Raw genomic sequence first — 507084 nt, forward strand, 5'->3', positions numbered from 1 at the left:
ATCTATTTCTCTGCAAAATTGCTCATATGGAGTATACTCCATAGATTCATTATCCTTATAACACACACACCTACCCTCATTTTTCTTTTCCCAATGCTTATGGCACACCAAACAGACTCAACACTGCATTGTTCACCAACATCAATTGGATGCACTTCCTTAGATTATTGGATGCACTTCCTTAGATCAGCACAGTGAAGGATCTCCTCCTTCCCTGTGCTGCCTAGCCTTTCGTACACATTGTTTTCTCCAAATTCCATTAATTCTGCACTGCTTATACCTGTGCGACAGCATGTCTCTGATATTCCAACACTATTTTCCTTTGTTATCTTGAGTAGCAATTCAAGCTGATCAAATTTATTAACTATACTCCTAGCATTGCTGTACATGCAAGTATACACGCACCTGTTCCTACTCTTAGTCACCCTAACACAGCCCATAGATTTACTTGTTCCACTATGACTACCAGCAGTCCTGGAAATCTCCATTACCTTGCTTTTCAGGCTGCTGCTCATTCTAATAGAAGCAGTGCAAAATATCCTTTTGTGTCTGCCTGCAGATACTTTTGACCTATTAGTCTGTATCCGTCAAAGCAAGCAGTTTTCCAATCCACCTAACATTGCCTCGATAGTATCAGCAAATATTATTACACCCTTACTATTTAAGTGTACCCCATCCCTGTAGAAGCATTCTCTCCTGTCAACAAGCACACATCAAGCTGAAAAAAATTTTATCCCTTGAGCCTTGCACGATTTCTCCCATCCTGAATTGATCGACAAGGCTGGCATCATGTACTTCCTCATATCGTGTCTGGGCAGAATTGCAGACACTTTCACATTCAACCTTAACTGGTGACTTTTTTTCAACATCGATCTGTACTTCTTGAGTAAATCTGCAGATCTCTTACTCTTAATGCCATTAGTTCCTATGTATATAACAATATCACCTTTTGTGCCCTATAAAGATGATATCTGCTCAAGAAAGTCATCAACCTTTGCCACTGGCAGACATACTCTTTTTCTGTTCTAACTATCAAAACTGGATGAAGAGCCTCATATTGTTGACGCCAAATCCATACATAACCATCCACGGCGTGGAGCAAACAACGTGAGTCAACCGACCATCACACCTTCTTCCAGTCTTCTAAAGTCCAACTTGCATACTCTTTCCACTAAGCGAATCTTTTGCGTAGATAAACCTTGGTTGGGAAAGGTCGCCAGATGGGTAATCTGCTGGTATGTATGGCTCATATCTGCAAGAGTGCACCGCAGGTCATGCTACATAATGTTCCGTTTGACCTACGTTGTATTGGGTTGTCTACTCTTCGACAGTGCTACTACAGTGGCGTAGTTACCATTTAGGCAAGGCAATTGCCTCCGTTCCCGGGCCCTTTAGGGGGCCCAGCGTCTTTGGCTGACTGTCTCCTGTTTTTGAAATTTTCAATAAAGGGGCCTGAACATGTTCTTTGCCTCCGGTTTCTAAAAAGGTTAGCTACGCTAGTGGTGCTGAGCCTGTTCGCCTGTAATTGTCGTCAGTCCCGGCGCTCACCTCAACCCCAACCTTTTGCTGATTTTTGCATTTTTGACGTCAGTTCGTTTTGTTTTACCATTTTAACCCAGTCCCCCTTACACTTTAACAACGGCAGCTCTCGAAGATCCCTCCAGTTCAGCCGTTTGAAAAATCGATGCAACAACTCGTCGAACTCCCACCATCTGCCCTATAACAGAGTCCGATAAATCTTTCCGTTTAGCATCACGTTGAGAATTTTACTACTACTGAAATACTGACACCTTATCTATGGTACGTAGGTCGAATAACTGCGCACTCACTTGAGGTATGAAAGTGCGCAGTTAGTGCGTAGGTCGACTAACTGCGCACTCACGTACCTCATGTGGTCAATGGGTCTCATTCAGTTTTCATAGGAGTGGACATAATTCAGTGATCACTCAATTTAACATTGGATATCATATCATATATTAAAATTCAGGAAACCTTTTGATACGGTTGGCAAGAGTGAGGGGCGGAGACCTAGTGTCTCTGCTCCCCACTTACTAAGTTGCCAGTTAGAAAGAAGAAAGAAGTCCTATAAACAAGAAGACATGAAGTGGCTAATGGGGGGGGGGACTCCAGGCTCTGTTCAGGCAACCCAAACAAACACAAACCTAAACATCAGTTCTGATCAGGTACACCCTTCCATGGCAATCATCTTCCCCTCTGTCGGTGCCGACTTTCAGCAGAATAATGCGCCATGCCCCACTGCCTGGATTGTTCGAGACTGGTTCGCGGAACATGAGGAAGACCTTCAAATTCCGCAGACATCAATCCCATAGAGAATTTGTGCTTATATTGGAACAGCAACTCCAGTCTGCGCAGGTAGCACTTCACCGGCCCTCCAACACCGGGCAGAAAAAGGCCCGAGTTCGAATCCAGGACGCGAGGAACTTTAATGGACTTTTTTTCACTCCGTGGCTGAGTTAGTCGCTCTTCGACGTAGATAGCAAGGTTTTTCCCTCTGAAACTGGAATTTGTCTGTTTCCCAATAAACAGACAAATCGGACATAGAACATAAGCCATTAACAGACATAAGACACAGCACGACAGATGAATTTAATTATTCGGATGCCTTAAATATAATAGTTTTTTTTGTTTTTTTTTTTGGAACAGTAACTCCGATCTGCGGCTCTCAACCACGGGCCTTACAGGAGTTAAAGGATCTGCTGGTTACGTTTTGGTACCAGATACCACAACACACATTTAGAAATATTGTAGCGTCCATTCCTCGCCGGGTACGAGCTGCTTTGACTGCACGTGGAGGACAAATATCATGTTAGGTATGTGGTCTTAATGTTTTGGCTCATCGCTATATAAAAAGTGGGGGAGAAAAAAACTACATCACTTTAAAAAAGGTAAAATTTGTAGTGAAACGTATAAGAATTTGTACGGTAATTTTTGTGGCAAAGCAAAGGTCTTAAGTCACATAATGCTTCTATTGCATCAGACAGTAATTGCAAGATATGGCATCAGAGACTAATTGCAAGATATTAACGTGTAGATTTATTGATTTGATTGTTTCTACATCGGCATGTTCGGAAGCAACTAGTTGGAGTAATACTCTTGACCTGATTATCAGTACTGAGTCTTTATGCATTAAGAATCTGCAGATAAAGGATATAGAAAATTCAAAGATATTCCATCAGCCGTTTCTATAAATACCTTGTTAGAAGGATAAACACGTTCATTACTATCCTATTTTCCGGAAGTGTAAACATAGCTCCATATATTCAGGGGACATGAAGAAAAAGAGTGTAACTGTTGCTCTGTCCCAAGAACGGCTTTCTACGCATGCTATTGCTGATAAAAATAACGTGTCACCTGTCAACAGTGTCCGAATTGTTGACTTTAAAGCGTGAAACCGGGTGATGTAAGAGAAGACCTGGATCAGGCCATTTTTGCAAGAATATTTGCTGATGCTATCGAGTCAGAGTTAGGTGGGTCGGAAAACTGCTAGTTTGGAGGGGGGAAACACGAACTAATAGATTAACAGTATGAGGTGGCAGTGGTGAAAGTGATTCTTGCACTGCTTCTATTGAAATGCAATTGAGCAGAAGCCAGCAAACCAAGGCAAAGAATTTTCCAGTACTGCAACGAATCAGAGTGGAACAAGTAAATACATGGGTTGTGTTAGGGTAATTAAGAGTAGAAACAGGTGCATGTATATATGCACGTAGACCAATGCTAGAAGTATAGTCAATAAATTTGATGAGCTTGAAGACATCGAAGAGATACAAAAAGACATTTGATGGGCTAAAAGACATCGAAGACAGACATTTTTGGATATGAGAGACATGGTGTCACAGAGACATAAGCAGTGCAGAATTGAAATTTAGTGAGTACAATGTGTAAAGAAAGGATAGACAGGACAGGAAGGGAGGAGGCGTTAGGCTGATAGTTAAGAAACATAAAATCTAACAAGATATTGATGAAGGTATATCAGGCTTAGCGTCGAAGTTTGCAGATGATACAAAGATTGGCAGGGTTGTTAATGACAGTAATGGCAGTGTGCTACTGCAACAGGATCTAGATAATTTGGGCAGATGGGCTAAGAAGTGGCAACTGAAGTTTAACCTTGACAAATGCAAAGTACTGCATATGGGTAGAAGTAACCCCAGAGAAACGTACCAACTGTGTGGTACTACACTTAAGGTGGTAGAAAATGAAAAAGACCTGGGAGTAATTGTGCAGGCAGATATGAAGTTTTCTGAGCAATACAGACAGGCTGACAGAGCAGGTCATGGGGATTTGTCAATGATATATAGGAATTTTGCTAGCAGGGAAAAGGAGGTGATTATCCCTCTGTATAAGACAATGGTCAGGCCACACCTTGAGTACTGTGTACAGGTCTGGAGGCCTCATTTTAGGAAGGATGTAGATTTACTTGAGCGTGTACAGAAAAGGGCAACAAGATTGGTGAGGGGAATGAAGGGATCCTCTTATCAAGAGGGGCTTAAGTTCTGCAAATTGCACTGGCTGGAGACTAGGCACCTGCTCGGTGATCTGATTGAGGTGTATAAGGCCTTGAATGGGTTCAGCACGCTGAATTCTGATGGGATCCTTCCACTTGTTCAGATTACGAACCTAAGGGGGCATAAATTCAAATTAAGAAAGGACAGATGTAGAATAGATGTGCGGAAATTTGCCTTTAGCCAGCGGGTGGTTAATTGCTGGAACAAACTTCCATCTGTCGTTGTGGAAGTTGATAGGTTGAATAAATTTAAGGAGGAACTGGACAGGCATTTGGAGGGAAAGGTATGATTTTTTTTTTTTTTTTTTTTTTTTGTGGCTAATGCTGCATAAGCTCATTCATTTGCTTTCTTGCATCACATGCCACTACTACTACTACTACTAAGGAAGTGCACACAATTTATGTTGGTGCAAAATGCAATATTGAGTCTGTTTGTTTTGAAATAAGCACTGGGAGAGTAGGTGTTTGTTATAGGGTTAAGGAATCGTTTCAGTATAATGAACAATTGCGCAGAGAAATAGAATGGGCCAGTTAATCAGAGGTGTGCAGATTTTAATTTCCCAGAGATTGAATAGATTTGTGGGTTTGTCACTCAGACAACTAGCAAAGCTTTTCGGGATTTATTGATTTGATTGTTTTCTACGTCGGCATATTCGGAGGCAACTAGTTAATACTCTTGACCTGATTATCAGTACGATGTCTTCATGGATTAAGAATCTGCTGATAAAGGAACCACTAGGTGGCAGTGATCACAGTGTGCTGAAGTGGCATTTACTCAAAGGGAGGTAACTACTATCAAGTGTAAAGGGAAGGGTTTTTGCTTTCGTAAAGGCGACTATGGTGGCCTGATACATTAGCATCAGCATTAGCATCAGTAGAGGCATTTGATGCAAGAAAGCAAGCTTATCCAGCATCAGCCAAAAAAAAAAAAAAAAATAAATAAATCAATAATAAATAAATAAAAATAACCACTTCCACTTCACCCCTCTGTTCGTTCAAAATACCTGTCCAGCTGAGCCTTAAACTTATTTAGGCTATCAACTTCCACGACAAGGGATGGAAGTCTATTCCACCAACCAACCACCCGCTGGCTAAAGGCAAATTTCCTCACGTCTATCCTACATCTGTCTTTTCTCAATTTGAATTTATGCCCTCTCAGGTGATTATTCTAAGCAAGAGGAAGAATCCCATCAGCATTGAGCATGCACAAACCATTCAAGGCTTTATACACCTCTATCAGATCACCTCGCTGGTGCCTAGTCTCCAGACACTGTAATTTGCAAAACTTAAGCCTTTCTTCGTAAGAGCACCCCTTTGTTCCATTCACTAATCTTGTTTCCCTTCTCTGTACTCGTTCCAGCATCTCTATATCTTTCTTGAAATGAGGCCTCCAGACCTCTATACAGTACTCTAGGTGTGGTCTCACCATTGCCTTATACAAGGGAATAATCACCTCCTTATCCCTGCTACAAAAATTCCTATATATCATTGACAATACACCATGAGCTACTTTTGCAGCCCGTCTGCACTGCTCAGAAAACTTCATATTTGCCTGCACAACCACCCCCAGGTCCCTTTCATTCTCCACCACTGTCAGTGTAGTACCAGAGAGTTGATACGTTGCTCTGGGGTTGCTGTTTCCCATATGTAGTACTTTACATTTGTCAATGTTAAACTCCATTTCCCACCTCTCAGCCCATCTGCTCAACCTTTCCAGATCCTGTTTCAGTAGCATGGTGTCAGTAGTGTCCTTGACAACCCTGCCAACCTTCGTATCGTCTGCAAACTTGGACATTAAGCTTGATATACCATCATCAATATCATTTATAAAAACAGAAAACAACAATGGACCCAATACTGAACCCTGAGAGACTCCACTAATAACAGAAGTCCACGATGAGCAGTGTCCATTGATTACTACTCTCTGTCTTCTCCCCTTCAACCACCCCTTTAACCATAGCAGCAATTTGTCTCCAATGCCAAACTGCTCCAATTTGTGCAGCAGTCTTCCATGTGCAACAGTATCAAAAGCCTTTCTAAGATCCAAGTATATAATATCAAAGTTATTCCCTGCATCCAGTTCTTTTGTGACTGCATCATAGAATCCAATGAAATTGGTCAGGCAAGACGTTCCCTTAACAAAACCATGCTGTGTCTGAGCTATGACTGAAGTCTTGTCTAGATGATCAGGCAGTGCTTCTTTAACCAGTGCCTCCATTAATTTTCCAGGAACATAAGTTAAACTAACAGGTCCACCTTATTTGTGTCGCCCTTTGATCCTCCTTTGTGAATTGGGGTCACATTAGCACATATCCAGTCCATGGGTACTTCCCTTGAGTCCAAGGAAGCTCTCATAATTATGGCTAAGGGTTTGCTTACTTCCTTTGTTGCCTCCTTCAATATAACTGGATAGATCCCATCCACCCCAGGTGCCTTTCTTGTATTTATCTTCAACAATTTCTCCTGCACTTTACTCTGAGTTAATCCAAGATTCTCTAGCTTACTGCCAGAGTTGAATACACCTCTGTCATTCCCCTCGCTGAATAACTCCTCATGTGTGAATGTCGATGCAAAATATTCATTCAGTTTGTTAGCTACCTGAGCATGATCATCAACAGTTGACCTATCATTGGTCCAACAGAGTTTACATAAGTAAAGAACTCTTTGTTGTTTTTGTTTGCTTCCGTTGCCAATGATTTCTCGTAATCTGCCTTCGCCTGCCTAACCTCCTTTGTAACTTGGTTACAGATCAACTTGTATCTATCATAGGCTTCTGTGTCACGTGTTAATTTGTATATATCCCATGCATTTTTCTTCTCTGCCATATGTCTCATTAGTTCATTTGACATCCACTTAGCCTAAACATTGAACAATATTTCTTAGTTGGTATGTAAAGCGTAGTAGCTTCAAAGATAAGTTAGCATTAGCATTAGTAGAGGCATTTGATGCAAGAAAGCAAGATTATGCAGCATCAGCCAAAAAAAAAAAAAAAAAAAAAAACCACTTCCACTTCACCCCTCTGTTCGTTCAAAATACCTGTCCAGCTGTGCCTTGAACTTATTTAGGCTATCAACCTCACCACAAGGGATGGAAGTCTGTTCCACCAACCAACCACCCGCTGGCTAAAGGCAAATTTCCGCACGTCTATCCTACATCTGTCTTTCCTCAATTTGAAGTTCTTTGAATATAAGTTCTTTGAATGCTTCCCATTTTGAATTTGCTGTTGGTAATATCATCAATTGGTCCTACCGTATAGAATTTAAATACTGTCTCAGTCAATCGTAGTAGCCTTTACGAAAGCAATAACCCTTCCCCTTTACCCCTAATGGTAGTTACCTCTTTGAGTAAATCCCACCTTAGCACACTGTCATCACTGCCACCTAGTGGTTCATTTATCTGCAGATTCTTAATGCATGAAGAATCTACACGGTGCGACAACTGACGATGTTATGAACAGGTAATTCAAAATGGAAAGCATTCAAAAATAAATTTTGGAAGCTACTAGGTTTTACATACCAACTAAGAAATATTGTTCAAGGTTTAGGCCTAAATTGATGTCAGATGAACTAATGAGACATGTGGCAGAGAAGAAAAATGCATGAGATGCATATAAATTAACAGGTAGTAGTAGTAGTGGCATGTGTTGCAAGAAAGCAAATGTATGACCTTATGCAGCATGAGCCAAAAAAAAAAAAAAAAAAAAATTACACCATTCCTCCAAATGCCTGTCCGGTTCCTCCTTAAATTTATTCAACCTATCAACTTCCACAAGGACAGATGGAAGTTTGTTCCAGCAATTAACCACCCGCCGGCTAAAGGCAAATTTCCGCACATCTAATCTACATCTGTGTTTTCTTAAAATTTGAATTTATGCCCCCTTAGGTTCGTAATCTGAACAAGTGGAAGGATCCGATCAGAATTCAGCGTGCTGAACCCTTTCAATGCCTTATACACCTGAATCAGATCACCGCGCAGGTACCTAGTCTCCAGCCACTGCAATTTTCAGAACTTAAGACTCTCTTGATAAGAGGATCTCTTCATTCCCCTCACCAATCTTGCCCTTCTCTGTACACGCTCAAGTAAATCAACATCCTTCCTAAAATGAGGCCTCCAGACCTGTACGCAGTACTCAAGGCGTGGCCTGACCATTGCCTTATACAGAGGGATAATCACCTCCTTTTCCCTGCTAGCAAAATTCCTATATATCATTGACAAAACCCCATGACCTGCCCTGTCAGCCTGTCTGCATTGCTCAGGAAACTTCATATCTGCCTGCACAATTACTCACAGGTATTTTTCATTTTCTACCAACTTAAGTGTAGTACCACACAGTTGGTACGTTTCTCTGGGGTTACTTCTAGCCATATGCAGTGCTTTGCATTTGTCAAGTTTAAACTTCAGTTGCCACTTCTTAGCCCATCTGCCCAAATTATCTAGAACCTGTTGCAGTAGCACACTGCCATTACTGTCATTAACAACCCTGCCAAACTTTGTATCATCTGCAAACTTCGACACTAGGCCTGATATAAGTTCATCAATATCATTGATAAATATACAAAACAACAGTGGACCCAACACCGAACTCTGTGGGACTCCACTAATAACAGTAGTCCAAGAAGAGCAGCACCCACTGATTACCACCCTCTGTCTTCTCCCACTCAACCATCCTTTTTTCCATTGTAGCAACTTACCCTTAATACCATTCTTCTCCAATTTGTACAATAGTCTTCCATGCGCAACAATGTCAAAAGCTTTCCTAAAATCCAAATATATGATATCAAAATTATTTTTTGCATCAAGGTCCTTTGTAACCACATCAAAATATCCTCTCAAATTTGTCAGACAAGACTTTCCCTTAACAAACCCATGCTGTGTCTGAATTATTGCTGCAGTCTTGCCTAGATGATCCTGCAATGCATCTTTAACCAGCGACTCCATTATTTTATCCGGAACAGAAGTTAAACTAACTGGTCTGTAATTACTCGTGTCACACTTTGTGAATTGGGGATACATTTGCACATCTCCAGTCCGTGGGAACCTCCCCTGAGTTCAAGGATGCTCTCATAATTATGGCTAAAGGTTTGCTTAGTTGCTTTGCCGCCTCCTTTAATATAACTGGATAGATCCCATCCGCCCCAGGTGCTTTTCTTACGTTTAACTTCAACAGTTTCTCTTCCACTTTGCTCTCAGTTATTACAAAATAATAAAGTATCCTGCTACAATTTGATAACCTTTTGCCATTTTCAAACCTTAATAATTCCTCACGTGTGAATGTAGATGCAAAATACTCATTCAGTTTGTTTGCTATCTGAGCAGGATCATCAACAGTCGAACCATCGATGTCAAGGGGACCAATCAGATTCAACCCCTTCCTTTTAGAGTTTATATAAGTAAAGGAATCCTTGCTGTTTTTCTTAGCATCTTTTAGCATTAGCATTAGCATTAGCATTAGTAGAGGCATTTGATGCAAGAAAGCAAGCTTATGCAGCATCAGCCAAAAAAAAAAAAAAAAAAAGTAACATAAATAAATAAAAATAACCACTTCCACTTCACCCCTCTGTTCGTTCGAAATACCTGTCCAGCTGAGCCTTAAACTTATTTAGGCTATCAACTTCCACTACAAGGGATGGAAGTCTGTTCCACCCACCAACCACCCGCTGGCTAAAGGCAAATTTCCGCACATCTATCCTACATCTGTCTTTCCTCAATTTGAATTTATGCCCTCTCAGGTGATTTTTCTGAGCTAGAGGAAGAATCCCATCAGCATTGAGCATGCTCAAACCATTCAAGGCTTTGTACACCTCTATCAGATCACCCCGCTGGTGCCTAGTTTCCAGACACTGTAATTTGCAAAACTTAAGCCTTTCTTCGTAAGAGAACCCCTTTGTCCCATTCACCAATCTAGTTGCCCTTCTCTGTACTCGTTCCAGCAGCTCTACATCCTTCCTGAAATGAGGCCTCCAGGCCTGTATACAGTACTCTAGGTGTGGCCTGACCATTGCCTTATACAAGGGAATAATCACCTCCTTATCCCTGCTAGAAAAATTCCTATATATCATTGACAATACACCATGAGCTACTCTTGCAGCTCGTCTGCACTGCTCAGAGAACTTCATATCTGCCTGCACCACCACCCCCAGGTCCCTTTCATTCTCTACCACTGTCAGTGTAGTACCACAGAGTTGATACGTTGCTCTGGGGTTGCTGTTTCCCATATGTAGTACTTTACATTTGTCAATGTTAAACTTCATTTGCCACCTCGAAGCCCATCTGCTCAACCTTTCCAAATCCTGTTGCAGCAGCATAGTGTCAGTAGTGTCCTTGACAACCCTGCCAACCTTCGTATCGTCTGCAAACTTGGACATTAAGCCTGATATACCATCATCAATATCATTTATAAATACAGAAAACAATAAAGGCCCCAATACTGAACCCTGAGGGACTCCACTAATAACATTAGTCCACGATGAGCAGTGTCCATTGATTACCACTCTCTGTCTTCTCCCCCTCAACCACCCCTTTATCCATAGCAGCAACTTGCCTCCAATGCCACACTGCTCCAATTTGTGCAGCAGTCTTCCATGTGCAACAGTATCAAAAGCCTTTCTAAGATCCAAGTATATAATATCAAAGTTATTCCCTGCATCCAGTTCTTTTGTGACTGCATCATAGTATCCAATCAAATTGGTCAGGCAAGACTTCCCCTTAACAAAACCATGCTGTGTCCTAGCTATAACTGAAGTCTTGTCTAGATGATCCTGCAGTGCTTCTTTCACCAGTGCCTCCATTAATTTTCCGGGAACAGAAGTTAAACTCACAGGTCTATAATTACTTGTGTCAGCCTTTGATCCCCCTTTTGAATTGGGGTCACATTTGCACATCTCCAGTCAATGGGTACCTCCCCTGAGTCCAAGGAAGCTCTCATGGTGTATTCAACTCTAGCTTACTGCTAGAGTTGAATACACCTCTGGCATTCCCCTCGCTGAATAACTCCTCATGTGTGAATGTCGATGCAAAATATTCATTTAGTTTGTTAGCTACCCGAGCAGGGTCATCAACAGTTGACCCATCGATCTCAAGTGGACCAATCTGATTCATCCCCTTCCTTCTAGAGTTTACATAAGTAAAGAACTCTTTGCTGTTTTTCTTCGCATCCCTTGCCAAGGATCTCTCGTAATCTGCCTTCGCCTGCCTAACCTCCTTTGTAACTTGGTTACAGATCAACTTGTATCTATCATAGGCATCCGTGTCACGTGTTAATTTGTATGTCAAGGATTTCTCGTAATCTGCCAAGGATGCCAAGTATGCCAAGGATTTCTCGTAATCTGCCTTCGCCTGCCTAACCTCCTTTGTAACTTGGTTACAGATCAACTTGTAGCTATCATGTCCTAGTTTTGCCCTCTTTTTAAAAATGGGAATGTCCTAGTGTCTAGCAATATTAGCATTAGCATTAGCATTAGCATTAGTAGAGGCATATGATGCAAGAAAGCAAGCTTATTCAGCATCAGCCAAAAAAAAAAAAAAAAAACCCTCTCCCATTTCATCCCTCCGTTCGTTCGAAATACCTGTCCAGTTGAGCTTTAAATTTGTTTAGGCTATCAACTTCAACAACAAGTGATGGAAGTCGGTTCCACCAACCAACCACCCGCTGGCCAAAGGCAAATTTCCGCACATCTATCCGACATCCGTCCTTCCTCAATTTGAATTTATGCCCTCTGAGGTGATTATTCTGAGAAAGATGAAGAATCCCATTGGCATTGAGCATGCTCAAACCATTCAAAGCCTTATACACCTCTATCAGATCACCTCGCCGGTGCCTAGTCTCCAGACTCTGTAATTTGCAAAACTTAAGCCTTTTTGGGTGAGGTCGAGGGTTTCCTGTGCGGACGTGCCTTTCTGCCGCTCTTGGAATACAGAAGTTTTTTCTGATTTATTTTCTGCTTTATTAGTTTAAATTGACATATTAACTTATTTCTAGAGTAGCTTTATATTCCTATTTACGGTACTTAAAGTTAAAATAACTTAGATAGAGATTTTGTAGGTATTACTTAGTATCGGAAAGGGTATCAAATCCACGTGTTTACCGTTCATAAACGGCCGCCATTGCTACGTGAAAATTAATCAGTAAAATCTATTAATCTTGTCGAACTTCATTGGCAATTAAATTGTAATTTTAACTATACATATAACCACTTAGGTTACGGAACATAAATAATTAGTAAAAATAAATAATTAATACATAACTTGATACAGAAGTTATATAAGAAGTTATATATATACGGGACTTGATACTGCCAAGGGGGATGTCTTTGTGTGGCGCGATGCAAGGAGTGTAACGATATCAGGCAACAACTCGGCGTTCTTTTGGGCCTATATGAGAGCTTGAAGGACAGGGTGGATGCCCTCGAAGAAACTAAATTGAGGGGCCCATCAAGCTCTCAGCTGCCCACATCAACGCCAGAGCTTGCACTTGGGCATCGCGTGACACAGAGACAACCCCCAAGGCAGAATGCGCTGATCCCGAAGGAACTAGTAGTTGTTGGTGACTCTATTGTCAGGGAAACGGGGAACATGCTTTGTAAAAAAGATAGGTGGAACAGGACCAGGGTATGTCTGCCAGGGGCAAAGGTTGATGACGTTGTAGAGCGAATATCATCTTTTAAGGGCACAAAAGGTGATATAGTTGTACACGTTGGCACTAATAATATTAAGAGTAGGAGACCGGCAGAATTACTTAACAAGTACAGGTCACTGTTGAACAAAAGCCGAGAATTAGGGTTGAATTTGAAAGTGTCTGCAATTCTGCCCAGACACGATAGGAGGGAGTATATGATGAGAGCCTTGTCGATCAATTCGGCCCTGGAAAGATTGTGCAAGGCTCAAGGGGTAGAATTTTTTTCAGCCTGGACTGTACTTGTTAACAGGAGAGATTGCTTCTACAGGGATGGGATACACTTAAATAGAAAGGGTGCAAGAATATTTGCTGATGCTATCGAGGCAGTGTTAGGTGGGTCGGAAAACTGCTAGCTTGGGGGGAGACAAAGACCAATAGATTGACAGTAGCCACTGGCAGAGGTGAAAGAGATTCTTGCACTGCTTCTATTAGAATGAGCAGAAGCCTGAAAAACAAGATGCATGGTATTTCAGAGACTGCTGGGAGCCATTGTGGTACAAGTAAACACATGGGTTGTGTTAGGGTAGCTAAGAATAGAAACAGGTGCAGGTATACTTGCGTGTACACCAATGCTAGGAGTTTAGTAAATAAATTTGATGAATTTGAGGTATTGCTCAAAACATCGAAGGCAGATATTGTTGGGATATCAGAGACGTGGTGTCACACAGATATAAGGGATGCGGAACTGCAATTTGGGGAGTACAACGTCTACAGAAAGGATAGACAGGATAGGAAGGTGGGAGGTGTTATGCTATTAGTTAAGAAACACATAAAAACCAAGGAAGTGAAGCCAGTCGACATCGCTGGACAGTGCAGTGTGGAGTCAGTTTGGTGTGACATAAGCATTGGGAGATCAAAATTGAGAGTAGGAGTGTGCTATAGGCCTAATGACTCTGATGAGTATAATAAGGAACTGTACAGGGAAATAGAGTGGGCCAGTAAATCAGAGTGTCTTATAATGGGAGATTTTAATTTCCCAGATATTGACTGGAATTTGGGGGCTGGATACTCACACACTAGCAGGGCTTTTGTGGATTTATTGGATGATTGTTTTCTACATCAGCATGTTCGGGAGGCAACTAGAGGGAGTAATACTCTTGATTTGATTATCAGCAGTGATTCTTCATGCATTAAGAATCTGCAGATAAACGAACCACTAGGTGGCAGTGATCACAGTGTGCTGAAGTGGGATTTACTCAAAGAGGTAACTACCATTAGGGGTAAAGGGAAGGGTTATTGCTTCCGTAAAGGCGACTACGATGGACTGAGACAGTATTTAAATTCTATACAGTGGGACCAACTGATGATGTTACCAACAGCAAATTCAAAATGGGAAGCATTCAAAGAACTTATCTTGGAAGCTACTAGGCTTTACATACCAACTAAGAAATATTGTTCAAGGTTTAGGCCAAAATGGATGTCAGATGAACTAATGAGGCATATGGCAGAGAAGAAAAATGCATGGGATACTGTAACGCCGCCTTTTCTCTCCGTTATAGCGCGGGCATGCTACTGTAACTTTCACCAATATCCATACAACCTTCAAGCATGCTCAACACTAAAATGAATGTCCAGAGAGTCGGGTTTTAATGTGCTCGTCTACCAGTTTGTATTAGGACATAAACCTCACGTGTTCTTCAATCTTATTCGTGGAATAAAATTGGCAACATCGGAGGGCGCTGTGTTCTCCACCCCGATTCTCTATTGACTTAATAGAGCCTCGAGAGTGGCCGCAAATAAAGGTTCTTTCTTAACTTGGATTCCGTGGTCCATGTGTAACCAGAGAATGTCATGAGGCAAAATTAGCAAACAAACATGGTTTATTAAACAACAACATTACATAACAACATTACATATAAACATACAATAAACATAATATAACCGTATCTAGTATCCAGATAATTGTTAAGTTAGTTTAAGGGATATTTGGTTGGTACATTAAATCTGTGTATCTTCATGTAGTTAGGCAAACAACGATTCCTTTCCTTTAGATGATGACATAGATATTCTCCTACCTTAGTGTTAAATGAGTAGCAAAGGTAATTAATAGAACACAATATGGTATCATTGGATAATATTACTTTACTGTTACAATCACATCAAACACATCTTGAAGCTTACTTCAATGAGAAGAAAGGTGGGTATAATATGACATACTATCATATACAATTCTATTGATTAAAATGGGGTGAACTTACCGCAAAGTTCCGAGCCACGTCGGAGCGAGGACTTCACTACCTCCGGCATCATCTTATCTCGCTTCTACTCGGGGTAATACCGCTCTCTGCCTCTTTTCTCCTTACTGCTCTCGAATCAACTCGACTGCGACCACTGGACCACGGCAACTGGACAACTTTCTGCTCAACGAACTGGACCACTCCCTCGACGACGACTCGACCTCTCCTTTGTTCTCAATCTCTATATATAAGTTTGTCCCCTTTCTGCCGTCCCCTCTGAGATGCAGGTGTTCATCTGGACGGTCAGGCAAAAAGGGTTTTTGCTTGACACTTTTAGGACCTGGCTCACCCAGGGACGATATTTATTAAGGGGCTTGCATATTCGTGCAGGGCTGCTTTGGAGAAATTTATGTGACATTCACCTCTCCCTTTTTTAGCCTCCCCACTACCAAACATTCCGCTGATACATGATTCAGTCGGCCTCAGTAGTATGACTCTTACAGGGGCGACTTTTCTCACTTCAGAGTGTCATATCTCACATCCTCTCTTTTGAAAACATGCGTCAGCCCACTGCCTGGGGGAAGATGACCACTCTCCACTAGCTGGCGGCACATGACGGGGGCGATACTGTTTCACTTGCGCGGCGTCACCTGCACACCACAGGGGGCAGCGACGCAGCCTTCTCCGTTGGGGAGGGAGGAAGCTTTTACTTCTACAGGCCGTGGCAGAGAATTAGCGTTATGAAGATTACTTATTAAGATAAGCCCAAGAGGTAAAATAAAGCTATTTTACAATACTTACAAATTAACACATGACACAGAAGCCTATGATAGATACAAGTTGATATGCAACCAAGTTACAAAGGAGGTTAGGCAGGCAAAGGCAGATTACGAGAAATCCTTGGCAAGGGATGCAAAGAAAAACAGCAAAGAGTTCTTTACTTATGTAAACTCTAGAAGGAAAGGGATGAATCAGATTGGTCCACTTGATATTGATGGGTCAAGTGTTGATGATCCTGCTCAGGTGGCTAACAAACTAAATGAATATTTTGCATCGACATTCACACATGAGGAGTTATTCAGCGAGGGGAATGCCAGAGGTGTATTCAACTCTAGCAGTAAGTTACAGAATCTTGAAATAACTGGGAGTAAAGTGGAGGAGAAACTGTTGAAGATAAACACAAGAAAGGCACCCGGGGTGGATGGGATCTATCCAGTTATATTAAAGGAGGCAGCAAAGGAAGTAAGCAAACCCTTAGCCATAATTATGAGAGCTTCCTTGGACTCAGGGGAGGTACCCATAGACTGGAAATGTGCAAATGTGACCCCAATTCACAAAGGAGGATCAAAGGCTGACACAAGTAATTATAGACCTGTGAGCTTGACTTCTGTTCCAGGAAAATTAATGGAGGCACTGGTTAAAGACGCACTGCAGGATCATTTAGACAAGACTTCAGTTATAGCTCAGACACAGCATGGTTTTGTTAAGGGGAAGTCTTGCCTGACCAACTTGATTGGATACTATGATGCAGTCACAAAAGAACTGGATGCAGGGAATAACTTTGATATTATATACTTGGATCTTAGAAAGGCTTTTGATACTGTTGCACATGGAAGACTGCTACACAAATTGGAGCAGTGTGACATTGGAGGCAAATTGCTGCTATGGATAAAGGGGTGGTTGAGGGGGAGAAGACAGAGAGTGGTAATCAATGGACACTGCTCATCGTGGACTGATGTTATTAGTGGAGTCCCTCAGGGCTCAGTGTTGGGTCCATTATTGTTTTCTGTATTTATAAATGATATTGATGATGGTATATCGGGATTAATGTCCAAGTTTGCAGACGATACAAAGGTTGGCAGGGTTGTCAAGGACACTACTGACACTATGCTTCTGCAACAGGATCTGGAAAGGTTGAGCAGATGGGCTGAGAGGTGGCAAATGAAGTTTAACATTGACAAATGTAAAGTACTACACATGGGAAACAGCAACCCCAGAGCAACGTATCAACTCTATGGTACAACACTGACAGTGGTAGAGAATGAAAGGGACTTGGGGGTGGTTGTGCAGGCAGATATGAAGTTCCCTGAGCAGTGCAGACGGGCTGCAAGAGTAGCTCATGGAGTATTGTCAATGATATACAGGAATTTTTCCAGCAGGGATAAGGAGGTGATTATTCCATTGTATAAGGCGATGGTCAGGCCACACTTAGAGTACTGTATACAGGTCTGGAGGCCTCATTTCAAGAAGGATGTAGAGCTGCTGGAACGAGTACAGAGAAGGGCAACAAGATTAGTGAATGGAACAAAGGGGTGCTCTTACGAAGAAAGGCTTAAGTTTTGCAAATTACAGTGTCTGGAGACTAGGCACCAGCGAGGTGATCTGATAGAGGTGTATAAAGCCTTGAATGGTTTAAGCATGCTCAATGCTGATGGGATTCTTCCTCTAGCTCAGAATAATCACCTGAGAGGGCATAAATTCAAATTGAGGAAAGACAGATGTAGGATAGACGTGCGGAAATTTGCCTTTAGCCAGCGAGTGGTTGGTTGGTGGAACAGACTTCCATCCCTTGTGGTGGAGGTTGATAGCCTAAATAAGTTTAAGGCTCAGCTGGACAGGTATTTTGAACGAACAGAGGGGTGAAGTGGAAGTGTTTTTTTTTTTTTTTTTTTTTTGGCTGATGCTGCATAAGCTTGCTCTCTTGCATCAAATGCCTCTACTAATGCTAATGCTAATGCTAATGCTAATAAAGGGATTTCGTAGATAACACTCGTTACTGAAGCGCGATACAGCATATCCGGAATTCGATAGCACTAGCTTTGTATAGTATAGTGCATAATATAATATTGTCAATTAATCAGTACATCTATTAATCTTGTTAAACTTCATTGTCAATTAAATTGTACTTTTAACTATATATATATAACGACTTAGAGTACAAACGTAGCAAATAATTAATACATACTTGATACGGAAGTTATATAAAGGGAACTCGTAGATAACACTCGATACCGAAAAATAAATATAGCGTTATAACTGTGTTAAGATACAAGTTTAAGATTTTAATTTTGTTCTGAAATTGTAATTTTATTGACATTTAAATCGAAATCATGACTCTGACCAGAGCAGCAAAGCAAAAGGCTCAAGCTAATGGGAGTGCTGTGACTCAGGGGAGAACTGAGGGGGGCGGTTGCCCCCTGAATCACGGCCTTTTAAGATGCACTGTTTGCTTGATGTTTGCGCAGCAATCGGGTACGGGACATGATACTGCCATGGGGGATGTCTTTGTGTGTGCACGATGCAAGGAGTGCAAGGAAATTAGGCGACAACTCGGCGTTGTTATGGGCCTATATGAGACCTTGAAGGACAGGGTGGATGCCCTCGAAGGAAATAAATTGAGGGGCCCATCAAGCTCTCAGCTGCCCACATCAACACCAGAGCTTGGACTTGGTCATCTTGCAACACAGAGGCAGCCCCCAAGGCAGAATGCGCTGGTCCAACAGAAACTAGTAGTTGTTGGTGACTCAATTGTCAGGGAAACGGGGAACATGCTTTGTAAAAAGGATAGGTGGAACAGGACCAGGGTATGTCTGCCAGGGGCAAAGGTTGATGACGTTGTAGAGCAGATATCATCTTTTAAGGGCACAAAAGGTGATATAGTTGTACACGTTGGCACTAATGATATTAAGAGTAGGAGACCAGCGGAATTACTTAACAAGTACAGGTCACTGTTGAAAAAAAGCCGTGAAGTAGGGGTGAATTTGAAAGTGTCTGCAATTCTGCCCAGACACGATAGGAGGGAGTATATGATGAGAGCCTTGTCGATCAATTCGGCCCTGGAAAGATTCTGCAAGGCTGAAGGGGTAGAATTTTTTTCAGCCTGGACTGTACTTGTTAACAGGAGAGATTGCTTCTACAGGGATGGGATACACTTAAATAGAAAGGGTGCAAGAATATTTGCTGATGCTATCGAGGGAGTGGTAGGTGGGTCGGAAAACTGCTAGCTTGGGGGGAGACAAAGACTAATGGATTAACAGTAGCCACGGGCAGAGGTGAAAGAGATTCTTGCACTGCTTCTATTGGAATGAGCAGAAGCCTGAAAAACAAGATGCAGGATATTTCAGAGACTGCTGGAAGTCATTGCAGTACAAGTAAACACATGGGTTGTGTTATAGTAGCTAAGAATAGAAACAGGTGCATGTATACTTGCGTGTACACTAATGCTAGGAGTTTAGAAATAAATTTGATGAATTTGAGGTATTACTCAAAACATCAAAGGCAGATATTGTTGGGATATCAGAGACGTGGTGTCACACAGATATAAGGAATGCAGAACTGGAATTTGGGGAGTACAACGTCTACAGAAAGGATAGACAGGATAGGAAGGGAGGAGGGGTTATGCTATTAGTTAAAAAACACATAAAATCCAAGGAAGTGAAGCCAGTTGACATCGCTGGATAGTCCAGTGTTGAGTCAGTTTGGTGTGACATAAGCATAGGTAAATCAAAATTGAGAGTAGGAGTGTGCTATAGGCCTAATGACTCTGATGAGTATAATAAGATACTGTACAGGGAAATAGAATGGGCCAGTAAATCAGAGAGTCTTATAATGGGGGATTTTAATTTCCCAGATATTGACTGGAATTTGTGGGTTGGTCACTCACACACTAGCAAGGCTTTTGTGGATTTATTGGATGATTGTTTTCTACACCAGCACGTTCGGGAGGCAACTAGAGGGAGTAATACTCTTGATCTGATTATCAGTAGTGATTCTTCATGCATTAGGAATCTGCAGATAAATGAACCACTGGGTGGCAGTGATCACAGTGTGCTGAAGTGGGATTTACTCAAGGAGGTAACTACCATCAGAGGTAAAGGGAAGGGTTTTTGCTTTTGTAAAGGCGACTATGCTGGTCTGAGACAGTATTTAAATTCTATACAGTGGGACCAACTGATGGTGTTACCAACAGCAAATTCAAAATGGGAAGCATTCAAGGAACTAATCTTGGAAGCTACCAGGCTTTACATACCAACCAAGAAATATTGTTCAAGGTTCAGGCCTAAATGGTTGTCAGATGAACTAATGCGACATATTGCAGAGAAGAAACATGCATGGGATACATACAAATTAATGGGTGACGTGGAAGCCTATGATAGATATAAGTTGGTCTGTAACCAAGTCACAAAGGAGATTAGGCAGGCAAAGGCAGATTATTAGAAATCCTTGGCAAAGGATGCAAAGAAAAACAGAAAAGAGTTCTTTACCTATTTAAACTCAAGAAGGAAAGGGATGAATCAGATTGAGCCACTGGATGTTGATGGTTCAACAGTTGAGGATCTAGCTCAGGTGGCTAACAATCTAAACGAGTATTTTGCATCTACATTCACACGTGAGGAGTTATTCAGGAAGGGGAATGTCGTAGGTGAAGTAAACATTGGCAGTGAGCTAGATGATTTTCTAATAACTGAGAGGAAAGTGGAGGAAAAATTGTTGAGGATAAACATAAAAAAGGCAACTGGGGTGGATGGGATCTATCCAGTTATATTAAAGGAGGCAGCAAAGGAAGTAAGCAAACCCCTAGCCATAATTATGAGAGCTTCTTTGGACTCAGGGGAGGTACCCATGGACTGGAGATGTGCAAATGTAACCCCAATTCACAAAGGAGAATCAAAGGCTGACACAAGTAATTATAGACCTGTTAGTTTAACTTCGGTTCCAGGAAAATTAATGGAGGCACTGGTTAAAGAAGCACTGCAGGATCATCTGGACTAGAATTCAGTTATAGCTCAGACACAGCATGGGTTTGTTAAGGGCAGGTGTTGTCTGACCAATTTGATTGGATACTATGATGTAGTCACAAAAGAACTGGATGCAGGGAATAACTTTGATATTATATATTTGGATCTTAGAAAGGCTTTTGATACTGTTGCGCATGGAAGACTACTGCACAAATTGGAGAAGTGTGGCATTAGAGGCAAATTGCTGCTATGGATAAAGGGATGGTTGAGTGGCAGAAGACAGAGAGTGGTAATCAATGGACACTGCTCAACGTGGACTAATGTTATTAGTGGAGTTCCTCAGGGTTCAGTGTTGGGTCCATTGTTGTTTTCTGTATTTATAAATGATATTGATGATGGTGTATCAGGCTTAATGTCCAAGTTTGCAGACGATACAAAGGTTGGCAGGGTTGTTAAGGACACTACTGATACTATGCTGCTGCAACAGGATCTGGAAAGGTTGAGCAGATGGGCTGAGAGGTGGCAAATGAAGTTTAACATTGACAAATGTAAAGTACTACATATGGGAAACAGTAACCCCAGATCAACGTATCAACTCTGTGGTACTACGCTGACAGTGGTAGAGAATGAAAAGGACCTGGGGGTAATTGTGCAGGCAGATATGAAGTTCTCTGAGCAGTGCAGACGAGCTGCAAGAGTAGCTCATGGTGTCTTGTCAATGATATACAGGAATTTTTCTAGCAGGGACAGGGATTTGATTATTCCCTTGTATAAGGCATTGGTCAGGCCACACCTTGAGTACTGTATACAGGTCTGGAGGCCTCATTTCAAGAAGGATGTAGAGCTGCTGGAACGAGTACAGAGAAGGGCAACAAGATTAGTGAATGGAACAAAGGGTTGCTCTTACAAAGAAAGGCTTAAGTTTTGGAAATTACAGAGCCTGGAGACTAGGCATCGCCGAGGTGATCTGATAGAGGTGTACAAGGCTTTGAATGGCTTGAGCATGCTCAATGCCGATGGGATTCTTCCTCTTGCTCAGAATAATCACCTGAGAGGGCATAAATTCAAATTGAGGAAGGACGGATGTCGGACAGATGTGCGGAAATTCGCCTTTAGCCAGCGGGCAGTTGGTTTGTGGAATAGACTTCCATCGCTTGTCGTTGAAGTTGATAGCCTAAACAAATTTAAGGCTCAGCTGGACAGGTATTTCGAACGAATTGAGGGGTGAAATGGGAGTAGTGGTTTTTTTTTTTTTTTTGGCTGATGCTGAATAAGCTTGCTTTCTTGCATCATATGCCTCTACTAATGCTAATGCTAATGCTAATGCTTTCTTCGTAAGAGCAACCCTTTGTTCCATTTACTAATCTTGGTGCCCTTCTCTGTACCCGTTCCAGCAGCTCTACATCCTTCTTGAAATGAGGCCTCCAGACCTGTATACCGTACTCAAGATGTGGCCTAACCATTGCCTTATACAAGGGAATAATCACCTCCTTATCCCTGCTAGAAAAATTCCTGTATATCATTGACAAGACACCATGAGCTACTCTTGCAGCTCGTCTGCACTGCTCAGAGAACTTCATATCTGCCTGCACAATTACCCCCAGGTCCTTTTCATTCTCCACCACTGTCAGTGTAGTACCGCAGAGTTGATACATTGCTCTGGGGTTACTGTTACCCATATGTAGTACTTTACATTTGTCAATGTTAAACTTCATTTGCCACCTCTCAGCCCATCTGTTCAACCTTTCCAGATCCTGTTGTAGCAGCATAGCGTCAGTAGTGTCCTGAACGACCCTGCCAACCTTTGTATCATCTGCAAACTTAGACATTAAACTTGATATCCCATCATCAATATCATTCATAAACACCGAAAACAACAATGGACCCAACAGTGAACCTTGAGGAACTCCACTAATAACATTAGTCCACGTTGAGCAGTGTCCATTGATTACCACTCTCTGTCTTCTGCCACTCAACCATCCCCTTATCCATAGCAGCAATTTGCCTCCAATGCCACACTGCTCCAATTTGTGCAGCAGTCTACCATGTGCAACAGTATCAAAAGCCTTTCTAAGATCCAAATATATAATATCAAAGTTATTCCCTGCATCCAGTTATATTATATAATATTCTATACTAATTTTATGCTATCTCGTTCGGGATATAACGTTGCATTGTATAACAATGGCGGCAAGTTCCGAACGGTAAATCTACTGGACACATAAGTATTAGTTAACTTCCAAATCTGGATGTCTCAATTAATAATTGAGACGTGACTAATGATCGTGACTTGGTCTATAAGCTACTTATAGAAAATAATTTAATATAACAATTGGTCAATAAAGCTACTAAATATGGCTAAAAAACTTTCGTTCATCGAAGCTTCAACTTGTAACAACCCACAATGCAGCGCAACATACATTATTTGCAAAATTCCTAAGTGTTGCAGTTTTTTTGTCCGCTACTCTAAGTATAATTAAAAAAAGATTCTATATATGATTTCTAGGTAAAGCAGTACAAATGTTCAATGCTGATGGGATACTGTCTCTTGCCCAGAATAATCACCTGAGAGGGCATAAATTCAAATTGAGGAAAGACAGATGTAGGATAGAGGTGCGGAAATTTGCCTTTAGCCAGCGGGTAGTTGATTGGTGGAACAGACTTCCATCCCTTGTTGTGGAAGTTGATAGCCTAAATAAATTTAAGGCTCAGCTGGAGAGGTATTTCCAACGAACGGAGTGGTGAAGTGTAAGGTTTTTTTTTTTTTTTTTTTTGACTGATTCTGCATAAGCTTGCTCTCTTGCATCATCATATGCCTCTACTAATGCTAATGCAAATCAGCATCTAACACTTTGTCACCTTTAAACTATGCAGTTACCTGGAATGCTCTGTGGGGTTTGTCAAAATATAAAGTGCTATCTTGTTAGATGTCTTCATTTAGGTGGCACCTATGTTCTCTCTGAATGTGTGTTGCTGGATGACACAAGGTAAATGGTTGAGTAAGTGTTGTGTGCTGTGTAATTGTTAGTATGATTGCAGAATTTATACACGATATTGAAGAAGCAAAATGACGCTTAATATTCAAGTTTGTAGTTGGTAGAAATGTTGGTAGAGTGGTTAGTAAGAATAATGCTTGTATGCTATTGCAAAACTGTATATAGAAAAGTCAGGCAAATGAATGTAGAAAAGTTAGGTAAAAGGATTGAGAAATTGAAATTTCCTATTGATAAATGAATGAAAGTACAGTACTGTATTTGGGTATCAACGTACAGGGGGGGGGGGTTGTTTATAGAACTCCCTCCTCTGTTCTTTTTCTTTAATATCAAATTTTTGGTTAAGGGTGCATATGTCCCCTCTGCCCAACCCTGCTTACGCCCCTGTGTATCAGTAACCTAAAATTCAATTACCAACTGCGTGTGGCATCAACTGGTATTACACTCAGGTTATGTGAATAAGGAAAAGACTGGTAATTATGCAGTCAGATATGAAGTTCTGTGAGCAATGCAGATGGGCTGCTAGGCGGGCTTACGGGGTTTTGTCAATGATATACAGGAAATTTGCTAGCAGAAATAAGGATGTTATTACCCTATTGTATAAGGCAATGGTCAGAACACATCTTGAGTACTGCATGCAGGTCTGGAAGTCAGATTTTAGGAAGGATGTAGAGCTGCTGGATAGAGTGCAGAGAACGGCAAAGAGATTGGTCTGCAGTACAAATGGTGCATCTTACTAAGAAAGACGTCACTTTTGCATATTGGAGAGTGTGGAGACTATGCATCTGCGAAGTTATCTGATTGAAATGTTTAATGCGTTGAATGGATTGTGTAAACTTCCTCTTTCTGAAAGAACACACACACACACACACACACACACACACACACACACACACACACACACACACACACACACACACACACACACACACACACACACACACACACACACACGGGGCACCAATTCAAACTGAGGAAGGTTGTTTGCTTAATAGATGACCCGGGTGATTGATTGCTGGCAGAAACTTCTATCTATTGTCGCGAAATTCGGTCAGTTAAATAAATTCAAGGAAGAACTTGACAGACTATTGTAATGAATGAATAAATGAAATGGGAAGTGGCACTTTATTTTTGGTTGATGCTCTGTGTTCTTTCTTTCTTGTATCATTTTTCTCTGCTAATGCTACTACTTGTTCCTTTCACGGAATAGCCACCATGTTAACAAGAGAGATTGTTTCTACAGGGATGGGATACACTTAAATAGAAAGGGTGCAAGAATATTTGCTGATGCTATCGAGGCAGTGTTAGGTAGGTCGGAAAACTGCTAGCTTGGGGGGATACAAAGACGAATAGATTAACAGTAGCCACTGGTAGAGGTGAAAGAGATTCTTGCACTGCTTCTATTGGAATGAGCAGAAGCCTGAATAACAAGATGCAGGATATTTCAGAGACTGCTGGAAGTCATTGCGGTACAAGTAAACACATGGGTTGTGTTAGGGTAGCTAAGAATAGAAATAGGTGCATGTATACTTGCGTGTACACCAATGCTAGGAGTTTAGTAAATAAATTTGATGAATTTGAGGTATTGCTCAAAACATCAAAGGCAGATATTGTTGGGATATCAGAGACTTGGTGTAACACAGATATAAGGAATGCAGAACTGGAATTTGGGGAGTACAACGTCTACAGAAAGGATAGACTGGATAGGAAGGGAGGAGGGGTTATGCTATTACTTAAGAAATACATAAAAATTACTTAAGAATTACTTAAGAAATACATAAAATCCAAGGAAGTGAAGCCAGTGGACATCGCTGGACAGTGCAGTGTCGAGTTAGTTTGGTGTGGCATAAGCATTGGGAGATCAAAATTGAGAGTAGGAGTGTGCTATAGGCCTAATGACTCTGATGAGTATAATAAGAAATTGTACAGGGAAATAGAGTGGGCCAGTAAATCAGAAAGTGTTATAATGAAGGATTTTAATTTCCCAGATATTGACTGGAATTTGGGGGCTGGTCACTCACACACTAGCAAGGCTTTTGTGGATTTTTTGGATGATTGTTTTCTACATCAGCATGCTCGGGAGGCAACTAGAGGGAGTAATACTTTTGATTTGATTATCCGTAGTGATTCTTGATGCATTAAGAATCTGCAGGTAAATGAACCACTAGGTGGCAGTGATCACAGTGTGCTGAAGAGGTAACTACCTCTTTTACTCAAAGAGGTAACTACCTTTAGGGGTAAAGGGAAGGGTTATTGCTTTCGTAAAGGCGACTACGATGGACTGAGACAGTATTTAAATTCTATACAGTGGGACCAACTGATGATGTTACCAACAGCAAATTCAAAATGGGAAGCATTCAAAGAACTTATCTTGGAAGATACTAGGCTTTACATACCAACTAAGAAATATTGTTCAAGGTTTAGGCCTAAGTGGATGTCAGATGAATTAATGAGACATATGGCAGAGAAGAAAAATGCATGGGTTACATACAAATTAACACGTGACACAGAAGCCTATGATAGATACAAGTTGATCTGTAACCAGGTTACAAAGGAGGTTAGGCAGGCGAAGGCAGATTACGAGAAATCTTTGGCAAGGGATGCAAAGAAAAACAGCAAACAGTTCTTTACTTATGTAAACTCTAGAAGGAAGGGATGAATCAGATTGGTCCACTTGATATCGATGGGTCAACTGTTGATGATCCTGCTCAGGTAGCTAACAAACTAAATGAATATTTTGCATCGACATTCACACATGAGGAGTTATTCAGCGAGGGGAAAGCCAGAGGTGTATTCAACTCTAGCAGTAAGCTAGAGAATCTTGTAATAACTGAGAGTAAAGTGGAGGAGAATTTGTTGAAGATAAACACAAGAAAGGCACCTGGGGTGGATGGGATCTATCCAGTTATATTAAAGGAGGCAGCAGAGGAAGTAAGCAAACCCTTAGCCATAATTATGAGAGCTTCCTTTCACTCAGGGGAGGTACCCACAGACTGGAGATGTGCAAATGTGACCCCAGTTCACAAAGGAGGATCAAAGGCTGACATAAGCAATTATAGACCTGTGAGTTTAACTTCTGTTCCAGGAAAATTAATGGAGGCACTAGTTAAAGAAGGACTGCAGCATCATTTAGACAAGACTTCAGTTATATCTCGGACACAGCATGGTTTTGTTAAGGGGAAGTCTTGCCTGACCAATTTGTTTGGATACTATGATGCAGTCACAAAGGAACTGGATGCAGGGAATAACTTTGATATTATATACTTTGATCTTAGAAAGGCTTTTGATACTGTTGCACATGGAAAACTGCTGCACAAATTGGAGCAGTGTGACATTGGAGGCAAATTGCTGCTTTGGATAAAGGGGTGGCTAAGGGAGTGAAGACAGAGAGTGGTAAACAATGGACACTGCTCATCATGGACTAATGTTATTAGTGGAGTCCCTCAGGGCTCAGTGTTGGGTCCATTATTGTTTTCTGTATTCATAAATGATATTGATGATGCTATATCAAGCTTAATGTCCAAGTTTGCAGACGATACAAAGGTAGGCAGGGTTGTCAAGGACACTACTGACACTACGCTGCTGCAATAGGATCTGGAAAGGTTGAGCAGATGGGCTGAGGTGGCAAATGAAGTTTAACATTGACAAATGTAAAATACTACACATGGGAAACAGCAACCCCAGATAACGTATCAACTCTGTGGCACTACACTGACAGTGGTAGAGAATGAAAGGGACCTGGGGTGGTTTTGCAGGCAGATATGAAGTTCTCTGAGCAGTGCAGACGGGCTACAAGTGTAGCTCATGGTGTATTGTCAATGATATATAGGAATTTTTCTAGCAGTGATAAGGAGGTGATTATTCCCTTGTATAAGGCTATGGTCAGGCCACCCCTAGAGTACTGTATACAGGTCTGGAGGCCTCATTTCAAGAAGGATGTAGAGCTGCTGGAACGAGTACAGAGAAGGGCAACAAGATTAGTGAATGGAACAAAGGGGTGCTCTTATGAAGAAAGGCTTAAGTTTTGCAAATTACAGTGTCTGGAGACTAGGCACCAGCGAGGTGATCTGATAGAGGTGTATAAAGCATTGAATGGTTTGAGCATGCTCAATGCTGATGGGATTCTTCCTCTCTCTCAGAATAATCACCTGAGAGGGCATAAATTCAAAGTGAGGAAAGACAGATGTAGGATAGACGTGCGGAAATTTGCCTTTAGCCAGCGAATGGTTGGTTGGTGGAACAGACTTCCATCCCTTGTCGTGGAAGTTGATAGCCTAAATAAGTTTAAGGCTCAGCTGGACAGGTATTTTGAACGAACAGAGGGGTGAAGTGGAAGTGGTTTTTTTTTTTTTTGGCTGATGCTGCATAAGCTTGCTTTCTTGCATCAAATACCTCTACTAATGCTAATGCTGATCATTTCAGGGACAAATGCATTCCATCATGTGGCCAATTCCTGGGAATTTTTTCTATTCACTTTGAGGCAGTTTTGCTATCTCATCTCTCGCCATCCTTCTACAGGACACCCCGCCTACTATATATTTTCCTTGCTTCTCCTCGCCTTGGTTACATTTCTCTCTCGCTTCCCCACTGTGCCGTGGACGGCTGTTAGGAGGTGCTTTCCTTCCAGTAACCAAGTGGCCAGAGTCCCAAGATGAACAACTATTGTTAGCCGATATAACTCACTCTCATCTGGCCTTGCATCTTCGTAGTATCAGTAAATGCTTTTTTATGGGAACCATTTGCACTGTCTAACAAACGCACTCTATCCACTATTTCATACGCAAATGAAAATTAGACACCTCGACATCACATTATTTTTCTATTTCCAATTGTTGTCCCACCTTTCAACTCTAGATGGCGTTGCTACGAAATATCTTTCAAGTTTTGAGCGGTTTCATTCACATTCTGTTAGGCGTTATTTTTGAGTGTTGAGAAGAGTTGGAATTGTGTTTATTTATTATAATGTTTTTTTATTTTTCGATATTGATGTGATGATTAAAGACATTCTAATCGAATATGCATTCCCCGAACAATTTATGGAGACCTTATGTGTTGCACCTAATTTATTAATGTGTGATTATGTCATTTTTACGTGTGAATCAAAATTCTGATGTGCCTGTTTACACAAGTTTACCTCCTAATGTGGAGGGACAGACGCGTTGTTTTCTATGTCTGTATGTACCCTATATTTCTTTGCTTGAGAAGCGTGAGATGAGCCCTTGGATTAGAGTTCAGTGGTTTAATGAACGCACTGAGGGAATCATTTTAATACCACATAATTTGGAAAAGCCATGTAGTAATAAAGAGGTACGTACAACTGCCAGGTATGCTGTTTGTTGTGGACCTCGCCAGTTTTCTGCATATTTGAAAGAATGTGGAAGCTTGAAGCTCCATGTTCTGTCGCCTTTGTCTGGAAAAGCTGAAGGTGAAGTGTTGGTGGATAATTTAGCGCAGTTATCACCAGCATCACCGATTGCTGGAGTGTTTTCAATAAGGTCATCAAGAGAAAAAATTGGTGAAATGTATATTACAATAAATTTGGAGAACATATTAACTAGTGATATGCCCACACCTGACATGATAAATACAAATAATCACACATTTAATCAGATATCTACATTGGATGGCACTGAAAATTTTGAAGATGACTCTCTTAGTATTGTTCTAGATAAAGCTAAAATGCTACAAAGGTCCATTAGCATTTCACCATCAGAAACATCACTATCACTGATGAATGATGACTTAAAGGATTTTCCCACAGATAGTGGATTTTTAACAAATCCTAAATGTGCATTAGAAAATATGTCATCCCCAGAATTTACAAAAGCAAAAGTGGCATTAGAACCTGTTGAGGAAATTTTATCGTGTTTGTATGAGGACACAGAGAGCATTAGTGGTGATATGTCAGACTTTGTCCAGAATGAAAATATTATTGAAACTCTTGCACGCCTTTCTGAAATAAATGTAGAAACAGAACAGAATGTTTCTCATTGCAATGCAGATAATAAAAATAAATTGAACAAGCATAAAAGTATTGAATGTGGTACAAAAAAAGTTTCATTTGGTGATATAACACAAAGTCATTCAATTTATTCAAGTGAATTATCAAATAATAAAACTCTCTTGCAACAGATGAAATTTATAAAAATAAAGATTTTGTCACTAACTATTCAAAATAATTTTTTTCCAGTGTCCTTATTTAAACATATTGAAAAACAGAAATCGGTCACTTTTGTTGTAATAGTAACTCTTCCATTCACTTGTGGGAGAATGGCATGGGACCACAGAGGCCACAAGGTACAGTCTCAGGAACTCATATATATGTCTAGAAAAATGAGATGTGGTGTTGTAAAGTTTGATCAGGTTATGATAGTTCCATGTGCTGGAAGTAGTTTGGATTTACATAATTTGACTAATGAAAATTTGACCTTTACAGTAAAAGCCAAGATACATGATATGCGTAGAGTAATTACATTGGGCACAAGTTGTATAAAATTTGAAAAGATAATGTCAACAGAGTCACTGGCACTGGAATGCAGTTTATCTCTTCACTGTGATGAAGTCAGTTGGTCTCTTATTAAAGATTATATACCTTTATCAAGCTCATTGCAATCATTAGCAAATCTTCGAGTAGAGGTAATTTTAGTATGTGCTGAAAAATCTGCCAAATACGCAAAGGATGAAAACAACTTGAATAAGGGACATATTTCTTTAAAATCAGCAGAAAGTTCTGAAGCAGATGGTTGTGAGGCATATGTGACTAATTCCCAGACATCACTTGCAAATAAAGGTGATACTGAACATACAAATAATGCTGTTGTGAAAAGTACTGTAACTAACACAGGGTTCTTTTGTATTTTACACATTTCCGAAGGCCAAAAGTTTTCTCCAGTAATTAAATTTAAAAAGTTACATTTGAATTGCCGCTTATTTTCCTGTGAGGTGGTTGTTCCTTGTAATTCTTATACTTCCCTACATCAACCAATGTTTGATTTCACTCAGGTTTTACCTGTTACTAAGTGCATGTTGGAAGGAGTGAAAAATAAGATTATGGTTATTGAAGTGTGGGAGGGAGAAAATGCAGGTAGTGATCTGTTACTTGGACTCTGTAAAATTTCTCTTCAAGGCTGCTACTTGTTTTGTCAAAACACACTCGATTGTGGTAATAATGACCAACCCAAGGTGTTAATCAATGATTTTATTGCAGTTGTGCATCCCATATCAGAGTGCTATAATGGTGAATTACATGTTTTCCTTGCACTTGGATCATGGGAACAGATATCCCATTTTATGAAAATGAAGGGATCTAAAGCCACAAATTTCATAGATAAGGAAAAAGTACAGCTTTCTGATTGTGATAATAAGTCTAACTCCTTGAAGATTTCTGATGATCAGCTGGAAACACAGCAACAGTATCTGAACAGAAACGAACCAGGGGATATTTCCTTGCACCTCTTTCAGGTATCATTTGAAAGGGTTTCCAATTTAAACATAAGTAGTAGAAAAGAGCTATGCCTTATGGAGTATGATTTTCCAATTCAATTAGAAATGGGTGGCCCTATAAAACTAGGCAAGTTCAAAACAGAAGGAATTGGGCTGAAATCAGATACTTCCCTGAACCTTAACTTTAGGCATTACTTGTTTCTCTCAAGTGATTATGTGTCAAAGGAACTTGAGTGTGGGATAATGTATAAAGATAGTGCAAAGGCTCTCCTCAGAATATGGACAATACTCTCGCCAAGTAAATACGGACATCCTTTAGGAGAAACAGAATTACCTTTGAAATCGATTTATGCTCTTGTGCAAAGGAGTTGTGGTAGTGTAGATGCTGAGATGTTGACATTTGTCCTGCCTCTAACTTGCAAAGATGAATGTGGCAGTACAGTTGAAACTTGTGGCAAACTTTACATGTCAATTAGATACCAATGTACCAAACTAGAACCAGCCGAGTGTAAAGAAATTTATAGACTTGCTCAGAATGGATCTGATGGTTCCACTGAGAAAAGGTTAGGAAATATGTTTGACACTTCAGCTTTCAAATCAAAAACATCTCTGGTTGAAAATTCTTCAAAACACACAATGTATTATCAAGATGCAAATAAAAGACCTGGCATATTTCTTCATGTAATTATAGAGCAAGCATTACATTTATTTTGTGAAAGAAATGTTGTTCCTGTATATGTAACACTCCATATTCATAATGAAGAAGAGGCACTTGGTGTCAGTGATCCGTGTCATAGTAAGCAACCTGTGTGGGATTATCATACAGATATTTGTGTGTCACCTGAAAAGAAAATAACCCTTTGTTTTAAAATATGGACAGTGACTGGGCATCAGCAGGATGAAGTCTTAGGTTATTCTTGTGTTGACCTCACTGCTCTCAAAAAAGGCCTCCACTTTGTATCTGGTTGGTACAATATAGTGAATATGGTTAAACAGTGTGGTCAAATTAAGCTTAGTGTAATTCCCTATGAGAAGGAAAAGTACTGTGCACATGTGAAATCTCATGATATTGTTAGAATAAATCCGCACTTGAAATGTGAATATAAAAGTGTTATGCAACAGAAAGTGTCACATCTTGGTGGTGGTGATTATTTTTATGTTAGAGATATGCCAGAGAGCAATATCAATAGTTCCTTTTCTGTTCAAGAAGCCGAAAGCCCAATGGAATCAACCCTTAAGCATAAAACCTTGTTTCCCAACAAGAAATCAGATTTCCTTTTAGGAACATTAAGAAAGCAGTTGGACGATTTGGACTCTCTAACACAGACCTTTGTTCGTAAACTTTCGATGTCCCCTCCACGACAATCTCTTTATTCTCAAGGAGGAGCCAGTAGTATCGATCCCACATGTGAGATAATTTCGTGCAATGTTTCCATGACAATGGAGAAGTTAATTGTCTTTGGTGCTAGACAGGCTTCATTTCATAATGTAGGAATATCAAACACTGACAGACAAACTGGTATTCAAACTCTGCCTGACTTAACACAAAGGTTAAATATTTCTGCAGGAGATGCAACTTTTAGCCATGAAAAAAAAAAAGTGGATCTGTGGCAGAAAGGAAATGAAGAATCTGGAAACAGTGGTCTGTTTGCTGCACATTCTATAAGTACAAGTCCAGTAAATGATCATCAAAAACTTAATTTTTGTTGTACTGCTGATGATGGAGCTGTCACTGAAGATTCCTGTAATTCTTGCATTGAAAACTGTTCGATATCAGCCAGATTTGATAATCTTCCAGCAGGTGATGTGCCAAAAATAACAGAACCAGATATAATTTAGGATAATTATATGCTTAATATAGACATAAGTCACCTATTGACTGATGTTTTAAGTCAGTTTCTGCATTTAATTGCAGCAAATCTTAGCTGGCTTATCACCTTGGAATAAGAATTTTACAGTTAAAATATTAATGTTGAATAAAATATCTTCTGGAAATATCCAAGAGGTTTTTTGTTTTAAGGGAATTAAATCTTTTATGAATGTGGTGCTAAAATCTGAATTAAATATTTCATTGCATCCATATTTTTATACCGTTTGGATTGAATTGAATTTTAAATGGGATGGATTGAATCAATCGATATTATAAGAATATTTTCTAATTTTATGACATAATAGTTTAGTAAAATTATAATTTAATAAGCAGCTGGACCTCATCAGGAAAATGATACTGTGATAAAAAGTATAAATATATATATATATATTATAATAAATAAACTTCAACTGAATGAGTAATAAAGAAAATAAAATTTTATATTCTAATTTTATATATATATAGTATAGTGCCCTGGCAAAGTATTAGAACACACTCCATTTATGGAGTGTTATAGGAGCTTATTTCATTCTGTTTCGGCACTGTATGCTTTCACACCTGTAGACATAAGCCATTTATATGTTTTGAACACTTGCCTTCTCAAATATTTGAAACGTCATATAATTTTTGTAGTTATTTTTATTCTTGTATTATTCTTTAATAATGTGTTAATATGTTTTTTTTTTATTTAAATTTTATTTATCTTATATAATATCTTGTTAATAAACATCACATCTCAGTATTTTCAGCTGTATTTCATTTGCTTCCCCAAACAAATGTTGCTTGTACACCGTCACTACCACATGTAGATCAAAGGGTTAAAAACTTATTGAACAAGTCAATCAAATAAGGCCTTTGCAGTTTCATAAGAAAACTGCAAAGGCCATCTTTATTTGATTGAATTTGGAAATCTGATTGAATAAGGCCATTATTATTTGACTGAATTTGAAAGAACAGAGCATTGTGTTCTTTTCATTGTGAAAAGAACACAGTGCTGTGTTTTTCAGAAAAATTTTCAAACAAAGTTTTCACTAATTTCATATAAATAAATTCTTTATTGCTGATAAGTACAGAATTTGTACTAGAGACAATAATACTCATCACGGTGACATGGCCAGGAGTTTTACATTATAAATGAGATTAATTGGCAAAAAAAAATTTTACCGTTACATGGAAATTACTAGTTACACAAAATTAAACATGTAAAAATGAAATTATAATATGAAAATATGAGGACTGACGTCATATGGAGGAAATTATCCCAGTTGCACAGATGTAATCCACTCGAGGAGCATGTGACGGTATTTGTAGTCGGTAGCCAATTTCTGAAGCTCGACTCCAAGACGGAGCAGTGCCTGGGCAGGCAGGAACTGACTACACAGTTTCAGCCGGTTGTATTTGAGGGTTAGTGTGGGCTCTGACCTCAAGGATGGTGGAGGATTGTGCCACTGACAGAAATCCCAGATGTTTGGGGCGTTTATCACTCCTGTGTACATTTTTACTGAAGTCATTAAACGCCTGCTGTCAATTAACCTCGGGAGCCTGGGTACATTTAGCTGCCCAGCCATGTCAGTTGTTCTCAATTGAGGGGATTGGCGATGCTTATTTGTAGCCCATTTCAGGGTCCAGTATTCACACGAGAACACTGGCTTTTGAAGTGAGGGCGACGCAGATGCCCAAATCTCAGCAGTGTATAAAATAGCCGGATAAACAGTGTTTTGAAGATATCTGGTAGTGGTTGCGGCATCGTTGCAATGAAGTAAGTGTTGTTTCGCTCTCCAGCGTAGGGTGTTAAATCGTTTCTGGAGGTAGTTCTGTGTGAATATTAAATTTCAGCTTCGGATCAAAATAGACACCGAGATCCTTATGGCAGGTAACTACTGGGATGAGAGTACCTAAAACTGAAGGTTGAATTATTGTTGGTTGATGTTTCAATGAGTAAATCATTATTGCAGATTTTGAAGGGTTAAGGTTTAAGTCAAACATCTTCAAGTAAGTTGAAAGGGCGGTCAAGTTCTCTGTGATGGAAGACGTAATTTGTCATTGGGTTTGCAGATGGTGGGATTAATGTAAGAAACTTTATATTGTCGGCATATATTATAGCATCATCCCGAGGACTCATGAAAGGAATCAGAATGGCTGAGAAGAGAAGGCCAGACAGGACACCACCTTGTGGGACTCCTGCATTGATTTTTCTTGTTCATATGTTGCGGAGCCTACCATGGTGATCTCTTCCTCAGTGGCAGCAGTCATCTAAATTAAAGTAAAAGTAGACAGTTAAGCAGCTGTCTATCCTTATACTGTTGTAAGCTCAGTATATCAGCTTTAATATGATTTTCATTAGCTGGCTGAAAGTCCATAGGAACTATTGGCAGCTGTCTAGGAGGCATCCAGATCAGCTACTTTATAATGGCACTGTATCTACTATGTCAGCTAGGTTTTCTAGTTTCTTTCAATTGGACATGGATGATTAAATTTGCCTATTTCCATCTCTCCATCTCTGAATTCTGCCTTTGTGGTTCTGTTGAGGATTCTACCCACAATAAATTTTTCTGTCCCTGTACAAGAATTTCACTTACAGTTATTCTTGGTTACTGATCACATCTCTCTCTCTGGGTCAGGAATCTGTGTTTTTATTTCTTCTACCTTCTTTAAACCATTTAAAAATATTTCATGTTCTGTCTTTCTTATAAGGTTTTAATTACTGTTTGAATAATAATGACCTTTTAAATTGCTCATTTTTAAATTATCTTTTTATTATAATTTATACTTCTGTACATCTACTCTATAACTGTCTTTCCTCAATTTGAATCTAAGTCCCCTCAGGTTCTTAATATGAACAAGCAGAATTATTCCATTAGCACTGAGCCAGCTCAAACCATTCAAGGCCTTATACACCTCAATCAGATTTTTTTTTTTTTTTTTTTTATGTGAACCCCAAACACTAGAGGTATTAGAACCTATAGTACTTAGTACTGTGCTTGGGTTGGAGGTTGAGAAGACGAAAGAAGATATTTGTTGACATTGGACTTGAACTTCTGTAGATTGTAATTTTCAGGAAATACGTATGAAGGAAGGTTGTTCCAGAAAACGGCAGCTGAATGAATAAATGAGGAAGATGAAAAGTTCTGTGGGTTTGAAGTTGGACAGTAAATGGATGTTGGCGGCACGTGTTCGGACTGTTTTGAAAGAGAGAGTGGGAATTATAGAAGCCAATTCAGAAGAACAGTGCCCATGGAAGTATCTGTAGAAGAGGCATGCAGCAGAAACAGTACGTCTATGAGAAAGCGAGTGGAGAGACTCTGTTAGAGATGAATCATTAATTAACCTAACTGCCCTCTTCTAAATGGAATCAAGAAGCCTGAGAGAGGTTTTGGGGGCACCACCCCAGATGTAGGAACAATATTCCATGGCAGGGCGGATTTGCAATTTATACAGAGTGAGCAGCTGTTTGGAAGAAAAGTAACGGCGAGAGCGAAAGAGAAAACCAAGTTTTTTAGATGCAGAGGAAGCAATATTTGTAATGTGCTTGTGCCAAGAGAGATTAGAAGTCAGTGTAATCCCCAAAAGAGATATATCATTTTGCCTAGAAATCGGAGTGTCACTAAAGATAAGCATAGGAGCAGAACAATCCTTTTTGCGAGATATAAGACAAGACTGAGTTTTAGAAGTGTTGAAATCAACTAAGTTGTCTTTGCCCCACTGGAGAATTAACTGAAGATCGGCATTTAAGGAATTGGTAGCAGATTTTCGACAAGTCATTGGAGGCAAATTGCTGCTATGGATAAAGGGGTGGTTGAGGGGGAGAAGATAGAGTGGTAATCAATGGACACTGCTCATCGTGGAGCTGGAAGAAAAATGGGATGCTAGCAGGTCAGCTTTATCCTTGGCTGAACTGACAACAGAACCATCTGGTTTGGACAGAGGTGGGAGCAGAGATGGGCAAAAGTTGCGGCCAATAGCTTTCGCAAGAGACCAGAATGCTCGGCTACCATTAGGGCAAGAAGCAAGTTTACTACTCTTAACCTGTTCAAACTCTAGTTTGGAATGATTAATAACTGCTTTACAATTGTTGCGAGCTTTGGTGTAGGCAGAAAATGAAACTGAAGAGTTAGAAACAAGCCAATTACGATATTAGCATTAGTAGAGGCATTTGATGCAAGAAAGCAAGCTTATGCAGCATCAGCCAAAAAAAAAATAAATAAAGTAAAATAAATAAATAAAAAATAACCACTTCCACTTCACCCCTCTGTTCGTTCGAAATACCTGTCCAGCTGAGCCTTAAACTTATTTAGGCTATCAACTTCCACGACAAGGGATGGAAGTCTGTTCCACCAACCAACCACCCGCTGGCTAAAGGCAAATTTCCGCGCATCTATCCTACATCTGTCTTTCCTCAATTTGAATTTATGCCCTCTCAGTTGATTATTCTGAGCGAGAGGAAGAATCCCATCAGCATTGAGCATGCTCAAACCATTCAAGGCTTTGTACACCTCTATCAGATCACCTCGCTGGTGCCTAGGCTCCAGACACTGTAATTTGCAAAACTTAAGTCTTTCTTCGTAAGAGCACCCCTTTGGTCCATTCACTAATCTTGTTGCCCTTCTCTGTACTCGTTCCAGCAGCTCTACATCCTTCTTGAAATTAGGCCTCCAGACCTGTATACAGTACTCTAGGTGTGGCCTGACCATTGCCTTATACAAGGGAATAATCACCTCCTTATCCCTGCTAGAAAAATTCCTATATATCATTGACAATACACCATGAGCTACTCTTGCAGCCCGTCTGCACTGCTCAGAGAATTTCATATCTGCCTGCACAACCACCCCCAGCTCCCTTTCATTCTCTACCACTGTCAGTGTAGTACCACAGAGTTGATACTTTGCTCTGGGGTTGCTGTTTCCCATATGTAGTACTTTACATTTGTCAATGTTCAACTTCATTTGCCACCTCTCAGCCCATCTGCTCAACCTTTCCAGATCCTGTTCCAGCAGCATAGTGTCAGTAGTGTCCTTGACAACCCTGCCAACCTTCGTATCGTCTGCAAACTTGGACATTAAGCTTGATATACCATCATCAATATCATTTATAAATACAGAGAACAATAAAGGACCCAATACTGAACCCTGAGGGACTCCACTAATAACATTAGTTCACGATGAGCAGTGTCCATTGATTACCACTCTCTGTCTTCTCCCCCTCAACCACTCCTTTATCCATAGCAGCAATTTGCCTCCAATGCCACACTGCTCCAATTTGTGCAGCAGTCTTCCATGTGCAACAGTATCAAAAGCCTTTCTAAGGTCCAAGTATATAATATCAAAGTTATTCTCTGCATCCGGTTCTTTTGTGACTGCATTCTTCTGCAACATTATTCTCTTGAACAGCCTTAGCACATTTATTGGAAAACCAAGGTTTAGATAAAGGACGAGATTTTAAAGTTGAGTGTGGGATAAAGGATCCATTCCTGCTAGAATAATTTCACTGACACGATCTGAGCAAACGTTGACAACAGATGTTTTGAAACAGTAATCCGACCATGGAAAAGAAGTCTCGCAGGTCATCCCATTTTGCATTCTTGTAATGCCAAAGAACACAAGGTTGGGAATAGGCATGAGATAAAGGTTCCATTGGAGAAGAGACAATCACCAAGTTGTGATCTGAAGTGCCCTAAAGGACCTCTCACTTCGACCATGTACTTAGAAGGGTTGTTTGTGAGAAAAAGATCAAGCGTATTGGCTGTATGATTAGGATTGTCTGGTATTCTTGTAGGTAAATGAACAATCTGGGCTAGGTCATTAGTAATTGCAAAAGCCTCAGCATCTCGACCTGCTGGGTCGGTGTGACTAGAAAATGGAAGCCAGCCGGAGTTGTGAACATTAAAATTACTAAGGAAAATTACCTCACTGTTAGGAAAGTTGGACTGGAGAAAGTCAAGTTGCAAAGAGAGGAAGTCAAAGAGCTCCAAGTGATTAGTGGAGTTGGGAGAATGGTAGAGACAACAGATGAATTTGACACAATGAGGTAGAGAGATTTTAAGCCAGAGAAGATCAAAGAGAGGAGATTCCAAATTGCCAAGTCTCTGACAGGGAATATCAGAACGGACATATGCACAAGTACCACCTTTGAGGCAAAAGGAATCATACAGCGAATAATTTGGGCATCTGAGATGAGCAGTAGTTGAATCAACCGATAACTGAGATTCTGTCAGAAAAAGTACATGGGGTTTGGCAGACTGCAAGTGGAAATGGACATCGTTGAGATTAGAATTGAGACCACGTATATTTGTGAAATGAATTAGGAAGTGCTTGGGAGGTTTAGATCTTTTCGCAGATAAGCTTGCTCTATTAGTTTGACAATTCATGGTAAGAAAAAGTGGGTGGGACATGCTGTATGAAGTAATGAAATTTTTGGATATGGCGTACATGTGGTAAGAATATACCCAGATCCTTGACATAACGTGGCCTCGACAATGCTCCCCGCATACACACTACTCGGACTTCCTCTAAACACTATCTGGCAGAGTAGAGGTAGCAAGATTATACACTAGCTGATCCGGAAGCCTCCTAGAGAGTTACGAATAGGTTCGGTCCGGTGTACTAACTAGCTGCTGGCCTGCAAACACTGTTTTAGAGATGTACCCTTGAAATGTAAGGAATATTGGATCTCGCCTCGACATTCATCATAACCTCAAAAGTCATCAATCATACTGCATGATGGAAGGGATAGGGAAGGGTTGACCGGAACTTAGCTCTAGAGACTAAACATGGGTTCCACCACTTCAAGCCTCCAATAAGCAAAGTGGTGGTATTTCACCAGTTGATGAGAGTCATCTACCACCTAGTGCTGCCTGGTCACATAGAGGGTCGGCGTTCCTCCATGTGGTGTGGGTGCCACACCTCGACCCCTGCTTACGTTGGTTCACACCTGGGTGGTCACCCACCATGTACTTGTGCATGGAGGTTATACCCAGGATTAACAGTCCCACCATCGTAAAGGTGCAAGCAGAGGATTTGGCTGTCACAGACTGTCCGGACTTCACCGAAATTCGGTCCACTTGACTTGAGTGTCACCTGAATATCAGTTCCATCAGCGTTTTAGACTCCCGGGTAGCAAGTACAGCTTGTCTGGCATATCTGTGACAACCTCAAGGACCTAACAACCTCAAGGATTACCTTGCAGGTGCCTAGTCTCCAGATGCTGCAACTTTCAGAAGCCTATCTTCGTAAGTGCACCCCCTTGTTCCTCTCACCAATCTTGTTGCCCTTTTCTGTACTTTTTCTAGCAATTCATCAACTGTTCAAGTTGATAGTTAAGGCTGAGCTGGACAGGTACTTGGAACGAATGGAAGGGTGAAATGGGAGCCTTTTTTTTTTTTTTTTTTTGGCTGATGCTGCATAAGCTTGCTTTCTTGCATCATATGTCTCTACTAATGCTAACTCTACATCCTTTCTAAAATCAGGCCTCCAGACCTCTACACAGTACTCAAGGTGTGATCTGACCATTGCCTTATACAATGGGATAACCAGCTACAGTCAGTCCTTGTATAACACGTGTATAATACATGAATTCGATCATACACAATTTATAAATAGGATAACGATATTGTGTATTACACAAACCAAATTCGCTTATGCATGTTTCGCCTGTGTTTACAAGAAAAATCAGTGGAATGCGGAATCACACCAACTGAACGCAACACGATAGCAATGAAGAGAATATTCTGAAAATGTATTTGTTTTTTATATCAGTGAAGGGGAAATGAATTTCACCCTAATAACGTAAAAAGCCACCCAATTACAGCTATTGTATTTTCACAAATACAATTAGATCAAACCAGTTTATAACAGATTCCACTAGCAGGAATGCAACTGGAAATTGTTTTTATTGTTTTATGATAGTAACTCCCAGAAATGTGCTTTAGTAAAATGTGAGCTAGTGTGTTTATTCAGTTGCTACGCATGCACAGCTTTGTTTATGTGTATCAATCGTGCCTCCTCATTCTGTAATTGTGCTTAAAAATTAGTAAAATACTTAAAAGGTGTGAAAAGGAAGCGTCCTGGTGAAGACACTGCAGATTTTGAGAGAAAAAGAAAAGCAATATTGATAGACACAGACAGACTGGGTCAAAAATTCTTACCCGGGGAAATTTGTAGCAGCCTTATACTAGTGTTTATGGCCAAAATCACACCGCTCTCCATCGTCTTCTGGCCTCCGACCCACAGAGGTGTCGCTGGTAAGGCTTATGGCCAGTCTGCCTCTGTGGATAGAGAAAAAATATGAAATTGTGAAATACTTTGAGTAAAATGAAAGACCATGTGATATTGCACGTGCTACAGGCCTAAATGAGGCAATGCCGAGAATTAGAAAGAATGCAGAGAAAATAAAAACAACTTTCATAGCAGGAACAGCTCAAAGTGTAATAAAATCCATTAGATCAAGACACAAAGAATTTTAAGAGATGGTACCGCTGTCATCTGTTTGGATCGAAAATCAAACAAAGAACAAGTTTGCCTACAATAGAAGCAAAAGCAGTAGCAATATTTTATTATGTAATGGTCGTAATAAAATACGTAGTATGTTATTACTAATATTTATTGTGTTTGGTAATGTTTTGGTTACAAATGTGTGTTCAATCTTGGGTGGTCAGCACCTAACCCTATTTTTCCTATAGAATCTATTATTTATATTGCACGAGGGTCTCTAGGAACACAACTATCGTGCTATATGACGACTGACTGTACTTGTCTCAGCTAGCAAAATTCCTAGATATCATTCACAAGACTCCATGCCCTGGCAGCCCATCTGCACTGCTCAGAGAACTTCATATCTGACTGCACAATTACCCCCAAGGTCTTTTTCATTCTCCACCTCCCTGAGTGTAGTATCACACAGTTGATATGTTTCTCTTGGGTTACTGCTGCCCATATGCAGTACTTTGCATTTGTCAATGTTAAACTTCAGTTGCCACTTATCAGCCCATTTACCTAACTTTTCTAGATCCCGTTGCAGTAGCATACTGTCTTTACTGTCATTATCAATCCTGCCAACCTTTGTATCATCTGCAAACTTGGACATTAAGTCTGATATACCTTCATCGATATCACTGATAAATACACAAAACAATGGGCTTAACACTGAATTCTGGGGGACTCCACTAATACATTAGTCCATGTAGAACAGTGTCCATTTATTACCACTCTATGCCATCGTCCACTCAACCATCCCTTTATCCATTGCAGCAACTTAATTCCATACCGCTCCAATTTGCACTGCAGTCTTCCATGTGCAACAGTATGAAAAGCTATTCTGAAATCCAAGTCTATGATGTCAAAACTATTTATTGCATCTAGTTCCTTTATGACCACATCATATCCAATCAAATTGGTCAGACAAGACTCCCTAAAAAAATACCCAAGCTGTGTCTGAACTGACTCCATTTGACTCCATTATTTTCCCTGAAACAGAAGTTAAACTAACCAGTCTATAATTATTTGTGTCCCTTTGTGAATTGGGGATACAAATTGCACATCTCCAGTCCATGGGGACCTCTCTGGACTCTAAGGATGCTCTCATAATTATGGCTAAAGGTTTGCTTATTTCCCTTGCTGCCTCCTTCAATATAACTGGATAGATTCCATCCACCCCCGTGTGCCTCTTTTATGTTTAACTTCAACAATTTCTCCTCCATTTTACTCTCCATTATTACAAAATCATTTAGCTCTCTGTTAGAGTTTAGTAAACTTCTATCCTCCCCTTCCTTACAAAGTTCCTCATGTGTGAATGTAGATGCAAAATACTCATTTTGCATCTAAGATATGAAAAGCCTAGTAGCTTCCAAGATTAATTCCTTGAATGCTTTCCATTTAGAATTCACTGTTTTTAACATAATCAGTTGATCCTACTGTATAAAATTTAGAAACTGTCCGAGACCACTGTAGTCACCTTTAAAAAATAAAAACCCCACCTTTGATGGTAGTTACATCTTTAAGTAAATCCCACGTCAGTAGACTGTGATCACTTTCGCCTAGTGGTTCCTTTGTCTGCAAATTTTTAATGCATGAATAATCGCTACTGATTATCAGATCAAGATTATTATTCCCTCCGGTAGAATTTTTTTCAACCTGGTCTGTACTTGTTAACAGGAGAGACTGCTTCTACAGGGATGGGATACACTTAAATGGAAAGGGTGCAAGAATGTTTGCTGATGCTATCGAGGCAGTGTTAGGTGGGTCGGAAAACTGTTAGATTGGGGGGATACAAGGACTAATAGATTAACAGTAGCCACTGGCAGAGGAGAAAGTGATTCTTGCACTGCTTCTATTGGAATGAGCAGCAGCCTGGAAAATAAGATGCAGGATATTACAGAGACTGCTGGGAATCATGGGGGTACAAGTAAACACATGGGTTGTGTTAGGGTGCCTAAGAGGAAGAGCAGGTGCATGTATACTTGCGTGTACACCAATCCTAGGAGTTTAGTAAATAAATTTGATGAATTTGAGTTATTGCTCAAAACATCAAAGGCAGATATTGTTGGGATTTCAGAGACGTGGTGTCACACAGATATAAGGAATGCAGAACTGGAATTTGGGGAGTACAATGTCTACAGAAAGGATAGGAAGGGAGGAGGGGTTATGCTATTAGTTAAAAAACACATAAAATCCAAGGAAGTGAAGCCAGTCGACACCACTGGGCAGTGCAGTGTCGAGTCAGTTTGGTGTGACATAAGCATTGGGAGATCAAAATTGAGAGTAGGAGTGTGCTATAGGCCTAATGACTCTGATGAGTATAATAAGAAACTGTACAGAGAAATAGAGTGGGCCAGTAAATCAGAGAGTCTTATAATGGGGGATTTTAATTTCCCAGATATTGACTGGAATTTGGGGGCTGGTCACTCATACACTAGCAAGGCTTTTGTGGATTTATTGGATGATTGTTTTCTACATCAGCATGTTCGGGAGGCAACTAGAGGCAGTAATACTCTTGATTTGATTATCAGTAGTGATTCTTCATGCATTAAGAATCTGCAGATAAATGAACCACTAGGTGGCAGTGATCACAGTGTTCTGAAGTGGGAGTTACTCAAAGAGGTAACTACCATTAGGGGTAAAGGGAAGGGGTATTGCTTTCGTAAAGGCGACTACGATGGACTGAGACAGTACTTAAATTCTATACAGTGGGATCAACTGATGATGTTACCAACAGACTGTTAGATAAAAAGAGGAAACACGTGGATTAGGCAGCAAACTCAAGTAAAGGACATTCTTATCAAAACTAAAGAACTAAAATGGTCTTGGGCAGGACACATAGCTAGAAGACATGGTGAAAGATGGACTAAGAAAATAACAGAATGGTACCCAAGAGGAGCTAGAAGAAAACCTGAAAGGCAAAGGCGGAGATGGATAGATGAAATTCATGAGTTTTTGAGTAGTAAATGGATGGCCAGTGCTCAAAACAGAAGGAACTGGAAAGTTGCTGGAGAGGCCTTCATCCTGCAGTGAATTGAAAATGGCTGATGATGATGATGATGATGTTACCAACAGCAAATTCAAAATGGGAAGCATTCAAAGAACTTATCTTGCAAGCTACTAGGCTTTACATACCAACTAAGAAATATTGTTCAAGGTTTAGGCCAAAATGGATGTCAGATGAACTAATGAGGCATATGGCAGAGAAGAAAAATGCATGGGATACATACAAATTAACACGTGACACAGAAGCCTATGATAGATACAAGTTGATCTGTAACCAAGTTACAAAGGAGGTTAGGCAGGCGAAGGCAGATTACGAGAGATCCTTGGCAAGGGATGCGAAGAAAAACAGCAAAGAGTTCTTTACTTATGTAAACTCTAGAAGGAAGGGGATGAATCAGATTGGTCCACTTGATATCGATGGGTCAACTGTTGATGACCCTGCTCAGGTAGCTAACAAACTAAATGAATATTTTGCATCGACATTCACACATGAGGAGTTATTCAGCAAGGGGAATGCCAGAGGTGTATTCAACTCTAGCAGTAAGCTAGACAATCTTGTAATAACTGAGAGTAAAGTGGAGGAGAAACTGTAGAAGATAAACACAAGAAAGGCACCTGGGGTGGATGGGATTTATCCAGTTATATTAAAGGAGGCAGCAAAGGAAGTAAGCAAACCCTTAGCCATAATTATGAGAGCTTCCTTGGACTCAGGGGAGGTACCCATGGACTGGAGATGTGCAAATGTGACTCCAATTCATAAGGGAGGATCAAAGGCTGACACAAGTAATTATAGACCTGTGAGTTTAACTTCTGTTCCCGGAAAATTAATGGAGGCACTGTAGGATCATCTAGACAAGACTTCAATTATAGCTCGGACACAGCATAGTTTTGTTAAGGGGAAGTCTTGCCTGACCAATTTGATTGGATACTATGATGCAGTCACAAAAGAACTGGATGCAGGGAATAACTTTGATATTATATACTTGGATCTTAGAAAGGCTTTTGATACTGTTGCACATGGAAGACTGCTGCACAAATTGGAGCAGTGTGGCATTGGAGGCAAATTGCTGCTATGGATAAAGGGGTGGTTGAGGGGGAGAAGACAGTGAGTGGTAATCAATGGACACTGCTCATCGTGGACTAATGTTATTAGTGGAGTCCCTCAGGGTTCAGTATTGGGTCCTTTATTGTTCTCTGTATTTATAAATGATATTGATGATGGTATATCAAGCTTAATGTCCAAGTTTGCAGACGATACGAAGGTTGGCAGGGTTGTCAAGGACACTACTGACACTATGCTGCTGGAACAGGATCTGGAAAGGTTGAGCAGATGGGCTGAGAGGTGGCAAATGAAGTTGAACATTGACAAATGTAAAGTACTACATATGGGAAACAGCAACCCCAGAGCAAAGTATCAACTCTGTGGTACTACACTGACAGTGGTAGAGAATGAAAGGGAGCTGGGGGTGGTTGTGCAGGCAGATATGAAATTCTCTGAGCAGTGCAGACGGGCTGCAAGAGTAGCTCATGGTGTATTGTCAATGATATATAGGAATTTTTCTAGCAGGGATAAGGAGGTGATTATTCCCTTGTATAAGGCAATGGTCAGGCCACACCTAGAGTACTGTATACAGGTCTGGAGGCCTAATTTCAAGAAGGATGTAGAGCTGCTGGAACGAGTACAGAGAAGGGCAACAGGATTAGTGAATGGAACAAAGGGGTGCTCTTATGAAGAAAGGCTTAAGTTTTGCAAATTACAGTGTCTGGAGACTAGGCACCAACGAGGTGATCTGATAGAGGTGTATAAAGCCTTGAATGGTTTGAGCATGCTCAATGCTGATGAGATTCTTCCTCTCGCACAGAATAATCACCTGAGAGGGCATAAATTGAAATTGAGGAAAGACAGATGTAGGATTGACGTGCGGAAATTTGCCTTTAGCCAGCGGGTGGTTGGTTGGTGGAACAGACTTCCATCCCTTGTCGTGGAAGTTGATAGACTAAATAAGTTTAAGGCTGAGCTGGACAGATATTTTGAACGAACAGAGGGGTGAAGTGGAAGTGGTTTTTTTTTTTTTTTTTGGCTGATGCTGCATAAGCTTGCTTTCTTGCATCAAATGCCTCTACTAATGCTAATGCTAAGAGGAAAAGAGTGGGGAAATAACTTGGGGGACACCGGCATTAGTGGAGAAGTTAGAAGATAGAGAGCCATCTACCATCACTCTCAGTGAGTAATCAGAGAGAAAACTGGATAACCAATTACTAAAAACAGTTGGCAAACCATAAGATGGAAGCTTGTTTAGAAGACCTTTATGCCAAACACAATCGAAAGCCTTTGAGATGTCAAGAGCAACTACTTGTGTTTCACCGAACCTTTCCATTGAATTAGTCCATAAATGGGTAACATAAGCCAGAATATCACCAGTGGATCAACACTGACGGACTCCATACTGGTGATCGTTGATCAGATGGAAGGTTTCTAGGTAGTTTAAGATTTGGCTGTTAATTGATTTCTCCATTAATTTATAAAGAGTAGAAGTAATTGCAATGGGATGATAATTGGATGGGAGGGATTTGTCGCCCTTTTTAGGAACTGGCTGGATATGAGCAAATTTCCAAGCAGAAGGAAAAACACCTTTGGAATATGAAAGTGAAAAAAGATGGCAAAGAATAGGAGTAAGTTCAGGAGCACAGGTTTGGCGAACAAGTGGAGAAATCGGGACCTGGAGCTTTTTTAGCATCAAGATTCATCAAAATCCTTGTGACGGAAGACCACAGGAGTCATTGAATGGAGCGTGTTGGGAATGGTGGGAGGTGTTTTACCAAGTTCATTAATACACGAGTTGGAAGTAAAATGGGATGCTAGCAGGTCAGCTTTATCCTTGGTTGAAGTGACAACAGAACCATCTGGTTTGGACAGAGGTGGGAGCAGAGATGGGCAAAAGTTGCAGCCAATAGCTTTGGCAAGAGACCAGAATGCTCGGCTACCATTAGGGCAAGAAGCAAGTTTTCTACTCTTAGCCTGTTCAAACTCTAGTTTGGACCGATTAATAACTGCTTTACAATTGTTGCAATCTTTGGTGTAGGCAGAAAATGAAACTGGGTTGTTAGTTTGTTATTTGGTTTTTAGGAGCATTAGCAACTAAGGCCATATTGCTCCAGGATATGCGGTGGTCATTCCCTGACCTTTCCGCATCCTCCGTATTTGGTGGTGAGGGGCTTGAACCCCGGTCTAATCAAGAAGCGTGTGCTACGCACTGCTGCTCCTTCCCACCTGGCTATGGAGGCGCCATGAAACTGGAGAATTAGAAACAAGCCAATTACGATATGCAACATTCTTCTCTTGAAACGCCTTAGCACATTTATTGGAAAACCAAAGTTTAGATAAAGGACGAGATTTTAAAGTTGAGTGTGGGATAAAGGATTCCATTCCTGCAAGAATAATTTCACTGACACAATCTGAGCAAACATCAGAAGTTTTGAAACAGTAGTCCGACCAAGGAAAAGAAGAAAAGAAATGTTGCAGGTTTTCCCATTTTGCATTCTTGTAATGCCAAACAATACGAGTTTGGGAATAGCCATGAGATAAAGGCTCCCTTGGAGAAGAGACAATCACCAAGTTGTGATCTGAGGTACCTAGGTGGTACCTCAGAGTGGTAGATGACTTTCATCAACCGGTGAAATACCACCACTTTGCTTATTGGAGGCTTGAAGTGGTGAAACCCATGTTTCGTCTCTAGAGCAAAGTTTCCGGCATCCCCCTCTCCCCATACTTCTCCTTCAACCCATGCATGGTACTAAGTACTATAGGTTTTGATGCCTTTCGTGTTTGGGGTTCTCATAAAAAAAAAAAAAAAAAAACCTAAAGGACCACTCGCTTCGACCGTGTACTTAGAAGGGTTGTTTGTGAGAAAAAGATCAAATAAGACGAAAGATCAGATTGTGCCTTGTATCCTCCCTGATGATCACAGAGTGGTAAGATTTTAAATAAATTCAAGGAGGAATCGGACAAACCTTTAGAGGGAATGGTTGTGTGAAATTTTTTTTTTTGGCTGATGCTACATAAGCTCATACACTTGCATCACATGCCTCTATTACTACTACTGTATCCAAAAATTTCATTAATTTTTTTTGAAAATCCCACTTAAGTTTTTTGTTGAACTCAATTATCGGGTACTTTAACCCCAACTCATCTCACTAGCCCTAATTATCACTCTGTGATTCCTTTTGCTTTAAAGGATGTATTTGCTTGAAATCTCTTTTTACCATTTTGTCAAATTGATCTGTTGCCTCTATGATTCTCCCAACACTACAAATCACTCAGAGCCACTTGTGGACTTCCTTTCTTTGAAACTCTACTTTCTACAACTAACCTAACAGTGAGTTAATTTTCCTGATGATTGTAATGTTCACAACTCCAGCTGGCTTCAGTTTTCTAGGTATATGGATCCAGGTGGTCAAGGTGCTGAGGCTTTTGTGATTACTAATAACCGTACACAACTTGTTCATTTACCTACCAAAACACCAGACAGTCCTAACCACATGCTGACTGCACTGCTCAGAAACTTGTGACACTTGTGCTTTTTCTACAGAGTAAATGTTATTAGTCCTATAGGTACTTCAGATATGGTTTCTGTCAATGTTATTCCTCAGATCACAACTTGGTGATAATCTCTTCTTTAACAGAGCCCCCCCCTTCCAATTGTCATTTTCACTACAAGAAATTTCATCCAAATCTCCAGCTCCAGGATAATCTATATGATTTTTATCGCTCTCTTCCTTGTTTGGATTACTGTTTTAAATTTTCTGATCCTAAAGTTTGTTCAGATTGGGTCAGTGAAATTATTTTTGTTGGAATGAAATTTTTTTATTCTTCATTCCCCCTATAAATATCTAATCCTTTATCTATACTTTCGTTTACCAATAAATATGCTAAGGCTGTAGCCAATCCAATTGTAACCAAGATAATTTGGTTACAATTGGATGGTATCCAAATACATTCTGATTTGGATACAAGCCATATCACACCTGGCTTATATCAAAATCTCCAGCTTCATTTTCTGCATACGCTTAAGCTTGCAACAGTTGAAAGACAATTACTAATCAATCCAAACTTGATTTTGAACATTTCATGAGTAGAAAAATTGTATATTGTAATTCTGTGAGTAGAAAAATTGTATATTGCAATTCTGTGAGTAGAAAAATTGTATCTTGAGGGGCAGTCCCAGGTATGGGCTGAAAGGGGCTTATAGTTCCTTCCCCTCATGATCAAAATAATGTGGACTTTATTACTGCTACATGATGATTAATGATTCCTGAAATACTGCTTTACTTCCCCTCCACCAGAAAATCTGGACTGCTTTTCTTTCTTGCCCAAGTGGTATCTGAGCTAAAGCTATTGGCTGAAACTTCTGTCAATCTGTACTTCCACCTTTTTTATATTCAGATGGTTTGCATCTTCAGCTAAATGATAAAGACAACTTTCTCCCGGAATATAAAAATAAAATTTATTTATTTAATTTACTACATCCTACTTTTTTTCAAGTTTTGTATCAACAGTCTTGGTAAATTTTCTAGGTGGTAGATGACTCTCATCAACCGGTGAAATACCACCACTTTGCTTATTGGAGGCTTGAAGTGGTGGAACCCATGTTTAGTCTCTAGAGCTAAGTTCCGGCCAACCCTTCCCTATCTCTTCCATCATGCAGTATGATTGATGATTTTTGAGGTTATGATGAATGTCGTGGCGAGATCCAATATTCCTTACATTTCGATGGTACAGCTCTAAAACGGTGTTCGCAGGCCGGCCGCTAGTTAGTACACCGGACTGAACCTATTGGTAACTCTCTAGGAAGCTTCCAGATCAGCTAGTGTATAATCTTGCTACCTCTACTCTGCCAGATAGTGACTGGAGGGAGTCCGAGTAGTGTGTATGCGGGGAGCATTGTCGAGGCCACGTTATGTCAAGGATCTGGGTATATTCTTACCACATGTACGCCATATCCAAAAATTTCATTACTTCATACAGCATGTCCCACCCACTTTTTCTTACTATTGAATACACCATGAATTGTCAAAATAATAGAGCAAGCTTATCTGCGAAAAGATCTAAACCTCCCAAGGACTTCCTAATTCATTTCACAAATATACGTGGTCTCAATTCTAATCTCAACGATGTCCATTTCCACTTGCAGTTTTCCAAACCCCATGTACTTTTTCTGACTGAATCTCAGTTATCAGTTGATTCAACTATTGCTCATCTCAGATGTCCAAATTATTTGCTGTATGATTCCTTTCGCCTCAAAGGTGGTACTTGTGCATATGTCCGTTCTGATATTCCCTGTCAGAGACTTGGCAATTTGGAATACGCTTGATCTTTTTCTCACAAACAACCCTTCTAAGTACAAGGTTGAAGTGAGAGGTCCTTTAGGCACTTCAGATCACAACTTGGTGATTGCCTCTTCTCCAATGGAACCTTTATCTCACGGCTATTCCCAACCTCGTATTATTTGGCATTACAAGAATGCAAAATGGGATGACCTGCGAGACTTCTTTTCTTCTTTTCCTTGGTCTGATTACTGTTTCAAAACTTCTGATGTCAACGTTTGCTCAGATCGTGTCAGTGAAATTATTCTTGCAGGAATGGAATCCTTTATCCCACACTCCACTTTAAAATCTCATCCTTTATCTAAACCTTGGTTTTCCAATAAATGTGCTAAGGCTGTCCAAGAGAAGAACGTTGCATATCGTAATTGGCTTGTTTCTAATTCTTCAGTTTCATTTTCTGCCTACACCAAAGCTCGCAACAATTGTAAAGCAGTTATTAATCAGTCCAAACTAGAGTTTGAACAGGCGAAGAGTAGAAAACTTGCTTCTTGCCCTAATGGTAGCCGAGCATTCTGGTCTCTTGCCAAAGCTATTGGCCGCAACTTTTGCCCATCTCTGCTCCCACCTCTGTCCAAACCAGATGGTTCTGTTGTCACTTCAGCCAAGGATAAAGCTGACCTGCTAGCATCCCATTTTTCTTTGAGCTCATGTATTAATGATCTTGGTAAAACACCTCCCACCATTCCTAACACGCTCCATTCAATGCCTCCTGTGGTCTTCCGTCAAAAGGATATCAGAAGGATTTTGATGAATCTTGATGCTAAGAAAGCTCCAGGTCCTGATGGTATTTCTCCACTTGTTCTCAAAACCTGTGCTCCTGAACTTACTCCTATTCTTTGCCGCCTTTTTTCACTTTCTTATTCCAAAGGTGTTTTTCCTTCTTCTTGGAAATTTGCTCATATCCAGCCAGTTCCTAAAAAGGGTGACAAATCCCTCCCATCCAATTATCGTCCCATTGCAATTACTTCTACAATTTTTTAAGTAATGGAGAAATCAATTAACCGCCAATTCTTAAACTACCTAGAAACCTTCCGTCTGATCAATGATCGCCAGTATGGATTCCGTCAGTGTCGATCCACTGGTGATATTCTGGCTTATGTTACCCATTTATGGACTAATTCAATGGAAAGGTTCGGTGAAACACAAGTAGTTGCTCTTGACATCTCAAAGGCTTTTGATCGTGTTTGGCATAAAGGTCTTCTAAACAAGCTTCCATCTTATGGTTTGCCAACTGTTTTTAGTAATTGGTTATCCAGTTTTCTCTCTGATCGCTCACTGAGGGTGATGGTAGATGGCTCTCTGTCTTCTAACTTCTCCACTAATGCCGGTGTCCCCCAAGGTTCAGTTCTTTCCCCCACTCTTTTCCTCTTGTATATCAATGACCTTCTTCCATTGACCGGAAATCCTATCCATAGTTTTGCCGATGATAGCACATTGCATTCAACTTTCCATTTTGAGAAACCTTGTCCAGCTCAATCAGCTTCAAGTTCTCGAAAATCTGCTGCTAATTCCTTAAATGCCGATCTTCAGGTAATTCTCCAGTGGGGCAAAGACAACTTAGTTGATTTCAACCCTTCTAAAACTCAATCTTGTCTTATATCTCGCAAAAAGGATTCTTCTGCTCCTATGCTTATCTTTAGTGACACTCCGATTTCTAGGCAAAATGATATATCTCTTTTGGGGATTACCCTGACTTCTAATCTCTCTTGGCACAAGCACATTACAAATATTGCTTCCTCTGCATCTAAAAAACTTGGTTTTCTCTTTCGCTCTCGGCGTTACTTTTCTCCCAAACAGCTGCTCACTCTGTATAAATCGCAAATCTGCCCTGCCATGGAATATTGTTCCCACATCTGGGGTGGTGCCCCCAAAACCTCTCTCAGGCTTCTTGATTCCATTCAGAAGAGGGCAATTAGGTTAATTAATGATTCATCTCTAACAGAGTCTCTCCACTCGCTTTCTCATAGACGCACTGTTTCTGCTGCATGCCCCTTCTACAGATACTTCCATGGGCACTGTTCTTCTGAATTGGCTTCTATAATTCCTGCTCTCTCTTTCAAAACAGTCCGAACACGTGCCGCCACCAGCCAACATCCATTTACTGTCCAACTTCAAACCCACAGAACCAACTTTTCATCTTCCTCATTTATTCATTCAACTGCCGTTTTCTGGAACAACCTTCCTTCATACGTATTTCCTGAAAATTACAATCTACAGAAGTTCAAGTCCAATATCAACAAATATCTTCTTTCGTCTTCTCAACCTCCAACCCAAGCACGGTACTAAGTACTATAGGTTATAATACCTCTCGTGTTTGGGGTTCTCATAAAAAAAAAAATAAAATAAAAAATAACCTCCATACATAGTACACTCCACTCAACACCTCCTGTGGTGTTCTGACAGAAGGTTAGAAAAGTTTGAACAATCTTGATATTAAGAAAGCTCCCAATCCTGATGGCATTTCTCCACTAGTTCTCAAAAACCTGTGCTCTGAACTTGCACCTATTTGTGTTACCTTTTTTTTATACTTTCTTATTCCATTGGTGTTTTTCCTTTTCTGCCTAAAAATTGAATGGGATGATAAAAATTACCTTTCTGATTATTGTTCCATTACACTTTATCCACTCTTTCCAAACTAAAGAAGAAATTATCTGCCAACTCTTACACTATTTCAAAACTTTCCATCTAATCAATTATCAACAATATGGTTTGTGTTAATGTTGAACCACTGGTGATATATTAGTATTAGTAAGTGATGCGAGAAAGCAAACGTATAGAGAATCAGCCAAAAAAGAAAAATTGTCTCATTCTTCCTTGAATTTATTCAAACTGCCTACTTCCACAACTGATGAAAGTTTGTTCCAACAATCAACCACCCGCTGGCTGAAGGCAAACCTCTGCACATCTGTCCTGTAACTGTCCTTCCTCAATTTAAAGTTATGCCCCTCCTGTGTGTGTCTGATCAAGAGGATCATCAGCACTGAGCCTGCTCAATTCATTCAAAGCCATAAACACCTCAATCAGATCACCTTGCAGGTATCTAGTCATCAGAAGCTGCAGTTTGGAACTGAAGCTTGTCTTGGTAGACCATTCTTTCATTTGCTTCACCAATCTTGTTGCCCTTCTCTGCTCCACATTCTTCCTAAAATGAGGCCTCCAGATCTGTATGCTGCACTCAAGACGCAGCTTCACGATTGTCTTATACAATGGAATAATCACTATCTTATCTCTGCTAGCAAAGTTTGTGTATATCATTGACAAAACCCCATGAGCTGACTGCACTGCTCAGAAAATTTCATATCTGAGTGCACAATTATCATATCTTCATAGTATGAATCAGAGCTATAATTCTCAAGATTTTAATTGTGTTAAATTGGTTTTTAATTATTTTTTACTCTAATGTAAGTTTTTAGTTTTTTTTTGTTTTAATTTCTGAAGAGTATCATACGGAAGTGTTCTACGTACTATATTGAGGTAAACTTCTCTTATTATTTTACAAGTATAATATATATGACTTCACAAGTATTAGCATTAGCATTAGTAGAGGCATTTGATGCAAGAAAGCAAGCTTATGCAGCATCAGCCAAAAAAAAAAAAAAAAAAAAAAACCCACTTCCACTTCACCCCTCTGTTTGTTCAAAATACCTGTCCAGCTGAGCCTTAAACTTATTTAGGCTATCAACCTCCACCACAAGGGATGGAAGTCCCTTGAAAGAAGGATGAAAGAAGCACTGCAGGATTATCTAGACAAGACTTCAGTTATAGCTAGGACACAGCATGGTTTTGTTAAGAGTAAGTCTTGCCTGACCAATTTGATTGGATACTATGATGCAGTCACAAAAGAACTGGATGCAGGGAATAACTTTGATATTATATACTTGGATCTTAGAAAGGCTTTTGATACTGTTGCACATGGAAGACTGCTGCACAAATTGGAGCAGTGTGGCACTGGAGGCAAATTGCTGCTATGGATAAACGGGTGGTTGAGGGGGAGAAGACAGAGAGTGGTAATCAATGGACACTGCTCATCGTGGACTAATGTTATTAGTGGAGTCCCTCAGGGTTCAGTATTGGGTCCTTTATTGTTTTCTGTATTTATAAATGATATTGATGATGGTATATCAGGCTTAATGTGCAAGTTTGCAGACGATACGAAGGTTGGCAGGGTTGTCAAGGACACTACTGACACTATGCTGCTGCAACAGGATTTGGAAAGGTTGAGCAGATGGGCTTCGAGGTGGCAAATGAAGTTTAACATTGACAAATGTAAAGTACTATATATGGGAAACAGCAACCCCAGAGCAACGTATCAACTCTGTGGTACTACACTGACAGTGGTAGAGAATGAAAAGGACCTGGACCTGGGGGTGGTTGTGCAGGCAGATATGAAGTTCTCTGAGCAGTGCAGACGGGTGCAAGAGTAGCTCATGGTGTATTGTCAATGATATATAGGAATTTTTCTAGCAGGGATAAGGAGGTGATTATTCCCTTGTATAAGGCAATGGTCAGGCCACACCTAGAGTACTGTATACAGGCCTGGAGGCCTCATTTCAAGAAGGATGTAGAGCTGCTGGAACGAGTACAGAGAAGGGCAACTAGATTGGTGAATGGGACAAAGGGGTGCTCTTACGAAGAAAGGCTTAAGTTTTGCGAATTACAGTGTCTGGAAACTAGGCACCAGCGAGATGATCTGATAGAGGTGTACAAGGCCTTGAATGGTTTGAGCATGCTCAATGCTGATGGGATTCTTACTCTTGCTCAGAATAATCACCTGAGAGGGCATAAATTCAAATTGAGGAAAGACAGATGTAGGATAGATGTGCGGAAATTTGCCTTTAGCCAGCGGGTGGTGGGTGGGTGGAACAGACTTCCATCCCTTGTTGTGGAAGTTGATAGCCTAAATAAGTTTAAGGCTCAGCTGGACAGGTATTTCGAACGAACAGAGGGGTGAAGTGGAAGTGGTTATTTTTATTTATTTATGTTACTTTTTTTTTTTTTTTTTTTGGCTGATGCTGCATAAGCTTGCTTTCTTGCATCAAATGCCTCTACTAATGCTAAGTCTGTTCCACCAACCAACCACCCGCTGGCTAAAGGCAAATTTCCACACGTCTGTCCTACATCTGTCTTTCCTCAATTTGAATTTATGCCCTCTTAGGTGATTTTTCTGAGCTAGAGGAAGAATCCCATCAGCATTGAGCATGTTTAAACCATTCAAGGCTTTATACACCTCTATCAGATCACCTCACTGGTGCCTAGTCTCCAGACACTGTAATTTGCAAAACTTAAGCCTTTCTTCGTAAGAACACCCCTTTGTTCCATTCACTAATCTTGTTGCCCTTCTCTGTACTAGTTCCAGCAGCTCTACATCCTTCTTGAAATGAGGCCTCCAGACCTGTATACAGTACTCTAGGTGTGGCCTGACCATTGCCTTATACAATGGAATAATCACCTCCTTATTCCTGCTGGAAAAATTCCTGTATATCATTGACAATACTCCATGAGCTACTCTTGCAGCCCGTCTGCACTGCTCAGAGAACTTCATATCTGCCTGCACAACCACCCCCAAGTCCCTTTCATTCTCTACCACTGTCAGTGTAGTACCACAGAGTTGATACGTTGCTCTGGGGTTGCTGTTTCCCATGTGTAGTACTTTACATTTGTCAATGTTAAACTTCATTTGCCACCTCTCAGCCCATCTGCTCAACTTTTCCAGATCCTGTTGCAGCAGCATAGTGTCAGTAGTGTCCTTGACAACCCCGGGTATGTCTGCCAGGGGCAAAAGTTGATGACGTTGTAGAGCGGATATCATCTTTTAAGGGCACAAAAGGTGATATAGTTGTAAACGTTGGCACTAATGACATTAAGAGTAGGAGACCGGCGGAATTACTTGACAAGTACAGGTCACTGATGAAAAAAAGCCGTGAATTAGGGTTGAAATTGAAAGTGTCTGCAATTCTGCCCAGACACGATAGGAGGGAGTATATGATGAGAGCCCTGTCAATCAATTCGGCCCTGGAAAGATTGTGCAGGGCTCAAGGGGTAGAATTTTTTTCAGCCTGGTCTGTACTTGTTAACAGGAGAGACTGCTTCTACAGGGATGGGATACACTTAAATAGAAAGGGTGCAAGAATGTTTGCTGATGCTATCGAGGCAATGTTAGGTGGGTCGGAAAACTGCTAGATTGGGGGGATACAAGGACTAATAGATTAACAGTAGCCACTGGCAGAGGTGAAAGTGATTCTTGCACTGCTTCTATTGGAATGAGCCGCAGCCTGGAAAATAAGATGCAGGATATTTCAGAGACTGCTGGGAATCATTGGGGTACAAGTAAACACATGGGTTGTGTTAGGGTAGCTAAGAAAAAGAACAGGTGCATGTATACTTGTGTGTACACCAATGCTAGGAGTTTAGTAAATAAATTTGATGAATTTGAGGTATTGCTCAAAACATCAAAGGCAGATATTGTGGGGATTTTAGAGACGTGGTGTCACACAGATATAAGAAATGCAGAACTGGAATTTGGGGAGTACAATGTCTACAGAAAGGATAGACAGGATAGGAAGGGAATAGGGGTTATGCTATTAGTTAAAAAACACATAAAATCCAAGGAAGTGAAGCCAGTCGACATCGCTGGACAGTGCAGTGTTGAGTCAGTTTGGTGTGACATAAGCATTGGGAGATCAAAATTGAGAGTAGGAGTGTGCTATAGGCCTAATGACTCTGATGAGTATAATAAGAAACTGTTCGGAGAAATAGAGTGGGCCAGTAAATCAGAGAGTCTTATAATGGGGGATTTTAATTTCCCAGATATTGACTGGAATTTGGGGGCTGGTCACTCCCACAGTAGCAAGGCTTTTGTGGATTTATTGGATGATTGTTTTCTACATCAGCATGTTCGGGAGGCAACTAGAGGGAGTAATACTCTTGATTTGATTATCAGTAGTGATTCTTCATGCATTAAGAATCTGCAGATAAATGAACCACTTGGTGGCAGTGATCACTGTGTGCTGAAGTGGGAGTTACTCAAAGAGGTAACTACCATTAGGGGTAAAGGGAAGGGGTATTGCTTTCGTAAAGGCGACTACAATGGACTGAGACAGTATTTAAATTCTATACAGTGGGATCAACTGATGATATTGCCAACAGCAAATTCAAAATGGGAAGCATTCAAAGAACTTATCGTGGAAGCTACTAGGCTTTACATACCAACTAAGAAATATTGTTCAAGGTTTAGGCCTAAATGGTTGTCAGATGAACTAATGAGGCATATGGTAGAGAAGAAAAATGCATGGGATACATACAAATTAACACGTGACACGGACGCCTATGATAGATACAAGTTGATCTGTAACCAAGTTACAAAGGAGGTTAGGCAGGCGAAGGCAGATTACGAGAGATCCTTGGCAAGGGATGCGAAGAAAAACAGCAAAGAATTCTTTACTTATGTAAACTCTAGAAGGAAGGGGATGAATCAGATTGGTCCACTTGAGATCGATGGGTCAACTGTTGATAACCCTGCTCGGGTAGCTAACAAACTAAATGAATATTTTGCATCGACATTCACACATGAGGAGTTATTCAGCGAGGGGAATGCCAGAGGTGTATTCAACTCTAGCAGTAAGCTAGAGAATCTTGTAATAACTGAGAGCAAAGTGGAGGAGAAATTGTTGAAGATAAACACAAGAAAGGCACCTGGGGTGGATGGGATCTATCCAGTATATTAAAGGAGGCAGCAAAGGAGGTAAGCAAACCCTTAGTCATAATAATGAGAGCTTCCTTGGACTCAGGGGAGGTACCCATTGACTGGAGATGTGCAAATGTGACCCCAATTCACAAAGGGGGATCAAAGGCTGACACAAGTAATTATAGACCTGTGAGTTTAACTTCTGTTCCCGGAAAATTAATGGAGGCACTGGTGAAAGAAGCACTGCAGGATCATCTAGACAAGACTTCAGTTATAGCTAGGACACAGCATGGTTTTGTTAAGGGGAAGTCTTGCCTGACCAATTTGATTGGATACTATGATGCAGTCACAAAAGAACTGGATGCAGGGAATAACTTTGATATTATATACTTGGATCTTAGAAAGGCTTTTGATACTGTTGCACATGGAAGACTGCTGCACAAATTGGAGCAGTGTGGCATTGGAGGCAAGTTGCTGCTATGGATAAAGGTGTGGTTGAGGGGGAGAAGACAGAGAGTGGTAATCAATGGACACTGCTCATCGTGGACTAATGTTATTAGTGGAGTCCCTCAGGGTTCAGTATTGGAGCCTTTATTGTTTTCTGTATTTATAAATGATATTGACGATGGTATATCAGGCTTAATGTCCAAGTTTGCAGACGATACGAAGGTTGGCAGGGTTGTCAAGGACACTACTGACACTATGCTGCTGCAACAGGATTTGGAAAGGTTGAGCAGATGGGCTTCGAGGTGGCAAATGAAGTTTAACATTGACAAATGTAAAGTACTACATATGGGAAACAGCAACCCCAGAGCAACGTATCAACTCTGTGGTACTACACTGACAGTGGTAGAGAATGAAAGGGACCTGGGGGTGGTGGTGCAGGCAGATATGAAGTTCTCTGAGCAGTGCAGACGAGCTGCAAGAGTAGCTCATGGTGTATTGTCAATGATATATAGGAATTTTTCTAGCAGGGATAAGGAGGTGATTATTCCCTTGTATAAGGCAATGGTCAGGCCACACCTAGAGTACTGTATACAGGCCTGGAGGCCTCATTTCAGGAAGGATGTAGAGCTGCTGGAACGAGTACAGAGAAGGGCAACTAGATTGGTGAATGGGACAAAGGGGTTCTCTTACGAAGAAAGGCTTAAGTTTTGCAAATTACAGTGTCTGGAAACTAGGCACCAGCGGGGTGATCTGATAGAGGTGTACAAAGCCTTGAATGATTTGAGCATGCTCAATGCTGATGGGATTCTTCCTCTAGCTCAGAAAAATCACCTGAGAGGGCATAAATTCAAATTGAGGAAAGACAGATGTAGGATAGATGTGCGGAAATTTGCCTTTAGCCAGCGGGTGGTTGGTGGGTGGAACAGACTTCCATCCCTTGTCGTGGAAGTTGATATCCTAAATAAGTTTAAGGCTCAGCTGGACAGGTATTTCGAACGAACAGAGGGGTGATGTGGAAGTGGTTATTTTTATTTATTTATGTTACTTTTTTTTTTTTTTTTTTTTTTTGGCTGATGCTGCATAAGCTTGCTTTCTTGCATCAAATGCCTCTACTAATGCTAATGCTAACCCTGCCAACCTTTGTATCATCTGCAAACTTGGACATTAAGCTTGATATACCATCATCAATATCATTTATAAATACAGAAAACAATAATGGACCCAACACTGAGCCCTGAGGGACTCCACTAATAACATTAGTCCACGATGAGCAGTGTCCATTGATTACCACTCTCTGTCTTCTCCCCCTCAACCACCCCTTTATCCATAGCAGCAATTTGCCTCCAATGTCACACTGCTCCAATTTGTGTAGCAGTCTTGCATGTGCAACAGTATCAAAAGCCTTTCTAAGATCCAAGTATATAATATCAAAGTTATTCCCTGCATCCAGTTCTTTTGTGACTGCATCATAGTATCCAATCAAGTTGGTCAGGCAAGACTTCCCCTTAACTAAACCATGCTGTGTCTGAGCTATAACTGAAGTCTTGTCTAAATGATCCTGCAGTGCTTCTTTAACCAGTGCCTCCATTAATTTTCCTGGAACAGAAGTTAAGCTCACAGGTCTATAATTACTTGTGTCAGCCTTTGATCCTCCTTTGTGAATTGGGGTCACATTTGCACATTTCCAGTCTATGGGTACCTCCCCTGAGTCCAAGGAAGCTCTCATAATTATGGCTAAGGGTTTGCTTACTTCCTTTGCTGCCTCCTTTAATATAACTGGATAGATCCCATCCACCCCGGGTGCCTTTCTTGTGTTTATCTTCAACAGTTTCTCCTCCACTTTACTCCCAGTTATTTCAAGATTTTGTAGCTTACTGCTAGAGTTGAATACACCTCTTTCATTCCCCTTGCTGAATAACTCCTCATGTGTGAATGTTGATGCAAAATATTCATTTAGTTTGTTAGCTACCTGAGCAGGATCATCAACAGTTGACCCATCAATATCAAGTGGACCAATCTTATTCAACCCCTTCCTTCTAGAGTTTACATAAGTAAAGAACTCTTTGCTGTTTTTCTTTGCATCCCTTGCCAAGGATTTCTCGTAATCTGCCTTCGCCTGCCTAACCTCCTTTGTAACTTGGTTGCATATCAACCTGTATCTATCATAGGCTTCTGTGTCATGTGTTAATTTCTAAGTATCCCATGCATTTTTCTTCTCTGCATATGCCTCATTAGTTCATCTGACATCCATTTTGGCCTAAACCTTGAACAATATTTCTTAGTTGGTATGTAAAGCCTAGTAGCTTCCAAGATAAGTTCTTTGAATGCTTCCCATTTTGAATTTGCTGTTGGTAACATCATCAGTTGGTCCCACTGTATAGAATTTAAATACTGTCTCAGTCCATCGTAGTCGCCTTTACGGAAGCAATAACCCTTCCCTTTACCCCTAATGGTAGTTACCTCTTTGAATAAATCCCACTTCAGCACACTGTGATCACTGCCACCTAGTGGTTCATTTATCTGCAGATTCTTAATGCATGAAGAATCACTGCTGATAATCAAATCAAGAGTATTACTCCCTCTAGTTGCCTCCCGAACATGCTGATGTAGAAAACAATCATCCAATAAATCCACAAAAACCCTGCTAGTGCGTGAGTAACCAGCCCCCAAATTCCAGTCAATATCTGGGAAATTAAAATCTCCCATTATAAGACTCTCTGATTTACTGGCCCACTCTATTTCCCTGTACAGTTTCTTATTATACTCATCAGAGTCATTAGGCCTATAGCACACTCCTACTCTCAATTTTGATCTCCCAATGCTTATGTCACACCAAACTGACTCAACACTGCACTGTCCAGCGATGTCGACTGGCTTCACTTCCTTGGTTTTTATGTGTTTCGTAACTAATAGCATAACCCCTCCCCCCTTCCTATCCTGTCTATCCTTTCTGTAGACGTTGTACTCCCCAAACTGCAGTTCTGCATCCCTTATATCTGTGTGACACCACGTCTCTGATATCCCAACAATATCTGCCTTTGATGTTTTGAGCAATACCTCAAATTCATCAAATTTATTTACTAAACTCCTAGCATTGGTGTACACACAAGTATACCTGCACCTGTTCCTATTCTTAGCTACCCTAACACAACCCATGTGTTTACTTGTACCACAATGGCTCCCAGCAGTCTCTGAAATACCATGCATCTTGTTTTTCAGGCTTCTGCTCATTCCAATAGAAGCAGTGCAAGAATCTCTTTCACCTCTGCCAGTGGCTACTGTCAATCTATTGGTCTTTGTCTCCCCCCCAAGCTAGCAGTTTTCCGACCCAAATAATCCCAGGTCTTTTTCATTTTCAACTACCCTGAGTGTAGTACCACATTATGTTAATCTGAGATTACTGCTATCCATATGCACTATATTGCATTGGTCAATGTTAAACTTCAAATGCCATTTCTCAATCTGCTTAATTTTTCCAAATTTTGTTGCAGTAGCTTACCCTGATCAATGTCTTTAACCCCTACCAACCTTTGTATCATCTGCAAACTTAGACATTGAGCCTGATATACTGCGATCAATATCAATAATAAATAGAAAACAACAATGGGCCCAGCATCGAACCCCCTGGGAGATTACAATAATAAAAGTGCATGGAGAGTGGTGTCCACTAATAACCATTCTCTGTCTTCTGCTACTCAACCATCCATTTATCTCTAGCAGTAACATGCCCTTAATGGCAATTTAATTTTTACTGCATCATAGTATCCAATCAAATTTGTATGAGAAGATTGATCTTAACACATGAAGTGACTGCAGTATAATCACATGCATTACTTCTTTAACCAGTGACTCCAATATTTTCCCTGGAAGAAAAGTTAAGCTAATAGGTCTCTAATTAGCATTAGCAGAGACATATTAGCATTAGTTGAGGCATATGATGCAAAAAAACAAGTTTATAGAGCATCAGCCAAAAAAAAAAACTTCCCAAAAACCACCCATCCGGTCATTCTAAATGTTTGTCTAATTCAGCTTAAATTTATTTAAGCTATCAACTTCCACAACAACAGATGGAAGTCTGTTCCAGCAACCAAATACACAATGCAAGAAAGCAAGCTTATAGCATCAGCAAAAAAAAATTCCCGAGTTACCCAGAGAGAGAGAGAGAGAGAAAACTAGAAGGAAATCACCAAGAAAGAGAAGAATGATGATATCCAGCTCAGGAACCTGGGTGTGCCAAGCCCATCCTCACCAGATGTGTGCCCCTGGGGATGTATTATTAGCATTAGCATTAGTAGAGGCATTTGATGCAAGAAAGCAAGCTTACGCAGTATCAGCCAAAAAAAAAAAAAAAAAAAACACACTTCCACTTCACCCCTCTGTTCGTTCAAAATACCTGTCCAGCTGAGCCTTAAACTTATTTAGGCTATCAACCTCCACCACAAGGGATGGAAGTCTGTTCCACCAACCAACCACCCGCTGGCTAAAGGCAAATTTCCGCACGTCTATCCTACATCTGTCTTCCCTCAATTTGAATTTATGCCCTCTCAGGTGATTTTACTGAGCTAGAGGAAGAATCCCATCAGCATTGAGCATGCTTAAACCATTCAAGGCTTTATACACCTCTATCAGATCACCGCGCTGGTGCCTAGTCTCCAGACACTGTAATTTGCAAAACTTAAGCCTTTCTTCGTAAGAGCACCCCTTTGTTCCATTCACTAATCTTGTTGCCCTTCTCTGTACTCGTTCCAGCAGCTCTACATCCTTCTTGAAATGAGGTCTCCAGACCTGTATACAGTACTCTAGGTGTGGCCTGACCATCGCCTTATACAATGGAATAATCACCTCCTTATCCCTGCTGGAAAAAGTCCTGTATATCATTGACAATACTCCATGAGCTACTCTTGCAGCCTGTCTGCACTGCTCAGAGAACTTCATATCTGCCTGCACAACCACCCCCAAGTCCCTTTCATTCTCTACCACTGTCAGTGTAGTACCACAGAGTTGATACGTTGCTCTGGGGTTGCTGTTTCCCATGTGTAGTACTTTACATTTGTCAATGTTAAACTTCATTTGCCACCTCTCAGCCCATCTGCTCAACCTTTCCAGATTCTGTTGCAGCAGCATAGTGTCAGTAGTGTCCTTGACAACCCTGCCAACCTTTGTATCGTCTGCAAACTTGAACATTAAGCCCGATATACCATCATCAATATCATTTATAAATACAGAAAACAATAATGGACCCAACACTGAGCCCTGAGGGACTCCACTAATAACATCAGTCCACGATGAGCAGTGTCCATTGATTACCACTCTCTGTCTTCTCCCCCTCAACCACCCCTTTATCCATAGCAGCAATTTGCCTCCAATGTCACACTGCTCCAATTTGTGTAGCAGTCTTCCATGTGCAACAGTATCAAAAGCCTTTCTAAGATCCAAGTATATAATATCAAAGTTATTCCCTGCATCCAGTTCTTTTGTGACTGCATCATAGTATCCAATCAAGTTGGTCAGGCAAGACTTCCCCTTAACAAAACCATGCTGTGTCTGAGCTATAACTGAAGTCTTGTCTAAATGATCCTGCAGTGCGTCTTTAACCAGTGCCTCCATTAATTTTCCTGGAACAGAAGTTAAGCTCACAGGTCTATAATTACTTGTGTCAGCCTTTGATCCTCCTTTGTGAATTGGGGTCACATTTGCACATTTCCAGTCTATGGGTACCTCCCCTGAGTCCAAGGAAGCTCTCATAATTATGGCTAAGGGTTTGCTTACTTCCTTTGCTGCCTCCTTTAATATAACTGGATAGATCCCATCCACCCCGGGTGCCTTTCTTGTGTTTATCTTCAACAGTTTCTCCTCCACTTTACTCCCAGTTATTTCAAGATTCTGTAGCTTACTGCTAGAGTTGAGTACACCTCTGGCATTCCCCTCGCTGAATAACTCCTCATGTGTGAATGTCGATGCAAAATATTCATTTAGTTTGTTAGCTACCTGAGCAGGATCATCAACAATTGACCCATCAATATCAAGTGGACCAATCTGATTCATCCCCTTCCTTCTAGAGTTTACATAAGTAAAGAGCTCTTTGCTGTTTTTCTTTGCATCCCTTGCCAAGGATTTCTCGTAATCTGCCTTCGCCTGCCTAACCTCCTTTGTAACTTGGTTGCATATCAACTTGTATCTATCATATGCTTCTGTGTCATGTGTTAATTTGTATGTATCCCATGCATTTTTCTTGTCTGCCATATGCCTCATTAGTTCATCTGACATCCATTTTGGCCTAAACCTTGAACAATATTTCTTAGTTGGTATGTGAAGCCTAGTAGCTTCCAAGATAAGTTCTTTGAATGCTTCCCATTTTGAATTTGCTGTTGGTAACATCATCAGTTGGTCCCACTGTATAGAATTTACCCCTGCTAGTTGCCTCCCGAACATGCTGATGTAGAAAAAAATCATCCAATAAATCCACAAAAGTCCTGCTAGTGTGTGAGTAACCAGCCCCCAAATTCCAGTCAATATCTGGGAAATTAAAATCTCCCATTATAAGACTCTCTGATTTACTGGCCCACTCTATTTCTCTGTACAGTTCCTTATTATACTCATCAGAGTCATTAGGCCTATAGCACACTCCTACTCTCAATTTTGATCTCCCAATGTTTATGTCACACCAAACTGACTCCACACTGCACTGTCCAGCGATGTCGACTGGCTTCACTTCCTTGGTTTTTATGTGTTTCTTAACTAATAACATAACCCCTCCTCCCTTCCTATCCTGTCTATCCTTTCTGTAGACGTTGTACTCCCCAAATTGCAGTTCTGCATCCCTTATAACATCCCCGGGGGCTCACATCTGGTGAGTATGGGCTTGGCAAACCCAGGGTCCTGAGCTGGATATCATCATTCTTCTCTTTCTTGGTGATGCCTTCTCTCTCTCTCTCTCTTTCTCTCTCTCTCTCTCTCTCTCTCTCTCACACACACACACACACACACACACGCACAGGGGTAACTTGGGAATTTTTTTTTTTTTTTGGCTAGTGCAGCATAAGCCTCAGGCTTCCTTGTACCATATGGCTAATAATAATAATAATAATAATAATAATATCTGTGTGACACCACGTCTCTGATATCCCAACAATATCTGCCTTCGATGTTTTGAGCAATACCTCAAATTCATCAAATTTATTTACTAAACTCCTAGCATTGGTGTACACGCAAGTATACCTGAACCTGTTTCTATTCTTAGCTACCCTAACACAACCCATGTGTTTACTTGTACCGCAATGGCTCCCAGCAGTCTCTGAAATACCATGCATCTTAACTCCTCAAAAGGTTCTGGGACCGTAAGTGGCTCGAGAGTTTGCGGATCAGCTCTACAACCAACATTAATAGGGATAGGGGTGTACGGATTCACCCCCTTTTAGAGACTATTATCCTAAAAAAGGATGAACGGTTCCGTACGACTTCCGTTCGAGCCACTTCCGGTTCCACAATGCAAGAGAGCGGAACACGTGAGAATGGAAACATGTGATGCCTACCATTACCCTGCTGATATTTAAAGGTGTACTGAATAATAGAGAGTACTGCTGAAGAAGAAGGCTGGAGCCTTTGAAAGCTACGGGATTTTATCGCTTTTAACTTAGTATATTTTAATGCATTTTAATCTTGTGTTTTAATACTTTTAATATTGTAATACGTATATTAATTTTGTAAATACAGGTTATTGTAAATATAGTTATCAAGATTTGTTTTGTTTTATTTTATTTTAATTTTATTTTACTCCATGAAAGGTTGGTGAAAAAACGCTAAGAACGTAATACCATGCATCTTGTTTTTCAGGCTTCTGCTCATTCTAATAGAAGCAGTGCAAGAATCTCTTTCACCTCTGCCAGTGGCTACTGTCAATCTATTGGTCTTTGTCTCCCCCCAAGCTAGCAGTTTTCCGACCCACCTAACACTGCCTCGATAGCATCAGCAAATATTCTTGCACCCTTTCTATTTAAGTGTATCCCATCCCTGTAGAAGCAATCTCTCCTGTTAACAATGGGTTATAATGGGTTTCCATTGTCTATTACTTTATTAAAAAATTGATTAAAAGTACAAAAATTTTTAAATTTTAAAATATAAATATAAAATTTTTTTCTTCTGGCCATGAAAAGAACATACAAATCTGGTGCACAGAAAAGGAAAAAGTTAAAAATTAAGTGGAATTAAAAAAAAAACAGCAAAACTCGTTACAACATTTTGTTTCAATAAAAAATGAGAAGAGTCTCAAAATGACACCTGCAGTATTACAACAGAAGAAAATAGTGCAGGTATAACTCCTACCTCTTCATTATCACCAGACGACATCATTTTCAGAAACAAATTCAGTATACTGTTTTATTTGCAAATTGTTTTCAACCAAATCAAATATATTACTTACTGGATGTAGTTATTGGAAAAATATCGGCGATATTTTAAGAAGGCATGATGAATTTAAAGGACTTAAGAAGTGTGTGTGTGTGAGTGCGCACGTGTAAAGCACTTGAAAAGTGTAGGAAGAATTGATTCTGAGATGATAATAAAAGCATATGAAAAACAAACTATTGGGGTGAGGTTTTAAAAAGGATTGTTGCTGCTATGAAACTTTTAGCTACATTAGGATTGGAATTTGGAGAGCATGATAGTTCAAGTACAGGAAATTTTATGAGTTGCTTAGAGTACTTAGCAGAATTTGATATCTTTTTAAAAATTCATTTAGAAACTTATAGCACACGTGGTAAAGGACATGTAAATTATGCGATAAATTCATTGGTTTAATGGACACAAACATAAGAAATACAATTATTAACGATATCAAACAAGCTAAATACTTTTCACCTATTGTTAACTCCCAATGTAAGTCATGCAGATCAGTTATCTTTGTCATAAGACACACAAATAAACAAAACCAAATACAGGAACATTTCTTATCTTTCATACATATTGAAAAACACAATGATAGTTATTCAGAAAATATAATATCAACCTTAACAGAGTATGGTCTAGATCAGGGGTGACCAACTGAATTTGTGATGCGATCTACTTTTTTTTTCTTCAAAATGTGCCGTGATCTACCATCTCAACAATTTCATTGCACATGGTTAAAAAAGTTAATCAACACATATTGAAAAATGTTTATAAATTTTAAAATTAAATACAATTCAGAATTCTTATTTTAAATTCATACGTATTTAAATTTTTAATTTATGTGAAGTTTGTGTCTTTATGTCATCTGCCAAGCTTTCAAAATCGGGGATATACTGTGATAAGGCCAACTGTAAAGAATCTTCTGTATGCATGTCCAAAAAAGTAGAGCGAGTCTTCATCTTTGTTTAAAATACAAAAAGGCAGATTCACATAGATATGTGGAACCAAAACAGAAATTTAAAAGTTCACTGCATTTTTTTACATTTGGGTCCTTTTCTCAGCAAACATATTTCCAAAAGTCATTTTCTGATGACCTGGCTTTTAGGAAGATATCATTTTGCAATGTAATAATTTCATTACTTCTAATAATTCCAAAAGTATTTTTCTGATGACCTGGCTTTTAGGAAGATATCATTTTGCAATGTAATAATTTCATTTTCAACTAATATTTTCACAATGTAAAAAATCTCAGCGACAATTTTTTGCAATTTGTTTCGTATCTAAGTCGACATTAAATGGATAAGAAATATATTGAACAATGTGGCTACTGATAATGCATATTTGCAATGTAGTAGCTTCTGATAATGCATATTTGCAATGTAGTAGCTACTGATAATTCGTCTTGCATATTTGCAAAATGATCGAATTTTTTTTCTTTCAGGTCCTTAGCCATTGCCAAAAATTGATATTTATATGCAGAAATACTACTAATCATGTCACTACATTTTTATTTTTTCCTTGTAATTCCAAATTCAGATCACTTAATTTACTGGTAAAATCTGCCAAAAAAGCCAGATCGCACAACCACTCCATACTTTGTAGCTGCTGATAATCAGCTCCTCTTCGATCAACAAATTTTTTAATTTCATTTAGCAAATTTTGAAATCTCTGTAGAAACTTATTCTGACTCAACCACCTCACATCTATGTGTAATATCAGATCTGGTTCATTTATATCAAGTTGCATTTTGAAAAGTCTCCTTTGAAGAGATTGTCCTCTGATGGAATTCATGATTTTGAAAGCTATGTCCATAACAATTTTAGTATTAAATCTTTTTCTGGCTAACAGTTGTTGGTGGATGATACAGTAGTAACTCAAAAAATCTGGGAATTCATCATCATCCTTTTGGAACGATGCAACAAATGCATTAAGATGCCCAGCCTTTGCTTTAGCTCCATCTGTTGTTATTGATATGAGCTTAAATAGTGGTGATTTAATTTTTTAAATAAAATTTTTAAATGCATTAAATATATCAAAACCTCTAGTTCTTTCTTTTAACAAAACCATACCCAGCAGGTCTTCTCTAGTGGCAGAATCATTGAAAACCATACGAAGAAAAACGAGCAATTGAGCTATATCACTGATGTCTCTAGGTTCATCCAGTAGTAAAGAAAAGGAGACACAATTAGTGATATAATCACGCTGTTCACTTACATTTTTACTAATTTTTTCAATGCGTCGCATCACAGTATTTCAAGATAACTGCAGATCTTGAAAAGCACTTTTAATTTCATTTTTGTTCTTAACATTTTCAAAAAGAGAATCTGTTATTCCTAAAAATGTCTTTGATGAATTGACCATCAGAAAATGATTTGCATTTTTTGCAAGTAGGTGACTCACTTTAAGTGATGCTACGGTTACTGCTTTAGATTGTAAATTAGGTGTCATGAAGAAATTTTGTTGTTCGAATAATCTGGATTTAAGTTATTTTAATTTATTTTTTCTAAGGTCACTATTCTAAGGTCACAAAACATCAAAGGCAGATATTGTGGGGATTTCAGAGACGTGGTGTCACACAGATATAAGGAATGCAGAATGCAGAACTGGAATTTGGGGAGTACAATGTCTACAGAAAGGATAGGAAGGGAGGAGGGGTTATGCTATTAGTTAAAAAACACATAAAATCCAAGGAAGTGAAGCCAGTCGACATCGCTGGACAGTGCAGTGTCAAGTCAGTTTGGTGTGACATAAGCACTGGGAGATCAAAATTGAGAGTAGGAGTGTGCTATAGGCCTAATGACTCTGATGAGTATAATAAGAAACTGTTCGGAGAAATAGAGTGGGCCAGTAAATCAGAGAGTCTTATAATGGGGGATTTTAATTTCCCAGATATTGACTGGAATTTGGGGGCTGGTCATTCACACAGTAGCAAGGCTTTTGTGGATTTATTGGATGATTGTTTTCTACATCAGCATGTTCGGGAGGCAACTAGAGGGAGTAATACTCTTGATTTGATTATCAGTAGTGATTCTTCATGCATTAAGAATCTGCAGATAAATGAACCACTAGGTGGCAGTGATCACAGTGTGCTGAAGTGGGAGTTACTCAAAGAGGTAACTACCATTAGAGGTAAAGGGAAGGGGTATTGCTTTCGTAAAGGCGACTACAATGGACTGAGACAGTATTTAAATTCTATACAGTGGGATCAACTGATGATATTGCCAACAGCAAATTCAAAATGGGAAGCATTCAAAGAACTTATCTTGGAAGCTACTAGGCTTTACATACCAACTAAGAAATATTGTTCAAGGTTTAGGCCTAAATGGATGTCAGATGAACTAATGAGACATATGGCAGAGAAGAAAAATGTATGGGATACATACAAATTAACACGTGACACAGACGCCTATGATAGATACAAGTTGATCTGTAACCAAGTTACAAAGGAGGTTAGGCAGGCGAAGGCAGATTACGAGAGATCCTTGGCAAGGGATGCGAAGAAAAACAGCAAAGAGTTCTTCACTTATGTTAACTCTAGAAGGAAGGGGATGAATCAGATTGGTCCACTTGAGATCGATGGGTCAACTGTTGATGACCCTGCTCAGGTAGCTAACAAACTAAATGAATATTTTGCATCGACATTCACACATGAGGAGTTATTCAGCGAGGGGAATGCCAGTGGTGTATTCAACTCTAGCAGTAAGCTAGAGAATCTTGTAATAACTGAGAGCAAAGTGGAGGAGAAATTGTTGAAGATAAACACAAGAAAGGCACCTGGGGTGGATGGGATCTATCCAGTTATATTAAAGGAGGCAGCAAAGGAAGTAAGCAAACCCTTAACCATAATTATGAGAGCTTCCTTGGACTCAGGGGAGGTACCCATGGACTGGAGATGTGCAAATGTGACCCCAATTCACAAAGGGGGATCAAAGGCTGACACGAGTAATTATAGACCTGTGAGTTTAACTTCTGTTCCAGGAAAATTAATGGAGGCACTGGTTAAAGAAGCACTGCAGGATCATCTAGACAAGACTTCAGTTATAGCTAGGACACAGCATGGTTTTGTTAAGGGTAAGTCTTCCCTGACCAGTTTGATTGGATACTATGATGCAGTCACAAAAGAACTGGATGCAGGGAATAACTTTGATATTATATACTTGGATCTTAGAAAGGCTTTTGATACTGTTGCACATGGAAGACCGCTGCACAAATTGGAGCAGTGTGGCATTGGAAGCAAATTGCTGCTATGGATAAAGGGGTGGTTGAGGGGGAGAAGACAGAGAGTGGTAATCAATGGACACTGCTCATCGTGGACTAATGTTATTAGTGGAGTCCCTCAGGGTTCAGTATTGGGTCCTTTATTGTTTTCTGTATTTATAAATGATATTGATGATGGTATATCAGGATTAATGTCCAAGTTTGCAGACGATACGAAGGTTGGCAGGGTTGTCAAGGACACTACTGACACTATGCTGCTGCAACAGGATTTGGAAAGGTTGAGCAGATGGGCTTCGAGGTGGCAAATGAAGTTTAACATTGACAAATGTAAAGTACTACATATTGGAAACAGCAACCCCAGAGCAACGTATCAACTCTGTGGTACTACACTGACAGTGGTAGAGAATGAAAGGGACCTGGGGGTGGTTGTGCAGGCAGATATGAAGTTCTCTGAGCAGTGCAGACGGGCTGCAAGAGTAGCTCATGGTGTATTGTCAATGATATATAGGAATTTGTCTAGCAGGGATAAGGAGGTGATTATTCCCTTGTATAAGGCAGTGGTCAGGCCACACCTAGAGTACTGTATACAGGCCTGGAGGCCTCATTTCAAGAAGGATGTAGAGCTGCTGGAACGAGTACAGAGAAGGGCAACTAGATTGGTGAATGGGACAAAGGGGTGCGCTTACGAAGAAAGGATTAAGTTTTGCGAATTACAGTGTCTGGAAACTAGGCACCAGCGTGGTGATCTGATAGAGGTGTACAAAGCCTTGAATGGTTTGAGCATGCTCAATGCTGATGGGATTCTTCCTCTTGCTCAGAATAATCACCTGAGTGGGCATAAATTCAAATTGAGGAAAGACAGATGTAGGATAGATGTGCGGAAATTTGCCTTTAGCCAGTGGGTGGTTGGTAGGTGGAACAGACTTCCATCCCTTGTCGTGGAAGTTGATAGCCTAAATAAGTTAAAGGCTCAGCTGGACAGGTATTTCGAACGAACAGAGGGGTGAAGTGGAAGTGGTTATTTTTATTTATTTATGTTACTTTTTTTTTTTTTTGGCTGATGCTGCATAAGCTTGCTTCTTGCATCAAATGCCTCTACTAATGCTAATGCTAATTAGGCGGAAAATCCGATTGGTATTTACCATGGAGTGTTGTACCTTTCTAAATTTCCTGTTTTGGGTACAGCCACGGAAGCATTGCAAATCAAACAATAACATTTTTCTTTTATCATTACAAAAAAGTATTCTAGTTCCCACTCTTGATGAAAAAGATACATTATGCTCTTTTTTGTAGTGTTCATTTTAAATCAAAGGGTATTAAATTAACACATAAGTACTGCCCAGTTATTAATATTAAGTAAGCTAAATAAGAATTCAACACATACATTATGCTCTCCACAACGTAACTGCATGAATTTTTGCAAGAGCCCCTAGCTGGCTGTGTGGCAACAAGAGTAGTCACATGGTTCAACGGATTTGTAATAAGCATATGCAGTGGGGCACATAATAATAATAACATTTAGATTTTGATTAATTTATTTTTTATATATACAGTATTTAAAATTCTTCGTGATTGACCGAAATTAAAGACATGATCAACTTGTTGGTCACCCCTGGTCTAGATATTCAAAACTGTCGCAGCCAATCTTACAACAATGCAGCAAATATGTCCAGTATATACAATGGATTACAGGTGAAGATTAAGAGCCATAGTAAACATGCATTTTTTATTTCATGTGCAGCTTATACTTTAAATTTAGTTGGAAATTCAGCTGAAGAATCTTGTTCAAAAGCAACTTATTATTTTGATTATATTCAAAATTCATTTGTATATTTTTCTTCATCAACAAAGAGATGGGACCTTTTAATAAAGGCAAACACAAAAAGAAATAAAACATTAAAAAGAATTAGTGATACCAGATGGTCCACAAGGGCAGATGCAGTTCTAGTTGTCAAGATGAATTTTTTTGCCATAAAAGAAGTTTTATTTACATTCTCTAATGATTCAAATGAAAAACCTTTGACAAAATTAGAAGCAAAAAAAAACTGTATGATTTCTTTGAAGATTTTGAAACAATTCTTTCTTTTCATATGGCATTCAGTTCTACAGCGATTAGATTCCACAAATAAAAATCTTCAAAATTAAAATTCAGTTTTACAACATGCAGTAAATCAGAGGTACCCAACCTTTCTCGGTTCACGACGCCACTTAGTGTCCCAGTAATTTTTTCACAGCACCCCTAGGCCAAAAGAAATACCTAGCACAGTGGTTTTCAATCTTTTAATATATACCTATATAATCATTTTATTCTTTTAGGAGAAGTCCGGTTGGCCTGCCTCCCTAAAATCCACTCATGCACACCTTCTCGATGGTAAGCCCTGTTACGTCACTTAGGTGGCAACGAACGTGTAGAGTGGTTCTCTTCAAGACGCCTGGTCAGCGTGAAGAGGAAAAGACCAAACCCTCCAGCAATGAGAGCACAACAATACAAATGGCCCTCAGTCCCCAGCAGCTTTCACTCTCCCTCTTACGGCAGCGAGAGGATCAGAGTGGAAGCAGAGGGTGCTAAGAATCTCTGGGTATGACCAGGCTGCCATGCACGGAAATTGAACCTGGCCTGTTATAACGTACGATCACTCATCGGTGAAGACAGGATATTAGAGCTGGAAAAGGAATTAGAAAATGTGAATTGGAATATCATCGGTTTGGCTGAAACAAGAAGAAGAAATGAATCACTTATAAGTTTATCAAGTGGAAATCTGCTGTACACTAATGGAAACAGTGAAAGGAGTGGAGTTGGATTTCTGGTCCATAAAGATTATATAAACAACATTTTGGAATTCAAAAGTACATCACCAAGGGTGTCAAGACTAATACTCAAGATTTCTAAGAGGTACAAGCTAAAGATTATAATGATTTATGCACCAACATCGAGCCATGATGATGAAGAGGTTGAAGAAATGTACACTGAAATTGAGAGTCTTCTAGATGAGCAGAAAACCCACTACACTATTATTATGGGGGACTTCAATGCTAAGGTTGGAAAAAGGCAAAACAGCGCAGAAAGAGGAACTATAGGAAATTTTGGAATTGGTGAAAGAAAAGAGGTGAAAGACTTGTGGAATTTGCAGAATCTCAAGGAATGTCAGTAATGAACACTTTTTTCAAGAAAAGGGTGAACAGAAAGTGGACATGGAAGAGTCCAAATGGATTAACAACTAATGAAATCAACTTCATCCTCACTAACAGAAGATATATTGTGAATGATGTTACCGTCCTGAATAAGGTAAATGTTGGAAGTGATCACAGAATGGTAAGATGTACACTTGATATAGATGTAGGAAAGGAAAGGAAAAAACTGACTCGAGTAAATAATACAAAGGTCTTTGAAATAACAGAGGAGGAGAAAAAGCAATATGTACTGGAACTTAAGAACAAGTTTGAGCTTCTGCAGACTGCTCAGGACCAAGATATCGACGAGGAATATTACAACTTTCTGAAAGTGATAAAGCCCAAGAAACCTATAGGGAAACAGAAATCCAAAGAAGAAAAAATTAGTCAAGAAACATGATGTCATGATGAACCAAAGACGACAAATGAAGAGCAAGAAAAACACTGACATTGAGAAAATTGAGTATACTGAGTTATGCAAAGCCATTAGAAAGAGACTCAGAGAGGACATAAGAAGATTTAACACAAGAAAAGTAGAACAAGCATTAAGGGAAAACAAAGGATTGAAATCAGCAGCCATGAGCAGTAATACAGAAAGACAAATGATACTGAAACTGAAGAATAGCGATGGTGTACTTATAAATAGCAGAGAAGGCATAATTCAAATAGCAGAAGACTACTATAGAGAATTATACAAGGAGCGAGGGAATGATACCAGCAGTGGGGAAGATGGATTGCAAAGTAGCAACACATACGACATACCCGATATTCTTCCTGATGAGGTAGAACATGCATTGAAGAAAATGAAGAATCGGAAAGCCCCGGGGGAAGATGAAGTTACTGTAGAGTTGTTAAAATTGGGAGGAAGAGACATAACACAAAAACTGGCAAGGCTCTTCACAAAGTGCATTAGAAAAGGTGTGATGCCTAAGCAGTGGAATAATGCAATCATAGTTTTGCTGCATAAGAAAGGAGATAAATCAGAAATTGGAAATTATAGACCAATTAGCTTGTTATCCCATATCTACAAGTTGTTCACAAGGGTCATTACTAACAGATTAGAAAGAATACTTGATGAGAATCAACCGAAAGACCAAGCTGGCTTTAGGACAGGATTCTCAACTATGGATCACCTTCACGTAATATCACAGCTAATGGAGAAAGCAAATGAATATAAAACACCATTATGCCTGGCATTTGTGGATTATGAAAAGGCATTTGACTCTATACAGCATAAGGCAATGTTTCAGGCACTGGAAAGACAAGGCATAGATACCCCATATATTATGATTTTGAAGAAAATATATGAGAGTGCTACATCCTTTATTAGACTAGACAAAGACAGTAGCAAATTTAAAATCGAGAAAGGAGTTCGACAAGGAGACACAATATCTCCGAAGCTGTTTACTGCTGCCCTTGAGGAAGCTTTCAGAAGATTAGACTGGTCACAGAAAGGAGTCAATGTGAACGGAGAGTACCTAAACCATTTACGATTTGCAGATGACATTGTGGTCATAAGCCACGATCCCAAAGAATTAGAGGAAAATCTTAATCAGTTATGCACAGTTAGTAAGGATTTTGGACTAAAGATGTATATGGCTAAAACAAAAGTAATGATGAACAAGTATGCCACGGAAAGGGAAATAATGATTGAAGGAGCAGTAATTGAAAAGGTGGAGTCATATACTTATCTGGGACAAGTTATTAGCTGGAATAATGATAAATGGCTGGAAGTCAAGAGAAGAATAAATTTTGGATGGATAGCATTCAGGAAATATAGTCACATACTGAAGAGCAATATCCCAGTTTGTCTGAAACGTAAAATAATGAATCAATGTATACTCCCCACCATGACTTATGGAAGTGAAACTAGGGCACTCACCAAAAGAATGGAAGAGAAGCTAAGAACTACACAGCGAAGAATGGAACGAATTATATTGGGAATCAGACTGTTAGATAAGAAGAGAAACACATGGATTAGGCAGCAAACTCAAGTAAAGGACATTCTTATCAAAACTAAAGAACTAAAATGGTCTTGGGCAGGACACACAGCTCGAAGACATGATGACAGATGGACTAAGAAAATAACAGAATGGTACCCAAGAGGAGCTAGAAGAAAACCTGGAAGACAAAGGCGGAGATGGATAGATGAAATGGATGGATTAAATGGATGGCCAGTGCTCAAAACAGAAAGAACTGGAAAGTTGCTGGAGAGGCCTTCATCCTGCAGTGGATTGAAAATGGCTGATGATGATGATGACTAAATAAAGATTAATTATAGATCTCCACAAAGTTAAAAAGATACGGTACAATGGATATTGTACCGTACCCTTTATATTGTACCCTTTTTATAATGAAATAAATATATAAATTTAAAAAAAAATAAATAATAACTTTAAGTAACTTAAACCAAAATTACCCGGCACCCCAAGAATGTTGTTGTGGCACCCCGGTTGAAAACTACTTCAGTAAATCTTTTAAAATCATTATCATTATTAGCCATGTGGTACAAGGAAGCCTGAGGCTTTTGCTGCACCAGGCAAAAAAAAAAAAAAAAAAAAAATTCTGAGTTATCCTGAGAGAGAGAAGGAAATCATTAGGAAAGAGAAGATTGATATCCAGCTCAGGACCCTGGATGTGCCATGATCATCCTCACTAGAGGTGAGCCACTGGGGGGATCAGCGATGAATTTTTTTGATGCTATAGAAACCGAAGTTTATTATTTACTGGCAATAATGATTATAAATCCGATAAAGTTAGTAGTCGTCAGAGAAAATTACGATTGGATGAAAAAAGAGATTGAGGTGTGCAGTTGACAGGCAAACAATCATTTGTTGTAAATTGTTTAAATGTTATTTGAAATAAATTGTTAGTAAAAATTAAATTATCAGACATGTTGAGGCATATCAAAATATTTAAAATTTTTTTGCTATATTTACAAATTAAAATTTAAGGGGAACATCACAAAGAGAATATGACAACTGCATTATAAATTTAATAAATACTTACTCAGATGACACTGATGCTAATCTCTTTAAAGAATTAACACATTTTATACATTTTGCAAAAAATTAAAATTTAAATTCACCTTTAATATACAAAGCAAGTCAAGGAGGACTAGTATCAACTTTTCCTAATGTGCACATAATTTAAAAAAAAAAATTTGTCAATTCCTGTTTCAAATGCATCAGCAGTACAATCATTCTCTCTGCTTAAAAGACTTACGAATTATATTAGAAATTCACTTGGACAACAAAAATTAAGTAATTTGGCAATAATTTTTATTAACAATTATATTACAAACAGAATTGATTACAATGAACTGATATACAATTTCTCAGCTCAAAAAACACAAATTCCAAAAGTAGTGAAAAAATACTTATTATTTCTAAATTATTCTTCTGGATTAAATATTTTTCTTATGCCATATAATTTCTTTGTTTTGTTGTCACAACAAAAAAATTAAAAAGTTCATTATTAGTTTTTTCTTTTAGATAGGACCTCAAATTCCATTTTGCCTTGGGCCCCATGAAGGTATAACACGCCACTATCTCCAGATGCTGCAATTTTCAACACTTAAGCCTTCCTCCATAAGAGCACCCCTCTGTTACCCTCACCAATCTCATTGCCCTTCTCTGTACTCATTCTAGCAACTCTCTATCCTTCCAAAAATGAGGCCTCCAGACCTGTACGCAGTACTCAAAGTATGGCCTTACCATTGCCTTATACAAGGGGATAATCACCTCCTTATCCATACTAGCAAAACTCCTGTATAACGTTGACAACACCCCATGACCTGCTCTGGCAGCCGATCGGCACTACTCAAAAATCTTCATATCTGCCTGCACAATTACCCCCATGTCTTTTTTGTTCTCCACTATACTGAGGGTAGTACCACACAGTTGGTACATTTATCTGGGTTTATAGCTACCCATATGCAGTACTTTGCATTTGTCAATGTTAAACTTCAGTTGCCGCTTCTCAACCCATCTGCCAAACTTTCTAAATCCTGTTGCAGTAGCATACTGTTATTAACAACCCTGCCAACCTTTGTATCATCTGCAAACATGGACAATAAACCTGATATACATTCATCAATATCATATATAAATAGAGAAAACAACAGTGGGTGCAACATCGAACCCAGGGGGAACTCCATTAATAACATTAGTCCATGAAGAGCAGTGTCTATTGATTATCACTCACTGTCTTCTTCCACTAAACCATCCTTTTATCCATTGTAGCAACTTGCCCTTAATGCCATACTGCTCCAATTTGTACAGAAGTCTTCATTTGCAACAGTACCAAAAGCTTTCCTGAAATTAGCATTAGTAGAGGCATATGATGCAAGAAAGCAAGCTTATGCAGCATCAGCCAAAAAAAAAAAAAAAAACACACTTCCATTTCACCCCTCCGTTTGTTCGAAATACCTGTCCAGCTGAGCATTAAATTTATTTAGGCTCTCAAGTTCCACAAGGGATGGAAGTATGTTCCACCAACCAAATACCCGCTGGCTAAAGGCAATATTCCGAACATCTCTCTTACATCTGTCTTTCTTCAATCTGAATTTATGCCCTCTCAGATGATTATTCTGAGCAAGAGGAAGAATCCCATCGCCAGTGAGCATGCGATTCAAGGCTATATGCACCTCTATCAGATCATCTCACCGGTGCATAGTCTCCAGACACTGTAATTTGCAAAACTTAAGCCTTTCTTCGTAAGAGCAACCCTTTGTTCCATTCGATAATCTTGTTGCCCTTCTCTGTACTCGTTTCCAGTAGCACTACATCTGTCTTGAAATGAGGCCTCCAGACCTGTGTACAGTACTCAAGGTGTGGCCTGACCATTACCTTATACAAGGGAATAATCACCTCCTTATCCCTGCTAGAAAAATTCCTGTATATCATTGACAAGACACCATGAGCTACTCTTGCAGCCCGTCTGTACTGCTCAGAGAACTTCATATCTGCCTGCACAAATACCCCCAGGTCTTTTTCATTCTCTATCACTGTCAGTGTAGTACCACAGAGTTGATACGTTGCTCTGGGGTTGCTGTTTCCCATATGTAGTGCTTTACATTTGTCAATGTTAAACTTCATTTGCCACCTCTCAGCCCATCTACTCAACCTATTCCCTGTATCAAGTTCTCTTGTGACTGCATCCTAGTATCCAATCAAATTGGTTAGTCAAGATTTTCCCTTAACAAAACCATGCTGTGTCTGAGCTATAACTGAAGTCTTGTCTAGATGATTCTGCAGTGCTTCTTTAACCAGTGCCTCCATTAACTTTCCTGGAACAGAAGTTATACTCACAGGTCTATAATTACTTGTGTCGCCCTTTGATCCTCCTTTGTGAATTGGGGTCACATTTGCACATATCCAGTCCATGGGTACTTCCCCTGAGTCCAAGGAAGCTCTCATAATTATGGCTACGGGTTTGCTTACTTCCTTTGCTCCCTCCTTTAATATAACTGGATAGATCCCATCCACCCCAGGTGACTTTTTTATGTTTATCCTCAACAATTTCTTCTGCACTTTCCTCTCAGTTAATACAAAATCATCTAGCTCACTGCCAGAGTTTACTTCACCTCTGGCATTCCCCTTCCTGAATAACTCCTCGTGTGAATATAGATGCAAAATACTCATTTAGTTTGTTAGCCACCTGAGCAGGATCCTCAACTGTCGAACCATCAATATCCAGTGGACCAATCTGATTCATCCCTCTCCTTCTAGAGTTTACATAGGTAAAGAACTCTTTTCTGTTTTTCTTTGCATTCTTTGCCAAGGATTTCTCATAATCTGCCTTTGCCTGCCTAATCTCCTATGTGACTTGGTTACAGAACAGCTTATATCTATCATAGGCTTCGATGTCACCCATTAATTTATATGTATCCCATGCATTTTTCTTCTCTGCCATATGTCTCATTAGTTCATTTGACATCTATGTAGGCCTAAACCTTGAACAATATTTTTAGTTGGTATGCAAATTCTAGTAGTTTCCAAGATAAGTTCTCTGAATGCTTCCGATTTTGAATTTGTTGTTGGTAACATCATCAGTTGGTCCCACTGTATAGAATTTAAATACTGTCTCCGACCATCGTAGTTGCCTTTACGAAAGCAATACCCCTTCCCTTTACCCCTAATGGTAGTTACCTCCCTGAGTAAATCTCACTTCAGCACACTGTGATCACTGCCACCTAGTGGTTCTTGTATCTGCAGATTCTTAATGCATGAAAAATCACTACTGATAATCAGATCAAGAGTATTACTCCCTCCAGTGGCCTCCCCAAATTGCTGATGTAGAAAACAATCATCCAATAAATCCACAAAAGCCTTGCTAGTGTGTGAGTGGCCAAACCACAAATTCCAGTCCATATCTGGGAAATTAAAATCCCCCATTATAAGACTCTGATTTACTGGCCCACTCTATTTTCCTGTACAGTTTCTTATTATACTCATCAGAGTCATTAGGCCTATAGCACACTCCTACTCTCAATTTTGATCTCCCAATGCTTATGTCACACCAAACTGACTCGACACTGCACTGTCCAGTGATATCGACTGGCTTTACTTCCTTGGATTTTATGTGTTTCTTAACTAATAGCATAACCCCTCCTCCCGTCTTATCCTGTCTATCATTTCTGTACACATTGTACTCCCCAAATTCCAGTTCTGCATTCCTTATATCTATGTGACACCACGTCTCTGATATCCCAACAATATCTGCCTTTGATGTTTTGAGCAATATCTCAAATTAATCAAATTTATTTACCAAACTCCTAGCATTGGTTTACGCACAAGTATACATGCACCTGTTCCTATTCTTAGCTAACCGAACACAACCTGCTTACTTGTACCGCAATGATTCCCAGCAGTCTCTGAAATATCCTGTATGTTGTTTTCCAGGCTGCTGCTCATTCCAATAGAAGCAGTGCAAGAATCACTTTCACCTCTGCCAGTAGCTACTGTTAATCTATTAGTCCTTGTATCCCCCCAGGCGGAGATGGATAGATAAAATTCATGAGTTTGTGGGTAGTAAATGGATGGCCAGTGCTGAAAACAGAAGGAACTGGAAAGTTGTTGGAGAGGCGTTCATCCAGCTGTGGATTGAAAATGGCTGATGATGATGATGATGATGATGATCCCCACCAAGCTAGCAGTTTTCTGACCCACCTACCTCTGCCTGGAGAGCATCAGCAAATATTCTTGCACCCTTTCTATTTAAGTCTATCCCAGCCCTGTAGAAGCAGTCTTTCCTGTTAACAAGTATAGACCAGGCTGATAAAAATTCTACTGCTTGAGCCTTGTGCACAATCTTTCCAGGGCCGAATTGATCGACAAGGCTCTCATCATATACTCCCTCCTGTCGTGTCTGGGCAGAATTGCAGACACTTTCAAATTCAACCCTAATTCACGGCTTTTTTTTAACAGTGACCTGTACTTGTTAAGTAATTCTGCCGGTCTCTTACTCTTAATATCATTAGTGCCAATGTGTACAACTATATCACCTTTTGTGCCCTTAAAAGATGATATCTGCTCTAAAACATCATCAACCTTTGCCCCTGGCAGACAAATCCAAGTATATGATTAGCATTAGCATTAGTAGAGGGATTTGATGCAAGAAAGTAAGCTTATGCAGCATCAGCCAAAAAAAAAAAAAACCACTTTCACTTCACCCCTCTGTTCGTTCAAAATACCTGTCCAGCTGAGCCTTAAACTTATTTAGGCTATCAACTTCCACGACAAGGGATGGAAGTCTGTTCCACCAACCAACCACCCGCTGGCTAAAGGCAAATTTCCGCACATCTATCCTACATCTGTCTTTCCTCAATTTGAATTTATGCCGTCTCATGTGATTATTCTGAGCGAAAGGAAGAATCCCATCAGCATTGAGCATGCTCAAACCATTCAATGCTTTATACACCTCTATCAGATCACCTCGCTGGTGCCTAGTCTCCAGACACTGTAATTTGCAAAACTTAAGCCTTTCTTCGTAAGAGCACCCCTTTGTTCCATTCACTAATCTTGTTGCCCTTCTCTGTACTCGTTCCAGCAGCTCTACATCCTTCTTGAAATGAGGCCTCCAGACCTGCATACAGTACTCTAGGTGTGGCCTGACCATTGCCTTATACAAGGGAATAATCACCTCCTTATCCCTGCTAGCAAAATTCCTATATATCATTGACAATACACCAGGAGCTACTCTAGCAGCCCGTCTGCAATGCTCAGAGAACTTCATATCTGCCTGCACAAACACCCCCAGGTCCCTTTCATTCTCTACCACTGTCAGTGTAGTACCACAGAGTTGATACGTTGCTCTGGGGTTGCTGTTTCCCATGTGTAGTACTTTACATTTGTCAAAGTTAAACTTCATTTGCCATCTTGGCCCATCTGCTCAACCTTTCCAGATCCTGTTGCAGCAGCATAGTGTCAGTAGTGTCCTTGACAACCCTGCCTACCTTTGTATCGTCTGCAAACTTCGACATTAAGCTTGATATACCATCATCAATATCATTTGTAAATACAGAAAATAATAATGGACCCAACACTGAGCCCTGAGGGACTCCACTAATAACATTAGTCCACGATGAGCAGTGTCCATTGATTACCACTCTCTGTCTTCTCCCTCTCAGCCACCCCTTTATCCACAGCAGCAATTTACCTCCACTGTCACACTGCTCCAATTTGTGCAGCAGTCTTCCATGTGCAACAGTATCAAAAGCCTTTCTAAGATCCAAGTATATAATATCAAAGTTATTCCCTGAATCCAGTTCCTTTGTGACTGCATCATAGTATCCAATCAAATTGGTCAGGCAAGACTTCCCCTTAACAAACCATGCTGTGTCTGAGCTATAAATGAAGTCTTGTCTAGATGATCCTGCAGTGCTTCTTTAACCAGTGCCTCAATTAATTTTCCGGGAACAGAAGTTAAACTCACAGGTCTATAATTACTTGTGTCAGCCTTTGATCCTCCTTTGTGAATTGGGGTCATATTTGCACATCTCCAATCCATGGGAACCTCCCCTGAGTCCAAGGAAGCTCTCATAATTATGGCTAAGGGTTTGCGTACTTCCATTGCTGCCTCCTTTAATATAACTGGATAGATTCCATCCACCCCAGGTGCCTTTCTTGTGTTTATCTTCAACAATTTCTCCTCCACTTTACTCTCAGTTATTACAAGATTCTCTAGCTTACTACCAGAGTTGAATACCCCTCTGGCATTTCCCTCGCTGAATAACTCCTCATGTGTGAATGTCGATGCAAAATATTCATTTAGTTTGTTAGCTACCTGAGCAGGATCATCAACAGTTGACCCATCGATATGAAGTGGACCAATCTGATTCATCCCCTTCCTTCTAGAGTTTACGTAAGTAAAGAACTCTTTGCTGTTTTTCTTTGCATCCCTTGCCAAAGATTTCTCGTAATCTGCCTTCACCTGCCTAACCTCCTTTGTAACTTGGTTACAGATGAACTTGTATCTATCATAGGCTTCTGTGTCACGTGTTAATTTGTATGTATCCCATGCATTTTTCTTCTCTGCCATATGCCTCATTAGTTCATCTGACCTCCATTTAGGCCTAAACCTTGAACAATATTTCTTAGTTGGTATGTAAAGCCTAGTAGCTTCCAAGATAAGTTCTTTGAATGCTTCCCATTTTGAATTTGCTGTTGGTAACATCATCAGTTGATCCCACTGTATAGAATTTAAATACTGTCTCAGTCCACCGTAGTCGCCTTTACGAAAGCAATACCCCTTCCCTTTACCCCTAATGGCAGTTACCTCTTTGAGTAAATCCCACTTCAGAACACTGTGATCACTGCCACCTAGTGGTTCATTTATCTGCAGATTCTTAATGCATGAAGAATCACTACTGATAATCAAATCAAGAGTATTACTCCCTCTAATTGCCTCCCGAACATGCTGATGTAGAAAACAATCATCCAATAAATCCACAAAAGCCTTGCTAGTGTGTGAGTGACCAGCCCCCAAATTCCAGTCAATATCTGGGAAATTAAAATCCCCCATAATAAGACACTCTTATTTACTGGCCCACTATTTCTCTGTACAGTTTCTTATTATACTCATCAGAGTCATTAGGCCTATAGCACACTCCTACTCTCAATTTTGATCTCCCAATGCTTATGTCACACCAAACTGACTCGACACTGCACTGTCCAGCGATGTCGACTGGCTTCACTTCCTTGGATTTTATATGTTTCTTAACTAATAGGATAACCCCTCCTCCCTTCCTATCCGGTCTATTCTTTCTGTAGACATTGTATTCCCCAAATTCCAGTTCTGCATTCCTTATATCTGTGTGACACCGCGTGTCTGAAATCCCAACAATATCTGCCTTTGATGTTTTGAGCAATACCTCAAATTCATCAAATTTATTTACTAGACTTCTAGCATTGGTGTACACGCAAGTATACATGCACCTGCTCTTCCTCTTAGCCACCCTAACACAACCCATGTGTTTTCTTGTACCCCAATGATTCCCAGCAGTCTCTGAAATATCCTGCATCTTATTTTCCAGGCTGCTGCTCATTCCAATAAAAGCAGTGCAAGAACCACTTTCTCCTCTGCCAGTGACTATGTTAATCTATTAGTCCTTCTATCCCCCCAATCTAGCAGATTTCCGACCCTCCTAACACTGCCTCGATAGCATCAGCAAACATTCTTGCACCCTTTCTATTTAAGTGTATCCCATCCCTGTAAAAGCAGTCTCTCCTGTTAACAAGTACAGACCAGGCTGAAAAAAATTCTACCCCTTGAGCCCTGTACAATCTTTCCAGGGCCGAATTGATCGACAGGGCTCTCATGGGGGTCTTGTCAATGATATACAAGAATTTTGCGAGCAGGGATAAGGAGGTGATTATCGCCTTGTATAAGGCAATAGTCAGGCCACACCTGTACTGCATACAGGTCTGGAAGCCTTATTTTAGGAGAGTACATAGAGTTGCTAGAACGAGTACAGAGAAGGAGAACAAGACTGGTAAAGGGAATAAAGGGGTTTTCTCTTAAGTTCTGCAAATTGCAGCTTCTGGAGTCTAGGCACCTGCGAGGCAATCTGTTTGAGGTGTTAAGGCCTTGAATGGAGTGAGCAGGCTCAATGCTGATGGGATTCTTCCTCTTGCTCTGATTACAAAGCTGAGGGGGGCATAGACCCAATTGAGGAAAGACAGTTGTAAAATAGATAGGCAAAAGTTGATTGGTGGAACAAACTTCCATCTGTTATTGTGTAAGTTGATAGCTTAAATAAATTCAAGGCAGAACTAGACAAACATTTGGAATGAATGGATCAGTGTCATGGGAAGGGTTCTTTTTTTTTTTTTTTTTGGCTGATGCTGTATAAGCTTGCTTTCTTGCATCATGGGCTTCTACTAATACTAATTTCAGAACTAGAGGCCATAAAATTCAAATTACAGGGAGAAGTGGTTAGATTGGCTTTTAAGTAGTTTGGCTAGCTAGTTGTTGATGAATGGAATTAGTTGACATATGCAGGAAGTTGAATCTGACAGTTTGAAGAAATTCTAAGGTTAACTAGAAAAAGTAACCTATGTGAGGAGGGAAGTGCATAATTTGTATTCTCTCATCTAATTTTTACTTTTTTTCCTATTATAATTTTTCTTGGCCAGTGCAGCAAAAGCCTGTGGCTTCCTTGCATTATATGGCTAATACTAATACTATCTGTATTCAAGAAAGGTGTCACAAAAGTATTCTAATTTACCAAAAAAAAGGCCAGAAAATTATTCTGAAAGGTAGTGCCATGTATCATGGCAGTAAAACCTTATGCTTCAACAGGAGTAGGGAGAAAAAGAAGCTGCAGTTTGTCTGCATTTTACAATTCTGTGAAGGAGGGAACTGGAATTGATATAGTTGGATGAGTTCTATGCTCTGTATGATATTATTATTAGCCATATGGTGCAATGAACATGAGGCTTATGCTGCACCAGCCAAAAAAAAAATTTGAGTACAGAGAGAGAGAGAGAGAGAAGGGAATCACCAAAAGGAGAAGAATGATGATATCGAGCTGAGGACCCTGGGTGTGTGTATATCAGCCAAAATAACATATTCTGCTGCATGGAGAGCTTTTGTTCACTAATGAATTTAGAAGGCATCAATTTGACAAAGTGATCCTTCTAAAGTGAGTGATATGCAGGCAATAATATGCAAAGAATGCTGTTTGTGAGAGAAATAAAAACAACTGCAATTAAAGACTGACACAAGAAGCAAATATATTGCAATTTTATTTTTTGTATTTCAGTCATACAGAATTTTCATGTCAATGTCACAAGAACCTTGGAAAAGAATATGAATGATTTTGTGTTACTGTTTCATATTTATAGTATTTGTCACATACACAGGCAAAATTAATAAAATTTATTATTATTATTATTTTTTTCCTCCATTGAAATTTGTTAATTTCAAAGTGTTTTTTTTTCTTTCTTTTTTTCTTGTAAATATTGGCTTAATTTGTTGTTTTGGAATAATGACAAAGTTTCATGCAATTAGTGCCTCTACAAACTTAAGTTTGGCAGAGATTAAATGTGCCTTGTTTCTACTTTATGTTAGAAACATTTTTCTGAAATATAAATATAATGAATAAACTTTTTATTTTTCTAAAACTGATGATTATTTTTAGAGGCAAAAAATACAGAACTTGCAAAATCTTCAATTATCATTAAAAAAAAAAAAAAAAATGAAGAACTGAAATTAATAGTAAAACAGCATTAGCATATTAAAAGCATAATTAAAAAAAAAACGAAAATTGCTTTTTCAAATATTAAATTTAAAATCTGGGGCCGATATCACTCTTGATACAAAAGGGGGTGATAATATTACTGGGTTAAGGGTTTGAATGAACTGACTACGCTCAGTGTTTATGGCATCCTTTCTCTTATGCAGACAATGTTCACAATATATGTAAAACCATTATTTCGTTTGAATCTTGCAGCCATTGTTTTTGTATAGAGTAGTAGGGAATTCAAATTTTTAATTTTAGTAACTAGACAGCTCTAACATATAATTATATAGCGTAATACACATCACTGCATTTAGGATTCTATTAGATAGCGTAGTATTGACAATTAGTTAATTAAATTTATTGATCTTATTAATTTAAAATATCATGCCCCAGACTAGAGCAGCAAAGCAACGGGCACAAAGTGGCAGGAGTGCTGTAACTCGGGGGAGAACTGAGGGGGCACGATTCTCCAACGCATCACAGCCTAAAAAAAGTCTTTGTGTGTGCCAGATGCAGAGAGTGTCTAGAAATTAGGCATCAACTCAGCGTTCTACTGGGTGTCTATGAGAGCTTGAGGTGTAGGGTAGATGCCCTCAAAGAAATTAATATGAGGGGGCCCATCAAGCTCTCAGCTGCCCAACTCAACGCCAGAGCTCACTCCTGGGCATCAGGCAACACAGTGGCAATCTCCAAGGCAGACTGCACTGGTCCCAAAAGAACTAGTTATTGTTGGTGACTCTATTATCAGGGAGATGGGGAATATAGTGTGTAAAAAGGATAAATGGAACAGGAGCAGGGTATGTCTACCAGGGGCAAAAGTTGATGACGTTGTAAAACATATATCCTCTTTTAAGGGCACAAAAGGTGATATTGTTGTACACGTTGGCACTAATGATATTAAGAGTAGGAGACCAGCGGAATTACTTAACAAGTACAGGTCACTGTTGAAAAAAAGCCGTGAAGTAGGGTTGAATTTGAAAGTGTCTGCAATTCTGCCCAGACACGATAGGAGGGAGTATATGATGAGAGCCTTGTTGATCAATTCGGCCCTAGAGGGAATGTGCAAGGCTCAAGGGGTAGAATTTTTTTCAGCATGGTCTGTGCTTGTTAACAGGAGAGACTGCTTCTACAGGGATGGGATACACTTAAATAGAAAGGGTCAAGGAAATTTGCTGATGCCATTGAGGCAGTGTTAGGTGGGTCAGAAAACTGCTAGCTTGGGGGGGGATTCACAGACTAAAAGGTTAAAAGTAGCTACAGGCAGAGGTGAAGGTGATTCTTGCACAACTTCTATTAGAATAAGTAACGACCTGGAGGGAGGGGTGCTGGGGGTTTCAGGGACTGATGGCAGTCATCGGGAAACAGGTGGGTATATGGGATGTGTTAGGGTAACTAATAATAAGAGGTACATGTACACTTGCATGTATATCAATGCTAGAAGTATAGTAAATAAATTTGGTGAATTTGAAGTGCTAGTCAAGACATCAAAGGCAGATATTGTTGGGATAGCAGAGACGTGGTGTGACACAGATATAAGGAATGCAGAACTGGAATTTGGGGAGTACAATGTGTACAGAAAGGACAGACAGGATAGGAAGGGAGGAGGTGTTATGTTGTTAATTAAGAAAAACATAAAATCAAAAGAAGTGCATCCAGTTGATATAGATGAACAGTGCACTGTTGGGTCAGTTTGGTGTGACATAAGCACTGCGAAAGCAAAAATAAGAGTAGGAGTGTGTTATAGGCCTAATGACTCGAATGAGTACAATGAACAATTGTACAGAGAAATAGAGTGGGCTAGTAAATCAGAATGTCTTATAATGGAGGATTTTAACTTCCCAGATATTGACTGGAACTTGTGGGTTGGTCACTCACACACTAGTACGACTTTTGTGAATTTATTGGATGATTGTTTTCTGCAGCAGCATGTTCGAGAGGCAACCAGAGAGGGTAATACTCTTGATCTGGTTATCAGCAGTGATCATTCGTGTAATAAGAATTTGCAGATAAAGGAACCACTAGGTGTCAGTGATCACAGTGTACTGATGTGGGATTTACTTAAAGATATAATTACCATCAGGGGTAAAAGAAAGGGTTTTTTGCTTCCGGAAAGGTGAGTACAGTGGTCTCAGACAGTTTTTAAATTCTCTACAGTGGGATCAACTGACAATGTTACCAACAGTAAATTCTAAGTGGGAAGCATTCAAGGAATTAATCGTGGATGCTACTAAAAGTTTCATACCTATTAAGAAATATTGTTCAAGGTTTAGGCCTAAATGGTTATGAAATGAACTATTGAGACTCGTGACAGAGAAGAAAAATGCATGGGATGCATATAAATTATCAAGTGACTCAGAAGCCTATGGCAGATATAAGCTTGTCTGTAATCAGGTCACAAAGGAGGTTAGGCAGGCGAAGGCAGATTACGAGAAATCTCTGGCAAATACTTATATAAACTCTAAAAGGAAGGGGATGAATCTGATTGGTCCACTTGATATCGATGGTTCGACTGTTGTTGATCCTGCTCAGATAGCAAACAAACTGAATGAGTATTTTGCATCTACATTCACAAATGAGGAGTTATTAAGGTTTGAAAATGGCAGAAGGTTATAAAATTGTAGCAGGGTGCTTAATGATTTTGTAATAACTGAGAGCAAAGTGGAGGAGAAATTGTTGAAGTTAAACGTAAGAAAGGCACCTGGGGTGGATGGGATCTATCCAGTTATATATATTAAAGGAGGCAGCAAAACAACTAAGCAAACCCTTAGCCATAATTATGAGAGCATCCTTGGACTCAGGGGAGGTTCCCACGGACTGGAGATGTGCAAATGTATCCCCAATTCACAGAGGGGGATCGAAGGGCGACACGAGTAATTACAGACCAGTTAATTTAACTTCTGTTCTGGGTAAAATAATGGAGTCACTGGTTAAAGATGCATTGCAGGATCATCTAGACAAGACTGCAGCAATAATTCAGACACAGCATGGGTTTGTTAAGGGAAAGTCTTGTCTGACAAATTTGATAGGATATTATGATGTGGTTACAAAGGAACTGGATGCAAAAAATAATTTTGATATCATATATTTGGATTTCAGGAAAGCTTTTGACACTGTTGCGCATGGAAGACTATTGTACAAATTGGAGCAGAATGGTATTAAGGGTAAGTTGCTACAATGGATAAAAGGATGGTTAAGTGGGAGAAGACAGAGGGCGGTAATCAATGGGTGCTGCTCTTCGTGGACTAATGTTATTAGTGGAGTCCCACAGGGTTCGGTGTTAGTTCCACTGTTGTTTTGTATATTTATCAATGATATTGATGAAGGTACATCAGGCTTAATGTCGAAGTTTGCAGATGATACAAAGGTTGGCAGGGTTGTTAATGACAGTGTGCTACTGCAACAGGATCTAGATAATTTGGGCGGATGGGCTAAGAAGTGGCAATTGAAGTTTAACCTTGACAAATGCAAAGTACTGCATATGTGTAGAAGTAACCCCAGAGAAACGTACCAACTGTGTGGTACTACACTTAAGGTGGTAGAAAATGAAAAAGACCCAGGAGTAATTGTGCAGTCAGATATGAAGTTTTCTGAGCAATGCAGACAGGCTGCCAGGGCGGGTCATGGGGTTTTGTCAATGATATATAGGAATTTTGCTAGCAGGGAAAAGGAGGTGATTGTCCCTCTGTATAAGGCAATGGTCAGGCCAAACCTTGAGTACCGCGTACAGGTCTGGAGGCCTCATTTTAGGAAGGATGTAGATTTACTTGAGTGTGTACAGAGAAGGGCAACAAGATTGATGAGGGGAATGAAGGGATTCTCTTACCAAGAGAGGCTTAAGTTCTGAAAATTGCAGTGGCTGAAGACTAGGCATCTGCGCGGTGATCTGATTGAGGTAAGGCCTTGAATGGGTTGAGCATGCTGAATTCTGATGGGATCCTTCCATTTGTTCAGATTACAAACCTAAGGGGGCATAAATTAAAATTAAGAAAGGACAGATGTAGAATAGATGTGCGGAAATTTGCCTTTAGCCAGCGGGTGGTTAATTGCTGGAACAAACTTCCATCTGTCGTTGTGGAAGTTGATAGGTTGAATAAATTTAAGGAGGAACTGGATAGGCATTTGTAGGGAATGATGTGATATTTTTTTTTTTTTTTTGGCTGATGCTGCATAAGCTCATACACTTGCTTTCTTGCATCACATGCCACTACTACTACAATAGTTAAGGATTAAATTTAAATTGAGAAAAGATGCTTGTTGGTAAATGTGCAGAAATTTGATTTTAGCTAGTGGTGCGGAAATAGGTAGTTTGAATAAATTTGAGGAAGAACTAGACAAATTATTACTGAGATCAGACAGATGTGAGAAATGGTGTTGATTTATTTTTTTTTGATGATGCCGTATAAGCTTGTTTTCTTCCATCATTTGCCATTACTAATAATAAGTGTGGTGTGCAGATACTCTTTAAAACTTAACTGTCTTTTGTAACTAATCATTATATTAGAGTTGTTTATTAATCATAAGACTATTAGCAATTATTACACTTGTACAAAATGTATTTCTTGATTGTTTTATATAAAAATCACACTGAAAATGCTAAACTGATTAAACAAACAATTTTATTATATCCTGACAAAGTTTTAGTCATAAAAATATTTCCAATATAAAAGAAAAAAAAACTAAATAGATAAATAAAATAAAAAAGAAATAATTGTTCAGGATTCTAATGTGGAAACTTCATGATTAGTAGAACAAAAAATAAAATAGCTCATGTAGAAAAACTTATATTGCAATTTGAGACAGAAATTATATTCTTTGTATTTAAGATCATATTTCTCTACTTTTTGCAATAGTTAAGTATGATGGATTTGAAAAATACTGAAGATACAGCGGTACACTAACTACTGCTTTTTTTCCCCTCTGTCCTTTCAGTTATTATTTTTTTGCATTCCCCCACTATAATTAAAAAAATATTTGGTTTCATTCAGTTTTGCTGTAAACAAAAGGATTAAACAAATTTCTTTGGTGTTGGCTGCACTAATGAGAACTTATTATGTTAATTAAGTACACTATATGAGCATATATCTGTTAAAGATTTTATGCTTATTTTTTGCCATATTTCAGCAGCAGTAATTCTTCCATCTGAATAGAACATAATTTCGTGTTCATGCTTTACCATCTGGAAACCATTATCAGAAAATCTTCCTTCTATTTTTTCAGTTTCTAACCAAACAAAGAGTGCAATACGGCTGGTTTCTAAGAAGATTTTATATGTATTAGCAGACTGTGAAGTGCTATATGGCCCATCAACATTAGAAATCTATACAAAAAAACAAAAAATATATAATCAGTCTTCATTTCATATATTTAGGATGAATTTATCTTACTTTTAAGAAGAACAGTAAAATTTCATGGCATACATTTTTTTTTAGTTTGTTTTTATTGTCCTTCATCCTCACTTCATCTTTTGTAAGGAATGATCTGCAGCAAAGAACTGCAGCATAACAGAAATTTTAAAGATGTTAAAATTATACACAAAGGGATGACTGAATGACATTGTTTACATTACAGGAAACAGAAATTAGAAACCATATTAAAGCTTTAAACATTAAGGAAATTAATATTTTTTGCCATTTAGAAATTTACAAAACAATTTTAGATCTGCATATAATATTAATAACTAGTCATGGTGGTGGAGGGGAATAAATAATTCACTGGTATAACAGTAAGATAATAGGGTAAAGGACGAATTAGCATTGGGTAATTGATTTTCAGTTTGAAGACATTTAATTAATAGAAATTTCATGGCCATAACTTTCTGCATTCATTATAATATGGAGAACTTTTAACTAATTTTACTATTTAATTTACAATACAATAGATTTGTAGCGTGGCTTAGAGTTTTCAGAAATATGAAATATGAAATTATATGATTAGGATAGCTTTTAAGAAGGCAAATTCTTCAAAGATATGTAATCATATAATGTATTTTAAATGTTTACAGATGATTCTAAATGCATTGCCAATCATGTAGGCCTGATGTATTGGTCAAGAATAAAAAGTATAGTAGCACATTCTTTCTGTAGGCCATGTTCAAGCTCATGTAACTGCTAAATACAATTAACAATTATATTCATGATTTACTGCAAACTCCTTTGATCTAATTGTTGTTCACCCATTTTAATTGTTGTATTCTAATTGTTGTTTACATACCAACTAAGAAATATTGTTCAAGGTTTAGGCCAAAATGGATGTCAGATGAACTAATGAGGCATATGGCAGAGAAGAAAAATGCATGGGATACTTACAAATTAACACATGACACAGAAGCCTATGATAGATACAAGTTGATATGCAACCAAGTTACAAAGGAGGTTAGGCAGGCGAAGGCAGATTACGAGAAATCCTTGGCAAGGGATGCAAAGAAAAACAGCAAAGAGTTCTTTACTTATGTAAACTCTAGAAGGAAGGGGATGAATCAGATTGGTCCACTTGATATTGATGGGTCAACTGTTGATGATCCTGCTCAGGTAGCTAACAAACTAAATGAATATTTTGCATCGACATTCACACATGAGGAGTTATTCAGCAAAGGGAATGCCAGAGGTGTATTCAACTCTAGCAGTAAGCTACAGAATCTTGAAATAACTGGGAGTAAAGTGGAGGAGAAACTGTTGAAGATAAACACAAGAAAGGCACCTGGGGTGGATGGGATCTATCCAGTTATATTAAAGGAGGCAGCAAAGGAAGTAAGCAAACCCTTAGCCATAATTATGAGAGCTTCCTTGGACTCAGGGGAGGTACCCATAGACTGGAAATGTGCAAATGTGACCCCAATTCACAAAGGAGGATCAAAGGCTGACACAAGTAATTATAGACCTGTGAGCTTAACTTCTGTTCCAGGAAAATTAATGGAGGCACTGGTTAAAGAAGCACTGCAGGATCATTTAGACAAGACTTCAGTTATAGCTCAGACACAGCATGGTTTTGTTAAGGGGAAGTCTTGCCTGACCAACTTGATTGGATACTATGATGCAGTCACAAAAGAACTGGATGCAGGGAATAACTTTGATATTATATACTTGGATCTTAGAAAGGCTTTTGATACTGTTGCACATGGAGGACTGCTACACAAATTGGAGCAGTGTGACATTGGAGGCAAATTGCTGCTATGGATAAAGGGGTAGTTGAGGGGGAGAAGACAGAGAGTGGTAATCAATGGACACTGCTCATCGTGGACTAATGTTATTAGTGGAGTCCCTCAGGGCTCAGTGTTGGGTCCATTGTTGTTTTCTGTATTTATAAATGATATTGATGATGGTATATCAAGCTTAATGTCCAAGTTTGCAGATGATACAAAGGTTGGCAGGGTTGTCAAGGACACTACTGACACTATGCTGCTGCAACAGGATCTGGAAAGGTTGAGCAGATGGGCTGAGAGGTGGCAAATGAAGTTTAACATTGACAAATGTAAAGTACTACACATGGGAAACAGCAACCCCAGAGCAACGTATCAACTCTGTGGTACTACAGTGACAGTGTTAGAGAATGAAAGGGACTTGGGGGTGATTGTGCAGGCAGATATGAAGTTCTCTGAGCAGTGCAGACGGGCTGCAAGAGTAGCTCATGGAGTATTGTCAATGATATACAGGAATTTTTCCAGCAGGGATAAGGAGGTGATTATTCCATTGTATAAGGCAATGGTCAGGCCACACCTAGAGTACTGTATACAGGTCTGGAGGCCTCATTTCAAGAAGGATGTAGAGCTGCTGGAACGAGTACAGAGAAGGGCAACAAGATTAGTGAATGGAACAAAGGGGTGCTCTTACGAAGAAAGGCTTAAGTTTTGCAAATTACAGTGTCTGGAGACTAGGCACCAGCGAGGTGATCTGATAGAGGTGTATAAAGCCTTGAATGGTTTAAGCATGCTCAATGCTGATGGGATTCTTCCTCTAGCTCAGAAAAATCACCTGAGAGGGCATAAATTCAAATTGAGGAAAGACAGATGTAGGATAGACGTGCGGAAATTTGCCTTTAGCCAGCGGGTGGTTGGTTGGTGGAACAGACTGCCATCCCTTGTGGTGGAGGTTGATAGCCTAAATAAGTTTAAGGCTCAGCTGGACAGGTATTTTGAACGAACAGAGGGGTGAAGTGGAAGTGGGGTTTTTTTTTTTTTTTTTTGGCTGATGCTGCATAAGCTTGCTTTCTTGCATCAAATGCCTCTACTAATGCTAATGCAACTGCTAAATACAATTAACAATTATATTCATGATTTACTGCAAACTCCTTTGATCTAATTGTTGTTCACCCATTGTTTTATAAAATTTTTTATAAAACAATGTAGAAATCATGTAGAATGATGTGCAGTGATCTAATGTGCACAACAAATACGGTATTCATAATAAAAACAAATAAGTACTCGTATTAATGGCCCAAAGCATGCACTCAAAACCGTAAGTGTATTATATATGTAGAACCTGTCTGTGTAATTTGCCTGAGATTGGCTAACCACTACTTCAAAATTCCTCCTGTCATTTACAGAAATTGAACCCAGACCCCCTCCAGCCTAGTAGCATGGTACGCTATAGAGTGGCATGAAATACAGCACAAAATAAATACAATATCCCTAATACAAAACAAACACAATACTGTTGTTCATTTTACAGTGCATCAGCACCACAGACCATATGCACTAGTGTATTCTGCATGATATACTTTACCTTTCTTTCTTTCCTTTGTAAATCACCCTAGGGGCTCACACCTGGTAAGTATGGGCTTGGCACACCCAGGGCCCTGAGCTGGATATCATCATTCTTCTCTTTCTTAGTGATTCCCTTTTGACTCTCTCTCTCTCTCTCTCTCTCTCTCTCTCTCTCTCTCAGGGTAACTCAGGAAATTTTTTTTTTGGCTGGTGCAGCATAAGCCTCAGGCTTCTTTGCACCATATAGCTAATAATAATAATAATAATAATAATAATAATAATAATAAAAACTAACTGTCTTACACCTTCTACTTCCATACCTTCACAAAAATCTGAACTAAACCCAATTTTCCCAACGCTTCAATATACTCTGCTTCGTCCATCCTAGCCTATTTCTATGGATAAATGTTTCAACCCACAGAACACTCAACCTCCTACTGTTCTTTCAAAGAGCCCCAAAAGAGGTATGTGCTCTGTGCATCCACAACTTCAGTAAAAGATTTCTGAGACATGGGGCAGAGGCTACAAAACAATTATATTTATGAGCACATTAGTACAGTACACTTTTTAAATAACATTTCTAAAGACACTCTTAATTGTATGTCCAACTGCCTTACATATACATTCTGGATTTTATAAGTTCTAAAGTATTTAGTTTTCATTCCGTCTATATGCCCAATTATAGTTATATATTGATTGAAATAGAACAGTTATACTAGTGAAAATGTAGTCAACCTTCTCAAAAAAATGTGAAAGACATCTAAAAATTAGTATCTAAAGTAGATCAGTTTGAGATACTTACTGTAACATTGGCCTTCTCAAGGTCTGTTAAAGGATTTAAGAATACATAATTTGGAGGTCCAAGCAATCTTCCAATAGCATCACTCAACCGAAAATAAAAGAAACATTCTTTTCTTGATGAACATTTTCCTTTTGTTAGTAATCCTTCGCTGCCATTTAGTGATGCTGAGTATACCACACTACTATTCAATGCAGGCTTTAAGAAATATTACAAGAATTAATAATGATAACATTCAAAACTATCACTTCAATATAGAAAGATTTAAAATACATTTAAATTACCAAAACATTTACCTAATTCTCAATATTTATACCTTTGTGATAAACAATATATCAGTATCATGTACATCAGCGTTTACCAAACTTTTTTAGCCATGGAACACTTTTCATCTCACAATATATCTATGGAACATTTTTCATTTCACAATATATTTAGGGAACACTTACGAAACAAGTTTAGCAGGAGTTGAAGAACTGTTTGCTAATATTTTATTACATATGATGCACTGCACATCAGGAGCATCTTTATTTCCAACACATGTAAAGCCAAAATTCAAATAACTGTCATCATACTTTCATTTTGGTCTTTTATTAGTTGTCTCCTGTTTTTTCTTTTTGGATTTTTGGGGAACAAAAGGCTGCGATTGTTCATCCTCACTTTAAAGTGCAACAATATTGTGTTTGTCTTCATTGACACAGTTGCAATAACAGAAGTACAGTACTTGCTTCTCGTTTTAAAGTTTCTTTTTCAACCACAAATCCATGGTCATTTATTTTAATAATAATATTTTGAAATACTGATTTCAAAAGGAAATGAGTTTATTTATCAGCATTAGCATTTAGCATTAGCTGAAGCATATGATGCAAGCAAGCAAGCTTATACAGCATCAGCCAAAAAAAAAAAAAAACCCTTCCCATTTCACCCATCTGGTCACTCCAAATGTTTGTCCAGTTCATCCTTAAATTTATTCAAGCTATCAACCTCCACAACAACAGATATAAGTCTGTTCCATCAACCAACTATGGATCGGAAACATGGATTTGTCTCAAGTTAGATTTGAACAAACTTGAGGTATTCCAAATGCGATGCCTGCGGCAGATCTTGGGCATCTCTCTTCGCGACCGCATCACTAATGATACCATCTGCACCAGATGCCAACAGCAACCAACCATTGCCGACCAAATCCAGAAGCGAAGGCTCAGATGGTTTGGCCACGTATGTAGAATGGGCACGAACAGAATACCATCCACACTCCTTTGGAGACAACGACCCACCCAATGGAGCATCCAACGGACTGCGCCTAGGAAAACGTGGGCCAAGCAAGTGGAAGATGACTTGAAGAGCCGACGTCTCGACCTTAACCAGGCCAGGATTGAAGCCACGGATCGTAAGGTATGGAAGAACATCACAGAGCAAGTCCGAAACTCTGCAGCACCTACAGCAGCATACTGGTTGGGTGGCCAACCGCCTCCCCCAGCTGCCAGCTAAGGACCAAAGAAGAAGAAGAAGAAGAACTACCTGCCAGCTAAAGGCAAACTTCCGCACATCTATTCTATAACTGTCCTTCCTCAATTTGAATCTATGCTCCCTCAGGGTCTTAATCTGAGCAAACAGAAGTATCCCGTCAGCATTGAGCCTACTCAAACCATTCAACATCTTATACACCTCGATCATATCACCTCACAGGTGCCTAGTCTCCAGATGCTGCAACTTACAGAACTTAAGCCTTTCTTTGTATGTTGGTTAGTTTGTTTGTTATTTGGTTTTTTAGGAGCATTAGCAACTAAGGCCATATTGCTCCGGGATATGTGGTGGTCATTCCCTGACCTTTCCGTATCTTCCGTATTTGGTGGTGACGGGCTCGAACCCCGGTCTAATCAAGAAGCGTGTGCTACGCACTGCTGCTCCATCCCACCTGGCTATGGAGGCGCCCCTTTTTTCGTAAGCGCACCCCTTTGTTGCTCTCACCAATCTTGTTGCCCTTCCCTGTACTCATTCTAGCAACTCTACATCCTTCTAAAATGAGGCCTCCAGACCTGTATACAGTACTCAAGGTATGGCCTGACCATTGCCATATACAAAGAGATAATCACCTCCTTGTCTCTGCTAGCAAAATTCCTAAATATCATTGACAAAACTCAGTGACTTGCTCTGGCAGCCCATCTGCACTGCTCAGAAAACTTCATATCTGACTGCACAATTACCCCCAGGTCTTTTTCGTTCTCCACCTTGCTGAGTGTAGTACCACACAGTTGGTATGTTTCTCTTGGGTTACTGCTACCGACATGGAGTACTTTGTATTTGTCAAACTTCAGTTGCTACTTCTCAGCCCATCTCCTAACTTTTCTAGATCCTGTTGCAGTAGCATACTGCCTTACTGTCATTAACAACCCTGCCAACCTTTGTACCATCTGTAAACTTGGATATTAAGCCTGATATACCTTCATCGATATCATTAATAAATACACAAAACAACAATAAGTCCAGCAAGGAACCCTGGGGGGACTCCCCCAATAATGTTAGTCCATGTAGAGCAGTGTCCATTTATTACCACACTCTACTGTTCCTCATTCAACCATCCCTTTATCCATTGCACTAACTTGCCCTTAATGCCATAACACTCCAATTTGTACAGCAGTCTTCCATGTGCAACAGTATCAAAAGCTTTCCTGAAATACAAGCATATGATATCCAAATTTTTTTTTTTTTTTTTTTTCATCCAGTTCCTCTGTGACCACATTGTAGTATCCAATCAAATTTGTCAAACAAGATTTCCTCTTAATAAACCCATGCTGTGCTGAGCTATTACTGCTGTCTTGTCTAGGTGATCCTGTATAATCTCTTTAACCAGTGACAACATTATTTTCCCCAGAACAGAAGTTAAACTAACAGGTCTATTATTATTTGTGTCACCCTTTGAACTCCCTTCATGAATTGGAAATACATTTGCACATCTCCATTCCATGATGACTTCTCCTGAATCTAAGGATGGTCTCATAATTATGCCAAGGGTTTGCTTACTTCCCTTGCTGCCTCGTTCATTTTAACTGGATAGAGTCTCTCGGCCCAAATGCCTTTTTTATGTTTAACTTCAACAATTTCTCCTCCACTTTGCTCTCAGTTATGAAATCACTTAGCTCCCTGTTAGAGTTTGATAAACTTCTAGCATTCCCCTCCTCGAATAACTCCTCATGTGTGAATGTAGAGGCAATATACTCATTCAGTTTATCAACTACTTGAGGAGGATCATCGATAGTCGAACCATCCATGATAAATGGACCAATCTGATTCATCCCCTTCCTTCTAAAGTTTACATATGCAAAGAAATCTTTGCTGTTTTTCTTTGTATCCTTTGCCAAAGATTTTTCGTAATCTGCCTTCGCCTACCTAACCTCCTTTGTGACTTGATTACAGACTAGCTAATATCTGCCATAGGCTTCTGTGTCGCCTGATAATTTATATGCATCTTATGCATTTTTCTTCCTGGGCATAAGAGCCTTATTAATTCATCTGACATCCATTTAGGCCTGATTCTTGAATAGTATTTCTCAGTTGGTATGAAAAGCCTAGTAGCCTCCAAGATTAAGTCCCTGAAGGCTTCCCATTTAGACTTCACCATTGGTAACACTATCAATTGTTCCTACTGTATAGAATTTAAAAACTGTCTGAGACCACTGTAGTTACCTTTACGAAAACAAAATCTCTTCCCTTCACCTTTAATGGTAGTTACATCTTTAAGTATGACTCTATTGTCAGGGAAACGGGGAACATGATTTGCAAAAAGGATAGGTGGAACAGTACCAGTGTATGTCTGCCAGGGGCAAAGGTTGATGACGTTGTAGAGCGGATATCATCTTGAGAGGTGATATAGTTGTACACGTTGGCACTAATGATATTAAGAGTAGGTGACCGGCAGAATTACTTAACAAGTACAGATCACTGTTGAAAAAAATCCGTGAGTTAGGGTTGAATTTGAAAGCTGCAATTCTGCCCAGACACGATACGAGGGAGTATATGATGAGAGCCTTATCGATCAATTTGGTACTGGAAAGACTGTGCAAGGCTCAAGGGGTAAAATTTTTTTCAGCCTGGTCTGTACTTGTTAACAGAAGAGACTGCTTCTACAGGGATGTGATACACTTAAATAGAAAGGGTGCATGAATATTTCTGATGCTATTGAGGCAGTGTTAGGTGGGTCGGAAAACTGCTAGCTTGGGGGGTGGATACAAGGACTAATAGATTAACAGTAGCCACTTGCAGAGGTGAAAGTGATTCTTGCAGTGCTTCTATTGGAATGAGCAGAAGTCTGAAAAACAAGATGCAGGATATTAGCATTAGCATTAGAAGAGGCATTTGATGCAAGAAAGCAAGCTTATGCAGCATCAGCCAAAAAAGAAAAAAATAAATAATAAATAAAAAATAACCACTTCGACTTCACCCCTCTGTTCGTTCGAAATACCTGTCCAGCTGAGCTTTAAACTTATTTAGGTTATCAACTTCCACGACAAGGGATGGAAGTCTGTTCCACCAACCAACCACCCGCTGGCTAAAGGCAAATTTCCGCACGTCTATCGTACATCTGTCTTTCCTCAATTTGAATATATGCCAACCCTCAGTAGTGTCCTTGACAACCCTGGTTGGCAGGGTTGTCAAGGACACTACTGACACTATGCTGCTGCAACAGGATCTGGAAAGGTTGAGCAGATGGGCTGAGAGGTGGCAAATGAAGTTTAACATTGATAAATGTAAAGCACTACACATGGGAAACAGCAACCCCAGAGCAACGTATCAACTCTGTGGTACTACACTGACAGTGGTAGAGAATGAAAGGGACTTGGGGGTGGTTGTGCAGGCAGATATGAAGTTCTCTGAGCAGTGCAGACGGGCTGCAAGAGTAGCTCATGGAGTATTGTCAATGATATACAGGAATTTTTCCAGCAGGGATAAGGAGGTGATTATTCCATTGTATAAGGCGATGGTCAGGCCACACCTAGAGTACAGTATACAGGTCTGGAGGCCTCATTTCAAGAAGGATGTAGAGCTGCTGGAACGAGTACAGAGAAGGGCAACAAGATTAGTGAATGGAACAAAGGGGTGCTCTTACGAAGAAAGGCTTAAGTTGTGCAAATTACAGTGTCTGGAGACTAGGCACCAGCGAGGTGATCTGATAGAGGTGTATAAAGCCTTGAATGGTTTAAGCATGCTCAATGCTGATGGGATTCTTCCTCTAGCTCAGAAAAATCACCTGAGAGGGCATAAATTCAGATTGAGGAAAGACAGATGTAGGATAGACGTGCGGAAATTTGCCTTTAGCCAGCGGGTGGTTGGTTGGTGGAACAGACTTCCATCCCTTGTGGTGGAGGTTGATAGCCTAAATAAGTTTAAGGCTCAGCTGGACAGGTATTTTGAACGAACAGAGGGGTGAAGTGGAAGTGGGTTTTTTTTTTTTTTTTTTTTTGGCTGATGCTGCATAAGCTTGCTTTCTTGCATCAAATGCCTCTACTAATGCTAATGCTAATGCTAATGCCCTTTCAGGTGATTATTCTGAGCAAGAGGAAGAGTCCCTTCAGCATTGAGCATGCTCAAACCATTCAAGGTTTTATACACCTCTATCAGATCACCTCACTGGTGCCTAGTTTCCAGACACTGTAATTTGCAAAACTTAAGTCTTTCTTCGTAAGAGCACCCCTTTGTTTCCATTCACAAATCTTGTTGCCCTTCTCTCTCTACTCGTTCCAGCAGCTCTACATCCTTCTTGAAATGAGGCCTCCAGACCTGTATACAGTTCTCTAGGTGTGGCGTGACCACTGCCTTATACAAGGGTATAATCACCTTCTTATCCCTGCTAGAAAAATTCCTATATATCATTGACAATACACAATGAGCTACTCTTGCAGCCTTCCTGCACTGCTCAGAGAACTTCATATCTGCATGCACAACCACCCCCAGGTCCCTTTCATTCTCTACCACTGTCAGTGTAGTACCACAGAGTTGATATGTTGCTCTGGGATTGCTGTTTCCCATGTGTAGTACTTTACATTTGTCAATGTTAAACTTCATTTGCCACCTCTCAGCCCATCTGCTCAACCTTTTCAGATCCTGTTGCAGCAGCATAGTGTCAGTAGTGCCCTTGACAACCCTGTCAACCTTCGTATTGTCTGCAAACTTGGACATTAAGCTTGATATACCATCATCAATATCATTTATAAATACAGAAAACAATAATGGACCCAATACTGAACCCTGAGGGACTCCACTAATAACATTAGCCCACGATGAGCAGTGTCCATTGAATACAGAGATTGTAATTATTTCAGAGACTGCTGGGAGTCATTGCGGTACAAATAAACACATGGGTTGTGTTAGGGTAGCTAAGAAAAAGAACAGGTGCATGTATACTTGCATGTACACCAATGCTAGGAGTTTGGTAAATAAATTTGATGAATTTGAGGTATTGCTCAAAGCATCAAAGGCAGACATTGTAGGGATATCAGAGACGTGGTGTCACACAGATATAGGGAATGCAGAACTGGAATTTGGGAAGTACAACATCTACTGAAAGGATAGACAGGATAGGAAGGGAAGAGGGGTTATGCTATTAGTTAAGAAACACATAAAATCCCAGGAAGTGAAGCCACTCGACATCGCTGGACAGTGCAGTGTTGAGTCAGGTTGGTGTGACATAAGCATTGGGAGATCAAAGTTGAGAGTAGGAGTGTGCTGTAGGTCTGATGAATATAATAAGATACTGTACAGGGAAATAGAGTGAGCCAGTAAATCAGAGATTCTTATAATGGGGGATTTTAATTTCCCAGATATTGACTGGAATTTGTGGGTTGGTCAATCACACACTAGCAAGGCTTTTGTGGATTTATTGGATGATTGTTTTCTACATCAGCATGTTAGGCAGGCAACTAGAGGGAGTAATACTCTTGATTTGATTATCAGTAGTGACTGCTCATGCATTAAGAATCTGCAGATAGAGGAAACACCAAGTGACAGTGTGCTGAAGTGGGATTTACTCAAAGAGGTAACTATCATCAGAGGTAAAGGGAAGGATTATTGCTTTCGTAAAGACGACTATGATGGTCTGAGACAGTAAGGCCATCGTAGCCTAGTGGTCAGGCGCACGGGTGCATAAGTACAAGTGCCTTGAGTGACAGGGGTTCAAGCCTGTGACTACTGAATACGGTGCTGTTTTTTGTATTCTGTCTATCTTGTGAACTCCTCTGATCATTTGGTCGTCCCAGAGTATAAACAGAAAATTTATTTATTTATTTATTATTTTATTTAAATTCTATACAGTGGGACCAACTGATGATGTTATCAACAGCAAATTCAAAATGGGAAGCATTCAAAGAACTTATCTTGGAAGCTACTAGACTTTACATACCAACTAAGAAATATTGTTCAAGGTTTAGGCCTAAATGGATGTCAGATGAACTAATGGGACATGTGGCAGAGAAGAAAAATGCATGGGATACATATAAATTAACATGTGACTCAGGAGCCTATTGTAGATATAAGTTGATCTGTAACCAAGTTACAAAGGAAGTTAGGCAGGCGAAGGCAGATTACGAGATATCTTTGGCAAGTGATGCAAAGAAAAACAGCAAAGAGTTCATTACTTATGTAAACTCTAGAAGGAAGGGGATGAATCAGATTGGTCCACTTGATATCGATGGTTCAACTGTTGATGATCCTGCTCAGGTAGCTAACAAACAATGAATATTTTGCATCGACATTCACACATGAGGAGTTATTCAGCGAGGGGAATGCCAGAGGTGTATTCAACTCTGGCAGTAAGCTACATAATCTTGTAATAACTGAGAGTAAAGTGGAGGAGAAATTGTTGAAGATAAATACAAGAAAGACACCTGGGGTGGATGGGATCTATCCAGTTATATTAAAGGAGGCATCAAAGGAAGTAAGCAAACCCTTAGTCATAATTATGAGAGTTTCCTTGGGCTCAGGGGAGGGTACCCATAGACTGGAGATGTGGAAATGTGACCCTAATTCACAAGGGCTGACCCAAGTAATTATAGACCTGTGAGTATAACTTCTGTTCCAGGAAAATTAATGTAGGCACTGGTTAAAGAAGCACTGCAGGATCATCTAGACAAAACTTCAGTTATAGCTCGGAAACAGCATAGTTTTGTTAAAGGAAAGTCTTGCCTGACGAATTTGATTGGATACTATGATGTAGTCACAAAAGAACTGGATGCAGGGAATAACTTTGATATTATATATTTGGATCTTAGAAAGGCTTTTTGATACTGTTGCATGGAAGACTGCTGCACAAATTGGAGCAGAGTGGCATTGGAGGCAAATTGCTGCTATGGATAAAGGGGTGGTTGAGGGGGAGAAGACATAGTGGTAATCAACGAACACTGCTCATCTTGGACTAATGTTATTAGTGGAATCCCTCAGGGTTCAGTGTTGAGTCCATTATTGTTTTCTGTATTTATAAATGATATTGATGATAGTATATCAAGCTTAATGTCCAAGTTTGTAGACAATACAAAAGTTGGCAGGGTTGTTAAGGACACTACTGACGCTATGCTGCTGCATCAGGATCTGGAAAGGTTGAGCAGATGGGCTGAGAGGTGGCAAATGAAGTTTAACATTGATAAATGTAAAGTACTACATATGGGAAACAGCAACTCCAGAGCAAAGTATCAACTCTGTGGTACTACACTGACAGTGGTAAGAATGAAAAGGACCTGGGGGTAATCAGATATGAAGTTCTCTGAGTAGTGCAGACGGGCTGCAAGAGTAACTCATGGTATCTTATCGCTGATATACATGAATTTTTCTAGCAGGGATAAGGAGGTGATTATTCCTTTGTATAAGGTAATGGTCAGGCCACACCTTGAGTTCTGTATACAGGTCTGGAGGCCTCATTTCAAGAAGGATGTAGAGCTGCTGGAAAGAGTACAGAGAAGGGCAACAAGGTTAATGAATGGAACAGAGGGTTTCTCTTACGAAGAAAGGCTTAAGTTTTGCAAATTACAGTGCCTGGAGACTAGGCATCGGCGAGGTGATCTGATAGAGGTGTATAAAGCCTTGAGTGGTTTGAGCATGCTCAATGCCGATGGGATTGTGCCTCTTGCTCAGAATAATCACCTGAGAGGGCATAAATTCAAATTGAGGAAAGACAGATGTAGGATAGATGCAGAAATTTTCCTTTATCCAGCTGGTAGTTGGTTGGTTGAACAGAATTCCATCCCTCATTGTGGAAGTTGATAACCTAAATAAATTTAAGGCTAAGCTGGACAGGTATTTCGAACGAACGGAGGGGTGAAGTGGAAGTTTTTTTTTTTTTTTTTTCTGGCTGATGCTGCATAAGCTTGCTTTCTTGCATCATATGCCTTTACTAATGCTAATGCTAAAAGTAATTCTAACATCAGTACACTATGATCACTGTTATCTAGTGGTTCCTTTATATGCAAATTCTCATTGCATGAATAATCACTGCTGATAATCAGATCAAGGGTATTTACTCCCTCTGGTTGCCCCTTGAACATGTTGCTGTAGAAAATAATCCTCCAAGAAATCCACAAAATGTTGCTAGCGTGCGAGTGACCAATACACAAGTTCCAGTCAATATCTGGAAAGTTAAAATCGACCATCACAAGACATTCTAATTTACTAGCCCATTCTATTTCTGTGTACAACTGTTCATTGTACTTACCATAGTCATTAGGGCCTATAACAAACTCCTACTCTCATTTTCCCTTTTCCAGTGTTTGTCACACCAAACAGACTCAACATTGCACTGTCCACCCGTGTCAACTGGATGCACTTCCTTAGATTTTATGTGTTTTTTAACTAACAGCATGACCACTCCTCCCTTCCTACCCTGTCTATCGTTTCTGTACGCATTGTACTCCCTAAATTCCAATTCTGCATTGTTTATATGTGTGACACCTTGTCTCTGATATCCCAATAATATCTGCCTTTGATGTCTTGAACAGCACTTCAAATTCATCAATTTTATCATTAGTATACGTGCACTTGTTCTTACTCTTAGCTACCCTCACACAACCCATGTGTTTACTTGTTCCATGATGACTCCCAGTAGCTATTGTAATCCTCAGCAACTTTCTCTCTAGGCTGCTGCTCATTACAATGGATGCAGTGCAAGAATCACTTTTGCCTCTGCCTGCAGTTACCATTAATCTTTTAGTCTGTGAATCCCCACCCCCAGTCTAGCAGTTTTCCAACCCCACTTAACACTGCCTCGATAGCATCAGCAAAAATTCTTGCAACGTTTCTATTTAAATGTCTCCCATCCTTGTAGAATCAGTCTCTCCTGTTAGCAAGTACAGATCTCACTGAAAAAATCTACCCTGTGAGCCTTGCACAATCTCCGAGGGCCGATTTTATTGACAAGGCTCTCATCATATACTCTCTCCTATCATGTCTGGGCAGAATTGCAGACAATTTCAAATTTAATCCTAACTCACGACTTTTTTTCAGCATTGACCTGTACTTTTTAAGTAAATCTGCAGATCTCTTACTCTTAAGGTCATTTGTGCCAACATCTACAACAATATTACCTTTTGTGCCCTTAAAAGATCATATCTTCCCTACAACATCATCAACTTTTACCCCTGGCAGACATACCCTGGTCCTGTTCTTCCTATCCTTTTTGCATAATATATTCCCCATCTCCCTGATAACAGAGTCACCGAAAATAACTGCTTCCTGTGGGAGCAGCACATTTTACCTTGGAGATTGCCACTGTATTGCCCGATGCACAAGAGTGAGCTCTGGCGTTGAAGGGGACAGCTGAAGCTTGATGGGCCCCTCATATTAATTCTTCAAATAGTATTAATTAATTAATACTATTTCTTATATTAATTGTCATATTAATTTCTTCGAGGGCATTTACCCTACACCTTACACTCTCATAGACCCCCATTAGAACGCCGAGTTGGCTCCTAATTTCTTCACAGTCTCTGCCGCTAGCACACACTGGACATCCTCCTTGGCTTGATCATGTCCTGTTCTAGACAGATCTGCAAACATTTCACATTTTGCGTTTGGTTCTTCCCCTTTGGTTCTCCCACAAGCCACAGCACTTTGGCTATTCTGTGAAAGCTGCTTTGCTGCTCTAGTCTGGGTCATGATTCTGTTAAGTATAATTTAAATAACAATGAACTTTAATAAGATTAATGAATTTTACAGATCAATTGATAATACTATAGTAATCTAACAGATTTCTAATACAGTGCTATGTTTTTCGCTATCTAGTTTTATGTTAAACCTTACTTATATATCGGTTCACTTCCATCTCTCCTTCAACCCATGTACTCCAGATTTTTTTAATTATTAATTAAGAATTTTCGCGGAACACTTGTTCACATTTCACGGAACACAGTTTAGGAAACGCTGATGTACATGCTGGTTAGAAGGCATGACTATGCAGATTATGATAATGAAGAAAGACAAATTCTTCCCTGCATATCAGAAGGTTTTTATTTCAAGCCCATACTTTTCAATTCAAACCTGAGGATCCTGAGGAGTGGGCATAGGTAATAAAAACCTTAAATTACATTAAAATGAACACTGTATTGTGTATTGGTCAAGGTGGAACTGAAGATGTCTGTAAGATATCCCTTGTGATGGTACAAACACTCTGTAGAGTCAGTCAACATGTAGTGTGGATCATATTGTATTAGGCCCCACACTACACGTTGACTTAGTAATCAGTGAGGAGAAAAAAAAGACGTTGCTTTCAAATTCCCATCTAAAGCCATAAGGAGGCAGCCCATGAGGGAAAAAAAAAGAATAATCAGAGGGAACAGGGTGATAGTGGGAGTGTTAATTGGAACAGGTAAATGGAATAGAGGACTGTAGAATGAGACATCTTCCAAGGTAAAACAGAAAGGGTAGAAAGGGGTTCCCCTGCAGATGGAAGCCTGCCCTACAGCTCGGGGAGAGGAGAGGAAATTGCAAAATATTTTTAGCCTTCTGTACAGGATTTTGCTAATGTTCAACCTAAATTCGAGGTCAATGGCAAAACCTTCAAAAACTGAGGAGTTTTTTCGAGTAACACATCCCAGTATCAGCAGTTATTCTACCCAAGGGATCATGATTAGCAGTGTTTGGCACCATCAGGCAGAACATCGCACAGAGGGCAGTTTCCCAGTGTAAGCATTGTGTCCTACCCATGAGAAAAAGGGGCTATGGCCCCATGGAAGTGATCTTGCACTAGGCAGAGTGTGCCACTGGTGCCAGCATGTGTTTCTACCCAATAATGGAGTTTGGAGAGTTAGTAAAAGTAATAGTAGTGGCAAATGATGCAAGAAAGCAAACAACATACAGCATCAGGCAAAAAAAAGACTACCCATTTCACCCATCCATTCAATCCAAACGTTTGTTCCAGAAATCACCTACATCCTCACCAAAGGCAAATTTCTGCACATCTATTCTATAACTGTCTTTACTCAATTTAAATTTATGCCCTCTCAGGTTCATAATCTGAGCAACAGGAAGAATCCCATCAGCACTGAACCTTCTCAAACCATTCAAGGCCTTATACACCTCAATCAAATTGCTACACAGGTGCCTAGTCTCCAGATGCTGAAATTTGAAGAACTTAAGCCTTTCTTGGTAAGAGTACCCCTTAGTTCCCAACACCAATCTTGTTGTGTTTCTCTGTACTCATTCTAGCAACTCTATATCCTTCGTAAAATGAGACCCCCAAACCTGTACGCAGTACTCAAGCTGTGGGCGACCATTGTCTTATACAAAGGGATAATCACCTCCTTATCCCTGATGAGTTTAGTGGTAGTTTTCAAATTGTTGTTATTTTGAATGGAGACAAAGTGGATCGGGCTTCTTAAATTAACAATCTTTTATTAGCACTAGCACAGGCTTACGATGTCAGAAAGCAAGCATATGCAGCATCATCCTAAAAAAAAAAAAAAAAAAAACAACACTCCAATTTCACTCCTCCATTCGTTCCAAATACCTGTCCAGCTCAGACTTAAATTTATTTAGGCTATTAACTTCCACAACAAAGGATGGAAGTCTGTTCCACCAACCAACTATCCGCTGGCTAAAGGCAAACTTCCACACATCTATCCTACATCTGTCTTTCCTCAGTTTGAATTTATGCCCTCTCTCAGGTGATTATTCTGAGCAAGAGAAAGAATCCCATTAGCACTGAGCATGCTCAAACCATTTAAGTCTTTATACACCTCAATCACCTTGCAGGTGCCTAGTCTCCAGACACTGTAATTTGCAAAATTTAAGCCTTACTTCGTAAGAGCAACCTTTGTTCCATTCAGTAATCTTGTTGCCCTTCTCTGTACTGGTTCCAACAGTTCTACATCCTTCTTAAAATGAGGCCTCCAGACCTGCATACAGTACTCGAGGTGTGGCCTGACCATCGCCTTATACAACAGGATAATTAGCATTAGCAGAGGCATATGATGCAAGAAAGCAAGCTTATTCAGCATCAGCCAAAAAAAAGAAAAAAAAAAAAAAAAAAAAAAACAACCACTACTCCCATTTCACCCCTCAATTTGTTCGAAATACCTGTCCAGCTGAGCCTTAAATTTGTTTAGGCTATCAACTTCAACAACAAGCGATGGAAGTCTATTCCACAAACCAACTGCCCGCTGGCTAAAGGCGAATTTCCGCACATCTATCCGACATCCGTCCTTCCGCAATTTGAATTTATGCCCTCTCAGGTGATTATTCTGAGCAAGAGGAAGAATTCCATCGCATTGAGCATGCTCAAGCCATTCAAAGCCTTGTACACCTCTATCAGATCACCTCGGCGATGCCTAGTCTCCAGGCTCTGTAATTTGCAAAACCTAAGCCTTTCTTCGTAAGAGCAACCCTTTGTTCCATTCACTAATCTTGTTGCCCTTCTCTGTACTCGTTCCAGCAGCTATACATCCTTCTTGAAATGAGGCCTCCAGACCTGTATACAGTACTCAAGGTGTGGCCTGACCAATGCCTTATACAAGGGAATAATCACATCCCTGTCCCTGCTAGAAAAATTCCTGTATATCATTGACAAGACACCATGAGCTACTCTTGCAGCTCGTCTGCACTGCTCAGAGAACTTCATATCTGCCTGCACAATTACCCCCAGGTCCTTTTCATTCTCTACCACTGTCAGCGTAGTACCACAGAGTTGATACGTTCATCTGGGGTTACTGTTTCCCATATGTAGTACTTTACATTTGTCAATGTTAAACTTCATTTGCCACCTCTCAGCCCATCTGCTCAACCTTTCCAGATCCTGTTGCAGCAGCATAGTATCAGTAGTGTCCTTAACAACCCTGCCAACCTTTGTATCGTCTGCAAACTTGGACATTAAGCCTGATACACCATCATCAATATCATTTATAAATACAGAAAACAACAATGGACCCAACACTGAACCCTGAGGAACTCCACTAATAACATTAGTCCACGTTGAGCAGTGTCCATTGATTACCACTCTCTGTCTTCTGCCACTCAACCATCCCTTTATCCATAGCAGCAATTTGCCTCGAATGCCACACTTCTCCAATTTGTGCAGCAGTCTTCCATGCGCAACAGTATCAAAAGCCTTTCTAAGATCCAAATATATAATATCAAAGTTATTCCCTGCATCCAGTTCTTTTGTGACTACATCATAGTATCCAATCAAATTGGTCAGACAAGACCTGCCCTTAACAAACCCATGCTGTGTCTGAGCTATAACTGATTTCTTGTCCAGATGATCCTGCAGTGCTTCTTTAACCAGTGCCTCCATTAATTTTCCTGGAACCGAAGTTAAACTAACAGGTCTATAATTACTTGTGTCAGCCTTTGATCCTCCTTTGTGAATTGGGGTTACATTTGCACATCTCCAGTCCATGGGTACCTCCCCTGAGTCCAAAGAAGCTCTCATAATTATGGCTAGGGGTTTGCTTACTTCCTTTGCTGCCTCCTTTAATATAACTGGATAGATCCCATCCACCCCGGGTGCCTTTTTTATGTTTATCTTCAACAATTTCTCCTCCACTTTCCTCTCAGTTATTAGAAAATCATCTAACTCACTGCCAATGTTTACTTCACCTACGACATTCCCCTTCCTGAATAACTCCTCATGTGTGAATGTAGATGCAAAATACTCGTTTAGATTGTTAGCCACCTGAGCTGGATCCTCAACTGTTGAACCATCAACATCCAGTGGACCAATCTGATTCATCCCTTTCCTTCTTGAGTTTAAATAGGTAAAGAACTCTTTTCTGTTTTTCTTTGCATCCTTTGCCAAGGATTTCTCATAATCTGCCTTTGCCTGCCTAATCTCCTTTGTGACTTGGTTACAGACCAACTTATATCTATCATAGGCTTCCACGTCACCCATTAATTTGTATGTATCCCATGCATTTTTCTTCTCTGCCATATGTCTCATTAGTTCATCTGACAACCATTTAGGCCGGAACCTTGAACAATATTTCTTGGTTGGTATGTAAAGCCTGGTAGCTTCCAAGATTAGTTCCTTGAATGCTTCCCATTTTGAATTTGCTGTTGGTAACATCATCAGTTGGTCCCACTGTATAGAATTTAAATACTGTCTCAGACCAGCATAGTCTCCTTTACGAAAGCAAAAACCCTTCCCTTTACCTCTGATGGTAGTTACCTCCTTGAGTAAATCCCACTTCAGCACACTGTGATCACTGCCATCCAGTGGTTCATTTATCTGCAGATTCCTAATGCATGAAGAATCACTACTGATAATCAGATCAAGAGTATTACTCCCTCTAGTTGCCTCCCGAACATGCTGGTGTAGAAAACAATCATCCAATAAATCCACAAAAGCCTTGCTAGTGTGTGAGTGACCAACGCACAAATTCCAGTCAATATCTGGGAAATTAAAATTCCCCATTATAAGACTCTCTGATTTACTGGCCCACTCTATTTCCCTGTACAGTATCTTATTATACTCATCAGAGTCATTAGGCCTATAGCACACTCCTACTCTCAATTTTGATTTACCTATGCTTATGTCACACCAAACTGACTCAACACTGCACTGTCCAGCAATGTCAACTGGCTTCACTTCCTTGGATTTTATGTGTTTTTTAACTAATAGCATAACCCCTCCTCCCTTCCTATCCTGTCTATCCTTTCTGTAGACGTTGTACTCCCCAAATTCCAGTTCTGCATTCCTTATATCTGTGTGACACCACGTCTCTGATATCCCAACAATATCTGCCTTTGATGTTTTGAGTAATACCTCAAATTCATCAAATTTATTTACTAAACTCCTAGCATTAGTGTACACGCAGGTATACATGCACCTGTTTCTATTCTTAGCTACCCTAACACAACCCATGTGTTTACTTGTACCGCAATGACTTCCAGCAGTCTCTGAAATATCCTGCATCTTGTTATTCAGGCTTCTGCTCATTCCAATAGAAGCAGTGCAAGAATCTCTTTCACCTCTGCCCGTGGCTACTGTTAATCCATTAGTCTTTGTCTCCCCCCAAGCTAGCAGTTTTCCGACCCACCTAACACTGCCTCGATAGCATCAGCAAATATTCTTGCACCCTTTCTATTTAAGTGTATCCCATCCCTGTAGAAGCAATCTCTCCTGTTAACAAGTACAGTCCAGGCTGAAAAAAATTCTACCCCTTCAGCCTTGCACAATTTTTCCAGGGCCGAATTGATCGACAAGGCTCTCATCATATACTCCCTCCTATCGTGTCTGGGCAGAATTGCAGACACTTTCAAATTCAACCCTACTTCACGGCTTTTTTTCAACAGTGACCTGTACTTGTTAAGTAATTCCGCTGGTCTCCTACTCTTAATATCATGAGTGCCAACGTGTACAACTATATCACCTTTTGTGCCCTTAAAAGATGATATCTGCTCTACAACGTCATCAACCTTTGCCCCTGGCAGACATACCCTGGTCCTGTTCCACCTATCCTTTTTACAAAGCATGTTCCCCGTTTCCCTGACAATTGAGTCACCAACAACTACTAGTTCCTGTTGGACCAGCGCATTCTGCCTTGGGGGCTGCCTCTGTGTTGCAAGATGACCAAGGCCAAGCTCTGGTGTTGATGTGGGCAGCTGAGAGCTTGATGGGCCCCTCAATTTATTTCCTTCGAGGGCATCCACCCTGTCCTTCAAGGTCTCATATAGGCCCATAACAACGCCGAGTTGTCGCCTAATTTCCTTGGACTCCTTGCATCGTGCACACACAAAGACATCCCCCATGGCAGTATCATGTCCCGTACCCGATTGCTCCGCAAACATCAAGCAAACAGTGCATCTTAAAAGGCCATGATTCAGGGGGCAACCGCCCCCCTCAGTTCTCCCCTGAGTCACAGCACTCCCATTAGCTTGAGCCTTTTGCTTTGCTGCTCTGGTCAGAGTCATGATTTCGATTTAAATGTCAATAAAATTACAATTTCAGAACAAAATTAAAACCTTAAACTTGTATCTTAACACAGTTATAACGCTATATTTATTTTTCAGTATCGAGTGTTATCTACGAGTTCCCTTTATATAACTTCCGTATCAAGTATGTATTAATTATTTGCTACGTTTGTACTCTAAGTCGTTATATATATATAGTTAAAAGTACAATTTAATTGACAATGAAGTTTAACAAGATTAATAGATGTACTGATTAATTGACAATATTATATTATGCACTATACTATACAAAGCTAATGCTATCGAATTCCGGATATGCTGTATCGCGCTTCAGTAACGAGTGTTATCTACGAAATCCCTTTATATAACTTCTGTATCAAGTTATGTATTAATTATTTATTTTTACTAATTATTTATGTTCCGTAACCTAAGTGGTTATATGTATAGTTAAAATTACAATTTAATTGCCAATGAAGTTCGACAAGATTAATAGATTTTACTGATTAATTTTCACGTAGCAATGGCGGCCGTTTATGAACGGTAAACACGTGGATTTGATACCCTTTCCGATACTAAGTAATACCTACAAAATCTCTATCTAAGTTATTTTAACTTTAAGTACCGTAAATAGGAATATAAAGCTACTCTAGAAATAAGTTAATATGTCAATTTAAACTAATAAAGCAGAAAATAAATCAGAAAAAACTTCTCTATTCCAAGAGCGGCAGAAAGGCACGTCCGCACAGGAAATCCTCGATCTCAGACTCGATTGACCTCCTTATCCCTGATAGAAAAATTCCTGTATATCATCTGTTTTTCAGCCTGGTCTGTACTTGTTAACAGGAGAGACTGCTTCTACAGGGATGGAATACATTTAAATAGAAAGGGTGCAAGAATGTTTGCTGATGCTATCGAGGCAGTGTTAGGTGGGTCGGAAAACTGCTAGATTGGGGGGATACAAGGACTAACAGATTAACAGTAGCCACTGGCAGAGGTGAAAGTGATTCTTGCACTGCTTCTACTGGAATGAGCCGCAGCCTGGAAAATAAGATGCAGGTATTACAGAGACTGCTGGGAATCATTGGGGTACAAATAAACACATGGGTTGTGTTAGGGTAGCTAAGAAAAAGAACAGGTGCATGTATACTTGCGTGTACACCAATACTAGGAGTTTAGTAAATAAATTTGATGAATTTGAGGTGTTGCTCAAAACATCAAAGGCAGATATTGTGGGGATTTCAGAGACGTGGTGTCACACAGATATAAGGAATGCAGAACTGGAATTTGGAGAGTACAATGTCTACAGAAGGGATAGACAGGATAGGAAGGGAGGAGGGGTTATGCTATTAGTTAAGAAATACATAAAATCCAAGGAAGTGAAGCCAGTCGACATTGCTGGACAGTGCAGTGTCGAGTCAGTTTGGTGTGACATAAGCATTGGGAGATCAAAATTGAGAGTAGGAGTGTGCTATAGGCCTAATGACTCTGATGAGTATAATAAGAAACTGTACAGAGAAATAGTGGGCCAGTAAATAAGAGTGTCTTATTATGGGGGATTTTAATTTCCCAGATATTGACTGGAATTTGGGGGCTGGTCACTCACACACTAGCAAGGCTTTTGTGGATTTATTGGATGATTGTTTTCTACATCAGCATGTTCGGGAGGCAACTAGAGGGAGTAATACTCTTGATTTGATTATCAGCAGTGATTCTTCATGCATTAAGAATCTGCAGGTAAATTAACCACTAGGTGGCAGTGATCACAGTGTGCTGAAGTGGGATTTACTCAAAGAGGTAACTACCATTGGTGGTAAAGGGAAGGGTTATTGCTTTTGCAAAGGCAACTACGATGGTCTGAGACAGTATTTAAATTCTATACAGTGGGACCAATTGACGATGCTACCAACAGCAAATTCAAAATGGGAAGCATTCAAAGAACTTATCTTGGAAGCTACTAGGCTTTACATACCAACAAAGAAATATTGTTCAAGGTTTAGTCCTAAATGGATGTCAGATGAACTAATGAGACACATGGCAGAGAAAAAAAATGCATGGGATAAATATAAATTAATGGGTGACATGGAAGCCTCTGATAGATATAAGTTGGTCTGTAACCAAGTCACAAAGGAGGTTAGGCAGGCAAAGGTAGATTATGAGAAATCTTTGGCAAAGAATGCAAAGAAAAACAGCAAAGAGTTCTTTACTTATGTAAACGCTAGAAGGAATGGGATGAATCAGATTGGTCCACTTGATATCGATGGTTCAACTGTTGATGATCCTGCTCAGGTGGCTAACAAACTAAATCAATATTTTGCATCTACATTCACACATGAGGAGTTATTCAGCGAGGGGAATGCCACAGGTGTTTACAACTCTGGCAGTGAGCTAGATGATCTTGTAATAATTGAGAGTAAAGTGGAGGAGAAATTGTTGAAGATAAATACAAGAAAGGCACCTGAGGTGGATGGGATCTATCCAGTTATATTAAAGGAGGCAGCAAAGGAAGTAAGCAAACCCTTAGCCATAATTATGAGAGCTTCCTTGGATTCGTGGGAGGTACCCACAGACTGGAGATGTGCAAATGTAACCCCAATTCACAAAGGAGGATCAAAGGCTGACACAAGTAATTATAGACCTGTGAGTTTAACTTCTGTTCCAGGAAAATTAATGGAAGCACTGGTTAAAGAGGCATTGCAGGATCATCTTGACAAGAATTCAGTTATAGCTCAGACACAGAATGGTTTTGTTAAGGGAAGGTCTTGCCTGACCAATTTGATTGGATACTATGATGTAGTCACAAAAGAATTGGATGCAGGGAATAACTTTAATATTATATATTTGGATCTTAGAAAGGCTTTAGATACTGTTGCAAATGGAAGACTGCTGCAAAATTGGAGCAGTGTGGCATTGGGGGCAAATTGTTGCTATGGATAAAGGGATGGTTGAGTGGCAGAAGACAGAGAGTGGTAATTAATGGACACTGCTTATCATGGACTAATGTTATTAGTGGAGTCCCTCAGGGTTCAGTGTTGGGTCCATTGTTGTTTTCTGTATTTATAAATAATACTGATGATGGTATATCAAGCTTAATGTCCAAGTTTGCAGACGATACAAAGGTTGTCAGGGTTGTTAACACCGCTACTGACGCTATGCTGCTGCAACAGGATCTGGAAAGGTTGAGCAGATGGGCTGAGAGGTGGCAAATGAAGTTTAACATTGACAAATGTAAAGTACTACATATGGGAAACAGCAACCCCAGAACAACGTATCAACTCTGTGGTACTACACTGACAGTGGTAGAGAACGAAAAGGACCTGGGGGTATTTGTGCAGGCAGATATGAAGTTCTCTGAGCAGTGCAGACAGGTGCAAGAGTAGCTCATGGTGTCTTATCAATGATATACAGGAATGTTTCTAGCAGGGAAAGGGAAAGTGATTATTCCCTTGTATAAGGCAATGGTCAGGCCACACCTTGAGTACTGTATACAGGTCTGGAGGCCTCATTTCAAGAAGGATGTAGAGCTGCTGGAACGAGTACAGAGAAGGGCAACAAGATTAGTGAACGGAACGAAGGGTTGCTCTTACAAAGAGAGGCTTAAATTTTGCAAATTACAGTGTCTGGAGACTAGGCACCGGCGAAATGATGTGATAGAGGTGTACAAAGTCTTGAATGGTTTGAGCATGCTCAATGCTGATGGGAAACTGCCTCTTGCTCAGAATAATCACCTGAGAGGGCATAAATTCAAATTGAGGAAAGACAGATGTAGGATACATGTGCGGAAATTTGCTTTAGCCAGCGGGTATTTGGTGCTGGTGGATCAGACTTCCATCCTATGTTGTGGAGGTTGATAGCCTAAATAAATTTAAAGCTCAGCTGGACATTTATTTCAAACAAATGGAAGGGTAGAAGTGGAAGGGTTTTTTTTTTTTGGCTGATGCTGCATAAGCTTGCTTTCTTGCATCATATGCCTCTGCTAATGCTAATGCTAGTACTTTCCCTGACATGTTGATAAAAATAACAGTCATCTAGTTGATTTAAAAATTATGTTCCCCATGTCGAGTTTCCTTCCCATTTACTCCAATCAATTAGAGGCAAATTGAAATCACCGATAATAAGACATTGACGCTTACTTGCCCATTCCATTTGCATGTAGAGGCTTTCATCATAATCTTCACAATCACGACACAAGTAATTATAGACCTGTGAGTTTAACTTCTGTTCCAGGAAAATTAATGGAGGCACTAGTTAAAGAAGCACTGCAGAATCATTTAGACAAGACTTCAGTTATTGCTCGGACACAGCATGGTTTTGTTAAGGGAAAGTCTTGCCTGACCAATTTGATTGGATACTATGATGCAGTCACAAAGGAACTGGATGCAGGGAATAACATTGATATTATATACTTGGATCTTACAAAGGCTTTTGATACTGTTGCACATGGAAGACTGCTGCACAAATTGGAGCAGTGTGACATTGGAGGCAAATTGCTGCTGTGGATAAAGGGGTGGGTGAGGGGGAGAAGACAGAGAGTGGTAATCAATGGACACTGCTCGTCGTGGACTAATGTTATTCTTGGAGTCCCTCAGGGCTCAGTGTTGGGTCCATTATTGTTTTCTGTATTCATAAATGATATTGATGATGGTATATAAAGCTTAATATCAAAGTTCGCAGACGATACAAAGGTAGGCAGGGTTGTCAAGGACACTACTGACACTATGCTGCTGCAACAGGATCTGGAAAGGTTGAGCAGATGGGCTGAGAGGTGGCAAATGAAGTTTAACATTGACAAATGTAAAGTACTACACATGGGAAACAGCAACCCCAGAGCAAAGTATCAACTCTGTGGTACTACACTGACAGTGGTAGAGAATGAAAGGGACCTGGGGGTGGTTGTGCAGGCAGATATGAAGTTCTCTGATCAGTGCAGACGGGCTGCAAGAGTAGCTCATGGTGCATTGTCAATGATATATAGGAATTTTTCTAGCAGGGATAAGGAGGTGATTATTCCCTTGTATAAGGCAATGGTCAGACCACACCTAGAGTACTGTATACAGGTCTGGAGGCCTCATTTCAAGAAGGATGTAGAGCTGCTGGAACGAGTACAGAGAAGGGCAACAAGATTAGTGAATGGAACAAAGGGGTGCTCTTACGAAGAAAGGCTTAAGTTTTGCAAATTACAGTGTCTGGAGACTAGACACCAGCGTGGTGATCTGATAGAGGTGTATAAAGCCTTGTATGGTTTGAGCATGCTCAATGCTGATGGGATTCTTCCTCTCGCTCAGAATAATCACCTGAGAGGGCATAAATTCAAATTGAGGAAAGACAGATGTAGGATAGATGTGCGGAAATTTGCCTTTAGCCAGCGGGTGGTTGGTTGGTGGAACAGACTTCCATCCCTTGTCGTGTAAGTTGATAGCCTAAATAAGTCTAAGGTTCAGCTGGACAGGTATTTTGAACGAACAGAGGGGTGAAGTGGAAGTGGTTTCTTTTTTTTATTTTTTTTATTTATTTTTTTTATTTATTTATTTATTTATTTTTTGGCTGATGCTGCATAAGCTTGCTTTCTTGCATCAGATGCCTCTACTAATGCTAATGCTAACCTGGTGTGTAGATTACTCCTACTCACATTATGCCTTTGTTTCCAACTATCTTACACCATACAGATTCTATATTAGCATGTGAAACATCTGAATCCGGGAAAGCTATTGTTGCACTGAGGCTGCTTCTGATAAGAAGCATTACCCCACCACCCCTTCTATCTACCCTATTCTCCTTAAATACATTATACAAGCCGTACTGAAACTCATCATCCCCAATTTCCGGGTGGCACCACGTCTCCGTAAGCCCTATTATGTCCGCATTACTTGTTTTAACCAGCAGTTCGAATTCACTCATCTTATTGACAACACTTCTAACATTACTATATAAACAATTAAGACTTGCTGTTCTTGTATATTTAGCAATCCTAACACAACCCTTGAAGTTTTTTAGGCTCACTTCCCTGGCATTAGCTTCCTACTCACTTGAAATGTTTCTGCCCCCAGAACATCTAGATAATATGTCCAGTTGGGGTAACAGATAAGTACTCTTGAGGTATTTGCAAGGGTTACTTTGACCAATATTATCAGATAAACGTGTGTCAATATTACCCACATCCCTCCCCCTGACTAGCAGTTTCCCCGAACCTTTAAGGTATCCTCAATAATACTGGCAAAAACTTTTGCGCCACATTTGTTTAAGTGTATCCCGTCTCTACAAAACAAATTCCTTCTACCTACAAGTGTGGCCCATGCTGATAGAAATTTCCCTCCTAAAGCCTTGCAGAATCCTTCAAGTCTTGAGTTAATCCACAAGGCTTTTAACATATAATTCCTCTTATCGTGTCCGGGCAGAATTGCAGACACATAGACATTGTGGCCTAGCTATATATTTGGATCTTAGAAAGGCCTTTGATACTGTTGCACATGGAAGACTGCTGAACAAATTAGAGCAGTGTGGCACTGGAGGCAAATTGCTGCTATGGATGAAGGGATGGTTGAGAGGGAGAAGACAGAGATTGGTAATCAATGGACACTGCTCATCGTGGACTAATGTTATTAGTGGAGTACCTCAGGGTTCAGTGTTGGGTCCATTGTTGTTTTCTGTATTTATAAATTATATTGATGATAGTATATCAAGTTTAATGTCAAAGTTTGCAGACGATACAAAGGTTGGCTGTGTTGTTAAGGACACTAATGACAGTACGCTGCTGCAACAACATCTAGAAAAGTTGAGCAGATGAGCTGAGGGGTGGCAAATGAAGTTTAACATTGACAAATGTTAAACTTCATTTGCCACTCTGGGTTACTGCTTCCCATACTACATATGGGAAGCAGTAACCCCAGAGTAACGTATCAACTCTCTGGTACTACACTGAGTGGTAGAGAACAAAAAGGACATGGGGGTTGTTGTTGTTTGGTTTTTAAGAGCATTAGCAACTAAGGCCATATTTCTCCAGGGGTATGTGGTAGTCATTTCCTGACCTTTCCGCATCCTCCGTATTTGGTAGTCAAGGGCTCAAACCCCAGTTCAATCAAGAAGTGTGTGCTACGCACTGCAGCTCCTGCCCACCTGGCTTTGGAGGTGCCAGGACCTGGGAGGTAATTGTGCAGGCAGATGTGAAGTTTTCTGAGCAGCGCAGCTGGTCTGCCAGAGTAGCTCATGGTGTCTTGTGAATGATATACAGGAATTTTTCTAGCAGGTATAAGGAGGTGATTATCTCCTTGTATAAGGCAATCAGGTCATACCTTGAGTACAGTATACTGGTCTGGAGGCCTCATTTTAAGAATGATGTAGAGCTGTTGGAACGAGTACAGAGAAGGGAAACGAGATTAATGAATGGAACAAAGGGTTGCTCTTACGAAGAAAGGCTTAAGTTTTGCAAATTACAGTGTCTGGAGACTAGGCACCAGCGAGATACTCTGATAGAGGTGTATAAAGCCTTGAATGGTTTGAGCATGCTCAATGCCGATGGGATTCTTCCTCTTGCTCAAAATAATCGCCTGAGAGGGCATAAATTCAAATTGAGGAAAGATGATTGTAGGATAGATGTGTGGAAGTTTGCCTTTAGCCAATGGGTAGTTGGTTGGTTGGTGGAACAGACTTCCATCCTTTGTTGTGGAAGGTGATAGCCTAAATAAATTTAAGGCTGAGCTGGACAGGTATTTGGAACAAACGGCGGGTTGAAATGGGAGCGTTTTTTTTTTTTTTTTGGCTGATGCTGCATAAGCTTGCTTTCTTGCATCGTATGCCTCTACTAATGCTAATCATACTGTGCTATGTATCGTGTACGGTTCACATGATTTTGTACAATCTGAGCCAATCAGGAATTAGCGAATTTGTATCAGAGACGAGAAATATTCCTGCCCTCAAAAGTAACCACTTATGGATGCGGGTAGTAAAGGTCCATGCGGCGGAAGCATTCAGTTGGGTTGTTGTTTATTCTCTTTACACGTGTTGGAAATTTATTATGCTAACATTTTTTTATTAATTGTGTTATTAATAAATTAAATAATAATAACAGTGATAGCCATGTGCAGTTTTTCCAATCATGTTATAAAGTTTTTAATTTAATAGAATAAAGACACGCTATGTCTGGCACAAGTAGTTAATTGAATCCTAGTGCAATATTCGGATGATAGAATCTAATAAAACCCACCCTAATGTGTGGGCTATGAATATGCCTCCATCGATTATTTCTACAACTATGAAGAATGCTAATAAAATAAAACAATCAATGCAAAGCTGGTAGGTAAAATATTTGGTGCCCAGAACCTAACCCTGTGATTTCCAATTGACTCCTTTATAAAAAGGATTCCATTTGCACCTGTCCCCACCAGGAACCTAACCCCGACGTAAATCGAGGGCTACCTGTATTTGGATCTTAGAAAGGTTTTCAATACTGTTGCACGTGGGCGACTGCTGCACAAATTGGAGCAGTGTAGCGTTGGAGGCAAATTGCTGCTATGGATAAAGGGATGGTTGAGTGGTTTGTTTGGTTTTTAGGAGCATACGAGCATTAGCAACTAAGGCCATATTGTTCCGGGAATATGCGGTGGTCATTCCCTGACCTTTACCCATCCTCCGTATTTGGTGGGCACGGGCTCGAACCCCGGTCTAATCAAGAAGTGTGTGCTACACACTGCTGCTCCTGCCCACCTGGCTATGGAGGCGCCTATGGTTGAGTGGGAGAAGACAGAGACTGGTAATCAATGGACACTGCTCTTCGTGGACTAATGTTATTAGTGGAGTCTCCAAGGGTTCAGTGTTGTGTCTATTGTTGTTTTCTGTATTTATTAATGATATTGATGATGATGATATATCAGACTTAATGTCTAAGTTTGCAGATGATACAAAGGTCGGCAGGGTTGTTAATGACACTAATGACAGTACGCTGCTGCAACAGGATCTAGAAAATTTGAGCAGATGGGCTGGGAAGTGGCAACTGAAATTTAACACTGAGAAATATAAAGTACTGCATATGGGAAGCAGTAAACCCAGAGTAACATATCGATTGTGTGGCACTACACTGACAGTGGTAGATAATGAAAAGGACCTGGGAGTAATCGTGCAGGCAGATATGAAGTTTTCTGAGCAGTGCAGACAGTGTGCAAGAGTAGCTCAAAGTGTCTTGTCAATGATATACAGGAATTTTTCTAGTAGGGATAAGGAGGTGATTATTCCCTTGTATAAGGCAATAGTCAGGCCACACCTTGAGTGCTGTATACAGGTCTGGAGGCCTCATTTTAAGAAAGATGTAGAGTTGCTGGAATGAGTACAGAGAAGGGCAATAAGATTAGTAAATGGAACAAAGGGTTGATCTTACGAAGAAAGGCTTAAGTTTTGCAAATTACAGTTTCTGGGGACTAGGCACCTGTGAGGTGATCTGACTGATTTGTATATAGCCTTGAATGGTTTGAGCATGCTCAATGCTGATGGAAGTTTTCCTGAAATTGAGGATGTTGTTGTTATTTGGTTTTTAGGAGCATTAGCAACTAAGGCCATATCGCTCCAGGGATATGCATTTCCCGACCTTTTCTGGGCGCCTTCGTAGCCAGGTGGGAAGGAGCAGCAGTGCGTAGCACATGCTTCTTGATTAGACCGGGGTTCGAGCCCATCACCACCAAATACGGAGGATGCGGAAAGGTCAGGGAATGACCACCGCATATCCCCGGATCAATATAGCCTTAGTTGCTAATGCTCCTAAAAACCAAATAACAAATAAACAACCGACCTTTCCGCATCCTCCGTATTTGGTGGTCACAGGCGTGAACCCCGGTCTAATCAAGAAGCATATGCTATGCACTGCTGCTCCTGCCCACCTGGCTACGGAGGCGCCTGAAATTGAGGAGAGACAGTTGTAGGATAGATGTGCTGAAGTTTGCCTTTAGTCAGTGGATGGTTGATTGCTGAAATAAACTTCCATCTGTCACTATAGTAGTTCATAGTTTAAATAGATTCAAGGCAGAACTAGACAAATATTTGAAATGAATGTATCAGTGAAATGGGACGTGCCTCTACTAATGCTAATGGTAATGCTGTGAGGATGTTGATGATCACTGTGCTACGCCCGTAGTCAATCAACTTCCCACATCTCACCCATGCAGAAAGAAGTGTTACAATTAGATGCAAACGCACTAAAGCACTTTATAGAATTTAAGGTGTTTTAAGGTATTTGCCGCATTGCACATGCTGTTATTCAAAATAATATTGACCCGATTTGATACTGAAAAAATTTTGCATTTTTTTACCAGTGTGTGTATACTATTTCTCCTGAGAGTAAAGCAGCACAAGCCATATATTTTCTCCCCACGAGGTTCTTTAATTCCCAACATCTTAATCTCCAATTTGCTGGTATAACAAGATATTGCAGTATCTCAAGCGTATGAATGAATCTCATGTGTATTTGCAGCTGCTATTAACCTAGAAATCTGTGTATCCCTAGATGATAACAGTTTATTGACCAAGCTAACACTGCCTTAGCATTAACATTAGTAAAGGCACATGATGCAAGCTTATAGAATAGAAAAAAAAAATCTTCTAAGTTCACCCATCTACTGGCTCCAAATGTTTGTCCAGTTCTGCCTTCAATCTATTTAAGCTGTCAACTTCTATAACGACAGATGGAAGTTTGTTCCAGCCTTCAACCACACGCTGGCTAAATGGAAACTTCTGCACATCTATCCTACAACTGTCTTTCCTCAATTTGAATTTATATCCTCTCAGCCTTATAGTACCATTGGGCGCTTATTTGGTGCTTCATTGTAATCCCTTCAGGCGCATTAACTGTGCTCTACAAACCTTGGTGTAAGCCCATCAGAATGTTTTATTTGAGCTTAATACATACAAAAATGCTTCCCAATTAGCGACCAAATAGCCTACATTGTAACTTCCCGATTCATAGGATTACTACTATTGTAGTTCCCTCTCGACATAATGCATGCCAAATGCTTTAACGTTTTGATAATATTTTACATTTTTTTCATTATATTTTGCCTTTTTTCACTATATTTCTTGGCTTAAGCATGATTTGAATCTAAGCTCAATTGAAAAATATCACACTAAAGTAGGAGTTATGAGTATAATAGCACGACTGCAGTAACTAAACTATGGCTGCTTTGCTTTTCAAGTTAAGTTTAGTATTACTATGGAATGCAAATACATTACGAAATCTCATTTGCATTGTTATAATTTTATAGTTCGTATACTTTGTAAAAACATCCCTGATGTGTTAATTAGAAGTGCTATATCCATACTAAAAAGTGGTGGTAGAATTCCTTTACAGATCAACCTGCACAGTTTGGGCTTAACCCATCCAGGGTCCTGAGCTGGATATCATCATTATTCTCTCTCTCTCTTTCTCAGGGTAACTTGGAAAAATTTTTTGGCTGATGCAGCGTAATCCCCACGCTTCCTTGCACCATACGGCTAATAATAATAATAATGATAATAATTTCGAATACTGTATAACCAAAGAAATAACTTCAACTACTATATCAGATGGGATATTCTAGGTGAAGTTATTAGTCGGCAGACAAATTACTGCCTACTAATTTTAAACAAAAAGAAAACGAAAACTGGTAATTTAAAAAAAAATGGAAAATCCACTGGTCTCAAGTACTGGGCTTAGTAGGTAGCTTTATGTCCATCCTTGACAGGATTCCAGGAATTGTAAGTTTACAGGCATTCAGTTGTACCAAAATCATAACATGGTTATGTTAAGGAGAGATCTGATTATTTGCAAAGGCGCTGTTATGAAGAAAATGGATGCAAAAAATAATTTGACAGTACTCCGAAACAAATCTTGTCATTAATGACGAAACATAAAGGTATAAAATAAGACATTTTTGAACCTTATAAAGAATAAAATAAATATAAATATATACATACAAACGGTAAAAGTGATAAAAGTACTAAAAAAAAGCGATAAGAATAAAAACAAAATATACATTAAGAAGCTTTGGGAGCAATGTGACCCTTTATTAACTTAGAAGACAAGTAGTATGGCATTGATCATTATATTGTTCAGAGGCGCAACATATGAGCTGGATATCATAATTCTTTCTCTTTCTTTGTGATTCCTTTCTACTTCTGACTCTCTCTCTCTCTCTCTCTCTCTCTCAGGGTAACTCGGGAATTTTTTTTGGCTGGTGCAGCATATACCTCAGGTTTCCTTGCACCATATGGCTAATAACAGTAATATGGCAGATGTCGTACAACAAACCATCGTGAATGGTGTAAAACAAAAAAAACAGGGGTGGGGAAACAAAACATTAGCCATCAGACTCTTAAGAAGTAGGCCGATGTACAATTGCCACTTTGCGGTACTCAAGATGCTTATTGCCTAACCATTGCATTGTTTAAGGCAATGGGATAATCACTTGATTGCAGTGGGATAATTGAATAATCACTTGGTTGAATTGAATAATCACTCCACCTGGCTACGGAGGCACCTGAAATTGAGGAGAGACAGTTGTAGGATAGATGTGCAGAAGTTTGCCTTTAGTCAGTGGATGGTTGATTGCTGAAATAAACTTCCATCTGTCACTATAGTAGTTGATAGTTTAAATAGATTCAAGGCAGAACTAGACAAACATTTGGAGAAAGTAGATGGGTGAAATGAGAAGGTTTTTTTTTGTTTTTTTTTTCGCTGATGCTTCTATTGGAATGAGCAGCAGCCTGGAAAATAAGATGCAGGATATTTCAGAGACTGCTGGGAATCATGGGGGTACAAGTAAACACATGGGTTGTGTTAGGGTGCCTAAGAGGAAGAGCAGGTGCATGTATACTTGCGTGTACACCAATGCTAGGAGTTTAGTAAATAAATTTGATGAATTTGAGGTATTGCTCAAAACATCAAATTGTTGGGATTTCAGAGACGTGGTGTCACACAGATATAAGGAATGCAGAACTGGAATTTGGGGAATACAATGTCTACAGAAAGGATAGACAGGATAGGAAGGGGGGAGGGGTTATGCAATTAGTTAAGAAATACATAAAATCCAAGGAAGTGAAGCCAGTCGACATCGCGGGACAGTGCAGTGTCGATTCAGTTTGGTGTGACATAAGCATTGGGAGATCAAAATTGAGAGTAGGAGTGTGCTATAGGCCTAATGACTCTGATGAGTATAATAAGAAACTGTACGGGGAAATAGAGTGGGCCAGTAAATCAGATAATCTTATAATGGGGGATTTTAATTTCCCAGATATTGACTGGAATTTGGGGGCTGGTCACTCACACACTAGCAAGGCTTTTCTGGATTTATTGGAAAATTGTTTTCTACATCAGCATGTTCGTCAGGCAACAACAGGGAGCAATACTCTTGATCTGATTATCAGTAGTGATTCTTCATGCATTAAGAATCTGCAGATAAATGAACCACTAGGTGGCAGTGATCACAGTGTGTTCTCAGTGAGTATGGGCTTGGCACACCCAGGGTCCTGAGCTGGATATCATCATTCTTCTCTTTCTTGGTGATTCCCTTCTACTTCTGATTTTCTCTCTCTCTCTCTCTCTCTCTCTCTCTCTCTCTCTCTCTCAGGGTAACTCGGGAATTTTTTTTTTTTTTGGCTGGTGCATCATAAGCCTCTGGCTTCCTTGCACTATATGGCTAATAATAATAATAATAATAATAATAAGTGGGATTTACTCAAGGAGGTAACTACCATCAGAGGTAAAGGGAAGGGTTTTTGTTTTCGTAAAGGCGACTATGATGGTCTGAGACAGTATTTAAATTCTATACAGTGGGACCAACTGATGATGTTACCAACAGCAAATTCAAAATGGGAAGCATTCAAAGAACTTATCTTGGAAGCTACTAGGCTATACATACCAACTAAGAAATATTGTTCAAGGTTTAGGCCTAAATGGATGTTAGATGAACTAATGAGGCATATGGCAGAGAAGAAAAATGCATGGGATACATACAAATTAACACGTGACACAGAAGCCTATGATAGATACAAGTTGATCTGTAACCAAGTTACAAAGGAGGTTAGGCAGGCGAAGGCAGATTACGAGAAATCCTTGGCAAGGGATGCAAAGAAAAACAGCAAAGAGTTCTTTACTTATGTAAACTCTAGAAGGAAGGGGATGAATCAGATTGGTCCACTTGATATTGATGGGTCAACTGTTGATGATCCTGCTCAGGTAGCTAACAAACTAAATGAATATTTTGCATCGACATTCACACATGAGGAGTTATTCAGCGAGGGGAATGCCAGAGGTGTATTCAACTCTGGCAGTAAGCTAGAGAATCTTGTAATAACTGAGAGTAAAGTGGAGGAGAAATTGTTGAAGATAAACACAAGAAAGGCATCTGGGGTGGATGGGATCTATCCAGTTATATTAAAGGAGGCAGCAAAGGAAGTAAGCAAACCCTTAGCCATAATTATGAGAGCTTCCTTGGACTCAGGGGAGGTACCCATGGACTGGAGATGTGCAAATGTGACCCCAATTCACAAAGGAGGATCAAAGGCTGACACAAGTAATTATAGACCTGTGAGTTTAACTTCTGTTCCGGAAAATTAATGGAGGCACTGGTTAAAGAAGCACTGCAGGATCATCTAGACAAGACTTAAGTTATAGCTCAGACACAGCATGGTTTTGTTAAGGGGAAGTCTTGCCTGACCAATTTGATTGGATACTATGATGCAGTCACAAAAGAACTGGATGCAGGGAATAACTTTGATATTATATACTTGGATCTTAGAAAGGCTTTTGATGCTGTTGCACATGGAAGACTGCTGCACAAATTGGAGCAGTGTGGCATTTGAGGCAAATTGCTGCTATGGATAAAGGGGTGGTTGAGGGGGAGAAGACAGAGAGTGGTAATCAATGGACACTGCTCATCGTGGACTAATGTTATTAGTGGAGTCCCTCAGGGTTCAGTATTGGGTCCTTTATTGTTTTCTGTATTTATAAATGATACTGATGATTCTATATCAAGCTTAATGTCCAAGTTTGCAGATGATACAAAGGTTGGCAGGGTTGTCAAGGACACTACTGACACTATGCTGCTGCAACAGGATCTGGAAAGGTAGAGCAGATGGGCTTCGAGGTGGCAAATGAAGTTTAACATTGACAAATGTAAAGTACTACATATGGGAAACAGCAACCCCAGCGCAACGTAACCACTCTGTGGTACTACACTGACAGTGGTAGAGAATGAAAGGGACCTGGGGGTGGTTGTGCAGGCAGATATGAAGTTCTCTGAACAGTGCAGACTGGCTGCAAGAGTAGCTCATGGTGTATTGTCAATGATATATAGGAAGTTTTCTAGCAGGGATAAAGAGGTGATTATTCCCTTGTATAAGGCAATGGTCAGGCCACACCTAGAGTACTGTATACAGGCCTGGAGGCCTCATTTCAAGAAGGATGCAGAGCTGCTGGAACGAGTACAGAGAAGGGCAACAAGATTAGTGAATGGAACAAAGGGGTGCTCTTACGAAGAAAGGCTTAAGTTTTGCGAATTACAGTGTCTGGAGACTAGGCACCAGCGAGGTGATCTGATAGAGGTGTACAAAGCCTTGAATGGTTTGAGCATGCTCAATGCTGATGGGATTCTTCCTCTTGCTCAGAATAATCACCTGAGAGGGCATAAATTCAAATTGAGAAAGAACAGATGTAGGATAGATGTGCGGAAATTTGCCTTTAGCCAGCGGATGGTTGGTAGGTGGAACAGACTTCCATCCCTTGTCGTGGAAGTTGATATCCCAAATAAGTTTAAGGCTCAGCTGGACAGGTATTTCGAACAAACAGAGGGGTGAAATGGAAGTGGTTATTTTTTATTTATTTATTTTACTTTATTTTTTTTTGGCTGATGCTGCATAAGCTTGCTTTCTTGCATCAAATGCCTCTACTAATGCTAATGCTAATATAAGCAAGCTTTCTTTGCATCATGTGCCTTTACTCTTTAGCTAATGCTAAAAGTGCTAAGAATAAAATAAATATGATTCCTCTTAAATAATTTCAAAAAGCAGAACAATGTACTAGTTCTAAATAGTTTTTGCGAAGAACATATAATAATCTTATAAATATTTAATCATAAATTCTTGTATAACAATGAAAAAAGTTACCACTTAATTTTTCTATGTAATGCATAAGTTTTACTTTTACTTTTGTTGAACGTAATGTAAAAACTTGCCTGGTTAAACGTCCTTGTATCATTATAAGATGGCATAAAAGAAGACCAGTGATATAATTGAATTGTTAATGAAACTTCAGAAAGTTCTGTTGTATAGTCAGATATGACAGAAATTTTAAGGACTTCATTTTCTACATAAGGTGAAACCAGTACTGGAGAAAAGAAATTCGCTGCATAGTAATGAAGCATTTTCCATTTCCCTCCATATTCTGAAAACAAGGAATAATTTAAAGAAATGCACATGTAACTAGATGACAATATTTAATAATATTTTTAAAGTTAACTTTTGTTAAATTTCATTCTAAATAGATTCAATCACAGAAACCAGCAATATATCAATCATTATCATGTAACTTTCATTAAATATTGCAATCTATTTGTAAAATTTTAAGATCTGCATATACAAGTATCATTACTCCAAAAACATTATGATACATACCGATAGAGGACCAGGATGGTGCTTGCCAAATATCATTGAGTTGCCAATAAAGTGCTCCCATTGTTCTGCCTTTACCATTTATTATACTACTTTGGCTTCTGCGATAATGTTCAGTTTCTGTCTTGATGCTCATAGCTTGTGAGATCTAAATATTTAAGATGTAAAAAAAATAAATAAACAATAATAAATAAAAAATATATAAAAAGAGCAGCAAAAAAAAAAATTTTTTTTGCATTTACTAACTTAAAGAAAAATTACATTTTTTCATGTCTAAAAATCAGCTGATCCAGAAGTGAAATGTCATTTCACCTTAGGCATTTCTCCAGAGGCAGAGACATTTTATCGCTGTTGTTCGAGTAGCCTTCATTAGTTTAGTCCCTTCATAATTGGCCAGACCCAATAACCTGTTATGGATACAAATTTAATATTTAATTTGGGATGAGAAAAAAATCTAAATAAAAAAATACAGGCTCTCTGCATGGTTCCTCTACTTTCCACAAAACCATGTTAGAGGCAACAAGCGGAAGCCATCTTTATCTGATTATCAGTAGTGACTCTTCATGAATTAGCATTAGCAGAAGCATACAAGAAAGCAAGCTTACGCAGCATCATCCAAAAAAAAAAAAAAAAAAAAACCCCCTCCCATTTCACCCGTCCATTCGTTCCAAATGCTTGTCCAGCTCAGCCTTAAATTTATTTAGGCTATCAACTTCCACAACAAATGATGGAAGTCTGTTTCACCAATCAACGACCCACTGGCTAAAGGCAAATTTTAGCACATCTATTCTACAACTGTCTTTCCTCAATTCTATGCCCCCTCAGGTTCTTAATCTAAGCAAGAAGAATTCCATCAGCATTCAGCTTGCTCAACATTCAAGGCCTTATACACCTCAATCAGATCATCTCATAGGTGCCTACTCTCCAGGCAATGCAATTTGCAGAACTTAAGTCTTTCTTGGTAAGGGCAAAAGAACATTAGCACTGGACTTTGGATGATTATAGATGGGTCTCCTGGTCCAATGAGTTCCGTTTCCAGATATTTCAAGCAGATAGGAGGGTGCATTTCTGATGGAAACTGCATGAAGTTATGCACCTGTCATGTCAAGGAACTGTTCAGGCCGGTGGACGGTTGGTAATGGTCTGGAGCACGTTCAACGGGCACACGTTGAGACCACTGGTACATCTAGATGCATCTCTGAATGGTCCAGGTTATGTGTCCATCCTTGCAGACCATCTGCATCTCTTCATGGTCATCATGCAACCAGAGGGCAATGAACTCTAACAGCAGGACAATGTGGCTTCTCACAGCGCAGTTATGACTAGAACGTGGTTCGACAAGCATTCAGCAGATTTTACAACCATGGAGTGGCCTCCCCATTCACCGGACATCTTTGGGATGCTGTGGACTAATGTTATTAGTGGAGTCCCTCAGAGTTCAGTGTTGGGTCCATTGTTGTTTTCTGTATTTATAATTATGATATTGATGATGGTATATCAAACTTAATGTCCAAGTTTGCAGACGATACAAAGGTTGGCAGGGTTGTTAAGGACACTACTAATGCTATGCTACTGCAACAGGATCTGGAAAGGTTGAGCAGATGGGCTGAGAGGCGGCAAATGAAGTTTAACCTTGACAAATGTAAAGTACTACATATGGGAAACTAACTCCAGAGCAACATATCAACTCTGTGGTACTAAACTGACAGTGGTAGAGAATGAAAAGGACCTGGGGGTAATTGTGCAGGCAGATATGAAGTTTTCTGAGCAGTGCAGAAGGGCAGCAAGAGTAACTCATGGTGTCTTGTCAATGATATACAGAATTTTTCTAGCAGGGATAAGGAGGTGATTATTCCCTTGTATAAGGCAATGGTCAGGCCACACCTTGAGTACTGTATACAAGTCTGGAGGCCTCATTTCAAGAAGGATGTAGAGCTGCTGGAACGAGTACAGAGAAGGGCAACAAGATTGGTGAATGGAACAAAGGGTTGCTCTTATGAAGAAAGCATTAGCATTAGTAGAGGCATATGATGCAAGAAAGCAAGCTTATTCAGCATCAGCCAAAAAAAAAAAAAAAAAAAAAAAACAACCACTACTCCCATTTCACCCCTCAATTCGTTCGAAATACCTGTCCAGCTGAGCCTTAAATTTGTTTAGGCTATCAACTTCAACAACAAGCGATGGAAGTCTATTCCACAAACCAACTGCCCGCTGGCTAAAGGCGAATTTCCGCACATCTATCCGACATCCGTCCTTCCTCAATTTGAATTTATGCCCTCTCAGGTGATTATTCTGAGCAAGAGGAAGAATCCCATCGGCATTGAGCATGCTCAAGCCATTCAAAGCCTTGTACACCTCTATCAGATCACCTCGGCGATGCCTAGTCTCCAGGCTCTGTAATTTGCAAAACTTAAGCCTTTCTGCGTAAGAGCAACCCTTTGTTCCATTCACTAATCTTGTTGCCCTTCTCTGTACTCGTTCCATCAGCTCTACATCCTTCTTGAAATGAGGCCTCCAGACCTGTATACAGTACTCAAGGTGTGGCCTGACCAATGCCTTATACAAGGGAATAATCACATCCCTGTCCCTGCTAGAAAAATTCCTGTATATCATTGACAAGACACCATGAGCTACCCTTGCAGCTCGTCTGCACTGCTCAGAGAACTTCATATCTGCCTGCACAATTACCCCCAGGTCCTTTTCATTCTCTACCACTGTCAGCGTAGTACCACAGAGTTGATACGTTGATCTGGGGTTACTGTTTCCCATATGTAGTACTTTACATTTGTCAATGTTAAACTTCATTTGCCACCTCTCAGCCCATCTGCTCAACCTTTCCAGATCCTGTTGCAGCAGCATAGTATCAGTAGTGTCCTTAACAACCCTGCCAACCTTTGTATCGTCTGCAAACTTGGACATTAAGCCTGATACACCATCATCAATATCATTTATAAATACAGAAAACAACGATGGACCCAACACTGAACCCTGAGGAACTCCACTAATAACATTAGTCCACGTTGAGCAGTGTCCATTGATTACCACTCTCTGTCTTCTGCCACTCAACCATCCCTTTATCCATAGCAGCAATTTGCCTCGAATGCCACACTTCTCCAATTTGTGCAGCAGTCTTCCATGCGCAACAGTATCAAAAGCCTTTCTAAGATCCAAATATATAATATCAAAGTTATTCCCTGCATCCAGTTCTTTTGTGACTACATCATAGTATCCAATCAAATTGGTCAGACAAGACCTGCCCTTAACAAACCCATGCTGTGTCTGAGCTGTGTCTGAAAGGCTTAAGATTTGCAAATTACAGTGTCTGGAGACTATGCACTGGCAAGGTGATCTGATAGAGGTGTATAAAGCCTTGAATGGTTTGAGTATGCTCAATGCTGATGGGATTCTTCCTCTTCCTCTTGCTCAGAATAATCACCTGAGAGGGCATAAATTCAAATTGAGGAAATACAGATGTAGGATAGATGTGCAGAAATTTGCCTTTAGCCAGTGGGAAGTTGGTTGGTGAAACAGACTTCCATCCCTTGTTGTGGAAGTTGATAGCCTAAATAAATTTATCAACTTCCATCCCTTGTTGTGGAAGTTGATAGCCTAAATAAATTTAAAGCTCAGCTGGACAGATATTTCGAATGAATGGAGGGGTGAAATGGGAGTGGTTTTTTTTTTTTTTTTTTTTCGGTTGATGCTGCATAAGCTTGCTTTCTTGCATCATATGCCTCTACTAATGCTAATAGCCTGAGAGAGGTTTTGGGGGCATCGCCCCAGATGTGGAACAATATTCCATGGTAGAGTGGGTTTGCGATTTGTACAGAGTAAACAGCTGTTTCGAAGAAAAGTAACGCCAAGAGCAAAAGAAAAAACCAAGTCGTTTAGATGAAGAGGAAGCAATATTTGTAATGCTCTTGTGCTGAGAGCAATTAGAAGCCAGGGGTAATCCTCAAAAGAGATATATCATCTTGCCTAGAAATTGGAGTGTCACCAAAGATAAGCATAGGAGCAGAAGAATACTTTTTGCGAGATATAAGACAAGACTGAGTTTTAGACGGATTGAAATCAACTAAGTGGAGCTTTTGAAACAATCCAATTACAATATGAAACATTCTTCTCTTGAACAGCCTTATTATTATTATTAGCCACATGGTGCAAGGAAGCCTGAGGTGTTTTCTGCACTAGCCAAAAATTTCCGAACTATCCTGAGTGAGAGAGAGAGAGAGAGAGAGAGAGAGAGAGAGAGAGAGAGAGAGAGAGAGAGAGAGAGAGAGAGAGAGAGAGAGAACAAGAGTCAGAAGTAGAAGGGAATCACCAAGAAAAAGAAGAATGATATTTTCCAGCTCAGGACCCTGATTGTGCCAAGCCCATACTGCCCACATGTGAGCCCCTTTAGCTTATTTATTGGAAAACCAAGGTTTAAATAAAGGATGAGATTTTAAGGTGGAGTGTGGAATAAAAGATTTTATTCCTACAAGAATAATTTCACTGACACGATCTGAGCAAATTTTGACACCATAAGATTTGAAACAGTAATAAGATTTGAAACAGTAATAAGATTTGAAACAGATGACACCATAAGATTTGAAACAGACCAAGGATAAGAAGAAAATAAATCTTGCAGATCATCCCAAACAACATGAGAATGAAACCAACCATGAGAGAAAGTCTCCGTTGGAGAAGAGACTGTTACTGTTGTTTGGTTTTTAGGAGCATTAGCAACTAAGGCCATATTGCTCCGGGATATGCTGTGGTCATTCCCTGACCGCATCCTCTGTATTTGGTGGTGATTTACGGGCTCGAACCCCAGTCTAATCAAGAAGCATGTACTATGCACTGCTGCTCCTTCCCACCTGGCTACGGAGGCGCCTGGAGAAGAGACCATCACCAAGTTGTGATCTGAGGTGATTAGAGGACCACTTACCTCGACAATGTACTTAGAAGTGTTTTTTGTGAGAAAAAAGATCAAGCATGTTGGCTGTGTGGTTAGGATTGCCTGGTATTCTGTTAGGTATATGAGCAATCTATGTGGGATCATTAAGAATTCAGGACTTGCACATGCTGGTCAAGATGCTAAGGCTTTTGCAGCCTTTGCATCTCGACCAGCTGGGTCTTTGTGACTAGAAAATGGAAGCCAGCTGCAGTTTTGAACATTAAATCACCAAGGAAAATTACCTCACTGTTAGGAAAGTTGGACTGGAGAAAGTCAAGTTTCAAAGGGAGGAAGTCAAAGAGTTCCAAGTGGTTAGTAGAGTTGGGAGAACAATAAAGGCAACAGTGAATTTGACAGAATGTGGTAGAGAGATTTCAAGCTAGAGAAGATCGAAACAAGGAGATTCCAAATTAATAATTCTCTGACAGGGAATATCAGAACAGATATATGCACAAGTTCCACCTTTGAAGCAAATGGAATCATACAGTGAGTAATTCGGACAACTGAAATGGTCAGTGGTTGAATCAATTGATAACTTTGATTCTGTTGGAAAAAGCACATGGGTTTTGGTAGACTGTAAGCGGAAATTGACATCATGAGATTAGAACTGAGACAATGTATATTTGTGAAATGAATGAGGAAGTTTTTGGGAGGTTTTGATCTTTTTGCAGATAAGTTTTTCTATTATTTTGACAATTCATGGTGTATTCAGAAGTAGGAAAAGGTGACAAGGAAATGCTGTATGGAGTAACAAAATTTTTGAATATGGTGTACGCACAGTAAGAATATAGCCAGCTCCTTGACATGATACATACACACTACTTGGACTATCTGGCCAAGTACAGGCAGTGAGATTATACACTAGCTGATCTGGAGGCCTCCTAGAGAGTTACCAATAGGTTTAGCCCAATGGACTATCTAGCAGCTGGGCCTGCAATACCGTTTTACAGCTGTACACTCGAAATGTAAGGAAGATTTGATCTCACCATGATGTCTATCATAACCTCAGAGCAAAGCTCCGGCAACCCCCCCCCCCCCCATCTCTTCCATCATACTACATGATGGAAGAGATAGGGGGTTGCCAGAGCTTTGGTCCATAGACTGAACATAGGTTCCACCACTTCAAGCCTCCAATAAGCAAAGTGGTGGTACTTCAATGTTTGATGAGAGTTATCTACCATCTAATATTTCCTGGTAGAGGAGCTGCATTCCTCTGTGTGGTCCGGGAAACTCACCTTGATCCCTGCTTACATTGGTTTGCACCTGGGTGGTCAGACAGTGTGCTAGGTGCTGTATTTCAGGACTTGTACTTGGAGGTTAGTTAGTTAGTTGTACCCAGGGTTACTAACAGACCCACCATCGTGAAGGTGTAAGCAGAGAATTTGGCTGTCACAGACTGACCAGACTTTGCTAGATTTAGGTGCACTTGACTTGAGTGTCACCCAAACATCAGTTGCAGACTCCCAAGTAACAAGCACAGCTTGGCATATCTGACAGAATGTTTGTGACAGCCTCGAGGACCCTCTGTGTAGACAAAGGTATCTTCTAAAGTTTGCACAATTAATAATGTTTTCTAATAACCATTTGAATTTATTCATTAATTTATCCTAACAAGAGGCATATTGTACTTTTGAGAACAAGCTAAAACTATGAAATTATGCAAATCTAGCAATGAACAACTCAAGAACACACTTTATATAGAAATATTCCAAAAGTTTAGATTACCAACAATTACTTTACTCTGTAAGATATAAGGGCAGAAAACCCTGGAAGTTATTTTTATTGGAGTTTATTGGATTTTTTTTTTTTTAATTTTAAATTTATTTCTCATAAAGACTATTTCTAATTTATCTAAGTTCAGAAGCTAACCACTAAAAATGGAAATGTGTATTAAAATAAATAGATTAAATAAATTTTCTGTTCATATTCTAGTACAGCCACATAGTGTCAGAGGAGTTATAAATGAAAATTAATCCACAACCCACCTGTGAAAGATATATTGCATCCTTAAAAGCATCTTGGCCACATGAGAGTTTAGGTGTAGGTAAGTGCATTTGAATAAGCCACAAAATATAGACATTACCTAAAGTAAAATGGTGAAAAATTATAATGTAGTTGTGAATATCTTTCCATTACCACTGCACATATCTTGTAGAATATGTCAAGTGTTAAAAAATAAAAAAATAATTTAATTCACTTCTTTCTAATATAGAAATTAAAGGGCCACCATCAAAAACCTTGGTTGCATGGAATTCAACTAGAACATAAAAATAGAAACTAAAACAAAGGGATCACTTCTATGAGTTTTGACAACAATCTGGAATATATATTTACAATTTAATATTCGTGTGTAGAAGGGTATATTACATAAACTGTATTTATGGGCCTCTTTGTGTGCTACTTTATCAGCAGTCTGAAAAATTAAATTAAAAGAATACTGAGCTGTTTACACAGGAAACTGTAAAATTCAGCACTTTAATATCTGGAATTTTTTGAAATCTGTCACATAAGTTATTAAGTTTACTGAATATTGCTCATTCTGTAACTTCATAACTTAGCATGAACATTCCTTCCAATTAGCATTGGCAGTGGCAAATGATGTAAAAAAAGCAAGCATATACAGCACCGGCCAAAAAAAAAAAAAAAAAAACCACGATACCTCCCATCTCACCTATTCATACCCTCCAATAGTTTGTACAGCTATTCCCTGAATTTACTCAAACTATAAATTCCACAACAACAGATGGGAGCTTGTTCAAACCACCAGTTGGCTAAAGGCAAACTTCTGCATATCTATTCTGCAACTATTCTTCCTCGATTTGAATTTATGCCCCTCGAGCATGGTCTGAGCAAAAGGAAGAATCCCATCAACATTGAGCCTGCACAACTCATCCAAACTCTAAACATCTCAATCAGGTCACCTCACAGATGCACATTTTCCAGACACTGTAATCTGCAAAACTGAAGCCTTTCTTGGTAAGATGCATTATCAATGAAGGTACATTTTTTTTATGAGAACCCCAAACACGAGAGGTATTAGAACCTATAGTACTTAGTACCGTGCTTGGGTTGGAGGTTGAGAAGACGAAAGAAGATATTTGTTGATATTGGACTTGAACTTCTGTAGATTGTAATTTTCAGGAAATACGTATGAAGGAAGGTTGTTCCAGAAAACGGCAGTTGAATGAATAAATGAGGAAGATGAAAAGTTGGTTCTGTGGGTTTGAAGTTGGACAGTAAATGGATGTTGGCTGGTGGCAGCACGTGTTCGGACTGTTTTGAAAGAGAGAGCGGGAATTATAGAAGCCAATTCAGAAGAACAATGCCCATGGAAGTATCTGTAGAAGAGGCATGCAGCAGAAACAGTGCGTCTATGAGAAAGCGAGTGGAGAGACTCTGTTAGAGATGAATCATTAATTAACCTAACTGCCCTCTTCCGAATGGAATCAAGAAGCCTGAGAGAGGTTTTGGGGGCACCACCCCAGATGTGGGAACAATATTCCATGGCAGGGCGGATTTGCGATTTATACAGAGTGAGCAGCTGTTTGGAAGAAAAGTAACGGCGAGAGCGAAAGAGAAAACCAAGTTTTTTAGATGCAGAGGAAGCAATATTTGTAATGTGCTTGTGCCAAGAGAGATTAGAAGTCAGGGTAATCCCCAAAAAAAAATATCATTTTGCCTAGAAATTGGAGTGTCACTAAAGATAAGCATAGGAGCAGAAGAATCCTTTTTGCGAGATATAAGACAAGATTGAGTTTTAGAAGGGTTGAAATCAACTAAGTTGTCTTTGCCCCACTGGAGAATTACCTGAAGATCGGCATTTAAGGAATTGGCAGCAGATTTTCGAGAACTTGAAGCTGATTGAGCTGGACAAGGTTTCTCAAAATGGAAAGTTGAATGCAATGTGCTATCATCGGCAAAACTATGGATAGGATTTCCAGTCAATGGAAGAAGGTCACTGATATACAAGAGGAAAAGAGTGGGGGAAAGAACTGAACCTTGGGGGACACCGGCATTAGTGGAGAAGTTAGAAGACAGACAGCCATCTACCATCACCCTCAGTGAGCGATCAGAGAGAAAACTGGATAACCAATTACTAAAAACAGTTGGCAAACCATAAGATGGAAGCTTGTTTAGAAGACCTTTATACCAAACACGATCAAAAGCCTTTGAGATGTCAAGAGCAACTACTTGTGTTTCACCGAACCTTTCCATTGAATTAATCCATAAATGGGTAACATAAGCCAGAATATCACCAGTGGGTTGACACTGACGGAATCCATACTGGCAATCGTTGATCAGATGGAAGGTTTCTAGGTAGTTTAAAAGTTGGCGGTTAATTGATTTCTCCATTACTTTAGAAAGAGTAGAAGTAATTGCAATGGGACGGTAATTGGATGGGAGCGATTTGTCACCCTTTTTAGGAACTGGCTGGATATGAGCAAATTTCCAAGCAGAAGGAAAAACACCTTTGGAATAAGAAAGTGAAAAAAGGTGGCAAAGAATAGGAGTAAGTTCAGGAGCACAGGTTTTGAGAACAAGTGGAGAAATACCATCAGGACCTGGAGCTTTCGTAGCATCAAGATTCATCAAAATCCTTCTGATATCCTTTTGACGGAAGACCACAGGAGGCATTGAATGGAGCATGTTAGGAATGGTGGGAGGTGTTTTACCAAGGTCATTAATACATGAGCTGGAAGAAAAATGGGATGCTAGCAGGTCAGCTTTATCCTTGGCTGAAGTGACAACAGAACCATCTGGTTTGGACAGAGGTGGGAGCAGAGATGGGCAAAAGTTGCGGCCAATAGCTTTGGCAAGAGACCAGAATGCTCGGCTACCATTAGGGCAAGAAGCAAGTTTTCTACTCTTAGCCTGTTCAAACTCTAGTTTGGACTGATTAATAACTGCTTTACAATTGTTGCGAGCTTTGGTGTAGGCAGAAAATGAAACTGAAGAATTATAAACAAGCCAATTACGATATGCAACGTTCTTCTCTTGGACAGCTTTAGCACATTTATTGGAAAACCAAGGTTTAGATAAAGGACGAGATTTTAAAATGGAGTGTGGGATAAAGGATTCCATTCCTGCAAGAATAATTTCACTGACACGATCTGCGCAACCGTTGCCATCAGAAGTTTTGAAACAGTAATCCGACCAAGGAAAAGAAGAAAAGAATTCTCGCAGGTCATCCCATTTTGCATTCCTGTAATGCCAAACAATACGAGTTGGGAATAGCCATGAGATAAAGGTTCCATTGGAGAAGAGACAATCACCAAGTTGTGATCTGAAGTGCCTAAAGGACCTCTTACTTCAACCTTGTACTTAGAAGGGTTGTTTGTGAGAAAAAGATCAAGCGTATTGGCTGTATGATTAGGATTGTCTGGTATTCTTGTAGGTAAATGAACAATCTGGGCTAGGTCATTAGTAATTGCAAAAGCTTCAGTATCTCGACCTGCTGGGTCGGTGTGACTAGAAAACGGAAACCAGCTGGAGTTGTGAACGTTAAAATCACCAAGGAAAATTACCTCACTGTTAGGAAAGTTGGGCTGGAGAAAGTCGAGTTGCAAAGAGAGGAAGTCAAAGAGCTCCAAGTGATTAGTGGAGTTGGGAGAACGGTAGAGACAACAGATGAATTTTACACAATGAGGTAGAGATATTTTAAGCCAGAGAAGATCAAAGAGAGGAGATTCCAAATTGCCAAGTCTCTGACAGGGAATATCAGAACGGACATATGCACAAGTACCACCTTTGAGGCGAAAGGAATCATACAGCAAATAATTTGGACATCTGAGATGAGCAATAGTTGAATCAACTGATAACTGAGATTCAGTCAGAAAAAGTACATGGGGTTTGGAAAACTGCAAGTGGAAATGGACATCGTTGAGATTAGAATTGAGACCACGTATATTTGTGAAATGAATTAGGAAGTCCTTGGGAGGTTTAGATCTTTTCGCAGATAAGCTTGCTCTATTATTTTGACAATTCATAGTGTATTCAATAGTAAGAAAAAGTGGGTGGGACATGCTGTATAAAGTAATGAAATTTTTGGATATGGCGTACATGTGGTAAGAATATACCCAGATCCTTGACATAACGTGGCCTCGACAATGCTCCCCGCATACACACTACTCGGACTCCCTCCAGTCACTATCTGGCAGAGTAGAGGTAGCAAGATTATACACTAGCTGATCCGGAAGCCTCCTAGACAGTTACCAATAGGTTTGGTCCGGTGTACTATCTAGCGGCCGGCCTGCGAACACCGTTTTAGAGCTGTACCCTCGAAATGTAAGGAATATTGGATCTCGCCACGACATTCATCATAACCTCAAAAATCATCAATCATACTGCATGATGGAAGAGATAGGGAAGGGTTGGCCGGAACTTAGCTCTAGAGACTAAACATGGGTTCCACCACTTCAAGCCTCCAATAAGCAAAGTGGTGGTATTTCACTGGTTGATGAGAGTCATCTACCACCTAGTACTGCCTGGTAACATAGAGGGGCGGCGTTCCTCCATGTGGTGTGGGCGGCACACCTCGACCCCTGCTTACGATGGTTCACACCTGGGTGGTCACCCACCATGTACTTGTGCATGAAGGTTATACCCAGGATTACTAACAGTCCCACCATCGTGAAGGTGCAAGCAGAGGATTTGGCTGTCACAGACCATCCGGACTTCGCCAAAATTGGGTCCACTTGACTTGAGTGTCACCCGAATATCAGTTCCATCAGCGTTTTAGACTCCCAGGTAGCAAGAACAGCTTGTCTGGCATATCTGAGAGAATGTCTGTGACAACCTCAAGGACCAATAAGGCAAACATAAGGCTTAATGTTCAAGTTTACAGATGATACAAAGGTTGGCAGACCTTTAATGACACTAAACGCAATATGATACTGAAACAGGATCTAGAAAAGTTAGGCAGATGGGCTGAGAGTTGGCAACTGAAGTTTAACATTGACAAATGCAAAGTACTGCAACAGATAGTAGTAACCCAAGAGAAATGTACCAAATGTGTGGTACTAAACTTAGGGAGGTGAAGAATGAAAAAGACCTGGGTGTAATTGTGCAGTCTGATATGAAGTTCTCTGAGCAGTGCAAATGGGATGCCAGAGCAGTTCATAGAGTTTTGTCAATGATATATAGGAATTTTGCTGGCAGAGACAAGGAGTAATTATCCCCCAGTACAGAGAAGGACAACAAGACTGGTGAGAGGAACAAAGGGGTGTGCTTACAAAGAAAGGCTTAAGTTCTGCAAGTTGGAGCAACTGGAGACTAGGAACCTATAAGGTGATCTAATTTTAGCATTAGCATTAGTAGAGGCATATGATGCAAGAAAGCATGCTTATGCAGCATCAGCCAAAAAAAACAAACTTCCACTTCACCGCTCCGTTCGTTCGAAATACCTGTCCAGCTGAGCCTTAAATTTATTTAGGCTACCAACCTAATTGAGGTGTATAAGGCCTTGAATGGTTTGAGCACACTCAGTGCTGATGAGATCCTTCCTGTTGCTCGTTTTATGAAACTGAAGGGGGGGGATAAACTTAAATTGACAGGATACTTCCGCTTGCTTAGACTAAGAACCTGAGGGGGGGGGGTATAGATTCAAATTGAAGAAAGACAGTTGTAGAATAGATGTGCTGAAGTTTGCCTTTAGCCAGCGGGTAGTTGATTGCTGGAACAGATTTCCATCATTTGTTGTTGTGGAAGTTGATAGCTTAAATAAATTTAAGATAATGGGAAGGTTTTTTTTTTTTTTTTTTTTTTTTTTGGCTGATGCTGAATAAGCTTGCATCATATGTCCTAACTAATGCTAATGCTAAGAGCATCCCTTTTTTCCACTCACCAATCTCTTTGCCCTTCTCCATACTCATTCCACCAGCTCCACATCCTTCCCAAAATTGAGGGCTCCAAACCTGTATGCAGCAACTCAAGATGTGGCCTGACCATTGCCCTATACAACAGGACAATCTCCACATAATATGAGCATTACCGGACTCGTGAAAAATTCCGCTGGATTGCAAAGTTCCAATGAGTATCTTGCATCTACATTCACATATGAGGAGGTCTGTAGGGAAAGTAGAGGCCAGAAGCTTATCAAACTCTGTCAGGGAGCTAGATGATCATATAATAATTGAGAGCAAAGTGGTGGAAAAACTGTTGAAGTTGAACATAAGAAAGGCACCTGGGGTGGATGGGATGTATCCAGATATATATCAAAGGAAGCAGCAGAGGAAGTAAGCAAACCGTTAGCTATAATTATGGAAGCTATCTTGGACTCGGGGGAGGTCTGAATGGACTGGACATGTGCAAATGTGTCCCCAGTTCATAAAGGGGGTTCAAAAGTGACATGGGTAATTACAGACATGTTCATCTAACTTCTGTTCCGAGGAAAATAATGGAGTCACTGGTTAAGGAAATAATGCAAAATCATGTTGGCAAGACTACAGTTATAGTTCAGACACAGCATGGGTTTGTTAAGGGGAAGTCTTGTCTGACAAATTTGATTGGATACTCTGATGTGGTTACAGAGGAACTGGATGCAAAAAATAATTTTGATATCATATACTTGGATTTTAGGAAAGCTTTTGATACTTTGGCACATAGAAAACGAAATGGAGGTCAGATGAATTAATGAGGCTCGTGGCAGAGAAGAAAAATGTATGGGATACATATAAAGGTGACACAGAAGCCTATGGCAGTTATAAACTAGTCTGTAATCAAGTCACAAAGGACGTTAGGCAGGTGAAGGCAGATCACGAGAAATCTTTGTCAAAGGATGTAAAGAAAAACAGCAGAGTTCTTTACTTATGTAAACTCTAGAAGGAAAGGGATAAATCAGATTGGACCCCTTAACATAGATGGGTTGACTTTTGATGATCATGCTAAGTTAGCCGATAAACCGAATGAGTATTTTGTATCTACATTCACACATAAGGAATTATTCAATGAGGGGAGTGCCAGAAGTTATCAAACTCTAACAATGAGCTAAGCGATTTTGTAATAACTGAGAGGAAAGTGAAGGAGAAATTGAAGTTAAACATAAAAAAGGCACCTGGGATGGACGGGATCTATCCAGTTATATTAAATGAGGCACCAAAGGAAATAAGCAAACCCTTAGTCTTAATTATGAGAGCTTCTTTGGACTCAGGGAAGATCCCCATGGACTGAAGGTGTGCAAATGTATCACCAATTCACAAAGCAGGTTCAAAAGGTGACACAAGGAACTAATAGACCTGTTAGTTTAACTTGTGTTGCAGGGACAATAATGGAACCACTGGTTAAAGAAGCATTACAGGATCATCTAGATAATACAACATGGGTTTGTTAAAGGGAGGTATTTTCTAACCAATTTGATTGGATACTATGATGTGATCACAAAGGAAGTGAATGCCAAAAATAATTTTGATATCATATACTTGAATTTTAGGAAATCTTTTGATACTATTGCACGTGGAAGAGTGCTGTACAAATTGGAGCAGTGTGGCTTTAAGGGCAAGTTGTTACAATGGATAAAAGGGTGCTTGAGTAGAAGAAGACAAAGAGTGGACACTGCTCTTCTTGGACTAATGTTATTAGTAGAGTTCCCCAGGGTGAGTGTTGGGCCCAGTTTTCTTTTCGGTATTTATCAATGATATCAATGAAGGTATATCAGGGTTAATATCGAAGTTTCCAGACGATATGAAGGTTGGCAGGGTTGTTAATAGTAATGATAGTATGCTACTGAAACAGGATCTGGAAAAGTTGAGCAGATGGGCTCAGAGGTGGCAACTTCACATTGACAAATGAAAAGTACTGCATATGGGTAACAGTAACCCCAGAGTAACATATCAACTGGGTGTTATTACACTCAGGGTAGTGGAGAATGAAAAGAACTTAAGGGTAATTGTGCAATCAGATATGAAGTTTTCTGAGCAGTGCAAAAAGGCTGCAATAGTATCTCATGGTATCTTGTCAATGATATAAAGGAATTTTGCCAGCAGGGATAAGGCAATGGTCAGGCCACATCTTGAGTACTGTACGCATATTTTAGTATTCCTCCAGTATGATATTAATTTTTGGTCTCGAGACATCATTATTTTTTAATTGAAATAATTTAGTGATAAAAAGGTATGGTACCATTTATGTCAAAAATAATTATAGACCTGTGAGTTTAACTTCTGTTCCAGGAAAATTAATGAAAACACTGGTTAAAGATGCACTTCAGGATCATCTTGAAAAGAATTCAGTTATAGCTCAGACACAGCATGGTTTTGTTAAGGGAAAGTCTTGCCTGACCAATTTGATTGGATACAATGATGTAGTCACAAAAAAATTGGATGCAGGGAATAACTTTGATATTATATATTTGGATCTTAGAAAGGCTTTTGATACCATTGCACATGGAAGACTGCTGCACAAATTGGAGCAGTGTGGCATTGTTGGCAAATTGTTGCTATGGATAAAGGGATGGTTGAGTGGCAGAAGACAGAGAGTGGTAATTAATGGACACTGCTCATCGTGGACTAATGTTATTAGTAGAGTCCCTCATGGTTCAGGATGAGGGACCCTCAGGTCCCTCAGGATGTTGGGTCCATTGTTGTTTTCTGTATTTATAAATAATATTGATGATGGTATAATCAAGCTTAATGTCCAAGTTTGCAGACGATACAAAGGTTGGCAGGGTTGTTAAGGACGCTACTGACGCTATGCTGCTGCAACAGGATCTGGAAGGCACTACTTGCTTGATGTTTGTGAAGCAGTCGGGTATGGGACATGACACTGCCATGGGGGATGTCTTGGTGTGTGTGCGAGATGCAAGGAGTGTAAGGAAATCAGGCGACAACTCATATGAGGCCTATATGAGAGCTTGAAGGACAGGGTGGATGCCCTCGAAGGATTAAAAGTGAGGGGCCCATCAAGCTCTCAGCTGCCCACACCAATGCCAGAGCTTGCACTTGGTCATCACGCAACACATCGGCAGCCCCCAAGGCAGAATGCACTGGTCCCAAAGGAAATATTAGATGTTGGTGACTCTACTGTCAGGGAAACGGGAAACATGCTTTGTAAAAAGGATAGGTGGAACAGTACCAGGGTATGTCTGCCAGGGGCAAAGGTTGATGACGTTATAGAGTGGATATCATCTTTTAAGGGCACAAAAGGTGATATAGTTGTACAAATTGGCACTAATGATATTAAGAGAAGGAGACCGGCGGAATAACTTAACAAGTACAGGTCACTGTTGATAAAAGCCGTGAATTAGGGTTGAATTTGAAAGTGTCTGCAATTCTGCCTAGACACAATAGGAGGGTGTATATGATGAGAGCCCTGTGGATCAATTCGGCCCTGGAAAGATTGTGCAAGGCTCAAGGGATAGAATTTTTTTCAGCCTGGTCTGTACTCGTTAACAGGAGAGACTGCTTCTACAGGGATGGGATCCACTTAAATAGAAAGAGTGCAAGAATGTTTGCTGATGCTATCGAGGCAGTGTTAGGTGGGTCGGCAAACTGCTAGATTGGGGGGATACAAGGACTAATAGATTAACAGTAGCCAGTGGGAGAGGTGAAAGTGATTCTTCCACTGCTTCTATTGGAATGAGTGGCAGCCTGGAAAATAAGATGTAAGATATTTCAGAGACTGCTGGGAATCATTGGGGTACAAATAAACACATGGGTTGTGTTAGGGTAGCTAAGAAAAAGAACAGGTGCATGTATACTTGCGTGTACACCAATTCTAGGAGTTTAGTAAATAAATTTGATGAATTTGAGGTATTGCTCAAAACATCAAAGGAAGATATTGTGGGGATTTCAGAGACGTGGAGTCACACAGATATAAGGAATGCAGAACTGGAATTTGGGGAGTACAATATCTACAGAAAGGATATACAGGATAGGAAGGGAGGAGGGGTTATGCTATTAGTTAAGAAATACATAAAATCAAAGGAAGTGAAGCCAGTCGACATTGCTAAACAGTGCAGTGTCGAATCAGCTTGGTGTGACATAAGCACTGGGAGATCAAAATTGAGAGTAGGAGTGTGCTACAGGCGTAATGATTCTGATGAGTATAATAAGAAACTGTACGGGGAAATAGAGTGGGCCAGTAAATCAGAGAGTCTTATAATGGGGGATTTTAATTTCCCAGATATTAACTGGAATTTGGGGGCTGGTCACTCACACACTAGAAAGGCTTTTGTGGATTTATTGGATGATTGTTTTCTACATCAGCATGTTCGAGAGGCAACTAGAGGGAGTAATACTCTTGATTTGATTATCAGTAGTGATTCTTCATGCATTAAGAATCTACAGGTAAATGAACCACTAGGTGGCAGTGATCACAGTGTGCTGAAGTGGGATTTACTCAAAGAGGTAACTACCATTAGGGGTAAAGGGAAGGGTTATTGCTTTCGTAAAGGCGACTACGATGGACTTAGACAGTATTTAAATTCTATACAGTGGGACCAACTGATGATGTTACCAACAGCAAATTCAAAATAGGAAGCATTCAAAGAACTGATCTTGGAAGCTACTAGGCTTCACATACCAACTAAGAAATATTGTTCAAGGTTTAGGCCTAAGTGGATGTCAGATGAACTAATGAGACATATGGCAGAGAAGAAAAATGCATGGGATACATTCAAATTAACACGTGACACAGAAGCCTATGATAGATACAAGTTGATTTGTAACCAAGTTACAAAGGAGGTTAGGTAGGCGAAGGCAGATTACGAGAAATATTTGGCAAGGGATGCAAAGAAAAACAGCAAAGAGTTCTTTACTTATGTAAACTCTAGACGGAAGGGGATGAATCAGATTGGGCCACTTGATATGGATGGGTAAAATGTTGATGATACTGCTCAGGTAGCTAACAAATTAAATGAATATTTTGCATCGACATTCACACATGAGTTATCCAGCGAGGGGAATGCCAGAGGTCTATTCAACTCTGGCAGTAAGCCAGAGAATACTGTAATAACTGAGAGTAAAGTGGAGGGGAAATTGTTAAAGATAAATACAAGAAAGGCACCTGAGGTGGATGGGATCTATCCAGTTATATTAAAGGAGGCAGCAAAGGAAGTAAGCAAACCCTTAGCCATAATTATGAGAGCTTCCTTGGACTAAGGGGAAGTACCCATGGACTGGAGATATGAAAATGTGACCCCAATTCACAAAGGAGGATCAAAGGGCAACACATGTAATTATAGACCTGTTAGTTTAACTTCTGTTCCCTAAAAATTAATGGAGGCACTGGTTAAAGAAGCACTGCAGGATCATCTAGACAAGGCTTCAGTTATAGCTAAGACACAGCATGGTTTTGTTAAGGGGAAGTCTTGCCTGACCAATTTGATTGGATACTATGATGCAGTCACAAAAGAACTGGATGCAGGGAATAACTTTGATATTATATACTTGGATCTTAGAAAGGCTTTTGATACTGTTGCACATGGAAGACTGCTGCACAAATTGGAGCAGTGTGGCATTGGAGGCAAATTGCTGCTATGGATAAAGGGGTGGTTGAGGGGGAGAATACAGAGAGTGGTAATCAATTGACACTGCTCATCTTGGACTAATGTTATTAGTGGAGTCCCTCAGGGTTCAGTATTGGGTCCATTATTGTTTTCTGTATTTATAAATGATATTGATGATGGTATATCAAGCTTAATGTCCAAGTTGCAGACGATACGAAGGTTGGCAGGGTTGTCAAGCACACTACTGACACTATGCTACTGCAACAGAACCTGGAAAGGTTGAGCAGATGGGCTGAGAGGTGGCAAATGAAGTTTAACATTGACAAATGTGAAGTACTACCTATGGGAAACAGCAACCCCAGAGCAACATATAAACTCTGTGGTACTACAGTGACAGTGTTAGAGAATGAAAGGGACCTGGAGGTGGTTGTGCAGGCAGATATGAAGTTTTCTGAGCAGTGCAGAAGGGCTGCAAAAGTAGCTCATTGTGTATTGTCGATGATATATAGGAATTTTTCTAGCAGGGATAAGGTGGTGATTATTCCCTTGTATAAGGCAATGGTCAGGCCACACCTAGAGTACTGTAAAAACATCTGGAGGCCTCATTTCAAGAAGGATGTAGAGATACTGGAACGAGTACAGAGAAAGGCAACAAGATTAGTGAATGGAACAAAGGGGTGCTCTTACGAAGAAAGGCTTAAGTTTTGCAAATTACAGTGTCTGGAGACTAGGCACCGGCAAGGTGATCTGATAGAGGTGTACAAAGCCTGGAATGGTTTAAGCATGCTCAATGCTGATGGGATACTGCCTCTTCTTGCTCAGAATAATCACCTGAGAGGGCATAAATTCAAATTGAGGAAAGACAGATGTAGGATAGATGTGCGGAAATTTGCCTTTTGCCAGCGGGTAGTTGGTTGGCGGAACAGACTTCCATCCCTTGTTGTGGAAGTTGATAGCCTAAATAAATTTAAGGCTCAGCTGGACAGGTATTTTGAACGAAAGGAGGGGTGAAGTGGAAGGGTTTTTTTTTTTTTTTTTTTTTTGGCTGATGCTGCATAAGCTTGCTTTTTTGCATCATTTGCCTCTACTAATGGTAATGCTAAATGCTAAAAAGTACTCACTGCTATGGTAACTTTCTATTGAGTTTTGGTGTCCTTTTTTGCTTGCTTTGTTAACAATTTCTGGCGGTATTTTTATTTGGTAATTTTTTTTTGTAACAAGATTATTATTTTTGATCATATTATGTGTCAGAATTAAGAATAAAGTTTAAACTTTCTTACTTTAAAATATTTCTTGTGTATCTTTTCACGTAAACTAAGTGGCAAACTAAAAGCATCCAAGCACTCACTATTGCTATAATTTTTTTGTACATCTGCTAGATGGTTAAAGCTATGGTCGCTTCCAGAAATAGTAACTTATTAAAGTGAATAAATAGTCAATTAATTCCATGCAACCAACATTTCTGGCAACATTAATAACTAATCATACAGCTCATCAATTACATGACTAGTTGTAAAGTTCGAAAAAGAAACTCAAGACACATTGTTATCATGAACAAGAAACTGATTAGTACATTATTAAAATCACTGTCATATTAATTTAAGAAAGCAAAATGAAAAGTCTTACGCTAGGGAAGAGCAAGTCCAAAAAGATTTATTGAACATTTGCACATAAAAAGATGATAATCTCTTTACATAAAGCTATAATGTGGCCACATTTGGAATGCTGTATCCTAAAAAAACCCATCAAGCTTCTTGAAAGGGTCCGAAGATAGGCAACCTGCCTGGTAACAGCTGTAGAACATGAGGTGCCTTGTTGTTAGCAGATGCTGCTAGCAAGGCACCTCAGAAACAACCTGATTGAGGTCTTTAAGGCTCTGAGACATTATAGTAAAATGTAAGTTAAATTTTGATTGTACTCAAATTGTCAGTCTCGACTACCCAAGGAAGTAACTAATTCTATTAACTAGATCGTATGTACAGCTTAGCTTAATTTTAAGCACTCACCTCTGAGTGCTGAAAATTAAGCTAAGCTATACATACGATCTAGTTATTACATTACAGCACATAAGGACTCCTTAAAATATCAAGAGCTAATTCTATTAATTAATGGCTTGCTGTCTAAAAGAGAACTTTCATAATAAAATGTGAGGAAGAACTAGACAAACCTATAGGAGGGAATGAATGGGTGATGTGGAAAATTTTTATTTATTTATTTATTATTATTATTATTATTGGTTAATTCCATATAAGCTGATACCAAACTTGAAATATCAATACATTTCACTTTATTTTGCATTTTTACTACCCTAACACAAAAACCTTAGTATTGAAATTATCATTAGCATTAGCAGAGGCATTTGATGCAAGAAAGCAAGCTTATGCAGCATCAGCCAAAAAAAAAAAAAACATAAAGTAAAATAAATAAATAAAAAATAACCACTTCCACTTCACCCCTCTGTTCATTCGAAATACCTGTCCAGGTAAGCCTTAAACTTATTTAGGCTATCAACTTCCACGACAAGGGATGGAAGTCTGTTCCACCTACCAACCACCCGCTGGTTAAAGGCAAATTTCCGCACATCTATCCTACATCTGTCTTTCCTCAATTTGAATTTATGCCCTCTCAGGTGATTATTCTGAGCAAGAGGAAGAATCCCATCAGCATTGAGCATGCTCAGACCATTCAAGGCTTTGTACACCTCTATCAGATCACCTCGCTGGTGCCTAGTCTCCAGACACTGTAATTCGCAAAACTTAAGCCTTTCTTCGTAAGAGCACCCCTTTGTTCCATTCACTAATCTTGTTGCCCTTCTCTGTACTTGTTCCAGCAGCTCTACATCCTTCTTGAAATGAGGCCTCCAGGCCTGTATACCGTACTCTAGGTGTGGCCTGACCATTGCCTTATACAAGGGAATAATCACCTCCTTATCCCTGCTAGAAAAATTCCTATATATCATTGACAATACACCATGAGCTACTCTTGCAGCCCATCTGCACTTCTCAGAGATCATATCTGCCTGCACAACCACCCCCAGGTCCCTTTCATTCTCTACCACTGTCAGTGTAGTACCACAGAGTTGATACGTTGCTCTGGGGTTGCTGTTTCCCATATGTAGTACTTTACATTTGTCAATGTTAAACTTCATTTGCCACCTCTCAGCCCATCTGCTCAACCTTTCCAGATCCTGTTGCAGCAGCATAGTGTCAGTAGTGTCCTTGACAACCCTGCCAACCTTTGTATCATCTGCAAACTTGGACATTACACGTGATACGGAAGTTGTATAAAGGGAACTCGTAGAAAACACTAGATACCGAAAAAAATATATATATAACATACTGTTTGCTTGATGTTTGCGGAGCAGTCGGGTACGGGACATGATACTGCCAAGGGGGATGTCTTTGTGTGTGCACGATGTAAGGAGTGCAAGGAAATCAGGCGACAACTCAGCGTTGTTATGGGCCTTTATGAGAGCTTGAAGGACAGGGTGGATGCCCTCGAAGGAAATAAATTGAGGGGCCCATCAAGCTCTCAGCTGCCCACATCAACGCCAGAGCTTGCACTTGGTCATCAGGCAACACAGAAGCAGCCCCCTAGGCAGAATGCGCTGGTCCCACAGGAACTAGTAGTTGTTGGTGACTCTATTGTCAGGGAAATGGGGAACATACTTTGTAAAAAGGATAGGTGGAATAGGACCAGGGTATGTCTGCCAGGGGCAAAGGTTGATGACGTTGTAGAGCGGATATCATCTTTTAAGGGCACAAAAGGTGATATAGTTGTACACGTTGGCACTAATGATATTAAGAGTAGGAGACCGGCGGAATTACTTAGCAAGTACAGGTCACTGTTGAAAAAAAGCCGTGAATTAGGGTTGAACTTGAAAGTGTCTGCAATTCTGCCCAGACACGATAGGAGGGAGTATATGATGAGAGCCTTGTCGATCAATTCGGCCCTGGAGGGATTGTGCAAGGCTCAAGGGGTAGAATTTTTTTCAGCCTGGACTGTACTTGTTAACAGGAGAGATTGCTTCTACAGGGATGGGATACACTTAAATAGAAAGGGTGCAAGAATATTTGCTGATGCTATCGAGGCAGTGTTAGGTGGGTCGGAAAACTGCTAGCTTGGGGGGAGACAAAGACTAATGGATTAACAGTAGCCACTGGCAGAGGTGGAAGTGATTCTTGCACTGCTTCTATTGAAATGAGCAGAAGTCTGAAAAACAAGATGCAGGATATTTCAGAGACTGCTGGTAGTCATTGCGGTACAAGTAAACACATGGGTTGTGTTAGGGTAGCTAAGAATAGAAACAGGTGCATGTATACCTGCGTGTACACCAATGCTAGGAGTTTGGTAAATAAATTTGATGAATTTGAGGTATTGCTCAAAACATCAAAGGCAGATATTGTTGGGATATCAGAGACGTGGTGTCACACAGATATAAGTAATGCGGAACTGGAATTTGGGGAATACAATGTGTATAGAAAGGATAGACAGGACAGGAGGGGAGGAGGGGTTATGCTATTAATTAAGAAACACATAAAGTCCAAGGAAGTGAAGCCAGTCGACATCGATGGACAGGGCAGTGTCGAGTCAGTTTGGTGCGACATAAGCATAGGGAAATCAAAATTGAGAGTAGGAGTGTGCTATAGGCCTAATGACTCTGATGAGTATAATAAGATATTGTACAGGGAAATAGAGTGGGCCAGTAAATCTGAGAGTCTTATAATGGGGGACTTTAATTTCCCAGATATTGACTGGAATTTGTGGGTTGGTCACTCGCACACTAGCAAGGCTTTTGTGGATTTATTGGATGATTGTTTTCTACATCAGCATGTTCGTGAGGCAACAAGAGGGAGCAATACTCTTGATCTGATTATCAGTAGTGATTCTTCATGCATTAAGAACCTGCAGATAAATGAACCACTAGGTGGCAGTGATCACAGTGTGTTGAAGTGGGATTTACTCAAGGAGGTAACTACCATCAGAGGTAAAGGGAAGGGTTTTTGTTTTCGTAAAGGCGACTATGATGGTCTGAGACAGTATTTAAATTCTATACAGTGGGACCAACTGATGATGTTACCAACAGCAAACTCAAAATGGGAAGCATTCAAGGAACTAATCTTGGAGGCTACCAGGCTTTACATACCAACTAAGAAATATTGTTCAAGGTTTAGGCCTAAATGGTTGTCAGATGAGCTAATGAGACATGTGGCGGAGAAGAAAAATGCATGGGATACATACAAATTAACGGGTGACATGGAAGCCTATGATAGATATAAGTTGGTCTGTAACCAAGTCACAAAGGAGATTAGGCAGGCAAAGGCAGACTATGAAAAATCCTTGGCAAAGGATGCAAAGAAAAACAGAAAAGAGTTTTTTACATACTTGAACTCGAAAAGGAAAGGGATGAATCAGATTGGTCCACTGGATATTGATGGTTCAACAGTTGAGGATCCTGCTCAGGTGGCTAACAATCTAAACGAGTATTTTGCATCTACATTCACGCATGAGGAGTTATTCAGGAAGGAGAATGATGTAGGTAAAGTAAACATTGGCAGTGAGCTGGATGATTTTGTAATAACTGAGAGGAAAGTGGAGGAGAGATTGTTGAGGATAAACATAAAAAAGGCACCTGGGGTGGATGGGATCTATCCAGTTATATTAAAGGAGGCAGCAAAGGAAGTATGCAAACCCCTAGCCATAATTATGAGAGCTTCTTTGGACTCAGGGGAGGTGCCCATAGACTGGAGATGTGCAAATGTAACCCCAATTCACAAAGGAGGATCAAAGGCTGACACAAGTAATTATAGACCTGTTAGTTTAACTTCTGTTCCAGGTAAATTAATGGAGGCACTGGTTAAAGAAGCACTGCAGGATCATCTAGACAAGAATTCAGTTATAGCTCAGACGCAGCATGGTTTTGTTAAGGGCAGGTCTTGCCTGACCAATTTGATTGGATACTATGATGTAGTCACAAAAGAACTGGATGCAGGGAATAACTTTGATATTATATATTTGGATCTTAGAAAGGCTTTTGATACTGTTGCACATGGAAGACTGCTGCACAAATTGGAGCAGTGTGGCATTGGAGGCAAATTGCTGCTATGGATAAGGGGATGGTTGAGTGGCAGAAGACAGAGAGTGGTAATCAATGGACACTGCTCAACGTGGACTAATGTTATTAGTGGAGTTCCTCAAGGTTCAGTGTTGGGTCCGTTGTTGTTTTCGGTGTTTATGAATGATATTGATGATGGGATATCAAGTTTAATGTCCAAGTTTGCAGATGATACAAAGGTTGGCAGGGTCGTTAAGGACAATACTGATGCTATGCTGCTGCAACAGGATCTGGAAAGGTTGAACAGATGGGCTGAGAGGTGGCAAATGAGGTTTAACATCGACAAATGTAAAGTGCTGCATATGGGAAACAGTAACCCCAGAGCAACGTATCAACTCTGCGGTACTACACTGACAGTGGTGGAGAATGAAAAGGACCTGGGGGTAATTGTGCAGGCAGATATGAAGTTCTCTGAGCAGTGCAGACGAGCTGCAAGAGTAGCGCATGGTGTCTTGTCAATGATATACAGGAATTTTTCTAGCAGGGATAAGGAGGTGATTATTCCCTTGTATAAGGCAATGGTAAGGCCACATCTTGAGTACTGTATACAGGTCTGGAGGCCTCATTTCAAGAAGGATGTAGAGCTGCTGGAACGGGTACAGAGAAGGGCAACAAGATTAGTAAATGGAACAAAGGGTTGCTCTTACGAAGAAAGGCTTAAGTTTTGCAAATTACAGAGTCTGGAGACTAGGCACCGGCGAGGTGATCTGATAGAGGTGTATAAGGCTTTGAATGGTTTGAGCATGCTCAATGCCAATGGGATTCTTCATCTTTCTCAGAATAATCACCTCAGAGGGCATAAATTCAAATTGAGGAAGGACGGATGTCGGATAGATGTGCGGAAATTTGCCTTTGGCCAGCGGGTGGTTGGTTGGTGGAACCGACTTCCATCACTTGTTGTTGAAGTTGATAGCCTAAACAAATTTAAAGCTCAACTGGACAGGTATTTCGAACGAACGGAGGGGTGAAATGGGAGTGGGTGTTTTTTTTTTTTTTTTTTTTTTTTTGGCTGATGCTGAATAAGCTTGCTTTCTTGCATCATATGCCTCTGCTAATGCTAATGCTAATGCTAATTAAGCTTGATATACCATCATCAATATCATTTATAAATACAGAAAACAATAAAGGACCCAATACTAAACCCTGAGGGACCCCACTAATAACATTAGTCCATGATGAGCAGTGTCCATTAATTACCACTCTCTGTCTTCTCCCCCTCAACCACCCCTTTATCCATAGCAGCAATTTGCCTCCAATGCCACACTGCGCCAATTTATGCAGCAGTCTTCCATGTGCAACAGTATCAAAAGCCTTTCTAAGATCCAAGTATATAATATCAAAGTTATTCCCTGCATCCAGTTCTTTTGTGACTGCATCATAGTATCCAATCAAATTGGTCAGGCAAGACTTCCCCTTAACAAAACCATGCTGTGTCCGAGTTATAACTGAAGTCTTGTCTAGATGATCCTACAGTGCTTCTTTAACCAGTGCCTCCATTAATTTTCCAGGAACAGAAGTTAAACTCACAGGTCTATAATTACTTGTGTCAGCCTTTGATCCTCCCTTGTGAATTGGGGTCACATTTGCACTTCTCCAGTCCATGGGTACCTCCCCTGAGTCCATGGAAGCTCTCATAATTATGGCTAAGGCTTTGCTTACTTCCTTTGCTGCCTCCTTTAATATAACTGGATAGATCCCATCAACCCCAGGTGCCTTTCTTGTGTTTATCTTCAACAATTTCTCCTCCACTTGACTCTCAGTTATTACAAGATTCTTTAGCTTACTGCTAGAGTTGAATACACCTCTGGCATTCCCCTCGCTGAATAACTCCTCATGTGTGAATGTCGATGCAAAATATTCATTTAGTTTGTTAGCTACCTGAGCAGGGTCATCAACAGTTGACCCATCGATATCAAGTGGAACAATCTGATTCATCCCCTTCCTTCTAGAGTGTACATAAGTAAAGAACTCTTGGCTGTTTTTCTTCGCATCCCTTGCCAAGGATCTCTCGTAATCTGCCTTCGCCTGCCTAATCTCCTTTGTAACTTGGATCAACTTGTATCTATCATAGGCTTCTGTGTAACGTGTTAATTTGTATGTATCCCATGCATTTTTCTTCTCTGCCATATGCCTCATTAGTTCATCTGACATCCATTTAGGCCTAAACCTTGAACGATATTTCTTAGTTGGTATGTAAAGCCTTGTAGCTTCCAAGATAAGTTCTTTGAATGCTTCCCATTTTGAATTTGCTGTTGGTAGCATCATCAGTTGATCCCACTGTATAGAATTTAAATACTGTCTCAGTCCATCGTAGTCGCCTTTACGAAAGCAATACCCCTTCCCTTTACCCCTAATGGTAGTTACCTCTTTGAGTAACTCCCATTTCAGAACACTGTGATCACTGCCACCTAGTGGTTCATTTACCTGCAGATTCTTAATGCATGAAGAATCACTACTGATAATCAAATCAAGAGTATTACTCCCTCTAGTTGCCTCCCGAACATGCTGATGTAGAAAACAATCATCCAATAAATCCACAAAAGCCTTGCTAGTGTGTGAGTGACCAGCCCCCAAATTCCAGTCAATATCTGGGAAATTAAAATCCCCCATTATAAGCGACTCTGATTTACTGGCCCACTCTATTTCTCTGTACAGTTTCTTATTATACTCATCAGAGTCATTAGGCCTATAGCACACTCCTACTCTCAATTTTGATCTCCCAATGCTTACGTCACACCAAACTGACTCGACACTGCACTGTCCAGTGATGTCGACTGGCTTCACTTCCTTGGATTTTATGTGTTTCTTAACTAATAGCATAACACCTCCTCCCTTCCTATCCTGCCTATCCTTTCTGTAGACATTGTACTCCCCAAATTCCAGTTCTGCATTCCTTATATCTGTATGACACCATGTCTCTGAAATCCCAACAATATCTGCCTTTGATGTTTTGAGCAATACCTCAAATTCATCAAATTTATTTACTAAACTCCTAGCATTGGTGTATATGCAAGTATACATACACCTGCTCTTCCTCTTAGCCACCCTAACACAACCCATGTGTTCACTTGTACCCCCATGATTCCCAGCAGTCTCTGAAATATCCTGCATCTTATTTTCCAGGCTGCTGCTCATTCTAATAGAAGGAGTGCAAGAATCACTTTCTCCTCTGCCAGTGGCTACTGTTAATCTATTAGTCCTTGTATCCCCCCAATCTAGCAGTTTTCCGACCCACCTAACACTGCCTCGATAGCATCAGCAAACATTCTTGCACCCTTTCTATTTAAGTGTATTCCATCCCTGTAGAAGCAGTCTCTCCTGTTAACAAGTACAGACCAGGCTGAAAAAAATTCAACCCCTTGAGCCCTGCACAATCTTTCCAGGGCCGAATTGATCAACAGGGCTCTCTTCATATACTCCCTCCTATCGTGTCTGGGCAGAATTGCAGCCCAAATTCAACCCTAATTCACGGCTTTTTTTCATCAGTGACCTGTACTTGTTAAGTAAATCTGCCGGTCTCCTACTCTTAATATCATTAGTGCCAACGTGTACAACTATATCACCTTTTGTGCCCTTAAAAGATGATATCTACTCTACAATGTCATCAACCTTTGCCCCTGGCAGATATCCCTGGTCCTGTTCCACCTATCCTTTTTACAATGCCTGTTTCCCATTTCCCCTGACAATAGAGTCACCAACAACTACTTGTTCCTTTGGGACCAGCGCATTCTGCCTTGGGGATTGCCGATGTGTTGCGCGATGACCAAGTGCAAGCTCTGGCATTGGTGTGGGCAGCTGAGAGCTTGATGGGCCCCTCACTTGTAATCCTTCGAGGGCATCCACCCTGTCCTTCAAGCTCTCATATAGGCCCATAACAACGCTGAGTTGTCGCCTGATTTCCTTACACTCCTTGCATCGCACACATACAAAGACATCCCCCATCGCAGTATCATGTCCCATACCTGACTGCTCCACAAACATCAAACAAATAGTGCATCTTAAAAGGCTGTGATTCAGAGGGCAACTGCCCCCCTCAGTTCTCCACTGAGCCACAGCATTCCCATTAGCTTGAGCCTTTTGCTTTGCTGCTCTGGTTTGAATCATGGTTTTGATTTACTTTCAATAAAATTTCAATTTCAGTACAAAATTAGATCCTAAACTTGTATCCTAACACAGTTATAATGCTATATTTATGTTTCAGTAACGAGTGTTATCTACGAAATCTACGAGTGCTATCTACGAAATATTTATGTTTCAGTAACGAGTGTTATCTACGAAATATTTATGTTTCAGTAACGAGTGTTATCTATGAAGTCCCTTTGTATAACTTCCGTATCAAGTTATGTATTAATTATTTATTGTTACTAATTATTTATGTTACGTAACCTAAGTGGTTATATGTATAATTGAAATTACAATTTAATTGCCAATGAAGTTCGACAAGATTAATAGATTTTATTGATTAATTTTCCCATAACAATGGCGGCTATTTACGAACGGTAAACACGTGGATTTGATACCTTTTCCAATACTAAGTAATACCTACAAAATCTCTTAATACCTACAAAATCTCTATCTGAGTTACTTTAAACTTTAGTACCGTAAACAGGAATAACTACTCTAGAAAATAAGTTAATATGTCAATTTAAACTAATAAAGCAGAAATAAATCAGAAAAAACTTCTCTGTTCCAAGAGCAGCAGAAAGGCACGTCTGCACCGGCAACTCTCGTCCTCATTGCTTGCCTTTGTCTGATTATTCTTTTCTTTTAAAAAAGGGCAAGTGTGCGAAAAGGGAAGCAATGATAATTTCCTGGTTTATGTGCTTTCCAATTTTTAAGCAAGGGCATGGGAGGATATATTTGCTATCCCTGCAAGATTGTCTATGTTGTTACATATTCACTATATACTGAATTCACTATATTCAACCATGCAGTGATAGCACATAATATACTCCTCATGTCTTTTTTTAAAATTAGAAAAGTAAATTGAATCATTGATGTGGAACATTTACTGATATTTTGGGCTTCATGTTTCAGACTTTTACCAATTTTCTTTGGTAAAAGCCTGATGTTTGGACATTAAAGCAAATTGGTAAATCCCATAATTTACTGGATTTTGGGCTTTTACAATGAAATATATATATTTAAATTAAAACTAATTAGTAAATTGTAAAAAATAATAATACCAAAAAAAGAAAGAAAGTAAAATAAAATAAAGAAAAAATGGCAAACATCATTGGCTGCACAGCATAACCAACATGTTGTCTGAAACAATATAAATTAAGTTACACATGTAAATAAAGATATGTCAGCAGAGTGGATAGCCTGAAAACAGTGGATACAAAAAACGAATAGTTAAATAAAGGCACATTTAAGAGAATAATGGGGGTGGGGAGACTAAATTAAGGGAAAGAGTTCAGTAAAAGGAATATGTACTTGAAGTTTTTTTGAATACTGAACTTGGCCCGTTACAACATAAGATTGCTCATCAATGATGAAGACAGGATATTAGAACTGGAAAAGGAATTAAAAAATGGGAATTGGAATGTCATTGGCTTGGCTGAAACAAGAAGAAGAAATGAATTACTTATAAGTTTATTAAGTGGAAATCTGCTGTACACCAATGGAAACAGCGAAAAGGGCAAAGGTGGAGTTGGCTTTTTTGGAATTCAAACAAAACTACATCGCTAAGGGTGTCAAGACTACTACTACTACTACTACTCAGGAAGCTAAAGGGTGTCAAGACTACTACTACTCAGGAAACTAAAGGTTATAATGATATAAGCACCAACATTGAACCATGATGATGAAGAAGTTGAAGAAATGTACATTGAAATTGAGAGACTTATAGATGAACAGAAAACTCACTACACCCTTATTATGGGGGACTTAAATGCTAAGGTTGGAAAGAGACAAAACAGTGCAGAAAGGGAAACTATAGGAAATCTTGGAATTGCAAAAGAAATGAAAGAGGTGAAAAACTTGTGGAATTTGCAGAATCTTGAGGGATGTCAATAATGAACACTTTTCTCAAGTAAAGGGTAAACAGAAAGTGGACATGGAAGAGCCCAAATGGATTAACAACTAATGAAATAGACTTCATCCTCACTAACAGATGATATATTGTGAACGATGTTACCGTCCTGAACAAGGTAAATGTTGGAAGTGATCACAGAATGGTAAAGTGCACACTTGATATAGACGTCAGAAAAGAAAGTAAAGGACAAAACTGACTTGAATAAATAATACAAAGGTTTTTGAGATAACAGAAGAGGAGAAAAGGCATTATGTATTGGAAGTTAAGAACAAGTTTGAGCTTCTGATGACCTCTCAGGACCAAGATATCGATGAGGAAAACAACAATAATTTTCTGAAAATGATAAAGCCCGAGAAACCTACAGGTTAAATGAAATCCAAAGAAGAAAAATTTGTCAAGAAACATTTGCCATGATGAACTGAAGATGAGAAATGAAGAGCAGATAAACATTGACAAGGACAAAATTGAGTATACTGAGTTATGCAAAGTCATTAGAAAGGATATAAAAAGATATAACACAAGAAAAGTAGAACAAGCATTAAGGGAAAACAAAGGACTAAAATCAGCAGTCATGAGCAGTAATACAGAAGTACAAATGATACTGAAACTGAAGAATAGTGATGGTGTACTTATAAATAACATCTGAATTTTATTGGCACATTAGCAACTAAGGCTATAATGCGCCTTATAAATAACAGAGAAGGTATAATTCAAATAGGAAAAGGCGGCTATAAAGAATTATACAAGGAGTGAGGAAATGATGCAAGCAGTGAGGAAAATGGATCACAAGTTAGCAACACATACGACATAACAGATATCCTTCCTGATGAGGTAGAACATGCATTGAAGAAAATGAAGAATCAGAAAGCCCCGAGTGAAGATGAAGTTGCTGTAGGTTTATTAAAATTGGGAGGAGGAGACATGACACAGAAACTGTCAAGACTGTTCACAAAATACATTAGTAGCTTTTCTAACAAATGTTTTTTTTCTGCGATCATTATATCACTTATTTTATGTCAATATCTTAACATCTCCCAGACGTATGAGACTGCTTTTGACTGCAAATATCATTGAGAAGTAGCTGTTTAATTCATCTGCCATTTCTTACAGGCTTTCTATAGACCTTCTCATGCAATCAAATAGTGCATCTATCTGTATTCTTTTGTTTTGTATTCTATCAAAAAGAACTCCCTATCCCTGATCATAGCTTTCTTTCCTAGTGGTTTCTTATAATCAGCTTTTGCTTGTTTTACCCTGTCAGTGACTTTGTTACATATTACAGTAGACTTTCAGAATAATGGCACTTTCGGGGATTCAAGATGCCATTATTTCGATTTTTCCATTATCTAGAAAGTTTTATTTTTAATATATTTAATGAAGAAATAAAATTATAAACAAATGAGGCTAAAGAAGAAATAGAAAGATTAAGAATGCAATTTTATTAACTGCACATAAAAAACAAAAATGTCAATGATCCAATATTATATTTTGCCATTAATACACTCCCACTTAAACCCAATCTATTTTCCATTATCATATCAAGTTTGTCACTAAGCTTTAACGTTCTTAATTATTCTTCTTTTCTTCTCTGTATGAGGTTGATTAACTTCAGGAGCCACAGTGAGGGGGTTTTAATTTAAAATAAATGTAAAACAGCACTATAATCCGTGATATCAGTACAGAACTCACTTTCAAGATGGCGAATTTAAATAAAAAAAGTAATCATGACTTGTCATTTTCTTTTTTTGTGGCACTGAAAGACACCTGCACTGTATGTAAATATCCGATCTCAATGTGCCGTTGTTTGGGGTGCCATTATTTCAACAGTCTACTGTATCTTATAATGTTTATACAAACTGAAATCATGTAATTGTCTGTAAAAGAAATTCCATGATTCCAATTGTCTGAGCAAAGAAATTAACTAATTTCTTTGCTCAATTAAACTGTTAACCTCACCTATCATACATTCTGGAGTTTATCTAGGAGGTTTTCAATGTCAGATTTAAGTAACTCATTTTATCTTACCCATTAGTGAATGCTGACGGTGACTTAAAAATGTACTAAATGGGTAAGTCAAATCTTCTGGTTTGGAAACATTAGCAAAACTCTCATAGGATGGATAAGATTGATAACCATATTCAGATGCAAATCGTGGAGTTGGAAATGTTGTCCAATCCCAGCTATCACCTCTGTAATTGTAGAAATGAACTGCAAGGTAAGAAAACAAAAATGGGTCAATACAAGTGTAAAAGTGAATTTTATTTTTAAATGAGCTATAAATAAATAATCAATACATATGAAACTTAACATGAGAAAATACAGAAGAAGCTTTTTCCATTTGCTAAACATTTGTGTTTAGGGCATGGCTTACCTGTAGTTACATACTGCATATACGTTATAAAAGAAAAGCAAATTATTTTTAATATCTTTCATCAACCAATACAATACTAGAGGTCCAGATAACATTCCTGGCTTATTTTGGAAAATGACTGTCGCTACCTTAAAACCCCTCATACTGCGGATATTCAACTTGTCTCTCAGGCAGAGGAAGTATCCTAAGCACTTTAAGCAGGTCAATATAGTTCCAATTTTCAAGAAAGGTGATAAAAATGATGTAACTAATTACAGACCCATATCATTGCAAAACAGTCTGGCTAAATTCTCCGACACAGCAGTACACAAACATCTCTTTGAATTCTTCAGGCCTTTCATTGATCAGAACCAACATGGTTTCTGGTGGCAAGTCTGTAGTCACAAATTTGCTTCCTTTCTGGCAATACACCTCAGAAGTGCTTCATAATCACCTTCAAGTTGACGCAGTCTACACAGATATATCTAAGGCATTTATAAAGTTGCACGAAAAACCTCTGGAAAAACTTAAGCAATATGGTATCCATGACCCTCTGCTCTCATGGCTGCTATATCGAAATCATGACTCAGACCAGAGCAGAAAAGCAAAAGGCTCAAGCTAATGGGAGTGCTACGGCTCATGGGAGAACTGAGGGGGGGCAGTTGCCCTCTAAATCACAGCCTTTTAAAATGCACTGCTTGCATGATTTTTGTGGAGCAATCGAGTACGGGACATGATATTGCCATGGGGGATGTCTTTGTGTGTGCGCGATGTAAGAAGTGTAAGGAAATCAGGCAACAACTCTCAGCATTGTTATGGGCCAATATGAGAGCTTGAAGGACAGGGTGGATGTCCTCGAAGAATCTAAATTGAGGGGCCCATCAAGCTCTCAGCTGCTCACATCAATGCAAGAGCTCGCACTTGGTCATCACGCAATAAAGTGGCAACCTCCAAGGCAGAATGCACTGGTCCAACAGGAAGTAGTAGTTGTTGGTGACTCTATTGTCAGGGAAATGGGGAACATGCTATGTAAAAAGGATAGGTGGAACAGGACCAGGGTATGTCTGCCAGGGACAAAGGTTGATGATGATGTGGAATGGATATCAACTCTTAAGGGTACAAAAGGTGATATAGTTGTACACGTTGGCACTAATGATATTAAGAGTAGGAGACCGGCAGAATTACTTAACAAGTACAGGTCACTGTTCAAAAAAAAGCTGTGAATTAGGGTTGAATTTGAAAGTGCTTGCAATTCTGCCCAGACATGTTAGGAGGGAGTATATGCTGAGAGCCTTGTCGATCAATTCGGCTCTGAAAAGATTGTGCAAGGCTCAAGGGCTAGAATTTTTTTCAGCCTGCTCTGAACTTGTTAACAGGAGAGATTGTTTCTACAGGGATGGGATACACTTAAATAGAAAGGGTGCAAGAATATTTCCTGATGCTATCAAGGCAGTGTTAGGTGGGTCGGAAAACTGCTAGCTTGGGGGGATACAAGGACTAATAGATTAACAGTAGCCACTGGCAGAGGTGAAAGGGATTTTTGCACTGCTTCTATTGGAATGAGCAGCTGCCTGGAAAACAAGATGCAGGGTATTTCAGAGACTGCTGGGAGTCATTGCGGTACAAGTAAACACATTGGTTGTGTTAGGTTAGCTAAGAATAGGAACAGTTGCATTATACTTGCGTGTACACCAATCCTAGGAGTTTGGTAAATAAATTTGATGAATTTGAGGTATTGCTCAAAACATCAAAGGCAGATATTGTTGGGATCTCAGAGACGTGTTATCACACAGATATAAGGAATGCAGAACTGGAATTTGGGGAGTACAATGTGTACAGAAAGGATAGACAGAATAGGAAGGAAGGAGGGGTTTTATGTTATTAGTTAAGAAACACATAAAATCCAAGGAAGTGAATACAGTCGACATCACTGGACAGTGCAGTGTCGAGTCAGTTTGGTGTGACATAAGCACTGGGAGATCAAAATTGAAAGTAGGAGTGTGCTTTAGGCCTAATTACTCTGATGAGTATACTAAGAAACTGTACAGGGAAATAAGAGTTGGCCAGTAAATCAGAGAGTCTTATAATGGGGGATTTTAATTTCCCAGATACTGACTGAAATTCGTAGGTTGGTCACTCACACACTAGCAAGGCTTTTGTGGATTTATTGGATGATTGTTTTCTACATCAGATTTGTTCAGGAGGCAAATAGAGGGAGTAATACTCTTGATCTGATTATCAGTATTGATCCTTCATGCATTAATTAAGAATCTGCAGATAATGAACCATTAGGTGGCAGTGATCACAGTGTGCTGAAGTGGAATTTACTCAAAGAGATAACTACCATAAGGGGTAAAGGGAAGGGTTTTTGCTTTCGTAAAGGCGACTACGGTGGTCTGAGACAGTATTTAATTTTTATACAGGGGGACCAACTGAGGATGTTACCAAAAGCAAATTCAAAATGGGAAGCATTCAAAGAACTTATCTTGGAAACTACTAGAATTTGCATATATACAAAAAATATTGTTCAAGGTTTAGGCCTACATAGATATCAAATGAACTAATGAGACATATGGCAGAGAAGAAAAATTCAGCGGATACATATAAATTAATGGGTGAAAAGGAAGCCTATGATAGATATAAGCTGGTTTGCAACCAAGTCACAAAGGAGATTAGGAAGGCAAAGGCAGATTATGAGAAATCGTTGGCAAAGGATGCAAAGAAAAACAGAAAAGAGTTCTTTACCTATGTAAACTCTAGAAGGAAAGGGATGAATCAGATTGGTCCTCTAGATATTGATGGTTCAACAGTTGAGGATCCTGCTTAGGTGGCTAACAAACTAAACGAGTATTTTGCGTCTACATTCACATATGAGGAGTTATTCAGGAAGGGGAATGCCAGAGGTGAAGTAAACTCTGGTAGTAAGCTAGATGATTTTGTAATAACTGAGAGGAAAGTGGAGGACAAATTCTTGAGGATAAACATAAAAAAGGCAACCGGGGTGGATGGGATCTATCCAGTTATATTAAAGGAGGCAGCAAAGGAAGTAAGCAAACCCTTAGCCATAATTATGAGAGATTCTTTGAACTTACGAGAGGTACCATAGACTGGAGATGTGCAAATGTGACCCCAATTCACAAAGGAGGATAAAAGGCGGACAGAAGTAATTACAGACCTGTGAGTTTAACTTCTGTTCCAGGAAAATTAATGGAGGCACTGGTTAAAGAAGCACTGCAGGATCATCTAGACAAGAATTCAGTTATAGCTCAGACACAGCATGGTTTTGTTAAGGGTAAGTCTTGCCTGGCCAATTTTTTTTTTTTTTTTATGTGAACCCGAAACACGAGAGGTATTAGAACCTATAGTACTTAGTACCGTGTGTGGGTTTGAGGTTAAGAAGATGAAAGAAGATATTTGTTGACATTGGACTTGAACTTCTGTAGATTGTAATTTTCAGAAAATACGTATGAAGGAATGTTGTTCCAGAAAACGCCAGTTGAATGAACAAATGAGGAAGATGAAAAGTTGGTTCTGTGGGTTTGAAGTTGGACAGTAAATGGTTGTTGGCTAGTGGCGGCACGTGTTCGGACTGTTTTGAAAGAGAGAGCAGGAATTATAGAAGCCAATTCAGAAGAACAGTGCCCATAGCAGTATCTGTAGAAGAGGCATGCAGCAGAAACAGTGCGTCTATGAGAAAGCGAGTGGAGAGACTCTGTTAGAGATGAATCATTAATTAACCTAACTGCCCTCTTCTGAATGGAATCAAGAAGCCTGAGAGAGGTTTTGGAGGCACCACCCCAGATGTGGGAACAATATTCCATGGCAGGGCGGATTTGCGATTTATACAGAGTGAGCAGCTGTTTGGAAGAAAAGTAACGCATAGAGCGAAAGAGAAAACCAAGTTTTTTAGATGCAGAGGAAGGAATATTTGTAATGTGCTTGTGCCAAGAGAGATTAGAAGTCAGGGTAATCCCCAAAAGAGATATATCATTTTGCCTAGAAATCGGAGTGTCACTAAAGATAAGCATAGGGAGCAGAAGAATCCTTTTTGCGAGATATAAGACAAGACTGAGTTTTAGAAGGGTTGAAATCAACTAAGTTGTTTTTGCCCCACTGGAGAATTACCTGAAGATCGGCATTTAAGGAATTGGTAACAGATTTTCGAGAAGTTGCAGCTGATTGAGCAGGACAAGGTTTCTCAAAATGGAAAGTTGAATGCAATGTGCTATCATCGGCAAAACTATGGATAGGATTTCCAGTCAATGGCAGAAGGTCATTGATATACAAGAGGAAAAGAGTGGGGGAAAGAACTGAATCTTGGGGGAAACCGGCATTAGTGGAGAAGTTAGAAGACAGAGAGCCATCTACCATCCCCCTCAGTGAGCGATCAGAGAGAAAACTGGATAACCAATTACTAAAAACAGTTGGCAAACCATAAGATGGAAGCTTGTTTAGAAAACCTTTATGCCAAACACAATCAAAAGCCTTTGAGATGTCAAGAGCAACTACTTGTGTTTCACCGAACCTTTCCATTGAATTAGTCCATAAATGGGTAACATAAGCCAGAATATCTCCAGTGGATCGACACTGATGGAATCCATACAGGTGATCGTCGATCAGACGGAAGGTTTCTAGGTGGTTTAAGAGTTGGCGGTTAATCGATTTCTCCATTACTTTAGAAAGAGTAGAAGTAATTGCAATGGGACGATAATTGGATGGGAGGGATTTGTCACTCTTTTTAGGAACTGGCAAATGAGCAAATTTCCAAGCAGAAGGAAAAACACCTTTGGAATAAGAAAGTGAAAAAAGGTGGAAAAGAATAGGAGTAAGTTCGGGAGCACAGGTTTTGAGAACAAGTGGAGAAATACCATCAGGACCTGGAGAACAGACATATGCACAAGTACCACCTTTGAGGCGAAAGGAATCATACAGCGAATAATTTGGGCATCTGAGATGAGCAGTAGATGAATCAACCGATAACTGAGATTCTGTCAGAAAAAGTACATGGGGTTTGGCAAACTGCAAGTGAAAATGGACATTGTTGAGATTAGAATTGAGACCACGTATGTTTGTGAAATGAATTAGGAAGTCTTTGGGAGGTTTAGATCTTTTCGCAGATAAGCTTGCTCTATTAGTTTGACAATTCATGGTGTATTCAATAGTAAGAAAAAGTAGGTGGGACATGCTGTATGAAGTAATGAAATTTTTGGATATGGTGTACATGTGGTAAGAATATACCCAGATCCTTGACATAACGTGGCCTCGACAATGCTCCCCGCATACACACTACTCGGACTCCCTCCATTTACTATCTGGCAGAGTAGAGGTAGCAAGATTATACACTAGCTGATCCGGAAGCTTCCTAGAGAGTTACCAATAGGTTCAGTCCGGTGTACTAACTAGCGCCGACCTGCGAATACTGTTTTAGAGCTGTACCCTCGAAATGTAAGGAATATTGGATCTCGCCACAACGTTCATCGTAACCTCAAAAGTCATCAATCATACTGCATGATGGAAGAGGTAGGGAAGGGTTGACCGGAACTTAGCTCTAGAGACTAAACATGGGTTACACCACTTCACGACTCCAATAAGCAAAGTGGTGGTATTTCACCGGTTGATGAGAGTCATCTACCACCTAGTACTGCCTGGTAACATAGAGGGGCGGCATTCCTCCATGCGGTGTGGGCGCCACACCTCGATCCCCTGCTTACGTTGGTTTACACCTGGGTGGTCACCCACCATGTACTTATGCATAGAGGTTATACCCAGGATTACTAACAGTCCCACCATCGTGAAGGTGCAAGCAGAGGATTTGGCTGTCACAGACCGTCCGGACTTCGCCGAAATTGGGTCCACTTGACTTGAGTGTCACCCGAATATCAGTTCCATCAGCGTTTTAGACTCCCAGGTAGCAAGTACAGCTTGTCTGGCATATCTGAGAGAATGTCTGTGAAAACATCAGCTGCCTCCTTTAATATAACTGGATAGATCCCATCCACCCCGGGTGCCTTTTTTATGTTTATCCTCAACAATTTCTCCTCCACTTTCCTCTCAGTTATTAGAAAATAATCTAGCCCACTGCCAATGTTTACTTCACCTACGACATTCCCCTTCCTGAATAACTCCTCATGTGTGAATGTAGATGAAAAATACTCATTTAGATTGTTAGCCACCTGAGCTGGATCCTCAACTGTTGAACCATCAACATCCAGTGGACCAATCTGATTCATCCCTTTCCTTCTTGAGTTTAAATAGGTAAAGAACTCTTTTCTGTTTTTCTTTGCATCCTTTGCCAAGGATTTCTCATAATCTGCCTTTGCCTGCCTAATCTCCTTTGTGACTTGGTTACAGACCAACTTATATCTATCATAGGTTTCCATGTCACCCATTAATTTGTATGTATCCCATGCATTTTTCTTCTCTGCCATAGGTCTCATTAGTTCATCTGACAACCATTTAGGCCTGAACCTTGAACAATATTTCTTGGTTGGTATGTAAAGCCTGGTAGCTTCCAAGATTAGTTCCTTGAATACTTCCCATTTTGAATTTGCTGTTGGTAACATCATCAGTTGGTCCCACTGTATAGAATTTAAATACTGTCTCAGACCATCATAGTCGCCTTTACAAAAGCAAAAACCCTTCCCTTTACCTCTGATGGTAGTTACCTCGTTGAGTAAATCCCACTTCAGCACACTGTGATCACTGCCACCCAGTGGTTCCTTTATCTGCAGATTCCTAATGCATGAAGAATCACTACTGATAATCAGATCAAGAGTATTACTCCCTCTAGTTGCCTCCCGAACATGCTGGTGTAGAAAACAATCATCCAATAAATCCACAAAAGCCCTGCTGGTGTGTGAGTGACCAACCCACAAATTCCAGTCAATATCTGGGAAATTAAAATCTCCCATTATAAGACTCTCTGATTTACTGGCCCATTCTATTTCCCTGTACAGTATCTTATTATACTCATCAGAGTCATTAGGCCTATAGCACACTCCTACTCTCAATTTTGATTTACCTATGCTTATGTCACATCAAACTGACTCCACACTACCCTGTCCATCGATGTCGACTGGCTTCACTTCCTTGGATTTTATGTGTTTTTTAACTAATAGCCTAACCCTTCCTCCCTTCCTATCCTGTCTATCCTTTCTGTAGACGTTGTACTCTCCAAATTCCAGTTCTGCATTCCTTATATCTGTGTGACACTACGTCTCTGATATCCCAACAATATCTGCCTTTGATGTTTTGAGTAATACCTCAAATTTATCAAATTTATTTACTAAACTCCTAGCATTGGTGTACATGCAAGTATACATGCACCTCTTTCTATTCTTAGCTACCCTAACACAACCCATGTGTTTACTTGTACCGCAATGACTTCCAGCAGTCTCTGAAATATCGTGCATCTTGTTTTTCAGGCTTCTGCTCATTCCAATAGAAGCAGTGCAAGAATCTCTTTCACCTCTGCCAGTGGCTACTGTTAATCTATTAGTGTTTGTCTTCCCCCAAGCTAGCAGTTTTCCGAGCCACCTAACACTGCCTCGATAGCATCAGCAAATATTCTTGCACCCTTTCTATTTAAGTGTATCCCATCCCTGTAGAAGCAATCTCTCCTGTTAACAAGTACATTCCAGGCTGAAAAAAATTCTACCCCTTGAGCCTTGCACAATCTTTCCAGGGCCGAATTGATCGACAAGGCTCTCATCATATACTCCCTCCTATCGTATCTGTAAGAATAGAAACAGGTGCAGGTATACTTGCGTGTACACCAGTGCTAGGAGTTTAGTAAATAAATTTGAGGTATTGCTCAAAACATCAAAGGCAGATATTGTTGGGATATCAGAGACGTTGTGTCACACAGATATAAGGGATGCAGAACTGGAATTTGGGGAGTACAACGTCTACAGAAAGGATAACAGGATAGGAAGAGGGGGAGGGGTTATGCTATTAGTTAAGAAACACATAAAAACCAAGGAAGTGAAGCCAGTCGACATCGCTGGACAGTGCAGTGTTGAGTCAGTTTGGTGTGACATAAGCATTGGGAGATCAAAATTGAGAGTAGGAGTGTGCTATAGGCCTAATGACTCTGATGAGTATAATAAGAAACTGTACAGGGAAATAGAGTGGGCCAGTAAATCAGAGAGTCTTATAATGGGAGATTTTAATTTCCCAGATATTGACTGGAATTTGGGGGCTGGTCACTCACACACTAGCAGGGCTTTTCTGGATTTACTGGATGATTGTTTTCTACATCAGCATGTTAAGGACGCAACTAGAGGGAGTAATACTCTCGATTTGATTATCAGCAGTGATTCTTCATGCATTAAGAATCTGCAGATAAATAACCACTAGGTGGCAGTGATCACAGTGTGCTGAAGTGGGATGTACTCAAAGAGGTAACTACCATTAGGGGTAAAGGGAAGGGTTATTGCTTCCGTAAAGGCGACTACGATGGACTGAGACAGTATTTAAATTCTATACAGTGGGACCAACTGATGATGTTACCAACAGCAAATTCAAAATGGGAAGCATTCAAAGAACTTATCTTGGAAGCTACTAGGCTTTACATACCAACTAAGAAATATTGTTCAAGGTTTAGGCCAAAATGGATGTCAGATGAACTAATGAGGCATATGGCAGAGCATCAAAATGCATGGGATACTTACAAATTAACACATGACACAGAAGCCTATGATAGATACAAGTTGATATGCAACCAAGTTACAAAGGAGGTTAGGCAGGCGAAGGCAGATTACGAGAAATCCTTGGCAAGGGATGCAAAGAAAAACCGCAAAGAGTTCTTTACTTTACTTATGTAAACTCTAGAAGGAAGGGGATGAATCAGATTGGTCCACTTGATATTGATGGGTCAACTGTTGATGACCCTGCTCAGGTAGCTAACAAACTAAATGAATATTTTGCATCGACATTCACACATGAGGAGTTATTCAGCGAGGGGAATGCCAGAGGTGTATTCAACTCTAGCAGTAAGCTACAGAATCTTGAAATAACTGGGAGTAAAGTGGAGGAGAAACTGTTGAAGACAAACACAAGAAAGGCACCCGGGGTGGATGGGACTATCCAGTTATATTAAAGGAGGCAGCAAAGGAAGTAAGCAAACCCTTAGCCATAATTATGAGAGCTTCCTTGGACCCAGGGGAGGTACCCATAGACTGGAGATGTGCAAATGTGACCCCAATTCACAAAGGAGGATCAAAGTCTGAAACAAGTAATTATAGACCTGTGAGATTAACTTCTGTTCCAGGAAAGTTAATGGAGGCACTAGTTAAAGAAGCACTGCAGGATCATTTAGACAAGACTTCAGTTACAGCTCGGACACAGCATGGTTTTGTTAAGGGGAAGTCTTGCCTGACCAATTTGATTGGATATTATAGTGCAGTCACAAAAGAACTGGATGCAGGGAATAGCTTTGATATTAGCATTAGCATTAGTAGAGGCATTTGATGCAAGAAAGCAAGCTTATGCAGCATCAGCCAAAAAAAAACCCCACTTCCACTTCACCCCTCTGTTCGTTCAAAATACCTGTCCAGCTGAGCCTTAAACTTATTTAGGCTATCAACGTCCACCACAAGGGATGGAAGTCTGTGCCACCAACCAACCACCCGCTGGCTAAAGGCAAATTTCCGCACATCTATCCTACATCTGTCTTTCCTCAATTTGAATTTATGCCCTCTCAGGTGATTATTCTGAGCGAGAGGAAGAATCCCATCAGCACTGAGCATGCTTAAACCATTCAAGGCTTTATACACCTCTATCAGATCACCTCGCTGGTGCCTAGTCTCCAGACACTGTAATTTGCAAAACTTAAGCCTTTCTTCGTAAGAGCACCCCTTTGTTCCATTCACTAATCTTGTTGCCCTTCTCTGTACTCGTTCCAGCAGCTCTACATCCTTCTTGAAATGAGACCTCCAGACCTGTATACAGTACTCTAGGTGTGGCCTGACCATTGCCTTATACAATGGAATAATCACCTCCTTATCCCTGCTGGAAAAATTCCTGTATATCATTGACAATACTCCATGAGCTACTCTTGCAGCCCGTCTGCACTGCTCAGAGAACTTCATATCTGCCTGCACAACCACCCCCAAGTCCCTTTCATTCTCTACCACTGTCAGTGTAGTACCACAGAGTTGATACGTTGTTCTGGGGTTGCTGTTTCCCATGTGTAGTACTTTACATTTGTCAATGTTAAACTTCATTTGCCACCTCTCAGCCCATCTGCTCAACCTTTCCAGATCCTGTTGCAGCAGCATAGTGTCAGTAGTGTCCTTGACAACCCTGAAACCTTTGTATCATCTGCAAACTTGGACATATTATATACTTGGATCTTAGAAAGGCTTTTGATACTGTTGCACATGGAAGACTGCTGCAGAAATTGGAGCAGTGTGGCATTGGAGGCAAATTGCTGCTATGGATAAAGGGGTGGTTGAGGGAGAGAAGACAGAGAGTGGTAATCAATGGACACTGCTCATCGTGGACTAATGTTATTAGTGGAGTCCCTCAGGGCTCAGTGTTGGGTCCATTATTGTTTTCTGTATTTATAAATGATATTGATGATGGTATATCAAGCTTAATGTCCAAGTTTGCAGACGATACAAAGGTTGGCAGGGTTGTCAAGGACACTACTGACACTATGCTGCTGCAACAGGATCTGGAAAGGTTGAGCAGATGGGCTGAGAGGTGGCAAATGAAGTTTAACATTGACAAATGTAAAGTCCAAGTTTCACATGGGAAACAGCAACCCCAGAACAACGTATCAACTCTGTGGTACTACACTGACAGTGGTAGAGAATGAAAGGGACTTGGGGGTGGTTGTGCAGGCAGATATGAAGTTCTCTGAGCAGTGCAGACGGGCTGCAAGAGTAGCTCATGGAGTATTGTCAATGATATACAGGAATTTTTCCAGCAGGGATAAGGAGGTGATTATTCACTTTTATAAGGAAATGGTCAGGCCACACCTGGAGTACTGTATACAGGTCTGGAGGCCTCATTTGAAGAAGGATGTAGAGCTGCTGGAACGAGTACAGAGAAGTGCAACAAGATTAGTGAATGGAACAAAGTGGTGCTGTTACGAAGAAAGGCTTAAGTTTTGCAAATTACAGTGTCTGGAGACTAGGCACCAGTGAGGTGATCTGATAGAGGTGTATAAAGCCTTGAATGGTTTGAGCATGCTCAGTGCTGATGGGATTCTTCCTCTAGCTCAGAATAATCACCTGAGAGGGCATAAATTGAAATTGAGGAAAGACAGATGTAAGATAGACGTGCGGAAATTTGCCTTTAGCCAGCGTGTGGTTGGTTGGTGGAATAGACTTCCAATCCCTTGTAGTGGAGGTTGGTAGCCTAATAAGTTTAAGGCTCAGCTGGACAGGTATTTTGAACGACCAGAGGGGTGAAGTGGAAGTGGGTTTTTTTTTTTTTTTTTGGCTGATGCTGCATAAGCTTGCTTTCTTGCATCAAATGCCTCTACTAATGCTAATTTATAAATACAGAAAACAACAATGGACCCAGCACTGAACTCTGAGGGACTCCACTAATAACATTAGTCCATGATGCGCAGTGTTCATTAATTACCACTCTGTCTTCTGCCACTCGACCATCCCTTTATCCATAGCAACAATTTGCCACCAATGCCACACTGATCCAATTTATGCAGCAGTCTTCCATGTGCAACAGTATCAAAAACCTTTCTAAGATCCAAATATATAATATCAAATTTATTCCCTGCATCCTATTCTTTTGTGACTGCATCATAGTATCCAATCAAATTGGTCAGGCAAGACCTTCCCTTAACAAAGTCATGCTGTGTCTGAGCTATAACTGAATTCTTGTGAAGATGATCCTGCAGTGCTTCTTTAACCAGTGCTTCCATTAATTTTTCTGGAACAGAAGTTAAACTCACAGGTCTATAATTACTTGTGTCAGCCTTTGATCCTCCTTTGTGAATTGGGGTTACATTTTCACATCTGCAGTCTGTGGGTACCTCCCCTGAATATAGATGGTTCGTCTGTTAATGATCCTGCTCAGATAGCTAACGCACTGAATGAGTATTTTGCATCTACATCTACATTCACACAATAGTAATTCTGTAGGGAATTGGAGCCCAAAAGTTTATTAAACTCTAACAGGAAGCTAAGCGATTTTGAAATAACTGAAAGCCAAGTGAAGGAGAAGTTGTTGAAGTTAAACATAAGAAAGTCACCTGGGGGTGGATGAGATCTGTCCAGTTATATTAAAGGAGGTGGTAAAGGAAGTAAGTAAACCTTTAGCCATAATTATGAGAGCATCCTTGGACCCAGGTGAGGTCACCACTGATTGGAGATGTGCAATTGTATCCCTAATTTACAAATGGGATCAAAGAGTGACACACACACATGGTGTCTTATCAATGATATATAGGAATTTTTCTAGTAGTTATAAGGACGTGATTATTCCGTTGTATAAGGCAATGGTCAGGCCACACCTTGATTACTGTATACAGGTCTGCAGGCCTCATTTCAAGAAGGTTGTAGAGCTGCTGGAACGAGTACAGAGAAGGACTACAAGGTTAGTGAATGGAACAAAGGGTTGCTCTTACGAAGAAAGGCTTAAGTTTTGCAAATTACAGTGTCTGGAGGCTAGGAACCAGCGAGGTGATCTGATAGAGGTGTATAAAGCCTTGAATGGTTTGAGCATGCTGAATGCTGATGGGATTCTGCCTCTTGCTCAGAATAATCACCTGACAGGGCATAAATTCAAATTGAGGAAAGACAGATGTAGGATAGATGTCTGGAAATTTGTCTTTAGCCAGCGGGTAGTTGGTTGGTGGAACAGCCTTCCATCCCTTGTTGTGGAAGTTGATAGCCTAAATAAATTTAAGGCTCAGCTGGACAGGTATTTTGAACGAATGGAGGGGTGAAGTGGAAATTATTTTTTTTTTTTGGACTGATACTGCATAAGCTTAGTTTCTTGCATAATATGCCTCTACTAATGCTAATGCTGGTTGGTTGGTTGTGTTTTATTGGCGCGTTAGCAACTGAGGCTATAATGTGCCAAAACCTTGTCATAAAAAAAGTAAAACTTTCAGTGACCTAATGAATTAGTTCACTAAGTCAGGTTATAAAAAACACGTATAAACTGTAAAAGACAAATATTAGTAAACAAGTAACAATAATAAGGTAGATTTTTTAAATGTGAGTTAAAAGGTTTACCGATTTTAGAAAGCTAAAAATAGCAGACACATTGTCATTGTTGGGTAAAATCTGACTGAGTGTATACGGCTCAGCCAGATGGTTAAAAGCGGTTAAACGAGCATTTCTAAAACTGGTACAGTCACATAAAAAATGTTGAACAGATAAAATGGTGTCACATTGCTCGCACATAGGAGGGTCATCAGCCCTCAGCAAAAAGGAGTGTGTCACATGACAGTGTCCTATGCAGAGCCAAGCAAGAACAACTTCCTCTTTGCGATCCCTGCATAAGCTGGACTGCCAAGGATGGATCGCAGGCTTAATCCGACATAGTTTGTTTGTAGTAACCAGGCGATGCGACGAATCTTGCCACAGAGATTGTAGGTTACTACAGATCACTTGCCTGTAGTCTGTATAGGGGACTAACAGGTCAAGATTATCCGTCAGGGGTGCCGATTTGGCTGCAATGTCAGCCAAATCATTTTCAGCAGAAATGATCCAGGGTTGGATGATTAGTGCGTGACACCACTGATAAAGCCTGTAGTGCACTCACTGAATCGGCATATATAATGCACCACTGGTATTGGTGTTTTCTTATGTGATCTAGAGCTAACTCTATAGCATGCACCTCTGCAGTGTAAATGCTGCAGTCAAGGGGTATCTGCTCTGATATGGTATTACCTGGAAAAACAGCAGCAGATCCCACATACGATTCTGGCTTCGAGCCGTCTGTGTAAACCGGCAAGAAGTCAGAATATTCTGCATGGTGTTGTGAATAGAGCTGAAGGCAGACAGAAGATGGAGTATTAGACTTCATCGCAATCTTGAGCGAGAAGTCACATGCTGGTGTTTGTGCATGCCAGGGTGGAAGGGGCTCCATTGGTGATCGAGCAACCTTGTCTACCGAGATGTTAAGCTCATTGAGTAGCTCTTGAACACGAATGCCGAATGGGCGATTGGCGGTCCGTCGTGTGTTATAAAGATTTTCCCATCGTGGCTTGAAAACAGATGTCCACGTGGGATAATCTGGCAGGGACTTCAGCTTGAAAGCATATTGTAGAGACAACTGCATTCGTCGAAGCGACAATGATGGTTCATTTGCTTTGACATACAGACTTTGGACAGGTGATGTTCTGAATGCACCAGTAGCAATACAAATGGCTTGATGATGGATGGGGTCAAGCCAACGAACAGCACTATTTCTGGCAGATGCATATACCTGAGACCCATAATCTAATTTTGAGTGTACAAATGCACGGTATAGACGTAGTAGAGTGCATCGGTCTGCACCCCAAGAGGTAGAAGAGAGAGAGCGGAGAATGTTAAGCCCTCTTGTGCACTTTGTGCGTAGCTGATGAATGTGTTGGACAAATGTCAGCTTTTCGTCAAAATTGAGTCCCAGGAATTTCGCCTCTGATACAACTGGAATGGTGCTTTGTCCAAGTCGTAATTTAGGCTCAGGGTGGAGGTTACGTTTGTGACAAAAATGTACGCAAACAGTCTTCTCCGGTGAGAACCTGACACCACTGGCCATGGCCCAGGAGTTAGAACGGTCAATAGCTTGTTGCAGTTGTCTCTCAATAACCCTCATATTGCATAATTGAGAGAATATGCTGAAGTCATCGACGTAGAGTGCACTGTTTATAGTTTGAGGAAGTTGTTCAGAAATAGAATTTATTTTAATGGCAAAAAGCATGACACATAAGACAGATCCTTGTGGTACCCCCTCCTCTTGGCAAAAGGGCCGCAAAATGGAGGATCCTACACGAACTTGGAAATAACGGCAGGATAAAAATTTTTTAATAAAAATGGGAAGGTGACCTCTTAGACCGAGATTGTAAAGGTCTTTTAAAATACCAAATCTCCAAGTTGTGTCGTACGCTTTTTCCATGTCGAAGAAGATGGACACCAAATGTTCTCTTTTTAGGAAAGCATCTTGGATAGATGTTTCCAGTCTAATTAAGTGGTCCAATGTGGACCTGTTTCTTAGGAAGCCGCACTGAAAGCGGGAGAGAAGGTCATTCGATTCTAAATACCACAAGAGATGAGCATTGACCATTCTCTCCAATATTTTGCATAGACAGCTGGTCAGAGCAATAGGACGATAGTTTTTGTGGACATTTAGGATCCTTTCCTGGCTTAGGAAAAGCAAGTATAGTTGCTTTGCACCAGGTATCCGGAAAATGCTCTTCAAGAAAGATTCTGTTGTACAAGAAGAGCAGACGGTCGATGGATTCTGGTGAAAGATGTTTTATCATTTCATAATGGATGTTGTCTGGTCCAACAGCGGTAGCCTTTGTATGGGTAAGTGCTGCTTTCAGCTCGTGGTTAGTAAATGGCCGATTATACGCGTGGGAACCCTTCGATGTGAACTTAAGGGTCTGTTTTTCACTGTTGTGCTTTAAGAACAGAAAATCTGGGGAGTAAGATGTTGCAGAGATGTTAGAAAAAGTTTCCCCAAGAGAATTGGCTATTGCAGTAGATTCTGCAATAGTACATTAGCATTAGTAGAGGCATATGATGCAAGAAAGCAAGCTTATTCAGCATCAGCCAAAAAAAAAAAAAAAAAAAAAAAACAACCACTACTCCCATTTCACCCCTCAATTCGTTCGAAATACCTGTCCAGCTGAGCCTTAAATTTGTTTAGGCTATCAACTTCCACAACAAGCGATGGAAGTCTATTCCACAAACCAACTGCCCGCTGGCTAAAGGCGAATTTCCGCACATCTATCCGACATCCGTCCTTCCTCAATTTGAATTTATGCCCTCTCAGGTGATTATTCTGAGCAAGAGGAAGAATCCCATCGGCATTGAGCATGCTCAAGCCATTCAAAGCCTTGTACACCTCTATCAGATCACCTCGGCGATGCATAGTCTCCAGGCTCTGTAATTTGCAAAACTTAAGCCTTTCTTCGTAAGAGCAACCCTCTGTTCCATTCACTAATCTTGTTGCCCTTCTCTGTACTCGTTCCAGCAGCTCTACATCCTTCTTGATATGAGGCCTCCAGACCTGTATACAGTACTCAAGGTGTGGCCTGACCAATGTCTTATACAAGGGAATAATCACATCCCTGTCCCTGCTAGAAAAATTCCTGTATATCATTGACAAGACACCATGAGCTACTCTTGCAGCTCGTCTGCACTGCTCAGAGAACTTCATATCTGCCTGCACAATTACCCCCAGGTCCTTTTCATTCTCTACCACTGTCAGCGTAGTACCACAGAGTTGATACGTTGATCTGGGGTTACTGTTTCCCATATGTAGTACTTTACATTTGTCAATGTTAAACTTCATTTGCCACCTCTCAGCCCATCTGCTCAACCTTTCCAGATCCTGTTGCAGCAGCATAGTATCAGTAGTGTCCTTAACAACCCTGCCAACCTTTGTATCGTCTGCAACCTTGGACATTAAGCCTGATACACCATCATCAATATCATTTATAAATACAGAAAACAACAATGGACCCAACACTGAACCCTGAGGAACTCCACTAATAACATTAGTCCACGTTGAGCAGTGTCCATTGATTACCACTCTCTGTCTTCTGCCACTCAACCATCCCTTTATCCATAGCAGCAATTTGCCTCGAATGCTACACTTCTCCAATTTGTGCAGCAGTCTTCCATGCGCAACAGTATCAAAAGCCTTTCTAAGATCCAAATATATAATATCAAAGTTATTCCCTGCATCCAGTTCTTTTGTGACTACATCATAGTATCCAATCAAATTGGTCAGACAAGACCTGCCCTTAACAAACCCATGCTGTGTCTGAGCTATAACTGAATTCTTGTCCAGATGATCCTGCAGTGCTTCTTTAACCAGTGCCTCCATTAATTTTCCTGGAACCGAAGTTAAACTAACAGGTCTATAATTACTTGTGTCAGCCTTTGATCCTCCTTTGTGAATTGGGGTTACATTTGCACATCTCCAGTCCATGGGTACCTCCCCTGAGTCCAAAGAAGCTCTCATAATTATGGCTAGGGGTTTGCTTACTTCCTTTGCTGCCTCCTTTAATATAACTGGATAGATCCCATCCACCCCGGGTGCCTTTTTTATGTTTATCCTCAACAATTTCTCCTCCACTTTCCTCTCAGTTATTAGAAAATCATCTAGCTCACTGCCAATGTTTACTTCACCTACGACATTCCCCTTCCTGAATAACTCCTCATGTGTGAATGTAGATGCAAAATACTCGTTTAGATTGTTAGCCACCTGAGCTGGATCCTCAACTGTTGAACCATCAACATCCAGTGGACCAATCTGATTCATCCCTTTCCTTCTTGAGTTTAAATAGGTAAAGAACTCTTTTCTGTTTTTCTTTGCATCCTTTGCCAAGGATTTCTCATAATCTGCCTTTGCCTGCCTAATCTCCTTTGTGACTTGGTTACAGACCAACTTATATCTATCATAGGCTTCCACGTCACCCATTAATTTGTATGTATCCCATGCATTTTTCTTCTCTGCCATATGTCTCATTAGTTCATCTGACAACCATTTAGGCCTGAACCTTGAACAATATTTCTTGGTTGGTATGTAAAGCCTGGTAGCTTCCAAGATTAGTTCCTTGAATGCTTCCCATTTTGAATTTGCTGTTGGTAACATCATCAGTTGGTCCCACTGTATAGAATTTAAATACTGTCTCAGACCAGCATAGTCTCCTTTACGAAAGCAAAAACCCTTCCCTTTACCTCTGATGGTAGTTACCTCCTTGAGTAAATCCCACTTCAGCACACTGTGATCACTACCACCCAGTGGTTCATTTATCTGCAGATTCCTAATGCATGAAGAATCACTACTGATAATCAGATCAAGAGTATTACTCCCTCTAGTTGCCTCCCGAACATGCTGGTGTAGAAAACAATCATCCAATAAATCCACAAAAGCCTTGCTAGTGTGTGAGTGACCAACGCACAAATTCCAGTCAATATCTGGGAAATTAAAATCCCCCATTATAAGACTCTCTGATTTACTGGCCCACTCTATTTCCCTGTACAGTATCTTATTATACTCATCAGAGTCATTAGGCCTATAGCACACTCCTACTCTCAATTTTGATTTATCTATGCTTATGTCACACCAAACTGACTCAACACTGCACTGTCCAGCAATGTCAACTGGCTTCACTTCCTTGGATTTTATGTGTTTTTTAACTAATAGCATAACCCCTCCTCCCTTCCTATCCTGTCTATCCTTTCTGTAGACGTTGTACTCCCCGAATTCCAGTTCTGCATTCCTTATATCTGTGTGACACCACGTCTCTGATATCCCAACAATATCTGCCTTTGATGTTTTGAGTAATACCTCAAATTCATCAAATTTATTTACTAAACTCCTAGCATTAGTGTACACGCAAGTATACATGCACCTGTTTCTATTCTTAGCTACCCTAACACAACCCATGTGTTTACTTGTACCGCAATGACTTCCAGCAGTCTCTGAAATATCCTGTATCTTGTTTTTCAGGCTTCTGCTCATTCTGCACATCCATTATATTCCAGGACCGATGAGGGGGTGTGCTGTATATTTCCCCTTCATTTTCCGAATTTTATCCCAGACCAACTTTGTACTAGTAGACGGAGTAATTGATGAAGTAAAGCAGATCCAAGATTCCTTTTGACTCTGATGGTAGATGTAGCGTGCTTTGGCTCGTGCTCGTTTAAAGGCTATAAGGTGGGTCGTGGTAGGATATTGGTGAAATATCCCCCATGCTTTATTTTGAGCCTTTTTTGCTGCTGTGCATTGTGAATTCCAACATGGTTTTGGAAACGAAGGAAACCAGGTGGATGTTTTTGGAATTGTAGTTGCAGCTGCATGGACAATATTTTCTGTTATGTATGTGACTGCATCATTGATAGGCTCCTGATGACTGCAGAGATGTCAAAATTTGCCAGGTGTTGAAAGGCACTCCAGTCAGCCTGATCAAACTTCCACCGTGGTAACCTGAAAGGAAGACATGGTCTCCCACTGTGTAACGAGGTTATCACAGGGAAGTGATCACTTCCATATGGGTTCTCCTCCACTTCCCAAGTGAGTGAAGGGAGTAGAGAAGGGGAGCAGATAGAGAGATCAATGGCAGAAAACGTACGGGTAGGCATGTGGAAGAATGTGTTTGTTCCAATATTTAGAAGGGAGAGGTCATTGTCATTTAGCATACGCTCTATGACTTGTCCCCTTCCGTTAATGCTAGCACTACCCCACAGAGTATTATGTCCATTGAAATCCCCGAGAAGAAAGGGGGAGGCATCTGCGTTACAAGATCATCAAGGTCTTCCTGGGAGATGTCAGTCCCAGGTGGAAAATAAATAGAGCACACAGTTAATAGGAATCCCACTGTAAGGCGAATTGCAACAGCCTCTATGCTGGTTGTAATTAGCAAGGGCTGAATGGGTCTGGTTGCCCACAAGGATAGCGACTCCTCCACGAGCAGGACCATCTGCAATTCTATCCTTACGAAAATTTGTGATGTTGCGCACGGTGGGTTCATCATTTTCCTTTAGGTAAGTCTCCTGCAAGCAAAAGCAAATGGGCTTGTGCTTTTGCAGGAGGGCCTTGATGTCATCAGTATTTTGTCGGAATCCATGACAATTACATTGTAGGAGTTTAGCCATTATTTTGGCTTGGTGGGTCAATCAGGCAGCTTCCAAGTTGCTGAGGGCTTACTTTTATCAGTCTTGGGTTTATCTCTTTTGGGGAAGTATGGATGCTGTCCGGTATCCATTTCTTCCTCCACAAAGAGTTCCAAGACTGGTTCGTCCGATACCTCCTTGTGCTCTACATCCATTGTTTCTGTTATTATTGTTTTCTCTTTTTTACCACTTGGTTTTGGTAGCGGTGGAGCACTAGGAGGTACGGATATAGGAGTGGCAGCTGATTGTGTTTTTTTGGTGGGCTTTTGTGAACTCAATAAATAGCATGCAATCAGAGTGAATGACTCTCTTGGTGGTGCAGTCATCTCTGTTTGTGTACCGATAGTGCACTTCGCAGAAACCTTCTGAGCATATGAAGGCTTCCCGCTATTTATTGGTTGTAAGCATTTTCTAGCCTCTAGGTAGGAGATGTTCAGCTCCGTTTTTAATTTTTGGATCTCCTTTTCGTCCTTCCACCGCTGGCATGCTCGAGAGTATGCAGGGTGCTCTCCTTGGCAGTTAGAACAATTAGGCTTAGGAGCTAGACATTCCTTGCTCTCGTGATCTTTAGTACCGCATCGAGCAAAGGCAGGGTTACCATGACAAGCTGTTTGTGAGTGACCATACTTTTGACATTTAAAACACCTCAGTGGGTTTGGAAAGTAAATCCTCACTGGGCAGTTTAAGTACCCTGCCTTGATGGAACTTGGAGGCTGTGAGGTGTTAAATGTTAGGATGAGAACTCGGGTAGGGACGAGATTCCCATCCTTACGCATAGATATTCACTTGACAGCTGTTACTCCTTGTTCTTTTAATTCAGAGCAGATCTCTTCTTCAGAAACGTGAAGGAGATCCCACTCTGATATGACGCCTCATGAAGAGTTCAAAGTTTTGTGAGGGGTTACGATGATGGGTATATCCCCTATAGATGTGGCTTTCAAAATTTTTTCGGCTTGATTTGTATTTGAAGCTTCAATTAAAATATCTCCAGAACGCAGCCATTTTACGGATTTGGTTGAACCTGCCATCCCTTCTAATCGTTTCTGGATAAAGAAAGGTGACATTTTCCCAATTGACTGCTCTCCAGTGGAATGGAGAATGAGGAAAACAGGTGTCACAGATGGCGTTTTCTCCTTAGTTCTGGCTCTTTTAGCATAATTGCTCTATCATCAGACGATTGATTAGGTAGGGGCCTGGGGCCCCAGAAGAAGGATTTAAATTACTCATAGGAGTAAGATAAAAATTTCAGATGCCCTATGTACCTCGCCCACCACGGAGCCCTATGAGGGGACGCCCACTCGTGAACTAGCAGGTACTGCATACAAGAATGAGACGCCAAGTTAGCTTAGAGGCACCATACCCACGTTTCCAATAAGCCTTGATCCCATCCCAGGACCAAAGGGAGGGAAACTTATTGGAACGCAGTTGACCCTAGCAGTAAGAACCACCCGCCGATTGATCCCAGTCGGGCTGGTCCAGGACCACCCGTCTTGTTGAAGCAGGGGCCAAAGTGGTGTATTAAGGCTGGGCCCCTCAACCACCAGGATCCCCCTTTCCGAATTCCACGGGTCGCAGTGCACGGCTGCACACGCCAGATTCCAAAGATGTAACCCTGGAACCAAGGTATGGGCGTTAGATCCCAGTGATGCTAATCTGGAAAACCAGCAGCATCACTGGGAGGTCCCCTCACCACATACAGGTGCCCATGTCGAGGGGAATGCTAATGCTAAAGTAATTACAGAGTTTAATTTCTATTCCGGGGAAAATAATGGATTCACTAAATTTCTTTAGCAGATGATAAAGGAAAGAAAGCATTGTGCCCTGTTGTACAAAATATACTGATATATTGGGAACTACTTTGAAGACTGACATGCACAGTTTCCTTGTTGTTTGTGAAATACAAGTTTCATTTAATTTCTGCTGTTTTCATTTATTCCTCTCTATGTGAAATATTACACCATTTTGTAGGTCATGATTAGCAACCTGATTTTCACTATGTTGTTAGACATAGGCTATCTGAAACTACATGCTATCTGGCAAAAGACCAGTAAGTCTTGTAACAATATCTTTTAAACAAAGAAGCAGAGCCCCATTTATTTAAAAGTAGGCATCTCAGAAAAACTCACAGATAATGCAATGCTTATTTTCTCATGAGCCATAAGATCACTTCAGTATTAACTAGAGCCAAACGTCATAATTCATCAGAATACTTAAAAGGGCAGAATATTTCTGTGGTTTGATTTAATAATTTAAGAACTATTTCTTACCATCCCCATAGTGTTCATCACCAGGATTAGAGGAGATCCAGCCTTCTTCCTTTGTCTGCTGTCCATTTGAAGGGCTACTTGGAATATAAATTCTACTAGGGTCTTCTTTTTGAATAACAGGCATTATGGTATTAATGTATAACTTGATGTAGTCATGTTTGTACTGATCATAATGAGCTGTTACATCTGGCCTAATTCAAAAAGAAAATTAAATGTAATTCTTCTTCTTCTCTCATTGTTAAATTTAAGTAATTCACTTTTAATTATATATTTTTTTATAAAATAATAAAAATCATTATATCAAAATTAATAAGTTACATGTAAAAGAAACAGAAGCAAGTGATGGAAGAACTTGGTGTATTACAAGAATCCCACATGACTACTTTTTTAACTTTTTTTTTTTAAGTCAGTTTTTCTGTTATAAACCTTTTTTTGAAGTTATGTCATGCATACTGAGAGAAATTAGTAGCTTTCTAAAAATGTTATTGCAATCCTATAGAGCATGAAATTAAAGAGTAATCACTTAATCTGTTAAACTTTATAAAATTTTACAATTCTTAGGAATTATATAAGCTATTGAAATATATCAATTTTTGCTTATATGTTGGAATGATCAAACAGCAATAGAAGCTATGTGATCATTAACTTGTTGTTGTTGTTATTTGGTTTTTTTTTTTTTTTTTTTTTATGAAATCCCCAAACACGAAAGTTATCAAAACCTATAGTACTTAGTACCACGCATGGATTCAGGAAGAAGTGTGGGGGGGGAGCCAGAAAATTTGCTCTAGAGACTAAACATGGGTTTCACCACTTTAAGCCTCCAATAAGCAAAGTGGTGGTACTGCACCGGTTGATGAGAGTCATCTACCACCTGCTAAAGGTGTATTGCTCAGGAATGGTCATTCCCTGACCTTTCCGCATCCTCCGTATTTGGTGGTCATGGGCTTGAACCCCGGTCTAATCAAGAAGTGTGCTGATTGTGTCTAATCAAGAAGCGTGCAGGAGCACTGCTGCTCCTGCCCACCTGGCTATGGAGGCACCTATCATTAACTTGTCATGGCAACAAAACACAAAGCTCAGTTAACTGAACACAAATCCAAATGTTCTAATAATTTATCTAATTCTTCCTTAAATTTATTCGAACTATCCACTTAAACAACACCATATGAAAATTTGTTCCAACAATTTAAACATCTTTCTTGATGAAAGCAATTCAAACATCTATCTTGTAATTATCATTTTCAATTTAGGTTAATGAGCATGTTTTTTGTATTATCTGAGAAGATAAAGGATGAAGTCAGTACTGTATTTAGTTTACCCAATCCATTTAAAGCCTTAACGTTAAACATTTCAACTAGATCCCCTCTTAGATGCCTAGTTTGCAAGTGCTGCATTTTTCAGAACTGAAGTCTCATTGTAAGAATAACATTTTGTTTCCCTGACTAATCTTGTTGCACTTCTCTCCACAATTCCCACAGTTCACATTCTTCTTAAAATGGGGCTTCCAAACCTGTACACAGCTCTCAAGATGCTGCCTAACTTCTCACCATATTCTCCTGCAAAACCATCTCTATATCTTTTTCTGAATTAGTAATAATAGTGGCAATTGCAGAAAGCTAGCACATAGAGCATCACAAAAAAAAAAAAAACAACATAATAATAATAAAAAATAAAAACTTTCCATCAGGGTTCAGTGTTGGGTCCATTATTGTTTTCTGTATTTATAAATAATATTGATGATGGTATATCAAGCTTAATGTCCAAATCTGCAAACGATACAAAGGTTGGCAGGGTTGTTAAGGACACTATTGACCCTATGCTGCTGCAACAGGATCTGGAAAGGTTGAGCAGATGGGCTGAGAGGCGGCAAATGAAGTTTAACCTTGACAAATGTAAAGTACTACATATGGGAAACTAACTCCAGAGCAACATATCAACTCTGTGGTACTAAACTGACAGTGGTAGAGAATGAAAAGGACCTGGGGGTAATTGTGCAGGCAGATATGAAGTTCTCTGAGCAGTGCAGACGGGCTGCAAGAGTAGCTCATGGTGTCTTATCAATGATATACAGGAATTTTTCTAGCAGGGATAAGGAGGTGATTATTCCCTTGTATAAGGCAATGGTCAGGCCACACCTTGAGAAATATATACAGGTCTGGAGGCCTCATTTCAAGAAGGATGTAGAGGTGCTGGAAGCAGTACAGAGAAGGGCAACAAGATTAGTGAATGGAACAAAGGGTTCCTCTTACAAAGAAAGGCTTAAGTTTTGCAAATTACAGTGTCTGGAGACTAGGCACTGGCGAGGTGATCTGATAGAGGTGTATAAAGCCTTGAATGGTTTGAGAATGCTCAATGCTGATGGGATTCTTCCTCTTGCTCAGAATAATCACCTGAGAGGGCATAAATTCAAATTGAGGAAAGACAGATGTAGGATAGATGTGCGGAAATTTGCCTTTAGCCAGCGGGTGGTTGGTTGGTTGGTGGAATAGACTTCCATCCCTTGTTGTGGAAGTTGATAGCCTAAATAAATTTAAGGCTCAGCTGGACAGGTATTTCGAATGAACGGAGGGGTGAAGTGGTAGTTTTTTTGTTTTTTTTTTGGCTGATGCTGCATAAGCTTGCTTTCTTGCATCATATGCCTCTACTAATGCTAATGCTTTCCCACATCACCTATCCATCCAATCCACTAGTCTGTTTAGTTCTTCCTTGAATTTATTCAAACTACCCATTTCCACAAAAACAACAGATGGAAGTTTGTTCCAACTATCAACCACCTGCTGGCTGAAGGCAAATTCCACACATCTATCTGGCAATCATGCTTCCTTAATTTGAATTTATATCCACTTGTGTGTAGTCTGAGCCAGAGGAGAGTGCCAAGAATGCCATCAACATTGAGCTTTCTCAAAGTTAAATGAAGTTTAACATTGACAAATGTAAAGTACTACATATGGGAAACTAACTCCAGAGCAACATATCAACTCTGTGGTACTAAACTGACAGTGGTAGAGAATGAAAAGGACCTGGGGGTAATTGTGCAGGCAGATATGAAGTTTTCTGAGCAGTGCAGACGGGCTGCAAGAGTAACTCATGGTGTCTTGTCAATGATATACAGGAATTTTTCTAGCATGGATAAGAAGGTGATTATTCCCTTGTATAAGGCAATGGTCAGGCCACACCTTCAGTACTGTATACAGGTCTGGAGGCCTCATTTTAAGAAGGCTATAGTGCTGCTGAAATGAGTACAGAGAAGGGCACCAGGTTTAGTGAGTGGAATGAAGGGTTGCTCTTATGAAGAAACGCCAAACTTTTGCAGATTACAGTGTCTGGAGACTAGGCACCTGCGAGGTGATCTGATTGAGGTGCATAAAGCCTTGAATGGTTTGAGCATGCTCAATGCTGATGGGATTCTTCCTCTTGCTCAGAATAATCACCTGAGAGGGCATAAATTCAAATTGAGGAAAGACAGTTGTAGGACAGATCTGCAGAAGTTTGCCTTTAGCCAGAGGGTAGTTGATTCATGGAACAGACTTCCATCTTTTGTTGTGGAACTTGATAGCCTTAATAAATTTAAGACTGAGCTGGACAGGTATTTGGAATGAAAGGAGGGGTGCTAATGCTAATAAGCTTGCTTCCATGCATTATTTCATGTAAATCCCATCCACCCCAGGCACTTTTTTTTATCGTAAGCTTCGACAATTTCTTTTCTACTTTCCTCTCAATTATCACAGAATCATTTAGCTCCCTGTTAGATTTGATAAATGCCTGCCTCCCTTTTTCTAATAAATTCCTGATTTGTGAATGTGGAGACAAAATACCTATTCAGTTTGCCAGCAACTTGAGCAGGATCATCAACAAGTAAACCACTGACATCAAGAGAACCAATGTGATTCATCTCCTTCCTTCTAGTGTTTACATATTTAAGGAAATCATTTTTGTTTTTCTTTGCATCCTTTGCCAAAGATATCATGTAAATCACTTGCACTTGCCTAACCTTCTTTGTGACTTGATTGCAGACTAGTTTATATTTACCATAGGAGCCTGTATCAGCTGATAAATTTTATTCATCCCAGGCACATTTCTTCTCTGCCACAAATCTCATTACTTCATCTGACATCTACTTAGGTTTGAATAGTATAAGTATAATAGTATAATAAGTAAAATAAGTATAATAGTTAAGCCTTGAATAGTATTTCTTAGTTAGTATGAAAAGCCTAATCAATTAAAAAATTGCTTTCCTGAATGCATCTTAGATCTTAGAAAGGCTTTTGATACTGTTGCACATGGAAGACTGCTACACAAATTGGAGCAGTGTGACATTGGAGGCAAATTGCTGCTATGGATAAAGGGGTGGTTGAGGGGGAGAAGACAGAGAGTGGTAATCAATGGACACTGCTCATCGTGGACTAATGTTATTAGTGGAGTCCCTCAGGGCTCAGTGTTGGGTCCATTATTGTTTTCTGTATTTATAAATGATATTGATGATGGTATATCAAGCTTAATGTCCAAGTTTGCAGACGATACAAAGGTTGGCAGGGTTGTCAAGGACACTACTGACACTATGCTGCTGCAACAGGATCTGGAAAGGTTGAGCAGATGGGCTGACAGGTGGCAAATGAAGTTTAACATTGACAAATGTAAAGTACTACACATGGGAAACAGCAACCCCAGAAAAAAAAAAAAGTAAAGTGCAGCCATTATCAACCCACTGCAGGGTGGAAGCCTCCTCAACAATTCATGCTGAGGGAAATGGACCATAATCTGCCACGCTGGTCCAGTGCGGGTTGGCAGATCGACCGTATTCAGCAGTCAGGGGCTTGAACCCCGGTCTACTCAAAGAGCGTGTGCTACTGCACTCCCGCTCCTGCCCACTCGGCTACGGAGGCCGTCAACTCTGTGGTACTACACTGACAGTGGTAGAGAATGAAAGGGACTTGGGGGTGGTTGTGCAGGCAGATATGAAGTTCTCTGAGCAGTGCAGAAGGGCTGCAAGAGTAGCTCATGGAGTATTGTCAATGATATACAGGAATTTTTCCAGCAGGGATAAGGAGGTGATTATTCCCTTGTATAAGGCAATGGTCAGGCCACACCTGGAGTACTGTATACAGGTCTGGAGGCCTCATTTCAAGAAGGATGTAGAGCTGCTGGAACGAGTACAGAGAAGGGCAACAAGATTAGTGAATGGAACAAAGGGGTGCTCTTACGAAGAAAGGCTTAAGTTTTGCAAATTACAGTGTCTGGAGACTAAGCACCAGCGAGGTGATCTGATAGAGGTGTATAAGCCTTGAATGGTTTGAGCATGCTCAATGCTGATGGGATTCTTCCTCTAGCTCAGAATAATCACCTGAGAGGGCATAAATTCAAATTGAGGAAAGACAGATGTAAGATAGACGTGCGGAAATTTGCCTTTAGCCAGCGGGTGGTTGGTTGGTGGAACAGACTTCCACCCCTTGTAGTGGGGGTTGATAGCCTAAATAAGTTTAAGGCTCAGCTGGACAGGTATTTTGAACGAACAGAGGGGTGAAGTGGAAGTGGGTTTTTTTTTTTTTTGGCTGATGTTGCATAAGCTAGCTTTCTTGCATCAAATGCCTCTACTAATGCTAATGCTAATGCATACAGAATAATGCACCGAAAGGACAGAATTCATTGACTATCTGGTTCCTGGGCCACACCACGCTGTCAACCCTCTTGCTAGTGGATGAACCCACAGCTTTGCAGGTTAATAGGTACACTGCATCCACATAGACAATAAATTTGATGTCAGTGTGGATAAACATTGAGAGTTAATCAACTATGAAAGAGGAATGACAGTAGGTGCCCGACACATGGGTCACTCTATCGCATAGGTGGTGCAGAAATTGCACTATCTCCATTAGACAGTATCAAAAGTATCAGGAATATGCCATTTCTGGAATAACATCTCATCGTGGACAGCACTGTGAGTGGAGAAGTGTGGTGGATGACATGGCCGTTGACACCTGTCTCATATTGCTTCAGCCAACCGGAAAGTGACAGTGGAACAAATCACTGCCGACTTCAATGAGAGAGGTGCAAGAAACATCTCCACCAAGACCATCAGATGATCATTAGTTGCAATAGGTTATGGGACATAACCTATTCTGTTCCAGGTAAAATAATGGAGTCACTGGTTATAGATGCACTGCAGGATCATCTAGACATGACTGCAGCAATAATTCAGACACAGCATGGGTTTGTTAAGGGAAAGTCTTGTCTGAAAAAATTTGATAGGATATTATGATGTGGTTACAAAGGAACTGGATGCAAAAAATAATTTTGAAAAATATTTGGATTTCAGAAAAGCTTTTGACACTATTGCACATGGAAGACTATTGTACCAATTGGAGCAGAATGGTATTAAGGGTAAGTTGCTACAATGGATAAAAGGATGGTTAAGTGGGAGAAGACAGAGGGTGGTAATCAATCAATGGGTGATGCTCTTCGTGGACTAATATTATTAGTGTAGTCCCACAGGGTTCGGTGTTGGTCCACTGTTGTTTTGTATATTTATCAATGATATTGATGAAGATATATATCAGGCTTAGTGTTGAAGTTTGCAGATTATCATCTGCAAAGGTTGGCAGGGTTGTTAATGACAGTAATGGCAGTGTGCTACCTCAACAGGATCTAGATAATTTGGGCAGATGGGCTAAGAAGTGGCAACTGAAGTTTAACCTTGACAAATGCAAAGTACTACATATAGGTAGAAGTAACCCCAGAGAAACGTACCAACTGTGTGGTACTACACTTAAGGTGGTAGAAAATGAAAAAGATCTGGGAGTAATTGTGCAGGCAGATATGAAGTTTTCTGAGCAGTGCAGACAGGCTGCCAGGGCAGGTCATGGGGTTTTGTCAATGATATATAGGAATTTTGCTAGCAGGGAAAAGGAGGTGATTATCCCTCTGTATAATAAGTCAGGCCACGACTTGAGTACTGCGTACAGGTCTCGAGGCCTCATTTTAGGAAGGATGTAGATTTGCTTGAGCATGTGCAGAGAAGGGCAACAAGATTGGTGAGAGGAATGAAGGGATCCTCTTACCAAGAGAGGCTTAAGTTCTGCAAATTGCAGTGGCTGGAGACTAGGCACCTGTGCGGTGATCTGATTCAGCTGTATAAGGCCTTGAATGGGTCGAGCACACTGAATTCTGATGGGATCCTTCCACTTATTCAGATTACGAACCTAAGGGGGCATAAATTCAAATTAAGCAAAGACAGATGTAGAACAGATGTGCGGAAATTTGCCTTTAGCCAGCGGGTGGTTAATTGCTGGAACAAACTTCCATCTGTCGTTGTGGAAGTTGATAGGTTAAATAAATTTAAGGAGGAACTGGACAGGCATTTGGAGGGAATGGTGTGATATTTTTTTTTTGTTTGGCTGATGCTGCATAAGCTCATACACTTGCTTTCTTGCATCACATGCCACTACTACTACTACAACTACTACTACTACTACTACTACCACCTGTCTGTTAACAAGGAACTGTTTGGGCAGGTGGATAGTAATGGTCTGGGGCGTGTTCAGCTGGCATATGTTGGAGCCATTGGTACATCTAGACGCACCTCTGAACGCACCTCAACATGTCCACCCTTGCAGACCATCTGCATCCGTTCGTGGTCGTCATGCACCTATAGGGCAATGAACTCTTCCAGGAGGCCAATACACCTTCCTCTCACAGAGCTGTTGTGACTAGAACATGGTTCGAGGAGCATTCCACAGATTTTAGCACCACAAAATGCTCCACAGACATGAATCCTGTTGAGCAGCTTTGGGATTCTGTGGAAAGATCTGTTCGAACTTTGGATTCTCCACCCAGGAATGTGAAGGAATTATTGACAGTGAGATGCATGAAGCCTGGATGAAAATACCTATGGAATGCTTTTATAAACTAGTGGACTCAATGCCTCGCCATGTGACTTCCCTTATTCGGGCGAAAGGTTGCCCTACCCATTATTACGTAGGTATCATATGATTTAGCATTAGCATAGGCATATGATGCAAGAAAGCAAGTTTATGCAGCATCAGCCAAAAAAAAAAAAAAAAAAAAAAAAAAACACTCTCCCATTTCACCCCTCCATTCATTCCAAGTACCTGTCCAGCTCAGCCTTAAATTAATTTACACTATCAACTTACACAACAAAGGAAGGAAGTCTGTTCCACAAACCAACCACCCACTAGCTATATTTCTATTTGTTTGTTATTTGGAGCATTAGCAACTAAGGCCATATTGCTCAGGGATATGCGGTGGTCAATCCTTGACCTTTCCGCATCCTCCGTATTTGGTGGTGACGGGCTCAAACCCCTGTCTAATCAAGAAGCGTGTGCTACGCACTGCTGCTCCTTCCTACCTGGCTACGGAGGCGCCATACCCACTAGCTAAAGGCAAGCTTCCGAACATCTATCCTACATCTGCCTTTCCTCCATTTGAATTTATGCCCTTTAAAATGATTATTCTGAGCGAGAGGAAGAATTCCATCAGCATTGAGCATGCTCAAACCATTTAAGATTTTATACACCTCAATCAGATCACCTCGCAAGTGCCTAATCTCCAGATACTGTAATTTGCAAAATTTAAGCCGTTCTTCGTAAGAGCAACCCTTTGTTCCATTCACTAATCTTGTTGCTATTCTCTGTACTCATTCCAACAGCTCTGCATCCTTCTTAAAATGAGGCCTCCAGATCTGTATACAGTACTCAAAGTGTGGCCTGACCATTGACTTATATAAGAGGATAATCACCTCCTTATCCCTGCTGCTAGAAAAATTCCTGTATATCATTGACAAGACACTATGAAGTACTCTTGCAGACCGTCCGCACTGCTCAGAAAACTTCATACCTGCCTGCACAATTACCCCCAGGTCCTTTTCGTTCACTACCACTGTTAGTGTAGTACCACAGAGTTGATACGTCACTCTGGGGTTGCTGCTTCCCATATGTAGTACTTTATATTTGTCAATGTTAACCTTCATTTGCCACCTCTCAAGCCCATCTGCTCAACTTTTCTAGATCCTGTTGCAGCAGCAGAGTACTGTCATTAGTGTCCTTAACAACCCTGCCAATCTTCGTATTGTCTGCAAACTTGGACATTAAGCTTGATATACCATCATCAATATCATTTATAAATAGAGAAAACAACAATGGACCCAATACTGAACACTGAGGGACTCCACTAATATCATTAGTCCACGAAGAGCAGTGTCCACTGATTACCACTCTCTGTCTTCTCCCACTCAACCATCCCTTTATCCATTGCAGCAATTTGCCTCCAATGCCACATTGCTCCAATTTGTTCAGCAGTCTTCCATGTGCAACAGTATCAAAAGCCATTCTAAAATCCAAATATATGATATCAAAGTTATTTCCTGCATCCAGTTCTTTTGTGACCACATCATAATATCTAATCAAATTGGTCAGGCAAGACTTTCCCTTAACAAAACCATGCTTTTTGTGAGCTATAACTGAAGTCTTGTCTAGATGATCCTGTAGTGCTTGTTTAGAGAGTGCCTCCATTAATTTTCCTGGAACAGAAGTTAAACTAACAGGCCTATAATTACTTGTGTTGCCCTTTGATCCTCCTTTGTGAATTGGAGTCACATTTGCACATCTCTAGTCCTTGGGTACCTCCCATGAGTCCAAAGAAGCTCTCATAATTATGGCTAAGGGTTTGCTTGCTTACTTTGCTGCCGCCTTTAATATAACTGGATAGATCCCATCCACCCAAGGGTGCCTTTTTTATGTTTATCTTCAACAATTTCTCCTCCACTTTCCTCTCAGTTTTTACAAAAGCATCCAGCTTACTGCCAGCGTTTAACTCCCCTCTGGCATTCCCCTCTCTGAATAACAACTCATGTGTGAGTGTAGCTGCAAAATACTCATTTAGTTTGTTAGCCACCTGAGCAGGATCATCAACAGTTGAACCATCAATATCCAGTGGAACAATCTGATTCATCCCCTTCCTTCTAGTGTTTACATAAGTAAAGAACTCTTTGTTGTTTTTCTTTGCATCCTTTGCCAAGGATTTCTCATAATCTGCCTTTGCCTGCCTAATCTTCTTTGTGACTTGGTTACAGACCAGCTTATATCTATCATAAACTTCCATGTCACCCGTTAATTTATATGTATCCCATGCATTTTTCTTTTCTGCCACATGTCTCATTAGTTCAGCTGACATCCATTTAGGCCTAAACTTTGAACAATATTCCTTATTTGGTATGTAGAGCCTAGTAGCTTCCAAGATAAATTCTTTGAATGCTTCCCATTTTGAATTTGCTGTTGGTACCATCATCAGTTGGTCCCACTGTATAGAATTTAAATACTGTCTCAGACCACCGTAGTTACCTTTACGAAACAAAAACCCTTCCCTTTACCCCTGATGGTAGTCAGCTCTTTGAGTAAATCCCACTTCAGCACATAGTGATCACTGCCACCTAGTGGTTCCTTTATCTGCAGATTCTTATTGCATGAAGAATCACTGATGATAATCAGATCAAGAGTATCACTCCCTCTAGTTGCCCCCCCCGAACATGCTGATGTAGAAAACAATCATCCAATAAATCCACATTAAGCATTTGCTATTTGGAATTTAATCTACAAAAGCCTTACTACTCTGTGAGTGACCAACCCACAAATTCCAGTCAATATCTGGTTGAGTTCTGAGCAATACCTCAAATTCATCAAATTTATTTACCAAACTCCTAGCATTGGTGTACATGCAAGTATACATGCACCTTTTCCTATTCTTAGCTACCCTAACACAACCCATGTGTTCACTTGTACTGCAATGACTCCCAGCATTCTCTGAAATACCCTGCATCTTGTTTTCCAGGCTGCTACTCATTCCAATAGAAGCAGTGCAAGAATCACTTTCACCTCTGCCATGGCTACTGTTAATCTATTAGTCCTTGTATCAGCAACAAGCAAGCAGTTTTCCAACCCACCTAAAAGTGCCTCGATAGCATCAGCAAATATTCTTGCACCCTTTTCTATTTAAGTGTATCCTATCCCTGTAGAAGCAGTCTCTCCTGTTAACAAGTACAGACCAGGCTGAAAAAAATTCTACGCCTTGAGCCTTGCACAGTCTTTCCAGGGCCGAATTGATCGACAAGGATCTCATCGTATGCTCCCTCCTATCCTGTTTGGGCAGAATTGCAGACACTTTCAAATTCAACCCTAATTCACAGCTTTTTTTCAACAATTATATCAATAATAATTATATCAACAATTATATCAATAATAATTATATCAACAATTATATCAATAATAATTATATCAACAATTATATCAATAATAATTATATCAACAATTATTACAATAATATCACCCTTTGTGCCCTTAAAAGATGATATCTGCTCTAAAACATCATGAAGCTTTGCCCCTGGCAGACATACCCTGGTCCTGTTCCACCTATCCTTTTTACATAGCATGTTCCCCATTTCCCTGACAATAGAGTCACCAACCACTACTAGTTCCACTCAGTATACACTAGTTCACAAAAGCATTCCACAGGATTTCCATCCATGTTTGCTGCACCACTGTCCATAATCCCATCACATTCCTGGGTGGAGGATTCAACGTTTGAACGGACCTTTCCATTATTCTGTACACATTGTACTTGCCGTGCCTCTTATAAAAAATTGATTTGTTAAAATTAGTTGGTCCTATTGTATAGAATTTAAAAACCATCTGAGACCACTGTAATCACTCATATGAAAGCAGAAGCCCTTCTCTTTACTTTTGATAGCAGTTATGCTTTTAAGTAAATCCCACACCAATACACTGTGAATGCCACCCAATGGGTGGCATTCACTTGGGTCTTTTTCTGCAAGTTCTTAATGCATGTAGAGTCACTGCTAATAATCAGATCATGAGTATTGCTTCCTCTTGTCACTTCTAACATGCTTCCTCTTGCCACCTCTAACATGCTTCCATAAGAAACAGTCATCCTAAGAAATGCACAAAAACTTTGCTAGTGTGTGAGTAAAGAACCCACAAGTTTTAGTCAATATTAGGAAAGTCAAAATCCACGACCATAAGACATTCTTATTTACTGGCACACTTTATTTCTCTGTACAGTTGTTTGTTATACTCATCACAGTTGTTAGGCCTATAACACACGTCTAATCTCATTTTTGTTTTCCCAGTTCTTATGTCACATCAAGCTGACTCAACATTGCACTAGCCAACTACGCTTACTGTATGCACTGCATTAGATTTAATATGCCTCTTAACTAAGAGCATAACCCTTTGTCCGCTTCTGTCCTGTGTGTCCTTTGTGTAAACAATCATCATCAGCCATTTTCAATTCACTGCAAGATGAAGGCCTCTCCATCAATTTTCCAGTTCCTTCTGTTTTGTGCAATGGCCATCCATTTACTACCAACAAACTGATTGTTGTCTCCGTTGTTGTCTTCCAGGTTTTCTCTTGGCTCCTCTGGGTACTATTCTGTTATTTTCTTAGTCCATCTGTCATCATGTTTTCGAGGTATGTGTCCTGCCAAAGACTATTTTAGTTCTTTAGTTTTGATAAGAATGTGCTTTACTTGAGTTTGCTGCCTAATACATGTGTTTCTCATCTTATCTAATAGTCTGATTCACAATATAATTCGTTCCATTCTTCGCTGTGTAGTTCTCAGCTTCACTTCCATTCTTTTGGTGAGTGCCCAAGTTTCACTTCCATACGTCATCATGGGGAGTATACATTGGTTCATTATTTTACATTTCAGACAAATTGGGATATTGCTCCTCAGTATGACTATATTTATGACTGACTTCTATTAGCATGAGCAGAAGCCTGAAAAACAAGATGCATGGTATTTCAGAGACTGCTGGGAGCCATTGCGGTACAAGTAAACACATGGGTTGTGTTAGGGTAGCTAAGAATAGAAACAGGTGCAGGTATACTTGCGTGTACACCAATGCTAGGAGTTTAGTAAATAAATTTCATGAATTTGAGGTAGTGCTCAAAACATCAAAGGCAGATATTGTTGGGATATCAGAGACGTGGTGTCACACAGATATAAGGGATGCAGAACTGCAATTTGGGGAGTACAACGTCTACAGAAAGGATAGACAGGATAGGAAGGGGGGAGGGGTTATGCTATTAGTTAAGAAACACATAAAAACCAAGGAAGTGAAGCCAGTCGACATCGCTGGACAGTGCAGTGTTGAGTCAGTTTGGTGTGACATAATCATTGGGAGATCAAAATTGAGAGTAGGAGTGTGCTATAGGCCTAATGACTCTGATGAGTATAATAAGAAACTGTACAGGGAAATAGAGTGGGCCAGTAAATCAGAGAGTCTTATAATGGGAGATTTTAATTTCCCAGATATTGACTGCAATTTGGGGGCTGGTCACTCACACACTAGCAGGGCTTTTGTGGATTTATTGGATGATTGTTTTCTACATCAGCATGTTCGGAAGGCAACTAGAGGGAGTAATACTCTTGATTTGATTATCAGCAGTGATTCTTCATGCATTAAGAATCAGCAGATAAATGAACCACTAGGTGGCAGTGATCACAGTGTGCTGAAGTGGGATTTACTCAAAGAGGTAACTACTATTAGGGGTAAAGGTAAGGGTTATTGCTTCCGTAAAGGCGACTACGATGGACTGAGACAGTATTTAAATTCAATACAGTGGGACCAACTGATGATGTTACCAACAGCAAATTCAAAATGGGAAGCATTCAAAGAACTTATCTTGGAAGCTACTAAGCTTTACATACCAACTAAGAAATATTGTTCAAGGTTTAGGCCAAAATGGATGTCAGATGAACTAATGAGGCATATGGCAGAGAAGAAAAATGCATGGGGTACTTGCAAATTAACACATGACACAGAAGCCTATGATAGATAGAAGTTGATATGCAACCAAGTTACAAAGGAGGTTAGGCAGGCGAAGGCAGATTAGGAGAAATCCTTGGCAAGGGATGCAAAGAAAAACAGCAAAGAGTTCTTTACTTATGTAAACTCTAGAAGGAAGGGGATGAATCAGATTGGTCCACTTGATATTGATGGGTCAACTGTTGATGATCCTGCTCAGGTAGCTAACAAACTAAATGAATATTTTGCATTGACATTCACACATGAGGAGTTATTCAGCGAGGGGAATGCCAGAGGTGTATTCAACTTTAGCAGTAAGCTACAGAATCTTGAAATAACTGGAAGTAAAGTGAAGGTGAAACTGTTGAAGATAAACACAAGAAAGGCAACCGGGGTGGATGGGTCCTTCCAGTTATATTAAAGGAGGCAGCAAAAGAAGTAAGCAAACCCTTAGCCATAATTATGAGCTTCCTTGGACTCAGGGGAGGTACCCATAGACTGGAAATGTGCAAATGTGACCCCAATTCACAAAGGAGGATCAAAGGCTGACACAAGTAATTATAGACCTGTGAGCTTAACTTCTGTTCCAAGAAAATTAATGGAGGCACTGGTTAAAGAAGCACTGCAGGATCATTTAGACAAGACTTCAGTTATAGCTCAGACACAGCATGGTTTTGTTAAGGGGAAGTCTTGCCTGACCAATTTGATTGGATACTATGATGCAGTCACAAAAGAACTGGATGCAGGAATAGCTTTGATATTATATACTTGGATCTTAGAAAGGCTTTTGATACTGTTGCACATGGAAGACTGCTACACAAATTGGAGCAGTGTGACATTGGAGGCAAATTGCTGCTATGGATAAAGGGGTGGGTGAGGGGGAGAAGACAGAGAGTGGTAATCAATGGACACTGCTCATTGTGGACTAATGTTATTAGTGGAGTCCCTCAGGGCTCAGTGTTGGATACGTTATTGTTTTCTGTATTTATAAATGATATTGATGATGGTATATCAAGCTTAATGTCCAAGTTTGCAGACGATACAAAGGTTGGCAGTGTTGTCAAGGACACTACTGACACTATGCTGCTGCAACAGGATCTGGAAAAGTTGAGCAGATGGGCTGAGAGGTGGCAAATGAAGTTTAACATTGACAAATGTAAAGTACTACATATGGGAAACAGCAACCCCAGAGCAACGTATCAACTCTGTGGTACTACACTGACAGTGGTAGAGAATGAAAGGGACTTGGGGGTGGTTGTGCAGGCAGATATGAAGTTCTCTGAGCAGTGCAGACGGGTTGCAAGAGTAGCTCATGGAGTATTGTCAATGATATACAGGAATTTTTCCAGCAGGGATAAGGAGGTGATTATTCCCTTGTATAAGGCAATGGTCAGGCCACACCTGGAGTACTGCATACAGGTCTGGAGGCCTCATTTCAAGAAGGATGTAGAGCTGCTGGAACGAGTACAGAGAAGGGCAACAAGATTAGTGAATGGAACAAAGGGGTGCTCTTATGAAGAAAGGCTTAAGTTTTGCAAATTACAGTGTCTGGAGACTAGGCACCAGCGAGGTGATCTGATAGAGGTGTATAAAGCCTTGAATGGTTTAAGCATGCTCAATGCTGATGGGATTCTTCCTCTAGCTCAGAAAAATCACCTGAGAGGGCATAAATTCAAATTGAGGAAAGACAGATGTAAGATAGACGTGCGGAAATTTGCCTTTAGCCAGCGGGAGGTTGGTTGGTGGAACAGACTTTCATCCCTTGTCGTGGAGGTTGATAGCCTAAATAAGTTTAAGGCTAAGCTGGACAGGTATTTTGAACGAACGGAGGGGTGATGTGGAAGTGGGTTTTTTTTTTTTTTTTTTTTGGCTGATGCTGCATAAGCTTGCTTTCTTGCATCAAATGCCTCTACTAATGCTAATGCTAAGTTGAGAGCTTAAACAGATTCAAGGCAGAACTAGACAAACATTTGGAACGAGTGGATGGGTGAAATGAGAAGGGTGTGTGAGTGTTTTCTTTTGTTTTTTTTGGTTGATGCTATATAAGGTTTCTTTCTTGGATCATGTGCCTTGCTAATGCTAATGCTAAATTTCATTGTTAAATGAAATTTAGCATTAGCAAGGGCACATGATGAATTTTAGCAACCCTTCCCTATCTCTTCCATCGTACAGTATGATTGATGACTTTTGAGGTTATGATGAACATTGTAGCGAGATTCAATATTCCTTACATTTCAAGGGTACAGCTCGAAAATGGTGTTGGTAACTCTCTAGGAGGCTTCTGGATCAGCTAGTGTATAATCTTGCTACCTCTACCCTGCCAGATAGTGACTGGATGAGTCCGAGTAGTGTGTATGCAGGGAACGTTGTCGAGGCCACGTTATGTCAAGGATCTGGGTATAATCTTACCATGTGTATGCCATATCCAAAAATCTCATTACTTCATACAGCATGTCCCATCCACTTTTTCTTATTATTGAATACACCATGAATTGTCAAACTAACAGAGTAAGCTTATCTGCAAAAATATCTAAACCTCCCAAGCACTTCCTAATTAATTTCAGAAATATATGTGGTCTCAATTCTAATCTCAATGATGTCCATTTCCACTTGCAGTTTGCCAAATCCCACGTATTTTTTATGACAGAATCTCAGTTATCGGTTGATTCAAATACTGCTCATCTCAGATTCCCAAATTATTTGCTGTATGATTCCTTTCGCCACAAAGGTGGTACTTGTACATATGTCCATTCTGATAGTCCATGTCAGAGACTTGGCAATTTGGAATCTCCTCTCTTTGATCTTCTCTGGCTTAAAATCTCTCTATCCCATTGTGTCAAATTCATATATTGTCTCTATCGTTCTCTGAACTCCACTAATTACTTGGAGCTCTTTGACTTCCTCTCTTTGCAACTTGACTTTCTCAAGTCCAACTTTCCTAACAGTGAGGTAATTTTCCTTGGTGATTTTAATGTTCACAACTCCAGCTGGCTTCCATTTTCTAGTCACACTAACCAGCTGGTCGAGGTGCTGAGGCTTTTGCAATTACTAATGACCTTGCACAGATTGCTCATTTACCTACAAGAATACTGGACAATCCTAATCATAAAGCCAACACGCTTGATCTTTTTCTCACAAACAGCCCTTCTAAGTAAACAGTCGAAGTGAGAGGACCTTTAGGCACTTCAGATCACAACTTGGTGATTGTCTCTTCTCCAATGGAGCCTTTCTCTCATGGCTATTCCCAACCTCGTGTTGTTTGGCATTACAAGAATGCAAAATGGGATGACCTGTGAGATTTCTTTTCTTCATTTCCTTGGTCGGATTACTGTTTCAAAACTGCTGATGTCAACGTTTGCTCAGATCGTGTCAGTGAAATTATTCTTGCAGGAATGGAACCCTTTATCCCACACTTCACTTTAAAATCTCGTCCTTTATCGAAACCTTGGTTTTCCCATAAATGTGCTAAGGCTGCTCAAGAGAAGAATATTGCATATCGTAATTGGCTTGTTTCTAATTCTTCAGTTTCGTTTTCTGCCTACACCAAAGCTTGCAACAATTGTAAAGCAGTTATTAATCAGTCCAAACTAGAGTTTGAACAGGCTAAGTGTAGAAAACTTGCTTCTTGCACTAATGGTAGCCAAGCATTCTTGCTTGGCTACCATTAGAAACCACAAAATTTTTTGTATTAGTATCTGTTAATTCTTATTATTTAGTTGTCTTGTTGTATTTACTATTTATCTTGGATATTATTAATTATTGACTAATTACAATTACTGACTGATTAATTACAACCTATAAATGTTATTTCATTTTTGTAAACTTTGTGCACATGTCTTTGTACTCAATGCATTCAAAATAAATAAATAAATAAACTCAACAATATGAGAGATGCTTGATGTGTGTGTGTGTGTGTGTGTGTGTGTGTGTGTGTGTGTGTGTGTGTGTGTGTGTGTGTGTGTGTGTGGTTTAATCTAAAAATATAGTCTTGGCTAAATGCCAACAAGATATTTTTAATTTAATGATGTTAAAATCATTTTTTGGCATCCAGTTCCTTTGTTACTGCATCATAGTACCCAATAGACTATATCATTCTTTAACAATTCCATGATGTGACTGCTTTTTAACTGCATTCCTGTCCAGACCTATATTCCATTATTTTCTCCAGAATAAGAGTGAAGCTTATAGGTCTGATTCTGAAGTCAGGCATATTTTTCACTGGTAAACCATGTGTTTTAAATTTTTATTTTTTTAGAATCTATATGCTTCTTAACCAAAAGTATAATTTCTCCTCCTTTCAGTCGTGCTCCCTTCTGTATGCATTGTACCTGCCATGTTCAACTTCTGCATTCCTAATACCAGATTAACTACATTGTAATATTCCTATAAATCCCTTGTATGATTTTTAACCTATAAAAAATTCATACAAAATTTATTTACTATATTCCTAGCAGCATTAATACATAAACAAATAAATGAATGCCTGTTTTTTTTTTTTTTTTTTGGCTTGTAGTGACTCAAACACATCCCATAGAATTTTTAGTCTGATAGACCCTGATAACATTATAATGCTTCCCTGGCCATTGAATGTCTCAATAGAAGCAATGGAAAAATCAATTCTACTTAAGGCTGTCATAAAACTATTAATCAGCAATTCCCCCCCCTCCAATCCCACCTAGCAGTTTCCTATTGCCTCAACAGCATCAGCAAATATTCTTTCACCCCTTCTATTAATTTGTATTCCACCTCTATAAAAACAGTCTCTGATAATAACACAATCCAGGCTGAAAAACAAATTCTACTATATGAGACTTCCAGGATCTCTCTAGCGTTGAATTGATTGGCAAGGATCTGCCATCACAAACTCCCCACAATCATATTTTTGAAAATTCCAAACACTTTCAAATTCAGCACAAACACACTTATTATCATTATTAGCCATATAGCACAAGGAAGCCTGAGGCTAATGCTGCACCAGCCAAAAAAAAAAAAAAAAGAGAGAGAGAGAGAGAGAGAGAAGGGAATCACCAAGAAAAAGAAGAATGATGATGATATCCAGCTCAGGACCCTGGGTGTGCCAAGCCCATACTCACCGAATGTGAGCCCCTGGGGTTAATTACATTAACACAAACACACTTACCACCACTTATCAGCTAAAGCAGCTTCATTTTCATTATTTCCAGCCCAAATCAATATTGAAGGATGGTGCTGTAGTCTACGTATCTAAAACAAAAATAGCATTCACTTCAGAAGTTTTTAAAAATAATTCTGTTTAATACTGATTGATGAAATATTTTTCTAATCTTACTGATTTTTTAATCTTTCAAAAAGATTTCTTGTATTGGAAATAACCATTATATCATTTTCTTACATACATTGATGCCATTGTGAGCAATTAAACATAAGACTACATTAAAAGAAAACTGAAATAGTATTTTATATAACTGTATAATTTAAATTCTATAAAACTTTAAAATACATTACATGCAATAAAATAAAATAAATGACATTTAACACAAGCTTTCCAAAGCTTTCTTCATCAATAGACAAACTTATATATCAAGAGAGAATTTGCAGAAGAATAAGAGAAATTTACCTCAATATGATACTAACTTCCATATGATACTCTCCAGAAATTAAAACAACAAAAAAAATTAACACAAAATGATTACAGTAAAAAATCAAAAATAATTACAGTAAGCAAAATCCCTTCCCTTTACCCCCGATGGTAGTTACATCTTTGAGTAAATCCCACATCAGTACACTGGGATCACTGCCACCAAGTGGTTCCTTTATCTGCAGATTCTTAATGCATGAATAGGTTGGTTAGTTTTAATGGGGATTTACTGGCACAAGGGCAACTAAGGCCAAATTGTGCCTGTCGCAGTAGTTCTGCAAACAAAATCTTTTTTTTTTTTTTTATAAATGAATTTCCTTTAAAAAATTAAATAGGTTAGACAGATTTGCATCATCACTGAGAATTTGGTTCATCTCTAATGAGTTATTTTAAGTTTGAACTACTTTAAAATTTGTTAATCATGCAGCATCCAGGGACCACCTCTTCTCATCTGTTCACTCGTGAACTAGATTTCCAGTACTGTGGAATTTGCTTTATTTGGAAGAGCTTATTATGAGTTTGTTGCTGCCAGACTGATGCCCATTGGTCGATACATCACTGCTTTATAGTGAGTTTGCAATCCATATATGGAATCAAGGCAAGTGAAGATATAGGATTGACTGGATTTTTAGCTGCTTCATCTGCCTTCTCATTTCCCTGGATTCTGGCATGCCCAGGAATCCAGCAAAACCTTACCACTGTGTTGTATTCTGCTAGATTTATCAGTCGTGCTCTGATATCCTTCAAAATAGGATGAGTTGGGATATTTATGTTGTAAAGCAGTTACTGCACTCAAGGAATCTGTATAGATTTATCTCTTGTTTAGACCTGTTGTTGATGTGTTCAATAGCCATTTTGATTGCATGGAGTTCTGTGGTATAAATACTGCAAATAGGGGGAAGAGCTTCAGACCTAACGCAAGTAGGAAGAACCACTGCAGCACCTACACATGTATTAGATTTAGATCCATCAGTATATATTTGCAGACAGTGTGTGTTTGCTGATGCATGAGCTGCATGTAGCTGCTGTATATTTTGATTGTCCAGAGCCTGCTTTCCCCACTTCCGAAAAAAGTCATCACATACAGGTTTGAAAGTTGACCAAGGTGGCTCCATTTTTTTGGTGCCTGGTTGGATATTGTCTAGTGGTACACTCCAATTCTTCATTACATCCTTCAATCTGATTCCAGCAGGTTTATTTTAATTTGTTTATTCCTGTATAAATTTACAAAAGCCGGGTTAAAGAGGTAAGGCCAGATAGGATGTGCAGGCAAAGTTTGGCTGCATACATAAGCAGAAGCATCTGTCTTCAAATGGATAATAGAGGTTCGTGCACATTGATATATAGACCATGGACTGGCGATGTTCGGTAGGCACCTAGAGCTATTCTTAGGGCATTGTGTTGAATAGTATTTAGGGACTGCAATGCTGATTTTCTAGCTGAGTCATATACAGGTGCACCATAGCTTAGTCTTGATCGAATTATGGTTTTATACAGATGCAGAAGAAAGTACTGGTCAGCACCCCATGACATTGGAGAGAGCACTGTGAGGATATTCATTTTCTTCTGGCAAACAGTTCGTACATTCTGTATGTACGAACATTGATGATGGTATATCAAGCTTAATGTCCAAGTTTGCAGACGATACGAAGGTTGGCAGGGTTGTCAAGGACACTACTGACACTATGCTGCTGCAACAGGATCTGGAAAGGTTGAGCAGATGGGCTGTGAGGGGGCAAATGAAGTTTAACATTGACAAATGTAAAGTACTACATATGGGAAACAGCAACCCCAGAGCAACGTATCAACTCTGTGGTACTACACTGACAGTGGTAGAGAATGAAAGGGACCTGGGGGTGGTTGTTCAGGCAGATATGAAGTTCTCTGAGCAGTGCAGACGGGCTGCAAGAGTAGCTCATGGTGTATTGTCAATGATATATAGGAATTTTTCTAGCAGGGATAAGGAGGTGATTATTCCCTTGTATAAGGCAATGGTCAGACCACACCTAGAGTACTGTATACAAGTCTGGAGGCCTCGTTTCAAGAAGGATGTAGAGCCGCTGGAACGAGTACAGAGAAGGGCAACAAGATTAGTGAATGGAACAAAGGGGTGCTCTTACGAAGAAAGGCTTAAGTTTTGCAAATTACAGTGTCTGAAGACTAGGCACCAGCGAGGTGATCTGATAGAGGTGTCAAAAGCCTTGAATGGTTTGAGCATGCTCAATGCTGATGGGATTCTTCCTCTCGCTCAGAATAATCACCTGAGAGGGCATAAATTCAAATTGAGGAAAGACAGATGTAGGATAGACGTGCGGAAATTTGCCTTTAGCCAGCGGGTGGTTGGTTGGTGGAACAGACTACCATCCCTTGTCGTGGAAGTTGATAGCCTAAATAAGTTTAAGGCTCAGCTGGACAGGTATTTTGAACGAACAGAGGGGTGAAGTGGAAGTGGTTTTTTTTTTGGTTTTTTTTGGCTGATGCTGCATAAGCTTGCTTTCTTGCATCAAATGCCTCTACTAATGCTAATGCTAATGTGTTTTAGGAAGTTTAATTTTTTATCTAATATTAAACCTAGAAATCTGACGTTGTCATTGACTGGTATAATAATGCATGAATAATCACTGTTGATAAGCAGATGAAGAATAATACTCCCTCTGGTTGTCTTTTGAATATGCTGCTATAGAAAATTATCCAATAAATCCACAAAAGTCTTGCTACTGCGTGAGTAACCAACACACAAGTTTCAGTCAATATCTGGGAAGTTAAAATTCCCCATTATAAAACATTTTGATTTACTGGCCCACTATTTCTCTGTGCAATTGATTGCTGTACTCATCAGAGTCATTAGGCTTATAACACACTCCTACCCTCATTTTTGCTTTCCAGTGATTATGTCACACTCACACCAAACTGACTCAACATTGCACTGTCCGTCCATGTGAACTTGATGCACTGCCATAGCTTTTACATGTTTCTTAACTAAGAGAATTACCCGTCCTCCCTTCTTCTCTTTTCTGTACACATTATACTCCCCAACTTCCAATGCTTCATTCCTTATATCTGTGTGACACCATGTCTCTAATATCCCAAAAATATTTGCCTTTCATGTCTTGACTAGCACTACAAATTCATCAAATTTATTTATTATACTCCTAGCATTGGTGTACATGCAAGTACTCCTCTTCTTACTCTTAGTTACCCTAACACAGCTCATATATTTACTTGTTTCGTGATGACTCCCAGCAGTTCTTGAAATCCCCAGCCCTTTGCTTTCCAGGCTGATGCTCATTCCAAAAGAAGTAGTGCAAGAATCGCTTTCACCTCTGCTGTGACTATTGGTAATCTGTGATTCTGTGCATTCCTCCAAGCTAGCAGCTTTCCAACCAATCTAACACTGCCTCAATAGCATCAGTAAATATTCTTACACCTTTTCTATGTAAGTGGATTCCATTCGCGTGGAAGCAGTCTCTCCTGTTAATAAACACAGACGATGCTGAGGAAAATTCTACCCCATGTGCTTGTAGAATCTCTCTAGAGCTGAATTTGAGCCCGTCACCAACAAATACGGAGGATGCGGAGAGGTCATGGAATGACCACCGCATATCCCGGAGCAATATGGCCTTGGTTGCTAATGCTCCTAAAAACCAAATAACAAACAAACAAAAAGACCATCTAGAGCTGAATTCATCAACAAGGCTCTTATATACTCTCTCCTATCATGTCTAGGCAGAATGTCTAGGCAGTGGCCTGACCATCGCCTTATACAAGGGAATAATCACCTCCTTATCCCTGCTAGAAAAATTCCTGTATATCATTGACAAGCTCATGGTGTCTTGTCAATGATATACAGGAATTTTTCTAGCAGGGATAAGGTTGTTGTTGTTTGGTTTTTAGGAGCATTAGCAACTAAGGCCATATTGCTCCGGGATATGCGGTGGTCATTCCCTGACCTTTCTACATCCTCCGCATTTGATGGTGATGGGCCTGAACCCCGGTCTAATCAAGAAGCATGTGCTATGCACTCTGCTCCTTCCCACCTGGCTACGGAGGCGCCTCAGGGATAAGGAGGTGATTATTCCCTTGTATAAGACAATGGTCAGGCCACACCTTGCGTATTGTATACACGTCTGGAGGCGTCATTTCAAGAAGGATGCAGAGCTGCTGGAATGAGCACATAAAAGGGCAACAAGATTAGTGAATGGAACAAAGGGTTGCTCTTATGAAGAAAGGCTTAAGTTTTGCAAATTAGGCACCGGCGAGGTGATCAGATAGAGGTGTATAAAGCCTTGAATGGTTTGAGCATGCTCAATGCTGATGGGATTCTTCCTCTTGCTCAGAATAACCACCCAAGAGGGCATAAATTCAAATTGAGGAAAGACAGATGTAGGATTAGATGTGCAGAAATTTGCCTTTAGCCAGCGGGTGGTTGGTTGGTGGAACAGACTTCCATCCCTTGTCGTGGAAGTTGATAGCCTAAATAAGTTTAAGGCTCAGCTGGACAGGTATTTCGAATGAACGGAGGGGTGAAGTGGAAGGTTTTTTTTTTTTTTTTTTTTTGTGAGTAGCATTAGTAGAGTAGAGGCATATGATGCAAGAAAGCAAGCTGCATAAGCTTGCTTTCTTGCATCATATGCCTCTACTAATGCTAATGCTATTCAATTTTAACCCTAACTGACGAATTTTTTCCAACTTGACCTGTGTTTGTTAAGTAAGTCCAGAGATCTCCTACTCTTAATGTCATCAGTGCCAAAGTGTACAACAATATCAACATTTGTCCCATTAAAAGATGATGTCCCCTACAACATCATCAACTTTTTCCTCTGGCAGACATACTCTCGTGCTATTCCACTTAACCTTTTTGCACAATGCATTTCCTGTTTCCCTGACAATTGAATCACCGACAATAACTAGCTCCTGTAGGAGCAGGGCATTCTGCCTTGAAGATTGCCACTGTGTTGCCTGATGAACAAGAGTATGCTCTGGTGTTGAGTTGGACAGCTGAGAGCTTAATTCCTTCGAGTGTATCTATCCTCAAACTCTCATCGACGCCCATCAGAATGATGAGTTGGCACCTAATCTTTTCACACTCTCTGCATCTAACGTACAGAAAAACATCCTCCTTAGCTAGATCATGTCCTGTTCCAGAAAGTCCTCAAATATCTCACAAGTTGCACATTTTTTAGGTTGGAATCATCCCCTTTGGTTCTCCCCATCCCAGTGACAGCACTCCCGCTAATTTGTGCCTGTTGCTTTGCTACTTTATTCACAGGCATGATTTCCATTCAAATACAATTTAATTGATTACCAATGAAGATTAATAAATTTAATTGATTAATTGACAATACTACAAAAAGCTAATAGATTCCTAAATGCAGTGATAGGTATTATGGCATCTAGTTTAACATGATACTTTACACTATTAAGTTCGAGATGTGTGTGTTACGCTATATTGTAATGATCACAATCCCGGGGGCTCACATCTGGTGAGTATGGGTTTGGCACACCCAGGGTCCTGAGCTGAATATCATCATTCTTCTCTTTCTTGGTGATTCCCTTCTACTTTTGTCTCTCTCTCTCTCTCTCTCTCTCTCTCTCTCTCTCTCTCTCTCTCTCAGGGTAACTCGGGAATTTTTTTTTCCTGGTGCAGTATAAGCCTCAGGCTTCCTTGCACCATATGGCTAATAATAATAATAATAATAATAATAATGTTAAATTAGTTATATTCTTAGCTAAACACAAAAATGATATATTATTATTATTATTAGCATATGGTGCAAGGAAACCTAAGGCTTATGTTGCACCAGCTAAAAAAAAGTTTCTGAATTACCTAGAGAGAGAGAGAGAGAGAGAGAGAGAGAGAGAGAGAGAGAGAGAGAGAGAGAGAGAGAGAGAGAGAGAGAGAGAGAAAAAACAAGAATCAGAAGGGAATCACCAAGATAGAAGAATGATGATATCCCACTCAGATGCCCAACAAGTGATTAAAACCTTCAAACTACTTATTTATCACACCTAAAAACCCTATTATTACTCTGCACTACTGGTTATATCTACAATATCTCGTTGGGGGAACGAGATTAGCTCAGTGAGGGCAAAGTTTCTATGGATATAGCAAACAGAGAAGGTTTTTCTTAAACTTTTACCATTTTTTTGACTAAATTAGCATATTAATTTATTTTCTAGAAGTAGCTTTATATTCCTAGTTACAATACTTAGTTTATTTTGAACTTACAGATTTTTTGGATTATAGCTTAGTATCAGTAAAACTTGCACCATTCGAAACTTGCCGTTATTGTGTAGTGTAGAATTGCTGTATTCTCAGGTAGTGCTTACCTTAATAGGCTATTAATTGTCAAGTCATCTCATGCTTTTGGTCACTACTGTACTTGTAGTGAGTAATTCGATCCTGTGATTATCAGTCTTCTTTTGCTTACTAGGTGAAGGACAGGAAATGTAACACTATCCATTTCTTGTTAAGTGGGCCACATCGCAGTGAACTAATGTTATTCTAGCAACTGTTGACCAAGTTTTTCTCCAGAAAGGAATGAGCATGTATTTACAAAATAGACTTCAAGGTGGAATATGAATCTTATGGCTGCTGGTTGATTGCATTGAACAGCTCTTATGCAGGAAGTCAGGCCTCCGAGCCCGGCAGACATCTGCTGAGATATTTGGTACTTTTACCCCGTCCTGATATGAGATTCATGTTTCTCATTGATGAGTTTCATTTTGGATGTTTCTTGCCCCAAGACAATCCCTGGTAATTTGTTCCCCAACTAATGAGATTAGCCAATAAAAACATGGTTTTGGCGAAAAGGGGGAGACCTATATATTCAGGTGAGGGACAAAGGACGGGGTGCTTCTTCCTGGTTCCTCATCCTTGCACAGGATCATCTGCATCTTGTTCTTCCCGTTGTTCCTGCCGCATTTTCCCTGTGGACCTGAGTAGAACCCGAGAAGTACAACCAGTGGAGGTGGATCAAACAATTCTTTACTGGTAGGCCATATTTGTTTATACTCTAAAATTAGTACATAAGCATCCTTCCTCAGTAAAACAGTATTTGATGTAATGTTACTTGCCTCACCACTAACTAATTAGAGGCTAGCATAATGAGACAACTGTAATCCATAGAAGCATTACCACATATGTAACACCTACACACTTGTACTCTTAAAATATGTGAATTGGATCAGAGTACATGTAGACTGAGTCATGAAGAACACAAACCTGTCGGATACATGTACCCTTAATGTTATTCACTAATGTAGTAATACACTAAGATTATACACTATTGAATGTACAAAGCAAACTGCTCCTATTAACTCAAGTGTAAGTAGTTTGTTGTATTGTTGGTTTACCATTAAACATTGTTTTGTTTCTGCACTTATGCCTCTGGCCCTTTTCTCTTACTACACGTTAGCCTTAGCAAAGATTTATAGTGAAGTAACCATACTTTTGTTGCATTCTGAGATCTAACTTATAGGAGGATTTAAAAATGAATAACACAATGCCAAATTGATGCCACAAGTCTATTCTCCATGTTGCAGAATAGGTCTTGAGGGCATGAGATTTTTGTCCTAGTATATAAACCACTAGTCAATCACACGTTTCCTGGCAAGTTTAATCATTAAACATGCCTGGAAATCTTGTTATACACATTGCATCTTGAGTAATAATAAGAGTCGAACATCTTAATCTCCATTGGAAGAATGATGACCAGAAGCACCCCTGGGGAACAGACAATACGGAATGGCATTACGTATATCTCAAACTTGATAGTGTAAAGCATAACATAAAACTGGAAGGCATAATACATAGGAATATGTTAGCTGAGTATAGTATTGGCAATTATTGAATTATATTTATAAATCCTTTTAATTTTTATTGTAAACTAAATTGTATTTAAACGGAAATCATGGCCCAGACTAGAACAGAAAAGCAACTTGCGCAAAGTAGTGAAAGTGCTGTGGTTCTCGGAAGAATTGTATGGGCTGATTCTGCAACACAGCCTAAAAAAAATGTGGAAAATGCACATTTTCTTTAGACTGTGCAAAATGTGACACTTGCATTAGTATTGGCATATGATGCAAGAAAGCAATTTTATGCAGCATCAACCAAAAAAAAACAAAAAAAAAAAAAAAAAACCCCACTCCCATTTCACCCCTCCGTTCATTCAAAATACCTGTCGAGCTGAGCCATAAATTTATTTAGGATATCAAATTCCACAAAAAGGGATGGAAGTCTGTTCCACCAACAAACCAACTACTCGCAGGCAAAAGGCAAATTTCCGCACATCTACCCTACATCTGTCTTTCCTCAATTTGAATTTATGCCCTCTCAGGTGATTATTCTGAGCAAGAGGAAGAATCCCATCAGCATTGAGCATGCTCGAACCATTCAAGGCTTTATACACCTCTATCAGATCACCTCGCTGGTGCCTAGTCCCCAGACACTCTAATTAGAAAAACTTAAGCCTTTCTTCATAAGAGCACCCCTTTGTTCCATTCACTAATCTTGTTGCCCTTCTCTGTACTCGTTCCAGCAGCTCTACATCCTTCTTGAAATGAGGCCTCCAGACCTGTATACAGTACTCTAGGTGTGGCCTGACCATTGCCTTATACAAGGGAATAATCACCTCCTTATCCCTGCTAGAAAATTTCCTATATATCATTGACAATACACCATGAGCTACTCTTGCAGCCCGGCTGCACTACTCAGAGAACTTCATATCTGCCTGCACAATTACCCCCAGGTACTTTTCATTCTCTACCACTGTCAGTGTAGTACCACAGAGTTGATACGTTGCTCTGGGGTTACTGTTTCCCATATGTAGTACTTTACATTTGTCAATGTTAAACTTAATGAAGTTTGCCACCTCTCAGCCCATCTGCTCAACCTTTCCAGGTCCTGTTGCAGCATCATAGTGTCAGTAGTGTCCTTAACAATCCCGCCAACCTTTGCATCATCTGCAAACTTGGGACATTAAGCTTGATATACCATCATCAATATCATTTATAAACACAGAAAACAACAACGGACCCAACACTAAAACCCTGAGGACTCCACTGATAACATTAGTGCATAATGAGCAGTATCAATTGATTACTACTCTCTGTCTTCTCCCCCTAAACCACCCCTTTATCCATAGCAGCAATTTGCCTCCAATGCCACACTGCTCCAATTTGTGCAGCAGTCTTCAATCGAAAGCATCGAAAGTATCGAAAGCCTTTCTAAGATCCAAATATATAATATCAAAGTTATTCCCTGCATCCAGTTCTTTTGTGACTGCATCATAGTATCCAATCAAATTGGTCAGGCAAGACTTTCCCTTAACAAAACCAGGTTGTGTCTGAGCTATAACTGAAGTCTTGTCTAGACAATCCTGCAGTGCTTCTTTAACCAGTGACTCCATTAATTTTCTTGGAACAGAAGTTAAACTCACAGGTCTATAATTACTTATGTCAGCCTTTGATCCTCCTTTGTGAATTGGGGTCACATTTGCACATTTCCAGTCAATGGGTACCTCCCCTGAGTCCAAAGAAGCTCTCATAATTATGGCTAAGGGTTTGCTTATTTCCTTTGCTGCCTCCTCTAATATAACTGGATAGATCCAATCCACCCCGGGTGCCTTTTTTATGTTTACCCTCAACAATTTCCCCTCAACTTTCCACTCAGTTATTACAAAATCATCTAGCTCACTGCCAGAGGTTTACTTCACCTCTGGCATTCCCCTTCATGAATAACTCCTCATGTGTAAATGTAGATGCAAAATACTCGTTTACTTTGATAGCCACCTGAGCATGATCCTCAACTGTTGAACCATCAATATGCAGTGGACCAATCTGATTCATCCCTTTCCTTCTAAAGTTTACATAGGTAAAGAACTCTTTTCTGTTTTTCTTTGCATCCTTTGCCAATGATTTCTTCATAATCTGCCTTTGCCTGCCTAACCTCCTTTGTGACTTGGACAGACCAGCTTATATCTATCATAGGTTTCCATGTCACCCATCAATTTATATGTATCCCATGCATTTTTCTTCTCTGCCATATGTCTCATTAGTTCATCTGTCATCCATTTAGGCCTAAACCTTGAATAATATTTCTTAGTTGGTATGTAAAGCCTAGTAGCTTCCATGATACGTTTTTTGAATGCTTCCCATTTTGAATTTGCTGTTGGTAACATCATCAGTTGTCCCACTGTATAGAATTTAAATACTGTCTCAGACCACCGTAGTCGCCTTTACGAAAGCAAAACAAACTCAACATTGCATTGGCCACCAACATCAATTGGATCCACTTCCTTAGATTTTATGAGTTTCTTAACTAACAGCATAACCCCCTCCTTCCTTCCTGTCCTGTCTATCCTTTCTATACATAATATATACTCTCCAAATTCCAATTCTGTACTGCTTATGTCTGTGTGTCTTGACTAGCACTTTAAGCTCATCGAATTCATTAATTATAATTCTAGCATTGGTGTACATGCAAGTATTAGCATTAGCATTAGTAGAGGCATATGATGCAAGAAAGCAAGCTTATTCAGCATCAGCAAAAAAAAAAAAGAAGCACAACCACTACTCCCATTTCACCCCTCCGTTCATTCGAAATACCTGTCCAGCTGAGCCTTAAATTTATTTAGGCTATCAACTTCAACAACAAGTGATGGAAGTCTATTCCACAAACCAACTGCCCACTGGCTAAAGGCAAATTTCCGCACACATATCCGACATCCGTCCTTCCTCAATTTGAATTTATGCCCTCTCAGGTGATTATTCTGAGCAAGAGGAAGAAGGCCATCGGCATTAAGCATGCTCAATCCATTCAAAGCCTTATACACCTCTATCAGATCACCTCGCCGATGCCTAGTCTCAAACGTAAGCCTTTCTTCGTAAGAGCAACACTTTGTTCCATTCACTAATCTTGTTGCCCTTCTCTGTACTCGTTCCAGCAGCTCTACATCCTTCTTGAAATGAGGTCTCCAGACCTGTATACAGTACTCAAGGTGTGGCCTGACCAATGCCTTATACAAGGGAATAATCACATCCCTATCCCTGCTAGAAAAATTCCTGTATATCATTGACAAGACACCATGAGCTACTCTTGCAGCTCGTCTGCACTGCTCAGAGAACTTCATATCTGCCTGCACAATTACCCCCAGGTCCTTTTCATTCTCTACCACTGTCAGCGTAGTACCACAGAGTTGATACGTTGATCTGGGGTTACTGTTTCCCATATGTAGTACTTTACATTTGTCAATGTTAAACTTCATTTGCCACTTCTCAGCCCATCTGCTCAACCTTTCCAGATCCTGTTGCAGCAGCATAGCATCAGTAGTGTCCTTAAAAACCCTGCCAACCTTTGTATCGTCTGCAAACTTGTATATTAAGCTTGATATACCATCATCTATATCATTTATAAATACAGAAAACAATGGAACCAACACTGAACCCTGAGGAACTCCACTAATAACATTACTCCACGTTGAGCAGTGTCCATTGATTACCACTCTCTGTCTTCTGCCACTCAACCATCCCTTTATCCATAGCAGCAATTTGCCTCCAATGCCACACTGCTCCAATTTGTGCAGCAGTCTTCCATGCGCAACAGTATCAAAAGCCTTTCTAAGATCCAAATATATAATATCAAAGTTATTCCCTGCATCCTGTTCTTTTGTGACTACATCATAGTATCCAATCAAATTGGTCAGACAAGACCTGCCCTTAACAAAACCATGCTGTGTCTGAGCTATAACTGAATTCTTGTCCAGATGATCCTGCAATGCTCCATTGCAGAATCATCAGTGCCTCCATTAATTTTCCTGGAACCGAAGTTAAACTAACAGGTCTATAATTACTTGTGTCAGCCTTTGATCCTCCTTTGTGAATTGGGGTTATATTTGCACATCTCCAATCTATGGGTACCTCCTCTGAGTCCAAGGAAGCTCTCATAATTATGGCTAGGGGTTTGCTTACTTCCTTTGCTGCCTCCTTTAATATAACTGGATAGATCCCATCCACCCCGGGTGCCTTTTTTATGTTTATCCTCAACAATTTCTCCTCCACTTTCCTCTCAGTTATTAGAAAATCATCTAGCTCACTGCCAATGTTTACTTCACCTACGACATTCCCCTTCCTGAATAACTCCTCATGTGTGAATGTAGATGCAAAATACTCGTTTAGATTGTTAGCCACCTGAGCAGGATCCTCAACTGTTGAACCATCAAAATCCAGTGGACCAATCTGATTCATCCTTTTCCTTCTTGAGTTTAAATAGGTAAAGAACTCTTTTCTGTTTTTCTTTGCATCCTTTGCCAAGGATTTCTCATAATCTGCCTTTGCCTGCCTAATCTCCTCACGCCTCCGTAGCCAGGTGGGAAGGAGCAGCAGTGCATAGCACACGCTTCTTGATTAGACCGGGGTTCGAGCCCGTCACCACCAAATACGGAGAATGCGGAAAGGTCAGGGAATGACCACCGCATATCCCGGAGCAATATGGCCTTAGTTGCTAATGCTCCTAAAAACCAAGTAACAAACAAACTAACAAGCCTAATCTCCTTTGTGACTTGGTTACAGACCAAATTATATCTATCATAGGCTTCCATGTCACCCATTAATTTGTATGTATCCCATGCATTTTTCTTCTCTGCCACATGTCTCATTAGTTCATCTGACAACCATTTAGGGCTGAACCTTGAACAATATTTCTTGGTTGGTATGTAAAGCCTGGTAGCTTCTAAGATTAGTTAGTATTAGTAACGGCCGCATGGTGCAAGAAAGCCTATGGCTTATGCTGCACAGCCAAAAAAAAAAAAAAAAAAATCCGAACAAAACAATGATAAAAACAAAAAAAAATAAATAAATAAAATAAATAAACTAAATAATAATAATTAATAAATAAAAAAAAATAAAACAAAAAATAAATGAAAAGGAAATTAAACCTATCATCCTATGTGCTTCCCTTACCCGAAAGTACTATCCAGATGACCTTTGAATTTCCCCAAACTGCCGGCCTCTACCACCCATGAAGGCAACTTATTCCAGTAATTTATAACTCGCTGGCTAAAATAGAACTTCCTGCAGTCCAATCTAAACATTTCCCCCTGTAACTTGAAAATTTTGTCCTCATTCATTTTACTGATGCCTCTCAGAACCTTAAACACCTCAATCAAATCTCCTCTAAGGTGTCTAGTTTCCAAACTCTGCAACCCACATATTCGAAGTCTTTCTTCATAAGGACGCCCTTTTGCCGATCTCACCAGGTGAGTTACCCTTCTTTGCACCCTTTCAAGAAGCTCGATGTCTTTCTTTAGGTGCGGTCTCCATACTTGAACACAGTATTCCAAGTGTGGTCTAACATAAGCCTTATATAATGGGATTATCCCGTCCCTATCTCTACTTGCAAAAGTTCGATAGATCATCGATAGGACACCATGGGCCTTCCTTTCAACCTGTTTACAATGCTCAGAGAATTTCATGTCTGACCGTATCGTAACACCCAAGTCCCTTTCCTCCAGTACTGGATTTAGTTGAACTCCACCAAGTGAATAAGTTTTTTTGGGATTACTGTTTACCAGGTGTAATACCTTACACTTTGTTGGATTAAAGCACAGCTGCCATTTTTCTGACCATTCCTGAAGTCTATCTAGGTCTCTCTGAAGAAGCTGAGCTTGACAGTGATCATTAACTACTCTACCAATTTTAACATCATCTGCAAATTTAGACATCACGCCCTCTATCCCTTCATCAATGTCGTTTATGAAAATTAAAAACAACACTGGTCCTAATACTGATCCTTGGGGAACCCCACTTCTTACATCAACCCAATCTGAGGAATAGCCATTTATCACAACCCTCTGCCTCCTGCCCTGAAGCCATCCTTCTATCCATCTAAGGATTTTCCCAGTGATTCCAACCTGTTCCAGCTTATAAAGCAACCGCTCATGTGGGACTGAGTCAAAAGCTTTGCTGAAATCTAAATAAACAATGTCAAAATTATTCCCTAAATCCAGCTCGTGAGTGACCCTTTCGAAATAGCGAACCAGATTTGTTAAACATGATTTTCCCTTTACAAAACCATGCTGAGTATCCTTGAGAATTTCAATTCGATCCAAATGATCCTGAATTCCACCCTTGATCATTGCTTCCATGATTTTCCCTACCACTGAAGTCAGACTGAGAGGTCGATAATTTTTCACTTCACTTTTAGAGCCACCCTTATGTATGGAAGACACAATTGCTCTTTTCCAATCCGAGGGAATCTCCCCAGAGTCTAGTGATGCTCGCATAATTAGCCTCAATGGTTCAATGCACTCACTTGCCGCCTCTCTTAAGATTATAGGGTATATTCCATCAACTCCAGGAGCCTTACTGGTCTGTAGGCTCGAAAGTTTTTTCATTAAATAATCTTGCAAAATTTCAATATCATTAATTACATATTTTTTAACTTCGCTCCCACAATTTCCTTTTTCATTTGTAAATATCGATGCAAAATAACTGTTGTGTTCATCTTCAATGGCAGCTGGTGTATTTATTACTATCCCCTTTCCCTTACGCAAAGGTCCAATCTGGTTTGTCCTGCTCTTCTTGGCATTTATATATGTGAAGAATTCTTTATCCCCCCTCTTTGCTCTGTTTGCTAGTGATTTCTCATAAACTGCCTTTGCCTGTCGAACCTTTTCTGCGGCTTTATTACACATCACCTTGTAGCTGTTATAGGCTTCAGTACTTTTTATTGCTCTGTAACCTTTCCATGCCACCTTTTTCTGCTCAAGTAATGCGGCAACTTCACTATTCATCCAACTTGGAACCCTTCTCGTGAAGTATTTTTTTAATGGTATATACTCATTCGAGGCATCTGTGATTAATGTTTTAAAAGCGTACCACAGTTCAATTGTATTCATTCTCTGGCGGAGACCTACCCAGTTAATAGAGGCCATGCAGTACCTTAAGGCATCGTAATTTCCTTTTCTGAAATTAAAACCCTTCCTTGGCCTTTTACTTCTGCTACCTCTCTCATCATCATCCACCGTAGAACTCCGTGATCACTTCCTGCTACTGGTTCCTCTACTGTCAGCCCTGTTATGTCATCTGATTCATGTGTGATGATGAGGTCTAGGATATTCTTTTCTCTAGTACTTTCCCTGACATGTTGATACAAATAACAGTCATCTAGTTGATTTAAAAATTTTGTTCCCCATGTCGAGTTTCCTTCCCATTTACTCCAATCAATTAGAGGCAAGTTCCTTGAATGCTTCCCATTTTGAATTTGCTGTTGGTAACATCATCAGTTGGTCACAATACATGCACCTGTTTGTACTCTTAGTTACCCTAAACCCCATGTATTTACTTGTTCCACTATGACTCCCAGCAATCCTGGAAATCCCTATTGCCTTGCTTACCAGGGTGCTGCCCAATTGCAATTCAATAGAAGCAGTGCAAGAATCAGTTTCACCTCTGCCAGCGGCTACTGTTAACTTATTAGTCTGTGGATTCCCCAAAGCTAGCGGTTTTCCGAAAGAAGCATTGCAGAATCACTGGTTAAAGAAGCATTGCAGAATCATGTAGACAAGACTGCAGTAACCATTAATACACAGCATGTGTTTGTTAAAGGGAGGTCTAGTCTGACCAATTTGATTGGATACTATAATGTGGTCACAAAGGAAATGGAAGCCAAAAATAATTTTGATATCATATACTTGGATTTTACAAACCCTTCTCATTTCATACATCCACTCGCTCCAAATGTTTGTTCAGTTCTGCCTTGAATCTATTTAAGCTATCCACACATCTATCATACAACCGTCTTTCCTCAATATAAATTTATACCCTTTTAGGTGATTATTCTGAGCAAGAGTAAGAATCCCTTCAACACTGAGCATTCTCAAACCATTCAAGGCTTTATACAATTCGATCAGATCACCTTGCAGGTGCCTAATATCCAGACACTGTAATTTGCAAAACTTAAGCCTTTCTTCGTAAGAGCACCCCTTTGTTCCATTCAATAATCTTGTTGCCCTTCTCTGTACTTGTTCCAGCAGCTCTACATCCTTCTTGAAATGAGGCCTCCAGACCTGTATACAATACTCTTGGTGTGGCCTGACCATTGCCTTATACAAGGGAATACTCACCTCCTTATACCTGCTGAAAAATTCCTATATATCATTGACAAGACACCATGAGCTACTCTTGCAGCTCATCTGCACTGCTCAGAGAACTTCATATCTGCCTGCACAACCACCCCCAGGTCCCTTTCATTCTCTACCACTGTCAGTGTAGTACCACAGAGTTGATACGTTACATTAGTGAAGGAACTCCACTAATAACATTAGTCCACAAAGAGCAGTGTCCATTGATTACCACTCTCTGTCTTCTCCCATGTGCCTGGAAATACCTTTATCCATAGCAGCAATTTCACTCTAATTCTATACTGCTACAATTTGTGCAGCAGTATCAAAGGCCTTTCAAAGATCCAAATATATGATATCAAAGTTATTCTTTGCATCCAGTTCCTTTGTGACTATTTCATTGTATCCAATCAAATTGATCAGACAAGCTTTCCCTTAACTTTGAAAACATTGCACATGGAAGACTGCTGTACAAATTGGAGAGGTATGGCATTACCGGTAACTTGCTAGAATGGATAAAGGGATGGTTAAGTGGGAGATGACAGAGAGTGGTAATCAATGGACACTGCTTTTCATGGACAAATGTTATTAATGGAGTTTCCCAGTGTTCAAATGTTGGGCCCATTGTTGTTTTGTATATTTATCAATGATATTGATGAAGGTATATCAGGTTTAATGTCACGTTTGCAGAGGATACAAAGGTTGGCAGAGTTGTTAAGGATAGTAAAGACAGTATGCTACTCCAACTGGATCTAGATAAGTTGAGCAGAGGTGGCAAATGAAGTTTAACATTGACAAATGTAAAGTACTACATATGGGAAACAGCAACCCCAGAGCAACATATCAAATCTGTGGTACTACATTGACAGTGGTAGAGAACAAAAAGGACCTGGGGATAATTGTGCAGGCAGATGTGAAGTTTTCTGAGCAGTGCAGATGGTCTTCAAGAGTAGCTAATGGTGTTTTGTCAATGATATACAGGAATAATAATAATAATAGTAATAATTTTTCTAGCAGGGATAAGGAAGTGATTATCCCCTTGTATAAGGCAATGGTCAGGCCACACCTTGAGTACTGTATACAGGTCTGGAGGCCTCATTTAAGAAGGATATAGAGCTGCTGGAATGAGTACAGAGAAGGGTAACAAGATTAGCGAATGGAACAAAGGGTTTCTCTTATGAAGAAAGGCTTAAGTTTTGCAAATTACAGTGTCTGGAGACTAGGCACCTGCGAGGTGATCTGATTGAGGTGTATAAAGCCTTGAATGGTTTTAGCGTGCTCAATGCCCAGAATAATCACCTGAGAGGGCATAAGTTCAAATTGAGGAAAGCCAGATGTGCGGAAATTTGCTTTTAGTCAGCGGGTAGTTGGTTGGTGGAACAGACTTCAATCCTTTGTTGTGGAAGTTGATAGCCTAAATAAATTTAAGGCTGGGCTGGACAGGTATTTGGAACGAATGGAGGGGTGAAATCGGTTGCAGTTTTTTTTTTTTTTGCCTGATGCTGCATAAGCTTGCTTTCTTGCATCGTATGCCTCTCCTAATGCTAATTAAATAATATTTTTTAATGCTCAATGTATTGCAAAAAATTCCTTAATTATTCTGATTTTGGTGCAGTACCTTCAGAGGTATGTACTTCATTATTGTCAGAATTTCACATTATATTTCTGTAAGAGTTCATATCAAATAACAACTACATTTTACTTGAAGAATGCATTTATCATTCAGGTTCATATTGAAAATAAGGAACACATCAGTAATTTTTTTTTATTTTGTTTCTTACCTGCTGTTCAATTTCAACTGAAACTGTACTCAGAAACTCTTTATCAACCGGATATAAGGCTACAGCAAACATCATATCTTGCCAGATTAAAATTCCCATTTCATCAGCCAACTGATAAAATTCATCCATCTCATACATACCACCTCCCCACACACGTAAAGTATTCATATGGGCATCTTTAGCTGACTGCAAAAGATTTCTGAGGTATTTTTCAGTTATACGTTCAGGAAAACTGTCAGCAGGAATCCAGTTTGATCCCTTTGCAAAGAATGGAATTCCATTTATAAGAAAATTAAAGCTCAATCCTAAATCATAAAAAGAAGTATTATAAATAAAATCAGTGATTGTAACAAATGTAATTAATAAATCATGAATCATCATAAAAAAAATTTCAGAACAAAATTGTTATGCTAATGTTTCTAATTCTCTCTGGAATTCATTATTAAGTCCAGAATAGTAAGAAAATTAAAGAAAAATATTAAAATCCAATTGTTGAAGAAAATCAAAGCACTAATCTAATAATCTGTTTAATCATTTAAATTCATTCAAATTACCCACTTTCATTTACTCTCTGGCTGAAAGCAAATTTCTGTACATCTATCCTGCAAATTAAGTGAAGTGGATAGTTTTAGAAATAGCATTAGTAGAGGCATATGATGCAAGAAAGCAAGCTTATGCAGCATCAGCCAAAAAACACCAAAAAAAAAAAAAAAAAACTGCTCCCATATCACCTATCCATTCATTCCAAATACCTGTCCAGCTCAGCCTTAAATTTATTTCGGCTATCAACTTCCACAACGAAAGATGGAAGTCTGTTCCACCATTCAATTACCTGCTGGCTAAAGGCAAACTTCAGCACATCTATCCTACAACTGTCTTTCCTCAATTTGAATTTATGCCCTCTCAGATGATTATTCTGAGCAAGAGGAAGAATTCCATCAGCATTGAGAGTGCTCAAACCATTCAAGGCTTTACACACCTCAATCAGATCACCTCGCAAATACCTAGTCTCCAGACACTGTAATTTGCAAAATTTAAGCCTTTCTTCGTAAGAACAACCCTTTGTTCCATTCACTAATCTTGTTGCCCTTCTCTGTACTCATTCCAACAGCTCTACATCCTTCTTAAAATGAGGCCTCCAGGTCTGTATAAAGTACTCAAGGTGTGGCCTGACCATTGCCTTATACAAGGGGATAATCACCTCCTTATCCCTACTAGAAAAATTCTTGTATATCATTGACAAGACACTATGAGCTACTCTTGTTCCTGTCTGCACTGCTCAGAAAACTTCATATCTGCCTGCATAATAACCCCCAGCTCCTTTTGGTTCTCTACCACTGTCAGTGTACTACCACAGAGTTGATACTGGTTTTCACTGGGACTGCTGACATCTTACCTACTCACAGGACACGGCGCAATAAGAGCAAAACTCTCCAGTTTCAGTTTGAGTGACACCCCCTCTCTGCCATTGTGGACAGCCAGAAATGTGGGAGCACCTCATGCACCCCTGCCAACTATACGAAGACCTCTGCTGCCTCTTAATAACCAGAATATGTTTCTCGCCAATAAACCAAGAACAATATCTCCTGGAGAGTGAGGACAATTATAAGGCCTTAACGCAGTTTGTGCAGGATCTTTCTACTAGAAGAAGAACATACCCACAACCTTAGCAGGAATTTTCCCGCAAACTAACCACTCATCATCCATAATAAAGATCCTTAGATGTGTCAACCAAACAAAAACCTAACAGCTACAATCTGAAAAATTAATCATTAACTTAACCTGGATGTGACCACTGGCTTAAACTGGAGTCATTATCTGGATTTGACCACTCTCAAGGACGGGACATGTCCCAGGAATGGCGTACGAAGACCTGACAAAGACATTATGCAGTTTGCTGTAGAAACATCATCAGGCGATCTGAACCGGGTACCCTCACTCGGTTCACTTTCTTTCCCTTCCCTTGGCAGGGCATGGTTACTCTGTACCCTCCCCCTGTCATCCCCTATCTTCACCTGGTTTGTTTGTTTGTTTGTTATTTGGTTTTTAGGAGCATTAGCAACTAAGGCCATATTGCTCCGGGAATATGCGGTGATCATTCCCTGATCTTTCCGCATCCCCGTATTTGGTGGTGACGGGATCGAACCCCGGTCTAATCAAGAAGCGTGCGTTACACACTGCTGCTTCTTCCCACCTGGCTACGGAGGCGCCATCTTCACCTGGTAAGGCATGGGCCTGCCCTGCCGACTTTTGGGATTATCTTCACTATTGACTCCATATTTCTGTCTTTCACCCCCCAGTCTTCAGTCTCCCTTCCCTCTCTAGCTATCTTGCGACTAGCGTTTGACCCCTATCAAAACTACACAAGCCACACACTAAAAAAAAAAAAAAAAAAAAAAGGAAAATTAACTCTATCCCACATAACTTATCTCTCTTTCGGCCTGACCCAATTTCTAGCGTTTCTCCTCCCCGCCCTTTTTTTTTTTTTTTTTTTTTTTAGGTCCTAGCCACTGAAATTTCAGGAAATTAGGTGGCAGGACCTGCCAGAGTAAATAGTAAATCTCTAAAATACTGGTGTACCTGGTTTGCCTCCATGAGGTATAGTGTGGGCAATGGTGGGTCTCATTTCAGACCCAACGGCTAAAAGACCAGATGAACAATGGTACAAACCATTACACATCACAATATCCATACACTTTTAAACCTCTGGCCTCTACAGTGTTCTCTATCACACCACAATGTATACTACGCAGAGATGGGGGAAACCCCTGGTGCCGTTAGACCCTAACAAGGACTAATAGATTAAGGGGATACAAGGACTAATAGATTAACAGTAGCCACTGGCAGAGGTGAAAGTGATTCTTGCACTGCTTCTATTGGAATGAGCCGCAGCCTGGAAATTAAGATGCAGGATATTTCAGAGACTGCTGGGAATCATTGGGGTACAAGTAAACACATGGGTTGTGTTAGGGTAGCTAAGAAAAAGAACAGGTGCATGTATACTTGTGTGTACACCAATGCTAGGAGTTTAGTAAATAAATTTGATGAATTTGAGGTATTGCTCAAAACATCAAAGGCAGATATTGTGGGGATTTCAGAGACGTGGTGTCACACAGATATAAGAAATGCAGAACTGGAATTTGGGGAGTACAATGTCTACAGAAAGGATAGACAGGATAGGAAGGGAGGAGGGGTTATGCTATTAGTTAAAAAACACATAAAATCCAAGGAAGTGAAGCCAGTGGACATCGCTGGACAGTGCAGTGTCGAGTCAGTTTGGTGTGACATAAGCATTGGGAGATCAAAATTGAGAGTAGGAGTGTGCTATAGGCCTAATGACTCTGATGAGTATAATAAGAAACTGTTCGGAGAAATAGAGTGGGCCAGTAAATCAGAGAGTCTTATAATGGGGGATTTTAATTTCCCAGATATTGACTGGAATTTGGGGGCTGGTCACTCACACAGTAGCAAGGCTTTTGTGGATTTATTGGATGATTGTTTTCTACATCAGCATGTTCGGGAGGCAACTAGAGGGAGTAATACTCTTGATTTGATTATCAGTAGTGATTCTTCATGCATTAAGAATCTGCAGATAAATGAACCACTTGGTGGCAGTGATCACAGTGTGCTGAAGTGGGAGTTACTCAAAGAGGTAACTACCATTAGGGGTAAAGGGAAGGGGTATTGCTTTCGTAAAGGCGACTACAATGGACTGAGACAGTATTTAAATTCTATACAGTGGGATCAACTGATGATATTGCCAACAGCAAATTCAAAATGGGAAGCATTCAAAGAACTTATCGTGGAAGCTACTAGGCTTTACATACCAACTAAGAAATATTGTTCAAGGTTTAGGCCTAAATGGTTGTCAGATGAACTAATGAGGCATATGGCAGAGAAGAAAAATGCATGGGATACATACAAATTAACACGTGACACGGACGCCTATGATAGATACAAGTTGATCTGTAACCAAGTTACAAAGGAGGTTAGGCAGGCGAAGGCAGATTACGAGAGATCCTTGGCAAGGGATGCGAAGAAAAACAGCAAAGAGTTCTTTACTTATGTAAACTCTAGAAGGAAGGGGATGAATCAGATTGGTCCACTTGAGATCGATGGGTCAACTGTTGATGACCCTGCTCTGGTAGCTAACAAACTAAATGAATATTTTGCATCGACATTCACACATGAGGAGTTATTCAGCGAGGGGAATGCCAGAGGTGTATTCAACTCTAGCAGTAAGCTAGAGAATCTTGTAATAACTGAGAGCAAAGTGGAGGAGAAATTGTTGAAGATAAACACAAGAAAGGCACCTGGGGTGGATGGGATCTATCCAGTTATATTAAAGGAGGCAGCAAAGGAGGTAAGCAAACCCTTAGCCATAATTATGAGAGCTTCCTTGGACTCAGGGGAGGTACCCATTGACTGGAGATGTGCAAATGTGACCCCAATTCACAAAGGGGGATCAAAGGCTGACACAAGTAATTATAGACCTGTGAGTTTAACTTCTGTTCCCGGAAAATTAATGGAGGCACTGGTGAAAGAAGCACTGCAGGATCATCTAGACAAGACTTCAGTTATAGCTAGGACACAGCATGGTTTTGTTAAGGGGAAGTCTTGCCTGACCAATTTGATTGGATACTATGATGCAGTCACAAAAGAACTGGATGCAGGGAATAACTTTGATATTATATACTTGGATCTTAGAAAGGCTTTTGATACTGTTGCACATGGAAGACTGCTGCACAAATTGGAGCAGTGTGGCATTGGAGGCAAGTTGCTGCTATGGATAAAGGGGTGGTTGAGGGGGAGAAGACAGAGAGTGGTAATCAATGGACACTGCTCATCGTGGACTAATGTTATTAGTGGAGTCCCTCAGGGTTCAGTATTGGGGCCTTTATTGTTTTCTGTATTTATAAATGATATTGATGATGGTATATCAGGCTTAATGTCCAAGTTTGCAGACGATACGAAGGTTGGCAGGGTTGTCAAGGACACTACTGACACTATGCTGCTGCAACAGGATTTGGAAAGGTTGAGCAGATGGGCTTCGAGGTGGCAAATGAAGTTTAACATTGACAAATGTAAAGTACTACATATGGGAAACAGCAACCCCAGAGCAACGTATCAACTCTGTGGTACTACACTGACAGTGGTAGAGAATGAAAGGGACCTGGGGGTGGTGGTGCAGGCAGATATGAAGTTCTCTGAGCAGTGCAGACGAGCTGCAAGAGTAGCTCATGGTGTATTGTCAATGATATATAGGAATTTTTCTAGCAGGGATAAGGAGGTGATTATTCCCTTGTATAAGGCAATGGTCAGGCCACACCTAGAGTACTGTATACAGGCCTGGAGGCCTCATTTCAGGAAGGATGTAGAGCTGCTGGAACGAGTACAGAGAAGGGCAACTAGATTGGTGAATGGGACAAAGGGGTTCTCTTACGAAGAAAGGCTTAAGTTTTGCAAATTACAGTGTCTGGAAACTAGGCACCAGCGAGGTGATCTGATAGAGGTGTATAAAGCCTTGAATGGTTTAAGCATGCTCAATGCTGATGGGATTCTTCCTCTAGCTCAGAAAAATCACCTGAGAGGGCATAAATTCAAATTGAGGAAAGACAGATGTAGGATAGACGTGCGGAAATTCGCCTTTAGCCAGCGGGTGGTTGGTGGGTGGAACAGACTTCCATCCCTTGTCGTGGAAGTTGATAGCCTAAATAAGTTTAAGGCTCAGCTGGACAGGTATTTCGAACGAACAGAGGGGTGAAGTGGAAGTGGTTATTTTTATTTATTTATGTTACTTTTTTTTTTTTTTTTTTTTTTTTTCTTGGCTGATGCTGCATAAGCTTGCTTTCTTGCATCAAATGCCTCTACTAATGCTAATGCTAATGCTAATGCTAAACACACTATACATCACTCTGGGGTTGATGCTTCCCATATGTAGTACTTTACATTTGTCAATGTTAAACTTCATCTGCCACATCTCAGCCCATCTGCTCAACTTTTCTAGATCCTGTTGCAGCAGTGTACTGTCATTAGTGTCCTTAACAACCCTTCCAACCTTTGTATCATCTGCAAACTTGGATATTAAGCTTGATATACCATCATCAATTAGGTGGCTGGTTTGGCTGAAACAAGAAGAAGAAATGAATCACTTATAAGTTTATCAAGTGGAAATCTGCTGTACACCAATGGAAACAGTGAAAGGAGTGAAGGTGGAGTTGGGTTTCTGGTCCATAAAGATTTTATAAACAACATTTTGGAATTCAAAAGTACATCACCAAGGGTGTCAAGACTAATATTCAAGATTTCTAAGAGGTACAAGCTAAAGATTATAATGATTTATGCACCAACATCGAGCCATGATGATGAAGAGGTTTGTAGAAATGTACACTGAAATTGAGAGTCTTCTAGATGAGCAGAAAACCCACTACACTATTATTATGAGGGACTTCAATGCTAAGGTTGGAAAAAGGCAAAACAGCGCAGAAAGAGGAACTATAGGAAATTTTGGAATTGGTGAAAGAAATAAAAGAGGTGAAAGACTTGTGGAATTTGCAGAATCTCAAGGACTGTCAGTAATGAACACTTTTTTCAAGAAAAGGGTGAACAGAAAGTGGACATGGAAGAGTCCAAATGGATTAACAACTAATGAAATCGACTTCATCCTCACTAACAGAAGATATATTGTGAATGATGTTACTGTCCTGAATAAGGTAAATGTTGGAAGTGATCACAGAATGGTAAGATGTACACTTGATATAGATGTAGGAAAGGAAAGGAAAAAACTGACTCGAGTAAATAATACAAAGGTCTTTGAAATAACAGAGGAGGAGAGAAAGCAGTATGTACTAGAACTTAAGAACAAGTTTGAGCTTCTGCAGACTGCTCAGGACCAAGATATCGACGAGGAATATTACAACTTTCTGAAAGTGATAAAGCCCAAGAAACCTATAGGGAAAAAGAAATCCAAAGAAGAAAAACACTGACAGGGAGAAAATTGAGTATACTGAGTTATGCAAAGCCATTAGAAAGAGACTCAGAGAGGACATAAGAAGATTTAACACAAGAAAAGTAGAACAAGCATTAAGGGAAAACAAAGGATTTAAATCAGCAGCCATGAGCAGTAATACAGAAAGACAAATGATACTGAAACTGAAGAATAGCGATGGTGTACTTATAAACAGCAGAGAAGGCATAATTCAAATAGCAGAAGACTACTATAGAGAATTATACAAGGAGCGAGGGAATGATACCAGCAGTGGGGAACATGGATTGCAAAGTAGCAGCACATACGACATACCTGATATTCTTCCTGATGAGGTAGAACATGCATTGAAGAAAATGAAGAATCGGAAAGCCCCAGGGGAAGATGAAGTTACTGTAGAGTTGTTAAAATTGGGAGGAAGAGACATAACACAAAAACTGGCAAGGCTCTTCACAAAGTGCATTAGAAAAGGTGTGATGCCTAAGCAGTGGAATAATGCAATCATAGTTTTGCTGCATAAGAAAGGAGATAAATCAGAAATTGGAAATTATAGACCAATTAGCTTGTTATCCCATATCTACAAGTTGTTCACAAGGGTCATTACTAACAGATTAGAAAGAACACTTGATGAGAATCAACCGAAAGAGCAAGGTGGCTTTAGGACAGGATTCTCAACTATGGATCACCTTCACGTAATATCACAGCTAATGGAGAAAGCAAATGAATATAAAACACCATTATGCCTGGCGTTTGTGGATTATGAAAAGGCGTTTGACTCCATACAGCATAAGGCAATGTTCCGGGCACTGGAAAGACAAGGTATAGATACTCAATATATTATGATTTTGAAGAAAATATATGAGAGTGCTACATCCTTTATTAGACTAGACAAAGACAGTAGCAAATTTAAAATCGAGAAAGGAGTTCGACAAGGAGACACAATATCTCCGAAGCTGTTTACTGCTGCCCTTGAGGAAGCTTTCAGAAGATTAGACTGGTTGCAGAAAGGAGTCAATGTGAACGGAGAGTACCTAAACCATTTACGATTTGCAGATGACATTGTGGTCATAAGCCACGATCCCAAAGAATTAGAGGAAAATCTTAATCAGTTATGCACAGTTAGTAAGGATTTTGGACTAAAGATGAATATGGCTAAAACAAAAGTAATGATGAACAAGTATGCCACGGAAAGGGAAATAATGATTGAAGGAGCAGTAATTGAAAAGGTGGAGTCATACACTTATCTGGGACAAGTTATTAGCTGTAATAATGATAAATGGCTGGAAGTCAAGAGAAGAATAAATTTTGGATGGATAGCATTCAGGAAATATAGTCACATACTGAAGAGCAATATCCCAGTTTGTCTGAAACATAAAATAATGAATCAATGTATACTCCCCACCATGACTTATGGAAGTGAAACTTGGGCACTCACCAAAAGAATGGAAGAGAAGCTAAGAACTACACAGCGAAGAATGGAACGAATTATATTGGGAATCAGACTGTTAGATAAGAAGAGAAACACATGGATTAGGCAGCAAACTCAAGTAAAGGACATTCTTATCAAAACTAAAGAACTAAAATGGTCTTGGGCAGGACACATAGCTCGAAGACATGATGACAGATGGACTAAGAAAATAACAGAATGGTACCCAAGAGGAGCTAGAAGAAAACCTGGAAGACAAAGGCGGAGATGGATAGATGAAATTCATGAGTTTTTGAGTAGTAAATGGATGGCCAGTGCTCAAAACAGAAGGAACTGGAAAGTTGCTGGAGAGGCCTTCATCCTGCTGTGGATTGAAAATGGCTGATGATGATGATGACCATCATCAATATCATTTATAAATACATAAAACAACAATGGACCCAACACTGAACCACGAGGGACTCCACTAATAACATTAGTCCACGATGAGCAGTGTCCATTAATTACCACTCTCTGTCTTCTCCCCCTCAACCACACCTTTATCCATAGCAGCAACTTGCCTCCAATGCCACACTGCTCCAATTTGTGTAGCAGTCTTCCATGTGCAACAGCATCAAAAGCCCTTCTAAGATCCAAGTATATAATATCAAAGTTATTCTCTGCATCCAGTTCTTTTGTGACTGCATCATAGTATCCAATCAAGTTGGTCAGGCAAGACTTCCCCTTAACAAAACCATGCTGTGTCTGAGCTATAACTGAAGTCTTGTCTAGATGATCCTGAAGTGCTTCTTCAACCAGTGCCTCCATTAATTTTCCTGGAACAGAAGTTAAAATAACAGGTCTATAATTACTTTTGTCCCCCTTCGATCCTCCTTTGTGAATTGAGGTCACATTTGCACATCTCCAGTCCATGGGTACCTCCCCTGAGTCCAAGAAAGCTCTCATAATTATGGCTAAGTGTTTGTGTACTTCCTTTGCTGCCTCCTTTAATATAACTGGATAGATCTCATCCACCACAGGTGCCTTACTTATGTTTATCTTCAACAATTTCTCCTCCACTTTGCTCTCAGTTATTCCAAAACCATCTAGCTCACTGCCAGAGCTTAATTCACCTCTAGCATTCCCCTTCCTGAATAACTCTTAATGTGTGAATATAGATGCAAAATACTCATTTACTTTGTTAGCTACCTGAGCAGGATCATCAACAGTTGAACCATTGATATTCAGTGGACCAATGTGACCCCTTCCTTCTAGAGTTTACATAAGTAAAGAACTCTTTGCTGTTTTTCTTTGTCCTTTGCCAAAGAATTCTCGTAATCTGCCTTTACCTGCTTCATACAAGCACTGGTAGGCATGCATTTTCACAGACTCATATTAGCATTAGCATTAGTAGAGGCATATGATGCAAGAAAGCAAGCTTATGCAGCATCAGCCAGAAAAAAAAAAAAAAAACCTTCCATTTCACCCCTCCATTCGTTCGAAATACCTGTCCAGCTGAGCCTTAAATTTATTTAGGCTATCAACTTCCACAACAAGGGATGGAAGTCTGTTCCACCAACTAACTGACCCCTGGCTAAAGGCAAATTTCAGGACATCTATCCTACATCTGTCTTTCCTCAATTTGAATTTATGCTATCTCAGGTAATTATTCTGTGCAACTGGCAGAATCCCATCAACATTGAGCATGCTCAAACCATTCAAGGCTTTATACACCTCTATCAGATCACCTCGCCGGTGCCTAGTAAAACTTAAACCTTTCTTTGTAAGAGCAGCCCTTTGTTCCATTCACTAACCTTGTTGCCCTTCTCTGTACTCGTTCCAGCAGCTCTACATCCTTCTTGAAATGAGGCCTCCAGACCTGTATACAGTACTCAAGGTGTGGCCTGACCATTGCCTTATACAAGGGAATAATCACCTCCCTATCCCTGCTAGAAAAATTCCTGTATATCATTCACAAGACACCATGAGGTACTCTGGCAGACCATCTGCACTGCTGAGAGACCTTCATATCTGCCTGCACAATTATCCCCAGGTCCTTTTCATTCTCTACCACTGTCAGTGTAGTACGACAGAGTTGATACGTTGCTCTGGGGTTGCTGTTTCCCATATGGAGTACTTTACATTTGTCAATGTTAAACTTCATTTGCCACCTCTCAGCCCATCTGTTCAACCTTTCCACATCCTGTTGCAGCAGCATAGTGTCAGTAGTGTCCTTAAAAACCCTGCCAACTTTTGTATCGTCTGCAAACTTGGACATTAAGCTTGATATACCATCATCTATGTTATTTATAAATACAGAAAACAATAATGGACCCAACACTGAACCCCGAGGGACTCCACTGATAACATTAGTCCACGATGAGCAGTGTCCATTGATTACCACTCTCTGTCTTCTCCCCCTCAGCCACCCCTTTATCTATAGCAGCAATTTGCCTCCAATGCCACACTGCTCCAATTTGTGCAACAGTATTAAAAGCCTTTCTAAGATCCAAGTATATAATATAAAAGTTATTCCCTGCATCCAGTTCTTTTGTGATTGCATTGTAGTATCCAATCAAATTGATCATGCAAGACTTCCCCTTAACAAAACCATGCTGTGTCCGAGCTATAACTGAAGTCTTGTCTAGATGATCCTGCAGTGCTTCTTTAACCAGTGCCTCCATTAATTTTCCTGGAACAGAAGTTAAACTCACAGGTCTATAATTACTTGTGTCAGCCTTTGACCCTCCTTTGTGAATTGGGGTCACATTTGCATCTCCAGTCCATGGGTACTTCTCCTGAGTCCAAGGAAGCTCTCATAATTATGGTTAAGGGTTTGCTTACTTCCTTTGCTACTTCCTTTAATATAACTGGATAGAGCCCATCCAACCCAGGTGCCTTTCTTGTGTTTATCTTCAACTTGATATAGAGGTTAATCAGCCTCCAAGGCAAAGTTACAAGAGAGAGAGAGAGAGAGAGAGAGAGAGAGAGAGAGAGAGAGAGAGAGAGAGAGAGAGAGAGAGAGAGAGAGAGAGAGCACTTGTTGGACCAGATTTTGATAGTAATCTGAAGAACTCAGGATTTACACAAGATCAATTCTGCTCAATGGTTCAGATAATAGCAAGAAACAAGGTGAGGGATAGTCAGGGATACAATTTTGCGATTCAATGTACTGATGAGATCGGAAAGGCATTTTTTTCTGTCCCATGCAATGATATATATAGACTGTCCTTCCCACAGGGTTCAAGACCTCTTGGTCCTTACTCAATGTTATTGACATATGGCATATGGACATTGCACGATATTGTAAGATGTCTCCACAATATCTACAGGTGTGTGAACTGCTGGAGGAGGAACTCCCCTCAGATCATCCTGCAATATGCAGCACATGTCTGGACTTTGAAGGAGCTCTAGATGTAGTTTTAAGAAGGATGGACTAAGATTAGATATCATAATGAAGGTGAGATGACTTGTACTTGACCTTGGGAGGTCAAGTACAAGTACTTGACTTCAGTACTTGACCTTGGGAGAAACTAAAGTCAGCTATGTCCTTTTGGATAAGATGTAGTGTTAACATGATGTATGGTTGGCCTCCGTAGGTCAGGAGCAGGAGTGCAGTAACACACGCTCTTTGAGTAGACCGGGATTCAAGCCCCTGACTGCTGAATACGGTCGATCTGCCAACCCGCACTGGACCAGCGTGGCAGATTATGTTCCATTTCCCTTAGCATGAATTGTTGAGGAGGCTTCCATCCTGCAGTGGGTTGATAATTGTTGCATTTTACTTACTTTATGGTTGGCATGATTCAGTTGATCAAGTGTTTGAACCACATTGTCTACAATGCGGAATGGGGTTCCCATCCCCATGTCGATGACCCACCTGTTAGTCTTTAATAGTTGGTGATGTGATACACTATGTCAATGCCTAATGTAAACAAGAGCTCCTATAGTAGTAACTTACCCCCTCGTGGTGGGAGTGTGATGGCCTGTCCACACACCGAGGCTAAAGATTGCTCCCAATTTTGTTTTTTATGTGTTTAAGTTGACCCAAGGTAGTAGGGCACCTATTTTGTTTTTATAAAATCTACCCAACTGAAAAGTTTTGCAATTAATGGGCAAATGAGCTATAGCTGCATATGTGCATTTGCACAGGAGGCAACTAGCTTTCTGTCTTGCTTTAATGCTATGAATAAATCCTATGGTCAATGTCAAAGTCCCAAGAAACAACTTTTAAACAAATACTAGAGAAACAATACTTTTAAATGAATAACACCAACAAAATAATATTAAAATTTTTAAGACTCACTTGTTAGAATAATCGCTTTTAATAAAACAGAATCTCTACTTACCTGATGAACCTGGAATTTCTTCTTGAATTAATTCTATAGTTCGAAAACCAATTTTTAATTCTTTTGAAGACACTTCTTGTTTATCAGCATCCTCAAATGTCACTATCATGTTGTATAAAACTTGATCACCAAGCTCATTTGGCCACCATCTCTTGATCACTATATCCTGTAAAGTTAAAATTATTATTATGATTTTTTTTTATTATGATAACATCAAGCACGAGAGATATTAGAACCTATAGTATTAGTAACATTAGCATTAGTTGAGGCATTTGATGCAAGAAAACAAGCTTTTAGCATCAGCCAAAAAAAAAAAAAACCCTTTGTTCCTATTTCACCCATTTGGTCCTTCTAAATGTTTGTCTAGTTCAGCCTTAAATTTATTAAAGTTATCAACTAGTTGCTGGCTAAAAGCAAACTTCTGCACCTCAATTCTACAACTGTCTTTCCTGAATTTGAATCTATGCCTCCTCAGGTTCTTAATCTGAGCAAGCAGAAGTATCCCATCAGTGTTGAGTCTGCTCAAACCCATTAAGGATTGATATACCTCAAACAAATCACCTAGCAGGTGCCTAGTCTCCAGATGCTGCAACCTGCAGAACTTAAGGCTCTCTTTGTAAAAACGCCCCTTCGTTCCTCTCACCAATCTTGTTGTCCTTCTCTGTACTCGTTCTAGCAACTCTCATTCTTCCTAAAGTGAGGCCTCCAAACTTGTATGCAGTACTGAAGGTGTGGCCTGACCATTACCTTACACAAGGGGATAATCACTTCCTTGTCTATGCTAGTAAAACTCCTATATATCATTGACAAAACTCCATGACTGCTCTGGCAGCCCATCTGCACTGCTCAAAGAACTTCATATCTGACTGCACAATTATCCCCAGGTCTTTTTCATTCTCCACCTCCCTGAGTGTAGTACCACACAGTTGGTACATTTCTATTGGGTTACTGCTACTCATATGCAGTACTTTGCATTTGTCAATGTTAAACTTTAGTTGCCACTATCGGCCCATCTGCCTAACTTTTCTAGATCCTGTTGCAGTAGCATACTGTCTTTGCTGTCATTAACAATCCTGGCAAAATTTTTACCATCTGTCAACTTGAACATTAAGCCTGATATACCTTCATCGATATCACTGATAAATACGCAAAATAACAATGGGCCCAACATTGAACCCTGAGGGGACTTGTTCTGTTATCTCTGGTTTTATTAGCATTAGTAGAGGCATTTGATGCAAGAAAGCAAGCTTATGCAGCATCAGCCAAAAAAAAAAAAAAAAAAAAAAAAACCCACTTCCACTTCACCCCTCTGTTCGTTCAAAATACCTGTCCAGCTGAGCCTTAAACTTATTTAGGCTATCAACCTCCACCACAAGGGATGGAAGTCTGTTCCACCAACCAACCACCCGCTGGCTAAAGGCAAATTTCCGCACGTCTATCCTACATCTGTCTTTCCTCAATTTGAATTTATGCCCTCTCAGATGATTTTTCTGAGCTAGAGGAAGAATCCCATCAGCATTGAGCATGCTTAAACCATTCAAGGCTTTATACACCTCTATCAGATCACCTCGCTGGTGCCTAGTCTCCAGACACTGTAATTTGCAAAACTTAAGCCTTTCTTCGTAAGAGCACCCCTTTGTTCCATTCACTAATCTTGTTGCCCTTCTCTGTACTCGTTCCAGCAGCTCTACATCCTTCTTGAAATGAGGCCTCCAGACCTGTATACAGTACTCTAGGTGTGGCCTGACCATCGCCTTATACAATGGAATAATCACCTCCTTATCCCTGCTGGAAAAATTCCTGTATATCATTGACAATACTCCATGAGCTACTCTTGCAGCCCGTCTGCACTGCTCAGAGAACTTCATATCTGCCTGCACAACCACCCCCAAGTCCCTTTCATTCTCTACCACTGTCAGTGTAGTACCACAGAGTTGATACGTTGCTCTGGGGTTGCTGTTTCCCATGTGTAGTACTTTACATTTGTCAATGTTAAACTTCATTTGCCACCTCTCAGCCCATCTGCTCAACCTTTCCAGATCCTGTTGCAGCAGCATAGTGTCACTAGTGTCCTTGACAACCCTGCCAACCTTTGTATCGTCTGCAAACTTGGACATTAAGCCCGATATACCATCATCAATATCATTTATAAATACAGAAAACAATAATGGACCCAACACTGAGCCCTGAGGGACTCCACTAATAACATCAGTCCACGATGAGCAGTGTCCATTGATTACCACTCTCTGTCTTCTCCCCCTCAACCACCCCTTTATCCATAGCAGCAATTTTCCTCCAATGTCACACTGCTCCAATTCGTGTAGCAGTCTTCCATGTGCAACAGTATCAAAAGCCTTTCTAAGATCCAAGTATATAATATCAAAGTTATTCCCTGCATCCAGTTCTTTGGTGACTGCATCATAGTATCCAATCAAGTTGGTCAGGCAAGACTTCCCCTTAACAAAACCATGCTGTGTCTGAGCTATAACTGAAGTCTTGTCTAAATGATCCTGCAGTGCTTCTTTAAGCAGTGCCTCCATTAATTTTCCTGGAACAGAAGTTAAGCTCACAGGTATATAATTACTTGTGTCAGCCTTTGATCCTCCTTTGTGAATTGGGGTCACATTTGCACATTTCCAGTCTATGGGTACCTCCCCTGAGTCCAAGGAAGCTCTCATAATTATGGCTAAGGGTTTGCTGCCTCCTTTAATATAACTGGATAGATCCCATCCACCCCGGGTGCCTTTCTTGTGTTTATCTTCAACAGTTTCTCCTCCACTTTACTCCCAGTTATTTCAAGATTCTGTAGCTTACTGCTAGAGTTGAATACACCTCTGGCATTCCCCTTGCTGAATAACTCCTCATGTGTGAATGTCGATGCAAAATATTCATTTAGTTTGTTAGCTACCTGAGCAGGATCATCAACAGTTGACCCATCAATATCAAGTGGACCAATCTGATTCATCCCCTTCCTTCTAGAGTTAACATAAGTAAAGAACTCTTTGCTGTTTTTCTTTGCATCCCTTGCCAAGGATTTCTCGTAATCTGCCTTTGCCTGCCTAACCTCCTTTGTAACTTGGTTGCATATCAACTTGTATCTATCATAGGCTTCTGTGTCGTGTTAATTTGTATGTATCCCATGCATTTTTCTTCTCTGCCATATGTCTCATTAGTTCATCTGACATCCATTTTGGCCTAAACCTTGAACAATATTTCTTAGTTGGTATGTAAAGCCTAGTAGCTTCCAAGATAAGTTCTTTGAATGCTTCCCATTTTGAATTTGCTGTTGGTAACATCATCAGTTGGTCCCACTGTATAGAATTTAAATACTGTCTCAGTCCATCGTAGTCGCCTTTACGGAAGCAATAACCCTTCCCTTTACCCCTAATGGTAGTTACCTCTTTGGGTAAATCCCACTTCAGCACACTGTGATCACTGCCACCTAGTGGTTCGTTTATCTGCAGATTCTTAATGCATGAAGAATCACTGCTGATAATCAAATCAAGAGTATTACTCCCTCTAGTTGCCTCCCGAACATGCTGATGTAGAAAACAATCATCCAATAAATCCACAAAAGCACTGCTAGCGTGTGAGCAACCAGCCCCCAAATTCCAGTCAATATCTGGGAAATTAAAATCTCCCATTATAAGACTCTCTGATTTACTGGCCCACTCTATTTCCCTGTACAATTCCTTATTATACTCATCAGAGTCATTAGGCCTATAGCACACTCCTACTCTCAATTTTGATCTCCCAATGCTTAAGTCACACCAAAACTGACTCAACACTGCACTGTCCGGCGATGTCGACTGGCTTCACTTCCTTGGTTTTTATGTGTTTCTTAACTAATAGCATAACCCCTCCCCCCCTTCCTATCTCCTGTCTATCCTTTCTGTAGACGTTGTACTCCCCAAATTGCAGTTCTGCATCCCTTATATCTGTGTGACACCACGTCTCTGATAACCCAACAATATCTGCCTTTGATGTTTTGAGCAATACCTCAAATTCATCAAATTTATTTACTAAACTCCTAGCATTGGTGTACACGCAAGTATATCTGCACCTGTTTCTATTCTTAACTACCCTAACACAACCCATGTGTTTACTTGTACCGCAATGGCTCCCAGCAGTCTCTGAAATACCATGCATCTTGTTTTCCAGGCTTCTGCTCATTGTAATGGAAGCAGTGCAAGAATCTCTTTCACCTCTGCCAGTGGCTACTGTCAATCTATTCGTCTTTGTCTCCCCCCAAGCTAGCAGTTTTCCGACACACCTAACACTGCCTCGATAGCATCAGCAAATATTCTTGCACCCTTTCTATTTAAGTGTATCCCATCCCTGTAGAAGCAATCTCTCCTGTTAACAAGTACAGTCCAGGCTGAAAAAAATTCTACCCCTTGAGCCTTGCACAATCTTTCCAGGGCCGAATTGATCGACAAGGCTCTCATCATATACTCCCTCCTTTTTTTTTTTTTTTTGATTTGGTAGTTGTTGGCGCATCGGCTTCTATGGCCATATTGCACCTCCCAAGGTTTTTGCAGTACTTTGATCCAAGCCCGAGGCGGGAATCGAACCCGCGACCTTGGGTTGCCGGGCAGGTACTTTACCCACTCGGCTAGCCCGGTCGGCTATTCCCTCCTATCGTGTCTGGGCAGAATTGCAGACACTTTCAAATTCAACCCTAATTCTCGGCTTTTGTTCAACAGTGACCTGTACTTGTTAAGTAATTCTGCCGGTCTCCTACTCTTAATATTATTAGTGCCTACGTGTACAACTATATCACCTTTTGTGCCCTTTAAAGATGATGTTCGCTCTACAACGTCATCAACTTTTGCCCCTGGCAGACATACCCTGGTCCTGTTCCACCTATCTTTTATACAAAGCATGTTCCCCGTTTCCCGGACAATAGAGTCACCAACAACTACTAGTTCCTTCGGGACTAGCGCATTCTGCCTTGGGGGTTGTCTCTGTGTCACGCGATGCCCAAGTGCAAGCTCTGGCGTTGATGTGGGCAGCTGAGAGCTTGATGGGCCCCTCAATTTAGTTTCTTCGAGGGCATCAACCCTGTCCTTCAAGCTCTCATATAGGCCCACAAGAACGCTGAGTTGTTGCTTGATATCGATACACTCCTTGCATCGCGCACACACAAAGACATCCCCCTTGGCAGTATCATGTCCCGTACCCGATTGCTCTGCAAACATCAAGCAAACAGTGCATTTTATAAGGCTGTGAGTCAGAGGACAACTGCCCCCCCTCAGTTCTGCTCTGAGCCACAGCACTTCCATTAGCTTGAGCCTTTTGCTTTGCCGCTCTGGTCTGAGTCATGATTCTATTAATTTATTAATTAATTATAATTAATTATGTTATGTTATTAATTATGTTAAATATAATTAATTATATTACGTTTGTAATCTAAGTCGTTATATGTATTTATTTAAACGTACAATTTAACTGCTAACGAAGTTCAAGCAGCTCTACATCCTTCTGAAAATCAGGCCTCCAGACCTGTATACAGCTCCTGACCACTGCCTTATATAAGGGGATAATCATCGCCTAATGAGAATGATAATAATCATTCTCATTAAAGTGCCTTGACAGCAAGGCGTGGATAGCAAGGTTTTTCCCAGAAACAGGTTTTTCATCCAACAAAACAGGCAAATTGCCTGGAGAACACACACAATTTATAGGCACTGCTCAGAAAATTTCATATCTGCCTGCACAATTACCCCTAGGTCCTTTTCATTCTACTACTGTCAGTGTAGTACCACAGAGTTGATACATTACTCTGGGGTTACTGCTTCCCATATGTAGTACTTTACGTTTGTCAATGTTAAACTTCATTTGCCACCTCTCAGACCATCTGCCCAACTTTTCTAGATCCTGATGCAGCAGCGTACTGGAATTAGTGTCATTAACAACCCTGCTAACCTTTGTAGTGTCTGCAAACTTAGACATTAAGCCTGATATACCATCATCAATATCATTTATAAATACAGAAAACAACTGTTTTCTGTATTTATTATAGAATACCATTAACACTTAGCTCAATCAATCCTTTCAAAGATTTAAACTCCTCAATCCTCTCAAGTGCCTAATCTCAAGATGCTGCAATTTGTGGAACCTAAGTAAGAGCACCCATTGTTCCCTTCTCTGCACTATTCCAGCAGATCTACATCTTTCCTAAAGTGAGCCCCCCCCAGTCCTGTATACAGTACTCTAGATGTGGCCTAACCATGGCCCTATACAAAGGGATAATCACCTCCTTATACCTGCTAGCAAAGTTTCTGTCTATCACTGACCCCATGAGCTGTTCTAGCATTAAATCTGCATTGCTCAGACAAACTCATGTCTGACTGCACAATTATCCAGAAGTCTTTTTTATTCCCCACTACCCAGAATGTACCTAGGTGTAGTATTACAGTTGATAAGCTACTCTGGGGTTACTGCTCCCCATATGTAGTACCTTGCATTTGCCAACGTTAAACTTCAACTGCCATTTCTCGGCCTATTGACCACATTTTCCTAGACCTTGTTGTAGTGGCTCACCCTAATGACTGTCATTAACCACCCTTCCAGCCATGGGTGCCGGCAGCATAGTGCAAGGCGGTGCAAGTGCACCACCTTGCACTATGCTGCCGGCACCCATGGATGTCAAAGTAATAAACAATTTTTAATATTCTCATTAAAGTGCCTTGAAAGCAAGGTTTTTCCAAGAAACAGGTTTTTTCATCCAACAAACAGGCAAATTGCCTGGAGAACACACTCAATTTACAGACACAATACAAATGGGTATATGTAATAATTTACCGAGTGACCCTAATATAATACAGTAGACTGTCAATTATTAAAACTAATTGGGACCAAGGTTGGTTCGGTTAATCAAATAGTTCTGATAATTAAACATACATGAGAATATCCAGTTTATACGAAACAAACTGCAATTAGACCTACAATTAAATTATTGTACGAAAGGTTATTGCTATTGTATTTTGAATTATGAAGTACTACAAAAAATAACTGATTTAGTATTAGTATTAGTAACGGCCGCATGGTGCAAGAAAGCCTATGGCTTATGCTGCACCAGCCAGAAAAAAAAAAATAATAAAAAATCCGAACAAAACAATGATAAAAACAAAAAATAAATAAATAACTAAATAATAATAATTAATAAAAAAAAAAATAATAAAATAAAAAAAATAAATAAAAAGGAAATTAAACCTATCATCCTATGCGCTTCCCTTACCCGAAAGTACTATCCAGATGACCTTTGAATTTCCCCAAACTGTCGGCCTCTACCACCCATGAAGGCAACTTATTCCAGTAATTTATAACTCGCTGGCTAAAATAAAACTTCCTGCAGTCCAATCTAAACATTTCCCCCCGTAACTTGAATTTATGTCCCCTAGTTCTAGCATCATTTATAATCTTGAAAATTTGTCCTCATTCATTTTACTGATGCCTCTCAGAGCCTTAAACACCTCAATCAAATCTCCTCTAAGGTGTCTAGTTTCCAAACTCTGCAACCCACATATTCGAAGTCTTTCTTCATAAGGACGCCCCTTTGCCGATCTCACCAGGCGAGTTACCCTTCTTTGCACCCTTTCAAGAAGCTCGATGTCTTTCTTCAGGTGCGGTCTCCATACTTGAACACAGTATTCCAAGTGTGGTCTAACATAAGCCTTATATAATGGGATTATCACGTCCCTATCTCTACTTGCAAAAGTTCGATAGATCATCGATAGGACACCATGGGCCTTCCTTGCAACCTGTTTACAATGCTCAGAGAATTTCATGTCTGACCGTATCGTAACACCCAAGTCCCTTTCCTCCAGTACTGGCTTTAGTTGAACTCCACCAAGTGAATAAGTTTTTTTGGGATTACTGTTTCCCAGGTGTAATACCTTACACTTTGTTGGATTAAAGCACAGCTGCCATTTTTCTGACCATTCCTGAAGTCTATCTAGGTCTCTCTGAAGAAGCTCAGCTTGACAGTGATCATTAACTACTCTCCCAATTTTAACATCATCTGCAAATTTAGACATCACGCCCTCTATCCCTTCATCAATGTCGTTTATGAAAATTAAAAACAACAGTGGTCCTAATACTGATCCTTGGGGAACCCCACTTCTTACATCAACCCAATCTGAGGAATAGCCATTTATCACAACCCTCTGCCTCCTGCCCTGGAGCCATCCTTCTATCCATCTAAGGATTTTCCCAGTGATTCCAACCTGTTCCAGCTTATAAAGCAACCGCTCATGTGGGACTGAGTCAAAAGCTTTGCTGAAATCTAAATAAACAATGTCGAAATTATTCCCTAAATCCAGCTCGTGAGTGACCCTTTCGAAATAGCGAACCAGATTTGTTAAACATGATTTTCCCTTTACAAAACCATGCTGAGTATCATTGAGAATTTCAATTCGATCCAAATGATCCTGAATTCCACCCTTGATCATTGCCTCCATGATTTTCCCTACTACTGAAGTCAGACTGACAGGTCGATAATTTCCCACTTCACTTTTAGAGCCACCCTTATGTATGGGAGATACATTTGCACTTTTCCAATCCAAGGAATCTCCCCAGAGTCTAGTGATGCTCGCATAATTAGCCTCAATGGTTCAATGCACTCGCTTGCCGCCTCTCTTAAGATTATAGGGTATATTCCATCAACTCCAGGAGCTTTACTGGTCTGTAGGCTCGAGAGTTTTTTCATTAAATAATCTTGCGAAATTTCAATATCATTAATTACATATTTTTTAACTTCGCTCCCACAATTTCCCTTTGCCACAAAAGGCTTTTCATTTGTAAATATCGATGCAAAATAACTGTTGAGTTCATCTGCAACGGCAGCTGGTGTATTTATTACTCTCCCCTTTCCCTTACGTAAAGGTCCGATCTGGTTTGTCCTGCTCTTCTTGGCATTTATATATGTGAAGAATTCTTTATCCCCCCCTCTGCTCTGTTTGCTAGTGATTTCTCATAAACTGCCTTTGCCTGTCGAACCTTTTCTGTGGCTCTATTACACATCACCTTGTAGCTGTTATAGGCTTCAGTACTTTTTATTGCTCTGTAACCTTTCCATGCCACCTTTTTCTGCTCAAGTAATGCGGCAACTTCACTAGTCATCCAGCTTGGAACCCTCCTCGTGGAGTATTTTTTTAATGGTATATACGCATTCAAGGCATCTGTGATTAATGTTTTAAAAGCGTACCACAGTTCAATTGTATTCATTCTCTGCGCGATATCTCCCCAGGTAATAGAGGCCATGTAGTACCTTAAGGCATCGTAATTTCCTTTCTGAAATTAAAACCCATTCCTTTGCCTTTTACTTCTGCTACCTCTCTCGTCATCATCCACCGTAGAACTCCGTGATCACTTCCTGCTACTGGTTCCTCTACTGTCAGTCCTGTTATGTCATCCGATTCATGGGTGATGATGAGGTCTAGGATATTCTTTTCTCTAGTACTTTCCCTGACATGTTGATACAAATAACAGTCATCTAGTTGATTTAAAAATTTTGTTCCCCATGTCGAGTTTCCTTCCCATTTACTCCAATCAATTAGAGGCAAATTGAAATCACCCATAATAAGGCATTGATGCTTACTTGCCCATTCCATTTGCATGTAGAGGCTTTTGTCATAATCTTCACAATCACCTGGTCTGTAGATTACTCCTACTCGCATTATACCTTTGTTTCCAACTATCTCACACCATACAGACTCTATACTAGCATGTGAAACGTCTGAATCCGGGAAAGCTATCGTCGCACTCAGGCTGCTTCTGATAAGAAGCATTACCCCACCACCCCTTCTATCTAACCTATCCTTCCTAAATACATTATACAAGCCGTACTGAAACTCATCATCCCCAATTTCAGGGTGGCACCACGTCTCCGTAAGCCCTATTATGTCCGCGTTACTTGTTTTAACCAGCAGTTCGAATTCGCTCATTTTATTGACGACGCTTCTAACGTTACTGTATAAACAATTAAGATTTACTGTTCTTGTATATTTAACAACCCTAACACAACCCTTGAAGTTTTTTAGGCTCTCGTCCCTGATATTAGCTACCCGCGCACGTGAAACGTCTTTGCCCCCAGAACATCTAGATAATACGTCCAGTTGGGGTAACAGATAAGAACTCTTAAGGTATGTGCAAGAGTTACATTGACCAATATTATCAGATAAACGCGTGTCAGTATTACCCACATCCCCCCTAACTAGCAGTTTCCCTGAACCTTTAAGGTATCCTCAATAATACTGGCAAAAACTTTAGCACCACCTTTGTTTAAGTGCATCCCGTCTCTACAAAACAAATTCCTTCTACCTACAAGTGTGGGCCATGCTGATAGAAATTTACCCCCTAATTTAGGAAATAGTTTGTAAATAATAACCAAAACATTTTGAACAAACAATGTATAGCATTAGTTGAGGCATATGATGGAAGCTTATATAGCATCGGAGGGAAAAAAAAAAAAAAAACTTTCCCATTTTCACTCCAAGCCTTCCCACCCATTTCACCCATCTAGTCACTTCAAATATTTTTCTAATTCGGCCTTAAATTTATTTAAGCTATCAACTTCCACAACAACAGATGGAAGTCTGTTCCAGCAATCAACTACCCACTGGCTAAAGAAAAACTTCCGCACATCTAATCTACAACTGTCTTTCCTCAATTTGAATCTATGCCCCCTCAGATTCTTAGTCTGAGCAAGCGGAAGTATCCCGTCAGCATTGAGCCTGCTCAAACCATTCAACACCTCAATCAGATCACCCCACCAGTGCCTAATCTCCAGATGCTGCAACTTGCAGAACTTAAGCCTTTCTTTGTAAGTGCACCCCTTTGTTCCCCTCACCAATCTTGTACTCTGTACTCATTCTAGGAACTCTGTATCCTTACTAAAATGAGGCCTCCAGACCTGTATGCAGTACTCAAGGTGTGGCTTGACCATTGCCTTATACAAAGGGATAATCAGCTCCTTGTCTCTGCTAGCAAAATTCCTATATATCATTGACAAAAGTCCATGACCTGCTCTGGCAGCCCGTCTGCACTGCTCATAGAACTTCATATCTGATTGCACAATTACCCCCAGGTCTTTTTCATTCTCCACCTCCCTCAGTGTAGTAACATACAGTTGGTACGTTTCTCTTGGGTTACTGCTACCCATACACAGTACTTTGCATTTGTCAATGTTAAACTTCAGTTGCTACTTCTCAGCCCATCTGCGTAACTTTTCTAGATCCTGTTGCAGCAGCATACTATCTTTAATGTCATTAACAACCGTGCAAACCTTTGTATCATCTGAAAACTTGGACACATTAAGCCTGATATACCTTCATCAATATCATTGATATACAGTATACACAAAATAAAAATGGGCCCAGCACCAAACCCTGGGGGACTCCAATAATAATATTAGTCCACGTAGAGCAGTGTCCATTTATTACCACTCTCTGCTGACTCCCACTCAACCATCCCTTTCTCCACTGCAGCAACTTGCCCTTAATACCATACCACTCCAATTTGTAAATATGCAATGTATATTATGTATTACATTTATTTTGAACTTATTTAATTGTTTTACATGGTTTCAACTATAAATCACACTTTTTTTTTTACATAAACAGTAATAAATAAACAAGTAATTTCACATGAATAAGAGTATAATGAATCTTGGGAAGGTTTATTTATTTTTTTTAAATAAGTAACATTGAATTTTTCTTTGAACCATGCAAGATTGTTTTTTTTTTTTTTCATGGTGAGGTCTCTCATCCTCTTTAATAGCAATATCTCTGTAGAACTACACTCAGACAGTTGCTCACACCATGCCATTTCAGTTTCTAGCCAGTGAAGGCCTCTGTGTGAGCTGGCTTGCTCCCTCTTCTTCTTTGTCACAGAATCACCTTGGTTAAAGTCAGCACAATCTTCATCCTGTACTACTGCAACAATTTCTTCTTCAGTTAAAATATGATAAACAGGATCATCAGCATTGTTGTTTAACCATGCCTCTGCATCATCTTGCCCACACTCGGAAAAAACCGGAATTCCATGAAATAAAGTTAGCCTGATACGTCTTCATTCAAACCTTGCACAGGTGTGACCGTCTCTTCGGCAGAACCACATAGTTTATAACATGCCTTTTTCAGATTTCCCTCCGACAACATGTTCCGGGCATCTGCTAACATGTAGCAACATTCCAATGTTGAGCTGCTTTGAAAACTCAATCATGCTTTTTTCATCTCCCTCTGGCAGGAGCAAGTGACGAAAGACGTTTTTTTTTTATCATACATCTTTTTTAATTTTTCTATTACACCTTGATTCATTGGCTGCAGCAGGGTTGTAACATTTGGCGGTAAAAACCCAAGAATGAAGTTCTCGTCGATTGAATTCATTTTTTCAAGATGAGGGTGGGATGGTGCATTATCAATAATAAACAAAACTACCAGTTCTACTCTCATTTTCTTGATGCCTCTTTACACTTGGAATAAAATCTTGGCTAAACCAATTAAAAAAAAAATTGGAATTCATCCAAGCATTTTTCTGTCCTTTATATCGTATTGTAGGCACTTTACACCTTTAAAGCATCTTGGATTCCCCAATCACCAACAATGGTAAAACATGCTGTCCACTTGCATTTGCACACAACATAACTGTAACACGCTGTTTCTTAGCTTTGAAACCAGGAGTAGCCATTTTGCATCACGATGCAAGTGATTTAAGAAGGTGTGACTTCCAATTAAGACCAGTTTCATCTGCATTATCATAAATGTCATCCTTGGGAAACCTTCTTCCTCGGCCATTTTCAGAAAAGTCTCTTTAAAAGCTTCTGCTTCTGGGACATCACCTGGTAAAGCTTCTATTTCAATTTCAAGGTCCTTTATACCATGGCGAGGTTTAAAAATTTTCAGCCACCCTGTACTGGCTTTAAATTCAAATATGCTTCTAAAATTTTGATTCAACTGTAATGCTTTTTTTGCAAAACATAGGTCCAGAAATAAGTTGGCCTTGAACTCTCTTTTGTAGAAACCATAAATAAACAGTCTTTTAATTTCTCATCACTAGCTTTTTTCATAGTTATCCTTTTTTTAGAGCCATGTTCATTGTCTAACTTTGAAGTAAACTAGAAAATTTAATTTTTTTCTGCTCTTTATGTTAGATATGGTTGCTTTACCAACGTTAAAAAGCTTAGCAAGAGATACACTGGTTCTCCTTTTTCCAGTCTTTTAATAATTGTTATCAATTATTTTTATTGTTAATTTTAAATTGTTATCAATTTGTTCTAATGACAACACATTGCAGTTTCTTTTCCTGCAGCTGCCATTATTAACACAAAAGGGCAGCAGTATTAAAATTAAAAAGCAAAATTACACAGTATTTCACTTTGAAATAGCTACGACCAAAAACTTGAACATTGAGGGATTAGAAACAAAACGCCTGAAATAACCTCACACTGCAGTGGCTCGCAGCAGATTGAGTGAAAGCTAACTGCCCCTACCATACTCCTGTGCTCACAACAGACACTGATGCAACAAGGTCACAGGAGACTATCCTGGGACCACACAGTAGTTAAAGCCAACATTTGATTTTTAACTCCAGTAATGACAAATTAAGACTACTTAGCATTAGAATAGGCATATGATGCAAGAAAGTGAGCTTATGCAGCATCAGCCAAAAAAAAAAAAAAAAAACACTTCCATTTCACCCGTCCGTTTGTTCGAAATACCTGTGAAGCTGATCTTTAAATTTATTTAAGTTATCAACTTCCACAACGAGGGATGGAAGTCTGTTCCACCAACCAACTACCCGCTGGCTAAAGGCAAATTTCCGCACATATATCCTACATCTGTCTTTCCTCAATCTGAATTTATGTCCTGTCAGGTGATTATTCTGAGCATGACGAAGAATCCCATCAGCAAAGAGAGTGCTCAAACCATTCAAGGCTTTATACACCTCAATCAGATCACCTCGCCGGTGCCTAGTCTCCAGACACTGTAATTTGCAAAACGTAAGCCTTTCTTTGTAAGAGCAGCCCTTTGTTCCATTCACTAATCTTGTTGCCCTTATTTGTACTCGTTCCAGCAGCTCTACATCCTTCTTAAAATGAGGCCTCCAGACCTGTATACAATACTCAAGGTTGTGGCCTGACCATTGCCTTATACAAGGGGATAATCACGTCCTTATCACTGCTAGAAAAATTTCTGTATATCATTGACAAGACACCATTAGCTACTCTTGAAGACCGTCTGCACTGCTCAGAGAACTTCATATCTGCCTGCACAATTACCCCCATGTCCTTTTCATTCTCTACCACTGTCAGTGTAGTATCACAGTGTTGATACATTGCTCTGGGGTTGCTATTTCCCATATGTAGTACTTTACATTTGTCAATGTTAAACTTAATTTCCCACCTCTCAGCCAATCTGCTCAACCTTTCCAGATCCTGTTGCAGCAGCATAGCGTCAGCAGTGTCCTTAATAACCCTGCCCACCTTTGTGTCGTCTGCAAACTTGGACATTAAGCTTGATATACCATCATACAGAAAACAATAATGGACCCAACACTGAACCCTGAGGGACTCCACTAATAACATTAGTCCATGATGAGCAGTGTCCATTGATTAAAATCCTCTGTCTTCTCCCACTCAACCAACCCTTTATCCACAGCAGCAATTTGCCTCCAATGCTACACTGCTCCAATTTGTGCAACAGTATCAAAATACTTTCTAAGATCCAAATATATAATATCAAAGTTATTACCTGCATCCAGTTCTTTTGTGACTGCATCATAGTATCCAATCAAATTGGTCAGGCAAGACTTTAACTTAACAAAACCATGCGGTGTCTGAGTTAAAACTGAAGTCTTGTCTAGATGATCCTGCAGTGCTTCTTTAACCAGTGCCTCCATTAATTTTCCTGGAACAGAAGTTAAGCTCACATGTTTATAATTACTTGTGTCAGCCTTTGATCCTCCTTTGTGAATTGGAGTCACATTTGCACATCTCCAGTCTATGGGTACCTCCCCTGAGTCCAAGGAAGCTCTCATAATTATGGCTAAGGGTTTGCTTACTTCCTTTGCTGCCTCCTTTAATATAACTGGATAGATCCCATCCACCCCAGGTGCCTTTCTTCTGTTTATCTTCAACAATTTCTCCTCCATTTTACTCTCAGTTATTACAAGATTATCTAGCTTAGTGCCAGAGTTGAATACACCTCTGGCATTCCCCTCACTGAATAACCCCTCGTGTGACTGTTGATGCAAAATATTCGTTTAGTTTGTTAGCTACCTGAGCAGGATCATCAACAGTTGAACCATCGATATCAGGTGGACCAATCTGATTCATCCCCCTTCCTTCTAGAGTTTACATAAGTAAAGAACTCTTTGCTGTTTTTCTTTGCATCCTTTGCCAAAGATTTCTTGTAATCTGCCTTTGCCTGCCTAACCTCCTTTGTAACTTGGTTACAGATCAGCTTATATCTGTCATAGGCTTCTGTGTCACATGTTAATTTATATGTTTCCCATGCATTCTTCTTCTCTGCCATATGTCCCATTAGTTCATCTGACATCCATTTAGGCCTAAACCTTGAATAATATTTCTTAGTTGGTATGTAACGCCTAGTAGCTACCAAGATAAGTTCTTTGAATGCTTCCCATTTTGAATTTGCTCTTGGTCCCTCTGTATAGAATTTAAATATTGTCTCAGACCATCATAGTCGCCTTTATGAAAGCAAAAACCCTTCCCTTTACCCCTGATGGTAGTTACCTCTTTGAGTAAATCCCACTTCAGCACACTGTGATCACTGCCACCTAGTGGTTCCTTTATCTGCAGATTCTTAATGCATGAACAATCACATTTTAGTATTAAATCAGCTCACACCAACCATAAGAATAAGTATTTACTGTAACTAAAATATTTATTTACATATTAAAATAAAATAAATATTTGCAAAAACTGCTATTATATTAAATATACATGTAAAAACATTAAAACTGTGATAAAATCCTTGAGATAAAATACACTAAAATAAACCGGATAAAAACGATAAAAATCTCTGGAGCTTTCGGAAGCTTGCGCTCCCTTCCTCAGCAGTAACAAAACTTCCTGCAGCACGTCTATATATATAACAGGCTCACGGTACCTATACACGTGGTGCAGTCGGCGCATGGTCTGAACTGGAAGCGGAAATAGCTTGGGAACGTGTTAAGCAAAACCGTTCATCCGTACTTAGGATAATAGTTTCAAACAGAGGATGCATACGCATACCTCTGTCCCTATTCATAATATTGTGGTCGGATGAACAGATTCGTAGGCTCTCGAGCCATTTCCGGTTCCAGAACCCATGCGCTCGATCCATGATAACCGCATCCTCTGGGGAAATTTGATGCTGCTTCTCCCAAAAATGTTCAGCCACAGCAGACTTATTGTAATCAGCGGTTTTTATAGCATTATGAATAGGGACAGAGGTATGCGTATGCATCCTCTGTTTGAAACTATTATCCTAAGTACGGATGAATGGTTTTGCTTAACACGTTCCCGAGCTATTTCCGCTTCCAGTTCAGACCATGCGCCGACTGCACCACGTGTATAGGTACCGTGAGCCTGTTATATATATGGATGTGCTGCAGGAAGTTTTGTTACTGCTGAGGAAGGGAGCGCAAGCTTCCGAAAGCTCCAGAGATTTTTATCGTTTTTATCCGGTTTATTTTAGCGTATTTTATCTCAAGGATTTTATCACAGTTTTAATGTTTTTACATGTATATTTAATATAATAGCAGTTTTTGTAAATATTTATTTTATTTTAATATGTAAATAAATATTTTAGTTACAGTAAATACTTATTCTTATGGTTGGTGTGAGCTGATTTAATACTAAAATATGAATTTTCCCAACCTCAGAGGCCTTTTTCAGGACATGAACAATCACTACTGATAATCAGATCAAGAGTATTACTCTCTCTAGTTGCCTCTCGAACATGCTGATGTAGAAAATAATCATCCAATAAATCCATAAAAGCCTTGCTAGTGTGTGTGAGTGACCAACCCACAAATTAAAGTCAATATCTGGGAAATTAAAATCCCCCATTAGAAGACTCTCTGATTTACTGGTCCACTCTATTTCCCTGTACAGTTTCTTATTATACCCATCAGAATCATTAGACCTATAGCACACTCCTACTCAATTTTGATCTCCCAATGCTTATGTCACACCAAACTGACTCGACACTGCACTATCCAGCAATGTCGAGTGGCTTCACTTCCTTGGATTTAATGTGTTTCTTAACTAATAGCATAATTCCTCCCTTCCTATCCTGTCTATCCTTTCTGTCCACATTGTAGTTCCCAAATTCCAGTTCTGCATTCCTTATATCTGTGTGACACCACGTCTCTGATATCCCAACAATATCTGCCTTTGATGCTTTGAGCAATACCTCAAATTCATCAAATTTATTTACCAAACTCCTAGCATTGGTGTACACGTAAGTATACATGGGCCTCTTCCTGTTCTTAGCTACCCTAACACAACCCATGTGTTTACTTGTACCGCAATGACTCCCAGCAGTCTCTAAAATATCCTGCATCTTGATTTCCAGGCTGCTGCTCATTACAATAGAAGAAGTGCAAGAATCACTCTCACCTCTGCCAGTGGCTACTGTTAATCTATTAGTCCTTGTATCACCCCAAGCTAGCAGTTTTCCGACCCACCTAACACTGCCTCGATAGCATCAGCAAACATTCTTGCACCTTTTCTATTTAAGTGTATCCCATCCCTGTAAAAGCAGTCTCTCCTGTTAACAAGTACAGACCAGGCTGAAAAAAATTCTACCCCTTGAGCCTTGCACAATCCTTCCAGAGCCGAACTGATCGACAAGGCTCTCTTCATATACTCCCTCCTATCATGTCTGGGCAGAATTGCAGACACTTTCAAATTCAACCCTAATTCACGCCTTTTTTTTCAACAGTTACCTGTACTTGTTAAGTAATTCTGCCGGTCTCCTACTCTTAATATCATTAGTGCCAACGTGTACAACTATATCACCTTTTGTGCCCTTAAAAGACGATATCTGCTCTACAACATCATCAACCTTTGTCCCTGGCAGACATACCCTGGTCCTGTTCCACCTATCCTTTTTACAAAGCATGTTCCCCGTTTCCCTGACAATAGAGTCACCAACAACTACTAGTTCCTGTGGGACCAGCGCATTGTGCCTTGGGGGTTGCCGCTGTGTTGCATGATGACCAAGTGCAAGCTCTGGTGTTGATGTGGGTAGCTGAGAGCTTGAGGAGCCCCTCAATTTAGATCCTTCGAGGGCATCCACCCTGTCCTTTAAGCTCTCATAAAAAAAAAAAAAAAAAAAGTAAAGTGCAGCCATTATCAACCCACTGCAGGATGGAAGCCTCCTCAACAATTCATGTTGAGGGAAATGGACCATAATCTGCCACGCTGGTCCAGTGCGGGTTGGCAGATCGACCGTATTCAGCAGTCAGGGGCTTGAACCCCGGTCTGCTCAAAGAGCGTGTGCTACTGCACTCCCGCTCCTGCCCACTCGGTATAGGCCCATAACAACGCTGAATTGTTGCCTGATTTCGTTACACTCTTTGCATCGCACACATACAAAGACATCCCCCATGGCAATATCGTGTCCCGTACCCAATTGCCCCGCAATCATCATGGAAGCAGTGCATTTTAAAAGGCTGTGATTCAGAGGACAACTGCTCCCCCCTCAGTTCTCCCCTGAGCCATAGCACTCCCATTAGCTTGAGCCTTTTGCTTTGCTGCTCTGGTCTGAGTCATGATTTCAATTTAATTTTAATAAAATTTCAATTTCAGTACAAAATTGTAACCCTAAACTTGTATCCCAACACAGTTAACGCTATATATATTTTTCAGTATCGAGTATTATCGAGTTCCATTTATATAACTTCCGCATCAAGTTATGTATTAATTTATTATGTTACGTTTGTAATCTAAGTCGTTATATGTATTTAAAGTACAATTTAATTGACAACGAAGTTTAACAAAATTAATAGATTTTACTGATTAATTGACAATATTATATTATATACTGTACTATACTGAGCTTACGCTATCTAGTTCGCGATATAATGTTGTGTCGTATAACAATGGCGGCAAGTTACAAAAGGTAAATCTACGGACACTTAAGTATTAATTACCTTCGAAATCTCGCTGTCTCAATTTAGAATAAACTAAGGATCCTGACTAGATCTAGAAGCTACTTATAGAAAATAATTTGATGTAACAATTGGTCAATAAATCGGTTAAATAAGGCTAAAAAACTTCTCATTCAGCAGAGCTGCAATTTGTAACACATGGATTTGATAGCCTTACCGATTCTTTTATGCAATTACAAGGCCGAGTGAAGAATAAATACACCAGATTATTCAGAAAATCACAAAATAATGCTATACTACTAAATATAAATAAAAAGTTTTAGAAAAACAATAATTTCAAATCAATAATAAGAAAATCCACTTAGCGGCTTTGAACACTTCTGACTCCCAGTATCCTCATCAGCAGACTCCTATGCTATACTGCATATATCTTCGAATAAATAATCGGAAATGAATGCATTAAGCAGCAGGAGGAATATTTCAGTATAATAATTTCATTAATGCAATAACCAATGCATAAAAGTAGATAGTGTAATTTTTTTTTGGACGGCGGTGGTTTTGATAATTGACACTTTGGGTAATCTGCATTCAGATTATCGACGTTCTACTGTAGTTATTTATTCAAATCCTACTATTAGTTCACACTCTCCCTATATATATTTATATATCTTGTTCAAATTTTCAATCGTTAATAAACTACTTTTTATTCATCCACTCAAGTTCAAATACATTTTTTTAAACTTGTAGTGGATGACACTTGATGTTAATACAGTTTTTTCAAATATTAATTCATTAATTAAATTTAATTAATTAATTTTAGTTTTATATGGGAGAAAAAAATTTCTCTTATATAAGATATTTAGCAGGATATAAATTTAGGAATAAAATTGAAATCAACAGGCAGTAGCTCAATCGGTAAAATGCAAGGATTTCAGTATTTTTCACGTGAAGGTGAACAATGCGAGTTCAATTCTTGCAAAATAATTTTTTGATAAATTTTTGAAAATTTTTGCTTTAAGTAGACATTTTATCCAAATGATTTTCGAGAGTGAGTTAGCAGTTGTGGCTTAGTGGTTAGAATGATCAAAAAATAAAATTGAAGAAATTTTATGCTTTGGTTCTTCAAACAGGCCTCTGAGGTTGGGTATGTTTATATTGTAGTTTTAAATGTTTTTCACCAACCTTATGTAGAAATAAAACACAAAGAAAACAAAAACTAAAATAAAATACATTAAAATATACTAAATTAAAATCGATAAAAGCAAAGCTTTCGAAGGCTCCTGCCTTCTTCTTCAGCGGTCTTCTTCAACCGCTGAAGAAGAAGGCAGGAGCCTTCGAAAGCTTTGCTTTTATCGATTTTAATTTAGTATATTTTAATGTATTTTATTGTTCTTAACCCAGTATATTTTAATGTATATTTTATATGTATATATTTTAGTTGTAAAGTTAAATATAATTTATTGTAAATACAGACAAATATAACTTATTATAAATACAGTTATCAAGATTCCAGTTTTTGTTTTCTTTGTGTTTTATTTCTACATAAGGTTGGTGAAAAACATTTAAAACTACAATATTTTATGCTTTGGGTTCAATTCCGATTTCTCTCCTTAAAATCTTTGTCATCAATTGTTGGTCACTTCTCCTACCTAACCTTAAGATTGAGCTACGTGTCGAGAAGGTTAATGGCATAGGGTAGTAAAATAATTATGTCGCTAGCGTGCCCCTCAGGGTACCGGGCGCCCCCCTGTTGTAAGAAGCCTTACTCCATCATCAGGGCCACTGATGGAGTGGACCGTATATTTGCTCCTGTTACATGGGATTAAAAATGAATGAAAACAATAAACTAAACAAACAAACTGGATTAACGGTATCGAGGCTTGCTTCACAAACGGACAATGCAAAAGGAAAGCGAAAAGAAACTACAACACAACGCAAGCGACGATTAGAGAAAGAAAAACAAAAGCGCCAAGAAAAGCTTGCAAATGAAACAGAAGAAGAAAAGCGCCTACGCTTAGATAAACGAAATCAAAGATTACAGGATGCGTCTGAAGAGCAGCGCGAAACTCGATTATTAGCTGATCGTCAAAGACATGCACTATCAATAACAAATGAAACTCAAGAACAACGCGAATTACGATCACAATATCTACGTCGCAGACAAGCACTAACAATAGAAAATGAGATGCAAGAGCAGCATGAAACACAATTACAAGATCTACGTCATAGACAAGCGTCATCCACTCAAGTTCAAATACATTTTTTTAAACTTGTAGTGGATGACACTTGATGTTAATACAGTTTTTTCAAATATTAATTCATTAATTAATTTAATTAATTAATTTTAGTTTTATATGGGAGAAAAAAAAAATTTCTCTTATATAAGATATTTAGCAGGATATAAATTTAGGAATAAATACCGTCAGTGGCAAAGCGTGTAGATCGCTGGAAAAAAATTTCTTTTTCAGATTCTTTTTTCATTCTGGGTTCTAGTCTGAGTCAAGGAGGGAAGAAAATGGAAAATGAAACATGTGAATAAAAATAATAGTCCAACACCATATATAGAAAGGAAAATGGAAAATTGCAAGGAAATTCGCTTTCTATTTTGCCACTTTTAAAAAAATCCTGCCAGTGCCGATACTGCCAGACCTTGTATAATCTGAAAATTAGATAAGCCTGATATACCTTCATCAATATCAGTGATAAATATTGAAAACAACAATTGACACAGCACTGAACTCTGGGGGAATTCCATTAAAACATTAGTCCATGAACAGCAGTACCTACAGAAAATCATTCTCTGTCTTTTAACATTAGTAGTGGGATATAAAGCCTTTTGCTTTGCAGCAAAGTAAAAGGCTCAAACTAGTGGAAGTGCTGTGGCTCAGGGGAGAAAGGGGGGGGGGCAGTTGTCCTCTGAATCACAGTCTATTGAAATATACTGCTTGTTTGATGTTTGTGGAGCAATCAGGAATGGGACATGATATTGCAAAGGGGAATGTCTTTGTGTGTGCGCGCAATGTAAGGAAAGCGAAGAAATCAGATGCCAACTCGGCATTGTTATGGGCTTATATAAGAGCTTGAAGGTCAGGGTGGATGCCCTCAAAGGATTTAAACTGAGGGGCCCATCACGCTCTCAGCTGTCAACATCAATACTAGAGCTTGCACTTGAAAATCGGGCAACACAGCAGCAACCCTCAAGGCAGAAATGCACTGGTCCCAAAGGAACTAGTTGTAGGTGACTCTATTGTCAGGGAAACGGGAAACATATTGTGCAAAAAGGATAGATGGAACAGGAACAGGGTATGTCTGCCAGGGGCAAAAGTTGATGACATTGTAGGGCAGATATCATAGTTTAAGGGAACAAAGGGTGATATGGTTGTACACATTGGCACTAATGATATTAAGAGTAGCAGACCTGCAGAATTACTTAATAAGTACAAGACATTGCTGAAAAAAAGTCGTGAGTTAGGGTTAAATTTGAAAGTAGTAGTAGTAGTTTCTGTTTCCCATATGTAAAGTACTACATATGGGAAACAGCAACCCCAGAGCAACGTATCAACTCTGTGGTACTACACTGACAGTGGTAGAGAATGAAAGGGACCTGGGGGTGGTTGTGCAGGCAGATATGAAGTTTTCTGAGCAGGGCAGACAGGCTGCAAGAGTAGCTCATGGTGTATTGTCAATGATATATAGGAATTTTTCTAGCAGGGATAAGGAGGTGATTATTCCCTTGTATAAGGCAATGGTCAGGCCACACCTAGAGTACTGTATACAGGTCTGGAGGCCTCATTTCAAGAAGGATGAGAGATGCTGGAAAGAGTACAGAGAAGGGCAACAAGATTAGTGAATGGAACTAAGGGGTGCTCTTACGAAGAAAGGCTTAAGTTTTGCAAATTACAGTCTCTGGAGACTAGGCACCAGCGAGATGATCTGATAGAGGTGTATAAAGCGTTGAATGGTTTGAGCATGCTCAATGCAGATGGGATTCTTCCTCTTGCACAGAATAATCACCTGAGAGGGCATAAATTCAAATTCAGAAAAGACAGATGTAGGATAGACGTGAGGGAATTTGCCTTTAGCCAGCGGATGATTGGTTGGAGGAATAGACTTCCATTCCTTGTCGTGGAAGCTGATAGCCTAAATAAGTTTAAGGCTCAGCTGGACAGGTATTTCGAACGAACAGAGTGGTGAAGTGGAAGTGGAAGTGGTTATTTTTTATTTATTTATTTTACTTTATTTTTTTTTTTTTTGGCTGATGCTGCATAAGCTTGCTTTCTTGCATCAAATGCCTCTACTAATGCTAATGCTAGTAGTAGTAGTGGCATGTGATGAAAGAAAGCATGTGTATGAGCTTATGCAGCATCAGCCAAAAAAAAAAAAAAAAAAAAATCACACCATTCCCTCCAAATGCCTGTCCAGTTCCTCCTTAAATTTATTCAACCTATCAACTTCCACATGGAAGTTGATAGGTTGGAACAGATGGAAGTTTGTTCCAGCAATTAACCACCCACTGGCTAAAGGTAAATTTCCGCATATCTATTCTACATCTGTCTTTTCTTAATTTGAATTTCTGCCCCCTTAGGTTTGTAATCTGAACAAGTGGAAGGATCCCATCAGAATTCAGCGTGCTCAACCCATTCAAGGCCTTATATACCTCAAGCAGATCAATGCGCAGGTGCCTAGTCTGCAGCCAATACAATTTGCAGAACTTAAGCCTCTCTTGGTAAGAGGATCCCTTCATTCCCCTCACCAATCTTGTTGCCCTTCTCTGTACATGCTCAAGTAAATCTACATCCTTCCTAAAATGAGGCCTCCAAACCTGTACGCAGTACTCAAGGTGTGGCCTGACCGTTGCCATATACAGAAGGATAATCACCTCCTTTTCCCTGCTAGCAAAATTCCTATATATCATTGACAAAACCCCATGACCTGCCCTGGCAGCCTGTCTGCATTGCTCAGAAAACTTCATATCTGCCTACACAATTACTCCCAGGTCTTTTTCATTTTCTACCACCTTAAGTGTAGTACCACACAGTTGGTACGTTTCTCTGGGGTTACTTCTACCCATATGCAATACTTTACATTTGTCAAGGTTAATCTTCAGTTGCCACTTAGCCCATCTGCCCAAATTATCTAGATCCTGTTGCAGCAGCACACTGCCATTACTGTCATTAACAACCCTGCCAACCTTTGTATCATCTGCAAACTTCGATATTAAGCCTTATATACCTTTATCAATATCATTGATAAATATACAAAACAACAGTGGACCCAACACCGAACCCTGTGGGACTCCACTCATAACATTAGTCCATGAAGAGCAGCACCCATTGATTACCACCCTATGTCTTCTCCCACTTAACCATCCTTTTATCCATTGTGGCAACTTACCCTTAATACCATTATGCTCCAATTTGTACAATAGTCTTTCATGCGCAACAGTGTCAAAAGCTTTCCTGAAATCCAAATAGATGATATTTAGGGTTGAATTTGAAAGTGTCTGCAATTCTGCCCAGACAGGATAGGAGGGAGTATAGGATGAGAGCCCTGTCGATCAATTCGGCCCTGGAAAGATTGTGCAGGGCTCAAGGGGTATAATTTTTTTCAGCCTGGACTGTTCTTGTTAAAAGGAGAGACTGCTTCTACTGGGATGGGATACACTTAAATAGAAAGGGTGCAAGAATGTTTGCTGATGCTATCGAGGCAGTGTTAGGTGGGTCGGAAAACTGCTAGATTGGGGGGATACAAGGACTAATAGATTAACAGTAGCCACTCGCAGAGGAGAAAGTGATTCTTGCACTCTGTCTATTGGAATGAGCAGCAGCCTGGAAAATAAGATGCAGGATATTAAAGAGACTGCTGGGGATCATGGGGGTACAAGTAAACACATGGGTTGTGTTAGGGTGACTAAGAGGAAGAGCAGGTGCATGTACACTTGCTTGTACACCAATGCTAGGAGTTTAGTAAATAAATTTGATGAATTTGAGTTATTGCTCAAAACATCAAAGGCAGATATTGTTGGGATTTCAGAGACGTGGTGTCACACAGATATAAGGAATGCAGAACAGGAATTTGGGGAGTATAATGTCTTCAGAAAGGATTGACAGGATAGAAAGGGAGGAGGGGTTATGCTATTAGTTAAGAAACACATAAAAACCAAGGAAGTGAAGCCAGTCGACATCGCTGGACAGTGCAGTGTCGAGTCAGTTTGGTGTGACATAAGCATTGGGAGATCAAAATTGAGAGTAGGAGTGTGCTATAGGCCTAATGACTCTGATGAGTATAATAAGAAACTGTACAGAGAAATAGAGTGGGCCAGTAAATCAGAGAGTCTTATAATGGGTGATTTTAATTTCCCAGATATTGACTGGAATTTGGGGGCTGGTCACTCACACACTAGCAAGGCTTTTGTGGATTTATTGGATGATTGTTTTCTACATCAGCATGTTCGGGAGGCAACTAGAGGGAGTAATACTCTTGATTTGATTATCAGTAGTGATTCTTCATGCATTAAGAATCTCCAGATAAATGAACCACTAGGTGGCGGTGATCACAGTGTTCTGAAGTGGGAGTTACTCAAAGGGGTAACTACCATTAGGGGTAAAGGGAAGGGGTATTGCTTTCGTAAAGGAGACTACGATGGACTGAGACAGTATTTAAATTCTATACAGTGGGATCAACTGATGATGTTACCAACAGCAAATTCAAAATGGGAAGCATTCAAAGAACTTATCTTGCAAGCTACTAGGCTTTACATACCAACTAAGAAATATTGTTCAAGGTTTAGGCCTAAATGGATGTCAGATGAACTAATGAGGCATATGGCAGAGAAGAAAAATGCATGGGATACATACAAATTAACATGTGACACAGAAGCCTATGATAGATACAAGTTGATCTGTAACCAAGTTACAAAGGAGGTTAGGCAGGCGAAGGCAGATTACGAGAAATCCTTGGCAAGGGATGCAAAGAAAAACAGCAAAGAGTTCTTTACTTATGTAAACTCTAGAAGGAAGGGGATGAATCAGATTGGTCCACTTGATATCGATGGGTCAACTGTTGATGACCCTGCTCAGGTAGCTAACAAACTAAATGAATATTTTGCATCGACATTCACACATGAGGAGTTATTCAGCGAGGGGAATGCCAGAGGTGTATTCAACTCTAGCAGTAAGCTAGAGAATCTTGTAATAACTGAGAGTAAAGTGGAGGAGAAATTGTTGAAGATAAACACAAGAAAGGCACCCGAGGTGGATGGGATCTATCCAGTTATATTAAAGGAGGCAGCAAAGGAAGTAAGCAAACCCTTAGCCATAATTATGAGAGCTTCCTTGGACTCAGGGGAGGTACCCATGGACTGGAGATGTGCAAATGTGACCCCAATTCACAAGGGAGGATCAAAGGCTGACACAAGTAATTATAGACCTGTGAGTTTAACTTCTGTTCCCGGAAAATTAATGGAGGCACTGGTTAAAGAAGCACTGCAGAATCATCTAGAGAAGACTTCAGTTATAGCTCAGACACAGCATGGTTTTGTTAAGGGGAAGTCTTGCCTGACCAATTTGATTGGATACTATGATGCAGTCACAAAAGAACTGGATGCAGGGAATAACTTTGATATTATATACTTGGATCTTAGAAAGGCTTTTGATACTGTTGCACATGGAAGACTGCTGCACAAATTGGAGCAGTGTGGCATTGGAGGCAAATTGCTGCTATGGATAAAGGGGTGGTTGAGGAGAAGAAGACAGAGAGTGGTAATCAATGGACACTGCTCATCGTGGACTAATGTTATTAGTGGAGTCCCTCAGGGTTCAGTATTGGGTCCTTTATTGTTCTCTGTATTTATAAATGATATTGATGATGGTATATCAAGCTTAAAGTCCAAGTTTGCAGACGATACGAAGGTTGGCAGGGTTGTAGAGGACACTACTGACACTATGCTGCTGCAACAGGATCTGGAAAGGTTGAGCAGATGGGCTGAGAGGTCGCAAATGAAATTTAACATTGACAAATGTAAAGTACTACATATGGGAAACAGCAACCCCAGAGCAACGTATCAACTCTGTGGTACTACACTGACAGTGGTAGAGAATGAAAGGGACCTGGGGGTGGTTGTGCAGGCAGATATGAAGTTCTCTGAGCAGTGCAGACGGGCTGCAAGAGTAGCTCATGGTGTATTGTCAATGATATATAGGAATTTTTCTAGCAGGGATAAGGAGGTGATTATTCCCTTGTATAAGGCAATGGTCAGGTCACACCTAGAGTACTGTATACAGGCCTGGAGGCCTCATTTGAAGAAGGATGTAGAGCTGCTGGAATGAGTACAGAGAAGAGCAACAAGATTAGTGAAGGGAACAAAGGGGTGCTCTTATGAAGAAAGGCTTAAGTTTTGCGAATTACAGTGTCTGGAGACTAGGCACCAGCGAGGTGATCTGATAGAGATGTACAAAGCCTTGAATGGTTTGAGCATGCTCAATGTTGATGGGATTCTTCCTCTTGCTCAGAATAATCACCCGAGAGGGCATAAGTTCAAATTGAGGAAAGACAGATGTAGGATAGATGTGCGGAAATTTGCCTTTAGCCAGCGGGTGGTTGGTAGGTGGAACAGACTTCCATCCCTTGTCGTGGTAGTTGATAGCCTAAATAAGTTTAAGGCTCAGCTGGACAGGTATTTTGAACAAACAGAGGGGTGAAGTGGAAGTGGTTTTTTTTTTTTTTTTTTTTGGCTGATGCTGCATAAGCTTGCTTTCTTGCATCAAATGCCTCTACTAATGCTAATGCTAATATCAAAATTATTTTTTTGCATCCAGTTCCTTTGTAACCACATCATAATATCCTATCAAATTTGTCAGACAAGACTTTCCCTTAACAAACCCATGCTGTGTCTGAATTATTGCTGCAGTCTTGTCTAGATGATCCTGCAATGCATCTTTAACTAGCGACTCCATTATTTTACCCGGAACAGAAGTTAAACTAACTGGTCTGTAATTACTCGTGTCACCCTTCGATCCCCCTTTGTGAATTGGGGATACATTTGCACATCTCCAGTCCGTGGGAACCTCCCCTGAGTCCAAGGATGCTCTCATAATTATGGACAATGGTTTGCTTAGTTGCTTTGCCACCTCCTTTAATATAACTGGATAGATTCCATCCACCCCGGGTGCTTTTCTTATGTTTAACTTCTACAATTTCATCTCCACTTTGCTCTCAGTTATTACAAAGTCATTAAGTATCCTGCTACAATTTGATAACCTTCTGCCATTTCCAAACCTTAATAACTCCTCGTGTGTGAATGTAGATGCAAAATACTCATTCAGTTTGTTTGCTATCTGGGCAGGATCATCAACAGTCGATCCATCGATATCAAGTGGACCAATCAGATTCATCCCCTTCCTTTTCGAGTTTATATAAGTAAAGAAATCCTTGCTGTTTTTCTTAGCATCTTTTGCCAAAGATTTCTCTTAATCTGTCTTCGCCTGCCTAACCTCCTTTGTGACCTGATTACAGAGTAGATTATATCTGCCATAGGCTTCTGAGTCGCTTGATAATTTATATGCATCCCATGCCTTTTTCTTCTCTGTTACGAGTCTCATTAGTTCATTTGATTAACATTTAGGCCTAAACCACGAACAATATTTCTTAATAGTTATGAAACTTTTAGTAGCTTCCATGATTAATTCCTTGAATGCTTCCCACTTAGAATTTACTGTTGGTAACCTCGTCAGTTTATCCCACTGTACAGAATTTACAAACTTTCTGAGACCACTGTACTCACCTTTACGGAAGCAAAAACCTTTTCCTTTCCACATCAGTACATGATCACTGCCGCCTAGTGGTTCCTTTATCTCAAATTCTTAATACACGCTTGATCACTGCTGATAATCAGATCAAGAGTATTACTCTCTCTGGTTGCCTCTCAATCATGCTGCTGCAGAAAACAATCATCCAATAAATTCACAAAATCTGACTAGTGTGTGAGTGACCAATCCAGAAGTTCCAGTCAATATCTGGTAAGTTAAAATCCCCCATTATAAGACATTCTGATTTACTGGCCCACTCTATTTCTCTGTATAATTGTTCATTGTACTCATTCGAGTCATTAGGCCTATAACACACTCCTACTTGCAGTGCTTATGTCACACTCGCAGTGTTTTGCTTTCACAGTGCTTATGTCACACCAAACTGACTCAACAGTGCACTGTTCATCTATATCAACTGGGTGCACTTCTTTTGATTTTATGTTTTTCTTAATTAACAGCATAACACCTCCTCCCTTTCTATCCTGTCTGTCGTGTCTGCAATTCTACCCAGACACGATAGGAGGGAGTATATGATGAGAGCCTTGTTGATCAATTCGGCCCTGAAGAGACTGTGCAAGGCTAAAGGGGTAGAATTTTTCTCAGCCTGGTCTGTGCTTGTTAACAGGAGAGACTGCTTCCACAGGGATGGGATACATTTAAATAGAAAGGGTGCAAGAATATTTCCTGATGCTATCGAGCCAGAGTTATGTGGGTCAAAAAACTGCTGGAATGGGGGGATACATGGACTAACAGATTAACAGTAGCTGCTGGCAAAGGTAAAAGCGATTCTTGCACTACTTCTATTGAAATGCAATTGAGCAATGGACTGGAAAACAAGGCAATGGGAATTTCCACGACTGCTGGAAGTAATAGCGGAACTAGTAAATACATGGGCTGTGTTAGGGTAACTAAGAGTAGAAACAGGTGCATGTACACCAATGCTAGGAATATAGATCATAAATTTGATGAGCCTGAAGTGCTGGTGAAGACATCAAACGCAGATATATTTTGGGATATAAGAGATGTGCTGTCACACAGATATAAGGAATGTAGAATGTGAATTTGCAGAGTACAATGTGTACAGGAAGGATAGACAGGACAAGGAAGATGCATCTAATTTATGTTGGTGGGCAATGCTGTGTTGAGTCTGTTTGGTGTGAAATAAGCACTGGGAAAGGAAAAATGAGAGTAGGTGTGTGTTATAGGCCTAATGAATTTGATGAGTATAATGAGCAGTTGTGTAGAGAAATAAAGTGGGCCAGTAATTCAGAATGTATTATAATTTGGGATTTTAACTTTCCAGATATTGACTGGAATTTGTGGATTGGTCACTCGCACACTAGCAAGACTTTTGTGGATTTATTGATATTCCATTATACAAAGGAAGTTTTGTACAGCAATGTTCGAGATTCAACCAGAGGGAGTAATACTCTTGATCTGATTATCCGAAGTCATTATTCATGCATTAAGAATTTCCAGATAAAGAAACTACATGGTGATAAAGATCACAATGTACTGATGTGGGAATTACTTAAAGATGTAACTACCATCAAGGTGACTACAGAGGTCTCAGACAGTTTTTAAATTCTGTACAGTGGGTTCAACTGATGATATTACCAATGTTGAATTCTAGATCGTAGATATAGCTTAGGTTAATTTATTAATATTAGCTTAGCTCTATCATCAGTCAACGTTGAATTCTAAATGGGAAGCCTTCAGGGACTTAATTTTGGAGGTTACTACGCTTTTAATTCCAACTAAGAAATAATGTTCAAGGTTTAAGCCTAAATGGATGTTAGATGAACTAATTAGACATGTGGCAGAGAAGAAAAATGCATGGGATACATATAAATTGACAGGTAACACAGAAGCCTATGAAAGATATAAGCTAGTCTGTAACCAAGTCAAAAAGGAGTTTAGGCAGGCAAAGGCAAATTATGAGAAATCGCTGCAAAAGGATGCAAAGAAAAATACAAAAGAGTTCATTACTTATGTAAACTCTAGGAGGAAGGGGATGAATCAGATTGGTCCACGTGATATCGATGGTTCAGCTGTTGATGATCCTGCTCAAGTAGCTAATGAACACAATGAATATTTTGCATCTACATTCAGGAGGAGTCATTCAGGGAGGGGGAATGCCAGAGGTGTATTAAACTCTGGCAGTAAGCTAGATAATTTTGTAATAACTGAGAGTAAAGTGGAGGAGAAATTGTTGAAGATAAACATAAGAAAGACACCTGTGGTGGATGGAATCTATCCAGTTATATTAAAGGAGGCAGCAAAGGAAGTAAGCAAACCCTTAGCCATAATTATGACAGCTTCTTTGGACTCAGGGGAGGTACCCAGGATTGGAAATGTGCAAATGTGACCCCAACCCACAAAGGAGGATCAAAGAGAGACATAGGTAATTATAGACCTGTTAGTTTCACTTCTGTTCCAGGTAAATTAATGGAGGCACTGGTTTAAAGAAGCATTGCAGGATAATCTAGACAAGACTTCAATTATAGCTCAGACAGCATGGGTTTGTTAAGGGAAAGTCTTTTCTGACCAGTTTGATTGGATACTACGATGTAGTCACAAAGGAACTGGATGCAAAGAATAATTTTGATATCATATATTTGGATCTTAAAAAGGCTTTTGATACTGTCATATGGAAGACTGCTGCACAAATTGGAGCAGTGTGGCATTGGAGGCAAATTGCTGCTATGGATACAGGGATTCTTGAGTGGGAGAAGACAGAGCATCAATGTACACTGCTCTTCATGAACTAATGTTATTAGTTGAGTCCAACAGGGTTCAGTGTTGGGTCCATTGTTCTTTTCTGTATTCATTAATGATATTGATGATGGTATATCAGGCTTAATGTACAAGTTTGCAGACGATACGTAGGTCGGCAGGATTGTTAATGATACTAATGACAGTACACTGCTGCAACAGGATCTAGAAAAGTTGAGCAGATGGGCTGATAGGTGGTGGTTGTTGTTGTTATGGGGGTTTAATGGTGCATAAGCAACTGTGGCTATAATGTGCCCATTCATTTATAATATAAGGGTATTAGAAATTTTGTAAAATCAGAAATGATTAAAATGTCCAGTTTGCTTGAGGTAGTTCAAAAATATTTGCCTTGTCACCAATGAGATTCTCTAAATTTATTAGTTTATCAAGATTTACCAGTGATAGCAGGGTTGATGTTCTGTTTTTCTTATAGTAGGGGCAGTCAGTGAGAATGTATTTAACAGTCAGATTTATATCAAAAATGTGGACACTGGGGGGGGGGAATTGTCTCCTGTGAGTAAGTAAAGGTGGGTTAGATGAGTATGACGTATTCTTTCCCTTGAAAGGACTACTTCTCGTCTTGATGTACGGACACTGGAGTGCCAAATTTTCAGATCATGTTTAAACTGCAAGAGTTTATCATTAGTTTGAGAGTGCTAGATTGTTGTCCATTCTGATAGGCATGCAGCCTGAATCATTAGTGAATAGTCTGATGCTGGAACAGGGATATTCGTTAAATCTAAGGTGATTGGATTTTTTGCAGCTTTGTCGGCAAGTTCACTGCCCAAAATACCAGAATGTGCTGGAATCCAACAGAAGGTGACTAGCTGGTGGCGGTTTTATGTAGTAAAAATTTTCTAATTTCATCAAGAACACGATGAACTCTATCTGAAGAATTATATAATGCTAAGATTGAGCTGAGGGAATTGGTGTAAATAACATATTTTAAAAAACAGTCAGAACAGAGATTTTGTAAAGCTAACTTAATTGCATATAGTTCAGCCGAGAAGATACTGAATTCAGATGGAAGAGATGCTGAAATTGTGGTATTCGGAAACACTGCAGCTGCCCCAACATTTGAATCAGATTTAGAGCCTCTGATTGGAGAAAAATCAGTATATCTTTGATCATGAACAGCATGAAGTTGTCTGACATTTGAAGTTTGCAACATATTCTTTCTCCATTGACAAAGGTAAGTGTCACATTGTTATTGTTATTTTTTGGTTTTTAGGAGCATTAGCAACTAAGGCCATATTGCTCCGGAATATGCAGTGGTCGTTCCCTGAGCTTTCCGCATCCTCCGTATTTGGTGGTGACGGGCTCGAACCCCGGTCTAATCAAGAAGTGTGTGCTATGCACTGCTGCTCCTTCCCACCTGGCTACGGAGGCACCTGTAAGGGTCACAGGTCGGCATAGGAGGTGGAACCCATGGTGGCTGAGTACATGTTGCTACCTGTTGTATGAAATGGATGGAAGCATTCCAAACCTGCATCAGTTCAAGAAGGCACAGACCAGCTGGTTTTACTATGCTAGGTTTATTTCTGTAGAGGATTTCTAAAGGTGGATTGAAAAGGCATGATTGAATGGGATGTGAGGCACAACTTTGAATCTTGACAGTGTAGTTTAGCAATAGTGATTTCCTACGTAAAGATAGTGGGGGCTCATGAGCATCAATGTAAAGGCTATGTGCTGGTAATGTTCTGAATGCACCAAGTGCAATCCTCATTGCACTGTGTTGAACTGGATCAAACCAGCGTAGTGCACCCATTCTAGCAGAATCATAGATGGGAGCTCCATAATCAAGACGGGATCTGACTAATGCCCTGTACAATCGAAGTAGGGAGGTATGATCTGCACCCCATGTCAGGGCAGATAGTGTCTAAGTATGTTTATCTTTTTCAGACAGGCAATACGTACTTTTTTAATATGCTCTAAGAAATTTAGCTTGTTGTCCATAATTAATCCTAGAAATCTGATGTTATTAGTGACTGGGATGGGGATATTAGACATTTAAAGTTCAGGATCACGATGAAACTTGCGCTGTCTACAAAAATGGATAGCAACTGTTTTCTGCTGCGAAAGTCGATAACCATTGATGCTGGTCCAATGCTGTATTTTATTTAGCGATATCTGCAGCTGTCGTTCAATAGATCTCATGTTTTGGGAATGACAGGAGATTGAAAGGTCATCTGCATAAAGTTAAGTGTCTACAGTATTTGGAAGTTGTTTGGTGATTGAATCTATTCTAAGAGCAAAAAGAGTGGCACTCAGTACTGATCCCTGTGGAATACCTTCTTCCTGAATAAAAGTTGCAGAAATGGCATGTTGGTATCGAACTTGAAACAATCTGGTATGTAGAAAATTCTTCACAAATATTGGAAGATTGCCCCGCAGACCAAGAGAGTAAAGGTCTCTAAGTATACCATGCTGCCAGGTGGTGTCAAAAGCCTTCTCTATATCTAGTGAAACCAATACTAGATGTTCGTGTTTAACAAAGGCATTACGAATGGCAAATTCAGCCTTCACCATAAGATGCAAGCATGACCTGTTTTGAACAAAGCCATATTGACTATGGCTCATTAACTGTTCGGGCTCAATGATAAAGACGAGTATACTGTGGACAATTTTTTCAAGGATTTTGCTGAGGCAGCTTGAGAGGGATATTGGTCTATAGCTATGGGGACTGGTTGGATCTTTTCCAGGCTTTAGGAATGCCAAAACAGTAGAATGATGCCAAGAGGCTGGATAAACGTTTTCTAGAAAAATTCGGTTGTAAAAGACCAGGAGAAGGCGCAAAGCTTTGTCATCAAGATGTTGTAGCATGAGATAATAGATCCCATCTGGTCAGGCAGCACCATTGTGAGCCAGCACCAAAGTATTATTTGCTTGGTCTGTGGTCTTGGTTGCTTGCATACAGTTGGTTGTAGCTCAGAGGACTCTAGCCCAATAAGAAATCGATTTATTAGTAGGGACTGGTCTGAACGGAGACTGGTTGATATTTTTTTTTACAGCATTTGCATAGGTAATATTTTGATTTATATTTGATGAAACTAGTTTTCTCGCTTCTTGGTAACTGACTTTGTTTTCAACCTTGTATTTTACTATTTTTTTCTCTGTTTTCCACTTTCCAATTGTCACCTTTGCAATTTGGACAGGTCATTTTTGTAGCTGTGTCATTTTGTATGTGGTCTGATTTATTTGTGTCATTTTGTATGTGGTCTGATTTATTTGTTATTTGGTTTTTAGGAGCATTAGCAACTAAGGCCATATTGCTCTGGGATATGCAGTGGTCATTCCCTGACCTTTCCGCATCCTTCGTATTTGGTGGTGACGATGTGGTCTGAGGATCACAGTTGGGGCAGACAGGAATTCCTCTACATACAGTTTGAGAATAGCCATACTTTTGGCATTTATAGCATCTTAAAGGGTTGGGTATGTAGGGACGAATGCAACAAAATAAATAACCTGCTTTTACAGAGGAAGGTAAGTTGGGCGTATTGAAGGTAAGAATAATATTTCTGGTAGGTGCCAGTTGATTATCTTTTTTAATCATTATTCTCTTTGCTTCTATTACATTCTGTCCCTGCAGTTCTTGGGTTATTTCCTCCTTGGTGACATTTAATAAATCCCAACTAGATATGACACCCTTAGATGAATTTAGGTTTGCATGAGGAGATATTTTTACAGGAATTCCAGGAAAGCTTGTTAGTTGTAAAAGATTTTCAGAATGTCTTTGATTCATGGTTTCTATTAAAAGGTCTCCTAATTGCAGTCTCTTCACCGTCTTGGGAGATCCTGCAATACCCTCCAGATGTTTTTGGATGACAAAAGGAGACAATTTACTCATAGGCTGACTACTTAACGAATGAAAAATTAAGAAAGATAGGCAGGGGTGCTCCATCGGGTCAGTCTTCTGTCTCTTAGGGTTGTCATTTTCGGTGTCGACATGGTCTGTATTTGCCATGTTTGCTCCTTTTTGCTCTTGGCAAGAGGACTTTTCTGCCAAGGTTGCTGGCCCCGCCACAGGGAGGCAGGAGCAGTGCTGCATACTGCATACAGGTCTGGAGACATCGTTTTAAGAAGAATGTAGAGCTGTTGGAACAAGTACAGAGAAGGGCAACAAGATTAGTGAATGGATCAAAGGGTTGCTCTTACGAAGAAAGGCTTAAGTTTTGCAAATTACAGTGTCTGGAGACTAGGCACCTGCGAGGTGATCTGATTGAGGTGTATAAAGCCTTGAATGGTTTGAGCATGCTCAATGCTGATGGGATTTTTCCTCTTGCTCAGTATAATCGCCTGAGAGGGCATAAATTCAAATTGAGGAAAGACAGTTGTAGGATAGATGTGTGGAAGTTTGCCTTTAGCCAGCGGGTGGTTGATTGCTGGAACAAACTTCCAACTGTCATTGTAGAAGTTGATAGCTTAAACAGATTCAAAGCAGAACTAGACAAACATTTGGAGCGAGTGGATAGGTGAAATGAGAAGGGTGTGTGTGGTTTTTTTTTTTTTTTTTTTTGGCTAATGCTATATAAGCTTGCTTTCTTGCATCATGTGCTCTTGCTAATGCTGAAAGCTTTAGTGAGGACAAGTTAATATTAATATTAACATGGTTCACACATGAGTGATCATCCACAGTGTGCTTGCACATGGGGTTTATACCCAGGATTACTAACAGTCCCACCATCGTGAAGATGGAAGCAAAGGTTTTGGCTGTCACAGACTATCCGAAATTCTCCAAAATTGGGTCCCCTTGACTTGAGTATTAGTTCACACAAGAATATTAGTTCCATCAGTGTTTTAGACTCCCAGTAGCAAGCACAGCTAGTCTGGCATATATGAGAGAATGTTTGCGAAAACCTCAAGGACCATTAAGACTTAAATTAAGTACATGATTTGTTCATTTAATATAAAATATTCCCACTTGTTATACTGTACTTTGGTTTTTTTTTTTTTTTTTTACACTATATTTTAATAAATGTTGATTTCTTACATTTCACTGATAATTGCAAGCTTTATTATTTCCGTGTTATTTTTTTTTAACTGTACATTAATCACTGGATTATCCTTGAAATATATCAATTCACATAGCTAACAATCTAACATACACAACCAAAATGGAACATACCTGTGGAATAATTATTTTCAGAGGCGTTGTAAAATTCAAGAACTCTGATGAGGTTATATTCACTTTCTCAAAATATAACTGATAGCTTTCAAACTGTACACGAATAAATCCTTCTAAAGGAGAAGGTGAAGCAGTTTCAAGAAAGATTTTCAAATCTAGCAACCATGACTTTGTTGTTTTATTTCCTGTAAAGGTAAACATTTTATGAATTTTTTTGAATAGTTTTCTCCAGAAGTCAGAGAATTCCTAAATCTATCTTTAGTATAGTATATAAATATACTAAAGACAGATTTAGGAATTTTTTATTTAATATGTATTCACAATTAGTTTTAATAAATATAGTGAAACTACAGTAATTCAGACTGTAGAGGGAAGGAGTAAGCTGAATTAGTGAAAAGTCATAATTATAGAATATACATAGATATTTTCACATCATAGTTTTTAAAAACAAACAAATTTATTCACAATCAAGTAACACATTTTAATTCAGACACAAATGTGATAAAAAGAAAAAGAAAATTTTGTGAAAATGTTTATATTCAGAACAAAATTGAATAAGAGTTCAAATTAAAAGGACAAATTAAATAATAATATTTTTAAAAGAAACACCCCGATGTTATCTTAAAATTATTCATTTTCCTAAAATAAACAAAAAAAATTGAAAAATCAATTTATTTACATTTTTTAAGAAAATTAGCATCAGCATTAGTAGAGGCATATGATGCAAGAAAGCAAGCTTATGCAGCATCAGCCTAAAAAAAAAAAAAAAAAAAAACTGCTCCCATTTCACCTCTCTGTTCGATCCAAATACTTGTCCAGCTCAGCCTTAAATTTATTTAGGCTATCATTTCTCCCCTGAGCGATAGCACTCCCATTAGCTTGAGCCTTTTGCTTCGCTGCACTGGCACAACTTATGATTTCGATTCAATTTCAATAAAATTTCAATTTCAGTATAAAATTATAACCCTAAACTTATATCCCAATGCAGTTATAACACTATATATCTATATATATTTTTCAGTATTGAGTATTATCTCCGAGTTTCATTATGTATTAATTAATAATGTTACATTTGTAAAATCTAAGTCGCTATATGTATTTAGTTAAAAAAGTACAATTTTATTGACAATAAAGTTTAACAAGATTAATACATTTTACTGATTAATTGATAATATTATGTACTATATTATACTAGCTAATGCTATCTAATATGGGTATATGGGAAGCAGTAAACCCCAGAGTAACGTATCAACTCTGTGGTACTATACTGACAGTGGTAGAGAACAAAAAGGACCTGGGGGTAATTGTGAAGGCAGCTATGAAGTTTTCTGAGCAGTGCAAGCAGTCTGCAAGAGTAGCTCATGGTTGTATAAGCCAATCGTCAGACCACACCTTCAGTATTGTATACAGGTCTTGAGGCCTCATTTTAAGAAGGATGTAGAGCTATTGGAATGAGTACAGAGAAGGGCAACAAGATTAGTGAATGGAACAAAGGGTTGCTCTTATGAAGAAAGGCTTAAGTTTTGCAAATTACAGTGTCTGGAGATTAGGCACCGGCGAGGTGATCTGATAAAGGTGTACAAAGCCTTGAATGGTTTGAGCATGCTCAATGCTGATGGGATACTACCTCTTGTTCAGAATAATCACCAGAGAGGGCATAAAAATTCAAATTGAGGAAAGACAGTTGTAGGATAGATGTGCGGAAGTTTGCGTTTAGCCAGCGGGTAGTTGGTTGATGGAACAGACTTCCATCTGTCGTTGTAGAAGTTGATAGCTTAAATAGATTCAAGGCAGAACTTGACAAACATTAGGAACAAGTTCCTAATGAGGAGCGAGTGAAAGGGTGAAATAAAGTGTTTTTTTTTTTTTTTTTTTTTGGCTGATACTCTATAAGCTTGCTTTCTTGCATCATGTGACTTTGCTAATGCTAATAAATGGATAACATATATTAAACTTTTAATATTTTTTCTTAGACTTTTCGTTAAATTTGTAATGTTAATTTTTTCTCTTTAGTCTTAAAATTTTTTGAATGTAATAGACTGGAATTGCCCAATGTTTTGTAGTTGTTTATTAAATCCGTTTATAAAAAGACAATTTTTTTTCAATTTTTTTAAAAAAATAATTTTTCAATTATTTGAAAAAAAATTGTCTTTTTATAAATGGAAATAAAATTCTGAAAAAAAAACTTAAAGTAAATTTAACACATCTCACCCATATTATTAGTAGTTGAGGCATACGATGCAAGAAAACAAGCTTATGCATCATCAGCCAAAAAAAAAAAAAAAACTCCCATTTCACCCATGCATCATCACCATCAGCCATTTTCAATCCACTGCAGGATGAAGTCTTCTCCAGCAACTTTACAGTTCCTTCTGTTTTGAGCATTGGCCATCCATTTACTACCCACAAACTCATGAATTTCATGAGTTTGTGGGTAGTAAATGCCTCTTGGATACCATTCTGTTACTTTTTTAGTCCATCTGGCATCATGTCTTCGAGTTAAGTGTTCTGCCCAAGACCATTTTAGTTCTTTAGTTTTGATAAGAATGTCCTTTACTTGAGTTTGCTGCCTAATCCATGTGTTTCTCTTCTTATCTAACAGTCTGATTCCCAATATCATTCATTCCATTCTTCACTGTGTAGTTCACAGCTTCTCTTCCATTCTTTTGGTGAGTGCCCAAGTTTCACTTCCATACGTCATGGTGGAGAGTATACATTGGTTCATTATTTTATGTTTCAGACAAAGTGGGATATTGTTCCTCAGTATGTGACTATATTTCCTGAATGCTATCCATCCAAAATTTATTCTTCTCTTGACTTCCAGCCATTTATCATTATTACACCTAATAACTTGTCCCAGATAAGTATATGACTCCACCTTTTTAATTACTGCTCCTTCAATCATTATTTCCATTTCTGTGGCATACTTGTTCATCATTACTTTTGTTTTTGCCATATTCATCTTTAGTCCAAAATCCTTACTAACTGTGCATAACTGATTAAGATTTTCCTCTAATTCTGTGGGATCGTGGCTTATGACCACAATGTCATCTGCAAATCGTAAATGGTTTAAGTACTCTCCGTTCACAGTGACTCCTTTCTGCGACCAGTCTAATCTTCTGAAAGCTTCCTCAAGGGCAGCAGTAAACAACTTCGGAGATATTGTGTCTCCTTTAACATTAGTAGAGGCATTTAATGCAAGAAAGAAATACAAAATAAATTTTCTATTTATTTATTATATTTTTTTTGACTGAGGCTGCAAATCGTGCAGCCTCAGCCAAAAAAAAAATAATAAATAAATAGAAAATAATGACTTCCATTCACCCCTCTGTTCGTTCGAAATAACTGTCCAGCTGAGCCTTAAACTTATTTAGGTTATCAACTTCCACGACAAGGGATGGAAGTCTGTTCCACCAACTAACCACCCGCTTGCTAAAGGCAAATTTCGGCACATCTATCCGACATCTGTCTTTCCTCAATTTGAATTAGCATTAGCATTAGCATTAGTAGAGGCATTTGATGCAAGAAAGCAAGCTTATGCAGCATCAGCCAAAAAAAAAAAAAAAAAAAAAAAAAAAAAGTAACATAAATAAATAAAAATAACCACTTCCACTTCACCCCTCTGTTCGTTCGAAATACCTGTCCAGCTGAGCCTTAAACTTATTTAGGCTATCAACTTCCACGACAAGGGATGGAAGTCTGTTCCACCCACCAACCACCCGCTGGCTAAAGGCAAATTTCCGCACATCTATCCTACATCTGTCTTTCCTCAATTTGAATTTATGCCCTCTCAGGTGATTTTTCTGAGTTGGAGGAAGAATCCCATCAGCATTGAGCATGCTCAAACCATTCAAGGCTTTGTACACCTCTATCAGATCACCCCGCTGGTGCCTAGTTTCCAGACACTGTAATTTGCAAAACTTAAGCCTTTCTTCGTAAGAGAACCCCTTTGTCCCATTCACCAATCTAGTTGCCCTTCTCTGTACTCGTTCCAGCAGCTCTACATCCTTCCTGAAATGAGGCCTCCAGGCCTGTATACAGTACTCTAGGTGTGGCCTGACCATTGCCTTATACAAGGGAATAATCACCTCCTTATCCCTGCTAGAAAAATTCCTATATATCATTGACAATACACCATGAGCTACTCTTGCAGCTCGTCTGCACTGCTCAGAGAACTTCATATCTGCCTGCACCACCACCCCCAGGTCCCTTTCATTCTCTACCACTGTCAGTGTAGTACCACAGAGTTGATTCGTTGCTCTGGGGTTGCTGTTTCCCATATGTAGTACTTTACATTTGTCAATGTTAAACTTCATTTGCCACCTCGAAGCCCATCTGCTCAACCTTTCCAAATCCTGTTACAGCAGCATAGTGTCAGTAGTGTCCTTGACAACCCTGCCAACCTTCGTATCGTCTGCAAACTTGGACATTAAGCCTGATATACCATCATCAATATCATTTATAAATACAGAAAACAATAAAGGCCCCAATACTGAACCCTGAGGGACTCCACTAATAACATTAGTCCACGATGAGCAGTGTCCATTGATTACCACTCTCTGTCTTCTCCCCCTCAACCACCCCTTTATCCATAGCAGCAACTTGCCTCCAATGCCACACTGCTCCAATTTGTGCAGCACTCTTCCATGTGCAACAGTATCAAAAGCCTTTCTAAGATCCAAGTATATAATATCAAAGTTATTCCCTGCATCCAGTTCTTTTGTGACTGCATCATAGTATCCAATCAAATTGGTCAGGCAAGACCTGCCCTTAACAAAACCATGCTGTGTCCTAGCTATAACTGAAGTCTTGTCTAGATGATCCTGCAGTGCTTCTTTCACCAGTGCCTCCATTAATTTTCCGGGAACAGAAGTTAAACTCACAGGTCTATAATTACTTGTGTCAGCCTTTGATCCCCCTTTGTGAATTGGGGTCACATTTGCACATCTCCAGTCAATGGGTACCTCCCCTGAGTCCAAGGAAGCTCTCATAATTATGGCTAAGGGTTTGCTTACCTCCTTTGCTGCCTCCTTTAATATAACTGGATAGATCCCATCCACCCCAGGTGCCTTTCTTGTGTTTATCTTCAACAATTTCTCCTCCACTTTGCTCTCAGTTATTACAAGATTCTCTAGCTTACTGCTAGAGTTGAATACACCTCTGGCATTCCCCTCGCTGAATAACTCCTCATGTGTGAATGTCGATGCAAAATATTCATTTAGTTTGTTAGCTACCCGAGCAGGGTCAACAGTTGACCCATCGATCTCAAGTGGACCAATCTGATTCATCCCCTTCCTTCTAGAGTTTACATAAGTAAAGAACTCTTTGCTGTTTTTCTTCGCATCCCTTGCCAAGGATCTCTCGTAATCTGCCTTCGCCTGCCTAACCTCCTTTGTAACTTGGTTACAGATCAACTTGTATCTATCATAGGTGTCCGTGTCACGTGTTAATTTGTATGTATCCCATGCATTTTTCTTCTCTGCCATATGCCTCATTAGTTCATCTGACAACCATTTAGGCCTAAACCTTGAACAATATTTCTTAGTTGGTATGTAAAGCCTAGTAGCTTCCACGATAAGTTCTTTGAATGCTTCCCATTTTGAATTTGCTGTTGGCAATATCATCAGTTGATCCCACTGTATAGAATTTAAATACTGTCTCAGTCCATTGTAGTCGCCTTTACGAAAGCAATACCCCTTCCCTTTACCCCTAATGGTAGTTACCTCTTTGAGTAACTCCCACTTCAGCACACTGTGATCACTGCCACCAAGTGGTTCATTTATCTGCAGATTCTTAATGCATGAAGAATCACTACTGATAATCAAATCAAGAGTATTACTCCCTCTAGTTGCCTCCCGAACATGCTGATGTAGAAAACAATCATCCAATAAATCCACAAAAGCCTTGCTACTGTGTGAGTGACCAGCCCCCAAATTCCAGTCAATATCTGGGAAATTAAAATCCCCCATTATAAGACTCTCTGATTTACTGGCCCACTCTATTTCTCCGAACAGTTTCTTATTATACTCATCAGAGTCATTAGGCCTATAGCACACTCCTACTCTCAATTTTGATCTCCCAATGCTTATGTCACACCAAACTGACTCGACACTGCACTGTCCAGCGATGTCGACTGGCTTCACTTCCTTGGATTTTATGTGTTTTTTAACTAATAGCATAACCCTTCCTCCCTTCCTATCCTGTCTATCCTTTCTGTAGACATTGTACTCCCCAAATTCCAGTTCTGCATTTCTTATATCTGTGTGACACCACGTCTCTGAAATCCCCACAATATCTGCCTTTGATGTTTTGAGCAATACCTCAAATTCATCAAATTTATTTACTAAACTCCTAGCATTGGTGTACACACAAGTATACATGCACCTGTTCTTTTTCTTAGCTACCCTAACACAACCCATGTGTTTACTTGTACCCCAATGATTCCCAGCAGTCTCTGAAATATCCTGCATCTTATTTTCCAGGCTGCGGCTCATTCCAATAGAAGCAGTGCAAGAATCACTTTCACCTCTGCCAGTGGCTACTGTTAATCTATTAGTCCTTGTATCCCCCCAATCTAGCAGTTTTCCGACCCACCTAACATTGCCTCGATAGCATCAGCAAACATTCTTGCACCCTTTCTATTTAAGTGTATCCCATCCCTGTAGAAGCAGTCTCTCCTGTTAACAAGTACAGACCAGGCTGAAAAAAATTCTACCCCTTGAGCCCTGCACAATCTTTCCAGGGCCGAATTGATTGACAGGGCTCTCATCATATACTCCCTCCTATCGTGAATTTATGCCCTCTCAGGTGATTATTCTGAGCAAGAGGAAGAATCCCATCAGCATTGAGCATGCTCGAACCATTCAAGGCTTTATACACCTCTATCAGATCACCTCGCTGGTGCCTAGTCCCCAGACACTCTAATTAGCAAAACTTAAGCCTTTCTTCATAAGAGCACCCCTTTGTTCCATTCACTAATCTTGTTGCCCTTCTCTGTACTCGTTCCAGCAGCTCTACATCCTTCTTGAAATGAGGCCTCCAGACCTGTATACAGTACTCTAGGTGTGGCCTGACCATTGCCTTATACAAGGGAATAATCACCTCCTTATCCCTGCTAGAAAATTTCCTATATATCATTGACAATACACCATGAGCTACTCTTGCAGCCCGGCTGCACTATTCAGAGAACTTCATATCTGCCTGCACAACCACCCCCAGGTCCCTTTCATTCTCTACCACTGTCAGTGTAGTACCACAGAGTTGATACGTTGCTGTGGGGTTGCTGTTCCCCATATGTAGTACTTTACATTTGTCAATGTTAAACTTCATTTGTCACCTCTCAGCCCATCTGCTCAACCTTTCCAGATCCTGATGCAGCAGCATAGTGTCAGTAGTGTCCTTGACAACCCTGCCAACCTTCATATCGTCTGCAAACTTGGACATTAAACTTGATATACCATCATCAATATCATTTATAAATACAGAAAACAATAATGGACCCAATACTGAACCCTGAGGGACTCCACTAATAACATTAGTCCACGATGAGCAGTGCCCATTGATTACCACTCTCTGTCTTCTCCCCCTCAACCACCCCTTTATCCATTGCAGCAATTTGCCTCCAATGCCACACTGCTCCAATTTGTGCAGCAGTCTTCCATGTGCAACAGTATCAAAAGCCTTTCTAAGATCCAAGTATATAATATCAAAGTTATTCCCTGCATCCAGTTCTTTTGTGACTGCATCATAGTATCCAATCAAATTGGTCAGGCAAGACTTCCCCTTAACAAAACCATGCCGTGTCCGAGCTATAACTGAAGTCTTGTCTAGATGATCCTGCAGTGCTTCTTTAACCAGTGCCTCCAGTAATTTTCCGGGAACAGAAGTTAAACTCCCAGGTCTATAATTACTTGTGTCAGCCTTTGATCCTCCTTTGTGAATTGGGGTCACATTTGCACATCTCCAGTCCATGGGTGCCTCCCCTGAGTCCAAGGAAGCTCTCATAATTATGGCTAAGGGTTTGCTTACTTCCTTTGCTGCCTCCTTTAATATAACTGGATAGAACACATCCACCCCAGGTGCCTTTCTTGTGTTTATCTTCAACAATTTCTCCTCCATTTTACTCTCAGTTATTACAAGATTCTCTAGCTTACTGCCAGAGTTGAATATACCTCTGGCATTCTGCTCGTTGAATAACTCCTCATGTGTGAATGTCAATGCAAAATATTCATTTAGTTTGTTAGCTACCTGAGCAGGATCATTAACAGTTGACCTATCGATATCAATTGGACCAATCTGATTCATCCCCTTCCTTCTAGAGTTTACATATGTAAAGAACTCTTTGCTGTTTTTCTTTGCATCCCTTGCCAAAGATTTCTCGTAATCTGCTTTCGCCTGCCTAACCTCCTTTGTAACTTGGTTACAGAACAACTTTTATCTATCATAGGCTTCTGTGTCACGTGTTAATTTGTACGTATCCCATGCTTTTTTCTTCTCTGCCATATGTCTCATTAGTTCATCTGACATCCATTTAGGCCTAAGCCTTGAACACTATTTCTTAGTTGGTATGTAAAGCCTAGAATCTTCCAAGATAAGTTCTTTCAATGCTTCCCATTTTGAATTTTCTGTTGGTAACATCATCAGTTGGTCCCACTGTATAGAATTTAAATACTGTCTCAGTCCATCGTAGTTGCCTTTACAAAAGCAATAACCCTTCCTTTTACTCCTAATGGTAGTTATCTCTTTGAGTAAATCCCACTTCAGCACACTGTGATCACTGCCACCTAGTGGTTCCTGTATCTGCAGATTCTTAATGCATGAAGGATCACTACTGATAATCAAATCAAGAGTATTACTCCCTCTCTTTGCCTCCCAAACATGCTGATGTAGAAAACAATCATCTAATAAATCCACAAAAGCCTTGCTTGTGTGCGAGTGACCAGCCCCCAAATTCCAGTCAATATCTGGGAAATTAATATCCCCCATTATAAGACTCTCTGAATTACTGGCCCACTTTATTTCCCTGCACAGTTTCTTATTATACTCATCAGAATCATTAGGCCTAAAGCACACTCCTACTCTCAATTTTGATCTCCCAATGCTTATGTCACAACAAACTGACTTGACTCTGTGCTGTCCAGCGATGTCGACTGGCTTCACTTCCTTGGATTTTATGTATTTCTTAGCTAATAGCATAAACCGTCCTCCCTTCCTATCCTGTCTGTAGACATTGTACTCCGAAATTCCACTTCTGCATTCCTTATATATGTGTGACACCACGTCTGTGAAATCCCAACAATATCTGCCTTTGATGTTTTGAGCAATACCTCAAATTCATCAAATTTATTTACTAAACTCCTAGCATTGGTGTACACGCAAGTATACATGCACGTGTTCTTTTTCTTAGCTACCCTAACACAAACCATGTGTTTACTTGTACCCCAATGATTCCCAGCAGTCTCTGAAATATCTTGCATCTTATTTTCCAGGCTGCTGCTCATTCCAATTGAAGCAGTGCAAGAATCACTTTCACCTCTGCCAGTGGCTACTGTTAATCTATTAGTCCTTGTATCCCCCCAATCTAGCAGTTTTCCGACCCACCTAACACTGCCTCAATAGCATCAGCAAACATTTTTGCACCCTTTCTATTTAAGTGTATCCCATCCCTGTAGAAGCAGTCTCTCCTGTTAACAAGTACAGACTAGGCTGAAAAAAATTCTACCCCTTGAGCCTTGCACAATCTTTCCAGGGCCGAATTGATCGACAGGGCTCTCATCATATACTCCCTCCTATCGTGTCTGGGCAGAATTGCAGACACTTTCAAATTCAACCCTAATTCACGGCTTTTTATAGTACGTATAATACGTAGATAGTACCTGAATATAGTACGTAGAACACGGGAAGCGTTCTACGTACTATACTGAGGTAAACTCCTGTTATTATTTTACAAATATTATTATCAACGTAGAACGTATTGAGTATTACAGCTCTGATTCATACTATCTAATTGTGTAAAAATATATATGTGGTCATCCCTGGCTTCTTATTGGCATAATACGAAAGTGGCAGACTGCCTATTGTAAGCACCTTGAAACAACGAGGTTTAGTACTTTTACCAATAACCAAAAGTTTGAGTTTATCATTTCTTGACATGTTTGAGCAGCACAACAGTGTTACACAATCCATTGCTTTCTTTGATCCGGACAGTGTTATGTGTTGATAGCTGAGGGAACCATCCGGCGTAGCACAATAATACAGGCCTTTTTCATTGGCATTGTAAATATTAGCATTAGCATTAGTAGAGGCATTTGATGCAAGAAAGCAAGCTTATGCAGCATCAGCCAAAAAAAAAAGTAACATAAATAAATAAAAATAACCACTTCCACTTCACCCCTCTGTTCGTTCGAAATACCTGTCCAGCTGAGCCTTAAACTTATTTAGGCTATCAACTTCCACGACAAGGGATGGAAGTCTGTTCCACCTACCAACCACCCGCTGGCTAAAGGCAAATTTCCGCACATCTATGCTACATCTGTTTTTCCTCAATTTGAATTTATGCCCTCTCAGGTGATTATTCTGAGCAAGACGAAGAATCCCATCAGCATTGAGCATGCTCAAACCATTCAAGGCTTTGTACACCTCTATCAGATCACCTCGCTGGTGCCTAGTTTCCAGACACTGTAATTCGCAAAACTTAAGCCTTTCTTCGTAAGAGCACCCCTTTGTCCCATTCACCAATCTAGTTGCCCTTCTCTGTACTCGTTCCAGCAGCTCTACATCCTTCTTGAAATGAGGCCTCCAGGCCTGTATACAGTACTCTAGGTGTGGCCTGACCATTGCCTTATACAAGGGAATAATCACCTCCTTATCCCTGCTAGAAAAATTCCTATATATCATTGACAATACACCATGAACTACTCTTGCAGCCCATCTGCACTGCTCAGAGAACTTCATATCTGCCTGCACAACCACCCCCAGGTCCCTTTCATTCTCTACCACTGTCAATGTAGTACCACAGAGTTGATACGTTGCTCTGGGGTTGCTGTTTCCCATATGTTGTACTTTACATTTGTCAATGTTAAACTTCATTTGCCACCTCGAAGCCCATCTGCTCAACCTTTCCAAATCCTGTTGCAGCAGCATAGTGTCAGTAGTGTCCTTGACAACCCTGCCAACCGTCGTATAGTCTGCAAACTTGGACATTAAGCCTGATATACCATCATCAATATCATTTATAAATACAGAAAACAATAAAGGACCCAATACTGAACCCTGAGGGACTGCACTAATAACATTAGTCCACGATGAGCAGTGTCCATTGATTACCACTCTCTGTCTTCTCCCCCTCAACCACCCCTTTATCCATAGCAGCAATTTGCCTCCAATGCCACACTGCTCCAATTTGTGCAGCAGTCTTCCATGTGCAACAGTATCAAAAGCCTTTCTAAGATCCAAGTTGTAGAGCGAATATCATCTTTTAAGGGCACAAAAGGTGATATAGTTGTACACGTTGGCACTAATGATATTAAGAGTAGGAGACCGGCAGATTTACTTAACAAGTACAGGTCACTGATGAAAAAAAGCCGTGAATTAGGGTTGAATTTGGGCTGCAATTCTGCCCAGACACGATAGGAGGGAGTATATGAAGAGAGCCCTGTTGATCAATTCGGCCCTGGAAAGATTGTGCAGGGCTCAAGGGGTTGAATTTTTTTCAGCCTGGTCTGTACTTGTTAACAGGAGAGACTGCTTCTACAGGGATGGAATACACTTAAATAGAAAGGGTGCAAGAATGTTTGCTGATGCTATCGAGGCAGTGTTAGGTGGGTCGGAAAACTGCTAGATTGGGGGGATACAAGGACTAATAGATTAACAGTAGCCACTGGCAGAGGAGAAAGTGATTCTTGCACTCCTTCTATTAGAATGAGCAGCAGCCTGGAAAATAAGATGCAGGATATTTCAGAGACTTCTGGGAGCCATTGCGGTACAAGTAAACACATGGGTTGTGTTAGGGTAGCTAAGAATAGAAACAGGTGCAGGTATACTTGCGTGTACACCAATGCTAGGAGTTTAGTAAATAAATTTGATGAATTTGAAGTATTGCTCAAAACATCAAAGGCAGATATTGTTGGGATATCAGAGACGTGGTGTCACACAGATATAAGGGATGCAGAACTGCAATTTGGGGATTACAACGTTTACAGAAAGGATAGACAGGACAGGAGGGGAGGAGGGGTTATGCTATTAGTTAAGAAACACATAAAAACCAAGGAAGTGAAGCCAGTCGACATTGTTGGACAGTGCAGTGTTGAGTCAGTTTGGTGTGACATAAGCATTGGGAGATCAAAATTGAGAGTAGGAGTGTGCTATAGGCCTAATGACTCTGATGAGTATAATAAGGAACTGTACAGGGAAATAGAGTGGGCCAGTAAATCAGAGAGTCTTATAATGGGAGATTTTAACTTCCCCGATATTGACTAGAATTTGGGGGCTGGTTACTCACACACTAGCAGGGCTTTTGTGGATTTATTGGATGATTGTTTTCTACATCAGCATGTTCGGGAGGCAACAAGAGGGAGTAATACTCTTCATTTGATTATCAGCAGTGATTCTTCATGCATTAAGAATCTGCAGATAAATGAACCACTAGGTGGCAGTGATCACAGTGTGCTGAAGTGGGATTTACTCAAAGAGGTAACTACCATCAGGGGTAAAGGGAAGGGTTATTGCTTCCGTAAAGGCGACTACGAAGGACTGAGACAGTATTTAAATTCTATACAGTGGGACCAACTGATGATGTTACCAACAGCAAATTCAAAAATGGGAAGCATTCAAAGAACTTATCTTGGAAGCTACTAGGCTTTACATACCAACTAAGAAATATTGTTCAAGGTTTAGGCCAAAATGGATGTCAGATGAACTAATGAGGCATATGGCAGAGAAGAAAAATGCATGGGATACTTACAAATTAACACATGACACAGAAGCCTATGATAGATACAAGTTGATATGCAACCAAGTTACAAATGAGGTTAGGCAGGCGAAGGCAGATTACGAGAAATCTTTGGCAAGGGAAGCAAAGAAAAACAGCAAAGAGTTCTTTACTTATGTAAACTCTAGAAGGAAGGGGATGAATCAGATTGGTCCACTTGATATTGATGGGTCAACTGTTGATGATCCTGCTCAGGTAGCTAACAAACTAAATGAATATTTTGCATCGACATTCACACATGAGGAGTTATTCAGCAAGGGGAATGCCAGAGGTGTATTCAACTCTAGCAGTAAGCTACAGAATCTTGAAATAACTGGGAGTAAAGTGGAGGAGAAACTGTTGAAGATAAACACAAGAAAGGCACCCGAGGTGGATGGGATCTATCCAGTTATATTAAAGGAGGCAGCAAAGGAAGTAAGTAAACCCTTAGCCATAATTATGAGAGCTTCCTTGGACTCGGGGGAGGTACCCATAGACTGGAAATGTGCAAATGTGACCCCAATTCACAAAGGAGGATCAAAGGCTGACACAAGTAACTATAGAACTGTGAGCTTAACTTCTGTTCCAGGAAAATTAATGGAGGCACTGGTTAAAGAAGCACTGCAGGATCATTTAGACAAGACTTCAGTTATAGCTCAGACACAGCATGGTTTTGTTAAGGGGAAGTCTTGCCTGACCAACTTGATTGGATACTATGATGCAGTCACAAAAGAACTGGATGCAGAGAATAACTTTGATATTATATACTTGGATCTTAGAAGGGCTTTTGATGCTGTTGCACATGGAAGACTGCTACACAAATTGGAGCAGTGTGGCATTGGAGGCAAGTTGCTGCTATGGATAAAGGTGTGGTTGAGGGGGAGAAGACAGAGAGTGGTAATTAATGGACACTGCTCATCGTGGACTAATGTTATTAGTGGAGTCCCTCAGGGCTCAGTGTTGGGTTCATTATTGTTTTCTGTATTTATAAATGATATTGATGATGGTATATCAAGCTTAATGTCCAAGTTTGCAGATGATACAAAGGTTGGCAGGGTTGTCAAGGACACTACTGACACTATGCTGCTGCAACAGGATCTGGAAAGGTTGAGCAGATGGGCTGAGAGGTGGCAAATGAAGTTTAACATTGACAAATGTAAAGTACTACACATGGGAAACAGCAACCCCAGAGCAACGTATCAACTCTGTGGTACTACACTGACTGTGGTAGAGAATGAAAGGGACTTGGGGGTGGTTGTGCAGGCAGATATGAAGTTCTCTGAGCAGTGCAGACGGGCTGCAAGAGTAGCTCATGGAGTATTGTCAATGATATACAGGAATTTTTCCAGCAGGGATAAGGAGGTGATTATTCCATTGTATAAGGCAATGGTCAGGCCACACCTAGAGTACTGTATACAGGTCTGGAGGCCTCATTTCAAGAAGGATGTAGAGCTGCTGGAACGAGTACAGAGAAGGGCAACAAGATTAGTGAATGGAACAAAGGGGTGCTCTTACGAAGAAAGGCTTAAGTTTTGCAAATTACAGTGTCTGGAGACTAGGCACCAGCGAGGTGATCTGATAGAGGTGTATAAAGCCTTGAATGGTTTAAGCATGCTCAATGCTGATGGGATTCTTCCTCTAGCTCAGAAAAATCACCTGAGAGGGCATAAATTCAAATTGAGGAAAGACAGATGTAGGACAGACGTGCGGAAATTTGCCTTTAGCCAGCGGGTGGTTGGTTGGTGGAACAGACTCCCATCCCTTGTGGTGGAGGTTGATAGCCTAAATAAGTTTAAGGCTCAGCTGGACAGGTATTTTGAACGAACAGAGGGGTGAAGTGGAAGTGGGTTTTTTTTTTTTTTTTTTTATTGGCTGATGCTGAAAAAACTTGCTTTCTTGCATCAAATGCCTCTACTAATGCTAATGCTAATGCTAATATCAAAGTTATTCCCTGCATCCAGTTCTTTTGTGACTGCATCATAGTATCCAATCAAATTGGTCAGGCAAGACTTACCCTTAACAAAACCATGCTGTGTCCTAGCTATAACTGAAGTCTTGTCTAGATGATCCTGTAGTGCTTCTTTAACCAGTGCCTCCATTAATTTTCCAGGAACAGAAGTTAAACTCACAGGTCTATAATTACTTGTGTCAGCCTTTGATCCCCCCCCTTTGTGAATTGGGGTCACATTTGCACATCTCATAATTATGGCTAAGGGTTTGCTTACTTCCTTTGCTGCCTCCTTTAATATAACTGGATAGATCCCATCCACCCCAGGTGCCTTTCTTGTGTTTATCTTCAACAATTTCTCCTCCACTTTGCTCTCAGTTATTACAAGATTCTCTAGCTTACTGCTAGAGTTGAATACACCTCTGGCATTCCCCTCGCTGAATAACTCCTCATGTGTGAATGTTGATGCAAAATATTCATTTAGTTTGTTAGCTACCTGAGCAGGGTCATCAACAGTTGACCCATCGATCTCAAGTGGACCAATCTGATTCATCCCCTTCCTTCTAGAGTTTACATAAGTAAAGAACTCTTTGCTGTTTTTCTTCGCATCCCTTGCCAAGGATCTCTCGTAATCTGCCTTCGCCTGCCTAACCTCCTTTGTAACTTGGTTACAGATCAACTTGTATCTATCATAGGCGTCTGTGTCACGTGTTAATTTGTATGTATTGCATGCATTTTTCTTTTCTGCCATATGCCTCATCAGTTCATCTGACATCCATTTAGGCCGAAACCTTGAACAATATTTCTTAGTTGGTATGTAAAGCCTAGTAGCTTCCAAGATAAGTTCTTTGAATGCTTCCCATTTTGAATTTGCTGTTGGCAATATCATCAGTTGATCCCACTGTATAGAATTTAAATACTGTCTCAGTCCATTGTAGTCGCCTTTACGAAAGCAATACCCCTTCCCTTTACCCCTAATGGTAGTTACCTCTTTGAGTAACTGCCACTTCAGCACACTGTGGTCACTGCCACCAAGTGGTTCATTTATCTGCAGATTCTTAATGCATGAAGAATCACTACTGATAATCAAATCAAGAGTATTGCTCCCTCTGGTTGCCTCCCGAACATGCTGATGTAGAAAACAATCATCCAATAAATCCACAAAAGCCTTGCTACTGTGTGAGTGACCAGCCCCCAAATTCCAGTCAATATCTGGGAAATTAAAATCCCCCATTATAAGACTCATCCCCACTAAAATTTTTATATCATCCCCACTAAAATTTTTAAGCAACTAGAATTAGCATTAGTAGGGCAGCTCCGTAGCCAGGTGGGAAGGAGCAGCGGTGCGTTAGCACACGCTTCTTGATTAGACCGGGGGTCGAGCCCGTCACCACCAAATATGGAGGATGCGGAAAGGTCAGGGAATGACCACCGCATATCCCGGAGCAATATGGCCTTAGTTGCTAATGCTCCTAAAAACCAAATTACAACAACTACAACAGCATTAGTAGAGGCATATGAGGCAAGAAAGCAAGCTTATGCAGCATCAGCTAGAAAAAAAAAAAAAAAAAAAATCTTCCACTTCATCCCTCCATTCATTCGAAATACCTGTCCAGATGAGCCTTAGATTTATTTAGGCTATCAACTTCCACAACAAGGGATGGAAGTCTGTTCCACCAACCAACTACCCGCTGGCTAAAGGCAAATTTCCGGACATCTATCCTGCATCTGTCTTTCCTCAATTTGAATTTATGCCCTCTCAGGTGATTATTCTGAGCAAGAGGCAGAATCCCATCAGCACTGAGCATGCACAAACTGGCAGTTTTTCAGATTTCCATTGCTCAGCACTGTCCTTCTTGCATTTGTGCTTTTTTGTAACTAATGTCATGTCTACACTTCCATCGAGACAACCAACCATCCATCGCTTTGAAATTTATGTAACCTAGCTTTATGGCCGACTCTTCTGACTTGGTTTTTAGCATAGGGCCACTTACACGCACTCCTCGTTTAGATACAGTGGAAAACCATTGATTCAAAGCATCCTCGATGTCTGGATCTTTGCCTTCCCTCTTTTGTTTATGAGGTGTTTTCTTTAAACCCACGTGCAATGTTCACTCCTCTCTAAGTTTTTCTTGTTGCTGTAGCAGTCGTGGAATTGTAGACTTTGGCACCTTTGTTATCTCGACTAGCTGACGATGACTGATGTTAGGAGATTGACTTTTTATCTTGTCAAGAATAGCGATTTTTTTCTGAAAGCGACAAATCTTTACGTGGCATCTTGACAGGGGTCTTAAATGTACTGCAAAAAAAAAGGGAGGGAACCAAAATCAGTGCACTGTTTGGTACAGTTTTTAATCTATTCTAACCCATAAGATGTATAGATATGTACCTAGTGTGATCATAAACAACTGCATGCAAAATTTCTTCAGAATCTGATTATCACGACACAGAACAAATGTAATAAAACCACTCTTCAGCACAACTTCGCATTAACTAACTCTTGCTACTGCCCACATGATCTCTTTGTTACGAGCCATCTAAATTAGTTTATTGTTCGATAAACTATATTTAGATGTTTGTGCGCACCATATAAATATAGTTTATTGTTCAATCACAACCTTCATTGCCCCAATTAAGCAGCGAGTTGGCTCAAATAAGCGGAACAAATTCAGGCTAAATATTTGTTTTGTTTCTGTTCTTCATATTTTGCCCCAAATAAGTGGTTGCACCGATTAACCGGTGCCCCCAATTAACTGGAATCCACTGTATATATATACAGGGTGATTCACTACTAGTGCGACAAACTTGCAGGAGGTGTAGGGGACACAAAGATGAATCGGAATCACATAGCATTGCAGGGTCCGAAATGCCTTCGTCATGCGGTAGAGGACATTGAATGGGAGGTTGCGTGAACAGCAATCCTGTTGGAAGTCAGCATTTGCGAACCGGTTCCCAAGGCGGTAGGATGGTTGAGTATTCAAACGTTGAACTGGCTGACATGCACCTCGCGTATGGAGCTGCGGACTGTAATGGGCGCGCCGCTCTGCGCATGTACCAGGAACGTTTCCCGCACAAGCGTGCTCCTCATCATACGATTTTCGCACGTGTGCACAGAAGGTTATGTGAGACTGGTTGTTTCACGAGAGGTACCATGAATCGAGGGCGAACGACAAGGACTCCAGACAATGAGGAGAATGTCCTACATCTTGCAGAAGGCAATCCGAGTACGAGTACTCGAGCGATAGGCCAAATTGGGTATTTCCCAATCCACTGTATGGAGGATACTGTCAACAAACCAAATGAGTTCATACCATCTGCAACGCGTCCAATCATTGGAGCCTGCGGATTATCCACTCTGGAGGACTTTGCTACTTGGTTTCTTCAACAGAAACGGTTCGCAAATGCTGACTTCCAGCGGGATCACTGTTCACACGATCTCCCATTCAACATCCTCTACCGCATGATGAAGGCATTTCGGACCCTGCAATGCTATGTGATTCCGATTCGTCTTTGTGCCCCCTACACCTCCTGCAAGTTTGTCGCACCGGTAGTGAATCACCCTGTATATATATATATATATATATATATATATATATATATATATATATATATATATATATTATTAATATGCATAATCGGTTAGATTTTAGCATATAGTTCAATGATTACTTTTGTGCAACGTTAATGCCATTGTAAGTATGCCAATTGGCCATTATACGTGCTTGTATATATATGTGTGTGTATATGTGTTTCTTTTAATGGTGTTTTGACATAAGTATTATTGTGCATACAAATCTGGTAATCAAGTTAGCCCAACAAGGTTATCTTAATTCAACATGGCCTACACATATTAATTTACAAATTAATATGTGTAGGCCATGCTGAATTAAGATTTTGGCACCTTTGTTATCTCCGCTAGCTGACGATAACTGATGTTAGGAGATTGACTTTTTATCTTGTCAAGAATAGCGATTTTTTCTGAAAGCGACAAATCTTTACGTGGCATCTTGACAGGGCTCTTAAATGTACTGCAAAAAAAGGGGGGGAACCAAAATCAGTGCACTGTTTGGTACAGTTTTTAATCTATTCTAACCCATAAGATGTATGGGTTAGAATAGATTTACAAATTAATATGTGTAGGCCATGCTGAATTAAGATAACCTTGTTGGGCTAACTTGATCACCAGATTTGTATGCACAATAATACTTATATGTCAAAACACCATTAAAAGAAAAATATACACACACACACACACTATATATATATATAGAGAGAGAGAGAGAGAGAGAGAGAACACAAAGCAACTACACCATATTTAGTAATAATGCAAGCTCGAACCATAGTCAGTAAAGCTCATGTACTTATGTATCCTCTACATCGCTATTTCACATGCTTTTACAGTGGTTATGTAAAAAAGCTTTAGTATGAAAAATAAAAGAAAACAACTGGATTATACATTGAAACCTCCCTAAAGTGGACACAGCTGAGTCAGAAGAAAGTGTCCACTATAGAGAAGTGTGTGCTTTGCAGATGTCAGTATAGCCAGGTTCAATAATTTGGAAAAATGAAATTCACTGTAACTGGTTGCGTATATAGAGTTTTTTGTTTTTATTGATTATATTGCACATATGTGTCCAATTAATTAACTTTTTTTTAAATAACACAACTTTTAGAAAACATATAACTTTTAGTAAAAATGAATAAACATGGCTTTCTTTGTAGCATTTCATTTTCATTATGGATAATTTAAATAACTTACCAGTCATAGAATTTTTTTAATATAAATAGGATACTCTCCCCCTTTATGGGTCAAAACTAGTCCCTTTTTAAATTTCTACACACAGAAAGAAATTCATTTCTTACAAAATTAGCACAAAATCAACGTAATACTTAGGAAAATTTTGAACCAGTATTCCAAGGGAAAGTCTACATACATGAAAAAACTTCTTATGCAACTACTTAAACAACCACCATTTCTCACTACCAAATGAAAGTGGTAAGCAACAGCATGGGAAAATTGTCATCGACCCTCAGTCAAAAAGCTGGACACTGCTGTAGTTAAAGCTTGACTGATTGATTTGGTAGCTGTTGGCGCATCGGCTTCTGTGGTCATATTGCACCTCCCAAGGTTTTTGCAGTACTTTGATCCAAGCCAGAGGCGGGAATCGAACCCGCGACCTTTGGGTTGCCGGGCAGGTACTTTACCCACTCGGCTAGCCCGGTCGGCCTAGTTAAAGCAGTCACGAAAGTAATGTCAAGAATCAAGTAGCATTTTTATTGAATGTACTTTTTAGATGGCAGCATAATTGCAAACCTGTAATCATGAATTAACTTACCATTCTTTTTATTTTATCTTTGATTGGCGGCTTCTGTGCAAGCTGTAACTTGTAAAACTTCATCCTCAGATTGACAAAACATATTAAAATCAAAACTAAAATGTCACGTGGATTTCCCTATGCTTTGCATAAAACTTCCAACCAGCTCCATTGTGCCCTCACTGACTTTTATTGGGCCACCACCTCTGCCAGTATGATTGCTCAAAGAGAATCCTTTATAAATTTTCCATACCATTAAAGAACTGCAAGTCTATTCAGTGGGTTTCTTGGCCTATTGGGGTTAAATTCTGCTGTGATTAAAGTTTTGCAATTATACTGCCATCTACTACAGAGTGCACTTTTCCAGCAGCTGGTTAATAAAAACTCTTGTATCACCTGGAAATCGTGTCAGATTTGTATATGTACCTGATTCATACAATTTTACCTTTTTAAAGAATGTTTAACAGCAAACCTTCTGTATTTGTAGACATGGAAAATCCTCATGGGCTACTGATCAAAATCATCAGCGCAGTCTGTTGGTAGACGTTTTTTTTTTGTATATACAAAACACAAATTGATGCTGTATACACTCTTGCTTTTTTAAATTCTGAAAACAGCATTTCTCAGTACAGCAGTTTTATTGATAAAATATTTCTTTATTTCTATACATTAAAATAATTTTCCTCCTAGTGATATTTATTCAGCCAATGGGAGAAGAGGGATGTGGGTTATGTGGTAATATGTAACAAATACTAAAACATGTTACAGAAGCTTTTACTGTGGTAATACAAGCTTCTGTTTTAGCATGGTCATGTTAGATAAACCTCGTTCACACACTTTGTTTATCTAGCATGACCACGCGGGTACCATTCTTGATTTCCATATGTAACATATTTATGTATTCATAGCTGAGGAACAGGGATACACAATGTCGAAAGCTTCTGTAAGTATTTTATTTTATCAAAAGAAGCAAGCGCAGTGAGCAGGAGGCGAAGCCCCCTAGTATTTTATTAAAATAAAATAAATATTTTATTTATATGCTAAGTGTTATGCAACAAGTGCAACTTCATTGGACAGCCCAAATAAGTTTGTAAACTTGCCATCCGTGGTGAGCATATTAATGAAGTATTGTGCTATCTGATTTGTGAGTCTAATTAAATTAGACTTACTGTAATAACCTTGACCTTCACTGAAAATGCCTGTTGACCAACAAAAATGCATGTGTCAATTAAATTTGAAAAGGTAATTGAGACATGTATTGTCCCATCTAGGGTGGCTGAAAAGACAAAATATTAAAATGTCAGCATTTGAATTAGAGTGTGTCTGTTTGGAGAGGTTATCTAACATGCAATTTCTAATACTTCTGGCCAGGGCTCAAGATTAAGCATCCACAGTAACAGGTGTCCCATCCAAAGAGGCATCCATTAAGAGAGCTTTCGCTCTACAAACAAAAGTTATAGAAAAGTAAAAAAAAAAAAAAAAAAAAAAAACCTGTTATTAATAAAGCAGCAAGCAGCCAAGATTAACAAACAAAATTATCAAATAACTTAAAGCAAGCAAAACATAGAGAGAAAAATCTAAATTATACTTAAAATTAGTTGAATGATCATTCTAAATTACCTATTTCTTGGGTGAACACTGTAATGTCACGTATAATGGCAGTGTCATAACCTATAATTTCAATATCTTTCCTAAAAAATTAAAAAGAAAGGAATAAACTAATTTAAAAACATACAGCTAAAATATTTAATCAAAATATTACAATGTCATTAAATTCAACAGCTACAGTAAACTTTATGAAATTGTACCAAAAAACACCTCATAACTCAAATAAACACATGCTGTCTGGTAAAGTGAATAATAACTATACTAATTAAACTCATTAAGATACTCTTCCTCAGAAAATACACGCAAAGCATTTGTAAAAATATAACTGAGTTATTTTATTTTATTTATTTATTTTATTTTATTTTTTATAAAATAAAATAAAATAAAAATTTATTTTATTTTATTTTTTTCAGGAAAGGAGGTTTGGAAAAATTTTTACTCTTGTAAGAATGTGCCAAGTTCATGTGGTTCAAATTTCTGTAAGTATTATGAGTATTATGTGAGTATTATGTGACTATTAATGTGTGCTGTGTATGTTGTTTAAGCAAAGGTAAGAATCTCCTCAAAGCTGCCTAAGTTCCAAACCAGGGCCATGCAAAGATACTTGGAGGGCTTGGATGCAAAAGGGGTTAAGAGGGGCCTCGTTTAGTTATGTTGAGACTTTGATGGCTCCCTTGATTGAGGCCCTGGTGCAAGGCATCCAATGCACTCCCCCCCCCCATTTACATAGCCCTGTTCCAGACAATGCAAATTGCAGATCTGATTTGAAGTCTTTCTTCTAAAAGGGTACTCTTACCAACCGAAGACTTCAATCTTGAAAATTGCAGCATATCTGGAAACTAGGCACTTGTGAGGAGATCTCATTGAAGTGTTTAAAGCTTTCATAATCTTATCTTAATCATAATAGTATTTGTGATATAGTGCAAGGAAGCCACAGGCTTTTGCTGCACTGGCAAAAAAAAAAAAAAAAAAAAACACCAAGTAGATAAGAAAATACAAATTATATGCTACCCCCCCCCTTATAAAGGTAACCAGTTGACCGTTGAATTTATTCAAACTCTAGCCTCAACTACCTGTGAAGGCAACCACTTCCAACAATCAGCAACTTGCTGGCTGAAAGAAACCTTTATACAATCTAATCTAAACCCATCCACCTATAATTTGAATTTATGGCCCATAGTTCTGCAATTTTTATAACGGCCAAAATTCTGCATTCATTCATTCTACTAACCTTCTCAATACCTTAATCAGGCAACTTCTGAGGTTCCTGGTTGCCAAACTCTGTAGCCCACATATTCAGAGTATTTCCTCATATGGTCCTTTTGCTAATCTCACCATGCAAGTTGCCTGTCTTTGAACCTTTTCAAGAAGATCAATGTCTTTTTTCAGATGAGATCTCCATACTTCAACACAGTATTGCAAATGTGGTCGTACAATTGCCTTATACTGTGGAATCATGACCTCCCAATCTCTGCAGGATAATATACAATAAATGATCAATAGGCCACCATGGGCTTTCCTGGCTGCCTGTTTACTGTTTATTTGCTTATTTTCCTGCTTTGAATGAACAGAGTAAACTAAATGTTGATGCATTCTTAAGAAGGATGACAGTAGGAAAAATGTGCAGAAACTTTTGCCAGAGGGTAGTGGACTCAGGGCCATGTTAATGCTATGGCCAAACCAGCCATGGCTGGGGGCCTCACCCGAAGAGGGGTCTCATTTCCAGTCTAAATATTTTCTAAAGTAGTGATAAAAATTTCTAATAATAATAATAAACCAAGAAAACGTGTAATATAAAAACATATTTAAACTTGTTAAGTGTTTAAATTTTATTCTTATACAATTTTATTGTACAATAATTAAGTTAAAAGTTTCTAGTAAAATTGTTTTTATTAGTACTTTATTTTTCAAGTCAAAAACAAAACATTTTTGACCTCTCATTTTACATTTTGATCAAGGAATTATTTTTCACAATATAAATAAAAAAACCTATGTAGTATTTGTATTTATATGTATGTGCAACATATAAACACCGTTGAGCTAATTATGACCACCCAACCTAATATGATGTTGGTCTTCCACGTGCAGCCAAAACAGCTCATACCCTGCGAGGCATGGATGCTACAAGATTTCTAAATGTATCTTGTGGTATCTGGTACCAACACATAACAAGCAGGATATGTGTTAAAGGATCTGCTGGTTATGTGTTGATCTGTGGCATCTCAGCCACAGATCGAAGTTGCTGTTCCAACACAAACCACACATGCTCGATGGGATCAAAGGCTGACACAAGTAATTATAGACCTGTGAGCTTAACTTCTGTTCCAGGAAATTAATGGAGGCACTGGTTAAAGAAGCACTGCAGGATCATTTAGACAAGACTTCAGTTATAGCTCAGACACAGCATGGTTTTGTTAAGGGGAAGTCTTGCCTGACCAACTTGATTGGATACTATGATGCAGTCACAAAAGAACTGGATGCAGGGAATAACTTTGATATTATATACTTGGATCTTAGAAAGGCTTTTGATACTGTTGCACATGGAAGACTGCTATACAAATTGGAGCAGTGTCACATTGGAGGCAAATTGCTGCTATGGATAAAGGGGTGGTTGAGGGGGAGAAGACAGAGAGTGGTAATCAATGGACACTGCTTCATCGTGGACTAATGTTATTAGTGGAGTCCCTCAGGGCTCAGTGTTGGGTCCATTATTGTTTTCTGTATTTATAAATGATATTGATGATGGTATATCAAGCTTAATGTCCAAGTTTGCAGATGATACAAAGGTTGGCAGGGTTGTCAAGGACACTACTGACACAATGCTGCTGCAACAGGATCTGGAAAGGTTGAGCAGATGGGCTGAGAGGTGGCAAATGAAGTTTAACATTGACAAATGTAAAGTACTGCACATGGGAAAAAGCAACCCCGAGCAATGTATCAACTCTGTGGTACTACACTGACAGTGGTAGAGAATGAAAGGGACTTGGGGGGTGATTGTGCAGGCAGATATGAAGTTCTCTGAGCAGTGCAGACGGGCTGCAAGAGTAGCTCATGGAGTATTGTCAATGATATACAGGAATTTTTCCAGCAGGGATAAGGAGGTGATTATTCCATTGTATAAGGCAATGGTCAGGCCACACCTAGAGTACTGTATACAGGTCTGGAGGCCTCATTTCAAGAAGGATGTAGAGCTGCTGGAACGAGTACAGAGAAGGGCAACAAGATTAGTGAATGGAACAAAGGGGTGCTCTTACGAAGAAAGGCTTAAGTTTTGCAAATTACAGTGTCTGGAGACTAGGCACCAGCGAGGTGATCTGATAGAGGTGTATAAAGCCTTGAATGGTTTAAGCATGCTCAATGCTGATGGGATTCTTCCTCTAGCTCAGAAAAATCACCCTGAAGAGGGCATAAATTCAAATTGAGGAAAGACAGATGTAGGATAGACGTGCGGAAAATTTGCCTTTAGCCAGCGGGTGGTTGGTTGGTGGAACAGACTGCCATCCCTTGTGGTGGAGGTTGATAGCCTAAATAAGTTTAAGGCTCAGCTGGACAGGTATTTTGAACGAACAGAGGGGTGAAGTGGAAGTGGGTTTTTTTTTTTTTTTTTTTTGGCTGATGCTGCATAAGCTTGCTTTCTTGCATCAAATGCCTCTACTAATGCTAAATGCTAAAATGCTAGATTGATGTCTGGGGAATTTGGAGGCCAGGGCAATACCTGGAAGTCATACTCATGTTCCATGAACCAGTCCCAAACAATCCAGGCAGTGCGGCATGGCGCATTATCCTGCTGAAAGACGGCACTGCCAGAGGGAAAGACCATTGCTACGAAAGGGTGTACTTGGTCAGCAATGATGTTTAGGTAGATGGTAGATATCAGAGTGCCCATCACATGGACGACTGGACCAAGGATATCCCAGCAGAACATCACCCAAAGCATGACAATGCCACCACCAGCTTGTTTTCGTCCCAAGGTTCATCCAGGTGCCATCACTTCCCCAGGTAAACGACGCACACGTACCTGGCTGTCCGCATGGTGCACCAGGAAACGTGCATCAGACCAGACTGAGCTGGATATCATCATTCTTCTCTTTCTTGATTATTCCTTTCTACTTTTCTCTCTCTCTCTCTCGGCACCTCCGTAGCCAGGTGGGCAAGAGCAGCAGTGCGTAGCACACGCTTCTTGTTTAGACCAGGGTTCGAGCCTGTGACCACCAAATACGGAGACTGCGGAAAGATCAGGGAATGACCACTGCATATCCCTGGAGCAATATGGCCTTAGTTGCTAATGCTCCTGATAAACCAAATAACAACAACAACTCTTTTTTTTACAAATTACAGTGTCTGGAGACTAGGCACCAGCGAGGTGATCTGATAGAGGTGTATAAAGCCTTGAATGGTTTAAGCATGCTCAATGCTGATGGGATTCTTCCTCTAGCTCAGAAAAATCACCTGAGAGGGCATAAATTCAAATTGAGGAAACACAGATGTAGGATAGACGTGCGGAAATTTGCCTTTAGCCAGCTGGTGGTTGGTTGGTGGAACAGACTTCCATCCCTTGTCGTGGAAGTTGATAGCCTAAATAAGTTTAAGGCTCAGCTGGACAGGTATTTTGAACGAACAGAGGGGTGAAGTGGAAGTGGGTTTTTTTTTTGGCTGATGCTGCATAAGCTTCCTTTCTTGCATCAAATGCCTCTACTAATGCTAATGCTAATATCAAAGGTATTCCCTGCATCCAGTTCCTTTGTGACCACATCTTAGTATCCAATCAAATTGGTCAGACAAGACTTCAAGTGGAAGTGGGTTTTTTTTTTGGCTGATGCTGCATAAGCTTCCTTTCTTGCATCAAATGCCTCTACTAATGCTAATGCTAATATCAAAGGTATTCCCTGCATCCAGTTCCTTTGTGACCACATCTTAGTATCCAATCAAATTGGTCAGACAAGACTTCCTCTTAAAACCATGCTGTGTCTGAGCATTAACTGAAGTCTTGTCTAGATGTTCCTGCAGTGCTTCTTTAACCAGTGCCTCCATTAATTTCCCTGGAACAGGAGTTCAACAAAAAGGTTTATAATTACTTGTGTCGCCCTTTGATGCTACTCTGTGAATTGGGGTCATATTTGCACATCTCCAGTGCATGGGTACCTCCCCTGAGTCCAAGTAAGCTCTCATAATTATGGCTACGGGTTTGCTTACTTCCTTTGCTGCCTCCTTTAATATAACTGGATAGATTCCATCCACCCCGAGTGCCTTCTTTATGTTTATCTTCAACAATTTCTTCTCCACTTTCCTCTCAGTTATTACAAAATCATCTAGCTCACTGCCAGAGTTTAATTCACCTCTGGCATTCCCCTCCTTGAATAACTCCTCATATGTGAATGCAGATGCAAAATACTCATTTAGTTAGTTAGCCACCTGAGCTAAATCATCAACTGTTGAACCGTCAATATCCAGTGCACCAATCTGATTCATCCCTTTCCTTCTAGAGTTTACGTACGGAAAGAACTCTTCGCTGTTTTTCTTTGCATCCTTTGCCAAAGATTTCTCATGATCTGCCTTTGCCCGCCTAATCTCCCTTATAGCTGGTCTGTATGTTACAGACCAGCTTATAAGGTAAGCTGGTCTTCAACATACCCTTTGGGTAAATCCCACTTCAGCACACTGTGATCACTGCCACCTAGTGGTTCCTTTATCTGCAGATTCTTAATGCATGAAGAATCGCTACTGATAATCAGGTCAAGAGTATTACTCCCTCTAGTTGCCTGCCGAACATGCTGATGTAGAAAACAATCATCCAATAAATCCACAGAAGCCTTGCTAGTGTGTGAGTGACCAACCAACCCACAAATTCCAGTCATATCTGGGAAATTAAAATCCCCCATTATAAGACTCTCTGATTTACTGGCCCACTGTATTTCCCTGTACAGTTTCTTATTATACTCATCAGTCATTAGGCCTATAACACACTCCTATTCTCAATTTTGATCTCTCAATGAAGATATTCATCCTTTCTTAAATGAAGCCTCCAGATCTGTATAGTACTTAAGATGCAGCTGAAACATGGGCTTGTACAAAGATATAATCATCTCCTCATTCCAGCTAGCAAAGTTTCCATATATCATTGACAAACAAATTTATACAATACTTATACAATGGGACAGTCGCCTCCTTATCCCTGCTAGAAAAATGAGGTCCTAGAAACCTCTCAGCATTGCTTAGAAAGCTTGACTACACAATTATCTCCAGCACCATTTTCATTTTCCATTACTCTGAGTGTAGTACCATACCACTAGGGCTTGCATAAAACCGAGAAATTTCAAAACCGAGTTTAACCGAAGTTTACTCTTAAAACCGGTTTTAAAACCGATTTTCTCAGACTTAGGGAAAATAATTAAAAGCTTATAACACAGGTATTTATTTTATCTTGGGTAGATTGTACAAATTGTAATCAAATCTTTTATACAAAATCTATCACCTCTTATAGTAAAAAAAATAAAAAAATTAAAATGCTCCAAAAAAGTAACCAGCTTGAGATTATACAAAATTACAAATTGTATTCAAATCCTTTGAATAAAAACTATCTTCTCGTATAGTAAACAAAAAACTAATAAGCCCAATAATAATAATAATAAATAAATAAAAATAATATTAAAAAAAAACAGCTTGGGGAAATTACTTTACTATTTACTGCTCAGCTTTTTTCTGAAAATGATCCTTTAAAAACCAGTCTATTAAGCATTTTTCCTGATAGACTTGACCTTATTTTTGTGTTAAAGAGACCAGTGATCGAAAATACTCACTCAGACTGGACACTTGTTGGTTTAATGATCAGCAGTGCTATATAAACTTTCTCCAACTTTTCACTTCTACTGCTAGTTGCCTCCAAAATTTTAAATTCTTTGCTGATTTCCAATTTCTTCTTCTTCAAGAGGAGTGTTTCCATTTACAATGGGTTTCCTCAGCCTACAAGTTATTTCTTGTCAGGAATTTTTTTCCGCCATAAAGTGCGGTTCAAGGTGTCTTGGTCGGTTAAGCCTTGGGCTGTCATGTACTCCCGTACTCCATCCATCCATGTCCTCCTAGGTCTTCCTCTTCTCCTTCTTCCAGGAGGTATCCATTCCAGGATAGCCTTTGGATATCTGTTTTCTTGCATCCGTTTTACATGTCCATACCATGTTAGACGCTTTTCTTTGATGGTGTCAATAATAGTCTTTCTCACTTCCATTTTTTCCCTTATGTCTTCATTCCGTTTTCTGTTTCTTCTAGAAGTTCCTGCTGAGCATCTCCAAAAATCCATTTCTGTGGAGAGCAATTTGTTTTCCGCTCGCCTATTCAATGTCCAGGTTTCCGCTCCATGCAATAGAAGACTTTGTACAATCGTTTGAAATATAAGTTTCTTTGTTTTATTTAGGATATTTTTGCTCCACAGAACAGAGTTTAACATGCCAATAGCCTTTCTGCCGTCTGTAATTCTCTTATTGATCTCTGCTTGGGATGATCCATCACTTTGTAAGATTGATCCCAGATATTTGAATTTATCGACTTGTTTGATTTTAAAACCTGCAATATTTAGAACGTGTCCTGGCTCTGAACACAACATTTCAGTCTTGCTAAAATTTATTTTTAGACCCCATTGTTTATATTCCTCAAACAATTGGCGACATGCATACTTTGCATCTTCTAAGTCTTGTGCTATCACCATCTGATCATCTGCAAAAAAGTAAATTGTGAATATAGGTGTTCTTATTAATCGGCAATCCCATTTTATTACATTTTTTTGACCAGGATCTTGGGCAGATGTCAATATAAATTTTGAAAAATGTTGGCGACATGCAACAACCTTGTAATAAGCCTTTTGAAGTGTGGAATTCAGGTGACAAAGCTGATCCCATTTTAATTCTGCATCTTTTATTCCTGTAAATTGCCTTAATAATGTTAATCAGTTGTCCATCAATATTTGCCTCTTTCACTGCTTCCCATAAGAGTTTTCTTGGAACACTGTCATATGCCTTTTCAAGGTCAATGAAAATCAAAGATTTTTTTCCCTTTTGATTGGCATTTTTCAAGGATCTGTCGTACTGTTGAGATATGATCTATACATGACCTCCCAGCTGAAAAACCACTTTGTTCTTCTGATACCTTGATTCGGGCTTCTAAATGGTTCCTGATCCATTTTCCAAGGATCTTTAACAGCGGGTTCAGGATGCATATCCCTCTGTAATTTGAACAGCTTTTCCGATTGCCCTTCTTATAAATTGATGTAATATATCCTGTTATCATTTCTTTCGGTATTTCTTCTCCTCTCAGTATACTATTTAACAGTTTTTGTATCAGAACAGCCACTCCTCTTCCTCCATATTTCAGAAGTTCCATGTAAACTCCTCCAGGTCCAGGTGATTTGCCATTCCTTCCTTCCTTTATATTATATACTTTGATATTATATATTTGGATCTTAGAAAGGCTTTTGATACTGTTGCACATGGAAGACTGCTGCACAAATATTTTGTAATAACTGAGAGGAAAGTGGAGGAGAGATTGTTGAGGATAAACATAAAAAAAGCACCTGGGGTGGATGGGATCTATCCAGTTATATTAAAGGAGGCAGCAAAGGAAGTAAGCAAACCCCTAGCCATTATTATGAGAGCTTCTTTGGACTCAGGGGAGGTACCCATAGACTGGAGATGTGCAAATGTAACCCCAATTCACAAAGGAGGATCAAAGGCTGACACAAGTAATTATAGACCTGTTAGTTTAACTTCTGTTCCAGGTAAATTAATGGAGGCACTGGTTAAAGAAGCACTGCAGGATCATCTAGACAAGAATTCAGTTATAGCTCAGACGCAGCATGGTTTTGTTAAGGGCAGATCTTGCCTGACCAATATGATTGGATACTATGATGTAGTCACAAAAGAACTGGATGCAGGGAATAACTTTGATATTATATATTTGGATCTTAGAAAGGCTTTTGATACTGTTGCACATGGAAGACTGCTGCACAAATTGGAGCAGTGTGGCATTGGAGGCAAATTGCTGCTATGGATAAGGGGATGGTTGAGTGGCAGAAGACAGAGAGTGGTAATCAATGGACACTGCTCAACATGGACTAATGTTATTAGTGGAGTTCCTCAGGGTTCAGTGTTGGGTCCATTGTTGTTTTCGGTGTTTATGAATGATATTGATGATGGGATATCAAGTGTAATGTCCAAGTTTGCAGATGATACAAAGGTTGGCAGGGTTGTTAAGGACACTACTGATGCTATGCTGCTGCAACAGGATCTGGAAAGGTTGAACAGATGGGCTGAGAGGTGGCAAATGAAGTTTAACATTGACAAATGTAAAGTACTACATATGGGAAACAGTAACCCCAGAGCAACATATCAACTCTGCGGTACTACACTGACAGTGGTGGAGAATGAAAAGGACCTGGGGGTAATTGTGCAGGCAGATATGAAGTTCTCTGAGCAGTGCAGACGAGCTGCAAGAGTAGCTCATGGTGTCTTGTCAATGATATATAGGAATTTTTCTAGGAGGGATAAGGAGGTGATTATTCCCTTGTATAAGGCAATGGTTAGGCCACATCTTGAGTACTGTATACAGGTCTGGAGGCCTCATTTCAAGAAGGATGTAGAGCTGCTGGAACGGGTACAGAGAAGGGCAACAAGATTAGTGAATGGAACAAAGGGTTGCTCTTACGAAGAAAGGCTTAAGTTTTGCAAATTACAGTCTGGAGACTAGGCACCGGAGAGGTGATCTGATAGAGGTGTATAAGGCTTTGAATGGTTTGAGCATGCTCAATGCCAATGGGATTCTTCATCTTGCTCAAAATAATCACCTCAGAGGGCATAAATTCAAATTGAGGAAGGACGGATGTCGGATAGATGTGCGGAAATTTGCCTTTGGCCAGCGGGTGGTTGGTTGGTGGAACCGACTTCCGTCACTTGTTGTTGAAGTTGATAGCCTAAACAAATTTAAGGCTCAACTGGACAGGTATTTCGAACGAACGGAGGGGGTGACATGGGAGTGGTGTGTGTGTTTTTTTTTTTTTTGTTTTTTTTTGGCTGATGCTGAATAAGCTTGCTTTCTTGCATCATATGCCTCTACTAATGCTAATGCTAATGCTTTAGCAGGAGTTCCACTTCCCTAACAGAAACTTTTAAGCCCGAGTCTTCTACACCAAAATCCTCCATCGTCTTGAACTCTTCCCGGTCTTCTTTTAGAAATCCTTCATAGTACTCTGTCCAGTCTTTCAAAGGTATTAATTGCAAACCAGCATTGTGTTTATTCTGTTTTCTCAAGTCTTTAAGGACCTTCCACGATTCCGCTGATTGCTTGAAGCCCAATTTGCTATTAATAGTTGCACATTTCCTTTCCCATTCTTCATTTTTCGCTTCTACTACTACCAACCGATTGGCTATTTTCTTTTTTTCCTATATGCATCATTTCTATCACCCAGCCATTTCTGATATGCACGTTTCTTTTCATCTACAGCAACTCTTACTTTCTCTGTAATCCAGGTCTTTTTTGGTCCTTGGCTCTTCTTTTTGCCTAGGATTTCATGAGCTATTTTTTTAACAGTATTTTTTAAATATTCGTAGATTTCTTCAGTATTACCTTTTATCTCTATGTTAATTGCAGCATCCAGTCTTTGGGCGAAGTTGTTTCTAATGCTGTCGTCCTGGAGTAGGTCAATGTTAAATTGATCCCCTTGTAGCATTTCTCCTTCCCTGAATTGTTGGTTGTCCACACACATTTTCTTAATCCAGTTCCACCTCAGTGTTGTTTTAACAAGAAAATGGTCAGATCCGCATTCAGCTCCTCTATAAACTCTGACATCTTTCAATACATAAGTCCCTGAATGTTTTGAAATAATGTAATCTATAACTGATCTAATTTGTCTTGTCTCCTGTGACCAAGTATATTTATGGATATCCTTGTGTTGGAAAAATGTGTTGTTTATTCTCAAGTCGAACTGTTCACAAAGATTGCATAGTCTATCTCCATTGTCATTCCTCTCTTTCTCTCCAAATCTTCCAATAACTTTGCTATTTTGTTCAGTTCCTACTCTTGCATTGAAATCTCCCTTTAGAAATATCTCTTTGTTCTTAGGAATTTTTTCTATTAGTTCTCTCAGATCCTCCCAAAATTCATCCTTCACGGTATTGGTGGTGTCATTAGTCGGGGCATATATTTCCAAAATACATGTTTCTCTCCCGTACATTTTCAGTTCCAATGAGATCATTCTTTCATTAATAAATTGCCAGTTTTTGATGCTGTGTCTCAATTTCTTTTTAACAACAATAGAAACTCCTGCTCTTGCTCTTTCACTCTTATCAACTCCACTCCAAAAATGGTAGTATTCTCCCATTATTTCCTCTCCACATCCCTTTTTCTTTGTCTCTGATAACACGACGATGTCTAACTTGAATTTGTGCAGTTCATCTGAAAGAAAGTTTCTTTTAGTTGAAAGGCCTTGAATATTCCAGCATCCCAAAATCATAGTCCTTTTCCGTTTTCCGAGTCGTTTCCGAAAGTGCAGTCCATTTTCATTTTCACTTGTAGGTCTTTTAGCATTTGTGTATTTTTTACACTGAACGAGGAGCTAGCCCGTTGCAGCAACCCCCAACCTGATTTCCAATTCACTTGGATATTTTGAAGGCTCTTCAGTTAATCTTTTTATTACACTATCATACTCTTGCATGAGTGTATTTCCAACATTGGAACTAGACGAGTCGTTGTTTTCTCTAAAAGAACAGTTCGTTTATTTTCAGTTTCTTCATTCAACACTAAGACTCCTTTGGAATGTTTTGCAAATAATCTCTGATAAATCTCTTCAGCATGCTTTTTCAAAACTTGCTTACTTGGAAAATCAAAAGTTATTGAACATGAATCTTCTTTCCTAAACTTTTTGGGGTTGTGTAGATAGCTCAGCAAAGCCACAGTTTGGCAATTTCATCTTGCATTGTAACTCTGCAAAAGGCTTTGGTGAAACTTTAAAGCAAATGGGTTTTCTGCTGTATCAAGCTTAGCAAGCAGAAATTCTATTGAAGACTCTGCTTTAAGTAAGTCTGAATCTTCTGAGGTTATAGCCTTCAGAATCATTTCAACTGGTCGCAAAGTTTCACATAGCAATTCAAGTGTTTTCCAGTCACTGTCAGACACAGCTTCAGCTGACAGTACTGCACATAGAGCATTTGGAATGCAATTTTTCAATTTCAAAAATCATATAGAATAAAATCTCAATCATATAGAATGTGCTATCCCATCTAGTCTTGCAATCTAATATAAGTTTATATTCTTTCCCATTAAATTTTGCTTTAACAAAATTTTGTAATATGTCATTTTTGGTAGGTGATTTTTTAAAAAGCTTGCAAATTTTTCTGACTTTTTTAATAGTTTGTGCAATATTAGCCATTGGATTGAAGAAATAAATGAGCTCATTGGTAAAGTCAGTTTGAAAAAGCATGCCTTGCAGTCTTTCTTCAACTTCTTCATCATCACTATTTTCTTCATTGTCTTTGGGAGACTCAGAGACTGTGGCAACATAATTGATTGCTTTTTCATAAAGTACATCTATAACTGACAGATGTATACAATGGGCTATATATGGTTGATGATTAGGCGTAATTTGCTTGCCAAACTTAATCATCATTGCTGCTCCATCAGTGGTGCAGGCAACAATATCCTCATCCAAGTTCAAACCAAATTCCTTCAAGTGTTCATTCACAATTTGCTCAGTTCTTCTGCTATCAAGTGAACCATTAATCTCAATAAGACCTAATGACCAATGATTGTCTTTTGAATGCACACTTATATTCATATACCTTTTATTTTGTATAGACGTATATTCGTCTAGAGTCAATGAATACTGTGCACACAAAACCAATGAATTTTTGAAATGCTGAATGAGTTCTTCTTTCTTAGTTTTATAATAATTCAGATTTTATATTATATTATATTTTATATTATACTGAATTATTTTATAATAATTCAGAACCAAATTTTTAATTCCATTCACTGAGGCTGGTGGTAATTTATCGTATTTATTTCTCTGAAGTTAAAGGCTTGATTGTATAAACTCACTCTTGGCAATTGAATTAAAAGAAAATCCATCTAAAGCAGCTAATTTTGAAATCTCTTCTTCCATAGATTTTTTAACGATAAAGTTTTCTAATGTTCTTACCATTTTTACGGGAGGTTCACTGTTATCTTGTTTAATGTCAATCTGATGCATTTTCTTTAAATGCAACATCAAAGATGACGTAGATACTCCAGACGATTTCATTATCTTCTGACATTTCGAACATTGTGCTTCATCTTTGCTTTTTTGAGCAAAATAATTCCATACATTTGATTTTCTATTAAATTTTCATCTTAGACATATTAAGAGTAATAAATATTAATTAGTAGGAATTTATATCACCGACAATTTTAAATAAAAATATTGAAGATAACAAAGGCACAATACTATGCATCACTCCCGCAAGCACTGAATGAAGAGTCTAAACAAGGCGAGTTTCAAAATTTGCACAAAAGAAATTTTTTATTTATTTACTTGCAATTTTTTTTTTCCCCAATTAAATCTATTGTATTTTCAAAATTACATAAAAGCTAAATTTGGTGAAGCTGCTTTTTTGGAGAACATTTGATTGCAAATTTAATAGGAATAAAGCAAAAAACTTTCTACAATTGAAGTCTGATGCAATATTCAGCGAATCTGCTTCTAGTGGGTAACCATCAATAAGGCATGTTCCATAACTTGCCTGGCGAAGATAGATGGAACGGAGAAATGTTGAGCATTTTCTTTTAAGCTATCGCCCCGACTCACTCAGTCATAAATGAGTACGCCTGCATCGTGCCATGATACAGGTGGGAAGATAAAAGGTACCCCCTCCTATATTTGGGCCACTTGCCCATGAGATTCATACCGAAACATAAAATAAAATAAAATAAAATAAAAAACATGTTTAAAACATAAAGCAGTTGAACGATCCAGACAAACGAACAAACAAAAGAAAATGTGCGTAACAAAAAACTATATTCGAGGGCTAACTAAAAAAATATTCGAATCTGGTTTTAGAAGATTGGGTTCGGTTTTAACAACTCAATATGAAAACCGGATTTAACCGGTTTATAAAACCGGTTTGCAAGCCTTACATACCACACAGTTGGTATGTTAATCTAAGATTACTGCTACTCATGTGCAATACTTTGCATTTGCCAATGTTCTTAAACTGCCATTTCTTATCAGTCTCATTTTTCTATATCTTGTTGCAGTAGCTTACCATGGTTACTGTCATTAACCGCCCTGTGAACCTTTGTATCATCTGCAAACTTAAATATTGAGAAAATTAATGGGTCCAGCACTGAATCTGGGAACAACAACTCCACTAATACACTAATAGCATTAGCATTAGTAGAGGCATTTGATGCAAGAAAGCAAGCTTATGCAGCATCAGCCAAAAAAAAAAAAAAAAAAAAAAAACAAAACCCACTTCCACTTCACCCCTCTGTTCATTCAAAATACCTGTCCAGCTGAGCCTTAAACTTATTTAGGCTATCAACCTCCACCACAAGGGATGGGAGTCTGTTCCACGAACCAACCACCCGCTGGCTAAAGGCAAATTTCCGCACGTCTATCCTACATCTGTCTTTCCTCAATTTGAATTTATACCCTCTCAGGTGATTTTTCTGAGCTAGAGGAAGAATCCCATTAGTCCACAAGAGCACTGATAATCACACTGTCTTTTCCCACTGATACATCCCTTTATCCATATCAGTAACTTTTCCTTAATGCCACAATGCTCCAATTTGTACAGCAGTCTTATCTGCAATATTATCAAAAGCCTCCCTGAAAATTCAAGTATATAATATCAAAATTATTTTTTGCAATTCAGTTCTTTTGTTACTGCATCATAGCAGCCAATCAGATTAGTAAGAAAATACCACCCTTTAAGAAATCTATACTGTGACTGCATTATAACTGCATTCATATCTAGGTGGTTTTGTATTACTCCTCTAACTCAGTTACTCCATTAATTACCCTAGAACAGAAGTTATGCTAACAGGTCTGTAATTACTCATTTCCTTTTGATCCGTCTTTGTGAATTGAGGATACATTCGCATATCTCCAGTCCACAGGACAGGACTGGAGATATGCAAATGTATCCTCCCCTGAATTCAAGGATGTTCTCATAATTATGGCTTAGGATTTCCTTACCTCCTTTTCTGCATCTCTTAATATAATTGGATAGATCCCATTCTCCCCACACATCTTTTTTTTTATGTTTAGCTCCAATAATTTCTCTTCCATTTTTCCATTAAGAGAGATTTCACTGTACTTGGAGAAAGACCAACACCTCACCAAGCATCAAAATAAAATATTAGTAAAAGAAGAAGAGCTCATATAACTCAATTCAGAAATAACTTGTACTTTTTAGGGGTGTTGGGTTATTTTTGGATAAGTGGCAGATAACAAAGGCCATTAAGCATATGAGTTCAACACAGTAGTTGTATTTCCAATTACTTTTTATGTAAAAAAATATTAACTGCTGCTTTTGAACTAATTTTGGTTAACTAGTTGATAAACATATCTCATTATGCAATACAAAATTCTTCAATACATATTTTTATGATTATTCATTCTTAACACATATTCATATATTCATGTCAACTTAACATGTTAAATGAACTTCTATATAAGTTATGTTTGAAAGGCAAATGTTTAGAATTAGCAAAAGCATTAGTAGAGGCATATGATGCAAGAAAGCAAGCTGATATAGCATCAGCCAAATAAAAAAAAATAAAAAAATAAAAAAAAACCTTCCCATTTCACCCATCTATTCACTCCAAATGTTTCTCTAGTTCTGTCTTGAACTTATTTAAGATGTTGACCTCCACTACAACAGATGGAAGTTTGTTCCAACTATGAACCACCCGCTGGCTAAAGGCAAATTTCTACACACTCTATTCTACAATTGTCTTTCCTCAATTTGAATTTATGTCCCCTCAGGTGAGTAATCTGAGCAAGAGGAAAAATCCCATCAGCATTGAGCTTGCTCAAATAATTCAAGGCTTTATACACCTCAATTAAATCACCTCGCAAATGCTGCAATTTGCAGAACTTAAGTCTTTCTTGGTAATAGCAACCCTTTCTTCCACTCACCAATCTTGTTGTCCTTCTCTGTACTCATTCCAGCAGCTCTACATCCTTCCAAAAATGAGGTCTCTAGACCTGTATGAAGTACTCAAGGTGTGGCCTGACCATTGCCTTATACAATGGGACAGTCGCCTCCTTATCCTTGCTAGCAAAATTCCTGTTTATCATTGACAAGCCACCATGAGCTACACTTGTAGCCTGTCTGCACTTCTCAGAAAACTTCATATCTGACTGCACAATTATGCCCAAGTCCTTTTCATTCTCCACAACTCTGAATGTAGTACCACCCAGCTGGTATGTTACTACTACCCATATGCAGTATTTTACATTTGTCAATATTAAACTTTAATTGCTACCTCTCAGCCCATCTGCACAACTTTTCCAGATCCTGTTGCAGTAATGTACTATCACTGCTGTCATAAACAACCCTGCAAACCTTCATATTTGCAAACTTAGACATTAAGCCTGATATACCTTCATAAATATCACTGATAAATACAGAAAACAACAATTGGCCCAACACCAAACCCTTTGGGATTCCACTAATGACATTAGTCCACAAAGAGCTCTGTCTATCTCTGTCTTCTCCCACTCAAACATCCTGTTATCCATTGTAGCAACTTGCCCTTAATGCCATACTGCTCCAATTTGTACAGTAGTGTTTCATGTGCAACAGTATCAAAAACTTTCCTAAAATCCAAGTATATGATATCAAAATTATTTTTTTGCATCCAGTTCCTTTGTGACAACATCATAGTATCCAATCAAATTTGTCACAACAAGACTTCCCTTTAACAAATCCATGCTGTGTCTGAACTATAACTGCAGTCTTGTCTAGATGACCCTGCATTGCTTCTTTAACCAGTGACTCCATTATTTTACCTGGAACAGAAATTAAACTAACAGGGCTGTAATTACTCGTGTCATCCTTTGATTCCCCTTTGTGAATTGGAGATACATTTGCACATTTCCAGTCCAAGGGGACTTCCCCTAAGTCTAAGGAAGTTTTCATAATTATGGCTAATAGTTTGCATACTTCCTTTGCTTCTTCCTTTAATATAACTGGATAGATCCCATTCACCCGAAGTGCCTTTATGTTCAATTTCAGCAATTTCTCCTGCACTTTGCTCTCAGTTATTACAAAATTATTTAGCTCCCTGACAAAGTTTGATAAGCTTCTGGCCTCAACTTCCCCACATACTTCCTCATGTGAATGTAGATGCAAAATACTCATTCAGTTTGTCAGTTACTTCAGCAGGTTCATCAACAATTGGACCAATGTTGAGTGGACCAAACTGATTCATCCCCTTTCTTCTAGAGTTTACATATGTAAAGAAGTCTTTACTGTTTTTCCTTGTATTCTTTGCCAAAGGTTTCTCATAATCTCTCTTTGCTTGTGTAACGTTCTTTGTAACTTGATTACAGACTATCTTATATCTACTGCAGGCATATGTGTCTCCAGATAATTTACATGTGCCCCATGCATTTTTCTTCTCTGCCACGGGTCTCATTAGGTGATCTGACATCGATTTAGACATAAACTTTAAACAGTATTTCTTAGTTAGTATGAAAAGCCTAGTAGCTACCAAGATTAATTCCTTGAATGCCTCCCATTTAGAATTTTCTGCTGGTAACATCATCAGGTGGTCCCACTGTATAGAATTTACAAACTGTCTGAGACCAGTGTAGTCACCTATACGAAAGCATACTATTTAAGTAAATTCCACATCAGTACACTGACTTTAGTATTAGAATGAAGCAGAACACCAAGAAAGTTGCCTTATTCTGTGTTATAATGAAAACAATAATTGTACTAACAATTCTCCTCCACCTTTTTATCAACACACTGTCCCAATATGTCATAGTTTTAGAAACCTACCAAATTCCTTGGGAAGGAAATGATGGTCCCCAGTCCCAACTGAAAGAACTCTGAGTCTTACGAATGAAGTTCACATGACATTCTCCATGTTGTACAGGAACAGGGCAGAGTGGTGGAATTTCATAACCATAATTCATTAACTGGGCTTCATAATTTGTCTTAGCATATGTAACAGCAGACTGAAATGCAACTTTAATGGTGTTGTTTCCAGCCTAAAAAAAAAAAAAAAATCCAGTAATAATAATAATAAATTATATTAATTTATTACAGTAATAATAATAATAAATTATATTAATTTATTATAGTAATAATAAAAATACAAAACAGTGCAACCTTTAATGCTCAAAAAAAGATATACTTCAGTAAAAAACTTGTTCAAGTGTCATCATGCTATGTTATACAACTTAAATACAAGGTGCTATTATATAACAAGGCTGTGCACACAGCCACTACAAAACAAGTGACATCTGTGAAACAACAGCAGTTGGCCTCGAACCCTTCTCTAGTTCTCATGACATGTCACGTTCCAAAACGCTCATTTGCTTTGCAGTGAGATGGTTTTCATTACATTCAGTTTTTGCAGTTTTCCTGAAAAATGACAGACAAAAGAATCGAACTAGCATTAGTAGAGGCATTTGATGCAAGAAAGCAAGCTTATGCAGCATCAGCCAAAAAAAAAAAAAAAAACCCACTTCCACTTCACCCCTCTGTTCGTTCAAAATACCTGTCCGGCTGAGCCTTAAACTTATTTAGGCTATCAACCTCCACTACAAGGGATGGAAGTCTGTTCCACCAACCAACCACCCGCTGGCTAAAGGCAAATTTCCGCACGTCTATCCTACATCTGTCTTTCCTCAATTTGAATTTATGCCCTCTCAGGTGATTTTTCTGAGCTATGAATCAACCTCAGATTGTTAACAAAACTAAGGAAATCATCAACTGACAGTTATAAGTTGTTATGTCAATTTTATTGGACGATACCATGTCAAGAGCTCAAGTGTTTGAATGGCATAAAGCGATTCAAAAACATGAATGGTTTTATGCAATGCAGAGGGGGGTAAGAATAATGATTAGAAGTGATTTTCGATGAAACATTTGAATTGTTGCATCAGAACTCAATATGGACAAAGAAGCAGGCAAATGTTAACTGAATATTTAGGCATGAAAAAAGTATGTGCCGAGATAGTGCCAACAATTTGGCACCATCTTGCATTCTTGGCACCGATTGTTAATAGTTAAAATAGCATAAAATGATAAAATAGCATAACGCATATCTCGAACTTTAGGCGCCTCCGTAGCCAGGTGGGAAGGAGCAGCAGTGCGTAGCACACGCTTCTTGATTAGACCGGGGTTCGAGCCCGTCACCACCAAATACGGAGGATGCGGAAAGGTCAGGAATGACCACCGCATATTCACGGAGCAATATGGCCTTAGTTGCTAATGCTCCTAAAAACCAAATAACAACAACAACATATCTCGAACTGATAGCATAAGGTACAACGTAAAACTAGTAGCATGATATGCAGACTATTAGGAATCTGTTAGCTTAGTATAGTATTATCAATTAATCAATAAAATTTATTAATCTTATTAAATTTTATTGTTACTTAAACTGTATTTAAATGGAAATCATAACCCAGACCAGAGCTGCGAAGCAAAAACCACAGAGTAGCAGAAGTGCTGTGGCTCAGGGAAGAAATGAAGCGGCAATTCTCCAACATATCACACTCAAAAAATGTGCGAAATGTGAAATGTTTGCAGACATTTCGAGAACAGGACATAATCTAGCCAAGGAGGAATGTCTTTGTGTCTGCTAGGTGCATAGAGTGCCAAGAAATTAGGCGCCAACTCAGTGTTCTGATGCGCATCTATGAGAGTTTGAGGTTTAGGGTAGATGCCCTCGAAGAAATTAATATGAGGGACCAATCAATGTGGTAATCAGTGTCCACTGATTACCACACACTGCCTTCTTTCAGTCAATCAAAACTTTATCCATATCAGTAACTTGGAAGTTGATAGCCTGAATAAATTAAGGCTCAGCTGGACAGGTATTTCGAACGAATGGAGGGGCGAAGTGGAAGTTTTTTTTTTCTGGCTGATGCTGCATAAGCTTGCTTTCTTGCATCATATGCCTCTACTAATGCTAATGCTAAAAACTTGCCCATAACATTATATTGCAGTAATTTTTACAGCAGTCTTTAGGTGCAATAGAATCTTAAGCTTTTGGGTAATCTAAGTATACAACAAAAAATTGTTTTTTGCATCCTGTACATTTGTAACCACATTGTAGTTCCCAAAAAAATTTGTCAGAGAAGATTTCCCCTTAACAAACTGATACTGTCTGAAGTATAACGGCAGCCTCGTATAGATGATTACGCAATGCTTTATTTTTCCCGGAATCAGTTAAACTAACAGGTCTGTAATTACTAGTGTCACCCTTTGACTTTGAACCCACCTTTGTGAATTGGGGACATCATTGGACATCTTCAGACCATGGGCACCTCCCCTGAATCCATCGATGCTCTCATAATTATGGCTTAGGATTTGCTTACATCCTTTGCTGCCTCCTGCAATATAACTGGATAGATCCCATCCATCACGGGTACCCTTCTTATTTTAACTTAAAATAATTTTCGAGTAGTTGATTCATCTGTTGTTGTGGAAGTTCATAGCTTAAATAAATTTAAAACAGAACTAGACAAAAATGCTATAGAGGCAGTGTTAGGAGGGTCGGAAAACTGCTGGATTGGAGGGGATACATGAACTGAAAGATTAACAGTAGCTGCTGGCAGAAGTGAAAGTGATTCTTGCACTGCATCTATTGGAATGAGCAGCAGTCTGGAAAATAAAATGCAGGGGAGGGGGGTTTTCACAGACTGCTGGGAGTCACTGCAGTACAAGTAAATACGTGGGTTGTGTTAGGGTAGCTAAGAATATGAACAGTTGCATGTATACTTGCATATACACCAATGCTAGGAGTTTGGTAAATAAATTTGATGAATTTGAGGTATTGCTCAAAACATCAAAAGCAGATATTATCACACAGATATAAGGAATGCAGAACTGGAATTTGGGGAGTACAATGTGTACAGGAAGGATAGATTGCTTCTACAGGGATGGGATACACTTAAATAGAAAAGGTGCAAGAATATTTGCTGATGCTATCGAGGCAGTGTTAGGTGGGTCGGAAAACTGCTAGCTTGGGGGGAGACAAAGACCAATAGATTGACAGTAGCCACTGGCAGAGGTGAAAGAGATTCTTGCACTGCTTCTATTAGAATGAGCAGAAGCCTGAAAAACAAGATGCATGGTATTTCAGAGACTGCTGGGAGCCATTGCGGTACAAGTAAACACATGGGTTGTGTTAGGGTAGCTAAGAATAGAAACAGGTGCAGGTATACTTGCGTGTACACCAATGCTAGGAGTTTAGTAAATAAATTTGATGAATTTGAGGTATTGCTCAAAACATCAAAGGCAGATATTGTTGGGATATCAGAGACGTGTTGTCACACAGATATAAGGGATGCAGAACTGCAATTTGGAGAGTACAACGTCTACAGAAAGGATAGACAGGATAGGAAGGGGGGGAGGGGTTATGCTATTAGTTAAGAAACACATAAAAACCAAGGAAGTGAAGCCAGTCGACATCGCTGGACAGTGCAGTGTTGATTCAGTTTGGTGTGACATAAGCATTGGGAGATCAAAATTGAGAGTAGGAGTGTGCTATAGGCCTAATGACTCTGATGAGTATAATAAGGAACTGTACAGGGAAATAGAGTGGGCCAGTAAATCAGAGAGTCTTATAATGGGAGATTTTAATTTCCCAGATATTGACTGGAATTTGGGGGCTGGTTACTCACGCACTAGCAGGGCTTTTGTGGATTTATTGGATGATTGTTTTCTACATCAGCATGTTCGGGAGGCAACTAGAGGGAGTAATACTCTTGATTTGATTATCAGCAGTGATTCTTCATGCATTAAGAATCTGCAGATAAATGAACCACTAGGTGGCAGTGATCACAGTGTGCTGAAGTGGGATTTACTCAAAGAGGTAACTACCATTAGGGGTAAAGGGAAGGGTTATTGCTTCCGTAAAGGCGACTACGATGGACTGAGACATATTTAAATTCTATACAGTGGGACCAACTGATGATGTTACCAACAGCAATTCAAAATGGGAAGCATTCAAAGAACTTATCTTGAAGCTACTAGGCTTTACATACCAACTAAGAAATATTGTTCAAGGTTTAGGCCAAAATGGATGTCAGATGAACTAATGAGGCATATGGCAGAGAAGAAAAATGCATGGGATACTTACAAATTAACACATGACACAGAAGCCTATGATAGATACAAGTTGATATGTAACCAAGTTACAAAGGAGGTTAGGCAGTCGAAGGCAGATTACGAGAAATCCTTGGCAAGGGATGCAAAGATTTTTTTTTTTTTTTAGGAGCATTAGCAACTAAGGCCATATTGCTCCAGGATATGCGGTGGTCATACCCTGACCTTTCCGCATCCTCCGTATTTGGTGGTGACGGGCTCAATCCCCGGTCTAATCAAGAAGCGTGTGCTACGCACTGCTGCTCCTTCCCACCTGGCTACGGAGGCGCCAGGATGCAAAGAAAAACAGCAAAGAGTTCTTTACTTATGTAAACTCTAGAAGGAAGGGGATGAATCAGATTGGTCCACTTGATATTGATGGGTCAACTGTGATGATCCTGCTCAGGTAGCTAACAAACTAAATCAATATTTTGCATCGACATTCACACATGAGGAGTTATTCAGCAAGGGGAATGCCAGAGGTGTATTCAACTCTAGCAGTAAGCTACAGAATCTTGAAATAACTGGGAGTAAAGTGGAGGAGAAACTGTTGAAGATAAACACAAGAAAGCACCCGGGGTGGATGGGATCTATCCAGTTATATTAAAGGAGGCAGCAAAGGAAGTAAGCAAACCCTTAGCCATAATTATGAGAGCTTCCTTGGACTCAGGGGAGGTACCCATAGACTGGAAATGTGCAAATGTGACCCCAATTCACAAAGGAGGATCAAAGGCTGACAGAAGTAATTATAGACCTGTGAGCTTAACTTCTGTTCCAGGAAATTAATGGAGGCACTGGTTAAAGAAGCACTGCAGCATCATTTAGACAAGACTTCAGTTATAGCTCAGACACAGCATGGTTTTGTTAAGGGGAAGTCTTGCCTGACCAACTTGATTGGATACTATGATGCAGTCACAAAAGAACTGGATGCAGGGAATAACTTTGATATTATATACTTGGATCTTAGAAAGGCTTTTTGATACTGTTGCACATGGAAGACTGCTACACAAATTGGAGCAGTGTGACATTGGAGGCAAATTGCTGCTATGGATAAAGGGGTGGTTGAGGGGGAGAAGACAGAGAGTGGTAATTAATGGACACTGCTCATCGTGGACTAATGTTATTAGTGGAGTCCCTCAGGGCTCAGTGTTGGGTCCATTATTGTTTTCTGTATTTATAAATGATATTGATGATGGTATATCAAGCTTAATGTCCAAGTTTGCAGACGATACAAAGGTTGGCAGGGTTGTCAAGGACACTACTGACACTATGCTGCTGCAACAGGATATGGAAAGGTTGAGCAGATGGGCTGAGAGGTGGCAAATGAAGTTTAACATTGATAAATGTAAAGTACTACACATGGGAAACAGCAACCCCAGAGCAACGTATCAACTCTGTGGTACTACACTGACAGTGGTAGAGAATGAAAGGGACTTGGGGTGGTTGTGCAGGCAGATATGAAGTTCTCTGAGCAGTGCAGACGGGCTGCAAGAGTAGCTCATGGAGTATTGTCAATGATATACAGGAATTTTTCCAGCAGGGATAAGGAGGTGATTATTCCATTGTATAAGGCAATGGTCAGGCCACACCTAGAGTACTGTATACAGGTTTGGAGGCCTCATTTCAAGAAGGATGTAGAGCTGCTGGAACGAGTACAGAGCAGGGCAACAAGATTAGTGAATGGAACAAAGGGGTGCTCTTACGAAAAAAGGCTTAAGTTTTGCAAATTACAGTGTCTGGAGACTAGGCACCAGCGAGGTGATCTGATAGAGGTGTATAAAGCCTTGAATGGTTTAAGCATGCTCAATGCTGATGGGATTCTTCCTCTAGCTCAGAAAAATCACCTGAGAGGGCATAAATTCAAATTGAGGAAAGACAGATGTAGGATAGACGTGAGGAAATTTGCCTTTAGCCAGCGGGTGGTTGGTTGGTGGAACAGACTTCCATCCCTTGTGGTGGAGGTTGATAGCCTAAATAAGTTTAAGGCTCAGCTGGACAGGTATTTGGAACGAACAGAGGGGTGAAGTGGAAGGGGGTTTTTTTTTTTTTTTTTTTTTTTCCTTTGGCTGATGCTGCATAAGCTTGCTTTCTTGCATCAAATGCCTCTACTAATGCTAATGCTAATTAACAAATGTAAAGTGACAAAATGTAAAGTGGTGCTACATTAACAAATGTAAAGTGACAAAATGTAAAGTGGTGCTACATTGACAGTGGTAGAGAATGAAAAGGACCTGGGGGTAATTGTGCAGGCAGATATGAAGTTTTCTAAACAGTGCAGATGGTCTGCAAGAGTAGCTCATAGTGTCTTGTCAATAATATACAGGAATTTTTCTAGCAGGGATAAGGAGTTGATTTTCCCCTTGTATAAGGCAATGGTCAGGCCACACCTTGAGTACTGTATACAGGTCTGGAGGCCTCAATTTAACAAGGATGTAGCACTGCTGGAACGAGTACAGAGAATGGCGACAAGATTAGTGAATGGAACATAGGGTTGCTCTTGTGAAGAAAGGCTTAAATTTTGCAAATTACAGTGTCTGGAGACTAGGCACCTGCGAGGTGATCTGATTGAGGTGTATAAAGCCTTAAATGGTTTGAGCATGCTCAATGCTGATGGAATTTTTCCTCTTGCTCAGAATAATCATTTGAGAGGGCATAATTTCAAATTGAGGAAAGACAGATGTAGGATAGATGTGCGGAAGTTTGCCTTCCATCCTCTGTTGTGGAAGTTGATAGCCTAAATAAATTTTAGGCTGAGCTGGACAGGTACTTGGAACAAATGGAGGGGTGAAATGGGGGCATGTTTTATTTTTTTTTTTTTTTTTAGCTGATGCTGCATAAGCGTGCTTTCTTGCATCGTATGCCTCTACTAATGTTAATGCTAATAATTTTATTACTAGAACGTTTTTTTTTTTTAAATGTATTTCATATTAGATTATGTGTCAAACAGCACTGCATCATTTAGCTATATCTTAGTCCCCTGTTAATATACAATATGAATTTAAAATAAAGTGACAAATTATTTTTCTTTGGCATTGAGAGAATGGCCGGATGAAGCCTGAGGCCATCATATGGAGGAGGTTTTTGTCTTCACATAAAGCCCTCATCTTTATCACTATCATGGGTACATTCTTACAATCATTATGTAAGTGTTTTCCACTATTGTTTCAATAAAGATTAGTTATTTATTTAGAACATGCATGAAAGGTTTCCACAAAAGTCAAAACCTTTATCCAACCTTTTCCAAGAGTTTTGGAAAGATAACAAGTCATAATGTTAAGATGAACAAAAATTTTAAGACAGTATTTAGCATTATAAATAATTGTGATACAAGAAAGCAAACTTATACAGCATAAGTTCATATGAAAACTATTTGGGTTTAAGCCTTGACCAGTATCTCTTGGTATACTGTAAAAAGCCTAGTAGTGTAGCATCTATGATTACTTCTCTAGTAAAAGTAAAATATATTAATGGTACTAGATATATCATTTGGAATATGGATGAGAGCTGCTTTGCATAATATTAAATCACAAACAACAAAAAAACAGCTCTTTAAATAGAACTAAGTAATACCTGTAAAGCTTGTTTTATATCAAAACCATATCTAAGAAACATGTTTTTAGATGTTCCAATTAATTTTCCATTAAGATATATCTGACCAGCAGTATCAAGGCCATGGCAAACCAGTTGAACTCTGGCTTTTTCTGTAATCCTGCAATCAACTGAAAGAAATTAATATGTTAGAACACAATTCTGAAAAATAATAAAATATTAGAAAATTTAAGAATTCAGATGAATAGCCAATTTATTCAAATAATTTTAGTAATTTTGAATACACAGCAAATATACAATACTTTTTCTTTACCAATTCTTTAAGAAGATAAATATATGTAAATATATATATATATATATATAGAGTAATTATAATTAAAGTGAGTGAATTTTAGCATTAGCATTAGTAGGGGCATACGATGCAAGAAAGCAAGCTTATGCAGCATCAGCCAAAAAAAAAAAAAAAAAAAACATCCTCCCATTTCACCCATCCATTCGTTCCAAAATGTCTGTCCAACTCAGCTTTAAATTTATATAGGCTATCAACTTCCAAAAGTTGATTACTACTTATTTGGTGGTAAATCACAAACTGCTAAAAGATCAAATTTGTCTAGACACATGAAAATGAAAATTGGCATCAGGATATGCTTGGAACTGCATGCAGTAGTATATATAGTAAATCTCATGCCATGACTAGTAATGCATGTTTTTAGATGAGATAAAAGTAGATACAGCCAGAGTAATGAGATAAACTGAGTGCAGTACTACCTACATGAAAATGAATGGTTATGCTGGGGTTGAGAGCCAGCCCACAACCTCAGCATAATTTTTGCTGGAGTTGTGGGCTGGATCCTTCTTCACCTCAGCATTTTGCTGATTATTCTTTGTTTGTTAAGCTTTTTTACCAAAAAAAACAGTAAAGGTATCACTGTGATTTCAGAGAAAAGCTTAAGAACAAGACATCCCCTTTTCCTAAAAGGGGATTGGACAAAAAAATGAGGAAATTTAAAGAAATGCATTATCTGTAATTCTTGGTAGAGGGCACCACCAAATAACGACTATTGTTGATGAAATCATTGCCACTGTGGCCAACAGCAACACACAAAATCTGCTAGTGTAAAGTGTCATCATGATGATTAGGCAATCTATGAGTAATAGAGTTCTTCAATCCCTACTATAATGGTTTTCATATAAGATCCATGTGCTATACCAGTTCACTTCAAATAATCCCCAACAATGTCCAACTTTGTCCTATGGCTCTTGCTAGGATATATGACACATGAATATGGAACATAGATAGATTTATGAAGCAATTTAGTATCTGGTCGAAGGAAAGCATCACAAGGCACACTGTACCATTTCAGACTGACCCCGCCATACTGAACTTCTGGCGTATTTGCAATACAGATGGCTACTGATCAAACAATCAATCCCCTCTGATATGGGCATCTGTATATGGTGATTGGACTTCTCAATGATTCTGCTAGACCCCAGATTAGCATCATTGGGATAAAATGCTCAGAACCTAGATTCCAGGCTATTTCCGTTGGAATCTGCCATGTTTACCATGCATCGTGACCCATGGAAACTCAGGGGAGAGGATCCTGGTGGTTGAGGGAGCCTAGCTTCAATGCATCACAAGATTACAACTCATCCCAAGGCATCATCTCAGAATGCGACCTGCTGAAGTGAATGAAAAGGAAATCCGTTGTGAGCTGAAAATCTAATGTGTGAATAACTGGAGATGGGAATCTAGTTCCTAATAGAAACCCAATCCTTACTTTCAACACAATAATGTATCCAAATCAATCACCCTAGGTACCTGAACTGCCCACTAAGGCCTTACATTCCTAACCCAATAGGTGATTAAGTGCGAAAAATACGGACACTCACAAAGGACCTCTTGTGTGTGCTCTTGCCTGAGCTTGATGTGGGGCAAAGCACGACGAAATTATATCATGTTCAGCTACAAAACCAACCTATATTAACTGCCAAGGAGGGCATTCTGTCAAATTCATCTGTTATCTGTATCATTCTCTCAACTTCACTAATCACTTGGAACTCTTTGACTTCCTCTCTGGTGCCTCCGTAGCCAGGTGGGCAGAAGCAGCAGTGCGTAGCACACGCTTCTTGATTAGACTGGGGTTCGAGCAGGTGACCACCAAATATGGAAGAAGCGGAAAGGTCAGGGAATGACCACAGCATATCCCCGGAGTAATATGGCCTTAGTTGCTAATGCTCCTAAAAACCATATAACAACAACAACTTCCTCTCTTTAAAACTTGACTTTCTCCAGTCTAACTTGCTTAACAGTGAGTTAATATTACTTGGTGATTTTTATGTTCACAACTCCAGCTGGCTTCCACTTTCTATCCACACAGGCACAGCTGGTCGAGATGCTGAGGCTTTTGCAATTACTAATGACGTCATACATACTGTCCATTTAACTACTAGAATACCAGACAATCATAACCACAGTTTCTTAGACGAAGATCAAGAGTCAACACTCTTGACCTTTTTCTAACAAACAACCCTTCTAAGCACTCAGTTGAGATGAATAGTCCTCTAAGCACCTCAGATCACAACTTGGTGATGATCTGTTCTCCACTGGACAGTGAGTCCATAATAAGAAACTGCACAGGGAAATAGAGTGTCTTATATAGAATAGAATGTCACAGTAAATCAGAGGGTCTTATATAATGGGGGATTTTAATTTCCCAGATATTGACTGGAATTTGGGGGCTGGTCACTCACACATAAGCAAGGCTTTTGTGGATTTATTGGATGATTGTTTTCTACACAAGCATGTTCGGGAGACAAGTAGAGGGAGTAATACTCTTGATTTGATTAGCATTAGCATTAGTAGAGGCATTTGATGCAAGAAAGCAAGCTTATGCAGCAATAGCCAAAAAAAAAAAAAAAAAAAAAATCACTTCCACTTCACCCCTCTGTTCGTTCAAAATACCTGTCCAGCTGAGCCTTAAACTTATTTAGGCTATCAACCTCCACCACAAGGGATGGAAATGTGTTCCACCAACCAACCACCAGCTGGCTAAAGGCAAATTTCCGCACGTCTATCCTACATCTGTCTTTCCTCAATTTGAATTTATGCCCTCTCAGGTGATTTTTCTGAGCTAGAGGAAGAATCCCATCAGCATTGAGCATGCTTAAACCATTCAAGGCTTTATACACCTCTATCAGATCACCTCGCTGGTGTCTAGTCTCCAGACACTGTAATTTGCAAAACTTAAGCCTTTCTTCGTAAGAGCACCCCTTTGTTCCATTCACTAATCTTGTTGCCCTTCTCTGTACTTGTTCCAGCAGCTCTACATCCTTCTTGAAATGAGGCCTCCAGACCTGTATACAGTACTCTATATGTGGCCTGACCATTGCCTTATACAATGGAATAATCACCTCCTTATCCCTGCTGGAAAAATTCCTGTATATCATTGACAATACTCCATGAGCTACTCTTGCAGCCCGTCGGCACTGCTCAGAGAACTTCATATCTGCCTGCACAACCACCCCCAAGTCCCTTTCATTCTCTACCACTGTCAGTGTAGTACCACAGAGTTGATACATTGCTCTGGGGTTGCTGTTTCCCATGTGTAGTACTTTACATTTGTCAATGTTAAACTTCATTTGCCACCTCTCAGCCCATCTGCTCATTATCAGTAGTGATTCTTCATGCATTAAGAATCTGCAGATAAATGAACCACTAAGTGGCAGTGATCACAGTGTGCTGAAGTGGGATTTACTCAAAGAGGTAACTACCATTAGGGGTAAAGGGAAGGGTTATTGCTTTCGTAAAGGTGACTACGATGGTCTGAGACAGTATTTAAATTCTATACAGTGGGACCAACTGATGATGTTACCAACAGCAAATTCAAAATGGGAAGCATTCAAAGAACTTATCTTGGAAGCTACTAGGCTTTACATACCAACTAAGAAATATTGTTCAAGGTTTAGGCCAAAATGGATGTCAGATGAACTAATGAGGCATATGGCAGAGAAGAAAAATGCATGGGATATTTACAAATTAACACATGACACAGAAGCCTATGATGGATACAAGTTGATATGCAATCAAGTTACAAAGGAGGTTAGGCAGGTGAAGGCAGATTACGAGAAATCCTTGGCAAGGGATGCAAAGAAAAACAGCAAAGAGTTCTTTACTTATGTAAACTCTAGAAGGAAGGGGATGAATCAGATTGGTCCACTTGATATTGATGGGTCAACTGTTGATGACCATGCTCAGGTAGCTAACAAACTAAATGAATATTTTGCATCGACATTCACACATGAGGAGTTATTCAGCGAGGGGAATGCCAGAGGTGTATTCAACTCTAGCAGTAAGCTACAGAATCTTGAAATAACTGGGGGTAAAGTGGAGGAGAAACTGTTGAAGATAAACACAAGAAAGGCACCCGGGGTGGATGGGATCTATCCAGTTATATTAAAGGAGGCAGCAAAGGAAGTAAGCAAACCCTTAGGCATAATTATGAGAGCTTCCTTGGACTCAGGGGAGGTACCCATAGACTGGAAATGTGCAAATGTGACCCCAATTCACAAAGGAGGATCAAAGGCTGACACAAGTAATTATAGACCTGTGAGCTTAACTTCTGTTCCAGGAAAAGTAATGGAGGCACTGGTTAAAGAAGCACTGCAGGATCATTTAGACAAGACTTCAGTTATAGCTCAGACACAGCATGGTTTTGTTAAGGGGAAGTCTTGCCTGACCAACTTGATTAGATACTATGATGCAGTCACAAAAGAACTGGATGCAGGGAATAACTTTGATATTATATACTTGGATCTTAGAAAGGCTTTTGATACTGTTGCACATGGAAGACTGCTACACAAATTGGAGCAGTGTGACATTGGAGGCAAATTGCTGCTATGGATAAAGGGGTGGTTGAGGGGGAGAAGACAGAGAGTGGTAATCAATGGACACTGCTCATCGTGGACTAATGTTATTAGTGGAGTCCCTCAGGGCTCAGTGTTGGGTCCATTATTGTTTTCTGTATTTATAAATGATATTGATGATGGTATATCAAGCTTAATGTCCACGTTTGCAGATGATACAAAGGTTGGCAGGGTTGTCAAGGACACTACTGACACTATGCTGCTGCAACAGGATCTGGAAAGGTTGAGTAGATGGGCTGAGAGGTGGCAAATGAAGTTTAACATTGACAAATGTAAAGTACTACACATGGGAAACAGCAACCCCAGAGCAACGTATCAACTCTGTGGTACTACACTGACAGTGGTAGAGAATGAAAAGGACTTGGGGGTGGTTGTGCAGGCAGATATGAAGTTCTCTGAGCAGTGCAGACGGGCTGCAAGAGCAGCTCATGGAGTATTCTCAGTGATATACAGGAGTTTTTCCAGCAGGGATAAGGAAGTGATTATTCCATTGTATAAGGCAATGGTCAGGCCACACCTAGAGTACTGTATACAGGTCTGGAGGCCTCATTTCAAGAAGGATGTAGAGCTGCTGGAACGAGTACAGAGAAGGGCAACAAGATTAGTGAATGGAACAAAGGGGTGCTCTTACGAAGAAAGGCTTAAGTTTTGCAAATTACAGTGTCTGGAGACTAGGCACCAGCGAGGTGATCTGATAGAGGTGTATAAAGCCTTGAATGGTTTAAGCATGCTCAATGCTGATGGGATTCTTCCTCTAGCTCAGAAAAATCACCTGAGAGGGCATAAATTCAAATTGAGGAAAGACAGATGTAGGATAGATGTGCGGAAATTTGCCTTTAGCCAGCGAGTGGTTGGTTGGTGGAACAGACTTCCATCCCTTGTGGTGGAGGTTGATAGCCTAAATAAGTTTAAGGCTCAGCTGGACAGGTATTTTTAACGAACAGAGGGGTGAAGTGGAAGTGGGTTTTTTTTTTTTTTTTTTTTTTGGCTGATGCTGCATAAGCTTGCTTTCTTGCATCAAATGCCTCTACTAATGCTAATGCTAATGTCCGAGCTATAACTGAAGTCTTGTGTAGATGATCCGGCAGTGCTTCTTTAACCAGTACCTCCATTAATTTTCCTGAAACAGAAGTTAAACTAACAGGTCTATAATTACTTGTGTTGCCCTTTGATCCTCCTTTGTGAATTTGGGTCACATTTTTAAAATGGAATAACAAAAATTAACAAAGGTGATATATTCTCACTGCTAAAGGAGTATTAATCATGCGGGGGATAGAATAAATATAAACTAAAAAGGGGATTACCAACATACTGGATTAAAGCATGTTTGCCATTAGCTAACCATACTTTGTGGAAAGCTCAAGGAATGATTGGATATGTACTTACTGCCATTGGACAGTGCTTGATAGGAGAGTGGTTTTTTTTTTTTTTTTTATTTCTTAACACTTTTGAGATATGCAACAAAAAATAATAGCTTACTCTAACACACACACACACACACACACACACACACACACACACACATACTACCTGTAAATGTTTTAGAAAATGTCCAGTCATCTCTTCCAACCCATCTGTACTTGTCATCATTAAATCGATAATATGGATCATTAATAACTCCTCCTCTCAGCAGATCAGTATATATCCCACCAGGAACATTTGAAGGAACAGACACATCTAGAATATTAAAAATAAATTATAAAAAACATGTCCAGGAAAGTTTTTGTTATATGAAACAGGAACATTATATGAATAAAAACACAGGAACTCCCCGACTTATGTAAGCGTTGCGTTCCACAGAAAGCTACACAAGTCGCGTTTTACGTAAGTCAGTATTTCCCCCATGCTTGTGCAGCACCCGCAACTGTGCTCACTACATTGATTGAATCAAAAAACAAATGTTCAACAAACATGTAAATGGAATTATTTATTGTATTTATTTAATTTTTTATTTCATGTGCAGGAAAAATTACAAAAGTGTGTAATTTAAAAAAATTTTAAATTACAAAAAAAGAGAGGAGACAGGTATAATGTCAGAAAGTTTTACTTCTCGAGCATTGTTGCCAGAATCAACGTCTTTGGCTGATACATACACCACTGTGGAGGTTGAGCGCTGTGGAGATTTAGAAGTGGTCGGCCACTCAAACTTACAAAAGAACATATTAATGGATGACTGGACGGTAGCTTTTTTCTTTTCATCATAGATTTCTTTGTAGCAAGAAAGCGTATCATTCACCCCTCTGTTAATTTTTAAGAATCTTTCGCTGTCAGGATCCATCTTCTCAAACCTCGCCATTGCCATCTCTCTGGCGATGAAGCATCTCGGCTCCTCATTTGGTTCATCTTGAGCTTTGTCAGCATTTTATTCTTTCACCATCACTGCCTGCAAGTCAATACGTTCTTCATTAGATAATTCCTTCTCTTCTTCCTCTATTAACTCCTCCACGTCTTTAGCATCAACCTCCAACTGAAGTAGCTCTGCAACCTTTGATTCATCTTTTTCAAATCCTTTGAAGCCTTTTACATGCCGTAGGCATATTTTCTTCCATGCGCCATTTAAACAACTTTTAGTAATTTCCACCCAGGCCTTATTAATGTTTAAGATGGCGTGGTAAATATTGTAAGATTTCTAAAAATCTCTGAATGTAAAATTTTTCTTACTGTCTACTGCAGCCAATGCCTAAGCAAATTTTGTGCATAAATAGTATGCTTTTAAATTCAAAATAACACCCTGATCCATAGGTTGGATGAGCGAAGTCATGTTCGGCAGTAGAAATATGACTCTCACATTCCAATTAATATCATCTTGATGCATAGTATGTCCAGCATTATCTAATAGAAGCAAAATCTTGAAAGGAACATCGTTGTTTTTACAATATTTTTCAACCTCAAGAACAAAGCAGCATTTAAACCAATCCTCAAAGAGAGAGAGAGAGAGAGAGAGAGAGAGAGAGAGAGAGAGAGAGAGAGAGAGAGAGAGAGAGAGAGAGAGATATTGTTATCCATGCTCTCTGGTTCAATTGGAAATGGACAGGTAGGGTGGCTTTATTGATGCCCTTATATGCACAAAGATTTCCAGAATGGTACAAAAGCAGTGGTTTTAATCTGTAATCTCCTGCTGCATTAGCCCCAAGCAAGAGAGTAGCCCTAGCTTTTGACACCTTGAAACCTGGCATTGTATTTTCCTCTTTGGCAATGTATGTTCGAGCTGGCATTTTTTTCCAATACAGAGTAGTCTCCTCAACGTTAAAAATTTGCTGTGTTGAATGGCTGCCTTCATCAATATTTTTTTCCAACATATCACAAAATTTCTCTGCAGCTGCCGAACTTCACCGCATAATTTAAAGTGGTGGAAACCAGCGAGATGCCTGAACCTAAAACCACCCATTGCTTGCCACGAATGTGGGTTGGGGTTCTCCTTACTTATCCTTAATATCTTTATAAATACTGTTGCTTTTGCTTGAATGGTCATTAGACTCTGGGGCACTTGCTTCTGAATCTGATTTTCCATCCATATTATTAACAGCTGTTCCATCTTCAATATAGCACCTGAACGTTGTTTTCTCATCACTACTGATTAGGGCTTACATAAAACCGAGAAATTTCAAAACCGAGTTTAACCGAAGTTTACTCATAAAATCGGTTTTTAAACCGATTTTCTCAGACTTAGGGAAAATAATTAAAAGCTTATAACACAGGTATTTATTTTATCTTCACATAGCAATTCAAGTGTTTTCCAGTCATCGTCAGACACAGTTTCAGTTGACAGTACTGCACATAGAGCATTTGGAATGCAATTTTTCAATTTCAAAAATCTCTCAATCATATAGAAGGTGCTATCCCATCTAGTCTTGCAATCTAATATAAGTTTATATTCTTTCCTATTAAATTTTGCTTTAACAAAATTTTGTAATATGTCATTTTTGGTAGGCGATTTTCGAAAAAGCTTGCAAATTTTTCTGCCTTTGTTAATAGTTTGTGCAATATTGGCCATTGGATTGAAGAAATAAATGAGCTCATCGGTAAAGTCGGTTTGATAAAGCATGCCTTGCTGTCTTTCTTCAACTTCTTCATCATCACTACTTTCTTCATTATTTTCATTTTCTTCATTGTCTTTGGGAGACTCTGAGACTGTGGCACCATAATTGATTGCTTTTTCATAAAGTACATCTATAACTGACAGATGTATACAATGGGCTATACATTGTTGATGATTAGGCGCAATTTACTTGTCAAACTTAATCATCATTGCTGCTTCATCGGTGGTGCAGGCAACAATATCCTCATCCGAGTTCAAACCAAAATTCCTTCAGGTGTCCATTCACAATTTGCTCAGTTCTTCTGCTATCAAGTGAACCATTAATCTCAATAAGACCTAACGACCAATGATTGTCTTTTGAATGCACATTTATATTCATATACCTTTTTATTTTGTATAGACGTATATTCGTCTAGAGTCAATGAATACCGTGCACCCAAAACCAATGAATTTTTGAAATGCTGAATGAGTTTTTCTTTCTTAGTTTTATAATTATTCAGAACCATATTTTTAATTCCATTCACTGAGACTGGTGGTAATTTATCATATTTATTTCTCTGAAGGTGAAGGCTTGATTGTATGAACGCGCTCTTGGCAATTGAATTAAAAGAAAATCCATCTAAAGCAGTTAATTTTGAAACCTCCTTCTTCCATAGATTTTTTAACGATAAAGTTTTCTAATGTTCTTACAATTTTTATGGGAGGTTCACTGTTATCTTGTTTAATGTCAATCTGATGCATTTTCTTTAAATGCAACATCAAAGATGATGTAAATCCTCCAGACGACTTCATTATCTTCTAACATTTCGAACATTGTGCTTCATCTCTGCTTTTTCGAGCAAAATAATTCCATATACATTTGATTTTATCTTAGACATATTAAGAGTAATAAATATTAATTAGTAGGAATTTATATGGCCGAGAATTTTAAATAAAAATACCGAAGATAACAAAGGCACAACACTATGCGTCACTACCGCAAGCACTGAATGAAGAGTCTAAACAAGGCAAGTTTCAAAATTTTCACGAAAGAAATTTTTTATTTATTTACTTGCAATTTTTTTTCCACAATTAAATCTATTGTATTTTCAAAATTACATAAAAGCTAAATTTGGTGAAGCTGCATTTTGGAGAACATTTGATCGCAAATTTAATAGGAATAAAGAAGAAAAAAACTGTCTACGATTGAAATTTGATGCAATATTCAGCGAATCTGTTTCTAGTGGGTAACCATCAATAAGGCATTCCATAACTTGCCTGGTGAACAAGATAGATGGAACGGAGAAATGTTGAGCATTTTCTTTTACGCTATCGCTCCGACTCACTCAGTCGTAAATGAGTACACCTGCATCGTGCCATGATACAGGTGAGAAGATAAAAAGGTACCGCTCCTAGATTTGGGCCACTTGCCCATGAGATTCGTACCTTAAGATAAAATAAAATAAAATAAAATAAAATAAAATAAAAAAACATGTTTAAAACATAAAGCAGTTGAACGATCCAGACAAATGAACATACAAAAGAAAATGTGCTTAACAAAAAACTATATTCGAGGGCTAACTAAAAAAATATTCGAATCCGGTTTTAGAAGCTCGGTTTCGGTTTAACAACTCAATATGAAAACCGGGTTTAACCGGTTTGCAAGCCCTACTACTGATCTTAAGTGCGTTGATCCTTTGACTGTCCTTTAAAATAGTATTCGCTGTTGAAGCAGCGAGACCTAATTCACTTGCAATAGATGACAAACTCTGTCCTGCTTCTTAATTAATCATCTTCATTTCTAAATCAATTTTGTTTCATTCCTGGCACTACCACCACTTGCACTTTTAGTTGGTCACTTTCCTTTCTTCATTGTAATATGTAAATTGTTTTTTATATGATTGAAGATTTCAGTGAAGGGGAACACATTTCTCCATAACAGCATAAAAATCCACACAATTGCAGTTATCGGTATTATCGCAAATGCAATAAGATTGAGTTTACTACCAGTTTATAATTAGATGCACTAACAGAAAAGCACATAAACTAGAAAGTGCAAATTGTTTTTGTTGTTTTATGGTCATGACCTCCAGAAATGTGGTTTAGAAAAATAACACAAAGGAGTTCAAAATTGCTTCTAATAATGGGAACAAATGATAACAATGAAAGTGTAGTGCAATTTCCATTATAAATATAACCTTTTAGAGGGATAAATATCTTAGTAATATAGTGAAATTTTCAACTTCCAAGGACATGGAACAAATTACAAAAAAAACAATGTGTTATTGGGTTCACATATTTTAACAATACCTTTTATTTTTTCCTACTTGATGCAAAATACGTTTCCACAATTTTTTTAAGTTTGCAACAGCAAAAACTTACGTAAATCCGAATTTGTGTAAGTCGAGTATTGCATCAGTCGGGGAGTTCCTGTATTAGAGGCAATGATGCATCTTCTATAAAAATAGAAGAAAAATGAATAAATATAGAAGAAGCACTTCTATAAATATAGAAGAAGATCAGCATCTTCTATAAAAAAAAAACAAAAAATATATATTATTTCAAAAATTTTTCTAATCCATTAGCATTAGTAGAGGCATATGATGCAAGAAAGTAAGTTTATGCAGCATCAGCCAAAAAAAAAAAAAAAAAAACACTTCACACCTCCGTTCGTTCAAAATACCTCTCCAGCTGAACCTTAAATTTATTTGGGTTATCAACTTCCACAACAAGGCATGGAAGTCTGTTCCACCAACCAACTACCTGCTGGCTAAAGGCAAATTTCCGCACATCTATCCTACATCTGTCTTTCCTCAATCTGAATTTATGCCCTCTCATGTGATTATTCTGAGCAAGAGGAAGAATCCCATCAGCATTGAGCATGCTCAAACCATTCAAGGCTTTATACACCTCTATCAGATCACCTCGCTGGTGCCTAGTCTCCAGACACCGTAATTTGCAAAACTTAAGCCTTTCTTCGTAAGAGCACCCCTTTGTTCCATTCACTAATCTTGTTGCCCTTCTCTGTACTCGTTCCAGCAGCTCTACATCCTTCTTGAAATGAGGCCTCAGACGTGTATACAGTACTCAAGGTGTGGCCTGACCATTGCCTTATACAATGGAATAATCACCTCCTTATCCCTGCTGGAAAAATTCCTGTATATCATTGATAAGACACCATGAGCTACTCTTGCAGCCCGTCTGCACTGCTCTGAGAACTTCATATCTGCCTGCACAATTATCCCCATGTAATTTTCATTTTCAACCACTGTCAGTGTAGTACCACAGAGTTGATATGTTGCTCTCGTGTTGCTGTTTCCCATATGCAGTACTTTACATTTGTCAATGTTAAACTTCATTTGCCACCTTTCAGCTCATCTGCTCAATCTTTCCAGATCCTGTTGCAGCAGTATAGCGTCAGTAGTGTCCTTAACAACCCTGCCAAACTTCGTATCATCTGCAAACTTGGACATTAAGCTTGATATACCATCATCAATATCATTTATAAATACAGAAAACAACAATGGACCCCACTAATAACATTAGTCCACGATGAGCAGTGTCCATTGATTACCACTCTGTCTTCTCCCACTCAACCATACCTTTATCCATAGCAGCCATTTGCCTCCAATGCCACCCTGTTCCAATTTGTGAAGCAGTCTTCCATATGCAACAGTATCAAAAGCCTTTCTAAGATCCAAATATATAATATCAAAGTTATTCCTGCATCCAGTTCTTTTGTGACTGCATCATAGTATCCAATCAAATTGGTCAGGCAAGACTTTCCCTTAACAAATCCATGCTGTGTCCGAGCTATAACTGAAGTTTTGTCTAGATGATCCCGCAGTGCTTCTTTAAACACTGCCTCCATTAATTTTTTTGGAACAGAAGTTAAACTCAGGTCTATAATTACTTCTGTCAGGCTTCAGTCCTCCTTTGTGAATTGGGGTGATATTTGCACATCTCCAATCTATGGGTACCTCTCCTGGGTCCAAGCTCTCATAATTATGGCTAAAGGTTTGCTTACTTCCTTTGCTGCCTCCTTTAATATAACTGGATAGATCCCATCCACTCCGGGTGCCTTTTATATGTTTATCCTCAAACATTTCTCCTCCACTTTCCTCTCAGTTATTACAAAATCATCTAGCTCGCTGACAGAGTTTACTTCACCTCTGGCATTCCCCTTCTTGAATAACTCCTCATGTGTGAATGTAGATGCAAAATACTCGTTTAGTTTGTTAGCCACCTGAGCAGGATCCTCAACTGTTGAACCATCAATATCCAGTGGACCAATCTGATTCATCCTTTTCCTTCTAGAGTTTACATAGGCAAAGAACTCTTTTCTGTTTTCCTTTGCATCCTTTGCCAAGGATTTCTCATAATCTGCCTTTGCCTGCCTAATCTCCTTTGTGACTTGGTTACAAACCAGCTTATATCTATCATACGCTTCCATGTCACCCATTAATTTATATGTATCCCATGCATTTTTCTTCTCTGCCATATGTCTCATTAGTTCATCTGACATCCAATGAAATAAGATCTAGAAAAATTATGCTGATGCACTGAGAAATGGTATTAAAATTTTAACATTAATGCACCAACTGTGTGTGGTACTATACTCAGATTAGTGGAAAATAAAAAAGACAACAAGGTAATTGTGCAGAAAAATATGAAGTTCTCTGAACAGTGCAGACAGGCTGCCAGGAGAGTTCACAGGTTTTTGTCAATGACCTACAGGAATTTTGTTAGTAGGGATAAGGAGGCAATTATCCCATTCTATAAAGCAATGGTCAGACACATCTCAAGTACTGCATACAGATCTGGAGGCCTCATTTTATGTTGTGGAGCGGCTGAAAAAAGTACAGAGAAGGGCAACAAGACTGGTGAGTGTAATAAACAGGTGCTGTTAACAAGAAAGGCTTCAGATCTGCAAATTGCAGCCTCTGGAGACTAGTTGCCTGCCAAGTGATCTGATTTGGCAGATCTTGCTCAAAAGACACACAATCTAGCTCACAAATTCAAATTAAGGAAGAACACAAATGAAGGAACACAAATTCAAATTAAGGAAGAACACAAATGAAGGAACACAAATTCAAATTAAGGAAGAACAGTTACAGAATAGAAGTGTGGAAGTTTGCCTTTAGCCATTGGATGATTTATTGATGGAACCAACTTCCATCTGTTGTTGTGGAAGTTGATAGTTTATATAAATTGAAGGAAGAACGAAAAACTATTGGAGGGAATGGATAAGTGAAATGGGAAGTTTTTTTTTTTTTTTTTGGCTGATGCCATATAACCTTGCTTTCTTGCACTGTTTGCCACTGCTAATGCTAGAGTAACCCCCTTGTCTTCCCCTTACTAAATCTGTTGCTCTTTTTTACGCATATTCCAATCATCCTTCCTGAAATGAGGCTTCCAGATATATATGCAGCACACAAGATATGGTCTAACCATTGCCTCACACAACAGGATAATCACCTCTTTTTCAGTACTCAGAAGTCTTCTTTGACTGTATGATTCTCCTAGGATTACTGTTAACATTTTGCAGTACCCTGCATTTGTCAAACTCCAAATGCCACTTCTGAGCCCTTCTGTCTAAATTTTTAGATCTTTTTATTACAAATAATATTAGCCATATGGTGGAAGGAAGCCCGAAGCTTATGCTGCACCAGCCAAAAAAAAATTTCTGAATTATCCTGAGAGAGAGAGAGTCAGAAGTAGAAAGGAATCATCAAGAAAGAGAAGAATGATGATATCCAGCTCAGGGCCCTGGTGTGCTAAGCCCATACTCACCAGATGTGAGCCCCTGGGCATCTTGTTGCTGTAGCACATCCTGATTACTGTCATTAACCAACCTGCTAACCTTCATATCATCTGCAAACTCAGATATGTCTGATATGCCTTCAGGGGCTCACATCTGGTGAGTATGGACTTGGCAAACCCAGGGTCCTGAGCTGGATATCATCGTTCTTCTCTTTCTTGATTTCTTGGTGATTCCCTTCTATTTCTCTCCCTCTCCCTCTCTCTCTCTCTCTCAGGGTAACATGGGAAATTTTTGTTTTTCGGCTTGTGCAGCATAAGCCTCAGGCTTCCTTGCACCATATGGCTAATAATAATAATAATAATTAAAAAATATAAAAAACAAAACTGGGGAACTCCACTAACAACAGTAGTTAAAGAAGAGCAGATTCTTTTGATAACCACTACCTCTTCTCATATTAACCACTCATTTATCCCCAGTAGCAATTTCATATAAAACATTGTTATTGTATATGTAAATACTTCTTCTTCTTTATCTTCGCCTTCTTTCCACGTTTATATGGGGTCAGCATTTCTGTCCTTAATTCTTTTCCTCCATTCCTCCCTATCCTGGGCTTCCTCTCTCCTCCATCCTCTCTCTTTTAAATTCTCTGCCACCTTGTCCTTCCATCTCAGCTTAGGTCTCCCCCTCTTCCTCTTCTCTATCACCTCCAACTTTTCGCACCTCTTCCCCAAGTCACCTCAACCTAGATTCCTGCATTTTTTTACTCAGAGGCCCCACCTTAACCGTACCTCTGATGTAGTTGTTTCTTATCCTGTCCTTCCTCGTCACACCACACATCCATCTTAGCATCCTTATCTCCGCCACTTCCATCATTTTCTCCTGGGCCCTTGTAATCGCTCATGTCTCAGCACCGTACATCAATGCAGGTCTAACCAGTTTTATACGCTCTTCCCTTCATTTTACAATTTACTTTCTTATCACACAGCACCCCACTCATCTTTGTCCAGTTCAACCATCCACATTGCACTCTATGATGTATTTCTGCACTCAGTCCTCCATCCCTCTCAACGTTTGATCCCAGATACTTAAATTTCGAAACTGATGGTAGATTATTACAAATAAGAGTGGGATAAATAAATTTTAGTGCTAGACATACGCACAGATGTATCAGGTACAATATTTAGCAATTCGCTCTTCATGGTCGAAAGTGCAGGGAATTTTATGAGAAATGAGAGATGAATTATAGAAGTGTTCCATTTCGACATGGTTAGGCATCAGAGTAACATTTAATTTCAAAGATTAAATAAAAATAATGTCTATGATTGGTCTGAAAAAAAAAAAGTGTTATAAAACGGATACAACAGGAATACACGTTCTACACGTTGGCACTAATGATATTAAGAGTAGAAGACCGGCGGAATTACTTAGCAAGTACAGGTCACTGTTGAAAAAAAGCCGTGAATTAGGGTTGAACTTGAAAGTGTCTGCAATTCTGCCCAGACACGATAGGAGGGAGTATATGATGAGAGCCTTGTCGATCAATTCGGCCCTGGAGGGATTGTGCAAGGCTCAAGGGGTAGAATTTTTTTTCAGCCTGGACTGTACTTGTTAACAGGAGAGATTGCTTCTACAGGGATGGGATACACTTAAATAGAAAGGGTGCAAGAATTTTTGCTGATGCTGTCGAGGCAGTGTTAGGTGGGTCGGAAAACTGCTACTTGGGGGGGATACAAGGACTAATAGATTAACAGTAGCCACTGGCAGAGGTGGAAGTGATTCTTGCACTGCTTCTATTCAAATGAGCAGAAGTCTGAAAAACAAGATGCAGGATATTTCAGAGACTGCTGGTAGTCATTGCGTTACAAGTAAACACATGGGTTGTGTTAGGGTAGCTAAGAATAGAAACAGGTGCATGTATACCTGCGTGTACACCAATGCTAGGAGTTTGGTAAATAAATTTGATGAATTTGAGGTATTGCTCAAAACATCAAAGGTAGATATTGTTGGGATATCAGAGACGTGGTGTCACACAGATATAAGTAATGCGGAACTGGAATTTGGGGAATACAATGTATATAGAAAGGATAGACAGGACAGGAGGGGAGGAGGGGTTATGCTATTAATTAAGAAACACATAAAGTCAAAGGAAGTGAAGCCAGTTGACATCGATGGACAGGGCAGTGTCGAGTCAGTTTGGTGTGACATAAGCATAGGGAAATCAAAATTGAGAGTAGGAGTGTGCTATAGGCCTAATGACTCTGATGAGTATAATAATATATTGTACAGGGAAATAGAGTGGGCCAGTAAATCAGAGAGTCTTATAATGGGGGATTTTAATTTCCCAGATATTGACTGGAATTTGTGGGTTGGTCACTCGCACACTAGCAAGGCTTTTGTGGATTTATTGGATGATTGTTTTCTACATCAGCATGTTCGTGAGGCAACAAGAGGGAGCAATACTCTTGATCTGATTATCAGTAGTGATTCTTCATGCATTAAGAACCTGCAGATAAATGAACCACTAGGTGGCAGTGATCACAGTGTGTTGAAGTGGGATTTACTCAAGGAGGTAACTACCATCAGAGGTAAAGGGAAGGGTTTTTGTTTTCGTAAAGGCGACTATGATGGTCTGAGACAGTATTTAAATTCTATACAGTGGGACCAACTGATGATGTTACCAACAGCAAACTCAAAATGGGAAGCATTCAAGGAACTAATCTTGGTGGCTACCAGGCTTTACATACCAACTAAGAAATATTGTTCAAGGTTTAGGCCTAAATGGTTGTCAGATGGACTAATGAGACATGTGGCAGAGAAGAAAAATGCATGGGATACATACAAATTAATGGGTGACATGGAAGCCTATGATAGATATAAGTTGGTCTGTAACCAAGTCTCAAAGGAGATTAGGCAGGCTAAGGCAGACTACGAAAAATCCTTGGCAAAGGATGCAAAGAAAAACAGAAAGGAGTTCTTTACATACTTGAACTCGAGAAGGAAAGGGATGAATCAGATTGGTCCACTGGATATTGATGGTTCAACAGTTGAGGATCCTGCTCAGGTGGCTAACAATCTAAACGAGTATTTTGCATCTACATTCACACATGAGGAGTTATTCAGGAAGGAGAATGATGTAGGTAAAGTAAACATTGGCAGTGAGCTGGATGATTTTGTAATAACTGAGAGGAAAGTGGAGGAGAGATTGTTGAGGATAAACATAAAAAAGGCACCTGGGGTGGATGGGATCTATCCAGTTATATTAGAGGAGGCAGCAAAGGAAGTATGCAAACCCCTAGCCATAATTATGAGAGCTTCTTTGGACTCAGGGGAGGTACCCATAGACTGGAGATGTGCAAATGTAACCCCAATTCACAAAGGAGGATCAAAGGCTGACACAAGTAATTATAGATCTGTTAGTTTAACTTCTGTTCCAGGTAAATTAATGGAGGCACTGGTTAAAGAAGCACTGCAGGATCATCTAGACAAGAATTCAGTTATAGCTCAGACGCAGCATGGTTTTGTTAAGGGCAGGTCTTGCCTGACCAATTTGATTGGATACTATGATGTAGTCACAAAAGAACTGGATGCAGGGAATAACTTTGATATTATATATTTGGATCTTAGAAAGGCTTTTGATACTGTTGCACATGGAAGACTGCTGCACAAATTGGAGCAGTGTGGCATTGGAGGCAAATTGCTGCTATGGATAAGGGGATGGTTGAGTGGCAGAAGACAGAGAGTGGTAATCAATGGACACTGCTCAACATGGACTAATGTTATTAGTGGAGTTCCTCAAGGTTCAGTGTTGGGTCCATTGTTGTTTTCGGTGTTTATGAATGATATTGATGATGGGATATCAAGTTTAATGTCTAAGTTTGCAGATGATACAAAGGTTGGCAGGGTCGTTAAGGACACTACTGACGCTATGCTGCTGCAACAGGATCTGGAAAGGTTGAACAGATGGGTTGAGAGGTGGCAAATGAAGTTTAACATTGACAAATGTAAAGTACTACATATGGTAACAGTAACCCCAGAGCAATGTATCAACTCTGCGGTACTACACTGACAGTGGTGGAGAATGAAAAGGACCTGGGGGTAATTGTGCAGGCAGATATGAAGTTCTCTGAGCAGTGCAGACGAGCTGCAAGAGTAGCTCATGGTGTCTTGTCAATGATATACAGGAATTTTTCTAGCAGGGATAAGGAGGTGATTATTCCCTTGTATAAGGCAATGGTTAGGCCACATCTTGAGTACTGTATACAGGTCTGGAGGCCTCATTTCAAGAAGGATGTAGAGCTGCTGGAACGGGTACAGAGAAGGGCAACAAGATTAGTAAATGGAACAAAGGGTTGCTCTTAAGAAGAAAGGCTTAAGTTTTGCAAATTACAGAGTCTGGAGACTAGGCACCGGCGAGGTGATCTGATAGAGGTGTATAAGGCTTTGAATGGTTTGAGCATGCTCAATGCCAATGGGATTCTTCATCTTTCTCAGAATGATCACCTCAGAGGGCATAAATTCAAATTGAGGAAGGACGGATGTCGGATAGATGTGCGGAAATTTGCCTTTGGCCAGCAGGTGGTTGGTTGGTGGAACCGACTTCCATCACTTGTTGTTGAAGTTGATAGCCTAAACAAATTTAAAGCTCAATTGGACAGGTATTTCGAACGAACGGAGGGGTGAAATGGGAGAGGGGTTTTTTTTTTTTTTTTTTTTGGCTGATGCTGAATAAGCTTGCTTTCTTGCATCATATGCCTCTACTAATGCTAATGCTAATACGTAATTAATATGCATTTACATAATAATCATTTATTACACAACATATTTTTGCCGATTATTAATCCTCGCGGATTAATCAAAAAATATAGTAAATAGTAATGATATGGTAGTCGTAAATCGTAAGCAAAACATGGGACCTTCGCATGTACCTCATTTCTTAGATAGCTGAAAATAGCATATTTTTTCCAAGTGACTCGGACGAGGAAGTTACAGGGCGGCTGTGACGATTTAATCAAAGTTTCGCCTACTTCCACACGAAAAGACCTATCTGAAGGAACGTAAGTCTGTGCGTCTCAGACTTACGTGCGCATAAGTCTCAGTGAGACTGTAACCCTGTGAGAGTTCCAGACTCGCTGGGTGGAAAGTAAGGAGGATAGGGTAGAATACACAGTAGTTATTATTATTATCTCTTTTATTTCTCTTTCGAGACACCCATAGACAGCAGCGGCTAGAGGGTGTGGTTACATTATAGTATTTACAAGCATGTTTACATGAACTTATTTACAAAATTTGGAGATGAAAAAACACAGAATATGTGGTTAATGAATTAGCATTAGTAGAGGCATATGATGCAAGAAAGCAAGCTTATTCAGCATCAGCCAAAAAAAAAAAAAAAAAAAACCAACCACTACTCCCATTTCACCCCTCCGTTCGTTCGAAATACCTGTCCAGCTGAGCCTTAAATTTGTTTAGACTATCAACTTCAACAACAAGCGATGGGAGTCTATTCCACAAACCAACTGCCTGCTGGCTAAAGGCAAATTTCCGCACATCTATCCGACATCCGTCCTTCCTCAATTTGAATTTATGCCCTCTCAGGTGATTATTCTGAGCAAGAGGAAGAATCCCATCGGCATTGAGCATGCTCAAGCCGTTCAAAGCCTTATACACCTCTATCAGATGACCTCGCCGATGCCATCTCCAGGCTCTGTAATTTGCAAAACTTAAGCCTTTCTTCGTAAGAACAACCCTTTGTTCCATTCACTAATCTTGTTGCGCTTCTCTGTACTCGTTCCAGCAGCTCTACATCCTTCTTGAAATGAGGCCTCCAGACCTGTATACAGTACTCAAGGTGTGGCCTGACCAATGCCTTATACAAGGGAATAATCACATCCCTGTCCCTGCTAGAAAAATTCCTGTATATCATTGACAAGACACCATGAGCTACTCTTGCAGCTCGTCTGCACTGCTCAGAGAACTTCATATCTGCCTGCACAATTACCCCCAGGTCCTTTTCATTCTCCACCACTGTCAGCGTAGTACCACAGAGTTGATATGTTGATCTGGGGTTACTGTTTCCCATATGTAGTACTTTACATTTGTCAATGTTAAACTTCATTTGCCACCTCTCAGCCCATCTGCTCAACCTTTCCAGATCCTGTTGCAGCAGCATAGTATCAGTAGTGTCAACCCTTAACAACCCTGCCAACCTTGGTATCGTCTGCAAACTTGCAGACGATACCAAGAGTCTTAGCAGAATTAATGGTTAAGTTGGTTTAATTAATTGCAAATGGTTGTTAAATGCTAATTATTATTATATAAATTATTAAATTTATATAATAATACATAGTTACATATCTTACTGGCACAAAGTAGTAAGATATGTATATAACCTTCGAGTGTCGGTTATGATCAATCCTCTTTCATGAACCTGATGCACGTGTACGGCGCGGACCACAGAGTAATACCAAGCGCGCAGCGAGACGTAATGGGCACATTTTCGGCAAGCGAGATGCGCAGTAAACATTTCGTTTGGCTGATGACGTCACCCGAATACGCTAAATGTTGCGCTTTATAAACGTAATATTTTAACCCATTACAAAACGAGTAAATAAAAACAAACTTACTTCCATTTTTGTTCTCGGCTATCCATAACCCGTTTAGTGAAATGAAAGGGGCGGATCTTGTTAAGTTAAAAAAATTATTAGTTGCGCTTCCATTTGTATACTGCAAGAAACAGAAATTAAGTGATAAAATGGAATATACGATTCTGGACAACAAGCAAGTAACGCTACGACGAGCCATTGCAGTGCTTCTGAATTAAACCTTGACCTAGACAACTGTACTCGACTCACAACGTTGTGAAGTTAACCGGAGCAAAACAACTGACATACATACTATTTTAGAAATCACGTGAGCATTTTCGTGAGAATTGATAACCCAGCCTCGATAATGCTGTTAAAGAGTCCCCCTTTTGAACTCATTCTCCATGCGTGCAAACTTTTCCTGTTATGCCGATCTCGGCGTCACTACTTTTAATTAACGAATCGTTGTGCTAAATAAAATGCATACCGACTACCACAGAGTACTACTCTGTGCCGACTACAGTAAAAAAAATAAAATAAAATAAAAATAAATTTTCTGTTTATACTCCGGGACGACCAAACTGTCAGAGGAGTTCATAAGATAGACAGAATACAAGAAACAGCACCGTATTCAGCAGTCAGGCTTTAACCCCGGTCACTCAAGGCCCGTGTACTTATGCACAGGCGCCCATGACCACTCGGTTACGGTAGTGTTGCCATTTTACCGGTTTTCCCGCTAGATTTAGTGGAATTGCTTCAGGTTTGGCGGATTAAAATATGTAATAGCGGATAGCGGATTTTTTAGCGGAAAGAGTATAAATGTAAAATTTTAAAATATGTTTAACATTTTCTATATTTTGGCAATGTAACATTTAAATTAAGAAATATTTATTTAACAAATATTAAATTAATTGTTCAATTAATTATTTAATTAACAATATAAATATTTCATAATGGAAATGTGTTATTGATATACATCGTAAACATAGTAGGGATATCTTATTTCATAGTTTTTTTTTTTTTTATAAGGCAAAAGATCGGTTTTATATTACTGTATTCTGGAATTTCCCTGAGGAGAACCCCAACAATTTCAATACGTAGTTACGCTCGCGGTCAAACGACCTTACCGTTGGGTCATAGCTTTAAATTGTTGAATCAAATCTAAAAATGTGGGAAAAATTCTAATGACGCCTTTTTTTTTGCAACCGCGAAGGAATGACATTGGACAATTTTTCTTCGTCGTATTTGATTGGGTTACAAGAAATGCGATCCGAATTACAGACATAACTTATCTTTCAACGTTTCTAATAAGCACAGAGCAATAAGTAATAAGAGTAATAAGTAATAATTATTTCTCATGACCACAGAGCATTAAGTAATAAGAGTTATAAGTAATAATTATTTCTAATAACCACAGAGTAATAATATCTTAGTACTCTGTGCTAATAACTAAGTTCGATGCTTCTAATAACTATTCACAGGTGAGTTTTAATACTACTTAAAAATATATTCATTAAATTTAAATAATATGTTGTTCGAAAACTAAAGTAAGATATTTAAGAATATTATAAAGAATATATAATTCTTTACTGTTTTTATCATAATTTTCAAAGAATTTTGTATATCTAATATGACTTTAAAATAGTAATAATAATAATTTTTATCCGGGCTACTATTAAAATATAGATAAAAAATTTTTTCTAGGGATGGCGGACAAAAACAAAACGAAATATACCCAAAATTTTCGGAAGGAATGGTTAGCTTTTCCACAATTCAAACACTGGTTAGTAGAGATTCCAGAACATCCAACTCGAGCAAGATGTAAATATTGCAAGTCAGATTTTACTGCCAAAATTTCGGACATTAAAAGTCATTTAAAAACTTTCAAACATTAAGTCAGCAGAACCATTTTCGCCTAGTAGATCCACAACCAATCTAAATTAAATTTTCCCACCAAGAATTTATAAACAGTGGAAGCTGAAGCAAAGTTAAGTTTGCTTGTTTGTTTGTGCTCACTCGTCAATACTGGCAATAGACCACCTTGGTGAGTTATGTAAGAATGCATTCCAAGATCAAACAGCCAAAACTTTAAAAATTCATCGAACAAAATGCAGCGGCGTTATAAAATATATCCTACACCCCCACTTTCAGAAAGATTAATTGAAGTCAGTGCTCAATGGCTTTTCAGATTATAGTTTGTTACTAGATGAATCAAACGATATTAGTGTAACAAAACTATTAGGTATTGCAATTGTGTATTATGATGAGCAATTCGATAAAAGACTTTCTACATTCTTAGCTCTTGTAGAATTAGATCAATGTAACGCTGAAAATATTCCAAATTCAATTAAAATAACGATGGAAAATTTTAAACTTCCTTTAAATAATCTTGTGGGCATTGGGACAGATAATGCTAGCGTTATGATTGGAGTTAATAACAGCGTTTATACACATTTGAAGTCCGATGTAACGAATTTGATATTAATTAAATGCGTATGTCATTCTTTGCAATTAGCAATATCTCATGCAACACGCGAAACATTCCCTCGAAGTCTAGAATTTATGATCGCTGAAACTTATAATTGGTTTAGTAAATCCACTAACCGACAAAATCAATTCAAATATTTATACAATGCCATAAACGATGGTGCAGATCCGAAAAATATAGTTCATTCGTGTCAAACAAGGTGGTTATCCATTGAAGTTGCTATAACAAGAATTTTAGAAAAGTATATTGAATTAAAGCCCATTTTGAAATAACTCGTTTCACTGACAAATCTTATACTGCAGAACTTCTTTATTCAATGTTCAGAGATGAAGGTAATTTAGCATATCTTTTATTTTTAAAACCTATCTTATCTGAAGTACAAAGAGTAAACAAATCTTTTCAATCAAATACTGCTGATCCTACATTATTACTACATGATTTAAACATTCTTTTGTCGATGATTGCCAATATTTTTTTTTTACCAAATACACATATTGAAAGGCTAGAAGAGGACATTAATAATTATTTAGACCCTAAGCCATATTTAGGTTACAAATTTGAAAGAAAAATAAATGAATTAATAATGAATAAACTTATCACAACAACAGATGAAATTAGCATTAGCATTAGCATTAGTAGAGGCATATGATGCAAGAAAGCAAGCTTATTCAGCATCAGCCAAAAAAAAAAAACCCCACTCCCATTTCACCCCTCTGTTCGTTCGAAATACCTGTCCAGTTGAGCTTTAAATTTGTTCAGGCTATCAACTTCAACAACAAGTGATGGAAGTCGGTTCCACCAACCAACCAACCACCCGCTGGCCAAAGGCAAATTTCCGCACATCTATCCGACATCCGTCCTTCCTCAATTTGAATTTATGCCCTCTGAGGTGATTATTCTGAGCAAGATGAAGAATCCCATTGGCATTGAGCATGCTCAAACCATTCAAAGCCTTATACACCTCTATCAGATCACCTCGCCGGTGCCTAGTCTCCAGACTCTGTAATTTGCAAAACTTAAGCCTTTCTTCGTAAGAGCAACCCTTTGTTCCATTCACTAATCTTGTTGCCCTTCTCTGTACCCGTTCCAGCAGTTCTACATCCTTCTTGAAATGAGGCCTCCAGACCTGTATACAGTACTCAAGATGTGGCCTAACCATTGCCTTATACAAGGGAATAATCACCTCCTTATCCCTGCTAGAAAAATTCCTGTATATCATTGACAAGACACCATGAGCTACTCTTGCAGCTCGTCTGCACTGCTCAGAGAACTTCATATCTGCCTGCACAATTACCCCCAGGTCCTTTTCATTCTCCACCACTGTCAGTGTAGTACCGCAGAGTTGATACGTTGCTCTGGGGTTACTGTTTCCCATATGTAGTACTTTACATTTTTCAATGTTAAACTTCATTTGCCACCTCTCGGCCCATCTGTTCAACCTTTCCAGATCCTGTTGCAGCAGCATAGCATCAGTAGTGTCCTTAACGACCCTGCCAACCTTTGTATCATCTGCAAACTTGGACATTAAACTTGATATCCCATCATCAATATCATTCATAAACACCGAAAACAACAACGGACCCAACGCTGAACCTTGAGGAACTCCACTAATAACATTAGTCCACGTTGAGCAGTGTCCATTGATTACCACTCTCTGTCTTCTGCCACTCAACCATCCCCTTATCCATAGCAGCAATTTGCCTCCAATGCCACACTGCTCCAATTTGTGCAGCAGTCTTCCATGTGCAACAGTATCAAAAGCCTTTCTAAGATCCAAATATATAATATCAAAGTTATTCCCTGCATCCAGTTCTTTTGTGACTACATCATAGTATCCAATCAAATTGGTCAGGCAAGACCTGCCCTTAACAAAACCATGCTGTGTCTGAGCTACAACTGAATTCTTGTCTAGATGATCCTGCAGTGCTTCTTTAACCAGTGCCTCCATTAATTTACCTGGAATGCCGTAATTTCTTGATTAATTTGTATCAACAATTAAAACAACGCCTTCTGGACAACATAAAAGAATTAATAAAAATATCATTAATCTCAGTTAACAATATATTAAAGCAAAATTTTGTGTTAAATTTATTACAAAAACTTAAAATTGTCTGAAGAAAAAATTGAGCAACAGTATATAAACATTACTCTCGTTAAATGGGAAAACATCAACAATACAATGAAGTTTTGGTCAGAAGTTTCGAAATATCGAGATGCAAGCGGTGAAAATCATTTAAAGAAATTAGCCAATTTGCATTGGGTATTTTAATTTTGCCATTATCCAACGCAGATGTAGAAAGAATATTCAGCAACTTAACTCTAGTAAAAAACAAAACACGCAACAAAATGAGTGTTGGCATGGTTAATGCAATCTTATCAGTACGATAGGGGCTCAAAAGAGTTGAAAAGTGTTGTAAAAATTATGTTTTACCTGAAGAAATGCTTCGCAAAATAGGTACACAAGAAGCATATGATGAGGAGGTATTGAATTTCGAAATTAATTTAGAATTTTAGATATTGATTTTATATTAAAAACAGAAAATAAATAACTATTTGTTTGTTTGTTTTTAATCCCTACAAAGTACAAACAAATGAAAATTTTAAAAATTTGGCGGGTTAAGTGTTAAAAATAGCGAATTTTGAGCATGCGGCTAGTGGAAAATATTATTAATTAAGAGATAGCAACACTGGTTACGGCGGCCGAGTACTGTATTTCGAAAAGCGTACGAATCATCCAACCCACTAAACGATCATATTCCCTTTTGTAACACGAGCAGTAATGGTACTGTTTTTTTTTATGTAAATATTTTTATTTTGTTATTTTGTGATATGACTTCCGCAGTGTTTTCGGTAGCATTTAACCATTTTTAGGTGCATAATGCATCATTTAGTTCTTTTAGGCAGCATCTTTTTTCTTGTATCAGTCGAGAGTTTTCATAACACCATTGGTGAGCTGTGAATATTTCAACCACAGAGTAGTAACATATAATTATAATAGTAAAAAAAAAAGCTATGTTAAACAAAATTGCTACGTTCAACGAACACCAGAACTCAAAAGAAAGTAGCAACCACGTTATTAATTAGCTATTCAGTTTTTGGTCAATATTCAGTATCAGGTACAGCCAATGAGAACGAGGTGTAAGAAGGCAGCCGGCTCCACCCAGTTGGCGGAGTCAATGACGTCAGACGATCACAACTGACACGCAGTGCGTGTCACCTTGTGCCGTGCCGTGTTAGTTGTGTGTGTCATCTTGTTTGTTTGTTTGTTTTCGTTTTTAGGAGCATTAGCAACTAAGGCCACATTACTCCGGGAATATGCGGTGGTCATTCCCTGACCTTTCCGTATTTGGTGGTGACGGGCTCGAACCCTGGTCTAATCAAGAAGCGTGTGCTACGCACTGTTGCTCCTTCCCACCTGGCTACGGAGGCGCCGTGTCATCTTGTGCCGCACGTGTTAATAGTGTTTTGATGTGCGGTATAATAATCGGTCTTAATTTCATTCGTAAATTAAAGGTAAAGTTAAAAAATCCGGGGGTCTGGGGAAAAAAAAAATTAAATTAATTTTTTTTTTCTGAAAAATAAAGTAATTTCGAAATGTCGACTAATAAAGTAATTTCGAAATGAAAAATAAAGTAATTTCGAAATGTCGACTGAGGAAAGTGACGTAGCCACTTTCCTCCTCTTCTGAGCCGTCTCATTGGCTGATTAGTAATTCCTAATTACATTCTTAATTACATTCGTAATTAAAAAAATCACTTATCGAATTTCAATGTGCAATAAAAAATAAAAGTAGCGTGAGAGCGACCCGAAAATCTGCTGAAACGGGGGTCTGGGGGCAGAGCCCCCAGAAAAAAAAATTAAATTAATTTTTAAATGTCGACTGATGAAAGTGACATGGCCACTTTCCTCCTCTTCTGAGCATTCTCATTACTAATCACTGATTAGTAATTCCTAAGTGCTTCTGCCGTATTCCTTTGTTTTAGGTATGTATTCTAATTTTTTTGTTCTGTGTTTAACCTATTTTTATTGCGCAATTTTCAATTTCGTGGTGTTTCTTCGTGGTTAATGTTTGTGAAATAGTCTTTTTTGCAATTCCCGGTCGAATTTTACGTTGTGCTGTATTACCTGCGGTCGAGAAAAGGGTTAGTTTTTTAAATTGTTCAGTTTATTTGCCTTTCCTTTTAGCGAAATTTCGGTTTAAATTACCTTTTCCCCTTTCCTTTTTCATCTTCTTTTTAGCTCAATCAGACTTATTCAAATGTCACGTGACATTTCGCGAAACCGTAGAAACGTGTGTTTTGGTATTTTTCTGATTATCGGGTTTATTCTTTGTTTTCAGCCGCCACATTCGTTGCTGTGCTACGTGCCATCTGCGTGTCACTTCGCATCCGCCAGTCGAGGAGAGGAGGGGGAACGCAGTGAGTGGGGTGGAGTCACAACCCGTCAATCACTGCTTTTCCCCTTCCTCTCCTCGCCGCCATTTTTGGTGGCCGTACCCGATATTGAATCTTTACCCAGTTTTTTTTTTTTTTTTTTCACATTTCATTAAACATTTCCTGGTTCTATGGATTCCGATAAATTACCTTAAACGAAATGAGTACAATCGCAGCCACATTTATTTATTTATTTATTTTTTTTTTATGAGAACCCCAAGCACGAGAGGTGTTATAACCTATAGTACTTAGTACCGTGCTTGGGTTGCAGGTTGAGAAGACGAAAGAAGATATTTTTTGATATTGGACTTGAACTTCTGTAGATTGTAATTTTCAGGAAATACGTATGAAGGAAGGTTGTTCCACAAAACGGCAGTTCAATGAATAAATGAGGAAGATGAAAAGTTGGTTCTGTGGGTTTGAAGTTGGACAGTAAATGGATGTTGGCTGGTGGCGGCACGTGTTCGGACTGTTTTGAAAGAGAGAGCGGGAATTATAGAAGCCAATTCAGAAGAACAGTGCCCATGGAAGTATCTGTAGAAGAGGCATGCAGCAGAAACAGTGCGTCTATGAGAAAGCGAGTGGAGAGACTCTGTTAGAGATGAATCATTAATTAACCTAACTGCCCTCTTCTGAATGGAATCAAGAAGCTTGAGAGAGGTTTTGGGGGCACCACCCCAGATGTGGGAACAATATTCCATGGCAGGGCGGATTTGCGATTTATACAGAGTGAGCAGCTGTTTGGGAGAAAAGTAACGCCGAGAGCGAAAGAGAAAACCAAGTTTTTTAGATGCAGAGGAAGCAATATTTGTAATGTGCTTGTGCCAAGAGAGATTAGAAGTCAGGGTAATCCCCAAAAGAGATATATCATTTTGCCTAGAAATCGGAGTGTCACTAAAGATAAGCATAGGAGCAGAAGAATCCTTTTTGGCAGATATAAGACAAGATTGAGTTTTAGAAGGGTTGAAATCAACTAAGTTGTCTTTGCCTCACTGGAGAATTACCTGAAGATCGGCATTTAAGGAATTGGCAGCAGATTTTCGAGAACTTGAAGCTGATTGAGCTGGACAAGGTTTCTCAAAATGGAAAGTTGAATGCAATGTGCTATCATCGGCAAAACTACGGATAGGATTTCCAGTCAATGGAAAAAGGTCATTGATATACAAGAGGAAAAGAGTGGGGGAAAGAACTGAACTTTGGGGGACACCGGCATTAGTGGACAAGTTAGAAGACAGAGAGCCATCTACCATCACCCTCAGTGAGCGATCAGAGAGAAAACTGGATAACCAATTACTAAAAACAGTTGGCAAACCATAAGATGGAAGCTTGTTTAGAAGACCTTTATTCCAAACACGATCAAAAGCCTTTGAGATGTCAAGAGCAACTACTTGTGTTTCACCGAACCTTTCCATTGAATTAGTCCATAAATGGGTAACATAAGCCAGAATATCACCAGTGGATCGACACTGACGGAATCCATACTGGCGATCATTGATCAGACGGAAGGTTTCTAGGTAGTTTAAGAGTTGGCGGTTAATTGATTTCTCCATTACTTTAGAAAGAGTAGAAGTAATTGCAATGGGACGATAATTGGATGGGAGGGATTTGTCACCCTTTTTAGGAACTGGCTGGATATGAGCAAATTTCCAAGCAGAAGGAAAAACACCTTTGGAATAAGAAAGTGAAAAAAGGCGGCAAAGAATAGGAGTAAGTTCAGGAGCACAGGTTTTGAGAACAAGTGGAGAAATACCTTCAGGACCTGGAACTTTCTTAGCATCAAGATTCATCAAAATCCTTCTGATATCCTTTTGACGGAAGACCACAGGAGGCATTGAATGGAGCGTGTTAGGAATGGTGGGAGGTGTTTTACCAAGATCATTAATACATGAACTCGAAGAAAAATGGGATGCTAGCAGGTCAGCTTTATCCTTGGCTGAAGTGACAACAGAACCATCTGGTTTGGACAGAGGTGGGAGCAGAGATGGGCAAAAGTTGCGGCCAATAGCTTTGGCAAGAGACCAGAATGCTCGGCTACCATTAGGGCAAGAAGCAAGTTTTCTACTCTTAGCGTGTTCAAACTCTAGTTTGGACTGATTAATAACTGCTTTACAATTGTTGCGAGCTTTGGTGTAGGCAGAAAATGAAACTGAAGAATTAGAAACAAGCCAATTACGATATGCAACGTTCTTCTCTTGGACAGCCTTAGCACATCTATTGGAAAACCAAGGTTTAGATAAAGGACGAGATTTTAAAGTGGAGTGTGGAATAAAGGATTCCATTCCTGCAAGAATAATTTCCCTGACACGATCTGAGTCAACGTTCACATCAGAAGTTTTGAAACCGTAATCAGACCAAGGAAAAGAAGAAAAGAAGTCTGGCAGGTCATCCCATTTTGCATTCTTGTAATGCCAAACAATACGAAGTTGGGAATAGCCATGAGATAAAGGTTCCATTGGAGAAGAGACAATCACCAAGCTGTGATCTGAAGTGCCTAAAGGACCTCTCACTTCAACCTTGTACTTAGAAGGGTTGTTTGTGAGAAAAAGATCAAGCGTATTGGCTGTATGATTAGGGTTGTCCGGTATTCTTGTAGGTAAATGAACAATCTGTGCTAGGTCATTAGTAATTGCAAAAGCCTCAGCATCTCGACCTGCTGGGTCGGTGTGACTAGAAAACGGAAGCCAGCTGGAGTTGTGAACATTAAAATCACCAAGGAAAATTACCTCACTGTTAGGAAAGTTGGACTGGAGAAAGTCAAGTTGCAAAGAGAGGAAGTCAAAGAGCTCCAAGTGATTATTGGAGTTGGGAGAACGGTAGAGACAACAGATGAATTTTACACAATGAGGTAGAGAGATTTTAAGCCAGAGAAGATCAAAGACAGGAGATTCCAAATTGCCAAGTCTCTGACAGAGAATATCAGAACGGACATATGCACAAGTACCACCCTTGAGTCGAAAGGAATCATACAGCAAATAATTTGGACATATGCACAAGTACCACCCTTGAGTCGAAAGGAATCATACAGCAAATAATTTGGACATCTGAGATGAGCAGTATTTGAATCAACTGATAACTGAGATTCAGTCAGAAAAAGTACATGGGGTTTGGAAGACTGCAAGTGGAAATGGACATCATTGAGATTAGAATTGAGATCACGTATATTTGTGAAATGAATTAGGAAGTCCTTGGGAGGTTTAGATCTTTTTGCAGATAAGCTTGCTCTATTATTTTGACAATTCATGGTGTATTCAATAGTAAGAAAAAGTGGGTGGGACATGCTGTATGAAGTAATGAATTTTTTGGATATGGCGTACATGTGGTAAGAATATACCCAGATCCTTGACATAACGTGGCCTCCAAAATGCTCCCCGCATACACACTACTCGGACTCCCTCCAGTCACTATCTGGCAGAGTAGAGGTAGCAAGATTATACACTAGCTGATCCGGAAGCTTCCTAGAGAGTTACCAATAGTGTAAAGTGTAAAGTGTGTTTAGGGTCAAACGGCACCAGGGGTTTCCCCCATCTCCGCGTAGTTTACATTGTGGTGTGATACAGTTCACTGTAAAGGCCAGAGATTTAAAAGTATATGGATCTTGAGGTGTGTGATTTTGTGTACCGTTGTTCTTCTGGCCATTTAGCCGCCGGACCCCAGCTGAGGCCCGACGTTGCCCACACTTCGCCCCGTGGAGGCAGACCAGGTACACTAGTATTGCAGTTATTTACTCTGGCAGGCCCTGCCACCTAGTTTCCTGAGATTTCAGTGGCAAGGACCTTAAAAAAAAAAAAAAAAAAAAAAACGTTTGCGTGGGTTGATCGCTAGATTGAAAGACCGAAATGTGAGCGAACTTAATTTGGAACTATTAAATTTTGACCTGTGGGATATACGCTGGCGAGCAGGTAGAGAGGGAGAGGAGACTGAAGACTGGGGGGAGAAAGACAGAAGAAATGGGGTCGATAGAGGAGGCGACCCCATTATAAGTCAGTGGGGCATGCCCATGCCCCACCAGGAGGAAATCTGGGTTGGCGAGTAGGGGAGAAGGCAGGAGGGCAAAAAAAAAAAAAAAAAATCTTGTCTCCTCCCCTACCGCCGAGGGAGGGGGAAAGAAAGATGGGTCCAGCAAGAGCGCCGGCACCGATTGCCATTATGGCTGGCATATGCAGAGCGGTCTCATTGGGCTGGTTGGAATTCAGCTGAATAGAAAGTCACTCGTGAGGCTGTGTCCTGTCCGAAGGAGGTCCACATATCATTTCATGGTTGTTGTTGTGGTGGTGGATGCGGGAGAGTCCGCCTTCTTGTGAAGAGGTCTTGCGCATATTGAGTGCAGGCACTATAAGTATCTTTTTCAGTTAGTATCAGATATTCCTGGTCTCTTAGCATTATTTGGGTGGTGGTTATAAATCGGCAGCGGAGATCCTCGTACAGTGGGCAGTCGTACATCAAGTGCCCCCATGTCTCGCGTAGTCCGCAGTGGCATAGAGGGGTGTCACTCAATCCGAATCCATGGAGTTTTTCTCTTATGGTGCCATGGCCGGTCAACAGGTAGGTGGCGAGTAGTCCAGGAGAAAGCCAAGGTGGATAGTTTGGGTACACCAGTTGTAGATCAGGAATAAATTTTTTAGTTATTTCACCTTTGGTTGATGTCTGCCAGCGGGTTTGCCAGCTCTGGTTGAGATGTGTGAGGAGACGTTTGCGTTCCAATTTGTGGTCAGTTTCAGGGTCCAAAGTGAAGTTCAGATGGTTAGCCTCGCGTCCCTTGGAGAGTTGATATATTAGGCCGCGGAAGACTATTTCAATGTCTATGGGAAGAGTCCCTGTCAGGGCCTGGAGGGCGTGTGTGCTTACAGTATTGCAGGCTCTTGTTATTATAAGTAATATATACCGTTGCGTGGTGTCCAGTTTTCTTCTATTGACGGCCGTGGTAGCCTTCCGGTACCACACTCCAGCGGCATACGTTATGGCAGGCAGGAATACGGCTTTATAGAATAGCTTGAGGGTTCTCCTCCGCAGGCCCCAATCCTTGCGGGAGACCCTCATGAACAGAGCAGAGTATCTTCTGATCTTTTTCTGAATGTAGGTCAGATGAGGGGTGAATGAGAGGTTATTATCTAGGACAACCCCGAGGTGTTTTAGTTCCTTTGTCAGCTTAATTGTAGTTCCTTGGATGCGGATTTGTGGTGGTCTCCTGATGTCCAGGTTACCTTTTAACAGTATTGAGCTGGTCTTGGTTGAGGATATGCGGAGATTGTTTTCGTCGGTCCACTTCTGTAGGATGTCAATGGCGCGAGTAGCAGAAGTTTCTAGCCTGGCTCTGCTGTCCTCTCGCAGTACCAGGGTCAGGTCGTCCGCGTATGCCTGAGTTGCCACACGAGAGTTACCAATAGGTTCAGTCCGGTGTACACACTAGCGGCCGGCCTGCGAACACCGTTTTAGAGCTGTACCCTCGAAATGTAAGGAATATTGGATCTCGCCACGACATTCATCATAACCTCAAAAGTCATCAATTATACTGCATGATGGAAGAGATAGGGAAGGGTTGGCCAGAACTTAGCTCTAGAGACTAAACATGGGTTCCACCATTTCAAGCCTCCAATAAACAAAGTGGTGGTATTTCACCGGTTGATGAGAGTCATCTACCACCTAGTACTGCCCGGTAACATAGAGGGGCGGCGTTCCTCCATGAGGTGTGGGTGCCACACCTCGACCCCTGCTTACGTTGGTTCACACCTGGGTGATCACCCACCATGTACTTGTGCATGAAGGTTATACCCAGGATTACTAACAGTCCCACCATCGTGAAGGTGCAAGCAGAGGATTTTGCTGTCATAGACCGTCCGGACTTCTCCGAAATTGGGTCCACTTTGACTTGAGTGTCACCCGAATATCAGTTCCATCAGCGTTTTAGACTCCCAGGTAGCAAGAACAGCTTGTCTGGCATATCTGAGAGAATGTCTGTGACAACCTCAAGGACCCTTATTGCACACGAAACACTTATTTCTGTGCATGACAGCAGATAATTATTAGCATTAGCATTAGTAGAGGCATTTGATGCAAGAAAGCAAGCTTATGCAGCATCAGCCAAAAAAAAAAAAAAAAACCCACTTCCACTTCACCCTTCTGTTCGTTCAAAATACCTGTCCAGCTGAGCCTTAAACTTATTTAGGCTATCAACCTCCACCACAAGGGATGGAAGTCTGTTCCACCAACCAACCACCCGCTGGCTAAAGGCAAATTTCCGCACGTCTATCCTACATCTGTCTTTCCTCAATTTGAATTTATGCCCTCTCAGGTGATTATTCTGAGCGAGAGGAAGAATCCCATCAGCATTGAGCATGCTTAAACCATTCAAGGCTTTATACACCTCTATCAGATCACCTCGCAGGTGCCTAGTCTCCAGACACTGTAATTTGCAAAACTTAAGCCTTTCTTCGTAAGAGCACCCCTTTTTTCCATTCACTAATCTTGTTGCCCTTCTCTGTACTCGTTCCAGCAGCTCTACATCCTTCTTGAAATGAGGCCTCCAGACCTGTATACAGTACTCTAGGTGTGGCCTGACCATCGCCTTATACAATGGAATAATCACCTCCTTATCCCTGCTGGAAAAATTCCTGTATATCATTGACAATACTCCATGAGCTACTCTTGCAGCCCGTCTGCACTGCTCAGAGGACTTCATATCTGCCTGCACAACCACCCCTAAGTCCCTTTCATTCTCTACCACTGTCAGTGTAGTACCACAGAGTTGATACGTTGCTCTGGGGTTGCTGTTTCCCATGTGTAGTACTTTACATTTGTCATTGTTAAACTTCATTTGCCACCTCTCAGCCCATCTGCTCAACCTTTCCAGATCCTGTTGCAGCAGCATAGTGTCAGTGGTGTCTTTGACAACCCTGCCAACCTTTGTATCGTCTACAAACTTGGACATTAAGCCCGATATACCATCATCAATATCATTTATAAATACAGAAAACAATAATGGACCCAACAGTGAGCCCTGAGGGACTCCACTAATAACATCAGTCCACGATGAGCAGTGTCATTGATTACCACTCTCTGTCTTCTCACCCTCAACCACCCCTTTATCCATAGCAGCAATTTGCCTCCAATGTCACACTGCTCCAATTTGTGTAGCAGTCTTCCATGTGCAACAGTATCAAAAGCCTTTCTAAGATCCAAGTATATAATATCAAAGTTATTCCCTGCATCCAGTTCTTTTGTGACTGCATCATAGTATCCAATCAAGTTGGTCAGGCAAGACTTCCCCTTAACAAAACCATGCTGTGTCTGAGCTATAACTGAAGTCTTGTCTAAATGATCCTGCAGTGCTTCTTTAACCAGTGCCTCCATTAATTTTCCTGGAACAGAAGTTAAGCTCACAGGTCTATAATTACTTGTGTCAGCCTTTGATCCTCCTTTGTGAATTGGGGTCACATTTGCACATTTCCAGTGTATGGGTACCTCCCCTGAGTCCAAGGAAGCTCTCATAATTATGGCTAAGGGTTTGCTTACTTCCTTTGCTGCCTCCTTTAATATAACTGGATAGATCCCATCCACCCCGGGTGCCTTTCTTATGTTTATCTTCAACAGTTTCTCCTCCACTTTACTCCCAGTTATTTCAAGATTCTGTAGCTTACTGCTAGAGTTGAATACACCTCTGGCATTCCCCTCGCTGAATAACTCCTCATGTGTGAATGTCGATGCAAAATATTCATTTAGTTTGTTAGCTACCTGAGCAGGATCATCAACACTTGACCCATCAATATCAAGTGGACCAATCTGATTCATCCCCTTCCTCCTAGAGTTTACATAAGTAAAGAACTCTTTGCTGTTTTTCTTTGCATCCCTTGCCAAGGATTTCTCGTAATCTGCCTTCGCCTGCCTAACCTCCTTTGTAACTTGGTTGCATATCAACTTGTATCTATCATAGGCTTCTGTGTCATGTGTTAATTTGTATGTATCCCATGCATTTTTCTTCTCTGCCATATGCCTCATTAGTTCATCTGACATCCATTTTGGCCTAAACCTTGAACAATATTTCTTAGTTGGTATGTAAAGCCTAGTAGCTTCGAAGATAAGTTCTTTGAATGCTTCCCATTTTGAATTTGCTGTTGGTAACATCATCAGTTGGTCCCACTGTATAGAATTTAAATATTGTCTCAGTCCATCGTAGTTGCCTTTACGGAAGCAATAACCCTTCCCTTTACCCCTAATGGTAGTTACCTCTTTGAGTAAATCCCACTTCAGCACACTGTGATCACTGCCACCTAGTGGTTCATTTATCTGCAGATTCTTAATGCATGAAGAATCACTGCTGATAAACAAATCAAGAATATTACTCCCTCTAGTTGCCTCCCGAACATGCTGATGTAGAAAACAATCATCCAATAAATCCACAAAAGCCCTGCTAGTGTGTGAGTAACCAGCCCCCAAATTCCAGTCAATATCTGGGAAATTAAAATCTCCCATTATAAGACAGTCTTATTTACTGGCCCACTCTATTTCCCTGTACAGTTCCTTATTATACTCATCAGAGTCATTAGGCCTATAGCACACTCCTACTCTCAATTTTGATCTCCCAATGTTTATATCACACCAAACTGACTCCACACTGCACTGTCCAGCGATGTTGACTCGCTTCACTTCCTTGGTTTTTATGTGTTTCTTAACTAATAGCATAACCCCTCCCCCCTTCCTATCCTGTCTATCCTTTCTGTAGGCGCCTCCGTAGCCAGGTGGGAAGGAGCAGCAGTGCATAGCACAGGCTTCTTGATTAGACCGGGGTTCGAGCCCGTCGCCACCAAATACGGAGGATGTGGAAAGGTCAGGGAATGACCACCGCATATCCCGGAGCAATATGGCCTTAGTTGCTAATGCTCCTAAAAACCAAATAACTAACTAACTAACTATCCTTTCTGTAGACGTTGTACTCCCCAAATTGCAGTTCTGCATCCCTTATATCTGTGTGACACCACGTCTCTGATATCCCAACAATATCTGCCTTCGATGTTTTGAGCAATACCTCAAATTCATCAAATTTATTTACTAAACTCCTAGCATTGGTGTACACGCAAGTATACCTGCACCTGTTTCTATTCTTAGCTACCCTAACACAACCCATGTGTTTACTTGTACCGCAATGGCTCCCAGCAGTCTCTGAAATACCATGGAACTTGTTTTTCAGGCTTCTCCTCATTCTAATAGAAGCAGTGCAAGAATCTCTTTCACCTCTGCCAGTGGCTCTGTCAATCTATTGGTCTTTGTCTCCCCCCAAGCTAGCAGTTTTCCGACCCACCTAACACTGCCTCGATAGCATCAGCAAATATTCTTGCACCCTTTCTATTTAAGTGTATCCCATCCCTGTAGAAGCAATCTCTCCTGTTAACAAGTACAGTCCAGGCTGAAAAAAATTCTACCCCTTGAGCCTTGCACAATCTTTCCAGGGCCGAATTGATCGACAAGGCTCTCATCATATACTCCCTCCTATCGTGTCTGGGCAGAATTGCAGACACTTTCAAATTCAACCCTAATTCTCGGCTTTTGTTCAACAGTGACCTGTACTTGTTAAGTAATTCTGCCGGTCTCCTACTCTTAATATTATTAGTGCCAACGTGTACAACTATATCACCTTTATATCACAACTATATTATAATAATAGAAAAATAAATACACAAATAATTATAACAATAGTAAAAAAAAGACTACTTAAAACAAAATTTCTACGTTCAACGAACACTAGAAATCGAGACAAAGAAGCAACCACGTGTTAGCAACTTTATTAGCGTTGGGCATGCGCGTTATTACTCAGTGAGTTTTGATGGCCACAGATCGCCGCGTTAGTTTCATGTTCTGAAAGTGAGGGCGCTGGGATGAATTGAGCAAGAGTCTACTTACTTCTTACTTCGTCTTACTACATCTTACTTCTCTGTGATTTCAACAATGGGCTCGCTTTTTGATCGGTAGAGAAAATTAGCTAGGTGGTAGATGACTTTCATCAACCGGTGAAATACCACCACTTTGCTTATTGGAGGTTTGAAGTGTTCACACCCATGTTTAGTCTCTAGAGCAAAGTTTCCGGCATCCCCCCTCACCCCATCCTTCTCCTTTAACCCATGCACGGTACTAAGTACTATAGGTTTTGATACCTTTCGTGCTTGGGGTTTTCATAAAAAAAAAAAAAAAAAAAATTTGATCGGTCACGGAAGTGACGTCATCCGCGGTTTCCACCAGAGGCGCTTCCCACTCCCCCGCTACTAGTAGTGTGATTAGTGCGCCTGACGCATTTTTCGTGACTGACCGGTATGATATCTCGAGTCAGGAACGGTTCAGGAGGGTGGATAGATGGGGCTTGTTACCCTCCCCCTTTTTTTTAGATATATTTAAAAAAAAAAAACGTCGCCCTTACAATGATACCTCAATACGATAGTTTCTGGAGTTCTTTTTATAATTTTTGAATAGTATGACGTCACAATCATACTTTCTGAAGTTACTACTGCAGTAAGTATGATTACAATAATAAAAGTATTTGTCTATATGCGGCTGGTTAATTCAGTGCTCCGCATTATTGTGTTTTTAAGTGGTGATCTCTTGCTCCATAGTATGGAATTTTTATACTGATAAAATCAAGATGTCATGCATGATCCAATTCAAGTGCCTTCTGATGTCTAGTATGATCAGGTAATTTTTTATATCCATATTTGTTTCTAAATTCTCTATACGGAAGCTCGCATTCCTTCCACATGATAACCCTGCAACGTACAATAGCAGTTGGAATAAATCCGTGAAGGATTAACGTGCGAACGAAGACAATCTACGTTCGTGCACCTGCAACAGAGACCTTCATTTCACTGTCCCTTGGGAAACACACTAGCAGAAAACTCGATTCTGACATTTTAAACGTCTTTGGTTGTGATCATTGTCCCGAGGATTGTCTTCATGCAAATCCCCCCCCCCCGTGTCAGCCCACAAGCAAACACACCCAAGTCTATGGCTAATCTGGCGAACACCACCTTTTTCAGTGGCACGAAACATATGCTCAAAAGCGTAGCAGATGAAGTATTTGGGGAATTTCTTAAACCTGTTGCAATCCAGGCCGAAGAATACATGCATAATCTAGAAGAAAAATTTCCCCGAATTTTCGAGTGCTTATCCACCCTTCTCATTATCAACCAAGAACTCCGCACACAGAACGAAGAAATAAAACAGGAAATTTGCTCACTAAGAGGCCAGATCACTGACCCGAAAAGCTGTATGATGCTATAGGGTAAGTCAGATTACCAAACAATATCGCTAGTGCCTCAAACCTCGCAGCCTGAACGCGAAGAGCATAGCGCTATAGAAGCGGACAGGATGCCCAAGCTCATTAGCATTAGTAGAAGCATATGATGCAAGAAAGCAAGCTTATTCAGCATCAGCCAAAAAAAAAAAAAAAAAAACACACCACTCCCATTTCACCCCTCCGTTCGCTCGAAATACCTGTCCAGTTGAGCCTTAAATTTATTATTATTATTATTATTATCTGTTTATTTCCATAAGGAAACCACCCCGGGACGGCAAAGTGCCAGGAGGGTGCTAAATACATATCAGGGTACGAGATACTACGTGCAGTGGGTTACATATGCTGAACACGTCTCGTCCCGAAATATTATATACACATTTTATGTTTAATATATATAGTATTTAGACTAAGGCGCATTTAGGGCTAGAGCCTCAAGCTGCGAACAAATTTAGACTATGTATATAAAGTGCTTAGCATCATAATACACAGCCATTTCTGAATAAACAGAAAATTTTTAAGGTGGCATCGTTTTAGGTTATATCTCATATTGTGAATACCTTCACAACGAGTTGCCATGATATTGCACTACTTCGAATAAGTAACGCTTCACCTAAGGAGAAGACTAGTGTTACTTATTCTCAGATAGGTACCACCACCCAGACAGCACTGTTTCAGGGCTATTTGGCCCTTCGTCAGTGAGTGGGTAGGTACCCAAGTGATGCAATGATGGCAAAAACAGTTATGAAGTATAACTCCACAATATGAGAGATGCCTGATGGTGTATGATGTATTTAGACTTGAGGCTCTAGCCCTAAATGCGCCTTAGTCTAAATACATCATACACCATCAGGCATCTCTCATATTGTGGAGTTATACTTCATAACTGTTTTTGCCATCATTGCATCACTTGGGTACCTACCCACTCACTGACGAAGGGCCAAATAGCCCTGAAACAGTGCTGTCTGGGTGGTGGTACCTATCTGAGAATAAGTAACACTAGTCTTCTCCTTAGGTGAAGCGTTACTTATTCGAAGTAGTGCAATATCATGGCAACTCGTTGTGAAGGTATTCACAATATGAGATATAACCTAAAACGATGCCACCTTAAAAATTTTCTGTTTATTCAGAAATGGCTGTGTATTATGATGCTAAGCACTTTATATACATAGTATATATAGTATTTACACATTAATGATTCTGTACATACATTATACAACTCATATATTTACAATTCACTAATAATTCCATCTATAACTTACATATTAACAAAGCCGACCGGGCTAGCCGAGTGGGTAAAGTACCTGCCCGGCAACCCAAAGGTCGCGGGTTCGATTCCCGCCTCGGGCTTGGATCAAAGTACTGCAAAAACCTTGGGAGGTGCAATATGGCCATAGAAGCCGATGCGCCAACAACTACCAAATCAAAAAAAAAAAAAAAAAAAAAAAAAAAAAACATATTAAGATACCTGTTACAGAAGGTATATTTTTCCAGTCAACAAATTATTATTGTTCTTAAAGCAGAAAGTTTCACTTTTATTCACAATTCTTTGGTACTTTGCAGCCGATTCATATTTCGGTAAGTCTGTACGAATCCTGGAAGATCTCTTTCCGGTATGTTGCATCCTCACTGTTTTTCGGCATCTATGTGTAGTGAGTTAAATATTTTCGCTGCATTTGATGGGAAGAATCTTTGCAGGCTACTAAGATTGCTCAGGACTGAACGCAGTGGATTATTTACTTCTCCGCAACGTCTAGCAGTGGCACGCGGTTTACCTAGAATATTATCCAGGACTGGAGCATCTATTCTGCCTGTGAGCATTTGTGCGAGAGTGTGTATGTTTCTGTTAATTGTCCTCTGCATCCAGGGTGTGATGTTAAGGTTTGAGTAGAGAATGGCCCTTGAGATAGTAAAAGGGTGGCCAGCAACTCTGTTAAGCCATCGCAAGAACCAGTACTCGATCCCAAGGACGGACTTATAATGCGAATCTGGAGCTGAAGACCAGATTTGCGAGCCATACATTGCAAATGGCAGGACACACATTAAAATGTACGTGGTCGCTAGCTGAGGATCCCTAATTCCTACCAGTTCCTGTCTAGTAGCCCATAAAGCGGCGAATATTTTTGTCTTCATATGGGCGAAGTGTTGAGCAAAGGTGAGTCTGTCATCCCACTTAAGACCCAGGTCCAGGTGAGAGTGCACTTTTTCCACACTAGACCCGTTCACAGAGATCGAGATGTCATTTTTATTCTGCTTGCAAGTTATGGTCATTTGGGCAGACTTCTGTGCATTAATACGGAGCCCGATGCAATCCAGGTAGCTCTCAAATTCTCGGATTGTGCTATTTGCCATCTGACAAATACCTTCTGCTGATTCACGGTCTTTGGAAGTGATGAAGAATTTTACATCGTCAGCATATGCTATAAAATTGTAGTACCGTGCAAGAAACGGCTCCAGGGCGGCCGCGAAGAGAGTAGCCGAAAGAACTCCCCCTTGTGGCACTCCTTGCGAGATGGTAAAGCAAGATTGTAGCTTTTGGTGCTTAACAATAAGTTTTCTATGTTCTAGCAGGCTGGTTATTATAGTTAACAAATTTCCTCTTACATTAAAATAATTCTTTAAAATCGCAATGAGCGCTGGAATTGAGACGTTGTCGTAGGCTGCGGAGATATCCAAAAAAATAATATCAATTTGCTTTTTCTCATTTAGTGCTTTCTGCACGCGAAAAAGGGTTTCCAGTAAGTTTGTTATTGTTGATCTACCCGAAATAACTGAGTGCAAATGTGGTGGTCTATGGCTGAAGCAGTGTTGATTGATGGTGGGAAGCAGTGCTTTTTCGAATACCTTCTGTAGGGTGCAACTGACAGAAATTGTTCTGTAATCCTTAGCCAATTTTGGGTGTTTAATCTTTGGTATTGGTGTTACAATGTAATTTTTCCAGGCTTGCGGGAAAGCTCCTGACCTAATGATTTCCTGATAGATGTGCAGTAATAGATCTATTATAAATGGGCTACTTATTTTAAGGATGAACATTGGAAATTTGTCTGGTCCAACAGTGGCCTTATTGGGCAGATCGTTGATTGCTTTCATTACGCTCTCTTTGGCTAGGCTATTTGTTTAGGCTATCAACTTCAACAACAAGTGATGGAAGTCGGTTCCACCAACCAACCACCCGCTGGCCAAAGGCAAATTTCCGCACATCTATCTGACATCCGTCCTTCCTCAATTTGAATTTATGCTCTCTGAGCTGATTATTCTGAGCAAGATGAAGAATCCCATTGGCATTGAGCATGCTCAAACCATTCAAAGCCTTATACACCTCTATCAGATCACCTCGCGGGTGCGTAGTCTCCAGACTCTGTAATTTGCAAAACTTAAGCCTTTCTTCGTAAGAGCAACCCTTTGTTCCATTCACTAATCTTTTTGCCCTTCTCTGTACCCGTTCCAGCAGCTCTACATCCTTCTTGAAATGAGGCCTCCAGACCTGTATACAGTACTCAAGATGTGGCCTAACCATTGCCTTATACAAGGGAATAATCACCTCCTTATCCCTGCTAGAAAAATTCCTGTATATCATTGACAAGACACCATGAGCTACTCTTGCAGCTCGTCTGCACTGCTCAGAGAACTTCATATCTGCCTGCACAATTACCCCCAGGTCCTTTTCATTCTCCACCACTGTCAGTGTGGTACCGCAGAGTTGATACGTTGCTCTGTGGTTACTTTTTCCCATATGTAGTACTTTACATTTGTCAATGTTAAACTTCATTTGCCACCTCTCGGCCCATCTGTTCAACCTTTCCAGATCCTGTTGCAGCAGCATAGCGTCAGTGGTGTCCTTAACAACCCTGCCAACCTTTGTATCATCTGCAAACTTGGACATTAAACTTGATATCCCATCATCAATATCATTCATAAACACCGAAAACAACAACGGACCCAACACTGAACCCTGAGGAACTCCACTAATAACATTAGTCCACGTTGAGCAGTGTCCATTGATTACCACTCTCTGTCTTCTGCCACTCAACCATCCCCTTATCCATAGCAGCAATTTGCCTCCAATGCCACACTGCTCCAATTTGTGCAGCAGTCTTCCATGTGCAACAGTATCAAAAGCCTTTCTAAGATCCAAATATATAATATCAAAGTTATTCCCTGCATCCAGTTCTTTTGTGACTACATCATAGTATCCAATCAAATTGGTCAGGCAAGACCTGCCCTTAACAAAACCATGCTGCGTCTGAGCTATAACTGAATTCTTGTCTAGATGATCCTGCAGTGCTTTAACCAGTGCCTCCATTAATTTACCTGGAACAGAAGTTAAACTAACAGGTCTATAATTATTTGTGTCAGCCTTTGATCCTCCTTTGTGAATTGGGGTTACATTTGCACATCTCTAGTCTATGGATACCTCCCCTGATTCCAAAGAAGCTCTCATAATTATGGCTAGGGGTTTGCTTACTTCCTTTGCTGCCTCCTTTAATATAACTGGATAGATCCCATCCACCCCAGGTGCCTTTTTTATGTTTATCCTCAACAATCTCTCCTCCACTTTCCTCTCATTTATTACTCCTCATGCGTGAATGTAGATGCAAAATACTCGTTTAGATAGTTAGCCACCTGAGCAGGATCCTCAACTGTTGAACCATCAATATCCAGTGGACCAATCTGATTCATCCCTTTCCTTCTTGAGTTTAAATAGGTAAAGAACTCTTTTCTGTTTTCTTTGCATCCTTTGCCAAGGATAGTCTGCCTTTGCCTGCCTAATCTCCTCTGTGACTTGGTTACAGACCAACTTATATCTATCATAGGCTTCCATGTCACCCATTAACTTGTATGTATCCCATGCATTTTTCTTCTCTGCCACACGTCTCATTAGTTCATCTGACAACCATTTAGGCCTAAACCTTGAACAATATTTCTTAGTTGGTATGTAAAGCCTGGTAGCCTCCAAGATTAGTTCCTTGAATGCTTCCCATTTTGAGTTTGCTGTTGGTAACATCTTCAGTTGGTCCCACTGTATAGAATTTAAATACTGTCTCAGACCATCATAGTCGCCTTTACGAAAACAAAAACCCTTCCCTTTACCTCTGATGGTAGTTACCTCCTTGAGTAAATCCCACTTCAACACACTGTGATCACTGCCACCTAGTGGTTCATTTATCTGCAGATTCGTAATGCATGAAGAATCACTACTGATAATCAGATCAAGAGTATTGCTCCCTCTTGTTGCCTCACGAACATGCTGATATAGAAAACAACCATCCAATAAATCCACAAAAGCCTTGCTAGTGTGTGAGTGACTAACCCACAAATTCCAGTCAATATCTGGGAAATTAAAATCCCCCATTATTTCACAACCCAATATGTTGTGAAATTTCCCTATCCAATAGTGCAGGTGTGCAACGCATCGATGAGCAAACTCGTCAAACCAAGAAGATATACTCTCTTAAGTTCATTAGACCTGAGATTATTTTAAAACATCTCAAGACCTACAATTGGAATGCTCTGTACAATAAACCGGTGGAGGAAGCTGCCAACTTTATTGAGAAAGAGCTCCTTTTTATTGCTGACCTGGGTGCCTCAAAAGAGGTAAGGGTCACCGACAAAATAAACCGTGGTTCAACCAGTATTAAAAACAGGCGTTTGTGGCCAAGATAAAGGCTTATAGGAGATGGAAAAAATCAGGATTGAATGAAGACTTCACGGACTACAAGAAAAAAAGAGCCATTTTCTTGGAAAAGAAAAGACATTCACGCTACGAAGATGTTATTAGAAAGCTTCGACATTCGAAAAGAATCGTGAGCAAAAAGGCCGCTAAATTTGAAATGGAAGAAACCACATTCGGACACTGGGCTAAGGAGTGCTTTGAAAGGTTGCCAGTTGAAGGTAAAGGAAAAAATGTCCAAGGATATCAGCTGGAGAATATGGCACAACATATTTTAGCGGGAGGAGGCGTTTGTGAGGGTGCTTTATCCACAGTCACTATTTCTAGAGAAGATTTCATCAATGCCATTAATTCCTTGCCTAACAAATGTACGATCGGCCTCGACGGGTTTCCCATCTTTATTTTAAAAATATGCAGTGCCTATATTGTTGATGTGCTTTTGCACATTTTCCAAAACATCCTGAGAGATGGAGTCCTCCCCCAGAGATGGAATCACTACTTTGTGCGGCCGGTGCCAAAAAAGAAGAACCCTAAGGCCTCTTCAGACTTTCGACCTATATCCATCAGTTGTTCACTTTTAAAACTTTTTGAAAAAGTCATCCTTCCTGCTTTAACCCAACAGCGTTTTGCGCACAGGTCACCCCCACCTCCATACCGTAGTACCGGGACGATCCAATACTACTAATCTGTTCAAGACTCTCTTCAGAATGCAGCACGCATTAAATGAAAAAGCCCAAATTGACATCATATTCCTTGACATAAAGGCAGCTTTCGATAATGTGAAACATATTGAAAGCACTTGAAAACATATTGAAAGTTTATTTCCGCATTGAGGGCAAACTATTACAGAACATCAAGACCATTTTGAAGCCAAGGCACCTAATTGTACAACACCAAGAATTCCGTGCAGAATACACCCTTACTTGGGTCATCCCTCAGGGAGGTGTTTTGTCAGCTTTGCTGTTCGCTGCTGCCCTTGAGCCTTTTCTGGCGAGGAATCAGAATTTTATTTCCTACGCCGATGATATAAAATATTTTGTTGTCTCTAACGAAGGATTTCTCGTTTCTGACGTCAATTTCCATGCCAAAGCTGTATGAACCATACAGCTTAGGTATGAGACATACCTACGTAAAATCAGTTTATGGCTAAACTCAGACAAGTCAGCACAACTGACAATAACTAATAAGAAGATAAAAAATGAAATCAAATTATCTATTAATGGAGCACAGGTTAAGGAAATCAACTCATACACCGACCTAGGACTGACGTGGGACGAGGGCCTTACCTTCCAAAGGCACTTTCAGAACACAAGAACAAAAACTCTTGCTGTCATGTGGGCAGTAAGATAGGAAATAACTGGGATTCGAAACCAGCAGCTAGTGACCCAATATATCCAAAGATGTATCGTTCCTGTATCCTTATATGCTTCTACAATTTGGTCCTCTGCTCCAAATACTTATATTAGGAAATTTCTCAGCCTGGAATACTGGTTGCTCCGGTGGTTAAATAGGATTTCCTGGAAGCCCTTCACAATTTCGAAATCCATACTGTAACCAAACTTGAACACAGCTCCGTGGATTCAGATGATCACAATACGAAACATCAGCACTCTGGCACAACTTCTGACTGGAAGTTTAGATGCCCCCCAAATTGAAAATCTTGTAGTAAGGCTCCGCCCTGGAGCCCGCTTTCAAAACCCTCATAGTCTCCGAAGTTCTCTCAGTAATACGGACAGATTAAGGCGGATGTTTCCTGCCAATACTCTGGAGCTGTTTAGAGTCCTCAAAATATATCCGGACAGGTACTGCCACGAGAAAACTTACAGGTAGCTCATTGCAGCGGATCTGTATACGGAACTACAAATATGATGAAGAACGTAATTCAAGAAAGACTTCAAGTGCCCTCGAACTCATAAAAATCTTAAATGAACTATATATTGTGTTTCCAAAAGACTCTTATAGGACTGAGGGAATTCCTTTTGTTCAGAGAATGACAATGAGGACCAATTCATAGTGTAAATGACGATGTCATTTTTCTATATATGTATAATGTTTTGTAATTTTGTAATTTTTCTATGAATGTATGATTTCTGTATCTATGTAATTTTTCCTCTATATTTATTTATTTTATGTATTTGCTGATATTTTATCCTATGTTACACTCTAATAAGTTTAGTGGATGTATGTATGAATCACCCTCCTAGATAATTTCTGTACAGGGGTGTTTGTTGAATAAACTGATGATAACAATAATAATAAAAAAGTGTTTATGATATGACTGCAACAATACAAGTATTTGTCAACAATTTCTTTTTTTTTCGTCTCGCATTTTCGTTACATTCATTGTTAGGTGCCCCTAACAGCTGCATATGTCACTTCGACTACAAGATCTGTACTTCAATCGACGCTGTTTTCCAGAGACATTTAGATACGTTGCAATCGCAAGTATACATCTCACTTTAGTTATCATAAATCCATTGTATCTTGTCTTCCAGAAATTATGAAAATTCGATAATGTTCAATAAAATATTTACAATACAAAAGCTCTTTTATTTCGTAATTAATATACAAATCAAAATACCCGAAAGAAATGCGAAGGATGTTTCACATAAACCATCTACCGCGCCTGCTCGGCACATGCGCAACTTTTTTATTCGTCCTTTTTTTAACAACTCGGGAAATATAATGGATACATTTTTTTATGATAACATTTTAATATTGCGAATAAAAAAAATAACATGAAATATTTCCCATATCACAAATAATATAAAAACTACTACAAAATATTTCACAATATAAAAAAAAATTACATAAAAAAATTATTACACAAATATTCAAGAAAAATTTATTCTAAAAATTGCTATATGCAATTTACTTCTTTATTAATATTTGTTGTCGATCTGCTTTGCTCAATAGCTGAGCGATGATTACAGAGGAATGATTTGACGTAACGATCCGGATTAAATTGAAGCAATGGTTTTCCATTTAGATCATAATAATCTGAAACGTGTTTAATTGTCAACATTATTCTTTCATTCACTCAATATTATTCATCACGCTGAAAGCCCACTCAGCTTCAGCACTGCTAATCGAAATGGTTTCAAAGATATTTCTGGCTTTCTTAATTGAAAAGAGAATTTCACTCGATTTTAGAGATAAATTGTCTTGGACAAAATCTCTAAAATCATTAATTTTTATTTCATATTTTCTCAGAAAACTTAAATTTTTTATTCGGTTTTCACCATCTGACCACCGAGACGAAAATTCTCTCATATTCCACGATTTCGGGTAGCATATGCAATAATAATAGGTACTACTGTATTCACTAGTTATGCAACAAAAAATACAAAAATAATTTGTACAATCTAATCTATCAAGTTTACATCGTATGTATTGCGATGTCAAGTGTGGGGAGGATATACCGGGTGTAAAATATTTGAGTTCAAATCCCGTCGATGACGTGGGTAATTTTTTTGAGTCTTTTTTATGAGAGAATTTTTTTATGTATCATGGTTTTCAAATGGCAGCACTGTTTTCAGATCAACTAAGGATCTTACAAAACATGTGTTAATTAATTTATGAGCACTATGGAAAGCAAAATATGTTTTTATCAATTTTTATTATTATATTTTATTTTTTGTGACAATTATATTTGGAAGAAATTTTGGGAGGAAAAGAAAGAAAGAAATTAAAAACGTATTTAGGCTCTTTGGCACCATGTCGATGGTTGCACGTTGATCGGGATCAAAAAATTGAATTTGCCTGTGAAAAAAGACAGTTTTTATAAACATTTTATAATTATAAAATATTTCTTTATTGTTAAATAATAATAACCATTGTCAGGAGCGTTCTTAGAGTATGTGGCCCCCGAGTGCAAATTTAAATCTTGCGCCCCCTTTAAAATTTTCTTCATATACAGTATACATGTATATGTAAGTTTCAGGTTTTCAGGCGCCCCTTGAACGTTGGCACCCTTGTGCAGTGCACCCCTTTTACCCTCGGGACGGCTCGCCCCTGACCATTGTTATTATACACAGAAGAGACACACTTAATTAAATTTAGTTTAAACTATGGAGGTATAGTGTACGTATTTTAATTTTATTACGTTTCAGTGAGGAACAGCTGCTTTGTTTCTCACAGCAGCAAACAGTCTGCTTTCGCTTTACCTGCCTGCACATGCCGACCGGGCTAGCCGAGTGGGTAAAGTACCTGCCCGGCAACCCAAAGGTCGCGGGTTCGATTCCCGCCTCGGGCTTGGATCACTGTACTGCAAAAACCTTTGGAGGTGCAATATGGCCACAGAAGCCGATGCGCCAACAACTACCAAATCAAATCAACCTGCCTGCACTGTTAATCAGTTGTATTTCACTCTGCAGGAAGCAGTTTTCATTTGCAGATAGCGCCATGGTTATATCGGTAATATCACGAAGGGCAACTGTTGGACTTTGTGTAGAACTGAACGAATTCCGTGTGCGAACTGTACAGGCACTCTTCAGACTTCGTCCATGCCACATCTGAGTTGAGGAAGCCTATACTAACATGTGGCTGAGGAAATGAATAATATTATTTCATCTGTGAACGTATCTAATAAAATTGTCACTTACTGAGTCTCCCAATAAATAAAATACCATGCCGGGGATACCCTCAGATCTTGATTACCTACAGCATAATTCAATATACTTCTTTTATTCTTCATTTGTCTTACACTGCGTGGCAATTTTATTAGGTAAACCTAGTAGAGTGTAGAGTGTGTTTAGTGTCAAACGGCACCAGGGGTTCTCCCCATCTCCGCGTGTTATACATTGTGGGTGTGAAACAGAACACTGTCAATGCCAGAGGTTTAAAAGTGTATGGATTTTGTACATGTGTAGTGTCGTGTACCGTTGTTCCTCTGGTCATTTAGCCGCTGGGCCCCTAATGGGACCCAACGTTGTCCACACTCTGCCTCGTGGAGGCAGACCAGGTACACCACTATTATAGTTATTTACTCTGGCAGGTCCTGCCACCTAATTTCCTTAGATTTCAGTGGCTAGGACCTTAAAAAAAAAATAATAATAATAAATAAATAAAAAAAAAACCGTTATAGTTATGGGTCAGCCATAAAGAAGTACTATTTATGCAAATAAATGTTGTTAAGATTTTGGGTGTAGGGCTCAAGCAATTTAACAATGGTTCAGACACTAGTAATTATAATTAAAATAGAGAGAGAGAGGGGTTGGGAGACTGAAGGCTGGGGGGAAAAGACAGAAATAAGGGGTCCATAGAGAAGATGACCCCCCCAAATCAGTGGAGCAGGCCCATGCCCCACCAGATGGAAGAGAGGGGTGGCGAGGGGAGGAGGAGCCCAGAAGTCACCTCCCCCTCCCGCCCGGGGAGTGGAGGCAAAGGGCCACGCAAGGGAGTGTGGCTTAAAAAAAAAAATTCTATAGAGTCCCAAAGGAAGGTCTTGTATCTGGGTGAGAGCCAGTTTCGTTGAGTCCAAGGATGGTTAGTTTAGTCGTGATGCCTAGATAGCAATAAGTGTCCTCCTTCGGGTGAACAGACCCTGGGCGAATTTTGTCAACTCCTTATACTCCTCTTGCGAGTCCAACAGGTTTGATTCCCTGTCGCGAGAGAAGTAAGTCAGCTTTGTCATCAGGAGGCAGCGGAGATTCTCATAGTTTTCACAGTTGTACATTATGTGAGACCATGTCTCCACTTCCCCACGGACACAGCGGGGATCGTTTACTAATAGCAGAAGACCTTAGCCCTCAGAATACCCTCGTGTAGTTGGCATACGCAGTGCACGAGGTGCTGCACAGAATACTAGAAACAGCACCGTAATTAGCAGTCACGGGCTTGAACCTCGGTCACTCAAAGCACGTGTACTTAATGATAACCCTGTGTACTTGGAAGCAATACCCGTCACAGAGTGGGACCCCAATCAGGGAGAAATAATATAAGAGAGCAACAATAATAGTACTGATGCACTCTATGGCTGATCACTCGGCTACGGCCGTGTGACTTGAGCTTATCTTATTTCTTTATGTTTTTTAATCGATATCCGCGTGCCTGCGCGGAAAAAGGCACACGCATTATTTTTTTTGTTCGTTTTTTAGCGTTCTGAGCACTAAATCATCCACGTTTCCAGCTGATTGCAATGTCCCAATTTGATTCTCTAAGTCGAATGGTTCTGCGTATGTGGGCAAAAGTCGAGAGACAGCGAACTAAATTTCACAACCAAGAACATTCAGAGAGATCTACTGCCCCGTTACCGTGCTGCCCTCTATCAACACGCTCGCGAACTTGCTCAATTTTAACGGCATTTTAAGTTTTTTTAAAAATTACTTTGAAGAAAAATAAAGTGCATTATGAAATCGTACTATCAGCATGCTCCGTCTGAGGTACAGTTCATTTTTTCTAATTAATTTCAGAGAGTGAAATATGGGTTGCATTTCACGCGTTGTGATTACAAAAGTAATTACAAAATGTGTTGTACCTATCAGGTTATGAAATATGTGCAGTGAAGTCAAAACAACTACTTTTATATATTATTAGTTAAGCAATTAGTATTAGCATTAGCAGAGGTATACGATGCAGGAAAGCTTATGCAGCATCAGCCAAGAAAGTTTATGCAGCATGAGCCAAAAAAAAAAAAAAAAAATCATAAAGACTCCCGTATCACTGATCTATTCACTTCAAATGCTTGTCCAGGTCAGCTATCAACTCCCACAACACGAGATAGAAGTCTGTTCTAGCAATCAACCACCCGCTTGCTAAAGGCAAATTTCCGCACTCATCTATTCTACAGCTGTCTTTCCTCAATTTGAATCTATTCACCCTCGGGTTCTTAATCTGAGCAAAAGGAAGACTCCCATCAGCATTGATCTTACTCAACCCGTACAAGGCCTTACACCTCAATCAGATCACCTCGCATGTGCCTAGTCTCCAGGCGCTGCAATTGCAGAACTTAAGCCTTTCTTAGTGAGAGCACCCCTTTGGTCCCCTTCACCAATCTTGTTGCCCTTCTTTGTACTCGTTCTAGGAACTTTACATCCTTCCTAAAATGAGGCCTCCAGACCTGTACACAGTATTCAAGGTGTGGCCTCTCCATTGCCTTGTGCAACGGGATAATAACCTCCTTGTCCCTGCTAGCAAAATTCCTACACGGGTGTGCAAAACTTAAGGACCAACGCTATTTATAAAGGTTAGAACCATAAAATCTTTACTTAAGGTACTCTTTACTGAAGAGTAGATTCAGTCTCAGCAGCGATTCTGGACGTCAACTAATCTGGCGAGAGGTTGACACACGGTGTCACCCCAAACATCACTGAAAGGGATCGATATGGCGGTTGAGGTGTTCTCGTCTGGGGAGGCGTTATCTTGGATGGACATACACAACTCCAGATGCTGGAGGGCGGTACTGTAACTGGTGCACGCTACTGTATTGAGGTAATCCTTTCCATGTGTGCCTGTTCCGAGGTGCCCCGAGTTCGTGTTTATGGATGATAACGCCACACCCTATCGCACTGCGGCTGTTGATATTCTTTTGGAAAGTGAGGACATTGTTCGTATGGATTGGCCTGCTGGTTCTATCGATCTAAATCCCGCTCTGAGGACACGCTTAGCGGCACGTCCACGCCCACCAGAAAAGGTTCACCAGATGGCGCTGACAGAGGAATGGACGATGTTACCGCAATAACTTATCAACAACATTGTTCTAAGTATGGACAAACGGTGCAAAGCTTGCATCGACATTAGGGGTGGCCATATCTCCTACTGAGGACTACCTCTTCCCTTTGTTGAAGATTTGGCAGTGATGCATCTGTATCATGACATCCAGTGCTATGTTGCCATTTTAAAATAAAGTCGCTCTGTACCGTTTTGTTTCCGTTGTTGTATCGGTATTGCTTCCTTCATCATTTCTGTAACTCACGAGGTTCCTTTGGTATGCTTTTCCCATATCCAGGGCACTCCAATGAGCAGCTACAGGTGAAAACTTGACTGGTCCTTAAATTATTCACATCAGTGATTATTGACAAGACTTCATGACCTGCTCTGGCAACCCGTCTGCACTGTCAGCGAACTTCACATCTGACTGCACAATTTACCCCCAGGTCTTTTTCACTCTCCACTTCCCTGAATGTAGTATAACACAAGTTGGTACGTTTACTGCATATGGGTTACTGCTACCAATATTCAGTACATTGCATTTGTCAATGTTAAACTTCAGTTGCCACTTCTCAGCCCATTAGTCCAACTTATCTAGATCCAGTTGCAGTAGCATACTGTCTTTACTGTCATTAACAACCCTGCCAACCTTTGTATCATCTGCAAACTTCGACATTAAGACTGATATACCCTCATCAATATCATTTATAAATACAGAAAACAACAATGGGCCCAGCACCGAACCCTGGGGAACTCCACTAATAACATTAATCCACGTAGAGCAGTATCCATTGAACCACCGTCACTCAAACTCATGTACCCCGTTGCTTGACTACTCAGCTATGGCGGCCAATTTGTAACTAGAAGTTAATTGTCCTGGAGAGTACTGGAACTTAAATGTCAAAATTGCAAACTTTAAAGTTGAAGCATCCAATTGAAAGATTTATACAGTATTTTGGAATTATCGGATTACCTCAGTCCAGTAGCGAATTAAAAAATGAACTTCAATTAATTAATTAATTCCAAAATCTCCGAAATGAAAGCTTTGTCACTCCACATTTGTCATCCTTCAATTTAAAATTAGTTTCATCAGCTTAATTTCCTTCTTATAATATCTAGAATTAATAAATAACCATGATTTAAAAGCGTTCGCATCTCTCTTACTTGTTTCAGAATTCAAGTGATTTTAAAACTTTAATAAGTTATTTTAATATTGCTCTTTTCTTTTTATTTCTTTTTATTTATTTATTTTTTTGCCACATATTAACCAGTATTTGGCCAAATTATCCAATGTATTTCCTTATTTACAAACTGCTAATTAAATATATTTTCGCTAAAATTTGTTCAACAAATACAAACATTATATGCTCGTTCTCTCTATTTTATGATTCGGTCGCTGTGATAATGCAGCGTCCACAGAAACTTTTTTTTTTTTTTTTTTTCAGATGTTCAAATTAAGATAAAAGTGTTCAGGTTGAACGCTTTTATCTTAATCTTTTATCTTTAACTTACCAACCTCAACTATGACCATTGCTTTCCACTCCAATTCCAGTCCCGTATTGAGGCACAAAATAATAAAACATGAATTACTTCTTTCAGCTTTAATCTATAAAATATCCTCATGGGAGACAATCAGTATCCTGAAGACTATATATAGTGCGAAGATGACTGGTAATAATTCCATAAAATATTAAAGTTTAATTTAACAGCTGAATACAAATTATATCCAGGTTTTCTCAAAATTAAATAGTAGTAGTAGTAGTGGCACATGATGCAAGAAAGCAAGTGTAGGAGCTTATGCAGCATCAGCCAAAAAAAAAAAAAAAAAAAAAAAAAATCACACCATTCCCTCCAAATGCCTGTCCAGTTCCTCCTTAAATTTATTTAACCTATCAACTTCTACAACGACAGATGGAAGTTTGTTCCAGCAATTAACCACCCGCTGGTTAAAGGCAAATTTCCGCACATCTATTCTACATCTGTCCTTTCTTAATTTGAACTTATGTCCCCGTAGGTTGGTAATCTGAACAAGTGGAAGGATCCCATCAGAATTCAGCGTGCTCAACCCATTCAAGGCCTTATAGACCTCAATCAGATCACCGCGCAGGTGCCTAGTCTCCAGCCACTGCAATTTGCAGAACTTAAGCCTCTCTTGGTAAGAGAATCCCTTCATTCCCCTCACCAATCGTGTTGCTCTTCTCTGTACACGCTCAAGCAACTCTACATCCTTCCTAAAATGAGGCCTCCAGACCTGTACGCAGTACTCAAGGCGTGGCCTGACCATTGCCTTATACAGAGGGACAATCACCTCCTTTTCCCTGCTAGCAAAATTCCTATATATCATTGACAAAACCCCATTACCCGCCCTAGCAGCCTGTCTGCACTGCTCAGAAAACTTCATATCTGACTGCACAATTACTCCCAGGTCTTTTTCATTTTCTACCACCTTAAGTGTAGTACCACACAGTTGGTACGTTTCTCTGGGGTTACTTCTACCAATATGCAGTACTTTGCATTTGTCAAGGTTGAACTTCAGTTGCCACTTCTTAGCCCATCTGCCCAAATTATCTAGATCCTGTTGCAGTAGCACACTGCCATTACTGTCATTAACAACCCTGCCAACCTTTGTGTCATCGGCAAACTTCGACATTAAGCCTGATATACCTTCATCAATATCATTGATAAATACACAAAACAACAGAGGACCCAACACCGAACCCTGTGGGACTCCACTAATAACATTAGTCCACGAAGAGCAGCACCCATTGATTACCACCCTCTGTCTTCTCCCACTTAACCATCCTTTTATCCATTGTAGCAACTTACCCTTAATACCATTCTGCTCCAATTTGTACAATAGTCTTCCATGCGCAACAGTGTCAAAAGCTTTCCTGAAATCCAAGTATATGATATCAAAATTATTTTTTGCATCCAGTTCCTTTGTGACCACATCATAATAACCAATCAAATTTGTCAGACAAGACTTTCCCTTAACAAACCCATGCTGTGTTTGAATTATTGCTGCAGTCTTGTCTAGATGATCCTGCAATGCGTCTTTAACCAGCGACTCCATTATTTTACCCGGAACAGAAGTTAAACTAACTGGTCTATTGGTCTATTTAACTGGTCTAGTTAAACTAACTAGTTTATTGGTTTATTTAAATGGCATATCTGTTTTAGGAAATCAATAAATTATTTCATTTTGTTAAAAAAAAAGGTGGAATTTCTGCGAAAATATTAAAATTTAATAGTTTGCAAGATTAGATTCATCCCCCTGTCCTTTTTTTTTTTTTTTTTTGTGGTGACACGAAGTCAAAAACCCCAGGATTGGCGTGGAATTTCTGTTACACTTTAAAATTTGCTGCTCTCATATTCTAAGAAAGAAATCAAATATTTTTCGATACTTTAATCCAGTATTATGTATACAGCAGTAGATGGCGAATAGGGGAAACCCTGGAGCCCTCCAAAAAATAATAAAATACTTTAACTTGTGTATACAGCAGTATAGTCTATTTATAATCTATTTTTAAAATATTGCAAGAGATGGCGCTACAGTGGACATAACTCGTTTTCATTAGTTCTCAAAGTAATACAGTATTGTACTCTGAATTTCGCTTGGCAGTAACAAAGGTTTAGAGTGACATTTTTATTCTGACTTTCTAAAATTTCGCTAAGCAGCATCGTTATAAAAAGCCATTCACAGTTACGGGTTGGAGCTTGCGAGAATTTTAAATAACGGTGTCACTATGCCACTATGTTAATCCTACTATTAGCACTAATTTCTAATAAAAAGATCAAATTCGTTTTGATCTTTTTATTAGAAATTATTTTTTTTATTATTTTGAATCTTTTGGCTTTTTTTAGAACTGTGACTCATCCCTTGTACTTTATTTTAAAATACATCTTCCTTATAAACGTTTTTGCTTGAACATGTTTTTTTCGCAGTAGTATGTTGACAGTTTTTGATTATTCAGTTTTTATTTTTATGCACATGGTAATAATAGGTTATCACTAATCTGAGTCATTCCAATGACTCGAATTAGTTGTTTTTCTAAACCCCTCCTCAATGACACAAGAAAAACCTATTGAATTATTCAAATGAATCGAATAAGTTTTTGCTAGAATGAATGATGGAATTAATTTGAAATAATTCAAATGAATTCCATCATTACAAAACAAATTTCTTCTCTTAACTAGGGCAAGCAAGGCTGGGAAAAAATTTTCCCTTATGATAGTTAGAAAATTGCAATCAGAAGAACATTTTGTTCCACCTCGCTTAATTTAAAGTTAAGAATTTTAAATTTGACTGCGAATTTTGCACAAATAATTCGGCTTTATATATACAAGGAGATTCAGCAGGAATAGTAAATATTTTGGGAGGTTATAGTATCGATTATTCTGAGTAAAAAAGTTCATATAAACATGTGTCCAAGCTCAATGGATACGGAGATACAGCTGTTTGAAACTGGCGCGCACAGCTCCCTGAATCAGATATGACCAAGAAGCAGTTATAACCTGACGCTGTTTGGTGTTAGAAGTGTTGTTTAACAACATTTTCACACATGCTCAATATGCTGATATGGTGTTTGTATACGGCTTTTGTAGTGGAAGTTCTGCTGTTGCTTATAGGAAATACTGTCGACGGTTTCCTAACCGCTGAATACCGAATTCAAGAGCGTTTACAACAAATTGCGTGAGAGTGGTACAGTTCCCAGCGTTTATATAAATAAATAAATTTTCTGTTTATACTCCGGGACGACCAAACGGTCAGAGGAGTTTACAAGATACACAGAATACAAGAAACAACACCGTATTCAGCAGTCACGGGCTTGAACCCCGGTCACTCAAGGCACGTGTACTTATGCACCCGTACGCCTGACCACTAGGCTACGGTGTCCTTGAAATTTGATATTTCTTCTGAACGTACAAATGAACAAAACGTGGATGAAAAAGAACACATTCTTCAGTCGGTAGAACGTAGTCCTACTATTAGCACACAAACATTTTCTTCGCGTACCACAGACAGGAGTATGGCGAACATTACGTGAGCACGGCTTGTATCCATTTCAAATAGAGCGGGTGCAACACCTTCAACCAAGAGACAACGCCCAGCGATTGGAATTTTGTCAGTGGGTAAATGCTAATCGCCAATTAATTCCATTAATACTGTACAGCAATGAAGCTGCTTTCACCCGTGACGGTATCAACCACATCCATAACTCTCAAAGGCGGTCAGACGAAAATCCACATGCCGCTGTATAAACAAATTTTCAACATCCCTTCTTTGTAAACGTGTGGTGTGGCATCATCGACAATCAGTTGATTGGGCCTGTTGTGTTACAAAATCGTCTTACAGGGTCCATTTACCTAGAATTTCTGCAAATCGAACTTCCACTACGATTAGAGGATGTTCCCTTGGCTACAATGATAAATAAATAAATTTCCTGTTTATGTTCCGGGACGACCAAACGGTCAGAGGAGTTCACAAGATAGACAGAATACAAGAAACAGCACCGAATTCAGCAGTCACGGGATTGAACCCCGGTAACTCAAGGCACGTGTAATTATGCACCCGCGCGCTGACCACTCGGCTATGGCGGCGACTTCAAGGATTGGTATGTACTTTCAGCATGACGAAACTCCTGCACATTATATCCATCTGGTGATACAATATCTAAATCGAACTTTCGCTGATCGGCCGCGGTGGTCCCGTTCATTGGCCACCAAGGTCTCCAGACCTCACTCGGTTAGATTTTTGTTTGTAGGGGTGGATGAAAAGCGCAGTATATAAAGAAAAGTTTAATAACATCAAAATTTTGCCCGACCTATTTGGCCTTTAACACATCTCATTAGCGTTCAACCCCAACCAGCGATTTCCTAACAGCAATCCCATTAAGCATTAATGTCAAACGCAATTTTTTTTTTTTAATAGGTCCTAGCCACTGAAATCCCAAGAAACTAGGTGGCAGGACCTGCCAGAGCAATTTGTTGTGATACTGGATACACCCGGCTAGCCTCCATGTGGCAGGGTATGGGCAACGTCGGGCCCCACTAGGGGACTGGCGGCCAATAAGCCGGATAAACAATGGGCACAACATATCACACTGCACAGACACGGCCCACACATTTTCAAGTCTCTGGCTTGACAGTGTACTGTCCTCGATACAGTGAAACACACGCGGAGATGGGAGAAATCCCAGGTGCCGTCCGACACGAATACCTTATACCTTATACAAAGAAAAAGTGAATACAAGAGACGAATTGCTCGCTCGCTCGCATTTTGGATACTGCTGCCCTCATAAAGGAACGCCAAAACGACCTCAGAAGTACAACACGTCATATTACCACAAAAGTTGCAAAGTGCATTGAGGTTGGTGGTGAGATTTTCGAATATTTATTGTAAACTGTAAAAAAAAATTGTCAGTTATTTATGTTTTATATCATTCAAAAAGTCAATAAATACAAACGATAAGTCATTTATCGTTATTTAATACCTCTCATAATGGCTTTGTGAGCGCCAGTTTTAAACAGCTGTCTCTGTGTCCATTGAGAATTGGACACTTTTTTTTATATGAACTCTTTTTTAATCAGAATAATCGATACTATAACCTCCCAAAATATTTATTATGTATATGTAAACACATTAGTACAACGATTTCTTAATTTCTATCATAGAGACTTCCTGTTTGCGATTTCTCGTGCCATTATTTAACCAAACGTTACGTAGCCGCAATATATATTTTAATATTTTGCATTTTATCTATAATTAATCAGAGACTGATGAGAAAATAAATGCGTATGCTAGACAAATTCATAGAGGAAGGAAAAAGATAATAGTCAGGCCACATCTTGAGTACTGCACCTGTTCCGATAGACCAATATCCTTCCTAAAATAAGGCTTCCGTTCAGGTATGGAAACCTTATTTTAGAAAGGATATGGGTCTATTGGAACAGGTGCAGAGAAGAGCAACAAAATTGGTGAGGGTAACAAATGGGTGCACTTCCCAAGAAAGACTTCAGTTCTGCAAATTGAAGCGTCTGGAGACTCTACCTGCGAGGTGATCTGATTGAGTTTATGTCTTTCAATGGATTGAAAAAACTAAATGTTAATAGTATTCTTAGCGTTGCTCGACACTCATAAATGGTCATAAATTCAAACTGAGCAAGGGAGGATAGTTGGTTCCAGGATAGATTTGCAGAAATTTGCTTTCGGTCAAAGGTGAGTTGATTGTTCGAACAGACTTCCATTTGATGGTGTGTAAGTGGGTAGCTTGAATAAATTTAAATAAGATTCGACAAATTATTAGGGGAGGGAAGTGTTTTGGCTGACGTTTTAAGCTTCCTTGCACCATTTTCTACTACTAATACTAATTTGTCGTACTGACTTAATCGTAAATAGCTCGTGGTTGATTGTTGATTGATTATAGTTACTGAAATTCGTACTTTTTGAATGATTCGTATTTTATTGTTGTGCTACCTTATCACAAGAGTCACAGTTTTGATGGTATTGTATTATATAAACTGTACGAAAGGGTATCAAAAGGTTCTTACTCTTACCTAGAAATAACAGCCCTAGAAAGGTGAAACTTCACAGGAACTTTTCTATGTATTCTCCATGTACAGTAACACATTTTTCTCATTTATGGATCAGTTGTTTAATGCCTTGATCATAGAAGTCCGCACTTTTTGTCTGAAACCACGATTCCACTTCATTGATGACTTTCTGAGACGAATCAAGCGCCGTCCACGCAATGGTTTCTTCATTTCTCGAAACAATAAGTCTGACGGTGCTAGGTCAGGAGAATAGGGTGGGTGCTGCAGTAGTTCGAAGCCACACCTGGCAACAAAGTTTGTGGTGGCAACGGCAGTGTGAGCCGGTGCATTGTTTGACAGAAGACGGACATCTTTGTTTAACATTCCACGCCTTTTCACCTTCAAAGCATCGCGTAACTTTTTCAAAATAATTCTGTAGTATTCTCCGGTAAGTGAAGAACCACGAGGTAGGTAATCTGCTAGGATAATCCCTTTTCTGTCCCAAAACACGGACAACATCACTTTCTTCGCAGATGGAGTGGTCTATGTCTTTTTGGGAGGTGGGGAGAAGGTGTGCTTCCACTGCTTTGACATGTCTTTGGTCTCCGGATCATACTGGTACACCCAACATTCGTCATTCGTGATCAACCGATGAAAAAAAGTCTTAACAACCGCATTTCACAACCCCAACAGTTGGCGAGAACATTGCATTCAACATTGCTTCTGCAAAGGCGTCAGCAATCTTGGAACTCATCGTGCGGAGACCTTAGACATGTGCAGATGGTCATGTAAAATGATCTGCGCGGGTAGTACAGTGGTATCGTCACCGTCCTCCCCACACCAGGTGGAAAAGGCCCGGGTTCGAATCCCGTCGATGACGCGAGGAACTTTAATGGGCTTTTTTCACTCCTGGCTGAGTTAGTCGGTCTCGGGCGTAGATAGCAAGGTTTCCCCCCCCCCCAGAAACATCTCCGCTAGGTGGCGAAGGTCAGTGAGTTACTGAATTATGTGCTCCTAAAAATACTCAAATACCTAAGTTAACCTGAAAGGATCATAAATGAACTGCATATTGACAGAGAGCTTATGAGAAGTGGAATCTGGATATAGTGTCTACTAATGGAATCCTGAACAGGTAATATGTCTAATCTTGATTTTAAGCATTCATACTTCGCGTAATAGTTGAAAGGAACGGTTGGTTTATAGCGATTCAGTGCAGCGGAACATAGCAATATTCTGCTTAAGGCAATACGGCACTTAAGCTCTGAACAAGGTCAAGCGGTGACAAAGTTAGGGATTAAAACCTCCCCCATTTCCACCTGCATATTTCATAGGCTAGTCATCGAACGATAGAAGTGCCCTATCTTGTTGTACTAAAGACTACCTTCCTCGAAATTACTGAAATTCCAGCCCCCATTTGCATTTCAGAATGACAGATTTCAGCGCATCAGCCGTGCCGCTTACTTGCTGTATATGTCTGACCAATGATGACTTCATAATTAAATGCGTTACTTGTCACAAAAACTATTGCAATAAGCCTGATTGTACTTCTGTAGATATTAAGAAATTAAACAAAACTAGAAAACGCAAGTTTGAATGTAACGCCTGTAGGCAACAAACAGAGAAAAATAATGAAGAATTACCCAATGAAGTCATTTGTGAAGATTCTTGCACAAAACAGATTAATGACCTTGAACAAGCAACAAGAGAAATCCTCTCGCAGACTGACCTTGGAAATGGCATCTTGGGCCATCCTGAAGGATCAATTTTTGAAACCTTGGGATGCGATATTTGCCCGAAGACTGCGAGCACTCTGAAGGGGGTTTCGCTAGAAAGAGGAGCAATCATAGCCCGGATGAAAGGCAGGAAGAGAACCGTAAAGAATATGTCTCGCGTACGGAATTAAAGGATATCCTTGCAGACTGCATCAGCCCCTTTTTGATACAGGCTGTGGAATACGCTGAAAACCTCGCGAGCAATTTCATCCCTGTACATAAAATGCTACAGGAACTGCAGGAAGAGAATTTTCTTCTCAAAGAACAAAACAGTAAAATATTGCACACCCTTAAACGACTGGAGGAAAAGCTAGGATGCTTTGAATCCGTCCTCGTTGCACAAGGTGGCTCAACGGCTCCCGTAACCGACGAAACTTGCTATGCGAGGCAGAGCTACCCAAAGAAAAGTAGAAGTGATATGCATGGATTGTACAGGAGGACAGAAAGCATTGAAAATCACAAACAGAAGACAAGAAAAGAATTGAATTCGGAGGAAAACATATCAGAAAGAATTGCAAAACTACAAGACAGCCAAATAATATGTGAATCTCAAGCCCAGCCGCGAACTGTCTGTTTGCAGCAGGACCTCGCAAGCAATAGCACCAAACCCAGTGAAACTTTAGGGGCAGCACAAGGAAATGGCTCCACACATTCCACTAGGAAAAGTCGAAACCAAAATAAAGAAGCCACAGAAATATTAGGACAACAGGAATCAACTGAAATGATTGGAGCATGCATGTATTCCAAGAGTACGAACTCCAGAGTTACATTTCCCCCTCAAATCATGTTCCTGCAAACCCACACACTTATGCGCACATCACTATGCTACCTAAAAAGCATAACACTTTTGAGGGTAGAAAAACCCGCCCATCCCAAAATTTCATGCCTACTCTCGCCGAGGACAGCCGACGACGTAATCCAGTTCACAGAGAAAGTATTAACGTGTCTTCCTGTAACACACCTGAAACAAACAAACGGTTTTCTGAAATGTACAACATTACTTCCGTTGCAACCAGAGAGCAAATTTTTGTATCAAGGCTGGGACCCACAACACAGCCCAGAAACATTAAAGCCATGTGTGAGGGCGAACATGGGATAACTGTGGAAGTAAAGCAGGTGAAAACACGACACCCAGCTTACTCCTCCTTTATAATCTCTTGTCCACCAGATAAAGCAACTCGCCTACAAGACGTAAGCGCCTGGCCAGTAGGTACCTTAGTCAAGCCCTACAGAGACAGATGGGCCAGACCACTGGTTAAAAATGATGCAAGGAATCGGGCTCAATAGCAATCAAGAAAACTACCCCCAGCTGGGAATGCAGAACATCACATCCACCTGTTTGTACAAAACGTGAGGAGCATCTCAAATAAGCTCCACACCCTACAAACGATGATGATGTACGAGGACCTGGATTTCATTTGCCTAATCGAAACCTGGTTGGGAAATGGAAAACAGTTAGATCGGCTAACTGCGGCAGCAAACTGCAAATGTGTGGGAACCGGAAGAACAGATAGGCGAGGAGGGGGAGTTATAATTTGCTACCAAAATAAATACCAGCCTATAAGAGAACGAAAAACCAATTCAAATAATTTTGAAGGGATTTGCGTTACCTTTTCAAAAGAGCACGTGAAAATACAGTTATGCATCATATACCTCCCACCTGAGCACTCAAAGGAGACAAGAAACGAACTCTATGCTTGGCTTGCTGCAAATCTAAAGCCATCAGTCGACACAATAATAGCGGGAGATTTTAATTTGCCTTTTCCGAAACACAGGGAGGCCAAGAAAGAGCTGGATGCGACATTGGGTGCATTGCACTTAACGCAGCTTCCGACACCAGTGACAAGGGGAATGCAGCAACTTGACCTGTTGTATCATAGTTCCTTAGACATAAGGCTAGCGCAAAACTGCATAAAATTTAAGTCGGACCACAATCCCATTGAAATAGAAGCAGCACTGAAGATACACAAATACATGCAGGGTAACCACACGAACTGGGAAAAGCAAAGTAAGTATCTTTTCTCCGTGAAGTATATTAAATCAGAGGTCATTCTCAGTCACCAGACTAGTTACAACTGGAATGACCTGCAAGAAAAGCCAGTAGACGAAGCTTTAGAAATGATCACTAAAAAGCTATACCAAACAGCATTGGAAGGAGCAGCAAAAGAAATCAAAATATCTGAGAGAACAAAAGAATGGTTTAACCCACAACTGAAAGCAAGTTTCCTCAGGAAGCAAAAACTGTATAGAAAATGGCAAAGAACGGGTCATCCTGCCGATCACATTCGTTATAAGAAAGAAAGAGCACATTTCATCAAAGCAAAACGACAGGCACACAGCAGTGTTGTTCATAATAAACTAAAAAGAGCAAAAAGAATTACTAGCAATAGAAATAGCACAGAGAATATGACCGAATGCATTTTCAAGGAATGGGCTAATAACACTTTTAGTAACCTGCATGGACTGAATCAAATTGAGAACACTGATAATGGTAACAAAATTTTTGAATTCCTGAAAGATTTAAACAAGCGAAACCATTCGGCAATAGAGGAACCAACAAGACCTCCTTTGAGTGAAATACAAATCACCAAAGAGAGCGTAATGAAAGCAATCAACGATCTGCCCAATAAGGCCACTGTTGGACCAGACAAATTTCCAATGTTCATCCTTAAGATAAGTAGCCCATTTATAATAGATCTATTACTGCACATCTATCAGGAAGTCATCAGGTCAGGAGCTTTCCCGCAAGCCTGGAAAAATTACATTGTAACACCAATACCAAAGATTAAACACCCAAAATTGGCTAAGGATTACAGACCAATTTCTGTCAGCTGCACCCTACAGAAGGTATTCGAAAAAGCACTGCTTCCCACCATCAATCAACACTGCTTCAGCCATAGACCACCGCATTTGCACTCAGTTATTTCGGGTAGATCAACAATAACAAACTTACTGGAAACCCTTTTTCGCGTGCAGAGAGCACTAAATGAGAAGGAGCAAATTGATATTATTTTTTTGGATATCTCCGCAGCCTACGACAACGTCTCAATTCCAGCGCTCATTGCGATTTTAAAGAATTATTTTAATGTAAGAGGAAATTTGTTAACTATAATAACCAGCCTGCTAGAACATAGAAAACTTATTGTTAAGCACCAAAAGCTACAATCTTGCTTTACCATCTCGCGAGGAGTGCCACAAGGGGGAGTTCTTTCGGCTACTCTCTTCGCGGCCGCCCTGGAGCCGTTTCTTGCACGGTACTACAATTTTATAACATATGCTGACGATGTAAAATTCTTCATCACTTCCAAAGACCATGAATCAGCAGAAGGTATTTGTCAGATGGCAAATAGCACAATCAGAGAATTTGAGAGCTACCTGGATTGCATCGGGCTCCGTATTAATGCGCAGAAGTCTGCCCAAATGACCATAACTTGCAAGCAGAATAAAAATGACATCTCGATCTCTGTGAACGGGTCTAATGTGGTAAAAGTGCACTCTCACCTGGACCTGGGTCTTAAGTGGGATGACAGACTCACCTTTGCTCAACACTTCGCCCATATGAAGACAAAAATATTCGCCGCTTTATGGGCTACTAGACAGGAACTGGTAGGAATTAGGGATCCTCAGCTAGCGACCAAGTACATTTTAATGTGTGTCCTGCCAATTGCAATGTATGCCTCGCAAATCTGGTCTTCAGCTCCAGATTCACATTATAAGTCCGTCCTTGGGATCGAGTACTGGTTCTTGCGATGGCTTAACAGAATTGCTGGCCACCCTTTTACTATCTCAAGGGCCATTCTATACTCAAACCTTAACATCACACCCTGGATGCAGCGGACAATTAACAGGAACATACACACTCTCGCACAAATGCTCACAGGCAGAGTGGATGCTCCAGTCCTGGATAATATTCTAGTCAAACCGCGTGCCACTGCTAGACGTTGCGGGGAAGTAAATAATCCACTAAATGCAGCGAAAATATTTAACTCACTACACATAGATGCCGAAAAACTGTGTGAGGATGCAACATACCGGAAAGAGATCTTCCAGGATTCGTATAGACTTACCAAAATATGAATCGGCTGCAAAGTACCAAAGAATTTAGAGTAAAAGAGAAACTTTCTGCTTTCAGAACAATAATAATTTGTTGACTGTAAAAATATACCTTCTGTAACAGTTATGTAAATATGTAATTTATAGATGGAATTATTAGTGAATTGTAAATATATCAGTTGTATAATGTATGTACAGAATCATTAATGTGTAAATACCGTATATATTAAACATAAAATGTGTATATAATATTTCGGGACGAGACTACGTGTTCAGTATATGTAACCCACTGCACGTAGTATCTCGTACCCTGATATGTACTTAGCACCCTCCTGGCACTTTGCCGTCCCGGGGTGGTTTCCTTATGGAAATAAACGGATAATAATAATAATAATAAAAAACTGGGGGTTTTCGTCCCACAAAACAGATAAATCGACCATAGAACACATGCAATTAACAGACATAAGACATAGCACGGCAGATGAATTTAATTATTCGGGTGGCCTAAAAATAATAGTTTTTTTTTTTTTTTTTGTGTGTTATATAAGATAATAAATAAATTTTCTGTTTATACTCCGGGACGACCAAACGGTCAGAGGAGTTCACAAGATAGACATAATACAAGAAACAGTACCGTATTCAGCAGTCACGAGCTTGAACCCTGGTCACTCAAGGCACGTGTACTTATACACCCGCGCGCCTGACCACAAGGCTACGGCGGCAAGGTCAAGATGCTGTGGGCAGACCCATAACTAATTCCCACTGCATTTGCGGTAAAATGAATTGTCACACGTGTGTCACTCAGCACCAGTTGCTCAACCTTTGCAACCGTCTCACTGTCTGTGGATGTTTATGGCCTTCGTTCTCTTGGCTCGTCAGACACTTGTACGACCGCACTGGAACTCCCATTTCCACTTTTCACAGTGTCATAGGATGGACAATTCTGCTCACATCCAGCTTTCATATCCTCGTCAATTTCCTGAGCTTTCTTGCCCTGCAAATGCAGGAACTCGATCACTGCTCGATACTCCACTCTGTCAACCATAGCGTCCTTCCTCAGATTCCGGGCTCCACCTGTGGTGCACGATCACCTACGGGAATGAAATTTCACATATTGAATATGTGGACAACTTATATTAAAAACGGCATCTTCCTACTGCTTTATCTCGGTCAGGGTACGAACTTTCTGATACCCCCTCGTATTATTGGACAGTATGTTTAGTTATTATAATTTTGCCAAATGTATTCTAAGAAGAGAAGACAGAAATAATATTTGTACTAGAAAAATTTTTTAATTGTCTAGATAACTGTCTATGGTATGGGAAGACTACTTCGTTGTACGGTTTTAGGTGCATCAGCAACGTAGACCATATTGTCTGTAAATTGCGTGTGTTCTATGGTCGATTTGCCTGTTTAATCATTGTCGGGATTCGAACTGAGATCTTTTCCACCCGGAATAGGAAGGACAGTGACTGTACCAACTGTGCTACCCGCTAAGGCTGGTGTTTTGTGTGATCGATTATTTGACTGCAGAAGTGGGGGAGAATTTAATCTATGTTTTGATTCCAGTGTTATTTCATTGGTTAATCGGAATGGATATTTCTCTTAGAAAAGGCATTAGTTAAATATTGCAGTTCTGTTTATAAATCAACTTCTTTAAAAAGTATGACATTGTATGTATGGATGATTCGAATAAACGTTTATAAACTTCCCTGTAAGTTTTTAAATGCTTATTCGCATCATCCATATTTCTAAACCGCGAGTTTTCCGTTGATTATTTTACTCGAAAACATTAAGATTAAAAAAAAAAAAAAAATGGTTTCCAATTCTAAATTATATTTAAGTCGTTTGTATATTGAGTTAAACTTTAAGAAGAGGTAACTCACTGAACGTTTAAAGCTATTTTAGTTTATAAGAGTAAAAATTTAAATAATTTAGTTTTTTTATCATTTTCTTCAATATATATGATACATATATATATGATATATGTATATACAATATATACAATATATATGATACATATAATGATACAATATATAATGATACATACAATGATATATACATATAATCGTGTTAATTACAATGTTATAAGTGTAATGAACATGTAACATGTTCACACAGCAAATCACATCACGCAACTAATCAGAAGTATAAATTGTGGCACAGGAACCACAAGACAGCAGTCTTTTTTTTTGTCTTGTGTTGGGTCCTAGGTGTTGGGTTGTTCCTTGTTGTTGATATGTTGATAAACTTGAGAAGAGTTGCTTTCTTTTGGTGAAAACAGCAGAGAAGAACTGTTGTAGAGCTGAGAACGATTGAGAATTTTCAGTCAGCGCCACTTCATTTCCTTCAGAGAAGTTGCTGACAGCAGCTTGTAGTGTAGATCTGTTACCGTGGTACAGGCTGCAGCGATACAGAATGTGCGTACAGGTTTCCTCAACACCACACAAGCAGAGATTGGCGTCACACAAGCCAAATTGAAATAGTTTGGAGTTGATGGAGCAATGCCCAGTAAGTATATACGATGTTGTTAGGGTGGGAGAAAACCATTGGCGGACGTTCTTGTTTAGAGGGAAGGTAACTGCAGGAACAAAAGAGCGGGTGACTTGACCAGTAGTACTGGAATCCCATCGTGATTGCCACACACTGATAAGTTCATTCCAGATTCTCCGTTTCTCGTTGATGTTAGCAGCTAGGTTGCGTGAGATGCCGAGAATCTCGCCGGGAACTCTGTGCTTTAGACGATAGCATAGTCCTTTGAAGATGACATGCAGGTCTAGTGGTAAGACTCCAGCAAGGATCTGCAGAGCAGCAGAGGACACTGTCCTGCAGGCCCGGAGCATGGCAAGTAGCATAATCCGTTGAATGGAGATGAGCTTGGAACGGAGTTTAACATTAACGGCTCTATGAAACCAGATTCCCGAAGTATATGTTGCTATTGGTACGAATACTCTGGCAGCCTGTTTGCACTGTCAGAAAACTTCAAATCTAACGACACAATCACCCCCAAGTCTCTTTCATTCTCCACTACCGAGTTTAACACCCCCCAGATGGTACATTTCTCTGGGGTTACTGCTACCAATATGCAGTACTCTGCATTTGTCAATGTTAAACTTTAGTTGCCACTTCTCAGCCCATCTAAAAAACTTTTCAAGATCCTGTTGCAGCAGCATACTGTCAATCCTGCCATTATTAACAAACCTGAGAACCTTTGTATCATCTGCAAACTTTGACATAAAGCTTGCTATATCTTCATGATAAATATACAAAACAACAATGGGCCCTAGATTGAACCTTGAGGGACGCAACTAATAACATTAGTCCACGAAGAGTAGTATCCATTGATTACCACTCTCTGTCTTCTTCCGCTTAACCATCCTTTTATCCATTGTAGCTACTTGCCCTTAATGTCATACTGCTCCAGTTTGTACAGTTGTCTTCAATGTGCAATAGTATCAAAAGCTTTCCTGAAATCCAAGTATATGATACCAAAATTATTTTTTTCACCCAGTTCCTTTGTGACAACATCATAGTATCCAATCGAATTGGTCAGACAAGACTTCCCCTTAACAAGCCCATGCTGTGTCTGAATTATTACTGCTCTTCTGTCTAGATGATCCTGCAATGCTTCTTTAACCAGTGACTCCATTATTTTCCTTGGAACAGAAGTAAATCTAACAGGTCTGTAATTACTTGTGTCCCCCCTTTGATCCCCCTTTGTGAATTGTAGATACATACGGAGACTTCTCTTGATCCAAGGAAGCTTTCATAATTATAGCTAAGAGTTTGCTTACTTCCTTTGCCACCTCCTTTAATATAACTGGATAGATCCCATCCCCCCCCCCCCCAGGTGCCTTTCTTGTATTTATCTTCAACAATTTCTCCTCCACTTTGCTCTCAGTTATTACAAAATCATTTAACTCCCTAGTATAGTTTTGTTAAACATCTGGCCCTCTCTTCTTTGAATAACTCCTCATGTGTGAATGTAGATGCAAAATGCTGATTTAGTTGGCAGCTATCTGAGAATGATCATCTATAGTCAAACCATTGATATCAAGTGGGCTAATCTGTTCCTTCTAGAGTTTACAAAGTAAAGAAGTATTTGTTGTTTTTCTTTGCATCCTTTGCCAAGGATTTCTCGTAATCAGCCCTGACTTGCCTAACCTCCTTTGTTACTTGATTACAGACTAGTTTATATCTGCCATAGGCTTCTATGTCGCCTGTCAATTTGTGTGCATCCCATGCATTTTTCTTCTCTGCTATGAGTCTCATTAGTTCATCTGACATCCATTTGGGCCTCAACCTAGAACAGTATTTCTTAGTTGGTATAAAAAGCCTAGTATCTAAGAAGATTACTTCCTTGAATACTTCCATCTAGGATTTGCTGTTGGTAACACCATCAATTGATCCCACTATCTGCTTTGTCTTCGCCTTTTCCCACGTTATATGGGGTCAGCGTTCAATATTCCCAATTCACACTTTACATCCTCTTCTTCTCCTCTAGTTGGATTAACTTCTCAACCGGAACACATCTATTGGTTTTGTCGTACTTTTTACGACCGGATGCCCTTCCTGACGTCAACCCTCACCATTTATCCGGACTTGGGATTTAAGCTGCCGATCTACTTAACCTGCCGCAGCCATATAAATGGAGTAGCTCTTATTCAATGATGAAGCTTCCTCGTGATGTCACAATTTAATAATTTTACGCAATTTATACCGAATTTCTAGTCACCACTGAACAAGCAGGTGGCACTGCTGTTGTTCTTTTATCTCCTGGAAACGTCCAAATGGCTGACTCGGTAGAATTACTGTGACCTTTAAAATACCAATAATGTATAACTCAGCAACACGTGAGTATTTTTAAATACAATTTGGTATCCTGAAAACTTCTACATCAAAGCTATCAGGTAGCACAACTATTCTACTAAGAATTCCCAGTGACTGATTATAGTTCCTTAAAAATTTAATCAATTTAGTGGGATTAATCAGTTGATCCCACTATACAGAACTTAAAAAAATCTCTGAGACCAATGTAGTCACCTTTACGAAACCAAATATATTTATCCAGCGTTCGAAGGGTGCTGCTTAGAATACTATAATTTGCCATCTAATGAATATATTTAACAAATCGTTAGGAGATGCAGAAGAATCCCCGTCCATTTTAAGAAAGCCATCATTTCCCCAATTCACAAACATTTATCCAAACAAGAAGCAAACACCCATCGTCGCCTAACTGTTAAAAACAATATTTAAAATATTTGTCACTGTAATTAAAAACTATTAATTAATGCTAAATATATAATATTAATATCATAACATTAATTAATATCATAACATTAATAACAAAAAATAACATCAATCAATTAATATTAATAATTGTTAATGTTAATATTTAATATTAATTATTAATATTAAATATTAACATTAAAAATTAATGACCTTGGGACTTTTGTCCATGCAGTAAATTTTGAGAGAGCAGACTGAAGGTTATGAGTGTATTATTACAGGAAATATAAAATTTTACATCATCGGCATAAAGTAGAATTTTAATTACCTCCCCAAATGGAATTAACCCATTTATTCAGTCAGGTATTAACCTTTACATATACACTATCCTGCCACTTTATTAGGTACACCCCTGCTGTGCACACAAACGTTGTGGGTTTGTCCCACAACGTTGCAAGTCACATGACCACAGTTTTGGATAAATGCAGCAGAACAACCTTTCTAATATCAGTTAAGCGTAAAACCGTAGCAAGAATGGGGAAAAGGAGTGATCTAACGGATTTCGAACATGGCATGGTAGTAGGTGCAAGATGTGCTGGACAAAGCATCTCTGAAACGGCAGTTCTGAACTTTTCACGCACCACAGTTTCAAGGGTGTATCGAGAATGGTGCGAATGAGAATGGTGCAACGAAAAGAAAACATCCTCTCAACCGCAATCCTGTGGAAGAAAATCGCTTGTTGATGAGAGAGGTCAGAGGAGGATGGCTAGAATTGTGCAAGCAAACAGACGGTCCACAATACCGCACATCACGTCAGAATACAACCTTGGTGCGCACAACAAAATATCGCAACGGACCACTAGTCGCACTTTGTCGCGAATGGGCTACAACAGAGTCGGCCACATCGCGTAACTTTGCTATCAATGAACAAGAGAGCACGCCTCCTGTGGGCACAGCAACACCAGCACTGGACTATCGAGGATTGGAAAACAGTTGCTTGGTCTGATGATTCGAAATTCTTGGTACATCATGTTGATGGAAGGCTCAGAATTTGGCGAAAACAACATGAATCCATGGACTCGTCATGTCTGACGACTACTGTGCAAGGTGGTAGGGGCAGTTTTATGGTGTGGGGAATGTTTTCTTGGCACATTTTGGGTCCATTGATACCCATAGATTCACGTCTGAATACCAAATCGTACTTAAACATCGTTGCTGACCAAGTGCATCCGTTCATATTGACAGTTTATCCTCAGTCAGATGGTTACATCCAGCAGGATAATGCGCCGTTGCGCAAAGCTCGAATCACTATGGAATGGTTCCAGCAACATGCCAATGACTTTTCTTTGCTGCAGTGGCCCACTCAGTCCACGGTTCTCAATCCTATTGAACATTTTTGGGATCAGCTGAAAAACGCTGTTCGCAGCAGGCATCAGCATTAGTATTAGCATTAATAGAGGCATATGATGCAAGAAAGCAAGCTTATGCAGCATCAGCCAAAAGAAAAAAAAAAAAAAAACACTCCCATTTCTCCCCTCCGTTATTTCGAAATACCTGTCCAGCTGAGCCTTAAATTTATTTAGGCTATCAACTACAACAAGGGATGGAAGTCTGTTCCACCAACCAACTACCCGCTGACTAAAGGCAAATTTCCGCAGATCTATCCTACACGTGTCTTTCCTCAATTTGAATTTATGCCCTCTCAGGTGATTATTCTGAGCAAGAGGAAGCATCCCATCAGCATTAAGCATGCTCAAACCATTCAAGGATTTATACACCTCTATCAGATCACCTCGCCGGTGATTAGTCTCCAGGCACTGTAATTTGCAAAATTTAAACCTTTCTTCGTAAGAGCAACCCTTTGTTCCATTCACTAATCTTGTTGCCCTTCTCTGTACTCGTTCCAGCAGCTCTACATCCCTCTTTAGCATTAGCATTAGCATTAGTAGAGGCATATGATGCAAGAAAGCAAGCTTATTCAGCATCAGCCAAAAAAAAAAAAAAAAAAAACTCTCTCCCATTTCACCCCTCCGTTCGTTCGAAATACCTGTCCAGTTGAGCTTTAAATTTTTTTAGGCTATCAACTTCAACAACAAGTGATGGAAGTCGGTTCCACCAACCAACCACCCGCTGGCCAAAGGCAAATTTCCGCACATCTATCCGACATCTGTCCTTCCTCAATTTGAATTTATGCCCTCTGAGGTGATTATTCTGAGAAAGATGAAGAATCCCATTGGCATTGAGCATGCTCAAACCATTCAAAGCCTTATACACCTCTATCAGATCACCTCGCCGGTGCCTAGTCTCCAGACTCTGTAATTTGCAAAACTTAAGCCTTTCTTCGTAAGAGCAACCCTTTGTTCCATTTACTAATCTTGTTGCCCTTCTCTGTACCCGTTCCAGCAGCTCTACATCCTTCTTGAAATGAGGCCTCCAGACCTGTATACAGTACTCAAGATGTGGCCTAACCATTGCCTTATACAAGGGAATAATCCCTGCTAGAAAAATTCCTGTATATCATTGACAAGACACCATGAGCTACTCTTGCAGCTCGTCTGCACTGCTCAGAGAACTTCATATCTGCCTGCACAATTACCCCCAGGTCCTTTTTATTCTCCACCACTGTCAGTGTAGTACCGCAGAGTTGATACATTGCTCTGGGGTTACTGTTACCCATATGTAGTACTTTACATTTGTCAATGTTAAACTTCATTTGCCACTTCTCAGCCCATCTGTTCAACCTTTCCAGATCCTGTTGCAGCAGCATAGCGTCAGTAGTGTCCCTAACGACCCTGCCAACCTTTGTATCATCTGCAAACTTAGACATTAAACTTGATATCCCATCATCAATATCATTCATAAACACCGAAAACAACAATGGACCCAACACTGAACGTTGAGTAACTCCACTAATAACATTTGTCCACGTTGAGCAGTGTCCATTGATTACCACTCTCTGTCTTCTGCCACTCAACCATCCCCTTATCCATAGCAGCAATTTGCCTCCAATGCCACACTGCTCCAATTTGTGCAGCAGTCTTCCATGTGCAACAGTATCAAAAGCCTTTCTAAGATCCAAATATATAATATCAAAGTTATTCCCTGCATCCAGTTCTTTTGTGACTACATCATAGTATCCAATCAAATTGGTCAGGCAAGACCTGCCCTTAACAAAACCATGCTGCGTCTGAGCTATAACTGAATTCTTGTCTAGATGATCCTGCAGTGCTTCTTTAACCAGTGCCTCCATTAATTTACCTGGAACAGAAGTTAAACTAACAGGTCTATAATTACTTATGTCAGCCTTTGATCCTCCTTTGTGAATTGGGGTTACATTTGCACATCTCCAGTCTATGGGTACCTCCCCTGAGTCCAAAGAAACTCTCATAATTATGGCTAGGGGTTTGCATACTTCCTTTGCTGCCTCCTTTAATATAACTGGATAGATCCCATCCACCCCAGGTGCCTTTTTTATGTTTATCCTCAACAATCTCTCCTCCACTTTCCTCTCAGTTATTACAAAATCATCCAGCTCACTGCCAATGTTTACTTTACCTACATCATTCTCCTTCCTGAATAACTCCTCATGCGTGAATGTTGATGCAAAATACTCGTTTAGATTGTTAGCCACCTGAGCAGGATCCTCAACTGTTGAACCATCAATATCCAGTGGACCAATCTGATTCATCCCTTTCCTTCTCGAGTTCAAGTATGTAAAGAACTCCTTTCTGTTTTTCTTTGCATCCTTTGCCAAGGATTTTTCGTAGTCTGCCTTTGCCTGCCTAATCTCCTTTGTGACTTGGTTACAGACCAACTTATATCTATCATAGGCTTCCATGTCACCCATTAATTTGTATGTATCCCATGCATTTTTCTTCTCTGCCACATGTCTCATTAGTCCATCTGACAACCGTTTAGGCCTAAACCTTGAACAATATTTCTTAGTTGGTATGTAAAGCCTGGTAGCCACCAAGATTAGTTCCTTGAATGCTTCCCATTTTGAGTTTGCTGTTGGTACCATCATCAGTTGGTCCCACTGTATAGAATTTAAATACTGTCTCAGACCATCATAGTCGCCTTTACGAAAACAAAAACCCTTCCCTTTACCTCTGATGGTAGTTACCTCCTTGAGTAAATCCCACTTCAACACACTGTGATCACTGCCACCTAGTGGTTCATTTATCTGCAGGTTCTTAATGCATGAAGAATCACTACTGATAATCAGATCAAGAGTATTGCTCCCTCTTGTTGCCTCACGAACATGCTGATGTAGAAAACAATCATCCAATAAATCCACAAAAGCCTTGCTAGTGTGCGAGTGACCAACCCACAAATTCCAGTCAATATCTGGGAAATTAAAATCCCCCATTATAAGACTCTCTGATTTACTGGCCCACTCTATTTCCCTGTACAATATATTATTATACTCATCAGAGTCATTAGGCCTATAGCACACTCCTACTCTCAATTTTGATTTCCCTATGCTTATGTCACACCAAACTGACTCGACACTGCCCTGTCCATCGATGTCAACTGGCTTCACTTCCTTTGACTTTATGTGTTTCTTAATTAATAGCATAACCCCTCCTCCCCTCCTGTCCTGTCTATCCTTTCTATATACATTTTATTCCCTAAATTCCAGTTCCGCATTACTTATATCTGTGTGACACCACGTCTCTGATATCCCAACAATATCTGCCTTTGATGTTTTGAGCAATACCTCAAATTCATCAAATTTATTTACCAAACTCCTAGCATTGGTGTACACGCAGGTATACATGCACCTGTTTCTATTCTTAGCTACCCTAACACAACCCATGTGTTTACTTGTAACGCAATGACTACCAGCAGTCTCTGAAATATCCTGCATCTTGTTTTTCAGACTTCTGCTCATTTGAATAGAAGCAGTGCAAGAATCACTTCCACCTCTGCCAGTGGCTACTGTTAATCTATTAGTCCTTGTTTCTCCCCCAACTAGCAGTTTTCCGACCCACCTAACACTGCCTCGACAGCATCAGCAAAAATTCTTGCACCCTTTCTATTTAAGTGTATCCCATCCCTGTAGAAGCAATCTCTCCTGTTAACAAGTACAGTCCAGGCTGAAAAAAATTCTACCCCTTGAGCCTTGCACAATCCCTCCAGGGCCGAATTGATCGACAAGGCTCTCATCATATACTCCCTCCTATCGTGTCTGGGCAGAATTGCAGACACTCTCAAGTTCAACCCTAATTCACGGCTTTTTTTCAACAGTGACCTGTACTTGCTAAGTAATTCCGCCGGTCTCCTACTCTTAATATCATTAGTGCCAACGTGTACAACTATATCACCTTTTGTGCCCTTAAAAGATGATATCTTTGATGATATCATCTTTTAAGGTGATATTCTTGAAATGAGACCTCCAGACGTGTAGACAGTACTCAAGGTGTGGCCTGACCATTGCCTTATACAAGCGAATAATCACCTCCTTATACCTGCTAGAAAAATTCCTGTATATCATTGACAAGACACCATGAGCTACACTTGCAGCCCGTCTGCACTGCTCAGAAAACTTCATATCTGCCTGCACAATTACCCCCAGGTCCTTTTCATTCTCTACCACTGTTAGTGTAGTTCCACAGAGTTGATACGTTGCTCAGGGGTTACTGTTTCCCATATGTAGTACTTTACATTTGTCAATGTTACACTACATTTTCCACCTCTCAGCCCATCTGCTCAACCTTTCTAGATCCTGTTGCAGCTGCATAGAGTCAGTAGTGTCTTTAACAACCCTGCCAACTTTGTATCGTCTGCAAACTTGGACATTAAGCTTGATATACTATCATCAATATCATTAATAAATACAGAAAACAACAATGGACCCAACACTGAACCCTGAGGGACTCCACTAATAACATTAGTCCACGATGAACAGTGTCCATTTATTACCACTCTCTGTCTTCTCCCCCTCAACTGTCCCTTTATCAATAGCAGCAATTTGCCTCCAATGCCACACTGCTCCAATTTGTGCAGCTGTCTTCCATGTGCAACAGTATCGAAAGTCTTTATAAGATCCAAATATATGATATCAAAGTTATTCCCTGCATCCAGTTCTTTTGTGACTGCATCATAGTATCCAATCAAATTGGTCAGGCAAGACTTTCCGTTAACAAAACCATACTGTGTCCGAGCTATAACTGAAGTCTTGTCTAGATGAACCTGCAGTGCTTCTTTAACCAGTGTCTCCATTAATTTTCCTTGAACAGAAGTTCAACTCACAGGTCTATAATTACTTGTGTCAGCCTTTGATCCTCCTTTGTGAATTGGGGTCACATTTGCACATTTCCAGTCTATGGGTACCTCCCCTGAGTCCAAAGAAGCTCTCATAATTATGGCTAAGGGTTTGCTTACTTCCTTTGCTGCCTCCTTTAATATAACTGGATAGATCCCATACGCCCCGAGTGCCTTTTTTATGTTTATTCTCAACCATTTCTCCTCCACTTTTCTCTCAGTTATTACAAAATCATCTACCTCACTGCCAGAGTTTACTTCACCTCTGACATTCCCCTTCCTGTATAAATCCTCATGTGTGAATGTAGATGAAAAATACTCGTTTAGTTTGTTAGCCACCTGAGCAGGATCCTCAACTGTTCAACCATCAATGTCCAGTGGACCAATCTGATTCATTCCTTTCCTTCTGGAGTTTACATAGGTAAAGAACTCTTTTCTGTTTTTCTTTGCATCCTTTGCCAAGAATTTCTCATAATCTGCCTTTGCCTGCCTAAATTCCTTTGTGAATTGGTTACACACCAGGTTATATTTATCATAGGCTTCCATATCACCCATTAATTTATATGTATCCCATGCATTTTTCTCCTCTGCCATATGTCTCATTAGTTCATCTGATATCCATTTAGGCCTAAACCTTGAACAATATTTCTGAGTTGGTATGCAAAATTTTAATATATTCTCTGTTTATACTCCGGGACGACGAAATGGTCAGAGGAGTTTACAAGATTCAAAGTTATTCACTGCATGCAGTTCACGGATGCTTGAACCCCGGTCAATCAAGGCACGTGTACTTATGCACCCGCGCGCCTGACCACTAGGCTACGGCATCCTTAAGCCTAGTAGCTTCCAAGATAAGTTCCAGGCCTACACCTCAGTCGAATCTCAAGGAACTGCGTGACACAGTCATGTCTGCATGGTACTCCATTCCTGCACAACGTTTTCAGCATCTTGTTCAATTTATGCCTAGACGAATTCAGGCGTAGGCGCCTCCGTAGCCAGGTGGGAAGGAGCAGCAGTGCGTAGCACACGCTTGTTGATTAGCCCGGGATTCGAGCCCGTCACCACCAAATACGGAGGATGCGGAAAGGTCAGGGAATGACCACCGCATATCCCGGAGCAATATGGCCTTAGTTGCTAATGCTCCTAAAAACCAAATAACAAACAAACGAATTCAGGCTGTTTTGAAGGCTAAAGGAGGCTCAACACGCTACTAGGTAGGTGTACTTAATAAAGTGGCAACACAGTGTATGTTAAAGGATTAGAAGGTAATTATGCCTTTGTACAAAGCTATGAGTGTAATGTATTTGTGCAAGACCCCGAGCACTTTATCTTGAGTACTGTTTATAGGTGTGAAGGCCTAATTTTAGGAAGGGTGCAGAACTGCTGAAACGGATGCAGAGAAGGGCAACGAGAATAGTGAAGGGAACAAAATGGTGCTGTTACCTAAAAAGGCTTCAGTTCTGCAAATTGCAGCGTCTGGAGACGGGGCACCTGCAATGAGACGTCATTGAGGTGTTTAAAGAGTTGAATGGATTGAGCAAGCTCAATCTTGATGGCATTCTTCCTCTTGCTGTGACTACACTCATGAAAGGGTAGGATGATTGAGGTAGGATGATTGTAAGGATAGATGTGCGGAGGTTTTCTTTCAGCCAGCGAGTGGTTGATTGTCGGAACAAACTTCCAATAATTGTGGAAGTGGATAGTTTGAATAAATTCAGGGAAGAACTAGACAAATTCTTGGAGTGGATGGACAAGTGAGATTGGTCTTTTTTTTTTTTTTTTTTTTTTTTTTCCTGGCTGATGTTCCATAAAATTGGTTCCTTGAATCATTTGCCAGCCAGGTTTTGGAAAACGAAATGTTTTCCAAAACCCGGAAAGGGACATCGCGTTTTTCCAACATAAACAAATACAGGGTGAATCAAAATTTTGCATACATATATTCGAAAACTTGTAATGAATTAGATGACTGAATTGAATTATTTCTTTTTTTCAGATTGGCTGAAACTCATATTATGGAGAAGAGGCAATTAAGTTTTGATGGGAGAAAGGCGATTCTTTAATGATACTGGGAATTTGAAAATGCGGTAGAAGGTTTTGTAAATAAATGTCTTCTTATGTGTAATGGTTTCATTTGGCACTTCGATAAGTGATGTCGAGTGTTGCTGCACGGATGTAATCTATCTATCTTACCTTAACATATATTTGATTACTGATTGTTTTTCTCATTCAGATAACCTTAGATTCAGATTTCATCCAGATTTCCGTTGTTGTGTTGAGGAAGAACGCTAACAAAGTTCTTGTATATGATTGTCAAAACCCCATGAGTTGTCCTGGTAGCCTTTCTCAACTGCTCAGAGAACTTTATATCTCACTGCAAAATTATGGTGATGTATTAATGGTAGCATATGGATGCAGCACCTTGAATTTGTCAAAGTGAAACTTCAACTGCCATTGCTCAGCCCAATGGCCTAATTTTTCTAGATCTTGTTGCAGCAACTTATCTGAATTACAGCCATTAAAACATACTGTAATCTTTATATCTTTTGTAGACGTAGATATTAAGAGTGATATACATCTCCATCAATATCATTAATAAATATCGAAAACGCAATGGGTCCAGAACTGAACCCTGGGGAAGTCCACTAATAACATTAGCGCGCGAAGAACAGTGCCGATTGATAACCACTCTTTCTTCTCCCATTCAATCATCCTTTTATCCATAGCAATAACTTGCCCTTAATGCTACTTGCCCCAGTTTGCACAGCAGTATTTTATGGTTTTATGTGCAACAGTATCAACAGCCTTTCTGAAATCCGACTATACAGGGTGTCTCAAAAATATTGGTACAAACGTTTAGGGGAGGTAGGTAACATCTAAAGGAAAGTGAATCGCATAGGAACCCATAACCGGAAACGTCACCGTAAATCGGTACACGGTGCTGTTCGTCAGTTCGCGAGAGGGAAAATTTCTGGTTTACTCATTCAAGCAGTAGTCGCCGCACAAACGGCATGCATCGATATACGAACTGGAAGCTGGCAGACATGCACCTAGTGTATGGATTAGCAGAGGGCCCACACGGGGTGCGCCCCCATGTGGCACATGTGTTTATGTAAGGGGCGGCTCCTAGAACGTCAGTTCAACTCCGCCTCGTATCTCTGTGAAGAACAGTATCACTACAAATGGGCCAGATATGTGTGACGTAGGTTTGCGTGTATTGTGTGCGTGTTCTGTTGTTATGTTCTGGCGACTTGGCTACCCAGAAGCATCAATCACCTGGACAGATGATTCTGGGTACTCGTCCACACCACTGGAAGGTGGGCCAGTTCCAGTAGATGGGACACCTATGGTCTCAGAGTATGAGACAACAAAAAAAAAAAAAAAATTCCTTCTCTGGGGCCCACTCTAAAGGTAAAAAAAAAAAGAAAAAGAAACCCGAAAGAAAAGAATAAAAATAATTAACTAAGATAATAAAAAAAAAAAAAAAAAATATATATATATATATATATATATATACTAAGTATATCTGATAATTAAAATAAATATGATATTTAAAATAAAAACATCAGCCAGTAGCACGGCAATAATGCAGAGCGAAACAAAACGTAAAATAATATAAAATAAACAAACAGGGACAAAAGGTAGTCGATAATCCCCTATATAATTTAGTCAATTAAGTCATTAAACCCAATTAATAAAACATGATGTAAATTTAAAATAATGCCAATTATACATAATTTAGCGGAACCCCCTCGAAGGTACCATTTCCAAAAGACGTGAAATATCACCAAAAAAGGGTTAAAGAAACTACCAAAAAAAAACTAAAATATCAAAATAAATTTTGATATTTTAGTTTAGCTTCGATATTTCCGCCTTTGCGATGATTTGTATGACGATTGAAATGCAGCGATTCCATGACCATTATTGGCCTCGTGGTCCTCTGTCGATATGGGGCATGATGGTCAGTCTATTATTTTGATATTTTAGTTTTTTGGTAGTTTCTTTAACCCTTTTTTGGTGATATTTCACGTCTTTTGGAAATGGTACCTTCGAGGGGGTTCCGCTAAATTATGTATAATTGGCATTATTTTAAATTTACATCATGTTTTATTAATTGGGTTTAATGACTTAATTGACTAAATTATATAGGGGATTATCGACTACCTTTTGTCCCTGTTTGTTTATTTTATATTATTTTACGTTTTGTTTCGCTCTGCATTATTGCCGTGCTACTGGCTGATGTTTTTATTTTAAATATCATATTATTTATTTTAATTATCAGATATAATTAGGCATCATGTGGAGGATGTGCATTTGCTGCCTCTAATGATAGCTACATAGCCATATTTATTTATTTTTATCACTTTTGCCTAACTTTTACCTCACATAATATATATATATACTAAGTATATATATATATATATATATATTGGTTTTTAGCATATATACGCAAACATACATACATATATATATACAAAAAATTAAAAGGGGAAAAACCAAGGGGGGAAAGAGAGAGATAAAGAAGAGTAGATCTTCCAGTTGTGCAACCAGTAAGAACGGCAGCATAAAAACACTTCGGTGCTTCCAGCCAGATAGATTTGATCAACCTCGTATCACTGGAATCATACTTTTCCTCAGTTCAAATACTTCTTTAGCAAATACCTGGAGCTTCTGAAACTTACTACAGTCTCTTAAAAATATAGCTTCTTCTCCTGGAGCTATACTCCCAAGAATTTCACGTATCGCTGTCCTGGCATTGTCATATATTCGACAATCATATAATATGTGCCGCCAGCCTTCCCTGGCCCCGCAAAAACAAAGGTCCGTGTTACTTAGTCCTAATGCATATAATTTCTCATTCATTGACCCGTGCCCTGTTAACAAAAATGACGACTGTAAACTAGGTGTAAACCAATTGCGAACCTTTCCCATGCGGCACAACATCGCTTCGCAATAAATGCGTGGGCAGGTATGGTCGGTGACTGCTTAGTCGGCCCATACCTGTTACCATCCCGCATGAACGAACTCCGCTAAATATCGGATATTTCTTGAAAGTTCTACCAGGGTTACTTCACGATGTTCCAGCAAATGTGAGACGCAACATTTCATTTCAACATGACGGGGCGCCTGCCCATTATGGAAGGTGTGTTCGTGACCATTTGAACAGGCGTTTTGGGCGTCGATGGATTGGCTGTGGTGGACCCGTTGCCTGGCTCCCACGCTTGCCTGATTTATCGAGCCTTGATTTCTTTCTGTGGGGAACCCTCAAATCTATCGTGTATGAATTGCCTGTGGAGCCGGAAATGGATCTCGTGGCGAGACTCGTCTGCGCTGCTGCTACTGTCAAAGAAACTCCAGGTGTGTCCGCCAATCCATGCTGCGTCGGTGTCACGCATGCATCGCGTGTCAAGGTGGAACCTTGGAGCATCTGTTGTAACATCATGAAATGCATCCATCTCGTACTCCATTGTTAATATTATGTCAAATAAATGTTTGCCACTAATTACTGTGTTGTGTCATTTCTGCTTCTTGTGCTTCTGCTCCTACTTTCCCGTGCCGTTTCTGGTTATGGGTTCCTATGCGATTCATATTCCTTTAGATGTTACCTACTTCCCTTAAACGTTTGTACCAATATTTTTGAGACACCCTGTATAATAGTAAAATTATTTTTTCATCCAGTTCCTTTGTTACTGCATCATAGTATTCAATCCGATTGGTCAGAGAAGACTTCCCCTTAACAAATCCATGCTATGACTTTTGTATAATTGCATTCCTGTCTAGATGGTTCTGTATTACTTCCTTAACCAATCTTCTTCTTCTTCTTCCAGTCACACAGCTCCTCAGGGAGCTGTGTGACTGGAAGAAGAAGAAGAAGATTGGTGGTCACACAGCTCCCTGAGGAGCTGTGTGACCACCAACTGCATCGATCGTGTGCTATACGAGCAGCATCGCAAAATGTCATGCACAGAAGTTCACTGATTCCATCCTTCCACCTAGTTGCAGGTCTTCCTCTGTACCTCTTCCCCTCGGTTTTCTCTTCCATTATATTCTTCAACAGAAAGTTTTTCTTTCTTACTATATGACCACAAAACTTGAGTTTTCTTTTGTTGATGCTATGAAGAAGAATTTTAGGCCTGCAAATTTTATTCAATGCCCACTCATTGTCCTCAATATCCTTAACCAACGACTCCATTATATCTCTGGAACAGATGTTAAGGCTAACAGGTTTGTAATTACTCATGTAATTCCCCCTTTTGATTCCCTTTTGTGAATTAGGGTGCATTTGCACTTGTTCAGTCCATCGAAGCCTTCTCTGAATCCAAGGATGCTCTCATGATTATGACTAAAGGTTTTCTTACCACCATTGCTGCCTCTATTAATATAATTGGATAGATCTCATCTGCCCCAGACGCATTTTTTATATTTAACATTCACAATTTCCCTTCCACTTTCAGATATTAAAAAATCGTTAGCTCCCAGTTAGAATCTGATAAACTTCGGGCATCCGTTTCCTAAAGAGTTCCTAGTGTGTGAATGTAGATGAAAAATACCTATTCAGTTTGTCAGCTACCTAAGTACGATCAACAGTAAAACCATCGACATCATGTGGACCAATGTTGTTCAACCTCTTCCTTCTACTGTTAATATAATAAAGGAAGTTTTTCCTGCTGTTCTTTGCCAGAGATTTCTTGCAATCTACCTTAACTTGCCTAATCTCCCTTGTGACAATTACAAACAGTAATCCAATCCGCTACCTGAAACATACAAAGAACTCTGGGTTCATTTCTGAATTCATAGTTTTGGTGTTTTAGTATAAGAATGATTAAATGGTGTAGCAGGGCTGTGAACGTTTTTCCATTCCCCACAAAACATGTGGCTGAATTCCGCCTCAGCCACGTGGCAAGTAATTTATTCCTTTGATATATCGTCCAAATGTAAGCTTCATGAGATACAACTTTTTCTCAGTTCGATAGAGATGGATTTCTGGTATGGGCTGGGGTTAGTCTTCGTGGTCGTTACATAACCTCCGCATTTCTGCCAATTTCTGTTGTAGGAGAAAAGTGGCACAGTGTTTTTCAGTTCGAATGAAAAGTTTACCATCTCACTCTTCCTGCTCTAAACTCACTTGATGATAGCGGCTTCAATCAAATAATCTGCTTGCCAAGTGAAACCTTCCCTTCCTAGATCGTGCACACTACATTTTGTTTGAATAAGGCATTTATGGGACAAGATCGAAAGGATTCCTGGAATATGTTCCCAGACAAGAGGATCCTCTCTTCTGTTTCCTATTTTTCATTTGAGGGATGCTCTCAGGTCTGCATGATTGGATATTCCAATATGTTGTGAAGTTCATTCTAGGAATTCTGGAGGTGAGCAGAGGGAGAGGAATAGAGAACACTAAGGTAGTGTTCTTTATAATTTGTAAGGTAGTCTATTTATAATTTGTCAGCTGAGGGCACCCTATCTCACCAGACGATAAATATTTCTGTTTGAGAGTATAAATGTTATTAACGAATTTTGTTACACTGCTGTCAAAATTTACTCAATGGCGGAACAGGGCGATGGAGAACGGGGACGAAGGCCACTCTCTCTCTCTCTCTCTCTCTCTCTCTCTCTCTCTCTCTCAATCTCCTTTTCCCAGCCATCAACGCTTCATTACCCGAATTACTATTAGGACTTTTAATTTACGACGAGGACGAGAGCATGCAGTGCAGATGCCAACTAATTACTTCTCGAGCTGAGTAAAAACAGTGCTGTGAACTGTAGCGATCCTCTTATGCCCTACAAAAAGCCATCATGTCTAATTAACGGCTTTCGAGTGTCAGGCAGAAGGTTCTAATGAAATTCATCAGAAAGGGGGGCGACGCAATTGCGCCACGAATGCACAGGTAAGGGAAGAGAGCGCTGATTAATTAATGCCGGACAAAGTTTGACATTCCGCTATTTGCTGCACTTTGCGATCCTCGGATTAAAGGTTAATCGCTAATGATGGTGCTCTTAGCGTACACCGTGACGAGGCGTTCTCAGCTTAATGCCCAAATCAATCTATTAATAGGCCCCGCAGGTATTAAAGGAGTATTTACGGCAGCATTAACGGAGTAGATGCGATGCTGTTATCCCTTTGAGTGATGTTTGCTCTCCATCATCTGATCTCTTAACAGTCAGTTAGGCAGCGGAACACAAATTATACCTGCAGGTCCGCAGATTATCCACATTTAATGGGACACACTCGGGCATGCTGGGATTTCCAAGGACCACTGATTTTGGCTTGCTTTTGTTTTTTTTTTTTTTTTATTTCATTTACTGCTGTTGTAGTTCTCTCTCTCTCTCTCTCTCTCTCTCTCTCTCTCTCTCTCTCTCTCTCTCTCTCTCTCTCTCTCTCTCTCTCTCTCTCTCTCTCTGTCTAGGAAGCCACAGGATTTTGCCGCACTGGACGAAACATGCGCTTCCCTCTTCAGTGAGACTATGCAGTTGACCTTCGAATCTTCAAACTGTCACCTGCAGAATCAACTTGTTCCAACAGTTCTCTGGCTGAAAGAAACTCCCTACAGTCTAGTCCACAGCGGTTTCCAAAGTGGGAGATACCGTCCACTGGGGGCGGTGGAATTACCTTGCTGGAGGAGGCGGCCCTTCTAGCGCGTTGATAGCGATTGACGAGGCTACAGTCTAGGGAGAAACGCCTTCCTCGCTTCGTATTTAAAGTTTTACTTCTGTTATCGCTTTCAAAGCTTTTTCCTTTGGTCACTGTTTTTATTTACGATTAGGAGTTGTCACAAGATAGTCAATAACTGGTAATAATTATTGATTTTTTTATAAATTTGTTACCGTTATAGCCAATTTATAAAACCAAATTATAACCAATTTATAAGAAATGTGGTAGGTGACCAGCTTATGGTGCAGCAGGTGATCAGTAGTAGCCAGTAGGAGAAGGTGAAGGTTTTTGTATTTGTGAAGTAGTGATACATAAATATTTTACGCTACCAATTTCCTTCACCCTTATGTTTTCCTTAGTTAGAATGCGTAAAAATATTTTTCAGGCAATACTTTTTGCTGTATGATTAAAGAGGCACGTGCGCTCTGGATTCATTATTAATATCAAATTACTGTTGCACAGAGCGAAACGGATTCAGAATAAATTATGACAAGTTTAATAATATGAAAATATATACACATATTACATTAGATACATATAAAAAGCTTTCGGTTGTTTTTGTCAACCTTCCTCAGTCAAACTGACAGTTAAGAGTGGAACATGAGGGCGTGTACTGCCAATCATGTACATGAACTGCGTGATTAATTGTTGGATGTTGAAGCCTGTGGCTGTGATGCATGTGGACGTTGCCAGCGAATTGTTGTTTCGATGATAGGGTGGACCCGACATCCACTGCTCCTGTTGACCGAGGTATTGGAGTATGTGATGTTCAACAACTCCAACCACGCCCATCGTCGATAGTGATTTTTTTGATTTTGGTAGTTTTTGGCGCATCGGCTTCTGTGGCCATATTGCACCTCCAAGGTTTTTGCAGTACTTTGATCCAAGCCCGAGGCGAGAATCGAACCCGCGACCTTTGGGTTGCCGGGCAGGTACTTTACCCACTCGGCTAGCCCGGTCGGCTCGTCGATAGTGGCGGGACCTATCCACAATAACGACATCGCTGTGTGGGTCAATGCCATGGTGGGTTACCCAAACGTGTTCGACAATAGCTGAGTGCTCTACATCCGCTAAGCGGATTGCTCTTTCGTGTTCGGAAAGACGTTTTTTGCGTCGTCTCCCAGTTTCCCCAATGCAGCAGATAGTGAAGTCACGGTAAGAGATGCGGTAGACTAAACCGCTTTGTAGTAAGGTGGGAACCAGTGTTTTCACTCTAGAGATGACGGATCGAAACTTTCGGCCTGAGAGCTGTATGCACTTTATCCCATGCGATTTTAGGACACTAGAAACCTGTTGTGATTGGTTTGGGTAAGATTGGATAAAGGCGCTCATGGTTGAGTCATTACCTTGGATGTTCCTGTTGGTCGCTACATGGTCATGTGTCTGTAGGTCACACCCGTCAAGGGTACTGATGGGATAGCCACACCTCGTAAGATCCGTCTTGAATTTAACAATTTCGGTGTGCCGCTCATCTACAGAACTAGAGTGGGTCCAGGCACGATGAATCAGGTTGATCCTGCTCAGGTGGCTAACAAACTAAACTAGTATTTTGAATCTACATTCACACATGACGAGTTATTCAGGAAGGGGAAGGGAAATGCCAGAGGTGAAGTAAACTCTGGCAGTGAGCTAGATGATTTTGTAATAACCGAGAGGAAAGTGGAGGAGAAATTGTTGAGGATAAACATAAAAAAGGCACTCGGGGTGGATGGGATCTATCCAGTTATATTAAATGAGGCAGCAAAGGAAGTAAGCAAACCCTTAGCCATAATTATGAGAGCTTCTTTAGATTCAGGGGAGGTACCCATAGACTGGAGATGTGCAAATGTGACCCCAATTCACAAAGGAGGATCAAAGGCTGACACAAGTAATTACAGACATGTGAGTTTAACTTCTGTTCCAGGAAAATTAATGGAGGCAATGGTTAAAGAAGCACTGCAGGATCATTTAGACAAGACTTCAGTTATAGCTCGGACACAGCACGGTTTTGTTAAGGGGAAGTCTTGCCTGACCAATTTGATTGGATACTATGATGCAGTCACAAAAGAACTGGATGCAGTGAGTAACTTTGATATTATATATTTGAATCTTAGAAAGGCTTTTGATACTGTTGCACATGAAAGACTGCTGCACAAATTGGAGCAGTGTGGCAGTGGAGGCAAATTGCTGCTGTGGATAAAGGGAGGGTTGATTGGATACTATGATGCCGTCACAAAAGAACTGGATGCAGGGAATAACTTTGATATTATATATTTGAATCTTAGAAAGACTTTTGATACTGTTGCACATGGAAGACTGCTGCACAAATTGGAGCAGTGTGGCATTAGAGGCAAATTAGTGCTATGGATAAAGGGATGGTTGAGGGGAGAAGACAGAGAGTGGTAATCAATGGATACTGCTCATCGTGCACTAATGTCATTATTGGAGTCCCTCAGGGTTCAGTGTTGTGTCCATTGTTGTTTTCTGTATTTATAAATGATATTGATAATGGTATATCAACTTTAATGACCAAGTTTGCAGACGATACGGAGGTCGGTAGGGTTGTTAAGGACACTAATGACAGTATGTTGCAGCAACAGGATCTGGAAAGGTTGAGCAGATGGGCTGAGAGGTGGCAAATGAAGTTTAATATTGACAAATGTAAAATACTACATATGGGAAACAGCAACCCCAGAGCAACGTATCAACTCTGTGGTACTACACTGACAGTGGTAGAAAATGAAAAGGACCTGGGGATAATTGTGCAGGCATATATGAAGTTTACTGAGCAGTGCAGACGGGCTGCAAGAGTAACTCATGGCGTCTTGTCAATGATATACAGGAATTGTTTTAGCAGGGATAAGTAGGTGATTATTCCCTTGTATAAGGCAATGGTGAGGCCACACCTTGAGTACTATATACAAGTCTCTTCCAACGCCGTATTTATGGAAACGGCTGATGCAATACTTTGGAATTACTGTCTGATGCAATAGAAGCGTTATCTGACACAATACCTTTGCTTTGCGACAAATTTTTTTTATCGCAAAGGGATGGTTGAGGGGAGAAGACTTAAAAAAAAAAAAAAAAAAAAAAGACTAATCAAACAATATAAAAAGAAATGTTTATACTCCGGGACGACCAAACGGTCAGAGTAGTTCACAAGATAGACAGAATACAAGAAACAGCACCGTATTTAATAGTTACGGGCTTTAACCCCGGTTACTCAATGCACATGTACGTATGCAACCGATATCTTATACGTTTCACTACAAATATTACTCTTTTTAAGGTAATGCAATTGTTTGTCCTCCACTGTACCTCATACAGCCATTACAAAAACCACAACCTTCATATCAGCTTCTTCTATTATTTTGTTCATTCCCTATATATGTCTGCACGGGAAGCAGAGTGTTTATAATTACCATCCTCCTCGCACTGGTTGGCAAAAGCCCAGGCTCGAATACCATAAACTACGCGAAGAAGTTTATGGGCTTCTTTTTTTTTTTTTTTATTCCGTCGCAGAGTAGTCGTCTTAGGCGTGGAACAGCAAAGTTTCACCCTACGGAAACTGTGGTTTTTTGTCCAGCAGAACACTTTGTTGTCCCTTCTAGTTTTTCTCTCTACTACTGGTGAAGCGCAGGAAGCAGGAAGCAGTTTGCCCAGTTTACTTCAGGCTAATGAAGTAAAATGGGAAAATCCAATTGTGTTTTGTGTGTGATGAAAATCTCAACCTTTCGGCAGCGAATCGGATGTATTTGTGGATGTATCTCTGGACTTCGTCCGGCTACTGGAATCAGTACTAGATGTTTTCTGGATGGCGTGATAAATCAGCGACGCTATCCGTTGTGTTATCCTTGAGTAATGGATTCCGCAATAACAATATCATTGTTTTTGCTCTTCACTTTCATCTTTGAAATCTCAGAGGAACAACGGTACACGATACTACACATTTACAATAGTCATACACTTTTTAACCTCTGGCATTGACAGTGTTCTGTTTCACACCCACAAAGTATACTACGTGGTGACGGGAGAAACCCCTGGTGCTGTTTGACACTAAACACACTCTACACTCATCTTTGAAATCTGTTTATCGCCAAATGAATATTAAAACTATTTCAGCATTATTGAATAAGAAATTCAATAAAAGTGAACATCGGAGCAGTTTACACTTCTCGATGGATGGCCAAATGACGCATGCTTTTCGCTGTTAGTAGATCAATGACTTGTTATGGGGGTAAATGGGAACATTCAGTGTTTATCTGCTACTGAGTGCAGCATCGGCTGTCCACGAGCGCACTCCTCGAAGCCGGTTTAATAAATTACGAATATTGAGCGAATGGTTCTTTTTAAACGTTCTGCGTGTATGTGGCCAAATTGGAAGTCACTGTTTTCCTGGTCTGCATGCATGCAAATAGTTCTTAAAGGGGCTAATTCGATTTGCTTTGCCGGAATTATTGGAAGTACGTCTTTTTAAGCGCGATAATTAATGATAGTTGGGAAACTTCTGACAACTTTCTGCCGTGCAAGTGAGTGTCTTCTTGCATTAATTATGCTCTCTGTTCCATTATTACATCCACCGCAACGTCTCGGTTTTGTTTGAAACTGTTTTGATGCTTCTTGAATGCTAAGCAGAATATCTTGTGTTTGACTTCAGAAGCTTTCCTCGAGCAAAATGCGTCAGTGAAATAATTACACAGAGAGAGAGAGAGAGAGAGAGAGAGAGAGAGAGAGAGAGAGAGAGAGAGAGAGAGAGAGAGAGAGATTTCAATTAGGGAAAATATCATTAAATTTCAGGAAAACTTGTTTAATACCACAAATCTTTGACAGTTCGATGGAAACTTATGGACGATGTTACTCAATAAATCAGTGACCAGCAATACATTAAATACTAGGCGTAGGAGGAAAATATCTGGAAGAGCCTTCGAGTGAAGAGAAGACACAGTAATGTAAAATAAGCACCAAACAATGTGGAACGTTAAGAGTCATTGAACAACTTCGACGTGACCACTTACGTTGTTGGTGTCTTCACCAAAAGAAGTTTTGATTCTTCCTAACATGGCAACCAGAACTGTGCAACGTGAGATATTATTATTATTATCATCTGTTTATTTACCTGAGGTTCACTCCTTGAACAGCCAATGTACTAAGAGGGTGTACAAATATATATATTTTATACAAATTTTCGATATTTAAAATAATGGCATTGTTTCGAAATTATATTTACTTAATTGCAGTAACGATTAACTTTAAAATAAAATTGATATTAAATTAACATTATACAGCTTGACCTACATTTCATTTTATTTCTGTAATCGTCATTACAATTTGTTTAGCTTTTACAATATATTTTTACATTAAATTATTTACATTCTCATATAAAAAAGCTCACATTTTATAATAATTCTGGTGATTTGGTCCAGATTTCGTTGGTCCATAATTTGGCTTTGTATTTTATATTTTCTCCAAACTTATTTGGATCTATGGAGAAGGTGTTGAAGCGTTGGATCATGTTACACGGGAACATTCCTTTTAACGGTCCGGGGCAGTGAGCTTCATCCTAAGTGGACGTTGCCTGCTCTGGTGGTTTCTATTGCTTGTTTTGGGAAGTGAGATAATATTTTCTATCGATGGGGCATCAATCTGACGGGTTAGCAGCTTAGAGAATGTGGACATATATTTTTTAAGAACAGTGAGCTTCCAGGGGGTCGTGCCTAGATTGACTAGAGGAATAGATTTGGAGATGGTGAATGGGTTCCCTCCCAAACGGTTTAGCCACCGCAGAATCCAGTATTCCGTCGCAAAGAATCTGTTACGCAGATAGGCAGGTGCTGAGGACCAGATTTCAGATGCATATAGTGGTATAGGAGTGAGACACCTATCAATGTACTGACAAATCAGATTGATGTTGTTGCAGCCTACGAGCTCCTGCCGGATAGCCCAGAATGCAGCATAGGTCTTCTTCTTTGTCTTCAGGAAGTGATCTTTGAAATTTAAATCTTCATCCCACGTTAGCCCAAGGTCAGTATGAGATGATACTTTTGGAATCGTCTCGAAATTAACTACAACTCGGATATCATTCCTGAACTTCCTCTTCGTAATTGTCATGTGGGCTGACTTCGCATTGTTTAGTTCGAGTCCAGCTAGCTGTAAATCTATTAATTGTTGAATTTGATTGGAAGTTTGATTATTAATTTCTTGAATCTATTGGGGTATTTTGAAATAATAAAAAAATTGAAATCGTCGGCGAAGGAGCAGAAATTTGGATGTGCTGCAAGGAATGGTTCAAGTAGAATTGCAAAGAGGGTGGTCGAGATCACCTCACCCTGAGGCATCCCTCTCGTTGCATAGATAGTTTTTTGGTGAGATCCATTTTCTATAATTCACTCTCTCCGCTGTAGTAAAGACTCCAGAATGCTTACTATTTCGTTTGATGCCTTGAAATATTCTTTTAGGATGTATAAAAAGAGTAGGAATTGACACAGTATCATAAGCAGATTTAATATCGTAAAAGATAATGTCCAATTGAGGCTGTCATTTAGGGCTTTTTGTGCTCTGAAGAGAGTATCGAGGAGATTTGAGGTAGTGTACCTGCGGTGTAGGACTGTGTGGAAGTAGGGTGGCAGGTCAGAAAAAACAGTGTTGGATAATTACTGGATGTATTAGTTTTTCAAAATTTTTAATAAAGTACATCCTATGGCAATTAGACGGAAGTCTTTAGTAGCCTTGGGGTTTTCAATTTTAGGAACTGGTTTGGCATAATAAGATTTCCAGAGTTCAAGTATGGCGCCTGTCTTTAGAATCTTGCGGAAGATGTAAAAGAGGAGATCCACAATGCACAGAGAGCACAGCTTGCCCATAAATAGTGGAACGCCGTCAGGTCCAGTTGTAGTTGTGATAAATGGGCAGGCCATTTATCACGTCAATGAGTTGTTGCTTAATAACTGTTATATCATCCATAGCAGTTAGGGTTTTCCCAGTTAGACTAGTCAAGATTGCAGTTTTTGTGGTCGCATCTGGATAATCAAAAGATATGCGCGTCCACTCCTTAAACAGCTTTCCTTCCATGTTAAAGTGATTGTTGCATTTCGAGGAAATTCTCCCGGACTTCTTAATTTGAGACAAGATGTACTGTTGATGTGCTCCTTTCTTGAGGCGCAGAAAGTGAGCTCTCTCCCTTTTAAAGGTTTCGTGGTCTGTTTCTGGATCTTATCCATTTTCTATATGCTCTCTGCTTACGTCTAAAGGCGGTTTTTATGTCCAGATGAAACCACCGCTGGGTTCTCTCGCTAATTCTGACTTGTTTAGATGCAGCAATATCAAGACCGATATCAAGACAGCGCTATAAAAGCCTCTCCTTTTGCAACAAGCGAGATTATCATAGTTCGCTAAACTTATTTCGCATAATTTTAACATAATTTTAAAATAAATTTTTAGTTTGACATTATCCACAATTATTGAAAGTGTTTCACATGTTAAAATAAAGAAACAAACTTCAGGCAAAATTTATATAAAGATATAAATAAAAACAAACAAACAAATACAAAAACGTATCTGCATATATACTAAAATCCAAATATATTAACTGGACAAAATAAACTTAAGAAATCTTTTTTTTGCTTTGTGCATATAAGACATGGATCGAAAATTTTTCATTCTGCTATAAATCCGCTTACATTTGTACATGGGGCATCAATCTCCTTAATTTCTGAATGCGCCCCCTTCCATACAAAATATGCTTATGCATTCGGCTGATGCTTAGAACCCAGATAATGTATGATTTGTATGATCCAGTAATGGAAGTATTCTTTTTGAGAGCAGCCAAGCAGAGGTATGGAATTATAAGATCTTTTAATAAGTTTAATGACGGTTGGTAGAATTAGATCAGGAAGATACCAAGAACAATCTACTTATGGATGAGACTTTGCCTCCTCATGTTCTGCTAAGTCTCTCGGTACAAATTATCTACAAATCCTGGCTTTAAAATCTATTATGCATCCCAAATAGCTTATCCTTTCGAAAATATCTTTGTTCATGATATTGGTATGGAATTTTGTATCTACAAAAGATAAATCGTATATCATTCGAAAAGTTTCAATCAGAAATTGAGTTCATGGTATTCACCAACTCTTGATATGGCCTTTTTATTGATTCTGTATAGAGTGTATTTAGTGTCAAGCGGCACCAGGGGTTTCCCCCATCTCCGCGTTGCTTTCATTGTAGGTGTGCCAGTTCACTGGAAAGGCCAGAGATTTAAAAGTGTGTGGATATTGTATATGTATAGTGCTATGTACCGTTGTTCTTCTGGCCATTTAGCCGCTGGACCCCTGCTGAGGCCGAACATTGTTCACACTCAGCCCCGTGGAGGCAGGCCAGGTATACCAGCATTATAATTATTTACTCTGGCAGGTCCTGCCACCTAATTTACGGAGATTTCAGTAGCTAGGACCTTAAAAAAAAAAAAAAAAAAAAAAAAAAAAAATTTTTTTGATCTTTCGCGTGGGAGGGGGGTAAGAGCGCTAGGATTCGAAATGCCGAAACTATTGGAAAACAGTAATTTGGACGTGTAGGGCAATCGCTTGTGTACAGATACAGTAGGGGAGGGAGACTAAAGACTGGGGGAGGGGGAGAGACAGAAATATGGAGTCAATAGGGAAGGCGATCCCAATAGGTGTCAGTGAGGCACCTATTGGGATATCAGTATCGCATCGACAGTCGAGTGACCTGGCTTGAATCAGAATTGGTTTTTGCCTCAAGGTTGGCATTGGAGCAGTAGTGTTGTATCCGTCTATGAAGGAGCCGTTCATATAGCTTACTTAAAACTTTTAGGAGCGCTATGGGTCGATATGATTCCGGGAGTGCCGGATTTTTGCTTGGGGCTTTGAGAATTAATTTGACATTTGCTGTTCTCCACTCCATAGGGAAGTAGCCAGCCTCCAGGCAGCAATTATACAACCTTAAGAGAAGTTGGGGTTCTAGGTCAGCAACCTTCTTTATGATTTCAGGTTCAAGCATATCTCTTCCAGGGCATCTTTTGGGCCTAATCCGGGCAGCCGCTTCTGTATAAATGATTAGTAAATGGGTGGTTAATAATGATTGTTTTCTAAAAGTTTATTATCAGAGCATTCTTTTGAAGACGTTTATGCATGGCGACTCCGTAGCCAGGTGGGCAGGAGCAGCAGTGCTTCTTGATTAGACCGGGATTCGAGCTCGTGACCACCAAATACGGAGGATGCGGAAAGGTCAGGGAATGACCACCGCATATCCCCGGAGCAATATGGACTTAGTTGGTAATGCTCCTAAAAACCAAAAACAACAACAACATTTATGCAGGAATAAATTACTTAAATTGACAACCATCCTAGAGAGCACATGAATTTAAATCTACTTCATTTCATATACACAGGTGAATGTTGATGCCTTAAGGATTACTGTAGAGAGTAGAGTGTAGAGTGTGTTTAGTGTCAAACGGCACCAGGGGTTCCCCCCATCTCCGCATGCTATACATTGTGGGTGTGAAACAGAACACTGTCAATGCCAGAGGTTTAAAAGTATATGGATTTTGTATTTGTGTAGTGTCGTGTACCGTTGGTCATCTGTCGTAAACTTTGGTATCTTTAGAATATCAGATAGTTTTTATTTATCCTTATAAAGGTGCCAGTATAATTTAAAGTCCACTTTTTCACGCTCTAATTCATAAACTCAGATCTTAAATCAAAAGAATAATAATAATGTCTTTATTATTTTGCATTGTATGCATTGAAGAGAACATCGTTTTGTGATCATTACCGTGATTATCTATTTGTAACGATTATCATCGATGATCCCTTTTCTTTGGATGCAGATTGGACTCAGCCGAGATGGTTACCCACTTGATGGTGTATCCACCAAATGAACTCTGCCTTAGTCTGTGATGGAGATCGTACGTGCTGTCTGTGACCAGGGCGTTAGAAGTGCTTTCAGTTAGCTTCTGCATCCTTAGCGACGCGATGCTGCACGCGGGTTAGGTAAAGCACATCCGCACGAATTACACTTTTCTACACGCTCTCTTCTTATTTCTCCGCTTAGGAAGCACGGAAACTTCCTGTTGACTTTGGACCCCAAGCCTAGCAGAAAGCCAGCTGTAAAGCAAGTGTGTTTGCGCCTTTTTTCTGCTTACTGTCTGCGTAGCAGGGAGGACAGAAATAATAATGCCGGATCCACTGCCTTTACACTGACTGGTTTTAGCGAGGCTTTAAAGTAAAGTCGTCTTTCTGTGAAGTTTTCCAAACAGTAGTTTGAACAAAGTCCGGCCTAAAAAATATCACGTAATTTCACGTCAGTGCAAAGTTCGTATGTGTGCGTGTGTGTGTGTATGTGGTACGTGCGAGTGTTCCTTGGTGTCTTGCGTAGTCTTCTTAACCGCTTGCTCGGATAGCCCCTGGTTATCTGTCAAGCGAGAAATTCAGACTTGTCGACTGTATCCATACAACTCACAGCACCGTCTGGTGCCAGAAATATAGGCGTTAATTTATGGCAGATAATGGTTAAATGATTAATTCAGCAATCTGTGAGGAAAGTTTTACTTCGTTATTAAATGACCACTTTATTTTGTTTAGAAGAAACTGAGCTTATATTTCCCAAAAAAAATTTGTGCAATTTTTCTTCGGCTGTACATTTCCTTTCCTTTCCCCCAATCTACAAACTACTCCTGGTTTTCCGTTCCCCAAGTGCAATATTTTGCATTTGGTAACATTAAACTGTATCTGCCATTTTATAAACCCTATTTGAAGCAGCATAGTCTGGTTCCGATCGTTAACCACCCTTGTGTTCTTTAAGTCGTCAGCAAACTTTGACAGCTTCTGTATTTCCTCATCAATAGTGTTTAGGAAGACAAGCAACAAGAGAGAGGTCCGAGAGACCCCCACTTGCTACTTCAGTCTACTCTAAAGAATAGCCATTTATGACAACTTTCTGCCCCCCCCCCCCATCACCTTCGGGATAACAGGGAAGGTCCATCAGTGGATATTCTTCATTATTCGGGCATGTTTTAATTTATACATGATAAAATGACTGAAGATGAAATTTGTACAATAACCTGTCATGAGAAACTGTGTCTAAAGCCTTTCTAAAATCCAGATATGTAATGTCAAAGTTGTTCCTCACATCCAACTGTTTTATAACTTCGTAATGGTAATTTACCAGAATTGTCAAGCAACGATCCTTCCTCCTCCCCCACTCCCTTTAGCTAAACTAAGCTGAAACGCATTTAGGATGTCATTCTTGTCGAGTCTGGTTCTATATTGTGTCTTTAACCACAGAGTACATAACCTGGTACACTGGTCTTTAATTTTCCTTCACTTCTTTAAATTTTCTCTTATGAAATGGGGAAACGTTGGCACTTCTCTAATACATTACATCAGATTCAGGGAATATTGTATAACTGGATATACACCCTCCGACCCCTGGAGCTTTTCATTCTCTCAGCCTCAGCAGCTTTTAAGGTAGGCGCTTCTCTGACATCTTATCACTTATTTCACAGAGTAACGGGAAACGAGCCTGACAGTGCTCTTGCTGCTCTCTTCCATGAATTGTGAGGACAACAGTCACTACTGTAAATTGTACATGTATTTGTCATTTCGTTTTATCCCTGTATCATATTTAATGTCATCTTGTTTTTGTTCTTGAATGTCTGATGGACCCCACTTTCACTTCACCCCTCTTTTCGTTCAAAATACCTGTCCAGCTGAGCGCCTTAAACTTATTTAGGCTATCAACCTCCACTACAAGGGATCGAAGTCTGTTCCACCAACCAACTACCAACCAAGTTGCAATATTTAACCTTGTAACCGGTTAAATCAAATGTTCCAATAAAGGTTTTCTCTCTCTCTCTCTCTCTCTCTCTCTCTCTCTCTCTCTCTCTCTCTCTCTCTCTCTCTCTCCATTCTTCTCCCGTGGGATACTAAAGTGGTTTTAGTAATAAAGATACTAGACACATCAGAGGAGATTCCATTCATATATAATCAATAATCGTTTAGATACGTATGTATAATCTTGAGGTCCACAAGGCGTTGAGAGGTGAAACTAAAATGACTGAGGATGAAGTTTTCACGGTTTCAAATGATTCCAGAACTTGAGGCAATAAATTCAAACTATGAGGGAGAGGATTAGACCGGATTACGAATTGTTAATTATTGGAATAAGTTGTCTCCGTGGTGTTCGTTGGGGTTGACAGCTTGGGGAAATTCAAAACTCAGCTGGATCTACGTGAGGTAGGAGCTTAGGTGATTTATTAATTTTTTTTTGGTGCAGCAAGCACAAGCCCAGGGACGCCTCGGGCTTGCTGAAAAATACATACCTGTTCAGATCGGCCCTAATTTTGGCTGGAATGTCGATTATATGGAATTTAGTTTTGATCACTTTCCACTATCGCTTCCCGAACTACCTTATTTTTGATTGATACTGCGTGTATCCCTGGTGAGATATTTTTGGAGAGGTCAAGGATATTTGACTCCACAGCTCTTTCTCTAATTTGTGAAATAAGTAGCAAACTAGTTGATTCAAGAAACTTCTTCCAGTATACGCCTTTCGAGTCCACGACTTCCAAATCTATAAGAGGGAAATTAAAGTTTCGCGTAATAATGCACTCGCTCTTTCTTTGAGCGATCAAGTAGTCAATAAAGATTTTTATCATGCACATCAGAATCGTTTGGCCTGTAATTCTTCCTTTCCTTCATTGCCGGTCATCTCACGCCACTTGGACTCAATATCTACCTGGATTTGATCAGATTCTGGAAATCGTCTTGTTGTTTACAAGCCGCCATCAATCCCCCATCAGACCCTCCCCCCTCCATCAATCTCTTTGTCCTCCTTTGAACTCACTGTAAAGAAATTCTTTATTTCTTATCTGGGGATGGCACCATGTGTTTAGTTTTATTGCCTTAATACATCCGTAAAGTTCTTTACCCAAGTCTGTCTTTGTGGAAAGTAACTGCTGGTTACTGTTGTCTAATTCGTTGGCTCTTTCCATACAAAAGTATATGGAATGATGAGTTAACGCACAAGCACTCTCGAGGAGGGTTGCAAGTATATTTGCGCCTTACTAGTGACTTTCCTATTCTTCCCATCCCCCTCAGCCTTGCCTCTCTCAGTTTATAAAATTGATGGGAATTTCTCTGGAATACAGAAACAATTTTTAAAAGTTATTGTAGCTAGTTAGTTTTTTCTTTTTTTTTTTTGCATCCAATTATGTGCCTGATTTTCTGGGGCCTTTTTTGCGTGATCGACAGTCGAATTTTTTTTCAAAGGGTTTATAAAATGATTTTGTTTTTTAAGCACTCTTTGTAGAAAGCCTGTTTTTTTTTAAGGAAATGGTTCTCTTCTTAGAATCTGTGCAATTCGGTTTCCTCGTAGTGTTTTTTTTTTTTTTTCATTTTCAATAAGCCTTCTGTTTGATAACAAAATGTTTATTTAAAAGGCCTTCTTTAAAACTAAACGTTGAAACAACATTTCGATTTTTCAGAAATTCTTGCTTCTTCTTCCTACACCAGCAATTAAAAACAATTCGTTTTGACAGTTCATTTGGCAAGAGTCCACTTGACAGAGTGTATTTTCTTATTTTCTTGGTTTTACTAGAATTATCTGATAAAATTTTCATTTTCATTATCCTGCTGGAACAAGAAGTGGTGGGAGGTCCATTTCTATGCAAGTGCTAAAGCGTGGACACCACAAATCTGAGAGGTTTATGAACCGACTGGAATGGCTGTACGGCAGTTTTACGGAACCAAGGACTTATTCATGACCTCAGTATATCTGGCCTTTTCCACCGGGTGTGCGAAGCACACCCGGTGGAAAAGGCCAGAGTTTGATCCTGTCAATGAAGCGAGGGACTTTTATGACTTTTCTCACTCCATTGCCGAGTTAGTCAGCATGGCTTCCCACGCGGGAAGCCATGCTGACTAACTCGGCAATGGAGTGAGATTACTCAAATGGGAAGCCATTTGGGAAGCCACGCTTCCCACGCGGAAAATTGGGTTTTTCATTCAGCAAAACAGGCAAATCGACCAGAAAACACACGGAATTCACAAACATAATACCTTGAGTAGTTGAATTAATGTTCCGGGTGGCACTAATGTGACTTTTTTATATATATTTGTGGAATTAACAAAATTATAATAATAATCAATTCTTTTTTCGTGTAGACTTCAAATTTTTTCCCTAATAATCCATTTCTCATCGTTTTATAGGACCTCCAATATGACCTACAGCACTAAAAACAGAAATAACGTGGAAGTTGGACTGATAGGTTGAACATCTACACCTTGGGATGCGACACCATGGCCTTTCATACAAAGTTAAGAGTGGGAGGATGAATTATGTCGTTGTAGAGAGTCAGTGGAAGACGATCCACGACCAGAGACGTCTTTCGACTATTATCATTTCAGAAAACATTTTGTGGACTTACCAAAGGGAACAGTTGATCAATCTGGCAGAGCATACTGGGGATAAGAAAGATTTCTGCCTCTTAGGTTCCAAAACTTTAGAGCTCTTAATAAAGCTCGTCAGGTGCAATGCGTTCCTTGACGAATTGCATCTGATCATTGAATTCTGCGCATGTTCATGGCTGATCCAGAGCAACTCGTATGCAGTTTCGCAACAGTGTACAAAGATGTGTCTATCACTTCCAATTCTGGAATAAGCAACAGTCTAATTAAAATATCCCTCTCCTCCACCAAAGAAGGCTAGGTACGTTCCTTTAGCTGGAAGAGTCCTGAGGGAATGGTGCTGGTTAATTTCCTTCAAAACTGGCACACCATCATTCGATCTGATATGATTACGATTTTCTAATTGAACTAAGGAATGGGATAAGAAAAATTGCTTGGGAAAGTGAAAAAATTAGGAGTTCTAGTTACTTTAGTGTCCTCCTTATTCATCTGATCTGGTCCACCTTCGAGTTTCATTTGTTTCTTGACTTCAAATTAAAAAAAAAAAAAAAAATGGCGGGTGTCCATTCTGTCACCGATGACGTGAAGAACACAAAACCGAAACCCCGTTAAGATTCTAGTAACGTTACTATTTTGACGTTGCCTTTTATTTGATTTCTTCTTCGCGGTCTGCAATTGCCCCCACGAACTCCTACTGCGATAGCAAAGATGCTTCTTCACATTGCTCGGGTGTTATGTGGTGATCGATTCTCAACATTTATTCAGGTATCGATTGTTTCGTGGGAGATGGAAGGGCAGGACAAACAGTGTAGTAAGATTTTAACCAATCTAATCCCTTCTTGTGACACGTACGTAGTTTTAGTTCGTTTCCTGCGTGAATTGCTCGAGGCATAACCCAGCTGCGCACTGAAAATGTGGTCTTTGAAACTGTGCAGTTAGAAGGAAGTATGTTTAAGGAATATTTTGGTCTAATGGGATCATATAATGGGCTCGAAATATAACTCGAATAACTTGGAACAGAATAAGATCGTTAAGCTTAATGTACACTTTTAAGTCGAGTTAATTCGAGTGAAGCGTGTGTGCGGGAAGGACGTCCCAAAAAGTTGCGAACATTTTCTTGTTACAGCAGGCATCGGTAATACCGAGAAACGTCACGCAATCATCGGAGGGCTGCTCGAGCTTAGCAGATGAAGCGTTCATTATCAAGATGGCTTTACGTGCTCTGTCACATGATCCCGACTGCAAGAAGAGCGAAGAAAGCAGACCCGGCGCAAGCAGAAAAAGGAAAGAAAAGAAAAGGTCTTTCGCTGTGCGAGCGGCGCACACGTGTTGGCAACCTCGTTAGCTGTTTCCGATCGGCACGGAAGATCCTGTCATTTGGTGGATCATCACCTCTCTTTTTTGACGGCTCCTTGACGTCGGCCGGCTCTCCGCTCTTCTTAAATAACAGGCGGGACACGAGATCTCCCTCGCGCTGCAAATAATGAAGAAACAATCGTAGCAATGGCGCTGACTGTTAGCGTTAATGCCCGAAGCGTCCGTAGCAGAAGAGTGGCGCCTCTGTGCGTGCGGCGGGCGTTCGTGCGTGCGTGTGTGTTGTTGGGGCGCGCGTGCTATCGCGTTTCTCAGTTTTAAGCTTCTCACTCGGAAAGACGATGCGGAACTTTTTTTGAGTAATTGAACCGAGCAAATCGTCTCGATCCTCCCATAGGTCCGCTCGAGGAGCAAATTCTGCAATTAATTATACGGTACGCATGTTACTGAGAAAGCCCTGCGGCAAAGTGCCGGCCCATGTTTGCTCGAAAACAGCGACGCTTCCCGAGTTAATCCTTCGTGTCAAAGCGGATTACAACGACGCACGTCGGCAGCCGGAGCGCCAATACACAGCTTCCGTCGAACTAAAGACCCCTTGACTGTGGCGTGCGAGAAAAGCAGAACGTTAGCCTTCGTAATTGGAAAATACAAGGGATTTAATGTGGTCGACATTGGAATCGGGGCATAACAAGCGCGATCTCTGTCCCTTGTGGAAGCAATTAAGTAAATGTTGCGATCGCTTATTAAAGTGATTGTCCCAGAGCCACGATTGCTGAAGATTAGCCGCTGATAAATTATCTGCAAAAGATACGAGTTCGCTTACACTAAAAGGTATTAGGCGATGAAACCAACTTAGCCTTGTTTGGCTCGCGCAACAAAAAATCTCCAAACTTTCCACTCGAAAACTTTTTCTTCCGCTGTTTATCTCTTTGTTTGCAGTCGACGCACGGAATCAACACGACTGGGAGCGCCCCCCCCCTCACTCGTTAATCTTGTTTGTTTGTCCTCCAACTTCTTCCGCCCATCCGCGGCATTAACAACTGCTCGAATAGCGGCGCGACATTATTAGTAAAAATAACGAAGTAGACGCGCGTGTGAGAGGGGGCGGCAGGGAAGTGGGAGGGAGGGAAGGAGGTTCTGTTGGTTCATTACCAGTTGTGTCCGTATATCTTCCATAGTTTAGCGGCCTGGTCGCCACGCCCGCTCCTTCAAGTGAGCCGTAGGAGCTCCGCTTGTGCGAAACTATGCCGTTGGCCTCGCGACAGGTGTCGCTGATGGCCCGAGTAGTTATTTATTTGCAGCGAGGAGGTGATGCCGATGTTATTTGCAGTAGTCATTACAGCAATCTCGCTCAACTTTTTAAGCCCACGCAAAGTAACGAAACCTGAAAAATCAAAACGCGAGAAAACGATTAAAAAGGAAATCCATTTAAATCTAAAATATTCTGACGAGCTGCGAGGATTACGTCATTCCTAAATTACAGATGCGAAACCTCGCATTCCTTCTGTAGCTCGGTGTAGGCAAATGCCATTAAAATACTCGCCCACCAGCCGATTAACTTCAATTCGTCGCGAGAAAACCCCTCCACAGCTTAATGACAGAATTTGGTTCACGCATTCACCAGAGACTAATTCAAATGCTCGGAACGAAGACACGAATTCAGTCTTAAAAAAACGTCTTTAGAGGAGAGCGCTTCTCAACATATTATCCAGTTAATTGACTTCCGGCGAGACGTTCGCTGTGTTTTCTTCCCCGAAACTACCCCCTTTCTTCCCCGAGTTGTTCATTTAAAGTCCACATTGAGCCTCGCAGCCTTAGTTTCCTAGAGGGGAAAACAACAGCAGCCAAACTTGAAGTAAATATGAAAATGATAGATCCCACTATACTCAAATGTAAATAACTTTCAATTAAAATATAACCTATTGCGGCGAATTTAAATGTTCTTTTATATAAACGTTATCGTACAGTTCCGGAAATACTTTTTTTGACGTTAAAAACGTTTTTACTGGCGTTATTCCAAAAATTTTGTAACGAAAAACCGTCATGCGAAAAGCGTTACAAAAATTCATTCCAATTTAATTTATCTTCTACCTCACGAGCCTTGCACAATCTCTCCAGGGCCGAATTGATTGACAGGGCTTTCATCATACTCTCTCTCTCTCTCTCTCTCTCTCTCTCTCTCTCTCTCTCTCTCTCTCTCTCTCTCTCTCTCTCTCTCTCTCTCTCCTATCGTGTCTGGGCAAAATTGTAGACACTTTCACATTCAATCCTAACTCGCGACTTTTTTTCAACATTCACCCATACTTGTTAAGTAAATCTGCAGATCTCTTTACTCTTATTAGTTCCAACGTGATACGTTTTAATTGGGCAAATATACACTTAATACAATCAACTATGTATATAATTTTCCACTTCAATGTATATCCTTATTTGAAACAAATGGTTTGTACACTCAATTAATGTTCTATACATAGCATACTCAAGTCATTTCTCCGTTTTGCTCTACTTTATTTCACTTATTTACTGACGTTAAAAACGTTTTTACTGGCGCAATTCCAAAAATTTTGTAACGAAAAACCATCTTGCGAAAAGCGTCACGAAAATTTATTCCAGTTTAATTTATCTTCTACTGGACCAAATTTAATGAAATTTTGCACGGAGCTTCATCTTAGCTCTATACTAGAGGAAAAACTTTCGCACCTCTGAAAATTGCAGTAGTTTTTTCAGGAAAATATGAACATGTTCTCAAGGAAATTTTCTCACGTAATAAACGGGATAACGTGGCCGTATAGCATATCGTTGGAAAGCTAAGGAATTTAGAAACAAAAGTACTAGGGTTTTAAGATACAAAAAGCTTTCGGAAATGCGTTAATTCGAAAACGCATCTGGTCTCAAGTGACCTGGTGTTTTCAGATTGAATGTAATTTTTTCCTTTACAAATGAACTCTGAGGCTGGAAAAGAGTTGCGCACATTTATGAAAACATTCTTCAACTTGGACATGTCCTCAGATCTTTCGATAAATCGTAATGGAACAATTATAGATGGTGTATTTAGTCGTGAACTGTTCAAGGTAAAAATTATATATCCTACTTCAGTCATCACACTTTCAGTAACCGATATGTAATTAAATAAAAACATTGTTATATTATTATCCATGAATTTTATTAATAACTCAAAATTAAAACGATTTTAACGCCTTCCGATTACTGTTAAATGTAAAACACGCTAAATAGCTAGCGGCAGGACACTAAATGTACCTGTATAGAAGCTTTTTTTTTTTTTTTTTTGGGCAGCTTAGATGTGAAAAATACTATAAGACCTCATTGATAACTTATGAATATTTATTTCTTCAAAAAAAATTATATTTATATATATATTATACCGACTTATTTGTATCACCCTGTATCATGAAAAAAAATTTCGGAATGGAGATTTACGATGATGGAGAGGTTTAAAATAGTATTTTTATTTTTATTGAATAATGACCCGATTAGATGCTATGTTCAGTCTACAAAAATTATATTAAAAATTCAGCATAAGAAAAGAAATATGAAAATCGCAAAATAAGTAAATAAGAAATCGATCGTAAGAAATTGTATCTTTATTCATTCACGTGAACATTGACTCGCATTTATCAGGGGCTTTCAAAGGATCAATATTCAAAAGAAATGAATAAAATATGTAATGCATATGCGTTTCTGTTCTCCTAATCCGTGATGCGCAATATATGATTAATATCGATGTTAAATTTAGATGCTGCATTTTAAAGCTTTTATTTGACGCTTATCATAATAACATGTGGAAAAATATGGACGGATCAAATCTTTACCTTCCCCCCATTTATTTCGATCGCCACTGCTCAAGTGTTTCGCTGCCTGCTCTGTCAGAGAGTAAGCAAGCGAGAAAGAAAACAGCCACATATGCCTTTCCCTTTTATAGAGCGGACCATAACTCCCCCTTTTATGGTATTTAATTGTGCTAGAGAAAGCCGATCCTAAGTTATGTTAGAATTTGGAAATTGAATGAAAAGAATTTTGAAAAGGAATGTAAAGTGAAGTACAAAAGCATTGAGATTTTAATAGAACAAACTAAAATACATATAACGGAATCGAAATTAAAATTCCCGATTATGAAAAAAAGAATGTGGCTAATATTCCAACCTGACTGGTATACCATTTCCACACCCAAAAAATGATCAGGCACAATAGCATACACATATTTACAACTTATACGTATATATATATACATATTTACAACGCATGCGAATCAATAGCATGAGAACTTTGGAATTACTCAATTAGTGCTTTTCATATTTCATGAAAAATGCATCGCCAAGCTAAAATTTACTGCTTTTCGGTTTCTGGACTACGTTTTGTAAGCTTAAATTTTGATATTTAAGCTTACAAAATCTAAAAATCTAAAATATTAGAGGACCAATCTGTAAGGCTTTTTGTATTAAAGTTGAATTTTGCGTGCGTTATGTTATATCTTTTTCCAAATCAAGGTACGTCACTTGTTGGTACGTTCAGGTCTCAAATCGTTAGGGTAAATTCCATTAGAAATTTGATTGAAAGGAGTATGATACTCCTCGCAATCAAATGCAATAATGTCGTCCATGTATCGAAATACTCTGATGCTGCTTTATCTCATAGTTATGCAGATACAAATTGGCCAAATTACATGAACTGGTAGCTCCCATTGCTGTTCCTTTGAATTGTACAAATATGTTAACTCCAAATTTAACATCGTTATTACTTATAACTTTATTAAATTAAATTAAATAACTTTAGTAGTACTAGTAATAGAGGCCTTGAATAGCAGTAGAGGTCTTTGAGGTCGTTGGCGCAGATATTCTCTCAGATATACCAGACAAGCTAGTTGTGCTTGCTACCTGAGAGCGTAAAACGCTGATGGGACTGATATTCCGGTGACACTCAAGTCAAGTGACTCAATTTCGGCGAAGTCCAGACGGTCTGTGTCAGCCAAATCCTCTGCTTGCCCCTTCACGGTGGTGGGACTGGTAGTAATCTTGGGTATAACCTCCATGCGCAAGAACACTGTGGGTGACCACCTAGGTGTGGAGCAACGTAAGCAGGGGTCGAGGTGTGGCACCCATACCACACAGAGGCATGCCGCCCCTCTGTGTTAACAGACAATACTAGGTGGTAGATGACTCTCATCAACCGATGCAATACCACCACTTTGCTTATTGGAGGCTTGAAGTGGTGGAACCCATATTTAGTCTCTAGAGCTAAGTTCCGGTCAACCCTTCCCTATCTCTTCCATCATGCAGTATGATTAATGACTTTTGAGGTTATGATGAACACCATGGCGAGATCCAAAATTCCTTACATTTCGCAGTACAGCTGTAAAAAGGTGTTTGCAGGTCAGCCGCTAGTTACTACACCGAACCGAATCTATTGGTAACTCTATAGGAGGCGTCCGGATCAGCTAGTGTGTTTTGCTACCCCTATTCTGCCAGAGAGTGACTGGAGGGAATCCGAGTAGTGTGTATTCAGGGGGAATTCTCGAGACCACGTTATGTCAAGGATCTGGTATATTCTCACTATGTGTACGCCATATCCAAAAATTTCATTACTCCATACAGCATGTCTCGCCCCCTTTTCTTACTATTGAATACACCATGAATTGTCAAATTAATAGAGAAAACTTATCTGCGAAAAGATCTAAACCTCCCAAATACTTCCTAGTTCATTTCACAAATATACGTGGCCTCAGTTCTAATCTCAACGATCTCCATTTCCACTTACACTCTTCCAAACCCGATGTACTTTTTCACAGAGAACCTCAGTTATGGGTTGATTCAACTACTGCTCATCTCAGTTGCCCAAATTATTCGCTGTATGATTCCTTTCGCCTCAGTGGTGGTACTTGTGCATATGTGCGTTTCGATATTCCCTGTCGGAGACTTGTTAATTTGAAATCTCCTCTTTTCGATCTTCTCTGGCTTAAAATCTCTCTAGCTAATCCTGTAAAATTCAACTGTGGTCTCTACCGTTCTCCCAACTTCACTAATCAATTGGATCTCTTTGACTTCCTCTCTTTGCAACTTGACTTTCTCCAGTCCAACTTTCCTAACAGTGAAGTAATTTTCCTTGGTATTCATAATGTTCACAACTCCAGCTGGCTTCCGTTTTCCAATCTCAACGAACCAGATGGTTGAGAGGAAGAGGCTTTTGCAATTACTAATGACCTTGGACAGATTGTTCATTTACTTACAAGAATACCGGACAGGATTGTCCGGTATTCTGGTAACTATGAGATAAAGGCTCCAACGGAGCCTTTATCTCATAGTTATTCCCAACCTCGTGTTGTTTGGCCTTACAAGAATGCAAAATAGGATGACCTGCGAGATTTCGTTTCTTCTTTTCCTTGTTCGGATTATTGTTTCAAATTTCTGATATCAACTTTTGCTCAGATCGTGTCAGTGAAATTATTCTTGTAGGAATGGAATCCTTTATTCCACACTCTACTTTAAAATCTTGTCTTTTATCTAAATCTTGGTTTTCCAATAAATGTGCTAAGGCTGTTCAAGAGAAGAATGTTGCATGTCGTAATTGGCTTGTTTCCAATTGTTCAGTTTACCTTTTTTGCCTGCACCAAAGCTCACAACAATTGTAAAGCAGTTATTAATCAGTCCAAATTAGATTTTGAAACAGAGAGTAGAAAACTTGCTTCTTGCCGTAATGGTGGCCGAGCATTCTGGTCTCTTGCCGAAGCTATTGGCCGCAATTGTTGCACATCTCTGCTCCCACCTCTGCCTAAACCAGATGGTTCTATTGTCACTTCAGCAAAGGAGAAAGCTGACCTGTTAGCATCCCATTTTTCTTCCAACTCATGTATTAATGATCTTGGTAAAACAACTCCCACTATTCTCAGCACACTCCATTCATTGCCTCCTGTAGTCTTCTGTCAAAAGAATGTCTGAAGGATTTTGACGAATCTTGATACTGAGAAGGCTCTAGGTCCTGATGGTATTTCTCCACTTGCTCTCAAAACCTGTGCTCCTGAAATTGCTCCTGTTCTTTGTCGCCTTTTTTCAATTCCAAGGGTGTTTTTCCTTCTTGGAAATTTGCTCATATCCAGCCATTCATAAAAAGAGTGAAAAATCCCTCCCATCCAAATATCGTCCCATTGCAATTACTTCTGCTCTTTCTAAGGTAATGGAGAAATTAATTAACTGTCAACTCTTAAACGTCTGATAAACGATCGCCAATATGGATTCCGTCAATATCGATCCACTGGTGATATTCTGACATATGTTGCCCATTTATGGATAAATTCAATGGAAAAGTTCGGTGAAACACAAGCAGTTGCTCTTTACATCTCAAAGGCTTTCGATCATGTTTGGCATAAAGGTCTTCTAAACAACTTCCATCTTATGATTTGAACTGTTTTTTGTAATTGGTTATCCAGTTTTCTCTCTGACCGCTCACTGAGGGTGATGGTAGATTTCCCTCTATCTTCTAACTTGGTAGTCCTCTGTTTCGTTTCTTTCAAATAATGAATATATACAATATTGATTTTACACGTAATCCATCGATCTATAAGAATTTGTTCCTTACTCTTTTCTTAATGTAAATTTTGTATATCTTTTAATTCTAGTTCTGTGTTGATTATTACTGTTTTGTATTTTCTGTAACTCCTAGCGTTCTCACCTTTATTTAGGGTGGATGTGCCCTGTGTGTGAGAAACTTGTATATATAAATAAATAAATAAATAAATACAATAAAAGGTTTCTCCACTAATGCTGCTGGCCCCCAAGATTCAGTTCTTTCCCCCACTCTTTTCTTCTTGTATATTAATGACCTTCCATTTACCGGAAATCCTATCCATAGTTTTGCTGACGATAGCACATTGCATTCCACTTTCCAGTTTGAGAAACACGCCCTGATCAATCAGCTTCAACTTCTCGAATATCCGTTACCAATTCCTTAAATGCCGATCTCCAGGTAATTCTCGATTGGGGCAAAGAAAACTTAGTTGAGTTCAATCCTTCTAAAACTCCTGTCTTATATGTTGCAAAAAAGGATTCTTCTCCTATGTTTATCTTTGGTGGTACTCCTATTTCTAGGCAAAATGATATATCTCTTTTGGGGATTACCCTGACTTCTAATCTCTCTTGGCACAAGCACACTACAACCATTGCTTCCTCTGCATCTAAAAAACTTGGTTTTCTCTTTCGCTCTCGGCGTTACTTTTCTTCCAAACAGCTGTTCACCCTGTATAAATCGCAAATCCGCCCTGCCACGGAATATTGTTCCCACATCTGGTGTGGTGTCCCCAAAACCTCTCTCAGGCTTCTTCATTCCATTCAGAAGAGGGCAGTTAGATTAATTAATGATTCATCTCTAACAGAGTCTCTCCACTCGCTTTCTCATAGACGTACTGTTTCTGCTGCATGCCTCTTCTACAGATACTTCCATGGGCACTGTTCTTCTGAATTGGCTTCTATAATTCCCTCTCTCTCTTTCAAAACAGTCCGAACACGTGCCGCCACCAGCCAACATCCATTTACTGTCGAACTTCAAACTCACAGAATCAACTTTTCATCTTCATCGTTTACTCGTTCAACTGCCGTTTTCTGGAACAACCTTCCTTCATACGTATTTCCTGAAAATTGCAGTCTGCAGAATTTCAAATCCAATGTCAACAAATATCTTATTTCGTCTTCTCAACCTCCAACCCAAGCACGGTACTAAGTACTATAGGTTCTGATACCTCTCGTGTTTGGACCATAAAAAAATAAAAAAAAAAATAGGCAAGTGATGCAAGAAAGCAAGCTTATGTAGCGTCAGCCAAAAAAAGGTAAAAAAAAAAAAAAAAAAAAAAACAAACACATATATTAACTATATTAACTAGCGTAGTTGTTTAATGTATAAATTAGTTATTTCCAAAACCCTTTGCCACCCACAGCCTAGGCAATGGTCGTGATAGTAATTCAGAGCAAATTTTATAACCCGTTTATTGCAGGGAGTGAATAGATGGATGCAATAAAACCATAACAGCGACAATGCTGGGGATTAAATTAAATTATTGTTCGAAATTATTTTTTTTTGAAATTAAACTGATTTAGCCCCATAGCTTTTGCTCTGCTCAATAACTTTACTATTGAGCCCTGTGAATTTAGCATTCGTGATTTTCTCTGAAAGCAGTTTAGTTTTGTTTCTCTTACAGAGCTATCATTGCGCGGTGTATTAAATCTATACCCCGTAGGTGTTTCAAGAAATTTTGTTATCACAGAAATTGTTTTCTTTTTTTTTTTTTAATCTTTTTCTGAATAGCCGTTAGCGTTTTGGCTACTATACTGAGTTTTTGGTGTTACCCGTTTATACGTTTCACTGTTTTTAGCTTCGTTTTTAACGTCATCCGTTTTTACAAATAATAGCAAGGTTATTAGCGGCTTTGCCTATGTTAGCTGTTATAAAGTTATCATATAAATCTTTTATTTTATTTTTGATACCCTAATGGGTCAAGAGAGTTGACTAGCCGTACAGTCGGTCAGCAAGCTCTTTGACTATCTTTTCTTTTTCCGTACATTTCCGTTTTGTTCCTCTGTCGAATCAACTGGGAAACATGGCTGCATTACACGTTCTCCCACATATTTATCTCCTTTTGGCGTGGGTTGCGCGATATAAAGCAATATATTTATCTATTTTTATTTTTATGTGTACATTTTTGTCTAATTAAAATCTCTTTAGTAATTTCTTTCTTTCATTTCATTACTCTTTTGTGTATTTCTTCGCCCTATTTCTGTCTTTACTCTTTTGATATTTTTTATATTCATTATGGTTCTTTGGGTACTTGGTGTCAGTGGTCCGTGTCCATAAATCTCTAATCTCTTTTCCTTTTTTCATTTTCCCGTTCTTTTCGGTTCCCTTTATGCAATATTTTGTTTGTATATATATATTATTATTAATTAAAACAATTAATTATAAACCAAGTATGTTAAATAATACACGCGTAAAAATAGAGTACACATGAAATCACAAGCTATTTTATCTCATAAATGTCAATATAAGACTAATAAGAAATGTATTATATAAGATGGGAGATAATGAAGTGGCATGATGAAAGATGGAATGAAATATTGTGAGAAATGTTAAAAAGTATTTAGGAGCATTCACTGAATATTTCTTTCGTTAGTCAAAAGTTACTATAGCTATTACGTCAGGGGTGTATTGCAGGTGGGAGGATTGTACCTATGACGCTGGAGTGAAAAACTGAAAGTGTAATTAAGAAGCGGGGTACTTATTCCCACGCAGCTTATTAATAAATTAAAATAGTTCTATAATGCAATGCTAGTTTTACTGTCGACAAATGTAGTCGTTTCTCAAGAGCCTAATCCCAAGCGCTGTCGCCGTCACTGGAGAGATAACAGCGTCCTCAGAGGTCGAAAGTAAAACCAAACTCAGAGTAAGCGCGTTCTTTTATGAAACTATTTGTAATGTCGAAAGAAATATATCTGCGTGTTTTAACTCTTGGGAAAGAGACCTGTAAGATAGAGGCAAATAATGGTGGTCATACTTAAAATGAAGTATTCTATTATGAACAGAGCTCTATTATATGTTCTGCAGGTCAGCATGTTTTAGCTTGTTTCATTTTCTAGAATAGTGAGGGCTCATCTCAATTGTTTGTCGAGTACAAGTGAAAGAGAAAAAATATTGTTTTTCAGTGATATAAAGATGTTGCAGAACTAGCTTGAATTGATCGACGTATTTAATACGTTTTCTGCCACCAGTACTTCGGGGAGGGGTTAGCTGGAGTTCGATGATCATTAAATGTCTCACAACATTTATTTTAAATTGTATTTTCAAATTCCTCATTACCATCCTTACAGGAGAACATTTTCCTTCTGCTTGGAATACACATGACGTAAAATCACTTCTGAAAATTCCTCACCCCACTGAAATCAAGCATTGACGAACAATTTCACAATCATTGAGATTCCTCCCCATCCCCACACAGGCTTCAAAAAATTGTGTATGCCTAGCTTCGTTTAAGAAAAAAAAAAAATCCGAGATAACAGTGACATATCTAGGCTTGAAGGCAACTTTGACAAATGTACAAAGCTGCCTGAACAGTATCAAAGCACTGTGAGGCTGCTCCAACAAAACATCACATTACAATTTTTGATATTTTTAGCATCCCTCCTTAGAAATCCCACTATCAAACTTTCCGAACTATACGACTTTTTATTGGAACCCAGAACTCATTTTGGAATCCAGCATTAATCTGCCTGGTTAAAATATACCAGGCAGATTTAATAATGGCGTAACAAAAGGAGGCGTTCTTTCCATCACAGCCATCACAAACTCACTCGTGAACACAAGGATTATATTAACGTTAGTATTACTTATACAGTGCAAGGAAGCTACGGGTTGCTACACTAGCCAAAAAATATAATAATAACTAAAAAAATAAAAAGTATGGAAATAAGTAATAAAATAAAAAACATTAAATAATTAAAAATAAAACAAATTACTCATGTGTCTCTTGTCTCTCCTGCCTCTTCAGGTAACTGTCCAGCTAGCCTCTGGTTATCCAAGCTATCGGCGTCAATTTTTTTTTTTTTTTTTTTTTTTTTTATGTAAATACGAGAGGTATTAGAAGCTATAGTACTTAGTACCGTGCTTGGGTTGGAGGTTGAGAAGACGAAAGAAGATATTTGTTGATGTAGAACTTGAACTTCTGCAGACTGTAATTTTCAGGAAATACGTATGAAGGAAGATTGTTCCAGAAAACGGCAGTTGAATGAACGAATGAGGAAGATGAAAAGTTGGTTCTGTGGGTTTGAAGTTGGACAGTAAATGGATGTTGGCTGGCACGTGTTCGGACTGTTTTGAAAGAGAGAGCTGGAATTATAGAAGCCAATTCAGAAGAACAGTGCCCATGGAAGTATCTGTAGAAGAGGCATGCAGCAGAAACAGAATGTCTATGAGACAGCAAGTGGAGAGACCCCGTTAGAGATGAATCATTAATTAACCTAACTGCCCTCTTCTGAATGGAATCAAGAAGCCTGAGAGAGGTTTTGGGGGCACCACCCCAGATGTGGGAACAATATTCCATGGCGGGGCGGATTTGCGATTTGTACAGAGTGAGCAGCTGTTGGGAAGAAAAGTAACGCCGAGAGCAAAAGAGAGAGAATTACCCACGGGCTAACTGAATTGCAGTAATTAAGAATTCCCGGAAAAAAGAAAACTAATCAGATGAGTTCTATTATCCATTTTGAATCTCTTTCCCCGTAATTTGAATTTTATGGAACCCTTTATATGTGGAAATTTCGCCTTATTTCGTTTCACTGTCGCCTCTCAGAGAATTATGCGCCTCAATCGAATACGCTGTAAGGGGCCTGATTGCCAAGCTATGCAGACCAAAGATTTTAATTCTTTCTTCATATCGGTGCCCTTCTGCCGTTGCTCAAGAACGTCGGTGACGGTTTTCTAGATGAGGTCTCAATATGTGAACACAATATTCAGTCGTACAATTGTCTTTTCCAGTGTGATTATGACCGCTCTATCTCTACAAGTAAATTCTCGAAAATCATCAATAGGACACCGTGGATCTTCGTTGCCGTCTATTTACATTGCTCGGAGAACTTTATCTCTGAACGTCTCGTAACTCTCAAATCTCTTTCTCCACTTCTCTTCCATACAACCGCACCAAAAGTATAAGTTATACTAGTGTTCCTATTATCCATGTTCTTGCATTTTTTTGCATAAAAGCCATGTACTCTATTGCTTCGTATATTATCTATGAAAATTGGAAACAACAGTGATTCCAGAACCGATCCTTGCAGGATCCGACGTCTAACATTACACCAGTCTGAACATAGAGAATTTTAGGGCAAGAGCCTCATGCTACGTGGTACAATGACTAGCGTATAGGTTACATCTGTTTAATTCGTAGCCAACTTTTTTATTTTTTTAATGACAGCCCAAAAAAAGATGATATTAAGGTATTAAAACCTACAGTACTTAGTATCGTGCATGGATTGAAGGTTGAGAAGACTAAAGAAGATATTTGTTGACATTAGACTTGAACTTCTGTAGACTGTAATTTTCAGGAAATACGTATGAAGGAAGGTTGTTCCAGAAGACGGAAGTTGAATGAATAAACGAGGAAATGAAAAGTTGGTACTGTGAATTTAACGTTGGACAGTAAATGGATGTTGGCTTCGGACTGTTCTGAAAGAGAGAGAGAGAGAGAGAGAGAGAGAGAGAGAGAGAGAGAGAGAGAGAGAGAGAGAGAGAGAGAGAGAGAGTGAGTGAGCGGGAATTATAGAAGCAAATTCAGAAGAACAGTGTCCATGGAGGTATCTCTAGAAGAGGCATACAGCAGAAACGGTACTTGATTTCATTCTTTGGGGGCACCTGCCCAGATGTGGGAATAATATTCCATTGTAGGGCAGATTTTCGATTCGTACAGATTGAAAAGCTGTTTTGAAGAAAAGTAACGCCGAGAGCGAAAGAGAAAACCAAATTTTTTAGATGCAGAGGAAGCAATGTTTGAATGTGCTTGTGCCAAGAGAGATTAGAAGTCAGGGTAATCCCCAAAAGAGATATATCATTTTGCCTAGAAATCGGACTGCCACCAAAGATAAGCATAGGTGCAGAAGAATCCTTTTTGAGAGATATAAGACAAGACTGAGTTTTAGAAGGATTGAGATCAACTAAGTTGTCTTTGCCCCACTGGAGGATTACTTGGAGATCGGCATTTAAGGAATTGGTAGCAGATTTTCGAGAAGTTGAAGCTGATTGAACAGGACAAGGTTTCTCAAAATGGAAAGTGGAATGCAATGTGCTATCATAGGCAAAACTGAATAGGATTTCCAGTCAATGGAAGAAGGTCATTAATATACAAGAGGAAAAGAGTGGGGGAAAGAACTGAACCTTGGGGGACACCGGCATTAGTGGAGAAGTTAGAAGACAGAGAGCCATCTACCATCACCCTCAGTGAGCGATCAGAGAGAAAACTGGATAACCAATTGCAAAAAACAGTTGGCAAATCATAAGATGGAAGCTTGTTTAGAAGACCTTTATGCCAAACACGATCGAAAGCCTTTGAGATGTCAAGAGCAACTACTTGTGTTTCACCGAACCTTTCCATTGAATTTGTCTATAAATGAGTAACATAAGCCAGAATATCACCAGTGAATCGACGCTGACGGAATCCCTGCTGGCGATCATTGATCAGACGGGAGGTGTTTCTAGGTAGTTTAAGAGTTGGCGGTTAATTGATTTCTCCATTACTTTAGAAAGAGTAGACGTAATTGCAATGGGACGATAATTGGATGGGAGGAATTTGTCACCCTTTTTAGGAACCGGCTGGATATGAGACAATTTCCAAGCAGAAGGAAAAACACCTTTGGAATAAGAAAGTGAAAAAAGGCGGAAAAGAACAGGAGTAAGTTCAGGAGCACAGGTTTTGAGAACAAGTGGAGAAATATCATCGGAACCTGGAGCTTTCTTAGCATCAAGATTCGTTAAAATCCTTCTGACATCCTTTTGACGAAGACCACATAAGGCATCGAATGGATGTTGAATGGTGGGAATGGTGGGAGTTGTTTTACCAATGTCATTAATACATGAGTTGGAAGGAAAATGGGATGCTAGCAAGTTAGCTTTATCCTTGGCTGAAGTGACAACAGAACTATGTGGTTTTGACAGAGGTGGGAGCAGAGATGGGCAAAAGTTGCGGTCAATAGCTTTGGCAAGAGACCAGAATTTTCTGCTACCATTAGGGCAAGAAGCAAGTTTTCTACTCGGAGCCTGTTCAAAATCTAGATTTCACTGATTAATAACTGCTTTGCACTTGTTGCTAACTTGTAGGCAGAAAGTGAAACTGAACAATTGGAAACAAGCCAGTTGCAATATGCAACATTCTTCTTTTGAACAGCCTTAGCACATTTATTGGAAAACCAAGGTTTAGATAAAGGACGAGATTTTAAGGTAGAGTGTGGAATAAAGGATTCCATTGCTACAAGAATAATTTCACTGACACGATCTGAGCAAACGTTGACATTAGAAGTTTTGAAACAGTAATCCGACCAAGGAAAAGAAGAAAAGAAATCCCGCAGGTCTTCCCATTTTGCATTCTTGTATTGCCAAACTACGCGAGGTTGGGAATTGCCATGAGATAAAGACTCCATTGGTGAAGAGACAATCACCAAGTTGTGATCTGAGGTGGCTAAAGGACCAATCACTTCGACCGTATACTTAAAAGAGTTGTTTATGAAAAAAAGATCAATCGTGCTGGCTGTATGGTTAGGATTGTTCTGTATTCTGGTAGTTAAATGAACAATCTGTGCAAGGTCATAAGTAATTGCAAAAGCCTCAGTATCTCGACCAGCTGGATCGGTGTAACTAGAAAACGGAAGCCATCTGGAGTTGTGAACATTCAAATCACAAAAGAAAATTACCTCACTGTTAGGAAAGTTGGACTGGAGAAAGTCTAATTGCAAAGAGAGGAAGTGAAAGAGTTTAGTGGAGTTGGGAGAACGGTAGAGACAATAGATGAATTTGAGAGAATGAGGTAGAGAGATTTTAAGCTAGAGAAGATCGAAAAGAGGAGATTCTAAATACCATGTCTCTGACTGTTTGTTTGTTATTTGGTTTGTAGGAGCATTAGCAACTAAGGCCATATTGCTCCGTGGATATGCGGTGGTCATTCCCTGACCTTTTCGGATCCTCCGTATTTGGTGGTCACGGGCTCGAACCCCAGTCTAATCAAGATGCGTGTGCTACGCACTGCTGCTCCTGCCCACCTGGCTACGGAGGCGCCCTCTGACTGGGAATATCGGAATGGAAATAAGCACAAGTACCACCTTTGAGGCGAAAGGAATCATGCAGTGAATCACTTGGGCAACTGGAATGAGCAGTTGTTGAATCAACCGATAACTGAGATTCTGTCAAAAAATTGAGATTGAGATTAGAACTGAGATCACGTATATTTGTGAAATGAACTAGGAAGTATTTTGGAGGTTTAGATCTTTTCGCAGATAAGCTTACTCTATTAGTTTGACAATTCGTGGTGTATTCAATACTAAGAAAAAGTGGGTGAGATATGCTGTATGAAGTAATGAAATTTTTGGATATGGCGTACACATGGTAAGAATATACCCAGATTCTTGACATAACGTGGCCTCGACAATGCTCCCCGCATACACACTACTCGGACTCCCTCCAGTCACTATCTGGCAATAGAGCACGTAGATTAACAATAAATGGTAAACAGATTTCTTTGGTTTCTCAAGTTGAATACCTAGGAGTAATTCTTGGTGATAAATTGCAATTTACACCGCATTTAGATTACCTGAGTTCTAAAGTTAAAAATTATTAGATAACTAGAAACGCTTGTGGTTTCGGTAAGAAGGTTATACATTTATATTACATGTATTTAACTATTTTTATACCAATAGTTCCGTATGCGGCCTTTGTTTGGTATGCAACAACCGCTCGGGTAAAATTTAAGCAGAAATTATTGTGTCTACAAAGAGTTACGTTGCCAACTATATTATGGGCATGTAAGACGGTATCGACCAATGCATTGCAAGTTTTAGGTGGGGTGATGCCTTTGGATTTATTTCTTGTATATAGATCATTCTGTTATTATTTACGTAAGGGAAGTCAAATAACGGTTTTGGGTATTACTGTAAATCCATCATTAACGATTACAGAAAACAAACGGATGTATTATCTAAGTTAGTAATTTGTGGCAGAATCGTTGGGACTCAAGTGTAACTGGTAGGACAACGTATTCTTTTATCTCTAGTGTACAATTTAATTATGAGAATAAATTAAACGAGTGGTTTTATCCTTGTATGGATGGTTCATACATACTTACAGGACATGGTTCACTGAAAGCAAAATTACATCAGTTAGGATTGGAAGATGAGCCCTACTGTGTTTGTAGCATGGTTGAGTCATGGGATCATGTGTTATACGATTGTAATTTGTATGATGAGTTCAGATGTGAGCTCATACATTTGGTGGCTAATTTTGGCAGGGGGGAATGAGACAATGTTGTTGTTGTTGTCTTCAGCTGTTAATTATGGTGCAGTATAGCATTTTTGTAGAATGGTTCTTAGAAAGAGGAGGTTGTTGTCATTTAGTACTATTACTGAATAATTGCATTAATGACGGTACTAATATGTTTATATTACCGTATTTTCCCATGTATAAGACGCACTTTTTTTCGAAAAATTTGGGGTCTAAAAACTGGGTGCATCTTATACAGTGGTTGTAGATTTTTTTTACTTGCATTTCCCGGTTTTTCGCGCTTGTTTTCTTTGCGCTCATTGTTTCGCACTTATTACCGGTATATTAGGTTATGTTTTGCCACGTTCTGCCCAGAAATGGCTCAGAAAAGATTTCTGCTGATGCTGTAAATAGATTCTGTGTTAACTTAACCTGAAGAATTGCATCTTCATCTTATTGCGTCTTGCTTTGACGTTCCTAAGTGATGGGTCTTTTGGTTTGGAGCTTTGGGCACCAAGGGATGTCTCTCATTGCCCTAGTGCTGTAAATTGATCCTGCTATATCTTGGACTGATGTAAAGCATTTTTATCTCATTACATCTTGTTTCACTTTATATAATTGAATTTTGGTAAAGAACTTGCTTTGTGGACACTGGGATAAATCTCTCACCGTTCAAATTTGTGATCCTGATAGGGATGGATTTCGTGGGATACATTTCTCTCACTGCAGACTGATGAAGAAGATCTTCACTGTTTAACTCCCTGTTGGGTTAGGATTCTTCCAGGATACCTTCTTCCAAGGAACTTGCTTGAAGAGGATTCCTACACTTCCTTCTGTATCTTTATTAATTTTACTTTTTCTATTTTCTGCTTCCCTGGTGGATCCCTCTCTCTGGTTCTCCTCTTTTCTATTCTTTCCTTTCTCTTGCCATCCGAGACTACTCCTACTATTTCCATTTTTCCTTTTTCTTACTGTTCCAATCAATACTGGGACTTTGTCCTAGTATGGATCAGCATGATAATAGTTCCTGGCCGCCTCTACGTGGCAGGGTGGGGGAATGGGACGTGGTGACCAAGTGTTGCCGCTTCCTATCTGCTAAGAGCCAGGTACCGGCCGGCAACATAGCAACACTACATATAATAATACTTACACATCCAATACGCTACATATAAATGGCCGGCCTTGGCGCAAGCTTCAAAACAACAAATACAATAGCAGCTAATGGTGGAAAGATATTTTGTTGGTCGACCCCAGGGTCCGCCAACAACACATGAATATCCACGAATATCCTCTGAATCCAGTTATGAAGTATAACTCCACAATATAAGAGATGCCTGATGGTGTGCGGTAGTATAGACTAGAATATTTTAGGGAAAGAGCCTCATGCTACGTGAATGACTAGCGCATAGGCTAGTGCAATTGCATAAGTTTAATTTGTAGCCATCTACCAAAGTATTTACGTTGACATCGATACTCTATATATAGTCGATACCACTGCACCGTCCTTCCCACACCAGGTGGAAAAGGCCTGGATTGGAATCCTGTTGATGAAGCGAGGAACTTTAATGGACTTGTTTCACTCCGTCGGTGAGTTAGTCGGTTTCAGGCGTAGATAGCAAGGTTTCTCCCCCAGAAACTGGGATTTTCCGTCCGGCAAAACAGACAAATCGACCATAGAACGCACGCAATTAACAGACGTAAGACACACAGCACGGCAGATGAATTTAATTATTCTGGTGGCCTAAAAATAATAGGTTTTTTTTTTTTTTTTTTTTTTTTAATACTACTGCACACCATCAGGTATCTTTCATATTGTGGAGTTTTCTCATGATTTCTCAAATATTTTTTGAAGCGAGAGGCTTCAAAAAATATTTGAGAAATCCATTTTAAATACCACAACCATCACTGCTTCGGGCATAGACCGGAGTACCTTCATTCAGTGATCCCACAAAGATCGACTACCACGAATCTTATGGAGACTCTATTTCGAATCCAACATGCCCTTAACTCCAGACAGCAATTAGATATCGTCTTCTTAGACGTTGCATCCGCTTTCGACAGTATTTCCACCTCGGCTATTAAAGTCATCTTAAAGGAATATTTCCATTTAACTGGGCACGCATTAGCAATAATAACGAGCATTTTGAGGGAGAGATACGTTACTGCCATTAACGAAATTTCCAAAGTGACCTTTGAGGTCAACAGGGGAGTCCTGCAAGGTGGTTGTTGTTGTTGTTGTTGTTATTTGGTTTTTAGGAGCATTAGCAACTAAGGCCATATTGCTCCGGGATATGCGGTGGTCATTCCCTGACCTTTCCGCATCCTCCGTATTTGGTGGTCACGGGCTCGAACTCAGGTCTAATCAAGAAGCGTGTGCTACGCACTGCTGCTCCTTCCCACCTGGCTACGGAGGCGCCTCCGCAAGGTGGTGTCCTCTCTGTTACATTCTGTGGCGCAGCACTGCATCCTTTTCTGGCCAACAATCAAAAACAATTTTTCGTATATGCAGACGACTTGAAATTTTTCGTCACATCGAACGATCAAAAGACAGCCTTGCAATGCAACAATGAAACAAACTCCAAAATCGCCGAGTTGCAAGAATACCTCCATTGCATGGGGCTTAGATTAAATGAACACAAGATGGCACAAATAGTTTTCACCAACAAGATAATAAAGAACCCATATCAATATGCGTGCATGGCAGCGAGGTAAAAAAAGTTCAGACATACGTTGATCTTAGTCTGAAATGGGATGAAAACCTAAACTTCACTCCGCATTTCGGACATGTAAAGAAGAAAACTTATGCAGCACTATGGACCTCCAGACAGGAGCTGGTGGGTATCAGGAACCCTGACCTTGTTAAGCAATATATTTTAAGATGCGTCATCCCCATCCCTCTCTACGCATCTCAGATTTGGTCTTCTGCCCCAGATGCTACCATCAAGGCTTTCCTGGGTTTAGAGTGTGCATAGTGTTAGGGGTCAGGCGCCACCTGTGGTTTCCCACATGTACTCCGTATATACGCTGTGAAGAACTACAGACCTACTTTAAATGCCAGAAAAGAGTGTTGTGTGTTGATTGTGTAGTATGTATTATGTTGGGTTCTGTTGTTATGTACTGGCATTTGGCTGCAGGGCCCCTAGTGGGACCCCATGTTGCCTGCACACACCGCTAGGAGGTAGCCAGGCTGCCCGTTATCCTCTGGATTGTCGCCGCCAGGGTCGCCTGAGCTTTCTGGACGGAGAAAAAAAAAAGTATAAATCATTCGGCGTGGGGTGTCTTCAGACACTTCAAAGTCAATTCTGGTGGAATGTCAAATCCAGTAGAGGTGTCCAGTCCATTAGAACTGGTCAGGTCCAAAGGCTCTACTGGGTGTGGTTGATCAGGATTCCTGTAATCTTTGCGTCATTATTCATATTTGGAGTAAGTCATGTCCATGTGCAATCAGATTAAGTTACAGATGTGATCTCAGGTCAGTGGTCTAGGGCATTTTCATCGGTTAAATAGCTATTGGGCAAAACAGGGGAAAGCAGTGTGCTCCTCCTGTGAATCGAGAAGATATTGCTCCTGATTCTTCGGGAGCTGTAGAATTTTTGTTTTGTGGAGTTTCTCTTCGTGGAGTTCGTCCATCTATCTTGCCAAGCCTGCAGGTGGGAAAGGAGACGTCGCTTTTCAGATTTGATGTTATTTTTTGGGTTCGTCGTGAAGCCCTGGATGGTAGTGGCTTTCCCTTTGGAAAGATGTAGAGAAGTCCACATCAGACTACCTCAAGGTCCAACGGGAAAACTCCGGCGAGGACTTGTAGCGCGTGTGCGCACCGTGCAGCAGGCTCGAGTAATTGTGAGGAGGACAGCTCGCTTTATGGTGTCCAGCTTTCTTAGGCGCCCCGGTAGCCAGGTGGGAAGGAGCAGCAGTGCGTAGCACACGCTTCTTGATTAGACCGGTGTTCGAGCCCGTCACCACCAAATACGGAGGATGCGGAAAGGTCAGGGAATGACCACCGCATATCCTTGGAGCAATATGGCCTTAGTTGCTAATGCTCCTAAAAACCAAATAACAAACAAAACAAACAAACAATCCAGCTTTCTTTTATTCACCACTGTCTGCGTGGTAGCACAGTGGTATCATCACCGTCCTCCCCACACCGGGTGGAAGGCCCAGGTTCGAATCCCATCGATGACGCGAGGAACTTTAATGGGCTTTTTTCACTCCGTGGCTGAGTTAGTCGGTCTTGGGCGTAGATAGCAAGGTTCCCCCCCCCCAGAAACTGGGATTTTTCGTCCAGCAAACAGACAAAACCGACCATAGAACACACGCAATTAACAGACATAAGACACAGCACGCAGATGAATTTAGGTGCCTCCGTAACCAGGAGCAGCAGTGCGTAGCACACGCTTGTTGATTAGACCCGGGTTCGAGCCCGTGACCACCAAATACGGAGGATGCGGAAAGGTCAGGAAATGACCACCGCATATACCCGGAGCAATATGGCCTTAGTTGCTAATGCTCCTAAAAACCAAATAACAACAGATGAATTTAATTATTCGGGTGGCCTAAATATAATAGTTTTTTGGGTTTTTTTATTCACCACTGTTGTTGCTTTATACATGCAGATCCCTGAGGCATAATTAATCGCGGGCACGAAGATGGCCTTATAAAATAATGAGAGGGTGCTGCGTTTAAGGCCCCAGTAGCTCCTTGAGATTCTGGCCATCAACGCCGTGTAGTGTCTTATCTTCTTCTGCATAAATTCGAGATAGTGGATATAGTGTGTACCTGTCAGCGGTGCCAGTGATCCCCCACAAAACCGCGAAAAAGTGGCACTGTGAAGAAACGAAATCTGCCAAGGCCAGATGAGCGTGTGAGTAGTACCTGTACCGTGGATATAGCGTTGTTTATGTTGTTCATCTGGCCTTTCAGTTACTGGAAGGTCCCGTCATCGGAAGTGGCATTCCAGCATCCGCCCGCGCCACGAGGAGCCGGACCAGGTTAGTAGAGGTACTCCTGTTGGAGTCCAGCCCCCCTCCCCCAACAAGCAAAGAAGGAGAGAACTCAAGAAAAGGGAAGAGGAAAAGATGGGACTTCGAGGAAGGGAGGTCCCAATATAGAAATAAAAACAAGAGAAAAATAAATAAATAAATAAATAAAAAATAATAATAAATAAAAAAAATAAAATAATAAAATAAAATAAAACAAAAAATAATTATAGATAAAAAAATAGAAATGAATAAATCATAAAAAAAAATTTTCTTCTTTTTTTCTATTCTCTCATTTTTTTTTTTTTTTTATTGACTCCTACCTCTAAGAGTTAGCAGACCACCAGAGGAGAACCTCTGGAAGAATCTTGCATAGTAGTGCGTGCATCAGCAGAAATGTTAGAAATTCATACCTCAGGCCGACTTTTGCATGAGGATGGTCCCAAGTTCGAAGAGAGAGAGAGAGCAAGGACAACCAGGAGGTTGCACACAAGAGAAACCTAATCAGGTTCCAGTGGGATAGCAGGAACAGCAGTAGTCATAAGGTGCGTCATCTTCTTGAATAGGGCAGTACAGTAGTATGTGAAGACATTGAAGATTTCACTAGTTTCAATCAACGAGTGTAGGGGCTGGAGAGCAGGCAAGTTGCTTTGGAGGAGGAATTGTTGTCTCAGATCCAAATAAACAATACAGTCGAGCAAAAAATGATTTCAGTTCTCCGTTTCACAACAGATGCAAATGTCTTCATCCATTCGAGATGTCGGGTGCTGAAATGGTTAAACAGGATCACTACGCAGGCATTTACAATCTTATGCATTATTTTATATGTCAACTTGAATGTCACGCCGTGGTCTCCCATAATTGTCACAAAGAACGTTCTCACGCTCGCGAAGCTGCTGGCCGAGAGACTTGGCTCGCCGAAAGTTGAGTATTAGTATTAGTATTAGTAATGGCCGCATGGTGCAAGAAAGCCTATGGCTTATGCTGCACCAGCCAAAAAAAAAAAAAAAAAAAAAAAAATGCCCGAATAAAACAATGATAAAAAAATAAATAAATAAAATAAAATAAATAAATAAATAATAATAATTAATAAAGGAAAAGAAAATTAAGCCTATTATTCTATGCGCTTCCCTCACCCGAAGGTACTATCCAGATGACCTTTGAATTTCCCCAAACTGTCAGCCTCTACCACCCATGAAGGCAACTTATTCCAGTAATTTATAACTCGCTGGCTTTCTGCAGTCCAATCTAAACATTTCCCCCCGTAACTTGAATTTATGTCCCCTAGTTCTAGCATCATTTATAATCTTGAAAATTTCGTCCTCATTCATTTTACTGATGCCTCTCAGAGCCTTAAACACCTCAATCAAATTTCCTCTAAGGTGTCTAGTTTCCAAACTCTGCAACCCACATATTCAAAGTCTTTCTTCATAAGGGCGCCCTTTTGCCGATCTCACCAGGCGAGTTACCCGTCTTTGCACCCTTTCAAGAAACTCGATGTATTTCTTTAGGTGCGGTCTCCATACTTGAACACAGTATTTCAAGTGTGGTCTAACATAAGCCTTATATAATGGGTTATCACGTCCCTATCTCTGCTTGCAAAAGTTCGATAGATCATCGATAGGACACCATGGGCCTTCCTTGCAACCTGTTTACAATGCTCAGAGAATTTCATTTCTGACCGTATCGTAACACCCAAGTGCCTTTCCTCCAAGTCCCTACTGGATTTAGTTGAACTCCACCAAGTGAACAGGTTTTTTTGGGATTACTGTTTCCCAGGTGTAATACCTTACACTTTGTTGGATTAAAGCACAGCTGCCATTTTTCTGACTATTCCTGAAGTCTATCTACGCCTCTCTGAAGAAGCTCAGCTTGACAGTGATCATTAACTACTCTACCAATTTTAACATCATCTGCAAATTTAGACATCACGCCTTCTATCCCTTCATCGATGTCGTTTATGAAAATTAAAAACAACAGTGGTCCTAATAATGATCCTTGGGGAACCTCACTTCTTTTAACAACTCAATCTGAGGAATAGCCATTTATCACAACCCTCTGCCTCCTGCCCTGAAGCCATCCTGCTATCCATCTAAGGATTTTCCGAGTGATTCTAGCCTGTTCCAGCTTATAAAGCAACCGTATTTGCTGACTCGGCCCCGCATGACGCAAAGGTGGGAGAATAGGTCAACATCACCTACACTCAAAAGCACTCTCACGCAGCTGGGAAGTCTAGCGATTTTTGCCTTCTAACACCGTTAAGATGTACGACGATCTTCAAGCAGACCCAGAAAGGCTTTGCACAGGGAAGTACAAGACGGAAGTGTTTCAGAATGTATAAATGCTGTGAACAAGTGAAGCCCACAGATGAAAACAGAATGCAGGAAATGAAGAGTGAAGTGAAGTTGGACTGTTTTTGTTCTGCATTAGCACCCCTGTTCTGTTTATGTTGCATGTGTCTATCTTTTTTGGTATAGTGCTGTAAACAGTCGTGTAGATGTGAACATTCTTTAAAGTTTTTGTTTTTTAATTTCTTAATTTTGTAATATAATTTTGTAATATAAAATTACAGCTTATGCTCTCTATCTGCCTGTAAAAATAACGCAATGATATGAATAATATAATTAATTAGACAATGTATAATTTGTATAATTTATTAAGACAATAATGTGTATAAATTATAAGTGGATAATTATGTACAGTGGCGGACAAAAAAACTGCATCACGTGTGAATTTTGCAAATAATGTGTTTTGCGCTGCATTGTGGGTTGCAGAAATGTTCGAAATGCATTTGTTAGGTGGGATATATCACTGTGAATTAAATCCAATAAAAAGACTCCACCTGATATACCTAATTGCCATAAATATCGTCGCAAAGGGTAAAATGCGTAATTAATGGAAACATGAGAAATCATGCAAATGGCAATCACGACAACCAAACATACATTTTATTGCATTTACGTGTACAAACTGAAATGACAAGTTAACGTAATAGCATTATGTACTGTAACTCAGCAAAATAAGTACTCGGTGTTTTGTTGTTCTGCCTCGAGCTGCAATTACAGTCTTGCAAGGATCTGGCATAGAGTTACTCAACTTCTGGATATACAGTTGCCCAATTTCGTGGTACCACACCCTTACAATGCTTTCCTGTAGCTGCATCTTGTTGGCTTCTTCTCAGCAATTTTAGACGACATTATTACTAGAAATTTTCAATAGGGTTCAAATCTTGACTGTTCTCGGGCCAGTCCAACACTGTAATGCCAGCATTTCCGAGGTATGACTGCACCTTAAGGTAGAAAAACATTGGTGTAAGTATGTTTTAAGCCTTGTGAGACAAGAAGACAAACTCATAATTAAATCTAAATAGCATAAAACACACCAATTTTGCTGTGTGGCAAAGGTGCTGAGTCCTGTTGAAAAATGCAGTTTTGGATGTCTGTGTGGTGATCCCTATTAACGGGTTTCAGGCACTCCTCCAAGATAGCAGTGTAGGTTTCTACATTCACCGTTCCGTTAATAAACTTAATTTGCCCCACCCCTTCCTTTGCTTGTTATGCATCCCCAGACCATCTGACCGGCGTGGAACTTTACAGTCAGGATGGTATGCCTCCGATTTTCGTCTTCTGACATATCGCTTCCCATCCGAGCCATTCTGGTGGAATTTCGATTCGTCAGTAAAGATGACGGCGCCCCATTGCTCTTTTGTACATGAAACATGCATTTTAGCCCAAGAAAGTCGCTTCTTCCTCATTTGTTAGGTCAACAAAAACTTCTTCTTCTTGTGCCGATAGGCATGCAGATCACATTCCAAAAGCTGTCTTTGGACAGTTCGTGCACTTGTTTCAACACCATCTCAAAGTCCAGTTTTAGATCAGGAGCACTAGCATGGCGATTACGAAGTTTCAAATATCGATCTTGGGAAGGCGTAGTCACTCTCTTACGGCCTGATCCAGGTCTGCTGTTTACATCACTGGCTTCACGCTTTAATTTTAGCAGCCGAGATACTGTTGACTGGTGGCTGCAGCCTATTTTATCAGCGATAGCACGAGTAAAAAGCCCTTCCTGGGACAGAGCAACAGTCACACTTTTTTTTCTTGGTGTCAACTGAACGTCTGGAGCTTACATGCTTACACCTCCGCAAAACAGGATACTAATGAGTGTGTATACCCTTACAACACCGTATGGCGCCTCCGTAGCCAGGTGGGAAGGAGCAACAGTGGTAGCACACGCTTCTTGATTAGACCGGGGTTCGAGCCCGTCACCACCAAATAAGGAGGATGCGGAAAGGTCAGGGAATGACCACCGCATATCCCGGAGCAATATGGCCTTAGTTGCTAATGCTCCTAAAAATCAAATAACAAACAAACAAACAATACCGTATTTATAGAAACGGCTGATGCAATTCCTTGAAATTACTGGCTGATGCAATAGAAGCGTTATCTGATGCAATACCTTCGCTTTGCGACAAACAAGATAACTGTAATCAAACAATATCTTATACGTTTCACTACAAATGTTACTTTTTTTTAAGGTGAGCGGTTTTATTTGTCCGCCACTGTATAACTTATATTTCTATGTCTGAATGTCCGCCCACTGGTCAATAGGTAAGTGCATGTCCCTTAGGAGAAAATAAAGATTAAAAAAAAATGATTCAATCGATCGTGATTTCATCGGAGTGAACTGTTTGACTATCCGCGAAATTACTAGGGAAATTAACATTTCTAATAAGACATGTCAATCAATTTTAACACTAGATTTGGGAATGCTACGCGTTTCAAGCAAGTTTGTTCCTCGCTTCCTCACTGATGATCACGAAGAGCGGCGAGTACTAGCATGTCAGGATCTTCGTCAACTTGCTGCTGTTGACCCACATGTATCTTTCATCAATACTGGTGGCGAATCGTGGGCGTGTGGCTGTGACTCGGAAACAGAAGCCAAATCCTCTTAATGGAACTGCTCCTTCTACAAGGCTCAAGAAAAAAAAAGCAACAAAATCACAATAAAATGAAGTTGTGCTTGTCGTATTTTTTGATTCACAAGATATTCAGTTCATTATGAATCTGTCCCAGAAAAAACAGCTGGAAACGTGGGCTGCTGTAAATTGGTGCTGACAACGTCTCTGCTAATTCGGTGTTGTTCATTCAAGAATTCTTGCAAAGCACTCCATAAACGTGTCCTCCATCCGCAGTACTCACTATATTTAGCTCCCTCTGAGTTTTTTTGTTTCTCAAGCTTAAAAGGGCGCTATGTTAGCATGCAGCTAACATAGCGCCCCTTGAAGGGTCACAAATTTTCAACGAGGGACGGAAATTATTCAGTGGGCCACGCAGTAACTATTAGCAGTTTCTATATAAACTTATTAGAACTGCTTATAGAAGTTTCAGAAGCGTTGGAAAGGTGTTGTCGAGGAGATCGCTTCGAAAGCGATTCATATGAATAGTCCCATATTCTTCTTAAGCCGCATATGCTTCATATTTTTTCAAATATTAATTCAGTCTGCGAACGTCATGATCATACCTCTTAGAGAACACAAGGAACATAGCGAAACGGCAAAAGAAAGACAAAAGAAATTTACAAACTAAATTAGAATAAAGAGAGTGAACAGCATCGAAGAAAGAACAGCGTGGGAGAGAAGGGCAGAAGAAATAAAAAAAGAAAGAAAAAGGGCTTGTAAGTCATTATCAGGTCTCCGTCAGGGTCGCCTGAGCTTCCTGAACGGAGACCAATTTAAAAAAAAAAAATAAATAAATAAAAAAATAATAAGATAATAATAAAAAATAAATAAAAAAATAAAAATAAAAAAAAATAAATAAAAATAAAAAAATAAAAATAAATAAAAAAATAAAAATAAAAAAAAAAATAAATAAAAATAAAAAAATAAAAATAAATAAATAAAAAAATAAAAATAAATAAATAAAAAAAATAAAAAATAAATAAAAATAAATAAAATAAATAAAAATAAATAAAATAAATAAAAAAACGATAATAATAATAATAATAAAATATAATAAAACAAAATAATAATATATAATAAAAATAATAATAATAATAAATAAATAAATAAATAAATAAATAATAATAAAATAAAATAAAATAAGTAAATAAATAAGGTAGAGTGCGGCAGTACAGGGTGTACGGAAGAAGATTGTTGTTTGGTTGGTTTTTAGGAGCATTAGCAACTAAGGCCATATTGCTCCGGGATATGCGGTGGTCATTCCCTGACATTTCCGCATCCTCCGTATTTGGTGGTGACGGGCTCGAACCCCGGTCTAATCAAGAAGCGTGTGCTGCGCACTGCTGCTCCTTCCCACCTGGCTAGGGAGGCGCCAAACGGAAGAAGATGGAGGATGAAAGTAAGAGTCTTACCTAACTGTCTTCGGATGTAGGTAAGGGCATCCCCTAAATTGACAGTGGGGCATATGCCCCACCAGGAGAAAAGGGGGAGGGGATAACTCCAGAAGGGTAGAAAAACCACTCAGCGAGAGTGCTGAGTGTGACATATTTTGTGGTGGAGTGGTCAAGACCACTGGAGCCTACCCAACCATGTGGGTGAGTTAGCAGGTAATCCTACTCTGGATGTTCCAGGGTTAGCAAGGCGATGCTGGTAAAAGAGTCAAGTACAGATTTTTTATTTCAAGTTTGAGTAAGTCCTTTACAGGTTTCTATCCCTGGCTTGAGTTGGTTGTAGAGTCCTGCGCCTAGAAAAGAGGTTCTGTGCGTACTCCGTTAATGATTTGTAATATTGTTCTTCAGAAATTAGCAGGTGCTCCTGTCCTTGAGGTATGTGTTGGATTCTGGTGTACAGTGTTCCTCGAAGATCGTTATAAATTGGGCAGTTATAAAGAAGATGGTCCCAATCTTCAATTTCTCCACATGTACAGTAGGGGTTATTGATGATTCCCAAGGTAGTCAACTTATGATTTATAGAGCCGTGTCCAGTTATAATATATGTACAGTAGAGTCCAGGAGAGAACCAAGGCGGCGACTTTGGTTAAACTATTTTGACATCCGGGATGAATTTCTTAGTTATCAGGCCCTTGTCCGTCTCCTCCCATCTTGTCTGCCAGATTTGTAGTAGCATGGCAGCTAGTTTTTTCTTTTCTTGCTTACAGTTAGTGAGGGTGTCGATGGTATGTCCAAAGATGGTAGCTGGGATTCCCCGCGACAGGCAGTAGTGCAATCCTCGACGGATAACCTCCAAGTCAAGGGGGATGACACCTGCAAGAACCTGGAGGGCCGGAGAACTTACTGTGCAACAGGCCCTGGTAATGGCAAGCAGTATACTTCGCTGAATTGTTTCCAGTTTGCATTTGTTGCGAACAATTATTGCTCTATGGTGCCAAATCCCGGATCCGTATGTAATAACAGGGAGGAATATAGCGTTATACAGGAGTTTGAGTGTTCTCCGGTTCAGACCCCAGTCACACCTGCTTACTCGGACGATTAAGGCTGCATAATTTCTAATTTTTTCTTGAAGGTATGAGAGGTGCGGGAAGAAGGAGAGCTTTGAATCCAGGATGATACCCAGGTGTTTTAGGGAAGTTATCAGCTTGATGGTTTTTCCTTGTAATTTGATCTGAGCAAGCCATGATATTTGTAGGGTGCCTTTGAGAAGTATGGATTGTGTCTTCTGTGGAGAAATCCGGACCTTATGTAGAGTCGCCCAGTCCTGTAAGATCTGTAGTGCTTGATTTCCAGTGGCCTCGAGAGCTGCTCTGGTGTCCGCTGCGATGGAGATGGTAATATCATCTGCGAATGCTTGGATAGTAACAGGGCCATTGGGTTAGGCAGATGGGCTGAAAAGTAGTGGCTGAAATTTAACATTTAAAAATTCGAGATACTGCATTTCGGTGGCAAAAATTAAGATTATGAATCGCCAATATACTGTGACTTTAATTTCTGTGGTCGATTTGTCTGTTTGATGGATGAAACACTGAGCTTTCGGAAGAAATCATGAAACCTTCCATAACTAACTAACAAATGACTAACTCCTACTAGCTCAGCTGCGTAAAAAAAAAATAAATAAATAAAAAAATTTAAAAAAAGCCATAAAAAATTCCTGAGTTATTGACGAGATTCCAAATCGGCCTTTTCTACCCTGCGTTGGGAGATCGGATGATTATACTGTTATACCTACGAGGACACACTGAAGGTAAGAGAAAAAACGAAACGACCAAGGGCAGTTCATGGGGTTCTATCGATGATATACAGGAATTTTGTCGGTACAGACAAGAAGGTAATTAGCCTGTTGTATAAAGATTAGGCCGCATCTTTAGAACTGCATCCAGATCAGGAAGCCTCATTTGGATTGAGGAAACTAAACGTCTCATCGGTAAATATAATCACCCTCCTCCTCACACAAGGTGGCAAAGGCCCAGGTTCGAATGTTGTGAATGGCACGAGGAACTTTTATTTACTTTTTTCACTTCGTGGCTGAGTTAACATGTCTCAGGCGTGGATATCAAGATTTCCTTCCCCCCGGAAACCCTAGGTTTTTCGTCCAGTAAAACATGCAAAACCACCATAGAATATATGCAGTTTATGGACATTATACATGGGCTTATAATTTGCATACTGGCGTTGCATACTGGCATACTTTCAAAAAGAATGAGCTATTTATGCTGAACAATCAAATAGCACTTCATACACGTGAAAAAAAAAAAAAAAAACCCACAGAAACCTGTAACACGTAGAACGGAAGCGATATTCTATGGCTCCGAAATGTGGGCTTTGGCCCTCCTACCCAGATTAAAAGAAGATATGCTGTGGATTTTGGTGATGAATTGGACAAACAGTAAACATCACTTCCCCAACTAGTTACGAACCACGCAATTTGCAGAACAACTTCATGTACAATGTTTGTTGCTGGACATAATTGCATGGATAACATCTGAAAAATGACTGAAAACACAGCTAAAGATGATGATGATGACTGGCGTGATATGACGACCATGCTTCTTCTGGCAGTTGTGTGGCAATGGCAATATTTATTGCCAGTGACCCTCGCGGGTTATAATCATTGTCTTCTCCCACACTGTGTGATAAAGGTCTCAGTTTTAATTCCGTCAATGACGTAACGAAATTTTTCGTTTTATTTATTTATTTATTTATTTTTAACTACCTGGCTGACGGTTGCAAATGGACCAAAGGATAGAAGCAATTGAGTACATTCTTCGTTCGGTTTTTACGTGCATTTTTCGGTCCGATTGCCAATATGCTTTTGTTAACCTCTTGCCAATGTATTACACACCTTTATCTGTTTATTTATGATCAGACAAATATATATTTACTTATTTACAATGAAAACTCACCTGCCATTGTGCCTATTCGGACGGCACAAAGTTCATTACGTGTTTTCGATGGATGATTTCCGAAGTGTGGTTAGAGATTTGAAAAAGGTTGAAAGATTATAAAAAAAATGACCAGCCTTTTATTTGTAGGACAGTGATCACTTTTTCCTAAATCATCTAAGAATTTGGACCGGTATATACTGATTGGTGTATAAACATACAGTAGTTGACAAAGAACAACGCAGAAAATCCAAAGACTCTCTTACTGTCGTCGTCTTTGTAAACAGTATCGTCCTAAAATCGCACACATATACGAACATTGAACATCTTTTGGTGAACAAACAGAGGATGAAGTAACTTTACATCTTCAAGGGAGTTTAATGTTTTCTTTCTTTGGACTTCGGAGAATTAATCAGAACAAAGTTGTCCTCATAGAGTGCTTTAATCTTTGGAATACAAGTACATGTATATGAACTCTATATGGTCCAATGCACATTAACAGAAGTCAAGTTAATCTTTTTTTCCCCCTTTTTCATCTCCTTCTGTCATTCCAAACGCCACCTAAGCGTTGTCAGAGGTGCGGCAGTTTGATGTAAGTTGCGCGCAGCAACATGTCTGCCATGCCCCGAGCAGTAATGCTACATTAATTGGGTGCAGATAAATAAGCCTAATGATAAGACTTTTGAGAATGGAAGACTAAATTTCTTCCGTAAAAGACAACGTAGAGCGCTCGCGATATCTGCAGACTGACAACTCTAATGAAATCAAAGACTGTCAGGAGAAAACTAACAAATTCTCCGTCCTCTGGATAAGGAAGTCAATCTAATTAACGAAAGCGCATTCATTAAGCTAGAAAGACGAAAGCAAATTGTGAGAAGCTTGCCTAACTGTCTTCTGATTTAACACATAACTTAATCTCACTATCTATTTTGTTGCAAAACTTCCCCAGGGAACTCCGCCCGATATATTACTGTTATGTCTTCACACTGACGCCAGGATTTGATGAAAAATACCAGGGGAGTCTTAGCCACTGCGATACTTCACTTCATCGGTCTTTAAATTAGCTGTTTAAATTACGTCTCTTTCGAGTGGATTCGCAAGCTAAAACTGTGCAGATCAGCCACGTTTTCTCAAGTTTCCCAAGTTTGAAAAGTGAAAAGTACTCTTCTGGAACGAATTTCTGAAAAATAAATTCGTGCTGATGCGCCAATAAATTTTGGGATGAAGCGAAAGCCCGGAATTTACTTTCTGTCCACGCACACGCGCTCGTTCGCATACAGGCACACAGACCAAGACTCGTTTCGCATTACTGAAGTAGGACATGGGTCCTGTTCCATTCATCCCGCTGTGCACATAAAGGATCACAAGGAAGAAATAACATGACACGATGAACCTTATTGCTAGGAACTTTTTTCCTGAATGTGTACAGAGTTACCAGAATACGGTTAAAATGAGCCTCCTTTTAATTATTTATACTGCCTTAATAGTGGACAAATCAGAGGCTAACGAAATTATACTGATTTTCCAAAGAGTAAAATCAGTATAATTTCTCAGAATAAATCTCTCAGAATCTCTTCATCGATAAGGACAGATTTGCCTGTAAATTTTATATAGTCAAATTGTATTAAATTACAAACATTTCCGATGAGAATGACCCAACCATTTTGACTTCCATCACCCTGAAAACAGTTGCTTATCAGAGAATCGAACGTTTTAGGAGACAGAGACTGTTTCTAATCTTCTAGAAGCGGAAAATCACATTCAACTCGGACAGAAGAACAGAAAACCACATTCAACTCGAACACAAAACTGCACGTGAATGTCGCATTATCTTCAGCCCCTTCTTTTTCCAATCCAAAAGTATCCGAACCTGCATCATGAGAACTTTTAAAGGATTGATGATAAATATTTTATATTCTCAAATTATGTCATGCACTTAATAGAAGATTATCCAGATAGAAGAGTTCGATTTGCCACTTCAGCTTCTTCTTCATAAGTATTAAATGGACTGTTGTAGTCTTATGTCATTTCATTTCCGTCACTAAAAGGTTTGGCTAACATTTTATATAAAATTACAAGAATAGAACAAAAACATACAAGAATAAATTCTTATTCTTGTATGTTTTTGTATAAGTGAAGGTCTGAAAACTTTATTTGTGATTCCTACTGCTCTATTGAAATTTGTTACCTTCGAGTCTATGTCTTTTTCGTCCATATATTTTAAGTGGTGCGCGAGATATTTAAAACTGTTTGATTGTTCTAGAATTTGATTGGGTTTCCTTTGCATGTTTTGCTTCTTGTGGGCTCTTTACTTTTTGCGAGTAAGTTTAAGTGGTGGACTGCATATTTTAAATCAGAGACGACCATTAATACCTGATCTGCGAACGGTAGTGTCTAAACGTGTTCCTTCTTTAGAGAAATATTACCATGAACAGTTAATCTCCAGGCAGCATCCTTGTCCATCTCCTCTGTTATTGGTTTTCAGTCCTATAAATCTCTCCTACAATTTTCATGGCTATTGTGTTTTTATCACAGATGTCATATATGGCTTTTGATTAGAGGTACCTTCTTTCTTGATAACTTCTAATTTTTCTCTGCTAATCTGATTCAAAAAATCTTTCTTGCAGTTTATGAAAGCAAGATGTGCATCGAAACTGTATTCTTTATGTTTTTAAATATAGAAATTTGATGAAAAAATAGACATTGACGTGAATCGTCCTAGTCTGTCTTAGATTCAAAGAATTTATTGTTTTATTTTTAATGATCTACACTTAGATTTTATACCCTACGTGTAATAGGCTTATACCCGTATAATTATCATAGTCATTAATGCTCTCCTTTTAAAAATAAGTATTGCTCTGCACTACTGATGTGTAGGTATTTCAACTTCTAATAATCTGTGAATTTGAAAAATCATTCTTTAATGTCTTCTAACGAATTTAGGAAGTTCTCAGTTGATGCAATCTTTGCCTGATGTTGCCTTATTCTTCTATCTATTTAACACGTCTTATAATTCTTCATATTTACGTAACAGTTTCAGTACAGTAATTATTATTTACTCTGAGAAATAATTGGCTATTATCGTGAGTACACAGATCCCGAAAATGATTCGGCCATTCTTCCATAGGATTGTATTAATTCTCTTGATTTTTAATATCATTGTTAATTTCAAAATTCTACATTTTTGATGAGACAATTGTCTAAATTCGTAAAAATGATCATGTATTATTTTCAAAAGATTGTTTACAAAATTTTTCAAAAAGATTGCTTTAATGCTTTGGGACTAAGAACACTATTTTTAAGTTTATCATACCTTTCTGTACTCCCATAATTTTTTTTTTTTTTTTTTGGGGGGGGGGGGTTTGTTAAATAATAAAAATTTTGTTTCTATCCTTTTTCAGAGAAATTAAATTACTCTGAAAGGTATGGGAATTTATTTTAATACTTGATTAAATATTTACATACAATATTAAATACATTTAATATTGTATGTAATTAAGTATTAAATACAATACTATAGTCGATATACTGTACGTCGTTGGTTCAAATGAAATAAATTTCTGGAATAAACAACTCAGAAGTAAGCCCATGGTGTTTGACACATCTATCCGATCAGAGAGCAACAATAATAAATGATGCAAGAAAGCAAACTTATACAGCATCAGCCAAAGACACTTCCCATTTCACTTGTCCATCGCCTCTAACAGTATCTTCTTCTTTGAATTTATTCAAACTCCCCACCTCAACAACATTAGATAGCAATTCGTTCCAACAATCGACCATGCAAATTTCCGCACGTATATCCTGGAACCATCCTTCCTCAAGTTGAATTTATGCTCTCTCACGTGTGTGTGCGGTCTGAACAAAAGGATGGATAATATTAGCATATGACACACAGACTTGAAATGCATTCTGATTGGAAGTCAAGAGAACCAAACAGTGTTGGATGCATATTTGTGGTCCATCGGTTGAAACAATCGATATACTGTACTGTATTCCTAACTTACTGCAGTACAGTTTTTAACAGTGGGGTGACATCGGAATTTATAGGCAGGCTATAAATTCCGATGTCACCGGAATTAGATTATAGATTTCGAGCTTGGGCTTCTACCAACATATTCAAACCTCCACACCACGATAAGATGGAAGTTGTTATTTGCAGGGATTCTAAATTCATCACATTTTATTGCGACATTGAAGACATCAGTTTAAGTAGGATTAAAATGCCCAAGGAACGAGGAGAAAATTTCAAGACTCATTACATCAGATAGGCAGTAACATGAAACTAAGAAGAAATGGCTTATTTACACCACATATTAGAAACTGGCGTGTCGAGTTCAGAGTCGCATGTTTGCCCATTTAGATCACAGTGCATTGAATCATACCACACTTACCAACAATTTAATGGGTTTGAGAGACAGTGGTCAGGCAATGTAGTTCATATCTGTTCATTTGCCAATGAACTATTGACAGATAATTCACTTTCAGTTTATCAAGTAACTTTGGAAGTTATCCTCCGGATATTCAGCATTGTATATTCTAGGTTTTTACTGCGTTACATTATTTATTTACTTCTGGCAGGTTGTTTACCACTATATATACATATTTAACTAATTCAGAATCTTTAACAATTTGCACTTTAGGTTCGTGAGAGATTCCAAGGACTGTGCAGATTTGGAAGACAAAGTTTATAAGGAAGTAATTATTCCGTTGTATAAAGTAACAGTTAGGGAGCATCTCCAAAGAGCAAGCAATCGACAAGTTCAAGAAGAAGAGGATAGCCTGTGGACAGCGAGCCTGCTCGACCAATCAAATCGGGTCACCACAATCGATAGACCTGTCCGAATGGAGCGGTCACCTAACTCGATTCTTCAAAATAGACAGTGAAATGGCAGACTTCCCCTGGAATAGTACCCACTACGGCTCACCTAACCTCACTAAGATGTTGCTATACGAAGAGGAGCTAATCAAGGCCATCAACACCCTGATCGATAAGAAAACAATGGGAAGTGACTCTATTCCCACCGTTTGTCTAAAAATCGCCTCCTACTTCAGCAGCGAGGAGCTGAGGGAGCTGTACAACAGAATCCTACAACAGGGAGTTGTCCCAATCGCTTGGCTGAATTAGAGTCGTCCCAGTTCCAAAGGGGGAAAACCCAAACTCAACTACCGACTAAGGCCAATTTCTATTTCCTCACCTCTTCTCAACTGCCCAGAGAAGTGCATTTTCAAAGCGGTCTACAATCAGCGACCTCAGTGCACATACTATGCACTCTCACAAAGATCAACAGGTCTCAGATGGCCCAGCTGCTCTTTCAAAACTTACTTAATTTGTGCATATCCGGAATTTAGCCTACACTTCAAGCTAGTAAGCTGCCCAATTGCAGCAAGACTTTGTTGCTCCCTGCGTTTCACCTACCCGATTACTGCCTTTCTCGACGTGCCATCCGCTCCCTTCTTCAGCTCAGACCTTTCGCTTTTAATTCAACTGTATACAATGAAGGATAGAACGGGCGTTCAGCAAAAGTCCTGTGCCGAATGTGGGTTCAAACCCGAGGCTCCGGCATTACTTTGTGTTACGTGTCGTAGAATCTTCTGTCGTGATTGCCAGCCACCTAAAGTTAAAAGGTTGAACAAACAACGGAGAAGAAAATGGACCTGCCACCTTTGCGCAAGTAACCCAAAAAGCGCGGACATCTCGAAGGAAGAGATATCCACTATCACTCTTGCAGAAGAAACCCCATCTGGTGTTCTTGATGTGCGCAGTTCGATTGAAGGTAGTATTGTGTCGCCTGCGTTGAGAACACCTGGAGATTTAAGCTTATGCTTTGGGAAAGACGTTGCATCTTCGAATAGGGAGTTTGATACCGCTCCTGCTGCCTCCGCAAACTTGCAGGTTAATAGCCCCTTTGATTGTTCGTCAATTAAAAGCGCTCTAAGGGACAACACCTCCATACTCAATGCCCTCCCTGAAAGATTTAAGATCACTTTCGGGGAGATTTTGTCCCCAGTAATCGACTCTCTTGCCTGCCTCAATAACGAAAATAGAAAACTCAGAGCCCAAAATACGGAAATTCTCGACCAAGTGCTCACGATGAATGAACAACTCAGGGATCTCAAAATCTTTATAAGTGATTACTGTCTTCCCTCTAGTCAGACGTCAGTGATGGACCATTTGGAACCTCAGGAGCATTCACAGGAAGCAGATGAGGCACTACCAAGACCTCCAACTCAAACTGAGCGCGTCCAGCGAGGAAATCGAGATCTCAAAAATCTGCACAGTTCACCTCGTTTTGCAGACAAAACAACTGAACAGATCGTAGCCCCGGCCGTGATGTTGAACCCTTTGTGTACTCATCCCCCTCACACCGCTCTCCATCAGCGCGATCCGACCTTCGAGGCTGACAGCCCTTTTATACAGGACAAGTGTATTATTCCTGGTGAATCTAATCTGCACCAACCTTGCAAAAGACGTCACGAGAAGCCTGGTGGCCAGGTTCTGAACCAGGCCCAGCGCGGTTACAAGAGGATGGAGATGAGAGAAACCCCACGCCAAAACAGGGAGGAGCGGATCTATGCTCAAGCGGATGCCTTCTGTCTCTCTGACCAAATTAACCATCTTGCGCAATTTCCCATATGCCACAAATGGCTTGCGCTCAAAGTGTTTTGACTGTGAAAACACAAGGTAACAAAACTCCATGCGAGGAGCCTAATATGTCGGTTCCTACTGAACCTGCCTCGGTCCCTCTGTCGCGGAGACTTGAGGAGATATATAATATTTCAGCTGTCCAGACCCGAGAGAGAATTTTTGTTTCCAGACTAGGACCAGCAACAAAAGTGGAAAGTATCAGGGCACTCTTTGCCCAAGAACATGGGATCAACTTAGACGCAAAAGCAATCAAAACCAGACACCCGACCTATTCTTCCTTTATCATCTCCTGCCCTGCGAATGCAAAGCATATCGTCTTGGATTCTAGCTGCTGGCCGGTAGGCACCCTTATAAAGCCGTTCCAAGAAAGGAGCAGATCGATCGCTTATAGCGGATCCAGGCGAGATAAACAGCCATAGCTACAAAAGGATGACTTGCTACCAGGTTCACACGAAGGAGAGATTCTTTGGTTTATGCAGAATGTTCGCAGCCTAAAAAACAAGCTTCATTGTCTCCAGACTCTCCTATTACTTAATGAGTTTGATATCATCTGCCTTACAGAAACATGGTTAGCGGCAGATAGACAGCTTGATCTTACCCATTTTAACACCCCTTACAAACACATTGGAAATCACAGAATTAACGGGCGAGGCGGAGGTGTTGAAATCCTGTTCAACGATCGCTTCCGGCCAATAAGGACACGAGTGAGCCAGTCTAACAACTTTGAGGCAGTCTCCCTGACGCTGAGGAGTCCTCTTCTTCAAATCCAATGCTGCCTGGTTTACCTTCCTCCGGACCACAATGATGACTCTAGAGCGGAGCTGCTCACGTGGTTAGCAACCAACTTAATGCCTAAAATTCCAACTGTTGTAGCAGGTGACTTTAACTTGCCACTGCCCAGGCATGGGAATGCTCTTGAGGGCCTTCAGGCCACTCTCCGGGCCTTTAACCTTACACGGTTAGTGACGCAACCAACTAGAGCGTGTCAAGCACTGGACCTAATCTTTCACAACTTAAAAGATATCAAACTCCTACCTGGCAACTTTCGATTCCAATCTGATCACTCGCCAATTACATGTAAACTATCCTTACAGAACAATTCCCTTGGGTTACCTGACGAGTACTCTGCTGAATTACCTAGGATAGCCTTCTCTACCAAATATCTGAAGCCAGAGATCATTCTCCAATGCTTGATTGGGTTTGACTGGGGGCGTCTCTATTCTGAGCCGTTGGAGGATGCCATTATGCTCTTGTCGGAACAACTGAAGTTAATTGCACTACATGGTGCAGCCAGAATCACCAGGAGTGGTAACAGGTCGAATCGGAGTTTCAATAAGGAAACTAAGATGGCTTTCATCAAGAAGCAGAAGGCCTACCGGAAATGGCAGAAAACTCAACTTCCCTCAGACCATTCCATCTTTAAGAAAGAAAGAGCTTGCTTCTTGAAAAAAAAAGGCTGGTCCTTAACCAAGCTGTTCTCAATAGGTTGAAGAGTGGTAGAAGGATCCTTTCGAATCATCATCATCACCTAGCCATTGACAAAAAGCTTGTCCAGGAATGGGCACAGTTCAGCTTACAGCAGGCAGATTTTCCTGACTCTGATTCCTTTCTCTCGCAGGAGAACTGGTTACCTAGGGCACACTTGTCTGAAATAGAAATAACTAGAGAGACCCTAATTGATGTCATCAATAAACTACCCAACAAAGTCACTGTAGGTCCGGATGGTTTCCCACTCTTTATTATCAAAATTTGCAGCCCATATATAGTCGACCTTCTCCTTCACCTTTTCAGACAAATCCTGCAATCTGGAATAGTTCCTTCAATTTGGAAAACTTACCATGTTAAGCCCATTCCAAAGATCAAGAAACCCAAATCTCCTAAAGACCTGAGCCAATATCCATCAGCTGTTCTTTACTCAAAATTTTCGAAAAAGTAATTCAGCCAACAATTGCCCAGCATTGCTTTGCACACAGGCCCGAGTACCTTCATACCGTTCTACAAAGGAGATCGACAACTACCAATCTTCTTGATACCCTCTTCAGAATTCAGCACACCCTTAACAACAAATCACAGATTGATATCATATTCCTCGACATAAAATCGGCTTATGACAGAATACACCTCCCAGGTCTTTTTACCATTCTGAAACACTACTTCGGCCTGGCGGAAACCTTACTTCAAATTTTGAAGTCTATTTTACTTCCTAGACATCTGTCTGTGACCCACAATGACTTTCAAGTAACTATTGACGTCTCAAGAGGCATCCCACAAGGAAGTGTACTGTCAGCTATACTGTTTGCAGCAGTTTTGGAGCCTTTCCTTGCTCAGAATCCGAACTTTGTTTCCTATGCCGACGATCTGAAGTTCTACGTGAGCTCAGACCATAATCATCAGATTCATTATATCAACCAGCAAGCTTCTAGGCAGATATTGAGCTTGGAAAGTTATCTTGCCACAATAGGGCTGCATCTGAGCCCTTCCAAATCAGCACAACTGACAATAACCAAGAAGAGAGCCAAAAATGATATCCAAATCTTTGTGAGTGGGGAACCGGTGCAAAAGGTGACCTCTCATACTGATCTTGGCCTCACCTGGGACGTTGGGCTCACATTTCAGCCTCACTTTGCCAGGATGAGGCAGAAGACGTACGCTGCTCTTTGGGCAGTGCGTCAAGAGCTCGTTGGTGTGCATCAGCCAGCGCTGCTTGTTCGGCACATCCTGAGGTGCATTACGCCGATTCCTCTCTATGCTTCGGAAATTTGGTCATCTGCCCCTGCCTCATACCTTCAGAAGTATCTTAGTTTAGAATACTGGTTGCTTAGATGGATGAACAGGGTGGTAGGCCACCCCCTAACTATCTCCAGATCTATCCTACAAGCAAATCTAGGCACCACTCCTTGGAGACATATCATCATGACAAAAAATGTTCTCACGCTTGCACGGCTTATAACGAGGCGAATTGATGCTCCATTCAGTATCCGAATTAATCTCTGGCCCGAGGAGAGCAAGAGGGAAGCACCCCACTCCTGTCTCCCTCTACGTCTTACTCTGTCAAACATTGATTCCCTGAGGAACATGTTTCCAGCCAATTGTCTTCGGATCTTCAATAAATTTAGGATCCACCCTGATAGGTTCTGTGAAGACAAGCCCTACAGGAAGGAAACCCTCAAGAACTGTTACCAGATTATGAACTTATAATACTCCCCTTCTCCTGGACAGACTTTTTTTTTTTTTAACTTGCCTATTTGTATATGGCAAAGACTTTCTGTTTTCATGTAATCATGTATATTACTGTATATTGTACATTATTGTTTATTTAACCCTGTAAAAGTCTCGGGTCGAGCACGAATGTACCCTTGTTTATTGTGCATTGTGTTCCTCGCACCTTAGTCTGTATTCACACCCTTCTGGCACAGAGCCGTCCCGGGGTGACCCAAGGTTTCTTGGGAAATAAACTGATTTTAATAATAATAATAACATGTCTACAGGCTCTAAACTTGAAAACCCTTCAGGCCTGGGAACAAGGCTCTGTTCTTCATGCTGTCTTCCTGGATCTGAAAGCTGCCTTTGATTCAGTACAGATTAATTCTCTGATGTGCCTCCTGGAGAACTATTATGGCTTCACAGGAGAGTAGGTTTGCAGTGCAGTAACATTATCACGGTCTTCAACTAGAATATTTACATTGTTCTCCAATAAGTTTGGAACCACAGTCATTAAATTTGCTCTAAGTTGTAAGTACAATGGACAGTTCAGAAGCACGTGAATCCAAGTTTCATTTTCTCTTCATGTGAAATCTTGAGAATCAGGTGACAACATGGAGTTAAGAGCATTAATATACAGCATTGATTTTTTCTTTGTTTGTTTGTTTTCAATAACAAAATCGAAAATTTTCGCTGGCTGTTTAAGATAATTATTAGCGCATAATTCGAAAATCAAAACCTGAACCTTTTTTATAAATGGGCTAGTAAATGTCTACTTAAGGTAGACATTTACTTCATTAAGGTAGACATTTAGCTTCATTTAATGATTTTCTAAATTCATAAATCAAATGGATTCCAAGAGCAGACCAAAGGGATTTGGTTAGGCCTCTGGAACTTACCAATCCCTTTTGCAGAGTTGATATTACATTCAAAATGTCGCATTGTTTGATATTAAACAACAGATAACTGTTCTGACGAATATGTGTACGGATAATAATAGGAAATGTTACTTAAAAGTGTAATTTAAATGCTATTTTGACTTAACATTGTCATGATATTCAGCGCACAACTCTGTAAAATCTGTTGAGGAGATCCGCACTTTGGCTGTTATGAATCAATTTGTATATGGTGGATGATTGTTGTTGCAGATTAAATGAAAAAAAAAAAAAAAAATGGAAATTGGATCACTGTTCTCAGTTAAAATTTTGATAAACTTTTACCTTTTTGTAATTTTATATAATAGTCTGTCGGATAGATATCCGACATCTGTTAATGCCCATCTCCATACTCCATTACTCGATTATATTATAACTTAAGGCTTACTGTCCGAAGGGATGATACCATTTATTTCCCCTATTTCAAGGTACACATTAGAGAATTAGAAATATTTTTAAAAGTGGTAAATATTATAAAATATTAGAAATGCGTCTGTAAACAAGAGCGGATCGATACGTTTCTGTGGAGAGGGTGTGAGCGCGTTCGTGTCTATTATACATATTGCAACTTATTGTAAATATATTAATACCTGCATCATGTGAGGAATCTTTTTTACATATTACATTTTTATTTTTTACTTTTATATCGTGTGTACATAATTAATTATTTAATTCTGATGTGAGCTCCTGGCCTTTGGCTGTGAAGGGACAGTTTGCAACTTTATCTACGTTGTATTCATCTAGTTGCAATAAAGATTTTCTCTCACTCTCTAAAATATCATATCAAGGAAGTGGTCTCCTCTGGTGGTGCAACTAACCAGTGTTGAATGAGACCGTAATTGTTCATGCGAGTAACTTTTACTAAAATTTCGTTTGTGTATGTATCTTGGTTTCGAATAGAATGATCTGTTTTTGGGGAAATGCTCTCTAATGGTGTCTTGTAGAATAATTACTCTTTACAAGTTTAACATTAGATTAATAGATTCATATACTATTGCCCTCGTAGTAGAACTACAGTTGGTAGAACCGCCGCCCTCCCAACACCGATGGAAAAATTTACTTACTTTATCCCGTCGATGAAGTAAGAAATTTTTACGGGCCTTTTTCACAAAGTGGCTGAGTTAGTCGGTCTCAGGTGAGTTTAGCGTAGTTTTTTCTCCCGGCAACTCGGATTTTTCGTCCAGCAAACCAGAAAATCGGCCACAGAACACGCGCAATTTACAGACAGTATACACGGAGCATATGGTCTTAGTCGCTGATGGTCCTAAAACCCTACTTCAACAATAGGTATGATTACATTTGCAGTGGAACAAAATAACTAACAAGGACGAAAAGACGCGAGTGTGTGCTTCCAAAGTGGGACTCTTGGAAATAAGTGTAGAGTATGTATGTACCGTAAACTTCTTAGACGGCGGCCTTGTATTTAAGAGGGGGTTGTTTTAAGACAGGTGCAGGATGCGAGTCTTAGCACAGCGGCCGACAGCGGGACTGATACGAAGAAGTCAACAAAAATTGGCGGTCAGAAACGAGGGAATTTGAATATTCAAAAATGTTAAACCTTTGACAAATGGCAGTCTGCGCGTGTAGCACAGTGGTATTGTGGGGAGCTTGAGTGCTGGGAGCACATTATGTACGATTGCATACCCATTATGAGGACCTCAGGTGCCGACTGATCACCGCAATACACTACCTCCCCAAGAACCTGGAATCACATCTATTGGATCCACTAGAGGGATATAGGGCGCTAAAGGAGTATGCACAAAAACTATTTGCTAGGCGTAAAACACTGATAGCCATCAACAGAAGAAACAGATAAAAAAAAAAAAAAGAGAGACACAGAGCACACGTGGAGAGGACTCAAGGAGAACCTCCCATAGGAACCTGCTCACTACTAATAATACGTAGCGAACGGAAGAAGAACCCCACGGAGATGCGGATCTTCGTGGTGAACAGAACCGCAGCCATTGATAACGGACTGACAACGGACCTGACCCGTTTTCTTAACTGAGGAGGAGGACAAACTTTGATACTAAAACCGATGATAGAGAAGATCTCCAAGTTTGCCCCCTTGACGGAGCCATTATATTGGCTGAAGGCTCTGCACTCTCTTGTGCGGTGCAACCTTTTTTCTCCTAAACCCATCAAGGGGGGGGGGGGGGTAACGGCTCACTGTCTCCTCTCTCCCTTGCCACACCATTCCTTCCCTCTAGAGCATGGGCATGCCTCACTGAATAAATTGGGGGTAACCAGGAAAGCTCCTCTCTCACACTATACGTTTATTTTATTTATTTATTTTTAATTTATTTTATTTATTTTTAATTTATTTTATTTATTTTATTTTTTTAATTATTTATTTATTTTATTTTTTTAATTATTTATTTATTTTATTTTTTATTTTATTTTTATTTTTTATTATTATTATTTATTTATTATTTTTTTAATTATTTATTTATTTTATTTTTATTTTTTATTATTATTATTTATTTATTTATTTTATTTATTATTTTATTTTTTTTTTTGTTTGTTTGCATTGTTGTTCTAGCAATCCCTCCTGCATTGGGACTTCCCTGGGCCGGGATACTCCTTCTCCTCTTTACTCCTTCCCTCTCTTCATCTTATACACGTTTTTCTTTCCTCCCTGGGAACTCCTTCTCCAGGGAGGAGGGCGTGCAGATAGTAGGGGAGGCCTTGCCCTCCTTCTGCTAGGGACGAGTACCTAGCAGAAGGAGTGATCGTCCAAGTGATCACTGCTTCCAGGTAGCCAAAAGGCCAAAACACAACATCACACTACAGAACACACACAAAAGCTCACAAACACAGTTTTCTTTCCTATCACTTTCTCCCGTGTGAGATGAAAAACTTTTCTCTCTCTCTCTCTCTCTCTCTCTCTCTCTCTCTCTCTCTCTCTCTCTCTTTCTCGCCTTCCTTTTCATCTAACTTCATCCAACCTGGGATATTTCTGTGTGGATTTGGTTTGGAAAAAAAATATATATATATATATATATTTATTTTTATTATTTATTTTTATTTATTTATTTTTATTTATTTATTTTTATTTATATTTATTTATTATTATTTTTTTATTTATTATTATATAGATATATATATATATATATTTTTTACACGACACACACTGGCCTTACCTTGACAGAGTTTGTAAAAACTGAACAGAGCGACGAGGCGGAGATGAACTTCTGTTCTAGGAGCTGCCCATACAAAAACACAAAAATAAAAAAAAATTACCCTATCGACCCTCTTCTTCCTATTTCACCCCCAGCCTTCACTCTCCCCTCCCAACACTTTCTCTTGCACAGCGCATAGCCCTACACCCCCAAATTTAAAATACACCAAAAAATTTTCGCCCGACGTTTTAGGCACTTCAGAAACAGGCCTTCAGCGTCAAACCCCATATTAGCGCTTTAATGTAACTGAACAATGTAATGAACTTTAATGTAACAAAATTAATGTAACTAAAATCAACCGCTCTCGTTCCACTAAAATCCCAGGAAAGTAAGTGGCAGGACCTGCCAGAGTACATTTGACTCAATGGTAACAACCGGCTAGCCTCCACGTGGCGAGGTATGGGCAACGTCGGGTCCCATTAGGGCCTGGCGGCCAATAAGCCGGACGAACAATGGGCACAACATATAACACTACTCATGACCCACACACTTCTAAATCTCTGGCTTTGACAGGGTACTTTCCGATACATAGAACATTCGCGGAGATGGGAGAAATCCTAGGAGCCGCTAGACCCTCAATATTCCTCATATCGTCCACCCCACGCCGGGTGGAAAAGGCCCGCATTCGAACCCCGTCGATGACACGATGAACTTTAATGGGTTTTTTTCACTCAGTGGCTGAGTTAGTCTGTCTCAGGCGTAGATAGCAAGGTTTTTCGTGCAGCAAAACAGACAAATCGACCGAGGAACTCACCCAATTAACAGACATAAGACGCACGGCATATGAATTTATTATTCGAGTGGCCTAATATAATAGTTTAGTAGTTTTTTGACAAATGGGAATGGAACACATTATAGGAGAAAGTTTTGATTGGGCTTATTTTAATGTATAAGACAAGACTGAGAAAATGGTAGGAAAATACATTAGGAAATTTCACTCGGGAAAACCGGGCGAGAGAAAAAAAGAAAGAGGAAGGTAGCAAGTAGAGTTGGACAGTAAGGTATGTAGCGGAGCTGGAGTTTTTAAGAATGATGTAGTTTTGGGCCTTGAAAGGTGTAATTGATAATCACAGTCAGGAAAAGAAATAAATAAGGCGTATTTGAGAAGTACGGAAATAGTGTGGTTTTTAGATTTTTAATTCTCTTATAGCCTTTCATGAGTAGTATAGAAAATGTAAGCTGTAGGACAACATATACTTTTATAAATGCAAAAAAAATCGCTCCTCTCTAAAATCATCCCTCTTTCCTTAAAATCGTTCGTTTTCTTAAAGTAGGATGTTTTAGGAGCATCAGCGACTAAGGCTATATTGTCCGTTCTGAGGCCGATTTTTGTTTACTGGACGAAAAACCAGAGTTTCCAGGATTAAAAACCCCTGCTAATCCCGCCTGAGAACGACGAACTCAGCCAAGTTGTGAAAAAGGCCCATAAAATTCCTTACGTCATCGACGGGATTCGAACTCGGGTGTTTTCCACTCGGTGTGATTCTACCAACTGTGCTACCCACGAGGTCAAGCATATCTATTAATGTTAAACTTTTAAAGAGTAGTTAGTTGTAGCAAATTTATGGGGCAATGGATCGACATAGATATCCAGCCTGAGGAAACTCGATCGCTTCAGTTATACCTATTGATGGTCTCAAACCAAGCCTCCATTGCAAAAACTAACGCTTCCTCTGTCAGACTCAAATCATTTTGTTGGGAAATTGCCACTAAAATCATTTGCTGGTCCAGACAAATTCATATTATTCACAATCATGCTCTGCAGAACATACATCTTAGACATCCTGATACACATTTATCGAATTATAACAAGGCGAAAAATTTCCAGAATTCGCAATATCCATTACGTGCGCATAATACCGAAATGCAAGATTCTCAAAGAATTTAATGATTTCAGATCAATTACCAATTTCCATCATCTCTCGATAGATATTTGAAAAGATGATTCAGCCTGCATTAGCGAACACCTTTTCCGTCATAGGCCACCGTATGTTCATATCGTTATTAAAGAGGAAGATCGATGATTAAAGGAAATTCCTAAACTTTATGCGCTTTCCAGTGAGTTTTTCAGTTTCAGGATGCACTGAAAACATTTTATTCATTTTTAGCACTGACTCTGGTTATCCCATTTCTGTTAATCGCCATATCATCTGGGAAGATTGCTTAAATAAACAGCATTTGATTCTTACTCTGTCTTGAAATATTAACCGAGATATATAAAAAATAGCGCACTTTGATCAGCCCGAGTAATAAAATGCAGTTTAATGTAGTCTTAAATCTGATTGAAACTTGTAAGGGCTGAACGTATTACATATCAGCTACAGATTACTGATAGGGATGGGTGATTTATAGTTTTTCTTGTGCATTACTCACATTTTGTATCACCGTCATATAAAGATCATATATATTTAATACTGTATGTATATTAAATAAATATGTCCTCTAGCTTCCTTATGCTCTTATGTAATATTAATAATCATGAAATTACATTGGTATGCATGATATTTACTGAGTGAAGATTATGAGCACAGTTTTATTCCATATCTGATCGAATTACCAGAAATCAGTTTTTTTTTTTTTTTCTTACACGCGCAGTTTTAAAAAAGCGACTTGCAGCATTTTTCAAGTTTTCAAAAAATGCAATGCCAATTTTTGAAAACCGGAATATTCAAACCAAAACTGTCTATTGCACCCAACTGACATATTAAATGTAAACGTGTGTTTTAAATTGCTAATTTACTTTAATACGTGTTATTACCATAATAAATATTATATAAATATATGAAAATTACTGATTAATGATATATTTGCTTAATCGCTCTAAATCAGCTCAAATGACTATTACAAACAAAAGGTCATCGATATGTAGGTGAACCTGTAGGAAAAGTCACAATGCATAAGGACTTAGGCCTAAGATGATATGAGGGACGGCTCACATTTCATCAGAATCTCAGCGTCACCAGAGCAAAGACCTCTGCGGCAATCTGCACGCTGTCCTCGTAGGAATACACACCCCTCAACTTATTTTTCGATATGTGCAACACTGCCTTTATCCCATACCATTATATGGCTTCATCATTTGGTCCTCTGTGCCCAAAACCCACTTCAACAAATTTTCCGGTTTAGAGTGTTGGCTTCTTAAATGGTAACTAGGAAGCAGAACAAACACCATGTTTAGATCGGTGCTGAACTCAATTCTAGAAGCGATGCCTTGGAACAATAAATTGTAGCTGAAATATGTAAACACGAACAAGACTTATAACCGGTCACATCGATGCCCCAGAATCGACGATATTGTAGTTCACGCGAGATAGTAGGACATAACCCAGCTGATCCACGACTATCCCCTCCTCAAGCTAGATAATCTAGTTCGTTTACGTAGCAAGTTTCTGAGAAACACAATCGAACCAGCATAATCGACTACCAACAGCAAAAGGTCAAAACAAATTCCATTCTGTAAATCAAAATCGTATAGATCGGGAAAACTAAGAAACCTTCATATTGGTGGAGTTGTAAGATCTATTGCCAAGTGGAAAAAGCCAAAGAGATCCAGCTACTAAAGAGCATCAGAGTTCCCTTGTGGCTCATAGTAACTGCTAGAGCTTAGACGCTACCCAAAATTGCAAACATTACATATATACATCGCATATATGTGATTTAAGCTTGTTGATATGCTCTGTGTAAAAAAAATATTGATTTTATATGTTTCAGGAGATTTATAATGTAAATAATTGATGGTAAAATGGATTGGCTTTGCTAAATGATCGTATAAGGGGTGCAGATTTTACAAATTAAAGTATTTAAAAAGGCAGAGATAAAATATACGCTGATGACGCAACGTTGCACAAAGCACAATATCATCGGAATATATTTTATCTCTGGCACAATTGATTCAGAAATAGGCTCAGGAAAATCGCAATTGATTCAGAAATGGACTCACGATAACATTCTAATTATAAGTAACTGAAAATTACTCTACTTGAAAGCAACTCATCAGTAGCTGAATTTACCATTTTAGTCAAATTTCGCATACATCATCGTCTACAAATTTGAAATTTGAACTCTGTTTCTATCACATCGCGAAACTTTCTCCAATACAAGCTTACAGCTTGATTACTTCTTAAAATGGAACATTTCATATAACTTTTGCTCATTGATAAATTAAAATTTTATTTATATATTCATTAATCGCTGCCCGCTGTTTGTATTATCTACTATATATTCCTTTTGGCCTTAATCGCATTTTTACTCATTAAGAAATTCATTTGCTCATTAAGAAATACAGTATATAAATACTGTATATATAATTAGAATATAAAATAAAATTATGCCAGTCGTATGGCAAGCCAAGTAAATAGCGAATATAAATTTATTTTTATATACAGTATACAGATGGTTAAGGACCAATTTTCCAGAGATAATGAATAAATAACTTTTAACAAATAATGCTGAAAATAGTGTTGGGGCAAAGAATTTGACTGAAGTCTGACTTTAGGAAACATTATTGAAAATTATAATTTTACTTCCCATTTAAAAGCTAAAACTGAACGCAATTTTAAAAAAATAGAGACAAAAGGAAGTCCTCCTTTTCATAATTTTAGATCTTCAAGATATTTCGCCTAAGAACACCCAAAGAGTTATATAGAATGAAGAGAATGAATCTTTTCCTTTCCTTTATTTTTGAAGTAGGGAGAATGAGATACAATAGGTGGTAGATGACTTTCATCAAACGGTGAAATACCACCACTTTGCTTATTGGACCCATGTTTAGTCTCTAGAGCAAAGTTTCCGGCATCCCCTCCCCCCCATACTTCTCCTTCAAACCCATGCACGGTACTAAGTACTATAGGTTTTGATACCTTTCGTGTTTGGGGTTTTCATAAAAAAAAAACATATTGTATTTGTTAAAATTCATGCAGTTTTTTGACAATGATAGACATGTTGATAAGGACATGTCATTAATAACGAATTTTATGACTTTAACCTGTCATTTTAACTGATAAATGTTATATTATTATTATTATTATTATTTCTCCCTGATTGGGGATTCCACTTCGTGACGGGTATTGCTACCACTTACACAGGGTGGTTGTTGTTGTGTCTGGTGTTACTGATGATTGAGGAACTCTCTGACTATCCTACAGGTGTTCAGGATTGCGACTTTCTGGAGTTCCTTGTAGGTGCTGGGAGACTTATTGCTGCAAGGCTGTTATGTAGGGTCTTTGGCACCATACCTGTGGTTGACACGATGATCGGGATGGTCGTTACTTGTTGCATATGCCACATCTCCACATCTCTTTGATCTTAGGTCTTAGGTTCCTGTACTTCCTGATTTTTTTCCCCATTAGTTTTCTGCAGGTTGCCAGTGTTGGGTACTGCTATGTCAATCAGATAGGTATCCTTTTCCTTCTTGTCCACAAGGGTTATGTTCTGTCTGTTGTGCGGGATTGTCCTATCCGTTATTATGGCGCGTTCCCAGTACAGCTTGTGGGTTGGGGTCTCTAGTACTGCCTGGGGTTCATACTTGTAGTACGGTACACTTTCTTCGATCAACTGGTATTTCCTTGCTAGCGTGTTATCTTCTGGTGTGTTATCCTGGCTACCTGATATTATTATTACTATTATTAATTAACATGTTGTTTTGTTTTGAACATGACGTCACTCTTGGAAGCAGAACTGCAATCAAATCGCCGCTTTTTTCCCTCCGTTGTTACTAATACATATAAAACGGACTAATGAAACAATTTTTAAGCCATAGATAAAGAAGGAGGCCATTTTGTGCACATCTTTTCAAACTTTTCTGAGATAAGTGATGTTGAACTCCATGCCCGCCGCGAAGACAAATCTGAAAGATTTAAAAACTTTAAATCTGAAAGATTTAAAGTTTTTAAATTCCTAAAAAGGTTTAGGAATTTAAAAACAAAACGACTGCGGAAAGTATATCTACAACATGTTTATTTTATTCAAAAATTTAGCGGCTCTAACATGAGTGTTAAGGTTTATTTTCTGCATAATCATCTTTCACACTTTCCACAGCGTCTGAGTAAAGAGAAGGATGGAAGGTCTCGTCAAGGCAAAAGAGATATGGTAAAAGAGATACCATTTTGGTGTTTTGAAAGGGATTTTCGTGCGATGAGCGCAAGAGTTCCCACAGAAGACAAATTCATCCACGTGCAAATCTGCGTCGAACCACTAAGTGAGATATCGGAATGACTTTGTACATTATCATTTGACTTTATCACTCGGTTCTGAAAACTGTCAAATTATTATTATTATAAATAAATAAATATTCACATTTATTGCAAATACAGCAAGCTCATCACAGCACTAGGCTAGGAGCATAAATTGGGTAAAAAGGAGACAAATATAAAAACAAATACATAGCATATTCTATATATATATATATGTTAACAATGAATATGAATTATAATGATCAAAAAATATATATACATATTGGAGAAGATCACATTTGGCTCTCGGATGCAGTTACTGGGTTGCAGGCAGGCATCTGTTTTTATTTCTCATCATTTGATTGGAAATCTGACTCCTGCAGCTTCAGAGTTGAGTAACCTCTTGCAATCAACGATGTGATAATTTATGAGGTGAAGGGATGCATAGGGGAACATTCTGTCCATTTGTTTGAGTCTGGAGAGTTTAGTTTATTTATCTAACATTCCTGTACAGACAATATCTAGGAGGGTGGCTCATACAGACAACAAATTAGATAGCAACAAAGAAAAATCAGAAAATAAATAAGAATAAATACATTAATAAATGCATAAAATAAATAAATACATAAAGCGGAAAAGTGACAAAGCAGCAGTGATAACAGAATGAATGAATCTCATGGAATTTCCGCAGAACGGAATTTGCTCAGTCCTTACAGAGTCTTTTAAAGACCCAAAAAATCGTTCATTACTCTCCTAAATTTGTAGTGTAGTCTACAAGTCCACTGCAACGAGTTTCCTGTAGGTTTTGTCATTGCTGTTCGGGTCGATTTTGAAGTCTCTAAAGAGCTCCAGAGCATTGGCAGGAAACAGCCGCCTTAATCTCTCCGCGTGATGGAGAGCGCTTCGGAGAATATGAGGGTAGTGGAGCCGGGCCCCAGGGCGTAGCCTGACCACAAGATTATCAATTTGAGGGGCATCTAAACTTCCAGTCAGAAGTTGTTCAAGCGTACAGATGTTACGCATGATGATTGTCTGAATTCAAACATCGGATGTATATTTTGTTGTAGAAAGTGCGCATTTTTACCAAAAAATTGGTGGCACCAGAATAAACTACAGATTTCGAATCATCCCCTAAAAATTGCAGTTCATCTATTTGCATTTAAAAGCAGAAAAATTTCGACACTATAGACCAATGTTATTTATTTATTTATTTTTTTAACAATTTTAATTATATAACTTTGAAACTACGCCACATGAAGTCTCTCTCTCAATCTATCTATCTATTTTTTTTCCATGGTTTATTGCAACAGGGTACATTTTCCAACATCCAACTGGATGTTGGAAAATGTTCACGATAGCGGCTGAGACACAAATGCAGTAAACTGATTAAATTACCGATCAAATGCGCAGAGATTTTCCTGCTGCAAAGGTACTGAACGATACTCAGCCACGAAAACCTTACATAGTTGAGAGTGGCAAAATTAGAACTACAAGTTCTAATTGGACTTAACTATCTGTTCTCCTCGAGGGGAATCCGTTTCTGGATAAGAGTGGAGCGGAAGGAAGGGGGCGGTAATTCTTTCCAGGAATTCTGAGTCCACCTACTTTGATCCTTGAACCAGAAGGTCGCGATGCAAACTTTTAATTACAGTTCAACGCATCCCAGAATGTGTCTTAAGGGAAGTGTTTTGAGTTGATTGTTGGTTGAGGGTTGGCGGGCAGGTTGTTCACTCGTTACATGGAGTCAACAGTTGAGCATTCAAAGCCACGATTTCAATCTGGCATCTTCTTGCCATTTCTCGTTCATATTTGTATGCGTTTCTCCTCCCTAACTCCCCCCCCCCCCTTCCGAAAGCCTGAAAACCGTTTCCCGAACTGCAATTCTTCGCCATTCAAACTTCCTCCGAGTCTCAAATGAGGTTCCAGTTTTTTTCCCTTCTTCCCCTCCGCCCTGTGGGAAGTTGCGAGAAAGAAAGAAAATCTGAAGAATTTAGCGAGTCTGCGAAATCCTTTTGCTGTTACTCCCTTTTATCAGATGAAAGCGGCGGCTAAACTAAGCTGTTCGCTTCTCGTCAGTGGCAAGCGGCCCTTCAGCCGCGAGACAAGCACTCAGCGACAAAACTTTCTTCTCGTCTGCGTGCCTTTAACTTCCTTCGCCAACTTATTCCGCTTTCTTACTGGCGTGAGCGAGGTGTTATCGCGGTCCATTGCCGCATACCCCATTGTATCTTCCTTGATTGCACTCTTAACCAGATTTCTGACGCGCTAATTGGCCAGTAATTGATTTCGTTCCGCCGAGGCCTCGCGTCGGGTCACAAGGCTGCCACGGTGCAGTAGGCCTTATCTCCGACTCGCCACGAAAACGGAGTCCTTTGAGCGCCGTCTCGAACGCTGGCAGGCGTGTGCATCAGGAGCGCTTGAGTCACGCGCGCCCGTGCAATTTGTCGCGCCAAACAAAGTTAAAGATGTCTGATAGCCCCGCAGATGAACCAAAACGAGTTAGTTTGTCGAATAATTTGGGCGACAAATTGATTCAATTTGCTCCGCCTCGTTTTTCCGACTGCGCTGCCTGGCGAACGCCTTCCATTCAAAGCTGCTAACCTTATCAATGCCGCGCGTCCGTATGTCATTGCTCTCTCGCCTCCCCCGACGTGGTTATTTCGTGTCTGATAACGTTTTTAAACGATTCTTGTTCCCGCATGAAAGGCGCGAGGACGTGCGCCACCTACCAAAAACCCATCGGACCGACCGCTATCAAGGCCCTTTCTTCTCCGCAGCGGTGACTTTGGCATTCGTTTAGCCGTTTGAAAACATCCTCGCAGCTGCCGCTCAACATAACGGAGCTCTCCTTGGCCTCTCGGCCCATTCACGGGGTGCTAATGAGGACGGCGAATCGGTGGCGATCGTTTTAATTCTCTCTCTCTCTCTCTCCCCGAATATTTCTTCGACGAGTTCGACAGACTGCCGAACCCGTTGAAGAATGCTCCACTGAATGCCTCGTGCAATCCACCTCTCCTCATTGGACATTTCCCCATATACTACACTCCGCAGCGATTTTTGACGCCTCTTGGCCCCGGCCAAGCGGCGTGAAAAAGGACCGAAACAGGAAGAAGTCAATACGACGACATAAAAATTTAAATGAGAGATAATAAAGTAAAAATACCGTGAACGTAGAAATAACCATAAAGGAATAGAAGAGAGCTTCACAAAACCTCTATTAAAATAAAAAAAAGAAGGAAATTTTCATTGACTTAAAATTTTTAACGAGTTAAACATTTTAAAATTTGTAGATCAAAATCCAATTGACTCGCATTAAAGAACTGATAACGTGGATTATATGTATAGAATTTGCTCAAATTGAATAATTCTGCGCATCTTCTTATTTGTAATTAAAATTGATCGGATGGTAAGCGTTAACAAAATTTCCATAGGTGGAGATTTCAATATTAGCTTACTGAAGTATTTCGGATCCTGCTGTTTAAAATTTTTATTTGAAATGACTTAATTTTAAAGGAAAATGGCTTTTACTGTACAATTCTAGTGTGTCGTTGCCGTTGTTGTAGCGTTTTGAGATCATCAGTTACTAAGGCCATATTGCTTTATGTATATTGCCTGTGAATTGTGTGTTCTGAGATGGATTTTCTGTTTTGCTGGAAAAACCCGAGTTTTCGGGAGAAAAAACCACGGCACCTCACATGAGATAGACTAACTCAGGCGCATAAAAATTCCTCCCATCATCGACAGAACTCGAACTCGGGTCTTTTCAACCCGGTGTGGGGATGACAGCGATCTTACCAACTGTGCTACCCACGAGGGAAATTCTAGTGTAAGTAGACGGCAGCAGTATTTGTGCGCAATAGTTGATTGGATCATATCTCAACCAATGCTAAACTTAAGGAACATTTAGTCTTATATTTTAAACACAGACTTATCAGTTCATTCCACTGATTTTACTTTCCAAATGGTAATTTTTTCTCTTAAATAGAAGGAGATATAAACAAGATTAAAATTTTTCCAATTTCATCTCACATTCCAAATAATGTCGACTCATTCTTAAATCAGCAAACAATGAATGCAAACTCAAGACATAAATTGCTTTTATAACAAAATAATCAAAACTACTAATTCAATATTTATAAAGTACTTCAAGACTTAAAAAGAGTTTCATTATTTAAGAAAAGAGCCTTACTTGTGAAATTAACTCCTTTTTTGGTAAGGGGGACTAACCGTTTTAAAGTTTTCTATGAATGTTATGCAAATAATTAATTATTTGTTTAGAATTTTGAAAAACCATACAAATTTCCCAAGACTCTGAGTAACTCGGCCACAGCGGTACGGGAAAAAAGCCAATGAAAAGAATGATTCGCCGATTGGCTTGAAAGAGAACAAGCAAAATGCCTCATATTTTGATAAATTGCACCCAATTTACTTCAATCACAGGGACATTCCAAGACTTGGTAAATTAATACATGTTTCTTTCGGGAACCTTAAAATGAACGAAAGGATGATGGTAGATATCTAGTCTACAACTGTTCCCTTACAAATAAAATTTACGCTTTCAGCCTTGTACGTCATGTAACTAAGTGTAAAAATCCTCAGCATTTAGTTAATTCAAACTTTGGAAATCCTCAAAACAAATCATCCCGCAGATGCCTGGTTTCCTAACGTTGTAGCTTACAAAACTAAAGTTTTTCTTGGGGTGGATGGGATCTATCCAGTTATATTAAAGGAGGCAGCAAATGAAGTAAATAAACCCTTAGCCATAATTATGAGAGCTTCCTTGGACTCAGGGGAGGTCCCCATGGACTGGAGATGTGAAAAATGACAAAGGAGGATCAAAGGGTGACACAAAAAAATTAGAGACCTGTTAGTTTAACTTCTGTTTCGGGGAAATTAATAGAGGCACTGGTTAAAGAAGCACTGTAGGATCATCTAGACAAGACTTCAGTTATAGCTCGGACACAGCATGGGTTTGTTAAGGAGGAAGTCTTGTCTGACCAATTTGATTGAATACTACACTGGTGTGCAAAACTTAAGGACCAACACTATTTCTAAAAGTTACAACCAACAATCTTTACTTAAGGTACTCTTTACTGATGAGAGTAGATTCAGTCTCAGTAGCGATTCTGGACGTCAGCTAATCTGGCGAGAGGTTTGCACATGGTATCACTCTGCACACATCACTGAAAGGGATCGATATGGCAGTCGAGGTGTTCTCGTCTGAGGAGGCGTTATCTTGGATGGACGTACACCACTCCAGATACTGGAAGGCGGTACTGTAACCGGTGCACGCTACTGTACTGAGGTAATCCACAGAAATGCTGTTTTGCACCATCCATCTTTCCTTGGGATGCCCTAAACCAATGTCATCCATAGCTCGGGCTGCACTTTCTTACCTGTTGGCTGAATTCCATTGCTCCATCTGCAGCGTCAAAAACCGTGTCAATTGTTCATCATGCATTGTCAGCAATGCAGGGTGGAACCAGCAGCTCAGCTTCGAATTTCAGAATAAGCAAAGGGTTCATGCAAAATGGAAAGCCACATCGCACCCAATGGACAGGATAGCATACTCAAGAACCCGTGCTCAGTTTAATAGAAGTAAATCTAAAGCTATGAAAATCTACATTGATAAAACATTCAAGGTAGGGAAGACACCGTTTAAGGCAGGGCTGTTGTTGTTATTTAGTTTTTTAGGAGCATTAGCAACTAAGGCCATATTGCTCCGGGGATATGCGGTGGTCATTCACTGACCTTTCCGCATCCTCCGTATTTGGTGGTCACGGGCTCGAACCCCGGTCTAATCAAGAAACGTGTGCTACGCACTGCTGCTCCTGCCCACCTGGCTAGGGAGGCGCATTAAGGCAGGGCATGAGATTTCTCTCAAGAAATTAATCCGATCGAATGGCTTGACTACATTACAAGATTTAAGCCCAAATCTGCGTTAGACCGTAAGAACCTTCAGAACAGTTGTCAGGGAGATACCCTCGCATCCATCATCATGCAAAAGGAGAGCTCATCCAGGCCATCAATAGTATCACACCAACGTCATGTGTTGGATATGATGGGATCCCACAATTTATCCTTAAGAGCGTAAGTGTTTTCATCATAGATGCGCTTCTAGGAATTCTAAATGGAATTCTCACAACTCAAAAAGTTTCCCAACAGCCTGGAACCAATATATAGTTCAGGCATTTCCAAAAACAAATGGAGCTACCTCAGTTTCACAGTTCAGGCCAATTAAGAAAGCGTCATGCATCCTCAAAGTTATGGAGAAGTGCTTTCTTCCCATCTTAAACAACCAGGTTCTGCCATGTAATTCACAATTTATCCATTATGCACTGAAATGCAGGTCCACCATCACCAACCTGGTGGCAACCACTAACACCATTCTGGAGGCTCTACAAGACAGGGAGGAGATGGCAATTGTGTATCTATATATCCAGTCTGCTTTCGACTGCATTGACGTCGAGCCTCTTCTTCAGATATGTGAGGAGGGATACCAGATTAAAGGAAATATCCTTGAATTCTTAAAGTCGCTTCTTAGAACCAGGGTTCTTCTCCTGACGGTGAATAAAAAATCCTTCACTAGGAAAGTCAATGTAGGCGTTCCCTAGGGCGGAGTTATTTCTGGGCTCCTCTTTACTGCTGCTATCAACCCATTTCTGTGCAAGGGAACGGATTTTCTCAACTACACAGATGATTTGAAGCTCCTCTATCGGATCCACGGGACCGACCAATCTGAGACTGCTTCCGACACCATCAACAACAGCCTAAAAGCTCTAGTTACGTACTTAGCACAGTTCTCTCTCCAGATTAACCCAAATAAATCTACACAAATGGTGTTCTCACTCAAATTACACCCAACTGAACTAAACCTAAAAATCCATGGAACCACCATCCCTCCAGTAACCAAGCACAGAGATCTCGGGGTTATCATTGACCCTAAGCTCAGCTTTAAACACCATGTCGCAGATATCCACAACAAGGTCTGCCGATCCAGATGACTTGCCAAACAACACCTCCTTCATTTCACAGAGTCTCAGTTCACCCTTAAATATATTTACCGGTTTTTTCAGCCAGTCATTACCTACGGATCTGAAATCTGGGCGTCGGCAGCAAAAACCATCTCATCTGATGAGTACTGGCTTCTTCGGTGGGTGCTCTTCAAGCACAAGCTTCCACCCCTCACACATACTTCAGAAATGACCAAACTTCTAAACTAGAGAAAAGTCTCAGAACGGATCCTCACCCTCCGCTTACTCGTCACCATTAAAATGATAGCGGGTGGAATCAACACGTTTTTGGCAGATTTGCAGTTGGCGACCCCCCCCCCCTCGAGACTCTTAAGGGCCTTCCCTTGTTTACAGTCGGTGGCTTGGACGCTTAGGAAGGGCGACAGATTCCTGTCAATGGAGATGCTCCAAAATGTCCAAGATATGGATGCTGACTACAAGAAATTCATTGAGGACAAAGCCTACAGAAGACGTATCATTAGGGAGTAGCTCTTGTCTTCACCCGAGTGACTGCCACTGTTTTTCCTTGATCGATTTGTTGACATTGTGAAAAAAAAACTGTTTTCATGTGTTTACAACTTTTTTTTTTTTTTTTTTGTTTTGTTTTTAGAGTTTTAGTTCCTTTCCATGTTAAACCCTAGCATATTTGCTGTTATGGGCATTGCATCAGGCATCTATGTAAAATTTACTTATTTCGCCGATTGCAATAAAGATATTATAAACTGTATCGAAAGTGACATCTTCATACGCGAAGTATGGAAAAAACAAAATCTGATAGGACCAATTCGATTGTCAGGAAATAGAACTGATCGAAAGAGACCGCGGGCACTGAAAAGGATTGTAATCAGAAAACATAAAGCTGCTGCCTTAAAAATGACTTCAGAACTTAATGTGAATCTCAGCAATCCAGTTTATAGCGAAACAATTCGGCGAGAACTTCATAAAGCTAAAATTATGGAGGAGCAACTATTGCCAAGCCACTCATTAAAGATGGTAATGCTGAAAAGAGAATAAAATGGTGTAAGGAGAAAAAAGTGGTCACTTGATTATTGAAATCGTGTATTTTCAGACGAATCATCATTCACCTTTCTCCAAAATCAGGAAGAGTTTACGTTCGGCGAATGCCGAAGGGAGCGCATCATCTTGGCTCTCATATGCCAACAGTCAAACATGCACGAGGATCAACAATAAGTTGGGCAGCATATTTAGGTGTTATCCTAGATGAACGGTTCCCAACCGGTGGTTCGCGAACCCCTGGGGGTTCGCACTAAAAATTCCGTAATGGCGTCTGCTTAGATTTACAATTTTATTATTATTATTTTTTAACACCACGGGAAATCCCCCCCCCCTTTTTTTTTCTCCTCTGCAGTGGGCCCCCAGAGGAATCTGGCCCATCTTTTGCCAACGTTAGGTGGGTTATAGTCTCGAATTGAGGCAGTGCGAGCTCCATTGAGACTGTCCCACCTTCCCGTGGTGTGGACGAGTACCCAGAATCATCTGTCCAGGTGACTGATGATTCTGGGGTAGCCAAGCGGTCAGACACAACAACAGAACACACACAAACATACACTACTTATTTCTCGCCCTTCTACAGTGGTACTGTTCTTCACAGAGATACGGGGGCGCCTCCGTAGCCAGGTGGGACGGAGCAGCAGGAAGGATTAGACCGGGGTTCGAGCCCGTTACCACCAAATACAGAAGATGTGGGAAGGTCAGGGAATGACCACCGCATATCCCGGAGCAATATGGCCTTAGTTGCTAATGCTCCTAAAAACCAAATAACAAACAAACAGAGATACGAGGCGGAGATGAACTAACGTTCCAGGTGCCGCCCATTACAAAAACACATGACCACATGCTTAGATTTACATATATTATTGTAAACTACAAAATATAACTAATAATAAACAATAAAGTAAAATAAAATTAAATAAAAAGTAAAGAATTGCCTAAGAAAGAAACCACATCTTCCACAATTCCTTATAATAACTTTACTATCTTACAATATATCATGTTAAATAAATATCCAAAATTATTTCTTGACTAAATGTCTAAGAGTATGTAAAAGGTTGTTTATGCATGGGTAATGCGAGATATAATGAGATCCATGCATACTACCTGGCAGTAGAAATGATGGAAGTGCATTACACATGCATAAACAACCTTTTTCATACTCTTGGACGTTTAGTCAAGAAATAGCTTAAGATTAAACCATGCACACCATCAAGCATCTCTCATATTGTGGAGTTATACTTCATAACCGCGTTGTCGCTATGGCAACAACAGGGTTCCTACCCACCCATCGATGAGTAAGCCAAGAAGCTCCGAAATGGTGCCATCTGAGTGGTGGTATCCGCCGAGAATAAGTAACATTAGTCTAGTGAAGTTACTTATTGAAGGCATGCAATACCTTGGCCACTCGTTGTGAAAGTTCATTCACAATATGAGATATGAATAAACGATGCATTCATACTACCTGGATAGTAGAAAAGATGAAAGGACATTACACATGACAAAACAACCTTTTTAAAATAAATATGTTTTCTATACTATTTTTTTTTTCATTCTCAAGGATCATTGTTACTTATAGGTACGTAGTTGTTTTTGTTTTTTTATTTTTAGAACCTATAGTACTTAGTACTGTGCATGGTGAACTTCTGTAGATTGTAATTTTCAGGAAATATTTATGAAGGAAAGTTGTTCCAGAAAACAGAAGTTGAATGAATAAATGAAGAAGAAGAAAAGTTGGTACTGTGAGTTTGAAGTTGAACAGTAAATGGATGTTGGCTGGTGGCAGCACGTGTTCGGACTGTTTTGAAAGATAGAGCGGGAATTATAGAAGCCAATTCAGAAGAACAGTGCCCATGGAAGTATCTGTAGAAGAGGCATGCAGCAGAAACAGTAAGTCTATGAGAAAGCGAGTGGAGAGACTCTGTTAGAGATGAATCATTAATTAACCTAACTGCCCTCATTTGAACGGAATCTAGAATCCTGCGAGAGGTTTTGGGGGCACCACCCCAGACTTGGGAACAATATTACATGCGATTTATAGCGATTTATACAGAGTGTACAGAGTGAGCAGGTGTTTGGAAGAAAAGTATCGCCGAGAGCGAAAGAGAAAACCAAGTTTTTTAGATGCAGAGGAAGCAATATTTGTAATGTGCTTGTGCCAAGAGAAATTAAAAGTCAGGGTAATCCCCAAGATCTTGCCTAAAAATCGGAGTGTCATCGAAGATAGGCATAGGAGCAGAAGAATCCTTTTTGCGAGATATAAGACAGAACTGAGTTTTAGAAGGATTGAAATAAATTTTTCTTTACCCCAGTGGAGAATTTCTGGAGATCATCATTTAGGGATTTGACAGTGGATATTCGAGAAGAAGTTGAAACTGTTCAGCAGGGCAGAGTTTCTCAAACTGGAAGGTGGAGAGTTATGTGCTATTATCAGCAAATCTATGAATAGGATTTACAGTCAATGGAAGAAGGCCATTAATATACAAGAGGAAAATAGTGGAAGGAAGAACTGAACCTTGGGGAACACCGGCATTACTGGAGAAGTAAGAAGAGAGAGAGCCGTCTACCATCACCCAAAGTCAGAGAGAAAACTGGATACCCAATTACAAAGCTCACAAACCATAGGATGGAAGCTTATTAAGAAGACCTTTATGGCAAACACGATCAAAACCCTTTGAAATGTCAAGAGCAATGACTTGAGTTTCATTAAAAACTTTTCCATTGAATTTGTCCATATATGTCATCTTTTTCTTCTTCAAGAGGAGTGTTTCCATTTACAATTGGTTTCCTCAGCCTACAAGTTATTTTTTGGTAGGAATTTTTTCCCGCCATAAAGTGCAGTTCAGGGTATCTTGGTCAGTTAAACCTCGGGCTGTCATGCACTCCCGTTCTCCATCCATCCATGTATTCCTAGGTCTTCCTCTTGTCCTTTAGCATTAGCATTAGCAGAGGCATATGATGGAAAAAAGCAAACTTATGCAGCATCAGCCAGAAAAAAAAAAAAAAAAAAAAAAACTTCCACTTCACCACTCCGTTCGTTCAAAATACCTGTCCAGCTGAGCCTTAAATTTATTTAGGCTATCAACTTCCACAAGAAGGGATGGAAGTCTGTTCCACCAACCAACTACCCGCTGGCTAAAGGCAAATTTCCGCACATCTATCCTACGTCTGTCTTTCCTCAATTTGAATTTATACCCTCTCAGGTGATTATTCTGAGCAAGAGGAAGAATCTCATCAGCATTGAGCATGCCCAAACCATTCAAGGCTTTATACACCTCTGTCAGATCACCTCGCCGGTGCCTAGTCTCCAGACACTGTAATTTGCAAAACTTAAGCCTTTCTTCGTAAGAGAAACACTTTGTTCCATTCACTAATCTTGTTGCCCTTCTCTGTACTCGTTCCAGCAGCTCTAGATGCTTCTTGAAATGAGGCCTCCAGGCCTGTATACAGTACTCTAGCTGTGGCCTGACCACTGCCTTATACAAGGGGATAATCACCTCCTTATCCCTGCTAGAAAAATTCCTATATATCATTGACAATACACCATGAGCTACTCTTGCAGCCCGTCTGCACTGCTCAGAGAACTTCATATCTGCCTGCGAACCACCCCCAGGTCCCTTTCATTCTCTACCACTGTCAGTGTAGTACCACAGAGTTGATACGTTGCTCTGGGGTTGCTGTTTCCCATATGTAGTACTTTACATTTGTCAATGTTAAGCTTCATTTGCCACCTCGAAGCCCATCTGCTCAACCTTTCCAGATCCTGTTGCAGCAGCAGCATAGCGTCAGTAGTGTCCTTAACAACCCTGCCAACCTTTGTATCTTGTGCAAACTTAGACATTAAGCTTGATATAAAATATAAATATTATTTATAAATACAGAAAACAATAATGGACCCAACACTGAAACCTGTGGGACTCCATTAATAACACTAGTCCACGATGAGCAGTGTCCATTGATTACCACTCTCTGTCTTCTCCCCCTCAACCACCCCTTTATCCATAGCAGCAATTTGCCTCCAATGCCACACTGCTCCAATTTGTGTAGCAGTCTGCCATGCGCAACAGTATCAAATGCATTTCTAAGATCCAAATATATAATATCAAAGTTATTCCCTGCATCCAGTTCTTTTGTGACTGCATCATAGTATCCAATCAAATTGGTCAGGCAAGACTTCCCCTTAACAAAACCATGCTGTGTCCGAGCTATAACTGAAGTCTTGTCTAGATGATCCTGCAGTGGTTCTTTAACCAGTGCCTCCATTAATTTTCCTAGAACAGAAGTTAAACACACAGTCTATAATTACTTGCTTCAGCCTTTGATCCTCCTTTGTGAATTGGGGTCACATTTGCACATCTCCAGTCTATGGGTACCTCCCCTGAGTCCAAGGAAGATCTCATAATTTGGCTAAGGGTTTGCTTACTTTCTTTGCTGCCTCCTTTAATATAACTGGATAGATCCCATCCACTCCAGATGCCTTTCTTGTGTTTATCTTCAACCATTTTCCTCCAATTTACTCGCAGTTATTACAATATTATCTAACTTACTGCCAGAGTTTACTTCACCTCTGGTATTCCCTTCCTGAATAACTCCTCATGTGTGAATGTAGATGAAAAATTTTTTTTTTTTTTTATGTGAACCCCAAACACGAGAGGTATTAGAACCTATAGTACTTAGTACCGTGCTTGGGTTAAAAAAGCATGGTTTGAAGGAGACGTATGGGGGGAGGGGGATGCCGGAAACTTTGCTCTAGAGACTAAACATGGGTTTCACCACTTCAAGCCTCCAATAAGCAAAGTGGTGGGATTTCACCGGTTGATGAAAGTCATCTACCACCTGAATACTCGTTTAGGTTGTTAGCAGGATCATCAACAGTTGAACAATCGATATGAAGTGGACTAATCTGATTCAACCCCTTCCTTCTAGAGTTTACATAAGTAAAGAACTCTTTGCTGTTTTTCTTTGGATCTGTGGGCAAAAATTTCTCGTAATCTGCCTTCGCCTGCCTGACCTCCTTTGTAACTTGTTTACAGATCAACTTATAGCTATCATAGGCTTCCATGTCACCCATTAATTTATATGTATCCCATGCATTTGCCTTCTCTGCCATATGTCTCATTAGTTCATCTGACATCCATTTAGGTCTAAACCTTGAACAATATTTCTTAGTTGGTATGTAAAGCCTACTAGCTTCCAAGATAAGTTCTTTGAATGCTTCCCATTTTGCATTTGCTGTTGGTAACATCATCAGTTGGTCCCACTGTATAGAATTTAAATACTGTCTTAGTCCATCGTAGTCGCCTTTACGGAAGCAATACCCCTTCCCTTTACCCCTAATGGTAGTTACCTCTTTGAGTAAATCCCACTTCAGCACACTGTGGTCATTGCCACCTAGTGGTTCCATTATCTGCAGATTCTTAATGTATGAAGAATCACTACTGATAATCAGATCAAGTATATTACTCCCTCTAGTTGCCTCCCGAAATGGTGAAGTAGAAAACAATCATCCAATAAATGCACAAAAGCCTTGCTAGTGTGTGAGTGACCAACCCACAAATTCCAGTCAATATTTGGGAAATTATAACCCCCATTATAAGACTCTCTGATTTACTGGCCCACTCTATTTCCCTGTACAGTTTCTTATTATACTCATCAGAGTCATTAGGCCTATAGCACACTCCTACTCTCAATTTTGATCTCCCAATGCTTATGTCACACAAACTGACTCGACCCTGCACTGTCCACCGATGTCGACTATCTTCACTTCCTTGGATTTTATGTGTTTCTTAATTAATAGCATAACCCTTCTTCCCCTCCTTCTTTCATGAGGTATCGATTCCAGGATAGCCTTTGGATATCTGGTTTCTTGCATCCGTTTTACATGTCCATACCATGTGAAACGCTTTTCTTTGATAGTGTCAATATTCTTTTTCACTTCCATTTTCTCTCTTATGTCTTCATTCTGTTTTCTGTCTCTTCTAGAAGTTCTGGCTGAAGTTCTTGCATAAACGTACATAAGCCAGAATATCACCAGTGGATCGACACTGACGGAATCCATGCTGGCGATCGTTGATCAGATGAAAGATTTCCAGATAGTTTAAGAGTTGGCAGTTAATTTATTTCTCCATTACTTTGGAAAGAGTAGAAGTAATCGCAATGTGACGATAATTGGATGGAAGGGATTTGTTACCCTTTTTTGGAACTGGCTGGATATGAGCAAATTTCCAAGCAGAAGCAAAAACACCATTGAAATAAGAAAGTGAAGCAAGACGACACAAAACAGCAGTAAGTTCACGGGCACAGGTTTTCAGAACAAGTGGAGAAATACTATCAGGACCTGGAGCTTTCGTAGCATTAGATCATCAAAATCCTTCTGACGGAAAACCACAAGGTTCATTGAATGGAGTGTACTGGGAACGGTTTGAAGTGATTTACCAAGATCATCAATACATGTGTTGGAAAAAAAAAATAGGTTGCTAGAAACCTATTTTTTTCTTCCAACTTTTTCTTCAGGTTTATCTTTGGTCAGTAGGCGCCTCCGTAGCCAGGTGGGCAGGAGTAGCAATGCGTAGCTCACGCTTCTTGATAAGACCGGGGTTCGAACCCGTGACCACCAAATACGGAAGATGTGGAAAGGTCAGGGAATGACCATCGCATATCCTCGGAGCAATATGGCCTTAGTTACTAATGCTCCTAAAAAAACAAACAACAACTTTGATCAGCTTTATCTTTGTCTGATGTGGCAATAGAACCATTTGGTTTTGACAGAGGCGGGAACAGAGATGGGCAAAAATTTCGGCCAATAACGTTGGAAAGACCAGAATGCTTGACTACCATTTGGAATAGAAGTAAGTTAGAAGTAAGTTCAAAATCTAGTTTGGACTAATTGGTCAGTTAAAGAGGGCGCTAACTCTCTTTAAAAATTTCAGCTGTGAATTACAGGCTCTCCGAAAAAAGCGATAAGTGTTTGCCTTTTTATTTACATAATTGTTATTTTATATTGAACTTTATACGTAGTCTTATAGTTATAGTTACGCTGGTTATTTTTATTTTTAATTTAGATAAAGAGTTTTTGTAGATTACTACTTTATATACGTAAAAGCGTTATTTCGTTCGAATCTTGCAGCCATTGTTTTTGTATATAGTGGTAGGGAATTCAAATTTTTAATTGTGATAACTAGGCAGCTCTAACGTATAATTATATAGGGTAATACGCGTCGTTGCATTTAGGATTCTATTAGACAGTGTAGTATTGACAATTAATTAATTAATTTAATTTATTGATCTTATTAATTTAAAATATCATTCCCCAGACTAGAGCAGCAAAGCAACGGTACAAAGTGGCAGAAGTGCTGTGACTCGGGGGAGAACTGAGGGGGGCGATTCTCCAACGCATCACAGCCTAAAAAAATGTGCAACTTGTGAAATGGTTTATGGACCTGGGACACTGCTATGTGAGGAAAGCACCCAACGACCATAATGGCTATATAAGTTTGTAGTAGAGAAAGGCAACAAACGGGCTAACGTTACGGTACTCGTAATTATGGAGAACAAATGGCTTACGGAACAGAAATCGTCATTACGGTGAACAAAGAAGGGAGCTAAGATAAAAAGAAGTAATAATAAGAATTATTTAATGCTGTTCGTCCTGTGACCTCAGCGCCCTCATCTGAGGCCAGCTGCCGAAATCAAAGGAGAAAACGGCAATAAGTAGGTAGAGCCTCTGTTTCTGACATGAAATATACGCAGCACTGGTATACGAGAAAAGTAGGTAAAGTTAGTTGAATTAAAATATAAATCGTAAGGCATGCGTATATTTCATGGCTGACCCGACAGAGGCTGGAAGTAAAGATTAAAAAGAAAGAAAATAGTCTAACTTACTGGGGTCGTGTAGGTTGTGGCGATCTGTACTGCAGTGGAGTAATAAAAGGTTTCAGGTGAATGTGAGCTAAAGTATATGGTTCAAGCTGGTGATCCCTAGTGTAAGAAAGCGGAAAAATTAAAATTTAGTAGGACCCTGAACATAGTTCTGTGAGCATACTTCAAGTGTTTAAGTATGGCATATGAAGATAATAATTAATAACATTAACTTTAATAGTAAAAAATAAATAAGTAAATAAATACTCCTATAGATAGCCAATCAGGGGGTACAAGTTTTCTACGTTTGTAAGACCCTAAAGAGGCTGGGAGTATTGACTATATATATGTAGAATCCCATATACAAACCTTTGATTTCAATAGCATTCACGAGCATTGATCAAGCTAACTTGAAGCTCGTCCTATAAATAATCTGTATAATAAATACAAACATATAATAGACTGCAATCTCACATATTGGAACAATCTGCACAATTTGTGCATCTCCAACAACTACATTTTTTTTTTTTTTTTTTTTTTCTTTCTGTTAGTTGTTGGCACATCGGCTTCTGTGGCCGTAATGCACCTCCCAATTTTTTTGCATTTTACTCTGATCCAAGCCCGAGGCAGGATTCGAACCTGCGACCTTTGGGTTGCCAGGCAGGCACTTTTTCCACCTGGCTAGCCCGGTCGTCACACACTACTACATTTTCGACGGTAAAACAGCCAACAAACCATAGGTACCCCCCCCCCCCCATGGGTAGCCCAGCGAGCTGTATCATTCCAATCTATACCTATGAAATCTCATAGTATGAAACCTCACTGCCTAAGAAAATACGCATATTCAGATATATTGATGATTTATTTGTAGCAAATTGCCCCAAATTCATACAAAACCTTGCCATTATATACTTTACTGAGCTCACTCTGGAAAAAACCAATGATAATAACAAGGCTGCCAACTACCTGGATTTAGATATAGATCTTAACAATTCCCAGATCACGGTCAACATGTATAATAAGCACAACGCCTTTAACTTTAATGTATTTAGCTTCACGTTAAATTGGCATTCGAAAATTTCCAAAAAAAGTACATGCTAACATCATCTTATTTCAAATCATCAGAATAGCCACTATATGCAATAGCAAAAAATTGATAGTTAACAATATCAGAAATCTGTACAATAAGCTTCTAAACAATCAGTTTCCTGCAGCCTACTTATATTACCACACCAAAAAAGCCCTCAGTATTATCAAATATAAAAAGTTGATTAACTGTACAATTGATATCAATAATATCATGGACAACAGATATTCCATAGCTGCTAGGCTTGTACATATAAAGGGTGATTCACTACCAGTGCGACAAACTTGCAGGAGGTGTAGGGGGCACAAAGACGAATCGGATTCACATAGCATTGCAGGGTGAGAAATGCCTTCATCATGCGGTAGAGGTTTTAAATTTTTAAATCCTATATTTTTAGGATCGCAGTGGATATATAGTAATAGCTATAGAGTGCAAGGAAGTCACAGTCTTTTGCTGTACTGGTCGGGGGAAAAAATCGAATGGATTAGAAAATACAAATTATATGACCTTTGAGTTTATTCAAACTGTCAGCCTCAACTATCTATGAACACAACCTGTTCCAGCAATTAACTATTGCTGGCTAAAAGAAAACTTCCTACAATCTAGTCTAAATATTCCCCTATAATTTGAATTTATGCTCCCAGGTTCTGGAATTCTCTATAACGGTGAAAATTACGGCTTCCTTCAAATCTCACTGTGCGAGTTGCCATTTGTGGACCCTTTCAAGGAGCTTTCAGATGATCTCCATACTTGAACCCAATGTTCCAAATGTGGTCTTACAATTGCTTTATACAGTGGGACTATGACCTACATGTCTCTACAGGATAAATTATCAATAGGACTCTTTCCTGGCTGCCTGTTTACGCTGCTCAAAACTTCATATCTGCCCGTAATGTAACTTACAGATCCCTTTCTTCCTCTACTGTTTTTAATTCAACCTCACCAAGTGTATAATTTATTTTGAAGGTGCTATTCCGCAAGTGTACGACTGAATTTTGCTGCATTAAAACATGGTTATCACTTTTCTCACCATTCTAGCAGCCTGTTCGAATCATCACGCTTGGTATTGATCATTAACTACTCTACAAATTTTCACGTCGTCTGCAAATTTTGACCTCAAGCCTTCTATCCTATCATCGATGTTACCAATGTCGCCCTTAGAACCGTCTTTATGTATTTATTAGTTAATAAATTTTAAAGGTTAAAGGCCTCCCTCAAAATTACAGGGTGTATGCCATCAACTTCAGGAGTCTTACATACTTCTATGCGCAAAAGTTCTAATAAACAGTCATCTGTAATTTTTAAATCTCTAATCCTCACTTGCACAGCCTCTTCTCAGCATGAAGGGTCTTTCTTCAGTAAAGACAGATGCAAAGTACCTGATGAATTCCTTCGCAACATTTCTTATGTACGTGAAGAAAATGGGCTCATCTCATCCTTTTGTAAGATTTCTTCAAGCATTTGTTTTTTTGCAAGTGCAATACTTGTACATTTGCTGGCCAAAAAATTAAAAACCTTTTGAGATTGGCATCAACAGATAATTGAATGTATGGTATGCAAATATAAGTTGTCAACATGGTATTATGACAAGTTACTTGGTATCAAATACTGTGTTTTTCTCGGGCTTCTTAATCTATCTGGTCAAGGGTTTCCAATTTTTAGAAAGGTATTTTTGTTGGAGTACTTTTAGCAGGAGCCACTATTAGAAAGCAAAGGAAATTGCTGGTAAGTTGAATGCAGCCATCTCAAAAATATATTAGGAGCGGATGACAAAGAGTGCAGCCTTAAAAGGAAGAAATGTGGCAGAAAGTCTGTGTTCCAAGAATTATATGGATATGTTGAAGAGGGCAGTTCTCTACCAACCACAATACAATAGCTAGAACCCATCTTGAAAGAATGGTCAAATGAATTGCCATAAAATGGTCAGACACTTAGTGGAATCCATGCCACGATGTGTATAAGTGGTAATTCAGACAAAAGGTGCCCCTCCACTAAATATTGAATAAAGTTTTATTTGGCTAGTGAATGTATCTGCATGTACTGTGCTACTACTGCTGTCTGCGCGGTAGCACAGTGGTATCATCACCGTCCTCCACACACCGGGTGGAAAAGCCCGGGTTCGAATCCCGTCGATGACGCGAGGAAATTTAATGGGCTTTTTGCACTCCGTGGCTGAGTTAGTCGGTCTCAGGCGTAGATTGCAAGGTCGTCCCCCTTGAAACTGGGGGGTTTTCGTCCAGCAAACCGGCAAATCGACCAGAGAGCACACGCAATTTACAGACAAAATACATATATGAGTATATATTAGAAATAATGGGTGGCTCTAATATAATAATTTAATTTGTTTTTTGTTTTTTTTGTACTACTACTGCTATTACTACCACTACTACTACTATATAATCACAAGATAATTCACACACTTTAAACTCCACACTCTATCTACGAGGATACACCAGAATTTGTAATTTTCTCAATCAAATTGAAAGACTGCTCCCCAAACCATGCTTCTATTGACATCATCATTTGATGCAAATTTAATGCTTTTTAAATGTTCCTTGAGATTTGGGAAAGGGTATCCCTAGGATGCAAGGTCTGATGAATATGGAAGATGTTGAAGAGGCTGGAAGCCAGTTTACATGTGTTACATATGTTCCGTGTGTGTGTGTGTGTGTGTGTGTGTGTGTGTGTGTGTGTGTGTGTGTGTGTGTGGGCCGGAATATTATCCTGCAAAAACAGTACTCCTAAGGTGAGCTTTCTCCTGCGTTTGACCTTCAATTTGTTCAAAACTGATGAATAATGCTCAGAAGTTATCGTTTCATCCTTTTCATTGTCCCAAAAGACAGAGATCATGACCTTCCCAGCATATTACTGGGCAGAACATCTTTGGAGGGGGGAACTGTGGGTCCACTCCTTCAACTGTTCTTTGGTCTCTGGATCATTATGGGCTAATCATTCGAGGTTGGCATTCGAGGTGAGCGGACGCGCTTAGACAGGGCTCCTCAGTTAAGTGGTTTACTTTTGGATAGTGCTTTTAAATATTTGATTTATTTAGATATTGTTGGATTATTTTGTTATAGGTTTTCCTGTAACTGTTTGATTTTAATAATACTATAGATATAATTTTTTAAAGTTACTTTCATTGATATTTATTTAATTTTATAATGGTAGTTACGAGATCTGCCTTAAACACGTCACAGGGTATCGTGACTCACACGGAAATAACAGATGGCGATTTAAGGGGAGTCATGATTTAATCCGTTGTGGAACCTGTGGTATGTTTTCCAGGGTCGACCTGGTGACTAATCCTACCTCACCTGGGGATGCTTTTCTTTGTGATCGATGTAAGGAGTGCACCGATCTTAAATTACAATTTGGTGCACTGATGGAACAATTTGAGTCCCTGAAAAAACGAGTGCTTGCCCTCGAAAATAATGCATCTGGGAGCTCGTCAGGGACTCAAAACTCCAGCAATCTACCAAGTGATGCACACCCGATTCGAGCCTCAAAACAGAAAAACCAAGTGCAAAGTACTCTGGTTAAAAAGGACATTGTTTTATTATGAGACTCCATTGTCAGGGAAACGGGAAATATTTTTTGTAATAAAGATAGGTGGAGGAGAACCAGGGTATGTCTGCCGGGAGCAACTATTGATGATGTCACCAACAGATTGTCAGATTTTAAAGGGGTAAAGAAAATATTATTATTCATGTGGGGACAAATGACATTAAACGTACACGATCTGACGATTTGTTGGAAAAATACAGGACCATGCTGAGGAAATGTCGCGAGCTAGGCCATAATGTCTATGTGTCTACAATTCTGCCCAGACACGATAGGAGGGATTATATGTTAAGAGCCTTGTGGATTAACTCAAGACTTGAAGGAATCTGCATGGCTTTAGGGGGTAAATTTCTATCAGCATGGCCCACACTTGTAGGTAGAAGGAATTTGTTTTGTAGAGACGGGATATACTTAAACAAAGCTGGTGCAAAAGTTTTTGCCAGTATTATTGAGGATACCTTAAAGGTTCAGGGAAACTGCTAGTTAGGGGGGATGTGGGTAATACTGACACGCGTTTATCTGATAATATTGGTCAATGTAACTCTTGCACATACCTTAAGAGTTCTTATCTGTTACCCCAACTGGACGTATTATCTAGATGTTCTGGGGGCAAAGACGTTTCACGTGAGCGGGTAGCTAATATCAGGGAAGGGAGCCTAAAAAACTTCAAGGGTTGTGTTAGGGTTGTTAAATATACAAGAACAGTAAATCTTAATTGTTTATACAGTAACGTTAGAAGTGTCGTCAATAAAATGAGCGAATTCGAACTGCTGGTTAAAACAAGTAACGCGGACATAATAGGGCTTACAGAGCCACCCTGAAATTGGGGATGATGAGTTTCAGTACGGCTTGTATAATGTATTTAGGAAGGATAGAGTAGATAGAAGGGGTGGTGGGGTAATGCTTCTTATCAGAAGCAGCCTGAATGCGACGATAGCTTTCCCGGATTCAGACATTTCACATGCTAGTATAGAGTCTGTATGGTGTGAGATAGTTGGAAAGAAAGGTATAATGCGAGTAGGAGTAATCTACAGACCAGGTTATTGTGAAGACTATGACAAAAGCCTCTACATGCAAATGGAATGGGCAAGTAAGCGTCAATGCCTTATTATGGGTGATTTCAATTTGCCTCAAATTGATTGGAGTAAATGGGAAGGAAACTCGACATGGGGAACAAAATTTTTAAATCAACTAGATGACTGTTATTTGTATCAACATGTCAGGGAAAGTACTAGAGAAAAGAATATCCTAGACCTCATCATTACCCATGAATCAGATGATATAACAGGGCTGACAGTAGAGGAACCAGTAGCAGGAAGTGATCACTGAGTTCTACGGTGGATGATGATGAGAGAGGTAGCAGCAGTAAAAAGCAAAGGAATGGGTTTTAATTTCAGAAAAGGAAATTATGATGCCTTAAGGTACTACATGACCTCTATTAATCGGGTAGATATCGCACAGAGAATGAATACATTTGAACTGTGGTATGCTTTTAAAACATTAATCACAGATGCCTTGAATGCGTATTTGCCATTAAAAAAATAATCCACGAGGAGAGTTCCAAGTTGGATGAATAGTGAAGTTGCCACATTACTTGAGCAGAAAAAGGTGGAATGGAAAGCTTACAGAGCAATAAAAAGTACTGAAGCCTATAACAGATACAAGATGATCTGTAATAGAGCCACAGAAAAGGTTCGACAGGCAAAGGCAGTTTATGAGACATCATTAGCAAACAGAGCAAAGACGGGCGATAAGGAATTCTTCACATATATAAATGGCAGGAAAGCAGGACAAATCAGAGGACCTTTACGTAAGGAAAAGGGGATAGTATTAAATACACCAGCTGCCATTGCAGATGAACTCAACAGTTATTTTGCGTCAATATTTACAAATGAAAAGCCTTTTGTGGCAATGGGAAATTGTGGGAGCGAAGTTAAAAAATATGTAATTAATGATATTGAAATTTCGCAAGATTATTTAATGAAAAAACTTTCGAGCCTACAGACCAGTAAGGCTCCTGGAGTTGATGGAATATACCCTATAATCTTAAGAGAGGCGGCAAGCGAGTGCATTGAACCATTGAGGCTAATTATGCGAGCATCATTAGACTCTGGGGAGATTCCCTTGGATTGGAAAAGTGCAAATGTATCTCCCATACATAAGGGTGGCTCCAAAAGTGAAGTTGGAAATTATCGACCTGTCAGTCTGACTTCAGTAGTAGGGAAAATCATGGAGGCAATGATCAAGGGTGGAATTCAGGATCATTTGGATCGAATTGAAATTCTCAAGGATACTCAGCATGGTTTCATAAAGGGAAAATCATGTTTAACAAATCTGGTTCGCTATTTCGAAAGGGTCACTCACGAGCTGGATTTAGGGAATAATTTCGACATTGTTTATTTAGATTTCAGCAAAGCTTGTGACTCAGTCCCACATGAGCGGTTGCTTTATAAGCTGGAACAGGTTGGAATCACTGGGAAAATCCTTAGATGGATAGAAGGATGGCTTCAGGGCAGGAGGCAGAGGGTTGTGATAAATGGCTATTCCTCAGATTGGGTTGATGTAAGAAGTGGGGTTCCCCAAGGATCAGTATTAGGACCACTGTTGTTTTTAATTTTCATAAACGACATTGATGAAGGGATAGAGGGCGTGATGTCTAAATTTGCAGATGATGTTAAAATTGGTAGAGTAGTTAATGATCACTGTCAAGCTCAGCTTCTTCAGAGAGACCTAGATAGACTTCAGGAATGGTCAGAAAAATGGCAGCTGTGCTTTAATCCAACAAAGTGTAAGGTATTACACCTGGGAAACAGTAATCCCAAAAAAACTTATTCACTTGGTGGAGTTCAACTAAACCCAGTACTGGAGGAAAGGGACTTGGGTGTTACGATACGGTCAGACATGAAATTCTCTGAACATTGTAAACAGGTTGCAAGGAAGGCCCATGGTGTCCTATCGATGATCTATCGAACTTTTGCAAGTAGAGATAGGGACGTGATAATCCCATTATATAAGGCTTATGTTAGACCACACTTGGAATACTGTGTTCAAGTATGGAGACCGCACCTGAAGAAAGACATCGAGCTTCTTGAAAGGGTGCAAAGAAGGGTAACTCGCTTGGTGAGATCGGCAAAAGGGCGTCCTTATGAAGAAAGACTTCGAATATGTGGGTTGCAGAGTTTGGAAACTAGACACCTTAGAGGAGATTTGATTGAGGTGTTTAAGGCTCTGAGAGGCATCAGTAAAATGAATGAGGACGAAATTTTCAAGATTATAAATGATGCTAGAACTAGGGGACATAAATTCAAGTTACGGGGGGAAATGTTTAGATTGGACTGCAGGAAGTTCTATTTTAGCCAGCGAGTTATAAATTACTGGAATAAGTTGCCTTCATGGCTGGTAGAGGCTGACAGTTTGGGGAAATTCAAAGGTCATCTGGATAGTACTTTCGGGTAAGGGAAGCGCATAGGATGATAGTTTTAATTTCCTTTTTATTTATTTTTTATTTATTTATTTTTATTTTATTTTTTTTTTATTTATTAATTATTATTATTTATTTATTTTTTGTTTTTATCATTGTTTTGTTGGGATTTTTTTTTTTTTTTTTTTTGGCTGGTGCAGCATAAGCCATAGGCTTTCTTGCACCATGCGGCCGTTACTAATACTAATACTAATACTAACCATAGGCATCCACGGTCACAATTCGCACCAAAAATGATAGTCACCTTTGCTCAAAATGGTAAAGAATGGCAGTGAAGCTAGGGCATGCGGTCGATTTCAATGAGCATTCAGGCATTTTGGGATTCATTTAGCAGAAATCTTTTGCATGTCCAAAATGTCATGAATAAACATCCAACACTTTTCCTGGACATGCCTAAAATCTCAACTAAAAATTTAGAAGTAATATCGTGTACGAAATAATATCTCTCTGTACATTAAAAATGTTTTCCTCTTAGCGATATTTATTCGAGCCAATGGGAGAAGAGGGCGAGGCAATTACTTCACTACAAATGCAATTAGTTATTGACAACTGCCTCCATAGCGTTCACCAATCTCGTGCGCGTGCTTCCCTGTCAAACATTTGACGTTCCATTGTAATGTTTTTTTGTATATTAGAATATTATATATTTGTAAATACTGTACAGTAATTTAGTATTTTGTAAATACAGTAATTTAGTAAATATTTTCAATATTTGTATAGTTTAAATATTTCAGTGAAATATTTTAGTCCTGCTCTTTGGGATGCAACAATATTCCTCATGCATTATGGGAACCCATGTGGACATGTGTTTTTGTAATGGGCGGCTCCTAGAACGTTAGTTCAACTCCGCCTCGTATCTCTGTGAAGAACAGTATCGCTACAAATGGGCCAGATATGTGTGTGACGAAGGTTTGTGTGTGTTCTGTTGTTCTGTTCTGGCCGCTTGGCTACCCAGAAGCATCGGTCATCTGGACAGATGATTCTGGGTACTCGTCCACACCACGGGAGAAGGTGGGCCAGTCTCAGCTAAACACGTACTGTCTGAATACGAGACTCTGATCCACCTGATGTTGCCAAAAGGTGGGCCAGATTCCTCTAGGGGCCCACTCCAGAGGAGAGAGAGAGAAAAAAAAAAAACATATATATTTATTTAGATTTTCCCGTGGTGCAAAAGAAAGGGAAAAAAAAAAAAAAAAAAATTATATCACTGTAAAACGCAAAACAAAACAAAAAAAAAAAAGTGACAGCAACCCTGAAGAACGCAAAAAAAAAAACAAAACCAACCATGTGACTGATTGTAGAACGCGAAGAGAAAAAAAATAAAAAATAATAATAAAAAAATAAATAAATAAAAATAATAATAATAATAATAATTAAAGAAATAAAATAAATAAATAATAAATAAAAAATAATAATAATTAAATAAAATAAATTAAATAAATAATTAATAAAATAATAAAATAAAAAAAATAAATAAAAAAAATAAAAAAATAAATAATAATAAAAAAAACCATGTGACTGATTGTAGAACGCGAAGAGAAAAAAAAAAATATATATATATAATAATGATAATAATGATAATAATAATAAATAAATAAAAAAAAATGTGACTGATTGTAGAACGCGAAGAGAGAAAAAAAAAAATATATATATATCCATATATACATATATATCTAAAAAAGGGGGGGGGGAGAAGAGAAAGAGATGTTTTCCTGAGCACAGGCCGCAGAGACAAGCTCCACAGCCCATGCAGCAGGATGGGGAGGGGGAAATACATGGTCGGTTTCAGTTCACTGCTGAGTCATCGATGTTTGCCACTGGTGGTCTCTTAATCCTTCTTCTGCGCCTAAAGACTTCAGCTGAGTAGGTTTGCAGTGCAGGGAGGTTGTTAGGGTTCTGTAGGAAGAGCTCTAGATGCTCGCCAGAGATCTGTGTACAGCTGACAAGGTTGTTGAGTTATCTGGTTTTTAGGAGCATTAGCAACTAAGGCCATATTGCTCCGGGGATATGCGGTGGTCATTCTCTGACCTTTCCGCATCCTCCGTATTTGGTGGGCACGGGTTCGAACCCCGGTCTAATCAAGAAGCGTGTGCTACGCACTGCTGCTCCTGCCCACCTGGCTACGGAGGCGCCCCTGACAAGGTTGTGTCTCCGATCAGCATACGTAATGCACTCGAACAGTACATGCCACCAGTTCTCTTTGGCTCCACAATGGCAGAGATCTGTTGGGTGGAGACCCAGATGGTGTAATTTTTCATTCAGGGATCCGTGTCCGGTAATTAGGTATGATGTTTCTAGTGAAGGGGTGAACCAAGACTGTACAGATTTAGTAGCAGTGTAGGTTACATCAGGTAGGAATCTTTTTGTGACAATACCCAGTGTTGAATTATGGCATCGAGTTTGCCCAATGTTGAAGATCTCGTTGTAGCAACGCGTCATCTCAGCCGTGGGGTCCGCATCCAGATTAACCTCAATGTCGAGGATCCTTGTTGGGATATTTCTCGTAATTCGGAAGCACAACCCTCGGAAATGACATGTAGATCGAGCGGAAGTGCTCCCGCAATGACCTGAATGGCAGGAGCGGAGACCGTTCTACACACTCGGCAGATTGCCATTAACATTGATGTCTGGATGGTTCCAAGCTTGTCTCGCATCTTTACAAGAGTTACCCGATGGAATCAGGCTCCAGCTGCATAGGTCACAATTGGTAAAAATACTGCGTTGTAATACAACCGCAGGGACCTTTTGGAGAATCCCCAATCATTCTTAGAGATGCGCATGATGGTTCCTGAGAATCTCTTAACTTTGTTTCTTAAATTAACAAGATGTGGAAGAAAGCTGAGTTTGTGGTCAATAATCACTCCAGTACTTTGGTTTCTGTGACGATTGGCTGTTGAGCATTACATATCTTTACCAGCGGTGGGCGCCTGAAATCCAGTCTATTCTTGAATAGCATCATTTTAGTTTTTGTTGGGTTGATATGCAACTTATTAAATGCGGCCCAAGTTGAGAGATCGTCGAGGACCTGGTTTGCATTTTCTTCAATGGCCTTCCGCGAATGCCCTGACACCACAGCTGTGAGATCATCGGCAAAGGCCACAATCTTTGTATTCCTGAAGGCGCGGGAGAGCCAGTCTTGGAGGACTATGTTCCAAATGAGGGGTCCCAGGCAGGACTGACCCTTGGGGACAACCTCGATTTACTGATCTGGTGACTTGCTGGAATTTTGACTTGAGAATAACTGCTCGGTCGGAAAAATAATTCTGGAAGAGGCCGTATAATTGCTGGGGGCAAGCGGCAGTTCGAAGGCGTGCCAAGGCACTATCCCACCAGACGGTGTCGAAGGCTCCCTCGAAGTCTATGAAGATGGCCAATTCGAATTTTTCTTCAGAACTTTCAATATGTAAAACCAAATCGAACAGAGCTTCTTCACACGACCTTCCACGGGTGAAGCCATACTGGCATGGTGAGACCAAATCATGCATTTGTAGCATGGAGACAACCCTGGGAACCCATTATGGGAACCCAAAGCAAAATGCCTTTTTCTGAGAGACCTATGTGAACGCAGGTAAATAATTACATTGTGATATTTATTCGACCTTGAGAATTCCGCGCACTACAAATGCACAGGTAAATAATTACATAGGTCATTTCCTGATTAGATATCGAGTATAGTGACATAGTGTTTTTTGTCTGGCAACACCGGGAGTCTCTCCCAACTCCACCTTTTTACTTTGTGTCGAATACAATACTCTGAATAATGCCAGAGTGTGTGTTAATGAGTGTTTTGTGAAGTATTAGTGTGGGTTGTATTGTTCCTCTGGCCACCTGTGCAGAATCACTAACAATCCCAGTTTCCATCACCGCCCCAGGGATGCGGGCCAGGACATACTAGGAGAGAAGAAGGCTCTGGCAGGGGGGGGGACCCGGTATAGCCTAGGCATCCAAGGAAAGTCCCCCCCCCCAAAAAGGAAAATGTACTGAACATAGAGTAATCAGCTTCAGTCCACGAATCTTTAAACACATTCTCTCTTCAGATAGAATTTATTTAGGCTGCCAAGCACACAGATTCCGCCAGTTCACAATAGTTACAAAATGCTTCCTCTGCCTTGGCTATGGGCATACCTCCCAGAGCTGTACCCATAATTCCCCATCTTGTGGTCACTGTGCCCGAAGTGGTCATGTGCATGTGGAGTGTCCGCATCATGAGGAAGAGCCCAGCTGTGTAAATTGCAAGAGGCGCCGCCTCCCCCATAACCACTCAGTCCGGGATACAGCTTGCCCGGAATATCAGAAGGCTCTAGAACTCGTACGGCTAAGGACCGCTGATGAATAGCCCCAATCCCATTCCTACAAGAACTAGAGGACGGTCTCCCCGGAATACCCCCTTTCCTCCAATGGATACAGTTGCCATGGACACACCCAGCCACCAATGCCTCAAAGTCATGCAAATCAATGGGCACAGGTCTCGTGCCGTTGCTGATGAGATTCGTCTGGCTGCTGAGTTGCATGCAGTGGATGTGATCGCAATCCAGGAGCCTTATGCTGCTAAAAACCATTCCAACCACACATCCAAAATCACCAGCTTCTCAATGCACACTCGAGTAATCCAGCCTATCTTGGAGGACCCAAAGACTTGCATCGTCGTTCTAAACAAGGATCTGGATGTCCTCGTAATACATGGCCTCTGCAATCAGCTTGCCACTTGTGTGCAGATCACATATGCCACACAGTCATTCTACCTGCTGTCCCTGTATTGTCCCCCTTCTGCTGATTTTAACAACTCACTTAACTTCTTGGAATATGCTCTTGACTTCCTCGGCTCAAAATCTCTCCTAGTTGCCTCTGATGTTAATGCCAAGTCTGAGTTCTGGTTTTGCCCTACTGCTGATGCCCGTGGATTACTTCTGGAAGACCTTGTCCTGAATAGAAACCTAACAATACACAATCAACCCAGTCCCTACACCACATACAGCAGCTCTACAGGAGAATCAAACATTGATGTCACCATCTCCACTAGGGACATTGACCCCCTGGTCTCTGACTGGAAGGTTATCCCAGACTGGACCCTCAGCGACCATAGAGTCATACTTTTCCTCATAAACTTAACCCCACTGAAAAAAGACAACCAGATAAGACTGCCTGCACTTGTGAGGTTCTCCACCAGAAATGTCGACTGGCAATCCTTTGAACGTTCTATTAAAGGAGACTTCCCTGAAAGTGAGCCAAATCCCAATGAATCCATGCAAGCCAATGAACTGGTAACTGCTCTCCAGCAAGCAATCCTCAAAGCATCCTATAAATCCGCCAAAAAGAAAATATTCCGACCTATTGTCTCCACTTGGTGGACCAATGATCTCACTAGACTTCGGAGACTGGCAATGCGAGCACGACGTTACTACCAGCGGCACCGGGACTGGGCACCCCCAGAAGTCGAACGGCTCTACAGTGACTACATCCAAAAGAAAAACGACTATACTAAAGCCATAGCAGCCAGGAAAAAAGCAACCTGGGTGAGCTTTGTTAAGGAAACTGGAAATTCCAACCCCTGGGGTTTAGTGTATAAAATAACAAGAGATAAATCCTTCACCCCTGAAATTTTTAACACTGTACAGGCTAACTCCCAGGAAACCTCCAACTGGCTTGATTCAGCCAACCTAATCCTTGACAGGTTGTTTCCTCCAGACGATGTTGCTGAGGATCTCCCAGAGCATACAGCAATTAGAAGAGCAAATCGAAACTACGCCACAGAAAGCACAACGGATCCTTTCACCCTGGAAGAGCTGAATGCAGTATTACAGAAAATAAACCCAAACAAATGCCCTGGCCTAGACCAGATAGAGTATACCTTCATCTCTCGTCTGTTTAAACTAAGGCCGCTGTACCTCCTCCTGTTGTACAATAAATGCCTCCAGGGAGGTATCTTTCCCAAGGACTGGAAAACTGCTCTTCTGCGCCTGATAAAGAAACCACACAAGCCACCTTCAGATCCTCGCTCCTTCCGTCCCATTGCACTCTTGGCAAATCTCGGGAAAATTCTCGAGCGTCTTATGGCCCTAAGAGTCTCGGCGCTTTTCCAGGCGAAAAATCTAATCTCTCCACATCAATATGGCTTCACACCAGGACGCTCCTCTGAAGAGGCCCTTTTTGACCTGGTATTACATATCGAAAACTCCGAAGCTAAGTTTGAACTGGCAATCTTTGTCGATTTTGAGGGAGCGTTCGACACTGTCTGGTGGGACAGCGCTTTGGAGCGCCTCCGGTCTGCCTCCTGTTCCCATCAATTATATAAACTTTTCCTTAGCTACTTCTCCGAAAGAACTGTTATCCTAAAATCTAAGTATCAACATGTCCTCAGGCCTGTCTCTCGGGGATGCCCCCAGGGGTCGGTTTTGGGGCCTGTGGTGTGGAATATGGTTCTACAGAATTGGCTCTCCCGTTCTTTTGAGAACACCAAAGTTGTTGCCTTTGCCGATGACCTTACCATCATTGTGTCTGGAAAATCTAGGAGTGCCATTGAACATAATGCCAATCTGGTCCTGTCTGATCTCTCCTCCTGGGCAGCATTGAACAAACTCCGCATTAACCCAAGTAAAACCAAAATGATGCTCTTTAAGCACAAGCTAGATCTCAGGCGTCCACCACAGGTTAAAATCTCTGGAATCCGGCTACCCATAGTTACTGAAGCTACCATTCTTGGAGTGGTAATTGATCACAAACTGAGCTTCCTGCCACACCTCACCCATCTCAGATCAAAAGTCAAGAAGCTCTCTGGCTCCATTATTCGTATTTCCAGGAATGACTGGGGCCTTTCCAAGAGGACACTTCGTTTGTACTATAAAGCAGTCTTCCTTCCAATCGTCACATATGCAGCCGGTGCCTGGTTTCACCGAGTTGGCTTGGTCCAGATGAGAAACAAATTGAGTTCCATCCAACGTACAATGCTACTGGCTACCCTGAGAGTTTGCAGAACAGTTTCTACAGCAGCCATCCAAGTCATAGCTGGAACTCTTCCTCTGGATTTGTATGCTGCTTACAGAGGACTAGTATTTAGAATCAAAAACAGCATCCCCACTAAGTTCCTTGACATCGAGCTTGATCTTGACACTGACCCAAAAGCTGAGAAAGCCAGATGCTACAACGAGTTAGTGAACATCTGGCAGACCCGATGGGATACATCCCAGGTTGGAGTGGTTACTAGAAGATTCCTTCCTGATGTAACCTTTACATCCTCTAATTTGGTTCAATCCTGGCTTTCCCTCACCATGGAGACTTCCTTCCTAGTTACTGGACACGGCTCACTTAATGAAAAACTGCACCAACTAGGCCTCTGCACGACTGACCTGTGTTACTGTGGAGCCAAGGAAAACTGGAAGCACCTCCTTTTTGACTGTATTCTGTACGAAGACTTGAGACAAGATTTAGTGACCACCATCCCAATATCGGAAAACCAATTAGACCAGTTACTCCAAACCCCTGAACGTTTATTTGCTCTTCACAACTTTGCTATGGAAGTCTTTTCTCGAAGGAGGAGATCATATAGAGTGGTCAACACCCCTGGCATTGGGCCTGAAGTGGAATAGACAATGGTGTTTTTTTTTTTTTTTTTTTTTTTTTTTTCTCTCCTGCTTCTCCTTGCATTCTGCTTGGAGTCAGCCACTCCACATTACTTTTATTTTATATATATATATATAAATATATATATATATATATATATTTTTTTTTTTTTTTTATTATTATTTTTCTTTATTTTATTATTTTTTTTTTTATTTAATTATTTTTATTTATTTTTTTTTTTATATATATATTTTCTTTTCTTTTCTTTTCTTTTTATTTTTATTTAATTAATTATTTATTTATTTATTAATTTTTTTTTTTTTATTTTTTTTTTTATTCTTATTTTTTTTTTATTTATTTATTTTTATTTATTATTTTTTTTTTTTTCCCATTACCCACACCACGGGTGTTTTTTTTTTTTTTTTTTTTTTTTTTTGTTTTTGTCTGCCCCTCTGGAATGGGCCCCCAGAGGATCCTGACCTACCTGCTGGCAACATCATGTGGGTCAGTGTCTCTTTTGAGACAGTACGTGCATTACTGGGACTGGCCCACCTTCCCGTGGTGTGGACGAGTACCCAGAATCATCTGTCCAGGTGATTGATGCTTCTGGGTAGCCAAGTGGCCAGACATAACAACAGAATACACACATAATACACACAAACCTACGTCACACACATCTGGCCCAATTGTAGTGATACTGTTCTTCACAGAGATACGAGGCGGAGTTGAACAGATGTTCTAGGTGCCGCCCTTTACAAAAACACATGTCCACACATGTCCAAAAAGGAAAATGTATGGGAAATTTTATTCAAAAAATGAGTCTTTTACTTTGAAAAGATTTGACTTACTCCTTCCTACCTCTATATATTTCGTAGAAAAGCGTGCGCGGGGATTGGCGAGCAAAGCAAGCAGGAGGAGAAGCCTCCTAGTTTAAATCAGTTTATTGACCAAATAAATATGGTCTTAACCCCTTACAGGGCCATTCAGCCAAGAGGGCGATCCGTAATACAATTAATATT

General features: G+C 39.8%; 1 protein-coding gene across 1 annotated transcript; it reads right to left on the reverse strand.

The window, feature by feature from the left end:
* Nucleotides 1-92909: 92909 nt before the first annotated feature.
* beta-Man (beta-mannosidase) lies at nucleotides 92910-342787 on the reverse strand. Its single transcript, XM_090381630.1, has 16 exons — nucleotides 342400-342787; nucleotides 327525-327671; nucleotides 321090-321238; nucleotides 313197-313408; nucleotides 295177-295247; nucleotides 273327-273511; nucleotides 236493-236658; nucleotides 223754-224058; nucleotides 205375-205457; nucleotides 186400-186590; nucleotides 163988-164170; nucleotides 138355-138452; nucleotides 131434-131578; nucleotides 130995-131203; nucleotides 97429-97623; nucleotides 92910-93245 (listed from the first exon to the last, which is right to left on the reverse strand). The coding sequence occupies exons 1-16, from the start codon at nucleotides 342575-342577 to the stop codon at nucleotides 92982-92984; spliced, it is 2781 nt and encodes a 926-aa protein (XP_090237756.1). The 5' UTR covers nucleotides 342578-342787; the 3' UTR covers nucleotides 92910-92981.
* Nucleotides 342788-507084: the final 164297 nt, after the last annotated feature.

The sequence above is a fragment of the Mastigoproctus giganteus genome, chromosome 9 (genome assembly GCF_048544385.1).
Source record: "Mastigoproctus giganteus isolate SK-2022 chromosome 9, ASM4854438v1, whole genome shotgun sequence".
Lineage (NCBI taxonomy): Eukaryota > Metazoa > Arthropoda > Arachnida > Uropygi > Thelyphonidae > Mastigoproctus > Mastigoproctus giganteus.

What these genes read in the sequence shown, in the direction of transcription:
- beta-Man (XM_090381630.1), bottom strand. Translation starts at nt 342,577, where the DNA reads ATGGCTCGTCGTAGCGTTACTTGCTTGTTGTCCAGAATCGTATATTCC. An exon ending in ATTTTCTAAAACATTTACAG is followed by an intron (nt 321,239 to 327,524) that starts GTAGTATGTGTG and finishes AATTTCTTTCAG; the next exon opens with TTGATTGCAGGATTACAGAA. An exon ending in AGAAATTCCAGGTTCATCAG is followed by an intron (nt 224,059 to 236,492) that starts GTAAGTAGAGAT and finishes TTTATGATTTAG; the next exon opens with GATTGAGCTTTAATTTTCTT.